At 39.7% G+C, this 545,829-nt stretch overlaps 8 protein-coding genes across 11 annotated transcripts; 5 read left to right on the top strand and 3 right to left on the bottom strand.

Moving 5' to 3' along the window:
- The first annotated feature begins 26,835 nt into the window (after positions 1–26,835).
- Positions 26,836–421,468, top strand: LOC119649277 (DNA N6-methyl adenine demethylase). Its single transcript, XM_038051364.1, has 11 exons — positions 26,836–27,382; positions 68,018–70,827; positions 74,191–74,331; positions 169,087–169,167; positions 390,482–390,838; positions 412,058–412,186; positions 412,248–414,462; positions 414,527–414,731; positions 414,795–414,958; positions 416,344–416,857; positions 416,940–421,468. The coding sequence occupies exons 2-11, from the start codon at positions 69,814–69,816 to the stop codon at positions 418,909–418,911; spliced, it is 6,792 nt and encodes a 2,263-aa protein (XP_037907292.1). The 5' UTR covers positions 26,836–27,382; positions 68,018–69,813; the 3' UTR covers positions 418,912–421,468.
- Positions 306,104–315,826, top strand: LOC119649278. 2 transcript variants are annotated; one of them, XM_038051366.1, is made up of 2 exons: positions 306,104–307,282; positions 312,406–315,826. In XM_038051366.1, the coding sequence occupies exon 2, from the start codon at positions 313,027–313,029 to the stop codon at positions 315,661–315,663; it is 2,637 nt and encodes an 878-aa protein (XP_037907294.1). In that variant the 5' UTR covers positions 306,104–307,282; positions 312,406–313,026; the 3' UTR covers positions 315,664–315,826. The 2 variants fall into 2 exon arrangements, with proteins under 2 accessions (XP_037907294.1, XP_037907295.1); XM_038051367.1 differs by having other exon boundaries at positions 306,104–307,242.
- Positions 421,469–455,445: 33,977 nt separating the features above from the next.
- LOC119650099 lies at positions 455,446–456,495 on the top strand. Its single transcript, XM_038052618.1, has 3 exons — positions 455,446–455,592; positions 455,709–455,853; positions 455,919–456,495. Exons 1-3 carry the CDS (start codon positions 455,547–455,549, stop codon positions 456,448–456,450), a joined length of 723 nt encoding a protein of 240 aa, XP_037908546.1. The 5' UTR covers positions 455,446–455,546; the 3' UTR covers positions 456,451–456,495.
- A 22,775-nt stretch (positions 456,496–479,270) lies between these two features.
- On the bottom strand, positions 479,271–488,332 carry LOC119649127 (adrenodoxin-like protein 1, mitochondrial). The gene is made up of 4 exons (XM_038051132.1): positions 488,176–488,332; positions 480,122–480,173; positions 479,963–480,069; positions 479,271–479,851 (listed from the first exon to the last, which is right to left on the bottom strand). Exons 1-4 carry the CDS (start codon positions 488,273–488,275, stop codon positions 479,607–479,609), a joined length of 504 nt encoding a protein of 167 aa, XP_037907060.1. The 5' UTR covers positions 488,276–488,332; the 3' UTR covers positions 479,271–479,606.
- Positions 488,333–488,554: 222 nt separating this feature from the next.
- Positions 488,555–490,018, top strand: LOC119649126 (28S ribosomal protein S35, mitochondrial). Its single transcript, XM_038051131.1, has 3 exons — positions 488,555–488,792; positions 488,849–488,933; positions 489,160–490,018. The coding sequence occupies exons 1-3, from the start codon at positions 488,669–488,671 to the stop codon at positions 489,956–489,958; spliced, it is 1,008 nt and encodes a 335-aa protein (XP_037907059.1). The 5' UTR covers positions 488,555–488,668; the 3' UTR covers positions 489,959–490,018.
- A 9,257-nt stretch (positions 490,019–499,275) lies between these two features.
- LOC119649116 (protein FAM76A) lies at positions 499,276–502,474 on the bottom strand. Its single transcript, XM_038051117.1, has 6 exons — positions 502,261–502,474; positions 501,879–501,946; positions 501,693–501,812; positions 501,267–501,360; positions 500,393–500,809; positions 499,276–500,321 (listed from the first exon to the last, which is right to left on the bottom strand). Exons 1-6 carry the CDS (start codon positions 502,345–502,347, stop codon positions 500,052–500,054), a joined length of 1,056 nt encoding a protein of 351 aa, XP_037907045.1. The 5' UTR covers positions 502,348–502,474; the 3' UTR covers positions 499,276–500,051.
- A 16,956-nt stretch (positions 502,475–519,430) lies between these two features.
- On the top strand, positions 519,431–543,028 carry LOC119649755 (kinesin-like protein KIF18A). Of its 3 annotated transcripts, XM_038052047.1 has the most exons (7): positions 519,431–519,980; positions 525,948–526,656; positions 535,527–535,695; positions 535,747–535,946; positions 541,341–542,148; positions 542,223–542,363; positions 542,474–543,028. In XM_038052047.1, the coding sequence occupies exons 1-7, from the start codon at positions 519,679–519,681 to the stop codon at positions 542,614–542,616; spliced, it is 2,472 nt and encodes an 823-aa protein (XP_037907975.1). In that variant the 5' UTR covers positions 519,431–519,678; the 3' UTR covers positions 542,617–543,028. The 3 variants fall into 3 exon arrangements, with proteins under 3 accessions (XP_037907975.1, XP_037907974.1, XP_037907976.1); XM_038052046.1 differs by having other exon boundaries at positions 535,527–535,946; XM_038052048.1 differs by lacking the exon at positions 519,431–519,980 and adding an exon at positions 525,645–525,708 and having other exon boundaries at positions 535,527–535,946.
- Positions 535,948–536,865, bottom strand: LOC119649756 (ribosome-recycling factor, mitochondrial). The gene has a single exon (XM_038052049.1). The coding sequence runs from the start codon at positions 536,795–536,797 to the stop codon at positions 536,027–536,029; it is 771 nt and encodes a 256-aa protein (XP_037907977.1). The 5' UTR covers positions 536,798–536,865; the 3' UTR covers positions 535,948–536,026.
- Positions 543,029–545,829: the final 2,801 nt, after the last annotated feature.

A 545,829-nucleotide genomic window follows, 5' to 3' on the forward strand; every position in this document is an offset into this window, starting at 1 on the left:
GGATCCCTGCGTTTACGTGGTTCTTGCACTGTGAGTCTGCTGTGCAAAAAATACCGAAGATTCTATATCGGATGAACGTGTTACTCTGCCTATTTTCCAGCCTCATCATTAAGCTCAACTTAGACAAAGGTTACAGCAGTCTGTTTCAGTTCAATATAACACTAACAGATTTCACCTAACTGGGTAAAATTTTGATCGATCTCCCCATGCCTTCTCTCCAGCTACTTCCCAGTGGTAAGGATCAACCTGTGTATCCAACGATCCTCTTCTGAGATATCCCTCCTTCGGCTGGTCCTAATATTATATATACATGTTTATCATCTCGTCTATCAAGATATCAATCGCCATTGTCGAGAATTGTCGAGATGACAAATGCCGCATCATCTGAAACAGTCTTAAAAACAGAACCTACCCTTAAGGCTGTTCTTTTGTGGATGGCACAAAGTTTATGCACGCTACATAAAATATGTTTCCCAAACTGAGACTGAATACAGCGTGTGGAACTCACCACGCTAGCTATGAGCAGCCTGCAATTATGGTGCGACCCTTCTATATTCGGCATCTTTCTAGCTAGTGCCACACTCGTCATTGATGCTTTTTTGCAAGTATACTCTATGTGTATCTAAAAGTAGGTTTTGATGATGCTATGTCCCTCATCAATTATGTGCCGTGCTATCATGGATTTCAGCATTTCGTTCTTCATGTTCTTTTTCCTGACCGTTTCCGTTTCTCTCTCGTGCTCTCCCCGGCGTACCCGAGAGCAGTCTTTTCGTTTGTCCTATATAACTCTTTTCGAAATCCCGACACGTCACTTTACATATTTCGGTAAATTCACGCTGTAATTTACGGTCCTCGGGGGATCCTAAAATGTTTTTGAGTCGGTGCATCCTTCTTGATGTCACCATGTCGATACTCAACCCTTCCATCGTTTTTTAAGCTTTGACGAAGCCGCAGAATGTGTGACCCCTATTCTTCTTCTTCCTTCCAAATTCTTGACCAGGGATGTAAGTGCTCTTATTTCCTAAAGTTTCACCTTCACCTCATGAGACTTTCGACAATTGATGGTTGAAAGCCGTTCTTCACTCCTGTGTCGATGATACGCCGCATTTTCCCCATAAATTCTACAACTGTGGATTATTGCATGGAATGGGTTGAAGTTGTCGGTCACATCCCAAAAGCGCGTTAGAAGACCTGGCTGACTGCAGGAAAGTGGAAACAGATCGATTTGTTAAAGAACTAAGAGCTCTATTGATGACTGTAAGCTGAAGTAAGCGCGATGCGCTGGAGTTCCGTTACCATAATAAAAAGAAATTCACTATTGTGTTAGTGAGTGAAGCAGAGGTTATGGGTATTTATGTGCTCCCTGCTGTCGCGAAGATATTAGTTAAAAAAATTTTGGAACGTACCACGGACAATATCGAAAGCTTGATAGACATGGACCAACTTGGTTTCCGTTCTGGATCCTCCTGTTCCGCGCGCAACACCCTTCGAATCATTTAGGAACATTTGCTGAATTTATATTACCGCTTCATCTGCTCTTCATCGATTTCGAGACAGCTTTTGACAGCGTAAACAAGGATACTGACATGCTCTACGCTGGAGAAGCTATCACTATTATAGCGACAGAAGTTCGCTATGGTTGCATCGTGTCACCGATACTTTTTCTTCTGGTAATTGTCTGGTAGCTGGAAGACATGGTATTTGTTTACGCTTTCTCTCTAAATTACGAACTGACCAAAAAAATGTGAATTTGAAGGAACAGCAAGGAGAGTTGGACTGAAGATGAACACCAACAACCAGGGTTCTCAGTCTGACTGGTTTACGTACTCTTTTTATTAGGATTCAGGCGAGAGTATCGAAGACATTGCATCAATATGTATATCTAGGAAACGTTGTTTCTGCTGTATCGAACTTAATGTCAGTCGACACGTTAGTAACCTTTTCTGTTTTGCCCAAATTTCGTAGAGGCAATTATCTCAACACTAATATCAATTGAGGTTATTCCGCGCCAGTGTTCTTCCTCTGCTGGAATAATACATGAAAAGTGGCCACTACAGCTACTCAGTTCAGTTAATCATAAGGTTACCGACGATTCTGGCCTGAGACAATAATTAATGAAGACCTATGGGCGTACGGGGTTGGAGAGCCTACATCCAGTGTCTACGGTGTGGTCAGCTAAAATGGAGAGTATAGCAGCTCCTTCGAGGAGAAAAGCAGAAAACCTGGCTAAGACCAGCTTTTTGGTGGCACTTCTGCTTAATTCTTTCAGAAAACGGAAGAGGAAGGCTCAATAGAAGGGAACTTCAGCAGCCAAGGTAAGGGGACTAGATGCAAAATATTGCCTGTCAGAACTTCCGCCTCAACCAGGAAAAGCGTAAAGGGAATCTGGTGATGTGGTCGCATCTGGTTTTATACCGGTATGTGGAAATGGACCTATCCAGCTGGGACACCATGAACAAGGGGGCGCTCAGCTGAAGACAACGGAAGGTACTGCGAAAGAAGGCGAACTTCTTGGGAATGAGGACATGGGTCCAGAGAAAATGGACCCAAGAAAGCGGAACTTTCGGTGCAAACTAGAGACCGATTGGTAAACTCGGTCAAATCCACACTAAATGCAGCAGATTCTCCGGTTAGCGGCTTTGCAAATTAACCATAGGTTCGTATTAACAACATCTACAGTATTGGATCACTATAGAGGGCTAGGATCCTCTTCGATGAGGGATTCTCGAGACCAAAAGCCTGCGTTTTGATGCAAAATTTATTAGAGGCAGCCATGCTGAAGGACCTAATTCCGGTTAACTTCCAATATCAGGGTAATGGCAAGAAGAGAAACTTCAGAATTTTCTCCCGTGTCTTATGCTATTAGTTTTGCCTGCCGCTGAAAATTAGGGGATCTAGTAATGTATGCAGACTCAAGGTTGTGATGCGAACGCTCATATGCTTGTTGGGGGAATAGCAACCCTAGAGGAGAAAAAATCTTTGCTTTTATAGCCTATGTTCGTGAGGCCAAGAAGAAGTGAAGTAATCGACATAACAATCTGCGCTGCAAAGAAAGTTAATTAGAGTGGGTGGTAGAAGAAGTATCACTGTTAGAACATCGGTACTTGCAATTTAGTCTGACTATTGCAGAAGAACAGATTGTAATACAACGACTCAAGGTTCAATGACCTTCTTGCGAACAAAGTACAGCTTCATAGGCAACTAAGGACTTCGTTGACGGTAGAAGATCTATTAGAAACTCTGAATGGCACACTTTTAGAGTGCTTTGAAGAAACTTGTCGTCTTATCCGAAGTCAACGCGATAAAAAGATTCCCTAGTGGAAACGACCAAAAGCTCAGGAAATCAAGCAGACGACTTTCGCATTTTGTTTGTATATATAATAAAAATGAATATAAGAGTTATGGTTCGTTCGAACCGAGAACGGATGAGTCGGCAAAGTGGGATTTTTTTAGAAACCAGGATGGAACTTTCACGAACTATAGAGTTGAGTGTGTAGAAAATCTCTTGGAAGTGCAGCATCCGGGAGGACAAGTGACAGAAGTAGGAGGGGAAGAATTGGCTGTTTCTAAAGCAGGGTATAGAGCACTTGGAGAAACTTCTAAAAAGTATTTATGAGCATCTCTTGCTCTGGGCTACGTGCAGAAGGTTAAGGTGGTCTTCATACCTAAGCCTGGGAAAGATAACTATCCAAATACCAAGAACTTCAGAGAAATCAGCTTAACATAATTTTCGCTGAAATGTTAGGAGAGACCAGCTGAGCGTCACATTCGCGAAAAAGCGATAAGTTCGCAATCACTAAATGAAAACCAACACGCTTTCCAGTGTGAAAAATCTGCTCTTCAATCTTTGGTTTCAAAGATAGAGGTTTGCAACTCTGAAAGGCGAGTACGCAATGTAGGTGTTTGTGACGTCGATATGCTGTGCGCCTTTGCAAAAGCTTTGTGATGCGTCCAGAAAACATGGTGTTAATGAAACTTAAGTGACGACAATGGTATTGTTTACAAAAATAATGAACCTGAATTGTCTTTGCCTTCCAGAGGTGAAAGTTACAGTCCTTCAACTCTCCGAGGAAGTGAAATATTTGGTAATTATTCTAGACCAGAAGCTTGTTTGAAACAAACATGTTAATATGAAACGGGCTCTGAGACCGTATAGGCTGAGTAGACGGACCCTTCCATAGTGTCATGGATCAAAGTGAAATAAAAGAGTTTTCACGGTAACATAGCCGCACGGCAAAGAACTGGTGCCAGGTATTACCGTTGCCATGAGCACGGCATCCGATGAAGCTTCCAGTGGATCTATTTATTCAGGGCACCACTATGAGAGCAGCTTATAGACTTATTTAATTGGTCACTGAAGTTCATCAGTGACAGTATTTTTTTTTAAAAAAAAGTTGACTGACGGTTTCGTCCAGGGCAAAGACAACTTATCAAATACTGACTCACTTCTGCCCTGGGACCAGCGTGAACGAAAGTGGCGACAGGTGGTAATCGCTCCATTTATATATAATTGCAAACACGACATGTGTGCGAATTATATTGAAGTGAAATCCGTCATCCGACAGACCTAAATTAAGCCGAAGTGATTTTTTTGTTGAGGATGCAAGGAGTCCACTTGGTTACGAACCGGACCACTTGAGAAGCAACTAACTTCCTCTCTCGTGGTTTTAAAAAAAAGTAGATTTTTTTTAACAACTTGGATGTTTAAGTCAAAAAGAGGGTCCGTGGACCACCAGGGAGTAAGTTGTTTCCCAAGTGGCCCGCTTCGTCATCAAGTGAATGCGGACTCAGGACTCCCTGCATCCTTAACAAAAAAAAGTATTCTTTTAATTAGGTAAGTATTTTCCAGAACTATTTAAATTCGCACAGAAAAACGCCACTTTAACATAAAACAACTCCTAAAGCAATGTGCCTTCATTATTGGTAGTCCCATTACACGACACACACGGGCTGCAGAAAAAATAACAAAACGAGAGGTCAAAATCGGGGAACAAGCTTCCCGTAATGGCAAGTGATAGACCCTTAACGCTGCAAAACACATCAAACTTTTCTATCAAAACCAAACGAACATATTGCAAAATTCATCCTGTAGAAAAGCAGGATGATTTGTAGGAGTATCGTGAGCATTTTGAAATAGGGTATCAATAGCCATCCTGTAATGAATAAGCGAGGCCCACAGAATGTTTTCTATGTGAATGCCCCGCCCACAGTTAGATACTAGATAGCTACCTCACTCCCCCTTGCCCCTCAAGGGGGGAAATCAGTGCGAGTACACACGATTTCAAATTGATGCACAAAAAAGTCAGTATCATATTAGGTCTCGCTTAACATAAAAGCACTATCATATATATTGTTTTGTTCACAAAAGACTTGTAGAGATGCTGTATTGTGGCTAGTTTCTAAGACTATTTAATTATGCTTACTGTTGTTATGAACTTCATTATCCACGTCCAAAAGGAGCGGCACAACATCTGGCTGAATGTCGAATCGTGGAAGCCGATCGATGAATGAAAGGGATTGAAGGCTCACAATTGACTCGCAACGGTCAATGGTGAACTTAATGCACTCGAATTCCGATAATGAGTAAAATGCCGAAATGTCGACCCTAGTCTGCCACGTGTTAGGGGAAGATGCCCCAGAACACACTGATTTCTGAAGTATCACGAAATAACTCGCATTTGATCGCAATTCTTTCAATGGTCCTCTGGAGGAGGCTAACGGTCAACTCCTCATCCACGATGAAGAGCAGTTGGGGAGGCGGAAAGAACACTTTACCACGGTTCTTAACCGTACCAGATTCGGTGAAATTTCGTCACTTGTGAATGAAATGGCCAGTCACAGTAATATGCAGATGCAAACTGTTTCTCCAAGCACAAGAGATACCATCTCTGAAGAGGCAACTGTCTGCTCCCCCGTCGCAAAACTCATAACTGAAAAAAATCCGTTTACCACATCAGCCCCCTACGGATCATTTTGAAACAGTGCGTGAAGCTTAGATCTTCGCTTCACCTGCCCGTCTTTTATTTCGAGAAAACTTTGGACAGCGTCAATACAACCTGTATATACGGAGTGCTCTATGCAGTGGCGGCATTCTAGAGAAACTGGTAGGTATTGTCAGAGCGATTTATGATGGCGAAAAATGTCTGCATGGAGGTAAAATCTCGGAGCAGTATGACTCCGAAATCGGAGTCCGGCAGGGTTGCATCTTGTCAACGATATTATTTCTTCTTGTTATCGGTGACGTCTTTCATGCTACCTTGTGCAGAGAACGCGGAGGAGTTGAATAGAGCATGACATGTTTCCTCAAATACCTCGAATAAACTGATGACATCGGTTTGCTCTCTTACCACACCATGCACCTTGGCAAAGTGGCTCTGGATCTGGAAAGAGAGGCAAAGGGAGTTGGGCTGAAGATAGACACCAACAAACCAAGATTCTCAGTCTGACGGGTCATCCCTTATGTGCATTAAAAGGGCAGACCATCGAAGGTGTTCATCAATTTGTATATATAGGAAGCGTGGTTTCTGCCGGCGATGACATCAAACTTGATGTTGCCTGACGCTTTGTCCAAAATCTGCAAATGCAGTTTCATCAAAATCAAGTTGAAACTGTTATATGTTAGTGTTCTTTCTGTGTTGTTATCTGAGAGAAGCACATGGAAAGGGACCCTCGCTGTCAGCCAAAGACTCCAAGTTTTCGTCAATTACTGCCTGCCAGGTACCATCGGAGTACGCTGGATTGAACTATTTCAAACGAAGAACTTGGCCGGTGCATAGATCTATCATTCGCACGCGATGTGATCGGAAAACGGAAGTGGTAGTGGTTAGGTTTTAGATTAGGGAGGGCGGTATTGCGGGCTGCGCCTTGCAGTCGAACCCTTTTTTCAAAGGTGGCCGGGAGTGGGTCGGCCCAAGAGCATTTGGCGCAGAACAGTAGAAGACGAATGCAGGCGTCTTCGGAATCCTGAGTGTAGTTGAAACGAATTTCGACAGACCACCAAAGGGTGAATGGATATATACCTATTTAATTTAATAATTTTGATCGCTTTTAAACAACTGAATTTTAAAATTACCATATTTTATTTTTGGACAAATGAATTGTGGATTATTTATTTGCTAAAAGATAACATAGCAAGTTACGGTTCGATGTGGGAATACCTTCATGTAATTTCGAAAATTATTTTTCTTCTTTTTCTTTTTTCTTCTTAATTGATCACCGTTTCGCTCTAAATGCCATCTGTCATTTAAAATAAATACTGTTGGATATTTTATTAAACTATTTAGTTTATTCAAATTACAGGCAAGCAAAAACAAAAAAAAATACTTATATAATCCTACAACGTGATCAATTTTACCGACTTTACAAGCGTACCAAAAATTAGGTTTTCACAAATTTTCTATGGAATCGCATTCCAAGCACCCAGCCCTCTTGGACAAAATTCGGTTGGTGTCCCGACTTGCCTGCAACCAGTCGTTTGAAAGCAGTCCAGAGGGGTTCGATGGGGTTCAGATTGGGACAGGCATTTTAACATTTCTATTCTGCATTTCTGGAGCCATTTGGATTTTGCTGCCTGCTATGGATGATTGCCCTGTTGAAACACAATGTGTAAAGCATTAACTCTTAAATCTTCGATTATGCCAAATAAATGATCTCGTAGAATCGTAATACAAGAGTATTTTGTCATTCTTCCTGCAATCTTTTCCAATCGCCCAGTTCCATTTCTTGTCATACGATCCCATACCATAATTGAGAATCCTTCAAACTTCAGTGTGGGCTTTGCATTGTAGGGTTGCATTTTTCCTTCACGACTCCTCCACAGTCATTTGCGTCCACCCGATTCGAAACGGTTTATTTTGGTCTCATCTGACTATATAACCTTCTCCCAGTCATTTTCAGCCCAGATTTGGTACTGCGTCTCTCTATTAGGCTGCATTTCTTAACTTTTGCGCGTCTTCTAAGACCAGCATTTTGCAGTATTCAGCGAACAATTTCTGAAGATATTTTCAATTTGTCAGTACGTTGAAGGCTCTAACGTATTTCTACTGTGTTTTGGTATATAGCGCTTCTTATACTTACTTAAGCTCCGGTTTCATCACTGAGAACCCACTTGCGGACCTAATTTCTTTTTTACAAGCAAATCCAATCTTTTTTACGGATTTCGTTTAGGATGCAAACAAAGACTTCTCGTGCATTGAAATTTACTGATGTGCCACTACACAGGATCCCGCTAATTCCCTCGTGGATTTTGTCGCTTAAGGTAGTCTTCCTTTTGCCATTTCTCATGGCTATACCAAGCACCTTAATGATGAAATATAAATTTCACTTGAATGTCTTGCATCTATATTTATCCAATATTTTCAATTTGGGACCTTTGGACAAAGCGAACACAACTGTGAGCCAATGTCCTTACTCCACGAAGGAAACTCACAAAATTGATTACGCGACCATTTTCCATGCAACCCAAAATCAATATACCCTTATTTCTGGCAAAACAGGCGACAAAATTATAAAATACGATTTATAGGTTTGTGCACATTTAAGCTACAAGATTGAAGCCAAAGTAAAACGTATGTCAACGACCTCCACCTTATGTGAACAAAAAGCACCGGCGTTCACTGGATCAACTTACTGTCCAGAGGGGCGATTGGTATTCCTTTTTAAGGTGTTGTGCCTGTCTGCCTTTTCGTCAGCCTGTCTGTCGAATCCACTTTTTTCAGAAACGGCTGCACTGATTAACACCAAATTTGGTGGAAAAGTGGGAACACATATGTATCGAGATACATCGATATATGTAGAACTTAAGGGGGTTCTTCATACATGTAAAAGAGGGATGTAACATTTTTTACCGAATATATTCGTGTGTGATATCATATGAAAGGTCTCGATTAGTACTTTTCAATGCCCCAGTTCTAATATTTAACGCAAAAGTAGGGAGGACAGGGGCTGGGAATTGGCCATGTCTTGCACGAGCCCATTCTCAGAATCTACTCAACCGAAAAGTCCGACAAAATCACAAAGCTGCCACTATACAGTACCAACTCTCCATTGGGAAATTTGATCAAGTTAATAATGGGATCATCAATTTTTTCAATCGTTTTTAGTAATTGACTATAAAACCCTCCTCAGGGGCATCCGAGAATCATGCAGTAACATACCCTATAATATAAAGCATGATCCTAACAAGTTCGGTGGAAATCGCACTATTGTGTGTATGTATGTGTGTGTATGGTGGGGGAGAAGCTACAGCTTCTGAGGACTCAGGCCGTGTTGGCCCATTGTACTCGCCACCCCCGTCTAACGGAATATTCCGGATTCGTTAACGTATCGCAGGATTTCCGTTAGTGGATGTGATGCTACCCGTCGCAATTGGAGAACATCGGCACCAAAGATCTGATGCCTGATGCGTCCATAGGCGGGGCATTCACATAGGAAATGTGGATTCCGCTTCCTCATCTTGAGTAATTCCCATTCTGAACATATGCCCAGCTAATGAATTATGGCCTGTGAGAATGCCTACAATACACCTGCAAGTCCTCCTGCTTTTCGACAGGACAAACTTTGTGGTACACATGTTCGGTTCTGACAGGAAAAGTTTGGTGTGTCGAGCAGCATTTAGGCTCTGCCACCTGTGATTATGGGAAGCTTGTTCCCAGTTTTTGAAAACAGACTCAGCCAATGGTACTGATACTCCTATTGCTGGCTCCGGTCCCGGCATAGGGGAGATTGACCCCTCTTTCGCTAAAGCATCCGAGATTTCATTTCCTTTGGCAAGACAGTGTAGGGGAAAGGCAGTGACCAGGTACCCAGAGTAGTTCCACCGCATTGAATCCAGAGATAGAGTTCAAACGGTTTCTGCATTCCTGAACGATTTTCGGAGTGATCAAAGGACTACTCAATGCCCTCAATGTAGCTTGGCTGTCACTGCAGATTGCGATGCGCCTGCCCTTCAACCGCTCGTCAATCACCCAGTTTGCCGCCCTTAGGATTGCATAAACTTGGCTTGGCTTGAAAAACCGTTGCATATTGTCCCAAAGGAAAAGCCCACTTCTCGTTTTTATTCGAGAGGTAGACTCCGGCTCCAGAACCCTCTTTTGTTTTTGAGTCATCGGTGTAGAAGACTTCCGTATATCCCACGCCACGCGTTCCTCTGGGTCTTCCCAGTCTTCTCTACGCTTCAGGGTAACTTCATATCTTCTACCAAACAGATGTATGGGGACACGAGAATCGGAAGGCATTATAAGAACTGGATTCAGTCCTCCCAGTAGCCCTTCCAATGCTCTGCGCCGTTGTTTCCCCATAGATCTAATCGAATTAGTCTATGAGCTGCTCTCATTGCTGTGCTTTCAATAAATATATCCAGGGGCAGCAAATTGAGTAGCGCATCTGCACCGGATGTTGTGCTCATGGCACCAGTGATACCCTGACACACAGTTTTTTCCAGTACAGTTAGTTTACCGTGAAAACTTTTTTGTCTCATCTTAACCCACCACACTACGGATACATATACGAACATCGGTCTAATGATGGCAACGTATATCCACATTACCATATGAGGCCTGAGTCCCCATGTCGAGGCAAAGGTCCGTCTGCACAGCCCATAAGCTGTGAGAGCTCGTTTCATCTTTACCTCTACATGTTTGTTCCAAAGAAGTTTTTTATTTAGAGTGACTCCTAGATATTTCACTTCTTCGGAAAGTTGAAGCCTAGTACCCCTCATCTCAGGGAGGCAAAGTCCATCCAGTTTTCTCCTTTTTGTGAATAGAACCATTGTGGTTTTATTTGGATTAACTGACACCGTTCCAAGATCCCGATCAACAGCAAGCACAGCCGCATCATCAGCATAAGCTTGAGCGTGTATTGGCAAATTTTGCAGTTCGCATAGTAGTAAGTCGATCAGCATACTCCACAGAAGTGGCGAAAGCACACCTCCTTGGGGGCAGCCCTTCGTTGCTTCTCCAGTCAGGTAGCGATCGACACCCACCCCAGAGCTCAGCAATCTCTGCGTTAGCATAGCATGGATCCACTTAATTAAAGCATCATCAACACCATGCGCTCTGGCGGCATCACAAAGTTTTTGAAAAGGCGCGCAGTCAAAAGCCCCTTCAATGTCCACGAACACCCCCATCGCGTACTCGCCATTCAAAGTTGCATCCTCTATCTTTGTGACCAAAGAATGAAGAGCAGACTCACAGGACTTTCCACGTTGGTAAGCATGTTGGTTTTCACTAGGTGGGTGTGACCTAAGTGCGTTTCCACGAATGTGACGCTCCACCAGTCTCTCCAAACCTTCCATCAAGAATGAAGTCAAGCTGATCTGTCTGAAGTTCTTTGGATTAGAATAGTCATCTTTCCCAGGTTTCGGTATGAAGACTACCTTAACCTGTTGCCAAGAGGAAGGCACGTAGCCCAAAGCAAGACATCGTCGAAAAATGTTTCTTAGAGGTCGCTCTAAATGCTCCATACCCTCTTTTGGCATTGCCGGATAGATGCCATATATGCCAGGTGCTTTGAAATGTTCAAAGGACAGTATGGCAGCTCTCACCTTTTCATGGGTAACAGCCGCTTTCGCAGTGTTTCAGTTCCGCTTGCAGCACTTGCATGTTGAAGGGGTTGCAAGAACCGTCAACTCTCCCCCTGCCACTTCTCTCACCCATTCTCCCGGGTGGTGTACTTCCAGGAGGGTCTGTACTGAATCCAGTCTGGAGCTCGTGAAAGTACCGTCGGATTTTCTAAGAGAATCCAACTTGGCCGACTTGGAGGACTCTGCACAACCTTGAAGTCTATCTTTCACCTTCCAATTCTCACAGTACGTTCTAAAGGAGTCTCGTTTCGAACACATAACGAGCCCCTTATATTCACGCTGTGAATTCCTGAAATTTAACCAGTCTTCGTTCTTGTTACTTTTGCAAGCACGGTTTAGAAGTCACCTGGTAAATTTCCTGAGTTTTTGCAGTTCTCGGTTCCACCAAGGAATTATTTTACCGATTTGGCCTCGAGAAATAGGGCAGTCTAAAACAGTGCAGTTCAGAGTTTTCAATTCATCTTCCAGCGCCAAAGGAATCCTTAGTCGCCTAGGGAACTGTACTTTATTGCGAAGAATTTCATTGAATCAGTTTTCCTAGGGTTCCGCCTTTGTACTGCAGACTGTTCGCCCGCTATATTCAGATTGAATTTTAGATATATCGTCTAGCACTCGCCAGTGTGTAATCAACTCTAACAATTTTGAGGTACAGATTGTTAGATCAATTACTTCGCTTCTTCTCGGTCCCACAAACGTAGAGGCGCACCCTACGTTTGCAGTCATAAGACCAGCTGAAGTGATGAAATCAAATAGCTTCTCCTCTCTTGGATTGCATTTGCTACTGCCTCAACAAATATGTTGAGCATTCGTATCACAACCTGTTAAGAGCTCGAGACGACTTGATTCTGCATACGCCACCAGATCCCTAAGCTCTTGCGTCGGTGGAGGATACAAAGAATGATAGGGTAAATAAGCGGAGGCAACTATGATGTTTTTCCTCTCGCCATTTATCTGGTGTTGTATGATGACCATAGCTAAGTCCTGGGAACAGTATTGTCTCAGCATGGTTGCCTCTAACCGTCTTGATATCAGGATGCAAGCACTCGATCTTATGGATCTTTCGTCGTAGAAGATCCTAGCCCCCTTTACTGATTCAATGCCACAGATTCTATTAAATCGAACCCACGGTTCTTGCACCAGAAAGATGTAGGGGAATCCTATAGCTTTGTCATTCTCGCTGCCAATAGGTAGGAGGAAGCTTTGGCATGCTGCAGGTTGATTTGACCAATCTTTATATTTTTCGACATAAACTTAGTCTATTGTGTTATGGAAAACAGTTAGAAGCGTATGCGGCAGTCCGCGTGTGACGGGGTTTCCCCCACACCGTACCGCCAAAGACTCGATCCCCTCGTGTTTAATTTCTCTGAGAAAAGCCGCATTTGGAGGTACCGCAGTTCCCATGTTCTCATCTATGAAAGATCTCATCTCATCCCGCCGAGCATTCGTCTGTTTTCCAATTAGCACCTTAATTGGTTTGCGGTGTCCGGGTTGCATAGATTCGATCACTCAAACAGACATCACGTCAGTTCCGTTCACGTCTCTGGTTTCCCTCCTTTCCGCCTGTTCCTTGGAAGGTGTAGGAGAAGATACTAGCAGGTAGGATTCACTCTGTAGTCCCTTCACCAGTGCGAGCCCCCATACGGGGATTCCGCCCCTGTATGCACTATCCTCCGCGCGCAGCTCCATGGTGGGAGAGCGCAATTTGCAATTTGCTCTATATTGTGTGAGTCGAAAACCATCATTGTTCTTCGCTCTCAAAATGGAGATGATGCCCAACAGTTACCTGATATGACTGAATTTCAGTCTATATAGGAAAAAGTGAATATAGGAAAAGTGAACACATTCAGACTCTTTTGGTCCAGTTCGAATACCAAGTTGAAACCCTACACGTTTGTAGATTTGTCCTGCCTAGCATTCCAGTGTCCAAAGTCCGTGCCCGGGTTTTGTTCATCCAGCATGCGGATGGTGTCTTCTGCCTTCCTTCGAGGGCCCGGTAACCAACATCCGACATAGTCTGTTCTGCCTAGCTCAGTGTTCACAATAGTGAACTTGAGCCGACCGCCCGAACTCAAAGTTGAGATTACCTGCTAGAACCACTTTAAGGCAGCCTCGTTAGTGCACCACAAATGGAGAAGCCCATCACGAAAACCTTGATTGTTAAATCGTGGCTTCGTTCCAGGCTCTAGCATTTTTTCCCACGGGCATTCCCGGAGGATGTCCCTCTGACGTTTTGCCATCCTTGGAGGAAATTCCCACGGCAGCAGTCAGAACAGAGGCTGGACCAGCTTCATTGAGATCTCTCCCGCTGATTTGATCACCCCCCGGCACACCGGTCCTAATCCCCGCGAGACGCGTGGATGTAAACTCTGGTGCGGAGCACAATAAAGCGTTGGTCACAGCAGATGTGTTGGTCTTACGCTTCTTGCGCGCATTGCCGCTGGCAGAAGAGTCTGGTGCGTCCAGTGTGGATCTTACCGGGGTTTCCAGCTTATCTCCACCTTCCACCAGAGATTCCGCTTCCTTGCGTCCGTTTTCTCTGGATGTTACCGCGCCTAGTGGTACAGCCATGTCCATGCCCTCATTCCCAGGGTGCTTCATCTTGTTTCGCATTGCTCTCTTCCGCCGCCGGCTTGGGGCCTTTCCAGGTTCACGGTGTCCGGACCGCTTGGATCCATTTCCACATAATGGCGTCAAACCAGTAGCGTCCACGTCCCGTTCTTCCGCTCTTCCCGGTAAGGATGAAGGAGAAGGTTCTGACAGACAGGATTCAGCCTGTAGTCCCCTCTCCTTAGTGGCTGAAGTTCCCTTTTGCCGGGACTTCCTCCTCCGTTTGCGAAAAAATTTGGACTGTAGTACCGCGAACGGGCCAGCCGTAGTCGGATTTCCAGTCTCTCCCAAGTTGAAAGGTTCCGTACTTTCCTTTCTAACTAACTTCGCCGTGGGCACTAAATTCAAGCTTTCCACTGAGTCGGAAAGTATGCCTTCCACAGATTTATCTATAGGCGAGTATGAATGTGGTGAGGCCTCCAAAATCCGTACCTCGGGCGCGACATGATTGCTCATGTTCGCGGGTGGATGGAAGTCTGTGACTTCTTACCACTTGGAGAGTTTATATCCTTCGTTTCCATATTCATATTTTGGACACCCTTAGTGTAGTAGTAAACTACTGCAGGCTCCCCCACTACGAGAGGGTGGTGTCCAAGGGGGAGAATCGCACTATTACTAACAAAGCTATAGTAAGTCAATCTTGTTGCTTCAGTGAAAATTACATGAATTTGAAGTGAAAAGTGAAGTCTGATATAATAGACATAACGTTACACTCTAGGTGCAAAAATTCACTCCAATATTTTTATACAAAATTAAAGTGCCCTACATACATATATATCCCTTACAGATTAGCCCACATTGGGCGCCGATTTATACGATATAATCCACTAAAAATCAGCATTTCCTCACACCTCACCTACGAAATCGGAAAAATAATCGTATGAGCTTTTTGGGATACACCTAGATTTGTCCGCTAACACTTGTCCTTACAACGCTTCCGATCTTAAACTTTAAATGCAACCAATGCATTCAGCTGATGCCATAATAACTTGCATACTAAATATCGCTGCATCCTGAATCTCCGCAATTAAATATTTGTATCCTGAAGGAGGACTACCGCTATCAGCGTGCTGCTATGTATGCAGTTACCCATATTTATGCTTGTGCTTCAGAATACTGGCATGAGTGCATTTATAACTTACGAACTCGAGTCCTCTTCAAGCCCAGCGTTCCGTCCTCCGTAATCTAGCAAGAAGGAAAGCGCCAGCGTTCAGAATTATTGGGATAGGTCTTGTCAGCGTACCACACTCCGTCGCCACTCCTGTTGCAATTTAATCCGAGTAGTGCTCTTCGCACTAAACCCGGCTGCTTTGCATCTCTGCATTTCCCTTCGTGCGTTGCACATTTCACGACGATTACACGCAGCAACGGTGTTTTTGTTTACTATGGTGTGCACGTGCGCCGCCATTCTCCCGCCATAACTGTCCTTCTCCATATGACGCAATGTTGCACACTATGCTCGCGTATCTGCCCAGCGAAGGTGCCACCAACACCAGTGAGGACCGTGCCCAGAGTGTGTGTACGGTGTATAGTGTGTGTGCAAACGTAAATTGAATCAATTTAGTGTAGTTTTCCAATTCAGAATAATCCATCTTTTCCGCGGGCATATACCCACACTGCGGAACGCACGTGTATGCGCGTCATGCACACGAGCGCGTCAGTGTAGATGGCGTTCTAACAAGTCAATTTGAGCAGAATGCGCCGCATCTGATTGGTGAAATTAAGCGGCAGCTGCTCTGCATCAATTTTTCCGTTTTTTTTGTTCGTCGCGGTGCTTTTAATTTGTTGTTGCTTTGTTGATTGAGTATCTAATGTTCTTATCCTCCAGCACCGTCCTAGCTTTAGGCCTACATTCGTATTTGTTTGGAACGATTGGTGTTTAGTTGCGCTTCTGTACGGCAATGGAAAGTCTGTAATCATTTGTCCTACGTAGCAATGAATCTAAATAGAAGACTCCTCGGAAGTTTATTTGTTTCGCTTCGATGCGAATTGCCGTGAAAAGTTCACAAAAATCCTCATTATAATCAATAAAATTCACCACATGCACTTACACAACTGCAAATTTGCAAAGTGCATCCGCTTTTTAATTCACCTCACATCCGTTCCGGACTTGTATGTATGCAGGCGTCGTACACATTATGGTCTCGAGCATGCACAAGGAATATATGCAAACATGCATATATGTGTGTAGATGTGTAGATAAATGCGTTTCCTTTTTGCAGGCTAACTTTTGCACAATTTTACTATACACACCAATACATATTCACAAATAACGCTAAATAATGTATGAAGTGTAAAGCAAGCGGTTTACAATAATCGGGTACACTAGGTGTCACCAATAAAGTTTCGATATTACTCCAAAGAAAGTTTCGCTGGTATAACATACTAAATACATCGTATATGCCTGACTGATGCACACTTGTACTAAATCTTCCTTATGAATCTTAGCCGAGGCATAATCATTTGTATAAGAAAGTAAATCTGTATTTTGGTGCTAAAAATACCACGAAAAACACGGAACCATTAAGCAAGTGTACCACATATTGGGTGCATTTGGAGGAAAATCGCAATATTCGTTGGCATAAAAAGAATCCAAATACAGGAATATCTCAATATGCGATGCTTATTGGTTCCATGAAAGGGCGGTCGTGCGGAGTGCTGGCCGAAGCTAAGCTAAGTCCTGAGTTCGCTATCTAATTGATGACGGGGCAGACCAATTGGAAAGAAACTTTTTTCCTCGGTTTCTGGTCCACGGACCCCGCTGTTCTGGGCTGTGGTCCAGCATGAGGTGGATGGCAAAAACAGGACTCCCTCAAATCATTAAATAAAATTTACCTTCATTTTAATTTTTGAACTTTTTTTTTTTCTTTGCTGTTATGTGGGTTTTAAACTATTTTTCTGTTAAACAATTTTTATCGCTTAGAATAAATAGAATAAAATATTTCCATTTAAGAGCGAAGTTTCTTAAAAAGATTTAATCAACAATATGAAATTCAAAAATCAATTAGCAAATTGCCGACGCAACCTACATCCATGCCGTTAAGTTCTTACTCCAAAGAAAAGTATAAATACCCCTAAGAATGAGGCTTCTTTTATTCATATTTATGTTGCCATTTGCCCCTTTTGTAGGGTATACCATACCGTCAACCACACCTACGTGCCATCGTTCGCAGTTATCTAAAATGCGCTTCAGCTCCGCCACGACTACCCGAGACTTCTGCATTCTTTCTCTACTGTTCTGTGCCAAGTTCTCATGGAACAATTCAACCATCGACCATCTTGGGAAAGTAGATTCCATTACATGGCATAACTGGCACTGCAATTGATTCCCCCATTTAATGTGTAAACTATCTATTGTCACCTCCGCCTCCCAATCACATTGCTCACTGGTGCAAACCTGTGCGCCAATCAAATTCTTCGTTTGTCTGGTCAGGGTTCTCGGATGATACGTCACAGGATTGGAATTTTTAAGTAACAATGGGATTCACCTTGCATGTGCTATTCCTATATAACAACACAGAAAGAACACTACCACAGAATAGTATCAATTTGATTGTGGTGTTGAAATTACCCCATTTCCAGATTTTGGACAAAACGACGTAAGCGGATCTAGCCCTGTTAATTGATGTGTCGGACAGTCCAACAGTCTTCAGTCCAACTGTCTCTCTCTCTTTCCAAATCCATGGCCATTTTCCTAAGGCCCATGACCCGGTGAGGGGGTGATGTCGTCAGCGTAGTACAACTGTGTGAGGAGGGATCGTCGTCCACGTCGTCCAGACAAAGCGGCATGGGGGACGTGGAGGAGTTTAATGGCCTAACTTTATTTATGCGTCCGATAATTATGTAAATACTTGGATGCATTTCAGTAGATATTTGCAACATGGGATCCTTTTAGGCTTTATTTCAGCAGATTATACATTCGATTTTTAACGTGCACCGGATCCTTATCCACCGTTATCTGAAACTGTAATTACCAAAATCTAAGTGTGTTCCTGCGGTATTTCTTAATTGAGCAGTTTTTCTTTTTCACTATTACAATTCGTTCCCTTTTTCAGTGTTATACGTCTGTATTCCTTTACTGGCCACATTGAAACTCTTCGAATGATTGTGGAGCAGTTTGTAGAGTTTAGATACAGATTCTACTCTTCATAATTTTCAAGAAAGGTTTTGACAATATCAAAATGGGGTGTATTGCTACAATATCATATACAGGAAGCCCTCTTGCATTCAGTAATCCACGCCTGTTCTCAATGTTCTCTCTTAGTGCAGAAAAATTCAAAATGGAGGAGAAATTTTTCATCAGAACTAAGTCTCATAAGAAATAAAAAGAAAAACCAAGACGTGATACAATTCGGTAACAACATTAAAGTGAAAAGAAGTTCAGCGGATTCATCAAAACTCAATAACTGATGAAAGGCTTAAAAATGGATCGAAATATACATCAGACCAAAACTAGACTGAAACCTCCTGGGAGACCTAAGATCATCTGCCTATGGATGATGGATAGAAAAAGTAGTAGACCCTACTAGTCAATGAATGTTGTCTGAAACTACTCAATTTTTTATGGACTGGTCCGATATGGCAGTGCAGAGGGAATTGATTGTGTTTGTTAAGATGTCCGAATTTCATGATTTTAAAACAGTCCAAAAACAACGGTACTTAAATACACAAACTGTTCGATTTCCCCGATATTTTACCAACCAAGTGTAACGAACTACCAGACTAATAAACTTCATTTTATTGATATTTACCCCATCTGTGAGGAAGGATGTGTAGTTCGCTTAAGTCCTCCATGCCCTATGGGCAAGGCAATATGGCCAAGTCACCCGTAGTAAGAAGAAATAATATCGGCAACAGAACGTATATCTGCTGGACTCGAAATTTCTAGGAGCCTTTATGCCAATGCAGGAGGTAACATTGAGCACCGCCATATGTCGACCGGACGGCAGCTGCCAGTTCCTCCAGAATTACCTTGCTACCTAAGCCACTGCCGATATACTCCCTGTTGACTGCTGAAACTGATAAAAAGCTAGTGAAATGCAGCAAAAACTCTTCATACTACTCTACAATGGTGCGGAGTATGTAATTGGGGATGGTACAAGATTCAGGGCGACAAATAGACCTCTCTGTCAATCAAATTTTCCAGGTGTTCCCCCTTGCATACCAAGATTATTTTCGGTACAATGTTTTGGGTATAATAGAACATATAAATACTCCTCCAATAATCCCACTCAAGATAGACACTCTTCTTTGCAACCTTAACGATCATTATTTTCTTCCACTTTCTCCCCCAGACTACCAGGATTTACAAATGAATAGAAGTAGCTTAGCAGAAGTCGGAAACAGTTCCGCAGAGAGGTCGTGGAGGTGGCGACTTTACTCCATTAAGCGCATTTATGGCCACTTTAATTTGACGGAACAGCCTGTGTTTGCATTTTACAGTCACTGACAACTATATCCACTGGAGATCGAACTTTACCGTACGTAGTAGGGTTGAGACCCGTGGTGAATTGCTGCTTCCACCTCTTCAATTGCGCATCACCGCGAATGAGAAGGATTCGCAACCACCTGGACCAGATAACTAAATTGAACTTGAGGTCAAAGCTCTTAGATTATTTAAAAAATTGAAATATTCTGTGTTTCTTGATTTGAATATGAATGGTTGTTTTAAATTTTTTTACTAGGTGCTATAAAAGTTGTTATGTTTTCAATGCATTACTTTGCTTCCTTCATTTTGTTTAGCATTCCTGGTTTAATTGCCAAGCAGCTACCTTAAACAGATTGCTCTCACTCATAATTCAATCCACCAAAAATCGACTGATGAGAAATTGATGGACTAAACACGTCAGTTAGTGAAAATAAAACATCAAATGGACAATATGTGCACGCGATTAAACATCCGAACCATTTGGAAGTCATGTTTCGACTAGCAACAGAATGAAAACTGCACTACACTCCGCCTGTCTTTAGTCGCACTAGACTATCAAATTTTATTTGAAGATTTAAATAATATTCATTGATCAGGTTCATCAGTTCCTCAGAAATTGCCGCAAACGAGCAGTTTGCCATAATCTTGTCGTTCTGACTAATGCCAGAACTGGTAGCTAAAATTGCTCTGAGAGTCCCAGTACATCTAGGGAAGCCTAAGGGATTCACATCCAGAGGATTGAAAGGTCGATCCTTCAAGCCCAGTGGAGTCTTAACCCAATCTGCTTTTAAAGCAGCCATATGCAAGAGACCCCTGTTCCTTGCTGTAGAAATAAGCACATAGTGGGTTGACTGTTGAGCTGCAACGTCAACCACGCACCTCCTCCCGATATCGTGATATTGGTTCATCACCTCCAAGGCAAAATTTGTGTGGTGCATTTGGATTTTGGACATAGTGGCTCTTATCTACCGTTGGACATTTTTAAGATTGGTTTGCGAACTAACGAACATATTCAGGGCGCTTATTTTATTCTTACCTAAGGGATGCGATTTCAGCACCAGCATCGCACTTTGCAGGAATTCAGGCAGTACAGGTTACAGAATTTTTAAGTACTTGTAGAATTCTATCTCGGCCACAACTTGGATGTCAACGTAATTATTGCGATTTCTAGCATTCACATTGAGTGCGTAAGCCTGCACAATCCATATTTAAAGCAAAACAATGCCTTCTAATATTATTTAGTAGCCATGAAAGGGAGTTCCATACGAAACTAAAGAAGACTCAATTAATTCCTTTTGGAAAACGCCCCACTGTATAGGGTGAAGTGTTGATACCCTCAGATGTGACAACTTTACTAGGCGGACTAATGATTTAATTTATACCATGTGCCATGTATACTGGTGCATTTTGTGTACTAAAAATTCTGCAGGGGTGCTCTAGCGTTGAACTGTTTATCGTTCATCGAAAGGAGTGACCGCATGTCATGGAAAGCTTCTATTTAAGTGTTTCCAGAATTTCAAGTACGAGTGTCTCACTAGAAACCCTCATAACGATGTGCCTCGACATTCTTGGACCGTTCACTTAATTTTTTTTTCGTCAGAAGGGACACATTTGGAATTGACAGGTAAAGTCAAAAAACCTCTTTGACCTCTTTGGCATAGAGTGTATTATTGTCAAACATGATCTAAATATTGATTCCATCTAGTTCGTTTGGTCCTTTGTGAGATTTGCGCCTAACCACTCAAAATTCTTGACTTTCTTGCAGCTGTATTTGTTTAATGTAACGTTTTGTCTGATTTGTGTCTTCTTTTTAGTTCCTGTCATGATTTCATCTTTTCTTCGTTTATTTTTAGGCCAACTTCCTTGACTATTCGTGCTCTCTTTTAATCATGCTACAATATTTGCATCACCTACATGAGAATAACTATAGTAGCGCGCCACTTAGATCCATTGGCATTTGTAAATACTGCTCCGACCCGGACTTTGGACTTTGGACCTCAACAGCGATCACTCCATAGCTCTGAAGTGAAAATATTTGTAATGGTCCGTAATATATTTTGAGCGAATTGTATGACAGGGGTGGTAATAGCGCTCTATATGAGTCATGGCAATCTACAGGAAAAGGTTAAACGAGTATACATATCACGCTTGTATACATTATTGCAGTTTCGGAGTTTAATCATATATAGACAAAAATTTACGACCGTTTCTCAAATTGGATGTCTAAGCTACCTGATATATTATAGTTATGTTATTCGGAAAACTATTCTATTCTCTGTTTGCCGCTGCTTGGTTGATATCTGCTTCATTCCAGAAACTTTACTGGTAGCACTGGATATTTATGTAATAAGATCTCACAAAAAAACAATCATACCTAAGGAATTCGCATAACGCGAAAATTGGGCTAAACAGGGTGTTACACCATTCAATACAATAACACAATCCAAGATTTTCGTTGTTTCATTATTTCTTCTTTTTCCTATTATCAACGGCGCAACAGCCTGCCTTAGTAAGTTTTGCGCCGAGGTCCACCAATTCGATATCCCTAAAAGTTTTCTGGCGCTCCATCTCAGACAGGGTCTGCCTCGTCTTCTTTTTCTGCTAGAGATATAGACTTTCCGGGCCGGATCATCCTCGTCCATACGGATGAGGGGAGCCGATGTTGAACCGGATATTATCGACAACCAGACGGTGGTGGTATCGCGCATAGATTTTGTCGTTATGGAAGCTACAGGATTATCCATCGTCATGTAGGTGGTCAAAAAATCTTCGAAGGATTCTTCTCTCAAACACGCAAAAAATTTCGCAATTTTTCTTGCTAAGAATCCAGATGTCTGAGGAAATCATGAGGACTGGCGAGATCATAGTCTTATATAGTAAAAGCTTTCGACCCTAGAAAGGAGAAACGGAATCAAAGTTGCAGTCTCCTATCTTTATTGTTTTCTTTTGACCAGTGCGATTCGAAGTTGTTCTTTCTTTGGCTTTTGGTGCTGACGTTGCCACTATGTACTTTGTTTTATCTTCATTAATGTGCAGCCGCCGTCTGCTCGATCTGGATGGAGGTAGATTATACATCTCGGGTTGTTCTTCTCATAATGTCAATATCGCCAGCATAGGACGTTAGTCGGGTGGGCTTGAAGAGAATGGTGCCTGTCGCATTTACATCTGCATCGCGAATCACTTTCTCCAGGGCCAGGTTAAAAAGGACGCATGATAGGGCATCCCTTTGTCGTAGACCGTTATTGCTGTTGAATGGTCTCGAGAGTGATCCTGTTGCTTTTATTTAGTCAAGGTCAGTCTTATTAATTTCGTCGGGATACCGAATTCCCTTCTGTCATGATGCAACTGATGCCATATTCCAGCAGTTTTTCCATCGCTTGCCGCAGAGAGAAAATCTGATCTGTTGCTGATTTGTCTGGAGTGAAGCCTCTTTGGTATGGGCCAATGATGTTCTGGGTGTATGGGGCTATCGGGCCTAGCAAGATAGCGGAGGATATCTTATAGATGGTACTTAGCACCGTGATACCTCTGCTGCACTGTGTGATATCTCCTTTTTTATGTATGGGGATAATGCCCCCTTGCCAGTCGTCAGGCATTGATTCGCTATCCCATATTTTAAGCATAAGTTGATGAACTGCTTGGTGTAATTAGTCATATTTAAGCAATTCGGCTGTAATTCCATCGGCTTCGGGCGACTTATGATTTTTAAGCCGATGCATTGCATGGACTGTTTCTTCCATGCTTCGTAGTGGCAGCATTTGTCCGTCGTCTTCAGCTGGCGGGACTCTCAACTCACCGATATTTGGTTGTTGAGCAGTTCATCTAAATACTCAACCCTTCGCTCCAATATGCCCATTCTGTCGGAAATCAGATTTCCCTCTTTGCCTCGGCAGGATGAGCATCGAGGTGTATAAGGCTAGGGTTGCTCCTGTATTTTTCGAGTTCATAGTTCTATTTGTTAGTTCTCCCAGGCTTCCTTTTTCCGTCTGTGAAGTCGCTTCTGCCTTCCACGTAGTTCGCGATAAGTCCCTGCGCGTGCCCTCGTTCTTTGAGAATGCAACATTACTCGGTATGCGGCATTCTTCCGTTCTGTAGCAAACTTACATTCATCGTTGAACCAGCCGTTCCGACTTTTCTTGCCGCTGGGGCCAATTATCTTTGTGGACATATCAATGATAACGCTCTTCAGGTGGTTGTGAAGATCATTTGTTGATGCTTCATTTCCAGGACATCTGTTAGCTCCGGTTATTGCGGCATCCATTTCCCCGCTAGAGGTGTTACGGAGGGCTTTGTTGTGAATGGCTTCAGTATTCACTCTCACCTGATTGCCAGAAGGGATTGTAGGCGGTGTTGCAATCGAAGCCCGGAGCACTATACCAACGAGATAGTGGTCCGAGTCTATATTAGCCCCCTTATATGTTCTGACATTCATCAAGGTTGATAGTTGGCGGCGTTCAATCAGCACGTGGTCAGTTTGGTTGAGGGTGGTTCTCTGGAGGGGTGCATGTATGTTTGTGGACCGCTTTTCGCGCAAACCAGGCACTTCCAACAACCATTTCGTGTGATACTGTCAACTGAATAATCCGCAGTTCGTTATCATTGGTATCCTTCTATAAATTATGGTACCCAACGTATCGCCCGAATACGGGCTGTGTTCCCACTTGACTGTTAAAATCTCCGAGTATGATTTTGATATCATACTTGGACAGAGTCCGCTCAACTGTCTCGTAGAATGTATCCTTCTCCGACTCCGCAGCCTCCACTGAAGGGGCGCGAACTTTTATGAGGCTCATATTTCTAAATTTGCCTCCCAAACGCAGAATGCATAGCCTTTCGCCTATATTTTCAAAGCCGATAACAGCAGGTTTCGTTTTCGTTCCATGAGAAAATGCGCTAATCGTTATTCTATTGTCGTTGCCGGGTTCGTCGTTTTAAAGTCCATCCTATCTGAGGCTCGTTCTGTGGCTTCGTAACATCGGTTTTCCTTGTAGGGTTGTCAGCCCTCCCCAACCCCCAACCTGGAGAACCAGTTGATACAATTTGTCACGTTTTTAGGCGCCGGAAACTCGCCTTCACCCTACTCCGGCCACAGCTTTTCGTTAAGAAAGAGCTCCCGGCGGTCACCACGCATAAGTGGAGATAGGGTTTGGAGTTGAGTTGTTAGTGTTGGTTCAGCAGGCATTTCCCAGGTTTCATGCTCCATCGTGGGTAGCAATTTACGTTTCGGCTTGGGAGCTATACTACCCTTTGACCACCTTTCCCTTTTAATGACTGCACAAAATAAACGAATTTCTGAACCAGGATTCACTGCAATGAAAGGAAATATGTACAGAAGATAACCTATTTCAATACCAAGATAAAATGAAAATTTTTGGAAGCAAGTCGAACAACTGGAGGCTGGATGCTTCAGGTGTGAAAGGTTTTGTGTATCCTTACTTGACAAACCGTGTTTGAATTTTCTACTTCTACATAGCTAAGAAGTCAATTACTCACTATTTTTCCAGAAAATGGGATTTATTTTGGGACTTAGATTCCATACAGGTGCATTATCCTGATCCAATTTTTGAGTTTCAGAAAATGAGTCCTTTCTCACTTTAAATTTGTAATTTTTGACCTTATCTTCTCTCATTTTGTAACCACGGTCGAAACTAAACTCTATTGGCGAAGGTACTAATTTTTCATTTCATATCCTAACAAATTGTCATCTTCCTTTTGCATGTATCGGGGGCTTCCCTTTAAACTTCACTCAAATTAATCCCACTTATTCTTTCCGTGGGATTTCTTATTTAATTTTTGGGGCCTCCTGTGCGGCGATAGTAAACTGATTTTAATAAGATTTCATTTTACACGAAACCTTAAAACCCGAATTACAACCAATAGGCGTTTTGCGAGGCCATGCAATGTGAGGTGCACCTATGTAAAAACAAGTGGGGAAACTGGAAACTGAACCGTTCAGGTATGAAAGGTTTTGTGTATTTCCTTTATAAAGACATTTGAGTGTGAATTTGTCCCATTAGTACGTAACACGTAATATACGCATGTATTATGTGAGAATATCCACTTTCGCTTGATATTGATATTCAAAATTTTGAATTTCCAAAGAAGTGACAAATTTTACCTATTATAACTTTGTTAGTGATAGTGCGATTTCCACCAAACTTGGTAGGATCAAGTTCTATATAGCCTACATTGCTGCAAAATTTCGTGGTGCTAGGATGAACTTAAGGGGGTTCTGCAGCCAATTGCTGAAAATTATAGTAGGATACTATTACTAACTTTATTTGAAAAGATATAGGTATGAAAGGTATTTCGGAACCTAGTCACCATATAGTGGCAGCCTCTTGATTTTTTCCAGATTTTTCGGTTGGGCAGTTTCTAAGAATGCTCCCGTTAAATAAATGCCCGCCGCCTTTCCAACCTATGTGGAAACTAGGGCCTCGGAAAGTACTAACCGAGACCTTTCATTTGATACCCCGCATGACTATATTTGAGGAGGAAACAATTTGCACCCCTCTTTTCCATGTATGGGGACCTCCCCTTAAATTCGAGGTAACAGGATGTAACTTACTGTATGCGTGAGCGTTCACAGTTCCCACCTTTCCACTAAATTTGGTATCAATCGTTGCTGTAGTCTCCGAGAAAAATGTGCGTGATGGACAGACAGGCAAACAGACGGACAGACAGAAGTCAAATAAAAAATTCTCCCATGCTAACAACGAAGTAGCGAAAAGATGGTAACTTTCCTAATAAAATCTGTTCATATGTAAGACATGTACACCCATAAAATCTCTTTTCTATTCCAATTAGTTTCACTTGATCATCAAGAAGATGTTGGACTGTTTTTCCACCATACACTGTTCATTACCGTACCCACACACCTTTATCAACATTAGCGCAAAAAACGCACAGAGGGATGCACAACTACTCCATCAAATGCGAAACGCGCCATACCGAACGCAACGGATAAGGACGACGACATCCTGGACGCACGCTAAGTCCCATTCACCAACACAACGTCACCGACTAGGGGTAGTTTTTGTATTTCTCCAATGTTTTGTTGTCGTACGTTCCCTTTACCATTTTGTGCGCTCGCATACAATTCGCGCTCGTTCTATCTTTTGGCTGACGGCGGACGGAAGCGTCTGTACTCGGGCGGGCGGGTTGTTTCGAGAATTTGAGTCGGCCGCCGACCAGTTGTTGTGTATCCTTCGTGGGGTGATAGCTCCCTTTTTCTGGGCTTCGTTCATCAACGAACTGCCTGTCTTCGTTTCTGTCCCGATGGTTAAGTGTGTCGTAGAGAAAGCAGGACGAGAGTGCATCAAGCGATAGAACAACAACACTAACGGTTGTGCGATACGCGCGTTTATTTATTTATTTATTCTATTTATTTAAATTAAATTATTGCCATAATACCCAGCCCAGTCAGTAAATTATTCGCCCAGAAAAATGCAATGCAGCTAACAATTTTGAATTGTGCAGTTTTCGTGATTTAAAAAATTGTTTTGTGGTCAAGTGAAGATCCATCAGTTCAGTGAATTTTGTCGGTCGTTTCCGTTCAAAGTGGAAAGGTTTCGCGGTTTTCTTTCACCCTGATCCCGGAAAATTGCATTTGACGAAACGGAAATGAGTGCAGAGTGCAGTGCAGATGCAGAAGGATAGCAACCGGATATGACACTCGAGCGGTTGATAGTGCATAAGTGTAAACGCGAAACTTGATGCTGCAGATACGTATGAGGAGTGTGTGGATAAAGAAGATAAAGGCAAAGGTAATTCAATGAGAAGAAGTGCTAACAGCAAATGTTAACTTAAGGTCAATATGAACACCGCGGACTCAGCATGGTGGCTACCATTGCCCACATTTAGAAGTAGCGAAGGAAGCATCTGAAATCCAATTGGGCTCAACATTTTTGAAATGTCTGGATTTCTATTAGATCCCATCTAAAACATCTTAGATGAACTGAATAATAGCAAAACTCTATGGCTTGCAATTACTGTTACTGCAGATTTCCATATTTCCGCTAAAATAGGAGTTTCATGTCTGCCTTCCTTAAAAGAAGATTTAAATATGTTTTATATATAAAAGAAAGTACTAACATATACTCACTTGCGAAGCGAAGTTCAAAAACTATCCCTAAAGATGCATATGCATTTTCATTGTAAATGTATCTTACGTAAATTCGTTTTTAAGCAATTTATCTGATAATAATGTAGATTTACGTCGAAAAATCTTTGTCTAGAAAGATACCAAAACAATAGATTTTATTACTGAAAAGTGCTTTCAATCCGTGGGTGCTCCATTAGTTGCCTCTGCTTAGTTATCCTTGATTCGGCCCACTCTGCAAGGGGTTTGTTGAAAGTGAATCTTGCATAGACAATAGTTTTCTTGGAAAAGCGTTTTTAAAGTTCACATTGTAAACTAACTTGATCAGCCATCTTCCTGCTATATTTTCCACCATAAAATGCTGTATCCTTTTTTGCTAAACATGCGAATCAATTGGCATTTTCCAATTTGGAAACAACCAAACAACCAACTCCAATTCTTTTCGAAATTGTGTGAATTTATTGTGCAATTCACAATTGCACTTAACCCACTATTTTTAGGTGCGTCAGATATAAAAAATCCTTTTCTTTTTAACTTTTTTTTTACATTTTCAAGTTGCGTTCATGGAACTAATATGCAACCTTTCATTTAAAAAAAAATAATTGTTTCCAACCATCGGATCCCAGTCCTTAAGACACTAAGCCACTTACATAGTCCTACGTCATTGCTGAGGCTTTTCTGCACTAGCACAGTCACTTTTTTCACGGTATTTCTTTAATTTAAATTTAATAAGAAGGGCAATTTTTTATAAGAAGTTAAGCAGTGATTATTATTGATTTCATTGTATAGAAAGAAAAGGAAACCTCTTCACTTTGCTGTCAGACAGTTTTTAAAGCTAGGAAAGCAAAGGTACCTATTATGGTTTGCCCGCTAGCAAGGAATTCTACCGTATAGTACAGGGCCGAGTACATTCCCCTGAAGAACTCCATCTCTGTCCCTATGTTGTTCAGTGAGAATATCTTCGTATTTAACCTGGAATCCGCGATTCGTTAAATACGTTGTTAACGGCTTGTGTAAACAGGAATGGAGTAGGCGTTTAATTTCATTAACATTAACAAACTCGCGGTTCGAAACCTATCGAATGTTTATAACACATCGGAATACCGCTGTGCAATATCTTCTTCTTTCAAGAGGGTGTTTACTGTGAACTGTTTCAACATAAAAGAAATGAACAAATTATACCCTGGAGCCTTTTTAGGATTGATTTTTTTAAACTTCCCTTACGAGCCTGAGCAGGCGATATCTGGAAGTTCATATGAGTTGGTATGATTTTAATAATTCTCCTAAGGGCGTTGTAAATGCTCCGAATTTGTCCTCATTACTTTTAGTCCAATTGCCTATAAGAGTTCTAAACGGAGTCTCAACAATTAATAGTCATACGACGCGGTCGTAGACAGCCCGACTAAAACTCGTTAGATATCATACTCTTAATCGTTTCAAGGATTTTGTTATTTCGTTGAATATGTCCCTGGCTTGGAAACACGAATGTAATTGTCATTCGCCCCGTGTTCGTCCTTTATCGCGCAAAACCTTCCGAAGAGTATTCTCTTTGAAGATTTTAGTGCTGTTGTAAAGGTGACTTCCAGTATTATTTCGTTGAAACATCCAAGTATGTCAACCATGTCAGATGAGACATCTCAAATCTCTCAATCAAATGTCTAGTCAAATATTGTCGATCTCATTTTCCTATGTTTGCCAATTGGTGTATTTGTTCGCCAATCTATTTTTTGGAAACCTATGCCTGTGGAAACTCTTAAACTCGAGTAGATCTTTTGTCCTGTTGATATTACTCGGCCAGTAGATAGGCTAGCGTGCCGATTTGTGCTTCAGTTTACTGCCTAAGATTGCCTTATACAGGCTTACATTAGCCCGAATGGGTGTGATTTGCATTGAAATTTCCCGCAATAATGAATTTGTTCTGTAAAGTGTTCAAGTTATCTTTTGTATGAAAATAGACTATAGAATTATTCTGGGGAACAATAGAATATAATTGATAGTTAAACTGTTCCGCTGATTTCTGATTTTAATTCGAGATAACTCTCCTTGCTTGTATTTTTAGAAGCTAAAGAACTCACTTATCTTTAGTATTATTTGACGTGCCTTTCTATCCCTTCACAATTTGCAAGCCTGGAATATAATCCGTAGTATACAATATTAATATATATTGGCAACGTTAGCATCAAGAACCAACCAATCAACAACATGAAATGGCACTGGTCAAATGAAAATAATAAAAATAGGAAACTACAACTTTGAGAACGTTGATAACTTTACCTATCTAGCTTTGAAAATCATAACCGATAACAGCTATGACCATTAAATAAGCGCAGAGTTGTTGCCCTATTTCAGTTTACAAAAAAATGTTCCGCTCAAAACGTCCCACCATAGTGTCAAAACTCTTACTGTACAAGGCAATGATTTTGTCAGTCTTGCGTTCTTAGCAAGAAAAATTGCGAAATCTTGGCCGCGTTCAAGAGAAGAATCCTTCGAAGAATTTTTGGCTCCCTACATGAGGATGGACGATTCCGTAGCCTACATAACGACGAAATCTATGAGCGATACCATGGCCGTCTGGTTGTGGATAAAATCCGGCTCAAAAGGTTGCGGTGGTAGAAAAAGAAGGCGAGGCAGACCCTGCCTGGAGTGATGACGTAGGCCAGAACGCCAGAAAACTTTTAGGGATATCGAATTGGTGGACCTCGGCGCAAAACCGGGATGTCTTAAGTTTCTTATTGAGGCAGGCCTAGACCAGATACCGGTTGTTGCGCCGTTGATGATATTGATACAATAATGGTGGACGCATGGTGGCATTCAACTTGCTCAACGGAAACTCGTCAGTGAATTTTGGTATGTGATTGCCAGGATTCGCTATGGGTTGCCATGCGGCAAAATATTTGTTGACTCCATCATCTCCATCTAGTTTCGTAACTGTGATTCTTTGGTTGATGACTCTAGATATCGCCTGCTGACTTGTTCCCTGGACTGGTTCACTTCCCGCCCTAAAAAAATCTAGTTATTAGAATAAGCAGAATGGGTTTTCTCACTTCCAGTTCATTTTAAGCGGATTATTCTCTCAGTAATCTCCCCGAGAGAAAAGGCAATTTTTAAGTAGGATTTTTGAAAAACCAATGGACCGATTTTATTGAAATTTTTCAATCACATTTTTCATATCATATTAAGTATTTATGATGAAAAATTGAAAAAAAAATAGTTTGATGATTTGGTTTGATGATTCTGGAAATTTCGGAAAGGAAAAAGAACAAAGTTGCACATTTTAAAAGAACGGTCATTTAACAAATAGATAAACTGTCCGCCATGTTCAAAGGCATTTAAATGTTCCTTAAATTTGAAAAAGTACAATTTTTCAATAGAGCTAAATATCTTTTGCCAAAATAATACATTTATTTTCGTGATTCTGCTTGTAATTAGTTTTAACGTCAAACTTAGTTCTTTTTTTACTTTTTCGTATTGTTGATTTTGTAATTTGACGTTGACTCACTCAACAAAAATGGTAGTCTTTGTTATTTCTCCAGTGTTTAAATTTTCTTTTATTATTATTTTTATATTACTGTACTATGCTTGGGCAAAACAAAGCTCTCAAAAATAAAACAAGACCATTTGCGGGTAGAACAAAGTAAGCTCTAGTTGGAAAAGAAAGTAACATTTTGATTACTCTTTAAATGTTTGAATTATTTCTGACAAATACTCGCTACTGATGCACGAAATTAGTTTGGATTTGAGGATTTTCAGTTTTGCACGAATTTGCCTCTAAAGAATGACAAATGAAATTTCTTTCCTGTATTTCAAATTATATTTCTATTTTCTCAAAATGATAATGAATGCGGCAAGTTTTGGTGAAAAATGCTCGTAACTCGTGAACGGTTGTGAACTGACTGTCAACTTCAATTATTTTTTTACAATTTTTTCTAATCAGATATCAAGGCCTACTCCGCCACGGAGAACACCGAAACCGAAATATCTTACTTCAGTACGCTCTGAAAGGTCTCCTGCTTCTCCAGCTAAACTAAGACAAGAAATCTGTCGATGTGAAAGCTTTGAATAACGAAATGAAAGCAAGATCCGTTGTTCCATAGTTTGCCAATCACCCTGAGAAATAATCTAGCATCTACTATTTTAATAAATCCATTGGTTGCGCAAATGGTAAAAAACGAAGCGGAGTATGTAAGCTCGTATTAGTTCCTCCAATTTATTGAGATAGTTGAATTTTGATTACAGTTTTAACCTGATGGAGCCAACGGTAGGCTATTTTTATGTCAATTTTAGACTATATCGACTAACTTTTTGTATGCGTAATAAAGGGTAGAATCCACATCTATAATAAAGAAATCGATTCGTATTTTTCTCGAGAAGGCACCCATTTGCACTATTTAAATCTAATTTGTGGATTAGTAACTGCCGTACTTTTCCTTATTATTTCTCTCAGCTTTCGAAAATATTCTGATGGTTTCACCATAAAATTATTCCAGTTTGCTGTTGCCCTGATATTAGGGTCTGCCTGCAAGTATACAGCTTTCGGGCCATGCTCTCTGCATTGTATTAACAGTGATCGTTTAGATTGTCAACAAAAAATACCGCACGTTTTTTTAAACAAAACTTGAAGTGAGTGCTTAAGTAGATTGATTTGATAAATTAAATAAAATCTAAATTTTTCCCTTTGTCTTTGTCAATAATTTCAAATATGCATATTTCTTGTCTCCTCTTGACAAGTAGGGGTCGAAATATACCTATTTGCGAATAAATAAACTTTTATAAAGGTTTAACGGAAAAATTCGAATGTTCATAAATTTATGAAATGAATTTAACCTGTTTAGATGATCCATATACTAAAATACCGCCTATTAAAGTGGAATCTACTATTGTACACTCCCTACGCTTGTAAAAGTAAGGGAAATGCTTATATTTGTTCTTAAATAGTACCAATGCCCCTACTAGGGCCTGTATTAGGTTACCGCATTGTTCTTCGGAGACTAAAGATTAAAATCAGTGGGAATGATAACTGTCGATCGGTTCCGCTGCCGGTACATATGGCATTATTTTGTACTCCCAAATTATGTATTTTGGTTGTTAATTTCAATCCCATATATTTTCACTCGGATTCATTTTCCTTTCCTTTGATTATGAGCTGATGGCAGCGCTTGGAGAAGGTATTTTACATACTATCAAAAGGCAGCTTTACCCATTTAATCTGTATTCCAAACAGAGTTGTTTTGTAGGTCTGACTGATAACGAAGATGTCTATACCCATTCTTCAAATTGATTACATCAACAACTTTCATGAACTTTATATTTTATATGTATATTGGACCATCAGGTTCCCACACAGACCGGGTCTTTTCATATTCTATTGGCAGACGACCTGCTTCACTATACTTCGAGTAGCAGTTCGAACTGTTTTTCTTATTGTTGTTCAGTTTTATTTGGGTGACTTTGACTTCTAGCTTTCCCAGTCAAATTGGTAATATTCCCAGCCGAAATTGGTAATCTTCCCAAGCGATTTCGTTTTTTTTTTCAATGTGTGTTTTAAAAGAACAAATGGGGTATTTGCAAACCGTTTTATTTTTTAACGCCTATCTTGTACCATTTGTTCATTTGTTCATCTTGTTTTTTTCTACATTTGCTCGGATTCCATCTAATCTTCGGAACAGGTGAAGTAATAAAAGGCGTCGAAGTTGATCTTCCTTAATTCTTATTATAAATAGTTACTTTTGACGGGTTAATTGAATTTAATATAAACAGCATTTGTTTTGCGCGAAACTTAGCTCTAATTGAAATGACTAACTATGCTAGAAACAATTCCAACAGCAAATAACTGGTATGATGTTAGGAATGTTCAAACTGTCTGTGAATAGTCTATTTCTTTTCCTGAAGGTTCAATTTTGACGCCGATTCCGCATTGAAGAAATCATAGAATTTCTTTAGAAAAAAAATCATATGGTTGAAAAAGCTACGATTTTTTTTGAAAAAATGGGAATTTGATTGACAAAATTTGCGAATTAAATCGGTAAAAGGGAAATTATTTAAAACCCCATGCTCGACGTTAGATTTTCAAAAAGCCTATAAACTTTCCCAACTTTTTTGCTGACGTAAAGTAGTAGATTTACCGGTATTATGGTGTTATGACTGAATCGATTTTAATAAGGTTTTGTGGGAAATCATTTGAAGAAAGGATTATTGCCATCTGAATTGTTTTTGTTGCGTTACATACATACACTCGCTAGAAAAAATGTGCGTACACTAAGCAGTTCCTGGTTATTCGTTAGTAAAACACACGAATAAATTAGTTTTTTAAAAACATTTTATTGTTTGCATATTGCTTGTGGTCTTGTTGCTTTGATAAGGCCACTTTTACGAAATTAGAATTCAAGGAAACTGAAATAAAAACAGGGAAATAAGAAAAGTCACAAATGTTCAGTAGAAAAAGTCTGCGTACAGCCACATAATTAGGTGATTCCCCGAAATATAAATCCTTGCCATTTGGAGTAAATTCTTCTTCTTTTTCTTCAGCCTTTGTCCCGTTCACAAGCGGGGTCGGCTCGTCGTGATCGGCTTCGCCATTTGGCTCTATCGAATGCCTGATCTGGGTGCAATCTCGAGGCTTTCAAATCCCCATCCAGCGTATCAAGCCACCGTTGCTTAGGTCTGCCTTTTGGTCGTTTACCATCGACTTCGATGTTCAGACCCATCTTTGCAAGTGAATTCGCGTTTGCACGAATTGCATGACCATACCATCGAAAACGCCTCTCTCGCAACTTTTCCACGATCGGTGCGACCCCATAACGATCGCGGATATCCTCATTTCGGATGTGATCTAAACGTGTGACGCCACTAGTCCAACGTAGCATCTTCGTCTCCATTACTGCGAGACGTCGTTCATTGTCTTTTATGGTCGGCCAACACTCAGAACCATAGAGGAGGAGGACGGACGACATTGCGGTAAATTTTAGATTTGAGACGTTCGTTGATACGTCGATCACAAAGGACACCAGTTGTGGAACGCCACTTCATCCAGGTTGCGTTTATGCGTGAAGCAATTTCATAACGCAGCTCTCCATTGGCTGATAGCGTTGACCCGAGGTATTTAAATCGCTCAGTTCTGGGCAGATCACTGCCACTGACAGTGATTGTGCCTGTTTCATGGGGGTCGGTCGTCAAAAATTCAGTTTTGTTTAAATTCAATCTGAGACCGTGTTGCATGAGGCGATCATTCCATTTTTGAACAAGTTGCTCGAGATCATTTTTGCTATCAGATGCTAGCAAAACATCATCTGCATAAAGCAGTGTGTAGGGCGCTGGACGTTGGATATCCCGTGTGACGGTGTCCATAACAAGGACAAAGAGGAGTGGTGAGAGGGCACTTCCTTGATGAACTCCAACAGATACTCGAAGCGGTTTTGATACACCCGCCATACTTCGGACTTTACTTTTCGGATCGTGGTAGAGCAATTGAACCCAGCGCACGAGTTCTTCTGGCACGAAGTGTTGTCGTAAAGCATACCAGATGAGTTCGTGTGGTACACGGTCAAACGCTTTCTCTAGATCCAGAAAGGCAATGTAAAGAGGGCGATGCTTCTCACGGTGTTTCTCCATGAGTAACCGCGCAGCGTGTATTGCGTCAGTAGTTCCGCAGTTCTTGGCTTGATTCACGGTTATTTCAACGATTTCGCGAATACGGTTGTCAAGAATGCGTTCAAAAATCTTCATGGTATGGGAAAGTAACCGGATCGGACGGTAATTTGAACATTCTGCTGCACTACCTTTCTTTTTCCATATTGGAACAGTGGTACTTTCTTGCCAGTCAGATGGTGTTCTTCCTTCCTGAATAACCCGGTTAAAGAATTCACTCAGCCACGGTGTTGGGTCCCAGCTCTTTGCTTTCCAGAGCTCAGATGCGATGTCGTCAGGTCCTGTTGCTTTCCCCGATTTCATTTGTTTTATTGCCTCCTCGACTTCAGTTGCGCTGACTGGTGGAACTGCTCCAAATGTCGGCAATGATTGTGGCAGTGGAGGATGAGCAAATTCTTCAGTTGAAATCTGCTCGAAGTATTCTCGCCATCTATCCGTCGCGGCTCGACGATCAGTAAGCAAATTACCGTTCTTGTCATTAACACAACAGAAGTGCTCGATATCCTGTGTGCGTTCATCACGGCTTTTAGCAAGTCGGTACAGATCTCTCTCGCCATCCCGAGTGTCCAGTTTATCGTAAAGATTTTTGAAATGGTTCGCTCGGGTGACAGCGACCGCTTTCTTTGCTTCCCGGTTGGCATTCTTATAAATTTGCCAATTAGCAGGCGTTTTATCGTCGAGAAATTTGTGGTAGAAGCGTTTCTTTTCACGGACCTTCATTTCAACATCATCATTCCAAAGCCAAGTATCTCGGTTGATGTACCGCTTACCCGGCTTGGTGACCCCGAGGGTTGCAGAGGCCGCTTTGTGGATCGTGTCTTTCATTTGGAGTAAATTGATTGTGAGTTATTGGTTTATGGCTGTGTTTGAAGTGTGAAAAATAAGGACGTTTTTTCGTTATTTTGTGTGTATAATTGTTATTATGGAATTGAAGCGAAAAGAGATTTGTGTAAGTGAAAGAAAAGTTATAATAAAATTATGGGAAGAAGGAAAAATTTTCCGCGAAATAGCCAGGATAGTAGGAAGGCGACATTCATCTGTTCAAAGGGTAGTTAACAACTTTAAATCGACGGGAATAATAACATCGAAGCCACGATCTGGTCGCCCATCGAAGTTGTCGATTAGGGAAAGGCGAAGTATTATAGGTTCGGTGAAAAAGAATCCACGAATAACTGCACCACAAATCGCGAAAGATATTGAACTTAAGTTCAACAAAAAAATTTGTGCTGATACTGCACGGAAAATACTCAAGAGAGCTGGTTACCATGGGCGAGTTGCACGTAAGAAACCATTTATTTCATTAACTAATAGGCGAAAACGAATAAAATTTGCGAATAAGTACGTAAACCAATCAAATGAATTCTGGGAAAATGTGCTTTTCTCAGATGAAAGTAAATACTGCATTTTTGGAATAAAAGGAAGAAAAATAGTATGGAGAGAAGCATGTACAGCATTGAATAAAGAAAATTTGATGCCAACGGTAAAGCATGGTGGTGGCGGAATAATGATTTGGGGGTGTATGGCAAGTGGTGGCATAGGAAATCTGCAATTTATAGAGTCTACCATGGGCAAATATGACTACCTAAATATTTTAAAACGTAATTTAAAACAAAGTGTTGAAAATTTACGCCTGGGTGACGAATTTTATTTTATGCATGACAACGACCCTAAGCATACGGCTGAGGTTAATAAGCTGTGGCTATTATATAATGTTCCCAAACAGTTACATACACCCCCACAATCGCCAGATTTAAATCCCATAGAACATCTGTGGGATTTATTAGAACGCAGAATTCGCCAATACGATATAACTTCAAAGGATATGCTGAAAAATGTATTACAAGAAGAATGGAATAAAATAATTGTTGAAGAAACATCTAAACTTGTATCTTCTATGCCGAAAAGATTAAAAGAGGTCATAAAAAGAAAAGGGTATCCTACAAGCTACTGATTTGCTTTTCATATTTACTCAAATATAATTTTTTTTAAATATTTGTTTACTGTACGCAGACTTTTTCTACTGAATTATTGCGATTCTTTTAATTTTTGGCTTTATAACCTGGTTTTTGTAAGACTTATAACTTAGTGAATTAAATACACTAAAACTACGGAACTATTTGTAGTGTTTGGACAATAAATTCGCCACAAAAATTAGCTTAATTTTTTTGTTTTACTAAGGAAAAGTATCATACTGCTGAGTGTACGCACACTTTTTCTGCCTAGTGTATGTCAGTTTTCATTTACTCGTTAAACTTTGGTTTCACTGACTTCATACGTTTTATATTTTGTATGTACATATCAGTTTTTAATGAAAACTAGTCTACCAAATATGATACATCCCTTAAGGAAGTTAATTATCCTGTCTGCCGAAGGTCAGGAATAATTGCTAAAAAATCAACCTCCATCCAGAAAAAGAAAATGGTAAAAGCGATTGGGAGGTGCTTTACGTTCCGTTGTGTGGATGCTCTATACTCCGCAAAGGAGAGAACAGAAGATCTGTATATGTTACATATATTAGATACTATTACGGTTTCTTGCAATTATTCGTTTGGGTAGTTTCTAATTGTGGCTTCTATCACATATAATGCTATTATGGGTCCTGCACGCTTTGACGTTTAGCTACTGGCTTTATAAGAGCCTCTTTCCGGTTAACGCAACATATCTAACTTGCGCCGAAATTGGGGAGAGCAAAACATTGTTTAATGTCACCCAAATTGCAAGGAAACGTCTTAAAGAAAACGAAGTGGTGTGTTTCTTATTTGTAATTTACAATGACAATAAGAAGTGATCAGCCATTCGGCTGTCCGATGTTTTTTATTGGTAGCAACACGCATTTTAGATATGTTATAGCGAAATTTACATGTTCGACTGCAACAACGTGTCATTCCTTACTGAATAGAAAAGAGTTCTTGGCTGGTAATTTCTCATGACTTATAAGAAAGAGACGAAAATCGGATTTACCGAATTTCCTTTTTTCATTACCTGGAAAAAATTAGCACACAGACAAACTTTCCACAAAAACTTTTTAATTTCGCATACCATCTGCAAAGTGGTCTTTGACAAAAATGTCTTATCACTATTTAATTTAGGATGTAGGCGTCTTGAAAGTTTCTATAAATACGTTGTCGACCGCATATTTGTAGTTACATTTGTCGGTAAACTATTGGAAATGTCGTTTATCATTCGAAAGGTGTACAAACCTTAAAACGTGTTATTATTACAGCTGTCGATCAATCTGTATCCAGTGCTCATAAAATAAACACTTTCCTTGGATAATCAAAGCAGACCAGGTGCTAGCAAAAGCTTTCATTGATTTACACTGAAGGGCTTTAGGTGTGTGTGTTTATTTCAAATATGATGAAATCTTTACTGAAAAATTCTAAATTTTTCATCTAAGGAGTTGTATGGGTCTGCAACTGTTGAAGTAGATTACAAGTATATCAGATTGTCGTATACCTTTTTAGTAAGTGCCAGTAAACTTCCTATCATGAATTTTTTACTAGAATTCAATCTGTAACTTGATTGCAAGGAAGATTTTTTTTAAAATAATTTTTCATTTTACTTGACAAATGATAATACACCAAATTGAATCGACGTTTGTCAATTTTGCATAATGAGGAAATCAGTTCCCCAAAAAATAAGGCTTCGGATGAAGCTAATGTTTTAATTCGTGAAATGCTTAGAAAATGTTTAAAAAAATACTATTTATTTATTTTTATTTATACACGATACGTTATAAACCGAGGTTTACAACAGAAGCGGTCTATATCAGTAGAAACCCTACGAAAAAAATATCGATGAAAATTAAATATCTGTTCCTTCTTTCAGTGAAAATCTTCTTGGAACTAATTATAATCTTTTTTTAAGCAAATTAATACTTTTTCCAAACAACTGCAAACAGCAGCTTAATGGCTTCAGAAGCATGCGACGCGAAGTAATTGAATTGTAAGCTTTAAATTTGCATTCTAAGGCCAATTTGAAGGTATTTTTAGTACAAACCTGAACGATACACCTATGGTATTTACCCTTTTTATATATAGAGGCAACTTACTTAAAAAGGATAAAAAGCATATGTTCTAGATTGTACCTCTTGCCTTGATTATATCTGCCAAAAGCGATAAAAAACATTAATAATTTTCATTTAAAAGGGCATTTTGATTATACTACCGCATTAAACTTTAGTCACGTTTTGCTTGAAACGGTGTTTTTCGAATCGGGGAAGCCACTAAACCCTTCAACTTTGGTTTGAAATTTTACCTGTAATTTCAAAACAAGATTCTCCAATAAACGCGGTAAGATTGTTTGAGGAATTAAAATTTGACGGTTTCATGGTCAATTTTCTAATGAACTTTGAAAAATAAGGACAAAACATGCTTCTTACAAATAAGATTTTCTTTTTATTTTATCTCTATATGCAAAATTGCATAATTTTATTCTACTTTTGGTTAAAAAATGCTTTCGGGTAAAAGTCCCTTCGAAAAACCGCTTTCGAACGGCCGCCTTCAAATGGCGCAACTGAGCAATTGATGTCTTCTGACGATCCTAGCTCCTCAGCTCCAACGATAGCAAATGTACGGGATGTTACCTAAGTTAACTATAATTATTCCAGTCTGGCTGTCATATCTAAATCATATCTTCCTCTTAAGTTCGTTGTTTACATGTCCCATTCAAGTGCCTTGCCTACTAGTAAAGACTTTCAAAACTGCTGCTTCGTCTTCGATGAGGTCGAGTTTCAGTTGAAACACACTGTACCAGCTTCATTCGGATGGTCTTTGTGCAACAGGCTGCTGTTTTATCGCATCTCCACTTCTGCTTCTGTACATACATATTAGTTTGGTGAATTCTAATTTACATACTTTGTTTACGCTTCAGACAGACCCCAGTACGTGGTCAGCAGTATACTCACCTTTGATGCCTCGTATTGATAATATTTCATACTTTTTGGCTAGAGACGACCTTTATACCTCTTTGCTTGAGTAAGACCTCAACTTTGTCGCTGGCTAGCGTAATTTTGATTTTGTAGCATCTTTCAGTGTGAGAGAGTTAAGGTTTCATATCTCAACTCTCCCTCGATTTTAGTTCTATTACTTAACTTTAACTTCTACATCGAAACACCGTCATCTTTAATTATTGCCGGAATCTAATCGAAAGTCTGAAAATGGTCCATCATGCCTTGTCTTCTTAACATTGCTGAACTTTCCAGCTTCATCTAGCTGAATTTTACGCTTCAGATTTTTCCGTTGGCTGGATAAACGTGGCTTTTGTTGTACTACATCGCTTTCTATCTCTTCTTTTAACGGGGATCTTTCTTAGCATTTTCTGTTCTGTTCCTCTTTTTCCTTGCGTTGTTGGCAGTGCCACGGAGCTGTAGGCTGGTCTATTCTCTATTCTAGGATCACCGTATTAAATATTAGAATGGCCGCGGTGCTTTGTATTGCCTCTGTCACCACTTTTCGTCACGTTTTCCGAACGACGCCAAAAAACTCATCAAGCTGATTTTTCTTCAGCCCACAATTTCATTATCCATGTTTTTCTGCGTTGATTAGCGCCTTACTTTTGGCCGTTGTTGTGTTTGTTGTGGACGGCTTGGCCTCATACATCTTTGCTGTTCTCACCATCTGCTACGTTTCTTCCGCTTTCTGACCACATGGCCGTATTATCTTTATGCTCTTTTTAAACGCGTATTTTCTGTCAATGTAGGTTTGTTTTCCTTATAAGTTTTTTTGTCTTGAGGGAAAATATTAATTGATATATTTTCATTTCAGCTTCCTATTGTCTAAACATTAGCTAAGAGATATCTATATTCCCAAACTATCGATGAAATAGTGAAGGCAGACATACAATTGGCGTTGGTATTATTTATGTGACAAAAATATCGAAATTGGTACTACCTACTGCTTAAACTCCTCTGTGACCCAATCAAAAAGACTACATGCAAGATTATCATCTCGCGGCACATTGCTTGAATTTGTGTGGCGGGAGAAAAGTATCGCACATTTGACCAGTTCTTGAATCGGATACATAAGAAAACTATTTTCACGTTATCGACACACCGACGCACTAATACATACAAGAATATGCGCAGAACCCACTCTACATACTCAAATCCGTGTAAAGTAAAGACGAATAAAGAGCTACCAACCAAACCAAATTTTGATGGGAAAGCTCCTCCAGAACCTATGTGTGGTTCTAATAAAATACCTCCAGTGCGAGAGGGATAGCCAAATCGCTAGTATTTTGTTCTGTCTCTGATTTTCTTTAGTACAGAGTGCTGGCCGGCCACTAAGGACAATTAACACTACTTACCATAAACAATAACGTGTGGTATCCTACATTAGTGATGTAATCCGCTATGATCCGTTCGAAATGTTTTTATTCGTGACCGATATGCGGTCGCACTCATCGTGGAGAAGTTGCTGTTAGCGAAAAGCTCCAAGCCTTCGTAAACACCCGTGTGTGTCGTATAATCGGAATACGACGGTCTGATACTACCCCAATCGAAAAACTTGGTCGATCCACAGGTCTGGCACTGGAATCCACTCTTCCAAGATGGCCGACGGGTTGGTCAGTCTAAGGGCACCTGGCGCACAACAGTAGAGACGAAATGTGGGCAGGTGTGGTTGACTCGCTATACCCTATCAGGGAGTAAATGGTAACCATATAAACAATGTTCCCCAATGTTGTTCTGCTTTTGGGCTATTGATCCGGAGTACGGTTGGCAAGCGCTGGCTTCTGAAGAGTCCTCTTCCGCTGATGGCCCGGTCGGTGTATCCATTCAATCTGACTAGATCCAACATCCGTTGGCACTCTTTTACCACACCCCACGAGGATATGAGAAGGGTTAGCATTCGGTCGATCATGTGGTTGTAAAAGGCGGCTTTGTGCTGTGTCCATTTGGTCCAGTTCTAATGTTTTTTTATTTCCTCATCACAAGTATGTCGAGGGTTGATAATTGCCCTTCCTTTTCCACCACCAGGGTGAACTTGATATTTGAATATAGTCTATTGAAAATTTTTAGTAAAGTAGAAGGAAAAGGTGTCGGTTTTCTAGTTGAATCATTAACAAGTAAATTAAATTAAAATGAGAATTTTTAATTATTTTAACTAATTTAATTGGACGAAATTGAATTTGCCATAATAGAATTACTGGAATCATGAAAATAAGAAGTTATAGAAGCAGTTTAGAGGATATCATCATCATCAACGGCACAACAGCCGGTATCCGGTCTAGGTCTTCCTTAATAAAGAACTCCAGACATCCCGTTTTTGCGCCGATGTCCACCAATTCAATATTCCTAAAAGCTGCCTGGCGTCCTGACCTACGCCATCGTTCCATCTTAGGCAGGATCTGCCTCGTCTTCTTTTTCTACTAAAGATTTGTCATTATAGACTTTCCGGGCTAGATCATCCGCATCCACATGGATTAGGTGACCCACCCACCGTAACCTGTTGACCCGGATTTTATCTACAACCAAACGGTCATGTTATCGCTCATAGATTTCGTCGTTATGTAAGCTACGAAACCATCCACCCTCATGTAAGGGGCTAAAAATTCTTCGGAGGATTCCTCTTTCGAACGCGGTCATGTGTTCGCAATTTTTCTTGCTAATAACCCAAGTTTCCGAGGAATACATAGGGACTGACAAGATCATTGTCTTGTACAGTAAGAGCTTTGACACTATATTGGGACGTCTCGTCTTTCTCTAGGCATGCTTAGGCAAAACACCTGAAAGTGATTCGTTCTTTGTATGATTTGGCTCCTTTGTTTGAAAATGTACGTGTTCCCTGGTAGGGCGCGATAGTATAGCCCAGTCTGATCAGCATTATAAACATCAGCATCGGAGCATTAAAACCGGCCAGTTATTTTGTGACCAAGCGTTTGAAGCGATCAACTGCGCCTTGTTTAACGTGTGGTTTTGCAGTACTTTTGATTTTCACGCCTTTGCCACCTATGAAGCCAACCACTCGTTGCACTATAATCATCCTTTGGCTCGCTCCTGCGTACCATTTACTCGAGGGTCTTTCTCTCTTAGTGTTGTAAACCAGTCTTCGAGAGCAGTTTCAACTTTTTCGTGCTTCCCACCTCTTTTCCTTTTTCTGTTGTTGTTTTCATTGTTTGCAGATGCTGCCTTAATTTGAACCTGGTTTCTGATGAAAACTATAGAAGAATAGTAAATGACAATTCCATACTTAGTTTTGAGAATAGTTTTGGGCATTGATGCAAGAGCGATAACATTAAACGGGCGAAATCATATGGAGATGATATAGGCTATTGGGTCCAGACGGTTTTGATCTTATTAACCGGATGATAACCTTAACCACGTTAAGCGGAATCCACTGTATTTGAAGACATATATAATATGTATTTGTAAAGGTAGAGGAGGAGTATCATATAGAAGGATGCAAAAATATTGAATAATTTTATCAATAGTTTATGTGGCTCGTTGAAAGTACTAAAACTGGGGCTTTATGTCAAATATCCAGAAAAAGCTAAATAATCTATAGAATTCTTTTTATCCGAGAAATTAAAAACTTTGATCTCACTTAAAAATAAATAACTAAAAACCTAAACGCTTAGAATTCAGTAATAACTCGATAATAAAAAAATTTAAAAAAGTCGACAAGATATACATCTGGTCTAATTTAAAGCCTTTGAACTCATTCCTTTACTGCAGTTCGTTTCGAAAAGTGCTTTCAGCATGTCAGCGGTAATGTCTTGGGGTTTCTAGGTATGTTTGTTTAGGATATACCACACTGAATTGCATTCCATGGCGTTCAAATCAAGTGTATGTCTTTCCCCTCAAAAAGCATGAAACTGATCGTCGCAGACAGTATTGTTGTTCATGTGCAATCAGTCGAAGACGCATCGTGTTCGAGGATAAAATAATCCTGCTGAAATTGCCAGACGTCCCAACGCCTCAATGTGTCCCTTAGAATGAATTGGTTTGGTTTGACATTTCTCTCGATAAAGTCTCTACTGTGATCTAAATCTGAACTCAATCGATAACCGATACAGGGAAATGGCTGCGTTCTACGATTTCCATTGCGAGAACTTTGTACAGCAACTACAATTTGCAAAGCAACTGATCCGGAATTTGACCGTGTAACAGTGACAGTTTCAGTCGTAGCATTTCCCTGATTACTTCACGTTAATCACGTCACTGAGCAAATGCAAGCTGTGAGGCAATGTTTGTTACTTGACTCGTATATTGTCTTGGTGAAAAGTCACTTTGGTCTATTTATCGACTTGCTATAATGCTCAGTTACTTAGATTACTTATCATTGGTTTTCTCAGCATCGCTTTTCTCAGTGGCATCACCACATACAGACTATCACCTGGCTGGTTACTGACTCAATATTAACGGTCCTTTTCTAATTACCAGTTGTTTATTGACTCTCTTATATGCCAAGAATGTGTTTCACGTTATCTAACCTTGAGTTGCCACCTACATCACACACTCTCCGAATCGCGATAGTTCTTAGTTCAACGATACCATATTGACTTTAGTGATTCTTAACTCTTATATGAACATCAAATTAAGATATCGTGTTTTCAGTCAACAAAAAGGTGTCTGATCCCAATCTCTAGATATAAAAAGTATCTCCAGCGCTCAAATATCCTTAATTGAATTTGCACCAACAACTTCAACACAGTACAGGAACTCCTTCATCCTTGCGAATATTTTATCCAATCTGTTGCCTATTTCTGAATTCCACCCGTCATTATCATCACTCTCATAGTTTAGCACGATCTAAATCCTTATCAGACTTTTTCATCATTATAATTGACCGTTTTTTACAATCGACATTTCTGTCCTCGAATTCATGGCCATAAAATTCACGAAAAAATAAATCGGTAAAGTTAGAACTCTCGTCTAACTGAGCCAGTCATGGCAGATCCTGTGAGAAAATAGCACGATAAAAACCCTATAACAAAGCTAATCCTGGCATTTTACTTGACTTGTCTGCGGCAATTTTATAGCTCATCTACAACAAGTTTCTTGACATTTCTCGGTAACATTTCATGGAGATATAAAAAGATTGTAGGGCACCAGACATCTGTACGCGGGAAATCAGTTTAACCCCGTAAAATAAGCAGTTGTGAAGCAGATATTTGAAAATAGATAATCGCACAGAATTGGATCCACTTTCACAATATGAAAGACAAGACCTGGAGGTAGATGAGCGTAAAGTCTCCCAGCTCTAGATAATTTCTTTTCGGAAGAATGACCATATTTACCAGATGCTGCAATGATGAGGAGTCTAGTTCCGTGTGAAAAAAACACTTTTCCTTTCGAATTGTATTAAAGGATTCATTTCAGCAGCACTGAGGGTTAACAACAGTCCACCGTATGACACTTTTCTTAGCTGTCTGTGTAAATAACGATAACTAGAGAACAGAATAAAATAGAACAAAACAAGAATCCACCGTACCCTTGGATACTCATCGAACCAGAGACCTTCTTAGCATTTTACGAGGCAGCGGCTAGAGCAGTGTCCTGGCGCTCTACCGCTGCTGCTCCCCATTATACTTCGACGGAGACCCAGTTTGCTCGTAATTTCCTCGAAAATATACTTTTAACACCGGTCCGGGCTGCCGTACACCATCGCACCCCATTGTAGAACGCAAAAGAATAAGGTGAAAGCACAAATAACGACAATAAACAACATGAGCTCCGACAAGTGAAGTTATTGCTTCAACAATTTTCACGGCGAATTGCGAAGTTTTTGTGTCTTATCGCCGTCTATTCTTAGGTGCGAATAGTCGTCCTTCTGTTGCTTATACGCGAATTAAAATATTTTGGGAAAGGCATCAATAAGTTATGGAAATTGACTTTTCCCTAATTTTCTTACATTGGCGATAAAATATGGTCGAGTGAAATGAAACTTGAAGTTGCCTTAGATGCAGCAGGTAAATGTCAACCTAAGGAATCTCGAAGGATATAAAAAGGTTCTCAACTTCACTGGCAATAGTAAAAGGAGTTCAGCATTCAACAGCGTCGAACTTGACATGTCCGCAATTCTTCACATCGAAAAGGAGTAATATCTTTGATCAAATTAGAGGATATGCATTTGATTTGAATGTGAAGTATCCTTCTCTTGTCATATCCTTAGAAGTCATAATACGGTATCTGTATATCATCACAGCTTTCTATGTGTGTATAAATTGCATTTGAACCAACTTGAATCATTCCGTCTCAGTAATTATGGAAGTATGGAAGTATTTTGTCAACGAATTGCCCAGTAAAAGTACACTTCCTAAAAGCATTCGCCTTCCTTGGTATTGAATTCCCGATTACATGATTATATCTGGGATGATAAACCGTAAATTTCGGCACATAGTCAGCTGCGTGACAGAGTCATAAAGCCATTTAGCGTAGTGTTCGCCTCGAAATCGCACGGACACATCTTATCATAGTAAAATATCTCCTCATCCAAGTAAGACAGTCATCCTCCTTCCAATGGGATCGAAAACTCCAAGGAAAACAATTTGAAAATTTCCCCATTTCTCCTACGATAAAGCACCAACAACATTCCTTGCAAAATCATCGTCTCTGCAGCCGTTGTAGTCATCGTCGACGTCGTAATCGTAGCCTCGATTCAAAAAGTTCAAGTTCAGAATCATGAACATTTTTGGGCCACACCACTCCATTGGGGGGCTTCTGCTCAGATGTTCGTCGGCGCCCTACTTCCCGGTTTCTATTTTTGTCCTACACACGATACCGTACGCTTGCAGGCTTCTGAAATGCGGAGGCGCACCATGGAACAAGTTTCGGCTTTCGAGTTCCGTTCCGCTTCTGGTCGTCGAACGTTAGACTGTCGGTGGAGGAACCAAAACACAACAGGAGTCCAGGCTGGTGATGGATCCGAGGAGGGACCAATCTGCCAAGTCTGCCTGCCGGCTCGTCGCCAGCCTCCACAGAGCATTCACGTTCGATCTGTCTCCCATTGAAATTGGTATCAGGGACAAGGCTGGAAGTTGCCTTCCGACGCACACATGACGACGTACCATGTCTTTTGGGGGATTGGGGAGCTTTTGAACTTATCGATGATGACGTACCTTCCGATGCCGAACTTGTGGGATCCCAAGCCGGCCGCCTCTTAGAAGACTTCTTTTGTGGAGCCCGACAATCGGCACACGACAACAGGCAGTTTCGCTTTCTGTGGGGCTCAGAAGAAGTGATTCTTCGATACGTCGGGGATTTATCTTCGACGTGTTTTATAGCCGTCTTGGATCATTGCCCGGCGCCCATCTAGAAAAGTTTTATTGTTTATACGACGTGTTGCCATTTTATTCTGTTGATGCAGGGTGGATTCCGGCTGTGGTCTTTTCTGGGTTTTTTAGAATCTTGTACTTAAGCAAGATTTCAGTGAAGCTGCATGGGATGCTGGTTGTGGATGTGCCAGAAATGCGGTACACTTCCTATCGATTGTAAATATTTTGCGATAATTTAACTCAAGATAAATTTACCCTTGCAAATCATAGGTATCCTGCATGCGTTTCGGTTAATTGTCTCATAACATATTATGCAAAATAATGGAATATTTTATCATTCTGCACACGATTGCCTTTATTCTGCTCAGATATTCGTCTGAGTTAGTTATTAGCAAGAGCATCAACCGGCAACCCCCTCAAAAATAATCTTTCTTTCGCGAGATCCCGGCACCTGAACAGGTGAGGAATTCCTGCAGCCTTGGGCTCATTATCACGACATTATCTCAATTTAGCGGGCTATCACCCTGCACCCGTTTGTCAAGACGATCAAACTTATCGCCGGTCGCGCGTTGATATCGCCTTAACAATTTGGAAAGCTTTTTCCGGATTTTCCCTCATGTCGTTGACCGGCAAGCACCTACGGGCAGCCTAAGATATAGACTTCCCTTCGATATCCTATTCTTTCCTCCTTTTGCAAATTCGTCCCCATACCTTTACGTGCTCGCTTGGGGTGCGAGTGCACGAAATAGCGGGTCGTCGTACACGAACTGAATAGTACGTTGGGAGAGGGTACCAGGTCAAACGAATAATCGACGGCTGTTAAATGTCAGGCTCGTCGACGAGGGAATTATTTATGATGTTATGGCTGGAAAGGACAGGTGATAGAGAACGAGCGCCTTGTTCTTCCGCAGCACTCGTTCGTACGTACGTACTAGTTACTTACCAGGAATTATGTACACTTGCTGGAGCACATTGGCGAGAGAGCGTGAAGGAAAAGATACCTTTGTGCGAATGTTGGCAATTTTATTAACGGTCGATCGTTTAGAATGATGTGCGGAAATTATGGTTTGGCTAAGTACTAGTCACCTGGTCATTCTTTGCTGAAGTAATTATGATGTTTGTGGAGTCCGTCTTGCTCCAAACATGACTTTAATTGGTACACCTAATTGCAACTGCTAGTTGTGCGGTGTAATGACGCAATTATTGAAAGTTCATGTAATAAGGTGCATATGTAAGTGAAAGGTGCTGATTCTCGTGGTCAGGAAGATAATGTTAATGGTCCAAGTTGGCCAAGGACACATATGACCATGACGAGTTGGAATATTTCTATTTCTTTGTTATTATCTCTTAAAACTGCCAGAACCTTCCACGAGAATGAAGAACTATAACGGATTTATTTATTCAAATATGATTCTGATGGCATTAAATGTACGTTTCCGTGAAAAAAAAAAAATGTAGTGAACATTTTAGCCACAGTAGGTCAACTGATAGCTGTGTGATCTTGATATAATGTTCTAGGCTTGAATCCCGTCCTTGGTCATCAATGCTTCTAATTATGTAAGGGGTCTATTAGAGATATGAGTAATATACTCTCCCAACATACCTACCATGAATACCAATTTAATAGCTTTTGAAGGGATTGCTATTGCCAATATTTCCAGGACGAGATTTGCGGTCATGCCAATGAACCCTGCAAGGTTCACGATCGAAGATTATTAACTCGGATTTGTGTGATGAATGCAGCTGGTATTGAAATCTCACCTTCTCTAGAATGAGCATCACTGTATCATTGCGGTTAAAGGAACCTTATACTGGAATCTTACAAATTAAATAACCATTACTGATTTTACTGGCATTATCTACTTTTACTGTGACTGGTTTAAGAATGCTCTCAACCACCCCATTCCCTGTTTGTTGTGAAAGACTACCAAGAAGGATACAAATTTGTGGGTTAGCAACCTATAAATTTCGAACCTAGAAGTCCACCATTGGCTAATGAAAACGGTTTTCATCTTCGCTGCTCCGTAAACCTGACCTGGGTATGAATCACATCGAAGAATCCACCAATGGCCTAGATTTCAGCTGACCCAAGCCCCGTTTATGATTCGTTTTTGGAATGTGTGTAGGCTCCTCAACAACAATACATAACGAGAATCCCCAGAATCCTCACACTTTCCAAGTTGAGCGAAAATTCTAGCAATTCTTGGCATTCTGCGTCTAAACGAAATGAGATGGTGAGATACTGAAGAGTACCTCCCTCCCTCTTGAAACACTGTGATTTTGTACTCTGTGAAGCTTAGTGGTAATGGACATGAATTCAGTGTTGGAGTGTCGCTGACGGCTACCATCATTGGCGGCACATTCTTTGCACAAAAGGCCCTCGACAGAGTCAATTAGCTTACTGCAAATCGACTACGGATATCTAATGAGATCATATCGCGTAGACTTAGCATTTCTCTTCTGAATATGCGTCACAAAAAAGATATGATATCGAGCTCGTGAGGGATTATATGGTGGTTGCTTACCTTCGCTTACATGTCAGTACTAGGTCTGCCTGCAGGAAACAGCGAGGAAACTTTCTTGCTGCGCAAACGACACAAATTCCAAACAACATGCAATAAATACACAGGCCTTAAGAGTGCCCTTATCGAAATAGCGCGGTGTAGTTATCGCTTCCGTCCCTAAAGGACGTCATAAGATATGGTTAAGTGAGAAACGTGGAAGTAGGTCGATGAACATAAGGCGCTGAAAGGCTCGGTTAATGGTTGCAAGGGAGGGTGAGAGAGACGGATGGGGACTCTGTTACCATAGCAAAGAAACTCTATTATTGCGTTGTGGAGGGCAGCAGAAGCTGCCGCAGAAAGAGTCATGAATGGGTTTGCAGATGGTCGTAAGCCTTTCAGTGGCCCTGTGAGGATGAGCGAAACATTGGAGGCTGGGACAAGCGTTTTTTCCGGCACCGAACTTGATGCTAGTCGACGCATCATCATCATCATCATCAACGGCGCAACAACCGGTATCCGGTCTAGGCCTGCCCTAATAAGGAACTCCAGACATCCCGGTTTTGCGCCGAGGTCCACCAATTCAATATTCCTAAAAGCTGTCTGGCGTCCTGACCTACGCTATCGCTCAATCTTAGGCAGGGTCTGCCTCGTCTTCTTTTCCTACCATAGATATTGCCCTTATAGACTTTCCGAGTGGGATCATCCTCATCCATGCGGATTAAGTGACCCGCCCACCGTAACCTATTGAGCCGGATTTTATCCACAACCGGACGGTCATGGTATCGCTCATAGATTTCATCATTGTGTAGGCTACGGATCAGCAGCACTAAATCCGGCTTCTGTGTTACCAGATGGGAGTAGTAAGCGCAAGGTGATCACCACCGTTACTTCAAAGTTCCAAGCTAACAGGGAACTCTGGCCTGAGATAATACGAAGTGAAGAATTGCCTACACGTAGAGGCCGTCGCTCCGTGAACAAATTAGTGAGGCGGAAGTGGCAATAAATAAGTTACACATTAAGAATGAGCATTAACTCCATTGCGCTTATGCCATGTAACCGAATCTATATAAAAAGGACTTCTTTAGTTTCCGACTTTTAATAACTAACCAAGCCATAATAAGCTTGGCCGATATTTCATTCATTTAAACTATGTTTTCGATGAGGTTATCAACGACTACAATCGTGGTGTCGTTGACATAGTCAATAAACGTAACATAGTATTGTATACTAGGTACGTTCCAAAGTAATGAGCTCGACAAAGTACTAGGTTACATTGAATACAGCCGCACTTACCTCTGTATCGTGAAGAGTTTCCCCTTAATGATTGCATATATACGCGGGTATATTGGCCTATTTAAGAGTTCTATGACAATTATACGTCTTTGCACCCAATTGCTCATTTTCATAGGATAATCACAACTTTAATGGTGTCTGCTATTGATCGGACGTAAAGGTTCTGGGGGTTCAATATGGGTACCTGCAGGGTAATCATTCGATATAGATTGATTTGGTGACCACAATCAGAGCCATGCGCACAGCGGTAGTGTTTTATACTGATTGCTAACACAACATTCATACAAGCGGATGGGAGGACTATCTAGCATCTCTGCAGAAATTAAGGGGAGCGGCTCTTGCGTTGTAAAACGCAACTTCACGCATTGTGCTCACAAGAAGCTCTCCCGCGATTGAGCGTAATTACATCCACCATGAACCTCCTACCGGATAACTGAGTGATTAGAGCGCAAGGCTGTCGTACGGAAGGTCGCGGTTCAAATCTCACTGGTGGCAGTGGAATTTGTATCGTGATTTGACGTCGGATACCAGTCGACTCAGCTGTGAATAAGTACCTGAGTCAAATCAGGGTAATAATCTCGGGCGAGCGCAATGCTGACCACATTGCCTCCTAGTGTACCGTTACGGTCTTGAATGAAGTGCTCTAACACACTTCAAGGCCCTGATCCAATATGGATTGTTGCGCCAACGATTATTATTATTATTATTATGAACCTCCTACCAAAGTGCCAACCGCAAATAACACCATTCAGAAATTCTCCCAGGACATATGCTCTCAGAGAGCCATCCCGGTTCCCATGGTACAAAATAACCCTCGGTGCAGTTTTGTGACGAAAGTCACTTGAGATGAATCCCTTGCAGTCCGTGTGGACCACACTCTACTGATTGAGCAACACAAAACTTGTAAAATTGCTTTAATAAAGCAGAAAAGTTGACTAAGGGTTTCGTCCAGGGCAGAGGCAACTCATCAGACGCAAACACGTAATGGGTACGAATTATATTCAAGTGAAATCCGTCATCAGATCATCAGATTTTCCCTCTGCGGCAAGTGATAGAAAAACTGTTGGAAAATGGACAACAGTTGCACCATCTATTCATCGACTTTAAAGCCGCCTATGATAGCATAGCCAGGGTAAAACTGTACACGGTCATGAGAGAATACGGTATCCCGATGAAATTGATAAGACTGACTAGGCTGACCGTGACCAATGTGCGAGGCCAGATAAAAGCAGCAAGATCACTCTCAAGACCATTCGACATCAACAATGGTCTACGACAAGGGGATGCTCTATCATGCGTGATCCGTGATGCTGAGGTAAATGCAAGAGGTACAATCCTCTTTAAGTCCACCCAACTAGTGGCCTATGCTGACGATATCGACATCATGGGAAGAACCACCCGAGACGTACAAACTGCCTTCATCCAGATCGAGCAGGCGGCAATCAGCACGAGATCTTGGGCTGCACATAAATGAAGGCAAGACAAAGTACAATATATGGTGACAACGTCAGCATCGAAAACCAACCAACTAACAACATCAAACCGCACTGGTCAAACAGGAAAAATAAGGATAGGAGAATTCAACTTTGAGACCGTTGATAATTTCTACTATCTAGGGTCGAAAATCACAACCGATAACAGCTGCAATGAGGGAATCCGTGCACGGTTGTTGTCAGCCAACAGAGCCTATTTCAGCTTACAAAAACTGTTCCGCTTGAAACGTCTCACCATAGGGTCAAAGCTCTTACTGTACAAGACTATGATCTTGCCAGTCCTCATGTATTCCTCGGAAACTTGGGTTCTTAGCAAGAAAAATTGCGAACTCTTGGCCGCGTTCGAGAGAAGAATCCTCCGAAGAATTTTTGGCCCCCTACATGAGGATGGACGATTCCGTAGCCTACACAATGACGAAATCTATGAGCGATAACATGACCGTCCGGTTGTGGATAAAATCCGGCTCAATAGGTTACCGTGGGCGGGTCACTTAATCCGTATGGATGAGGATGATTCCACCCGGAATGTCTATGGTAGAAAAAGAAGACGAGGCAGACCCTGTCTAAGATGGAGCGATGGCGTAGGCCTGGACGCCAGACAGCTTTTAGGGATATCGAATTGGTGGACCTCGTCGCAAAACGGGGATGTCTGGAGTTCCTTATTAAGGCAGGCCTAGACTGGATACCGGTTGTTGCGCCGTTGATGATAATGATGAATTTTATATATAACTGGCGTTAGTACAGTGTTTCGCACCCATTTTGGTTTTTCCCTGTCATCTGTAAGCTAATTGGTATGCGATTAAAAATTCATTGTTTGTGCTGATCTATGGGCTTGTACCAATACGACCTTACCTGCCAGTTCATTTACTTTAGTTGTTAACGTATGTTCTGTATTGTGTGCTCTAGACACCGTATACACACGTATGCGCTCGAATCGGGATACTCAATGGTGCGGTTCACTTTAGTTTGCTTGTCCCTCTTCCCTTGACAGTCGGCAAAACTTCGTTATGCGATGTCCCAGGACACTTTCCCTGGTACCATTGTTACTACTCTCGTTAATGCTTTTTCTCCAGGACGGAGCACTGGCCGTAGTTTTCAAGTTCCACGTCATCTATTAGGTTGTTGCAAATGAAATGTCGGATATTTGAGTAAAATTTCAAAAAACTATAACTTTTATGAAAATTAATTTTATTAGTCAAAATAAGAACCAGCAGCTTCAATGCACTTCTCCCAAGGAGATACAAGGGCATTTATTCCAGTTTCGTAAAAGTCTGGGTTTCTAGAGCTAAGAAATTCTTCAAAGGCACTTTTGACAGCTACTTCATTGCTGAATTGTTTCCCCGCCAAAAAGTGATCCAAATGCTTAAAAAAGTGGTAGTCTGTTGGCGAGAGGTCGGGTGAATATGGTGGATGAGCAAGAGTCTCATATCGTAATCCATTTAATTTTTGGACCGTCATTCTGGAAACATGAGGTCGGGCGTTATCATGGAGCAGTATCACTCCATCTCTGTTGACCAATCTAGGCCGCTGAACACGTAATTTCTCGTGCATTTCATCAAGTTGGGCACAATATTTCTCTGCATTAATTGTTTCACCACGCTCCAAAAACGAATAATGAATAATTCCAGATGCAGACCACCAAACAGTTACCATTACCTTCTTCGGGTGAAGGCTCGGTTTTGGCATGTGTTGTGGAGGCTGATCGGCATCTAGCCATTGCGCTGATCTGCGACGGTTGTCGTACAATATCCACTTTTCATCGCATGTCACTATTCTGCGCAAAAAGGGATTGTTCCTGTTGCGGTTGAGTAGAGAACTGGATATTTCCATTCGCAGCGCCATGTTTTGCTCGTTGAGTTCATGCGGAACCTACTTATCAAGCTTCTTCACCTTTCCAAGCTGTTGTAAGTGCCGAGATACTGTCGAATAGTGTACGCCTATTTTCTCTGCAATGTCACGAATCGATGATCGGGGATCAGATTCCACTATCAAACGCAACTCGTCGTTGTCGATCGATGGTCCTGGGTGTCCACGAGGTTCACTTTGGAGGGTCATGTGGCCTGATCGGAATTTTTCGAACCACCGCTGTGTCGTTCGTTCGTTTGCTGCGTCAGCTCCAAATGCTCTGCAAATGTTTCTGGTTGCCTCCGCTGCGTTGTGACCAAGTTTAAATTCATATAGAAAAAGTAGACGTTTTTGACTCCCTTCCATGCTTTTTTCTTTGAGTTTTACTTGGAACTTCAATGACGATTGAAACTGAAATGACTCCTTGATCGAACGAACGACTATTTATACTCAATTATCCCATACCACCAGAGTCACCTTGCGGCAGTTTTAAACATTAAAATCATAACTAACTTCACTTCATTGAAAAATCCGACATTTCATTTGCAACAACCTAATATTTTCAACCTTCGACCATTTGACTCGTTGTTGCCGCTTAGTTAAGTCTTCTAAGCTCCAACCTTGTTAAAATTGTTGTTTTAGTTTCTGGACGAATTGTCACTTCCCCGTTATGTCATCTTGTATATTCCTATCGGGTAGTTCGAACAAATTTCTCCCAACTAGAATTAGTCCAGGCATCAAAGGATTTAGGTCGATTGGATCAATACTTAAAGAAGTCAGCGATCTTGAGTTTAGGCAGAGCTAGATCTGGGCTAGTGAAGAGTACGTTTCCTCAACATGAGCAAACGAGAGCCGATCAAATCCACCAAATGTGGTTTCATAGATACAACAGCAGACTCCCAGATTCTGCCAAAGTCTGGACTTCCTGATAAGATGAATTTCCATTTTGTGTTATTGGCAATGAGCCTTGCTTGTGCTTCTTCAATTAACATCGTTGGGCCGTTCAGTTGGATGTTACGTCACGTTCATGTGGCAAAATCGAGTTGCGAGAAATTGGAAAAATTTGAATTTGGTGCAGACGATTCTCTTGGCTCCATCGATATTAAATTTGAGAGAAATGGCGACAAGGTGCCTTTAGCAAGAACTAGTATGCAGTACCGCAACCTCACGAGTATCGTCGGGATGAAAACTAATTTCGGAAGAATAGCAAGGAGCAACAGAGCGTTGCCTATTTTGAGGCAAGATTGCAACAGAGCGTTGCTTACTTTGAGGCAAGATTGCAACGACTGCAGGAATTGTCGATAGCATATCAGGAGCAGCATCATTTAGTCCTTGTTGAGTCTGCACCCAATTCTGAACGATGCAACTCATACCTTGAAGAGTTCGAGCAGCACGAAGATTGTTGCTTGGATCTTGATAGGGTCTTGAGAATGTGACACTATGAGGGACAGCTTAAGGTCAGACCAAGCGGCTCTTGTTTTGCATTTGCAACTATTTTGCTGCGATCAATTTTTTTTTTCCTGAAGCATGTGGACTAATTATCTTTATCCCCTTTGGAATATTATCCATAGCATACGCTGGAATGAGAATTTCATGGTAAAAATGTCGACAAGAATTTACATAACCTCAAAGGAGATGTCCCCTTTAATATACTGCCTTTCTTGCTTAAAAATGAACATATTTAGGATCATGCATTCTCAAAATGCCACACAGGCGAAATTTTCAATTTACGTACGTCTAACACGGCCTTCGATTTCTCTTATTATAAACGGTTCCCGGATGAAGTATATTCACCCCTGTATCCGCCTGCGTTTTCCCATGAAGGTAGAGAATTACATACATGTCCTAGATATAAAATGAAGCACTCTTGAAAAGCCGTGCGGAACAGCCACTATCGTCATTGAGGAGAAGTAACTTTTTCTGTAGGGAAAGCCAGAAATGTTTGCTTTCTTTCGAAAGCAAAAAGGCGCGAAAGTTTTGCTTCTTATCGTTCCAACTTACCTGGAAAGAGAATTTGTACGGCAGAGACAAGCTGAATGTAAAGATTTCCATGAGCGATAATACATACTTGGAGCTATAATATATCAAGGATATCAATTCACCAATAGTGGAATTAGCATATTTACTTATCACTAACACTACTCAGGACCAACCATCAAGGCATTGCTTTACTCTTCAAAGTTGCTGATACCTAAATCTGTTTCAATCTGTAATACAGCCAATATTCGATGAGTTCATTCAGATTATTTCTCAGGAAACTCTCCTTCGATTTTGCTCTTCCTTTTGCCTTTCAGCCTTCTCCTTCTTCTAAGCAAAGTAAACGTCTAGAATTTAGCTATTTACGTTGCCGTCTCTGGCACATCCCTTCCCTACCCAGGAAAAAAAACTTTCACTTATATGTACAATTTTGGAACTTTGGATCCTCTTTTTAGCTCCCGCCTCCTACTATTAAAGCTACATAGTAAAGGTACAAAAAGTATAGGAACGACTTCAACGCAAGGTGCCGTTTTTCGCGTTCGATTTTGCTCCAGGCTTAAGGATCACGTCTCGAGTACGAGAGGATTAGGTGAGGTTCACAAATCATTATGACACAGTAGCACTGCGGGGTTGAAGAACATGAAACTCACGATTTGAAATTGCCGCCGCCATTGCTGGAGGATTATCCAGGATGGGTAAGATGCCGTCATTTTTGTCGTCTTTTTTTTCGTAAGGTGACTTCATTTATTGCGAATGTAATTTAGCAGGTTTTAGCTTGGCTTCTGGTCGATGAGAGACGTTGAAGATGTTTTCGGCGGCGATATCAAAGATGGTAAACTTTCGGTCGGTTTTCGGTTCAGTTTGAGGGAAGCAGATATTGATATTGGATTCAATATATTAAAGGATACTACAGATGATGAGAGAGATTCAATTTGTTGAAATCGAGACGAAAGTCTAGAGGTATTGATTTCGTATTATGAAGGAAATCAATCAGCAGTTGAGAGAATTTTCGTAGTTTATTTTATTGGTTAATTTGGCCAATCAATTGTGCTGTGAGTAATGTACGAAAAATGAACCAATTATGTGAATTGCTGGATTTATCTATTTATGGAACCTTCGAAATTAGGGGCCTTTTCAGCTCCATTTTGAATAGAATCGGAAGGAATCAAGGGGATGGCTCCATGAAGTAATTTAAACAATTTAATATACGTAAGGAACATAAACCACAATGAATAACTACGCCAGGTCTATTCCTAATCTTTGAATTCATCACATCGAATACATATGGTATTCAGCAGATGCTACCCTTTCGAACAGCAGAAAATCAAGCAAATCACTGTCCTCCTCCACAATCCTGCCATCAGGGTAAATCAAATTTTATTTGGATTTAAAGTGAAATTATAATATATATCCTGACCTTATTGCAAACTTGGCATATTCGTACGTTCTTCACTTCATTTATGAAACGTATAAAATTTGATTAAAACATAATTTCACAGTTAAATAGACTTGCGTATGTGAACTTCCTTCCTTTTTTCGTTGTCTGTAAATGTGGATAGGTGCGACGGTAGATTACGGAGGACAACATAAGATGATGACGCCTACAGTCTCACAAACGGGACGAAAAGGGTATGCTGGCAAACGAAGCTTCATGGAAATATTATAGTCACATACATACTGTCGTAAGTTGTGTCGGCAACATTTATGAAAGAGTATCGCTGAAGAAAATTAAACGGTTGTAAGGTCGTGAATGTTGACATAAATGACGTTAGTAAATCCTGTAAGTTTGCCGTTTACTCTGGATTTTCTTCTGTTTTATTTCTTTCGCTATTTTTCTCGGAATGTACGTGCCGTCTCTGAACAGAAGTTGGAACTCAAGAGTGGTAGAATTTAAGAGGAAAAAAACAAAACAAAGGATGTTGCTCCGAGCAAATTATTCGAGTTTTCTTATCCATACAAAACTTCTTTCAGGATATGAAGTTCGAAGCAGAGGTCATTACTCCATTCGTTACATTACACGTGTAAACAATTTGATGTTGCGTACGCTTTTTTCGGTATTTCGCTGCTCAAATGGTATTTTTACTTTTTACTCTCTCCTTCAATTCAAGGAAAATTTGTATGAGACCAATTTAAAACTTTTTCCGTAGCGAACGTAGGAAAACAGAAAAAACAGGACGCCCTGCACTACGGAAACAGTAAATTCATCTGCCTTGTCTAGGAAAATTATTCAGCAAATGAGCTGTAAGGAGGCATTTTAATATGTAGTACACATTGGCCGAACCATCTGGGGTGCTTCAAGAGAATTCAAGGGATTAAAAGGTTTACACATTTTTTGCCCTTACAGTCTGGTGAGAATATTTGAACAAACAAGTAGCAACTGAGTGGAAATGTAAGAGCAAAGAAAAGCTACTCTGACTAAGCAACTTTAAAATAATCTTTCATACAATACGTTTCAGCCGGGAGGCATTGCAATTGAGACTTTTTGGACAGAGAAAATGCAGCGTTTTAGTAAAGAAGCTCGGGATAATAAATCTTCCTTACAGGGTTACTAAAGAAGACGAAAAACTTGTCGCGACTTTATAAATAACCCGCCATCCGAAAACTATCCAAATAGAAACTTTACGAATTATTAACAACAGTAAAAATTAATGGAAGAGACAAACGTGTACACCGAAAATCTGAAAGAAGCGTATAGCACTTACAACCTTACGCTAAAGTATAAAAATGGAAATCAAATTGGTCTTAAATACATAAAAGATGGCTCCATTTGCTAAGGATGCCGGTCCTCTACTTTCTACTTTAATCCATTTCCGAGGTATTAGAGATGTGCATTGCGCAGACAACACAATTCTTACTTCAATTGCTGCATATTTCATTTGAGCCCAGAAGCTTAGAATGGAGTCAAGCAATATGTCCAGACATTTAAGCTTCTTCCTTGTTCCAAATAGGTTGTCCGGTACTTGCATTTCAACTGTATGTCTCGTTTGGTTAAAACTATAAGTTGCTTTTTTTGGCGAGGTTCATCATTTGGTAACATAATTTGGTTTAATTTTCTCGTCTTTCGTATCGCGTGTAGATATTGCGACTGCAATGCCTTCGGGACATCATCAAGAAATCGGATCCTGAAGTGGATCTCTGGACTGCATCAAGCATAAGTGTCTCTACTATAAGATTAGATAACACCATAGTATCTTTACCAAACATTCTGGGACTATAGCGCCCCCATAACTTCAGCCCATTTGACGCTAGAATTACTCGTCTCGAGAAGCGCGCTAGAATTAGGTGTATGAGATCCGACTGACATATGAGTTTCGACTGTACAGGCGGCCGGCAATCGATTCGAAACGATTCGGCCATGTGGCTGGCCTAAAAGGAGATCAGGCAAACCGGTGCGGGTATATTTTATGTACATCAACTTTACGTTTCAACGCCTTCCATGACCAGAGTTGATCTGACGGTGCCATCCGGGTTGCCGGTATGTGTATGGTGGACTGTGGACTATTCAGACGCAACTGCTGGTCATATCGGATTATGTATGCCAGACTTAAAAAGGACGAACTGTTACTCCTTCAACATTTATGGGAAAACTCCTTCAAATAAAGGAGCGTTGTACATATCCAGCGTTATTCGTGGGCGTTCGGTCGCTAGTATCCTTGTAATCTCCGTAGGTACTCCGTCAAAACAAAAACAGCCGCTTTATTTTCCATCAATATTTTCACTGTTGCAATCTATTCTTCTCCTGCGAGTAGAGGGCTACATCAGATGTTGTTTCAGGAACAGAGAGTCAACAATGCACCTTGCGGTTTCACAATTCGAGCGGGTCAGTTACAACTGACGAAAGCAAAATGATAAAAATTTTATGAAACTGGGAGAGAGTGTCGCTAAAGTAGAATTAAGCATCTTATGAGAGTGTTGCATTAAAGTATGATTCTGTGCCCCTAATGATCCTTGTTTAGCTTCTCACGAGCTGCTTCAATTTCGTACATTTTGACAATTCTCAACATATCGGCCACATAACTAATCAAGCTCTACGTTGATGTTCCACATAATAGTTGATAGAAGGGGTTGTCCATCTCTGCTCTGGGAATTATAAATGCCTGCTTTTTGAACAGTTTGGCCTTCTTTCTTCAGTCGACTCAGTATTTATGGATTTTAGCCTATTCTTCGAATACTTACAGAGCTCCTTTCATACGTATGCTTCATCACTTGATGAACCCCGGGCATCGTTGAGCTTGTCGAAAAGATTTTTCTGCTTTTTTACCGCTAGTGTTCCTGTTTTTAGGCACTTCTTTTAGAAGTCACTTCACTATTGTTGGGATTTCTGAATTTGTTACGGTAATTATCTCTCTGCGTTCGTTGTTTTTGCGAATTTTGAGAAGTGATCTTGTGCAGAGAGCGGTTAACCGTTCCGAGGCTTTCAGAATTATGAGCTTGCATTCGGCGAGGCCCGTTTTTAACAAAGTCTACTTTACATGGAAATACCACCTCCTCGTACGTAGGAACTAGCTGGAAATAATGCTAAGAGAGTGATATCGCCTCTATCAGAATATCGAAAACCAGATTTTAGGACCGGAGTACTGCATTTCCTGTAATATCAGGAAACGGATGCTGTGACTAATGCTCAAAATGGTAATCGAAGTTGACTATTGTTAGGTAAGATTTAAAATTCGCCATATGTTCGATTCATTGAATAGCTCTGTCCTAGTGGTTGGCAGTAGTCAACGAGGAATTTGAACATCCCCCACTCGAATGCTCACTATAAATTAATTTAAATTAATGATGGCGTATAGCTCTACTGGTGACTCTTTTGTGACGTTAAACGTTGGCTGTCTATATTTTTTCGGATTGAGACAGTCATTCTGCAGACCTGATGGAATCCGAAAAATATCCCCCAGCCTACCCTTTTGTGACCTACGCCTTGTGAGCCGTTACTAGGTCCTGCTCAAACGTCTAATCTGCTTCGCTAAAGTATTGCTTGGACAGGAAAGTACCACGGCATATTTTTTTTAACTTCGCTAATTAGTCCCTTATTCACCTAAAATTGCATAAATAAAATGATTTACATATTTGCAAGCTGTACTCTCCTTTTTTCCATGCACTTCGTATTCTTTCAGTTACTTGCTTCCAAATATGTTATCAATCTTGGAGAAGTTTTATAAGTTCACTAGTTATGACAGTTTGACTGGCGGACATTAGTTCTCTAGTTTTCTTTGGGGCGGAGAAAAGAGCCCAACAAGATATTGATGCCGCGTATCATACCTTTGGATCGATAAGGATTTTTCTAATTGCGTGTTTAGGGGTAAGTTGATGGGCACTGGAGACAAGCCGCCCGCCTTCGTGAGACCGTTCCTCATGCAAAATGGATCACTCACGCTGTTTTCAATTCGCATTCGTTTAGTCGTTACTCGTTTACCACTGGATTTCTGGTCCCAATTTTTTCGCATCCTTCATGGGATCCTTTTCCCGTCATCTGTGTACGTTATGAAAAAAGACCTTTGATCATGAAGATATTTAAGGTCCGTGCACTTTATTTATCAATTAAGACTTGCAATTCATCCTTCAAAGCCTATTCCCACGGTCTCAATCAAATTTCTATTCTATATAAACTATTACGGTTTGCTTTCCATAGAACAGGTCGAATCATTCGTGTACAAAAGTCCCATGTACTCGTTCAACAAATTACATATGCCATGAATTTCAATATATTTTTGATAAAAGCGAACGAAGCAGACGAACGAGTGCGTACACACAATCAAATATGCAAAATAAATTCATATAACATTTTACTACATTTCCATATCGTTCCTGGGATTTTTCTGTGCTGGTACACCAAACATAAGTATTTTATTTCTATTTACTCGAAATATTGTCATCGTCAGACATTACATTTGTATGAACTCGGTGAAAACGAATGAATGTGATTGGCTTTGAATTTTTAGCGTAACAAAGAAATATTCCTTTCTTTCTGAAATGCTTGATTTGAAGCCTGACGACATTGTACTCGGCAATTTTTTTTTGAGCTCATCAAATTTATTTTTGTGTGTAAACAAAAAGGAAGATACGTGCTCGCGATGATGGAAGGATAATTCTGAAATTTATTCTTCTCCTAGATTTTGAGATAAAACTTCGAAAGAATGATTGCGAGAAATGAATCGGAGAGATTGGCTCCTGCTGTTCTATTATAGTCTATTTCAGTGGAAGCGATTCTTCATCGAAGTTTCTTCGGGGAGTGTAAGGAATCGATGCTTCATCAAAATCGATCCTATATCCTGTCTAATCAAATTATTAGGGCCTGCGAGCGCAAAAGCTCTTTAGAGGCTTGGAATAGCTTTCATTTCTTCCATATATTCCATCAAAAAAGGAAAAATCTTCCATTTACCGTTTACTCAGTAGGAGGAGCTGCTTTCGCAAGGTATGGAACAACTCTAGTATTCCCGGAGCGTAAAAAGTCACATCAATCAAAAAACAGCTAAAATTGCGTGTGTACAGTATTTCAGGAACCAGTTATTGCCTTCTTTCGTACTTTATCTTCTGAATTTCAATTTAGATGGGTCTAAAACACATATGCATGCATATGTTGGTATGCCAAGGTAATGTCTACAATTGAATAATAATAATTTTATTTTATGTTTGTTCTTGTGTTTGAATGTCAATAAAATTTCGGGTGCTCATGCATTGAAAACATTACAGAAGACTTATAGTAATTTGGCACTATAAAAAGCCTACATATATGAGTTGTATAACAATTAAAATTGAAAAAATATGTAAACATAAGTGTGTCGAAAAGCATCATTTCAGCTTGGAAGCGTTCCTCAGATTTTAGTGGATAATATGTTCACCCAAAACTTGTTGCAGAAAACCTGAATTTGCTTCAGAAACTCTATCGTGAGCAGGTTGCAATGAGAAACGGGTCTTTAAGTGCAAGATAATCATATCCGAATTGCCAGTTTGGCGAACCTAATTTGACTGATCGAATCATGTTTGTAGTATCTATTCCTGGCTGTTACTTCGTATCCTGGAGCTTTTGTCAGGGATTCTTTTAACTTACCTTCTTTGGGGTCTTCAATTTTACTCTTGATGTTTGATTCACTCTTCAGAGCTTTGCACCGACTAAATGCTCCTTTTAACTACCGAGTGTTTCATGCTCCGTGCTCAGCTGTTTTGTTAAGTACATCATCCGGTATTTCAGAAAATAGAATTTGCAATACTTTACCATAACACGGGTTCCTTCATCCTCTTCTTCTATCTTTTTCACTTACGCGACAAACCAAATCGACTTTTGATCTCCAAAATAAACCACCACCAGGCACTTTGAATCCCTTCTTCAATTCGAAGATTTCAGCAACTTTTTTCCTAGCCTCGACCATAAAGTTTTTTTATCATTTGTACGGCTTTTCCATTAACAGGGTTCCTTCAAGTTTACCTTTGGTTATCCTTGTAGGTCTGTTTTTTGGCCTTATTTTCTTTATGCAATTTTTTACTTATCATTAACCGTAGGGCTGAGTAGTAAGATTTGCTGGCTATCATTATTCGAGGCTGAATTTGTCGTTTTCGTTACCATCCTTCGCTGTGCTTACCCTTAGGTAAACGAAGTTATCTACATTTTTAAACTCTTCGTCAAATATTATTGTAGTTTGGCTAATCTTGTATTATTTCCTTTCCTTTTCCTTGTGCTGCTTCATCTAGCTTTAGGAATAAATGCTTATCGGCCGGGATTCAGCGTGTCGTGAAGTTCATCTCGTTAGCGAATCGAACATTTGAAGAACTAACGAACTTACCTTACTTTGGTAACGCTGGTTGTAGTTCGGACATTATCAATTTGATTGAATGTTTAAAACCCGTGATGTCCATATCTTCTTGTCGGTGTCGCGATGTGAGAAGCGGGTAGAACTTGCACCATAGTTTTGTTTATGACCCAGTTTTTATTAACGCATCAGCGTCCGCTAAAGCTATGATTCCGTGAATCGCCCATGCTAAACGAAAAGCTTCATTGATTCTTTTAGAAACCTTTTTAATCATATGTCACTTTCCGGGCATTCGTCATACTCTATCCATTCATATGCAAGAAGTTATTTCCACTGAATCTATTCTCAGAGAAAACTATTCCATCTTAATGTTAATAATGCATTCTAAATTGCTACCAGCTCCATTTTTAGCCTCCGAATCTTCAAGCTATCTTCGCCTTAGCTCCTCCTTAAGATCTTCGACTTTTATTACGATAAAATGTCTTCCGTCAGCACTGTAATTCTCTCCTTTAGTTGAGTTTGAGTCTAAAGTAGCATAGAATTATGTCGGTTAGCTTTGGGATCTGTATGCCTTGCTGGCTCCATCTGTTAAAGTAGTCCACTAAAAACTCCTGTCGATAGTATAAACTCCAGAACTACGATCTAAAACTTATACTTTTGTTATGTGTCAGAGTACACTTTTCTAATGTAAGACGCTTGGAACTAGAAAAAAGTAAACTGAACTAGTGTTCCTATCTCAAGTCAACCAGCACTTCCGATAGAAAATGAAGACCTTGTTGTACATATTAGCGGACCGGAGGAAGGGAAATGTACATAAGACATAATAAATCGCTTCAGAACGAGAATGTGATAAGGTGGAACAGTAGAAGGAGGAGGCAGAGGATGAAAAAACGGGTTCTGTTCACAAGGGAAATTTAACTGTGATTAGTATACCTCCACCAGTGAGCCTACCTACTGGAATTTGGCCTTGTTAAATCGAAAAACAAAGTATCCTTGATGGTTCATTACTTTATAATCCGCTAATAAAGATATGTAGAAAACCAGTGTAGATTGAGAATTTGGATCTTAAACTCATTAAATCTGGGGAAAAGCATATTTAGTTAATAAAGGGTTAATTTAAGGAAACCACCTATTGCGTCTATCATGAAATTTACTTTAGTAAGGGTTAGTGAAGACGAACCATCGCAGTCGGCAACTTTCCGAAAATAAATCTTCCTGATTTTTGCCAAATATTCCTTAATGTCGAATTTGTCTAACCAGGATCCTTCAACGATTCCTTTTTCTAGTCATACAAAACTATTTACATCCTTAGTGGGTTAAAAACGAATCATATTTAAGGTCACAATGGTAGAAAATCTTTTTCGGGCAAAGGCATTATTAGAGGAAGATTACTTTTGATAATAATTTCCGATAAAATTGTCTAAGAATTAAGTGAGCAACCACTCCTAACATAAAGTTCACAGTATTTCATACGAGCCTTTCCATATCCACTGATGGTTTGTCTGCCACTTCTTAATTTACCTTACGGCGAGAAGACGACAAAATTGCAGACCTTATAACTTTTTGGAATCTTTTTACATATTTCCTTTTTCCCTTCACCTTGCATTTCTCAAGGATTCAAAATGTCCTTACTTCTTTCGTGTCTTTCTTTTTTCGTTGTACTCCTGCGAACAACTCAAATTATTTCTGCTGGTTCCACCAGCACAATCATCGCCATCGTACTCTTTCCTCGCTATTCCTTTCCACAATGTCGTAGTGCATAGTATCTCAGTTTTACTTTTTTAATCTTCTGCTCTCGTTGAGAATTTTCAATCGTTTCTTTTTTTTTTCTTCGTTCCTTCACTTATTTTCACTTTTATTGTTTTCATTTTCACTACTTTCCACAATCTTCCAAGCTTCAAGCTCCTAGTTATAAGATGGCTTCTACACCATTCCTTTCGCATGTCCTTCTGATGCCGATGGTTGGGTTACTGGTGATGTTGCTTGGTAAGCAATTTCTGTCGTTCTTGGGCGCTTCGTTTTCAGAAACTTTAATTTAAAAAGAATAAGAAAATTTATAGCAGAAGGACGAGATTTTCGTTATTTCATTGCTAACGAGCCTGGCTGGCATTTAAAATACGAGCTAAGCTTATTTTAGCTTATTTATACGAGGTTATATTTTGTGTAAATTGTTGCGAAAATGCTTGCTACGTTTTTGGATTAAGTTCGAAATAAAAGGTTAGGGTCGTGGTGGAAGGAGACGGTGTTTGGGGTGGTTAATTATTGATTTTTTTCGTGTTAGACTATTGATTCATGTTTGAGGGAATATTAGACCGTTGGGATTGCTGAGCGCCGTGCATCGGAAGGGAGAGAAGAGGCGAGGTGAAAGTTTTCAATGTTGTGGGGAAATCACGATTTTTATAAAAACTTCAATTTTAAGTAAATTAAAAACACAGCACTTGTTCAATGATTTGTCAACAAAACATCGAATGCAGACAAGTGAATAAATGCTTCGAAATACAAACGGGCTTCAAGTTTATTACCATATTTGCAATTTAGAAGACAAGGCTGAAAGATCATCAACTATCCCAGCAATTGGCATTGCGTATCCCAGCATCCTCTACGATTTTCAACCAATAATCTTCTTCATTTTGGTTGGCCTTTATCCCGTTCACCAGCGGGGTCGGCTTGTCGTGATCGGTTGCATTATTTTATTTTATCAAAGGCCTAATCTGAATATAGTCGCAAGGCTTTCAAATCACCATCTAGCGTATCCAGCCACCGTTGTTGCGGCTGGCCTTTTGACCGCTTACCATCGACTCTGATGTTCAGTGAATTTTCGTTAGCGCAAATTACATGACCATCGAAGATGTCTATCTTGTGGTTTCTCCACATTTCTCCTCATTTCGGATGTGACCAAGGCGTGTCACGCCACTAGTCAAACGCAGCATCTTCGTCTCCATTCGTCTCCGTTATTGAAATTATTTTATTCATCATCAATATATGGTGTAGCGGCTCTTCTCCAGGAACCCGGTCCCTGTCCATCGCATCTTTTGTAACGCTGTTATATCAGCCTTATATTGGGACAGGGTATCGGCTAGCTGCTCATCAGCTTTATCTCTGTACAGGGAGCGCACGTTCCATGAGAAAATGTGCAAATCGTTAATCCGTTGTTGTTGCCGGGTTCGTCGTTGTAAAGTCCATCCTGTCCGAGGCTCCTTTCGTGGCTTCGTAACATCGGTTTTCCGTGTAGGGTTGTCAACCCCCAACCTGGAGGACCAGTTGGTACAGTTTGTCCCGTTTTTAGGCGCGGGAGACCCGCCTTCATCTTTCTCCGTCTGCAGCTTTTCGTTACGAAAGAGCTCCCAGCGGTCACCACGTGGAGGTGGAGATAGGATTTGGTAGTAGAGGTAGTTGGTGTTGGTTCAGCAGGCATTTCCCAGGTTTTATGCTCCATCGTGGGTACCAATCCACGTTTCGCCCTGGGACCTATACTACCCTTTGACCACTTAAAATTATTTTATTACTGTTATGAATTTCTTTGCTTAGTATATTAACTTTTAAAGGAACTTTTAGATTAACTTTATTTTTCATTTCTTTTCAGATATTTGAGATCGATGCGAATAAATACACAACAACAAAAGAATTTCTATCCAGTAAAATACAAAATAAGATAAAAAAATAAATATACAAAACTATATAATCATAATCCTAACTTATTTATTTATTTAAATTTGTAATGTAATATACTTAATTTATTCCAAGGCAATCGCATCTAATTTAAATTTCATGAATATTTTCTAAGAAAATTTCGTATTAATAATTTATTTCAAAAAAGTCTCAAATACCAAAATCTAATCTTTCTAAATTTATTATAAGATAATTTCAGTCATTATTTCGATGTAAGCTAATAATTTATTAAAAACCCTAATAAGCAAAACAAACAAATTGGAAGACACCCACTTTAAATTTAAAAATAATTTACAGTTAATTTATCACTAATTTATTTAACTACAACTATTTAACGTAAAAAAAAATAATTTAAAACAAAGTAAATCTAAGATCTGCATACACAACAACAAGAAAAAATAGCATTTTCCAAAGGCCCACAAAAATATTTATATTTAAAAATATATAATAGAAAGTGAACAAAGTACAAACAAAAATTATAACGAAATTTTACAAAATTTTATAAATACACGTGGATAACATCAAAGTCTGATTGAAACCAAAACACAAAAGTTATATTTAGAAGTAAATTTTCGATTTGAAAGCCATTTTTGACAATAACCGGATCATCAGTTTTTACTCGAAAAGTAAAATAGTTTGCAGTGTTGATATAGATTCGTGTGTCGTGAATTCCTTGCAATATTTTATTTTTATATTTATTCGACATCTATTTTTCGCGCGGTTAACGGTTATACGAAGTGTTACAGAATATTGTTAATTTGATCAACTCAACTCAAATGATTAGTGCTCAAATATAGGTTTATCGATTGCGAAACAGTGTTTTTCAGTCTTCACAAAACGGTAGATATAATAGAGTATAAACAATAGATACAACAAACAAAATACATCAAAACTCAAACCCAAGTGTCCGATTGCAAAAGTACAAAGTTATTAAATTTTAACAATTAAACAACATAACAAAAGTTGAAAATAAAAATAGTTAAACAGCCGATATACACAGTTCAAATTTGCCATAAATATAAATAACAAAAGAAAGTTCAAATCAATTCGTATTTTCATTTTCTGAAGTCAACTCGAGATCTTTCCGTGCTTAGCAAGTGTTCATCGTACAAAGTTTGTAAAATTTATTATTAATCAAAGCCAAGATTTAGTAAGAGAAGTTACCGAAATATACCAAAAAGAGAAATATAACTTCAATTCGTTAAAGAGAAAAGTGAAATTTTCAAACATTTTAAAATTTCGAATGATATTTTTTCGCCAAATTTTTGGAATTTAAACTAAACGTTAATGAGAAAGAGCTATTCGAATAAAACAGAAACGTTGAACCTAAGCCATTTATAATTAATGTTACTAAAAAGTTAATACAAGCAGCAAAACGTTACAAAATAAATTCTACCTCACGCAAATTTTCGTACAAAAATTACAAAGGAAGACAACCTAAAATGGAAATTGTTACAAAATCTCGATAACGAAATTCAGGATACAATCATATTTGTAGTGTTCTAAATGTTTATGAAATGTTTTTGTGAAACTCGTATTCTTGGGAACCACGCTCTGTTATTGTGTCATAGTGAACTAGAAGTTTATCAACAAATACAGTGAAATAGACATAAAGTAGTGATAGCAAAATAGAACTAGAAGCACCATAATTTTTTCCTCGAGGAATTTATTTTATAAGTGCGGCCATGCTAGTCTTTTCAAGAGCTCAAAATGGCATCTATGATGAATGCTCAAACTGGCGCTTCTTCTAGTAACAGCGCCAATGAACAAAATCTCATGAACACTTCACATCATTTAGGTTTAAACCACCACGCGCAGTACAGTACAGGTACTGGCGGTGGTTTCGTATCCGAACTAGTCGATCCCAATACGTGGGACTACTATGAGCGGCAGGATACACGCTCCAGTACAGACCCAATAACATCCCAATCAAATAGTTACACAAGACCTTGGGAAATGGATCCGCCCAAGGATAGTAAGGGTTTCGAACCTTTCTCCAAACTTCCGTCATTCCAAAGCCAATTCCATGCGTATAGTGAAACAAATTTGATACCTGAACCGAGCTTACCACAACCAGTCCCAGTACCAGTTTCTCCCAGCAGTGCTTCTCCTGGTAATGGTCAGCTAACACAATTAACACCAATCAATTCACTTCAGACAGGGCTGACAGCCCTATCAACGCCATCGTTTCATACGCTAACTGCAGTTAATACTCGCCCCTATCCAATAGTGCCCGCTCCAATTCAGGCTCGTGATATCCCCTCGATTAACCAACAATACCTGGATGAACGCCATATCCAGCTGTATCAACCTATTTCTACATTTACACCGCAAAATGTGGTAACAGTTATTAAAAAGGAGCCAATGTCACATTACCAAGACCTTAATGGTAGTCAGTTACAGTCAACACCTACCTTTGAGAGTGCCATGATGGATAATGGCTACCACAATACACAACAGAATACCCCTGCTCCTACCACAACGTTAAAGGTGGAGAAGGTGATGAACTCGCCGGTTACGAGAGTGGACGCAAGGAAAAAAGAGAGACGGAAAATTCGTGCAAGCTCGTTGGAATCTAGTGCGGAATCGGAAAGTAGTGCAATGGAAATCGGTGATCCTAGTAACCCGGGACAAGTGGATGCCGTTTCGAGTACCGCGAATTTTAAGAGTCCCATGAGTTCGATCGGAATGGGAGAGGGTCATGACGTGACTGGAGAGAAACAGGTAAGTGGTTTAGTGTTTGTTGTTGTAAAAAGATGAAGCATTCTTAGGTTTTAGGTATGAAAATGGTTGTTCCCATGCCTAGTATTCAGTTTTAGAGTCTTCATGGCTATATGAATCTCCTGTAGGATAGGAAAATAGAGAATGGCAACCTTTTGCTTAAGATTTCAAATTATTGTAATTCTGGAATTTAATCCTTTGCTTGATTAACAATCCTCGACATTAACGATGTACTTTGGATTCTGCCGCATCATTGATTTCCTTGTAATTTCTCCACAATATCGTCTAGTTTATCGCAGCTTTTTCTTTCTTCCGTTAATCCCCATACATAAAGGAGAGTATCAGTTCGCTGTTTTTAATTGATGGCCTTTTGGCGGTTCATACCTTTAAAGTTACTTGGCCTGGATTTCATCTTCTGACACCGTTATTTGAAAATTGAACATTTTTTTAAACTAAATAAGCAAATGATGTTCTGCCGAAGGGGAAAATTGTCCCTTTTATGTCCCTTTTTTGAAAAACAAATCCTCAACATTGTTCAAATATCATTTTTTGCTATTATTTTCAAGATTTGAATTGTTTAGTAAAATATGATTTAATAAAAATTTCACAAGGTATTTTTTCCAGAATTGAATTTTTTTAGTACAATATTAACCGGACAATTTAACAAAGACGGTCATCCCTTTACTACATTCCGACCTCTACCAGTTTCAACGGGCAATCTCATCTTGATAGTATCACTTTTGAAATTATTAGCAGGAAGATTACATAAGGCAGACACCATATTATCATGAAGTAAACCACACAAAATTATCATTGCCAAGTTATCGTCTTCATTTTTATAGCCAATGCTTACAGATCTATAACTATTTTATTCACTTGCCCCATGTAATTCTCCATATTGTTATGGTACTTTGTACGAATATGTCTATCTTTAAGTTGAATGGCTTGAAACTCGCTGTCCTTTGATCCATACAATTTTTGAAGTTCTTCCCTGTTTTCCCTGTTTATGTAAGGCCTCTTGGCATTTTCCACTGGTTCGTCTTCCCCGATCCCACAACTGACACAAATTAGACTACCGTCGGAGCTATCTGCATCTGATATGATGTTTCCGCCCTGGACAATCTATGTTTCTCCTTCCAAAAGTGTATACTATATTTCTCCTTCGTAATACATATTTTGTATACTTTTGTACCCATAATCATTGTTGGCGGTGTAGGTCATCGAATTGAACTAAATTAAACGAATATTATAGTAATGGTATATAAAAGAAAGTCCTGTTACAGAGTCTATATCGTACATTCTTTCATTAATCAGGTTAAGCATATGACCGAGGGTAATAGTGAGCGCCCTCTAGTCGGCAAGACAACATAACATTTGAAACTACTTATGTAAATAATAAATGTAGACAAGTACTTCCGGTATAAACCTCCTCCTTCAAGAAGAAACAGACATCTTTTCATTACCATTTTCGACCCTCTTTCGACGGTGAAATTAATCCTTCAGTCCAAAATCCACCAAACCCCTTACGATTTTTGATTCTACTGAAAATTGGTCTGCCACTAACCCTCCGTGAATCCATAATGGTACAAGCAGGTTATAGCAAGTACGAATATACCTATCCTCATTGACCCCTACTTCTCTTTCAATGGGAGTTTGGCTCGAATCGGGCCTTGGCCTCTCGAATAGGTATATTCGCTTCAAGACTATCGATCCAATGACCATATCCTACAGTTTTTCAACCTCAAAATGGCTCTTCTGCAACGCCCAAGAAAAGGGACCCATTTGCTATATTTATTGGTCATTAGTTTTCATCCACATCATCGCCGTTGTGCATCAGTTTTCCCCTAAAGTAGTGAATGTAGCCAAGCTTCTAATGTTACAGTTTCCCATAGCCGGATGTAATGCCACTAGTGTGCTGCATCGTGTCTGGGACGCTAATTTCATTTTATCCTATCTAACCCTCAATGTGAACTCCGTATGTTGGCACCTGAGCTGCTGATGGAACATAAATCCTTCTGGTGACCCATTGAAAAGCTAATTTTAACAGTATGACGGCGACCCTAAATCAGTTTTCCTTCGACCTTAACTTGGAACTCGGTGTTATCAATCATGAATTTTGTCCTGCAGACCAATTTTTGATAGCCAAATATATATAAGGATACAGAAAATTCTGATCTACATATCGTATCACATGTGGTAAAGTTGATGAAAACCTGCTATACGCCGACTTGAAATTCTCGGCATTTTTCCAGCGCATATTTATCCACGTACGAATTCAATTTAGACGAGCAGACCGCGCTACTGAATAAAACAAAAGCTACAGAAAATGAATTTTGTTTTTAAACAAAAAGTTCCGAATGTCCAGTTTCTTCCATCTAATGCTGTTCGCAATCCAAGGACATAGTTTTAGCTTTACTCAGAAGAATCTTCCAAATTTGCATTTGATTGGACATCATCTCTTAAACCAAATTTCAACTGACGACGTCGACTGGGTCTTTAGCTGCGTAAGTATAACGAGAAAACCCTCTGAATCTGGGGAAGTTTTGGTTGCAGATGAACGCTTTTGTGTGACAGATCTCACAACATTTGCATAGTTGAGGATTGGCTGGTTATTTGGCATTGTGCTTGTTAAAGCACTTCTAGTTTTAAGTATTATAGTAGATTGGAGACCTGCCTGAGGGTACATCTGTTGTCGAAGATCCAAGTAGATTGGACAAACTATATAATTTGAAACGTGCTCTCTGGCAGAATTGCTTTAGTTTTAGAGTCCTGATTGTTCTAGATACATAGAGGTACTATTTAGATCCGTACAGATCATGCAGACACTAACCAATTTACAGCAAGCCTTTATGGGTGGCATTCCTGGCAATTTTGAATTTGTGCAGATCCACTCCATTTGTGTGGTTCTGCGTGTGTGCCATCTTTGAGTTTGACCTTTTTGCAGTTTTCCTTAGTCTGGTTTTTATTCGACCCGATATAGAGCCTAGGAGACTTTATCCTTCATTTGCTAAAGCTTCTTTGATTTACAGTGAGGACTGTAACGATCTTCATCCGGAATCCATGAAAATTTGGTTTATTACTTCATACTTCGGAGTATCGGAGTTGACTCCGCGAAGAAAACGTTTATCGCTTTCGCTGATATGTAAAAATATAATGCCTCATAATTGCTACTAACAGTGGGTAGTATGGGGAGGCAACGGTTCGGCTGTACCCGCCGCAGCCATTCTACCTTGTGAAGTGTAGTGTAGTGTAATTTGAAGTTTAATAGAAATATAAGATTAACCTATCGACTGCTTCATCTTTTTATGGCCAAAAATATTTCGATTTGTTTATTAGAAGCTAAATTTATGTTTCTTTATAATTTAGACGAAAAAAAAGCGGAAACGTTGCGGTGAGTGCATAGGTTGCCAAAAGAAAGATAATTGTGGCGACTGTGCACCATGTCGTAACGACAAAAGTCATCAAATCTGTAAGCAGAGACGATGTGAAAAACTAACGGATAAAAAGGTAAGTGCTGAATCATAATTTCGAATTAGTGTGCTTTGTGAATTGGGGATTTTTTGACTACATAGGCCGGTCAAATGTCCTTTTGCGCTCTTGGTTTTCTTCATCCGTTAGCACCCGGAGTAAACTGAAACTTTCTCTTTGTCATCTGGACGATATGGGGTAATTTTTTCCAAAGTTTCATCGGTTTTGTGGTGTGGTCTTATTAGAAATAAAGCAACAATTTCGAACAAGATACAGGAGGCATCATAAACCATCCCAGACTTTGAAAAATCAATCATAATCGTAAAAGTCTATCGTTGACTTTTCCCATGTTCATAAACCGGAAAGTAAACATTAAACCATTTCCATCACTCATCCATGGAAATATGATCAATCCCAAGGAATTAATAAATTCACTAATCACACCATATGGCAATCGGCAGGTATGCAATACGCATGCCTTTGTAACTCACCATATAAACAAACTTCGCTGTACATATACGCATACGTATAAAATAGTATTTTCATTTCTCCCAACAAACAATACACCTAACGAACAATAGTTTGGGAAAATAACATAAATTGGATACGATTCATGATTCATGAAGCAACAGATCATCCCAACAGCAAAGGTAGCAGCCGGCCCGAACTTATCTTCCACAATGAGAAAAAACCTTAATATCCTGCCATTTTTCATTGTCCTGATCCTTCGGGTAATCGACAGAATCTTGAAAATCCTCTTCCCTGTAGAGTTCATTAAACTATCGCTCGCTCACGTCTGTTGGCGGTATATCCTAGTTGGCCGACACCGAGAGGAAAATGAACTCGCCAGGTAGGATCAGTAATATGAACCGAGAATTTTGGAATATTTCGGAGCCGTCTAACGACCTCATCAAAATAAGAATAAAAACGTTCATATCAGTCAGGAATAATGGTATCTTCGGAACGATAGTAGAGAGGACCTTCAGCAGAAGTAGACAATATACACATTATTGTATTTTATAACGTGGACATGGGAAAGCAAGGATCGTATTTTACTTTTTTTTTTCCAATGGATCTGGAGAGTCAGGAATGTGCGGAAGAAGGATAAGTAGATAAGAAAGGAATATGTGTGAACATGTGTGTATTTTAGGTACCCATGCAGCTAAATGAACGGCAATGTGAGTGTTAACGATCGATCGCAGTCGACGTTAGTAGCGTCATCAACAAACCTTACATATGAAACATCTGCTCCCTCCGGTTTTTATGCCAGACGGTTTGTACGAACAGGGTTGTCGATGATAGTATATTTTATGTGCTTAGTCTGTAGTTTCGATGTCAAAGAGGAGGCACCATTAAATAAACAAAGATCTGAAGGATTTTACCATTCGTATCCGAAGATTCGTTTTGAATAACATTTGCGCCAGAATTTTATAGACAAACTAATGTAGTTTTTTCGTGTATTAAGTGTACAGATTTCCAGAATGATATCAAATAGATCAAGTATCGAATCTCTGGTGATAGCATGTCCTGGTTTCCAAGAAAGCGGATGGCTAGACATTTTTGGGTTGACTATGAAATTCTCAAACGATTTCCATTTATCATTCGGCAATCCATCTACTCCCTATACTGAGCTGCTTCAAACTTAACAACTCTGGTCAACAGGATAATTTTCCCTCATTTCTAGCTGCTTGATCCACTGAAAAACCTCAGTTGTTGTTTGTGCCTTGGTCCTGTCTTTTTGAGTTATTTTTTAGTCATGCTTCCTCTCCCTCATTTTCAATTGGAACACATTTTTTCCACTCAAACACTTTTCTCTTATATCGCGTGTGTAACTTTGGGCTTTGGTACCGCCTGCATTCACAATCAGCGGATCTGATCGATGGGCACGATCTGAATGACACATTTTAACCAAGTGCATGACGCCGAACGTTCCATATCTTTTTGCGAATTTGTTTACTCTCGTTTATATCATACATTCAAGATACTGCCAGTGGCAATGCAAAAATAAGCAACAAATGACATGAGTGGATGTTAGGTTTTTCAGTTTGTTTTTTAGAAGTGACATGAAAGGTGCAGTCGAAGTAACTTTTTTGCATAAACTCGAAAATTTTTCCCATTGACTTTTATCGGCGAAATACAGAGCAAGATGCAGTGAAACATGCACGATCGTTAACCATGAATTTTAATACTTCTTGTCATGAATGCATCCAGCGATGCAGAATGTTAAATTAGTACATAATTAGAGTAGTTTGGCCATATCAGGAAAATTTTCCGTAACACACAAATGTAACGGAAGAGTGTTGATATTATCACTACAGGCTTTTCCGAATTTCGTATTAATTATGGGATAATTGCTGGCAAGAATCAATATCTAGCGTCGAAAAAGGAAAAGGCGGGAATTAAGAGGTTGACCGGTTTTTGTGATAAGCTGACTGTAGTACTGTAGTTTCGAAAATATTTGAACCCGTTTCAAACAAGTCGCTTATATGAGCTTATATGAGCAATAATTTTCTTTTGTTCTTTGCTTTTCTGTCTTAATATCTTCTTTGATATGTGAATTTCCCAAATTTCAATAATTACTTGAGTGATTGACATATCAAGGCGTCGATGGTTTTTCTGATATGGATTTTGATGTTTGGTAGACGCACAGAATTCCAGAGCTGGATTCTGTAGGCCCATCGGTGTTATCATATAATGGCTTTGTAAATCATAGGTAGTAAGTAGTTTGTAGTTTGGAATGTCTGTTGAATGGCCAGAATAGGGTTCCGGATTTCTAGTTGATTTGGAACTTTGCCGTTTGAATCTGTTTCCTCTAGGTCAAGCTCTAATTCTAATTCTAGTATACTGCTAGACCATACCATTGATTCAAACATGCCTGTTTCTTAAGCGTAAAAATGTGTAAAGGCATAATTTTGCCTCGTAAGCTTATATTCTCTCCCAGGTATTGTTCAATATTTTTCAGATGATTTTCAAAGTTTGGCGATGTCACTTCAGGGCTTATATGCTCAGTATCTAGGTAAAGAGGTCTCTATTAGTAGGAAGATTTATATATAACAGGTCCGGGTATATTGCCTTGAGGCACTCCAGCCTTGATTCTATCCATGATCCTCTTGCGAAATGAGGCTGTTGTGTGGTGCAATAAATCCTCTGTCTGTATGATAAGATTCCAAGACATTGCGGACACTCGTCTAATTTTGTACGCAGGGCCCATTATACCGTATTTGTCAAATGCTTGCGTGATGTTCGGAAAATTGGCTTCTTTCAAATGTACTACTTATTTTGACCAGTAGAAAATGTACTTGTCCAACAGTTTCATATGTTATTCAGAACCCAAAGCGATGCGATGGAATAATTTCAGAAGAAAAAAAAAAGAAAGTGGGAAAAGTCAGAATTTAAATACTTTTTTGCCGTATTTCCAAAAGTTTTCCAAGCAACCCAGGCGGCGCACAGAATACACCAATTGCAAGACGTGAATATGGTGTATAGTGCAGTAGGACAACATTGGTTTAAAAAATTCAAAAACTGTGCACGTAGTCCTATGCATCGCTTTTGAGACCAATCCCTCGAGCAGTGGCCGTAGATTTTCCGCTAATCTCATAGGTCAATTATCGGGCATCTCCACGCTCTTGCTTTGATCAAGAAATACTGTAGAGAAGCGCCTCACCGTAAGCTCAAAATCATGCCGACATATACTAAAAATTCCTGGTTAATCCACATGAAAACCATTTAATTCACCGAATGAGAGAAAAAGTGGATCGTTAATCTGAAACGAACGAACGAAAAAAACAGTGATGCAAGTAGTGTAGGCAAGCATTGCCGATTTTCAAGGAAGACAATATAATCGCATTTCGAAGGTTCCATCCTTCGAGTTGGCTCCATTGAGCACGATTTTATGCGGTGCTAACAGAAAGATATGACGATTTTATCAATCAGAAACAGGTATTTTGCTCCCGAATAACAAAAAAGAACAACACACTACTAAAACAACCATGCAGAAGTAAAAAATCTTCACGTGACTGAACTCCTATCATACTGCGCATGCAGCCCGGATATTGGCCGTACTTTTTGGTTGACTCCAATATTAGCTTAGTTGGGTTGAAGTACATCTTGGGAACTGTGAACGCTCACGCATACAGTGAATTACATCCTTTTACGTCGAATTTAAGGGGGGTCCCCATACATGCAAAAGGGGGGTGTAAAATTGTTTTTCACCAAATATAGTCATGTGGGGTATCAAATTAAAGGTCTCAATTAGTACTTTTCAAAGCCGATCTTAGTTTTGACATTCGTTGGAAGGGTGGGGAGCGCGGGGGGTTGAAAGTGATCACTTCTTTAAGGGGGCCATTCTCAGAAACTACCCAACCCAAAAATCTGAAAAAAATCAGGGGGCTGCCGCTATATGGTGTCTGGGCTCCGAAATATAATACATTCCATGCCGATATCTGTTTAAATAAAGTTATTAATAGTATATTACTACAATTTTTTGTAATTGGTTAGAAACCCCCCTTAAGTTCATCATAGTACCATGAAATTTTGTAGTGATATAGGCTATAATATAGAGCATGATCTTACCAAGTTTGGTGGAAATCGCACTATTACTAACAAAGTTACAAAGTTTGAAAATTGAAGACGTCATAGTCAATATCACCCGAAAGTGGATACTCTCACATAATATATGGATATATTACGTGCTACGTACTAAGAAATACACAAAACCTTTCGTACCTGAAGCGTCCAGCTTCCCGCTTCCCGACTTGTTTCGGTATTACTACTGATCAATTTTCCGTCTTATTAGTGACTCCCAATGTACTGTTTTCAAGGTTTTGTTTGTAAAACAAAACCTTATTAAAATCGGTTTATTGTCTGTCTGTCTGTCCGTCTGTCTGTCTGCCACAGGCACTTTTCTCAGAAACGGCTATACTGATTGACACGAAATTTGGTGAGAAGGTGGGATCTGTGGATCCCAGACACAAACACAAACAAAACCTTATTAAAATCGGTTTATTGTCTGTCTGTCTGTCCGTCTGTCTGTCTGCCACAGGCACTTTTCTCAGAAACGGCTATACTGATTGACACGAAATTTGGTGAGAAGGTGGGATCTGTGGATCCCAGACATGCAGTGAGTGATATCCTCCTACGTTGAGATTTAGGGGGGGAGGGGGGGGGGGGGGGGGTCCCCATACATGTAAAAGGGGGGTGTGCAATTTTCTTTCACCAAATATAGTCATGTGGGGTATCAAATGAAAGGTCTCGGTTAGTACTTTTGGAAGTCGATTTTAGTTTTGAGATTTGTTAAGAAGGTGGGGAGTGTGAGGGGTGTAAAGTGATGATTTCTCAGAAATTACCCAACCGAAAATTCTGGAAAAAATGAAATGAAGCTGCTTCTATATGGTGCCCAGGCCTCAAAATACTCTCCATATCGATATCTGTTCAAATTAAGTTAGTAATAGTATATTACCATATTTTTGGGAAAATTGAGTAAAACCCCCCTTAAGTTTATCTCAGAGTTATAAAAGTTGGTAGTAGTATAAAATATAATATGACGCATATTAGCTCCAAGTTTGATCAAAATAATACTATTAGTAACAAAGTTACAGCTCTGGCCAAGCTCTGGTCAATAAGGCGGATTTGCGCTCAATATAATTCGTAGGCATGTCGTGTTCTACGAATTATATAAATGAGCATTCAACATCTGCGAGCCGCTACGGTCACGCTGCTCCCAGGGCAGAGGTGAGGCAGCGTCTGACGATTTGCCTCTGCCCTAGTAAGAAACCGTAAAGCCGTCGTCGCTTGACTTTTTTTAAAAGTTACAGTAGCTCAAAATTGTCTTTACCGAGTAAATTTACAACCCGAAGTACTAAATCTGATATGCTAAATGCATATTCTTAACGGACTACGTACAAATGAGATAGTTCTACACTCAAATATACTCACAGGAGAAACAAACAAAACCTTTCATACCTGAAGCGCCCAGCTTCCGGTTTCCCGACGTGTTTACTGTTCATCTTAGCGATTCATTTGAAATATGAGGGTGGGGCATTGGCCAAACTTTCAAGAAGATGTTTGAAGTCATCTTCCTCAGCTTTTAATAACTCCATTGCAAGTATCTCCCTCTAATCTACATTGTTACCACCCACATCTAATTCGTCGCAAAGGAAATCGTTCGTGCTAAGCGTCCCATTTGCGGTATCAATCCCTAATTTTCAAACGGTCTAACGGTATTTAAGCCAAGCATTTCTTTTGACGTCAGCTTCCAAATGCTAGTGTAAACATTCGAGAATAATAGTAAAATTCCTGAATGGACGGAATTCAGATCAATTCAGGCCACCGAGATAATGTTATACATAAGTGCCTTACACATAGTTCATAATGAAATCCTCGATCATTGACGCTTTCTGTTTTCTGTTTTTCGTTAAAATGCCAATGCCCCCATGACCATTCACACCAGTGTACATAGTATCATAAAATTTCACCCCAGTATTGTACAATTGTTTTTATCCATCATGTGCGTTTCCACGGTATGTAGGATATCGACTTCATTACGGCTTTGAATCTTCAATTCTTTGATTTCTGAATAGGCCAATGTCTGCAGTTTAAGATGATCCTATAGTTCAAACTTAAAAGCAGTAAGCAGATCACAGCAAAGTACAGTAATTCTTGATGTGACCGAGTTGCTGGGCACTGAATGGGACCTTTACCCTTGGGAAGCTCCTCAATCAAAACCCTTCTGTAGAAACTATAAATTGTAAACAAGCTATTTTGTGTCTTTCTCGGTTCCTCCTCTTCTCCCTCACTACTTATGGGGTATGGAAGATTTACCTTTCTCAAACCTTAGTTACTTTTTGGTAGTTAGTCTCCATATTTTATGTACCTTCTTGCTAATTTTCGATGGGTTCCCAAACAACTTGGGCTTTCAGTTCCTTTTCCGTTTAAATATTATTTGGATACATCTTCCGACGCCCGTTTCCATTTTTATTACAGGACATTTTCCAATTTTGGTTATACATATATTCCCGTGAGAGAAGTTATCTAGTTGCCCGGTATTTGAAGTTCATTATTATTAGATGAGGGCAGCGACGGTGCTTTTCCTGAACTTGTTAATTGTAGCAGGATTTACACGAAAGTTTACATTTACTTCTATGTGGAACTTAGGGAGTTATTCAATAAATTTCCAGAACGCAATTTAGGTCATAGATTTCATACAAAAGCATTATTATCATATAATTTTTCTAGCTTATATATACCCACAATATGTGCGACAAAGACAACCAATAAATCGTTTTCTTTTACCCATCAACTAAATTAAAGCATAATCTTTTCAAAGGCCGACTAAACTATTGCGGCTCGTTTACCTTAGGTGAGTTTTCATATAAAATTACAAGATTAGATAAACTTGTAGGTAATTTCATTAAGGCCTTGGAAAAGTTTTAGAGTTAAGAGACATAATCTAATTTATATTCAGGGTCCTTCCATGTATCCTATCCAATACACCTTCACCTAACTAAATCACTGCATTAAAATTTTCCGTGGTAGAAATTTCCGCCTCCCCAACTCATCTTCGAAACTAAGATAATTTGCAGTAGAATGGGTGATTGACTTCGTTTCATTCAATTGTCCATTCAACACACAAAAAAAAAACATTTTCGCTTCTTTCCTTCCCTTTTTCATATTTCTTCATTTAACGCCATCCTCCACAAAGTCTTATTTGGAAATTTTAAAAAGCTAGGAGACTGTACCTCCGTCTTGTACCTTGTGCTTCAATGATGGGTCAATTAAGTGCCTAAAAATATATATTAGATTGAGAATCAACCGCGGGAGCCGTCCGTAGAACTAAAGAGATCTGATTTGATGTATCAAAACATCATCTACCAAGACTTTCTGTCCTTCTTCCTTCTACAAAAAAAAAACAAAGAGCTGGAAGAAAAAAGATGGAAATTAACAAGATATTTAATAAAATGAAATTTTTTGGATAATTTGTACAGAGGGTTCTCAGTTCGTCGTCGAAAAGGGGTGGAATTTCTCTGTAAAAGGAGAAAAAAACCCTTTGGTTTTACGGCAATTTTCTCAATTAAAATCATTGGCACCAATTTGCAATTAAGATAAGGACGAACGCGGAAAAAACAGGGAGTTTAAATTATGGAGAGGGTATAAAACGAAATCAATTTTTGCGCGATGTACATTCTAACGGTGGGGGTTTGAAGGAGAGATGGTGCAGCGTGTTTGAAATTAATAGTCTTTAAATTCTGTGGAATTTTAATTCGTTTGTCTTTTAAATGTGGAAATTGCGAAATAGGACCCATCGAAATTTCTATGGCTAAGTTTAGGTTAAAAATATCCGAAGTTGTCACTTTAATAAAAACCATTCAGTACTCCCACAGGACGATACATGACTTTATCCATAGTTCAATTAGTTTGCTTTTAGTTTTATTGGGTTTTCCCGACTAGTGCAGTCCTAAATAGAAATGGAAATCCTAGACATAAATAAGTCTAGGATTTCCATTTCTATTTAGGACCATTGGAAGGCCAAATATGAATAAAGAAAATCCCGCAATTTAAAGTTGGTCTGAGCGTTTATTACGAATTGAAGCCAATGGTTGGAAATAGAATGAAACGTTTAAAATTGCTTTGTTGCCAATGAAGATTGAGCTCGACTGGCGGAGAGATAAGATGGCAACGGGTTCCCAGAACTAATAACTCCCTTTCTCCTCCTCCTCTGCCCCCCCCCTCCTCTGAGCCTTCGGTGAAAGGAATTCCCTGACTCGAAGGCTCCCGCAGCCGGGAGAGCGGGAGGGCTAACTCGAACTAATTGTCAAATAGTTCCAAGTTGTTTTGCTGATGATATGGCGGTATTTAGTTTGTAGTCTGAAAGCGTACTGTTGCGGGATTCCAGCCTTCTGTGCGTAATTGGATCCACTCATCCTACTCCCAAGAAAAACAGGAGTCCCTGAAGTAATCACTTTAATATAATACTGATATTTTATGATGTCTTAATGTGCAGCAAATTTGAACAAAAGAGACAATAATGACCGACTATAACGTGCGAAATGATAGTGGCATTTCCACCATCCTTTCCAATATGGTGCACTATCTGATGATCTGACAGCAAAATTTTGACTGTCTGTCTGTCTGAATTTAAGGGTGTATAGGGGTGAATTTACAAAGTGTTGTTATGTATTATTTTTAACTTCAATTGTTCAGACATTGTCATGCAATTTTTTTTTTAATTTAATTTTATTTTGAGACCTAAATTTTACGTAAGGGCACCATCATGTTTCTTTTTAGTTTTTTTTAATTGGTAGCTTCTATCCTGTCCTAAATCGAGTGTGCAGTTTTTGACGCATTACTTCTCTATTTTTCAACCTTCGTCAAATGTAAGACTTGCTTCGTAAATTAGTGACTAAGACCGTTTCACCCTCACACCCCCGTTTTCATTTTTATAAATGCTAATAATTCATTGTATAGTATAAATGAAATTTCACAGTTCGGACATGCCTATTGAATTTCGTGGCAATAGATGTAGCCACCCTCGAGAGAAGTGTGTGACTAATGGACGAACAGATAAAATGTAAGCAGGAATCGTTAGATCATTTTCAGGTGCTGACTTTCTGTGCACTCTCATCGTTAGTCGTAAATGGAAGTATTGATCTCTTCACAGTACTTTGGTCAGAATGTCAAATACTGAATCACTCTGATATACTGTGTTTCATCTATGCAAAAGTATATACAGCGAACTCCGGATACCATCACGAATTTCATTATCCACAGCACCTGCTTTCGTTGATGTGCAGTCCAAGGTCTCGCGCCGCCTGCTCTATCTGGATGAAGGCATTTTGTATATCTCGGGTCATTCTTCCCATGATGTCGATATCGTCACATAGTTCAGTAGTTGGGCGGACTTAAGGAGATCGTGCCAGCACAAATCACTTTTTTCAGGGTCAGGTTAAAGGGACGCATGATGTCCCTCCTTGTCTTAGACCGTTGATTTCGAATGGCCTCGAGAGTGATCCTGCACATTGGTTAGGGTCAGCCCAATCAGTACTATCAATTTTGTCGGGATATCGAATTCTCTCATGGCCGTGTACAATTTTACCCTGGCTATACTATCATAGGTGGCCTTAAAGTCGATGAAAAAATGTTAAAGCTGTTAAGATATGCCAGGTAATAATGAACAGGAAAATTTTATTTCGACAAAAGGACTCTACCAAATTCAGTGTATTTACCCGAATTTGAAAAATTTGAATTTTGAATCTACTATGAACCAACTAAAGTGTTGTACTGCTCGGTTTCCCTACTGGTTATCGAATTTCCTGTTTGCTACTTTCAATATACGTGTCGAAGCAATCCGTACCTTGTTTTGTCGACTTCAGCTCCATTTCTTGCATCTTTCGCTTGTGTCCGCGGTCAACGTTCGTGGTAACAAGTATTGACCTCGACTAGATTTCTCTCAAAATTCAAGAAGTACAATTCTAAATGTACCCAAAGTACCGCGATTTTGCCAGGTTTCCACATGTCTGCTTTTCCGTCCTTCAGAGCAATTTCGAATTCTTTCATTTTTAACTAGCTGACAGAGGGTTCATTCCTGGTATGCAGAGTTTTTTGGATTTTTCATGACTTCTTTTCATTCATCACACTAAAGACCTTGATTCATTCGAGCTCTTTAGTTCTGCTACTTCAAGAAGTGAAATCATGCTGCTGACAGGGCTGTGTTTGGCTCTAGAAGGCAGAAGGTACTTGAGAGCATCTGCGTGATATTATTGGTTGAATCTACAAAAACCGCTGTCGTTTCTCAATTGATGCTTGGTTCTACGCTGGTCGTTGTGTGTATGCACGATCCATTTGCAAAGATGGCAGATAAACTGATATGGAGTTTTTTTATTTTGGTGTTGACCTCAAGACGCTGTCATTGATAAAAAGCATCTCCGTCTTATTGCTTTTCACCATTCATCAGGTTTACCTTTTAGTTACTTGAACTTTCGCGGTTGTTTATCGATAAGGTTTCGAGAGCACTAATCCTTGGTCATGCTAAATGTCATTAAATGGAGTTTTCGAGTCAGTTTATTAAATTTAAGGTCTTTTACCGTTATATTTCATGGAAAAATTTGTGAGGCTCTGCTTGTAGTCATCAATCCGTGTCCGAAAAGGACCGTGGGATTATGCCTATACGGCAGGTACTCACATTAAATGCCCATCTACGGTCTTTCTTTCTGAGTTTGCCAAATTTTAGTCCATTTTGATTTAGCTAGATGTCTGTTGTCTCCACCTTAATCAGGTCGTAATACGTTACATGTACATGTCCTTTAAAATCTGTCTTCAAAATATATAGTAGTTGCTCCAATCGAATAGAGGAATTCGATATTTTTACACCATATTTGCCATTTACAATCCATTTTTCTAAACTAAATTATTTTCTGCTTAGCGTTATAAAGCCAGCGCAGCCCAATTTCTATCTAATTAAAACTTTCAATCCGAAGACTCCTGTTCAAATTACATAATTTTTAGTGAGGCTATTTCCTGGAACCTCTTAAAGTAGTCAATGTGCACCAATTACAATCATCATCAATCTCTCCTACCACAAACACATTCGTCACTAGATTCAAAACTAAAATTAATTCGCGTCTACAAATCTCAAATGCATTCCCGCGCAGGCAGTTAACAGGCGACTACCATGCAACAATACGAGCACAATTTTGTCGTCAATGAGTCTAAAACAGGAAAAGCCCAAATGACCTTTTGCTTCTGTTCGGTGTACAAATTGACTTAATCCTAAGATGAAAATCGGAAATGGAAAGTAAATAGAGAAGTGGAAGCATAATGACGGGCATGTTGTTAATCACGAATTAGAACTGTTCCCATGAATTAGATGCAGCGCGAGGGAGTGCGGTACTATCGCCAACATCACTTCTTGACCTTCCCTGCAAAAACCGACGACTTTCGCTGGAGCTATCGAGCTCGAGGCCAACGTATTCGAATAAGCGTGTTGTACTAATAAAAGTACAAAGCATGATAATGGCAATAAAATGTGTTTATAACAACAAATGGACGCAATATGGTTGCAGTAAAGTTTTGTATGGAACTGTTGTGGAGTTCCACGATACATTTGTTGAGGAGAATAGTGCGACTTTGCTTCTAGACTGATTCAACAGAGTTTAAAGCATTTTGTTACATTTATTTCTTTTGAATTAAGTTGCATTACAGGCCAGGGGTCGTAACTATGTTTAATAGGTGCTAATTAGATGTAGTCGCAACCGTAGTATTTTTAATTAGATCTTTTCCATTTCTGTTGAGTTTTGCTTTTGCTATTTGTCAACTAAATCTAGGACAGATGTCTATCGGCCCATAAACCATTGTTGTTGTTAAGGATCAACAAGAGGGTTGTTTGAAAATGACAGAAATTTGGGCAAAACTGATGAGTAAGAGTCGTCACTTCCTAGTGGAAACTAATAGTGACCAGTTCGGCCAGAGGTAGTGATTTCCTATTCATGCTGCTTGCGTTGATCCTCTCACTAAACAGAACTAGTACCCACTACCTGGATGTTAGATATTAGATAAAGAAAACAGAAACGTTGGTTTGAAATGACGCAACCAAAAAAAACTGAAACAATCAAATTACCCTAAATCTCAAAAAAAAAAACTCGACCGCTAAAAACTTTAGATTATATTGTTCGTTTCAATTTAGAGAAGCCTGACCTAGCAAACCATACATTTTTCAATTTCATCTTTCCATCGTTTATTCATCTGACTTCTATGGCGCAAACGAAATTTCATTTTTCCAAACTTAAGAACATGGATAAACTCTTCTTGGTGAATATCTTTTATAAGTAATATCCAAAATTGTCCTCAAAGGTGTCAAACAGTCTACTTTATGTCACTCGGTGACGACTCCTCCAACGAAAAATTTTGCCCTCAAGCGTATAAAATGTATCCATTAAAAACAGAAGATAAATTATATTTCAGGGATTAAACGAAGATAAACCCATTACACTTGACAATTCCCTATCATTATTCCATCACTTTTGTTGCCTGCAAGTGCTGAATCTAAATTGAAAAAATTCATAACGCTTTACATTTTCTCTTAAACACTGAATCTGTGCTCGAGCTGGAAGATTTCTGTGCCCGCAATGTACTTGCATGTACTTTGAGCATGTCGTTCCTCTAATGTTCACAATTGCTTTGCAGCAATTTTTAAATCGAGACAATTAGCGGAGATTACGATGGCAATTTGGTGAAAACCGTAGTTAGAACATATATAGATATCTTGATAAATGTGTGTGAATAATTTTGTGCTATTAATGGGCGCATTGATATTAGAGTAGAAACCGTGTCCTATGTTAGAATAGGGAGCTATTATATTGGGTAGGGATACGTTGTGAAAAAGCCAAAAAAAAAACTGAGAATTGGTAAGTCAGTGAATATACTGATATACTCCTCTAGCTCTGCTGAACCTGGTGTCCTTTGTGCGGTTGTAGTGTCGAAAAGCAGGACTACCCTTGCCCTTTTCAATATAAAATCACAATATTTGTAAAAATAATAGTCACGGAAACTATCAAGTGGCGATTATTTGAAAATTGAAGAGCAAACCAAACTTGTACAGACAATTTCACGTTGAAACACCGCAGTGATCTTTCCTAATTTGTCGCCGCCCATTTTTCTACCGTCTCTTCGCCTCTCTTTCCCCCAAACAGTGCCACTTGGAAAGGTTAAATTCGAATCTTTCCACATTCGGCCATCCTGAAGGCTCGTTCGCCTCGGATAAAGAATATCCTTCAATCTAAGATATGATGAGTTCTGCGCAAGTATATCCCTTTCGAAGCACTTGGAATTACCCATTTTTCCATCTGACAACGCAGCTCGGACCCAAGAGCGTTTTCTTCAATTTGAGTTCTGATCGGAATTATTTTTTCTTCATGGCAACGTATTCGCAGCCATTGGACGTTAATGACTATTAAACCGTCCTGAATCATGCGGTCTGCAGTTCTGGCTCATCTAACTATCCTTCAGGGCTATCCTCCAACTTTTGAATCAGATCCTCGCTCAGTAATTCCACGATCGCAACTGCGTCTTATCTTGACGCTAGTGAGAAGGTCAATCGATCCTGATAAGGTTGCAATTGTAAGTTGAGTCCTGAATCTCTGAGAAGTTGCTTTATATTTGTACCAATGCGCTCGCTTGAAATTTTCCCTAAAATGATGCGAAAATTCTATTAATTCTTTTGACTTGACCTCTGACTCATGGGAGACCGATAGTAACAAGTAAATTAATAATACTATTTGTCGCGAGGATATTCTTGGTTCAGAAATTATTTATGCTGGTTTGTTAAAATGGCATCCTTTGAGTGCTTCACGATTTTCTTACTTGATGTGGTGAATTTGGCTGTTCATGAACTAGCGTCGTAGAGAGAATGTGATCCAAGTGATCCAAGTTCAACCAACGCACTCTCCTTGGGTAGCGGGCTGCATTATCCTTGCTTGCTTACTTTTCTATAGACGAACAGAAGTCGCAGTTTTCAATCACTGACTCTATCATTCATCTTCTCTCTGGACTGTAAAACACTGGCTTAAAGTCTTCCTTTGCAAGTAAGGTTGCATAGTAGCCTTCTTTATATTTTTTTCAGCAATCTAAAGATTTCAATAAAACTTCTTCCTTATATGTTTAGTCCTGAAAATGTTACGCATGGTTCCAATTTCCTCATTCTCTGATTTCATTGCGCAAAATCAGTGATGGCAAATATAGTGACTGAAAATATTTATGTAGGTAATCTTTGTTGTAGTTCGATTTTCAATCTGGAAATTCTGCTTTCTCGCAAAATTTGATCCTATTCAGACGAAGAAATACTTCTTTTTTATCGCGTCTCCCCAAAACTAGATAATATAATTGCTTTTTAAGCAAACCTCGGCACGCTAAAAGTCTCCTGGCAGTTAGTTCCCGCGGTATTTATCAAATGTGTCATCACTCAGCGGTAAAGAATATCGCTATCGCTGGCTATAATAATATAAATTTCCGGTCCACCGCCTTTCTTTTGTACAATAACGACTCTGCTTGAGTATTAGACTGCCAAATGAAATATAGGAACAAGCCAGTTACTACCAAACCCTTAGTTAGTGGCCGACCAATTTGCTTAAGGTGTCCTTCCTCTGGATTCCCAGACACTCTAGAGATGAACGAGCAAATCAATGAACAGGGTACAGTACCTGCTACCACATTAGCATAGAAAATATTCCGTGGATTCCGCTCATTCATTGGATTCATTATAGAATGGACAAAGAATATCTTTAATTTATCTTGTGTCTTTCTTAGAATTATCAGCATTTTGAAGAAATATCTAGAAGCAGTGCAGCTAAACATCTAGGGTATTTGTCCTTACGTCTATACTCTGAAGATTATGACGGCCTCCACCTGTGCAATTGTATGTCTGTTTGAGATCAGGAGAAGGGTTACTAAGTTTTACCATTGAAACGCTACTGGACTTTTTGTTGGAGCTGTGTAGTGAAACCACTTGCGATTTCGCACTTCGACTCGCCTTCGTTATCGCTCACCAATTCTTTCATCCCCAGGAAGTATTTCGGTAGGAAATCAATTTTCTTTCTATGTCGTCTAGATATCATTCGGACGGGTTTATTTTTTTAATTCTTCAGCATAGTATCTCCTCGTTGCATTTAGAGATAATAAACTTAGCTAGGACTATAAGCAATTTCTTACCATGACAACGAGGAGGGAGGGGGATCTTCCACCTCTCTGTACGTTGGACGCACTTTTCTCGTCTATGGGTAGACCTACTGAGATGGAATTTCATGGATCCATGCAAATCTAAATTTCCACGTATGCAATAAGATACAATTTTGTGGGAAGTTTAAGGGGTCTCCATTCAAGCGAATAGTGGATTTAATTTTTTTTCTCTGAATAAACCAATGTGGCATATTAAATTAAATGTCTTAGTTAATATTTTAATCGGTTGCAAAGCGTGAGAGAGTAACCGATTAAAAAATAAAACCTTGAAATGATACTATACTCATTCTCAGAAATTATCCACCCTTTCTGAAAAAAAGTTATAAGTGTGTCCTTATGTAAAATCTTGGCCTCAAAAATGTATCTTATTCCTATCTCTGGTCAAATTAAGTTAGTAATATGCATTATATATTTTCGAGCTTTTCTAGATAACCCCCTTAAATGTATATGGAAGCTTTGCAGAAGCATAAACCGACGAACTACTGGTTTGATGGGAACCGTACAACTATTAATAAAATTATAGTAGGTCAAAGTTGTTTATTTCGTGTAACTTTTTTTACCACAAGGCAGTATAAAATGTTGGTAGCAGATAAAAGTGAACAGTCTGACATATTATATTTATGAACTACTAGTTACGTACAACGGGATAATCCTGCACCGAAATATTCTTAGGCAAGAAATACACAAAAGTTTTCATACTTGAAGCCCTGATTTTCCGGTTTCCAAAATGGTTGGAGTTTCTTTCCAAATTTCCTTTTTGTGTATTTAATATTATTTTCCTTGATTTTCTTTACTTCGTTTTTATTTCGAGGAATGTTTAGATTCTTTTTTGATTGGTTTTCAGCGGCTTTGAGTATTGCATTTAACGAGTTGTAATATATTTTTTTAAAAATCTGCCTCCAATTTGAGGGATTTCCCCCTCTTCCTTTTGTTCTGTTTCTTTTTCCTATTATTCCTTTGCTTCTCCCTCCTCTTGCTCCTTCTCTTTCCCCTTTCGCCCCTTCTCTTGCTCCTCCTATGAGGCTACGGTAAAAGAGATATGTCAAATTTTTCATTCGTAAGATGCCAGCGCAAGAAGCCTCTTATTTGGGCCGTTTATCTGTGGTTTTTTTTTGTTTCTCCGAGCTAATCGTCAAAGTATTTTTGCCGGTTCTAATTGCGCCGAGTTCATGTTGATGATAGCCCTAATTCGCCGCCTAGCAACACGTAATGATATAGTATGTAAGCTACCAAATGCCACAGCGAGGAAATGAACACGAGGTCTGAAAAAGGATGTAATTGTAAATATTCTTTCCGTCTCTATATGCTATACACCATCGGTTGTTAACTTATCCAACGAAATAGGTATCCTCCAGGACACCGCTACCCCTAAAGAGATCCATCTAGTGAAGTTCAATAAAAAGCGAATGGGGTACTCCAGCCGAATATTACGTCGTCCTTGTAGAATTGCATATTGACAAATCAATTGCACCTTAGTGCCATTGGTCTTCTTAAGTGCAGTGTCTTTGTTCTTCTTCTTTGTTTTATATTATTTCGCAGGTTTTTCACCTTTGGATTGTTCAATAAAGTGGAATAAAGTCATGCCCGCAATTGTTTCATAAAGTCTTGTGGGAAGCACTTGAAATAACCGACAGCCTCATTTAAATTCATTCTGTTGCTGAACCATGGGAAAACTTCGCATGAAAGAACTATTACAAAATGCATAAATTTTACGTGGAAAATAACTGTCTCGGAAAATAATTGTTACTCTTCGAATTCCTGATCCTTTCCCGTCTCAGAATTCATTATCTACTCAAAATTTGCATTCATACCACTTCACTTCGGAATTGAATGAAATCAAAATTGATCCGCCATTATCCCTGAATCATGATGGCCGCCAAGACAGGAATGATAAACGCATCTGAGTGATATCAGCATCCTAGAAGTACAGTTTCATGCATCCACTGCATATGCTTGCTCAGGATTTTTTCTATTACATCCAGAAAATTCGTTATGGTATCTTGCATTCAGTTCCCAATTGCATTCATCCCAAAATTCTGTTTCTATGTAGAAAGTATATCAAACAGGCTCCAGGCTCATCCGAGGTCGTTGTTATTGTTATTGCCTTCGTCAGAGAGGAAACATGCACAAAAAAGCTGGAGAATTTCGGTTTCATTGAAAAGTGGTGCACATCTGTCGGGTCAGTTGTATATGTTGTCTGAGGCTGCTGACGATGTCGACGATGTGCTTTTATGTGCAACCATGAGGGTTTTCCTTCCCGAATATGTTTGAGTGTTAGTTACGTTTATTCGGTACATGAACGTATTTTAGGATATGCTTATACATAGTAGCCATGTTGGCTTCCTTTTTTCCTACCTCAATGCATTTATGCCGCACTATACTCCAGGGAAACATAAATATTCCTATTTGACATTTTATGCCTATTAAATTTTAAATCTGAACATGCACATGTACATATGTACGTATGCATATAAATGTATATGTCGAATAAATAAAATATTGGACTCGTCACTATATCCCATGCAGACCGCTATACATATATCAGGACTCAAATCCAATGGCGTTGCACTATTACGTTTTTTTGTTGCTATTTGATTGAATCAAGTCCAAATCAATCAAGTGGAACATTCTAGACAAGGAGGGAAAATTATTGATTTTTCTTCGGAAATACGTAATTTTAACTGCTGATAATATTTTTGTTGAGTATTCTCGACGATAAGGGAAAGAGAAGGACTAAATAAATATCTCCGAAAGTATGCAAACAGAGCCTAATATGTTGATGCCAGATGATTCTCATTAATTAATTAGGTAATCCTGATTAATCCATCAAATTTGTGTGCATGTGTGCATAAGCCTGATATCTGGGCGTAGCTGTATACTAGGTCTATTTGTATAGATAACAATTCGTCAGCAGATGCATCGTGATAAACTAATGCAATAGGTGAGAAAATTTGAAAAAAATTAAAAAGAGTTTAAACGGGGTCACCTATGTACATCCCACATCCTTATGAATGAAGAAAATGGTGCTAGGAACTGCGGCTTCATTCGCAAATGCTCTGGTATATGTTAGCTTGGAAACGTATCACACGTGCGAAAATCTTTCAAATGTATTGCGTCGTGGTTCCCTTAGCGTCGATATTTGCTGGATGGTTTCGCAATGATTTGTAAAGGTTCTGTTATTTTTTTTGTCTTCATTTGCTATGTGTCTGTTTTTATATATTTTTTTTTTTTTGTGGCTGGAAGTGGAAATCTTAAGCCATACACGATTCGGGATCTTGTCAGTTACGCCTGTGCAATCCACAATCCATCCGGCCGTCCCTTGTACTGAAAACTCCAAACACGTACCGGAAAGCCGGACGACAACAATTGAACCCTGGCCACCGAAGCTTTGAACATAAAATTTATATGGTGAACAAAACGCTCACTATCTAGATGAACAGTCGGACCACATGTTCCGGCAGGCGGTTAATTGTTGACTATCCAAACGTAACTGATAGGCCTCCGGAGCATGTATAGCTGCTTCGCCACGATGCAATTTGTGTGGGATTCTCACCCACTAAAACCACCCTCATTTTCTTATTCTTCCTTGGCCGCTTGCGCACCAGTTTTTCTCCAACTTACAATATTTCTACCATAATATTTTGCGAAATTATGTTGACTTGTAGAGAATCTTCCAAGCTTCTCTTCTCTAAGAAAAACCAGTTAAACTAGTTAATTTCGCTGCATCCTTACTAAATCCCTTTCTCAATACGGATTATAGGGATCCAGAGAGTCATTCCACAGTTGTTGCGACTTTTGCTTTACCCTTTCGGTATTCTGTATCCTTTTATTCTTTTCGCACTTCAGTTGCCATAAAACCACCGCGAACATTGCTATAGTAGCACACGCTAGCTCGTTCGGTTCGGTTGCCCCGAAGACATCACTAAGTGCTATATCATGTTAACCGTCCCCCAATTGCTCTCATCTCAATGGTGTCTCAAAGACTTGTGGTACATATAAAAGCCTAGAGCAAACCACTCTACCTACAAGTAAACTGCGGCTGTATCTCGGACCTCCAATATTGGGTATCATCCACTATAGCTAGTTTCTGCAATTGGTCTTTATGTCGGTCATCACTTTTAGGTACATGCACAAAAGAGCACTAAGTCAGGGCACAGTACATCTAGTAAGTAGTACCCACACTCAACGAGCCGAACTTGCGAATATATTGGGAAGCTTATCCATACTCATCGTAGACCCTAAATCACATGTAGATAGTGCCAGTTAAGGACCTACGATTTGTCTGGATAAGCTTCCCCAATACATTCGCAAGCCCGGTCCACTGACTGTGGATTCTCCCTATTAGATATACTGTGGGTCCGGGGGATATTCACAGAAGCTACCCAATCGCAACCACAAATTGTTATTATCATTGCTTTTTTCTCTCTCTCAGTTCAATTTCTAACGACATAAGCCAAGCACAAAACCGGCGCTCCACACTCTCAAGCACTGCGTCGTCGTAGACTCAAAGATGGGCAAATATGCTTTTTTAAGAGAAATACTTGTTCTCAACAAAGTACATTGGATTATGGACTATAAACCAAATATACTAGAGAATAGCCATTACTCTGGATCTCCTTGCCATTAAAGTTTGCCTTGGACGCTCCAGCGCGTTAACAATTGATGCAAACATTGAAAAAGTAAAGAAATTAGGGTTGAAGAATTGTCGTTTGGTTTATGCCAACTAACGTCAACAGATATTTTGGACATAAGACGACGTTTGTCAGGAAAGTTTGTTCCGAAATTTCTCAATTTTGACCAAAAAGATATCGCTCAGGAGCTGGTGATGAATCATGGATATATACCGATGACGTGGAAGCTAACAAGGAATATTACTTTGAAATTGCATGTCGTTTGCGTGAAAGAATACGAAAAAATGCTCAGAAGTGAGAAACAGTTCATTGATTTTCCATCACCATAACGCACCTGGTTGCACTTACCATATTCACCGGATTTGGCCCTTTGCGACTTTTTCATGTGTATCAAGCTAAAGAGAACCACCAAAGGCGGAGATGCAACGGAAGAAAGATTGCATCATTGAAAGAGCTCAAGGCTATACCAATAAGTGCTTATCAGTTTCTTATGACTGAGGCGAGAACAAGTAGTGAATATTTTATGATAAAAATAAAAAGTTGTCTCACGCAATTGAAGTTTTGAAAAACGAACACCGGAAAACTTTTTAGAATCAGTACCTTTTATATATACATCTATTTACACTAGATCGTTTGTATAAGAAACCTTTAAATATCATTTTTCTATTAATAGTTTAGCATTATGAAGCAATACAAGTTGATTCTTCTTCTTCTTCTTGAGCTTTTATCTGGTACGGTAAGGCGACTGACTTGTCTAGATGGCGATTTTTCTCAAATCTCCATCTATTGCGCCATGTCATGATTCTTTAGGTCAGCCTTTCAATCGTTTTCCATAAACTTCGATGGTCAGGTCCATATTAACTAGTGAGTTTTCATTATCGCAGTACCATCTCTCTTGCAATTTCTACAGGGATGCAACGTCATATCAGAAACGGATGTCATCATTTCAGAAATAGTATCTTCGTCTCCATTACCGTGAGGCGCCGTTCATTGTTTTTGGTAGCCGACCAGAATTCGGAAGCATAGAAGACGATAAGGCAAGTGGCCCTGTGATGGAATTTGAATTTGATACGTCGACCGTAAGGGACCTGAAACCAAGTTGCGCTGATGCGCGACGCAACTTTATGGCGAGGCTCACAATTGGCACAATTGGAGACTAAGGCTAGCTCAGATCACTGAGTTACTAGGTTGTTGCAAATAAAATGTTGGATTAGATAGTAAAATTTCATACTATTGTAACTCTTTTGAAAATTAATTTAATTAAGCACCAGCAGATTCGACACCTTTCTTCCAACGAGATGCAATTGCACTTATACCAATCATACAGAAGCCTAACAATTTTTGGGCCATTATTCTGGATATGTGAGGTGGTACGTTGCCATGAAACAATATCACTCCTTCTCTGTTGAGCAATCTTAGCCGTCGAATATGTACGTAATTTTCCATATATTTCATCGAGTTTGGCACAGTACATCTGCATGGCTTGGATTTGCCATGTGTGTTTGAGCCTTGTTGGTGTCCAGCCATTGTACTCATCTTCGACGACTATCATATAATACACATCACATACCACTATTTTGTGAGAAATGGACCCTTTCTGGGGGAGTGCAGAGAACTGAAAATGTCCACTCGAAGTGCCATTCTTTACTCAATAAGTTCACGCGAAAACCACTTATCAAGCATCTTTAACTTTCCAATTTGTTGGAATTGTCAGGAAACTGTCAAGCAGGGTAATATCAATTTATCTGCCAAGTTTTTTACAAATGTACGTGTATCAAACTCTACTAGCACAACTCACTTTGATGGATCATGTCACCTGACCGAACTACCGCAGTGTGCTTGGTTCATTTATCGCGTTTGCTCCAAATTCCCTACAAATGTTTTTGACTGACTCCACTGCGTTGTGCCTAAGTTTAAATTCATAAAAAAGTACATATCTTTGAACCACACCGGCAATTTTAGACAAAACTACAGTCTGTTACATAAGAGCGTGGTCACTGTTAAATAATAACAACAATGGATTCGCAAATTTATTGATAATTTGGTCGTCAATACTCAATGCAAATACCTCAGTAGCAAGTCCAATCTCCTGCATTGTCAATTATGGCCTGGCACCGTCGGGGCATACTTTCCACTAGTTTTTCTGCATATTCTACCGGAAAAGACCTCCAAATTTTCCGAATTTGTCGAGAAAGTTGATCTAAATTACATGGTTTGCGTCTGCGAAGCTGTATTTTCATCAAAGCCCACACATTTTCCATGGGATTTGCATCCGGTGACTGAGATGGCCAATCTAAAGTGACAACTCCGTTTTGCGAATTCCACTCGCTACACGCTCGACTCTGATGTTTCGGATCGTTGTCCTCTTGAAGGATGCAGCTTTCATTTTTCTTGATATACCATTGCTTAGCAGATGGTAACAAAGCCTTTTGATATATTTTATTCATTTTTTCGGCATTTAAATTCTCGGTAAATAAGAACAAAGTACCGAAACCTTTGTTTGAGAAGCACCCCCAAACATGGACCTTGACGGGGTGTTTAACTTTCCGTTGAAGCATCCTACTGGTGGAGGTTGTCCAGGCGTGTTTGATGCTCGGAAATGCCCAGGAGGAGGATTCATCAAAAAAAATTACGTTGCTCCAATCGCGGTCCAAGTTTTCCTTCGCCCATTCCACTCGTTTTCAACGTGTTTTGCACTCAACATTGGTTTTTCCAAAGTACTGCGATATTTCAGTTTATTGGCAAGCAAGTGCCTGCGAATCGTTCCGTAAGATATGTCAACACCTTTTGCTTTCAATTTCACAGCAGCTTCACGTAAAGTCAAAGTTGGATCTTTCGAGAACAATGCAAGAATCTTTTTTTCGTCTGTTTTTGAGACTATGCTTGCATTTCCGCGATCAGAAAAATCATCAACGTTACCGACCTTTTTATAGCGATTTATCCACTTGCTAACGAACTGCTTCGACTATCCCATATATTTCGCAGCAGCAGTTTGCGTTAATTTCGGTTCTTTTTCATGCAAACATAGAAAAATTACCTCAAAGCGAGAGGCGTAAACAGCACTCATTTCGAAAAACTACTCAATTGAAGACTAAATTTGACAGAGAGCTGACTTTTTACAAAAAGCATGAAGGACTGAGGTGCCCTCTATGTCATAGAAAAAGAAACAGGACGCTCTGATTTTTTATCTATGTGTAACAGTGACCACGCTCTTATGTAACAGACTGTAACTGCACTTTATCTGCAACAATCTAATACTTTGCTGGGTTTTCGGCGCTTTCACTCACGATAATAACGCTTGTATCACTTGTGTCAGTTGTCAGATTGAGTTGTAGACAGTTGTAGACAGCTTTGTGCATCATCTGCATAGAGCAATGTGTAGGGCGCTGGATGTTGGATGATAGATGTGACAATGCCCATGAAAGCAGGAAGGACGGAAGGAAAGGAACGTTGACTTCTAGAGGGAAGATGAACCTCGTAAATCAAAAACAAAATTTGGAGCCGAAGTAGAATATTCCACAGATACAGTAACTAAGAACAGTTCGATTGTAGTGTCTAAAGAAGCACACACATACACACTTTAGGTGAGCGGGACTTAAGTTCTGGCGTACCTGTAGAAAAAACTTTCGTGGCTTTCAGTTTTGTATTTTGGGTTTCTCGTTTATGGTAGTCAGTTCAGTAATTTTTGTCATTTGAAACATTTGCGTTCTCTACACTTTCTTCTTCGATTTCTCTTCCTGTCTAATCGATTTTAAATTTTTGGTGATATGTGGAAGTTATGGCCCTGTATTTACTTAAGGCAACCTACTTTTTACCGTTTCAACTACATAGAGACGTTATTTGAAAAATTGGCGAACTTTGGCCGCTGGAGTGCATACACAGCTACTTATCAGCATCATCAACGGCGCAACAACCGGTATCCGGTCTAGGCCTGCTTTAATAAGGAACTCCAGACATCTCGGTTTTGCGGCGAGGTCCACCAATTCGATATCCCTAAACGCTGTCTGGGGTCCTGGCCTACGCCATCGCTCCATCTTAGGCAGGGTCTGCCTCGTCTTCTTTTTCTAGCATAGATATTGCCCTTATAGACTTTCCGGGTGGGATCATCCTCATCCATACGGATTAAATGACCCGCCCACCGTAACCTATTGAGCCGAATTTTATCCACAACCGGACGGTTATGGTATCGCTCACAGATTTCTTCTTGACAATGCATGAAGGGGGCCAAAAATTCTTTGGAGTATTCTTCTCTCGAACGCGGCCAAGAGTTTGCAATTCTTCTTGCTAAGAACCCAAGTCTCCGAGGAATACATGAGGACTGGCAAGATCATTGTCTTGTATAGTAAGAGCTTTGACCCTATGGTGAGACGTTTCAAGCGGAACAATTTTTGTAAGCTGAAATAGGCTCTGTTGGCTGACAACAACCGTGCGCGGATTTCCTCATAGATAGATTCCTAGATAGGAGAAATTATCAACGGTCTCAAAGTCGTATTCTCCTATCCTTATTCTTCCTGTTTGACCAGTGCCGTTTGATGTTGTTGGTTGGTTGGTTTTCGGTGCTGACGTTGCCACCATACTTTTTACAACACCAAAAATTGATTTTAGCGCGTAGTTCCTCAAAGGATTCAAGTATTATAACTAAACGCCACCGTAATGACCCCGTATAGGACTTGACATGTTTGCTTAAATAATTGTTTCTACTCGTGTCTGTTTTGCCTTCATTTCAATGTTTAAAAATTTAGCAAGGAAATGTAAGAGGGAACAAAGGCATATTTATCGCCAGTACATATATGTATATGATCATAATACATGAATATCCACTCTCAATAAACAGGAAGATATTCTAACCACACACAATACCCATAAAAATATCCACTCCATTGCCATTCAACACGACTAAAATTAAAATTTATTGTTAATCAAGATAAGTGCAATATAAAGCATATATCATAGGACTGGAATAAAATATGAATTTCGGACAAACCTTCGCGGCACACCCTGATCACCATCATTTCCAGAAGAAACGCACATGAACATTCTGACTTCATAAAAAATCAACACTGAAAAATTTAAATTATGGTCTCCATATTTAAATGTTATTTATATCATACTTAAAAAAATTGCTCACGGAAGTGTGCCCAGAATGTGTTCCGCATCATATGAAATGACATTTTTTTCGTGGCGGTTTGAATGTGCCATTCATTATTTGGGCGAAGGATACTTGGAACGACAACCATTGAATAATTAAAAATTTAAGTGAGATACGCGATACGTGCTGCGGTCATTGAGGATTTAACATTTTTTGGGCAAATCTGCTTTTGTAGTTGAAAAATGAGTCCCATTAGTTGTTCTTCATGTTGATAAGATAGAACTGAATTCGGGGTTCTTTAAAGGATATGTTAGCCATTTTTTCTCTAGTACTTCGTGGAGAAATGAAGCAGAAAGGAAGGAGCGATTCTCAAACTTACAGTACGGCTATAGTCTGCTAGTAGATGGATCATATGAACTGAGGCAATGACCACAGACGAAATTGAATGTTAACCTTTTTATATGACATCAATGTACCTTTTAGAAAAGGAAGGTAAGCCTTCATAAAAATGCGTTTGAAATGTCAATTTTTTATTGCAAAACGCCCCCTGGTGCTCATAAATGCATAAAATCTTTTATCTCCCAATGATGCCTGAAATATTTCCATTGCGTACTAAAACTCTACTCGTTATTATCATTAAACTATTGTATAATCCTTATGGAAGCATCCACCCTCAAAAGCGTAGCAGAAAAGCAGGTGAGCAAAATCATCTAAGGTCATGGGGTTAAAGCAAGTACAACCCTTGTTTACTTACCTGCAAACTACCTTCCTCATATTTGTTTAAAATAACACGGAAAACTTCATACCAGTGCACACATCTCTGCATACTCGAGAGAGTTCCAAAGAAGATAAATCATTAAAAACTCTGCAACGAAATGGTGGTGGACTCCTACCGATAGGGTTCTGAAGCCATGTTCCTCATAGTGACAAAACATGTATGTAAGAACGTGTGTAGCCAGTGCTCTCGATTCAAGTATAAGTGTATCATATCATTCGCGCTTTGTTGCAATGTCACGTACATTCTTTCAACCCTCTATTCTTTTCTCAGTTTTCACGTAAACCCCTAAACCCTTTAAGCATTCATAATAGCAGTATATGCACTCACATGTTATATGCACATAAGTAGGGTTTGGCTCCGTGCAAAGTGATCGTGCTAAGTGCACTCATGCTTGACATACATATAAGGATATGCACTGCGAAAAAATTGCAAAAAGCTGTAGCCGCTAGAGAAATTCTCTTTCTGCAATCTGCGCTAGATGAGAGTATGAAAGTATTTCAATAGGTGAAACATTTCATTGCTTCCCCACATTACGAATACGAGAGCACTTTTAGGATATGATGTGCATGCCGCGATAGCATGCGTGGAGTGGATAGTGCACTTGTATGCATGTTCTTTTTTATGGATGTGAAGACTTGTACAGTTTGTTTTTTCGGGGGCTTCCACAGTGAAATGGATAATTATGAGTTCCAGATGTGCTTCCTTGGGGTTCTTATCCTACAGGTAAAAGTGTACCAGAACATATTTCTACTCACAGGTGCAGTAGACGCATAGGATTTAAATAAGAGTGGAAAATGTCGGAGATTTCTGCAAAATTCACTTTTGAGCTCTTGATGAATTAATGAAAAGTAAGGCTACACAAGGACGAGATACTCGAGAAAAATTCATATATACGCATAACATATGTATATTCACAACATTGCAATTCGCAGAAAGTCGTGTGCTCGAGAGGTTGTTATTCAAGCTACAGTTTTTCAAGAGCTACCTCATTTTACCCTGTTGGTTCTCATTTTCCAGAAATCCAATAAATAGTTGTCTTCAGGACTGTGGAAATCAAACACCAAATAAACATTAACTGCATCCTTAAAAATATCATACCACTCGAGCGAGCTTATATGCGATCCTTCACAAAATGCAATGAAATGCAATAAAACCACCCATCCGCCCCTGTCACTCGAAATTTCAATTGAAGTGGGGAAGGTCGCCTTTCAATGCTACAACTAACTCATGTAACCTGTAAGGACAGAACCCTGCGGGACCATTTTCAAGAGTCAAACTCGTAGTATTGTCATCATACCTTACTGCAGTTGAAAGTTGAAGTGGAAATGTACGAAACGAATGAAACCGGGGGAGAATTATGATTGAAAATGTATTCGTGTTGTGTACAGAGTCTCCATTGAAACAGCACAGCACACAGGCGAAACGAAATGAATGATAACAGCAGCGCGTTATTGCGTTGTTTTTGTCCTGTTTACCGTTTTCCCTCTAAACAGATTTAACATCACGATCCATAAAAGGATTTACAAGGTGAATCGCGAACATTGAACATGTGCATTGGAGCTACGGTGCTCATCCAGCACCAACCAATATACCACACTCCAGATGTGCATATATGCCATCGAGTGAACTCTAGCTGCCCTTAGTGTACTCAACGGTATCCTACTCTATATAATACCCTGCCGTGGTATCCTGTTGGGATGTTGGTTGTTTGCTCTTGACTCGCAGAGTTAGTATGGTTAATTGGGACGTTTTGCAGGAAGTAAATGGAATACGGGGTTATGAACTATTTATGATGTATGTAGATATGCGCTATGAACTGCGTACATGCTCCAAGTTGAACTATAAACGGAATATGTACAGGTGCGGATTGGAAATACGGATAATGAATGCTGAATGGGGCACAATTTTTCAGGGAAATGCTAAAAACAGAACAATTATCGCCGTCCGTGTATGTGTCTGCGTTATGTGACACCCTTAAGGATTTGCATACGTGCTGTTATTGAAAAATATGTAAGAACGACAGTGTAACGTGCATTGGAATTGGTTCTGCGAAGAATAATTGGTAACAATATGCTATTTGTTGTGTTGCGTTATGACGGATCATATATCTTGGCAAATCCATAAACGATTTTAATAATCCTTCAAGTTTGGATACCTAAGTGTTATATCATCAGTGCCGAAGAAATTTATTCCCTGGCAGTAATTGCAATTTCTTCGAAATATTAGTCGAGGTTATGAGGGAAACATATTTCTGTGAATTTGTAAGCCTAAACTCCAAACAAATTCAGAATTTTTCAAACAAATTTCGAAAATGTCCAAACTAACTTCAGACTTTTTCAAGTCAATTTCAGAATTTTAAATTTCAAATTCATACACTTCCATTTCCAATTCAGAATTTTTTCACTATTTTGCTATCAAGTCTTATACTAAGTTAACATTGCCAATATATCTGGTCAAGCTTTTACTATCATTTTTAACTGGAAGAAGGTTTACAGTAAAAGTTGGTAGCAAACAATCCTCAGATCGATCGATTCCAGCGGGGGGTTCCTCAAGGTTCTCCACTAAGCCCCATACTGTTTAATATCTACACCTCGGACATTCCAACTGCCCCAGGGTGTAAACTAGCTGCATTTGCCGATGATGTTGGCATTATTTCTTCTTCTAACGATCCTTCAACAATTATGTCATCTCTTGAGAACCAGCTGGATTCTCTGTATCAGTTTTATTTTAGGTGGAAGATTAAAGTGAACCCTTCTAAAACATAAGCTGTGTTCTTTACGAAAAAGAGATGCAAAGCTGAGCTGCCAAGCAGAGACATAAATTTTCTTGGGGAGAGTATTAAGTGGTGTAATAACTTAACATATTTAGGAGTCGTTTTGGATAAAAAACTTACATTTAAAGATCATACTGATTCAATTTGTTCGAAGATATCTAAATCATTTTGCTCGCTTTACTCGCTGCTACACAGAAATTCTAAATTATCGGTAGACAATAAATTGATTATGTTTAGAATGGTTATCCAACCAATTATTTCATACTGTGCTCCGGTTTGGTCTCAATGTGCAAGAACACATAAACTTAAAGTTCAGCGTGCGCAAAATAAAATCCTTAAAGTAATTTTAAACAAATCGTTTGACTTTTCAACTGAAAAACTGCACAATGAGGCAAAAGTCAAATATGTTGAAGATTTATGCTTATCGAAGTCCGTCAGATTTATGAACAACTGCAGAACTGTTGGCAACCCTCTAATAAATATCCTATGCTCGTCATAAATTCTAGGTTAAGGTAGTTCAAGTTAAGTTAAGTAGGTTAAGTAGATTTAGTAATTTTGAACAAGGTTTTTTTGCATTTTTCCTTGGGTGATTCATACCATACAACGAATTTATTTATTTGCGATGCAAATTTTAATTTTGTAGAGTAAAGATGAGTCTGGTATCTACAGCCATAAGTTCGGCTATTGTATAGAAGGTTAAGATCATGAATAAAGCGGAACCGAAGTTAACATTGCCCTTTTGAAAAGCGGGGAGCTTGCAACTGCAACTGAGATTCCATTTTGAAAATGAACAAACAGCAATAACAGTGGACCGAAGGGCCAAAGATATCATCTTCACTTCTGGTCAAACGATCAAGTGGCACAGCAATATCAGAGCTATATGACTCCAGTTCTCATTTTGCCTACTGTTTGTGTTACAGTACGACTGAAAAGAAGAAGCCGAAATACCACAACAGTAAGACGGATCCAATGGTAATCTATCGACTGAAGTCGTGCGACCAATTGTTACGCGGAAGTTTTCGATAACTTCATTTAGCTACAGAACTCTCTCCAGTTACTTTTGAGTGTCCTCTCGTATGTAGTTTAACAAAAAAATAAATCACTCTGGGCCAGTAATTTCAAATTGATCTTCAAGCTCTGCTTTGCGCTCGTCAGTAATTAATACCTTGATTTAACTCAGGTACTTATTTACGGGTGACTCGCCTGGTGCCTGACAATGAACAATACAAACATTCAGATGACTCTCATTCTGACCAACTATATTTGTTACGATTTCCGCACAGTTTTTCTTCTATTTGTGAAGTTCTAGCTTAAGTTTAAGGTTTGGATTAAAATCGTGTCTAGCTAATAATCGGATCTCATTCTTGCCACTCCTTGATTCCCAAAAAAGAAGTGGATTCTTATTGACTACCATCGCTTCTGTCTTATTTTGTTAAGGCTTAGGATTGGTCATGGACAAGGTAACTATTCCATTGAAGTTCCCATCAATATTTACTTATAATCCAACAAGCTGACTTATTCGGGACGGTGGGTACGAACCTTTTCCCAATGAAACAGAGTCCCAGTAAAGTAACTTCCAAGGAAGCCATGCATTTTCAAATGGAAAGTGAAACCGTTTCCTCTTTTCTTTATATTGGCTCCAAATAGACTGAAACAAAACCCAGGTTTTTTTCCATATATTGATCTAAAAAATTCGCAATGGTTTTAATCCACCTACCTTACGGGACAGTTGAAATAGTTGACACCAAAAGCATAGACCCACCGTTTTGGTGAGTTAATTTGACATCTTCCTCATTGTCAACAGTATACTAGAATTGATAGACCAGTAGCTTCCTCCAAACAACAATTTTTATTTTTCAGTGTAGATATATATTTCGGGAGCAACTTACCCTCTTCATCAGTACAAAGCTACTAAAAACAATTGCGAGTATATGGTTCTTTTAAACTTAAACACTAATTACCTAAATTACTTCTAAGAAAAACAAAAATTAAATTACTAGTACCCTGATATCTACATCCAGGACGTTCTGGCCAAATAACAACCAGAATTAGCACTTATTGTTTTAATATGGTGCTGCTATTAGCGTTTTCTATTCTCTCCTTGGTGGAGTTTAGGGCATCCACATAGTTACATTGTGCTTCAGTTTCACTATCATTACACTTAACGCTGTTCAAGTAATAAGCTCACAGCAGCGATACAAACACAAGGCGAACGCAGACACCCATGACGACTGGCATTCGAACTCAGAGCAGCGACGTTGGGACGTGAACCTCTACCCCCTGAACCATTGTGCTGTCGCTGTTTGCCACGTGTGCGCTATCTAGACTGCGACCCCCAATAAAGTAGAAAACGTGCTCCTGCCCGGCTTACCGTTCCTGGTCGCTTGATTTACTCCGCCTGCGCTTATCGTGAGTTCAGTACAGATGCACTTGTGGACCACTTTCAGGATTACGCTCCCACGATCAAATACTACTTCTGCAAATCTGCCGATAATTACTACTCCAACCTCAACCCTTATTGAGAATATAGTCGTACGGTATCAATCTCTCGGCTCTACCCGAATCAAGTTTGCGACTGAGAGGAAGGGCAAACCTCGATCCAACAAGTCGGTTACTAAAGAGAGCAAAAATTAAATAGAAGAAGAAAAACTATCGTTTTTTGAGTGAGTCTTTTCTACCCGAAATGTTTTCGGGGCCCAGGATAAAATTTGAACGGAATAAAGAGATAATAGTTTGCACTTCGAATTTCATAGAGAAGCTATAGTAAATCTACCAAATAAACCTGGCTAGGCAGGAAAAAATCCGTCGCGTGCTGCTTGGAGTATTTTCAGCAATGATGGATATAATCCAGTTTCAGCAACAGGTTAAAATAGGAAAGTGAGGGGTTTCTTATTCTTCATGAGTCAATGCTCTCCACTGGAGTATTCATTAATGATATCAGTCCGGAGAGGGTACGGTAGGTGGAAAGAAAAAATCTATTCTATCACATCCATTGAAATGAATGATCCGAGTGTATCAAGTGTCTGGCTAAGCGGCTTAGTCCTCTGTCTCTGTGGGACCTTAATCTTAACTGATTATTTGTTTATCTCCTTTTCATTCCTTCGTGGAATATAGAGCATCCACACAGTGAGACTGTTCTTCAGTTCTTCTTCGAACCAGCGCGCCGTCATTGATTACAAGGTAAAATTCATTTTCTAATTTTGGGTTCTGTTAATTCGAAAAATTTACTTTGTTTTGGGAAGTTTTGTTCACTCGCTCACTTTGGCAAATCTTACATAAACCGACAACCAGTGCCGTAGAACGGAAATCGGCTTGAACATTATGTGGCCCCCTGAAGTTGCAAAAGACCTAATTCAAAAGTGTTGATTGGCGGTTCCACCCAGGGCAGAGGTAACTCAGCAGACGCTGCCTCACCTCTGCCCTGGGAGCAGCCTGAACGAAAGTGGCGACAGGTGGTTATCTTACCTGATTGTCACTAGCACTGATTGTCAGAAGAAGCATCTTCCTTGGCTATAGCTTCGTATTAGTGTATTGAATCGCGAATTAAGTTAATGGTAGGGGTAGATTAGCTGGAAAGTATATCACATTGATCAGCTTAAAGAGAACCAAGCTTTTTCTCTCCCAATCCACCAATCTCGACGAATCTGTCTCTAAAGAATCTATTAAATTTTAAGCTTTTGACTCTTGCGGAATTGAACGATCTTCCACAAGCGAGGCTAAACACCGATTTATATTTCCTAAAATTTAACACTTAATTTGGCATTACTCACACCTGGATCATTTTCTTTTATCACACATATTTTTTTGTTCGGAAAATAATCCGGACCTTTTACTTAACAGTACAAGTGGTATAGAGGGCCAATATTACAATTTGCACGTCCAAAGTGCTTCCTCTCGGAAGCAGGCCTGACGGAAGGTAAGAAAGGGGGTAGTCCTCCGGGATCCGAAATTTGTCGAGGTCTAGAAATAGAAATTTATTTGGAAAGAAGAAATAATAAGGGACTCGTATAATTTGCTAGCCGGATCCAGATCTTCTCTCTGCGGTCCATTTACTGGCTGTTGAGGTCAGACTTGAATAATCGATTTCATTATCGGTGTTCCACTGTAATTTGAGCGATATACTTGGAGTGTTCTGTTGTAAGCTACTGAAGACGCTAAGGAATCTTGTTTGTCATTTGACTCTTCTAAAGTATATTAAGTCTCAACTAGAACCTAAGTATCCATACAAAGAGCATTTATTCACTCTATTCAGGACCCCAGGGAACCCTCACAGTTGCGAGATGAAATGTTTTCTACTTCATTTACACGTTGTAATACATTCAATAAGTACATGCATCCCATTCGATTACACGCACTCTTCCCATTCAAATTTCCCTGATAAGCCTTCTTAACAGTTTCCAAGCCAATGTACTGCAAATTCTGTAATACTGTTGGATATTTAAAGGATACAATTTTGCCCCTTTCCTCATCTTACGGCGAGGATGACTGCCAGCGGAAAATAAGGTAACTGGAGCAAGACTCTCCCGCATTCTGTATTTTTGCATTACAGTAATAAATCCACCCCCACCAACAAACAATATAACGTGACAACGACATTATGACAGTAAAGTGGCGCCTTCAGAGAGAATGCGACTTGCCAAGGGGAGGCTGGGATATGTGTGTATGGCTGTAATTCATTCAGGTAAACATCACCTGCTTCCATTCGAATTATCTGCCGTGAATGGTGGATGGAATTGGAGCAGGAGGAGGAAACAGAGCACAACGGCTGCGACCATCGCAATAAGTGTCTTTCTGTTTGTTTTCATATCTATGCTCTTTCCTGCTGCCATTCTTTTTCATCAACATTGGTTCCATTTTTAGAGAAATTAAATTCGTACAGAAAATTGCCGTTCGCATCCGCAAAACAAATATAAACTCACAATTGTAGCCTGGCTACGTTAATATCCCTCTGAAATCGAATAAAAAATAAACATGACGAGCCAACAAATTTCATTTACGCAAAAATCGATAGCATGTATTTTTTCCGGGTCCTTTTGGAGAGGCTGGTTCATTGCTTTTTATGTAGTACGCAGAGTTCCAGAACATTTTTGTAATTTTGGAAATGTTCCGCCTTTGCCTCTTTAAAGTTGGAACTCTTGTGGAAAATTCGATACGAAGCGAATACTACATATATGTGCGGCACAGGCTCAAATGTGTAGTTAAAAAGGTGGCAAATTTTAGTTAGATACAGTTGCCGATGAAAATTGGAAAGTACTTTGGCAAGAAAAATGAAAAGTAAGCAATAGATGGCAAATTTTCGATTCTACACCGAAGTATGCCACATGCAGACTCGGAAAAATTCAAAATTCTATCTGCAACATGCATTTTCGTAAATTTTTTCAACGTTCTATTCATCGTCGGCTGACCTCCTCTAGTCGGTTTTTTGAAAATTCTACATTACATTAAAATCTCACCACGAAAGCGAAGATCTACTTTTAAGATAATCGAACTTCCTTTTGTTCAAAAGTGTAACCAAACCCCCTCACGTTACCAAATCCAAGGAAGCATCAACGCCTCGGAATATTAGAAAACTCATCATTGAAGTGCTTCCAGACAGGATTCCCCCTCCGACCCGCGTTATCATCATCCCCGCATTTCGACTGCACGCACTTTTCTTGATTCGCAGTACAATTTGCCTCCTGAATTTGAGTTCTTTTCCGAGTTTCCATAGAAGAACGCGCCGAATGGAGGGCGAGGACTCATTCCGTTTTTCATCTTCAGGCAGTTATCCCGGTCTTTGTTGCCGACATCGTCATCGGTGTGTCGGGACGTTGCCGGAATGAAGAAAGAATGAAGTCCTTTACGCACTAAACGATTTTATTCGCAATACAGGCGGGTGCGTATTTAGACGCATTCAGGATGCGACGTTGCCTTGATGATGCTAGTAGAGTGACGCGGATTTGCTATGCAGGGCGTAGTTGGCAACCGCGGATGACAGGTTGGCCACTGATGTTGCTGCTTTTGCAGTCACGCTTCTGATGCTTTTGGCGTCCTCCATTCCGACTGCTTTCATGATAAAGTGGATGACTTTAAAGGGTAGCATGTCATGTCAAGCATATCCTTAGTGCGGCTGCTACCTCGACGCTTAGCTACATCGTCCGTTCTTGGCATTTTCTTTGCTTCTTGAACTTTTTTTGTAAATGACTATCGTACGATAGATGGATGCATACAGTACTCTCCGAATGAAGGAAGAAGGCTGGGTGGGTGGCTGCTTCCATCGTTTCTTCTCCAATCTCACTCCACAATTTCTTGGAGAATTCTTTGCTTCCTTGTTGAATTGCTGATTATTTTTTTCTACTTCGTTTTTCTCTGTTCGGAAAATGAGTCACTTTCGCTAATATCGATTTTCTAGTTTTTGGATGGTTTTCTGTTTTACTTGTGACGATGACGACGGCTATACATTTATGCAGGTTATATGGAGTGTTCTGCGAATGTGTGAGTTTACTCGTTAGAGGGTACATTCGCCGCATGGTACATCATAGTCATTGGGAAACGTTTTGAGTCAGGAGACACGAGGAAATGCGGCGATGTTTTAGAAATTCACAAAATTTGATGTACTGACTTTCGGAAGAAGATGAGTAACTATCCTGATTCATACATATATATTACATATCTAGGAAACGTTTTTTAATAAGGATTCTTGAAGTGTCTGCAACGAGTTACCGAATGTTTTGAAAGGCAGTTAGCCTTTAAGGACGCCCTGCTTCAAAACAGTTTAGAAACTTTTTCAATTGAAATCATTCTGCAAATCATGCAACCAACTACAAACAATAAAAAGTTTATTATTAATTATGGTCTGAATTACCCCTTTTCAAAACCGCTGTTAAATGAGCTGAGGTCCATCCAAAACCGTATCTCGAGTTCTGGTTACATTCTTATACTTCATTCTGAATTCATTTGATTAGTCTCTAGGCGCTTCACTCCAGATTCTGTCTTTATGGCTTTGAAAATTGTTCAAATCAAGGATATATCACTACATTGGTGTTTTAATACCCCAGATTTAATTTCTAATTAACGTACCGCGCCCTATACACCGCATTATGCAGATGATGTTTTCCTAGCATCTAGTAAGGTCTCGAGCAATTTGTCCAAAAATAGAATGATTGCCTCATGCGTTATGAAATTGCATCACGCATTAGCGCAACCTGGATGAAGTGGTGTTCCAAAACTGATGTCCTATTGATCGACGTATCAACGAAGGTCTCAAATCTAAAATTTAACGCATTCTCGTCCGCCCTCTATAATTCTGAGTGTTGTCGGACTATGAAAGATATTGGACGACGTCTATCGGTAATAGAAACGAAGATGTGGCGTTGGACTAGTGGCGTAACACGCGTTGATCACATCCGAAATGAGGATATCCGCGATCGATATGAGGTTGCACCGATCGTGGAAAAGTTGCGAGAGAGGCATCTTCACCTTCGTCATGTAATTCACTCTAACGAGAATTCATTTGCCAAGATTGGTCTGAACCTTGAAGTCGATAGTAAACGACCAAAAAGGCCTGGCGAAACAACGGTGATTTGATACGGTCGATGGAGATTTGAAAGCCCCGCGACTGCATCCGGATCAAGTTTTTGATAGAACAAAAGGGCTAAACCGACCACGAGTCGACCGCGCTTGTGAACGGGACAAAGGAGAGAAAAAGAAGAACATATACATTGCTGCAATTATTCTGTGTGATGTCAGCATAAGGATAAGGCTGTCCGCTTAGTGCCGGACGTATTATTGAGATTAGTTGTCTTAAAACTTTGTCTACAGATACAGTTAATCATACAAAACATTAGGATCGATGATATGGTAAGCTTGGAAAAACATCATAAATAGTTGCTGTATTCCCAGTGTTTTTCTATTATCTGTTTACCTATCTGATCATCCAGTTTCGCCTTAATATATCATGATGGTCAACGCACTCCTTCAACTCTCGTTTAATAGTCTTCCTCAGGATTCTGTGTGAGGAACAGAACAAGAATATCCCGTAGTATTTCTGCCAACATAGCCGACCTCTATTTTGTGAAGCAGCCTTTGAGGAGATCTATTTCCTTTCGTGTTTTGCAAGTTATTTTAAATATAGGGTTATATTGGACCGAATCAATTAGCGACAGTAACTTTGCCAGGATTTCGTCTTGTTTTATTTTGAAGCTGAGGGGACGGTTTCTCCTGCATTGATGGCTGATATCGATGTGGTTCTTCTTCCAGATCATTTGGGATGATTATCTCTGTGGACATTATTTCTGAATTAGTATTCAGGAGGTGTAGAAAATATTACAACCTGTACTCATATAACACTTGATGTCAAAAATGTGTCTAATCCGACGAATTGACATAATTAATTGTCCGTAGCTACTTAATTCGGCTAGTCTAGAATTACCTACCTCAGGAACTCCTATGCTACGAACCTAATGTATGATGCAATGGTCAGCCTTCGCATTCAGACGGAAGCAACAGTGTAGTCGGTGAAACATGTCAAAACTGATAAGATCAGAAATAAAATCGAGAATAAACGAAACCATTCATACCCTGAAATCATAGTTATAAATAGTCCTCGTAGCTAAGCACCTATGACAGTTTGTCTTCTGAATGGAGTAGTGGAATTAAAATACCAAGGATGCTTTAGGCTCGTACGGAGCTAGCCGTAGTAAAAGAAGTCCGCCAAGCGACGCTGGTGAATCAATGCTCTTCTTCTTGCTGTATATTCCTAAGCAGCAAGACGCTACCAGCGATTTAAAAGGAGATTGGATTTTGGCGATAAGTGCGTTGACAGGTTTGCATTGCTATAGGACAGTAAGGGCAGGTAGAATGTAGGAAAGCATGCAGCACATGTGATTTGTCTTTATCTTCTTCTTATATTATTCGAAGTCTATATATCTAACTATTAAAGTTGGGGTTGCACCGATCGTGGAAAAGTTGCGAGAGAGGCGTCTTCGATAGTATGGTCACGCAATTCGTGCAAACGAGAATTCACTTGCCAAGATTGGTCTGAGCATCGAAGTCGATGGTAAACGACCAAAAGGCAGACCTAAACAACGTCGGCTTGATACGCTATATGGGGATTTGACAGCCTCGAGATTGCACGCAGATCAGGCATTCGATAGAAGCAAATGGCGAAGCCGATCACGACGAGCCGACCCCGCTTGTGAACGGGACAAAGGCTGAAGAAAAAGAAGAAGATTAAAGTAAATTTAGTAATCTATTCCTTTTATTATTTAACAGCAAATTCATTTCAATTATTATTATTAACGAAGGTTAAAAGCTCAACCTCACTATGATTGTTTGTCTGTGTAGTTCTTAAGAAAGGATATGCTCTTATCTTTCACAAAGTAGTAGGCAAATCTCATTGTATAAGTTTATAATACAAACTGCGCCGCAAAGTATAATGACTCCGTAAGTTATAGATGCCCAAAAAACATCCAAACATACTAGTACCAATCATGACAACGGGGCTGTCAAACAAACTGAAAAAGTAGCGATTTTTGGCCACCCGGGCCCGCCAGCTTCTTTGAACAGCTCCACCTAGCTAGTTCAGGCAGGTGGAATCTCAGCTGAAAGATCAGTTACGGCTCCACGCGAGCAACTGCTAGATCAACTTTGTATATTTTAGGTTATGGGAATCATCCTGATGTAAATTCAAAGGGCATTAGGCCTGAGAAACGTGAATCTTGTAAAAGATCTAACAAGGGCCAAAGCACTAAAGAAACCAATCCACCTTCAAGAACTGGCTAGCAGTGTTTCATTGGAACAACATTCAAGTGCTGATGGGCTTGAACGGTAAAAGTTTGATTTTTTTTTCGGTTGAAACTCTGCCTTCGTGTTTGACGAGAAACAACTTGAAAGTTCGCATGAATTGCCATGGTTCATTATATATTTCAGCGTTAAGTAGAATGAGCCTTATATATGAGGTCTGAGTGCTTGAACTAAGGCTTCCGCATTTCTTTAATCTACCAACCTAAATGGTTTCGAAGTCTAGAAAGTTCGTAATTTTGAGCTGATTTTTATTCGAATAATCCAAGCTCGGTCTTTTAGAATCAACACGTTACTCAAGCAAGAAGATGAAAAAGGCTGTGACTGATTTTTTTTTTCAATAAGGATGCAATACGCATAAGCACTAACTTAACGAGAAGAATACGCAAATAGTAAAACTTCATAGCATAAGTGGAGCGTTGTTGTCAAAACATTTTTTCAGGAAACAATAAATTTGAACTTTCTGCAATTCACCCCAACATTAAATCTCATGGAAAATTATAATTAACTCACTCGTTATATATCTGAAGCCTTATCCCGTGGTTGCTTAGAAACTTTCTTAATTGCTCCTTGAGAAACCATACTGCATATTTCACCTAAACAAATTCACTGCATGCAGAAAGCATAAGCAAAAGGATGCAATAGAACGATTGCGGTAGGCAAAGCAAAGGACGCGGATCGGGGCTCACTTCTTGGGGGCTATATTATGAGGAAACCAAACCAAAAACTCATATATAGAATGCAGTATATAAAAAGGGGAGCAAACTTCACCACCGACAATCTTTTCCTCATCTAAAAATTCTTGGGGGTTGCACACCTCCAAGGATGTGGGCATCAAGAAAAGGCAAATACACTAGAGCAAACCCCAATGAGTGAATCGACGAAGAATCCACAATATATTGCGTACATTGACCTACCTATACCAGGAATGTGTTTTCTTATGCACTAAATATCCCTAAGGGTTGAATGCGGAACCACTACCATCAGTGGCAAACATCTTCTACGTATAGATGTTTTGAACTGGGGTGACATAAGCGGAAGCAAAACCCTTCCGTGAAGTACAGAATTTTCTAACGATAAAGAAGCCGCTCATTGTACACTAATACGGCCTGAATGCATGAACTAACAGGTGTAGAGCACAGGGTTAAGATGTTCCGAGTGCAAATTATGTTTGTATTCCATTGTTAACTGATTTCCTTAGGTAATGGATGGCTCTGCGAGTGGAAACAAGTTTCCTAAAGTTTTTACAAGTGTATCGCTCGAAGAAGTGCACTGCTCATTATCCAACCTGCCGTTGTACTGCTGCTTCTTGCTCCCGTTCGAGGGTCGTTTGTACCTACTGCGAGGTCGCCCCAACATGCTTTCCCATTTCCATATACTAGTGCACTTGACTCAAAGTAAGATTTGCGCTAAGCACTCTCAATGCCTTCGCTATATCCATTCGTTTTTTATCCAACTCCAATTGCACAAACTACAGGACTTTATGCTTTTCTGCATTGAAAGTGGGGAGAACGCGAATGGAAGCCATAACTAAGGAAGCTCATGGATTTTCTTCATCGAAAAGGAAAACTTTCATAATAAAACTTGGAAAAAATATTCAAGAAACGGGTTGTTCTGGTGGTAACAAAGCGTACAGGACGAAGCATAAGAAAACTGAAGTTATATCGAAATCATCCGCAGGGATTTAGCCAAACAAGAAACTATGTGGATCCATCTTCCTTTGCAATAATAGAGAAAATCCTGTTACTATGCGCTATATAAGTGTTTATAAAGATGGCGATGCAGTCATGATGTTAAATCCATGATGGCTTCCATCTCCTTGCAGCAGCAATAACGGTACGATTCGCGCAGCTCTCGGCGATTTGAATGCACACGCATTTCTAATATTTTTCTAAGGGTGACACAGCAACGTGTGATATATAATAGTGTATGGGAAGCATCCATTTAGAGGGTGGTAAATAAGAAGATAATGAAAAAATATAGTGCGACAATGATGTTAGAAAGTATTTGATCGGATTTTTTATGCTTAATCTCTGAGGTTGGTTCGAGCCAGGATTCAGCTAAGAAGTTTATTCAAGGCGTTGGAGTGAACTCACTCGAGTAGTTGTAACTCGCAGTCCTTTAGATAAATGAGGCCAAACATATGTATGCACCAACAAAGCCTGAGTTCCAAAAATTCTCAAATCAACCTTGATATATCCAACTCGACACTACTGGACTTTATATAAAAATCAAGCCGATTTCTCGATCTAAATCACTAACCAACCTCAGATATTTGACCAGACTTTGCTGGATATTAAGGTTGGGTCACTATTTCTGTTTCGTTTCGTTTAACCAATCTTTTGCCTTTTATTAGTAAGAAAACATGCAGTTTTTCCAGAACAGTCTGGATAAAAATAATAAATATGTTCCCGAAAATTTTTAGGAATACTGTCCCATATTATCCTCATCCAAAACTTTTCCAATGTGGTTGTAAAATACACTTAAACTGTCGGATATAAGATACCATACAGATATATACATATATCCATTTCTCATATAGCCTCGAACGTGCATAGATCCTCGTTTCGGATTTGATTTACTCCATGGCGAACGTGTCTTTATATGCGTTATACAAGTATTTATAGGAAGCGTTGCTTGCTGCATTTATTGCGGCTAGGCACGAACTGGATGCGTCCACACGTCCTTGTTCCCGCATCAGTACTCGCATACGCATTTTGCACCCCCTTGCAATGTGCGGGCCGTGTTTCGCATTTCATTTAATTCACCCAATACCAATGTATTTCGAATATATAAAAGATAGTAGTACGTTATTGAGGACTTTTATGTTCGTGCAGTCTTCAAATTAATTTTTATTTCGCATTCATCATCCTGCCATCATGTCTCTGTATGCAGAAAGGGATTTTCAACTTTGTGCATGTGTAGGTAGTATTATTGTGTGTTGATGCAGGTGGTCGATTTGAAAGCGGGTAATGATTATAGTGATTTGAACAGAATATGCGGGTTGCGGACATTTAAAGCAGATTATACATCCGAAACTGGTTCGGATGAACCCATTGGGAGACTTAGATAGCCTGAAATTTCGCCTCGGTTTCTTTCCGATTTTCAATGATAAAATCAAAATTGGTGGCTGGTACATAATGAAAAATTTACATAATTTCTTTGGAAAAGGTCCTGGCAGTTCAACAAGGGCTGAATATAAAGTTTTCAATAGAACCTGAATGGGATCTCCGAGAGAGATGGTCCTTCCAAAGATGCTAGTATTTCTAAGGTAAATTATACTCGTGGGAATTTTCTTTCTTTTCTTTTCATGAAATTAATAACTCTAACACCAAAAAGAATTGGTCGCCCAAAAGATTGGACCAGTTTTTTAAGGCAAATAGAAAGATGCATACCAAAACCCGGTTTTCCAAAAAACATAAAGGGAAAACTGGTTTTATGCCTGGAAAAATTATGTTAGAGCAATGGTTTTCTGAATTCAAAATGAAAAGTAATCAGACAATTGGATCATGGCTTGCTGAGGGGTATAAATATAAAAATTCATTATATGTCTTACATTTCTTCAGCAAAGACATGACACTTCAATACCTTACAGCTGTTCTTTACCACTAAACCCGCGCCATCGTGGGTTAAGACTAAATAAGTATCCAATATTGAACCTTTAAGTTTAAATTTGCAACGAACCAAGCACCGAGCGAAGCAGCCCCCAAAGCTAAGTCAGTGGGACACCGTTTAAAAAGAAGAAGATTAGGCAACTTCTGTTGCATCAAAAGCTATGTTTAAAAGCAATTTCACATTCAACTAATTTAAAACTGTTGTTGATTAGGTAACATGATTGACTATGACCTCGTCCCATATATGTTGCAAAAAAAAGGGGAAAACCTCTAGACCCTATTTCAACCTGAATTAAAAACCCATTAGATTATTACCGAATCGCTTAGTGGCTAAAGTTCTAGGCTGTCGCGACGGAAGATCACGGAACAAATCTTGGATTTGTAGCAGACGTTTACTCGATTTGTAAATTAATTAGCAATTAATCTTATAACAATCTCGGTCTGCCCACCTGTGTGATTCTGAATACTGAGTTACCAAAGACAGTTAAAAAAACTTGGGGTAGGATAGTATAAAAACTAGCAATGATCGTGTTGGAAATCAGGATATTTACTGGTATTGATATTACGTTGCACCCAGAAGTTTCAAGGCAAGAAAGGTTTGTGTGAGCTCTGCTAGAGCTAGAATGGGAAAAACGGAGTACGTTTTACTTTCCGAACTCCCTTTTTCCATTCCTCAATAACTGCAACAGAACTCACACAGCAATAAAAGGAGATCCTCTATTTTTATGGGCTAATGATGCCAAAGAAGGGTGGGAACCAAAAAAGGAGGCGTCTCTCAAACACGTGAGGCAGAAAAAAAACAAATGAGGATGTAATTTGTCTTAGATATTCCCTTTCAATCGGACTCGCTTCTCTGGTTTTCCGTCTCCAAGCTTTAGCTTCACGTGTGTTTTTCACATATGCTTCGATAGCTCAGTCTGACGCTGATCGCTCGTGATTGAGAGATTCGGTTCTGCCATTGGTTGTGTAAGAAAAACTACTTGACCGGGCTGCTTCTTGCGCAAGACGAAAGCCTTTTGTGATCTAGGTTTCGTCTTTCTTCTTGGTGCTTTTAAGAAAGCTATGCAGTGCAGCTCGCATTTCAGTTCTCTCGGACAGGAGCTCTCTAGGAACTTTATGAATTCTGAAACAATTGGCGACCCGTGATGGCTTTGACAAGCCCAGTTAGATGCCGAATTCCTTGCGAATTCGGTTCTTCTATGCGAATCAAGTTGTATTCGAAAAAATTTAATATTGAGTCTAAACCTGCGCAGGTTTTCAAAGGCTCCTCTTAAGTTGCTCTCATAATTTTCTGGAAACTTGATAATATTGACTATGTATGGAAAGCAGAAATCTAAACTTCGTAATTCATCGTCGATGTACCGCTGGAAAGTCTAACCCGAAGATCAATAGAACCAACTGATTCTTTAGATGCCTTGACGTGGGTATCTGGTAATGCACTCTAGTCAAGCAAATGGCTGAGAAAATTGTGCAAACCCGGAGAAAGTTTTTGAAATCATATATATATGTGCGAGTAGGACCCGTACTGAAATGGTAAAAATCATACTGATTAGAGGTTCTAATGCTATGATATTTTTATTATTTATATTAGGTGGGGGAAAAAGTAATGTCGTATTTTGTCAATAGATGGCGACACTTAAACATATCTTGGTACTTATCGCATTGGGTCATACTATACGGGGATTTGAAGACGACAATCTGGGCTACAGGTGTCTCTTTGACAGTTTTATGATCGTACGTTTCAGTCTCAAGTTATAGCGCGTCAAAGATGGAGTCCACCAAGGAAGAAATTCGTTATATTTTATATTTTTACTATCTGAGGGGTAAAAAGGCAACGAAGGCGGCCAAAAAAATTTGTTAAGTTTATGGGTCCGATACTGTAACGATTGGCACAGCACAGCGTCGTAGAAACCGATAAAATCGTCGAAATCATCCAAATAGATCGGCATGTGAGCATAGGCTTGATTAGCCAGGAACTGGATAAGGACCATAAAACCGTTTGGAACTATTTGCAGAAGATTGGATTCCAAAAAAAGCTGGATGCTTGGGTGCCCCACGAGTTGACGCAAAAAATCTCTTGGTCTGAATCAGCGCCTGCGATGCATTGTTGAAGCGAAACGAATTCGACCCATTTTTGAAGCGGATGGTGACTGGTCATGAAAAGTGGATACGTACGAAAATCTCAAGCGAAAAAGATCGTGGTCGAAAAGCGGCGAGCCGGCCCAAACCATCGCCAAGGGCGGATTGACGACCAGGAAGGTTTTACTGTGTGTTTGGTGGGATTGGACGGAGTCATCCACTATGAGCTGCTCAACTATGGCCAGACCCTCAATTCGGTCCTCTACTGTGAGCAACTCGACCGTTTGAAATAGGCGATTGACCAGAACCAGGATTGGTTAATAGGAATGGTGTTCTGTTCCACCAGGACGCTCGGCCTAACACATCTTTGATGACCCGCCAGAAGGTACGGGAGCTCGGATGGGATGTCCTATCGCACCCACCGTATAGTCCGGACCTAGCACCAAGTGCTCTTGGCGCTACTAAGTTGGCCTCAAAAGAGGCTTGCGAAAACTGGCTGTCTGAGTTTTTTGCAAATAAGGAGTGGGTTTTATAAGAGGGGGATAATGGAGTTGCCTTCTAAATGGCAACAAGTTTGCGGACAAAACGGCGCATATTCGACTTATCATAAATCGGATAATTCTAAGTATGTTAAATAAAGCATTAAAATTCCATCACAAAAACGACATTACTCTTTCCCCAGCCCAATATATATGATGTATAATGACTAAATATCTCCTTTACTCTTACCTTGACCATTCTTCGCTCTTCGCTCAGTTCCATATTCAGTTTGAAAAGCTGCTTTTTGAAAAGGCGGGGTCAGTCTTTATCTTTTATTATAGTTCTTAATGAATGACCTCTTTGGGTGTAGTTTCGATTAACGATAACCACAATTTTAGATGCAGACAATGGAAGCAACTTAGTATGACACAGTTTAACAGTTTATATGAAAATATAAAACTTCTGATTAATCCCCAAAACGTCTATGTCACAACAGTATCGAGAATTTCCCTAAGATATCATACAATTATGAATAAGTTTTCAATCGATAAATGTACTTTTCTTATTCTTTTCAGGTAAGTTCACATCTAACAAGGCGTTTGACAGGACAACACCCACATTTAAGGTAGAGCTCAGCAATGACTTAGCCCTGTAATATTCTATCAAGAAAAGAAAAGGTAACGTTCCTTGGAAATTTTCAATAGATTTAGTAGCAGTCAATGGCCAAAGCGAAAATGCTATGTTTGAAGAGTTTTTCAATGTATCCTAGCTAGGGCAATAATAGCTATCCACCTTTATGAACATATGCAAACGGGTAGGTGTTTATATATCCAAGTGACATATTGCTTAAGAATCACTTGAAAAGATAGCGAGACCGAGTCTTTGAGAATCAGCTTTTCAATCAACGAAGAATTACTTGTTTCACTATCCCCTCATGATACACATTTACTTTCTATTCAAAGTTTCATAATGAATAAGGGGAAGCTTTCATTCGTAGTCGATGCATTCAGGATATTTTTATTGAGAAAATAGAAATAGCAACTCCATCAAAGCGATAAATCTTCAGAATGTTGGAAGTAAATATCATTCAAAAGAAGGCTTATATCTAAAGTGGATAGAGCTGAGTATAAAAGTCCCCCCATTTCAAACGCTCTAAAAATACTACAGAGAGCTTCAATATGTTGCAATACCAACCCCCTCATTTCATGTCTCTTGTTCCACAAAAGCGTTTCGCACTTCGACACAAAGTGTATGCAATTTCCATACTAACGACAACTGGTTTACCATAATTTGCTAATCTCAATAGCAAATGTTCATCCATTCATTAAACCATTTCACTGCTGTATCCTTTCCTATCATCCCCAAAACTAAATATCGATCTACGTACGCGAGGCGTCTTGCTCATTCTTTTCTGGAAGCCACCGCCGTCCACCCCATCCCTCATCAACTGTGCAATTGTTATGCTGCTGCTCTGGTTACTTGGCCTCTGGATGAAGCCGCTCGTGGTCCATTTAACACAGAAAAGAGGCAAAAAAAATAATTAAATTTATATTCGCATTGAATGCGTTTGAATGCGCCGTGCGTTCGGCCAAACATTACAGGAACACGCGTCAATATGCGACTTTGTCCATAAATAAAATGGGGTTTATTTCGGGCTACAGTTGGAGTGAAGAGAATTGTTGCATCTCGAAGCAACACAGAGGTAAATTTTAAAAAATGTTCAAGTTGCATATTTGGAATTAGATAAATAAAAAATCCAATCTATTTTCTTGCATACTTAATTTCCGTTAATGGTATTTTCTAGTTCTTTGGGTAAACTCCATTACAAAATCCAATTGGTTAATTATTATTATGGAATAGTTGGGTGCATAATCCAACACTATATTCAAAATGAACTTTACAAAGAGTACTAAAGAGAATAAAATTTGTACTAGAAATGTTCGGGTTTGATCACATCATTGTGGTTCACTACTGTTTTCTGGAAAAAGGGAAATCAAACCCCTACAAATTATATTACGCCGCCATGGTACGGTGGCTGGTGTCCTATGAAACAGAAAAAAAAAACTAATTAAAAATTATCGATTATTTTATTACTTTCGCGCAATTTAGCTCCTGTTTCGTATCCTTGGAGTATCTTGGGACCACGTTTCGTACGAATACGTTTACGATGTACGACTAAAAGACGAAATCGATTCTCTAAGAAGGAATATATAAAAAGTGCAAAGTATTACTGCCCCTACTTAACTATCTTGACTATCTAATATAGTGAGTGTAGCACTAGCTGAGATAAGTTTTTAATGGTGACCATTTAAAAGTGCTGGGAATCAATGGTTTGCCCGTTCCTTGCATTTTTCCTAATTTTCCGCCACTTTTTCAATTTTGTCATAAAGTAAAGTTCATTCGTTTTGCAAAGTTTTTCCACTCGGCATTCTATGTATTATTCTATATTCATATGAATATGGCAAAGGACGATAGCTTTACGCACTCTTGCAATAATGGCCTTCATTTATACAAGAGCCTCTAATACAATTTCAAGAAAATGTAATTATGGCTGCATTAATGTGCCTCAATGCGTTTCTCTTACGCACTGTGCTTTCTTCCTGTTCAGAAACCCATCGTCATTTACAAGATTCCAGTCGGAATAAATAAACAAGATTTACGCATTTCTAACGAGCTGGATTTGAACAACCTTGCGGAAAGAAGAGCCTTCCTTATGAGCTGCATAAAACGCACTAGAAACTGGGAGCACTCTTAACCAGCTATAAATGCTCTATAAAATCCATTCGAATGAATAAAACCGCACTAATATGAAGCCATAGAGAACACAGTACAGAATAAGTAGGGGATGCTACTCCAGTAAGGTCATATCGCGTACAAGGATTGCGGGCGGCAAGTTGCTCAGATATGATGCTGATGTTGAGAATGATGGCCGGGAGACTTGGTAATTTGATTTCAGCTCAATTAGAGGCCACCGGAGTAAAATTAATTTTGCAGTTCGAAGGGTGAGCCCTAAAGCGCACCGACAATACCTATAAGGCCGAAAGGACTTCAGTAATGCTAAACAGTGGTCAGAACAATGCATTTACTCAGTACCGACTAAACACAAGAGAGATGTTAAGGGAAATGGTCTTTGTTCAAAAGTTTGAATGGAAAATTCATCAGGAGATAGCCACTTTGCCAATCCATGCAATAATGGCGATCGAATAATTTCGTAACATTCATTGCATCGTTAAATCACATTAAACCTGGAGTACATGCACACACGAGTATGAGCGCAGTTAGTGAGATGATGGAGTTCCTAAAATTGGGTTTAATATTAAATTTTGCGTTCAGTTTATTCATTGAAAGAGAAGGGGCAATTATATTCATTACACATTGAGTAAATGGATCAGATTACGCAAGGAACAAAGGATAGGAATACTGGATATTGGAGTTGTATGGCTGGTTGTTATCACTGAATAGTGGACTAGAAGAGAATGTAGGAAGTTCAACTTAATATACATATAATTTGAAACAATAGTTTTACCTTGATAAGAACGCAAGACCGTAATCGATTATATAAAAGACAGACAAACTCTACAATTATTCAAACAAATTAAAGCACCTAAGCACTCCAATTAAGCTGCACAATTTCTTTTTTTTTTGCCTCAATTTTTTTTATTAAATTAGTAGTACTTTGGAAACCATTTATTCCCTTGTTGTGTATGTGATTCATCATCATCAACGGCGCAACAACCGGTATCCGGTCTAGGCCTGCCTTAATAAGGAACTCCAGACATCCCGGTTTTGCGCCGAGGTCCACCAATTCGATATCCCTAAAAGCTGTCTGGCGTCCTGACCCACGCCATCGCTCCATCTTAGGCAGGGTCTGCCTCGTCTTCTTTTTCTACCATAGATATTGCCCTTATACACTTTCCGGGTGGGATCATCCTGATCCATACGGATTAAGTGACCCGCCTACCGTAACCTATTGAGCCGGATTTTATCCACAACCGGACGGTCATGATATCGCTCATAGATTTCGTCATTGTGTATGCTACGGAATCGTCCATCCTGATGTAGGGGGCCAAAAATTTTTCGGAAGATTCTTCTCTCGAACGCGGCCAAGAGTTCGCAATTTTTCGTGCTAAGAACCCAAGTTTCCGAGGAATACATGAGGACTGGCAAGATCATAGTCTTGTACAGTAAGAGATTTCACCCTATGGTGAGACGTTTCGAGCGGAACAGTCTTTGTAAGCTGAAATAGGCTTTGTTGGCTGAAAACAACCGTGCGCGGATTTCATCATCGTAGTTGTTATCGGTTGTGATTTTCGACCCTAGATAGGAGAAATTGTCAACGGTCTCCTATGTATATATATATATATGTGTATTTTCCTATCCTTATTCTTCGTGTTTGTGTTTGACCAGTGCGATTTGATATTGTTGGTTGATTCGTCTTCGGAGCTTACGTTGCCACCATATATTTTGTCTTGCCTTCATTGATGTGCAGCCCAAGATCTCGCGCCGCCTGCTCAATCTGGATGAAGGCAGTTTGTACGTTTCGGGTGGTTCTTCCCATAATGTCGATATCGTCAGCATAGGCCAGTAGTTGGGTGGACTTGAAGAGGATCGTACCTCTTGCATTCACCTCAGCATCACGGATCACTTTCTCGAGGGCCAGATTAAAGAGGACGCATGATAGCGCATCCCCTTGTCGTAGACCGTTGTTGATGTCGAATGGTCTTGAGAGTGATGTGTGTATGTGATTATTCAATGAAAAACAAACAAAGAAAATTTCTTCTATTAATTCATATTTGCACATTCACATCAACAGAAACATCTGAGTTAATTATTGTTTATCGCGAAGTAAGAGAGCAGTGAATTATGGCAGCTCAAACCCACCAGCACCTAAAAGCAGTTCCAACGAATTATTGCTAAAAGCTTCAATTGAGTTCTTGGTATTTCGTTCTCTCACAGGTTGTTGCCAAAAATGGACGTCTCCTAGATCAAACTAAACTTCCACTGAAATAGGAAAATATCAGAAGATCGATTAAGCCAACGACGACCTGATATTGTAGACAGTAAATTGAGAGCTAGTCGACTCCACCCGGACCAAGCGTATGACCGATAAAAATGGCAAATTCCATCTATATGAGTCTAGCCCCTCTTCTAAACGAAACGGAAAAATTAAAACAAGTCGGAATACCGGAAGCTGGACGCTTTGGGTATAAAGGTTCTGTGTTCATCTTGTGTGTGACAATATTCACATTTTTCCATTTGCATATACCTCCAATCCAAAATATTCATTGATATACATATCTATTTCCAAACTCCAACTCTGCCGTTCATATGAGTTCACTGTATATAATGATGACGTCATACACGTCTTAGAGTACTATAAATTCACGTGAAATACGCAATTTTGACTTTTTATAACTTTGCTTTTCAAACTTTGCAAAATTATGCACTATGTTATTACTTATAACTGTACTTCTAGCATGAACTTAAGGGGGTTTTTGGGTAAATATCTACAATGTGGATATATAGTATTATTAATTTAATTTAAGCAGATATCGAAATAGGATGTATTTTGAGGTCTAGATTTCATACGAATGAATCATTGTGATTTTTTTCAGAGTTTCCGATAAGATAGGTTCTGAGAACACTGTTACACTTTTTGGATCACACATTTTGAATCCTCACTCCCCTATGTTTCAACCAGTATTAAAAATATCAGTTTCGAAAGTACTAATTGCATCCTTTCATTTGATACCCCACATGGCCATATTCGGGGAAAAAAATGTGGGGCTCCCCATACATGCGAAATGGGAGTGTAATATTTTTTTTCGCGGAATATGGTCATGTGAGGTCCTCAAACTCAACACAAAATGGCGCCACTCGTTTTATGTAAAGGCGCACACAGACCACACCTCCTCACCAAATTTCGTGACAATTGGTTTCGCCGTTTCCGAACAAATCGGTTGTGTCAGACAGACATTGAAACGATTCTAACGAGATTTCTTTTCACAAAACCTAAACAAGTCGGGAAACCGGAAGCTGGACGCTTCAGGTGCGAAAGGTTTTGTGTATTTCTTAGTACGTAGCACGGAATATATCCATATATTATGTGAGAGTATCCACTTTCGGGTGATATTGACATTCATAGTCTTCAATTTTTAAAGAAGCAACAAATTTGAGGTATTATAACTTTGTTAGTAATAATGCAATTTCCACCAAACTTGGTAAGATCATGCTCTATATTATAGCCTACATCACTGCAAAATTTCATGGTACTAGGATGAACTTAAGGGGGGTTTCTATTATAGTAATATACTATTATTAACTTTATTTAAACAGACATCGGCATAGAAGGTATTTCGGATCCCAGGCACCATATAGTGGCAGCCTCCTGATTTTTTTCAGATTTTTCGGTTTGGTAGTTTCTGAGAATGGCCCCCTTAAAGAAGTGATCACTTTCAACCCCCCGCGCTCCCCACCCTTCCAACGAATGTCAAAACTAAGATCGGCTTTGAAAAGTACTAATCGAGACCTTTAATTTGATACCCCACATGACTATATTTAATGAAAAAAAATTTTACACCCCCCTTTTGCATGTATGGGGACCCCCCTTAAATTCGACGCAAAAGGATGTAATTCACTGTATGCGTGAGCGTTCACAGTTCCCACCTTTCTACCAATTTTGGTGTCAATCGCTATAACCATCTCCGAGAAAAATGCGTGTGACGGACAGAGAAACAGACAGTAAACCGATTTTAATAAGGTTTTGTATTTACACAAAACCTTAAAAAGGGAAAAGAAACGTTTCGACTGCCCACGTGGATTCGAACATTCTGCTACCTAAATGCCGCAACCAAAGAAAAAAAAATTTACGACGAATTTCATCATCAAATAATATAATACTTATTTCTGCAACAAATGTAACTGAGGCGTGGTCTGCGGATCCTTTCCTGACACCTCTTACCTTATCTCAGTTAAGATGTTCTTATACCTAGAGAGTCTTTAATGGAAGCTTAGAGAAAGATGAGAGAGTGACTTCGTAAAATCGAAGCAGAAATTTTTATGTTAAGTCGCTTGTAGTATGCCAAATAGCATATAAAGTAACTACATATTTATTCTAGCGGAAATCGATGATATGGAAGAAAGTTACAAGCCACAACTCTGCAACCATGTTCTCCTAAAACAATTCATTCACATAAAAAAGTAAAAATAACGACAGAAAATGACAAAATAGAAAGAAATTTGTCCAATGTGGATCATGACCAAAATCAACCGGAAACTCTCATATATGTTGCTCCGTGAATAGCGTACGCAATAAACGCTGGATAAACTAAAAGTTACCTGATTAAAAGTGGTCTCACCTAAGAGAACGCAAAAGATCCATTTCGTTAACAAAAAACGCCAAGGCGGCTTGCTTTTCTATCTAGTCCAAATAAGACATTAGCATCACCCTTAACATGCAATCAATTCTATTTAGGTCGACGTCGTAAAAACGAAACGAATACCTTGCAGTGTTTACCGGACAAGAGTGTCTGGCCTGGACTTCTCTGTCAACAACAAACCCGAATCACAAAAAGTTAACGCACGGAAAGTTTAATCATGTAAAGGCACAAAACAATTTTTGAAATGAAATCCATTCGTTATCCTATCTTTAAAATTATTTATGAATCCCGGAATATATTTGAAAAATCCTGCTGGACGTCGATCTAATGGTCTATGAGCAGTGATCGTTGCTAATTCCACTACGCATATTTTCACAGAAAAGTTCTCCAGTTTTCCCCTCATGATCTGCATTTGACCATTCTCCGCCAATAAATGTCTCTTTCAATTCATTGAAATTTCTTTATTTCGCCGCTCAGCTACCATTGTTCTCGCAGTATCGCAACATAATCATCGATCACAATTACTCACCATCCATCCAATTTTCAATACAATGATGCATAGCATAATAACAACAGATATTATAATAATACAAATATGTAGGTTGGCAATTATTGGGTGGTAGGAAAGGACTTCTTCAGAAGTAATTAATTAAATGTTGAAAAGGAACGACATTTTAATAATTGTAGAGTAGAGGATCTTGGAAACAGGACCAATGAGCATTACAGGGCGGCTATACTTTCGGGGCTTACTCCATAAGCAACAATGATTATATATTATATGTATAGATAGGATACTGGGTCAATCAAAAACAAAACCTCAAAGAGATCGATATGTTATCTGTCTGTTGGTCACATGCAATTTACTCGAATACAGAGAAATTAATTCATTGACGTAAAATTACGTGAAAAAATACTCTGTACGAAACTGCCAGCACTCGACGAGTGCACGTCGACATGCAACATCACATGGCTGTTGTCTGCCTAACTTGCGACGAGACCATAAGATATGGCGGATCGCGCTCCTCATTCCTGTGCAGACATACAGTGAACTTCGCATGTCCGCGAGAATCAGTGCATATAGCTGCAGTCTACTTGGACTAGTCCTCGACTTGGCACAACAATCCATATTGGATCAGGGCCTTGAAGTGTGTTAGAGAACTTCATTCAAAACCGTAACGGTACATTACAGTAGACTGTAGGAGACAATGTGGTCAGCATTGCGCTCGCCCGAGATTATTACCCTGATTTGACTCAGGTACTCATTCACAGCTGAGTCGACTGGTATCCGACGTCAAATCACGATACAAATCCCTTTGCCACCAGCGAGATTTGAACCGCGACCTTCCGTACGACAGCCTTGTGCTCTAACCACTCAGCTATCCGGACTTGGAATGTTAGTCATAAAATCCGGATCAAAAGGTTTCGGTGGGCAGGTCCCCTAATCCGTATTGGTTAAGATGACCCAGCCCGGAAAGTCTATAACTGCAATATTTATTTTAGAAAAAAAAATATACGACAGACCTTGCCTCACATTGAGCAATGACATAGGCCCGTACTTCAAAATCACTGGAATGACTGGAATTCTTTACTGGAGCTTTCGTGTAACGAGTGACAATCATTATCCATCTACTACTCTCATATAGCAACACAGAAAAAAGATTAGCACGAAACAGTCTGAACTTCATCGTGATATTAGGGTAACTGCATTTCCAGATTTTAGACAAAGCAGCGGAGGCAAATTTAGCACTGCTAATGCATTGAGAGCCATTAAGTTCGGTGCTATCGTCGGCAGAAACAACGCTTTTTAGATATATAAATTTATCAACGCCTTCGATGCTCTGTCCGTGAACGCAAGTTGTGTTCTTGGTGTTTACCTCCTGTCGAACGCTTTACAAACCCAAAGCCAGCTGGTCAAGGAATTGCCTTCTTGAAAGCAGTTCTTTGGCACTTCTTCGTTCCTGAAAGTTTTTCATTAAGGAGCCTTCTTAATAAATTTAATATAAATTCCTGAATATCGAAACGTTTCGAAGGTGAGGACTCTTTTTCTGTTAAGAGCATACAAATTGATTGAGAAATACTTCAACTAGGTTTTTCACCCCTGACCACATCATCACCTGCTACCCATCAGGCACTACTCTGCAAACATACCCGCCAGCTGACGCTTTCATTCAGCATTTTTCCCTCAAATTCTGATTAGTAGTATTCCTTTTTAAAAGAAGTCCGAACACTGTGAGCTGCAAGGTCGACTTTCTCTATTCATCTTGGAATCCATGCTAATGCTTACTTCTGCGGCTAAATTATTAGATTCTCTTTTGTCTAAACTAATTATGGTTTAACCAGTCAATATGAAGCAAACGTTGATTTTGAGAAAGGATGCACATTCTTTAACATTTACAAATCATACCAGCTTGAGTGGTTGTCCTGCTGCCTCACATTCACCTTAACTTTAGAGTTGAATGCAGGAAAAATATGCCAAGGTCAACCTCTATCATGAAAGTATTCCGAGTCCGATTTTTACTTTGAGATCACTTTTCACGACCCCCTGCACATGTGCCACCCACACCCATGAAAATAAATGAGTGTGGCATTAACCTTCAATACATTCAACTAATGACCTATCACAACTCAAAACTCATAATTTCTCCCTTCAAAACAATAAAACGCACCCTGAAACATACTTTTTAGCTTAAGGTTGGCTCTTCATAGCTCTATCCTGTATCACACTCTCGGACCGAGCGTCTCATACATTTCCCCAAAAACCATTTACCCTTATCAAAATTGCCTTCCTGAAACGAAAGAATCCGAAAATCCGAATGTATATGAGAACGGTGATAAAATGAAGTGAAATGGGGTAAAATGCGTATGGTAACGACCCTTCACTAAATTTTATTGTTACTCGTACACTTCCCCACAAAGTCTGATTCCTTTTTGTCCAGACATGCGAGTAGGGATGAACTTGCAAAGAATAACTCGGGTCATAAAATAGACTAAACAAGTGCCTGATAAGACGTTTGTTAGCTTCCCAAATGATTTTCTCTTTGGTTCGACACAGCACGGCAAATTTGGACACGGAAAACCCGAAGGATCTGCATTGAAATCGAATCAAATGAACCGCAAAAAGAGGGGGGAGGCGGACATAGGACGCGTAGGGAATTCTGTTCTGAATATAAAAAAATTGTTGAACTTCTCGCTGGGTAAAAATATTACTGGATTTGTGTACTTTGTAGAAAAACCCCTAAAACAATCGAACCGAATAATACCTAAAGGTCACTGAATTCATCGAAAGTTGAATTTTCAGTCGTTTGCAATTGGATTTATTCTTTGAAATTTCTTCCCATATATGGTGCAGTTGCAATAGCAATTTCTTCCAATGTATAGTAAGTGTCAGGGAAATGCTGGATTTTAGAAGGTATTCCAAGCCAGCAAAAAAAAAACCTCTAAATGTTTGCATCCAATTTCTCAGGTCTCCAAGATAGTAGCTAATCTGAATGCCTTTTTACAATGGTACAATTCAAAATGTCATTCAAGAAGAGCTATTTAGATTCGGAAAGGATATACTTATTAATGTATCGATAAGCTTACAACAGCTTATCAAGAACAAAGGGGAATCAAAGATAACCTCGAATTACAGCAAGAATCATATCCAGATATCCCGGCAATATCGCACGTTCGCTGATGGAGTGGAATCAAAGTAAATCGTACATCAGGCGTCCTATCGGGGTGGGATCATAAACAGTCGTCCTCGTTGTCCTGCAATCTTTTTATGAACTTATGGTCAATGCAGTGTATGACTGAAACAATCTCCGCAATGAAACCGGATTTACGATGTTGTAAGAAAGCTAGTGCCAATATAAAACGTATCAGATGTACTACCATATACGTCATTTGGGAGGCTCTATCCACCAGAGAGGTAAAAGCGTACTGGACTGCGACCCTTTTGAACTGACATTTTATTGCGATTTTCTCGACAGTGACCATAAAAGGAAAGATATGATTAATGACGAAGAATTTATTGTGTGGATTTCGATTATGCTCATAACGATTACTTCAGAAATAAATTTCGTGGAGAATGAGAGGGTCTGAAGCCCACGCCCATAAGTGTTCGCATTTTCGCTACAAGAAGCCAATCTTCATTTCTATATTATTTCAATTCCTCGAAAACAACATTGCCTTAGATAGGGAATTATAGATTCATTTGTAAATATTTTCTAAAACAACAAATTCCTGTTTTTCATCCGGATCGCCCCTTCCAACAATATTCTCCGAAGGGATTGTTCTGTACCCATTTTCTCGGTAAAAGTAAAGTATGCCTTAATATTATTAATTTAATTGTTCGAAAACAACTCCTCCCCGAACTAATAACAAACTTCAAAAACATTGCTAACAAACTTTAGGTTTACATCACATAAACATACTTTTTTTCGATGATTCCCCACTCCACCAACGCTTTCTCGTGGATTCTCTGTCTCCCTCGGTCGTGCGTGAACCCGGAAATGCTTCATTCAATTGAAAATAGTACCTTCGTATATTTATTGTGTTCGTTACATTCAATTTTCCTTCATAATTCATTATAGGCAAATGGAAAAGAGCAAGAGGGGCGGACGGGGCAGATGCAGGAAAGCAACAGAATGAAAAAGCGCGCGCATTTTCCCATCCATCCATCCGTAGTTGTAGTATTTTCTTTTTTTTCTTCCGATACGCTGAAGGAGCTTTTCCAAAAATAACAAAAACAACTTGAATAAGCAAAACGATTACGTTGACGACGGCGACGACGATGATGATGTGTACGTTTTATTTCAGCGAAATCATTACTTATTGATGATGGGATCCTGTATTCGTGTTGTAGTAACGGTAACCTAAAGCCCCAGTTCATTTAACCTGTTTGCCTTGACTTTGCTCGCTTCCCCTGTGCCTGTACACACATATTCGCTTCGTAATACGCCTCCAGAGCTGTCCAAGCTTCCAAGTTTTCCAAGAAACACCAGCCACCCCAAAATCAGGAATTCATCGAGTTGTTTTCCTCTCTGGCTCCAACTTCAATGGAATTTTGTTTTGTTTGAGTCTTGTTTTTACGTGGAGCCTACGCATTGCCCGTATCCCGACGATATTGTTAGCAAACAACTGCCTATCCTCTCTGGCAAGGTATCAGTCGCATGATTTCACGGAATTGTACGCGGCGACGTAGAATATAAGATATATCATAATTAGATGATTTGATAAAAGCCTACAGCCCCTGAGGTCGCCATCCACAACCACCCAGCTGAGAAATGTTAAATTTTTACACTAGTATTCAGTTTGCGTATGCCATGATAGTGATTTGCCCTTGGGCGAATGCTGCGTTGGGTAGTGAACACCTTTTTTAAGTTGAGTTTCGACTGTTGATCCAAACATCGGAATCTGCAACTCAACGGTCGACCCTCCTACAGAACCTTCCTCCAGGCATGGAAATCCCGGTCATAATACTCAAACCCAAACGGTTCCTACTGTTCTGTGCGCTGTAAACAAACCCACCCTTCCATCGTTAAACCTCTCAGCAAAACTTCGTCCTTACAACTGCTTGCCTCTTCATTGTTTCCACCATTTATCGTAGTACTACGAAATCACTCATACAGTCAATGAAAGGAATTTTCCACGTAATATGAGCCCAACATGAAATTATGAAATTGTTTGCAAAGTAATATCCTGGCAGGTATAGGCGAAAACACACTTTTCCCACATCCCACCCATTTCGAAATTATTTTCGTCCGCGCGTCACCATAGACGAAACGTCAAGTGCAACATTATTGCCAAGAACTAGGCCATATCCTTATCAAATGTAGGTTGTCACGTGGGTTGTTGTGAACTTTTCTTGAATACCGAAATTCACGTGACGATTTTCCCGGCGTACTCTTTGATATACGAGCATTACAGGTTCAATGTAACTGAGTTCTGAGAGGGACCGACTTATATAGGTACATATATTGTGATAAATGTTACTAACTTGAAAGCAGAAAACAAGGAAAAAGGCAGAAATTCAGTAAATAAAAATAAGATCCTACTACGTCTACTCGAACACATAAGGACCATTATATCAGCAATGGAATGTCCTTTTGAATTGTGTCCAAAAACAGACTTCTCATGGAATGGTTACTACCGCCATTCATGTACTCCTGGCGAGTAAATAAGGATACGAGAACTGTGGTTTCTCCCAGCGCAGACTCCATCCTTATATCATTACATAATTGTATCCATGGCAGTAATTTAGTTCGTATGTAATAAATATCGATGAAAACACGAGTTCATGTGCAGGACTTTCTTCCTGTTCGAAAGTCTCCATGTCTGCAGGCATCTGATACTTGTTGGAATGATTTGGACAACTTAAGGATGTGCGTTATTTTCTTCCAAATGGACCGAAATGTAAACATAAAATTTGGGGGAGCGATACGGAGCACGATATATTCCCAGGTGTTTTCAAATGATGTGTTAGTATCAAACGTGAGTCAAGGGATTGCTCAGGATATTTGATAATGTTTATTGTTTATTGATTTAATTTTTTGGCTAATCGGATGATAGTAGGGAAAATATATAAATAGAGATGAGATGCTTGGTTTGTTTTCTGAACTGCTTTGAAAATTGATTAGTTCGTTACGGCGAATGATGTAATTTGCAATTATTAGAGATGAAATTACATAGGAAGGTTAATAAAGGTACTTTCGATGGCATGGACTCTAATAAGAGGAAAGTTTTTACTGTAAACGAGAAGAATAAGAGAAAGGAAGGAAATTGATGAATCCAAGTTTCGGCGGGGTACACTCGCGTCAAAATAACTGCTGTACTTTAAGAAAATCCCAATGAATATACGGCATACATTCGAGGGCACTATTCTGCAGTAAATTGACTTGCTTTTGCGAATTAAATTTATTGCTTTAAAGAAATTCAGCAGGGCCCAACAGACCTAAGCAAATGTTGAAGCTTTTATCTTAAAAAACGGTTGTGTTTTGTTGTGCTTCAAGACTTTCTTCCCACAGAATGTGACTTATTTTGACATTCGCTTAGTGTCCGAATACAGGCGTGTCAAGGGAAAGTTACCAACCAATGAAATTTATATTCCTAGCTTTATTGTACTTCTTTTAGAGTGCGGGGCTGATTCTGACAATACTGCCACTAACCCATTTGTTCCCTGTGTATATTTCCCCTGTCTTAGCCCTTCTCACCTAAGATTTCTTCAACAGATTATCGGAAGTCATCACCGTAGCTTTTCCCTTCTTCATTGTTTTTGAGATTCTAATCTCCGTTTTCCGCTCCTTCCCAATAGCTCTTTTATCTGCTATCACAAACACCTCAAAGTGCTGATCGCAAGTCCCGTATTGTGCACAAGCCGCCTAAGGTCAATTTTCGAAAAGCCAATTTCGAAAGTCCGAATTCAGACGCCGTGAATATTATCAACATTCCTTTAGAGTGCAACCAAACCCTCAACACTACTTATACCATTTGATCAAACTTGCTTTCTTGTCATGCCTGTTCTCCCAAGTTCGCATGTTTTCCCCATTCTGATTTATAATTGAGTTTAATAAAATGTTTCATCTGAAATTTGTAGCAAGGAAACAGTATAAGTTTTCTGCAAACGGCGCTCACGATAAAGTCAATGATATCTAAGATCAGAAAGAAACATATTGTCAGTGTCGAAGTCTCTTTGGCATTCACAACACTCATACACCGCCCAGAGCTTTCCCATCAAGTTCGCAAGCTCCTCCGCTTGATTCAATTATCGGTTTTTATTCTGTAATTATTTTTCCTCATTGTCTTCCGTAGTCGATTATTGCATTGACAATTTTAATGCTAGAAAACAACCAAAATATTTTGCTCTTCTCTCCGCATAATTTCTAGCAATTATCTTGGAAGTTGTCAGTTTCCTAACCTATATAGTGAAGAATGAATGAATTTTAATTTTTCATCAAGGGCCTTCCTACTATCGTCCTCTGCTTGTTCGTGGCTTTACGCCAATGGCGGTAAATTCTTTTCCAATGTATCGTTCTCAATTGACTGTTTTTGTTTACAATCGACTTTAAACACTTTGACTGACTGATGGTCGACTCATTTATTGGTACGAAATTTCAACAAATGCCCCGCGATGTGCTACTTCCTTAAATCTTCGCCAACTATTTCCTAACCTCTTTTCAGGCATTCTTTATCATATCTGAGTGCGGTCCAATACCTCCGTTAATAATTGTCATTGTCTTGATGTCATCAGTCATGCCTCTAAAATATTTATTCCTTTTCTTTCTGTGATTCTGTACAACTCTTCTTAACACTCTTTAGCTCCCTTTTCAGAAGCATCCTCAAACATTGCTCCGTAATCTGGTCCTTCACCTAACTACAATTGTCATACTCTTGGAACAGTTTGAAGCAAATTCACATAAGAAGAACATAAGAAGAACTTCCCCGTGCTCCGCCTATTTTTATGTTATCGCCGGAAATATGTCTTACCATCCACGCAGCATGGGCGTTTCCGAGATTCTCTTCATGGGACTCAATATCTGCCTAGACTCACCGATTCCGAAACTATTTCGATCTTTCAAGGTTTTCCTATACGGTTCCTTTGGCTCTTTTCGTCATATTAAACTTTATTTCTCCTTTCCTGTATATTGTTTCCCCTAATATAAATAATTAATACACATTTGTTTGCTTGGACGGCACTAAGCAAAGCATTTAGGAACTATCTGGGGAACGCATTGTACTGGGGAGGAGCTTTTACTACATACTTGAGTTGGGTGCGCCTCACACAATGGCAGTGCTCCCTATTATTACGCTAGGAACTGACTGACTAGCTGAATATGGACACTAGCAAGTGAACTAGCCTGTAACTATACTATTAAGGCTATCATTTTTGATAAGTCTGAATTTATGCGGACTGGTTGGTTCAGGCTTTCGTTTTCTAGACATAAAAAGCATGGTGTTCCAGGTGACACATTAAGAAAGTATTTTTTTGCTCCCTTCGTTTTTGACAATCTGCCGAGGATACTTCCCCAATGCCGTACAGTGATCCTTTGCTACTAAGACAATGTCAAGTGTAACAAAAGTGAAAATTGTTTTGCAAAAGCCCAAAATTCATCTTGAACCACTTTTTTCTGGTCAACAGACCCCAATGTTTATACTTAGCACCTAAGTATTTTAAAAATGCGAAGACAACTTGACACGGTAAAGGTAAGTCATCATACGCTCCCTCATCTCTGGCATGGGAACTGGCTGAAGTGGTTACAGATAGTCATCACTCCTTTATATATAATCGCAAACACGAAGTGGTTGCGAATTATATTGAATGTGAAATCGCCAAAATTGTCTCCACAACGCAATCGGAAGAATGTGCGACAATTCTTCCTTTTGTCTCGATCTGATCCTTTTGAACTTCCTTTCTCTAAAAAGCCCGGTTAAGCCCCTTTCGAAAGGCGCTATCTCCTGGGTTTTGCAGAATATAGCAAACTTCGAAAGTTAGGGCGAAAATCGCGCAAATCTAAGGTTTCCTCTTTAGATTCCGAAAGCCTGCCAGAGATGAAAATTAGGCTACTATTACTCAATCAACCTCTTTCTCTTAACATTGAAGAAAACATCTCTATTATTCCAAAAAAAAGCCGAGTACTACAAATATCAGATCTTCCTTGTTCATATTCCGAAAACAGCCAAACGGCCAACTCCTGAGAAGGAAGAAGTGTAACTGAAATTTCACAATTGTCGACGCAAAAATCTGTTCTTCCATATCTGGCATTCGAGAAATGAAAAAGAACCGAAATATTAAGGAAAGCTCTCTGCTCTTGAGCATATTTGTTCTTCTAGCGTTTTCAATCCGATAAAAGAGAAAAGATGTTTTACTTTCAATACCCTCCCTCTTTTGTTTCGCCTCAGAAGACTAACCGAAAGTAAAGTGTGGAGAAAGCCCGGCCTCTAGAAAATACTCCCATTGTCCAAAAAAATACTCACCGCCAATCATTTGTGTAAAGCAAAACCTTATTAAAATCAGTTTACTGTCTGTCTGTTTGTCTGTCCGTCATACGTCTCGGAGACTGTAGCAGCGATTGACACCATTGGTGGAAAGGTGGGAACTGTGAACGCTCACGCATACAGTGAGTTACATCTTGTTACGTCCAATTCAAGGGGAGCTGGTCTTAGTTTTGACATTTTTGGAAAGGCGGGGGTGTTCGGGGGGTCGAAAGTGATCATTTATTTAACGGAGCCATTCTCAGAAACTGTCCAACCGAAAAATCTGAAAAAATCAAGAGGCTGCCAGCCTCCGAAATACTTTCCATACCGATATCCTTTCAAATAAAGTCAATAATAGTATATAACTATAATTTTCAGTAATTAGCTGCAGAACCTCCCTTAAGTTCATCCTGGCCTTGGAACAATGTAGGGTGTAATATAGCGCTTGATCCTAACAAGTTTGGTGGAAATTGCACTATTACTAACAAAGTTATAATAGGTCAAAGTTGTCACTTCTTTGGAAATTCTAGATTTTGAATGTCAATATCACGCGAAAGTGGATACTTTCACATAATATAAGCGCATATTACGTGTTACGTACTAATGGGAAAAATCACACTCAAATGTCTTTATAAAAAAATACACAGAACCTTTCATACCTGAAGCGTCCAGCTTCCGCTTTCCCGACTTGTTTTTTTATCCACAAGGAGACCAAATGCATTTGCAAGATATCGGAATGAAAATCCTTTTCAACGATAACCGCAAATATTTCCAGATAGAGAAACGATCATTCACATGATCGGAACGTCTCCAAACGAAGGCAAATATAGGAAATTTTACGGTGTGTTACGAGGGAAGTCACTCTTTAAGGTGGGATATAAAGGACGTATATGAACGCAATATTTCTTATGGGGTTTAATAAATAAACTTCGAGGATGAAGTCAAGGGTACGTGGATTCCAGCCGCAAAATACCAAGCGCGTAATTAGTCGTTTTCCACGGTTTCACTTCTGTGAAACTTAATGATGTAAGGGCCTGTCTTGGTCGCTCTTTGTAACGATCGGGAAATTTTGGAAAAGGTAATTTGGTTAAGCATGAAGCATATTGCGCTCTGGGAAGAGATTAGGTTGGGGGCAAGTGAATATAATTGCCAAGTGACATTTACGAAAGCCAATTGAAAGGCACAGATTCTCTTCAGAGTCCGCAGCCTCTGGGAACTACAACGTGTGAAATTAAAGGTCTGATTTGGAGTCATAAACTGTGCTTTCCCGTACTGGTTGGAAAATATTGTCAAGGACGCGTGTGTAAATCTTATAGTCGAACATGCGAGAATATCTAAGAAAAATATACTTTACTTTTACAAAGGCTCAAGATCTCGAAGCGTCAACCACTTCTATGTCTTCTCAAAGAAAAGTCATAATAACGAACTTTTATATTTCAAAGCTTTAAGTAAACGTCTTGGTTAATCACAATCATATAAATGGACAAAATATCAGTAATCATTAAATGCAAATGGAACGAGGCTGCCATACTCTCTATTTGAAGGGTCCCACTCCTATAAATTGATTGCGTATGATCGCAAGGCAGCTTTGATTTAAGGATAGCAGCACTGTAGAAGTTTTCGAGAATCGATTTTTTTCTATTAGCTTATAAGATACTTTGGACACTGAAGAATATGAAACAATAAGTGCAATTTCGAAAAAAGAAATTTCGATGGGCTGCGGGGTCTTTAAAAGTATTTGGCTGGTAATATGATTTTTTTAAAATGACACGCAGCAAACCTGGAACAATTTTCAATATTTTTATTTGAAAATTTAACCACATGTTGACAACAAACGTTTTTAGAGAATAACGCACGAAAATTTCGATTGTTTTTTTTTTATTGAAACTATTTTTAATGAACAGTCAAGGTCATTTTTAAGGTTTTGTGTGAAACAAAACCTTATTAGAATCGAGACGGTGTCTGTCTGTCCGTCTGTCTGTCTGTCTGTCTGTCTGTCTGTCTGTCTGTCTGTCTGTCACACCCGATTTATTCGGAAACGGCTAGACCGATTGGCACGAAAATTGGTGAGAGTATGTAATCTGGTGTTCCCTTTACATGCAGTAAGTGGCGCCATCTTGTGCTGAGTTTAAGGGGGGGCTCCCCATACATGTGAATGGAGGGTGCAAATTTTTTTTTCACAGAATGTAGCCATGTGGGATATCAAATGAAAGGTCTCAATTAGTACTTTTCGAAACTGGTTCAATATTTGATATTGGGTGAAACATAGGGGAGTGAGGGCTCAAAATATGACCCCCAAAAAGTGTAACAGGTCTCGTTTTCAGAACCTAGCCAACCGAAAAATCTGAAAAAAATGACAGTGGTGCATCTCTACGAAATCTAGGCCTCAAAATATATCCGGTTGCGATATTTGCACAAATAAAGTTAATAATAGTATATTTCCACATTTTAGAAATTTACCCGGCACCCCCCTTATGTTCATTCCCGGAGTACAGAATTTGGCATGCGTGTAATGAAGAACTTAATGCACAGTTTGGTCAAGTTTGAAGAAAATCTAACTATTATTAACAAAGTTATAGGGGGTGAAACTTCACAATTTTTCGTGAATTTCGTGCACTCTATAACCTGCATGACGTCATCATCACATATCAATTCGTCAATACCACAACGAAATGAGTTCTTATGAATTGGGTCGCAGAGAATTATTTTGTTTTAGTTTTTTAGTTATTTGTCAACCAGACATGTGTGTATGTAGGTATATAATATATGCGTGCTAATGAACTTTGCGGGTAGTGCCTAATTCAGATAGATATAAGACGTAAATCGGAAATATGGGTACGATAAATTTAGATACGTGCATATATGTGTACAGTATTCGGAAATAGACAGTTTGTTTGTTTAGGGTGAGCATAATATCTATGGCTGTAATATGTACGTATGTCTCGTAGTTTGGAAAAATATGAAGGATTATGTTGGATTTTTAGCTATATACGGATAGAAAAATGTGCGTTGAAATTTCTTACATAAGATGAACACAAAACCTTTATACCCGAAGCGCGAGCTTCCGGTATTCCGACTTGTTTATGGTGAAAATTGAGCAACTTTACACAAACACTGATGTAGAGAAAAATAACTTTTTTTCTAGCTTTAAATCACGACCATGGATACTGCGTGCCGCAGAGGATTTCAAATTCGACAGGCTTCGGCTTTACAAAATTTTACTGGAACCTACTTAGGTGTATTCGCAATAATTGCTCCCATTTGTATTAATCTATGCCCTTTTCTTGCACCAAAAAAATGACAAAAAGCCCCTTGTTTAGTCCTTTACAGTGGACTACTATAGTAGTCATTAATCCTTATGTGGGTATACCACTCTAAATATTCGAATCCATATTGCATTCGGAAGCGCATTGCGCTTATAACACTCGTACTTGAATTACTCCCATTAAAAAGATGAAAACACAAAACTGTTTTAAAGTATGTATTACATCTCAACCGAAATCGATAGCGCTTTAATTATGACAAACCTGAATATTATATTACAATATTTTCTACAACATTTCCATTCACATGTTTCATTTAGCAACTGTATTGAATTCCGCCACAAAAATCGAAGTCGATTCCGTTTGGTTTATCCGCAGAACACTTTTTTCCTGTTACTAGCATGACCCAAATGGTCAATAAACCCATTTCTAACTCCTTGAGGACTCAGAGCAAACATTCTTCCACTGATGGACACCGTCCAGGTACGAGTATACCTGCATAGGTACAACACCGCACATAGTCCATTAATAAAGTGTAATTTTATACATAACGGCAAAGGAATCCCAGAAAGTGTGTTATAGGGTTGAAATGGTCTCCGATTTAACTTGGTTATTTTCATTTCACCGAGAAAACGTATGACTAATTAGAGTATATTTCGTTGTGTAATATCGAGCGTACAATGAACACATCCATACAATGTGCACGGAGCACAAATAAAGCTAAGGTACGCATAAATTGGAGAGCCCTTACAAGTGACGCGCATATTGACGTGTTAGCAGGTGTAAATAAAATACTACGTGCACTTATTCAAGTAAATTGATTACGGATATTCCATTGTCAGTCAGTGCCTCTACGGCGGAGGGCGGAAAGCATGGACAATGTATAGATGTGCGTAAGATATCGGAAAGCAGATAACATTACATTGATTAGTTCACTAAGTGTAGTCCAGGCTTTAAATCTCGCAGGTTGTTTGATTTCATAGCGATTATGCTCCGATTTAAAGGATTACATAGATATTGTGGCAGATAACGTCAGCTAAAATACTGAATGATTTGAAAATCGATATTCTGATATGTAGAGTAGTTCTATGTAAGCAGAGCTAATACGCAGGGTCTATCAAAAAATTTCAAAAATTGAATAATATGGATTCATTCCTACATTGCAATGCATGTTGGAGAGATCTATAAATTGGTGATAGTCATGACGCAGTAATGAAGTAATGACCTTTGTGAAGAAATTGAGCAACTAGCACCTCTTTTTACTTCATTGTCATTCAATCAACCCATGATTCTATCTATCTTTTAATCGATTTTGACGGAAAGCAGGGAATATTTTGAATGAATTCTAATCCTTAACTAAAGGGAATTTCGCTTGATATCAATTATTTTCAATGCAAACTCCTTCATTAATCAGATGACTGCGGCCGAAAGAAAGTGATGCAGAATTTTAAATAGCCGGACATTAACAAGTCGGGAAACCTGGCTGGACGCTTCAGGTACGATAGGTTTTCGGTATTTCTTAGGGGAAAAAGAAATGTCGTATTTTGTCAATAGATGGCGACACTTAACATATCTTGTGTTGTACTTATCGCATCGTGTGATACTATACTCTGTGCTACAAGTATCTCTTTGACAGTGTTGTGATCGTACGTTTCAGTCTCAAGGTACAGCGCGTCAAAAATGGAGTCCACCAAGCAAGAAATTCGTCATATTTTGTGTTTTTACTACCTGAGAGGTAAAAATGCAACGAAGGAAGTTTATGGGCCCGATACTGTAACGATTCGCATTGCACAGCGTTGGTGCGATCGATTTTGTTCTGGTGTAGTGGATGTCGAAGATACTCTCCGTACTGGTAGGCCAATCGCCGTAGAAACCGATAAAATCGTTGAAATCATCCAAGTAGACAGGCGTGTGAGAATTCGCTCGATAGGCCAGGAACTGGGTAAGGATCAAAAAACCGTGTTGTCTTCCACCAGGACAACGCTCGGCCTCACACATCTTTGATGACCCGCCAGAAGCTACGGAAGCTCGGATGGGATGTCCTCTCGCACCCACCGTATAGTCCGGACCTGATACCAAGTGATTACCATCTCTTCCGGTCCATGCAAAATGCTGTTGGTGTGACTAAGTTAGCTTGTGAAAACTGGCTGTCTGAGTTTTTTTGCATATAAGTAGTGGGGGGGGGGGGGGGGGGGTTTATACGTGGGGGATATTGAAGTTGCCTTCTAAATGGCAACAAGCTTGCGAACAAAACGGCGCATATTTGACTTAAATGGGATAATTCTAAGTATGTTAAATAAAGCGTCAAATTTTGATCACAAATACGATATTTCTTTTTCCCCAACCCAATATTATGATGCGGGTGATATTGACATTCGTAGTCTTGAATTTGCAAAGAAGCAACAATTTTGACGTATTATAACTTAGTTAGTAATAGTGCGATTTTCGTCAACTTGGTACGATCATGCTCTATATTATAGCCTACATCGCTGCAAAATTTAGTGGTGCTAGGATGAACTTAAGGGGGGTTTTGCAGCCAATTACTGAAAATTATAGTAATATACTATTATTACCTTTATTTGAATAGATTTTTTCAGATTTTTCGGTTGGGTAGTTTCTGAGAATGGCCCCTTTAAAGAAATGATCATTTTCAACCTCTTGCACTTCCCATCTTTCTAACAAATGTCAAAACTAAGACCGGCTTTGAAAAGTACTAACCGAGACCTTTAATTTGATGTTCCACATGACTATATTAAAAAAAAATTTACAACCCGCTTTTACATGTACGGGACCACCACCCCCCTCCTTAAATTCGACGTAAAAGGATGTAACTCGCTGTATGCGTGAGCGTTCGTAGTTCCCACCTTTCTACCAAATTGTGTATCAATCGCTATAACCGTCTCCGAGAAAAATGCGTGTGTTGACAGACGGACAGACAGTAAAGCGGTTTTAATAAGGTTTTGTTTTGCACAAAAAAAATGTGCAGTTTCTGTATAAAAAGTTAAAAATTTGGAAAAAGTATTCTTAAGACAGCTGCTATACCAGAATTACAGGTTAATTCGTATTAGAAGTTCTGCTTTCTAAGATCCTTCAGTTTAAAAAACGGGTTATGGGTATTCAAACTTCAAATGTTTGCTTGGTGTCTTCAGCGGCAGTCCACTCAAAATGCCTAGCATGCTTAGCTGGCGTTTTATCGGAAAAAGTTTCAATAATTGTTGCCTTTGTCACCAGATCCTTCAAATAGACAAAATCAATGCGTCATAGTCCACAAAACCCATGAGTAAAACACTTGGAAATGCCTGATCTGGAGAGTACATATGCTTTATAGACATCGTTTCGTAAAATGACAAAAAGTCCACTTTACGTCAAGGGGGAGCGCCTTAATGAGTGCCAAAGTTATTTCATACCGATTTGCGGTGATCCATTGAGCATATCACATTAAGTTGTTAAAATCGCGCTGCTGCGGGTAGTGAACTAATGGAGATCTGCGTTTATTTGGAGAAACTTTCGAAGAATCTTCAACGCGACGAGGGATTGAATAATAAACGGAGGGTATAGTAATGTACCTTAGTATATTTCTGATTTAAATTACTCAAATCTGCTAAAACTGAAGCGAGAGCATAGATTCTAAGCACCTAGATACTAAACCCTTCCAGCAGCAGCAGCTTCGACCCCGAATTTGTGGGCCGTAGTCCCGGAATTCATTTATCGAATTCTAAATCTATTTGGCTTCTCTTGGTACCTTTTTCTTCCTCCTCTTGGCCCTACCTAATTGTCAACAAATTTTTCACCACCTCTCGATAATTTTATCTCGTCATAGCGATAGTTTCTTCACTTTATTAATAGAGGTGCGCGAAATATCACCTTAGTAGCTAATGTGATATCATCAATATTTTCACATGCAAAGAACACGGAACTCCAAAGAGAACATATTCCCAACCGATAGCATCGGCACACGGAAGTCGCCGCAACCACTTGTGATAGGAAATATTACATAGACAAATGCCATACACACATCAATCAGCAACCGAAATTCAGTTCCAAGCGATAATATTACAAACTATAAACAACTAGAATAAATTCGCATGCAATACTTGGCGTCGGGATTGGCCCAGCACTCGACAACTGCCGCTGCCATTTGTACTATGAAGAGGCGAAAATGATGTTTAGTGATGTTTTGTAATTTGATATCACATTACAAAACATTACCTAGCACAGGAGTAATATAAAGCCTAAAACTGTGGTAATGTGATACTACACTTAAGGTGGTATCACCTTTGTGATATCGCATACATCACCTACTTATTTATTTATTAATATTATGCTGAGAAAATGCTGGGCTAAGGACTTTGAGTGGTCCGCGCACATGTGAGTGCCATCTCGTACTCCTTATAATTGGACTATCCCACACTGAAGGTAATTTAAGTTGCACGTCTATAGGCATGGACACCGTGTCACAATTGGCTGCAACCCGCAAAAGTGAGCTTTCATATTTCAATCATTGGAAGTATAAACAGTGGCTGCTTAAGTTAAGGAAATTTCTTTCTTAAAGATCTTTCAGTCGCTTCATTAGCAGCTACGTTTAAGTCGTTTAGGACACCGATAGCAGAGTCATTTGATTTTTGCCAAGGATGTCTGAATCAAAACATGTCGAAAGTCTATTTCACTTCCAGAATAATGAGAATTATTATTATTATTGTTGTTATTATTCCTCCATTCCATGCTTGTAGCTTCTTGTCATTAGAGAGTTCAACCTCAGTCACGACATATCTATCAAAATGTGCGCGATGGGAAACTATTAGGTGTTACCTGTCGTGGTCCTACAACATCAAAACAATGTTTCTGGATGTCGTGTTTCAACGTTAATTTGCTGTCGAATGACATATTCAGGAAAAGCCGTTGGTCGGCAAAATAGTATGAAGCTCCCCATAATTAAGATAACATGCCACCGCCCACTAAAGATCTGTTGGAAAAGTCAATAAAAAGAAATAACACATTAAAATCGCGGAATAACCAATATTCAATCTGGTATTAGTTAACCAACATTGAAATAATAATTCTTATGTGCATGCAAAAAAATTAAATCCTTTGAACAACTGCGACTTGATTTTTAAACTATGCAGCACTATAAGTGCTACGTGGCATAACAAATTTGGAGGCTTTATCGTTATTATATTCATAATATGACAGGTGCGATGGCATCTTTTCGACCTACAAATAATAGTGGTCTAGCAAGTAGTTCGCATATAACGAGAATTCATTCTTATAGTTCTACCTCATTGATTAAAAGCTAAAATTAGACAACATCCTCTCTACACTATTTTGTGTACCTATGTACATACGTGCACATGTACATGGGAACAAGTTAATTCATTTCAAGCAACCTAACCCGAACGCGGTCCCCCTACAACCTCCACTGAAAATAGAAAAATATTCTAGACCTAAATTAAATGCGCCCATTGTCGCTTAAACATTGTCTGAGCCCGAGAATATATGTCAGTGGAGTATAACGTTCAACTGAGCGATTCCAATTCAAAATGAATGAGCGACCAACCACCTCGCCGTCGTAGACAACTTGGGGAAACAAATAGACGGGATACTCCTATTTCCACTCAGATGTGAGTAGGTAGTAATTTATCGGCTAGGTGGGTCTAGTGAATCCTTTTCTAGCCCCCCGACGACTACGAAACAATTGAACTTGACCTTGATGGCGTGATGACTGTGAGCCAACAACCAGTTGAATATGCGGGCTTGTCTCCCTACACATAGGGGGAAATCCATTGCCAGATTGCTTTTATGGTTGCCCCAAGCATGGCGTTTCGACCCAAAAATACTTTCACACTCTTCGTAGGCCATCAGATAGAAATTGTTCCTCCCGCAAATGTGTAATCAAGTACACAAAGCCCTACTTCGAGATTTAGGAAGGAAGGGATGAAACGATGTGATAAGGGCGCTATTAAAACTAGGGGACTTCACCTGTCCTCCGTTCTGTGGGTCGTCGATTTCATATAACAGTGTACCTCCGTATCTATCCGCATACAGTTAAGGGTGCTCTGACGGGCGGCCTGTTGTAGGTTTATTTCCTTCATCTCACCTTAACCTTGAACATGTAAATTTATTGCACATCTCGATTGGGGTCGAACCCAAAATATTGTTCAATAGCAAAGCTCTTGCATATAACCAGTTGTCCTAGCGTTTATGATTCTCACTGAAAACTGTATATAGAGCGTTGATATTGGGCTTTCCCCCTTTTTTGTGTCATTCATTTTACGAGGCACGGGGATTCCCAAATCGTTATCCTTAGGGGAGATTTAGACCGTTCTGAGAGAGTAAATGGAGGGTAATAAAACCGACATCAGACAACATCATTGCCGCCGTTTTTGAAGCTTTATTCTCAGTCCTGTCTATAACTCCCTCTTGCCGGTCCCATCTATACGGCGAGGACTAAAGCAATTTCGAGGGATGTAAAAACGAAACCACGCTAAATCTACTTCCAAGGATGTCTGTCTTTGCTACACCGTCACCGTCGTCACCCTTATTCGATGACGGAAGTCGGGATAGTATTCAGTCGTGTGGTGGTGTTAACCTTGCCAAAAGTACGGTTTGACGGTTTTTTGTTGAATGAACGAATTATTGTCTTAGACAAAACGATATGATCATTGCGGATAACCTCTCTTTGTTTCTCTATAGAAGAAATTGTGCTGTCTGTTTTATCGAGGAGTTCAAATGCAACTTGTAGACTAACTCCGAAATGGTGGAACCTGTTGATTACTGCAACTGGTTCCTGTGGATGATTTCCCTCTTAACCCTTTTAGTAGGGGTGGAAATGGAGCATTGAGCAAGGCTATAGATTATCTCATTGTCTTAAATTGGGGATTTCATTGAAGCCTTTTAAAGACGAAGCGAAATAGCCCGATTTGAACGAAATTGTTAACTTTGAATTGGCTTTATTTTGCTCTTATAGGAGAAAGTTTTTTCCATTTCTAAGCAATTATAAATAAATTCGTTCTTTGCTGATTTCTGGTCGCCCGGCGGATAAATCGATTTGATGTTTTTTGTTTTCAGAGCCAATTTGTTTTTTTTTTCCTTTGCTTTCTGTGCTTCAAATCCAAAGCAGTTCAATCAAAAGTCATGAAAAGTAATAAAGAGGGAGGCATCCCGTTTTTTTTTGTATTGAAAGCTAAATATTTGGAAGTACAGTTCTATTGTTCTTTGATTTGTGATACTTTCGTCCATTCTAGAACCCTTCTCAAAGGAAATTGAAAACTTTTTGGACCACAAGGTTCTTGAATTCCTTGTTGATAGAGGCATTCTGTATTTCCGTGGGCGATGTGCTGCTGATATTAAAAACACACAAAGAGCTATCTCACACGATCTTCCAAAGTATCCTCGGTTTCTCCTTATGCATATGCACCGGATTTTATCCACATATGGGTCATCCACCCCGATCATGAGGAATCTTTCTTTCGCCTCAGCTTTGCTGATATCGTTGCGTGTTAGGCTAGGTGGAGTACCACCACGTGTACCCTTGGCATATCATCCCCCGCACATGTCGACACTTATGCTCTCTTCTAGACTAGCAATTTAGGTAGGTGAGTATGATCCCCAGTCAGTCCAATTTGTCCTCCAGCGCGCAGTCTATCAGTATCAGACCTACACCGCCAAACAAAACCTTAACATTCATCCCTTATATTTGTGCGCAACAATAAGGTTTTCAATTATTTCCCGCTCTCACGGGTTTTTGTTGCGAAAATGATCTGGTTAGAATATACAGCCGGATGTTCTTGATTCGTAAAATCTCTTGACACTTGCTTTGCCCCTCACATGTTCGTATTTGGAACTCTTGAGACCGTTTCCTCTTTTCGATTGATCTTTGCTGAACTCCTCTTCTTTGGTTCCGCCATTGAAGACTTACGTCAACCTTGACTCCTCTTGAGGTGCTCCCCCAGATTTTTTTACGTTTGAGATGCCAACCTTCAACGTACTTTTGCTGGGATTGTACATTTTTGTTAATTGTAGTTTTTACACAAGGCCTCTCTCTATTATCATCTCTACTATTATGCGCTATGAGATCCCGATTGTTTTTAAGGTTTTGTGTAAAACAAAACCTTATTAGAATCGAGACGGTGTCTGTCTGTCTGTCTGTCACACCCGATTTTTTCGGAAACGGCTGGACCGATTGTCACGGAAATTGGCGAGAGTATGTAGTCTGGTGTTCCCTTTACATGCAGTAAGTGGCGCCATCTTGTGTTAAGTTAATGGCGGGGCTCCCTATACATGTGAATGGAGGGTGCAAATTTTTTTTTCACAGAATGTAGCCATGTGGGGTATCAAATGAAAGGTCTCAATTAGTACTTTTCGAAACTGGTTCAATATTTGATATTGGGTGAAAAATGGAGGAGTGGGGGCTCAAAATATGACCCCCAAAAAGTGTAACAGGTCTCGTTCTCAGAACCTATCCAACCGAAAAATCTGAAAAAAATCACAGTGGTGCATCTCTACAAAATCTAGGCCTCAAAATATATCCGGTTCCGATATCTGCACAAATAAAATTAATAATAGTATATTGCCACATTTTAGAAATTTACCCGGCACCCCCCCTTATGTTCATTCCAGAAGTACAAATTTTGGCATGCACAATTTGGTCAAGTTTGAAGAAAATCCAATTATTATTAACAAAGGTATAGGGGGTGAAACTTTACAATTTTTTGTGAATTTCGTGCACTCTACAACCTGCATGACGTCATCATCACATATCAATTCGTCAATACTACAACGAAATGAGTTGGGTCGCAGAGAATTATTTTGTTTTACTTTTTTTAGTTTAGTTTTAGTTTGTTTGTTTAGGGTGATATCTATGGCTTTAATATGTAAGTATGTCTCGTAGCTATATACGGATAGAAAAATGTGCGTTGAAATTTCTTACATAAAATGAACACAAAACCTTTATATCCGAAGTGCGAGCTTCCGGTATTCCGACTTGTTTTTATTTTTGTTATTACTTTCAGTATGAGCGATTCGTAGCTTGGAAAGCTCAGGCTCCATTTGTGTATTAGGCTCATTAAACCTTCGTGCGGTTTCGTGCCTGCGATGCGTAGTCTTGTTTAGTTAAGGGGGTCATCTCGTGTGAAGGCCGTTTTTTTTGGTTTTTTTTCAGAAATTTTTTGTGAAGAACTCGATAAAGTTACAAATATAAATTTTTCACCATAGATTTACTAACATCTTGAGCGTGCATAGTAATTTTTCCAGCCCGATCGCATAGTTTGTTATTGAAACACAGAGTAATTTATACATCCACTTCCAAAAAAAGGTGTTTTTCTGCTGCCACGCTAGAGGGCACTGCGATCATCTTAAAGAAAAAAGTAAACGACATTTTCACGTACAAACTTAACTACAGTCCGCAAACTAAATATTAAAAGCTAAATTTTTGATGCTGTGTTAAACTTTTTTTTTTTGTGAATTTTGGTGTTTTTTAAGGCTTCTTTAATAAATAAAAAAAAACTACTGAATGGATCACGATTATTGGAATTTGCGGACCGTAGAAATATGTTCTGAATGAGTCGTGAAAATTTCAAAGAAGTCATTCGAACATCATTCGGAATGATAAATACGAGCTTTATTACGACGATCACTATAAATCTGGCATGTGACTTATCATGTGTTTAACACTATAATTTCCGAACGACCCAGAATATCAAAAATCTTTACTCATATATTCTATACTATATCTAGATACTATTGATGCCAAAAAACGCCACACGGGATGACCCCCTTAAAACGTCTGTCAAAAGTAAGCAGTGGGAAGTTACTGGTGAAGAATATCTTTCCAACGCATCTGAGTTAGTTTTTAGGCTGATACCTGAAGAAGTCTAGAAGCTACTGCAAATATTTGAACTTCGCGATGGCTCTCTCGAGATGATAGTTTCGTGATGAATGTCCCATTAAAAACCTTACTAGCGTATTTCTTCTTATGAATCAATCAAAATCTTACAATGGTGCGAGTTGAAATATCTCCATTCGTTTCGTTGGACAAGGAATGGCCTGTTGGCAAACCAGCACCAACTCCCATCATTTCAGAGCTGTCAGTTTTTTATCACATATGCTTCTGCTGTCAGTCCGAGCATTTCCGCCTGGATATGGTCGTCAATCATACAAAGGGTCTGAATTACATAACTGGGTCTTCCGAATTTTGTAACAAAAGAAATAATAGTATTAATAGTGAACCTTACCTTAGTAAATATGTAATCAAAGAATTTGCAATTACTAACAACCCTCTTCGAGTATAATACCCTGGTGTTAAAAATTAAAAGGCGTTGAAGACGGCTTAAGACTCCGTACCAGGGTAGAAACAACTCATCCAACGCTGCCTCACCTCTACTCTGGGGCCAAACCGTCTTCGCCGCCTTTTGATCATAATGTCACTTTCAGGAAAGATCTTCTGAAATGAAGTTTCCTTTTCGTGCATTAGTGCAATAATACGACCTTCAAGGTTTGGCCCCAACTTTAAAAAATTAATTTTTCTTCTGCTCTGAGAAGTGGATTTTCTCAGTACCTTATTGTATGCACATGTTAATGACAGTCAGTAGTTAAATCCTTGAGCAAAATCCTCCCTGCATGTGGGCGAGGGTTTCCAAGTAAAACTCTCCAACGAAATCACAGAAGGCTTTTTCTTCGCAATTCTCTAATATATATCTACATTCATTTAATATATCATAGACCAATTATATTTCTTTCTGTCTGAACCTGTCTAAGACAGAGTTGGACTCCATTGGATTCTGCTTGAACGCAGAATCTCTGATCCCTCTGCTTACCTGTCCCTTTGAAAGAAACACTTCTTTTCCTGGAGTTCTTGACACAATTGAGATGCTTGACTATTTTTCAAAATCGGTTCGCGTAATTTCACCGACATCAGAACAGGAAAAGAAGAAGATCGTCTTATCTGAGATATTTATAATTTTTTACATAAACGCATTTCGCAGGAAAATTGTATTAGTAAGTACTCTGGGGTTAGCGGTATTTTGAAGGACACAATAGTGGTTGTCATCCATAATAATTCGCGGTTTTTCCAATAACCTTCTTCGTTGAGCAAATTCGCAACAATAAGTTGAGTAGATTAGGGTGCAATCCGCAAATAGGTATATATTCACTAATTGTGGCTATGCTTCACACGCGTAGACTGTGATTAAATTAAGGCAATATAATCCCGATTATAGATCTATCTCCTCCATTTAATATATTCGTATCTAATCCCCCATGTGAGCCATTTGAAACACCATTCATATGACCAGAAACACCCAAAAATTACTCCCAAAACTTACTCTATTTTGTTGGCACTAAATCCACAAAAGGATTACGTGTCATCACAGACGAAAAGGGCGAAGTCCTCATTCCAAAAACACCTCTATTGTCCGAGGTTAGTTCTGTTTTGTCTGTATTTCGTTGAAAGAGGCCCCAGCTCAAGGACAATAACAATTTCAATTTCGGCATCCGAACCTAAACCCGAATACATATCCTCATCGTACTCGGCATTTCGTCCACGACAGTTGTCGTAATCATCATCATTATCGTCTACATTGCCTTCATCGTCATTGTGCCGGCACCATCACAATCATCCGCCATCATCAACAACATCATTCACGCACAATTCATTGCACCCTTTCTATCTATCCTTTCTACCCTTTCGCCGTATCCTTTTTCCGTTGATTTTTCGGTATTGTCGTCAGCTCACTGACTCAGGAAATGTCTTCTTCTTTTGCTCAGCGACAACGATCTAGTATAACACCACTCGTCGGATTTTATGAGCCCCATTTACTGCGGTTCCAAGGGTATGGCCCTAGGGGTTGTGCCGATAATCCGTCACCGCAAAAATCACTTTGTATCCACTCTCAGAAGTGGCTGTGTTCTATTATCGTCGACCCCAGCATATTTCTGTTGGATAGAAATTGAGAGTAGCCTTGAACGAAATTCGTCTGGAGTCTACAAAGCCTACAGGCCAAAGTCAGGGCAAAGAACAACGGACATCATGCTATTAGTGGGAATCCCCGTGGTCGAGCACGCACATATCCTTATATTCGTACATCAACATGAAGAATTCATGAGGAGTATGGCTTGAATAGGAGTCTGGCTGAAGGTGTCGGCTTCTAAGTTTGATGTACTGAAAACCGTCTGGAATGGAGATCCATTAGGGGCTCCCAACTGGGCTTTTTTTGGGAACTAGAAACAGCTTCGCAGAGATGGTTGGATGTGAGCAATTGTAAATATTTGGTTTTGTACATTTTGCTGAAAGACTATTGGTTCTGAAACATAATTCTGCTTCTAGCACCTTGGCTTAAGTTTGACATTGGGAATTTCCGAAAATTTCCTTGCAATTAAACGGATTAGTCATTTTGAGTTGAACAAAATGATAAGTTATACTTAAACTTTCGTTAGGCGGACTTGATTAATATCGATACTATGTTTCACCAAACTGAACCCCGCACACGCAACAATGTCTGAGAGGTTGATATTAGACTGGTCCTATTGAATAGGCCACCCAAAGGATACGTATGTACACACATCCTAGTATGAAGAGAATAGCTCCATGAAGTCATCGCCTCTGAAAACTGATGTGCCTGTGGTCGGGTCGCCATCAAACTCACTCTTGCACGAATAGATGACGAGCAACTAGACTGAATTTGTTTTCGCCTCGAAAACAATTTCGTGCAGGAAATGTCGAATAGGAAGAAATGGAGGACAAGGTCTGGACAAGTGTCAGTAGGTCATCAATCTTCAGCTGAAATGGAAATAATGTTAAGGAGCACGCTATGCCTTTCGGTTGCTAGACAGGAAACGTGAGGTGCCGTGCGTACGATGTGCCTTAATGGTCATTGGCCCTCTCAAGGATGTCTGGGCAATTTTACGACAACAAAACAACAGAGAATAGATTCTATGAGAAGCAAATGGCTATCTCTCGTAAGTTATTTTTGGGTCAAAGCATGCTGGGAGTTTACGCTGCGAAATGGAAGACTTATGGGGCTAATTTTGATGCGAGGTGAGGATTAGATGATGTAGATGTTGTGGATGCTGACATAATGGCTTTGGGGATCAGGAATACGTTGAGCGTAAAGTATTGCTTTTTGAACTGTTGCTGACTTCAGGATCTCTCAGATAAATAAATATTTAATCAAAAATAAAGTAGTAAATTGAATATTTTGTCCAACTATTTGAGAAAGCTTTCCAAAGAAGACAAAGAAAACCATGCCCCAACATCAGCAAAAAAAGCAGAAACGACCTCTGAAATACCATCTCAAATATTTGAGGAGTAGTTTCAAGTTTATAACACGATACCGACCTGAGTTAATATCATCCTCACACTGGTTCTAATGGGGTATGAGAACTTTTTTTTGTTAATTTTAATTAGTGCGACAGTCCTCAGTAACTGATCGCCCAATTAAAAGTGAATAGAAAGCCCCTGACAACTTTCTCACACACACACCTCTTTTCATCGCTATTTTCAAATAACTCCCAAGGCTCAGTGTCACCACTCATAAATTAATCCTGTGACATGGATACATATTTCCGGTTACTACGACGTATTCCTAAGTTGTCTAGCGATAAAAACCTGCAGATGAAAAATCACCAAAAAAAATTCAAAACCAAAACCATAAACGGAATAACATCAAATTGAACAACTGTCTTCACTCAGATCATCATCAACATCATCGTCCTCATTTCTACAAAAATGTGTTCACCACCAGCCAACCACTCCAGCAAGGAGACGACGGCAACCACCCTCCCTAAGAATTTCCCGATCGCGCTCCTCTAATTCCAGAACGTACGCAACTGTTGTCAAATGTCGACGCATACAACAAGTCAACGAACTGAGAAAAATAACACAAAATCCAAATGGGATTTGGGATTTCTGGAAAATACAGTGTCTAGGTCTTATGCACGATTATTAAGACCCCCGATGGCGTGTCTTAAAGTGTTTCCAGAAGATTTTTCCTTCCGACATTTTCGGACAAGTGGTAAACACACACACGTCCTCTTCTAAAACGAAGTATCCAATTTGATGGAAAAACATACGAAATTGAAAATAGCAGCAAACATGGAACGCAAGACACTTCGGTGGCATGGTTGGAGAGAAAGGAAAAGCGTGGCGTAAAAATGGAGGGAAGTAAAATGCAACCACTATGCGCAGCTCCTGTCTGGATGACTTGGTCCTAGCATTTACGCATGTGTTATTTTTAACTCGGAAAATTAGTGCTTTGGGCCGGTGAAGATGCTGTGAAAATTGTAGCGTTTGAAGATTGCAAGTGGTGATTAGACGTAGATGCAAGGGGAAGTATAGTATCGGATATTGGTGGAAAAATCAGAACAACGTAACATATGTAACCGAAGCGAATGCAATGTTTCCTTCCCACCTGCTTAAGAAGCAAAACTGTGCGGGAAATTGGTTTGATGCTGTAAGAAGTAGCTTTTTAATTGTGTCTGAACAAATTATCAAAAGTTGACCTTCCTGATTAATGTCCACCATTTCGGCTTTTGGCACGCTTTTCTTCTTCGTTTCTCTCCTTTGGAGATTGCGGATACTTCCAGCTAATTTTTGGCGCTTATTCTGACGTCTTGCTGCGCAGCCTGCCTTCTACTTTCCGGTCACCAATATAGAGCCTGCCTTCATATGGTGCTTACTGGCCTTCGCATTGTATGTCGAATGCAAGATCAATTGTGCCTTACATTTTATTCAGTTAGCGGCTCCTGGTTTATTTTGCTCTACGGCATTTGGTTTGTATTTCGTCTCGTTCAAAGTTAGTTTTTAGGTTGATCTTAGCAAATATTTGCATCCTGTGCCTGTGACCTGTGATTGATCAATATGGCCAGTTCCAGCAACACAGAGATCCTTATTTGACTCCGCTGCGAACAACAGGAAGCATCGCGTCCGTACACAAAGCTTAAGTTGGACATTCTATTTTCTCGAAATGCTGCTACTTGATCCAAGTTGTGTAATCCTCGTGCAAAGACTGTAAAAGTGATATACAGAAAAAAGTTCCACTCTGTTGGTAGTTCTGGAGGCTTCAAGGAGGCTTGAAAGGTCAACCATGCTTTATTGTGTAGATGAGGATCTTGGTCCACACAATTTCGTATTATAATGCCTGATCAATTGCTTCAATTTGTTGTTTTCTTTACGAGCTTGCCGTTAATTTTTTTCCCGATGGACTTGTGGGCTTGTTCAGGGTACGTTTGAAAGCAGTGGATACCCCATATTTTAATGGTGATGAAGAACATCATACCAGAATATTCTTTCAGGGATTCATGTATAGTCTTGTAAATTTACGGTCCACTTTCCATAAACTCGCGTCATAATTATATGATAAAAGCAACTACTTCAAGATCCAACTCTTACGGTTTCAAAGTATTACATAGCCACACAATACATGATTCATCGGACAAACATCAGCAGAATTATGAGGCTATGTTATTGTTAAGCCATGTGAGTGCAGTTAGACACTTAATTCCTGTAGTCTGGTGTATGGAAAGAAATGGATATGTTACGAAATATCAAAATCCTACAGCTAGGCGGTGTAGGGAGGAAAAACCAGACCCGGGGTGAAAATCATGCAGGCTCCATCAAAATTCATTAATTACTATTTAATTTTCATACAACTTTTCCACTCCAGAACGGTGAAAAACTCCGGGTAGGTGAGATATGTAATATCACAAAAGATCACATTATCACTTCCGAGCGTGATCCAAACAGCACCAAACTTCATATCATATAATATCATAACATCACCCTATCACTAGTGAAGTGATAGTGATATTACTCTTATGATAAGGAATGTTTTATAATATTTGTGGCCGATGTGATATTACATCACAAAGTATCACTAAACATCACCAAATAATATTCGAATGTGTCACCCGTAACGGCACGGGATCTCCACCGTGAAAGTGGCGATGACAGTTGTTGAATGCCATGCCGATTATCGCTTGGCAATCTGTTAGCTTTATTATTTGCTATTCTTCTGAATGATTTTGTCCTGAAAAACTATTTCGGATTTGTGTGATAAATTTTATTATACACATTTAGGGGCCTGCTCCTTCGCAAAAATCATGATTCCTTGTTCTTTACATATGAAAATGTCTTAATCACTTATCTTATATTAAAATATTGCCTTTTTTCTTCTTTTGTGTGAAGATAGTTTGTTCTTCATTCATTACTTACTTGGCACTGCCGTGTATTTTACGCTACGGATGAAATAAATGCAAAGTAAATATAAGCAACAAGCAACATTTGTATTATTAGCTGCTGAATATATATGCGATGCTGGTAATATCACATGTACGATTAAGGTAATGAAAAATGATGCCTGTGATATTGCTTTGTAATATTACTTTTCTCAGAAAGTGGCGTGATATCACATCACCTACTAAGATAATGTTGCGCTCATCTCTGTTGCTCAGTAATTGTTTGAAAAATAGTTTGGATTTCTAATAATGTTTCGAAATCTAAAACTGTCAGCATGCCTAAAGTTTTCTAGTGATCTCAACCAGTAATATCCACGCAAAATATTATATACTTCAAAGCAATAATTACCACATTTCTTTTTATTGATGTTAATGACAATTTTAGTGCCTCAACTTTTTTAAATCCAGACAATGAAGTCAATCAGAATATTCTCGTTTCCTCATTGCACATACTTACTTTGTATCCCTTGAATATTGCTGTTCTTCATTCTGTACATTTCTGTAACTATCGGAAATCTAACTTAGCATTTATGTCGGTATATTCCACGGTTCTCTCTCTTGTGTTCTTTTTACCACTTAAGACACACTTTCGGTTCCGAGCTCCTGGTAAATGCCAAGAGTATCGGACATGAAATAAGTTTCGAGCCCATTCAACTATATTTTTCACATCATAATAAGAGAATATTGTTTGCCCCCTGTCAAATTTGGTGTATGCAGACGTAGCCGTGGGGTCAGCTTGGTTTCATCTGCTATTAATTAGAATCCCTTCCCGGAGGATCTAATATACGTTCGAGCCTTTGGCTTATTTTCTTCTTTCTACTCATTTATCAACATTATAAAAGAAGAATAGGATAACAAGTGTCTGCCTATAATATTTTAAATTTCGTTCTACTCTTGCATTGCTTTAAAATCTGATCTTCCCGGTTTTCTGATGGCGACCTAACTCACTATATTTTTAAATTTGTGTCGTTTAATAATATTTAATAATAGTCTGACCACAATTTCCATTCGAGGTGCACTCAGAAATCTTTGACCTCTGATTGATAATTTGCGTAAAACTAGTCACAAATATTCGAAGTAGCATACTCCTGCACCGCTATCTTTCTGGAGGTTGGGTTTTCAGGCTTGCAAAGGCCTTTCCGAAATGCCCTGTAAAGCCGAATTAATATGGGCCTAGACTTTTTCAACCATATGCCAATATATCCCTTCCATAGCACCTCTTAGCCCAGAAACCAAAAAAAAAAGACTCTAAGAACCGAGGACTTCGAAACAGTCATTCTCCTTTTTTGGGTTTTTTTCTGAGTACTTCTAACCTGAAAGGTGCGGTTAAAATAGTGTTCGTAGGTACGAACTTGTGGTGGATAATTGCTCTGATTTTAAAAATCCTAAAATTACTTTTGCCTTTCTTCCTAGGCAACCCGAACTTTACCTCTTTGGTTTTAAGTCGTAATCAAAAATCCATTACTCATTGCCAACAATAACTTAAAAAGTTAAAATTGTTCTTAGATTCGCATGTCATTTTATTAGCAGCACTACCCTTTAAGACTAGTTTGGCCCGCATCTTTTTTATTTTGAATTTCAATTACGATAGAATAAACAATGGTTTAGAGCTTCTGCTATCAGCGGCAAATTCAAGCGATCAGACACTCGCGTTACATTTGTCACCCTTAGGGAATTGTTGGACGTTTACTACGGTGTTCACCAGCGACCTACATTTGACCTTTCTTGGAATTCCTGGTGCATTCCCATAAAACCTCAATTTGGAGGAGCATGTGAGTAGCACCCTTATGTGATATCTACCAGCCTGCGACATCCAGATAAACCTCGAAATCGTAGAGAATAAGGAAACTAAATATGCCTTCTATAGATACCGACTTGGTGGGTCTCGGTGCAAAACCTAGATATTGCCGGTACCTTATTAAGGTGGACCTAGACTTATGAAAAAAATGGTCTCATGCACTGATTTAATCTCAAGTAGTAACTTAATAAAACTACATGTAAACTCTGTCGATAACGCATCAGTTCATGTTGATCCTACTCTGAGCAAATAACCAGTTCTTCAAGGAAACTGAACAATATTTTCAGAGGCCCAGCTTTCAGGTCATGGTGAGACCCCATTACATATAAACAAAGACGCAGAAAAAGGCAATGGAAAAATTAACCCACTAGCTTAATTTACCATGCCAGTCAACAATTGGAATTAATGTAATCTACTTAGTTTTTCCATTTCTGCCTTCTAATCAACATCTTCAGACCTATTGTCAACGTAGTTCGTCGTTCAAGATCGCAAGCAAATGTTGTTGAATCTTCAAACAAAAAGGATATAGTAACCATGGTAAAAGGTAGCCCTGACAAACTTCAATTTCTCATCTAGATGACATTTTACGTCGTCACATATCGCTTTGAATATCCCTCCAACACAGCGTATTCCAAGTATGCACTCGATCTAGACGCTACCGAAATACTTCTCGAAGGCGATAAAAAGTAGATGTTGTGGGTATCTTCTATATCATCTACAGTGTACATGTGTTAATGCCATCAATACAGTCTTATCCAGAGCAGAAATCAGCATATTACTTGTTGATTAACGTTTCGAGAAGGTCTTCCCAGTCTTGCCTTTTTACAATCCTTTGAAAAGATTTCGGCTTTTCAGAGAATAAGTGGACGAAGCAGTTCTGTTGATACTGGGCCAGCAAGAACCAACCCTTGGAGACACCGTCAGCTTGATGGCTTCACTATATTTACCATTTATCGCCCATGAGAACTCTAGTTTTAACATTGCTAAGTGGATCAAGTTAGTAAGGCCTTATGACGTAAAATATCTGTTGATTGCGTCACACAACAGTTTTCCCATTGCTGAATGGGAGCAAGTTCGTGTTGAATGTTAAGGACTGAAACTCTCTATCCTTAAAGACAGACACAACACGGTTATCAAGTGAATGGTACCTTTGAACCACAATGTCAGCGCCCCTTTTGTTGCCATATCCAAAAGTGGTATTCCTAAATTTATTTGCAATATGGTCAATGGTAAATAAAGAGTTGGTGAAATGTGCCTCCCATTAGATGTTTTAGCAAGGGATCGCCGACCACGCTCATAATATCACCTGCGTAAATCAGCAACTGCACTGCATTCAGCTCCTCATAGAAATTCGACTTCTCTTCTGTACCGAAACTATATTGTAGTCTAATGCAGCATTATCATCATGCTCCTTAGTCTATCTAGAATGTATTCTCACAGTTGGAAGCGTACCGTCCGGCAATTGTAAAATTACTCCGGATCCACTTTTACCACCGCATGCAGATTAAGAGATTAGACTGCAAACCTTGCTCTCGCCCCCTTCGTCAGGAAGGAGAAGATTGTTCACCACCTTAACGTTAAAAAACAAAGCATGGACCCTAGGGCCCTTCAATACCGCTATCAAATATTCTGCACACAAGGGCGTAACCAGTTGGTCTGTCCTTACCTTAGGTGTAGATGAAGTTTGGCTGTTAATGAAAGCCTTTCGAGTTCACGATTTGTATTCATTTTGAAAGCAGGGAATATTTGCAATTCGAATTTTTAATCCTCAACTCAGAGAATGCACTAACTTAGTATGGTTTTTATAAGAGACTACTATTAACAATATCTAGAAAATAATAAACAAAATTACTAGGTCGTACTGATGGCTACGTCGTAAATTGAGAAAGGATGATTTTTCCATTGTCGGACAATCGTGGCGGGGACGGTTAGTTCAAGCAAGTTAGATCGTATGTTGCGAAGATTCTGGAAGAGTTAAACCGTTTAGCTAGGTGCTGGTAGTCAGACAGACGTTGTTCACTCGTGCACGTTTTCTTAATCAATTTCGTTAATCAGAAAATACTTTTCTCCAAACTCTTGCTTGGCATATCCCTGTCACTTATTACATGGTCCACTTCCTACCTCTTTAATCCTTCCCGCTTCCTGATTCTTTCGACAGTTGCATACTCCGTTATGCGGCAGGAATCTATTCTGGGACCACTACTATTTTTGTTCTTCATCAATGACCTTCCTTGTCTCCTCATTTTATCTTGCTTTTTTTACGTCAATGACCATAAACTCTTTTCCTCTGTAGAGTGGGTGTCCCCACAGTCGACACTCTGGTTCGGTGGTCCTCTATAGATGAAAATTAGGCTCCTTACCAAGGCAGAGGGAAACCGCAAATTTTTTTTTTTTAGAATTGTGGTGTCATAAGTCCGCATCAACTTAATGCTGGACCGGGCTAAGATGAGTTAAACATTACCAAATGTCTTTTGATGTGCTTCTCTCCCAAATCCTCTCCCGTTCTATTTTCCTATTCTCTTTGTGCCCTCCCTATTCAAGCCCGTTCTTTCATAAGTATACTTCTGATTTAGGTCTTTTAATTACATTGATTTTATCATTTGTACTCAATAATAACATAACATTCACGCTAGGGGTAGTGTTTGCACTCAGTATTAGGTTTCAAAGTGAGCCACACGTCCTGAAGAAATAACGATTTAAATCGCTTTAGATAATTTCCTTTCTTGGTAAATATAAGAAATGGGGGCACAGTTCAAAAGAGTTGCAATTAATCTTTTAGATTTCTTTTGCTCCTGTAACCCTCCAGAATGTTCACAACACAGCTGCAAACTTAACTGTGGTAGTTTTATCCTTCCTGCAAGTTTTAGTGTAATTGGAATCTCACTCATTATTATTCTCGTTCAAATTTTCTACACAGCCGAACTCAAAGGAAACCGTCCCACAACTTTTCTTCTGAAAACTTTCACTAAAGCATCGACAAGAATGGCCGACAAAAAAAACTCACAAAATCTTATGTCCTTGCTTTCATCAAGATGCAATCTCAAAAAGTCATTGACACAGCGACGACCCCAAAAAGCAAACTCAGTGCGGATATCATTACATTCGTTGTTGCACCAACGCCAAGCACCAGCACATCATGTTCAAGTTGATAAAGGAACAAAAAGTACCAACCAAGTACCCCGAAAAAGTCATTTCCTTGATGTTTCAAACTTTCTTTTTTATTATTTTCTCCTATTTTTCCGCTTCTCGCACAAAACGAACACAAACCCTGGATAGGTACAGTGCTCGCCTCTCCAGCCACTATGCTTCCAGTTCACTCCTTTATGTTCGGAAATGCAATGGAAAATATAAAACTTCCCAAAAATGGTTCTAATGCACTTCGTTCTCTGCAGCTGCGCTCCTCATGCCTTAGCGCGTTTTCTTTTTCAACGAACACTACTCACTTTGTGCAGATGCATACCTTTGCCTCTACGAGCACATTGTTGAGCGTTCGTGTCCTTCAGAACCTCCAGAAATTCTTAATTTGTGTCTCAATGAGAAGCAGAGCACATTTCAGGATCCGGACATCCTTTTCTCTTCAAGCGAACGGAGAATTTGCTGGTCTTTTGTAGGCGAGGATATTCTTTTGTGGACCTTTTACAAGCTGTCGAGATTCTAAAAAAAAGTGATTGAATTTTGTGGTTCCTTTTGGCAGAACTGATGGTCATTGTCTTCGCCTCCACAGTATCATCTTCATTTAATCTACCTTTGAACTTTGTTACCGGGGATTTATCACTTTCATTTACAGATTTGTTACGAAGATAATGAGTCTAAAATGTATCTTTATATTTTGAACAATGCTTGAAAACCTCATTCATATAACAGTATTAGGATGTCCCGAAAGTTAGTTCCTTTTTTTATTGAAAACTTTCAATGTTCATTTCCCAAAAACTATCTAAACTTCATGTAAGCCCGTTGAATCCATATTTCGAAACCATCTATTTGCAAATTAGTTGAATGCACATCGGTACCGTTTCTTCTCTTTAAAAGCGATGGATTCCCGGCAATCTAAGTAATTGATTTAGAAAGAAGGTGCTAATCAAACTCGGGTAATATGGTGGATATATGGTGGATTGATTTGGATATTTTCTTTGGCGCTAGTAGTATGTAGTTAAGCAACTTCTGGTTTCGGGGGGGATACTTTTTAAAAATCTCTGCCCACATCCTATTAAGGTGAGGACAGCAGGACTCTGTTCCGAACATATTTAAAGTGAACTATGACGTCAAAACTCCTACAACCATAAAGCCTTCTTGGAAAACTGGTCCCATTTGCTACCGACCCCGACGCTTGATCTGGATGTAAATACTGATTTTATTTATTGGGGTAGGGTTACTTGAGTAGCATGGATTTTCTGGAAACTTTTGGCTTCAATAATATGATATATTTCCCAATTGGCGCCTCTTTCCTCACCACTGATATACTCCTCAGGTCCTATCTCAAAAGTGTATACCCATTTGGCTGGAAGGTTTTACTAATTGAAACATTTTTTATTCGACTATTGATGAAAAATATCACTTCATTCAAAGCCCATGCGTCGAAAATTCTTAGGTAGACTTTTTCTATTTAATGTAAGGTCGGGCAAGATTGCCAGAAGATACAAATAACAGTCATCTGTTTGGTCTCCACAGTTTAATGTAAAGTGAAATTTGACCAAGAAGCCGTTGATTTCGAAAATCAGTAGCAATGTTCTTAAATTTCGTGAACCACCACTATTCTGTTCGGACAGATATATCATCGCTGTCCACACCGGGTTGCATAAAACTGAATGAAAGGACAGTTCTTCGAAAGCATGCTGTCCCCCTTGTGAAAATTTTGTGCTGACTATTGTTGACACTCATCATCATCATCACAAACGGCGCAACAACCGGTATCCGGTCTAGGCCTGTCTTAATAAGGAACTCCAGACATCCCGGTTTTGCGCCGAGGTCGATATCCCTAAAAGCTGTATGGCGTTCAGGCCTACGCCATCGCTTCATCTTAGGCAGGCTCTGCCTCGTCTTCTTTTTCTACCATAGATATTGCCCTTATAGACTTTCCGGGCTGGATCATCCTCATCCATACAGAGTAACTGATCCACCCACCGTATTGAGCCGGATTTTATCCACAACCGGACGATCATTGTATCCCTCATAGATTTCGTCGTTATCTAGACTACGGAATCGTCCATCCTCATGTAGGGGGCCAACAATTCTTGGGAGGATTCTTCTCTCGAACGCGGCCAAGAGTTCGCAATTCTTCTTGCTAAGAACCCAAGTCTCCGAGGAATACATGAGGACTGGCAAGATCATAGTCTTAGATAGATTTCATCATAATAACTGTTATCGGTTGTGATTTTCGACCCTAGATAGGAGAAATTATCAACGGTCTCAAAGTTGTATTCTCCTATCTTTATTCTTCCCGTTTGACCAGTGCGGTTTGATGTTGTTGACTGGTTCGTTTTCAGTGCTGACGTTGCCACCATATATTTTGTCTTGCTTCCATTGATGTGCAGCCCAAGATCTCGCGCCGCCTGCTCGATCTGGATGAAGGCAGTTTGTACGCCTCGGGTGGTTCTTCCCATGATGTCGATATCGTCAGCATAGGCCAGTAGTTGGGTGGACTTAAAGAGGATCGTACCTCTTGCATTTACCTCAGCATCACGGATCACTTTTTCGAGGGCCAGGTTAAAGAGGACGCACGATAGGGCATCCCCTTGTCGTTGCTGATGTCGAATGGTCTTGAGAGTGATCCTGCTGCTGGTCAGGGTCAGCCTAGTCAGTCTTATTAATTTCGTCGGGATACCGCATTCTCTCATAGCCGTGAACAGTTTTACCTTGGCTATACTATCATAGGCGCCTTGTCGATGAATAGATGGTGCAACTGTTGTCCATATTCCAACAGTTTCTCCATCGCTTGCTGCAGAGAGAAAATCTGATCTGTTGCTGATTTGCCTGGAGTGAAGCCTCTTTGGTATGGGCCAATGATGTTCTCGGCGTATGGGGCTATCCGGCCTAGCAAGATAGAGGAGAATACTTTATAGATGCTACTCAGCAACGTGATACCTCTATAATTGCTGCACTGTATGATATCTCCCTTTTTATGTACGAGACAGTTAATGCCCCGTTGCCAATCGACAGGCATTGATTCGCTGTCCCATACCTTAAGCACAAGTTGATGAACCACTTGGTGTAACTGTTCGCCTACATATTTAACCAATTCGGCTGTAATTCTATCGGCTCCTGACGACTTATGATTTTTTAGCCGATGAATTGCACGGACTGTTTCTCATAAACTTGGTGGTGACAGTATTTGTCCGTCGTCTTCAGTTGGCGGGACCTTCAACTCGCCGATGTTCTGGTTGTTCAGTAGCTCATCAAAGTACTCAACACATCGCTCCAATATGTCCATTCTGTCGGAAATCATATTTCCCTCCTTATCTAGGCAGGATGAGCACCGAGGTGTATAAGGCTTCATCCTGCTGACTTGTTGGTAAAACTTGCACGCCTGGTGCGGTTGCCGCCTATACTTTTCTAGTTCACACACTTGTTGGTTCTCCCAGATTTCCTTTTTCCGTCTGTGAAGTCGCTTCTCCGCTCGACGGAGTTCATGATAGGTCTCTGCGCGTGCCCGCGTTCTTTGAGAATGCAACATTACCCGGTATGCGGCATTCTTCCGTTCCGTTGCTAACTTACATTCATCGTCAAACCAGCCGTTCCGACTCTTTTTGCGGCTGGGGCCAAGTATGTTTGTGGCCGTATCAATGATAACGTTTTTCAGGTGGTTGTGAAGATCATTTGTTGATGCTTCATCTCCAAGTCCTTTGTTGACTGCGGTTATTGCGGCATCCATTTCCCTCTTAAAGGTGTCGCGGAGGGTTGTGTTGTGGATGGCTTCAGTGTTAACTCTCACCTGATTGTCAGAGGGGATTCTGAGTGGTGTTGTTATTCGAGCTCGGAACACCATGCCAACGAGATAGTGATCCGAGTCTATATTAGCCACCCTATATGTTCTGACATTCATCAAGGCTGAGAGGTGGCGGCGTTCGATCAACACATGGTCAATTTGGTTGAAAGTGGTCCCGTCTGGGGAGGTCCATGTATGTTTCTGGACCGCTTTCCGCGCACGTTGACACTCCAAATCGTTAATAGAACGATTTTTATTCAGTACATAAAGATGTGCTTTCTATTAGCCGGTTGTCAATACCTAAACCAGGGGCGTTAAATTATCCGTTGGTGCGAATCTCGGAATGTGAACTTGACTGGGAACTTCAGTATTGGACGCCGCAATTTTTCTATTGATAACATCTTGTCTCCTACTAAAGTACCGACTGAAGAAGTGAGGGAAGTTACTTATGGTGGAACATTGAACAGCCCCAACAACTGATCACCATAACCAATTGTTTATCCGCGTCAGATCGTTTAAGGGGGTCATCCCGTGTGTCGGGCTGGAGAAATCGATTTTTTTTCTGCATGAATTGTAGCTGTATATAGTGGAGAATATGTGGGCAAAGGGATTTTCCCATATTCCAAGTCGTTCAGAAATTACAGTGTTAAACAGATAAGGAGTTTGCAGCCACGGCTCGATTACTCGATGAGAAAGATCGAATTTTTTTACCTGTTAGTTTTTTACCTAAGCCTTATAAATTCGAACACAGGTATAAATATAAAAAGATGGAAAATCAGTCAATTGTCTAAACTTATTTGCTGTTTGGAATAAAAAGGATAATCCAGTCTAGAGGGAGCACTGAAAGACTTTCAAGCTATACTCAGTTATATTTTGTTGTAAATATTGTGCTGTTTGTGTGTTCAGTGATTTTTTTAAATGGATCGTACGAAGGGAGATCGCTTTAACGTTCAACGTCATGCTCGCACTAAACAACGAGTATTTCATGGGAATCGATAGTTATCAAAAAAGAAAAAGGACTTCGCATCAACATCAGCAAAGAAACTTAGCAAGCATGAACATGGATGTTCCAATTGCGACAAGTTTTGTATATTGTATATTGGATTTTGCTGGAGTTTTCTCCGGTATTTCTGCAAATAATAAAATATACGTAGTAGTAAAAAGGAATACGTAGGACATGTCGAGAAAAGAATGGAAACGCGACTTAGAAATGCAAAGGAGAATCAGAAAGGCATTGGTGGAAAAGGGGCTGGAAAACTTACTGATAAGGTTATTAATGACCTCACTACATTTTTTTGACTAGCTATTCGTCGACACGCAAATTCGATAGAAGGAATGAAGCAAGAAATTTGGGCAACTTTCTTCCATAAATGTTCTATAGACGAAAATCCTCCAGCAGGAGAGGACAGTTGGTGCAAATGGCGCAAGGCGGAAGCTAAAGGAGAACTGGATAGTTTGCAACACAAGAAGGCACCTTTGATGCCAAAGAAGGGTTAAACACCATGGTGGAACTCGGATGCTCCTAAATCTTGCTCTGAAGGGTGAATCAGACACTAACTGGAATCGCTATAAAGAGGCACCAAAGGCTCTAAAGAACAACATAAGATCGGCTAAACGATCGTCATGGAGACGCTTTTGCGAAGAGACTAACTCTCTTCAGGCTCTCTTCAAAGCTGAAGCGGATTCTGGTCAAAGAACGTAGCCAGAAACTGGGTTATTTACGTTTACAGAATGGGAAGTACACAAAGCGATGAAGAAACGGTAAACCATTTGCTTGAAGTGCACTTCCCCGAGAGACTAGCGCATTCATGGACATCGAAGATGTCTTCAATTATGCCTCAATCGCGGCAATTTGTGATGCGGCAAGACAGCAATGGAATCGAACCTAATCAGTTGGATCCTTCACATGCTAGAGTGAAGAAAAATCCACACATCGGTCGGCCAGAAGTCTACTGAAGCAGGATGTCTCAGGGGCTGCCCACAGGGAGGGGTTCTCTCTCCAGTGATATGGCTCTTGGTAATGGATACCTTGCTGTGGCTCCTGAAAGACAAAAAAGTTTCCGCGCAAGCTTTTGCGGACGACCTAGCCGCAGTAATTACCGGAAAGTTTGTGGACACAGTATGTGACCGCTTGAATGCAACTCTGCATGAAACCCACAGCTGGTGCCTCTGCAATGGACTCACGGTGAACGCTAGAAAGACTGGACTAGTTATGTTCACTAGGAACGTCAGGTAGGGCAGCTATACGCTACCCACCTTAGCAGGGGCGGAAATCCAGCTGGCACAAACAGTCAAGTACTTAGGAGTACATTTCGACTCCAAGTTAACAGGGAAGCATCGTATCCAGGAACAATACCAGGGATCCTGCAGATTGCTCTGTAGGAATGCGATAGGTAAGACCTGAGGACTTTCGTCCAAACGGATATACTGGATGTATACATCCATAATAAAACCCATTTTGATGTGTGCATGCATCGTCTGGTAGCCGATACTGAACTTTACTAACAGCAGGAAGCTGCTAACGCAGATTCAGAGACTTGGTTGCCTAAGTATTACTGGAGCAATGAGTACTACGCCAACTGCGGCACTTGAAGCTATCCTAAATTGACCCCCCATTCACTTGGAGGTGAAACGGAAAGCAGTCAACGACGCATATAGGCTCCATACCATTGGGGCGTGAAAAGGCGGCCAATCACACGGTCATGCGTCTATCTGGAAATTCCTTGACAAACATCCGGTAGCCCTGATGCCGGCCGATCATATGGTTTCCAGATTCGTCTTTGAAAAGACATACACTTTCGTAATCATCGAATGAGAAGAATGGTCGACAAGTGGTCATGAGGCTTTTCACATTACAGACCTAATCATCTTCACCGAAGGATCAGTCATGGAGGTTGAGGGGTGTTCTCGGAGAATCCGATTATAGAACTGGCCCGACCCCTAAGAAAAGTGACGACCATATTCCAGGCGGAGATATGTGCCATTTCAAGCAGAAGAATGTCTGCGACAAAAGTGGAGTGGCCGCACCATTCGAATCTGTTCCGACAGTCGGGCGGCATTATCAGCACTAAATGGCAACAACATATCAAGCCAGTTGGTGTGGAGTTGTCATCAGGTGCTGCTGAAACTTGGCCGATTGATGAGGAGGCTGACAGGCTGGCTCGCCGAGGGTCTGGATCCACAATGGTGGGGCCAGAACCAGCTTTTGGCATCCGACCATCTACTGTCAAGTCTACTCTGAAGGGTGAAATTGCAAGGATTCACGCAGTCGAGTGGAGAAATTTGGACTCTTGCTGGCAGGCGAAAATCCTAGGGCCACTAGAGCGGCATTTTTGTTGTTCCTTAAGAAGTGGGACGTGAAAACCCTAGTAAGGCTTTTAACGGGACACTGCTCCTTAAACTACCATATGGAAAAGATTGGGGTAGTGGTTTCGTCTATGTCCAGCCAATGTGACGAGGAGGAGGAGACGGCCCTGCACTTTTTATGCAGCTGCCCGGCATCCTCAGATCTCAGACGAAGACACCTTGGCAAGGTTTTCTTCAATGAAGAATCTGCACACTCTCTGCCTCTGGAGAATATTCTCAGATTCGTTAAAGCCTGCGATCACCGTAGGCGGGAAGCCATTGTATAGGCAATTTACCGGGATAATACAATGGCCTGAGTGCTCGGAGCTTCGCCTCCCCCCACTAAAGTAAACTAACTAAGACTGGTCCATGATACATTTAAATTGAAATAATAATAAATAAAAATTATTAAAGTCCAGGCTACTTAGCAATTGGCGATCTGTTGTGTAGTGCATGCCATTTTTAATCCGAGGAGTTTGTCAGAAATACAAAAGCAAATTAATTTCCGGAGCTGTTGATATTTACCTCCTTTTATCAGCAAAGTTGTTGTTCTGTAGTCTCAAAACTTTATATAAATAAACTTTCGTTGTTCACGTGGAAGGACTTGGAAGTGTTTAAAGGAAATCTGTGCCCAGAACCCGGTCGACTATGAGTTCGTTTTTCGAAAGTTTTCAGATAAAGTCGTGTTTTCTGCCTTACAGGTGCCATCTATCCGTAGGTTCGAGTGAACCTTCGCTCCATAAACCAATACTTTCTCCCAAAGCTCTATGGTTCTGTTCTAGGACAAGGCGTTTGATATTTCTATACTACACAAAGCTCCTTTATAGCATCCTAGCCAAGGCGCATTTCTAAACATCAAACTTTCCCAGCAAGTCTTTCAACCGTCTGATATCCAATATCCAATCCAAACTTATACTACCGAATATTATCTCAACTAATTCCCAAACTTTCTATTTCAGCTGATATATGGCGCTGATGGGCAACTGGTTCGGAGCCAAGAATCAAGACGAGGACGTGGAAAAGGTCGAAATGCAAATGGGGTGAGTACACGATTTAGTAGTGCCAGCGTCTGGAATGTTGTTTCGAATAATAACCATGGCGAGATGCATGGTTGCTGCCTTTTTAGGTAGCCAAAACCTGAAAGCGAGCGACTCTCCTTCGACCACTTGGTTACGAGCTCGTATCAATAAAAAATTGCAATTATGATCGTAAAAGTTTATGCAGTCTTTGGTATATTTATGAGTGGCACATACAAAGTGGTAATTTGAATGGTGCTATGATGATAGGACGCGAATTTGATTAGGGTAAGCTGGCATTTGGAATGTTTCGCACATGGAAACTGCCTTTACTTTGCGTGTCGTTTAATTACTTTGTTTATAACTCATTTGATTCGACTTTGAATTCGAGGAGAGCTCCAGAGTATTTTTCCTTCTCAAGTTGCTCAACCCTTTTTCATATGAAAAGATGTTTCGGAAGTGACTGGAGTTCATTTGTTTTTGATAAGTCATGATAAGTAATTGAGTCCCGAAGTTCTGCATCTTCGATTTTCCCGGCCCTAGAGTTTTTCCTGGGCCCAAAATAGAAGGTTAAACAAAATTAAATAAATATTTTAAGGACTCGTTTTCACCCTGGCCCTTAATGCATCTGTTTCCACATACCGGAATTAGATCAGTTGCGTTTTCTGGAATAATTAGGTAACAGTCTCACGGACAGGCCAGCCAGAGTCACGTTTCCAGTTCCTCTCAATAAGGGAGTTGCCGTACTATCCTTTTTGGCTAACCACTCCGTAGACTCTGGGTGTACGTTTTCTACTGAAGTGGGAAGTCCTTTCTTTCACAGATTTCTCCGTGGGGAAGCAAGAATCTGGTGAAGCCTCCAAAATCCAGGCCCCGTCACGACTTAATTTCTCAAAGTCGCGGATGGATTGAAAGTGTTACTCCTTACCGCTTGTAGAGTTACAATCCATTGTTCCATCTTCATGTGTTTTTGGACACCCTTGTGTGTGTGTGTGTTTTAGATAGGAGAGAGGTAAAGCCTCTAAGCACTCAAACCTTAGTGGTCCATTCTACTCGATTCTAACGGAATATCCTGGATTGGTTTATGTATCGCAGGATTTCCGTTAGTGGATGTAATGCTACCCGCTGCAGTTGCAGTCTGATGCGTGGATTCCGCTTCCTCATTACAAGATGAGCATTTATCATCTTGGATAATTCCTGTTCTGAACATATGCCCATCTAGTGAATTATGACCAGTCAGAATGCCCACAATACTTCTGCAAGTCTTCCTGCTTTTCGACAAGATAAACTTTGCAGTATTTTGCTTGGTTCTAACAGGAAAAGTTTGGTCTGTTTAGCAGCATTAAGGCTTTGCCACCTGTCATTATGAGAAGCTTGTTCCGAGTTTTTGATAGCAGCATCAGCCAATGCTACTGACACCCCAATTGCTGGTTCCGGTCCGGGCATGGGGAAAGTTGAAACCTCTTTTACTAAGACATCCAAGATTTCACTTTCCTCTACACCACAATGACCAGGTACCCAGAGTAAATCCATCGCATTGAACCTAGAAACAGAATTCAATCAGCTTCTACATTCCTGAACAATTTTTGAAGTGCTCAAAGTACTACTTAACGCCCTCAATGCAGCTTGTCTATCGCTGCAGATTGCCCTTCAACCTCTCGTCAATCACCTAGGTTGCCGCCCTTAGGATCGCATATACTTCAACCTGAAAGACAATTGGGTATTGTCCCAAAGGAAAAGCCCCCTTTTCGTTTTTTATTCGAGAGGTAGACTCCTGCTCCAAAACTATTTTCTGTCTTTGCGCCATCTGTAGATAAGACGTCAGTATATCCTGGCAGGCATTCTTCCGGTTCGTCCCAGTTTTCTCTCCGTTTCAAGATAACATATCTTCTACCAAACTGCTCTCATTGCAGTACTATGAATAAACAAATTCAAGGGTTGCAAATTGAGCAATGCATTCAGAGCTGCGCGGGATGTGGTGCTCATGACATCGGTGATACCCAGACACAGTTCTTTGCACTATGGCTAGTTTACAGGGAAAACTCTTTTGTTTCACGTTAACCCACCACACTACGGATGATTAAGCGAACATCGCCATATGATAGCAACATATATCCACATTTCTACCTTAGATCTAAGTCCCCATGTCGAGGTAAAGGTCCGCCTACACAGCCCATAAGCTGTGCGAGCTCGTTTCATTTTTATCTCTACATGTTTGTTCCAAAGAAGCTTCTTGTCTAGAATAACTCCCAGATATTTCACTTCTTCGGAGAGTTAAAGGGTTGTACCCCTCATTTCTGGAAGGCAAAGACCATTCATTTTCCTCCTTTTTGTAAATAATACCATTGCGATTTTATTTAGATTTACCGAAAGTCCATACCTGAGACATCAACTGTCAATCAAATCAACGGCGCGTTGTGTATTTCTACACACTATTTCGAGATCTCAACCAAAAGCCAGCACAGCAATAATCATCAACATCCACCTCCCAACACAAAAATCTCTGCGTTAGAATAGCTTAGATCCACTTTATTAGAGTTTCGTCAACACCATGTGATGGCGGCATCACAGAGCTTTTGGAAGGGAAGTCAAAAGCCCCTTCAATCTCCATGAACACCCCCATCGCGTAATTACCCTTCAGAGTTGCATCTTCTATCTTTGAAACCAAAGAATGAAGAGCAGACTCACAGGACTTTCCACGTTGGTTTTTATTTAGCGCCTTTTCGCGAATGTGATGCTCAACCAGTTCCTCCAGACATTTCAGCGAAAATGATGTTGCTTGAAGTTCTTTGAATTTGAATAGTCATATTTCCCAGGCTTAGGTATGAAGACTACCTTCACCTTCAACCAAGAGGAAGGCACGTAGCTTAGAGCAAGACATCCTCGAAAAATATTACTTAGAAGTTGCTCTAATTGCTCTATTCCCTCCTTTAACATCGCTGGGTGGATGCCATCCATGCCAGGTGCTATGAAGTGTTCGAATGATAGTATAGCAACTCTCGCCTTTTCATTGGTAACAACCGCTCTCGCAGTGTCCCAATTCCCCTTGCAACACCTTCGTGTTGAAGGGTTTGCAGAAACCGCCAATTCACTTCTTCCCACTTCAGAGACCTGTTCTCCCGGGAGGTGTACTTCCAAGAGAGTCTGTATAGACTCAACTCCGGAGTTCATGCAAGTCCCATCCGGTTTTCTAAGAGAGTCCAACTCCGAGTTCGACTCATCCTTATTAAGGACTCTACACAGCTTGGAAGTCTCGCTTTCACCTTCCAATTCTTCACAGTATGCTCTAAAAGAGTCCCGATTCGAATGTTTTACGAGCCGGTTATATTCACGCTGTGAGTTCCGGAAGTTTTACCAGTCTTCATCTATTGCTTTTGCAAGCACGATTTAGAAATCGTCTACTTGATTTCCTGAGTCTCTGCAGTTCTTGATTCCACCACGGAACCGTTTTACCACGTTGGCCTCGGGAAATAGGACAAGCCTCTTCAAAGCACTCTAAAAATGTGCGATTCAAAGCTTTCAATTGATCTTCTATCGCCAAAGGAGTCCTTAGGCTCCTAGTGAGCTGAACTTTGTCGCCAAGAAGTGAACTTTCTCCAATCCGTTTTCCTAAGATTCCGTCTTTGTATTACAGGCTGTTCGCCTGCAATAGTTAGACTAAATTCTAAGTGACGGTGTTCTGAGAGTGAGCTTCATCTAGCACTCGCCAGTTCCTAATCAACTGTAACAACTTTGAAGTGCAGATTGTTAGGTCACTTCTTCTGGTCCCCACGAACGTAGAACCGCACCCTACATTTGCGATTATCAGACCAACTGAAGTGATAAATCAAACAGCTTCTCTCCTCTACGAGTGCATTTGCTACTTCCCCAACAAATATGCTGAGCGTTCGCATCACAGCCTATGAAAAGTTCAAGGCCACTTGATTCTGCATGCACTACCAGATCCCTTAGTTCTTATGTCGGCGGAGGGCGCAAAGAATCAGAGGATAATTAAGCAGAGGAAACTATGACGTTTCTTCTCTTACCATTAACCTGGTATTGTAAGTTGAGCGTAACAAGGTCCTGGGAACAGAATTGTCTCAGCATGGTTGCTTCTAACAATGTTGACATCAAAACGCAGGCTCTCGGTCTCGAAGATCTTTCATCGAAGGAGATCCTAGTCCCCTTGACTGATCCAATAGCACAGATTCTGTTAAAACGAATCCATGGCTCTTGAACCAGAAATATATAAGGATAGTCCTACAACTTTGCCAGCTTTGCTGCCAGTAGATAGGAAGAAGCTTTGACATGCTGCAGGTTGATTTGACTAGCTCTTATGTTTGTAGTCATAAGTGCAGTCTAATATGAAAACCGGCGCTAACTGAAAAGTCTGCTGCATTCAGTGTGGATCTCACCGGAGTTACCAGCTTGTCCTCACCATTCGCCAAAAGTTACACTTTCTTGCGTCCGATTTCTCTGGATATCGTCACACTTGGTGTAGCAAAGTCCATGTCCTCTATCACAAGAAATTTCGCCTTCTTTCGCAGTGCCTTCCGTTGTCGTCGGCTAGAAGCCCTCCCAGGTTCACGGAGTCCGGGCTGGATGGATCTGTTTTCACATACCGGCGTTAGACCAGTTGCATCCACATTACCAGCTTCCCATTCTTCCGTTTTTCCGTGTGCAGGCGGAAGAGAAGGTTCTGATAAGCGAGCCTGTAGTTCCTTCTACTTTGCGGCTAAAGCTTCCTTTTGCCAAGCCTTCTTCCACCGTATTTTAGAAGAGTTAGGCAACAGTGTCACTGTCAAATTTCCAGTTCCTCTCATTAAGGGAGTTGCTGTACTATCCTTTTTGGGTGACCGCGCCGTAGACACCGGGTGTAGATTTTCCACTGAAGTGGAAAACCTGCCTTCCACAGATTTCTCCGTGGAAGAACATGGATTCGAAGTCTGTGACTTCTTACCACTTGGAGAGTGCTAGAGCTCCTAGTCTTCTGATGTCAGCGAAAACCCAAATTTTGATGAGTAGATTTCATTTTTATTGAAACTCGGCTGTCACGAGGAGTGATTATCTGCCATAAATACTTACTTACACATCACAAACAGGTCGACCTGATGCCGAGAAATATGCCCTCTGCTTCTGGAAGCAAAGACCCGTAACCTGCCTGCTGATGACTATATCATCATTGCGGGCGACCCTAATGGTTATCTGGGTGAAAATCCAGACTTGTACAGGTGCTATGGAGAAACGAATGGCGAATGGCGAATGGCGTATAGACGATTTTGTGGACTCTCATGATCTTGTACTTGTAAACACAAAGTTTCATCTTCCTACATTTTTAGTGGGAACAGTGGAACGACAATATACTCGTAAGACGCAGACATTTTACCACCGTCACTGACTATAAAGCCGCTCCATATGAGACCATCACACCTCAACATCGGCCGTTGATCACCATCTCGCGAATCAATGCTCCGAAAAAACGGCGTGAGGAACGCACTAGTCCGCCGCGCATTAAATGGTGGCGATTTCATGAAAAGAAAGAAGAAATGATTTCATTTAAGCAATTTCCAACCATTACGGATGTGGAACAATCGTTGAACTAAGTTAAAGACGCGATCCACAAGCCTATGCAACCCTCGGGTTAGCAAGCCAGGTAAGCGGTTTATAAACCGAGATATCTGGCTTTGGGATGATGATGTTGAAATAAAGGTCCGTCAAAAGAAATGCCTCTATCAAAACTTCCTTAACAATAAAACGCTGGCCAATTGGCAAATTGGTCTTGTATGAAGTGCTCTAACACATTTCAAGGCCCTGATCCAATATGGATTGTTGTGCCAACGATTATTATTATTAATTGGCAAATTTATAAGAATGCCAACCGGGAACCAAAGAAAGCGAACTTTGTCACCCTGGCGGTCCATTACAAAGATCTTTATGAAAAACTGGAGACTCGGATGGCGAGAAAGATCCGTATCGACTCGCCACGAGCTGACACCAACGCACACAGAATTTCGAACACTTCTGTTGCGTCAATGATAGGATAGGTGGCGAGAATATTTCGAGCAGATTCCAGTTGAAGAATTTGTTTATCCTGTTTATCCATAGTGGTGGCACCGGGAGACGTTGTATCAATGTCTTGCCGGCTGTGATACAGTAGGCGAATGCTGCAAAGGTCTAATTAGGGCGATCAGATCCAAGTCTGCACGGGGACTCTTTGAAGTGGCAATAGTCACGAAACCTTACCAGGGGTATACTGGTACCATGGGAACCGCGATAGCCCCTACTTCAGGAGAATACCTGTTTTCTGTGCGTTCAGCTCGGTTGACCTCCTAGCTTCATGGGGATTACGTTCAAGCGAACAGGGCCTCAGCGTGGTGTTTCGTTTCAACACGGGTGCCGTACTCCTTAGTTAGGGTAGAGATTTAGCTAGGTCTTGCATCCACCAAAATGAATGCTGAGCCATGCACTCGGTATAGACTGGTACCGTTGTAGCTTGCTGTGGCGAGGCTCTGATTGTGGTCACAAAATCAATCCATGTCTTAAGAAGACCATGGGATTTAGTCCACGAGACAGGTACCCACGTGAAACACCGTGACGTAACTGTCAGCGCGACTGAAGTCGAAAAAGCAATAAAACTAATGAAATCTAGAAAAGTATCGGGACCTGACGACACCGCATCTGAGCTCTCGAAAGCGAAGAACTGGGACCCAGGACTGTTGCGCAGTGAATTCTTCAATCGGGTTGTTCAGGAAGGTAGAACACCACTTGACTAGCAAGACTAGCACTTGACTAGCAAGACTGGCATCGCCCTCTCTACATTGCATTTTTGAATCTGGAGAAAGTGTTTGACCGTGCGCCACATGAACTCATTTGGTATGCTCTAGGACAACACGTAGTACCACAAGAACTCCTGGGCGGGGTTAAATTTATCTACAGCGGTCCGGAAAGTAAAGTTCGAAGTTTAGCAGGTGTAGCAAAACCACTTCATGTTTCTGTCGGTGTTGATCAAGGAGACGCGCTTTTACCACTCCTCTATGCTTTGGTTATGGCGACATATGGGGACATCCAACGACCAGCGCCCTATACACTGCTTTATGCAGAAAATTTTTTCCTAGCGTCTGATAGCAAAAGGGATCTCGAACAACTTGTCCAACAATAGAATGATTATGATGAATAAAAGTGGACTTTTGACCACCGATCCCCATGATACATGCACTATCACTGTAAGTGGCAGTGGTCTATCTAGAACTGAGTAATTTAAATATCTCGGGTCAATGGTATCAATCAATGGAGAACGGCCGACTATTGAAAACAATTAATGGCGTCTCGTGGTAATGGAGACGAAAATGTTGTGTTGAACTATTGGCGTAACATGCCTTGATTACTTCCGAAATGAGGATATCCGCGATCGATGTGGGATTTCACCCATCATGGAAAAATTGCGAAAGAGGCGTCTTCGTTGGTATGGTCACGTCATTCACGCTAACAAGAATTCACTTGTCAAGATTAGTCTGAACATCGAAGTCGATGGTAAGCCCGACCGAAACAACGGTGGTTTGATACCTGGGATGGTGGTTTGAAAGTCCCACGACGGCATCCAGATCAAGCATTTGATAGAACAAAATGGCGTAACCGATCACGACCCCGCTTGTGAACGGGGCAAAGGGTAAAGAAAAATAAGAATAGATTCGCCAGCGATAATCGGTGCACTGCACAGTCGCCACTGCCACTTGTATTAGGAAGAATGGTGTACTGTATACTTACAGTATTATTTGGTGATTTGGTCTTTGTCTCGTTCATAATAAGATATCACATCGAGACATTGCTTATCACAACTGTAATATCACCGCTTCTTTACTGGTTGGCAATGCGGTGATGTTGTGCTGCTAAGCAATGTTATGATGTTTGTTGATGTCTGGATCGCGCTCGATGATAGAAATGCGATATTGTTCTTTATCGTGATATTACGATTACATGCATCATCATGAAGAAAACTCCAGAGCAAAGCAAGGCCCACCATGATGTTATACTAAGGGTTATTCGTCAGAACCTGAAATAGAACCTCTTTTCTATGGGCTGATAAAAAGATTCAAATTAGCGATCTTGTTTTAGCACTAACAATTTTCAGTGATCATGAATTGTAGATATATTGATACACGAGTGGACGGTCATCACGAATAATGTCCAAACTCTTTCTGGCAATCGTACGTAATGATGAGTGTGTTATCATGGGTTAAGCAGGGTCCAATTTTGAAAGCAAGGCGGCAATGCTGCTCCAGTTCACGAGCCAGAAACTTAAAAACAACATTCTCCCGTTCATATTAAGAGAAAATTTGACAATTGTGGGTTCTATTTGAGGCAATGGCTTGCTCTACCCATCATCATTAGTCATTAAACCATCCCCTAATCAACAGTCGCCCCTAACAAACAACCTCTTTAGACGGCCCTGCAAACTTTTGAACCTAAAGTAGATACATACCACTAGCCACTGAATCCGATTTGCTTTACATAGGATCGTCTCAAGCGATTTCAAACTCTCGAAATAGATGCAGCCAAATAAAAAGAATCAACATTGCAAAAGGTTGCACTTTTCCTGTACCACTGATAAGCTCTCCTCATATTTTTCAGAATTCACAATTTTAGAAATTGTCGCCTTGCGCTCCTACGTATATTTTTGACATCCGTTGGAAGCCATTCATCTTGAGCTAATGAAGCAACAATTTTAAATTTCGCGGAACAAATGAGAAAAACCAACAATTAGGAATATTAATCAAAATGATCAAACCCCCTCAATTTTCTCCGGATTTTCCAAGAATCCGTCATGGTAACTTTAAAACGTTCGTTAGTAGATTTCTGCAATGTCTTCTTTGTAGCCATTTGCACTTGTTCCAGCGACTAACAAGCATAGCCTCATACACATCGAGTAACTCAGGTCGTATATGCATAAGTAAGAATGTAGACAAAATATTCCCAATGTAAGTGGAGCCTCCAAACAACATGGGAGAGACCCACCAGACCATATGGATGCTTGCCTGGCGACTTCATCCACTGCGCTCTCTGGGTTCTTCCTCCCGAGTACCACCAGGGCTAATCCGAAACTCATAACAATTTTTTCCTGTATTTCCTCGAAACAAAGAAACAACAATTCCAGCAACAGCAACACAACCAAGCCAAGAAAGAGATTTACGAACACAAGACACGGGAAGAAAAGGTTCGGTGACTTAGTCACGTTTTTTCAGCTCATTGTTCTCGTCTTTGCCAGCAATGACTTCGTCTTGCTTTTCGTCTTGTTGGATTTCTTCTTGGACGTCAATTAAAAATAATGAGATAGAAGAAGATTTTTTGAATTTAATTGTCTGGACGGCTGTGGAGTTTTTTCAGGAGTTTCGTAAGAATTTTTTCCTGTTTTTGTGTTAAATCAAGCATTTCTCACCTTTTTTCGATCTTGACCTGAAGCTGAACTTGAAAAGGAGATTCGGCTAATTCGAAAATGGCGTGTTACAATTTTTGATAACTTTATAAAGTGTCTAGACACGGGGAGCACTCAGTCGACAATGTCCAAAAACATTTTCTGCAGGCCCCTGTTCACAGCAGCATAATCTGCAGACATTCATTGAAATCAACTTAAGATATTTGGTTGGAAGCCAATTAAAAAAATACAAACCAAGTCAAGGTACATTAGAGTAAACAACCGAATGTAGGACGATTGGCTTTAGTTTTCCAAGATGAAGGCTTCCGCCCGGTAACTGTGCGCTATAATCTCCACGAATCAAACGTAACCCCGCAGCGTTGCCCTGAGCAACAATTACATCTGCTAAGTAACGAAAGTAAATCAACTCATTCGAATCTCATCAAATCCCCTTTAATCCACTTCACCTTATTCGAATCACTTGCTACCAGCCAGGTTCACTTCATCATCATAATCACATCATCATGTCAACACATCCGGAAGTCCTCCTGGTTCAAGCTAGACGATGCCAGATTGGTCTTGTGTCTAAGGACATTCTCGTAGTTCCCGCGTAATGTCGCCTACTCATTACCCATATCGTTACTTCCTTGCGGCCATGCAGGAATGAAACGACTTGACAATTTGCCTATTGCCTAGATTCCAACCTCATCTGTGAAGCAGTTGCTAATCCTTTCCCTATCCCCAATGCCAAAACCCCCCTCATGTCTGAAATACATCCTTGAATATGAGTACTTATTCTACGTATTGTAATGCCGGGTTTGAAGACGTTGTTTATGTCACCGTTGCCCCGGCAATAACTTCACGACCAGGGGAATACCCGTCTGAAGTAGACAGTAGAACATTCACCCATAAACTCAAATGTCCTGTAGGATTTTCAATTCATTCATAAAAGGGTGCCGAGGGATGCTAACGGTGATAGTGTAAGGTACGGTGACGATGTTAATGATGCGAACTTTGCTGATGCCAATGGCGGTGTACCAATTTCCTTCTATCAAAAGACACTTGACCTAAAAACGATGAGTTCCTAGACGTTGCGACGACGAAAATAGCAAAAACAACGAGGGAGGTTTCAAGTCCCAGAGTGAAATAAAAAGGATATCAGAGGAAAGTTCCGTAACATAAAACCTTTAAATGCTTTCAGCAACGACCTTGTCCTCGTACCGTTTGTTACTTACCCTCACCGTTGTTGAGTGCAGCCGCGTTAGTGCCAAGAGGAGTATTCAAAAAAGGTCTGTCTCCGTCCTAGAATCGGATTCAAACTCCAGCTTAGGATATAATGTCAACTACGTCGTCAGCATCATTCCCCGTCCTGCTCTGTTTGAAATCAACACCTTAAACGTCTTTTGCCACTTGAAATTCATTCAAGAGGTTTTCACCCTTCTTTATAGTTTCTTCAACGCCAGCCGTTTAGAGTTATGTTGTCGTACGGAACGAGGAGAGTTGTTGTCGGGTCTTTTGAGGCATTAGAACAACAAAAACATCGGAACAGTAGGCAGACAACCACAAACAGCATGATCCTTGAGCTATGGGACTCAGAGAACCTGTTGAATATCCTTGGGACAGACGCTGACGGTAACGGCTGCTACGACGACGAGAGCAACGACATTAATATCGATGGCAACGTTCATTGTAACGTTGTAGAGAGTGTTTCGGGAAAGAGCTCTTTCTTTTAGACTTTTTGTTGCAGGAAACCCTCCCTGGCTGCTATTACAGTTCTGAAATAAAAATTGATGTCAATATCATCATGTGTGGCAATTCTAAAGGTTTAATTTGATGGTGAGTGAAAGAAAAATGAGAAATTAATGCTGATTTAAGTACACAAAATACTACACCCAAATTTTACCTTGGTTATCTGTAGCGAAGAATACTGCATCGTACAGCTAACATCCAAGTAAATGTATGCCCACCGTGTTTCCAGCTATTAAATCAAATGGAAGCACTCAAGAAGTTGTTCCCGAAATATCGATATATGCGAACTATAATAAATATCCCAAGCGAATAGAAAACAAGTCGGGAAACCGGAAGCTGGGCGCTTCAGCTATGAAAGGTTTGGTTTGCTTCTTCTGTGAGTAAGTTAAGTGCAGAACTATTCAATTTGTACATAGCCCGTTATGTATTTGCATTTAGCATGTCTGACTACCCACTTCAATGTGATATTGACATTTAGTTGCAGTAAATTTACAGGGGAGAGTCGGTATCCCGACGAAATTAATAAGACTGACTAGGCTGACCCTGACCAATGTGCGAGGCCAGATAAAAGCAGCAGGATCACTCTCAAGACCATTCGACATCAACAACGGTCTACGACAAGGGGATCCCCTATCACGCGTCCTCTTTAACCTGGCCCTCGAGAAAGTGATCCGTGATGCTGAGGTAAATGCAAGAGGTACGATCCTCTTCAAGTCCACCCAACTACTGGCCTATGCTGACGATATCGACATCATGGGAAGAACCACCCGAGACGTACAAACCAACAGCATCAAACCGCACTGGTCAAACACAAACACGAAGAAGAATAAGGATAGGAGAATACAACTTTGAGACCGTTGACAATTTCTCCTATCTAGGGTCGAAAATCACAACCGATAACAACTACGATGATGAAATCCGCGCACGGTTGTTGTCAGCCAACAGAGCCTATTTCAGCTTACAAAGACTGTTTCGCTCGAAACGTCTCACCATAGGGTCAAAGCTCTTACTATACAAGACTATGATCTTGCCAGTCCTCATGTATTCCTCGGAAACTTGGGTTCTTAGCAAGAAAAATTGCGAACTCTTGGCCGCGTTCGAGAGAAGAATCCTCCGAATAATTTTTGGCACCCTACATGAGGATGGACGATTCCGTAGCCTACACAATGACGAAATCTATGAGCATACCATTACCGTCCGGTTGTGGATAAAATCCGGCTCAATAAGTTACGGTGGGCGGGTCACTTAATCCGTATGGATGAGGATGATCCCACCCAGGAAAGTCTATAAGGGCAATATCTATGGTAGAAAAAGAAGACGAGGCAGACCCTGCCTAAGATGGAGCGATGGCGTAGGTCAGGACGCCAGATAGCTTTTAGGGATATCGAATTGGTGGACCTCGGCGCAAAACCGGGATGTCTGGAGTTCCTTATTAAGGGAGGCCTAGACCGGATACCGGTTGTTGCGCCGTTGATGATGATGATGAGTCAACTTTGAGCTATTGTAACTTTGTCACTAATAGTATGTTTTTGATCAAACTTGGGGATAATATGCTTCATATTATATTTTATACTACAGCTCTGGGATAAACTTAAGGGGGGTTTTACTCAATTCCCCCAAAAATATGGTAATATACTATTATTAACTTAATTTGAATAGATATCGATACTGGGAGCATTTTGAGGCCTGGGCACAATATAGAGGCAGCTTCATGAATTTTTTCAGATTTTTCGGTTGGGTAGTTTCTGAGAATGGGTCCGTTAAAGAAATCATCAATTTCCATCCCTTCCACTCCCCGCTTTTCTAACAAATCTCGGCTTCGAAAAGTACTGATCGAGACCTTTCATTTGATACCCCACATGTCTACATTCGGTGAAAAACATTTTTACATCCCCCTTTTACATGTATGGGGACCCCCGCCTAAATTCAACCTAGAAGGATATCGCTCACTGCATGTCTGGGAGTCCACAGTTCCCACCTTCTCACCAAATTTCATGTGAATTCGTATAGTCGTTTCTGAGAAAACTGCTTGTGACAGACAGACAGACATTGAACCGATTTTAATATGGTTTTGTTTTGCAAAAAAAGTAGATCCCTGCACTGAAACAACGAGTAGCGCTATGATCATTGGCTTCCTTCTACTGAATTATGAAAGCTACCTTCGCTGGCTTTATTTCGCCGATGTTGTGATCATTAAAAGGAGAAAGAAATGACCAAATTTCCTGGCATTATAGAACTTTTTGCTTTTCTGAAATTTCTGTCTCATTTCAAATAGACTCTTGGCCCTTCACTTGGGAGAAAATCTTTTTAAGATCGTACGTTGCTTGATCAAACTTGTAGCTACCTCTAAAGTAAAACAATCTCGCTAAGTAAATAGTAGAGCTGTGGGGCCATTTTCAGTCTAGTTTTCGTGACATGCAACACGTTATCGCATAGCGAATGTTAGCTTTGTTACGACTATTTATTTTCAGTTAAATTAAAAATTGCTACCAATTAGCAATCTTAGTACAGTGGAATCCCGATAATTCGCATACCGATTATTCGTATTTTCGGCTAATTTGTACAAATTGTCCGGTCTCCAGAATCAAATTTCTTTATTTTGGACTCCCGATAATTGGTAACCCCGATATTTCGTACCAAATCGTCAGTCCCTTGATCATACGAATCATTTTGATTCTACTGTACATGCGAGCCCATTTTTAAGTCACTACTTTCTTAGTGTGGCGCCTCTTGCTGCTAAAATATGGAATTCCATTTTGTCTTTTCAAGGAGTGTCAGGAGAATTGTTCTCAAATCCTGAATGAGTGCTGAAAAAAGTTCAAAGCTCTAGATGCAGATATCTTTGTTTCAAAACTCTCAGGCCTTCCTGTCTTTCAGGAAGAGAAGTACAAAATTTCTGTTAGGGATTCTACTGGATATTACTTCTTGAACTGTCGTTTGAATAAAGTCAGAATAATGTTACCAATAGCCAGCGCTGCCTAGCTTTCTCGGGTTTAAGATGATACCTTGGTAAGGTTCCTTTATAACATGTACGTTGTCTCTTTTTTGAAATGTTCTTAAATTTGCAACAGAAAACTTGTATAGCCTGAGAGCTACGCTTTCCCTATTTAACTTACCTAACCTCAACTTATTTTAAAGAGCTTCATTCAATTAAGTAGGTTTTCTTCTTGATTATCTTTGCCTTTAAATTCCAATATATTCATTTAGGCGGCTGTGCCTAGAGCCTATTGAATTTTTCCCCAAAGGGTAGTAAAAGGTGGATACACTGTCATGAAGGTCTGTGAGACTCTGTCTTCTTTTGTAAGTTTTGTCTCTCTTTCTTCTTCGACAATTCTCAGTAACCAACGAAGGACTCTTGCGTTGACAAAATCTAACTCTCTATATTATTTCAAAATGAACAACCGTTGCTTTCATGCTTTCAATTCAGCAAGACAGGGCAACTGCAGTCATGATTTCCGAAAGGGGAGTATAACTTTATGGTTGATGGCGAAATAGGATCGTTTGAGGTACATATCAAAATTGTGTTCAATATTGTTAGCTCTCAAGGTCCAATTTTAATCAACTCTCCAGAAATATAGCGTCAGATTCTGAAATCCAAAAATAATAAATTATTCTATTAACTACCCACAACCGCTAAGTACTTCAATATTTAGGACCATATTATTATTTTCTGCAGCATCTATTCTGGCGATTTCCTATTTGTGACAGTCGTATTCTTTTATTTCTCAAAACCAGGGAATGTCTTTTCGAGATATCCTACTTTAAATTCTGAAGAAGGTGCATATGAATGAAGTGAAGAGTAATGATTTCTATAACAGACCCATTCTCAGAAAGTAGCCAATCGAAAAATCTGAAAAGATTATAAAGCTACTTCTGCATAGTGTCCTGGCCTCAAAATACACTCCATGTCGATATCTACTAAAATTAAATTTAAAAAGGTATGTAACTGTTTTTTAGGGAAATTGACTAGAAACCCCCCTTAAGTTTATCCTAGAGCTACAAGCGGTAATATACACCACATTGAAGCATAATATCCCCAAGTTTAATCAAAATCATACCATTATTAACATTACATTATTAACATTACAGTAGCTCAAAGTTGTCTGTCATATTTCTGCACTCAAATATACTTACAGAAGAAGCAAACAAAACCTTCCATAGCTGAAACGTTTAGCTTCCGGTTTCTCGACTTGTTTAACTTTGACTGTAGTCATTAAACTTACCATCTCGATTTTCTCGAGGCTGAAGTAATTCGATGTTGAAAGCATCATTAGGGGTCACATGCCTCTCTTCTTTCCCTGTCGAACAAACTTAACACTGAAAGGCTTACATAAGACTAAAAGCCCGCTCTGATCCCACTGTTATGGAGCCAGACACATGGCGACCCAATCTGTCAACTTCTTTATTACCAACGATGTTTGATTGCCTTGAAAGTAAACGATTCGTTTAGTCGACTGAGCTTAGACAACACTTGATAACCTTGATTACCTATCGGAAACAATCTCACCTAAAAGTATGCAAGTAAATTTTCAGGAAAATATTGTAGTGTCTACTACAATATATATTAAAACTAGAACGGCTCGGGATCTTACTTGTTTATTAGCTTTAATATGATTACATTTGTAAAACTAAGTTCACTCTTGTCGTAACAACTCTCTTCGTATCAGTGTGCTTTGTATCGCGATCGCCGGTTATTTTATCCTTTGCATTACTTCCAATATCAAGCACTGACTCTCACGGCGCTGTGTTCGTTAGAATGCAATTCAGGGCTGCCACAGTACTTCCCCCCTAAGCATTTGTCTCGAATCGTACTTTTTTTGTTTTGGGTCCAGAATATGTTTTTCGAACCAGTGGTCGTGGTGCTATTAATTTTGCGTTGTCTGGCAAAAAATCCAAATTTTCATTCAAGATAAATGCTGGTTTCAGTCTTTCTGTTGAAACGTTAATTTCCTTTTCGTCTTTTTTTATTGTGTACACGCGATCCGATATTCTCTTGATTACTTCGTGCGGGCCAGTGTACGGTTGTTGCAGTGGTTTTTTACACGAATCCACTCTTAAAAAAACATGACTGCATTTCGGCAAATCTTTATGTACAAAAATGCTGTCTGTTCGATGATGTGACGCTGGTGTAGGCTTCAATCGACGAATGTCTCGTTTGAATTTTTCAAGAAAGATTGATGGATCATTTGGAGCATTGTTTTCCACAAAAAAATCTCCCGGCAGTCGCAACGATGTCCCGTAAATCATTTCGGCAGGAGAACACTTCATTTCTTCCTTGTACACGGTGCGTAGTCCTAACAAAACGGTAGGTAACGTATCAATCCAATTCATCGTTTCGTGGCACATTAAAGCTGTTTTCAATGTTCGATGCCATCGCTCGATCATTCCGTTCGAAGCAGGATGATATGCTGTTGTCTTGATGTTCTTTGAACCGATTAACTTCGTTAACGATCGAAATAGCGAAGATTCGAATTGACTTCCTCTGTCACTAGTTATAATTCGAGGTGTTCCAAACCTGGCAATCCATGATGTATAGAATGCAGTTGCAATTGTGTCAGCAAGCGTGTCAGTTGTAGGAACAGCTTCTGTCCATCTCGAAAACCTGTCGATCATTGTAAATAGATATCGAAAATTCTGAGAAGCTGGCAGTGGTCCGACAATATCAATATGTACATGTTCGAATCGTTTGTCTGTCGACGGAAAATGCATTGGTGATTGTACGGTATGTCGATGTACTTTCGATCGCTGACAATTAATGCAATTTTTAGTCCACATTGCTATGTCCTTATCCATTTGCGGCCACACATATCGTTTGCGAATCAACTTCTTACTCGCTTTTACTCCTGGATGCGATAATCGATGAATTGAGTCGAATGCTCTTCGTCGAAGTTGTTTAGGAATAAACGGTCTTACGGTGCCTGTTGAAACATCACAATATAAAATGTGATTATTATCTACAGGAAATTCTTTCAGTTGAAGTGATGATGTAGTCGAATCCAAAAGATTTTTTAACTCTTCGTCCCGTTGTTGTTCAACTGCAATTTCTTCCGGATCCAGCGCAGTTGTTTCAATTCCTTCTAACCGTGATAAAGCATCTGGGACAATATTCAAGCTTCCTTTAACATACATAATTTCAGCATTGAATTGCGAAATATATGCAAGTTGTCGTGCCTGTCGTGGAGTAGCCTTCGATAATTTCTGTAAAAACGCATGTGTTAATGGAAGATGATCCGTTTTGATAAGAAATTGCCTTCCTTCAAGTCGGCTCTGAAAATATTTAATAGCAGAATAAATCGCTTGAAGTTCTTTGTCATAAGTACTATAATTTCTTTGTGCGTTGCTGAATTTCTTTGAAAAGAAACCTAAAGGCTTCCATGTCGCATTTTGCTGCTGCTCCAGTACAGCTCCCATCGCAAAGTTCGACGCATCGGTACATAACGCTATTGGTGCATTCAAAATCGGATGAGAAAGCAATGCGGTACTTTCGAGCAAGCCTTTGCTTTTCTCAAATGCGTCTTCACTTTGTTGTGTCCATTGTATTCGTGTTCGATCGTTTTTCTTACTATTACCAATCAATTTATTCAATGGTAACAGTACTTCAGCTGCATTCTTCATGAAGCGACGATAAAAATTTAGAAGTCCCAAATACCTTCGAAGCTCCATAATAGTTTCTGGGCGTTTCGCGTTTCGTATCGCATCGACTTTCGTGGATAAAGGTTGAATCCCTTCGCTGTTGACCGTATAACCCAAATATTGTACACTTTCTTTGGCAAAATGGCATTTACTCGGGTTGATTTTGATGCCGTATTCGCTCAGTCTCTTAAAAAGAACTTCTAAATGTTGCTTGTGTTGTTCCAGGCTGTTCGAAGCGACAAGGATATCGTCCAAATATCCAAAGCAAAAGTCGAGGCCTCTCAAAACAATATCTATATACCGTTGAAAAGTTTGAGCGGCATTTCGTAAACCAAATGGCATATAAATAAATTCAAACAATCCAAATGGTGTGATTACTGCTGTTTTGGCGACGTCTTCTTCGGCAACTGGTACCTGATGGTATGCTCGAACTAAATCAATCGTTGTAAACACTTTTTTATTTTCGAGGTTGTAGGTAAAATCTTCAACATTCGCAATAGGATAACGATCGGGAATCGTTATCGCATTTAGTCGACGGTAGTCCCCACAAGGCCGCCATTCCTGTGACTTTTTTGCTACCAGGTGTAATGGACTAGCCCATTGACTACTGGAAGGACGACAGATTCCATCCTCCACCATTCGTTGAAATTCCTGTTTGGCTGCTGCGTATTTGTCCGGTGGTAGACGTCTTGGTCGTTCTGCTACTGGTGTGCCTCGAGTCGTAATGTGATGTTTGACGACATGTTCTCGAATTGCGGTCTTAATACTCGGATTCGTTATTGACAGGAATTTTGCAAGGAGTTCATGAAACTCGTCTCCTCTTCGAATAGTTGACAATGTTGGTGCAGAATCGATTGTAGTTGTTGTAGCTGCTTCTAATGATGTTTTACCGTCAACAAGTCGTTTTCGACGCAAATCGACCAATAAATTATAAAAATTGAGAAAATCGGCCCCAATTATTGGTCTCGACACCTTTGCAACACTAAATGTCCATTGAAATTTTCTGCGAAGTCCAAAATCAAGTTTCAGTGTTTTTTTTCCGAAAGTTTGTATGATTGAACCATTTGCGGCGTAAAGGCAAAAAGAAGAAGCCACATCCTTGTTGTTAGTATGCGGAATAACTGAAATATCGGCACCTGTGTCGACGAGAAATGTAATCCCGTTTGACTTATCCGATACCAAAAGACGGTTCTTCGCTACGCCATCGCTGACCGTACGTATTGACGATGGCAGAATTAGTTTTCCGCCGGCTTCGATTGAACGAAAGAGCACGGTTCTCGACACTTGTTGGCTTTATTCCCGAAAGTACGATGATAATAACCCCAATCGCTGTTACCATATTGTCGGGATCGTGATCGTGAACGTTGTCGGTTGTTCGAACGGCTTCGCTCTCGTCGTGCACCCATTTCCAATTTCTTCAAACGTTCCAGAATTTCGTCCAACACGTTTTTCTTTGCAGATTCCTCTTTTGGAATCTGAGTAAATTCCACGTTTCGGCTTACACTTGACACAGACGATGTCGCACTAAATTCGTCCATTATACGGTCGGCCATTTCTGAGAGAACGCCCATTTTTGTATCGGTTGACACAGTTAAAATCGCACGCACGCGGGAGGGTAACCGTCTCAACCATAACGCTCTCACCGCATCTTCAGGCAATTGATCACCAGCCATTGATTTAATTTCCCGATAAAATTGAGATGGTCGTTTGTCACCTAACTCCAATTCTGTTAGAACTTTTGTTAGAGTCGTTTCCGGTGTATCAGTAAATCGTTGAATGAGCTGACGCTTTAATTCGTCGTATTTATTCACTAATGGAGGTTTTTCTACCACATCAGCGATTTGCTCTAGTATCGCAAAATCTAGACAGGAAATCACTGCGTTGAACTTAGCATTGTCTGTTGTAATGCGATTTGAAGCAAATTGTGCTTCCACTTGCGCGAACCACAACGTAGGCCTCGGTGCCCAAAATGGCGGAAGTTTCACGTCGCGAATAGAGTCTACACGCACGTCTGAATGCGGAGGTAAAAATTCTTCCAGTCTTCTACGCGTATCTATCTTCGGAGTTTGTATATCCTCCTCACTCACTTTATCACTTGTAGCCATTGCACTCACTGAATAATTGTCTTTTATGCGGGGTCACCAATTTGTAGTGTCTACTACAATATATATTAAAACTAGAACGGCTCGGGATCTTACTTGTTTATTAGCTTTAATATGATTACATTTGTAAAACTAAGTTCACTCTTGTCGTAACAACTCTCTTCGTATCAGTGTGCTTTGTATCGCGATCGCCGGTTATTTTATCCTTTGCATTACTTCCAATATCAAGCACTGACTCTCACGGCGCTGTGTTCGTTAGAATGCAATTCAGGGCTGCCACAATATCTGTAACTAACGTGATCTAGTGGGAACATACCGTAAATACTATGATTATATGATCGTAGTCGTAGCCCCCAGTTACAAGATGTTGAACCAAAACTGAGTGCGGCCTCAGTGCTAAGTATATGCTGGGCTCGTGAAATTATTGTCCACTTTGGAAAATGAGTTGGGGGGAATAGAATACAAAACTAGGCTTGTTTTCCAGCCTCATCTTATGTAGGTTCTTGGCACAGTAGTTATCATACGTGCCGAAATATAGGCTGATGCCTAAAACCGTAATGGAGCAACTGCACTGATGAAACAAACAGTTATTTCACATATTTTGACTGGACTTGATTTTAAGACCCATACTCAAATAGTCGCTTTTGCGTGGTTCATCGTTTTAAGGTCAACTCAGAAAAGTTTAAATGTATAAACTTGCTCATAATGTATAGTTTGTTGTGGTTGGTCGAAATACCATCCCGATTTAACTTTTATCAAGTTAAATGGTAGAGATATTTGGTAAGACAACACAGTAAAAAACAACGAAATGTCTCGATCATTTGTCGATACTAGTAAAAATCGAAGTTACCAGTCACCGCTTGGTAGGGCATAACGTGTCAACCACACTTACACGTCATCATACATGGTCTGTTGAAATGCGCTTCAACTTCTTCAGGAGTTCCGAGACGCTCCTCCTTTGATGTTTTGCGCCAAGTGTCCTTGGGGCGACCCAAGGCGGTGGTTTCGCCATCCCAGTCGGTGAACAGAAACCAGGCTTCATTAGTATACAAATTGATCGACGTCTTCGATGCTACACTCAAACCGGGCGCCCTTCTTTGGAATCTTAACGATCATCCCCTTCTTCCACTCTCTTGGAAAGCTCTCGGGTTCCCGGAATTTCCGTACGAGTGGAAGTAGGAGATCTATAGCAACTGCATTTTCGGCAATGAATAACTCTGCGGGGACACCGTCCAGCCTAGCGGCATTACACCGTTTGAGTGGATTGCTGGTCGAAATCATTTGGAGATCCAGTCCATATCCGCAGGTTACGGTGACGGTGACGGTGATTTTATCCACAATGGGCCCGAACCGAACGTTATATATGTAGTTGAGAATCATGGTGACATGTTCCTTCTAGCTCTCCAGCTGCTCTTCATCGTGAATGAGGAGTCGACCGTTAACGTCCTTCACAAAGCCATCGAAAGGTTTACGACCGACCATATGACCACTGCGATGTGCGCCACTTTCTGCTTTCCTGACCAAATTCCTTTTGTAGCAGGGCACATTATCGGGATCTCGTATGCTATCGGAGATCGAACGGGTCACGCTCGCCATCACTCGCTCCAATCCCTTCCGTTCATCGATCAAAATTGAAAGGGTTTGTCTTCGAACAACTCACAATGTCATTATTATTTGCGAATTTTGGACATACGATGAATACAATCAAACGGCCGTCGAATTCGTCTGATGTGACTCACTTCCTTCTGTTCAATGAAATCTTTACCATTACGGGGATCACGTTTCGGTAGCCAATCGAATGTAACGACTGAATCACATTATTGAAAAGGAAACTTCGTCTAATATAAATAAGAAAAAATAACGACTCAACCGCCTGCATGAAGCCGCAATCGAAAAAGAAAAATTCGTGATAGATCACGTCCTCATCCAAAGTGTAGGTGAGGCGGGGCCATTGAAATTCCCTCCCTATATCAGAATCTTAGTGCCTTTTCAGTGGAGTTGCTGATTGCTGTACTGTGAAATCTACGAGGGCTTAAAAAAGATGAATGACACTCTCAAATCCAAGGAAAGCTATTCCGCTTCCATTGACAATACCATCAAGAATAACTAATCATAATAACCAAGAAAAAAGAAAGGAAATTAGAGATAAGCGGATGAGAAGAAAAAAATAAGCCTAAATAAGAAATAAGATATCGGATTACCGAAAACCACGGCAACTACGTACCAGCATGTTCAATTAGTTAGCCGTTGCAGAAATTTCGCGCACGGCTCAGAACTTCCATTTTTTTTTCACGTGATAACTGCAATGGAGAGCATTAAGCGGACTGCACTTTGCGTAACCTATTTCAAATCAGGTCCCAAAGGTAATAAACATCTTTTTCGAGTTTTCTTGCACAAATTTTCAACTCTATAACGCTGAACCCTCTGTAGTTCATCAACTTTTCATCAATGAGGAAAGAATTTCAAAAATTTTTTAAATTAATTGAATTAATTGAAGAGATTGTAGATCAGGTAGAAAAGGAGACTCCTCAGAAACTTAAACGACAATACCTTTCACAAAGGCCCGTAAATCCGAAGACTTTTGAAACGTAATCACCTATAAGACTATAATAATAATAATAATCGTTGCCGCAACAATCCATATTGGATCAGGGCCTTGAAGTGTGTTAGAACACTTCTTTCAAGACCGTAACGGTACACTGCAGGATAGCCTGTAGGAGGCAATGTGATCAGCATTGCGCTCGCCCGAGATTATTACCCTGATTTGACAGGTACTCATTCACACCTGAGCCGACTGGTATCCGAGGTCAAATCACGATACAAATCCCACTGCCACCAGTGAGATTTGAACCACGTACGGTAGCCTTGTGCTCTAACCACTCAGCTAACCGACTATAATCACGACACAAAAATGACAGACTCTTGAGGTATGCTAACGAAGGAACCGGGAGAAGAATTCTGATCTACAAGGTTGGATTGATATGAGGTTTGGGAGCCCTCGATTCATTTTTTCCCAAAGCGTATAACCAGAGATCTAGAAGAAGAATTTAAGGGCACGTGAAGCCTAACCGGAAACAAAGTTGAGAACTGATGGATCTGTATGTGGCACACCAAAAACAAAGTTAGCAGCCAAAAAAAAGAACATTTCTCACGAGTTTATTTGATTGGAATCTAATGGATAATTGATCCCACATTGGGCGCCATTCCACCATATATTTGTTATTGCCAAAGCTATCCCAAAAGGCTAAAGAAAAATGGTAAACCTGGATAGTCAACTTCGGACAAATTTTCGAAACAGGCTGTCAACTGGCCGATAACCTTAATTAATTAATTACTCAATTAAGACCGCTTGTATTTATGGTTGAACGTAGACACAAAGTAATTTTGTTTGTACTGCCAAAACTGTACATTCAGATGATCTCATCAAAGACAATAGCATAACACTAATGCCGATGAATCAAAACTGTTTTTGAATATTAATAAAACCTAATTTGAGTGTTTGAGTAAAGCCATGATAGATGAAATAAGAAATTCAGAAAACCGTTTCCTTTTTGCTTTACTAGCTTGCATATTTCGGTAACTACTTATCGCCTTCCTCATTTCTTTGCTTTTTTTTTCTTAATCGAACTCAATCACTGAGGGAGCCAACATGCATACCTGCACAGAATAAACACTAGTAAAGCAAAATGATTTTTGGACTTTTTATTTCAACTGTTTTTAAAAAGTCTTCTACTCATACCGATTCAAGGGCGATATTAGACCGGAGGCTATAAATATTAATTGAAATATCGGGATAAGGAATCTTGGGTAAGAGGAATATAAAACAAGTCGGGATTTTGTGCATTTCTTCTGTAAATATGTTTGATTGCATAACTGTTCCATTTATACGTTCCTCGTAATGTATATACCCTTAGCATGTCAGGCTACTTACTTCAGTGTGATATTGATATTCGGTGTTTTGGGTTGCGGTAAATTTACACGGAGGAGACAACTTTGAGCTACTATAACTTTGTCAGTAATAGTACGGTTGTCGCCCAACTTTGGAATATCATGCTTCATATTATATTTTACAAATTTTCACAATTCCCAAAAGCATAATAATATACCATTATAAGTTTTATTGAGGCAGATATGAAGATATGACCACCGTATAGGAGAAACTTCATCATTTTTTTTTTCAAAATTTTGGATTGGGTAGTTTCTTATAATGGGTTGTGAAAAAAATGATCACTTACTGGTCTTCACACTTCCCTCCTTTCGAACAAATGTCAAGAATAAGACCTACTTCATTTCATGCCCCACATGTTAATATACGGTGAAAAAAAATACACCCCATTTTGCATATATGGGAACCTCCCTTAAATTCAACGTTAAAAGATGTAACTCACTGTATGCGTGGGCCTTCACAGTTCCCATCTTCCTATAATTTGTGTCAATTGGTTCAGCCGTTTCTAATAAAAGTGCATGTGATAGACAGACAGACAGCCAATTTGAATAAGGTTTGTTTTACACAAAAACCTTAAAAAGTGATACTGGAGAAAATTTCTGAATGCAAGAATAGTTCGGCTAATCGTTTGTAACTGTGGTAATAGTTTTCTGATTTCTTTCGAGGCGTCCCTACTTTAGACCATTGCGTCCAGTTTTTGATACTTTTCCTCATCCCTTTTTGATTCCCCATGTGATGTGTACGCGGTATCTCCGCACCTCATTTGCCTTCGAGTTGTCATTGTTGTTGGGCTTATTATAGACTGTCCAGAATGGTTTACATATTATTGTCTGGCAGAATGGTTTCGATATTATTTTCGAGCAGTTGGTGAGAAATTCGTTTGGCTATCTTAATTTTTGATTTATTTATTGTGGATCAAGAGTCCAGAGAACACATGCAGGGGTTCAGTACTTTCACCATTTGTGGAGTTATTCCTGTCAACATAACACTGATCTACATCAAGGTGCCGTTTACTATTAACGAGCTATTGTTACGGGTAGTGATACTGATGCACGTAGACTTCTCAGAATTCGTCCTTATTGTGACGAGCATGTGTAGCCTTCTTCGAAGTTTCATCATTTTACCATCTAGACTCTAAGTCTACTTGATTCTTTTTAGCTGCGTGGTTATTTTGCGCCCTATTTCGTCCATACTCTTTTTGAAATGAACCGACGAGGAGAGACATCTTCGTTCGGCTCCTCAACTCAATGCTAAGGTTTCGCCAGAGTCCCCATTTTATAACACCTATAAATCTGTTCTCACTTCTAGAATACATCCCTTCTACTTCCTTAGCATAATGACCATGGATTTAGGGGAATGCCTTGCTGTTAGCGTTGATCATGGTGGCTGACTGTTGTAACTTCCTTTATAATATTTCTAAGATTCCTACATCTTCGTTTTGGTATACACAGTTAGACTGTCTTAAAATAGAAAGATATATTTTTCATCAATGATAGTGGTTATGTGTTGTTCGCAAATTCCAGGAGCTCAATGAAGTCTGTCTCAAGTCGGACCAATATTTCCTAGTTCTTTATTTTCTTGGATGAATCAGGGAAGACGAAGACAATACACATTTCGAATTTAGTAGATTCACGAAATCATTGATTCTTCTCCAAAACCATCAATAATTATCAGAACAGAATCTTCTACTTAGATTTTTAAAAACCAAGCAGAAACTACCGGAAGGATTTTTCCTTCTTTTGCTTTTACTAGTTACGTAAGGGAGTTTCCGCATCATTGCAACAGTTTGCTACGCTTTGTCCTTAATCGACTGCAAATAAATCAAATCAATTACTTTAAAGTGCATTCAAGCCTGCAAGGTACAGTGTAAAACCGTAAGCCATTCCGCAGACAAGAAGATTGAATTCCCAAAGTCATAAAGTACTTTTTCCTTAGCATCCTCCAACCCATCCACTTTTATCTTCTGTTCTTATTCTACTTTCCTTCTATTCCATTCAAAAGACTAGAATCGTTTCTTAAAACACCATTTAAGTGTTCAACGTGTCGTTGTCCTTCCCAAGCATCCTGTACGAACCAGAACCAAGGCACCAAGTGTGGGTACTTTGCTTTCTCATCCACTCAGGCAGCAAACATTCCGCCTCAGAAAGGTTAGAAGCACTTTGAAAAGTGGCTCGTGCGTGACAATACTTTCTTATGTCCTTTTTTCCCGCATCGTCATTTCGTGCTGATGCGGCCAGGCCTAGACAGAGTTAGGGTTAAGGATAAGGACAAGGACGAAGTTTCACTGAATGAATGCCGGCGGTGTGCTGATGGCATTTGGGACTACACGAACATGTGAAAACAGCATGGGTTCCGCTACCGTCTGTCATAATGCAATGCTATCCATAACGGCTTTGCGGGTGAACTGTTCGCAGAGGGTAACGTTATTCCTCACAATGATTCTCAGGCACACTTCTAATCTTCATGGGAGAATTCTAGAAGTGTGTACCGGCGTCACTCTTGTCATCGTCCTTGTCGTTTACAAACCGACTCTTTTTTGATAGGGATTAACAACTACAGTGGCGGTTTTTGGATCCGTAAAGTTTCCATGTTATTGTCATTTATATTTCCAGACATTATGAAGGTTGTAAGCTTTTGGTAGACGGAACCAGACAAGGTCCTTGAGGTTTCTTCCACTGGCTTCAGTTCAAGGTTGTGTTTTGTTTCAGTTTCAATATAGCTGTGGGTTTTTCTTATATTGATTCGGTCAAGTGGAGTATCGTCTGGTGTTTTGTACTTAGAATGATGTTCGACCAATACTTATAACGATCCCACAGGATAAAATGTTAGCCATCGTTTTAATGACAGAACATTAAAAATCGTCAAGTTGGAAATAGTTTTCTCTGTAATATTTTTCACACCACCTCGTTATAAACCCTAATAACAAGGCAAATTATTCTTCATAAGGACTTTAGGTAATTTGGGGATTAATTTGCGTTGAGGAGAAAAGTTGGAAGATAGAAGAGAATTCATTTAAAGGCACACAAGGGGTGCATTTGGCGGAATAGAAAGCAAAGCAAAGCGGAAACATGTAGGGTATGGGAAATGAAGTATTCCATATTTGCCTTATATAACTCAGCATTGCGTCTCTAAGAAAAATTTAAAAAATATCTTTGATAAAACATCACATCCCCTTCTACAAATTCTTTTTGATTTCTGAGTTCTTCGACCACTTTGACTTACTATCGCCTTCGAACCACTTTCCAATTGTTTCCTTTTCTTTTCCCTCTCGTAGCATCAAAACGGCACGACATTAACCAATTTGCCGCACGGATTATACCCCGTGTTAGCTACTTACCCTGTTTGCTTTATTTTCTGACACTTTATCCTTTCCAAAAAACCCACAAAGAGGCACAAATGACTAGCACGGCGATACGTGCCAACAACAGCCCGATGCACTGAATGTGCAGCGGGTGATTATCCTTCTCGACCTTTTTGTGCACTACGCCTTTGTCGGAATGAACAAATGAATGAGTTTAACGTACATCATATTTCCCAGGGCAAATATTCCACCCCGTGGCGGTCTACAGTGGTTTGGTATCCATTAAAAACTTGGCAAGTTGAGGTGGCCAACGAAGTGCTATACCGAAAATAAAAGTGGCAGATCAGCCGGGCAGATCGATATGAAACGATATGCTTATGAAGGAGTGCAAACTCAAAGGTACCTTTGACTGGTATCGAGAGTGTATAGTTTGAGTCCTGATTAACCCTATAAGAAAGTATATCCAGGAAGGCAAACATATATACAGCTTTTGTGCCGAAATGAAAGCTTCAAGAGAATCAATCCTGAATCCCCAGAAATGATTGAAAATTGGTAATGGCAAATGATTGTGCATCCCTTCCTGCATCCATATTAAAAACCATTACGTTTAACTTCCACTTAATATAAACCAAATTGCACTTTCAGCGTCAAAAAAACTGCATAATTAATCGTGTACCCATAGTTAAATAAGCTTTTCCCGGGTTAATTTTCCGACATGCAATTCAGTCAGATATAAGAGGTGAATTCACTATCAATGGTACCTGACTCGGAGCGCAACACCTAAGTACCAAAAGGTCCTAGTCCTGGGGCTGTAAATTAGTTTGGTCTCTCGTGAATGCCATGACTAAAAAACACAGCCAAACATCCGACTGTGACTCGTCCAACAAGTGTTCCACTAAGCGTATTCGAACGGGCAGCATGTTTATCTGCATGCCAGCGGGATGCTTAGTGGCACACGGTACCATGTCTCACTGGAAGCAAGCGGAACAAGAGCAATAGTGGCAACATTGGGGTTCAGGCTTTACAGTCGACACTTCACCTCATTTACCTGACGTTTTTGCTACTTTGGCGGCGTGCCGGAAATATCGCTTTGATGTTTTCCGAGAAGGAGAGACTCCTGTCGTTGACATCGAACCATGAATTGTAAACTATGCAACGGAGATGCTGCGTCTGTAGGCAGGCAACTAGTCGCCTGCCGTTGCATGGAGGGATGGATGGAACAACATTGCCGGAGGACTTTTCTACTTGATTCCTTTTCCCACAAACCTGAACATTTTTCAGCTCGGTTACAGGCGAGGTAGCGCAGGATACGTACAAAAGTTGATTTAAAAAGGCTTTCGGCGGACGAGAGTAATGAGTTATATAATTGGGTCAGCTTTTCGTGCTCAGGTTTGTTTCGGTTAGTTTGTCGCCAGTGCACAATCTATCCCAGTTTTTTTCTTCTATTATCCGTGAGAGGAACTGTTCACATATAGATATCCCTTGAAAACACATCGGAGCTTGGTGCGTCCTTGTCGTGGCTCTGAATGATAGTTTGTGCAATTTGTTAGTGGCATATACGTTGCTCGTTCCCGGGGTACATTTTTTTCGCTGCAAAGAGCCAAAGTCCTGCTCTTGGCCATTTGTCCTCGGGTTTGTGGTGGTGGTATTTTGATAATGACAGCGGTTGATAGTGTGGTGGGTATCACCCTCAACTGTGGGTTCGTTGGGTTTCATTGGTTTTTTGTCCAGATAACCTGCAGCAACAGGTTGTAAAAAATACTTGAGGGGGTCATCCGCCTCTACTAGCTTTCTGACACCAACAACACCGTCACTTCGCCACCATGGCATGTGTGGCAAAGTACAAGTGTAAATTGGCTTCCTCTTGTGGGCATATTCAATTGTGGTAACCGGCAGCCAACAGCAGCCATAGTAGGTGATGACGAGGGATCGCTATGACCAAAAGCGACGCGACTTCGTCTGTTGCGTGCTATTGACACCTGCCACTAGAGCATAGTATTATTTGTTTTGACGGTCTCGTTTTTTGTCTGTGTTTTTGTTCGCCCACCAACTAGACATGATGCGACACTCGATGTTTTTGAGCAGCAAATCGATTTGGGTATTGGGTGAAAGTGAATTAAAAAAAGTGGGAAAATAGTTGCCAACAGTCACACTATGTGAAATGAGGTGAATTGATTTTTAATTAAGTGTGAACTGATTCACGCGTCTACGTAGTGTGTGATAGGTACAGGTGCTAGGTTCAAGTTGGGATGATATGACTTTGACCTAATTACATGATGATTGTTTTTTGAGCTTGCGTAAGATGAGTTTCAAAAATTGTTTTTAAATATTTAAATGAAAGTGATATATGTTTATATATAGAACACTTCGGAGAGAGAGAACACTCAATATTTATTTTATTATCTACTCCTACATAATAACGCCTGGAGTCGGTTTACATTCCGAGAATTAAATTTGAATGGGAAATTGCTCTGTCAAGAACAACGCATCATCCTATAATCCCCATTATTATGAGAAAACCAAAGACGGGTTAATAAGGAAGAACACTTGTTCCAAGGCACATTTTAAGCATGAATCAACTTAAAATATAGTTGTCACATCATCATGTGACCATGTGATTCTTCTCTGGTGTATTCATCATTACAACGGCGCAGCAACCGGTATCCGGTCTAGGCCTGCCTTAATAAGGAACTCCACACATCCCGGTTTTGCGCAGAGGTCCACCAATTCGATATCCCTAAAAGCTGTCTGGCGTCCTGAGCTACGCCATCGCTCAATCTTAGGCAGGGTCTGCCTCGTCTTCTTTTGCTACCATAGATATTGCCCTTATAGACTTTCCGGGTGGGATCATCGTCATCCATACGGATTAAGTGACCCGCCCACCGTAACCTATTGAGCCGGATTTTATCCACAACCGGACGGTCATGGTATCGCTCATAGATTTCGTCGTTCTGTAGGCGACGTAATCGTCCATCCTCATGTAGGGGGCCAAAAATTGTTTGGAGGATTCTTCTCTCGAACGCGGCCAACAGTTCGCAATTCTTCTTGCTAAGAACCCAGGTCTCCGAGGAATACATGAGGACTGGCAAGATCATTGTCTTGTACAGTAAGAGCTTTGACCCTGTGGTGAGACGTTTCGAGCGGAACAGTTTTTGTAAGCTGAAATGGGCTCTGTTGGCTGACAACAGCCGTGCGTAACTGTTATCAGTTGTGATTTTCGACCTTAGATAGGAGAAATTATCAACGGTCTCAAAGTTGTATTCTCCTATTCTTATTCTTCCTGTTTGACCAGTGCGGTTTGATGTTGTTGGTTGGTTGGTTTTCGATGCTGACGTTGCCACCTTACCTTCATTGATGTGCAGTCCAAGATCTCGAGCCGCCTGGCCGCTGGTGTATTGTAAAATATAAAAGCTGGGGTTCAAAGACAGAAGCATCAAATTCTGATAATATCCGATAGAAATATCTGGCAAACTCCAGGATCTTTTGAATAGGTTTACCCTCAAAATTCTAACAGTCTGACCTTTCGGTTAACTCAAGCCAATGACAGTATATGTTAGTCATATCCGTCATATTTTTTTCCAAATTTCATATGATCCTTTTGAGTTTTGATGCTCAGTCTTGATACCTACAGCAGAGCTTCTTCGACAAAAGTTTTTCGCATGAAACAACCCTCGATATATGAACTGAATTGACTTACCCCATAAGCGCGTCTATCATGGAAAAGTGTCTGAATGGTCAGCATTTTGTCAAATTTTCCCATAGAAAGTCTTGAAGCACTTTACTGGCGGTTTGTCCAATTCCGCGAATCACTTATTAGATACTATCACTTCAGAAAATTAGGATAAGCATTATGGCAGTTTGTCGGCGAATTATAAACACTCGACTTATATAATCCCAGTGCGTGCCTTCGATTTTAGTTGAACCGAACCTTTTATTTCGCTGTTGATCCAAGTCGTCCAAAATAAGGCGGTTAGAGTGGTACAGCGTCTATCATACAAAAGTTTCAAACGAGGTGTGGTTGATGGAATGGTCCAATGCTGCCTGCTAAATGGTGACCTGAAATTTCACCAGACCTCGATTCGAACCACCCAATCCCGCTACCAGGCAAAGACTAAGAAAGATATTTGTATCCAGAATTCGAATTGTTGTAGGTACTTGATAATGATAACCTTGTTGAGATCCCAATAATCTTGAATCTCTTGAATGTTTTCTTACTTTCGGTGCACTTCTATTTTAAGATAAAGAAATGGTTCATTCTTCGGTCATAAGAAGTCAATCCCAAACTAGGAAGGGTCTAAATTTCAGTACCACCAGTGCTTTAAGCAAGCGAATATTTCATATCAAATTGCTAGCATCGCCATTTCCGATAGAAGCCGTGATTGATCGAAAATACTTTTTCAGAGATGAAGTGGCTTGCTGAGCATAGCTTTGAAATAAATGGGTTTGGTTCATCAATGGTGAACTATCTTCAAAACACTATTAAAGTTCTAATAAAGTCGAATCTTCAGGGATCCAGATCTTCTTATTGAATAGATTTGACTGCTTTTTATTGAAAATTTTAATGTAGAAAAATTATCAAAAATGTATACAGTAAATAAGATATTCGATCCGAATTACAATGACGGGCCCTTACAAGAGGGCAATCTTTCGAAATATCATAGCAAACGTGTGGAATTAGGGAAACGCGCAACATCACACTGGCTTTCGGGAAAATTTGTACTTAAATTAGAGTAGTTCTCACGTATAAATTGTAAAGCTTAGTGCTCTTTTCATGTATGTTATGCAGAAAATAGTGTTGCCACATGCCTTTATGTTACTACACCAGCTTGTTTGGGAATGGTCAAAATTCAACGCTTACCGAAAATCGCGATAACTTCCTCATCCAGATCTGAAAAGGCAACCAAGAAACAAACTGATAAACCAAACTATTTCGAAACTCAATAGACAAAATTTACCACAAACTATACTGTCGCGTGATATCTCCTTAATCCTAAATATCATGAGATGCTACGTCGAAGGCCAATACCTTTCTAACACTTCTGGACGTAACACAACGTCCACAGCGGCTTCAAATTATTCGGTTCCCTGCATCCGAAGCAAAAGCGGCAGCCTTTGATAAAGCAATATATGCGATTGGCGATAGCCTTTAAACAAACCCATTGTACTTCTCATTTAGTTTTTGGCGAGAATAGTTAAACCGGTTCATGATGCTTTGTATGTCCTCATAACACTCTTCAAAATTTTCACAGAAGCTCTAAACCTCGAGAATCATTTCTCACAAATTCGTATATTTGTACCAAAGAATTCTGCCATAAATGCGAATATTAAGACCGACTTATCCATACTGAAGACCTTTTCATGTTGACATGTCCGCTCTAGGTTCTTGTGTAAGGTGAAACATGTAAGTGTACCCACTTGGAACAAGAAGAAAGACAATGTCGTCGTGTTTCGTGAATGTATACCAATTTAGACCAGCATCGGCAGACCGATAACACAGTTAGTTCCAGACAAAGTGTTTCCAAAAGTATCGGCATATAGGCTCTTTTCTACATGTAGCAGCCACTTTGTCGAACCTTTTAGTAGCAAAACACCTCGTTCAACCGATCGTACACCAATGTAGCTGGGCTAAAACCTCGTCTGTTGGCAGGGACGGAAATGATGTAATTCTCCAATTGGGTCTAAGTTTGGTTGAGCGTATTATAGCTACATGGTATAGAGCAGATTTAAATGGTGTAACTTTCCTGGCTATGGTTATGAAATGTTCTCCGCAAAGACCACGTTAAGTTTCACCATGAACAAGTGTATTAACTGTTTGCCACATCTGCATCGACTTCATAAAATATATACCTTTTCGTTTCGATTGTTACAGATTTGTTTGAATATTTTTGTGTTACTGGGTACGTCTTTTTCCATTTTTATGATTACCTTTTTTGCTTCGATGGTGTTATATTGAATCCATTCCCCATCTCTGGTCGTAGGTGATTTCTAGAAAGTTTTTCCTTAATGTACACAACGGTCACCTATCATCGAAGCTGAAGCCAAAGAGTTTTGGAATTGTCAGTCACAATCTTATTTATCGACAGAATACAAAGAATATCTTGAAGATCTTAGAAATTTCATAGGCAAAACACTTTTGGTAAACCTACGGTTTTACTCACCTTTTCTTCAGCTTGGTGACCAAGGGTTTCTGTAGTGGCAGGCTCACGTGTGAAACTTCATCCGCTAGGCCATCTCGTCACTCATAACATTTTTTCACGCAAACATTCTTCGATAAATTCATGAATAATATTTCAGATTTTGTTGTTGGACTGGTCTCTTGGACTCAGCGATGTTAAAATCTGTGGTGTGAGAGATGTGCAATTGCCCTTGTTTAGCTTTACGCTATATGATGGCAAAGAAATGTCGTATTAAAAGGATACGTTTGCAGTATTGGCCCCATGTGGTTTCTGGTAGAACTGAAAGCTACAGACCCCTCTTCAGTAATATAAAAATATACACATCATCGACATAGAACGCAACCTAAAATATAAGCCGGCCTAATCAACCCGTGTTAACCACAGTTGAAGCCGCGTGGTATTCGTACGAACTCAAATCATGTTAACTATGTCGAAACGATCTCAAGGAAATGCCAGTTTTCACACTCAATGTAGGATCGGACCGATCGCTATCTCTTTTAAGTCTCCTAAAAGTTATCATCATCAATGATCGATATCCCAACAGATGCCTAGCATCGTGGCATCTGTTATTGCTCTACCTGTGGTAGGGTCTGCCACATTTTCTCCACTATCTTATACATATGTATATTACTGCTATAAACTTTCCGGGCTGAACTATCTTCACCCATATGAATTAGCTGATCCTCATCAATTTTTTAATCAAAATTTTATGAGCTTCTACATCATCTCAAATGAATCAGAAAAACTCGTCAATTACCATAGTCACATCCACTCCTCCTGCTTTTATGTAGGAAAAAACCCGACGAACCCCATGTCCGGTCCTAAGTGGATACTACCTCATCGTGTTTTCATTTACGTGTGAGCTACGAAATTCCATATTTTTTAAAAAATTTTTGTTGTTCAAAGGTTTTTGTTTTTATTATCCGAGTTATCACAATCTCGGCAGATGCCGCTCGAACGATCCTACCTACTTAAAAACTAAAGGTGCGCTGATGGTGATGGCCGGTGGTAGGTTAATGGGAGAATCCGTCGAGAACTCCCCTCAACGTCGAGTACGTATGCAGAATGGTGTACTTCTGCATGGTTTGAACCAGACTGTGCGAAAGTCCCAGGACATCAAGGGAAGCCGTGAGGGATTTAAGTGCAAAACCTGTAGCTGACAATATTATGGGAACTACATCACCCGCGCGAGACGCCAAATTTCTTTGATTTCCCGAGCCGGTGCCTCATAGTTCACCTTCTTCTCCACATATTTCCGTTCAATGTTGCTATTATGGGAGATAGCAACATCAATAATATACGCGGAGCGACCCGTCTTGTCAACTAACAGTACGTCAGACTTGTTGTGCGGAATATGGCGATCAGTCAGAACTTGCGCGTTTCAATACAACTATCAAGCATTGCTTGCAGCTCATATCGGTAAACCGGACATGTTCCCGTGATCAGCCCATGCTTGTATGCAAGGTTTTGATGGATAATCCTACATACAACATTATTCCTCGTGATGTAGTGCACCGGTGCCATAACAATACAGCCAGAAATGAGATGGTCCAACGTCTCTAACGCCGAACCACACATTCTGCACTGGTCGTTCTCGACCCGTTCTTTCATGATGAGCTTTTTATGAGCTCGGTTGGCGACCACGCCGTGCTGAATGGCACACATGAATTCTTCCGTCTCAGCAAAGAGCTCCCCAGCACACAGCCATCTGTTCGACAAATGCAAATGGACAAATGACTACCAAAGACAATTCACGAATTTACCGTTCATTGACTTCGACTTCCATTAGTCGATCCACTCTTGGTCCGACTTCACCCCACTCAGAGGATTGAAAGATCGATCCTTCAAGTTAAGTGGAGTCAGTCCACAGTCGCAGTCAAGTTAAGTAGAGTCAGCCAGCCGCATGCAAGGGATTTGCCTGCTCTTTACTGTAAAAATAAGCGCGCAGCGAGTCGACTTGGCAATGATGTTGTGCCGCCACGTCAACCACGCCCCTACCTCCGATGTCACGGGGCAGATTCATCCGCTCCACAGCAGACTTTGGATGACGCATTCGGAAGTTGGACATAGTTGTCCGTATCCGCCGCTAGACGTTTTCCAGATCGGTCTTCGTCCACGCCAATATTCCGAATGCATAAGCCAGTGGAGGGATAGCAAATACATTCAACGCGCTTATTTTATTCTTCCCCGAGAGATGCAGAGCATTCTTCAGATCGCCAACTCGAGCATGGGTTCCTTGCAGAATTCCTAGATATTTGTAAATGTTTGCCTCAGTCATAGCTTGGATTTGGATGTCACCAATGCTTGGTCCGGCATGCAGCTCGTGATGACCTTTGCGGATGGCTTCGATTCGACACTTGTCTAATCCAAACTCCATTCGAATATCACGGCTGAAAATGTCTATTATTCGCAACACACTTCTAAGATGGTCGTCAGTCCCAGCATACAGCTTGATGTCATTACATCAAGTGTGTCAGTCCGCACTTAGAACGTAGGCCATACTTTATTGCAAAACCATGCCCTCTAGCTTCATTCAGTAGCCATGAAAGGGGTTTCAGTGCCATACAAAGCCAAAGGGGACTCAATGAGTCCGCCTGGAAGATGCCCCTCCGTATAGGGATACCGTATACCGATGACCCAACTCGGCAGCCCTTCTGCTCCTCAGACAGAATGTTGTTGGTCTCGAGGTGCGCATTGATCATCATCATCAACAGAGCAACAACCGGTATCCGGTCTAGGCCTGATTTATATAGATATAGCCCACATGAGTAGGTTCGTTTTCCACCTCCAGCATTGTTTTGTCCCTCTACAAGGTCATTAAACTGGTTGTGTAATTATTATCCTAAGAAGTTGTTACCAGCTGCCCAGCATTTCCCAATCCAAATCCAGTTGGTAGATGCTATGCTCCTATACATCATATACCACCGGAACATAATCGCCTCCGTATCTTGCAAAATTTTTCCTAATCGGACTTCCTTTATTGTTCGCCCTTTGTTCTAGTTATCCTCTTACGCCCTACTCAATCCACCGACTTCGAAACGACCCCACTTAAGGCAAAAATTCCTATTGAGAAAAACTCCACTTCGTAAACTTCGCAACCCATTGACTGTTTTCCCATTGTCTGATAAGGACAAACCACGAGACTGACCCATTTCATTAGACAAATTATTCAATCTTTCCGAATCTGCCTACGAGAATCAGGAAGTTCCCATGACCGTGACCATTCTCAAGTCTTTATTACTCTTCTGAAATGTTAACCGACCGGATGACCTCCTCTCGATATAATCTTATCGTAAAATCGTCTCTAAATCTATCGTCGACCATTCCGTTCACCTTTCGCTTTCATCCGAAAATATCTTTTGGATGTTGTTGTACAGCTTCCGAAGTAACTTCAGCCGCCAACACAGAACATCAACTTTTTTTAAGACAAGGAAAACATAACACCAGAACAACTTCCCATGGCGTGGCGTCAACAACCAAAGAAAACATTGCCGTCAACAAGAAAGAAACAAGCAGAGAAAAAACGTGGCCACTGTCTACTACCACTTCTTGTTTGTTGTTTGTAGCTTCCGGCATTCCTCTGCATCATTGACTGACCCAAAACATTCGCCAATATTACAACAATTTCATTACAAAATAGAATGGAAGGCGGAGGACGTCTTTTAGCGCCATGCTATCCGCAGTCAACACCCAAGGGAAGCTCTCCTCCGGTGGAGTTTCGGTCGTTGTGCTGTTATAGATGTCTGCCGGCCGCTTTGGATCTTTGCATGCAAGTTTGCGGTGTCGATAGCCCAGGCGATGGTAAGACACCGGCTCAGGCACGAGCCAGCCAGAATGAATGAATGAACGGTATGGCATGCTAAGACGTTCTTGTCGTCAACAATCCGAACCCAAATCACTTTGGAGCAGACCAAAAAGACCGGAGCCGGCGATTATAAAAGCGAGCAAAAAACATCAATTGGGAACCGAGAAAATCCTCAAAGACGGAGGCCAGACAACATCAACAACGGCAACAACATCTTTGCTTCCTTTACGAGCTGACCCTCTACGTCTTTCTTGCGGATGGCAGATATGGATCCGGACACTAGGGGCCCCACTGAGAAAAAATCTTTCACCCGGACGAAGGCGACGGCGACGATAACGATGAGGAAGCATCCGACCAGAAGGCATCCCAACACGTTCCTTTCATGTCATATGGTCGACCCGGGTGACGTTCTCGTTTGCTGGTTTGGTAGTGACTTGATGCCAATGCAAGATTTAAGATGTCCACGATGTCTATGGCTGCGGGAATAGTGTTCAATTACAGTAGCATTCTCCCGAGCCGCCTGAGCCCACAATAGGCTTGAGAGTCGAGCGACGTACCTTCTTAATTCGACCCCGGGTCCGGCCACAATAAATGGTAGCCGTGGGAAATCGTAACCTTGACCTAGACCAGTAATTCGCCTCTTATTTCTCGCTTCCATTTCAAGTGCGAGACGTTGCCTTCCGTCTTTGGAGAGTGTTTGCCACACGAGACCCAAGAAGACGTTCAAGACATTGTCGCTGTCGCACGCTACAACTTCCGAGAAATACCACCCAGAAAATGATGAGACCCGGACCCCCAGACTGGCTGCCGGTGCTTCTGCAGCCTACGGCTATCACCCGAATGGATAGAAGACAGCATGCCAATGTTTATGGAGCGTGTGCTGAAGTCGACGACGTAGATGATGATGATGATGATGAAGCCGATGGGGCTTCTGGGTATCATCGCAGAAGCAAAGGTGCCGACTGTGAATACCGCCGACTGGTCAGATAGCATCGCGGAAAGAGTTAGCGCCGCTGGGCGACAGACGCCGCGAGCACGGTATGGTATCGTCAGCTCTACATCGCGCCTACCGCATGTGGCCATGGTCTTGGCCTTGCCGGACACACCAAACGGCCTTAATATACTTCTTAAGTTAGCCAAGATTGTGTAACCGGCAAATTTGCAGTAAGCAGACTAGCCGTGATCCGATAGCTTTTGATTTCTTTCGATTTTCCCTGGGGTTTTTTATAGCCAGAACAACACGAGACGTTCTGTCCCTGGGTCGTATTGCCTGCGAGTAATGTCCAGTGACTAGTGCTACGTTTTAACCATTGCTGGGTATCGGATTTGTTTGAAAAAAGTTAAGTACTTTCAAGGAAATTTTTCGATTTACGACTAGTAAAGGTTCATGTAAATGAGCTTAGTCTGTGTACTTCGAGCACTCCCACTTTGGGGAGGAATTTTGGGAATCATTTGTAAAGGTCGCATTTAGTCAAGTATTTCTGTTCGAAAGTAAACATCCAATTATGCAACAATTAGGTTGTTTTTCTCGAATCTGATTATAGATAGAAGAGATGAATGCGTGATAATAAAGAAAGCAGATCGGATTGCAGCATTGCATTCTCTTCAATGATTTCAATGCCGCAAGAAAAATGTGATGAAGCTTCCAGTGATCGAAATCTTCACAGCTGATTGGGCCATTAATAATATTTTGATATCTTCTTTCACATGTTTTCTATGGACACTATGGTTTCGTGATCATTGGATATGTAAATTAGCTACGACGCTCAAATTTGATGCGAAAATGTCAGGACGATAATGAGCCAGCATTGTTCATGTTGAATCAGATGCACGAACTTAAATAATATTGATGAAAATGGACAATGAGAGATCGTGTTAACCGGGAGTTTGAAGGCGCTATGATCGCAAAAGAATATCAAGTTGTTTTATACCTTCAGGGTTATAAAATAAAACTAAAATTTCTTGTTTTCCAGCAGACCCTTAGCTTCCTGCAGAGAAAGTTTCTAGTTGGTTCGATCCATTGATCGTCTCCTACAATTTTATATGTTGAAAGAATCAACCCAACCTAAGGGCCGTACACAATTGCTCTGTAGTCGACCGAGCTGTTATCTTATTTTATCAGTGCTACTTTTAACTCGACTAAGATTTTTATCGATATTTTGTATGCCTGCTTCCCTTGTATGTGTCTGATTGTTTTCATTTAAGGCGTTCCAATATTTACCATAAAACCGCCGATGTCGATCTGCACGTGCAACCATTTGTTCTGCTACTGTCTTTATTACAGCTTTTACTTCCACCCAACGCTTGTTGCTTATCCTCAAAAATATATTTTCTAGGACTTTTCATAAAAGGTTTTGAATATTGGACTGTGGTTTGAGTCAGTTCACGAACGCAAATCTTTAGTTTTATTAATGCGGTGTTGATTTCCATGTTATTGTATCATAGCAGGTCATCCTTTGTCGTCAGCGAAGTTCAACCATGAGTTGACGACGACTTTTCTTAAACCAATTCAATCCCCAATGTCATGAAACCATCTGGACACCTTAATAGTTTTCTTAGAATTGATTCGAAGTGAATTGGTCCTTGCTTCTCGCAATTGATCGAACATTATTTCAGGGGGTTGATGGTAGTGGTTAGCTAAGAGCAGCAGCAGGACCACATCACTTGCGAAACAAATTAGTTTAGGTTTTCGCGGTGAATTGGCATTCAATATTCGCTCCAGTTAGACTTACAGCACACATCCCCTAGTCCAGCACTGAATAGTTTGGGCGAATTGGTATATGGCCGAATTCTCTTGGGGCTAAAATTTGAAGCGGATGGTGGAATAGTTAAATTGAGTCAAAGCAACTATTGTAGATTTTCTATAGTATGTTTTGGTGATCCGAAATGTAAAAAGCATTGAAGCTGTAATTCTACTGAATCAAAGGTTTTTTGGTATTCCAAAAAACCAAACCTGGAGGGATTTAGAAATCACATGACCACCGAAAACTTTCGCTTCTTCGTTGGAGGATCAGAATTAGATCTGTTCATTAAATTACCAGGCATTTGTGGAGATCCTTCGTGAAGAATTGGTCAATTGTAGGAAATAACGAGACCGGCTTCCAGTTTCTTAGTTCAGTGAGATTCCCTTTTTCTTTCAAAATAATACAAAGCATATAGTAGAGCTGAAGTGACTTAGTTACCCTTAAGCAGCTTATTGGGCTTTCAAAATTAGAATCGGGAAAAATTGGAGTAAGTTCCCTGCTTCATCTTCTTGAAATGTCATGGAAATCGCTGGAACAATATGTAAAATACTTGTGTTGTTACTTTGTGATGCGGCAGTTTCTTAAGGTTTCCAACTGGCACATATCAGCTTTTGCGTGCTTCGAGTCTGTCAAATGAGTTTTGATATCCATTGCAGCAGATCAACTTGGAATGCTCTAACAATTTGATAACATTGGTTTGGCGGTTCACTTGACCTTCATTTTTCAGTAACTACTGGATTTCTCAGGACCATTTGCTTTGATTTTTTCTTTTGAAAAAGCCGCTTCATTAACCGTCGCTTCAATGAGGATGCTCCCTTAATCAGAACGATCTTAAAATGGTGGAATCTGAAAGCGGTGGATACATTTGTATTATTTAGAAATTTAACCGTAAAGATGGACTTAAAACTACTATATAGACTCAAACTTGGGCCTATTAAGCTAGGTACGTTCGAATTTTAACATTGGCTTGAAAGTAAAAATTGGGTTCACTGTAGATTAGTAAGACTTGGAATCGTCAAACTATATCCAAGTAGCTCTGTGGTGATGATTACGAATTTTCCATTTGGCTTGGTGTTGTTGTTGTTGTATCAAAAGAAACACTCCGTTAGTTTGCAATCTGCAAGTACACAATTATACTGGTCCCACCTACCGAAAGGCTCAAACATATGCGCCTGGCCATACTACCGATATTGGAAAGAAAGTTTTCATGGTATTACGATCCTGAAGAAGCTAGTCTGTGGAAGAGATGGCATCTGAAACTGTTGCTTTACTGTTACTTCACCCACTAAGCCATAATTGACAGGCCCTCCCCTCCTCAGAATTTCGAAATTTAATCCCTGAGAGTTCTTCCTCCAAAAAAGGGAGCTTTCGCGGTTCCGTCACTCAAGCTTATTTTGCTATCCCTTTAGACAGGACCAAAGATTAGAACTTGAACCTGGAACAAGAAATCAAATTCCTAAAGCTGTTTGGTAGAAATCTTAAGGTAGTTGAAAGACCTTCTGCGTAGAGCAAAGTCCGAATTCTATCGAACAATAACGTTAATTTTCGGCAATTAGTTAATGCGTGAAAAGTTGCTTTTTTTGCCAAATTTTACATAATCTGCTGTATTGATGCATTTTTACAAAAAGGGGCCAATATTCATTAAGCAACTTACCTTCTCTCCCCCTACGTTCTACCCTATACATATAAAACGAATTCCCAACTCACCCATTTCCTAGTAGTATCAATAAAAGCGCCAAGTACTCATTTCAATCCGTTAACATGCAAACATTAAATGAATATTAAGATACAAGATAAATTCGGTAGCATGTACTTATGTATATATTCCCGAAATTAGGGAAAGCAAAATAAATGCGCCGATTATTCATTCAAATCTTGAAAATTCATTGACTCAACAAAACTCATACCGAGCATTGCAGGTTCACCGGCTCTTCAAGTCCCCACGAGAAAATTCCCCGACACCAGCGTGGGATTAATAAATCATATCATACGTTCGACGCATTCATTTCACTGAATAGCTCCGGGAGCCGTTTATAGCCTGGGCTTTAAACTTAGTCAAAGACCAATTCCGGACGGTCTTTTACCATTCGAAATGGATGATGGGTGGCAGACAACAGCGGACGGCAAATATAGTCCGAGCTGGGTTGAGTACAAGATGAGAATCGATAACAAGACGACGACCACCACTTGAAAGACGGTGACTGGGTAATGGATCCAGCAGATTCGAATGAATTCAAAGAATGCCGGCTAGCAGCGTCCCAGACACACATTCCCCAAAGATACAAACAACACTTGATGACTGACTTATTCACTTACTGTCTGCTTCGCTTTCTTGGGTTGGGGATCATCTGGCAACTGGATGAGCACTCCCATGGTTTGTCGAAAGTGAGGCCAAGGTTACGCTATACAGTGCGGTCTTCTGAAGCGGATTTTATCGTCTAGTGTTGCATACAAACGACCCAAGGAGCAGCAGAACGTACGCCAGCAGACCGACGTTAGCTCCAAGAGCAGGCACCAAGCAGGGCGTAATTTCTACAGAGACTTCCGGATTCCTTCTCGGTGTGAGCCCCAGAGCGTCTCATCTGGGGAATCCATAGCTTGCTGCCGCTATTCACCGGGAAGCGTTCTTGTGACAGGTGGGTCTGTTGTTCGGTCGTACGACCAAGGTATCACTTCGCAAGAATACCTTGATTACTCCAAAGGCGACTTTCCGAGAATGGGTGGCACTACGGCGACGATGATTGCGGTGCGTTTTTACACACATTCAGAAAAAGGGAAAACGAACGAACGGTACCAGCCTTAGCTGCCTTCAAGGCAACTTACCGTTCGTTCTCTTGTCGAGGAAGATGGGATATGTCTTGCGTTTGCTGGTTGTGCTACTGTTGCTCCGATGATTCTACTATCGCCTTCTGGATGATGCTCGGCATGGTGTAGGCTTAATGGGATATCAAGTGGTTACAACATGCTGTGCATGGGAAGATTTTGAATCATGGAATCGTGTTTTACGTAGATTTTCTGACTTTTCACGAAAGCGGATTATAATGTTGTCAACGACGATTATGGCAACATTAAGGGACAATGTCACGAGGTTAGTCCCGTTTTGGATCGGGGGGTGAACTCGAGACGGTCTAGTAGAGCTATAATCGACGGTAATGTGTGGGAAACATTGGAGGGTGATGATATGAATGAATATCAGTGGGGAGCGCACTCTACTTGAGAGAAAGTTGACACAGAAAGGAAAGTCAGTATTGAACTCAAATAGAATGATATCATCTAATTTAACTGTTTTAAGATTCAATCTGCCTGACAGACACTTTGAAGCATCGAATTCAATTTCACTTTAATAGACTTCGCAGCTACTTGAAACACTGTAGGGGAGGAAACAAGTGAAATTTGAATATTTAGATGGAAAAAGAAACGGGTGAAAGTGCTTCAAATTTTACTGAGAAAGGATGAGTATTGACTGGGAATTTTATATACTTTCCTCATATCTGCTATTGAGGGTTTATATTGGGCTACCCAAATCAACGATTTATTTTAAACACTACCGTCAGGAGATAATGCAAATTGATACATTTACATGAATGCCGGCAAATGAAACTTCGGCATTACTTCCATGGTTTCTTGGCTCATATAAATTTAGTGTTAACAAGTCGGAAAACCGGAAGCTGGACTCATCAAATATGAAAGGTTTTGTGTATTTCTTATATAAAAATGTTTGAGTGAACATTTTTTTTTTCCATTTGTACCTAGCACGTAATGTATATGCATATATTATGTCACAATATTCACTTTAGCATGATACATTCAAAGTCTCAGATTTTGCACTGAACCGACAATATTCACCTATTATAACTTTGTTAGTAATAGTGCATTTTCCACCAAACTTGGTACGATCATACTCTGTATTATAATCTACATTACCGCTGATTCTAGACTGGACTTAAGGGGGGGGGGGGGAGTTATTAAAAAATTATAGTAATGTACTATTATTAATTTTATTTGAACAGATATCATTATGGAGGGTATTTCAGAACCTAGGCATCCATATAGTGGCAGTTTCTGTTTTTTGCTTATTGATCGGTTAGGTAAGTTCTAAGAATGGGTCCCCGAAAAAAGTGACCATTTTCCAGGCCCCGCCCTTCCCTTTTTGCGTTTAATATGAAAACTGGGGTACAAGTCTACTCCTCCCTTTAGTATGTATGGGGACTCCCCTTAAGTTCCATCTAAAACGATGTAACACACTGCATGCGTGGGCGTTCACAGTTCGTACCGTCCCATCAAATTTGGTGTCAATCGATAGAACCATTTCCGAAAAAAGTGTGTGACACGGAGACAAACACAAAACCTTAATAAAAAGGAGATCAATATTTGAATACACTTAATTTGTCACTAGTTCATTGAGTTAGGGTTTAAAAATCGCATAAACAACAATGATGTATGAAGTGTGTAAATGCAAATTCGCATACGCCATTAATTCGTTAACAGTCGATTTTTCTCTTTAGTGATGCGCACTAGAAAACTGAACTCTGTGCTCAGCTGGTGGGCCATAGTACGCATTTATAGGTGTGTACTTAATTTTGAGAGGTAGCACCTGTTAACCATCGTTGGATAAATCGGAATAACTAGTTTGATATTTCATTGTTTGAGCCACCCACTGGCGACATGCCTTCTTTTTAGACTATAGGCAATTTTATTGTGACTGTTGCGAAGTTATGTCAGTAACTATTTGAAAATTCCTCATTTAAAGTAATGGAAGCTGATTTATGCCAACTACCTCCATCCGGATTCCTAGCACGAATCAGTTGCCATATTAGTGCCACATGATTATTATATTTACATATGTATATTCGAATATAGAACTGAAACTCAAACTGATTTTAATTAAACTGGAGAAAAATCAAGCATTTACATTAATTCAACCGTAATACTAGTTTCGGTTGACTATTCATTATTTACTTCTTCTTTATTAATATTTTATTTTACTACCAAATCTTCAAACGGGCAGAGTTTCCTATCTTCATATGGGGGTTTTCGGTACCCTTTAGAATGCATCCACATAGATTTCATCAGGAAATTGACGACGAAGTGTACAACAAAATATAATACTACTTCCAAATCAAAAATAATTGGAATGAAGCGCTGTGAGCCCCCCTCCAATATCACGTGTCTATAAACCAATGCCTAGAATATCATTTATTAGACGATAAAGAAAGCAGCGGCGAAAAATTGTCTGTGCTTAAAATGTGCGATCGTTAGCAAGAATCGCAGCTTTACTGGATCTCCTTCAAGAAGTATCCTAATACAATATATTAGAGCCTGGAGAATATAGTGCATTTAGTCCTAACGAAGCGGATGGCAGTAAGCACATTGGGGTTGTTTTTATCTTCAATACACTATGCAAGTAGAGGATAATGCAATTCAAACCCAACAATTAAAGATCTGCAAGTGATCACAACTCATAAAGGATGAGTTCTACTCAAGTTTGAATATCATGGTTAGAAAAAGAGAGAAACTTCAGGGGGGTGTACTCAACAATTTAAATGTAGCGTTGTTTTAGATTGATTAGAAGGTGAAAGTGACAGTTGATAGGTCATCGCTTAAGAAAAGGCGACAACACCATTGATAATAATAACAATCGTTGGCGCAAAAATGCAATTGAAACAGGGCCTCGAAGTGTTAGATTACAGAATTACAGTACCCTAAATGAGGCAATTTGGTCAGTATTGCCCTCGTCCGAGATTATTATCCTGATTTGATTCAGATACTCATTCACAGCTGAGTCGGCTGGTATCCAACGTTAAATCATGATACAAACCCCAGCAAGATTTGGACCACCGCCGTCCGTATGGTAACCTTGTGCTCTAACCACTCAGCTATTCGGATATCTGACAACTCCATTGCTGGCTATAAAATGCAGTGGAATCCACAATGCTAACGTGGCTGACGACTAGGTGTCACTAAAAATACGTGGCGTAGAACAATTAAGGAGTAATATAAGAGGTGGGAGAAATTGAAACACATTTGGGCGAATCAGCAAAGGTGGCTCTTAGGTGTGGTGGACATTCCGTCTCTATTTAGGCGATAGCGGCATAATATGAAAATGGTGAAGGAAGTCATTGGGATTAATATTTTCAGGTGTGTTAAACCTCAAGCCAAAGGTCCCGTCTATAAATTTCATTAATCTGGATGACGTGTTTAGCCCTCCTAATTTCGAAACTCAACAAAACTCCTGACATCGATAGAATCCCAACAGAACTTTTGAAAGCACAAAAGGGCCCTCAATAGTCAAATTCAAAAAGGATTTCCTTCAGGCTTACAATAACATTGATCATAACACACTGTTCAAAATATTATTTGAATGAGAAGTCCATCTAAAGTGGGTCGACTAGTTAAAGGATTACCTTTAAATCCACACTAGAATACGTGGTTATGAAAATCACTTCTATAGATCTAAATAGAACATTAATAGCTTAGTAGCGTAGATATTATAACAAAAACTTCGGAGTGACTTATGGAGACGACCAAATAAAAGAAATTCATCAGCAAATTCTCCACTTAATGAGCTCGAACAATTACACAAAAAAACGGATTTCGGGTTTAACTATCATAATTTGATAGGTAACTATTTTAACGTATGAACTTAGACAATGATAGAGACTAGGTTAAATTGCTATACCGCGATCCGAAGAGTGATAGGTATATACAAACCGTTCAGTGTCTCCTTCGGTGTTTACCAAACGAGCGCCCTTTCGTCGCTCTTCTTTGTTTTTATCATGTACTGTTGTATATGTATACTGTTGTGTCCAGACGGCTCAAGTGGTTAGAGCGCTGGGCTGCTCACTGGTGGTAGAGGTGGTAGAGGGATTTACTATCGTGACTGGGTGTTGGACACCAATCGATTCAGCTGTGAATGAGTACCTGAGTCAAATCAGGGTAATAATCTCGAGCGAGCGCAATGCTGATCACCTTGCCTCCTACAATGTACTGTGGTGTACCGTTACGGTCTTGAATGAAGTGTTCTAACACACTTCAAGGCCCTGATCCAATTGAATTGTTGCGCCAGCGATTATTATTATTATTATTAGATAAACTGTCCTTGCGGATCACAACAAAGCTAATGTGAAGTACATCGTCCAAAATCGAAATAATCGTCTCGTACAGCACGATCTTCCCCTGAATCCGAATGAAACAGTTTCTGGCAAACAACCCTAATGAAATCTGTATCTATCAAGTCTATAGTTCTGTGCTGGCATATTACCAAAGAATAAAAGTTCCTTACGGTAATGGATTCGAAGATATTAGGTTGGACCGTTAGACTAACACACTCTGATCATTTCCGAAATGAGGAAGGCGTCTTGGATGTTGCAGTCATCTAATTTCCGCTGACGGAAACTCAGTAGCTAAGACGGGTCTGAACATCAAAGTTGATGGAAACAACCAAAAGGCCGAGCAAAGCAGCGATGTCTTGATATACTATCACCGGGGAAGAATCGAGTTGATGCCGCTGCCGAACGGGAAAAACTAGAGAAGGATAAGAGTCACTAGAACGATAAATTTTCCGCAAAATATTTGCTCCCATTAATTAAGTGGGCACTAGAGGTAATACTTGGTAAATCCGGTTCAATGTTGAGCTGTAGCACTAATTTTGTTTTGATTGAACGAAATTGCAGTTGCTTATTCACATCGAATAAATGCCGAAACAGAATACCTAAGAGGATAATCAAAAGACACTTGGAGGGTAATCGTCCACAAGGACGACTGCGATTACGATGGGTATTTTCCCATAATAATGGCACAGCACAAAGACGAACATCTGGGCCAACGAGATCGGGATGCTAATGCTCAACTGACACGGCCATCGTAGCCAGAGAGGAAGTTTCTAGAAAATTGGATAGTTTTTCCTCCTTTAGCTTTCCAGGATATTTTGAAAAATAATTTTTCAAAATTAGTTTTCAAATAATTGTTCATGGCTGGTTCGGGACATAACAGGGAGGTTGCATCTGGTTCGGGAGTGTTACCAGTATCATTGCAAAGTCTTCGCATGATACTCAAAAATGTTATTCCCCTTTGGATATTGACGTTCCTAACAGGTCATTGTGGTCTAACCCATATACCGCCAAAATAGCCTCTAGTTAAATGTTTTGTGTACCATTTTTGGTGGCTTGTAAATAAATGAATTAACTTTAGCTCCGAAAACCCGTTTCACGCTAGATTCTGATTATGAGAAGTTTAGATTGGGCCCCACTTAAATGCCCAGGGCGCCCACTTTGCCTCAAACACAAAGTGTTGCAAGTTGCTACGCTTACTGGACTACCCACATATTGGACTTTTCATTTTTTATTTTGACTTCCATTTCGCTTTAGAAACTCATAACCATTTAAATCCTTTAAGTAAAATCATCGACATACTTTAGAAATATATACTGTCCCTTGCGTTAGATCAACTTATAAATGTTCTCCTTTTCTTCTCATTCCAGGTAAGTTGCAGATTCAACTAACATTTTTAATAGTAAGTACACATTGCTAAAAAAAAAGTTGCAAAATTATTTGAATTATTTAGAATGCCTCTACAACAAGTTCAATCGGGACGGTTTGTTACAGAATTCCTTCACCTACGTAAAGCATATTGGAATATCTCCTTAGCTTTCTCCTGCTTACAAATCCACTAATCCAGTTCAGAAGCTTTTCTGGAATAGATAATGATTAGAATGAAGATACGCCAACAAATTGTTTTAAAATTCACCCTCATACTTGAAATAAATAGGGTTCAGGTTGCAATATTTTCATTTGATATATTCCTGAAATAAGCATTCTCCAACTTAGTTTTTAAATACTTAATGATTAACGATATAAATATCTATGGCGCATTACAACGGAAATTAAAAAAAAAGACTTCTTTGTTTCCAAGGGAAAGAGTAATTTGACACTCTTCTTTCACGCGTTATTAATTTTAATTTCCTCTTTCAAAAGTTCAAACTTCTTTTCTTCGAAATATATGAAATACAAGTCAAGACTAAAGTAAATTACAAATTAAATTGGAGTCAGAACCCGAACGCAAACACGTCAAAATGAAAATTCCTATCGATTTCAAATCACAATCAGCCAAATTGTACCCCTCCTCCGTCTTACATAACACGCATAACCAAACAATCGATGAAGTTCAAATGAAATATTTCTGCGTTAAATCCAGAAAAAGCTGTCGAACTTCATCTTCAACATCTAAAAATTTCATTAGACTCAACAATATGGAAATATGAGCAAATTCAAAATATCTGCTTATAAGAAAATTTTTCATCATCAATAAAAAGGAATATAACAAAGTAAAGAGAAAGAAAGCCTCATAAGGGAAATTGCTTGTACACTCAACTACTGCATGCACAGTCACGTAATTGAAAAAAATACTCCACTGCCACCTCAACCGACACTCCACCCAGTCAGCCGTCATCAAACCCAAATCGCCTCGCTCCAAAAGCAATAACAACTACCACCCTCCTGGCTGAAAGCAGTCACGGCAGCAGCAGCAATCGAGGGAGGAGCAGTAACAACAACAACAACAAAAACTATATAAATTTTCTTCCTTAATTTTCCCTTCTCCTCATGGATATCGATCGACGACGAGCACACTCCCCTTCCTCGAGCCTGGCTGCTTGCGCTTCCCTTATTCGAACGAATGATAAACGAAACGGCAAACGAAGCTACCGAGCAACGAACGAAAATTGCGAAAATACCAAGTCGACTATCGTCTACAATTCTGCCAATGCCACAGCAAATACACTATACACAAACGCCTACATATCAGCGTGAATACTACATACATTCATACATTCAATTTCAAAATTTTCCCCTTTCGGTCCATTTCGCTTTTCTTTTATTTCCCATCATTTTCTTTTCGTCTTCGTATACTTCCCGGACGCGTCTCAGTGTCTCATATCGACAATGCGCGTTTTCCTGCTTTTCACTCATCCAGCCACCATCATGCGGTGCTCATCCTTCCCGTTCCGCACTCGCGTCCCTGCATTCAGGAAAACGAACCTTGAATCCCTCACACTCACTTGCATCTTCAGCGCAATCATGTTTTTCGCGCGCTTTCTTCTCTTAATGGATGGGGCGAAAGGGACATGGGCTCCTGTAGGTACTTTTCCTTTCCGATTTCGATTCAGTGCCAAACCTAGTCGAGCTGTAAGGAGAGCATACTTCCCTATCTTCTTACCAGGGCCACAAATGTCCTCGACTACCCTGAGAAGCAAACCACCGACCGACTGGCCAACTTGGCCCCCCTTTCCACTGGGGGTTATCCAACTATACACAAAAGACCGATCGAATACCAGCATGAGTACATGGCGATAACGAATCCAGGCACCCCCCGTTCCGTTATTCATCCCCTGCAATAAGTTGCCGCCGCCATATCGTTTTTCTTCAACCGGACCAGTAGCAGCGGCGGGCACAAATGCCGCTTCCCTTCACATCGCCTCGGTATTCCACATTCGCCAAAGAAGAGGGGTGTCTGTCCCTGCACTGAGACTAAGTCGCCTTCAACCCTCTGGGGGTGAACGCCAATACTCGTGTATGCCGCGACAGCAGCAGCTTTGCTCGTAGCCGGGTAGGGTATGCTCACACCACAGCTTCACTGATTCTACGTAAACTTCAGTGGGTGATGAACGGGCCGAATCGTAACCCTTACCTCATAGCTGCTTTCACCGGAGTAACGATATGAAAATCACGATGGAAATTAATAGAAAACATTTTAAAGCCTGACTAATTTTGTTTTATTGATACCGGAAATATTTAGAGCTGGTTGGATTGGTTGCTTAAGACCAAGTAAAGGACACGCTGCCTGAAGTTTTCATTTTAGTTTTCCTATACTTTTTGAAAATCATCAGTCCATGCATCCTAAGTCATAGAAAGTTCAAATGTCAGTATTATGGGCTTTTTTCTCAAGAGAGTACTTAGCATCCAAACTTCCCAAAATCCTGAACTAATAAAGTAAGAGATCGGATGCAATGGTGAACACGGTCGGACCAGAAAATTATAAAGACCATTCGCATTCAAAAACTTTGAAAACAACAAAACCTCGTTAGGACGAAAGTTTAAGTTGCAGAGAAAAGTTTGAATTTATTATATTATCCAAGTTATCCCATATCTTTCATCTGCGTCAGCCACAACTATTCAGCTCGCCAGCACCATCGCTTATTCTATTTTTTCCACCATATCCGAACCCCCTTCCCCTGCACTACCATTTCTTTCAGGATTTCTTCCACTTATGGGCACACATATAGGTAAAGTTTATTTTCTGCTGCCATCCTGACTCCCATTCCCATAGCCTCGTTCCTGTTCTGGATCCGCTCATGGAGGGGTGGCAGTGGCTTCCCTTCTCATCGATATTTATCATTTTATTATGTATGTATGTATTTATGGGTTCGCTTTAACATTGCCGCTACAACTGCTGCTGTACCATCATAAAAATTATGGCAATTATTGTAAATAATGGTTATGCCCCATTTTTTCCGTTATTCCCTTTATTGTTAATTTTTTGTTCCTGAACTTGGACTTCCTCCTCGGCCGGCGCAATTAAGCCCTTGATTCCGTCGGCTGTCGCTCCGGACGCCCGCCCGCCACCGCCCCCTCCTAATGTTGTTACATGTTTCATATTATTTTTTTTGGAGAAAATTGAGTTTCAGTTATGCGGAAATAAATTGCAAAATTTTCTGTTGTGTTGTCTTTTTTCATTTTTTTCTGCTGATTTTTTTCCTTTTTTCCAATTTATTTGTCGCTGACAACGGAATAAATTTTCAGTGGGTTGAAACGCCACCCCGTGTGGCCGAAGCACATGAAAAAACACAAAGTCCATACACAGCAGAGGGTGGGATAAAAGAGAAAAGAAAAAATAAGTATGTGATGGAATAAAATTGATGTTTATAAAAATAAATCGTTATGCGAGGAAATTGGTAATTCTTTTGAATTATTTCCAAAACATTTTCTTGACTCAATTTGTTACTTAAATGTTTCATTTTGTTCGAGCTAAATAAATCAGAATAAGTAGGGAGAGCTCCTTGTTAGTAAACACACAATTGATTTGTTACTAAAAATATTTTTTGTCGAATTTGAAATTCTTTGTAATTATCTGCTTTATTGAATCGCTAAATATAGACCTTTCCTCTAAGTGATTTCTCGGCAATGCGATTTCGAATACAAAAAATCAATGCTATGATAACTTGGTAGCTCTTTCAGCTGAGTAAAACTGTGTAAACTTTTGGTTAAACATTTGTAGTTCGGGGAAATTGCATATGTAGTAAACATATGCAATATTCCCCGAACTATTTATTCCTCCAAACAAACTTCCATGCATCTAAATCGCGAAACTGTGGAAGAAACTGGAGACCCTGAAAAAAAAAATGTTCTACGGCTGCAACTGATGTCTTCTTCTGATTCGCTATGCAATAGGGTTGAAAAGATGGAGAATGAGAAAACCTTCTTTTGTAGCCTTTCTCCCATCCGGTATCGTGTCGTCCTATCTGGATCGAATTCACCATTTTTTTCGATCAATGGCTTAATCCGGGTGCTAGTCGAGGGACTTTCCACTCACCATCTTGTCTTTAGTAGGCGGTCAGAGCTCAGAACTATAGTGAAAAGCCAGACAAAGGAAATTGTGGCAGATTTTGATTTTGAAACACTGAATGAAGCATCAGGCACAATGGACGCCGCTTGTAGAACGTCACTTCATCCAAGTAGTGCTGATCCGGGGCACAATTCCATAGCACAATTTGAAATTTGAAGTATTGAAATAGCTCAGTCGCGGCAGGTTGCTGTCACTATCATTGACAGTGTCTGTTTCATTAGTACCGGTCGTCAAAAACTCTGGTTTTATCCATATTCAGTCGGAGTCGTGTTACATAGTGCGATCATTCTACTTGTAGACAACTTGTCCAAGATTAGATTTTATAATATCAACGATGTCATGAGTGCCTTTATCAAGAATGCATTCAGAAAAATCTTCATGGTATGCTAGAACTACCGAATTGGATGTTAATTTGAACATTCTGCTGGACTATCTTTCTTTTTCCATATTTGAACGGTCGTGGTTTCATGCCAATCAGATGGTATTCTACTTTCCTCAATAACGTGATTGAAGAATTCACAGATCTAGTATTGTGTCCCATCTTTACAGTTTCCAGAACTTTGCTGCGATGTCATTAGGTCCTGTTGCTTTCTCCAATTTCATTTATTTAGTTGCCTCTTCAACTTCTTTACCAACTGTTTGGCTTGTGGAAGTGGCGAATGGCGAAAATCACAGAAACATGTGTCGTCTGCGCAGGTTATCGCCTATACCAAAAAACGAAAAGAAAAATGGTTCTGTTAGCAGCCGAGTGACTTCATTCCTCTGCTTTCTACAAAATGCTGTGGCATACTATTGGAAAAACAGTAAAAGTAAAAAGTTCTCGAAGGAAGCGTTTCATACTACTAATTTCTTGGAAAACTACGGCCAATGAGAAGGATCATCATGGAACGCAGCAGGAAAAATTGAAAAGGCGCGCACGCTCACTATATGTCCATCATTTCATACTTGACACAGAGGACACCTGCGAGAACTATACCTTACCTGGCGACCACTGGAGCTAAACTCCAATTGTCATAACCATCACTATTCTGGAAAGTCATGCTAAATATGAAATACGTCTGCACTTCAGCGAAGGGAAACTGATCATTTCAACGAGATATTGCCTAACAGATTTTAATACAAAGTTAAGAAACCAAACACTGGCTACTGATTGATATTATTTCTAAAAATACGAAATTCTACATAAAATTGTCAATAAAAAACACACTGAGCTCAACGAAGCGAAATGTCAATGATTAACGACAACATCATCGCGTACTCGTCTTTCATTATCATCATCAACGGCGCAACAACCTGTATACGGTCTAAGCTTGCCTTAGTAAGGAACTCCAGACATCCTGGTTTTGCGCCGAAGTCCACCAATTCGATATCCCGAAAAGCTGTCTGACCTACCCCATCGCTCCATCTCAGGCAGGGTCTGCCTCGTCTTCTTTTTCTACCATAGATATTGCCCTTATAGACTTTCCGGGCTGGATCATCCTCATCCATACGGATTAAGTGACCCGCCCACCGTAATCTATTGAGTCGGATTTTATCCAACCACAATCGTCTGTCCTCGTTTAGGGGGCCTAAAATTGTTCGGAGAATTCTTCTCTCGAACGCGGCCAAGAGTTCGCAATTCTTCTTGACAGGAACCCAGGTCTCCCAGGAATACATAAAGACTGGCAAAATCATAGTCTTGCACAGTAAGAGCTTTGACCCTATGGTGAGACGTTTCGAGCGAAATAGTTGAAATAGGCTCTGTTGGCTGACAACAACCGTGCGTGGATTTCATCAACGTAGGAGAAATTATCAACGGTTTCAAAGTTGTATTCTTCTATCCTTATCCTTCCCGTTTGACCAGTGCGGTTTGATGTTGTTGGTTGGTTTTTGGTGCTGACGTTGCCACCATATATTTTGTCTTGCCTTCATTGATGTGCAGCCCAACATCTCGCCCCAATTGCCGCCTGCTCGATCTGGATGAAGGCAGTTTGTGCGTCTCGGGTGGTTCTTCCTATGATACCGATATCGTCAGCATAGGCCAGTAGTTGAGTGGACTTAAAGGGGATCATACCTCTTGCATTTATCTCATCATCACGGATCACTTTCTCTAGGGCCAGGTTAAAGAGGACGCATGATAGGGCATCCCCTTGTCGTAGACCGTTGTTGATGTCGAATGGTCTTGAGAGTGATCCTGCTGCTTTTATCTTGCCTCGCACATTGGTCAGCGTCAACCTAGTCAGTCTTATCTCTCATAGTTTCATCTTTTGAAACCAGGAAATGAAGCGCAAACTCACCCGAGATTCCGCTCTGATAACACGAACATGGGTTTTCAGTCAATGGTGAGCAAGAATAATATTAACCTAATTTGGTTACAGTTTTTCTTGGTTTGAATGGTCATCCTTCCAGGATTTTTGTATGAAGCCCTAACCTTCTGTCGAAAGGTAAGTAGTACTTAGTACGTAGTACAGAGGGACACATATTAGAACGATATTTCCTAGAAGTCTGTTTAGGTCCTCTATACCTGCGTTTAGCATCGCTCGCAATTTGCCTTGCAACACTTTCGCGTTTAAAGGTTTGCAATTCTGCAGATTCTCACAGATGAAATGCTTCTAAGAGTCTGCAATGGACTCAATTCCGGAGTTGGTTACCATCTAATTTTATAACTTGGGCGTTACTTCGAACACTACTACCGTTCTTTAGTAACTACCTGTATTGAAAGCTGTTGAAGATACGGCTTTAATTTCTAGAATAGTTGATTACCTGTATAAAGGATAATTCCAAAGCTCAATAAAAAGAAAGAAAATTCAGGAGTTTGTGCAAGAAGGAGTAAAATTTAATTAAAAATGTGTCTGAGGAATTAAGGTTTAATATTTCTGATATCCTTTCTTTCCTTGCGAGACTTTTAAATTTTCTGTGGTTTTAGCGTCGGTTAGAAAACTAAACAAATCAGGAAACCCGAATCCGGACACTCCAAGAATGAAAGGTTGTGTGTATTTTATTTTATATTTGAGTAGACATTTGTTTCATTTGTACCTAGTTCGCAATGTTCATGCATTTAGCACGACAGACTATCCACTTTAGTAAATCGTGATATTCAAAGTCTTAGGCTGCAGTAAATTTGCACAGGAGCAATAACTTTGACCTACTGTAACTTTGTTAGAAATACTGGGATTTCCACCAAACTTGGCAGTACATTGTTTTATATCATAGCTCATATTGCTGCAAAATTTTATGATTCTAAAATGAACTTACAGAGGATATTTTCAGCCCTACGTACCGTATAGTGGCATGAGTTTTTCCATTTGGCTTTTTTACGTAATTAGTGAAAATAAAATTGTAAAAATCGAAACATTTCTTTTGAGAATCTACAAAATTTATTTTGTAATCTACAATTATAATCTATAAAATAGGCACTGAAGAAGGACACATGTTGTGTCCGAAACACGTGTTTGCTACCTCAACATAAATAAAATTCTATAGTTAAATTAGAAACTTTCTCCTTCGAGCTTGCCCTTACAAATATTTCTGATCGATGACGCACATTAATTTCCGAAGGCGACTCTCGGTTTTCTTTAAAGAATTTATGCCAAAAAAGTGATTTTCCATGATGTACATTGTTGTTGTAAGGGCCTATATACCCTTACTTTTCTACTCCATTCACTGTTGTGATCATTCTTCCATTGTTCCAAGTTTAATAGAGCTTCCTTTGTCGGTATATTGATAAAGAAGCCTTTACATCCAAAGAAGCCGATAGTCGCTTCTGTTTAACACCTCCGATTTACTGTAAGTTTTTTTATCACTGTTTTTGCTGATAATAATCGAACCTTCACTAAATCCCCCCAATTTCTCGAATTTCTCCAGTAGCCATAGCGCAACTATTAAGGAAGGTAAAACCTGGATATCTTTACTCGATTAATTCTTTATTATTTTTTCCCCTGTTTTACGGAACTGGGTAGAGGATCTTTCCATAGTTCATTAAATTTTCTACTGCTTAATTTTCCCATAATCACTTGGTTGCAGCGCGCTTTATTTGCAATCACAATCGTATTTTCTTTGTCTACTTTGCATTTCCCTCAGAATCTCTTGTACCTATCTGATAGTTTTCAATTTCAAATTAATAAAACCAAGGAAGTTGGTTCGTAGTGCCTCTGCCAACACCAGTCCTATTAGCTCCTTTTTCACAGAGGTCAGTTGTTCTATTTGCAATGGTTTGGTTATTATGGCATAATTGTGCCCATTACTTAAGGATTTCGAGTTTTAATTTGAGGAGCATTTGTTCAAATTAATATAAAACACAGTTTTGTATTGCTTCTAGTTTTTATTTACCTTCGGTCGGATATTATTAGGTTGTTGCAAATGAAATGGCCGTTTTGGTGCTAAAATTTGAAACGACTTACAAAAATTTATTTATTTAATCAAAATAGGTGCCTGTCGACTCAAAACACTTCTCCCAGCGAGATCAAGAGCATGTATGCCAGTTTCCTAGAAGTCCAACTGTCGGGTGTTGATAAATTTGTCGAAGGTAATTTTGACAGCTTCTTCATTCCTAAATTGTTTTTGCTTAAAAAAGTGGTAGTCGGTTGGCGAAAGGTCCGGTAAATATAGTGGATGAGGCAGAATCTTATACTGCAATTTGAACCGTTGTTTTGGATACATGAGATCGTGCATTGTCGTGAAGGAGTATCACAACATCCCTGTCGACCAATCTCGGCCGTTGAATACTCAATTTTTGGTGCATTTCCTCGAGTTTGGCACAGTATTTCTGTGCATTTATCGTTTCTCCAAGTGCCAAGAAAGAATAGTGGACAACCCCAGCTGTAGACCACCAAACAGTCACCATTACCTTCTTCGGATTGAGGCTCAGTTTCGGCATATGCTTCGGTGGCTCATCAGCATCTAACCATTGCGCTGATCGGCGACGATTGTCGTATAATATCCACTTTTCATCACATGTCACTATTCTGCGCAAAAAGGGATCGCTTTTGTTCCGGGAGAGTAAAGAACTGCAAATTTCCATTTGAAGCCCCAGGTTTTGCTCCGTAAGGGCATGCGGAACCCATTTGACGAGTTTTTTCACCTTTCCAAGTTGTTGCAAGTGTCGGGAAACTATCGAATAGTGTACGCCCAGTTTCTCTGCAATGTCTCTCACAGGCTGACGTGTGTCAGATTCAACTAACGCAACTCATTGCTGCTAATCGATGGTCCTGGATATCCACGTGGCTCACTTTGAAGGTTTATGGCGCCTGACCGGAATTATTCGAACCACCGCCGCCGCTCCAAATGCGCGGTTAATGTTTCTGGTCGCCAAAGTATACGTTCTTGGCTCTTTCCAACCTTTTTTCCTTTTTATTCACTGTTATCATAACGACGATCAAAACTGAAATGACTCCTTGATTAAATATAGGAGTATCTATACTTCATTATCCGACACCAACAGCGCCAACTGGTGGTGGTTTGGTACAGCAAAATCGCAACTAACTTCACTTGATTGCCAAATCGGCCATTCCATATGCAACAACCTAATATTTTAAGGAACTTTAGTTTTTTTGGTCTATTTAAAGCATCTGTGATCTTCTTTCTTTGTAAAAGTTTTGCACCAGCCAGCGTTTCGTCTTCGGAGCACCAAACATGTAAATTTTTTATTTGAGATACAAAGGTAGGATAGGTGGTATCATGTTGAAAGGACCTGAGGAGAATGCATAATTGCCTTGCGGACCGTCCCGAAGATTACAGTGTCCGATCCGCTCAATTAATTTAAGCACAATTCAAAATCATTTTAATTGTAACAAAAAAAGGAGAAACCGTCTTTTTTCATTCCGGGATTGGTTGAATAGAATTTCAACCGATACATATGATTAAATGGAGTGTTCTGCAAAGTTCAGTTAATTATCATCATGATACTTGAAATACTTAAAATTATAAAATCATATAATGAGGGATATTGTTGCCAGGCAGTGCGCATGTATTCAATTCATAAAATCCCTTCTTCCAAATTCTAATGAATCACTCCCTTCCCAATTAAAATTCACAAAAGGAAAATCCTTACTGAAAACTTGTTGGGACTTGTGAAACAAAACTTAATTATAAATGTAATTAACATTCCGGCATCATGGATTACCTTCCCATACATGAGCACAGCTGAATGCAAGCCAAACACTAAAGAAACTAACAGACAAATCTCTTGTATTCCATCTACATCTAATTTGCAATTACATCTAAAATGCAGTGGCTATAGTCATACATCAGCAACAAACACAACAACACCACCGAACAGCAAAATTGCGAATAATTAATCGAACATTCATGCAGATCTTTTATAAATAAAATGTTCATTAACGTATGATTACGATGACTCCATACACGTATGCGAATAACAATGATGATCATAATGGTGACTGTATTCAATGGTGATGTTGATGAATCCACCGTGTTGCATGAAAGCTAACTAACAACAAACATACTTGCTGCAATTGGAAATTAGATAGCTATATGTATGTAGGTCTGTCCTTATTATTACCACGTGTGCACATATGAGTTACAATAGAATGAAATTAATTATATTTTGCTTCGGTATAAACAAGAGGTTCATTAATGCATAAAAGGAAATCGGCGTAATTGACACCAAACTGCCAACCAGTTAGAATGTCGCATGGGGAGGGTTTAAGGTAAAAGTGTACACAATGTATGTAATTGAAATGGAGGTTGTAATAAAAATAGTATTACCAATATCCCTGAAACAATGAGCCAAGGTTTAATTAGTCCCAATTACATATAATCATTGCAATTGGTTTAATGTTATGAAAACTGGGCGAATCAATATCGAGTCATTTAGAAATGCTGAATCGACTGATCTGATCGACTATGATAATATTGAATGATGATTATGACAATTCGAAAAGTATTCAGTATTTTTAAAATTTTAATTCAACCCATTCAAGCCCTTCTTTTGTAATAAAGAAAAAGAAAAAAAAGGTTTTAGAACCATTCAAGCTCAAACAATAACCCTCAACATCTGTACCTACGCGTGTAATATACATAACTAAATATCCAGTGCAAGTACAGGAAAATAGAAATTGTCACCGAACGGTACATTGAAAGATAAATATAATAACAACTGAAATGAACCTCATTTCAGATAGAAAACGGAATTTAAATAAACTATACAATGACAAGAGCATCTACAGAGATCAGTGTGTGTACACTCGAAAGTAAATGGAAAGTCGACAATTGTATATGAATAAATGACGTGGAATTTATTTCTATCTCTTTTATTGTATTTAGAGATTTCCACTAACGTTAATAACAATAAATAGCTAACTAACCTAACTGCTATCATTAAAAACAATTGCGCACATTTCTCCCTGTCAGTTGGTATGCTCGTATATAATTTATTATTTTGCGTAACCGATTTTTCTCCATTAAGCGTACATATACACATGTATCTTTATGCATCCTTGCCTATATAGATATATGTGCGTGAATGTTGATCCATACGTGAGATTTTGTTTGAATGGTAGCTTTATTATTTGTAATGAAAGGAAACTTCTGTTAATGTTACGAATAAAGAAGAGTTATTTCCGTGTTGACGCTTCAGATAGATGATTTGATTTAATGGCAACAAGGAGAGTTTTTGTGTTAAAAGTCACATCACTGATAGTTTCCAGTGAACACACATGAATAGAAAATATAGGATTTAAGTTATAAAATAAGTTGGTTTGTTTTATTGAATATACCAGTATTGTGGGACTGCTTTCTCCTAGTCTCAGTGTTTTGGGCAGCGAAACCTGCCAAGTCTTACTGCTTACTAAATAAATGGCCCTAATTTTTAGATATGCAGTCAAACCTCGATAAGGTTGAGCTTCAACAAGTCGGATTTGTAGATAAAGCAGCAATTTTCTCGGATCCGGATTCATCCCTGCCTAATTTATCTAATATTGCGTCGAGCACACTCAACAATTACAAACAGTTAAAGGTACTTTCCGAGAACTTCCATCTTTATGAATCGAAAACTTAGGGATGTTGCCTCAATGACTCGGAATTTGCCTGATTTAGTCATTCCTCACTGTATAGTTGTGCCTTCAGTTTTTCTTCTGTTAAGTTTCACGAAACCGTAATTTACATTGAAAGTGGCGAGGGACAAAAAAGGAAAAGGACAAAAAGCGAATTTGGTATTCTAGGGAACACATGTTGTTGGCGTCTTTGAAACACAAAAAAAAAAAACATCCTTGTTATCGTTGATTTTAATAAGGCAGGAAGACGTATTGCCAAAGGAGGCCCCCAAACGGAAATGTGGATATGACACATCAACATTTGCGCATATGTACATTATTTTTCGTCACAGTCGCTATCCATTCCGGTGGTGAGATGGAGGAACAATTTTTTTTATACCTCCTCGAAAAAGTTCCCGCCAGCTCCTTCACCCACTTCTCCACTTCCTTTCATTTCTTCTTCTGTGTCTGGGGTGGTTCGAAACGTCTCCTCCGAACGAGTCCAGGAGCTGCTTCGTGCTGTTGGCCTTATAGGGTCTGCAAGTCTCATGCTACAAACTTCCATTGTCAGCATGCGCCCTCTTTTATTCTGAACCGCTCTTTTTATTTTTTTTAGGGCCTGACAGTATATTGCTGCGTTATAGATCTCTCCCTGAACAAGATATTTAATGAAAATTATGTCTTTAAGGTCCAAAACAAAGGATGCCATAATTTTTTAGGCTGAGTAGTAGTTTTGAATTTTCTGACAGAAAGTGAAAAAGTATTTGCGACGATTTTTTTAAGATTTTGTGGGGAAGTTTCGGGGTTCGAAAAGGGACAGTTACTTCTCATCATCCCCATACACAAAAGTGGCGATCGTACGCTTGTCGAGAATTACCGTCCCATTTCCCTCCTCTCCTCCTGTTCCAAAATGCTGGAAAGATATGCCAGCGACTGGTTGTCCGTCCACTTTGGCCATACATAGTGAAAGAGCAAGACAGCGTCGCTCAACGTAAGTCCACTGCCTCCAATCTGCTTGACTTGACCAACTTTGTCTTCAAATGTGTAAATTCACGGGAAGAAGTGCATACCATTTACACTGACTTCGCTAAAGCCTTCGACACTGTAATTCACAAGATACTTCTATCCAAACTCTCGTCTCTAAACGTTTCCATACCACTTGTTTTATGGCTTGGCTCTTACCTTTCCAACCGATCCTGCCGCATCTCTTTTCACGGCTGCACTTCTCGTTCCGGCATCCCACAGGGATCTATTCTGGGTCCTTTGTAATTTATATTTTTTATTAACGACCTTCGCTATCTCCTTACCTGTCCCTGTTTTCTCTATGCAGACGACCTTAAGCTGTTTTCCGCTATATTGTCGCCTATGAACTGTGTTTCCCTCCAATCTAACCTGGACACTCTGGTTCGTTGGTGCTCGACTAATGGTTTAGCGCTAAACGTCAGAAAGTGTCACTCTATTTGCTACTCCCTGAAATCCTCACCCACTTCTTTCTCCTACTCTCTTCACGAGCATTCCTTATCCTGCATAAATTCCATTCAAGACCGCGGAGTCGTCATCATCATCATCAATGGCGCAACAACCGGTATCCGGTCTAGGCCTGCCTTAGTAAAGAACTCCAGAAATCCCGGTTTTGCGCAGAGGTCCACCAATTCGGTTATCCCTAAAAGGTGTCTGGCGTCCTGACTTACACCATCGCTCCATCTTAGGCAGGGTCTGCCTCATCTTCTTTTTCTACCATAGATGTTGCCCTTGTAGACTTTCCAGGCTGGATCATCCTCATCCATACGGATTAAGTGACCCGCCCACCGTAACCTATGGAGCCGGATTTTATCGACAACCGGACGGTCATGGTATCGTTCATAGATTTCGTCGTTATGTAGGCTACGGAATCGATCATCCTCATGTAGGGGGCCAAAAATTCTTCGAAGGATTCTTCTCTCGAAAGCGGCCAAGAGTTCGCAATCCTTCTTGCTAAGAACCCAAGTTTCCAAGGAATACATGAGGACTGGCAAGATCATAGTCTTGTACAGTAAGAGCTCGGAGTCACTTTCAACACTAAGCTTCGGTTTGACACCCATTGCCTCGATGTCATCAATCGAGCAGCAAAATTGTCAGACTTTATACTTCATCCAACCCTCCTTAGCTCTCTTCAATTGCCTCGTGAGGAATACCCTCGAGTATTGCTCCGTGACCGGGTCACCCTCCCGTAACTGTGATTGTCTTGCTCTTGAAAATGTGCAAATTCACCCGTTACCTCTTCTTTAAGAAAAACTTCCCTCGTGTGGACTACCCATCCCGCCTCCGCTTTCTGAACCTTCCCTTCCTACAACAGCGTAGATCCTATCTGGATCTATGCACATTTTTTTAAACTTTCCTCGGGTCTGATGGTCTGCTCCGCCGCTGGCGACGTCACCTGGAGCGTGCGTCTTATAACACACGTAGTGCAGACATTTTCAACGTGCCGTTCGCAGAGCTTGAAGCCTACTTTCATTCCCCGATTCCTAGGCTTTGCCGAAATTACAACGCAGAATAGCTTGGTCCCTTTAACTTCTCTACTTTATGTAGCTTTAAACGTAAGATAAGATTTTTGCTTTCTCCTCCTTAATTAATTGGAGTTTATTCTGTTTGTTGTCCGTTAAATTAAATAAACAGACCATGTACATTGTACCTAGGCTTCAAAATAATCTCCATACCAGTGGCTGTTTAAATAAAGTTAATAACCATATTTATTATAAGTATATTTTTTAGAAATTGCCCGGAAACCCCCCTTAAGTTTATCCTAGAATCATCATCTTTCTGCAGTCATATAGGCTTTACTATAAAGCATGATGTTGCCAAGTTTGATGTAAATCGCACTATTACTAGCAAAGTTATAATAGGTCACAGTTGTCACTTTTGTGTAAATTTCTTGCATTCTAAGACTTTGAATGTCGGTGTCATACCAAAGTGAATGGTGTGATATACTAAATGCATAAACGTTGCGAGCTAAGTACAAATGGGACAAATGACCATTGAAATTTGCTTATATAAGCAATACACAAAACCTTTCATATCTGGAGCGTTCAGCTTCCGGTTTTCTGAGCCATTTAGTTGATAATCAAATTCCACCAACTTAAAAAGTTTTAACCTCATTGAAAGTCTTAACCTCATTAAAAGTTTTAACCTCACTAAAACCCTTGACAATGTGATAGCAGATGATGGCATACTGGGTGGCAAAATTAGATCGACATTTTTCGTAAAACCTGAAAATGGTTTCATTTTGAAGAGTCGGGGTACGCGGTAGTTTCGTTAAAATGTCGAAAAACCACTCGTTACGTTCGACGTATATTGAGGTGGATTCAGAAAGGACATAAAAAAGAGATTCCATTCAGTGGACCTACTTTACAAGAGCAAGGTTTAACAACTAGCGAAACTGTTAATGCACAATAATGACTATGGTAACAAAAGTATCAAAGAATCCCTGATTCCTTTACATACTGTCAACATGATTGGTGTAGGGGCAGAACCGCTATATTTGTGATATAAAAATCTGCAAAGCCTGTGTGTTTCAAACAATTTAGATCACGCCATACCGACTATACCTCAAACAAATGGAAATTAGACGCTCCAGATACGGAACGATTTGTATTTTCTTATCTTTTTCCGACTCTCTTTAAAGTCGTTCATTCTTGTGGGTATGGTGTCAGGGTCTCAGGTATCTAATGCACTTCTTATGAAGAATGCGCTCACAACTATCCTCGTTCGCGACAATGTAGAAATCTCACCAATTCTTTTTCAAGTTCCTACTGGCGTACGCCAAGTAATTTCAAAACAGAATCGTTCCACACTTTTGCACATTGATTTTCATCCGCCAGCTGTTCGTGAAAAACTTTATGTCATTGAACATGTTCAACTTGCTCCTCAGTTACCTTCTTGTGTGTCGTGTAGGCTATCAGATCGTCCGCAAAGGCAACCAATGACCTTCTAAGAGATTTATTAAATTCGTACAAGTTGAGTAATTCGCCGGTAAATGCTGCGAAAAGTGTAAACGCAGTCACCGTTCCCTGCTGTAATCCATTCAGAACATGAAATTCTCTACTAGTAGTGTGACTTTCATCCGTGATAACAAACTACTTGCCATACAGCGTACTACACATCATCGCTACGAGATGGTTGGGAAACTCGTTCTTCAGGAGCCTGAAAATCAATCCATCGAACCAGACGATATCAAAATCCTTCTTCATGTCTGTAAGGCAAGCATCTCCGTACTCACCATTTGGATCCACTAGCAAATATCAGACGTTACCTTCCTATCCTATCCTATCCTATCGAAATCCGAATTGTGCATTCGACAATAATTGCTTCCTCTTGATATGCCCATTCAAGGCTTTCAATACAAAAACCTCAAACACCTGGTTGTTGTTAGGCAGCAAACTGATTGGGTGGTAGCTCTTAAGACTGGAGTCAAAAAAATGTTTTAAATCCCTAAGCAGTAGCCCCTGGTGTGACCAAATTGTACGGAATTGTCCTCTTATGTATAAAACTGGCAGATTATAAGTAACATTTGATTCGATTTTTTGGAATTTTCCAGAGCATCGAGCGACGAAGTAATGTGCCATAGCTTTCTCACATCTCGATCTAATTAGCTACGCTGTCCTTTTTTCGTTTTGTGGTCTAATCGCGTATGTTTTTATCGCGCTTTCGGTTAATATTTGGATTTAAACTCTCATATCCTAGTACGAATCGGAAAGCCGGGTGAAAAATATTTAATAGTTTATAAAATGATGTTCGAGCACCTCAGTGAAGCTGGAATCAGGTACAAGCGGGGCTGAAGATTTTACAACCGACAGTTAGCTACGCTCGATCATCCCTAAGCATCTGTACAGTACTTTTCGTCTCCTTCCAGTATGATCTATCGAAATAAATTCATCAGATTTAACTTTCCTAGAATCAGCTTAAACGACCCGTGTTTTCTTTTGATTGTGCTCGCCCTTTCAGTGCTATAATCTAGGAACTTTTCGCCCTCATGTTGCCTTTTAAAAATCTTATAACTCACTAGCAATATTGATTTGATTTATTGGGACGTTGGTAGCAAAAAAGAAAGTTTTGGACCACAAACTCTCCGATAAAGTGAACTACAAAGTAGTGTCACATCTTCGAACAATTGAGATTGCCTGAAAATTATATTCCATATAAGTAATATGCACGTACCTACACGTATTTGCATACAAATCTCTGAAAACCCTTAAATGCTGCAACTCAGCACATTTAACAAGTTCAACTTACCTCAGCATTCAACAAATAGCCCAGCACATAACAAACAACTCGTTGTATTCAAATCGGTTGCAATAAATAAAACTTCACAACAAAGCAACAAAGGAACATTGAAAAAATACCAAACCGTACAGAGGAAAAAATAACAACAAATTCATCCCGCCATCATCATCACCAACATCGTGCCCACATACATACCTATCTTCCATGCATGCATGTGCCACAAAGAACTGAAGAACTAACTACTATTGAGGTGCAGGAAAAATATTTTTAATACAACAAAAACCGGAAAATAAAATAAGAGTGAAGAAAAAATGTAAAAAATAAAAAATACAAAAACGAAATGGAGAAAAAAAATTTCATTGCTCAACTCACCGACAGAGGGCAAATAGTTGGTTAGCGTTCCCATGCAAAATGCATTCCTTGTTAAGGCAAAACAACAAAAATGGTAAATGTATTAAAAAAGCAAACGGCGAAAACCATTAATTCTGTAAAGAAGAAAATAAATGCACTACGAGATTAAGGTGCAGTGGAAGAGTGCACAGGGAGCCGGGAATGAATATTTTCCGGCTAGAATTTCTTTTTTTCGGATTTCCGCTACACATTTTCAATTTTCTTTGTTTGGTAATTCGAATCGGTTATAGCTTCAGACCTGGTACTTTTATCGAATTAATTTAAGTATATATCCATTTAAGATTTTTACTTAAATGGATTTGCCAATTGTTCAATGTAACCATTTTCTAGATTCTAATTTCGTCGAGCGGAAAAGCGACTTCATAGACGGAAAAAGGAAGCCTGAGAAAACCAACAGGTCTGTGAATTCGAAAAATACAGGGAGTAAACGCACCAGGCGCGCAAGTTTTACGAACAAATCAGAAGGATGAAGCCTTACACAGTTTGATGCTCATCCTGCCGAGACAAAGGGGGAAATCTGGTTTCCAACAGGATGGGTATATTGCAGCGATGGGTTGCGTATTAAGAGAACTGCTCAACGACCAAAATATCGGCGAGTTGGAGGTCCCGTCAACTGAAGACGGCAGACAAATGTTTCCACCACCAAATATAGAAAAAACAGTCCATGCAATCCATCGACTATAACTATAAGTTGCCAGGAGCCAATAGAATTACAGCCGATTTGGTTAAATATGGAGGCACCCAATTACACCAAGTGGTTCATCAATTGATGCTCAAGGTGTGGGACAGCGAATCAATGCCTGGCAACGAAGCAATTCCTATTCCATACATGAAAAGGGAGATATCAGGCAGTGCAGCAATTATAGAGGTATCACGTTGCTGAGTAACATCTGTAAGATATGTTCCGCTATCTTGCTAGGCCGGATAGCCCCATACGCTCAGAACATCATTGGCTTCACTCCAGGCAAATCAACAACTGGTCAGATTTTCTCTGTGCAAGCAAGCTGTGGAAAAACTGCTGGAATATGACCATTAGTTGCACCATCTTTTCATCGACTTTAAAACCGCCTATGATAGCATAGCCACGATAAAACTGTACACGGCCAAAAGAGAATTCGGTATCCCTACGGAAGTGATAAGACTGACTAGTCTGACCCTGACTAATGTGGTAGGTCAGATAAAAGCAGCAGGATCACTCTCGAGACCATTCAATATCAACAACGGTCTAAGACAAGGGGATTCCCTATCGTGTGTCCTCTTAAACCTGGCCCTGGAGAAAGTGATTCGCGATGCAGATGTAAATGCGAAAGGCACCATCCTCTTCAAGTCCACCCAACTACTCATAATGGGAAGAACCACCCGGGATGTACAGTCTACCTTCATCCAGATCGAGCAGACGGCACGAGATCTTGGACTGCACATTAATGAAGGCAAGACGAAATACATGGCGACATCGTCAGCCGTTCAGCCAAACCAAAGAACGAACAACATCGAATCGCACTGGTAAAACGAAAACAATAAAGATAGGAGGCTAGAACTTTGAGACCGTTGAAAATTTCTCCTATATAGGGTCGAAAATCGTAACCGACAACAGCTATAACGATGAAATCCGCGCACGGTTGTTGGCAGCCAACAGAGCCTATTTCAGCTTACAAAAACTGTTTCGCTCGAAACGTCTCACCATAAAGTCAAAGCTCTTACTGTACAAGACTATTATCTTGCCAGTCCTCATGTATTCCTCGGAGACCTGCGAAATCTGGGCCACGTTCGAGAAAAGAATCCTCCGACGAATTTTTGGCCCCCTACATGAGGATGAACGATTCCGCAGCCTATATAACGACGAGATATATGAGCGATACCCCAACCGTCTAGTTGGGGATAAAATCCGACTCAAGAGTTTGCGGTGGGCGGGTTACTTAATTCATATGGATGAGGCTGATCCAGTCCGGAAAATCTATAAGGGCAATATCTATGGTAGTAAAAGAAAACGATGGCGTAGCTCAGGACGCCAGACAGCCTTTAAGGATATCGAGTTGATGGACCTTGGCGCAAAACCGGGGTGTCTGGTGTTGCTTACCAAGGCAAGCCTAGACCGGATACCGGTTGTTGCGCCGTTGACAATGATATCCGTTTAACTATTTGATTGATATCAGAAGTTAAGAAAACTTAAATAGTTCAGGAAACTTGGAGTTTTGGTCATTATCTTATTGTGTTAAATATGAGGATTCTTTGTTTTCGGTACTGGCATTGATAAATGTTGGTTATCCCAAGCGCAACTAAGTCCTTACTATTTCCCATTAGATAGCTCTAACGGTAAATACTAGAGGTGCACGAAACATAATCTCCACAGGTAATGTGGTATCATATTACTTTATGAAAAATGTGGTATTGCCAAGCAATATCACAAACATCACATTTAATCATGTGCCTCAGCCGATATTACGAAATATTACACTCATCTTTAGTGCCTTCGGGATAGAACCTCTTGGTACATTCGTGAATTGCTCGTCTTCTGAATTTTGAACCCTAATTAGCCCACGTCCCCCAAATATCTTTCCCCGATTTGAGTTTCAAATATAAGCAGCCATTTTCCTACTCACAGATTCATATGTTCATACAGATTTACAGACTACAGAGATGCATTTCTCATTGTTTACATCGATTGAAGTGCAACCATCAGATTTTGAGTTATGCAAACATTTTGCCTTATTAATCAAGTTCTGCTTACAATTAAGAAGGGGAAATCTTGTACTCTACTTTCTAAATCATAGCAGAAAGCATGCATGGGAAAATACTTCTACATACCGGGTACATTTTGTTACTTGCTGCTTTTTACAATCAGTTACCGGTAATCATGTAATTAAGAAAACTATCCACTTTTAACACAGTATCCACGCAGTGAATAACGTTTTGCCGGATTAATTGCACAGAAACCGACTGCAATTAACCTACAATTGGAAAATTACATTTTTCAGTGTAAAATAAATATCCAGCAGTTGCATTTATCACAAATCATAACTTCCAGTTTCATTTAAGCAATTTCATATAATTAATAGACACAAACATCGCATCGCCGCTACCATTGGAATATCTAAATATGGGAGAGAACCGTCGGTCGCCCAATCAAAGTTCCATGCAATATTTCATACTAATTTCGCAAATAATACACTGCACATGCATTTACAAGAACTCTATCGACCACGTATGGGAAATGCATCATCATTTCGCTGGGAATGCACAACGGCTCTTCTGCATGTGCATATTTATTCCTACATGAAGGATGAATCGGGGCGATATCCTTTCCGACCAAGGTTCATATTTTAGAAGAAAAATCGCGATAGCGCTGGGAGTTTTGCGGTCTCACCCCTACATATATTTTTCTTGGGTTCAATTTTCTTGTACTTTTCTTCTTGTTCGTCTTCAGTCCATTATCTTGCTTCGGAGCAAGCAACATGCATGCAACTACCCACTATTTTATGCAGGCAAAGCTTTAATTATGTTTGCCTAAAAGTAGAAGGAGGAGGTGCCCAAGAAATGTTGATGCATTTCATTTCAGGCCAAGACATCGTACTTGTTGTTTGCTCGCTATCTTGTATGACTTTAATTGCATAATTATAAATAATTCTCATTCATCATTTTCGGATCTGTTTTTGCATGTTTGCTTTTGCTTGTAGTTCGTGATATCGATTTTTTACCATAGAATCCAAGAAAATGTATTACATTGTATTATATCTTTTACATGAAGATAAAAGTATTAAGTTGGAAAGGGTTTTAAAAATCGTTGTGGCAAATCTCATCTTTGTTTCTGATTGACTTTTTAGTAAATGAACTATAACACCTAAACTATTTTTTCTCCTATTTCCAATTATTGACTTTGCATCTATTAAACTAACAAAGTGAAAACCGACACTTTGGAAGTTCTCTGTGGACTTTGACCACTAATAATAACAGGAGTTGCACCAAATTACTCAGCTTAGTTAGCATAATAACACATGCCTTATATAAATAAGCAAATGTAAAAATTAAGTAACTAAAATGAATTTACGAGTGGTTTCGAGAAGGAATATAGGGAAATGTCAAAAGTGTTTTTATGGTTTCTTAGAAAGCAATTACAATGGTTTCTTAGAAAGCAATTACTTCCACTTGGTGTCGCTGTGTCTGCTTGCAGAGGAACAGAGTGTCGCTGCCGAATCCAATACAGGCAAGGTCTGGCTGTCTACGGAAACGTAGAGGCAAATCGATGATCGTATGGCGCTAAAAGTTGAGATGATCACGGCGAGCAAGGAGTTCTGTTACCGTAACAAAGGGCAAGAAGTGCAACGTACCATACCAAAGGAAATCCATCATTGCATTGGTATATATATCGCATCATGAAAGAATTTGCAGGTGGTCGCGAGCCTTTCGATGGTACTTTAAGGGATGTTAATGGTGGTTTTTTCATCTAGGACGATTCCGAATTCGAATGACATCCGCTGAAGTTCCACCCCTTGTTTATTATATGACAAGTCGCCGAAAGATACGTATATAGGCTGCTCCTCCAAACAGAAGCGAAATTATCTTTGCCACCAATGTGCTCAAGTGGAATAAGCCGCTGGCGTTAATGGTCTCCGTGCAGAACTGTTCCTGGTAGCTCTTCAAAGTTGCTACTACCACTCATTCGTGAATTCTGGGAATCTAAGCGCTCTCCCCTGACAGAAAGAAAAGGATGATTGTTAAGTTTCCGAAGAAGGGCACCGGACTTGAATGCAATAACCACAGGATTATTTATTTGCTCACGACTTTCACAAAGCTGAAATATTGCTGGGATGCACCGAATAACATCTCAAAAACTTGATCGACAGAGAGCGTCCTGACTCTCGTTCTGGATCTTCTAGTATCAATCACATTAACATTTTTGACACAAAGAGGGAGTGTATTTGAAATGCTGTAGGCAGGTAAAACCCCAGAGGAATCTGAAAGCAGAATCCGGGATAGTTCCATTTTATCATCATCATCATGCATCGCTCCATCTAGTGCAGAGTATGCCATGCCCACTTTTCGAGTTAGATCATCCTCACCCATACGGACTCGGTGACCCGCCTACCGCAACCTATTGAGCCGGATTTTATCCACAATCGTCTGACTATATTCACAGATCATATAGGCTACGGAAACGTCCATCCTCCTGTAATGAACCAAACATTTTTCGGAGGATTTTTCTGTTTCATTGCGCCACCGATACACATATAATGGGGTTATGGAAAATTCAAGAAGTGAGAGAGTTGTGTGATTAAAAATTTCAAAAGATAATTGAAATGATCATTTATAAATAAATATTTTCAAATACGTTAATGTTTCTGGTGTAATATGAAAGACTGGAAAGTATAGGAAATAAAATTTTTGAAAAAGGATAAAGGGAGGTGATAAAGGATGCTAAATAGAAGAAAAAGGAAAAATATTGCGTATAAATAAATGGATCTTCTCGTCGTAGAACAAATACAAACGGAATGATGTGTACGCCAGAAAGGTACACACTTCGCCGGCGTTCGGTCCAGATAGCCGTGAGAAAGTTGATCAGAAGGCGAAAGTGACAATGGATACGTTAGGCATTGAAAAAGGACAACAACCCCATTTTAGACCCTTTTCCCTCTTAGGCCTCTGTTTCGTTCGGAGCTAGGATCAACCCAGACTTTGCTTCAAGCTATTCCATGCATCTAATGAATGGATCGCCCTAGAGCTGCATACATTGCGGAAAACTAAAGATAAAGAGTGGATGCTTCTCGGAAAGTCTTGTTGGGGTGGCGTTGTTGATGCACTATCCCAACATAGGAGTCTATAAAGCAACAGAAATCGATGGGAAACGATGCCAAGGCTGACTGGAATCTTATCAAGTGATCCCGATCTAAGGTGGCATATTGACCTTATTTTCATGACACAAGTGACACATCCAAATCTTCCATTTTGGGACACATTTTATAAGAGTTAAAATAACTGTTGAATTCACTTTTATATTCGTTTTTAAGGATTTGTATAAAAATGAAACTCCATATCAATCAGTTTAGTGTCTTACTGCCTTACTCGTACTTGAGCTTATTTATTATATTTATTCTTTGATTAGTTTAAGAATTTTAATAAGATATGATTATCAAATTTGCTATTGTATGGGGGGTTAATCAGTTTTTGCTTCAAAAGAACAAATTCAAAGCACAAGATTTTAAGAAACAGATTTTAGAATGGTTATAGGTCGACTCTTTCGAGATTTATTCAATTATATTGCAATACTTAGTTCAGTGGGCCCTTCGCTCCGATTCAAGAAAACAACTAAGTACTCATCCCTCTTCAAATCTAAGCCTGCAGAGATTATGTTAAAGACAGGTCCACAGATCCCACTTATCACTTGGCAATTAGAACAATTGAACGATCGTAACATTACCACCTGAAACTTGCAACCTGCAACTTTGGTTTCCCGATATCGTGTACTTACATTTTTATGAAAACATTCCTTAACTGCCTTCCTGGATAGGAAGGAATATTTAACAGTATAAGCACCAACGCCATCAAGGAGGCCCCTAACCAGAATAACATTGGAAGGGTAACTTTCGTAGCAGATAGTATATTAGTAGTAGATATTCTAATAATAATAATCGTTGGCGCAACAATCCAATTGGATCAGGGCCTTAAAGTGCACTTCATTTAAGACCATAGCGGTACACTACAGGATTATAGTGCCCTAGAGGAGGCAATGTGGCCAGCATTGCGCTCGCCCGAGATTATTACCCTGATTTGACTCAGGTACTCATTTCCAGCTGAGTCGACTGGTATCCGACGTCAAAACACGATACAAATCCCATTGCCACTAGTGAGATTTGAACCGCGACCTTCCGTACGATAACCTTGTGCTCCAACCACTCTGTTATCCGGACGCTATATTCTAAGAATTAGGATAATCTCATCTAGCGATAATGACTTAACTAGAACTTCGAGTAGAAGGACGTCACAGGATGGCGTCATCTCTCCGGTATCCTGGTTGATAATGATGGATGAAATTGCATGGATATGGGACAGAAGCGGGGTGAAGGTTGTAAGGTATATCGACGAATTGATAGCATTAGTGTTAGGAATGTTTACCTCCGTTATTAGCAAGAATATAGAGGATGCGTTGGGGAAGTTGAACCTGTAGGTTGTATGATGTGTACCACCAAGCCAAAGACGCCTGAATCCCACCTCCCGCAGCTAAACTCACTTTCCACCAATATAAAGTTTCTGATCCTGGATTCTAAGTTAAATTGGAGACTAAACATAGAATTAAGCTTAAGGGGATCATCCCGTGTGCCGGATCCGCGGAATCGAATTTTTTTTGCATCAATTGTATCTAGATATAGTGTAAATATATGGGCAAAGTGATTTTTTGATATTCGAAGTCATTCGGAAGTTATAGTGTTAAACACGTGATAAGTCACAAGCTAGATTTATGTCGATTGCCATAATAAAGCTCGTATTTATTGGTCCGAATAACGTTCGAATGGCTTCGCTAAAAGGACAAGAATTGAAGCCAAGGCCGTACGTGTGTTTCTGGAAGAAACCTCAGTTTTATGTACTAGGTATAGAAGATTAATGGTCAGTTAAGGTTTTATGGCTCAAAGATTTTATGGTTAAAAATCGCATTCTACTTTTTAAATGCGTTTTTTTCGAAACCGCATGTTGAAAATCGGCTGTCGCTATGGCCCAAAATCTATCAAACCAAATTCTTTGAAACTTTCACCACTTATTCAGAACATATTTCTACGGTCCGCAAACTAGGATAATTGCGATTCATTCAGTACTTTTCTTTTATTCATTGAAGAAGCCGTAAAAGACTCCAAAATTTAAAAAAAAAGTTTAACACGGCACCAAAAATTTAGTTTTTAATATTTTTTAATAATCCTAATTTGCGGACTGTAGTTCAGTCTGTACGTTAAAATGCCATTTACTTTTTTTCTTTAAGATGATCACAGTGCCCGCCAGCGTGGCAGCAGAAAAAACCTTTTTTGGAGATGGGTGTATAAATTGCTCTGTATTTCAATCACGAATTATGTGGTCGGGCTGAAAAAATTACTATGCACGCTCAAGATATTAATAAATATCTGGTGAAAAATTCGTATTTGTATCTTTCTCCAGTTTTTCACAAAAAATTTCAAAAAAAAAAGCCGTAAAAACGCCCTTCACACGGGATGACCCCCTTAAAAAGACATGTATCGCCTTCCACGTCTCCAAAAAAGTGAGCTCTTCGACCGTGGATGGTTCTCTGAATGTACAAAGCCATAACTGATCCCATTTTAACATTGAGTTCTGTTGTGTGAAGCAGCAAGTGAGCTGGTCAGGGAAAGATATGAGAACTTTTTTTGTGGAATGTGAAGGGGATCAGGGCCATGACACTAAGGGATGAAAAGAAATGATTGAGGGAACTATACTGGGGGCTGAAACAGTCCCGGGAATGAAACAGTCCAGGTTGCTCACCGCACATTTTTAAATTTCAGCAGGAAGAGCCTTAGGGTTATAGTGGCAATAGTCACTGGCCACTGTAAGCTAAATCACCACCTGGAGAAGCATCGCATATCTGCCAACTGGACAATGTCCTCCGCTTGCTCAGAGCAGGTTATTGCACTTGGAAGAATACATAATACTAGATGCTGGACTGAAACAACTGAAAATTCATATAATCATTGAAGGTACAATAGTTTTTTTAGCACCCAGGGCAGTTTTCCTTTATACCATTACAATTATTATTATTATTATGGTGAAATACCGGATGATGGGCAGCGAAACTTTACGCAATGAAAGGATCACCATATTAAAATCCTAGATAAAATACTACGAGAATTCTTCGCATCCCCAAGGAACGCGCAGACTGCGTAACGCTGGCGAATATAAAGAGTGCTAAATTAAGGAGCATCTGGCCTTCTTACACCAGCTTTTAGACCAAAAGCGCGGAAACTCGTGCAGTATTATTCGGTTTGCAATGAACACAGTACCGAACCCGACATAAATAACAATTGGTATTATCAAAATTGCGCAGAGGAGAGTCAAACTGGAGGTTGCAGGATGAGAGAGCTGTTATTCTACGTGAATGCTGCGCCTGGTTCAGAAAATCTAGATTTTGCTCCCGTTTTCCTTCCAACAGCAGTCACGTTCTTAGAAGTTTGTGGCATCAAGATGGCGCAGCGAAGTGCTAATTAGACTCCTTGAACCGGGCGCCGATGCGTAAACACCTAAGCAATGTGGAAATTATCAATTTCATTTATGCAAAACATAACATAAAGTTGCATTAGCAGTTACTCAAAAGCCCAATGAGCTGAATTCAGCTAGTGGTCCTTGATGTTAAGCCTTCTAGGTAGTTTCTTAAATGAGGGACTTTGAATTTGGATTTAGTTTGTTTCATATTTTTTGGTTGTCATCTATCGTTTCCTGAGTAGTATATTTATGGATCGTAAATGATTTCACCCCGAGTTTGCAATCTAAGTGGTAAATTGTTCCTGATTTATTGCTAATAATTTTGATTTTTTCCTTATCACTGTTCCAGACGTTAATTTCAATGGAATTCTTATAAATATCGTTTATCAGAATATTTGATAGGGACACCCAAACATTTTTTCAAATCAAAACTCTCAGATATCAGAGGAATTTTCAGTCGCTGTTTATAATAATGAAGAATTAATGAATTCTAAGTGAACACATTTAAACCTTCCGCTAAAAAGCTAACCGAGTTTCGTTCGTGCAGGGACACAAGGCACAAATGGAGTACATATATTTGTGGCAAATAAATTAACAACAACTTGTTTTGTATAATTGCTATTCCGCACATTATTCAAATTACATGAAAATAATGGTTTGTATAAATAACAACAGAATTTTACCATAGAATTGTCTGCTCTTTCGTCTTGTAAATATGCATAAAACCCAAACAATTTACATATACGTCGCATGAATCAAATATATTTACACATTCATATAAACGTTTGGTTATATCATAAACAATATACATACATACGTATGCACATACCCAAATAACACAACAAATCAACTCCTGAATGCTCGACAAATTACAAAACGTTGTACAACTGAAGCATATATTAATTTTGTATTATTGAAATAATTGAATAATTCAATAAATTTAGGAAGTCGAAGATAAAGAGGAACAGAATATCCAGCCCAGACGAAGCTGAAGGGTGGTTTTAGAGTCAAAGTCGAGCGCCGACTAGAGGGTGGGTTTGTTTGTGCTGTTAGGTTGCAGGGCGCAGTCGCTCTACTATTTTCCAGAATACCTAATTAGATAATCAAATTCTGGATGGGGTCTTCTATTCATGTGGGTTGTGATAACAAGGTGGCAGAACGGCCAGAATAGTTTACCGAAAGTTCTAATTCTGCATGTTCTGGTTCTTGGTGATGTATGTGGTAGTGCTTTTGGTAAGACTCATTGTAACAAATAATTCTGTTTTCGTTAGAGTTAGGACCAATTATTTGGAGTTTAAGTCAGATAATTTGGATTTGGTTTAGCAGATTGCCAAGACTATGCAGATTTGGAAATCATCTAATTACCATAAAAGATATATATTGTTTGGAAACCAACTACAGGAGAGGGCCTCGCTCAACATTCCTTTCAATTTTTTTCAAAATAAGCTTTTTGTGTCTCTGAGTTTTCCCTTTGTTCAGGATCGCATGCATCAAACCAATATGGTACTTGCAAAAAGGAAAGTCATTGTTCGCTTTCTGGTTCACTAAATCGAAAACGATCTGTAATGTAGTCAAATTCTTTCAATATCTCAAATATTCATAATTTTTTGAATGAGGTTGCATATAAAGTGAAGATTTTATCTTTTCGCTCGTTCGACTTTTCCTCGCACCGAATTCGAAATTGTATCTCATCTCCATTTTTGAATGACCCCACCAGTCAGCCTCTATATATGATTGCTTAAAATAGTTACTACACAGTACATTGTATCGCCTTTTTGCATTGTTTTCGCTCACAGTACCATAAAAAGAAGTTCAACCGAAGCAATACAGCACAACCAAATGGATAACGTCGGGACTTACTGAAGACAGAATTCACAATGCTGTTTAGGAGCAGAAGAAACAACGAAACAATAACAGTAACAATAAATGTATATTTTTTTTCACTTCTCAATTCAAATTCGGTTTATATGGAAAATACAAAAGCGAAATCGAAAATGAAAATGAGATATGCTAAGTAACAATCGACAACAATGAAAAGCCCTTGCAGAAGAGATTCGGGGGCAAACCTTGTGTGTGTAGGAGAATGGGGACCGTTATGGGGTATTATTCAGGCCCTAGCTTCGGCGAAACACTTTTAACTCGAAAAATTAATTAAACTTTTGTTCGGATTATGGGAACCACGAAGCTAAATGAAGCCTGCGCCATACTATACGGCGGTTAGAACTCAATTCATTTGAAAGTGAAAGAAGTTTCTAGGACAACGAACATGGTTTAGTTTATACATAGACCATTTTATTTGAGACGTGATAGTGGTCTTGCAACTATTTGCAATTGCTTGCAAAATCTTCTGGCCACATTTGCAACGGGGGTTCACTCGCCTCTTACCTTCAGGAAACGCAGAATCGGAATCAATAAATCATGTGAAAATTGAATGAAATTTTTATACTTTGAATCATCTACGAGTGTCCATACGGGGTTCGGTACTCCCCTAAATCGGAAACTTGATATAATGAAGAAACAAACAACAAATAACAATACAACTCACAATCCACCAACAACGATAGCTCAACAATACAAAAGAAATAATAAAAAAGCCAAAAAAATCATAAATAAAAATACCTCTCTCAGACAGGATAATATTGTCGGCGAATGGTCGCAATGGGATAATTTATAGCGTATATTCGTGAATTTCGCATGCACCCAAGCCTCAGAAACCTGCAAAAGCAAACCCGAGCCAAGAATATCATTTTCTCAATATTCTCTTTTTAGGTTGTTTATTATTATTTTATATTTTGTTATGCACCTTTTTTGCAACGTTTCCACAGCATGCACCTACGTACCTATGTATGTAATGTTTGTGAACGTTCTTTATGAATGTATGGATACGCCACATCAAGTTGTATATGCGTGCATGGTAGTACCAGAAAATGCATCGAGCCAGTGGGCTCGGTGCAACAACAATGCAAGTGCATACAACAATGATTGTGTGCATTCGATCAACATGCATACCCGTACGTCGACATGGTCCGCTTGTTTTTGCCTCTGTGGATGTCTCGTCTTTTCCTGTTGGTGAAAAGGAAGTTGACGCATATCCATATGCATTTTCAGTTGATGCATTGTTTGTGGTGGTTATTTAAAAATTCTGCAGCAGATATTCGATTTTCACAAGAGAATTTAACTTTGAACTTATTGGCTGCCTTAACGCTTTCTAGATCCAGTCAAAAACCGGCGCAAATGGTAAAAAGACGACTAAAAACAGAAAACATGGAAGCAATACTACAAGTCTGCATGTCTTCTATGAGATACTGGCTTGACGAGCTTCTGAAAGGACATTCATGGACAGTCAGTAGCAAATAAACCATTTTGAAAAAAAAAATAATGCGATTACCAACAGTTAGCCTTGCTCACCTTCAATTAATTTGGCGAAATATAACAAGGTCAAGCCTTGAGCTCTACCATCAACCTATTCTACTCGTCTCAATCCTACGACCAAATCCTCTTATTTAGCGAAACCTAGTACTCGTATGATTTTGCTGTCATCGAGACAGGCTCAACAACGCGCAACCTCTTTCATGAGATGCCTCGAGGTATCCTGCTGGACTATGTTAAGCACAACCTTTGAATGTATTCAGGAGGACTTTCCACGCTTGATGTATATTATAGCGTGTTCTGTTCCACGCCTCCTTTGTTGGTCTCAAAGCTTTTCGGAAGATTTGAAATTTCCGACGTTTAATGCCTTTCAGGAAATTGACACTTCATGTGCCTATTTCTGAATTCGCTCATGGGGCTTTAGTCGTATTAGTTCTTAATTATTCCATCGGCTGCAAATTCCGAAATTATTTTACTACCGAATCACCTTAGATAGGATCCGTCCAACAGATCATGTCCTGGGAAGCGCGCAGTCGCGATATTAGGAGATAATTCACTAGGTACATCTGATCGAATACATCTCAGGGTTGGTTATTCCCCAGGAGGTATGTTTTCACCGCGAAAACACCATGCAGTATAATATTATGTGGGAGGATTTTTATGTTCTTTCTTGGGAGGTCTACATATTCACTTATTGTCTATAGATCCCTATTCCTGAATACCATATCAATGTCCTCACCTCAGTTTCCTTAGTTTCAGAGGGTTTTAGCTGTTTCAATCAACTATCCATCCTGTGGTATTAATTGACTACGCTTATAGCTCGTCTTCCATCGATGGGCTATTTATTTGGAGTCTCAGCCCCGCATAGTTCTCGCAGCAGCCGGTTTACTATTTGTGCATACTCTGATCCCACAAATGGTATTGCGATCCCTTCCTTCCAAGTTCATTCACGTTCTCATTGCTATGAACACTTTGTACAGCTATCCATTTCAACGTTATCTCGTTTTCCGCAGATAGGGTTCTAGCTAGCTTTGTTAACATTCCCACCTTAAAGAAGTTCAATTATAGACTCCGAGTTCAAACACTTTGTATTGAGAAAGGGAACAAGTTTCCCCAAGATACTGAGTAAAAATAAAACAAACGTTAGTCTCGAATTTATTCCACACACCTCCACCTGAAAAACAGTAGCTCGGCCACCTAGAGGTTGGGACATGTCACGCCTCAGGTTTATTTCATGTAGCCCCTATCTCATCTTCTGTTTTAGATCCATCAGTGTACCATATATGTCCTCAGATGATTATGATTCCATTGATTCCAGTCGTTCCTAATTATCGCCATCTTGACTTTGGAATTGATGCCCCATTCGAATAACATATAATCGCTATGCACTTCCAGGTTTGTGTTTATGATTTCATGGATAATCCTGCTATGCGCGCATGACACAGACGACCATATGCCTTTCAACTGAAGTCTGTGCACTGCAAGTCTCGCCTCGCTGTAATGCAGAGGCAGGTAAGCTTTAGAAGCGAGGATAGTTTCTTAACAGTTCACTTAAACTCCAACTTTGGCCACCATACAAGTGCTCCACAAGAAGATCGGGCTTCACCATGAGTTGGTACATCCAATATGCCATATGTAACTTTAATACTCATGTTTTGCCTATAGTCGTTTTTGTGGCAAAAAGTGTCCCCTTGCCTTGTTACTTGGAGCCTTCAGTTGTTTACACGAGTTTAGCTTCGTGTCGAGGATCACTCACAGATATTCTACCTCATTTGATAGTTAAAGCAGCTCACCGAAAAGAGAGCTTCAGTTCATGCAGCTCTTACTTTTTGGTGAACACCAGGATCGTCCCAGCTTTCGTTGGTATTTTTGGTGGGGCTCTCCAGTTCACATCTATTGGACTCAATTCTCGTTAAACCCGCTCTATGATTAAGTGGAAAAAATTTCCCCGTATGAGTATGCTGGCCAGCATACCATTGACCATGATATCCTGTTTCGTTTATCAAGTCGTCCACTCCTTTATGGAGAGCTCCTGCACATGACCGCGTGCAGGGTTTCGCCAGAGATGCCTTCCAACAACGATTGGAGAATTGTACATGCCCTTCTATACAACGTGCTGGTACCATTGATCCAAATGAGGTGCTACCAAAAGCACCTACTATATCGATCCACAGGGACTACGATAGTCGTCTCTTTCAGCTGATGCAGTGCGCCCTCACAAGATTTTCTCGATTAATAAGCATACTCGTTTCGATGTCGATAGAAGGATATCAGCCACTCCCTCATGTATCCCTTCACCAGTTTTTCTAGTGATTAGATTACTCTAAACTTAGTCAAATTTACGCATGCTCAAATAGAATATACAGTTGAATTTAACATATTTCTCTTTTTTTTCCAGGTAAGCTTCTTTAATGTTCCCGCTTTGTGAAGTAGTCAATTTTGAATTTTCTGATTTGTAAGAATTTGAATAAATGGACTGATTCGTAAGTACTGTACAATGTAATACGATAAATTGACGGAAGAAAACAAACTTAATGAATAAGCCACTCGGAGCAACAAGAGCTTCAAGTTTTTATGAAAGGATGGTGACGAGTAATTGAAATTTTGTAGAACCGATTTTATTTTAATAGGAATAAATTCACTTTAATCATCCTCCTTCCATTTCTTCAAATGAAGTACTAGCTTGCGCTTTGTCAATCTTGTATATAAAGGCATCACTAAGAACGCTATTTCATGTGCAAATCTTGATCTCAATATGTGTTAATCTGTTCGCAAGTCCAAAGTGTACATTAAATAATCAGTAGCACTCTTTCTTCGAGACCCCTGCGTTGATGTTACGGTCCGATGTGAAGCGTTCAATATGAAATTAATTCGCTTTTTGATTATACTAGACTATAGATCGGTATACCTACAAACACTATAGAGCAGTAACTCGTCTCCACCAGCACCTATCTATTTTTCGCGATAGTTCCTACCTGATTGGCAGGGGTCTATCTTTTGTAAACAAATGATTTTTACAAAGTTGGGAATGAACTGAATGGCTTATGTGAAATTGCTTTTGGCTTTGCTTTGATTATCATCGTTATATTCGCCGCCTGCCATCTTTTGAGGAAATGTCCTAGCTGAATGATGTTGTTAAACATATAACACATCGTTCAATAAGTCCCGGGACTTACTATGAAAACAACATTTTATCGGCAAAATTCTTTATTATTCATCAACATAATCTCCTTCAAGGGTTATACAATCATTCCAACGCTTCTCTAACTTTTCAATGCCATGTTTGTAGAACGAATTGTCTTTTGACTCAAAATGAGCCTCAGTAGCAGCGATCACCTCCTCATTTGAGCCAAATCTTTTTCCCTGGAGCATCTTTTTGAGATCCGCAAAGAGCCAGCAGTCGCTGGGGGCCAGATCCGGCGAGTACGGAGGATCAGGAAGCAGTTGGAAGCCTAATTCGTTGAATTTGGTCATCGTTTTGATTGACTTGTGGGACGGTGCGTTGTTTTGATGAAAGATGACTTTCTTCTTCTTCATATGTTGGCGTTTTTTCGCTATTTCGGCCTTCAAACGATCCAATAACATCATGTAGTAGTCGCTATTGATGGTTTTTCCTTTTTCGAGGTAGTCAATGAAAATTATACCATTCGCATCCCAGAATACGGACGCCATCACTTTGCGGGCCAACTGTTGTGTTTTTGGAAGCTTCGGAGTGAAATGGTGAATCCATGTTTCGTCCACTGTCACATATCGACGCAAAAAATCCTGTTTATTGCGAGTAAGCAGTGCCAAACAGCTCTCCGAATCATTGATACGTTGTTGCTTTTGTTCCACAGCGCGGAAACGCAGCAGCCATTTGGAAAAAACGTTTTTCATAGCCAATTTTTGGTGCAAAATAGTAAATGCACTACCAGTTGATATGTTCACCATCTTAGCTATCTCGCGCACTTTCATTTTGCGGTCACCCATCACGATTTTTAATACTCGCTTGATGTTTTCGGGCGTTACTCCCTCATTTGGCCGACCCGAACGTTCCGCATCATTTGTATCAGCACGACCGCGTTTCACGTCGAAAACCACCGACAAATGGTTGTTTTCGACGGAGTAGAGTCCGGATAACGTTTTTTGTTTTTTCCCCATTAGAAAACAATGTTTTATCAACACACGAAACTCGTTTTGGTCCATTTTTTCACGATTGCAAAGGTAGCGTCAGTTTAACCACTATAGCTTTCTTGGTTATGTTTCGAATTACATCAAATTTTGACACATCTTATCTGAAGGTTGGTACCTCTGAACCTTGGTATATAAATGGCATTATTAGCGCTATTTCTACGCTAGTCCCGGGACTTATTGAACCATGTGTTACATCAAGTTGTTTACTGCAGTCTTTGCTATATGGACATCAGTGTTTTGTTCAATATGATCTTGTTCACATTCTGGAGAGTTTTCTTCTTATTTAGCCTTCTTGCTGGCCGGACTTGTCTAGATCGAGTTTCTCAGTGCAATTGCTACTAAGTCCCATCCATGGTATCAAGCCATCGCAGGCCTTTTGGTCGTTTCCTATCGACTTCCTTGCTCAAACCTAACGGATTATATGGCCCCTCCATCGAAGGCGCTCTCTCGTGATTTCTTCACGACAGGAGCACAACACAACCTCGTCGTCTCCACTACAGCGAGGTGGTGTTCACTGTCTTTGGTAACCAGCAAGAATTTGGACTATAAAGGGCAGCAGGGCGGGGAACGATCTGATAAACATTGCAGTCAGTCGACAAAAACTTTATTTTTTTTTTAGATTCAGCCACACGCCATACTGGATGAAACTGTCATTCGACTTTTGAGAGTGACTTTTGTGAGATACCAGCCGCATAGATCAAGTTTGTATGCTTCACTAAATTCTGACTTCTTTTGATAAATTATTTACGGGCATGCCTCCATATGACATGTGGCGTCCACTACTCAGAGTAGCTCTGTAAAAGTGTTAATTTTACCTTTTACAAATCATGGCAATACCACGTGAAGCCATCGAAGCTGTCAGAAAATGGCATCTTGTCAATCCACAATTCAAAACAGGTATACCTCAAATATAATAGTAACAAAGGTGTTCCTTTACTTCATTTTAATGCGGGTAATTTATTCAGAACTCTTCCAGCGGTTTGTTTTGATGCTATTGCGATTTCACAGTGTAGAATATGGTGTGTTTCAAAACTCCCGCTCTTTTGAAACTTTTGTTGTTCTTCCTCTGTATAGCTGACCATCTTTTTATTTTCGGGATTATTTCAGTAACTACCACTGTCTCGGTGAACACAACTGACTCAGGTACTCATTCGCAGTCGAGTCGCCTGGTGTCCGATATCTCTCTACCGCCAGTGAGGTTTGAACAGCGACCTACCGTTACGACAGCCCAGCGCACTAACCACTTGAGTCATCCAGACACATGGTTGGCATTATTATGCGTTATGTATACCAGTTTGCTGAAGTGTGTTTCAACTCCATCCAGGACTTCTCGAGACACCTGCCATCATCCTCCATAGCTGACCATTCTGGAATAGTGAGTTCCGTTGTATGGCATAGGCCAGTAAAAAATGACGAATAGATATGCACCATCCTCTGGTTTGTTATTAACTGTGTCTACATCCCGATTATCTTCAAGGAGAAAAAAGGGGACTTTAACCTTCGTTTTTGGTTTACCGAATAGAGATTGGATCAGTCTCTCTACTTTCTTTCCCAGCAAGGGTCCACGTACATTGGATTTCAGCTTCTAGCCTAATGAATACACGTTTTACTCCCAAAAAAAAAAAAAACAAATTTCTGTCTATCTCATCTAATAACGTGGGAATTCTGATCCTTCATTCGTTAGTGCATCGTAAAGGTTTTCCATTTCTGTGTTTGTATTGATGTATTATATCTCGCAAATGACTGTCCTCTAGAAGAGCCGACATGGCAGCCCAGAGGGACTTACCACTAGGTGCGATTAGTCTCGAGGTCCAAGTCTGTTTACAAAGCTTGCAAAGTACTCCGCAGACACGACAAATCTCCGAGAATAGTATATGCAGAAATTCTGATAGGATCTTCCCATTCTAATAAACAGTTGCAGTTGCTTGCATATAGCCTTTACAGGAATCGTCTACTACAGAGCGCGTCATTCAATTTTTAATAAGCAATCCTGAATGTACGAACGCAACGAGCAGCTCCGCGGGGATCAACCGGCTTCATCATAAAATTCACCCTTATATCTAGTAGCGTTGAAATCTAAACTGAATAAGCCCAAAAATTAATTGGGTCGCGTGGAATCATGAATCATGAAGTCCTGGCAGGTACTTCTTTTCTATGACGCTGCTTATCGGAGCTGCATACCAAAGCAGCCCGTGGACCAAATTCTGATCATTATCATAAATCCCCAAAAGTTATCGAACATTGCAAAATGTCTAGTTGTAAAATTGTCATCAGTTGGGTTTCTATCTCAGAAGCACTTGGAAGAATGTAGTGTGCTACTACATATTGAGGTGTGGAAAAAAGCTTCAGGCTGCAGTTCGGGAAGGGCTCCAATTCGGTAAACGTACAGAGTTGAAAGCCCCCTTCAACCGGCGGAAAATCGCCAACAATTGGCCACCTCAACCTAAGAGAGTGGACAGGGGTACATTTTAATTTCAAACCGCACTCCTGCCATTTTATTCTTGCATCCCAGTTGCCAGGTATAGATTTCGTTCCTAGCCGCACCCTCATCCTGCAATCAATAAAACCATAATAAGCCTCGATTGAAAACGATTCATTACATGGCAAATGATAGCCCTTCTGCCGTACAATGTCTAATAAACAATTGAGCCATTTCAATTGAATTCCAGCGCACAACATTCTTCTCCGCTAATAATAATTAAGGAAATACAAAATTATAGGAAAGAGACGCTGCATTAAATGATGGGGATGAGACGATAAATAGTATGTACGTGAAAGTACGTCGAAATTACCATCATAATATTATGGATGCAATGTACATACATAATATCTGTGAAATATAGCTGGTAGAGAGGCGTCATGGGCCGCCATGATAGCATCACATCGACAACTTGGTCGTCGTCGTAGTCGAAGTCGTTACCACGTGAATTGCTATGCAAAAAAGGCACAGAAAGCAAGCAAAAAGGTTTTTTTTCCTCTACTATATATGAATAAAAGCGAATATAATTACCGAGCACCGAGACTGGGTTTGGTATGGAAAATGAAAAACATAGACACGACTTAATTAGAGTTTGGCTATGTTTTTAAATTGCTTCTAAAGTTCATTGCACCCCTCCATTTTGAAGATCTAAGACCGAGTTGGGTGGTTTGTCTCGGTGGAATGTTATTGGTTGGGATATTTTTTTTCTCCTATTCTGGAAATTTTCGAATAGACATCAATCATTTTCTATGTTTTATTCATTATAGCGATTAAAAAGCGAAGAGCAAGACAGGAAAACAAAGTGCAGACAATGTTCTCGTCAATTCAAATTGAAATTTTCAGAATATATTTCCGGTGAAGGAATTCTTTTGAAATGTCAACCATCATGAGTGATTGCGGTTTATACTTAGCATTGGTTCGGTTTATTTATGTTAATGGACTACTTTGAGGAAGGCACATTTTCCCAAGTAGGACAGTAATATCATTCAACGGCTATTTGGATTCAGCATAAAAATTTGGAGCTTTGCTCCTTCAAAAGATGATTTTCCTAATACATGTGAAGCATTCTAGGCTAGCAAGGATTTATTCGCTATATATTTCTAAATATGAGACAGGTCTCCAACAATGCTTTTTACATTCTTTAATTCGGCTTTCACTAGAACCTTTTTTCTTTCCGCTTTTCTTTGTCTTCATACAAGTTTTCGGCGAATTACGACATTATGTTTTCCGACGCAATAAAGATATTACATCAGAACGGTGTGGTGTTAGCGACATTTCAGCAGGCAGTTAACATGGTTTCCTCCATTCTGTAGCCACGACAGCCTCATCTGGAGCCAATGGAGCGGAAGTTGGCATTAATACTGACGCTATACTTAAGTGGCCCCCGATCCAATCCTCCGCCCTTGCCTGCCCCACATGATTTCGTTATGACCACAAATGCTGTTGCTATTGTAGCGGTCTCTTCAAACAAAGTTTCGTCCAGCATCTGCTATCGTGCGGTAGGTCGCGGTTCAAATCCCACTGGTGGAAGTAGGATTTGTATCGTGATTTGATAACGGATACCAGTCGACTCAGCGGGTGAACGCAATGTTGACCAAATTGCCTCCTACAGGCTATCCTGCTGTCTACCGTTACGACCTTGAATGAACTTAAGTGCTCTAACACACTTCAAGGCCTTGCTACAATTGGATTGTTACGCCAACGATTTTTATTATTATTATCTGCACTTAATTAATAGAACACAACATTCACTCGACGGTAGTAGCGCCGCTGAGCACCACAGTTCACCCCGCTGACATTACACCGACTTCTCTTCCAAAGTTTCATCGTTGACGGCCGCCGCAGAACAGCAGCCTTGATCTGTCATCATTTTGGAAACGGCCTTCAACTCCTTTTGTATCATCTAACTTGCTTCCTTATTCCTTCCCATCATCTCCAGGCACCAGCGCTTTTACCCATTCTGATTCACTGCTAGATTCATACAAAGTTCCTCTGAATCGCTCCTCCTTCTTCTTCTCTCCCCCGAAAAGTTTCGAGAATACCATCGAAGAGTATTATCTAATATTTCGCTCCTCTGATTCTCTGTTCTAAAATCCTTCAAAGATACGTCAACGGCTGGTGTGCCTCTTAAAAAGCCGCCCTTATAGCGAAAGATTTAGTTAAATACCAATCCACTACTACTCACCTACTAGATTTCACTAACTACGTAGCTAGATGTCTAAATTCTTGACAAGAGGTGCATGTTCTCTATGCAGAATATTCTAAAGACTACGTAAGTCATACATTATCTTAACGTCAACATTCTACTGTCACTCATTACATGACTCGCATTCTATTCCTGCAATTTTCCTGTTAATAGTTGCATATTCCCTTTTCTTGCTTCTTCCTCTGGTGTACCGCAAGAATCAGTTCTAGATCTGTTACTACTTTTATTCTTCGACGACGATTTTTTATCCCTCGCCCTTGCTTGATTTGCGCTGATAACCACTTTCCCTCTGTGGCTTCTCCATAGACTATGTGTTTCTTCATCTGACTTTAGACGCTCTGATTCACTGGGGTTCTATTAATAAATTGGCGCTGAATGTCAGCAAATGCCACCCAATGTGCTCCTCTCTTTAATCCTCCCATATTCTATTTTCCTACTACTTTTGCGGACTCCCTTTGTCATACTTAAGCTCCAGCGAAGGTCTCATTGCGACCTTCGAGGATAAGTTCCGCTTCAGCTAACAATGCCTTGATCGTGTTTTCTTAATACTCTTCAACGCCCTCGTTCGAAACACCCTTGAGTATTCCTCCATGATCTGGTCCCCTTTCCGAAATTGTCAATATTTCCCTATGATTGTATTCTTTTAAACTCTCTACCATCCTAATGGACTACTCTGCCTGTATTAGTATTACTAGCCGCATAGCTTTGAAACCCACTTTCTTTAAAACGAAGGGTGGAAATTATCTAACTAGAAATGAATCCCTTTGGGTTTTTCGACTCCGAACTAAACATATTAGGATTGCTCTCTTAAAGTTTCATCAGTTTCCGATGCTTGTGGATACTTGAATCTGGTATACATTTCCTTTTCTTGAACAATCGAACATTCCCCACAAATACCGTAGAAAGCCTTTGATCTGAAAAATCCACCCCTATTCAATGACTGAAATCCAAGTAAAGTTGCAGTCTATAAACAAAATTTTACAATACGCAATCAGAACTTCAATTCGAAGTTATCTTCCTTTGAAAGAATTATTAAAATTCACTCGTACATTTCCATTACGTATGCATGTTTTACTTCAGGTCTCCATCTACCGCTTTAATTAAAAAACTTTCGTTTCCTATCAAAGTAAACTTTTTCCATCATCATCTTCGGCGGGGTGCAAAGTACCTCCACTACCTTTTCGCCATGGCAGCCACCCCCAAACCCGAAAGATGAATTCGGGCCACATATTAAATAAACTGAATTTTGCAAGAACAAGCGAGACGCTAAGGGTTGAAAAAACAACGAAAACTCCTTTTGAATTGTGATGAAAAAATATATTATTGAAACTTTGTCTTGGTTTTCATGATCCCCTGTCGGGGGTGATTTAATGGAATTTTAGAATATGAAGGAAACAATCCTTCCATACTTTTTTTTTTAAATAATTTTCAATGAATTATATTCATTGAATTCATTCATTTGAATATCACATGTGTTTGTACTTGGCATGTACAGGCATATGTAAATGCATGCAGGAATTGTGAACGATGAATGGCATAAGTAACGAGAAGTACATATCATTTCGAATGTTTTTTGTTGCTGGTTGGTTTGTTGCTTCTCGCTGTTGGTAAGCCCCCGCGCAGCTGAACAACTTCTCACTTGGCAGCAGGGTGCAATTACAACAATTTATATGGCTCCGAGCTAAAAATACACAGGAACAGGTGTGAATTGAAAATTCCAATAATTTCCTTTTGCGAAATTTTCAAAATGCTAATGCAATCTTGTGCAGTTATTTTGTTTTTTAAGTTTGTTGGTGGCGACTGGAGAGGTGCGAATGTAAGGAAGCGTGGATGGACATATGGCCTAGGAGCATTCCAGTGTAACTTAAAAGGCCTGCATATGTAGACCAGTTGTACGGCTTCTGGTGGCTCTACAGGCATGAGGCATCCAATTAGCACTTCTATGTCGTGTTTTTGCTACAAATCACAAAACACGGGGAGTTCCACCATTTACAAAAGCTCGTTACTCCTGAATCTATTAAGCGTTGACCGCAAATAATCTTTTGCAGGATTTTAACAAAAATTTGCCAAACTGCTAACTTTCATTGAAAAAAAGATCTTTATGGATCGTAATGAATATTACTCAGACAAGATAGATTGCTGTGCATCTGAATACTTTTTTCAATTGATTTACAAAGACTTACAAGCGATTTGTTAGCATTCTTCGTTTTTGAAAGAGCTAAATGATATTGTTACAGCCATCCAGATCTGAGGAAATGATGATGCCATCTCCCCTGGGAAACATTTTTTCCAAAAAATAATTTATATAGAGCTGCAATAATTTTTGCTCCCTATATATTTCAAATTTCTGCAATGCTCCCCCTTAGATCTCATTACATGCTGCTTTCATGATTGCTTGCAAAAATCAAGTTGCTAAGCAATCTTCCAAAACGTACCCAGATAGATGATATATTTTTCATTTTAATCCTACCCATATCCAAACGAAAAAAGAAAAATTTGGTTGTTTGTTATATCACAAAAAAACCTACTCACCCAACGGAAGTAGTCTTGAAGGATTGGGTATAATGTTTCTCGCTTTCTAGGCGGACGAGGTTTTTGCACTGCTACAATTCTTGCCAGTCAGATGGTAGTCTCCATCTTCACCAAACTAAGGAGCCAAGGGGCTGCCTTCCAACTCTTCGTTTTCCAGAACTTAGATGCGACGTCATCAGGTCCTGGAGCAGGTCCGGGCGTTCCCCGATTTCAAACGTCTTATAGCTTCTCCGGCTTCAGTGGTGCTCACAGTTACGTCTCTGTAGTTTAACGTACGAGTTGACTAAACCAACCATCTTCTTAGCACACAGATTGATTTTGTGACCACAATCACATCCCCGCTACTAAAACTAGCATAACGGTATCAGTCTATACTGAGTGCATGGCTGAACAAACTGAGCCTGGTAATGTTTTGTGACCTATTGCCACTTCAGATGAGTCTTCGTTCAGAATCGAGTCTGATCCCCCTGATTAGGCCTTTGAAGCATTCGCCTACTGCATCACGGAAACCAAACCGTAGTGGGTACGGTGTATTCCAGTGCCACCACATGGAGGTTCTCCTCCGCCATTTGGTTTTGGTTCAAACCAGGTGGAATTGCTCAAAATGTCAGTAGTGCTTTTGAAAGTTTCTTCCGTTGAAATTTGCTCGAAATATTCCCACCATCTACCCCTCGTGACTCGTCAATCAGTAGGCAGACCACCGTTCTTGTCATCAGTTGACAAGTCCATGCATATTTCTTTCACATGTCCCGAGTGTCCAATTTATTGTAGAGATCTTTGATAACGGGCTGCTCGGGTAACAGCAATCACTTTCTTTGCTTCCATATTGGCATACTGGTAAATTTGCCAATTGACCGGCGTTTTATCGTCGAAAACTTATGACAGAGGCGTTTCTTTTCACGGACCGGCTCGGTAACCCCAAGGGTTGCATAGACTGCTTTATGGGCCGTTTCTTCAACTTGGTTGTACGATTCTTCGATATTCGTAATGGTTGGTAATTGCGTAAGGTAGATCATTTCTTTTTTTCCAACGAAATCGCTACCATTTAATTCGATTTGTCGGTGGCTTGATTCACAAGTGCCTGGATAGCTCAGTATTTAGAGTACAAGGCTGTCGTACGGAAGGACACGATTCAAATCTTGCTGGTATCGTGACTTGACTTCGGATACCAGTGGACTCAGCTGTGAATGAGTACCTGAGTCAAATCAGGGTAATAATCTCGAGCGAGCGCAATGCTGACCACATTGCCTCCTACAGCGTACCTCCTGTAGTGTACCGTTGCGAACTTGAATGAAGTGCTCTAACACACTTCAAGGCCCTGATCCAATATGGATTGTTGCGCCAACGATTATTATTATTATTGATTCACAAGACAGCAATCAACGTCCATTGTTATTGAGGAGTAATGGTCCCATAAGGTATGGCTTTGCAGTTAGTGCATGCTTCACAGAAGAATACTGGCTCTCTCTTGCAAATTTTGCAAGTGTGAATTATCGCGCTCCTTCGCCGGCACAGCATTGACAGAAACGTTTTGCACTGAGGATCGGCGTGAGGGCTGTCGTCTCGTTCTATTAGTGAGCACATCGCTTCGTGCTGGGAAGTCCATAGACTCAACATTCCACTAAATGTTTTACAGAAAGTTGATGGCATTTATTGTTTGCAGACATAACAAAAAGTACATTCATAGCCAATTTTTTATGCCGTTCAAGAGTCCGTTCTTTGGTCTGTAGTAATATGTCATCTGGCCTAATCGATTGATCTACGTTAGAAATTTTGTACTTTGTGAATAGAAATTTACTCTGGCTTTTCTACATATCTTCTATAATCAAAGGTTTTTTTTCTAAATTTGTGGTTCATTTACAATGGAAATAAGCCACATCTCCCTCCAAACTGGATCACAAATGGTACTTCTCGCTTTGCCTCAAGTGCTTTGTAGTAACTTAAAAAGGGTAGCTCATGTTGTTCGGCCTCTGCATATTCGTCGTAATAGCCATTCTCTTCCGGAGTCAGCCAGATTGACACGTTATCCAGATATATGTGGTAGCCCATTCCTTCAAATCCTACATTGATTCGTTTACGGTTTTTTCATATTGTGTGTGTGTATAAGGTGGAGGAGAGGCGAAGCGTCTGAACACACTGGATTCATTTATATATCGCAGGAATTCCGTTAGTGGATGTGATGCTACCCGCGGCAGTTGGAGCATATCAGCACCAAAAATCTGACGTCTGATGCATGCATAGGCATGACACACTCAAATAGAATATGTTCCGTGGATCCGGGGCTTCCCAATTGATTTAACGTCAGCCTCTCGATCTCATTGCCCCGAATTCAAATGCTTGTTCATAATAGAAGTTTGTGCCCGTCTTTGTCCTCACATAGCTCAAGCTTTTTCCTGGCTTATACAAGGTGGCCCAAATAATAGACTCAAAGTTATTTGGCTATATCTTGGGAGTGAATGTAAATAAAATTGTGTTTTTTTTCCAATGTTCACTTGGACCTTCACACCTATTGTATTATTGTACGACCTTTTTATACCCCGCGGAACATTCCAGAAGGCATGCGAATACTTTGCTAGAAAAGTACTTTGACCGGAACTCCTTATTGATATTAGAGTCATCTGTTATCAATCATCCTAACTAAACATTCGTTCTATTATGCAATTTTGGTATCCTGGCTAACTGAGTGACCGCCGCCATTAAAAATGCCATTTGCATCAGTTTTATGGCATTTTCCGTGGATTTTTACGATAAATTCGGGATTTCCAGATGGATGTTGACATTAAGGCCTTACAAAATTTGGAGCTTATACATAAAAACTAATAACTTCAAAAATCCCCACAGAAAGACGTTTGGAATGGTTAAATCTGCTGACCTTGCGGGCTAGTCAATATCACTAAAATATTGTGCACCGTGCAGTGCATGCAATTGCACAGTCCTACTGGAACCACGTATTTTCCAGTCTTAATTCATTCAATTGCGGCATCAACGATCCGACGACACTTATAGAGAAAACTCCATACCATACAGTGACTCAGAGCTCCAGAAACGAAAATTTTATTTGTGCACGTTTTCTTTAAGGGGGTCATCCCGTGTGTCGGGTTGGAGAAATCGATTTTTTTTTTTTTGCATGAATTGTATCTATATATAGTGGAGAATATGTGGGCAAAGGGATTTTCCGATATTCCGAGTCCTTCAGAAATTACAGGGTTAAACAGGTAAGGAGTTCGCAGCCGCGGCTAGAGTACTCGATGAGAAAGAGCATCGAATCTTTTTTTACCTGTTAGTTTTTTACCTGAGCCTTATAAATTCGAACACAGGTATAAATATAAAAAGATGGAAAACCAATCAATTGTCTAAACTTATTTGCTGTTTAGAATAAAAAGGATAATCCAGTCTACAGTGAGCACTGAAAGGCGTTCAAGTTATACTCAGTTATATTTTGTTGTAAGTATTGTGCTGTTTGTGTGTTCAGTAATTTTTTCAAATCGATCGTACGAAGGGAGATCGCTTTAACGTTCAATGTCATGCTCGCACTAAAAAACGAGTATTTCATGGGAATCAATAGTTATCAGAGAAGAAAAAGGACTTCGCATCAACATCAGCAAAGAAACTTTTAGCAAGCATGAACATGGATGTTCCAATTGCGTTTCGTATATTGTATATTGGATTTTGCTGGAGCTTTCTCCGGTATTTCTGCAAATTTCTGCAAATAATAAAATATACCTAGTACGTAGGACATGTCGAGAAAAGAATGGGAACGCGGCTTAGAAATGCAAAGAAGAATCACAAAGGCATTGGTGGAAAAGGGGCTTGAAAACTTACTGATAAGGACCTAACTACATTTTCTGGGCTAGCTATTCGTCGACATGCAAATTCGATAGAAGGAATGAAGCAAGAAATTTGGGAAACTTTCTTCCATAAATGTTCTACAGACGAAAGTCCTCAGCATCAAAATTGTCCAGCAGGCGAGGACAGTTGGTGAAAACGGCGCAAAGCGGATGCTGAAGGAAAACTGGATAGTTTTCACCACGAGAGGGCACCTTTGACTGAAGGACTTCAAACAGTCATCAAACCAATCTATGAAGATTTGTCACGAGATGATCTCTTGAACAGATGTTTAGGAGCCGAGACCCAGAATAACAATGAGTCGTTAAATGCATTGACCTGGATTTTCGCTCCTAAGCACCTTCATTCTGGGGCCAAGGTCGTAAAAATAGCCACTTTTCTGGCTGTAATTATTTTCAATGAAGGATTCAATGGCATTCTCAAAATCCTAGTGACAATGGGATGTCAAGTTGGTCACATATGTCAGGTTTATGCCGACCGCCGTAATGAAGCGCGAATTTGGCGGTCCGAACGACCATCGACTGACCTCGCTAAAAGAGCCACAGTTGACACCAGAGAGCAACAATCGACCTTACAAGACTTTTTTGAAGAAACGGAGGGTGCTCTCTATCGACTAGGTATAGCAGATTAATGGTGGGCTAAAATTTTACTGTTGATAATCACATTCAAATTTTCAAATGCGTTTTTCTCGAAACTGCATCTTGAAAATCGGCTGCCACCATAGCTCAAAATCTATCCAACCAAATTCTTTGAAATTTTCACGGCTTCTTTAGTACATATTTCTACGGTCCGCAAACTAGGATAATTGCAATCGGACAGGTAGTTTTTTTTTTATTCATAAAAAAAGCCGTAAAAAAACACCAAAATCCAAAAAATTAAGTTTAAAAGCCCACCAAAAATTTACCTTTTAATATTTTCCAATTATCCTAGTTTGCGGACCGTGGAATATTGTCCACATTAAAATGCCGTTTAGTTTTTTTTCCTCACATGAACACAGCGCCCTCCAGCGTGGCAGCAGAAAAACACCTTTTTTTGGAGATGGGTGCATAAATTAACACCTATTCCAAAAATTAGCTACGAAATCAAGCTAAAAAATTTATCACATATACTAGAGATATCAATAAACATATGGTGAAAAAATCACGTTTCTATCTTTATCCAGTCCTTCAAAATAATTTTTCAAAAAAAGGCAAAAAAAACGGCCTTCACACGGGATGACCCCCTTAAATTAAAAGGATTTCATCACCCATGATAAATTTTGACAAAAAATTCGCCTCGTCGCTATTAAGACTTAGGATGGCACCAGCATATGTATGTCAAACATGCTTCATGGTAAAATGGCAAAGCTGACTGTCTGTACTTTATAAGAAACATCGCCAAATCCTTAATCAAAATACACTGCAAAGACAACCGTAAAAGGCTCCTCTGTTGCACGCCCACAGAAAGAATATTCTGGGCAAAACGGGCATTCCGGGGTCTCCCACTTTTGTTGAATCAACCTTTCCAAGTCGAGTGACTTAACGGAAGACCAAAGACGTCTTTATTTGATATTAAATTAAATAAAACAGTAAGCGTCTGGTTTGTAGAAATTGCAATGGGAACGCCACGATCCATGAAAGAGGATGGCGCCTTTCTATATGCCAGCTGTGGATTGGAGAAATTGCTGGAGGTGTCTCCGTAGTATCAGGACTTACTACGGAGTTATACGAAGTCACATGTCTATATCCCTTGGCACTCCACTGCAAAATTTTCGATCTTCGCGAAAGACTAGGTTTATTGCTGAATGGAAACTACTTAAGTGCTTCGACCTGTTCTTCCTCCATAGAGGCAATTTTTTGCTCTGAGACAGTTATGCCAGATTGGAGTCAATTCACGTCATCAAAGCCTTTCTGTCGGAATCCCAATGAAGCTTGAAATATTGTGAGCATATTTAAAAGTTTTATTCGGCACCTATGCTAGAGAGATTTGTTCTTGGTCTGGTGGACTTGCTTTCATATAATATTCACAATAGAATCCTAGGAAAACCCTACAGCGGTAGGTGAGTATATATACCGTTATAATTTTTTTAGTAGGAAAGAGGCAGGGGCTAGATTCTGTATAGCCACTTTCCAACTTCGCTATGTGTCAGATGAGGAATCAGTAAGTAAGTCTTCAATAAACTTTCGAAATCGGATTGGCGATTAAGGGTGGCTTTCATTGATTCGTCCACGGGTATCACCGATAAAAATGGTGAATTCCAGATCCAGACGTGCCGACTCTACTCCAGAAAGAAGGGAGGCTAAAAAGTTTTTTTTTTGTAAAATCAGAAGAAAGTCCAACAGAAAGTGATAACATGTGACAATTCCAAGAAGTTGACTCTGGATGTGTTCCAGTCGTTAGAGCACGTGCAAAATTATTTGTGCGCTTTTTCTTGTGGGAGGAGTCCTTCCCGGTCTATTAATATGCTATCTTTTCAATCACACCCGTTGAATAATATACCGCACACTTCCAAGCAAATTTTTAAAAAATTGGCAATATCTACCTGGGATTCTTGTCGAATTTCAGAAGCAACTACTATACTCTCTTGCTTGCAACCTTGGTCCGGGTGAATCCGTGTAAGCCGTTCTTGTTTCACACGGTCTTTGAGTCATTTCTCCTCCACTTGAAATTTGTGACCAGTTTTAAACAGAGAGCTATCATCAGCTCAGATAGAACGTATCCTATCCAACGTATCGTATCCATCGGAATACTCAGTTAATTGAAGTTAGAGAGCATTTGACAAATCTTATAAATTGTTGTCAATATTTCATTAGTTTAATGCCTTGGTGAAAATTGTGCTTTAGTGATCTCATCAAAGAGTAGAAATCAACTTACTCACCGTCTGAAAAAGGCCTCAAATATGTAATACAATAGATCGTGATATTTTCACGATAGGGATACAATAAAACATGGCTGACAAGTTTAATTGTATTACCTTTCGTCCCCAAAATCCTGAGAGCGGGGGTTAAATTAATAAACGGGCTGAGTAATGCAGCATTGTATTGGCACTTTCTAATATTCAGTCCTTATTAAGGAAATGAAAAAAAAGCATTGAATCCAATATTTCCAAATAACAAACATTTATGAGAACCTATTATTAAAAGGTTGCTGAAAACCCCCGGAATATTCAAGCCATTCATGAACAAATTCAGTATATCTACAAAGAAGTAAACATTGGGTCTCAGGCCTCACGCCAATTAGAGTTTGAGATGCGGAACTTCATAAAAACAAAGTAGTAGGCACAAGCGACAGTATTTGGTAGAAAGTGCCTTTATAATGGATAAAGCGGGCGATTACATCTGTTCTAGTAAGTCAAAGGACATCTTTTGAAAATCTTCAAAAGATACTGGCCTGGACATGCCAGCGTGTGGGATTCTTACCCACTAAAAACACCCCGACTCCCCCCAAACCTCGTGGAACCACCGTACGGTATTACATCACGGGGCGGAGTCAGCTCATTTTAGCTTGGTCCCCTTTCGTCTCTACCCGGCGTACGTAACCGCGCTTTTCCGGTCTCCTCTGCCTTTCGCAGTTTGCTCTGAATAGATACGACCATGGAGTTGATCGCATCCCAGTTTTCCTTACATGCTAGCATTCTTCGCACCAAATTTTCTGGTACAAGCACCTCTCCTAGAGTCTCCTCTAGGTACTTCTTTTCCTCCACAAACCTGGAACAGTGGAAGAATACATGCTCTGGGTCCTCTGGGACTCCATCGTAGTTTGGACAATCGGGTGAAGTATCTAGTTTAAACCTGAACAGGTACTGGCGATATCCTCCATGCTCCGTGAGAAACTGAGTAAGATTATAATTAATCTCATCGTGCCGTCTCTCCAAACACTCCTTGATGGCAGGGATGAGCCTGTGTGTCCACCGACCCTTTCTCGAGCGTTCCTAACGCTCTTGCCATCTATTTGATAAAGGAGAGATAGACTTCGCATTATATATATTCGTCATCTCATCTGCCAAGATGTCAATGGGCATCATTCCAGAAATGACGAATGCTGCATCATCTGAGACAGTCCTGAATGCCGAGCACACCCTTAGGGCTGTTCTTCTGTAGATTGAACTCAGTTCGTTCGCGTTAAATGTAACCTGGAATGCCTTTCCCCAAACTGGAGCTGGATAGAGCAGGATCGAACTCACTACCCTAGCTATAAGCAACCTGGAAGCATGCCGTGGCCCTCCTACGGTCGGCATCATTCTTGCCAGGGCCACACTCGCAGTGAATGCTTTGTCATAGACATACTGCACGTGTGGTTTATAGCTAATCTTCCCATCTATCATCACTCCCAAGTATTTGATCGCAGGCTTAGAAGTGATGATATGATTCCCAATTTGAATACGGGCAAAATTTCTTTTACCACGCTTGGTGATGAGGACCGCTTCCGTTTTTTCCTCCGCAAGTGTCAGACCAGAACTCTCTAGCCAACCCTTAACAGCACTGATCGCTTCGCATGATTATAGCTCAGCATCTTCGAGATGCTTTGCGACAACAACCAGCGCTATATCATCGGCATAACCCACCACCGTGGCTTCCTCCGGAAGGGGAAGATTAAGAACATCGTTGTACATGATGTTCCACAGCAGTGGGCCCATTACGGAGCCCCGTGGGACACCCGCGGAGACAATGTACTCCTGGGGTCCGTCATCGGTATCATACCAGGGTAGGTAGGTATCAGTGGCCGCTCCGAGGAGCCCAATTAGCGCTTTGGTGCGCCGTTTTGATGCCACAAACTCCTAAGACCGTGACTGTTGTTATAGGAACAGGGAAGCAGAGTCCAGCTGGCTCGGAACTTCAGAGCCAGCCCGTAGCATTCACGAAGGAAAGCAGCTCTCCGACCCTGCAGCTAGAAATCTCACTAAGGTCCCCAAAGAATGGTTTACCCAGTGTCCACAGCCTGACTCGAGCCAGAGCCGGGCAATCGCATACCAAAGCCTCCGTTCTTGTAAATAGCTGTTGACATTAACTGCAACATAAGCGGGAATATCAATCTTCGTCAGAGATTCCCGTATTAGATTCTAATTGTCCGAATTGAATGCGTTTCGCACATCCAGGGTCACTACTATGCAATATTTGCTAGTACTGCCCTTTCCGTGGATTGCATCTTCGCTCAAGCCAGTAACCATTTTGATGGCATCCACCCATACTGCCGATCCGAGAAACCGCCCTGGCTCTCAACAACTGGCAGTAATCTATTACAGATTATTAGCTCTAGCATTTTGCCCACAGTGTCCAAAAGACAAATAGGTCTGTAGGAGGTTGGCTCACTTGGAGATTTGCCAGCCTTAGGCAGTAGCACCAACTTCTGCCGTTTCCATGATGCAGGAAATATCCCCTCGGACATGCATACTTTGAACAACTCAGCGAACATGTCCGGTCTGGATTTCATGGCAAGCTTAAGGGCCTTATTCGGCACGCCATCCAGACCCGGAGCTTTGTTATCTCCTATCCTAGCGCAGATCTCCAGCAGCTCGTCACTGGTGACTGGCGGTATTGCCGTGTCGTTCAGAGGTCGCTGGAAGCTGCCTATGCCCTCCTCTTGCTGAGGGAATCACCCCTGGATAATTTGTAACAAGAGTGAAGGGCCCGTGATCTGCGGAGATGCTTGGACTCTGAATCGCCCCATCACGTTTCTATAGGCGCTCCCCCACGGGTTTACGTCCGCTTCTAAACAGAGCTCCTTAAAGCATTCCCTCTTGCTTCGTTGGATGACGAGCTTGAGGGTTCTGCGGGCCTCCTTAGAGGCGCGCTCTTTTTGCCCTTGGTCGAGCCAAAGGACATCTGGAAAGTCAACTGGCGTATGGAGTAGATTGTGTTATTCAATTCGAGGTTTTTCACAAACTTGCACTGAGGAAGGAAACAACCTATCTCCGAAATACCTTATTTGTGAAACCTGCCAAAAAAAACAAGGCATCCTATCAACTCATACACAGAGTTAGATTATTGTGAAAATTTTCACGTCATAAGATATGGAGGAAATCTCATTATTTCAGAAATTCTTAGTTTTGTAATTATAACTGACAGATTTGTTTTAAATATTCTGCATTTTGTAATCTTGATCGCTCGATTTGTTAGATTTCCTCAAAATAGTGTCAAAAATTCTTTGAGGTACTCATCCACCACCTGCACATCTGCGCAATACTCCTTACATGTGTAACCATGTAAGGTTCATTTCAGGTAATTGCATCTAATATCGTAATTGTGAGCCCATAATATTAACTGCAGTAGTCATAAAACGGAACCAGAAATTTACGAGAATTTCACAATTAAAATTGCAGAACAACCAACATCCTCCATTCGCATAGCAACTTGTCTTATGGAAACCACCAACCATATTCAGTAGTTAGCATCACATCATAACAATTCTTGTGGGGATACCAACACTACCCAACGAACCCGCCTCCAACTGTGAGCGAATAACACACACCGTAATATAATTTAAACGAACGAATTGGTTTCCAAGAAAACTTATCATTAACAAAGCCATTAAAAGCATTTTTAGCTTCATTGGCCATCTTGTAGCCTTAAAACGCATAAAATTTTATCTCAAGTAATTATTTTATGTTTCCATGCATTTCAAATGTTCCTTTGCCCGGTTTTTGGTGTATCGGACCACAGGTTCGGGCCACAGAATTGTATTAAGATAGTTTTACTTTGCCATCAACATTTCCTAATGAAACTCATCTATATTCCGAAACTAATTCCATTTAATTGAGATTTTTTATATTTCCTTTAATTATTTGAAAGTAATTTTTCAACACATTTTCCTGAAATAATTATCGGAGTTCGGAAAAGATTTTCAAAATTGGCATTTGACCATAAAGGAAGGAGAATCAATTTGGGCGGTGGCTGTTGTGAATGGTTTCCTGGCTTTGAAAGTGTGGCGAGCTGCCTGGAAGTATAATAGTGAAAACATTAATTATTTTTCAAATCTTATAAACATAAACGTCCTCATAACCGCCTTCGCTTCTGGCGAAGAAAATTCAAAATTGCATCGGGCATTTATCGATTTTAGTTTGCTTGCTGTTAAGGTGGGGCACCAGGTTTTAACGTAAACATCTAGAAGCATCATTGAGGTTTGGCGTAATCCCCTTACCCCACCAATACAGTATCACAGTAATTTAACAAATATCCTCCTTTTTCCAGTAGAATTCGAGTGGATTTGGAAATATGCAAATATATTTTACTAACTCTTGTGCTTTCTTTCAAAATGAGTATCTCTTAAAAAGGAAATTTTAAAACTTTAGTTACGCGAGATCCGGTTCAGTGAAAGTTGTCCAGCTGATACCAGTACTAAGTCTGTGAAAGATAATCTGTTGGCAAAGAATTACTGGAGAAAATGGAAATAGATGCCTCACGCCCCCTTAAATCGCATTAGTGGAGAGCAATTGAACAGAAAAACATAATGCAATGCTGTGCACACATATGGCGATCATTAATTTTAATCGTCTTTATGAAAATAAACATCATTCTCGAAATGAAATTAAAATGAAAATTAAAGTTATTTTTATATGTCTCGGTCCATAATTAATTTTTATTTACTCAGAACGATATAGCTCTGTCCATAGCCCGGCAGTGTTCAGTGTTTACCGTATCCAAAGCGAAACTAAACAAAAGTCCATAACACAAAGAGGGAAAGAAGAATAGGGCTTTGTACCCTATTAACAGCCAGAGTTGGTAAGATGATGCCATTCAAGATTTCACGTTAAATTCCGGAGCACTGTTGGAATAATGCGCCTTAATGCCTTCAAGGCTCTGTAACAACAAACATAATACGAAAAGTATGGAAGAATCTTTGTGGAGTGCGGCAATGATCGTTATGTTTTGAGCAATGAGCAATGACCTATTAGTGTTTGGACTCGGACTTTTAAGGCCAATGCTTTTATTAGATTTTCTTCGAAGACCCGAGAGCGGAGATGCAAAAAAAGGAACACGTCTTAGAATAAATATTTGTTGAAATAATTAACGAGTTTCTTACTGAAAAACGTGTTTTAATGGAGAGTTGGAGGAAATATGGAGGTTTTTAAATCACTCTTGAAACAAGGTACTGTTTATGTGAGGGATGCAGTCATTTCAGGTCATTCATTCGTTCGGAATATTTTTCTGCAATTATGAAGCTACTGAACTCTTGCCAGCGGAATGTCATAAATTAATTTTCAAATGAAATTAATATCATATGTCGCTGACATTGTTCCGAACACATGCTTCACTTGAAAGTGCAATAAACATATATAAACCAAAACACCTATCTAGTCATTAAAACTAGAAACTGGATCTCAAGTTCAAGTTCAATTTCGCGAAGCACAGACGTTTTGTGTTTGGCAAAGAAACTCCTTTCATCTCATCGTTTGTGGGAAATAAGTGGGTATGTTATCGTGCTGAATTTGTTCACTGCCATTTGTTCACAGGTCCAGCCATTCCCGTCGCGCTGCATCCCAAAGGCACAGCAGGACCTCTTGGTAATACTACTTACTGATAGCAGTTCCACGTAGTATATTCATAAGAACTCAGGCCGCTGGGATAAAAGAAGATGGTTTGAACTTGGTTTCTAGGTGATGCCCATAAACTCAATACTCAACATCATGGATAACTGTGTTAAAAAAGAGAAAGATCACTAGGAGTTACCAGAAATTACTTCACTTTCCAGGCGTTAGCAGCCATCTTTTGAAGAGGTTGTACCAAGCATTCACCTGTGTGGCTGCTATTTTTTTTTAATGCAAACATTTCTTTAACTTTGCTGATTTCTTCCGCTGGGGATCAAGCTTTAAAACAAAGGTATTACAAGAAGGTTGTTCACTAAATTTTGTCATACAATGATTTGTGTCCGGGTAACTGAGTGGATGGAGCACAAGGCTGTCATACGAAAGGTCGCCTTTCAAATCTCACTGGTGACAGTGGGATTGGTATCGTCATTTGGCGTCGGATACCAGTACTCAGCTGTGAATGAGTATCTGAGTCAAATCAGGGTAATAATCACGGGCGAACGCAATGCTGAACACATTGCCTCCTACAGTGTACTACGGTCTTGAATGAAGTACTCTAACATACTTCAAGGCCCTGATCCAAGATTGTTGCGCCAACGATTATTATTATTATTACCCTCATGAGTTCTCTTTACAAATGCGTGGCGGTAGCTGAATGGCTTAGTGGTCATTAGAAACCTGAGAATACAGACTCTGTAGGTATACAAAAGAAAGAACTGATCTCCGGCCGCAATAAAAATTATGAACGGATACTTTTTGAAAATGTCTCCTAGGTCTATTGGTGGTGCCTTTTTAAAAGTGGGACTATTCACTTCATTTCTGAATATTTAACCACATTTGCTCAAGCTTAATTAAATGAAGTCAACGACGATCCAGGATTACTGAAACGTGTTATAGCAGGTGACGAAACATGTGTTTACAGATATGACGTAGAAACTAAGCTTCAATCTTTCCACTGGAGACATTATGGATCGCCAAGACAGAAAAAGGCTTGACAAGTGCGGTCGGACGTGAAGATGGTGCTCACTGTTCTTCAATTTTAAGGGCAAAGTGCACCATGAATTCTTCCCACGAGGTCAAACTGTCAATAAGGAGTACTACCTATAAGTTCAACGTCGTTTGCGAAAAATAATTCGAAAAAACGCCCGTATTTGTGGCAAAAGAAATCATTCCAATAGCACCATAATAATGTATTTCATTGTTTTCCCGTGAATTTTTGGCCAAACACAATACTCTAATACTCCAGCCTCCATATTCACCCGACATGGCCCCATGTGGCTTGCTTCTATTTCCAAAAGTAAAGAGAACCTTAAAAGGCTGTCGTTTTGAAAGCAGGGATGGCATTAAATGCGCATCGCTGAAAGAGCTAAAGGCTATTCCAAAGATTGACTTCGAGAAGTGTTTTGGCGGTTAGAAGAAGCGCTGGGGCAAGTGCATAATATCTAATGGGACTATTTTGAAGGCGGCAACATTAATGTAGACGAATAATTAAATATTTTTTTCAACAAACAAAAATTTCCTTTATTTTCTGAACACTCGTCGTATATGTATGTTTGGATAGAGAATATTCCGATGAAATATTTGAACATTGACAAAGAGATGCTAGATTGGTTTCGTATGAAAGCCATTGCTGCCAAACGATTCATAATAGACTGTCCGAGAGACAATGTAATAACTTTAAAAATTCGTTTGCAAGAAAAAAGAGAGGTTTGTTATCATTGGCAGATATTCCAACAAATGTCGCATCCCTTTGTCATCAGTCAGTTATCTCGCCGGTGTACTATTTTCCTTCTAGGGCAAACGAAATATTGGCCTCGCTGTGAAATCACGCACCGTAGCAGAGTCAGTATTGGAATTCTTGCTAGTTTTTTTTATATTTGCATTTTACATTCTGTTCTGAAGGTTTCTCGGGCGACTGGGTGGACAAGAGGGCAGGATCGGTGGAAGTGAATTTTAGAATCTTTTAGAAAATCGGCAGTCAGCTCTCGACCATTGCGGAGAACAGGTTGGCTGTACTGTGGACCCCTATCGAAACGCCTCATCACGGAGATTCGGAGAACGTTTACTGCAGCGATACGTGATCAAATTTTGTATAAACTTGGTAAAGCGGCCAAAGAGACTTATGACGTCATTAGGGAAACTTTTGAACAGGAAAGCCAACGAAAATGTGTCACGAGTGAAAAATTTTCTGAACAGTGATCGTGGGATGAATATCAGAATGATTGCTGATAACTTGAATATCCTTCAAAGTCAAGTCTTTGAGATCGTGACAGAAATTTAGGTGACGAGCAAGTGTTGCCTGAGAAACAAAAGAGGAATCGAAAAACCATCTGCCAGGATTTTCTTCATCGTGCAAATGGAGAGCCCGACATTTTGGACTTGGCTCAGAATTTTTTCTATCCCCGAGAATCAAATCGACGCTGAACGGAAAGCATAACGGCTCGCTAGAAGAGGTTCAGTAGGCCATAACGAGGAAAATAAACAGCATTCTAGTCCAGACGGTCCTGGAGCCGTACGAGCAACACTGCTGTGGAACACTCATTGGCAGCAGTGTGTAGATGCGAAAGGGTGCTACTTTGAAAAAGTTCTAATAATTTGTAATATTCTCATGAATAATATCTTGGTAACCGCTGATCAGGTAAAAAAGTCAGCGCTAGTAATTTCCTTAACTATCAATAGGCAGTCGGATAGCTGCGTGGTTAGAGAGCGAAGGTTATCGCAATGCTGATCACATTGCCTCCTGCAGTGTACTGTAGTGTATCGTTACGGTCTTGAATAAAGTGCTCTAACACACTTCAAGGTCCTGATCCAATATGGATTGTTTCGCCAAACATTTATTATTATTATTATAATTAGCCAGCACATGAAATAGTGCTAATAACCTCGACATCATCTGCGGATCTGAGAAACATTATGTTCACATGAAAGATGGCAGAGGGCTGCCTCCTATATCTTAGGTCTTTAAGCTCTAATATGATTCATAGCACTTGATCATAATGTTCAAGTGATGATACGATGATACCATGAGCCAGAACCCATATGTCTATTCTAGGATCGATTTAATGTATATTTGGGAGGTATGGTACGGTAAATAAGTAAAATTCTACATTTTTATGCTATAAGAACTACGCAATGGAACTTATATGAAGACTATAAGCACCCGAGTTTAACTTTATTATAAAAATGATAACAGGATCGGGATTTTACAGACTGTGAGAATAATAGCGAGATATCAAATTAGGAACTTGGCGCGCTCGACTAATTGATGTGCTCGATCTCGGTGTAGTAGTAAAACTGAACTCATTTTAACATTTCTAAGTCCCTTTATACAGTTCAATTTCATGTGTATTGTAAGTGTCTGTTATTCATGGATGCTGATGCATGTGTTTGGAGAAAAATGTAAAATAAGAACCCGGTGTATAATATTGTTTAAATATGTCTCGAGCAAGTTCCCGTAAAACAATAGATTAGAAAGTGTATGCATATGTTGTATGAGGAAGCTCGATAAAAATAAAATGATTGCTTTTGAGAAACCAGTCTATGAATAAATATCGCGATAATTAGATTTTATTTTTTGGTGTGTACAGTGTTCGTATTTTATGTTTAATGTAGTTTTGATACATTTTATTTGTTGTATACTTTTGTGGCGTGGACGCTACATATATATATAGATCGGTAGACCGCAAAATTGGCAGCCCGGTGAAGGAGAAAGTCTAAAGACATCACTATAGTTTACCTAGGGATTGGCTGCAGTAGCATATTCGTAGAGTATTTCCGCATTCTGTTCTAATTTCTTCAAAGGAGAATCGTATTCTTATTGCTTAAGTTTTTTGTATTGCTGCGGATACGAAATCTGTTTCACAATTGTGAATGAAAATTCTTGTAATGGTCCTCTCCCGGAGAAAGAGGAAAGGGAATCTAATGTATAGGTAGTCTAACTTCATTAAAGATTATTGAAAGTTTCCCATTAAACTTTAATGATACCTCGAATATTTTTATTTGGCACCAGTTGACTTAGCGCAATTTAATAAGAGGACATGTTCTGATATAGCTCTTATAAAATATACTGTCGACCTTATTTTTATATTACTTAGCCCATCAGCAAAATTACCTTCAATTAGGTCATCCACGTATAATACTTTTGGTAAGCGATCAGACCATGGACTTATCTAAAGCAACTCCGACACGAAACTACGCTGCGGGTACCAATAGGGACGGAAATAGTCCGTACGGCACTTAGCATTATGATTTACTTCCAAAGACCACTGACGATAGGCAAGAAAGAAAAGCGAATGAAACTTCATTACTGATTCCTTTCCCCAGATTAGTTTTAAATATTTATCGGCATGTTAACTTGATTTTAAGATATTTATTTTTTCCTACGTACTACTCCATACTATGATGGATTTGTGAAATCTGACACTATCTTTCATCTACTCATGGTACCCATCCAACTATTTTACCTTCCAGACTGGTATCATATACTGCCTATTACAAACATGTCTTAAGTCATTGCAATATTCAAAATATATGGGTTCCCCCATCTTCTAATCCAATTTTATTGAAATCTTTTATACATTTGGCACATACACCCCACATTGAACGCACAATGGCAGTCGGGGGTTCTTAATTAATATTGAATTATTTACATGCACTTAAAGGAACATCGTGCTTTTTAATAAATCACCGTCCTCCATCAATCCAATCAAACTGATATTCCTCTTTGCGAGGAACTTTTATAATTCCTAATCGAAAGATTGATCACGGAGCACACTTTGTCGTTAGTGCACTTTTGCCATAAACTCCTCTTCCGTCATACATCCATTGAATAAACCGTTCAACTTAATCTTCCAATATTAGTCTTTGTCAGAAGTTCTGATAAATAACCATCACCCCTAAAACAAGGCACACAGAAAAGACAAACACAAATTATTCATTTAAATCCCACGCGTGAAAAATATCATTTCCCACATTCCGCCAAATCACTTTCTCCTTTCATTTTCAAACCGGCCTCAGTCATGTCGCGTTGATTTCAATATGCGCTCATATGTTCCTACGCTCCGTAGGCACAGCAACCGAGTCCCTGTGAGTGCAATGCCAGCATGATGCATTTATGCAACTGCAACATCACCACCAACTGGTTCTTCCCAGATGCCCAAGTCAATTCGTTTTGCATGCAAATTCAGGCAAATGCCCGAGTACATTGTATGAGTCCCAGAGACGACATAGTGAATATGAGAAAATGCACATTTAGCCGGTCATAAATCGTTATTTGGTTAATTTCGTACCAAACCATTCATCACTCGCGATATATAAATTTTTTTTTATGCAAAGATGACGAAAAAAATTATTGCATATTGCACGAAGTGAAGTCCAGCGTTTTCCATGTATTCGTGTGCGTGATGCGACCGAAAAGAATACATTAGCATTGCTCGTTGTGGATGCTTGAAAAGTTAGTAATTTTTTACTCCGATTCGACGTGCATGCATGGTTTTCCTATACCAAGATGGGGCTTAATGTACCATTCTTCTTCACGATTCCACGAATGTCTCGTGAAATACATCTCAGAAGGCCCAAGGCACCGACCAGGTGGTGAAGGTAAATTATAGATTCAAGGGGGTGCTCCTATTTCAGATTCTTTACATTCATGGACTTTGACGAGATAGCTGAAGGTTTAGCACCCTTTCAACATAAATATGCTCACAGATACAATCCGAAATAACTCCCCAAGCAAATGTTACGAGTTTTGGACCATACTAACTTCTAATATTAAATGTTCTTCTAGCACGGTACCGTCATAACATTGCATAAAGGGGAAGGTTTGATTGTGCGTATAACTCCAAAGGAGCATTACGTTCGGCAATTAATGCTGAATTGATGGATTCATGAGGACTTTAAAGTTGGAGCTTCAATTCAATAACAAAATTCTTAGCTAAATTTAGGATTCCTATCCTATTTATTGCGTTTGCAATTGTGCTGAACATCAATAAATCTCCAAAATGGAAATTCAGTGTCCTTTGAAATCAAGACGAAGGTACTAGAGTTGAATTACAACCATTCTGCAGAGAAATGAAAATCGTTTCACTGAAATGATTTTCTTTAGATCAGGAGCACCTCCTTAAAATCGATGCCAGACAAAGTGATACCATCATCATCGTTGCTTTTACCGCTTCCCTCATACACCCCCACAACGGCCGAAGAGCGACTATGCACTTTGAGTTCAACTTCTATCCAATTCCACTGCACACTATCCTTCCTCTCGTGTCTTCCAATGCTTCCTGCTATTTATCCTCATCCGTCCGCCCGCACCATCTACGACGACAATATGGACCGTAATTTTCATTTAATTTCGTTGAAAAATTGCAACGAATAAACAAAAAGCTCATAAATTTCAGTTAACTTTACGACAAGGACAAAGGCACAAGACATAAATTACGAAATACATTTTTTTCTCATTATTATTTCCAAAAGGTATACGTGTGTATATATATGAGCCTGGTTAACATAAATCGGGTGAGCATAAGAAAGAAAGCGGAGCAGCAATGTGAGTTAGGGGTGAAGTCGAAATGGAGTTTTAAAAGGTCTGAACGACATGGAATGTGTGATAACCGAGACGAGGTTCTAACCTGGTAGTACAGAAAGTTAGGTGGAGAACGATGCGTTTGGGGCTGCGAAAGGGTTAAGGACAATGGAACGATGAATTTGCGGTTTATCAGACCAACATGGAATTGGAGCGATTCATGTGGGAAGCTGCCTATTGTGGGATCGAAGACAAAACATTTGGAAGAGAAGGCAGGGGGCGAGTTATGCAAGCCAGGAAATGGCTTTTGAACCACAAGTCTAAATTGCCCCATTTAATGATCTCGTGAAAATAGCTTTTCAATAGGCAAACTTTTGATTATATTATACTTAATGAAGTTGTGGAAATTCAAGGTTTTCTTTCATGAATGGAAAGTGAACGAAAAAACTGGAAAATTTTCTACGAAAAAAGAATCTTTTAACTAGAACTCTGCTGCGTATTTCAATGACAATATATATGTATGTACATAAGGCATTCTAACAAATTTGATTTCCAGCGACGCTGATAATGCCTTGGAATGTTATTCTTACTCCTCTTGTTGTTCTATGCACCCACCCTGTTCCATGACATATTGCATCACTGCAGTTTGGCAACATTTGACTTTGCTTTATTGGCATACATAAACTGATGCTATTACACTTTTGAGGTTTTCACTATAAAAACATTCCCAAATTTGATTTCTTTTTACTAATTAAAAACTACCATATTTTTCCATTATAATTGAACGAGGGGAGCTGTTCGTTCAAATTAGGAGAAAAATGAGAGAAATTCAGAGGAATTTCGAAACCAATTTTGAAAATATGAAAAAATACAAATTTGTATTCGTTCTTTATAAAAAGGTGACCGTTTTTCGGTTTCAAAAAAACTAAGCAACATTTTAGGAAAACAACAGTCAATCGGTATCTAAATTCCTTTTCATTAACGCATTGACGAACCTTAGCCTGGCGGATGCACAGCTTCCAGTTTTCTCAATCCAATGATCACCTATCTATTAAGGGGGTCATCCCGTGTGTCGGACCCGAGGCATCGATTTTTTTGGCATCAATTGCATTGCAAGCGATTTTTTGATATTCGTAGTCCTTCAGAAATTGTACTGTTAAACAGGTAAAATGTCACCTGTCAACCTGGTATATGTCGATCGCCGTAATGAAGCGCGCATTTATCGGTCCGAATGATATTCGCTAAAAACATTAGAGATATAGCCAAGGCTTTACTTGTGTTTCTTCAAGAAACCTAAGGTTTATGGACTAGGTATAGCAGATTACTGACCAGTTAAGATTTTATTGCTAAATATTGCATTCTACTTTTTAAATGCGTTTTTCTCGAAACCGCGTGTTGAAAATCTGCTGCCACCATAGCCAAAATCTATCCAACGGAATTGCTTGACATTTTCACAACTTATTCAGAACATATTTCTACGGTCCGCAAACTAGTATAATTTCGATTCATTGAGTAGTTTTTTTTTATTCAATAAAGAAACCTTGAAAAAACACCAAAATTTACAAAACAAAAGTTTAACAGGGCACCAAACATTTAACTTTCAATATTTTTTTAATAGTCCTGGTTTGCGGACTGTGGTTAAGTCCGCAAGTTAAAATGTCGTTTACATTTTTTCTTTAAGATGATAACAGCGGCCTGTAGTGTGGCAGCAGAAAAACACCTTTTTTTGGAGATGGGTGTATAAGTTGGTCTGTATTTCAATAACGAACTATGCTATCGGGCAGTCAAAATTACTACGTATGCTCAAGATATTAATAAATATGTGGTGAAAAATTCGTATTTGTACCTTTATCCAGTTCTTCACAAATTTTTTTTAAAAAAAGTGAAAAACATCAGCCTCCACACGGGATAACCCCCTTCAAGTCGTTTAGGTCGCTAGCCGAACACTAGTTTCGGAATTCTGCTTGCGGTACTTAACACGTTTTAATGTTCGTAACTCATTAAATGACTCATGGTTGTACCTAACTCACCATGTATCTCCTTATATTGATCAATTATTGTGACTTATTTGGCGATTCCAAATAGCCCTGGCCGGAATATTATATTGTATATGGGAGGACTTCTGTGGACAAGCCTTGGTTTCAATATCGGGAGATCTGTATGGAAGGTTTGTTCACTGCCATAATTCGTTGTTAATCTATCTATCTATCCCTAAATAGGCAAATTGATGCTCTTCTTCAAAGTTGCAATGGCTTATTGTGCTGTTTTACCTAATAGGGACTTTCCACCCCTACTTACCCTCGGCGTTCTTTATGTATATCTTGAGTCCTTCTTCAGAAATCTTTGCCAGCTCTCTGTTGGACTTGCATAAAACTTATCCTTCTGTTCTTCTCGTGCCTCAGAAGACCGCCTTTTTTGTTGACTGAAGACAACATGCTCTTCCGCTTGTCCACGGGTAATTTTTCCTCTGTCTGTTCTTATCTTAACCATGTATTTGTCTATGTACTTGGCTGATAAGTTTAGTCTCACTTTCTGCTAAAAATTTATTCAACTTTAAATTACATATGGCTTTCTTTATTTCTTCCAATACTGGTGATTAGCTTTGTTTCCTATTCGGATTGCACGGTATTAAAAAGTAACAGTTTCGTTTTCATAAGCAAAGTTTTATATGACTGTGGGTCATTACCAAAATTAGAGCTGTACCATCTTCCAATTCTACTTAATGGCATGTCGCATTAATTTGAAGAGTAACTCACTCCTTCGGTGCAGTGCACGAACCTCTCTTTTCTTGGACAAATTCCCCACACTTTTTAAAAATGATGAGGTCGCCTCTGCCCTGCGATCGGAACCGATCAACCACAGTTTCTTTAAAAGTAGTGGGCACTCCCCAAGAAAAGAGTAGTCCTTGCACTACACCGAAGGAATGAGTTACTCCTGCAATTAGTGAGGCCCGTCAATTAAGTAGATGGTGGGCTCAGGGCCACTCACTCCAAAACAAAAACACGTATACTAATTAGTGGCTGCTTAAATTAGCCTGGATGTCAAGCGCGCTATTAGATGCAAATGATATTCCCACTTTAAGATAAAGAATAAAGCTTGGAGGCAAAAAGGGCTTGCCAACAAATTGCCGTTTTGGTGAAAAAAGTTTAAACTCTTTTTTTAACCAATCAATAAAATTAACTTCCAAATCATTCAGTACGTTTGCTTTTTGCAGATCCAACTCGTGTTCGCATTTTTAAGAAGGTTTTAATCTGTACGACAATGGATTATATGGACCATCTCTAAGCTGATAGCTTTTTTGCAAATTTTGTCGCTCCGCTTTCGAAGTACTACGTTTATCTGTAAAACATAACAAACGCCTCCTTCGCTTACCTCGCAAGACTGCCATTTCGGCATTACTTCACGAGGCAGGATCAGTTATGAACTGCGGCTTATATCGTTATTTACTACTTTCCTCCAGAACTACTCCTCCTTACTCCTGTGGATCGCCTTAATTAATTTATCCACCGCCCTCCAAGTTGTTTCAAGCTAGCGTGTGGTCCATAAAGGTCGATACCTTCCGTGTCAGCCTTAGAAGTTGAATTAGGACGTAGCTAAACTCACTCCATTTTGGAGCACCTATGATTATACTGTGAGTCCAGCGCTCTTTAGCGGAATCATCCTATCTTCACTTCCAAATAGGTTCACTTCGTCCTAATTGCCGACGATCGGTGCAAGACTCGCCGATTGCATAGATGCGTCGACCCAAGTTCGCCAAGATATTGATGGTGACCATGCCTAGCTTGAAGCTTAAATTTCAATTTGAAATAATAAAACTTGTTTTTCCTATTTACTAGTGTTGGTTTTTATTTTGCAAATACCGATATTTTGAGAAACACAACAAGTCTTGTTAGCACCGATGAAGGCAACAAGTGGTTCCCAAAATATCGGTATTTGCAAAATAAAAACTAACACTAGCGAATAGGAAAAACAAGTTTTATTATTTTAAGTAATTAATAGCTAGAAACACCGCGGAATTTTCAATTTAAATTTTTAGTTTATAATGACTCCTAGCTATTTAAGCCTTGGTTGCAAATGCATGATTTGTTCTTTATCGACGTTGCCACCACTGCCACGAGTGAGATTTGAACCGTGACCTTCCGTACGACAGCCTTGAGATCTAACCATTCAGCTATCCGGACACTGCCTAGTATTTTGAGGCGCTTAATTTGGCTAAAGCCGAAATTATTTGGCTCCATTTTGCCATATTAAGGGCATTCTTTACATCGAGAGTAACTACCGCCCAAGACTTATTGGCCCCCATTGCTTCCTCCGAAATTTTTGTCGCTGTGTTGATCGCATTGACAGTAGATTTTGCCTTTCGGAATCCGTACTGCCTACCTGAGAAACCACCCTCTCCTGAGAGACCACTATTTCTGTAATCGGCACAAGCCTATTGTACATGATCTTTAATAACCATATAGACCTATAAAGCGAAAGATCGCCCAAAGTCTTATTTGGCTTAGGATAAGCACAAGCTTCTGTTGCTTCCACTTTTCCGGGAAAATCCCTTCCTTGAAGCATGTCGTAACTAACGCACCGCCGGTACGCACCGAGGCTGAAATCTTTTCTTTCCGCCGACATTCGTTTCTGCTTGCGGAGAGGATTGCGACGAACACGCTCACACACAGCAGGCACGACATTCGGGCGACGTACGGAGCGCGGTATCGAGCTAATGCCCTGAAAACGAATCGTTCGCTTCACAGCTTTTTTAACAAACTATGAATCTTTTTCGGCGTATTCCCACATTGGTGCAACGCAATAATCGCGATTCTTTTTTCGTAGTTACCGAACTTCATCATGTAGTCATTCACTGACAGCTACTGACCTTCGGTCTGATGTAAGTGGGGTATGGTTAGGTCCTCTCCGTGCGCAGTGTTACCAGTTTTGGCGGCGTAACACGCATCGACTGATAGAACTTATGGCCATACTATGTATATGTGACATAAATGGAACTATCATGTACCCGAATACTATAATATAAGATCAACAAAACCTTTCGTACCTGATGCGCCGAGCTTCCACTGGTTAATATTACTGGTATTCAAGGTCCACATTCCTTTTTCATGAGAAGTTATATCCCTTAAGGTCAGAACTAAAATTTTGATAGTGGTCACTTTTCGGTCAGTTATGTTACGGTTCGTAAATGTTATGCATTATTAGCAATATAAGTTGTAGATTGCTTTACCTTCATAAAGCTCATTTTCTAAGTATATTCTATTCAATTTAATCTTTTGTAGTTAGCGCACAACTGTGGTATAAACAAAAACAAAGTGCTGTATTATTTCCCCTAAGTTGTTCCAATTTTTTAATGTTTTCCATATAGTGCCGTCTTGAAAATGAAATGCTGATTGCGTTGGGATTGGGACTAGTCAGTTAAGTATGTTCGTTCAGTGAGTCGAATTCAGGATCACCCCCATGATATCCCCAAAAGCTGTCTGGCGTCCTGGCCTACCCCATCGCTCTATCTCAGGCAGAGTCTGCCTCATCTTCTTCTTTTACCATAGATATTGCCCTTACAGATTTTTCGGGCTTGATCATCCTCAACCATATGGATTAAGTGACCCGCCCACCGCAACCTATTGTGCCAGATTTCATGCGCAATAAGACGGTCATGGTATTGCTCATAGATTTCCTCGTTATCTAGGCTCCGGAAAGGAAAACTCCCGAGTTTATTTTTAATGGTTTCAACCTGCAAGGGCAGAGGAGACCATTTCAGTAACCCTGTAGTCATGTTTTGAAGTGTTCTTATAAATACACTTCAGCAATGCTTTGTGGTGATGAAGGACGCATAACAGGAGACACACTTTATTTTTCATTTGATTTCACCATTCATATCATTATTCAGTTAATTAGCACTACCGCTCCAGGACATTTGCTGCTTTTACTTTACATTGGAATCGGTTGTATAGAGTATTTGACTGTCGTCAAAACTCCTGTTAAACAGGCTAGGTCAAATTATACCGCAAATCGAATGATAAATGCGGAAGGGTCAGTTAAAATCCGGGAATCAAACGATCGTGAACATAGGAATTACATCCCTGGATTATCCTTGGTATCAAGTTTGAATTAAAGAATGAGGAGGACAAATTCTGAAAACAATAAAATTACTCTTTTTACATATACATGTCAAATAAATAGCATAACAAAATGCTGACCCTCCTTTCATATGTATATTTAAAACTACTTTCACTATTACTGTACCATAATACTATTCACATTTCAACTTCATCCTAAATGCTATATGGGGGAGAATATCTCATTTTATGGATATACCCAAAATAAACACAAACGTTAACAATAAATTTGCATAAAACATCATCCTGTAAGGATACGTCCACCTTCTATATATTACATTTAAAACTTTCATAGACACGATATATGATAAATTTCTATAACGGAATTGTTTCATTTTGCTGATAAAAATCTAATTACCCTCAACGGAATTGTTTATTGGATTACAATTCACCAATAATGTTGTTGGTACCCTCTTCGTCACCTGTGTACGTAAATTTGCAGCCAAAAAGATAAACACGCACAACCAAAACACACGAAATGGATAAACAAACCAAATTTATAAAATGATAAAATAAAATATTGAGTGCAATTTATTGAATGCGAAAAAAGTGAGCAACCATCGTGTTGGCCAGAACCAAGGGGTGTGAGGGATGGTTGACAGAAAATATTGAAACAAAAATAAAATATGTTGAGTTTATCGATAGTAGGATGTTACTGTAAATGTGAATGCACGTTGGGGTTAAAAAAGTCGCCCCCATATTTTTCTTCAACTACTTCCTAGTAAAATTTCAATTTGAAGAGTCAATTTCTGGGTGGTTTTTGTGGAAAATGTAGATAAACTACATATAACTTCTGAAGGTGGTTAGCAGGATATTCGCCTATTTATATAGTTTATGTAGTAGCCAGTTTTCTTCAGTCAATATTTGATTTATGCTCTGGAAATCATTGTCAGCTAAGTGCTCTTATAAAAGGAGGTATCCTAACCCGATGACAAATCGAATCAAGAAGGATCTAGAAAAGCTGCACAAAACCATTGATTCACCTTTCTTCGTGACTACTTTCCATACTGTCTAGCGTCCTTCAACCTCCTATCTGAGTTATTAGAAAGATCAACAGAACTCAGAAACGGCAACATGAAAGACAAACGGGGCGCACCTCACAATTCAATTACATGCACCCGACGTCCATTCTACGGTAGAGATGAATCGGAAAACTCTGTGATTTTTGTCTTTGAAATGTTTACTTTTCGATGGAAAATCAACCGAAATGAGTTTTCATTATTGTTGTTACAGCGTTCATTGTTGGTGCTGTTATTTTTTTGTGTCTGCTGAATGAGTGCTCGCTTGGCTTCCTCAATGCATATGGTAAAGTGGACGATAGTATTGGTTCCTAGCATGCACTCTCTGCCGCAGTAATCACAGACCATATGTTAGACTATATTGGACTGTGACATACACGTGCAGTAACGAATATGCTCTGTATATTTGGAAAAGGCTATTCCTGGAAAAAATAGGATTTAATTGGACAGGAACAGATGTTCTTCGATCCTTACTTCAAAAAGGCTTTCTTTTCATTGAACTCTATAATCTCACGGAAAAATGTTATGTTACCCAAACAGAATATTCGAAATTAAACATTACAATAAACGACAAAATGGACAGGTTCGCGGTGCATGCTTACTATCGATCTATTTAAATGAAAAGGGAAACGATCTAGGATTTCCTTTATTTTGAGAGTTTTGTGGAAAGCAAAACCTGTCTCTTTGTCTGCCTATTTCATGCACTTTTCTCAGACCCGATGATTCCTAGATACACAATTCAGTGAAAAAGTTGTAACTGTGACTGCGACCCCACATGAATCCAGTGTCATTGCCTACAATGAACATAAGGAGATAAATAAGTAAAAGTTTTTTCATCGAATATGGGCATGTGGGACACCAAATGCAGAACCCCGATTAGTTCTTTCCGAAGCAAGTTTTATTTCTGACAGTAATGAAGAAATGGAGGAGTGGGAGAAATCGCCTAAATTAAGAGACCATTCTCAGCCTTAAAGGCTGGCAGGGTCTACCCTATATAGTTCCTTTGAAGGTTAGAGTAAGCACACCTGTCTATGATCTTTATAAGCCATTGAACCAATGTTCAAAGTACTTTTCCTTTGGTAAAAACTTACTTTATAAGTGAGACGTACGCACGCTAATTCGAGTCTCAACCCTTTTGTTAAAGTGGGACAGTTTATGTCATGCTGGAATATTGTCAGAAAAGGATGTCATACTTCTTTCATCCCGTGTGTCGGGTTGGAGAAATCGATTTTTTTTTGCATGAATTGTATCTATATATAGTGGAAACAATGTGGGCAAAGGGATTTTCCGATATTCCGAGTCGTTCAGAAATTACAGTGTTAAACAGGTAAGGAGTTTGCAGCCGCAGCTAGAGTACTCGATGAGAAAGAGCATCGAATCTTTTTTTATCGGTTAGCTTTTTACCTGGGCCTTATAAATTCGAACACAGGTATAAATATAAAAAGATGGAAAACCAATCAATTGTCTAAACTTATTTGCTGTTTGGAATAAAAAGAATAATCCAGTCTAGAGTGAGCACTGAAAGGCTTTCAAGCTGTACTCAGTTATATTTTGTTCTAAGTATTGTGCTGTTTGTGTGTTCAGTGATTTTTTAAATGGATTGTACGAAGGGAGATCACTTTAACGTTCAACGTCATGCTCGCACTAAAAATACTAGTAGTTCATGGGAATCGATACTTATCAGAGAAGAAAAAGGACATCGCATCAACATCAGCAAAGAAACTTTTAGCAAGCATGAACATGGATGTTCCAATTGCGACAAGTTTTGTATATTGTATATTGGATTTTGCTGGAGTTTTCTCCGGTATTTCTGCAAATTTCTGCAAATAATAAAATATACGTAGTAGTAAAAAAGGAATGCGTAGGACATGTCGAGAAAAGAATGGGAACGCGGCTTAGAAATGTAAAGAAGAATCACAAAGGCATTGGTGGAAAAGGGGCTGGAAAACTTACTGATGAGGTTATTAACGACCTCACTACATTTTTTGGGCTAGCTATTCGTCCACACGCAATTTTGATAGAAGGAATGAAGCAAGGAATTTGGACAACTTTCTTCCATAAATGTTCTACAGACGAAAATCCTCAGCATCAAAATTGTCCAGCAGGCGAGGACAGTTGGTGCAAATGACGCAAAGCGGAAGCTAAAGGAGAACTGGATAGTTTCCACCACGAGAAGGCACCTTTGACTGGAGAAGTTCAAACAGTCATCAAACCAATCTACGAAGATTTGTCACGAGATGATCTCTTGAACAGATGTTTAGGAGCAGAGATCCGGAATAACAATGAGTCGTTAAATGCATTGATCTGGACTTTCGTTCCTAAACACCTTCATTCTGGGGCCAAGTTGGTAGAAATAGCCACTTTTCTGGCTGTAATTATTTTCAATGAAGGATTCAATGGCATTCTCAAAATCATAGTGACAATGGGATGTCAAGTTGGTCACATAAGTCAGGTTTATGCCGACCGCCGTAATAAAGCGCAAATTTGGCGGTCCGAACGACGACCGACTGACCTCGCTAAAAGAGCCAGAATTGAAACCAGAGAGCAACAATCGGTCTTTCAAGACTTTTTTGAAGAAATAGAGGGTGCTCTCTATGGACCAGGTATAGCAGATTAATGGTGAGTTTAAATTTTACTGTTGATAATCACTTTTAAATTTTCAAATGCGTTTTTCTCGAAACTGCATCTTGAAAATCGGCTGCCACCATAGCTCAAAATCTATCCAACCAAATTCTTTGAAATTTGCACAACTTCTTTAATACATATTTCTACGGTCCGCAAACTAGGATAATTGCAATCGGACAGGTAGTTTTTTTTTATTCATAAAAAATGCCGCAAAAAAACACCAAAATCCAAAAAATTTACTTTAAAAGCCCACCAAAAATTTATCTTTTAATATTTTCTAATTATCCTAGTTTGCGGACCGTGAAATATTGTCCACATTAAAATGCCGTTTAGTTGTTTTTCTCAGATGAACACAGCGCCCTCCAGCGTGGCAGTAGAAAAATTTTTTGGAGATGGGTGCATAAATTGACACGTATTCCGAAAACTAGCTACGATATCAAACTAAAAAATTTATCACATATACTAGAGATACCAATAAACATATGGTGAAAAAATCACGTTTCTATCTTTATCCAGTCTTTCAAAACAATTTTTCAAAAAAAGGCAAAAAAAAAACGGCCTGCACACTGGATGACCCCTTTAATCAAGGAGTCATTTCAGTTTTAACCATCGTTGTAATAACAGTGAATAAAAAGGATTGAAAAGGGCCAAGAACGTATACCTTTTCTGTATGAGTTCAAACGTGGTCATAAAGCAGCGGAGGCGACCAGGAACATGAACAGCGCATTTGGAGCTGATTGGGTAAGCGAACGAACCACACGGCGGTGGTTCGAAAAATTCCGGTCAGACGCCGTAAACCTTCAAAGTGAGCCACGTGGACATCCAGGACCATTGATTGACAACGACGAGCTGCGTTTGCTTGTTGGATCCGACACACGTCAGTCTGTGAGAGACATTGCAGAGAAACTGGGCATACACTATTCGACAGTTTCCCGGCACATGCAACAACTTGGAAAGGTGAAAAAGCTCGACAAATGGGTTTCGCATGACTTTGCGGAGCAAAGCATGGCGCTTCGAATGGAAATTTGCAGTTCTATATTCTCCCGCAACAGAAGCGATCCCTTTTTGCAGAGAATAGTGACATGTGATGAAAAGTAGATATTATACGACAATCGTCACCGACCAGCGCAATGGCTAGATGAGCCACCGAAGCATATGCCGAAACCGAGCCTCCATCCGAAGAAGGTAATGGGGGACTGTTTGATAGTCTACAGCTGGAGTTGTCCACTATTCCTTTTTGGCACCTGGAGATACGATAAATGCACAGAAATGCTGTGCCAAACTCAAGGAAATGCACCAACAATTGAATATTCGACGGCCGAGATTAACCAACAGAGATGATGTGATACTCCTTCACGACAGTGCACGACCTCATGAATCCAGAACAACGGTTCAAAAGTTGATCGAATTGCAATATGAAACTCTGCCACATCCACCATATTCACCGTACCTTTCGCCAACCGACTACCACTTTTTTAAGCATTTGGGGAATTTTTTGGCAGAAAAACAATTTAGGAACGAAGAGGCTGTCAAAATTACCTTCGACGAATTTATCAACACCCGCATACATGGTCTTGAATCTCGATGGGAGAAGTGTTTCGAAGCGACTGGCACCTATTTTGATTAAATAAATTTTTGTAAGCTTTACAGTCGTTTCAAATGTTAGTACCAAAACGGCCAATTCATATGCAACAACCTAATAAAAAAACTACTAACTTCCCATGTTTTCAGTAATATTAATACAAGCTATAATAATATTTGGAAACTCCTCCAATATTGTGCTGAGATGGATTTACGGCCCGACTTTTCTACGTCAGTTTATAGTAATCCTTAGTTTTAATTCAATTTTATCAAATAGGGCACTTTGAAATTTAACCCTACAAATTATCACCGTGTCATCAGACAACTCTAGATCTTTATTTCAGTACTTATTGAGTATTTCAGAAGCTCATCTACTATGATTTTCCCATTGTGTGGAGATAGATGCTACATAGCACCCCAGCTTGTGTGGACAACCTTTGGTTGCACTCATAGCTACGAACCGTCATCTTGTCCATCCATAAGGCAATGGTGTTCCCGATTCCTTAACGGGGGTGTATAATGTAATTTCGCTTTGTATGCCAAAGCTATACCACTTCGAAGTAGTACTAGAAAAATGCCCACTGCATTTGCGTGTTTTAGCTACCAAAATTATGCCTTTTCCTTACTGTTTACTGTTTTATCTGTGTCGGCCTCTAGCTGATACCAAGGTATCTAAAATTTTGGTATTATCTTCCAGTGTAGGATGGAACCTCAGGAAATTTCACTTCCGGCGAATATTCTAAATTTCGTTTTCCAGAAGGCAGAGAATTCTGTTTTAGTCTAGATGTTTCTGCAGTTTATTCTGAAGTTTTCCCTCTTTGTTTCTCTAATTGCATTGCTATATATTGTCAGCGGGTTTTTATACCTTGAGTTCTGCCCGGTTGGTTTTGCCTGGTTAACAACGTGGTCCATTTTATCAGGTAATCATCTTGATCGGACAGCTACCGTTATATGGGTTAATTTTGGCTTTATTATTGACTTCTACCATTGTTTCTATTATATTTTGCTTCTGATATCTTTCTTTACCTCCAGATGAGTTGTATTGTTCCTTATGTATTTTACATAGGAAAACCAATCTATTCTCATCATCATCATCATCATCATCAACGGCGCAACAACCGGTATCCGGTCTAGGCCTGCCTTAATAAGGAACTCCAGACATCCCGGTTTTGCGCCGAGGTCCACCAATTCGATATCCCTAAAAGCTGTCTGGCGTCCTGGCCCACGCCATCGCTCCATCTTAGGCAGGGTCTGCCTCGTCTTCTTTTCCTACCATAGATATTGCCCTTATAGACTTTCCGGGTGGGATCATCTTCATCCATACGGATTAAGTGACCCGCCCACCGTAACCTATTGAGCCGGATTTTATCCACAACCGGACGGTCATGGTATCGCTCATAGATTTCGTCATTGTGTAGGCTACGGAATCGTCCATCCTCATGTAGGGGGCCAAAAATTCTTCGGAGGATTCTTCTCTCGAAAGCGGCCAAGAGTTCGCAATTTTTCTTGCTAAGAACCCAAGTTTCCGAGGAATACATGAGGACTGGCAAGATCATAGTCTTGTACAGTAAGAGCTTTGACCCTATGGTGAGACGTTTCGAGCGGAACAGTCTTTGTAAGCTGAAGTAGGCTCTGTTGGCTGACAACAACCGTGCGCGGATTTCATCATCGTAGTTGTTATCGGTTGTTATTTTCGACCCTAGATAGGAGAAATTGTCAACGGTCTCAAAGTTGTATTCCCCTATCCTTATTCTTGTTCCTGCTTGTGTTTGACCAGTGCGGTTTGATGTTGTTGGTTGATTCGTCTTCGGTGCTGACGTTGCCACCATGTATTTTGTCTTGCCTTCATTGATGTGCAGCCCAAGATCTCGCGCCGCCTGCTCGATTTGGATGAAGGCAGTTTGAACGTCTCGGGTGGTTCTTCCCATGATGTCGATATCGTCAGCATAGGCCAGTAGTTGGGTGGACTTGAAGAGGATCGTACCTCTTGCATTCACCTCAGCATCACGGATCACCTTCTCGAGGGCCAGGTTAAAGAGGACGCATGATAGCGCATCCCCTTGTCGTAGACCGTTGTTGATGTCGAATGGTCTTGAGAGTGATCCTGCTGCTTTTATCTGGCCTCGCACATTGGTCAGGGTCAGCCTAGTCAGTCTTATTAATTTTGTCGGGATACCGAATTCTCTCATGGCCGTGTACAGTTTTACCCTGGCTATGCTATCATAGGCGGCTTTAAAGTCGATGAACAGATGGTGCAACTGTTGTCCATATTTCAACAGTTTTTCCATCGCTTGCCGCAGAGAGAAAAAAATCTATTCTCTTTGGATTTTTGATTACTTTTCCTGTTACGGAAGAGATGATGCGAGATAGAAAGTCCATTTGGCAATCTTAAGTTTCGAACTAGTCCTCTCTTAAGACCATTCCCTATGGTTCGGTTTATGACCTCTTGTATAGAGCTAATAAGGAATTTAAAAGTGTCCTCTCTCTTACTGTATTATGGTAGTTTATTACTAAAAATAAATTCAGGAAGGTACTCATGTTTTCGGTTGGTATCATAACTGCTCCGAACCTTGTGTTCGCTGAAATTACAGCCGATTAAAAGTGATGGCGTCTTTTTCACACAGTAATGCGCCACAGTTCTTCGTCTTGTTTCCGAGGGTTCCGGGAGTTTTCTGGACCGTAGACTTTCAAAGTTACCCAGGCTGCTACTACTCTCCAGATAGAAACGAACGAAACAGATGCCCACATTATCCAGCTTTTCATCGTCATTAAGCAGCAATTTGCTTACTGCTCTTTACCTACAATACCGTTGGGATCTCTGAAGAGTTTTCGCTCAATGTTTCTCGTGTGTTCGGATGGCTCAATGGTCGCGGTTCAAATCTCACTGATGACAGAGCGATTTGTTATCGTGATTGAATGTCGGACACAACTCGAATTAGCTACGAATTAGTACTTTAGTCAAATCAGGATAACCACATTGCCTCCTACATTGTACTGTAGTGTACTGTTACAAATGAATTAAGTGCTTTAACACACTTCAAGGCCCTCATCCAATATGAATGGTTGCGCCAATGATTATTATACTACTCGAGAAAACTCTCTTATTTGTTGCTATTTTCACTTCCACAATTGCTTTTGTCAGAGTCCATTCCGATCATAAACAGTTTTTTTTTTGTGCTCCTTCTCGTATCTAAATACTCTCCATAACCGCCTGTTGAGACTCTTATATTAAGTAATTATGAGATCTAGACAAATTTTTACCGCTTCTACTGAGGACGTAAAGAGGAAAATTGCCGCGTTGAGTATCGTCGGTATATGAAACCAGCATATGTCGACAGTTCTAGCATTTAGGAACTAAGGCTCTGAGTCATTCTTATGCGACATATTTAACACAGATCACAGTTTGGATAAAAGCATATGTAATGTAACATAAACTTGACCTGTCATCATTTATATATTTACTCGACTCAATTATACTTATGCCTTATAACCGCCTTGGACGGGATCGCCAATGTAACACCCTTAACCTCATTAGCGTAACTAATGGTTCTCCAGGCTCTTATTTTCTCGAGGCTTTTTCCCTCTAATTTTCGGATCTGTTTTTCTGGGAAGCATAAAACTTCTCTCCTGTCCTCTTTTTTCGCTCTGTTTGAAAATGCTCAGATCGTTTTTGAGCCTTTTGAGAGCCTCGTCTAACATTAGTACCATTTGGCTCCTATGCTACTAAGACCTGCCTTTTTTGGCATCTGACATTCCTAACTGAGGCAATTCTCCGCCATGGACTAACAAGAGACTAGAAAGCTGCTGTTCACTCTGCTATGGACTGCGGAGAATCTTCACAATCTCTTTTTCGTCTTGTTATTATTCTTCATTTTAATTTTTAATGAGAATGTGTTCTCACTATCATCGCAACAACGAGGCAATAAAAATCCATGATAAACCGCTATTCGAACACGGGGTAACGTGGTCGAGAAGCTACCCTGTTAATCCCTAATGCTAGATGGAGCCTCTTCGCCTTTTGTGCGGCTATCAATGAGGAGCGAGCAAGCAAACGAAAGATGATCTAATTGTGACCCTCCTCATTTCGAGTATTCTTTCGGTTTTAGACAAACCAAGGACATATTCAAACCGCGGTGCTAATTAATTCCTACAATTCCTCAAATCCTCAAATTGGTCACTGAAAAGCAGGTTGTTTTGGAAAAGTGGTTTGGAAAAGTGTTTGTGTCTACTCACAAGGAAATTGGAAAGGGTACAATTTACTCAAAAAATATTTATCGTGATTAGAGTATGTGAGCTGAAAATATGTCTGCACAAGTAAGGGCGCATAGAGACAACATACCGCAAACCATTGAATGCGGTAAGATGTGTAAGGTCACTCATTATTTGAACAGGATATAAGGATCGTTGGCGATAATGTGTTCTGCGATTTGATATACGTTAGACAAACTCCATCCTCCTGACCATATATCCACTTCTCGTATGATCATTCTTGAGCTGTATCAATATATGCAGATGCTGAAAACAAAATTGTTACGCAAGGTGTGTGTTTCGACTTAATGAACTGCAAGCAAGAAAGAAGATTAGCCACATTTTCTGGCTGTCTCGTGACAATATCCTGTCAATTGTTACAGAATCTGCAGATTTTTATATATAAAAAACAGTATTTCAATAAAACTTACTACTTACTATCCACATTAATCAACTCATCAAGTTTTCTCTTATCTTCGTCTAAGTGCTTTCCTCCTGCTTTGATTCGTTATGCCATTCTAAGATCATTAATTATTCCGTCGAAAGGGTACGAAACTTCCGTAATGAGACCATCAACAAATATTTTAATAATTGAACAAAGGTCATTTATACGTAATTTCCTCCCAGCTATTTCATAAACAGAGATAAACTTCAATTTGATTTGTTCTTATGTCTTTTCATCCTTTCATCTATCTTTATTGCTCGGGATAGTGAAATATTCTGCAGACTACAAATCCAGCCCTCCCGACACCAGTACGTAAGCCTCCCAGAACAACCCTTTTCAGTTAGTCTCATTACAAATGCAAAGAGTTCATTGTATTCGCATTTGCATATTGCTGTCGGAAGAGCACAAAATAGAATAGCGCGCACATATATAATACATAGATTAGTATACATAAAACAGAATATAGAGTAAAACAAAGTACAATAGAATAGAAATTCGTATTCCCGACAATGGCATGGAATATAATGGGCAAACACAGTGTAGTCATTCGGGAGGTGAAAAGGAAGGTAGGAAGGCAGGAAGGAACGAGTGTGAGTCGGACGTGACTTTTACCCCAAAACCGGATCCAAATCAATTTGACCTTCGACCACTAGCTCCTTATCTAAACTGCTATTCAAATGACCACCACACTTCGTGATGTACTCCCCTAGTTTCATCTTCAGGAACGTTAAGGTTACAATTAAAAGGATATAACTATTCTGGGATGGTGCTTTTTTTGGTTTTGACCTTAGTTCACTATGTTGATGAAGTGAACAGTACGTGCCCAGGATGCCAGTACTTTTAGAGTTTCCGCTTCAAATAGTTTCATTATTCGTATTTAGTTCGTAACTCTGCAAAGCGTACATTGCTTTTCTAGAATTTAGATTTTCATTGTTAGACTGACCCAGAAATAAGTCAACTTTGCCTATTGGAGAATAGTAGTTTTTATTAAGTTGGTTGATTTTCTAATAGGAAGCACTTTCTCGGAGACATAAACATCGGGCAAAAGTCCCAGGATGTTTCACAACCCCAAATCCGCGAAAGGGGTGAATCGCTTCAGGATTATCCAGCTAACACCTCCAAATAAATCAACACTGAGTTGTCCAATTCATATTATAATAATAAAGCACCTTATTGACAACCCTAGCCCCCAGCATCATATTAGCCATCTCTCCTGTTGACTAGATCATATCCTAACTGACCGACCGAGAACGGAGCCCAGGAAAAAACATAATACATGGTGTCCCGAAAAAATGACAACGATAAAGTCAGCCTCCATTGGGGCACAGAACTCCTCTGTTCGTGATTCTGATCCTGTTCCTAGGCACCCTCACGGGCCAGAGAAAACGAACAAACATTGAAAACCAAACCAAAAATCACACAATAAAACATACACGTCTGAGTGGTATCGATTTTTAAATCTATATAATATAGTTGGCGGCATGGAGCACACAGCCATGATGCAGATGTGTTTGCAGGATAGTATCTGTTGTTCGTGTTGTTGATTCGGTTCGTCTGGAACGGTCTTGGCTACCTATGCACTCTAGGGCTTTTCAGTCCCGCATGCATGTCTGGCCTGGAGACTGGCAACAGTCCCCCTCCAGGCTGTGTCAACAGCAACAACACCATTTAGCCTCTGCACTAGGTTCAGGATAATGCCCACAACACCCTGCACTCGTGCATCGATGCGCTTTCACTCTGTTGCTTCACATGAACGATTGAATCCTCGACATCGTCCTATCGAATTTACTCGGAAACTATCGTCCTTGCCACCAATTAGTGGAGTAACCATACAAAAAAGAGTGATGTACAGATAACGAGGGAAAAAACAACACGAGAAATTTCATTCAAAACAAACTTTCATTCATTGATATTCCCACCCTTCGGCCAAATATTCTCCGGAAATTATATTGAAATGGCCACGTGACTAAATTTTTACGCATATCAGCCAAAAATAGAATGCCGGCTTTCGAAGTATGGAGCAATGACATCGTCCTATGAAGAAAAAGGGTTTTCACCCGGAAACCTTTGAAATGACTCTCGACAGGAAAAAAAATGGAAACTTCTTGACAGCCTGTCGACGCGACTGTAGTCAAGAAAGATGGCAACAAGGACGTGGCCACCATCTTTTCCATCAGCCTTCTTTCATGAATCCTTGTACTGGAAAAAGTACTTTTAATGTTCTTAAAAGAATACGTCGGAAGACACGGCATTTCCTTAAGGGGACCATAACCAAATCGGAAGAAACTGCAATTTTCTTTCAGTTTATTTGAAGGAGTTTGTATACCCGCTAAGGTCGTAAAAGTGATTATTTCGACCATATCCCTTTTACGACCTTAGAAATTATAGTTTCACAAACTCAGAAATTATAGTAATGATTCCGGATGAAAAAATTGCGCTTTTTAACAAAATTAACAACTATGAAAAAGTAGGAATTATCCTTGTTATTACCACCTTAAATTGAATTGTTGCCTTTCGTTTCTTCAGCATAATTTACCCAGTCCATCCTCCACCTTCAGTGTCTGACTCTTGTGAGAGACAAAGTCAGGATTTGTGCCGCCGGGGACTACGACATGTCCTCAATGTAGAAACGTAATCCGTTCCTTCGAGACGTTTCCTTGACCACACGCACATTGTTCGTGTTCTTGTTGTTATCGCCCTCGGGATGGTCTATATTAAAGTAGGACGTAACAAAAGGTGACTGATGAAATGTGGCTGGTTATGTATGCTAGAAGCTACGAAAGGCACAACTTATTTTCTTCTGAAAAAGATTGGCAATCGTAGGATGTGAAATTTCTATATCTTGGAAAGATGAGCTTATAATTCCAATGGAGCCTATCTTGTGCATATTTTCAGCTGCTGGTGGTGCATAGTGATATGTATTTTTGCTTCGCTTTCGCTACAGAACATAAGCACAATCCTGATGAAATCCTAACCTGCATGCTATACTGAAATGGTCGATTGACTGGAATAAGTCATGCAACCACGAAACCTGAGGCGTAGGTGCAAGCCAATATTGAGCCTAGCCATGTCTGGCTGACACCAATCCATTCCCTTGCTCGGAAATTTGTCCATAAGTGCCTCTCCTCCTTCTCCATAATTTTCAAACTGTCTACGCTTCCTGCACTCGTTGCTGTGCCATCAATTTCATGGCATAAACAACGGAATAGGGTTGGGCACGCTCAGTCCATAATATGAAAACAACATGGGGTGGCTGTCATGCCACACCATTCGTTTCCTTGCGTAACATCGACCGACTCCCACTTCTTTGGGTTTTTCCTTTGAGGTCATCAAGTGAATTTTCTGTCGCGCGGTAATTAGGTTGCAACCTAACACCCCGAACGATGACATCATCTAGTGGCAATTAATTGAACTTGAACAAAACAGTGGGATGACAGCAATATTTCCATTGCTAGAAGAAAAAGTTATTTTCCCCGAAAGCCTACTCAGCGACTTAAGTGGCCGTTAAGTCTTTGAGGGAATTCCTTTTATTTTCCCTTCTTGATACTTTTTCACGCGAACAACGAGCTTTGTTCCTTTCCTGGTAGTTACTTTGTCTAGTGCGCGTGCAAATCCCTGGTACGCGAAGAAAGTTGTAAGAGCACTTGAGAGCGAAAGCCCGAAGGCACGGAGAGAACGAAAAAAATGGTGGAGGAGTGACGCTACCGTATTTTTTGGTCTAGATGGTGAGGTGCCGCAACTTCTTCGGGGAAAATGCGTTATTTTTTGCTAAGGGCGAAATACGAATTATTTGGGAATCGATAATTACAAGGTCAGTTAATGTTGTTTATCACTCTTAAGGGTGTAAATGAACTGGATGGAAACTGGAGCTCAGTGGGGTGCCAGACTTGATTTTGGGCTGTGAATAATTAATTGCAGGTTGAGTATCTAAATTTAATGGGAAAGTTGAAAAAATATATAATTTTTTAACTAATGCGTGAAAGATGAATAATTTTGGACTTTGAAAAACGATACGCGGGTTAAGTTGGTTGAGCGTCAAGCTCTTTATCTCTTTGCCTCGGGTTCGAACTCCGGTTCGTTACGTATGATCACTTCTTTGTGCATGTTCCACTACTGCTGGCTTACCACTTGCACGACATGTGATATGATGCTAATGAGACTGAATGGCTATAGCAGAGTTAAAAAAAAAATTAAAAAACTTGTTTCTATTATCAAAAATATACAATAAGGTAATTATGAGTTATATCATCTTGCTAATCATCTCTTTTCCTCTTTTTCAGGTGAGTTAAACCAGCACGTATTTCTTGACAGCCGAAGGGTTTGTATGTTATTTCATTCTTTAAAATTATGAGCTTATTTGCCATCGGACTCTACAAACAGACAGACAGAAGGACTCTTTGTCTTTCTAGTGCAGTTCATCAAGCATTTCTGACTTTAGAAACTAAGGTAATCTACCTAAGTCAGTATTTTCGATTTTTCCGATTTACATTAAATTTGGTGGAAAGGTGGGAACTGTGAACGCTCACAAATACACTGAGTTACATAATTCTACATTGACTACATGCAAAAGGGGGGTGTCATTTTTTTTCCATCAAATATAGCCATGTGGGGTATCAAATTAAAGATCTCAGTTAGTACTTCCCGAAGCCGGTATTAGTTTTCCCATTTGTTGGAAAGGTGGGTAGTGCGGGGGTCGAAAATGATCATTTCTTTAACGGACCCATTCTCAGAAACTACCCAACCAGAAAATCTGAAAAAAAAAACAAGAGGCTGCCACTATATGGTGCCTGGGCTCCGAAATACCCGCTCTATCGATATCTGTTCAAATAAAGTTAATAATAGTATATTACTATAATTTTTAGTAATTGGCTGCAGAACCCCCTTTAAATTCTTCCTAGCATCGACGATATAGGGTATAACAACTACAAAAAGGATAAAGGTCCATTATTTGCCGAAAATCATATTTCAAGATTGATATCTAAGACGAATTCCACAATTTGGGGGATCTAGCAAAGATACTCGTCATTTATATTTTTCTCTTGGGGATCCCGTTCGACCACCCTCAACTCCACTTACTGCCATACCATCTACGCCTAGACTTTGTCTCTTTATTTTCTTAAATGAATCTGTTTTGTTTATCTCAATATAGCTTGGAGTATCTACATCATTTATTCATTCATTTATGTTCTGTTGGCTTGTTCGAATTACGCATGTATGTATACTCTTTATGTTCGATATTTCTACCTTTATTGCTGTGTAAACTTGGAAGAGAAATATCAAAATTTAGGTGTGGAAAATTGTAAGCCACTTGCAAAAAATCCTATAATATTGAATTCAAAACACTTTTTTGATTATTACTTGACTCGACTTGTCCCCATATCATCGTACAGTCGATGGTCGGTGATATGAACCCAATTCCAAAATAAGTCATTGCAGAATCTCCTCTAACCTTTCTCCGATCATAGAAGTAAAAGGAGTCCAGACTTATAATCTTTTAATTGATGAAAAGATTTTGTTGCCAATTTTTTTTCCAAATGACATGGATTTTCGTGAATGCAAAATACTTCAATTTATAGGTATGAATTGGCACCATCCTCATTAAGTCCATCCAACAACTGGACTACGCTGACGATGTTGACATTATGGGAAGAACAACCCGAGATGTACAATCTACCTTCATCCAAATCGAGCAGGAGGCGCGAAACCTCGGGCTGCACATAAATGAAGGCAAGACGAAGTACATATTGGCAGCGTCAGCGCCAAAAAGCAAAGAACGGACAACATCGAATCCCACTGGTCAAACGAAAACAATAAAAATAGGAGACTAAACTTTGAGACCGTTGAAAATTTCTCCTATCTAGGGTCGAAAATCACAACCGATAACAGTTATGACGATGAAATCCGCGCACGGTTATTGGCAGAGAGAGCCTATTTCAGCTTACAAAAACTGTTTCACTGGAAACGTCTCACCATAGGGTCAAAGCACTTACTGTACAAGACTATGATCTTGACAGTCCTTATGTTTCCTCGGAAAGTTCAAGAGAAGAATCCTCAGAAGAATTTTTGGCCTCTTACATGAAACGGACGATTCCATAGCCTCCATGACGACGAAACTTATGAACGATACTACGACCGTCAGGTTGTGGATAAAATCCAGGTCAACAGGATGCGGTGGGCAGGTGAATTAATCCGTATGGATGAGGATGATCTAGCCCGGAAAGCCTATAAGGGCAATATCTATGGTAGAGAATGAAGACGAGGCACACCCTGCCTGAGATGGAACGATGGCATAGGTGAGGACGTCAGACAGCTTTAGGGATATCGAATTGGTGGAGCTCGGCACAAAACCGGGGTATCATAGAGTTCCTTATTAAGGCAGGCCTTGACTGGCATCTATTCCCTTTTTCTTTTCATTGTCTTTTGGAGCTTTCATTGTCTATCATACTTAGTGGGACGAACTGTATCCCTATTGATGCCCACACCAGTTTAAGTAAAAAGGCTGTAATCTACTGGAACCAGTCTACCCGTAGTTTTCGGGTTATTCTAGCAAATTCTGTACTATCTTTTTCCCCTCCCAATACTTACTTCATTCGAAATATAGTAGTTCATCCTGCGAAGTGCTAGGGTAATTCTACTTTCACTTCTACTGTTCGACTGTTCGAGGCCAGACATTCATTAGCTTTCGTCTAATTTAATTTTTGGAAGATAGTGTTTTCTGGTTCCTAACTTTATTTGCTGTGTTGGATAGAGAGACAACAGTTTTTCAACTGTTTTCCTGTCTAGGCTCCACGTGCACTTGACTTGTTTGTCAAACTTTGGGCTGCGATCGCTTTCCCCTGAAGTACGTGTTTTTAAGCTTCATTTTTATATCCCACATTGCAGAGTAGAGTTTCCTACCCTTTCTTGAGTAGCATACCATTCTTCGAGTGTGTTTAGTTTATTTTCATTTTGAAGTGCTGACATCATTAGTGAAGTCTCTCAGACATGGTTGGAAATGCGTCCATGCACTGAGAAGTGTCTTGCCCTGATCTTCGTTTGTTTAGTGTTTGAGGCTTTAGATTTCGCACCCTTCCTTAGTCTCTGGAATACAGGTCTTTTCGGCCGAAGGCTGAAAGGTTTTGCGGGTATTTGGTTGGAAACGGAGAATTGTTGTGGGGGACTGTACCTGGCCGTTCCCAAAACTGTTAACTTTTCGAATCCAACAATGAAGAAGGGTGAAAAGTAAAACGTTTTTTCTTCCCATCGGCGAAGCGGAGAGTGGTCGTATTAGATCGGAAAACGGAGGATGGTATCGAGATGCTGGACGCTCCTGATGTTATAACGTGGATGTGAAAATTTTAGCGTTTCGATCCTCATGATGATTGAATAGACGTCCTTTCTTCGTTGTCGGGGTGATGGCCGGTATTCGGTTTGAAATTAGGGTATGTAGCGTGATGCTGTCCCCAAACTTTGTCTCCGGGCAATTTTTGCAATTTCAAACGGCCAAGATACGGATCGTTAATCACAATGAAATTAAGTTATCATCTTATCTCTTTTTAGGGAAGAAGGAGCGGATAGATGTGCGGTATTTAGTTTCTCAAAATTTTGTTAATGACGTGAGAGGCACTCAAGCCCCCAGCTAATACCCACAACTGGCTACTACAGAAGCATGCAGATGAGTGTCGAAGGATCAATTCTGTGGAGATACAGTATTTGTGAGCAGACCTTGACAGGCAATTTCGCTATCTCTTTAGGTCTTTGGGGTAGCTTTGTCTTATTAACTGGTCTTGATTAACTTAAATAGTCTTTTAGCCATCGCACAATTCGTATAAGTCAGTTAGAATTTGCTCCTCTTCCTAAACGGCCCAGCGGGATCATCATACGTAAAGTCTAATGATAGCTTATTTTTATTGTTCGAATTTTCATTACTGGCAAAAGGCAACTTTGGAGGAAATTGTTCAAAAAATAGATCTGTCTAAAGCGAGCGATCCCTGAAAAAACAAAAACATGAGAAACAGTTTTTTCTCGTTAGGTCCAGTCTACTATGAGGTGGTTGCGGATTCAGCGCTCCCTCAATCTTAAACGAAATCAACTTTGCTTGGATTGGCTTAGGGTTAGTAATCTGTGCATAATATAATTTGCACTCATTTCGTGTTTACCACTAAACAACCCCTGGCAACCATTTTGAATTCCGATTCAGGACAGAGGTTAGGCGCTATCTGGTGGGTTGCATCTTTAGCAAATGACTTTTTCCGCACTTGTAGGAGACTAACCGATGGAGCCCTGAAATTCTTCAGACTTATTACCAAACAGAATTTTTCACACTTCACGAGGCGGAATCGAACATTGTCCGTTGGCACGATAAGCTCGCTCCTGTGAGATGCCCGGGGAATTTTCGTAGTAACTTTTGGGTGTCGAGGGCAGTAAATAAAAAAGTCGAGATCGGATCGAAAGCAAAGAAAAGGTTGGACTTGCAATGATTTGACTTGATTTACTTGAGTGTGTGAGTTTGATTATAATATTTTAAATTTAAGAGGAAAACGCTAAAACTTTGTTCAGTCACGAGCGATGTGTTCAGCGCCGCGGTTGGATACAGAAGAGTCCGACTTATTTCCATGCGGTCCTTACTGTCCCAACCAACGGCATTTTTTTACCGCTGGTTCTCCACTCCCCTGGTGCGTTCAGAAAACGAGTGAGTGGAGAGTTTCGGAGTTCAGCGCCATCTACCCGTCCGCATCCGCAACATCCGAAATAAATTTCGAATGCTGCAGATCCTGCCGCGCCACACATCTGCCCTGGACACAACTGTCAAGCCTCGGACTTTTTTCTATGAAACTGGTCGAGGCAAGATCTACCTCTCTAGAAAAATCTAGAAATCGACTGAAGTGAGATGCCTGAGAAATGTAATTCTGTATTTTTTGGGGCATATTTCGGGGCAAATTACGACTCCCTCACAACCAGCCACTAGCCCATTGGAAATCATCTGATACCAGTAGAAACAAATTTTATGTGTTTTCAAAATATGCAAATCTAGACTACATATCCACAATCCGAGCTGATCTAACTTCAGAACCACAATCCATCCTACTTTCAATCTCAATTCACTACTGGATACTTTTCTCCAAATATCTGAAAAATGATGCGAAAGTGATTCAGATATGATTCAGACATCGCCCCAGCGTTTATCTTTGTTGAGAAATTTCCCAAAATAAAAGATTAATTTCAAATTTAATTCGTTCTTTTATTTTTGTATCTTTTGCTTATTCTTGTACGTTAAACTTACCAACTCTCAACACACATACACCCACAATCTCCGCTCCTCGGCATGGTTTCCACGAGTTCTTCTTGCATTTCTCTACAAATAGGCAACACGGGGCCTCTCTCCATTGCGGATACCAGAATTTTATTTCGACTTGCACCTCTCCCGCATCGATTCGCTGATGGTAACTACTGAATCTCTGGTTATACAAAAGCTGGTAGAACGAGTTCTCTACAGTCATAGCTACATACGTATATTTTTGAGACGGCAGAGCAAGGTGTATTGTCCGTGGATGCGAAAGTGTGTGTGGTTGGTTGGACGCATACATTGATTGCATAAGAATATGTGTAGGGAGCAGGAAGATTGGATTCGATGTATAGAGTATCTGAGCGTGAATAGATACGTAAGTATGTTTGGATGTAGATTGAAAATGCGCGGCTAGGGCTGAGTGATGAAGGAAGGAGGCACAGTGGTGGCGAACGTGAGGGTAAAGAAGAAAGAGGACGACTAAAAATAAACAAAACAATGTAAAATCCCTTTCTGGAATATATTTTAAGAACGAATATGGAAAAAAATAAACTTACACAGATAAGTAGCTATGAAGCGCATATAGGTAGTAAATGCGATAGTCGAGCGAAGATAAGGCTCTGTGTTGATATTAAACAGAATCGCGCCTCGCCTTCTTCCTTTCGCTGGTTACTCATTGAACCCTCTAAAACGTGATTTTGGAATAATAGACATAAATTCCCTTTTAATCATTTAGTTCCCATTTGCCAAGGGATGCTCGAGGCTCGGGTGCGGGAGGTAGTGAAACTTACATAAGGGGTGGTCGGCCGAATAAGACGAAGGAGAGCAAGGAGCGAGGGACAGAACAAAGGAGAAGAGTAAGAAAATGCAGGTGTTTCCCCCGCACGGAAAATTCCCATTCTTGGCCCATTGAGCCCTTCCACTTGCACCATTCGCTGGACGCGTTGCATTTCCACTCATCCCCTAGGCAACGACATGTGTTTGCTTTGAAAATGCTCACCAGGAGTTGATGGTTTTTCACTTGAAAGATCCCGGGAGGGTAGCCGTTTCGAAGGTGCATGGCAATTGAGGAATTCTAGTTAGTATTGCCGAACTAAGATTGGTAGTGCCAAGGGCCCTTTTGCACTCGTGCAGTAACCAAGCTTATAGTAGACATATTGTGACCGGAGAGCAGCGCGTACCCCACGCTGGACGTTGAAAATTCAACTGAAAGCTCCACCACGCATTGGGGACGCTCCAAACCCCGAGTGCAAATACTCTCATTCCGCCGGAATTCCTAGTGCATTTGCGAAGATTGTGGAATTTCGATTGGTGTACATGTCCCCCCAAAATGGTTGGTTGTACTCTACTCTCCGTATATGAGCTCCACATGACCAACACATGCGTACAAGACAATCTTTTGCTGGGGAACTTCTGTTTATAGATATCTCGATGCCTTCGCGCTGGATCTGTGGTAGTTTCTGCCAAGTTCTACGGGTAGTTTGTCGCGTATGCTCGATTGGGGCTTACTATAGTGTATCTGCTTCCTACAATTTCGATAGTCGATTCTGTAATCGTAATAGAGGAGCTCGACGGAAAATTCTCCCGGAGGCGCCTAAAATCACAACACAACCATCATAGCCTTCTCATTCTGTGTCCGCGACTCTTGAAGAACGTAAGTGGTGTAGAGTGTGTTTCAGATAGATTCATCGCCCGGTATCCGAATAAATTTCACTCTTCTTGAATAGTAAAAGGATCCAATAAGAATAAGGTACCTTTACGGAATTTGAATTAGAATTTCTGTGTTTTCGGGCTCGGCACGAGGGCAGTATTGAGTTTTTGAGTGTTTGCTGTTATTTGTTGATAGAGACCGGGTAGTCTTGTGGCAGAAGAATGTGAACGTAATTTCCGGCTAATGTGCTCTAGTTTATTGTACGTTAAGATGCGGAAGTTATCGTTTGACTTCTAGTGACATCTGTGCGATTTATTTGGCAAATGTGAGATACCCCTCGGCGTCTTTGGTTACGATCCCTTTGAAGAGTGATTGAAGTCTACGAAACGGTTTTAGTGTGCATAAAAAGGTTCAGAGTGGATTATTGTCTCCGGAAGAAGGAAGTTTACATGTTTGCAGTGAAAACATATGGGAGATAAAGTGCCGGCTATAAACGAACAAAAACCCTTAGAACAACCCCCCTGTAAAGTGTCATTAATGGTTGTGCATTTTCGCATTTTCTCAAAACAGATTGCGTTTTGTATCTGAGTCCCGAAGTAGTTTTGTGCGAATTCCGTTGGATTAACTTGAAATTGGCGGAAATTAGACTTGGACAATGTGAGTTTCATCCTCGGCGGGGACCTTTAGCTGACTTTTTGGACTGCACAATAAGGTAGACTGCACATTTATACCATCTGTTCTCTGTAAGGACTATCAAGTAGAACTCGGAACCTCTGTCACTAGCGTAGTTGATTATATTCATACTTAAATTTGTTGTAGTCCACTCTATTCTAGCGTACTCTATGAGTTGTACAGATGATGCCTAGAATTTTTTAGATTTCACGGAATCGTGTGATTTATAATATCTCGTACATGTTTGATACTATCCACAGCTGAGGACTGAGGAAGAACGAATTATTTGCTTCTCAGTGACCATTTTACCACTAGTATTATTTTCCCATACAAATCTTCCGCTCTCGCTTTGTAATTTCCAATTAAATCTTGGTATGAGATCTACCACCATCGGTGCCAGGCCATCATCTTCAACCCCCGTCGGGGGTTCGGGAGGCGATTAAATTAAATATAAAATATAAATTATATTCCCCCTACAAAACACACAATTTACCACTACAGATGTAGCTGTATGAAAGAAATACGGAACGAAGAGAAAATAATAATTATTTGAATAAATAAAGTGTAGCCAGTTCGGATTCTATCAAACAAACACAAGCAAAACACATGATTCTGAAAAGAAACGCGTCTTTGGTAATAGATTGGAGAAGGATAGACAATGTTGCGCTCAGATACAAGCGAAGAGTGTACTTGGAAGAGGCTGGCGGTGGCCAGGGTGACGGAGGATGGAATAGTAGTAGTGACTGTTTAGCGGGTGTACGGGCATTGTGTACATTAAGCGCGGCATACGATTCCAAAAGTATTACTAAATTTCGTTCCACTATGGCTTTGGGTCTCTCGTTTCTGCTTTCAGGCAGGCATGGTTTTGTTGTTACATCTATCTTTATCTGAGATAAGAACTAAACCCTGGGGAAGACTGTATACTGAAGAGAAGACAATGTGGAATATAACCTTAGTCTTACACACATGAAAACTAAAAGTGTTTACCAGTGCCTCCTGTTTTGTTGCGTACCAGGATCCTTTCACATGTGTTTATCCTAACCAAAGCGAAGAGGACTAGAATGAAGAATACGAAATCGATGGAACGTTAAAGAAGCCAGCAAAGAGATTAGGGGCTGATTCACGAGTTGCAGATCTAACGGACTTAACCTAAGAAAACGGCGAAGAGTTATGAATAAAAGTTAGCAAACCGCTTCCATACTATCGATTGCTCATAAGCTACAGATGCATTGCGCGAACAAAGTGAAGTGTCCTTTTATCGTCTATCTCTCTCGCACACCCGTTTGTCAGTTTCAAATTTAAAACGTTATCTCCGGTGCTCGCGCAACAAAATCTATACAACTATCTAAAGATATCGTCTTTTAACAGTGTATACGGATATCCCTCACAAAGCAAAGAGAATAGAATGCACTAAGAAATCGCAATAAGATAGTAATGTGCTCCTGGTTGCGCGTTTGTGTTAGTTGAATCAAGATTTCACGCACACAGCAGTAACGACGGCGGAGAGACCACGATGGGGGTTTTCGACTGATTCCAAACAAGAGGGAGAGCCGAAAGCGTACTACGAACATACATATATAATATATAAACAAAAATGAGTAAGATTCACTGACAGACGAGGGGATGGTGAAGCAGGGAGTGCAAAATTGCATTTTCTTCTAGAGGAAATTGAAAATTGTATTTTAGTGTACTTTTTGTTATTGTTCTTGGACGAGGTAGTCTGTTCTTGCGGATTGCCGGCCGTAGTGCTCCGCAATATTTTCTAATTGCTTTTCTTCACGGATAATATCTTTGAATATTATTCAAAATTTTATTAGCTTTTCTATGCTAATTTTTGTGGAATTTGCGGAAACATTATTTCAAAAATTTCAATCCAATATATGCATACATATGTCTTGAGGGAAGTGTTAATTACAAATTTCCTCAAAAATTATCAATAGAGTACTGGAGGACATTTTTTAAATTATTCTAGAAAATGCTATTTTGTATAAATTTAAATTGTATACAGTAACTTGGCCAAAATATCCATGCTTAATTCGGTTATATTGCTGCCTTAATATACATTCCAAATATAAAAGGGAACGAGGTACTAAAATCTTAGAAAACTCAAGAAATTTTCTTATAAATTTTCTAGAAAATCTACCACTGAAACTAAGATTTACTCTAGACTAAGTAACATTATTCTTTGTTTTTTACGATCCTCGTTATTCGTAAATTAGCTCTCTAAACGGAAACTATAAGCGCCCCTGGATAGGATTTCACAATTACTTTCATTGCAGACAAACCACCCAAAAAATGAAATACGTGAACTGTAGTAGAGTAATGCAATGGAACCCAGCTTAATCCTCTGTAATTTTTGCTTTAGTGCTCGTCAATTGCTGGCTGTGGCTTCTAAACAGTTTTTTGCAGGCCAATTAAAAGCATGGCCCGCCCCTTTTTCCTTTGAATCTGAACGCAGTTACTATTTTTATTGCCATGAATTAAACCTGTAAAGCAGAAAACTTTTTCTTACTTTATAATTCGTACATTATCTAATCAACCAGCCATATTTGGTTTTTAGCTAAATTTTAACTGTTATTTGCAGATAGAAATTGATATTTTCCCTCAAAATTCTTTGGCTTACTACGCTAGCGGTTGAGAAATGCCTTATGAGTCTGAGTCTTTCGAAAGGGCTTTAGTCGTAAATATATTGATGGAGCCTAACAATTATTCATTCTATTCTATATTTGTTAAGAGCAAGGAAAAATTCCGAATACTCAAAAGTTTTTGGGAATTTTATTTTCTTCCCGTTCCGTCGTTGCTTTCATGCGATCTGTCATAAATGGATGTGAACTAAGGACTCCCTCAACTAACAAAAACAAAGGTGCCACCAATCCAAATTAATGACTAGGCAACTCTGCTTGAATTCTGCTTTCTAGTCATTGGTGTATCATTATATAGTACTACAACTTGAAAGGACTTTGGTTTGCGCAAGAACTGTTCTCTATAACATTTGTTTTCAGCTTCCTATCAATCACTGAAATCTGATAAATTGTACTGCATATTTGCCGTTTATAAACGCAGAGCTTCTGATTTCATTTGTTGTTTTCCGGTTCAAAGATTCGCCTTAATTGTTCGCTTTCAAATATTCATGAGCAATGATAATCTCTAGCCAACAATATCAATGTTTAAAGTGCTCAGCCATCATTGTCAATGTTTCAGCGCCCTAGCCTACCACTGTTTGCATCGAGTTATCCTTGCATACCTTTCTGCGAAGATATATAAAGTTCTCTATCCCTTCAAAAGCGAAATCTCTCATTGCAATACTTTGAAGGCGCCATCTTACTTTTCACCTTGAAGCCTGGAAGGGGGTTCTTTTCGCTCTAGTTTATTTTTAGGATTACTTTTTCGATTTAAGAAACAAGACAATTGCACTGTTTGGGCATGGTCATCACCTTCTACAAGTCAACGATTGGATTCAACTCGAAGTATAACACTAAGTTATGAAGCATGACAGAGATCCTTGTCTTACTCCAAATAAAATGTTCAACATTTTCGAATCAGAATCAATAGAACCATTTTATTCGGGGCTCAATTCTAGCGCCATCAATATCGTTGCTCTTCCACAAAATCAAATCGGTAAAATCTATGAATAATATAAAAATTATTTGCTTCCCCAAAAACAAAAATATTGGTGCTTTCCCAGGCCGAAATCCACGCCAATAATCAGGTAGCACTCCTTCTACATAAGATCTAGGATAATATCCATCGGCTTTCAACTGCACCTTTCGTGTGATGGAGAATGAGGTAATACCCCTGTAATTTGAGTATTTCTTTTTATTGCACTTTCATGGATATGCATGGCAAATTCGCTACCCCAGTTACTTGATGTCTCCATTTTATGCCAGATTCCCAAAATCAGTTAGTATCGCTATCTTAAGAATTCATAACTACCATTTTTTAAACCTCATGTGTTATCTAGGTGTCAAGTCTCTCTAGTCCGGACCCCTGAAAAAACTCCCAGTTCAGAGGATCGCCTGTTGAAAATTGTGGTAGTGAGCTTCAGTCCTCTCTTTTGACCAACGTTGTTGTTGTTAGTTTTAGAAAATGTAAATCTTAGTCGCTTCCCGAGAGAAAATCTAGTAACTGCTCGAGAAGCAAGAAGTAAAAATTGAATAGATTTCCTAAAAGCAGCCAGAGCAAGTGTTCAGCGAAATCGGTGAAGTAGGCTTTGGGATGTGGAGGATCGATTTTGAAATACAAAAGTACGTGCCGTGTTCTGATAGACCGCTATATCCTATTTCCTATATTTCTGCAATCTATTTACTAGGAAACAATTTTCAACCTGATCCTCGCTTGGCATTCTTAGCGACAATTATATAGCAAAATAGCGAGTAACCGTCAAAATACTGCCTTTCTAGCATCCTGACGTGTGAAGTGTATCTGAAAAAGTGGAAAGGTGCACATAGTTAGCTTTGTCGAAGCTTTTCCTAAGACTTGTACACAAATAAAAAACCTGTAGTTAAACGCCCATGACTTTCAAACATTTTTGCTCAGTGATGGACACGTAAAGTAGTTTGTCCGTTAATAGAGGGGAAGAGACAGAATGATTTTTCCCAAGAGGTTTCTTAGGGGGAGGCTCAGAATAGAAATTAACAAAATAAGTTTAATTTTGAGATTATAGTTTCTACTCTGGGCCAAAAGTTTCTCCCTGCGATCCTGGTCGCCATAGATTTCGGTGAATCTTGTTAAACACGAAGTCCCAAAGCGAAATAAACAGTAAGTAAAATGGTTGAGTTAGTGGAGCATGAGGATTTGAAGAGAGATCTTTACGTTGTAACCAATCACGAACTCTATACCCAGAGAATCGAAAATAATTGTTTATTAAGACGCTTCATACGTTCAGATCATTCCTTCAGTTTTAAAACCCCCCTTCTGGTGTACTTGATGAGCTTAAAAGAAATTATTCTGGAAAATTGTGAAGCAAGGTTCTATGACATTTCACGAAGGTTGCATTGACTGTGATAAGTTACGTCCTTATTGCTTAGAATTCAATTCAATTCATTCATGTTTCGTCATTTAACTGCCTCAAAGCGTATATACTTTATACTTTAACCTCCCGAATTGTTATCCCATGTCTATTGGCATTATTCTTATCAGGGATAAACTTACTTTTGCTGGTTCTCTTGCGAAATATTCAGCAGTCCCTCAGTCATTCCTGTAAACAATTAGTTTGCAATAATTTTGTCATTCTGACTGACGAAAAGCTAACCGTGTAGGGTACCTGTTAGAAGAACGATGGGCTGCTATCGACTATTTTAAAAAGTAGTCAAAGTTTTGTTTTTTTTTCCAAATAACGTAAATCGTTTTTGAGCTACAGTGATTTGTCTGGTTATTTGTTGAATAACGCTGGTACAAAGTCACAATTTTCGAGGACAGCTCTTCAATTTGATTTACACAAGTAAACGTTTTGTAACCTCGACGGTCTGATACCCTCCTTTTAAAAAAACAATTGTGCGGCATCCCAAATTTAGTTTATTCTTCAGCGTGCGCTTGGTGATGCTTGCATAGGCCATAGGCTCGACATGGCTTACCCAAGTATAAGTCGCAAGACCCGCGCAGTATTTTCAGCTGCTTTTGTTATGGCTCAATTTCAAGCACACACATCTGATGATAATTGTGTATATGCGGAGTTTTATCTTCCTGAACACCTTTTTTGATTTCATGGTCGGGAAGGCCGAGTAAAAATTTACTAGCCATTCTGAATTCCATCCTCTTTCTTGCCATTTTTACCCTGGTGTACTTCAAGATATATATGGAACCAACTTTAGAAGTTGTGTTTCCTTATTCTCATAAACCTTTAATCCAGCTCCAAATGTATAAAAATTGTGAGTATGATGATACATCACAATATCACGTGAGGATTTTTAGTGATATTTTGTGATGTGGTGTCATATCAGCACAAACAAAACCAAACTTTTCCAACTTATCACAAGAGTAATACCACAATCACTACCCTACTGGTCTATGATGGGGTGATGTTTGGATCACGTTCACACTTTAAGGTGATACCACTTTTGTGATATTACACACATCACCTACTCATCTTCACAGTATCATAAAGCTTTCGCAACGTGTGGTCGATCGTTGGTATGGCATGGACTGAACCCATGGCCATTTTTGCTTAAGATTATGAAAATACGCAGTTCTATTCGCGAATTCGATCACGAACCAATTTCCGTTGGTATCATCTTTCAATCAATCCTTCAATTTATATGACATCCATTTTCTTTCCTTCTACATGTTTCACATGTCTGAAAACTGTTGCCTCATTGCCTCCTAATGCTCGCGTATCTGCATAAAAGTAAAAACAGTTACTAGTATCACATTGAAGGTCTACCACATCTTGTTCTCCAAAACAGCATCGTTTCCCTAATTATCATGGACCTCATAACACTAAGTAGTAATATTTAAACAACATGTTACTATATCAACACTCTACTATCCACACCTCGTAAACAGGACCTTGCGTAAATCTCAGCATAACATTCTTATACAACACAAGAAAGCCTCCAATCGCCGAACCCGTCTCTTGAGCATTGGCTCCATTCAGCAGCAACATGAAACCTAAACAGTCGAGCGCCACTGTATATAATTTAATATATCCCCGATATGCAATTGAATATTTCCTTACCCAATTATTAACTAACTTATTTTTTTCTTTTTTAATTTTAATTCACAGTACGCCGCTAATTGCACAGTCAAACAGTTAAAGCAAAATAATTGGCCCCAATTTTGAAAAAAAAATCATGTCAGAATATGAAGTTTTGTACGAGTTGAAATAATGTTGTAAATAGCATGCAAGAAACATTGGACAGAGTGAATAATGTATCTAATCATAAATTTCACATGATTACTATTGGCTGTGTAAAAGTTTGATTAAAAAATATAACCTGGTACGGACTGGGTAGGGGAATTGTCTCTCCTTGAATGGGAAATCGATACCATGTTGGGAAAATAGCGATCACAAAAAAAATTTGAATGAGAGACAATAATTGTTTAATTGGTGTGAATAACTGCAGTTGTAAATTGTAAAATATAAGTTAATAATTGATATATAAGATCACTGCAACTTATAAGAGGTTAAGGTTAACAGGGCGTTATACAATGTAAATAGCGCAGGACTTTCTGCTGTAAACATTACCGACCTTCTGTGCAAATTCATTGTCTTCTATTCCGTTCTTCATTTGAATATTCAACTTCCTTTTCTTTGGTGTAAAATATCTCAGATACTTCCAGCATTTGATTCGTATATCTTCCTTGGCTGTTAAAAATTTGGTGAATTTATTTAATAAGTTCAACCATGAGAAACACTAAATCTAGCTCTGCTTCTAGGAAGCGAAAACGTTCTGCTCTAGGCAGCGATGCTGCATCATCAAAAAGGCCGCGTATGGATGATGAGGAGGTTAAACTAGCTAAGAGCTTAGTTGGGAAAGAAGGAACACCTGCATTTACACGATTTCTAGATTTTTTGATTACAGGTGAAGGTGCGAAATATTTGAAAATCATGCGGGAGAAAGGGATAAATCTTTCGAATGTATCGAGTATTCTAGGTAGATCAGGAGCAGCTGCCCCTAAAGCTTTTGAAGAATTATTCAATCTTTGGTTTGACAAAAACGGTAACAAAACGCGGTATCTGACAAATCTGGAGGAAAAAGGGGTGAATATGTCCAATATGTTCAGCATGTTAAGTGGAGCAGGAGCAAACGCTCCAAAAGCATTCAAAGATTTGTATGACTTATGGTTCGACGCCGAAGGGAATAGTACACAGTACCTAACAAGTCTTGAGGGAAATGGTGTGAGTCTGGCTAACATGTCCAGCATTTTGAACGGAGCCAGAGCTAATGCTCCCTCTGCTTTCAAAGACCTGCATAGCATGTGGTTTGATGAGAACGGCAAAAAAACCAAATACATCAAATCCCTCCAAAAAGCAGGAATTAATTTATCGAATTTATCCAACATTTTAAATGGAGCCGGAGCAAGTGCCCCTGAAACTTTCAAAAATCTCTATCATGAATGGTTTGACGATAGAGGTAACAAAACTTTCTGCTTAAAAACTCTCGAAAGAAACGGAATAAGCCTTTCCAACATTTCAAATATTTTGAATGGATCAGGTAGTAACTCTGTCGAGGCATTCCAGAATCTTTACGGCTGTTGGTTTTGCTCTACAGGCGAACAAACAAGTTATCTGCAAAATTTAAGAGAAAAAGGCATTAGTCTACCTATCATATCCAGCATTTTGAGTAAAACAGGAACTAGAGCCTTTGAAACTTTTCATGATTTGTATGACCTTTTCTTCGATCGCGACCGAGAGAAAACGAAATACTTAGTAAACCTCGAAAAGGAGGAAATTAACCTGGCTAGCATGTCGAGCATCTTGAATGGGGCGGGACTTAAAGCGCCCAAAACTTTCAAACAGTTGTACCATATTTGGTTTAATAGCAAGGGGAACAAATCACAATACTTAGAAACTTTGCAAAAAGAAGGAGTTAACTTAACTAATGTATCCAGTATCTTACACGGAGCAGGATCAGATGCACCGGAAGCTTTTCAAGCCTTATATAATCTTTGGTTCGATGGAGAAGGGAATAAAACGCAGTACCTGAAAACTTTGGAGAAGGAAAATATTAGTTTGGCAAATTTGTCAAGCATCTTAGGCGCATCTGGTGCCAAAGCTGACGTTGCTTTCAAAGAGTTGTATGATTTATGGTTTGATACTGATGGTAACAAAACTCAATATTTGCAAAATCTAGAAAAGGAAGGTATTCAGGTAGTTAATATTTCTAGTATTTTACATGGATCAGGAGTTAATGCCTCCAAAGCATTTAAGGATGTTTGCGATCTCTGGTTTGATGAACAAGGAAACCAAACTTCATACTTGAAAGTCTTAGAAAAAAACCAAATAAATTTGGCTAACATCTCTAGTATTCTTAATGGTACAGGATCTAGTGCTCCTAGGGTCTTCAAAGATTTATATAACACTTTGTTCGACGCAAATGGAAATAAAAAACGAATTTTGAAAAATTTCATGGAAGCAAAAGAAGAAAAAGAAGAAGTTTTCACTATCCATAACCTATCCGGCATTTTAGGCGAAGCAGGGACTAATGCGAAACTCGCTATTGAGAGATTCCACAACCTCTGCTTCACAAGAAATGACGAACCTTCTCCTGTGCTAAAGTCCTTTTATACTGCAGGTTTCAAACCGAACAATTTATCCGCAATTTTGTGTGGAGCAGGTATTCGTGCTGACAAGCGTCTGCGGAAATTGCACGAAATGTGCTTTGATACAGAAGGTAACAAAACGAGTCTTTTAAATGATTTCTTTGATGCAGGTTTTAGACCAAGTGATTTATGTAGCTTGCTTAGTGGAGGGTCAAATAATCTTCGAGAGCTGCATTCCTTCTGCTTCACGGGACGCTCGAAAGAACTTGTAGAGAATATTTGGAAGGCAGGCTTTACTCCTCAAAATATCTCAGGAATTTTTCATGGAGAAAAAGGAAACATTTATTTCGGGTTATACGACTTTAATAGTGTTTGTCTCACTGAGAAAGGTAATAAATATACTACACTCTTAAAGGATTTTTGTATGACAGGTTTTATGCCGAGTGATTTGGCTAATATTCTGGCTATGGCAGGAAATAATGCGGCAACCATATTAAAAAATTTCCATGAGCTCTGCTTTAAAAAGAAGTTTTTGAATCATTTTTTGAATGAAGAGGAAGTTTTTACTCCGAAGAATATATCAAGGATGCTTCACAGAGCAGGAATTAACATTTGCTCAATTTTTGAAAAATTACATGAGCTTTGTTTTGATAGTGCAGGGAATAGGACTAAATATTTGAATAAACTTGTCAAAAATCACAAGAATGAGGTGTTTAGTCTCTTATATGAAAAAGTCAGAGGAGTTCCTTTCACCTGCTCTGAGGAACCAACTGAATAATAGGAAAAATGGAATAGAAGAAATGAATTTGTAGCGTATCTTGTATCTTAACCTTTCTAAATTTTCTAATCCTAACTACAACTTTCAATATTGTCAAAAGTACAAGTTAAGTCTCCAATGATTATAAATAAAATTAGAGCCAATAATAAAGATTAAATTAAATGTACATTACCTATCACGCATTTACAGTAAATCGCCATCTTTTTAGTTAGTTGTATTATCGAAGTTTTATTTTATTGTCACCACTATTAGCGCTTCATTCATGTAAATATTGCCATTATTGATGGGCTGGAGTATTGGTACTCACGGGGAGTATACCTAGCAATATGTGTTCACTAAGTGTGTGTCGTGACAGGAAAAGTAGCGCACCGTTAAGTAAAGAGAAATTTTCCTTTACCTACATATTCTGCGTTCTTGCATTTGCTGATTTTCACCTATGGACATTTTCCATCAGTATCCATCGATATTCGTGCGAAGCGATGTGTCGTCTTGTCGTTTTATATACAACCAACGAGCATTTTTAACCGGCTTATAACGTTGCTTTTCCGTTTATATTATTTTGCAATATAATATCTCCACTCATGGGTACGGGTTAATTATTTACATGACATACATTTCCTTTTTGTATATTTTATTTATATGTGTGCCGAGATGTTTTCTTCTTTTCCATGTGTTTCTTTTATACAGATTGTCATTAAAAATTGTTGAGGAAGCATTTTGTTTTTTTTTATTTAATGGAATTCATCGAAAGTAGGAAGATTTTGTTTCATGAATGTTGTTTTACGAATGTTGTCAGGACTTAACCTAATCCAAATTGATCTTTGACACTGACGTCCTCCTGATTTCGGTGTACAAACGATGCTGTAAATGATTTGTTTCAACTAAGAGCTCGAAGCAAATTTAATGGCGTATGGAAGAGATGCATCATCACGCTTTCACTCCCATAAATTTATTAGTTTTTGTATACATAAATAATCAAGAAGGAAGATATAAATCCACCCTCTAGCGAGTGGACTCAGTATACTGCGAAATACCCTCCATACCGATACCTGTTCGAATAAAGTTAATAATAATACATTACTATAATTTTTAGTAATTGACAGGAAAAGCCCGTTTAAGTTCACCTTAAAATCATGAAATTTTGCAACAATATCGGCTATAGTATAAAACATGATAACAAAGTTATACTAGGTGAAAGCTGTCGCTTCTGTGCGAATTCAAGTCTATGAATGTCAATACCACTTGAAAGTGGATAATTTCACATAATATATGCATATATTACGACAAATGCACACTCAAATCTCTTTATAAAAGAAATACACAAAACCTTTCATACCCGAAGCGTCTAGCTTCCGGTTTCCCGACTTGTTTTTATTTAAGGAGGATTTATTCGCACTACTATTTTAACTTCCTCATAATTTTAGGGAAAATTGGGCCTTATCTGGACACCACTTGGTCAGAGCTAGATTTATGGTTGTGTTTAGAGCAATGGATTTATATAATATTTGCCACACTTCAAAATCTTAACTGCTTGAAATGGGTTTAATAAGGGCCATTTTTCCAAAAATCATAATTAGAATTTGCCACTCAACACAATTGCAATCATTCAGTTAGAATTTCAAGGAACAACTCAGTAATTGAATCTCTAGTTGGGACAGATGTTTTTCAGATAACACCTGGATAGATATGGATCCCGAAATGGAGAATTTAAGACTTTTCAGGACGTCAAAGAGATCGAATGGATGAAATTTGGCAAGGCTTTTAGATCCACATTTTCCAGAACAATAAATTGACACTTTCGGCAAACTAAATCCAATAGTAGAGACACTGAAGAAGATTATTTTTTATATTCTACAAAAAAATCCTACTACTATGATGTACGGAAGACATTTTTAACATCAAGAAACTGAGTAGATAGACCTTCAACATCTGTTACAATTAAAAAAAAAACGCTATAAAAAAGGCCATTAACATCGCCTGGTTGCACTTCTGTCGATCGATTAAAAGTGAGATTATGTCGAAGAAACACACACATCTCCTTTCTATTGAAATTGGACCGGGCGAAATCCTCGTGATAAAACATCCGAGCGCACATTTGCCCTCTAGTTCAAGTTATGTCACAGGACAGGAGTGTAGCACTCCGAGCATGTCATTCAAGCTGGGCTGTCCACAATCTGGAAAGCGTGTCAATTGCTAAAGTAAAACTTGATTTCTCAACGAAATATGACAATTAGTACAAAAGTCAAGCCATTACAAATGGTTAGAGTCCATGGTTTTATTGTCTGGATTTAGGACGGGGTGGTGCATTGATAAAAACTGTTTAGGTAATTCGGACAGTTTTACCATAATCTGTGCCCCTGGTCAAAGACCATACACAGAAATGACAGACTGTGAACTAGTCAGGCTAAGTTCAAAGGGTCTGGTATGAAAACCACACAAATCAGAGCATCGCTAAGGAGTGCATTTCCTCATTTCTTTACTGGAGCTAAGGTTACACTCAAAAAGTAAACAACCAATAAGCTTCCTTATAAGGCAGAAAACGGCTGCCGAAATAAGTAGGGGGCCGTTGTATTTTAGGTAATTATGCCATTAAAATGGGCGGGTTACCCTATAATGTATACCATTGTTGCAATTATGAAGAAGATGGAAAATGGCGGTGGGTGGTCCTATACATGCAAAAGGGGGTGTACATTTTTTTCGCAGCGAATATGGTCATGCGGGGTATCAAATGAAAGATCTCGGTTTGTACTTTCCGAAACCGGTCTTATTATATTTGATGTTTGTTGGAAAAGTAGGGAGTGCGGGGAGTCGAAAGTAATCATTTCTTTTACGGACCCATTCTCAAAAGCTACCTAACCGAAAGATCTGAAAAAATCGAGAGACTGCCACTATATAGTGTTTAGGTTCCGAAATACCCTCCATACCGATATCTGTTCAAATAAAGTTAATAATAGTATATTACTATAATTTTTAGTAATTGGCTGCAAAACCCCCTTAAGTTCATCCTGTAGGCTATGGCATAGGATCATGTTCTTTCCTTCTAAGTTTGGGGAAAATCGTACAATTTCTAACGAGATTATAGTAGGGCAAAGTTGTCGCTTTTGTGCAAATTCAAGACTTTCAGTGTCTCGACTTGTTTCACCTATGATTGGTGCATTCCTGACAAATGTATCAATTACAATAAGCATTTTTAAACACCCACTTCAAGTGAAAACTGAACGTCAATCCCCTTCATATGTTTGAATGTATGGACCACCTCCTTGACTGGACGAAACTGCTTGCCTTCAAATTATTCTTGAAATTCTATTATACAAAATAATTCAGTTTCAAAGCAAAACTCATTGAGAATGCATTCACAAATGGTTTCTTTCTTGTGTTGCAACACAAATACTCTGTCCTGATACAGACTATATGCACTCAGCTACCAGTGAAACTAGCCAGCGTCAGGCACTTTGCCACTAGATATCGAGACAAATATCATAATTTGCTTCAGAAGAAAATTTCCTGTTATTATTGTTGGTGTTGTTGTCCTCCTTCTTGTTTTTGTTGCAGCTAGCTTTCAAGATTTACTTACCTACTTGCAATAGCCAAGTAAAATCCTACTAAGATATTTCAAAAAGTTGGGAAAGACAAAAATAAATCTTTGAATTGTAGATAGACACAAGCTAATATATGTATGTTGTTTTAAGTCATAAGAAAGATAAATTCATCGTTTGTATTTCTCTTATTTGTTTAATGTTATGTAGATATTTGATTTATTATTGTTTGCTTTTACGAGATTCTGGGGCTTCAAGCAAATGGAATAAATTCGTGTTTCGGTGCAACTTACAGTGACGTGAGGAAAGCTGTTTACATTACTCTTATAAGACATTTAAAAAAATCTAATTTCCATTAGTTATTGTATGCCTAACCTTGCAGGGAATACTTGAAGCAGATAAAGGAAATTGATTCGTATTTTCTTTTGTATTTCTTTGAGTTCGCATATGAAGTTGCTACTGCAAACTAATGGGTTATTCATGTTTTTAGGTTTGGGGCATATTTGTTAGCCAATCTCAACATTTAAATTAAAAGCAGAAGTTTCATTCTAAAATTTCTAAGAAAGATCTCGTCCTGAAGAACGGGACGAATAGTTCCCGAAATACTGTGTAATATTGTGATTTAATGAAAATGATTGGGCCAAATTTATATTTATTGGACCCCCTTTAAGAGGGTCATCCATTGTGTCGGATCCGAGGACTCGATTTTTTTTGGAATCAGTTGTATCTAGATATAGTGTAGAATATATATGCAAAGTGATTTTTTTTATATTCTGAGTTGTTCGGAAATTATAGTGTTAAACAAGTAAAATGTCACATACCAAGTTTATGTCGATCGTCTTAATAAAGCATGTATTTATCGGTCCGAATGACATTCGAATGACTTCATTAAAAGGACAAGAATTGAAGCCAGGGATTTACTTGTATTCCTTGAAAAAACCTAAGACTTATGGACTAGGTACAGCAGATTAATGCTCAATTAAGATTTTATGGTTAAAAAACACATTCAACATTTTAAATGCGTTTTTCTTGAAACTGCATGTTGAAAATCTATTGCCACCATACTCCAAAATCTATCCAACTAAATTCTTTGAAATTTTCACGACTTATTCAGAACATATTTCTTCGGTCCGCAAATTAGAATAATTGCGATTCATTCAGTAGTTTTTTTATTCATTAAACAAGGTTTGAAAAAACACCAAAATTGACAAAAAAAAAGTTTAACATGGCACTAAAAGTTTAGCTTTGAATATTTTTTTATAATCTTAGTTTGCGGACTGTGGTTAAATTCGCAAGTTAATGCCGTTTACGTTTTTTCTTTAAAATGATCACAGCGCCCTCTAGCGTGGCAGCAGAAAAACACTTGTTTTTGGAGATGAGTGTATAGGTTGCTCTCTGTATTTCAATTCTCAATTCTCTGTATTTCAATAACTAGCTATGCTGGCATGTTCAAGATACTTGTAAATATATGGTGAAAAAATCGCATTTGTGCCTTTATCCAGTTCTTCACAAAAAAAATTGTAAAAAAGCGGAAAAAATACAGCCTTCACACGGGAGACCCTCTTAAGTGGCACTTAATTGTTAAAGTTACTCGAGGATGTACCCAGTTGGATAAAATTTGCAAGTTGCATGTTCACGTTATTGCCGAAATTCCTTGAATTAGGTCCTTCCTGTCGAAATTTTTGCCGAAACATTGATGTATCTATCAACGAATTTTTTTTCGCCAAAAGAAAAGCATACTAAATTTAGCTCCTTATATTCCCCTGTCCGAGCAAAAACCTTTGAAAGATTTTCTTGCTACATTTATCACTATAATATCAGCTATCAAACGTAACTTTCGGAGACAGAAGCCCAAGCTAAACAACCTTTATGCATTTTTCAGTTGTCAGCTGTTAATCCGTTTAATATTATCTGTATTTCTACAGAATTAACGCCGCCCTATTGTAAAGATAACCATATCGGACTTATCAATTACAAGAACGCCCAAAAGCTACATAGGTAGGAAAAACCGGACCATATAAAAGTACTATAAATAAGGTTCCAAAAATACATACATATAATCTCCTGAAAACTAAAACTAACTCTTTAGATAATACTCGCACATGTATCTTTCCTATATGAAATGATAATTTCCTAACCGAAAACAATAAATATTCATATCTGCAAGTATACAACAACAACCATAATTTACGAAATTGTCTTTCCATGTTTATCTAAGAAATAAAAGATATATTGTTTATGTTGTTTTTCCGCTTAGTCAGCAAAACCTACAAGAGCTAGTTAGGTTATTAGGACTTTCTAAAATAAAACGAGGAAAATTGCCTGGAGGGGGATAAAAACAACAAGATAAACACACTGTAACATAGTTTTATAGCGTTGATAGTTTCATTCGAAACATTCACCATTAGATTCTTTGTGCATTAATGCTAATGCCGGCTCAAGTTGCTGCACCTGGCTGCATTGCGTTGGATAATACAAGAAATAAATAAGTAGAGGATGTACTAGTGAATGCAGAGGAAACTATATAGTATCTATGCAGCAGTATAAGACGTACAATCTCTAAACCATCCGTATTGCAATTTTACAAAATAAATTAAATTGCATTTCCTTTTTTCTTATCGTTTTTGTTGGTTGATTGTATGGCGTGTTGTATTTTCGTTTGCTTAGCTTGGTGGTAGCTTTTATACTGATATAGTGTTATTGTAAGACCGTGTTAATAGGGTTAGTTACCAAGTGGGGAAGTATCGGTGGTTTCATGTTGTGAAAGTGTATTAGCACTTTCCTCGTTATATCGATGAACTTATTTTAGTAATTAAAGTCGAAGGGTTTTCGAAAGTGTGGGTCGGAATCTGTAACTAGCAAATGGTTCATGAGCGCCTGGTCAACCTTCATTTCTGGGGACCAACTCATACAGCATTTCATTCAATCACAAACCCGCTGAAATATATTCGAATTTCGGTTTCGATTTTTCAAACAGTACAGACCCATTCTTTAGAGGATGTCAAACTCATAAATTAGGATAGCTTTCCAAGTCATCCCTAAACAGCATTCTCACCCAGCTCATGTTCAGTGGATTATGCCACAGTCTAACAGTGCAATCTCTAAATCTTCATTGATTTCAATTTCGAAATTGAACCAAGCAATCTTATAGAGATACATTCGGTAGATACTGCACCAATTTAAACTTAGATTCTCGTCGTTTTATAACACGCCATTAGATACTCTTGTTAATTTTCCACAATCATGTTTATAGGTTATAGGGTATTGAAAACTAGAAAAATTAACATTATTATCGCGATCTTAGATAGTTTCTCCCATATTACATTTCTATGGTTTCTGTATTAAACCTACATATTTTTAGCTTTTTTTCTGCAATTACTTATCTTCCTCGCCCCCTTTTTGTCTCCTGCCGTCTAAATAGTTTTCGATGCTTTTTAATTGAACATGAAAATGAGCGGTTGAACGAAATGAATGGATTTTAATTAATCGATAGTACCTAGTCTTAGTAAAGCTGGTTACGATATAAATTAGACTCGTTTCTATGGAGGAGAGGAAGTCTGTTATGGTACTTTATAAAATCGTGATTATGTTACTTTTAAGTCTTATTTTGTCTTAAAGTTTGCTTTTATTTTGTTGGGTAATCATCGATTTACTGGAGAAATATAGATAAACGATAAGTATAAATTATTAAATGCATTGGGTTATATCGCTTATAAATTATTATGCTTCGACGACTTCCTGCTATGTGATTTCTGCTTGAGCGTTGGTTACTGGAGGGCCTCTGATTGGATTCATTGCTTTCATTTCCTGATATATTTTCATATTCCTTCGATTGTAATATCAAATGCATGAAGATCGGCACTCGCTACACCAGCACAATGGAAATAAATGCAATCATATATTAATTTAACTTTGTTTTATTACTTTAAATGAACAAAATTTATCATGTGACTGAACCTTGATTTTTTAGGCAAAAGGCACCCACCTTTAACTTCTATTTCTTCCCTAATTTATTTATATTTCTCCCCCTTTCCCTTCTAATTTTTTTGGCAATGTATTTTCAAAATAATGAAATAAATTAAGGCGGTCATCCCGTGTGAAGGCCGTTTGTGTGAAATTTGTGTGTGAAGAACTGGATAAAGATACAAATACCAATTTTTCACCATATATTTATTAACATCTTGAGCATGCAGCCCGACGGCATAGTTCATTATTGAAATACAGAGCAACTTATACACCTATCTCCAAAAAAGGTGTTTTTCTGCTGCCACGCTAGAGGGCGCTGCGATCATTTTAACGAAAAAAAGTAAAAGGCATTTTAACGTGAAGACTTAACTACAGTCTCCAAAATAGGATTATTAAAAAATATGAAGTTTGCGGAGGAAAGAAATATGTTCTGAATAAGTCGTGAAAATTTCAAAGAACTTCGTTGGATAGATTTTGGGCTATGGTGGCAGCCGACTTTCAATATGCAGTTTCGAGAAAAACGCATTTAAAAAGTAGAATGTGATTTTTAGCAATAAAATCTTATCTGATCATTATTCTTCTATACCTAGTCCATAAGCCTTAGGTTTCTCCAAGAAACATGATGTACATTTCTTATCCTTTCAGTGAAGTCATTCGGACCAATAAATACGCGCCATGTGGCTTATTACATACTTAACACTATAATTTCTGAACTACTCCGAATATCAAAAATTCACTTTGCCCATAAGCTACACTATATCTAGATACAATTGATGTCAAAAAGAAATTCGATTCCCCCTTAATGTGTTCTAATGCAGGGCAATTCCATTTGATTACACCTTGAAATTTCGCTAGTAGCTGACAATAGAATTCTGGATAAATAAATTGGGATTACTGGTGCAGCTAATAGTGGACAACTCCTTTTCAAATCCTCCAGCGACAAAATCTATCTATCTTAGTGTTCTCTTTTGCAGCCGTTTACCGTACTTGATTTACGCTGATTCGTTTTTGAAATTGGCTTCATTTGATCCAGTATATTGAACTTGATGCATTTGGTCAAAAGTGAGCTAAGGACATACTCTTGCTGCCAAATAAAAGAAATGACTAGAGTAAGAAAGTAAGGCGAATACGCTGGCAATAAAAATCATCTCCGAAAAATGGACGCCCATTAGAAATTGTACCAAGCTTTCCAAGCATCAATTCAAAGAGATTCAAAATTTCTTTACTATATACAACAATATTGTGAACTTCAACCAAGCAGATGTTCGGCCTTTCAATGAATATACCTATTAGAAATTTGTCTTAGAGGTTTATGCTTCATTCCAAGGGTATAGGATGCCGATAAGCTATTTCTGGTTCTCTCTAGGTCGGAAGCTAGTAATAGTCTTGATAAGGTATAGTCGAATTCAATAGCAAATTGCCCCATTTAGAAACTCTGGTCATTCGAGTGTAAAAAACCATAAAATTGACTGGTATCCGAAGAATGCTGTCTCGAAACCTTCCTCCTTGATAGATCGTAAGTATCCACCTCAACCAAACTAAAGTGGTGTCCGCTATATACATAGGTACCATGCGGAGGAAAATAAAAGGAGCGATATAAAGCCGTGGAATATGGAACGGCGCTAGTATCTACCAATATTTCTGGATCAGTTTATTCGCTTCATTCATGCTGAATACCCTAATCTAAAAATAAATACGAATCAGATGTAGTAGGTGTGGTTGATGCATATCAAGTGGTGAAGGGCAACCGTATATGTCATCCGCTTTTTTGACATTATCTCAGTGCTTGAAGTCGATTGTATCCCAGAACAAAGTAAACCTGGGGTCGTTTGACTTGAGCCGAATCAGATGTGAATAAGTGTCAGAATTAAGACCGTCTCCGCCGCTAGTAGTACTTGTTAATTGACAATGGCACCTGGACCTGAAAAAGGGAGCACGTTGTTCCCGAAATATTGGCATTTGTCAAATATAAGCCACTATTAGCGACGGAGAGGGTGCTGCGTTTCAGTCACTCAACCTTTTCGCTCGAAACACGGTGAAAACACATTGACTATCAGAATTAAATAAATTTCTTATCATACTGTTACGATCTAGAAATAAAGTGTCTTAAAATACTTCAAGGCTTAAATTCAAATTGGACTGTTGTACCGTTGATTATTATTATTAGAAATTGTGCTGAGGTGGTCGAAAGTCAGCCTCTGTTGCTTCGAGTTTCAATCCTGGTTAGAATCCCGCTCGTGCTATTCATAAATAAATTTCTTTAGTAGCGTAGTCATTCTTATAATACTGCTTAATCCCACAGGTGACATTCCCGAACAGTTACCAAATATGACTTTTTCATAGTTTGCAAATGATCCCAAATTAAGAGGTCATTTGTCTAATTTTCCTATTGCAAATTTATGCAGAGTCGTTAACCGGGTCAGCTATTAAATCAATTTCTTAGCAGCTCGTAATCTTCAGTTTTCATTCGTGATCTCCTGATAACTAAATAATTTAGCCACTACTTCAAAGTTTGATTAATCGGCAGCAAGTCCTAATCAATCTGTATGACCTATAAAATCTACTTTAATCAACAGAGGCAAAATGAAAGCGGACAGTAAAAATCTAAACTACGGTTCATTTCAATTTAAGTCTCATTAAAGATGAAGATATAAAGATAATTAATTTTTTAAGTACATACAGTAGTGAAAATTATTCAATTCATCTTATCTTGGCCCATAAAAGTCTTAAAAATGTTGAGTTCAATCGACCGTAGATACCTGAAAACCTAATTTACATTGAAGAAATCTTAATAAAAAACTAACATAAATTATCTGCTCTATCAAAGTTTAAACTTCTTATCACCACTAGCGCTATTACATTAGTAATTTATGTATCTAACCAATTAATTTTGAAATTGTTAACATTCCTAACCTCGACTAAACTCTGAAGCCGACTTAGGAAAAAACCTAAGGCGGTGGATACGACTGAACTCAGTTCACCTCTTGTCAGCGGGACAACGGAAATCCGACAAATATAAAAATAATGACGATAACAACTACTGTATGCAATTAAAATGGGGAAAAATCTTGGCAATAAAAAACACACAACTAGTAAGAAATTAATGTGGAAATAAACTAGCTACTATAAATCAAACAGGGAACAGATAAAAAATCCAAGAAAAATGTCACCACAAAAAAACCGCTGGTGAATCAGCCTCACCGGCGTCGATTGTGGTAGCCTGGGGCGGCCGGCGCACTATCTGTTTGCAATAAAAATGCTTGTTACAATTTTTTCTGCTCGTTTATTGATGATTCAACAACAGAACGTTATTTTTTATTTATTATTACTCATGACATGCTCCAATAAAACCAATTCAAAGGGGGGAAACAATTCAGAAATGAGGATAAAAACAAAAACAGAAAATGTACACAGAAATATGCATAGAAGTACAGACTCTCCTACTTGTGTTTATCATCCGAATAAATGCATTCAAATTTATTATGAATATTTTCAGAAAAAAATAGTCAATACTCAGCCACGCCACCACTATGGCTAAAACAACAAATGTAATTTATCGATGCCTATTTACCACAGAACCATTAATTAATGATGCAAATATTAGTGGCTGAGATAAAATTTGAATTATTTTAGAACATTATCTAAAGTAAATTTTCAATTGAGAGGGATCGTTTTATGGACGGGTGTATATGTTTGTATAATAACTATTGATTTAACTAATTAAAGTCCGATAGCACATTATGGATATAAATGGTTTTGTGGAATGTAGATAAATATTTGATAGAATATTCAAATGCGGTTAAAAATAGAAAATAGTCGGAACTTGTTTAACCAGCATTTGGATATACGACTACAATTAGTTTGGTTATCTTGGCATTATAGATAGAGATAATAGAAAAGGTGATTTACTGGGGGGTTTATTTTTAAAGAAACTAGTTAGTGGAAGAATAACAGGAAATTCCGACAGGACTTTTGAACAAAAAAGTGGCAAAACGACTGTTAAAGTCTCGATCTTGAATAAACACAACTGTCTAATCAACAATTGCGACGACCTTCCATACAAAGTCAATGGTTTTGGCGTTTCATTTGAACAACTACCCTCCATTATACATGATTGCTACCAACCCAGGTTTGAACTCCTTCATAAAAAATATTCATTCTCCACCTGAATATCCATTTCTGAAGTTGCTCATTGAGTGATCAACGCTCAACATCGTGTTTATCTCTCGGCATGCATTTTAAGATACTGACGAGTCTCGACCAATAAGTTCACATTATCCATTAGTCATAACATCTTCTTGTTCATAGTATTTATCTTTGGTTCGACAATTGCAACACAACCAAATAGTATCATTTGAAAAATAATTTCTATCTAAGAAAAGATAAAACAAGGGAATATCTTAGTTGCAGGTCTTTTTTGAAAATAGTAAATATTTTAGCTCGTTTCGTATCAATGAAAGTGATATATATTTCCCTGTAAATCATTCCGAATGAGTAATGTTATGAGTTTGGGTATAGATTTCGTGGGACCTTTCGTTTATCGCTTTGGAAATATTTAGGAGAACTTCTTGTGTGTGGAGAGATAAACAGCTCAATCTGTTTTCTACTTAAGGAGGAATAGTAGTAATAGAGCCAACTAAATAATTTCTATGAAATATATTTTCACCACTCGTATTGCGTGAAATTGTGTCCTGGATATGTTTGGCTAATTTTACGTACTACAAAAAAATAACTAAGGAAAGTTTGACTCTGAGTCTACTAACTACTTCCAAAGTGAAATCTATATTTCGACCGGGGGTTGATGATCAAATTAATTAATAAAGTGTTTTTAAAGTGGCTAATAATTGGAAAATTTCACACAATATTTTTCGTGGCTCAGGTCCAAATCTTGGTTCCGGTCATGAACGTTGGCGGTCCTAGAATGTGTCTACAAAATGCCTGAGTGCTAAAACTATGTTTCATCTTCCAAAAAAAAGTTATATAGAATAAGTGGGCAAAATTGAATCAGTTTCGTAGCAGATTGAGTAAACATAAAATTTCAGTGTGTGTGCATGCGGGTCAATTTCTCAATAACGTGAATTTAAAAGGAAGTCACCAAGTTAGAGAGCTTTTAATATTAATCATGCATAAGTGTTGTCAACTAACATTGAGCAGCTTGCTCTTTTATCGGATTCATCGATAGCAAGGTGTTTAAGTCGATACCGTTTCGAATTACATTTGTCATGGATGTTTGTGTTCGTCTTTGTGCTGCCCTGCTGCTGTCCGCTTATCACTTGCATAGCTGTTATCAAAACGGAACTGAAACAGAACCTCAATAAAAATCACCTCAAGTACGAAAAAAGACCATGTGGATGTTCTATACACACAAGGTGGAAAAAGTTTTTCATGCCTGCAGTTGTTTTGTACATTATCCCCGATAAGTCACATTAAGACATTAATCACATTTTTTGGATTTTGGGCCTCCGACAACTTTTGATCTTTGTCACTATTTTGGGATGATTCCTAATTGTAAAGTGTTCAAGGTCATATATTTCGTAAAATGGAACCATGACTGCTTATTTCAATGTTTTTTTTATATGATACTCTTTACCATCTGTTGACGTTACTTAGCAGATTGTTTCCTTCAATTTTTTTACAGGATACTCATTCCCATCAAACATATTGATTAGTCCCTTTTCTGCGGCAGGTGATGTCTCACAGGGTAAGATGGAAAAGACGCTACGTAAGCCTGGAGTCCGCATGGGTTTTCTCTTTCTTTATCGTTCAACATTACTTACCACAGAATGAACTTTATAACTTTTCGATACCGCGGAGCGGTTTCTTCCATTTGATACGAATAAATGGCTGTCACTTTCGTCGGCTGAATCAAAAGTGTTCCCTGTATCAAGACTGACTTCTGCAGGGCATTTTATGGACTATTTTAGTTCCAACCAGTCCTTTCTGCTTCGCACCAAACGCTTCTTTAACGATCATTCAAGTAGGGACTTCTGCAACTGCCATGAACTCAGCCAGATCGTCAGAAAATTGCGGAAAAACAGCATTAGCATGCAAAATCGTGGAGGAAAAATTCCAGTCTGTAGTAGAAATTATACGACCTCTCATTATTATTAATTGACCAACTGTATTAAAGTGTTCCCAAAAAACTCTGGGCCCGGAAGCCACTTCCTAATCATTTTCTTATACTTTCTCGTTAAGCTTGCGTGCAACCCACACTGGTAGCAACCCGCTGGCTTAAATTGACCGCAACAGCATTTATAGCCCTCCTTTTCTATATAGAAATCGTTATATTGTTCGCTTCAAAATTGCTTGGTCACCGGCATTAAATATTTGTATGTAGTGTGGACTAGAATGTTTTATTTCAAATGATTTCGGCTTTGTTGTACCAATGGCAAACCAGGTACAACCAGGATATAAACTCAGAAATTATTGGCAGATTTAGTTGTCGAAGACAAGGCATCACTGCCTGGTATTGGGAATTAAAAGATGCGATCAAAGAAATAAGATAGTTGGACTAGTAGCACTCTGAAGATCAAAGTTCAAAACAAGCTTAAGAGTCTCGATGATGGCGGAGATTTGTTGAGTAGCTCCCAGTGATTTTGAGCGATATGTGTTATGGATTGTTTGTGGTGTTTACCGACGAATTATATCTAGTTTGGACTCACGGGCAGTAAGGTCCGCAGCCACGGACTAAACCACACCCATATACAACTTCAACCACTCAGCCCTGTCGTTAGGTATTATCTCACCTGGACGGTAAGCAATTATGGTGGTATTCTTGTGTGGTTATCGCATGTCTCTGCTTTCCCGCGATATGGAGCTCTTTTTAGACGTTTGTTACAAATGTCCCACTACATCTTGTCATCCGTCCTCAAGACTATAGCGTGTAATCCACTAGGAAGCGAACAGTCGTCGTAAATCGTCTGTAAAATGATATTGCATTCTCTGCGTTTTTCTCTTGATCTGGGCAAGTAGAAAATGCTGCAGACTTGTAGTGGCCAAACCTGTATAGGTACTTACGGTAGCTATCATGGCCAGATAAAAACTGCGTTAGCTGATCACTATTGTCTCTATAGCAACGATTGCACACCTATCGATGATTGGAGTTAGCTTATGTGTCCATCATCCTTTCTATGAGCTGTTCGAGTGGATCTGCCATCTGACTATTGACGTCAGCCCTTTTTTTCAGGTCGTCGTTCTCTTGGCCTGTATTTCTAAAATCTCTCCAGTCAGAATGACTGCCTCAGGACAGGCCACAAGCACAGAGCAAGACCGAGCTAGTGATTCGAGAGATCAACACTCTGCTGAATTCGCGAGAGTGCTGCTTGTAATAGTGATGTCTTTTTCTCGATTATCGAACAATACTTTTAGATATTTGAAAACCTCCTTACTTCTTATGGTCTGGTGTCCAACTCGTTATATTTCAGTCTTAATCGGCTTGTTCTTAGAACGATTTTCATTTTGTCCAGTCCACCAGTTTGGCCACAACCACAGCAATAATATCGGCGAAACCAACCACTTTTGCTCCCTCTGATAAGGCAGACGTAAGACTCCATCGTCCTTGATATTTTTCAACACTGGACCTAGCACCGATCCTTGAGATATGTCTGCTGAAAGACGATAGTAATTTCTGCCTTTATCGGCGTCGTATTTTAGTTCCTTGTAGATGAAGTAGCTAGCCACTATGTTTTCTGACCTTCTGATGGATGACCAGTCTTCAGAGGTAAAGTCATTCTCCATACCCAAGGTCACCACCGTACAATATTTTTATTTATTTATTAATTTACATATTTTAGTGAAAGGAAGCAATTTTAAATTGCAATAACTTTGTTAATATTCGCTATTATCTTATGATTCTAGGGTGAACTTAAGGGAGTTTTCGACTAAATTTACAAAATATAGTAATAGTTTTCTAAATTAGAGTAGATATCGGAATGGAAGATAAAAGGGACATCGTGATTTTTTTTTAAAATTTGTTTTGCAAGTTTCTGCCAAAGGAATTTTGTTTTGTATTGAGATGGTATGAAACCTACTTCATACTCGGATCCTTCTGTTCCCAATCTCTAAGCACTTTGTTCTTCGTCGGCTCCATCTTAACCTCTGCAGACTTCTATCGAGGATAGATTGCTGATGAATTTGATGAATTCAGTCTAATTTCTTCTGCGTTAGAACATTCATTCTTCTTCTGAAGCCAACGCTCTGCCATTGCTTATTTCACGGAATCGGTGGAATATGGTCAAATCGTCGTCATTATTCATATCGATAATCAACCTTTTTTTCATCTACAAAATCGTCTTTAGATTTCGCAAAGGAATAAACAAGGAATGTGTAGATGAGGAAGGGGAGCACCTTCTTGAGGAATGAAAAAGAGCTAGCATAATAGACGATATGATTACTTCGATCTTAATCAACTGAGTCGCCCCAGATTTAGCGCGAACCTAGTTAAAATGGACTTGTCCTTTCCTGTCTTTCTCACCCCTCTAGTCGAACTAACCCGAAACAAAGTTGACCCCTCCAGTCTTGGTATTCCTAATAAATTTGGAAAATTCGCATTGAAATCCAAAATGAGAACTACCTTGAACGAAAATATCACCTGCATGGATACTTCGATGCTGAAATCCATCAAGTGATTGCTTTTATTCTGAATCACATAGTGAATATGAGGAATGCTCATGTATATGTATGTGATATTCAATAAAAGTGGGATTTGGAAACTCCCACAAAATAACAGATATGACATCATGCGATTTGAGGTTTAGGAATTAGTGAAGAATGATAGATTATATTTTCCTTCAAATGTTAATAAAATCCTTGTTATTGTTCACACAACTAACGAATTTTCCTTCTATTTCAGGTAAGTGGAGCGGAAAGCTTTTCATGTTTTTCATGGAGAAAATATAAATGTTAATGGAGCGAAGTAGTTAAAACAGTAAGTAGATGCTAAAAGACATTGTTCAAAGTCACGACCGACATTAGCATAAAACGAGACCTAAAGATAATTTAATTCATACATAAATCATGTTGCAAAAGTAAACATACTTGAACTCATCATAACAAAGCGACATAAAGTCAAATGTTATGACTTTGCCGAGAACAATTTACCTCCAAAGTTAATTTTTTCACTTAACTTAAGCCAAACTGAGTGCTTCACAGTACTGCATCCGCCTTCCCTTACAACTGGGGCATGTGTACATATGTTATTCCACTTCACTCATATTCATTCAGGATCCGGTCTGCTGAGTGATTACCACAGCACACAATAGACACAATAGTTGCAATGGGAATCAAAATTGAATTCTTCGTCTTGGAGCTCTCTCGCGCATACATTTCGAATTCTAATGGTGCATTGAATGCGCTGGGTTTGCTTAGCCGACCCGTAGGTTCCCATGCATTGAAAATGAATGCACATGGACCAGTCAGCCGAACCGTACACCCAGCTATGCAGTTTGCAACCCAGCTATATTCATTCTTCGCTACCCAACTCGCCACTATTCAATCTTGTCTTATTTACGAGAGCCTGACTTAAACAAATTACACTCGACAATTGTACGAGCAATAAATTATTTAATAAGCCCAGACCAACCGAGCAATTGCTAATGCAACTTTTGTATCATAATCATAAATAAGTTTATTTGAAACAAGTAATGAAAAAAATGATATTTCAAGGACTGCAACTGAATTACCAGACAAGCCAGCATTGCGAAAAAAGGTGCCGCTGGGACAAAAGACAGAAATGAATTACCTGGAGGAGGAAAGGTGCATAATGCTTGCAAATAACTCACCTGAAATTACCTGATTTCTGGCATCTATTGCGCAAAATTATTTACGGAAAACGAATATAATAAAATCGAGTAAGGTCGAGCTGATTGTAAATTCCTATTGGGCTTTAATGTAAGTCATAGGGTTTGACTAAAACATCCACCTATCAATATTTATGGCTTCTTCATGATAATATCATTGCAGTTTCTTTGTGTGGTGTTACATACACTGAGCTCCCTTTCTCCAATGAATTTCAAGTTAATCGCACCCAGGTATATTGTGAATTCATTATCAAGTGCGTGGAGAAGATAAATTATAAATTGAAAATAAACACAAGTTCGTTGAACTACAATAACTAACAAATAGTTGAGACATAAGCGACACGGCTGGTTGGCGACCAGATCAGGGGACGCTTTATGAGACAGACGAGGGCAATAGTCGCGATCATACATAATAGGGAATTATGCTAAGGGGGTGTTGGGAGCCATGAGTTTGCGATTTATCCATAGGCAGTATTTGGGAAAGACTATCTTGTCATATATTAGGGTATTTTAAATTTCTACTTATTCATTCTAGAATTTTATTTATTTACATATTATTGATAAATAAATTAAGAATCAGTATGAAAGAAATATAAAGAAATGACTCTAATGTGAACAGTCGCAACTTCTAAGTTATTAAGTGGCAGTTCAAGAGATTTTTTTTTATTTCTAAAAACCTGATTTCCCGTCCGCACATTTCAATTAGCTTTCCATCGGCTATAGAAAAGTTTGTATCAGAGAGATAGTTTTATTAATATTTCAAAGCCCATTCCTTTGCGTCGAAGATCGGTCTAAATGTGAAATTTAATGCTTCCTTCAGAAATATTAATCAAAAACCTGATCATTTTCAAACTTGAAAGGTTCACTTGAATGACATGATCATTTTAACAAGCAATATTAGTTATCTCTAGGTCTTGTTTCTTTTATTCCCGCCTCTCAAAATTCTTAAAAGGCTTGATTTTACTAGCATCTTATTTAAAACATCGCACTGTGGGGATTGACAACCGTCCCTTACCGGGACTATAGCGGAGTTGTAATCTCCCCTAATATAAATAACAGTCAGGTCTGTAGCGAGGTGAGGGCAGTTGACCACATATTCGAAGCTTTTTCGGAAACGGGACATTCAATGAAAACTAGAGGGATAATAGGGTACCCGGAAAATTTAAATCGCGGCCTAGATTTTATCTTTACGTCCCTAATCATATAAACAAGTTAAGATATTTTCCAATAAGTAGCCTTCTAATCTACTCGTTCTTCTTTGACGTACTGTCGTGAAAGTAAGGGATCTTCCATTCGTCTAATTAACAGTCACCATTCTTAAAATAAACTGATTTACTTCGTAGGATTTCCAAATTCCTTGTAACCGAAAAATATATACAGCCTTCTTCAAATCCAAATCATTTCAAACCAGTTTTTTGAAAATTTCATTAATCACGCACTTTTCATGTTATACAGACAATGTTGTAAGATTTCCCTTTGCATCCCTATCCTTCTCTTGTAGATTACACTGTAAAAAAATAGAATAGTACCAAAGCCTACTTTCATTCTTATATCGAGGACTGCATAAATTGTCCTTTTGTAGCCTAAGGTGAGAAATTTTATTCTCGACGTGCTCTAATAAACATGAATTGATAGGCAAAATGGCGCTAGTATTAATAGTACCTTTCGAATCCGGTCTGAGTTTTGAGATTTGTAAGAAAGGCGGGGAGTGGGAGCGGTGGAAAGTGATGATTTCTTTAACGGCCACGTTCTCAGAAACTACCCAACTGAAAAATCTGATACGAATACGAATGAAATGAATGAATGAAAAAATATCAAAATACTCTCCATATCAATATCTGCTCAAATTAACTTAATAATAGTATATCACCATATTTTTGGAGAAACTGAGTAAAACCCCCTTAAGTTTATTCCAGAATTATAAAAGTTTGTCGTAGTATAGAAAATAATTGGGAGCATGTTATTCAAAAGTTTGATCAAAATCATACTATTACTAACAAAGTTACAGTAGCTCAAAGTTAATTGTAAATTTACCGCAATTAAATATCAATATCACACTGAAGTGAGTAGTCTCACATGCTAAATCCATATAGATAATGGGGTACGTACAAATGGGACAGTTCTGCACTCAAATATACTCACAGAAGAAGCAAACAAAACCTTTCATACCTGAAGCCCCGAGTTTCCTGTTTCCCGATTTGTTAATTCGCCATGTGTCATAAATGGATCTTTGGAAATTCACACCTCTATGACTTGTTATTGACAAGATTTTCGTTCTCCCCTTCCGAGCTGTCTTCGTCTTCGTCTAAGGAAACAAGAAAACCGAATAATTGCATGTGAAATGCAGGACCATATAGAAAACAGACTCGTTAACCGCCTTCAAGGATTTTCATCACCTTAAGGGACAGAAACAGTACCACTTGATCGGCCTCAGATTTCTTCACATATTTTCCTATAAGTGTAAGTCCCACTTGACTGTATGAATCCTCGTAACTCTTTTCCCTGAAAAGAAACTGGTTCGATACTTTTATCTTTTTTGCTTACTTTCAAGGTTTTGTGTAAAACTCCGACTTGTTTTTTGTAATTTGTAATTTACTTTGCGTTATTTCGAGAGTCTTACTCGAATACCATCTCTTGGTGCTTCGTTATCTTATCTCTGAATCCGAACGATTGGATTTACTGCAAATTTCGTAAATGCTCTCGAGTCATACAACTGATTCTGCATAATCATACTTAACTGAGTGATACCACCTATTTTGGCATTCTTTGGTAATTTCCTTACTTCATTCATTCAAAGTCCTTTATCTTGTGACAGATAGATCGCCGAAAGTACCTCCCAGAAATATTTGCACCATTACATATGTCTAAATGATGTGATCGCCCATTGTGAGGGGATATCTAGAATTGGCTTGAGGCCCCTGTATCGCGGCCTGTTTTGTTTGATATCTCTCTGGCTCCAGTGCCTAGCTCTAAATTCGTGGCTAATCTGCATCACCATGGTATCGAGTGGTTCGGTTTTCTTTTTCTTCAAACTGACGGTTCACTTGGAATGGCGATTGCTGCGCTCATATGCTCATGAAGTCTGCAATGTGATCCCTTTTTTCGACCAATGTGTAATGAACATAACCCCATGTCTTCTACATGCCTAAACTAAACTCATGATAACGGCCTCGACGTTCCTTGATATCATCATTGACGTTCTGCTCTTTTATTCTTCTTTGAGTACCAAAACTAAATCTCCCATGCTTAAAACACGCCATAATTCACTTGGAAATCCTCAATATGACGAGTTAAAATAGCAGAATTGTATATATTTGGAGATTTTACCGATCAGATTCTGTAATAATTAATACAGTAGCATCATCGTTTCCTTCACTGGATGCGTTCCTCGTAAAAATAGATTATTGAGAGAAAATTCATTTGAATGAATACGACTTTGTACTCAGTAGCGACATCCTCCAGGCTGATGGAGCAGTGCAGGTACGCGCTGAATAGAGTAGAGACCACACTCAAAATCCCCTTCCAGTCGGTGTGCGGCTGACGACTAGCAACAATTTTTTGCGGACATCAAAGAGACTTCTAGTTGCAGGGTAGGGAAGCTGCTATCCTTCGTAAATGCTTCGTTCTGGCTCTGAAGATTTGAGGCAGCCGGGTACTGCTTCCCTTGCCTTTTCCCAGCAGTTATGGTGTTAGGAGTTTGTGGCATCAAAATGGCGCACCACAGCATTAATTAGGCTATTCGAAGTTTCCATTGATAACTACTTAAATATTATCTTTTTTTTACTTCTCTCAGGCCAGGCGGTCAGTAATAATCCCGCCTGTTAAACCCTTATAACTCTATCAGCAATTGCTCATGCTGAAGAATCAACTTTTTGCCAATTACTACCTTGACATGGAATAGGCATTGTCTGTTCTTCCTGCTTTTCAAATCTGCACATATGGTATACCCCTTTAAATAAGTCACACAGAATCTTGTACATTACACTCCATCTTTCCGATCGTGCCGATAGTAGTGTACACACCCCAGATCATTTATGTGGTATAGTTTTGAAGAACTTTACTCTTGGTAACCTGACCCAACCGGGGCATCACAACAGATCAGTTTTCACTTACTGCTCAATCATGTTCTGCTCAGAAACTAATTTTTGCATTTGCAAAAACTTCGAAAATCTCAGCTAATTCCACAGAAAAGATGAGCCCATTTTCGTATTGCCTATTTGTTTTAAGTTTTTCTAGAGTCATCATATATTGCTAATCCATTGTCTCATCAATTCGGGGGTACCAGGATCAGATGATGTGCCCTCATGGAAATATATTCAAATTGACCAAAATTTTCTGCTTGCTTATATTGGATCAATAGTGTTCAAAACTGAGGCCGAAGTCGGAGTCTCAGGCTACTCTTGTGATGCAAAGCACCCCGGAAGGACTTCTTAGTGCCTCTCTCTCCTTATTAGTTGATGTTTTTGGACGACGTTATTGTTCATCTTCAATATGTTCTCCGCTTTTTTAAGGTTTTCTGTGAAACAAAATCTTATTAGAATCGGTTCAATGGCTGCTTCTCCGTCTGTCTGTTTGTCTCCATTAGTACTTTTCTGATATTGAGTGAAACGTAGGGGAGTCAGGGCATAAAATATATGCTCCAAAAAGTGTAAAAGGTCTCGTTCTTAGAACCTATCCAACCAGAAAATCGGAAAAAATTAGAATTGTGTATCTGAATGAAATATAAGCCTCAAAATACACCCCTTTTCGATATCTGCTCAAATAAAGTTAATACCATATTACTATATTCTAAATATACCAAAAAACCCCCTATAAATGGTATTTAAATTCATCTAATTAAAGGAATTTTTTTAACATGATTTCATAATTTATGATAAAACAAAATGAATACATAATAATAATATAATTCGCGCATTGTGGGCAAATTATTTATTGTATTTCTGGTTCAAATAAAACTCAAATATTCATGGACAATTTATTCAGAGCAGAGAGCAGCTAACAATCTTATACACTATTTCTGACGAATTTGTTATCTAACCGTTTTCCCCAACTCTCTTCATATGAACTTCAATTATCCTTAACGATTGCAAATTGTGTCATTTGAACCAGGACTTTCCGATGCGTCGTCACTTTCATTTGTGACGCCAGGCTAGGTCCCAATATCAGATTTTTAGAGCGAGAAAAGGGACTTGTTCCTTGTCATACGAGTACTTTACTTTGATTGGATTATGCAATATATTTCACCTTTACTTTGAAATTCGTTTTTGAATGGGTTTCCAGAGAATATTTTCACAAAGTTTTACAAGCCAATAAAATACGAAGCAATATTGCTACTAATAAATTAAGAATATTATCTGTTTTTGATTCTAAACAAGTTGGAAGGATGTTCATTCACGCTATCTACTATCTTTGTGTATTATTTGAATGATTATCAAATTTCTGCCTAGTTAAGTCAGAATCTTACTGAATACTGTTACATTTCCTTGTAGGTGTCGTATTTTTCAATACCACTCTTTATAATTATTAAATTTTATCAACCAAGACAAATTGAGATAGCTCAGTGATTAGAGTTTTTGTATTGAAAGATTGCAATGCAAAATTTCACTGATGGCAATGAGATATTTATCTTAATCGATTCACATGTGAATAAGAATCTGAGTCAAATTCCAGGAATTGAATACAATTGATATAAATAATATAATTATGTATCTAGGACTATTTTGAGCTGCAAATGGAAAAGTGCTTCCTTCCCATGTTTTTTCAATTTTGTTTGAGAAAGAGTTTAGTTTGGGTGGAAACGCTATCTAAAAGTAAAAATAAACTCAGTAATGTATTGGGAAATTTTATCGCAAAGCGAAAATGTACTGTGAAATCTCTTATAAAATTATCACCAAATCAACTTGTTTCCAGCACTCCAGCACGTCATTCTTCACTTTTACGACCACACATAAAAATTTTAACTTTTAAGTACAGATCCCGAAAAAGATTTGCTTCAAACGTAAATACTTCAAATTCCAATTTTCTCAAACTAACAAAAAAATCACCACCCTTAAATCCATTCAGCAGCCAACTATGGCCGCTGAAAATTGGAATTGTTTCAATTGACGAGATGATTTCAGCCATGCCTTGGATATCTGTGCCACTACACGCCAAGCCACGTCGCATCGGTTCACATATTTTAAATTGTCCAACTATTTATTTCAATTATGTCATAAATTTAAATATCATGAGCCATTAAATTTAAAATACCGGACGTTAACTGTTTTTTTCCTTTTCTATCCACTAGTAGATATCTAGAGGCAATTTGCTCCTACTTTCTTATCGCTTAGCTGGAAAATTTATTTCATTTTTAATCTGTTCGTTTTTATATTTTCTTCCTCTTAACTTTAAATAGTTAATTACAGGAAAAATGCTATATGTTCCTTTATTTACCTGAATATAAAATATTGCGTTTTTTACTGAGTTTAGTTTGCCAACATTTTAATGAGTATTTTATGATTAATTAATTATAAATGTAAAACACTCATATGTATGCAAGTTTAGAACTGCTTAAAATAAAAGAACAATTTGAAGAATGCTAAATGAAGTCTATAATTTCTATTTGGATAACGAGATTTCTACGGGGATGATTTATGACCCCGTGGATAAGTTGGTGGATCAAAAAGACAAAAAAGGAAAGTTGGAACTTGAATAACTAACAACCTATATTTACATTTATGATTTCGAAGAAAACAAAAACAGACAACAAATCTATTTTTAAAGAAAAAATGAATTACAAGGAACGAAGCTCCATCTAATTGGTAAGTTGGTTATACACTATACGGAATTGTGGGAAGAAATTGATATAATTATAGCACATTCGTTTAAGCATTCTCATTCGACTTTATTATCATGGCCGAAAGTTAGTTTAGAACACTTTTATTGCCGAAAGAGTTCTTATCTTTTACAATTTGATTGCAGCTTTTAAACCACTTTATAGCTGACATTTTAATTGCATTCACACTTATGTACCGCTGAAAAGGACACAGAAATATTTCATTCTTACATTACCTTTCATTTCGGTTTGATCTGTTCACCTGTCTCGCGTTTTATGTCTTTGGCTCCGTGTTTTATTTCTCTCCAAAAAATCAGAACCTTAAATGAAAATTTTATAGTCCCATTCCTGGTTTAGAAGATGAATTAGATTAATTGAGACCTGAAAAGTTCACCTGTCTATTGTGCAATGTTCGATATTGCAGGTGTCCCCTTTTATGAATCATTTTATACAGGTATCATCTGTAACTGAATGGGCCTATATGTACCGATTTATGGTTATGTCTAGACGTAACCTTTTACAATTCACAGAAAGGATAAGGGAAGTAATTTGGGGATGGGCAGCAGTAGTTTGTTGGATCTTAATGGAATTGTACGTCCTATAGAAAATTTGGGAATAGAGGAATGTGGGAAAAATGAATAGAAGCAAAAAAAAACATTGTTTTTTCCATTAAAATATAAACTTATTTCGTTCCTATCATCAGTGTTATATATCTGACAATAAAAAGCTGCTATTATTTTTTAATCAGGCACAAAATTTTCTCCAATGGAAATCAGCTCCTATCTGTCCATTCTTTTCCTTACTACTCTAGATGGTAAACTTCTTTATTATTTTTAGAAACAAAGTAGATATTTATCTGATGTGAAGGAAATCACCCCTAGGGCGGAGGAAAGGGTTATGAAGCGCAGGGAAATTCCCTGTATCTAATCTAGAAGAAGCGCGTCACGGTCAATCGCTCATATGATATTTTGCAATTCTAAAGAGGATATGTAAAAAAGAGAGAAGAGTTCCCTTCTTTCCCTTTCTACCCATTGCCATCCACTCAGTGCGGGAAGGAAAGAAACATTCCTCCTACTCTTACATCATCGTGGTTCAAGAGGGGGATCTCCCTCTTTTCCACTTTCTTTCTTACTCTATACCAAAATATTTAAAATATCTAGAGGAAGTTTAGCTAAATGCCAATCTCCTTCTAGTGAGAAAAAAGTGACAAAGTTGGAATCTTGAGTCAATTTGTAACTGAAAACTTCATTTCTTGTTTTTTGTTGACAAACCAAGGCGTCGAAATAAGATAAAGATGCTGCGCAAACCTGAGCAACTGATATAGTTGAATACAACAATCCAAACAACAGTTTCTCGGTAGATTCTGCAGAGGTTTCCCTAATTGCTGCCAGGGACTTGTTTTTTACAATTAATCCGACGTACAGACCAAAAAGTATCACAAGGGGGATAACTAAATTTAAAGGTACCACTTGCCTTTTACTGATGTCACAAATATTAATAATAATAATAAGTGCTGTGATCATTTCAACACTTGTTTTCCACTGAAAACTAACGCATATACACGACTATATTTAGACTCCAAACTACTTTAAGGGACAATATTAGAACTGAGGTTCCGCACTGCAGCGAGTTCACTTGACATACAAATCCAGCCATTCATTTTAATGCATGCCGGATTTACACTTTAATAACTGCAGAAAAGAATTAAAACGGTTCCAAAGGCTTATTTCTTTATGTATTATTAATGTGCTAGACATTACATCATTCGAGACTACTTCATTTGAAGAATAATCGGAAAATAATTAATCCTTATAGACTAGGCACCTTCGGATTACCACAAAGAGGCAAAAATGGATGCGAAGCGACCACTTTCGGGGTTCATGATCATTGATAGCGCGGTAGCGCAAACCGAGCCTTGGCCCCCAGTATAATTCGCCTTTAGTTGCCTTGGTCTTGGTTTGGTTGGTTATAGTAGCCCATTGTTAGATTTCGTCTACATCGTGCCTTCCTTAGTTTTTGGGCCATGTATTTCGTTTTGCGACTCCTTTCAATACTGGTTCCAGGTTTAAAAAAGTTGCGTTTAGTATGGAACGTGAAATAGTATTTAAACATCAACATACGGAGAGGCTTAAATAACCTGGCTGCTACGTGTTGCTGGGTATTTTCCTAATGTAATATTCCAGGACCACGTTGAAGTGCGTTGGGGAGAGACCTTTTCTCTGCTTCATGCTTGAGTCAGTTTTGAAGCAAAGGATCACCTCATTTTGGATTCTGACTTGGTATCAATCATGGTCATTTTCGTAAATCGGCCTCGCTTTGACTGTATACCAAATAAATTTCTTTTTAAATATATTCCTGTCAACACTATCATATGCCTTCTGGAAGTCTACGAAGATGCACATCGATTATGAATGTCCAATTCTTCTGCAATCCCTGTTTAACTAAGAAAAATCTTTATATCTTAAATCGGTCGGTATTGGTATTTTCTTACGATTTTTCCAGTAAATGGCTTAAGCCGGTCAATTTCTCTTTGCTCCATATTCTCACTATCATTTGGTGAAGGAGATTGGTTAATAGTGGTCCAACATTTTCCAGAAGCTTTGCTAGTATGACATGAATACGAGCATCTATATTTTTAATTTGCCCTAGGGCAACCGCCATCTCCTTGAGAAAGTGCGTCATTGAAGATATTTGTTTTTGTTTGCTTCCTGGAGGAGGGGGATTTGACCAATGGGGCCTTATTGAGGAACGTATGAAAGTATTCGTTCGCATCCCAGTTTAATGTGCTCTGCGTGGTTGATAATTTTTCCTTTTTCGTTCTAACAAATGCATACAAATGCCTCGTCTAAACTGTTTGATCAATACAGTGCGTGTGCTATTTTTCTTCAGGTCTTCGTTTATTTTTGCAATAATTTTATTTCTGAGTTATTACAATCGCGGCAGATGCCAGATAGAACTAGCACTAAGTGCCAAGCATTTAGGTTCGGACGATTCTACCTACTTAAAAGATGAAGGGGTGCTATTGAATCGGAAAATCCGTCGAGAATTCCTCAGAACGTTAAGTATTTCTGCATGGTTTGAAGCAGATTGTGAGAGTCCCAGGACATCAAGGGAAGTCGTAAGGGATTTGGGTCCAATTCCTGTAGCTGACAATATTTCTTTGAAATTACCGGTGCAGTGGCCCATAGTTCACCTTATTCTCCACGTATTTCCGTCAAATGATACTATTAGGGGGGATAACAACATCAATAACATACACGGAACTACCTGCTTTGTCAAGTAATAGACTTCGCATCAACATCAGCAAAAAAACTTTTAGCAAGCATGAACTTGGATGTTCCAATTGCGACAAGTTTTGTATATTGTATATTGGATTTTGCTGGAGTTTTCTCCGGTATTTCTGCAAATAGTAAAATATACGTAGTAGTTAAAAAGGAATACGTAGGACATGTCGAGAAAAGAATGGGAACGCGGCTTAGAAATGCAAAGAAGAATCACAAAGGCATTGGTGGAAAAGGGGCTTGAAAACTTACTGATAAGGACCTCACTACATTTTCTGGGCTAGCTATTCGTCGACAGGCAAATTCGATAGAAGGAATGAAGCAAGAAATTTGGGAAACTTTCTTCCATAAATGTTCTACAGACGAAAATCCTCAGCATCAAAATTGTCCAGCAGGCGAGGACAGTTGATGCAAATGGCGGAAAGCGGAAGCTAAAGGAGAACTGGGTAGTTTTCACCACGAGAAGGCACCTTTGACTGAAGAAGTTCAAACAGTCATCAAACCAATCTACGAAGATTTGTCACGAGATGATCTCTTGAACAGATGTTTAGGAGCAGAGACCCAGAATAACAATGAGTCGTTAAATGCAATGATCTGAACTTTCGCTCCTAAACACCTTCATTCTGGGGCCAAGTTCGTAGAAATAGCCACTTTTCTGGCAGTAATTATTTTCAATGAAGGATTCAATGGCATTCTCAAAATACTAGTGACAATGGGATGTCAAGTTGGTCACATATGTCAGGTTTATGCCGACCGCCGTAATGAAGCGCGAATTTGGCGGTCCGAACGACGATCGACACAATTAACACCAGAGAGCAACAATGGGTCTTACAAGACTTTTTTGAAGAAACGGAGGGTGCTCTCTATGGACCAGGTATAGCATATTAATGGTGAGCTAAAATTTTACTGTTGATAATCATATTTAAATTTTCAAATGCGTTTTTCTCGAAACTGCATCTTGAAAATCGGCTGCCACCATAGCTCAAAATCTATCCAACCAAATTCTTTGAAATTTTCACGGCTTCTTTAGTACATATTTCTACGGTCCGCAAACTAGGATAATTACAATCGGACGGGTGGTTTTTTTTATTCATAAAAAAAGCCGGAAAGAAACACCAAAATCCAAAAAATTAAGTTTAAAAGCCCACCAAAAATTTACCTTTTAATATTTTCTAATTATCCTAGTTTGCGGACCGTGGAATATTGTCCACGTTATAATGCCGTTTAGTTTTTTTCCCTCAGATGAACACAGCGCCCTCCAGCGTGGTAGCAGAAAAACACCTTTTTTTGGAGATGGGTGCATAAATTAACACCTATTTCGAAAATTAGCTATGAAATCAAGCTGAAAAATTTATCACATATACTAGAGATATCAATAAACATATTGTCAAAAAATCACGTTTCTATCTTTATCCAGTCCTTCAAAATAATTTTTCAAAAAAAGGCAAAAAAAAACGGTCTTTACACGGGATGACCCCCTTAATCCAAACTACAATTTTTATTTGAGAGTGCCGTTTTTTTTTTTTGGCTTTTTTTAGAAATTTTCTTGTGAAGAACTGGATGCAAATACGAATTTGTCACCATAGATTTATTAATATCTTGGATGTGCACAGTAATATTTCCAGCCCGATCGCATGGTTCGTTATTGAAATACAGAGCAATTTATACACCCGTCTCCAAAAAAAAGTGTTTTTCTGCTGTCACGCTAGAGGGCGCTGCGATCATGTTAGAGGGGAAAAAAGTAAACGGCATTTTAACGTACAGACTTATCTACAGTCTGCAAACTAGGATTATTAAAAAATATTAAAAGCAAAATTTTTGGTGCCGTATTAAACTTTTGTTTTTAATTTTGGTGTTTTTTTACGGTTTCTTCAATGAATAAAGAAAAACTACTGTATGAATCGCAATTATCCTAGTTTGCGGGCCGCAGAAATAGAATAGAAAAGAATTTCGTTGGATAGATTTTGGGCTATGGTGGCAGTCGATTTTCAATATGCAGTTTCGAGAAAAACTCATTTAAAAAGTAGAATGCGATCTTTAGTCATAAAACCTTAACTGACCATTAATCTGCTATACCTTAGGTTTCTTGAAGAAACACATGTACGGCTTTGACTTGAATTCTCGTCCTTTTAGCGAAGTCATTCGGACCGATAAATACGAGCTTTATTACGACGATCGACATAAATCTAACATGTGACTTATCACGTGTTTAACACTATAATTTCCGAACGACTCCGAATATCAAAAACTCACTTTGCCCATATATTCTACATATTATCTAGATACAATTGACGCAAAAAAAATTCGATTCCGCAGATCCGAATTTTCAATGCTGATAAAAAATTTGGCAGAAGTTATTCTTTGATACTTGCAATAATTGCGTCAACGACCACAACCAGTCATATATCGTTATTTAATAGAACATAAAAAATCCTCAACAAAAGTTCTGCCGAAAAAAAAACTAAACCGCCAGCAGTTACGCTAAATACAGAGCAAGTCTCAACTTGAGAATGAAAACCGACAAAAGAAAAAAAAATATGAAAAGAAAACAATCTAAGGAGAAAAATAATAAAATTTAAAAAGCGTTGGTAGTACTTCTGCAAGGGAACAATGAAAATGATTTTTCTTTTACATTCACTTCGTGATGTTGATAATTCTTCCCGACACTATACGTCTTCAGTGTAATCTTGTCTGGGTTATTATGTATTCGGGTAGATGTATATTTTCTCTTCCTCTGCTAGTCTCAAATTAATATTTACAATGGCTGCATCTATCTATAGGAACGAGGAAAATGCAAATTCCACCCACACATACACCATTCTTGTTTCAGCAAAGGTACCAGTACATGAGAAATGCATTCAAACTGCAACAATCATCAATTGTCTGCAGTTCAGGGGCTGATTAGAGGAGAATGCATCGAAGGTTGATAAGTTCATGTGGAAAGTATCAATGAGTCCACGGTGAATACGCAATTGAAAGAATAGAATGAATAAGATATTTAATTGTGTTCTGATTCAGATATCGATGAAATATCAGATTCTGCATTTCAGTACCTTTCATAGAAACTATTTAATCTTCTAGTAATCCGAATGCGATGGAGTAATGCAGGCTTCCCTTCTGGGATGTGCAGTGACCAATTGTTGAATTATTTAGCAGCATAATATTATGATAAAGATACCCAATATACGACCCTAATTGCACAATTATCTGCAACGATGCCGGAAATCATGTAATAGATTTCGCAAAGTGCATTTTCGCAGCTATACTGTGACTAAGTAGATTGATAAATAGATAGACAAGCACAGCGCACAGACCGGAAACCCTAAACGTTGTTCTTTTATTTCCATAAATCAAATAATAGATTAAGATAGAAGTACACTGAAATACTTAAATCGAAGCAATGTGCCGTAGCACATTGTATTTAAATACTTATCACTTACAACTTACAAAAGCTTAATTAGAGAATCGAAAAATAGAGCACAAAAACACATAAAATAGTAAATTTAATAGCCCAACAACCACACAAACATTATAAAAATATTTAAATTGCAAAAATCTCACTCATGTGGAAAGTTTGCAGGTGCCACGGCAAATTGGAAAGTACCTCTTGCATTTGTTCAAAGAAAAGCCGGAAAAGCGTGAAACTGTTAATTTTAGAATGAGTTCAGTTCGGCTCACTAAACAGATACTACCTTGATATTTTTGCCACCGGCGAGCGGCATCTATTATCTAACTACCATAATTTTCTACTGACTTTTCACTGAAGCTCTGTTCTCTAAAATACCAGCTCCCAATCAGAAACAATAATAACAGGAAACAGAAAATTCATATTTCACAACTTTTCCTAGCCAAGATAGGCGGCTGACAACGAAAGATATAACTCTGAAATCAAATCGCAAAGTATTGCGCATAAAAAAGATAAAATGCCAGGATTATTTCGCAAAAACAATTTTAATATATTTTATATATTTGTGAGTGGCTGTAATGAGTATATTGAAGCGTTAAATTACGGAGGCAATATTTTCCATTGGGTATAGATCGGCAGCGGTTGGAGACCCCGGTGAAGGTAGAGACATTTTATATTTACAATGGCATGGCTTGAATGCTTTACATAAATTATGGAAATTAGATTTGAATAAATATTGTAAGGAAGGGAGATTAAGGAGTGTACTACAATAATTGTCTAATATAATAATTATTATTGCTTAAGGCCAATAGTTTTTTTTATTGATTTTTGGATTAAAATCTATGATGGCATTTGAATTTGACAAAGCAAATTTACTCTTGCCGTGCTTGCACTTAAATGTTAAGCATTATAAGGTTGATTGGGAACTCATGTATGGCAAATAGCTCTTTCGTTTCTAAATTTGCAGCGACAGATTATGGTATTATAGCAAATAATGAAAGTGAGGGGTATGAAGATGTAATTTTTTAACTCAAGCTGAATCTGAAAAAACTGTCATTTCAAAGCCTTTATTATTGAAGTTTTTTGGCAATCCTATGATTAAATTTTCGCTGTGATAATCTGATAATGAATGAATTGTATATAAATTAGAGATATTTCCTGCATTCACGCCAGTATCCGCTAGCTAATACTTTTTTTGTGTTTTACCTAATAAAGTAGGATGGGGACCTCTTACTTCCTTACTCCTTGTAAAGTAACAAGTTGCCCTTTGAAATCTGTTGCAGCTGCTTTTTGAGAAGTGAAGCGAGGAAAAGATGATCTCAAAGATGTCTTTTCCGGATGGATGTATATGTTAATTGATGTTAATTTTAAGGCGTAAGATACTGGTTGAAGTTTTTGTTTAATAGTAGAGATATAGACTACATAATAAGCTAGTTTGTTATTATTGTCAAAGTAATTAGAAAATGGGCTTCCAATAAATCTGAACATGACCACGGCTATACTCTTCCCTAGAATATGGTTCTTGTTACTTTTGATTTTTTTGAAAGATAGAGGCGATGTTACCTTTCAATGGTAATATCCTTATCTCTATGCTAGCTAGTTCGAGAATGTGAGCGAGATCGACCACGTAGCTTCATTTTCACAAAAGGTCACGTATTTCCCCATTTCTATGAGATCCACGACGACGTGAGTACTGAAACTAAGGTTCCTAGTAGGAATGCAAAAACAGAAAAAAGAAGTAAAAGAGAAATTCAGAACGAATCGTACTCTTATTCTAAATAAGTGCACTAAGTGCCCTAGATTTTCAAATCTTTTTGACATTTGTGGACAATTTTGAGAAAACTCCTGCTTAGAGTTGAGAAGATCTCACTGCAAAAAGGTAAAACTAAGTAAAAACATAACTAAACGACAAATATGATATAACAATTCAAAAAGTGGAAGCAGCGTACTTTTAGTATGAAAGGTCTTATGTTTCTCTTATGTGCGAATTTTTATTAATTATAATAGATTTCACTATTCTTTCAATTTAATATAATGCTGGCAATCTTATGATAAAGAAATTCTAAATAGCGCACGGTTTTGCCCAGGGCAGAAGCAAGCTCCTCAGATCCTACCACGAGCAACCTGACCGACTCACATCATCAAACTGGCTCAAGCCAGCTAGGACCAGAATCTGATCGCTATCGTTTGGTCGTTGTAACTGCAACATGGTGTGAAGCAAATATTATATAATTTGTATGCTTCTAAGAGAAACTTGAAGGGGGATGCTCTGTGAATTTGGTAATATACTATTATCAGCTTTATTGGATGAAATATCTGGATGGAGAGTATTTTAATACTTACATTTTACATAGGGCAACATGATTTTTTTTTAGATTATTCAAATGCCCCTGAGTTGGAAGTCCATGAAGTGAACATGACCAAAAGACCATAAAACCCATGCAGATCACCAATTGTAATTCGTCAAACGGCTTTCGTCGATCTGATCGCATTCGAAGCTGAAGGGTATCCATTCTAAGACATTGTAAATGGTTAGAGTTAGAATGTTACGTTGAGGATTCTTTTCAATTAGCTTCAGCAGCTGAAAGCTGTCCACTCCAACGGAGCATAGATAAAATTTGTTGCTTAAGTCTACTTTATCGTTTGGAGTCAAGCACAATTTTTTTTTTCAGACATAATCTGAACTTAAGACGTCAATTGGCGATCAATTTTTTGTGGTATTTTCTGGACAGGTAGGTTTTCAATTAATCTACAGCTAATAACTAACAACAAGCTGGTAACGTCGGGAAACTTTGCATAACAGCCAATGTTTTTTTTACACTCCAAAGTCGCTTGGGACTGATTCTCATCCTGATAATAGTCAGTTGAATTGAATTGGGGTTAATTGAAAATCTTGAGTCCTTTCTAGGGGGTTAATTGAAAATCTCCAGAAATGTGGAACCAAATCCAGTTCAAGCTTCAAGTTAATTTCCCCGGGAAAACTTCATCAACGTTCTTCTTATATTCATAACTAAATTTCTACATCTTGCATCTTCACAGCAAAAGATCGTATTTTCTTTTCAAACGCGGAAATCTTTCGACAACGAATAGAATTGGCAAAGTTTCCATTGCGTTATTTTTGGCCCGAAGTTTTATACAATTTTTTTTTTATCCATTTTTTCGACAGGACAAAAAATCGCTGAGGACATCAAAATATGAAAAAAAATATCCTACTTCTTTTCCATTAATCTCGTACATCAATGGCATTATATCCGAAACTATTTGCGAGGAAAGAATGAAATTAGAAATAATTTCTTTACCGATGCTAATTTTGTATTTTTTTTGGGGAGAGTAATTTCTTTCAAATCAATTAAAGACATCTTCATCCAGGGAAAAAACTATTCTAATCTCATAAAAAGATCCCCTAACCATGATTAAGCTGGTCATTTATTTCAAGCTACAGAGTCGTATTACTTCAATACCTGTAGGAATGAAGACAAATTAGACAATCAAAAGTAGGCATAAAACTAATAGAATTGAATAGCGATGAACTGAAAGAATCACATTCATCACAATTTCTTGACCAATTCAATCCGGCCAGCGACATTGTATTCCACAGTCTGTAGATGACTAAGAAACACTCTAAATCTATTCTTTTTTTATGAAACTCATAGAATTAATTAAAGAAATTCTAGTTCATTCATCTAAGATACAATTAAAATTAATTATAACTTCCGCTCCAAGTTTTTCACTCAAAGCAGCTTTTATCATGAACTCATCATTCTGCTGGTGGGGCGTGCACGATAATTATCATTTAAACTTTGCCTTTAATTCAACTTCTGCTGTTGTCATTTCGAATAAATGGGTATTGAATTTTAAATCCATAAATCGGCTTAAATGTTAATTAACTTGAAAACGAGACTGACAATGATATATTATTTATTTAAATGCAGCCAGGAATAAAGAAAATTAATTGCAATGCTGGTACAAAAATAATTACACTAAGAATATACTTTTGGGTTCAATAACAATACCCTCTGAGGCTCGATTGTGTTCGATACAGGGGACCGAGTTGGCCGTAAATATGGCAACACCCTATAAAGTTTCAGACAATGCGCTATAAAAGGAATAAAACCGTCATCAAAAGTATTTTTTGAAGCAAAAGAACTTGTACCATTCTTTTCTTTCAAGGAACAGGTTTTCATCTCTGTTTAATCATACACGGGCCGCGACTAGAGCTGGAAAAAAAACACAATCCCAACTTGAAGCAGAACGAGACCAGAAAAAACCTCGTTGGAAGCAGCAACGATCATACCAAGAGTTCGAAGGAGAAAAAATTACGCTGGCTTCGAGACGCGAAGGAAATAAAAGAAAAGATTTCGTGAATACACTACATCCACCGAGAATGGATAATGGAGGTCGTGAAACACGAGAAACGGACTTTTCTCAAGCAAGGAGATCGAAAAAGTAGTCATCTCAGTCAGAAATTTTTAAATAAATAAAAGCGCGCCAAGCGATCAATGTGCCACCACACGGTCAAGAGCCAAAGCTAGGGTTGAAGGATGATCTTGATCTCGAGACCTCCGGAACTCTGGACCAGATCATCGTCGTCGTGTGGCTCGAGCACTGAAAGACGACCCCGAGAAAAAGACAACCCACGAGGGGGGAAGGAAGTGCAGTTCCACAGAATTAAAAATAATGAGATGTAAAGAAAAACACTAGACACTAAGCAATAATATGAGTTTCTGTACGAGTTTAATCTGTACATGTGCATCGGGAGCACAGTCCAACCAACCCTTGACAATGAACGCGAGCGCGATGATCCGGCCCCAACTGATCTATCTTTGAACTTAAATCTAAATCCAATTGGCTTCGTCGATAATAATGGAATTTTTCATAATAAGCATGTCGAGATTTATTAAGCTATTGTACGGAGGAGGTATGGAGATGCTGGATATGGTTGGGGTTGACTGTACCGTGCAGGTTTAATTAAAAAAATTGGTTGTTATTTTCATAGGTAGTAATTAGATCTGTGCCAAAAGAAATAAAAAGTGAAAGATTTTACTTATCGAGAACTTGGGAATTGGCTTTTCAAAGATGCGGGGTTAGATACTTTTTAGTTGTGAAATTCCAGAGTTTTTGTTGAAGAGTAAATGGTTATTAGGGAAGAGGTACTACAGATTTGAATTAATATAATTATCTTAATTGCAATTAATTATAATGTTGATTAAAGTCGACCACCTAGGTGGCGTCTAATGTTGGTGCTATGCGGATCTGTTGAGTTATGACTGAAAAGTGAAGGAATCTTTATAGTATAGTGGCTCCTTGATGATATACATGGATAATTCTATTTGTGTATTATGATTTCAATCAGAGCATCTGAAAATGGGGTGAATGTACTCGAGCGCAAAATGTTAAGGCGCATCATGGGTTCAAGAAAAGAAGGGATTCAATAGCTAACTTGATACACGAAGGAGTTGCGCTATAGTTACGGTGAGCCACTAACGTCTATAATCCTAAACTTTACGAAAATACTTTCAATGAGCCAGCCACCTCAAACGGGGTTCAACGGTGCGGAGGTCGAATTATTTGAGATACAAACCCTCTCGGGGATGTGCAGTTCATTTTAAAGGCTTTCATCCCTCTCTCGTCTCTTATAAAATTTTGCACATATCCTTAATCCGTTGGAACCGAACCAGAAAATTGGAAACTAAAAGAAGTATCGGTTAGCCTATGCGCGCGGAGCCGGAAAGCTCATAATCCTTCTGCCGCGATCAAGAAGGGGAGGCCCAAGGACGATAAACAAATAAAACTGTCAATAGAATGCTGATTCAACGTAAATTGAGACTAGAATAACGAACGAACGATGCCTTGAATCACGTTAGGTACTGAGTCCATAAGAAAAGAAAATGGTGATCGTTTAAGATTTACGGGTGTGTCAATTGTGTTCTTAATCAAAACTGCACTGATTTCCCTAAACACAAAAAACTGATCAAAATCGAAAAAGTTTAAGCACGGGGTCCACAGAATGAAAATCTGCTCTTATTTTTGAAAATGAAAACCACAATTTCCCTGCAGCACAAGTTCCCTGACTAATTGCGGAAAAATCAGATTAGAAAGAATAGAATTCGTTTCCTCTCGCCCGCATTCCATCAGATCATCTGCTTGCATTGCCTACATTGGTAGATTCGCAAACGCATACGCAACGGAATTTCTTCATTGCACGCGCTAGTCCACTGTGCAAAATGTATTTAATTGTGTGCTGGCGTCGGCATATACGTAGCAAAGTAATGCTAATCATTAAAGAAAACTTGGTCAATGGTTTGATTTAGTAATTTAGCTGTAATAGTAAAGTAAATAAGAAATATTCGGATAGCTGAGTGGTTAGAGTACAAGGTGGCCGTTCGGAAGGTCGCAGTTCAAGTCTCTGGCAGAGGGATTTGTATTGTGATCTGACGTCGGATACCAGTCGACTCAGCTGTGAATGAGTATCGTGAGTTACTCGTAAATCAGGGTAGGAATCCCGGGCGAGCGCAGTGCTGACCACATTGCCTCCTACAGTGTACTGTTCTATATCGTTACGGTTTTGAATGAAGTGCTCTAACACACTTCAATGCCCTGATCCAATATGGATTGTTGCGCCAACGATTATTATTAATAGTAAAGTAAAAGTAAGTTTAAAGGGGTTTGAGTAAAAATTCGAAAGAAATTGATTTGATTACTTTAAATCGATATTTTTGAGACATTTATTTTTAATATTATGGAGTCGGGATTGGATATAGGAAATTAAAGACAGGATGGTGAACGTAATGAAAAATAATTCATACAAGTAGAACGAAAATGTCATGGACAATTAAATGAATTTTCCACCAGCTTGTTGGAAAATCAAGAAACAATTAACGAGTCGGAAAAACAGGAAATCCTATATCAACAGAAAATTAAAGATTGTATGGGCGCCCTACGTTTCACTGAGGAGGATATAGGAAAAGAGGAAACACACGAGTGCCTTATTTTTCTTTTCAATAGAACTTTCAGCATATTGAAGCCTGCTCCAATGCATTTTATCAGCCTTTCTGGGTTGTAATATTCTGCCAAGGAATATGTTCATCCTCAGGAACTTGTTAGCTAAATGCCAGAATTTCTTCCTGATAGTTGGTTTCTATGTTTTAATACCAGAAGCTTGGTATTTTTTTAATTTTATCAGCAATATCTTGAAAGATCTTAATCTTTATTTTCTTCTTTTCTTCCAGGTAAGCTTGTAAACTCATTATAAATTAACAGACGCTTGAAGTATAGAGAAGCTTCGTTCTAAGGAGTTTGCAGAAACTTTGCTCTATTCATTTATACAACCTTTGCTATGTTTATCAGATTAACAGGACCTTCAAGTAAGCATTTCCACTTAAATAATCTTATCTTCTATTCACAAGTACTTTCCAACTGCTAATCAACATTTTCACAGGCAATTCTATCGAATTTTACGAAATTTAAATAAATTCTATATTAGAGTATCTTCGTCGTTTGTATCTTGACAAGGAAACGAAGACAAAATATCAAAAGCTGAACAAAGAGATTCTCTCGTCGTCACCAAATTTCATTAATTTCCATTTTAATAAAATATCAGTAAAGAACGAGAAGGCAAACTCGAATGGCTAACAAAATTATTTTAATGTCGGCCCGCCAGCACACGATATCTAAAATGAAATTGAATTTCAAAACTTTTTTGCTGATTATATGAAAACTTCAAAATTAGGTTTTTTGTCGTCTTTTTACTTTCGCTTCGTTGAAATTATGACACGCGTGTTGAAATGTCCGCCCCCTTTAATAACTACTAAGAAGGGCCAAGGATTGCTAACAGAATCTGATAAGTGTCTTACATGTTTTGGGACTAGAAAGCATGAATCACAGATAATAAAAGCAGATTTTCAACGGAGATGTGGGATGTAAAGTAGATAAAGATTATTCGCGGATGGTCCTGGAAAAGACGCTATTCTTTTTGTAAATTCGGAAGGATATCTACAATCTCAGGTATGTTTGCCCGAAAGTTGTTTGTTGAGTTTGAAGACATTTGGAGAATGGGGATTTCTTGTGATTTCTGACTTTAACTTCACAAGATTTTGTTTTCCAACAAAGTAGCGAATTATGTTATGAATGTTGAAATGTTATGAAAATCGGAAAATATATGATATATATATATATTCTGTTTTCCGCAAAAGAATTAGAATTTTCAATGTCAGCAACTTTAGCTCTGATGGCTTTATTTCCGACTAAAGTCAAGAACAAAGTTAAGGGTGTGTTTCCCGCAATAACACTCGACTTAATTTTATACTGGCCTTATTTTCAGCTATGATAGAAATCTTGTCGATGGATTATCCCTCAGATGTTAATATTCGTCAAATTTCCGGCTACCTTCCTCCATTCAGGACTTTCAAGGCTATGTGGCCAAAATTTACCTATTTTAATTCGCCTGAAAAACAGCTGTATCCTTATTTGTTGATTTCAGCTTTGCTTTTTATAATAGTTCCATGAAAAGTTCAAGAAATAGCATTTGTACCTAACCAGAATGAAACACAAATGAGAAAACTATACCTCTGGGAGGAACTTGAGAGTAGAATCGAAAATGATTAATGTCTTCGGAGTACACCGTATTAAATGAAGATAATCAAACGTATGTCCACAAGGACGTTCGGAGTGGATTTATCTACCCCTTGTTCGATGGTTTTGCGAGTAAAATCGGTCTTTGATGGTCTACGAAATTTTACCTTTTTGCTACCGTCTTTACTAAGGTGTGATGGAGATTTTCTACATATGTTCTAGCTACGCAGTAATTAAGGTTAGCTTTTTTGAATGCGCCAATTAACTCTCTAGACCAAGGAAGCACCCTCTCGTTAACGGTAACATTAACACTTTTCGAGACCGGTTTGCAGTTGCCAAGGCCCTGCCTGTATTCATATTCATGGAAGAAATTTTACCTAAGTTTGAATAATATTTGCAACATATTTGCTTCGTCCAGGGCACATGTGACTCCTCAGATGCTGTTTCACTTCCGCTTTTATTTATTTTGTAGATTTTTTTCCGAATTTAATATACCATACTATTCACTTACGCATGTTGTTCTCTGTTCCTTATATAGTTAGGTCCTCTTCCTTCAATAGGCAGATTCCTAGTGAATAATTACTCTTCGAATAATCTAAATAAGCTTAGCGATGGGTAGTGGTAGTGGTCTTCATCTCGCATTCCCTCAGCATTGCTCAGTCTGTTGATGGTCTTTGCTATTCTTTACTGATCTGATGATTCTTTTATTTTATTAAAATCGATTCGATGTCTGTCTATTTGTCTGTCACATCTAGTTTACTCGGAAACGACTGAACCAATTGTCACGATATTTGGTGAGAAGATGCGGATGTAAATCAAGCAAGTGGCGCCATTTTGTGTTCAATTTGATGCGAGAGGGGCTCCCCCTACATGCGAAAGGGGGGTGCAAATTTTGTTTCTCCAAATATAATCATGTGAGGTATCAAATAAAAGGGCTCAATTAGTACTTTTCGCAACTGATCTGTGATGTGTGCCCCTATTCAACCGGAAATCTGAAAAAAATACAATGATGCGTCTATACGAAATTTAGGCCACGATGTCTGCTCAATTAAAGTTAATAATAACATATTATTATATTGGGTTGGGGTCAAAGAAATGTCGTATTTGTGATCGAAATTTGACGCTTTATGTAATATATTTAGAACACCCGATTTAAGTCAAATATGCGCCGTTTTGTTCGCAAACGTGTGGCCATATAGAAGGCAACTCCATTACCCCTCTCTTATAAAACCCCCTGTCCTTATTTGCAAAATGTCAGACAGCCAGTTTTCGCAAGCCTCTTTTGAGGCCAACTTAGTAGCACCAAGAGCGTTTTGCATGGACCAGAAGAGATGGTAATTACTTGGTGCCAGGTCCGGACTATACGGTAGGTGCGATACGACATCCCTTCCGAGCTCCCGTAGCTTCTGGGGGTCATAAAAAATATGTGAGGCCAAGCGTTGTTGGAACAAAACACCATTCTTATTGACCAATTCTGGCCGCTTCTGGTCAATCGCCTGCTTCAAACGGTCGAGTTGCTCCCACTAGAGGACCGAATTGAGAGTCTGGCCATAGTTGGGTAGTGGATGATTCCCTTCCAATCCCACCAAACACACACCAAAACCCTTCCTGGACATTATTCCGGGTTTGGCAATGGTTTGGGCCGGCTCACCGTATTTCGACCATGATCTTTTCCGCTAGAGGTTATCGTACGTGATCCACTTTTCATCACCAGTCACCGTCCGCTTCAAAAATGGGTCGAATTCCTTCCGTTTGAGCAGTGCATCGCAGACGTTGATTCGATCAAGGACATTTGTTTACGTCAACTCGTGTGGCACTCAAACATCCAGCTTTTTTTGGAATCCAATCTTCTGCAAACGGTTCCAAACGGTTTTATGGTCTACACCCAGTTCCTGGCCAATCGAGCGAATGCTCACATGCCGGTCTACTTGGATGATTTCGACTATTTTATTGGTTTCGACGACGATTAGCCTACCAGCACGGTAGTGTATCTTCGACATCCACTGCACCAGAACGAAATCGATCAAACCAACGCTGTGCTGTGCGAATCGTTACAGTATCGTGCCCATAAACCTGACAAATTTTTTCGGCCGCCTTCGTTGCATTTTTACCTCTCAGGTAGTAAAAACGTAAAATATGACGAATTTCTTGCTTGGTAGACTACATCTTTGACGCGCCATAACTTGAGACTGGAAAGTACGATTACAACACTGTCAAAGAAACACTTGTATCACAGATTGTCTTCTTCAAATCGCCGTATAGTATGACCCGATGCGATAAGTACAACACCAGATATGTTTAAGTGTCGCCATCTACTGACAAAATACGATATTTCTTTTTCTTAAACCAAAATATTGGGTTACCCGAAACCCGAAACCCCCCCCATTGGTATGAAGAATAATATAAGGCATTAGCTATTATTCACAAAGTTATAGAGGGTCAAAATTTCGCATTTCACGTGAATTTATTGTACTCTAAGACGTGTATAATGATGTCATTATCATATAAATCATCTTATATGAACAGCTTTTTTTGTGAATGAAGTTTACGGGTAGTATTCAATAAAATAGAAATGTGTGTAAATTAATAAACATATATATATATATATAGATTTTATCAATTAATGAAGGAATATTTTGCATTTTTTGGTAATATACGAATGGAAAACCGTGCTTAGGGAGTTCCTCACATAAGATGAACACAAAACCTTTTACCCGGAGCTCCCAGCTTCCGGTATCTCGATTTGTTCCTTGATTTTCTGTTGTTGGATTCTGGTAGTTAGTCGATATCTTCCCGATTTTGTGTAAAAACAAAGCTTTATTGAAATCGGTTTACTTATTTATTTATATGAACATCAGTGGCATTACATTGGTCAGAGCTTGGAAAACAATCCATCCAACTTTTATTTTACCGATGTGAAACAATTTTACTGACGAAAATCTGTATTCTCTCTCATGCTTTTCATCTACTCCGTACTCGTATGTTTATTAGCCGATGTTCAAAAGTAGGTCAGTAGAAGTTTTTTCGTTTTTGGCAAAAAAGTTGTTGAGTGCAAGATCTGATCTGATCTGTTGAAGAACTGAAGAGTATCGATCAGGTCGACCTGGTTGACTAGCTATAAGTAAACTTCGATTTTAATCATCTACATTTATGCACTTCATTATTCTCCTCTACGTACTCTAGTCACTTTTGGCTAAAGAAGTAGTCACCTATCTGAATCCTGTAACTAGTCACAAAAGCCTCTACATCTTCTAAGGGTAAGATATTCTTGACTTTTCACAGGATACCTGTGTAGCGAAACCCACCATTTCAAGAAATAGGATAGGCTATAGTTGAGAATCCTCCTTCTGTCTTTTCGTTTGTGTTCTCTTAAAAATCCCTCTATTTTCCTTCAAATTCATCGACAAATTTCCCATTGAATGATGTTTCTTAGGTTGATATTCGTTAAAGAAAGGAAAGCAAGAAAATTCGTCAAAAAGCACAGCTGAGCGTAATAACCTATAACAGGTAATTCGTAAATTAGTGTAATCAACAGAGCCGAACTGAAGAATATATGGCGATATGATAAGCAAAATGAGTCAATCCTTACCATCAAATTATGGAGAATAAATTTCGAAAGAGGATTCAAGGAGATTTACGCGTAAATAATTCCCGCATTTTCCGCCAAGTAAATTGCAAAGTCCTTATCTATTTGAAGTTAGAGGGCATGCTTTAGAGTGAAATATTACACCCAAGTATAATATTGCAACCCATATTTCGCCTGTCTGGGATCTTACTCTTGCTATAATGAGTTTGCTTTTCTCGTGTGGATATGTATTCCGTTTAAATTCAAATTTAAATAATGTAGACAACTTGAATTTTTGCATAATACTTTTCTGTTGACTGGCGCAAAAAGCCGCATTAAAAAGAAAAATTTGAATGAGAACGTCACACGTACCGAGACAGAGGACACTTGAAGGACAGCGGACTTTTTTTCGTTCAAGTACAATTCTCTCATTATCTGATGAATTTCAAATATCGTTTTCAAGTTCAAGGCTCTGTTGCGAATGCTACTTTGTAGAGTAAGGCTGTCTAACTTGAGATGATATTATCGAGGGAATTTACATGCTTTGAATAGTAATATACCTTTTGTGAAGAACAAATATTTCTCTAAGTTTAAAGGTTGAAATTCCGATTTGAATAGTTTGTGTTTACACTACACTTCTTGGTTAGAATTCTTCGAAACTTTCTCAAGCATTCCGAAAATTCTCGTGATAAATATCTTGTCCATATGATGATCTTGGCAAAATAATACAAAAATATGAATAATCCCAAAGAAAATCATTTTGCATGGTTGACTGAACGATATTCCCACGAATATCCTTGAAATTCGACTTGATGGCTTTAGCAATTTATTTCCGACTGACATTCCATAAATGGAAAAGAGATAATAACCCGAAAATCGATTGAAACCTTGACCTTAATTTTTCTCTTCACGCCAGCAAAATCAAATCCTAAATAAAACACTATATATGCCAAGAACGCCACCCTTCCTCTATTCCGATAAGTACAAAACGAAATTTATGATTCCAAGCAAGACTGAAACGGAAAACCAAGAAAAAAACTCCCTGTAAGACGTTGAAATAAAACCCAGACCTATAATTTAAGGTGTAACACCTGGGCAAGCTAGAATCTATCTCTCATGTGTGTTCCTTTTTTTTCTCTCCCTTGTGTATAAATGGCTCGCCGGTTCTCCTGGAAAAAAAAACATCAAATACAAAGAAAACAAAGTGTGTACGTTCACTCACCTGATAGGATTTTTCCAATCCACCAACAAGAAATCAGATTATTTTTATATCAGGGGCTGAGAAAAAGATACGCGACGGTGATGGTGTAATAATAAAAGACACTTAAAGTCTTGATTGAGGAAAAAAAGTTTTATCTAGATATAGGCACACAAATAGTTGCCATTTACCTAAAGTGAGTGTTTAATGGAGTTTTCGTATTTCTTTTATTTGTTCTAATTTCGCTCTTTGCAATTGAATAGTAATAGAAGATATTTCCTGTTTTTTATTGTTTTGTGAAATGCCATCACGATTTCTGGGGTATTTATCTGTTCAAACTGATTGTTTTCAGTTACGTTCACTATTTTATAGCAGAAGATATACATATATATAATGAATTAAGTGCCAATAGATACGCTTGAAATTCCTTTGGGTATCCGGTGTTTTTCTCAATTGTAACCTGCAAGGAGTGGTGTACTACATATAGACCAATCTAGCCAAATATATGACACAGGACACATTTTTTACACCAATAATACTATACATAAATAAAGGCTGCACGCTGCTTCAGATTACAGTGGGATGTTTGTAACCTAATTTGATTGTTCAACATCCTGTTTGCGGATTAAATAATATTTTTAATAATACTTAGCAACGGATCGGGCTAGTACTCCTTGATTACCAAAAGCCACAACTTGTCTTCCCGAATTTGTCATCATGTGGAAGAGGCGAAAATTCAAATGCTAATAGTTGTGGGAAATTCCCTGGTTATGATCTCTATAATGCGAAACGAATTCTTTTGTCAAGTAGAAAAGGGGCGAAGAATATGTGTTTCAAAAAGGAACATTCTTATCCGAATCCTGCTTGGTTCAATTCATATTTAATGTTGCTCAATAAGTTGTCCTGATAAGAGATCACGATTTATTTTAACAAGTCGGGAAACCGGAAGCTGGACGCTTCAGGTACGAAAGGTTTTTTGTATTTCTTAGTACGTAGCACGTAATATATCCATATATTATGTGAGAGTATCCACTTTTGGGTGATATTGACATTCATAGTCTTCAATTTTCAAAGAAGCAACAAATTTGAGGTATTATAACTTTGTTAGTAATAGTGCGATTTCCACCAAACTTGATCATGCTCTCTATTATAACTTAAGGAGGGTTTCCAACCAATTACAAAAAATTGTAGTAATATACTATTATTAACTTTATTTAAACAGATATCGGCATGGAAGGTATTTCGGAGCCCAGGCACCATATAGTGGCAGCCTCCTGATTTTTTTCAGATTTTTCGGTTTGGTAGTTTCTGAGAATGGCCCCCTTAAAGAAGTGATCAATTTCCACCCCCCGCGCTCCCCACCCTTACAACGAATGTCAAAACTAACATCGGCTTTGAAAAGTACTAATCGAGACCTTTAATATGATACCCCACATGACTATATTTGATTAAAAAAAATTTACACCCTCCTTTTGCATGTATGAGGAAGCCCCCCCCCCCCCTTAAATTCGACGTAAAAAGATGTAATTCACTGTATGCGTGAGCGTTCACAGTTCCCACCTTTCTACCAAATTTGGTGTCAATCGCTATAATCGTTTCCGAGAAAAATGCGTGTGACGGACAGACAGACAGACAGACAGTAAACCGATTTTAATAAGGTTTTGTGTTTACACAAAATGAAACGTGTATTTTTTGGACGAGTGCTGATATTTTTGTTGCATTGTAAAGGAGAAGCGACGCTATCCATCAAAGCGCCTCCGCGGATATGGGTCTATCTCATCGATGGCGCACTGAATCTTGACTTGAGCTTAGTAATTATTTTTGGTGTATTCGCATAGACCAGAGAAGAATCGCACGACGTTAAACCGCACAATGTTGATCATATGCCATTAACATTTTGCGAGATAATCCAATTTGGAAATCTTTGCTCCAATGAATCGATTGTTCCCATGCAATGTAGCAGGTGCTGCTGTCCTGATCAACTCCCATGTCGTCCAGTTTCATATCTTCCACTTGAGGCATGTAGTATCATTTTACAAGAATGAAAGTCAGATTACGCCGACTGACCAAAACCTGCATGCATTTTCTTTCTCTTGGATCAAGTGCGATGTTTTTGAGCTCCAAATTTGACAATTATGTCTGTTGATGAGCCCATTGACATGAAAATGTGAGAAGAATGAAGAATGAATGTGTGAAAAAAATTGACATTCGCTTCATTTGGTTCCAACATTCATCGCACGAATTGCCGGCGTTATACATGGTCTGTCAGTTTGAGCTTCTGACTGGGCTAAATTTGGTAAAGGTGAAGGTGTTTCGTCAAAATTCACGGCCTAGTGCTTCGCTAAATTTGAAATGGTTGATGCCGATGTTCATGGGTTTTCAACGTCGCCCTCGTTAACAGATTGTCCATAATCGACCCAATTTCTTCAAATTTTCAGGTCAGTCTTCCAATTATTGATTTATTAAGTGCATTTCGGAAACTCCTGGAAATTCGCGAGCAGCCTCAGCATAACTTTTCGCTTTTTTTGTAAGGAGAAAGGAGAAATCAAAATATTTCTTGAAGTACTCTTCATCGATCATTTGCTGAAATTCCTTACTTAAGTGGAGTATTACGGCAAAGTCCACTCCCAAAGTGTGCTTTATCTATTCCTTGTCTCCTCCACAGTGAATTTTATTCAAAGGCATTATCAGAACAAATTTTTTTTGTTGTTTACTTGATGAGGGAGACAGAAAATTTACTTACTCACCCTGGCACAAACGTTAGCCTGTCCATCATCTTAGAAATCCTAAAGATCATAGTGTTTGTTATTTCTGTTATACCACATTTTTTCAGCCTTATTTAAATCAGACTCAGAGAAAATAATGCCTTCTTTGCGTCGAAAGGATATCATTACTAAATATCGCCTGACAGCCAAAATTCAATGCAATATTACCGGACAAGGTCCAGGACTATTGGGGACATCACCGCAAATAATGTCGAAGATAGGTCGCTAAAGTTGCCCATTAAACTTACAAGCAGTAACATCCCCCTATTTTAATTGTGAAATATCCCCCACTTTGTTTTGGAATTCTCCGATTTGAACTTGCCTCAAGTCTTATAGAAATCACTAGTTCTTTCAACATTGGCTTAGTACTGATGGGTTATGTAATGCATGGAATAAAAAGTCCCGGGGCTAATTGATTTTTTACCATAAAACCTTTCCATTTTTCGCATAAAGTCCCCATCTAAAGCAATAAATTTAACACAATGATCTTTGAACATTTTTATCATTTACTCCAATTTAATCATCAGATTCGGGAATTTAAAGAGCATACCAAAAAGGGCCTGAATACTTAGGCCATCGGAATCGTCTCACTCTATTTAAAACCCTTATTAGATATACTATCCACATCCAAAGCTTGGTTCCAGAAGCTCTTTTCTGTTTACTAAAGATATTACTATTATGTACTTCTGAAAATCAGTCACCAAAACTCCTTGTCCATGGGAATACCCTTCGGCAACTTTCAACGAAGGATTAGAGCACCTACCTATCGTCTTCTGGTCACTCAAGGTTTGATAGTTCACGTTCCACCAGCAGTTGGGTTTTCTGCTGAGAAATGCATCTTTTGCCGCATCACTTTAGCCTAATAAGCTGCCAAGATTTAGCTACATCATCTTGCATTTAATGCATTGATATCACAGACCAATTTGTCTGTCATCAATTCTATCAGTACTCAAGTGTTTAACCATTGTTTGAGTTCTGTTGTGAATCTCATACCTTTACGATGTAAGCTAAGGTGCAATTAGGTCGTATCAGCTGCAAAGGACGCTGTGTTTTCAGTTGTGATACCCACTTCCAGAAATTCATTGGAGCAATATCTTTTTTTCCAACATTTTTGCTTTCGGTACCGAAGATTATATCAGTAGCTGGTTAGAGATGACAGTGTTGATAATAGGTTTATAGTTAAATAGGAAGTGGTCAGTTTTGACAATCGTGTTGAAAATCTAAGTGATATATTTAAATCCTTTTGTTGACATCTTCTTATGAATTTTGTCAGTTATACCATCTGTAGAGAGGCCTTTTGTAAGACTGACTTCTTACCTTATTGTCATCTTGACTCTGTATTTGGTGAGGCTTTTAACTTTTGCAAGTAGGAGGCAGAAACTCTGAATGGGTAAATGTTTTGTTGGATGAAACAGTTGAATAGTAACGTGTGGTGCTCAAGTTTGGAGTCGTTAGTTGGGGAGAGATTAGAAAGTGGTTCCACATAGAATCAAGCCTTACTCCGTAAAGTAGCATTCTAAGCTTTCTTGCTGCTCAATTCACTTTGAGACTTAAACTAAGGCATGACCGAGTTACTTGAGCGTCAGCGTCTCGGCCACGTTGCTCGCGTTCGTTTGTGTTCGTCTTTGTGCTGCCCCGCTTATCTAGGCTTATCACTAGCACGTCATTAATGTGATGATAATGAAATTTTATAAGTGGGAAATATTTTTTCCTTGTTTTACTGGCATGACTTTTTTGTATCAGCTTGAAAGTACTTTTAAGTTATTTGCATAATGGTAGAGGAATCTATAAAATCTAGCGCTTTACGCTAATCAGTTTCTTAGCACATGCAGCTATGAATAGTTCATGGCTTTAAAGCTAACCAATTTTGAGGCACATTACGTATGATTGACATTATAATCACGACCTGCAATGAGCTTTGGTCCTAATTTATTGAAGAAGATTGGGCATTGCCCTTTATAAACATTATACCTAGGAGAAGAGTAAAGAAGAGATACAATTAGGAACCTGGTTACGACTACAGACAACTTAGTTGTTTGTAGTCAGTTCCTTTTATACCTCTGAAATTAATGATCTTTGATGGTGTTCTTGAAAATCATAACCAACTTTCCGCCAGGAAGTTTTTGACAGTAAAAGTCAAAGTAGGGATTTACGACAATCGTAACCAAGTAATCCCATCAGCACCTTCAACTCATATAATTCTTCCTAATATCTTTGCCGAACTTTAAGGGGGTCATCCCGTGTGTCGGGTTGGAGAAATCGATTTTTTTTTTGAATTGAATTTTTTTTTGAATTTTGAATTGTATCTATATATAGTGGAGAATATGTGGGCAAAGGGATTTTCCGATATTCCGAGTCCTTCAGAAATTACAGGGTTAAACAGGTAGGGAGTTTGCAGCCACGGCTAGAGTACTCGATGAGAAAGAGCATTGAATCTTTTTTTATCTGTTAGTTTTTTACCTGAGCCTTATAAATTTGAACACAGACATAAATATAAAAAGATGAAAAACCAATCAATTGTCTAAACTTATTTGCTGTTTGGAATAAAAAGGATAATCCAGTCTAGATTGAGCACTGAAAGGCTTTCAAGCTATACTCAGTTATATTTTGTTGTAAGTATTGTGCTGTTTGTGTGTTGAGTGATTTTTTTAAATGGCTCGTACGAAGGGAGATCGCTCAACGTCATGCTCGCACTAAAAAACGAGTATTTCATGGGAATCGATAGTTATCAGCGAAGAAAAAGGACTTCGCATCAACATCAGCAAAAAAACTTTTAGCAAGCATGAACATGGATGTTCCAATTGCGACAAGTTTTGTATATTGTATATTGGATTTTGCTGGAGTTTTCTCCGGTATTTCTGCAAATAATAAAATATACGTAGTAGTAAAAAAGGAATACGTAGGACATGTCGAGAAAAGAATGGGAACGCGCCTTAGAAATGCAAAGAAGAATCACAAAGGCATTGGTGGAAAAGGGGCTGCAAAACTTACTGATAAGGACCTCACTACATTTTATGGGCTAGTTATTCGTCGACACGCAAATTCGATAGAAGGAATGAAGCAAGAAATTTGGGAAACTTTCTTCCATAAATGTTCTACAGACGAAAATCCTCAGTATCAAAATTGTCCAGCAGGCGAGGACAGTTGGTGCAAATGGCGGAAAGCGCAAGCTAAAGGAGAACTGGGTAGTTTTCACCATGAGAAGGCACCTTTGACTGAAGAAGTTCAAACAGAAGATTTGTCACGAGATGATCTCTTGAACAGACGTTTAGGAGCAGAGACCCAGAATAACAATGAGTCGTTAAATGCATTGATCTGAACTTTCGCTCCTAAACACCTTCATTCTGGGGCCAAGGTCGTAGAAATAGCCACTTTTCTGGCTGTAATTATTTTCAATGAAGGATTCAATGGCATTCTCAAAATCCTAGTGACAATGGGATGTCAAGTTGGTCACATATGTCAGGTTTATGCCGACCGCCGTAATGAAGCGCGAATTTGGCGGTCCGAACGACGATCGACTGACCTCGCTAAAAGAGCCACAATTGACACCAGAGAGCAACAATGGGCCTTACAAGACTTTTCTGAAGAAACGGACGGTGCTCTCTATGGACCAGGTATAGCATATTAATGGTGAGCTAAAATTGTACTGTTGATAATCACATTTAAATTTTCAAATGCGTTTTTCTCGAAACTGCATCTTGAAAATCGGCAGCCACCATAGCTCAAAATCTAGTCAACCAAATTCTTTGAAATTTTCACGGCTTCTTTAGTACATATTTCTACGGTCCGCAAACTAGGATAATTGCAATCGGACGAGTAGTTTTTTTTTTATTCATAAAAAAAGCCGTAAAAAACACCAAAATCCAAAAAATAAAGTTTAAAAGCCCACCAAAAATTTACCTTTTAATATTTTCTAATTATCCTAGTTTGCGGACCGTGGAATATTGTCCACTTTATAATGCCATTTAGTTTTTTTCCCTCAGATGAACACAGCGCCTTCAAGCGTGGCAGCAGAAAAACACCTTTTTTTGGAGATGGGTGCATAAATTAACACCTATTCCGAAAATTAGCTATGAAATCAAGCTGAAAAATTTATCACATATACTAGAGATATCGATAAACATGTGGTCAAAAAATCACGTTTCTATCTTTATCCAGTCCTTCAAGATAATTTTTCCAAAAAAGGCAAAAAAAACGGCCTTCACACGGGATGACCCCCTTAATCGAATTGTCGTAAATTCTGTGATTTCTCCAATTTGAGTACGTTTGTCGATTTATAGTACATCGACCAGAGCCTACCATTCTAGCTTTATCGAATTCTTTCTACGCAATTCCTGGATGATGAACTTATCATTCGGAGCTATAGTAACTTTTGCTGGCTCCCAAAATCGAAACCAACTACACATGTACATATATGTGAATATTCGAAAACGGTGGTCTTTGTTTATCCTAACCCGAGCAGAAAATGATAACGTCATCACCAAACAAAACAACGTTCCCATTGCGGCTTGAAGCTATTCTATCTATTGCGAAATCAGGTAGTTGTAGCAACGTTCTGACGTTGTGCAAGTTTTTTATTTAGTTTTTCCAAATACTCGAATTCCATGCAAAGTGAAACTACATACCTTCCTCATTATGTGTTCTATCATATTTCAAATCGTATCATCATCTTAATCTCACGTTATTCATCTAAAATGCACTTTACATGTTTTCTTGGAAATTCAAGATCAACCCCGACAACGTACACTCAACCCTTTTAACCTTTAACAAAAGACGTTGAACTTATCTCATTTTTCATTTATATTGACGTTACTTCTTTTTTGCATGGAAACAAATTCTTATCTGTGAATTTTTTATTATCAATCTTTTTGCTTTTTTGTGTATTGTAAGTGCATTTCGATTTCATTTAGTCTTCATCATTGTTATTTAGATTCTTTAGGGTTTCGTACAGACCGTTGTGAGTGTATAGGAAGAACCAAATAAAATACATGGAATATGAAGGTTTGCTTGTGAACTGCTTCTGATATTTAAAAGAGATAAATTAGGTGTCGACATGCGAAAACTCCGATATGGTCTACCGGTCTAAGGAAAACGTCCAAAGGACCAAATGATGATGAGACAATACTTGGAAAATATTTTAAGCCTCAAAATATAAAAATTCCAATACATTTTGGTAAATGGCGAAAAAACCTAAAATGTACCTAAGGAATGCATTTATTCATTATCCAAATGAATACTAGAGCTTTTAGCCTGGAAAATCAAGTACCCGCCTTGACTTGATTGGAAACGTGGAGGGCAAGTTTTATTTCCGCTGCTGGATTATTTTAATTTGATGGACCACGGCAGGCAACAAAACCCAATTGCCTCAAATCTCACGTATTCGATCTCGAGCTAGTTTAGTTTTGTGTTCTGTTTTTCATTATGGGGTGTTCCACTTAATTTTCTTCCAAACTCAATTTCGGTCTAACTTTAAAATCCTTTTTGTTGCACAAGAAGTGCTTCAACCTTCCCATATAGATATAGCATGCATGTCTGCGATCTGCATGTACAGACGTTCAGCTTGTAAAACTTTGAAATAAACACAAAACACGGGAAAAAAGGTAAAGATTGAAGACGGTATTACGATAAAATTAAATTAATTGAAGGCGTAAATGGATAAAAGACGAGTTTTCATCTTGTGTATGCATGTGCGGCCCATGCATGTGAATTCTTATTGGAGAATAAGTATATAAATTTATGGTTCAAGTTTTATTTAGTCTCTTCTGTAATTTGACAAAAAGAGGGACAGTCGCCTTTGAGGCTTTTGTGTGGACTAGAGAATAGGGTGAGGTCCTGAAAAAACGATATATGCGTTAGTTTATGGGAAACTAGCAATGGTGGACAATCCGAAAACTTCGTGATGGGAGGAAGTTTCGAAAAGCCCATTTTGTAACATCCGCTCCCATTTGAAATGCTTTCGACGTAATAACATCACGGAAACGTGATTGATACCGACTCTTCGTTGTTCCGTTCAATCCTCTTTGAATACGATTGATACGTCCAACTAAACAAAAATTAAATTACCGATCCCAGCTACCACGTGTCATCCATGAACTACCAGCTGTGAACTGTTCCCCAACAGCAAACTTAACTCCAACAACTGCACAAATGCAATTAACGTTTCAACTGCATGCTAACGTTGTTCCTGTCTTGCATGCAACATACAGCAGGAATGGACGCCAACAACAACCAGGCAACTTGCTGCTCTAGTCCTTGTGCCTAATGCACGCCCAGCACACCGAACACAACCCTACATTGTTGAGCAAGCTGCTCAACAAGAATTTGTGTTACAATGTCCCATTGACTTGGCTCTCTACTTTCATCTACCATTTTTCCCGTTGTGCGTTTGTTGTTCTGTTTCGTTACATTGTGTAACTTTAATGACCAACAATGAGCACTCGTACAGGAACAGAGACGACGGCAACAAGGACGATTAGGAAGAAATGTTGGGTGGATGGTAGCCATGACTCAATTCTTTGTTCTGCACTTATATGAATTTTCAGGGTGTTGTAATAGGAGATGAGGAATCTTTCTGAGAGACGCTTGTTTATTCAAATTGGACAAATGTGTGGGCAATCCCTACGGAGGAAACAAGTGTTATAAGTTGCTCTGAAAAGACCAAGAACAAGTGTTTATACGTGGGGTACCAGAAAGTTTAATTGAAGAATGTGAACAATTATATCTTAATTTGAGTTGTATTGTTCGAGGAATGAGTGTTAAAGGGTTTTGACATGGAACAAAAGCAAAATTGCAAATACGTTGGGGACTTTTCGCATCATTTCTTTTAAATATCCTTCATCCTGAAGAGATATTTCACTTTTGAATGACTTCATGCCATTCCCTTGCGGAGAAATGTTATGTTACGAATTTCTCACAGCTTGGCAATTTCAGCCTTCCGATCTTGAAATCTCTTTAGTGGCCGTTTATCAACTTCTTTTGCTGAGATGAAATGTCTTTCCTATCTCGGTTTATATTGCACACAATTAGAGTCCCTCCCTTTCATATTTTTAAATCGGCTTTCTAATACGAGTGTCCATCGAGTGCTGGAACTAATTTCGCTGCGAAGCAGCTATGTTAGATGTTTGCATAAAGTATTCATTATTTCATTATGCTCCTGAAGTCAGGTTGCTTTGATCGTTGGTTGGCAGAGACAAATCATCGATGAAACGAATGTCGAACTTCATCGTCCCCCAAATACAAATAGGATAATGATGAAAAAGTAATAAAAATAGTTCTTCAATGCTAAAGACGTAGTCTACAAGCTGACCTCTGGGACAGATAATCTTGCTATCTACTGCGTATGCGTTCAAAGATTGTCGCCTCGATTCCAAGAGTTTGCACTGACACAGTTTCGATAACATTTAAAAAATGTGTAGATGTATAAAAAGAGCACCCTAGACTAGACTTTTCGAAGTAAATTTTCGAAATAAAATTGGCATAATTAATTACTTTTTGAAATTTCTCGAAAGCTGTTGGAAGAAGCAACATTTTGTGGCAAATATTGGTCTTGACAAAAGTGGCGGTATTCTTTGTCGACAGTAACATTTTCTACGAATTTTAGTGGGGCAATCTACAAGCTAATAGGGTCAACGGCACACATATGGACAATGTGGGCGTTGAACTAACTGACTCCTGTCAATAATATCAATAATACTATATAAACACTTTATCAAACTAAAGGAGTTAATCCTACAATCATCATCATCAACGGCGCAACAACCGGTATCCGGTCTAGGCCTGCCTTAATAAGGAACTCCAAACATCCCGGTTTTGCGCCGAGGTCCACCAATTCGATATACCTAAAAGCTGTCTGGCGTCCTGGCCCACGCCATCGCTCCATCTTCGGCAGGGTCTGCCTCGTCTTCTTTTTCTACCATAGATATTGCCCTTATAGACTTTCCCGGTGGGATCATCCTCATCCATACGGATTAAGTGACCCGCCTACCGTAACCTATTGAGCCGGATTTTCTCCACAACCGGACGGTCATTGTATCGCTCATAGATTTCGTCATTGTGTAGGCTACGGAATCGTCCATTCTCATGTAGGGGGCCAAAAATTCTTCGGAGGATTCTTCTCTCGAACGCGGCCAAGAGTTCGCAATTTTTCTTGCTAAGAACCCAAGTTTCCGAGGAATACATGAGGACTGGCAAGATCATAGTCTTGTACAGTAAGAGCTTTGACCCTATGGTGAGACGTTTCGAGCGGAACAGTCTTTGTAAGCTGAAATAGGCTCTGTTGGCTGACAACAACCGTGCGCGGATTTCATCATCGTAGTTGTTATCGGTTGTGATTTTCGACCCTAGATAGGAAAAATTGTCAACGGTCTCAAAGTTGTATTCTCCTATCCTTATTCTTCTTCGTGTTTGACCAGTGCGGTTTGATGTTGTTAGTTGATTCGTCTTCAGTGCTGACGTTGCCATCATATATTTTGTCTTGCCTTCATTGATGTGCAGCCCAAGATCTCGCGCCGCCTGCTCGATCTAGATGAAGGCAGTTAATCCTACAATCCTCTGTTTTATTTTTAATTTTTAATTGAATTTCCTGCTAATGAAGGAACGAGTGGAATTGTCCAACGAAATTATCAACTAACCAGAATTGACTGTCAATCAACAGCAAGATTTACCTCCGGTAATTCTGATCTGGTCGAATACACAAAACACAAAACCTTAAAAATTGCAGAGTAACGTACGAGAATTTCTGTTTTGAATGGAGGATTTCCTCTAATCGATGATCTGTCAAAACAAGGTACGTTACAGTAAAATAACAAACCGGAATCACGGTGCTTTCGGTATGAAACGTTTTACTGATCTTTTCTTTTAATGAGTAGCAATTTGGCGCGAAAGAGGCAACTTTGATCTACTATAAGTTTGTTGATAATAGTAGGATCTCCATCAAGTTTTCCAATGTCATGCTTCTATTATTTATCTATAGTGTTGCCTGAAATGAACTTAAGGGGTGTTCCCAGAACATTTTCAAATATTTAATAAAATATTAATATTATCTTTATTTCACCGGCGTTTTTTTTCTCGATTTTCCGGGTGGGTAGTTTCCGAGAATGGGAAGTAAGTGACCCATTTCGGAACCCCTTACTTCTTCCCTTTGAAATCAATTTAAAAATTAGTACGTACCTACTTCGGAATAAATTAACTGAGACTGAACTATATTTCGTGGAAAAAATGGGCAATCCAATTTTAGGTGTACGGGGAAGCCCCTTAAGATCAATGTTTAGTAATGTAATTCACCACATGAGGAAAGTTCGTATGAAGGAAAGACAGACTGACGTTAAACTGATTCTAATAAACTTTTGTTTCCAACAAAGCATACACATTTTGTTTTCAACCAAACCTTTAAAAAGGGGATATTATTTGCCTTCTCCGTGTGGTTTTCGTAATGGTTTACCCTCGGAAGTGTTTGAGTAAAGAACAATCCCTGCAGAATTTTGCTATATCCACAGCTTTTCCCTAAAAGGTTAATGCAAGATCGGATTCAATTGAAAAACAGGATTCTACTCTGCGTTGTATTTGGGTGTTCTTATGAAAATGACCCTTGAACAAATTTTCAAATTTCCTAATGATCTACCCCGATAGAGTTTCGTTGCCGGATTGAATACACTGGACAGCCGTATGTTCCTGATTTTTCTTAAGTTCTATTACTTCTTGAGCTAATATTATTCAGATTTCTGCCTTTGGCTTCTTAAATTTTCCAACATAGCGTGTAGGTCGATAAATAAACATTGCACACACTTTCGATTGAGTTACGTCCAGGAACTCGGAATTTTTCCTCAGAGATTTTTTGAAAAAATAGTGGAAATCCTTTTCTCGCAGCATATATCAACCTTATATTCTAGCAGTTGAAGCCAATTCTACCCATACCTTCGAAGAGCGAATAGAGACTTGGTCTCTATTAGAATCCAAGTTTCCTTTAGATACGGAAAATATGAAAATACATTGTCTAGACTTTTAGAATTCGGCGAGATTGATCTGTCATTTTCCTTCTCGGGGTGGATGAGTACTTATCTCCGGAGAGACATAGGTGAAATGTAATCCCGTCACATTTTATAAATAGGGCTCACAAACTTTGTTATCTTGCTTATCACGGGCACCATCATACGGAGGTGTGAAATAAGCAAAGTCTGGTTGAGGATAACATCCTGAATTCAACGTAAACATTCGTAGAAAAGAACACTGTTTCGAATTCTATCTTCACTGAAAGTTGTCACACATCACGACCTTTGAGTCTTTTGGTAGATTAGGCTTCACTAGAAACCTTTCGTCTATGCCGCACGGTTTTCATGTTTTTTGCAACCCAAAATTTAGATTTCAACAAAGTTCTCATAAGAACTATCCACCTCTGCGGCTATGGATCGTGCATGATTTCCAGTGATGCGAATGGCAGAAAATACTATGACATCTAACAGAAAAAGATACATGAATTTCGGTACGATGTCACAAAATGTAGATGGGCAGAGGCTATGCAATGCACCAAAGAGGAAACTTCGAAAAAGAAGAACAAACTTATATTTTTAGCGCCTTTGTCGATAAAGTAAAATAATAGTAAGTTAATTAACTGCAGCTGAAATCTGCTCTATCTGAACTTTTTGTATAGATCAAATAAAACAGCTTGTGAGAGGAGATGATGAATACCCGGTAATTTTAAGCAAGCTCCCAAAACGTAGCCACACTACCACCACATATCATTTTATTGACAGTGTTTATTGGTTGCATATTATCTGCAAATGGTATTCAAAGTACAAACTTACATAAGCAGAAAATTCTCTTCTGGATTATGTTTTATTTTTTTTTACCATTTCTTTGTAAAATGAGTAATGTTACTCGAATTTCTTCAGTAAACTGATATCCATTTCTTTCATTTTTGCTCCGATTCGAAGGTTTCCCATTAAGATATTGATAATGATAGTTGCTTTGGATATTATATATATACGCATGATGTTTATGTGTATGAGAAGGGGTTCACTTCTCCATTCCACTGACCTGAATTCGGTTTGCAATCTTGGTGGCGATTTTCATCTTAAATTGGAAGAAATTCCTTTGAGATGACTTGGTGACAGTTACTGACCACATGAAAGAAACTTGTTATGAAATTGGATACTTTTGCTTGAAATGTTTACTTTTCGGTCATTTCCATAAGTTGAAGGTTTTTTTTAATTGAACAGTAATAATTTTGAAAAATAGAACAACACATATCACAACAAGATAAAGCAAGAAATATTTTTATTCCTTGGCTATGAAATGCTTCAGATGTCTATAAGTGTGGTATGCAACCAAAAATAGTAAATGAGAAGTGGACAAATATAACTATGAAGACAATATTGCCTATAAATCATTAAATTAGATTTTGTTCCTTCGCTCAACTCTAGCAATGACAATAATAATGAAAATTTCTTTCGAATGATTGGAAACTAACTAGACCCTAAAATCAACGCTTTCTGTAAAAATATCTTGGATCTTCAGAAAGCAATTTTGTTGAAAAAAGATACCAATTTCAAATTCCACATGAGTTGATTTTCGTCAATATTTAATTATTCCGGTTTACTTGTAAAATATTGACTTTAAAATCACACGTAAATGTACATTCATATCCATAAAGAAATTTTTTATCCGTAAACACGGACCAACTCTATGTACTCTCTACAAACACTGTATCTACCATTAATAGAGGCTTATTCCATCGTCGTTTCACCGCTAATATTTAAATGATGATTCAATAATAAGTAAATAATTTCATTAACGAATTTTAATTCCGCTTTGTTTAATTTTCAATGAGGTCAAATATAGTGGAGAGAGTAAAGATACAAGCGTATCTGTTTTGTAGATGAATCAACAAGTTGGAGTAGTTATAATTGTTTTTCATTATAAACACAAGCGGGGAAGTTGGTAATGGAGAATGCAAATTGTAGTTCAAGGAACTATTCTAAAAGGTCAAGACTGGCGAAGCTTTTGGATACCTTTTTAAATAGCCTTGCCAACAAAGCTTACTGATCAGTATCATAAAGTAACCACGGTTAAATGAAGTATCCCAAGAACTATTGTAGAATTGAAAAAACATTGCCAAGGAATTGATCACCAGGGCATGCCAAACTCATAATTCCAGCAAATAGAATGAATCGTCATGTGATTTGTTTGAAATTTCATGTTCAAATGCTACAAATGCTGTTAAAGTTTGTTTACTCATCAAATTAGCAAATAGTTCGCGACAAATTCAGGTCATATGAATAAATTTTGTGCACAGTTGTTGACTTATTAACTATCCAATTCTGAAAATATGACGAGAATACTGTAAAAAGGTCTAAAATAATCCGAAGAAATCATCTTCACACCATCATGTTCCTCAATTTACCTTCAAAAAGTTTTCTGACTCAACGAAAAATTCTTATCAAATATTTACATAGTCGATGTACCTTCCATAAAGGTTGTCGCTGACCGTATTCGAAGAAGGCATAATAATAATGTAAAAGTTAAGTAAACATTCAAATAGAGTTTCATTTTTCCTTCTTTCTTGTCTTCGTAGGTTTCCCCTCGTCATACCATTAATATTTATAACCTGCTTACAGCGTCCCTTTTCCGCCCATCGATTGTAAGTTTGTACAATGGTTGTGCAATATGTACGTAAATTCAGTCCAGGGTCCTGGATTAAATATAGGGGGTTGCAGGTAGAAAAGGACATTTTTTCGCCTTGAAAAAAATTAACAAGAAATAAATATTTGCACATGGTGGGGGAATGCAAATACTGAGTAGATCTGGTATAAATAAAAGTCTATTTTATATCTATCCATGAAAGCGGATAATATAGCTGCCATTTAAATCCTGAATGCCGACAAATAAATGAAGAGATACCTGTATCATACCTTTCCATTATTCGCAGGTAAATGCGATGGTTTTTTGAATGCGCCCGCCAGGCAGGGCATCTTTTGTAATAACGTACATATCTAGATATCGCACCGATTCTGGCGTAAAATATCGATCACTATATATGCATATTAGTTTTCCAAAATAAATGATGGTCGAACGGGGATATCAATAAGTACGAATCGCTAAAATCAGTAGCTTTTTGAATGAATGGGTGGAAAGGGACCTCCAAAGCTACTCGGGAAATTTATGTTGGTTTTTCAAATTAGAAATTAGGCCCCTATTGTGCAATCAGGAAATTATAAACATTTATTTATGCTAATTCTATGGAGGGAACATATCAATACGTAGACTAAACAATAATATGAATACGTGCCCTCTGGAAGCATTAATATTGGCAAATTGGGTTTAACATTATTTTGGGGAAAGAGATATTCTTTATGAAATATCCCTGGATTTCGTGTGAATGTTCACAAAGCGCTGATATTGTGTTTCCACTATGTAAAAGTTGAATCAAGAGTTGATTTAGACCAAAATTCAGATATACGGAAACTAAACGCAGTGACAGTGACTGAGAAATGAGTGTGATGATATCAAAAGGTTTTGTTTTATTTAGAACACAATAAACTGTGGATTGTGAAAATGAATAAAAAACAACCTCAAATTAACTTATCAACTAAGCTATATAATTTACTGGCCAGCCATTCCAAATGGCTAATTACAGTCTGTTACATAAGAGCATGGTCACTGTTACACGTAGATAAAAAATCAGAGCGTCCTGTTTCTTTTTCTATGACATAGAGGGCATCTCAGTCCTTCATGCTTTTTGTAAGAAGTCAGCTCTCTGTCAAATTTAGTCTTCAATTGAGTGGTTTTTCGAAATGAGCCTCTCGCTTTGAGGCAATTTTTCTATGTTTGCATGAAAAAGGACCCAAATTAACGCAAACTGCTGCTGCGAAATATATGGGAAAGTCGAAGCAGTTCGTCAGCAAGTGGATATCGCTATAAAAAGGTCGGTAACGTTGATGATTTTCCTGATCGCGGAAGTGCAAGCAAAGTCTCAAAAAAAGACGAAAAAAAGATTCTGGTATTGTTCTCGAAAGATCCAACTTTGACTTTACGTGGAGCTGGTGTGAAATTGAAAGCAAAAGGTGTTGACATATCTTACGGAACGATTCGCAGGCACTTGCTTGCCAATAAACTGAAATATCGCAGTACTTTGGAAAAACCAATGTTGAGTGTAAAACACGTTGAAAAACGAGTGGAATGAGCGAAGGAAAACTTGGACCGCGATTGGAGCAAAGTAATTTTTTCTGATGAATCCTCCTTCTGGGCATTTCCGAGCATCAAACACGCCTGGACAACCTCCACCAGTAGGATGCTCCAACGGACTGTTAAACACCCCGTCAAGGTCCATGTTTGGGGGTGCTTCTCAAACAAAGGTTCCGGTAATTTGTTCTTATTTACCGAGAATTTAAATGCTGAAAAAATGAATAAAATATATCAAAAGGCTTTGTTACCATCTGCTAAGCAATGGTATATCAAGAAAAATGAAAGCTGGATTCTTCAAGAGGACAACGATCCGAAACATCGGAGTCGAGCGTGTAGCGAGTGGAAGGCGCAAAACGGAGTTGTTACTTTAGATTAGCCATCTCAGTCACCGCATGCAAATCCCATGGAAAATGTGTGGGCTCTGATGAAAATGCAGCTTCGCAGACGCAAGCCATGTAATTTAGATCAACTTTCTCGACAAATTCGAAAAATTTGGAGGTCTTTTCGGTAGAATATGCAGAAAAACTAGTGGAAAGTATGCCCCGACGGTGCCAGGCCATAATTGACAATGCAGGAGATTGGACTTGCTACTGAGGTATTTGCATTGAGTATTGTCGACCAAATTATCAATAAATTTGCGAATTTTCGAAAAATCAATTGTTGTTATTATTTAACAGTGACCACGCTCTTATGTAACAGACTGTACCAATAGAATGACCATCGGGATTAAATACGGTGAATCCCAAGGCTAGAAATATATATCTCAAAAAAAGAAAAGTAAGAAAAAAAGCTGGCCATGCAAGTTCGCCAGCACCGACATAAATGCAGCTCCATTGAAATATCTCGCAATGCATCTGTGCTACCCAGGCTCGAAAATTTCGAAGCGTCCTTTCGGAAACTTTAGCCCTTCACATCATATTCAAAACTTCATGTGTCTTATACATTATGCATTCAGAATCTGAAACGGAGACGTACAAACTGCCTTCATCCAGATCGAGCAGGCGGCGCGAGATCTTGGGCTGCACATCAATGAAGGCAAGACAAAATATATGGTGGCAACGTCAGCACCGAAGACGAGTCAACCAACAACATCAAACCGCACTGGTCAAACACAAAGAAGAATAAGGATAGGAGAATACAACTTTGAGACCGTTGACAATTTCTCCTATCTAGGGTCGAAAATTACAACCGATAACAACTACGATGATGAAATCCGCGCACGGTTGTTGTCAGCCAACAGAGCCTATTTCAGCTTACAAAGACTGTTCCGCTCGAAACGTCTCACCATAGGGTCAAAGCTCTTACTGTACAAGACTATGATCTTGCCAGTCCTCATGTATTCCTCGGAAACTTAGGTTCTTAGCAAGAAAAATTGCGAACTCTTGGCCGCGTTCGAGAAAAGAATCCTCCGAAGAATTTTTGGCCCCCTACATGAGGATGGACCATTCCGTAGCCTACACAACGACGAAATTTATGAGCGATACCATGACCGTCTGGTTGTGGATAAAATCCGACTCAATAGGTTACGGTGGGCGGGTCACTTAATCCGTATGGATGAAGATGATCCCACCCGGAGAGTCTATAAGGGCAATATCTATGGTAGAAAAAGAAGACGAGGCAGACCCTGCCTAAGATGGAGCGATGGCGTGGGCCAGGACGCCAGACAGCTTTTAGGGATATCGAATTGGTGGACTTCGGCGCAAAACCGGGATGTCTGGAGTTCCTTATTAAGGCAGGCCTAGACCGGATACCGGTTGTTGCGCCGTTGATGATGATGAATCTGAAACGCATAAAAATTTAAAAGAACCCTGAAAAGTTATTGAAATAAGCACAAGTTAAATTGGAAACAAAAAACTTCAACGGCCCGCGTGGAGACGGAAGGCGATTGTATGACAAACTGCATCTTCGTTTGATGTTTCTTTTGCCTCAGATTTTGAGAACGGGTGCAGTCTATCGAGTTCTGCCTTACCATTTGATCCGGCCGTAAGATGAGCAGGCCCTCTTCTGAAGTATGAGTTTTACAGGGAGTTAGGGTGAATACCAAGGGAAGGAATCCTCAAACGAAAGGCGATTTCAGTTAAAGAAATACTTTTTTATAGTGATTGATAATTGAAACTACTTAAAATCATAGAAATAAAGCAAGGTATTTCAAGGAATTCAGGAGAAACCTCCGCAAAACTCGGAATTCGAGATAATTAAAACGGTAGTAGAAAGCTTTTAATAATAATATAATAATAATCGTTGGCGCAAAAATCCATATTGGATCAGGGCCTTGAAGTGTGTTAGAGCACTTCATTCAAGATCGTAACGGTGCACTACAGGATCATAGTATCCTGTAGGAGGCAATTTGGTCAGCATTATGCTCGCTCGAGATTATTACCCTGATTTGACTCAGGTACTCATTCACAGCTGAGTAGACTGGTATCCGACGTCATATCACGATACAAATCCCACTGCCACCAGCGAGATTTGAATCGCGACCTTCCGTGCGACAGCCTTTTGCTCTAACGACTCGGCTATCCAGACACTTCCTTTTTCCCCACGGTAAATTTCAAGATACAAGTCGCTTTTTCCGTTGCATCAAAGATAAACTTTGAGAATCTAGTAGACAGTCTATCCATCGATTCTGGATATAAAAAAACGCCAGGTATAAAATTCACTACTCCGAGTTGGGCAGCCAAATAATTAGCAACAATGGGCTAAACTCCTGCATGAAAAGCCTTTCCAGCATTGTGAGATGAAATCAGTTTCTACACTCTTGGCATTTCTATTGAGAAAAGAAATCGTCTTTTATCAGCTTTGCCCTCATTTCCTTGTTTTGTAATTCAATTCAATCTTTTGCTGGCTCTAGAACACCACGCACTTATGCACTCCCCTTTCGTCTGCAAGATAATTCGTCTATCCACCTTGTATCACTTGAGTCAACCAATTCCTCCTGGATTGCGTCTTTATTTTCCACTTTTCCAACCTAAAATCCCATTGGATAGACCGAATCTCTTTTGGGTCTAATTTAAACAGCTCTTTTTCAAAAAACCCTGCACCTATCGATCTGCAAAGTCATCGATCAGAACAACCGAGGAAAAATACAACTGATCACTGGATCTAGAGCAGTCGTACATACATACTTGCACATTGACTCGAGTCGTCTTGACTTAGGTCATATAATTTATGTAAACAATAAGATGGTAACAGACTAAACATTTACTAATCAAACTACAATAGTAATACGAGCAGTACGAAAAGTAAACCATCCAAGAAATAATGAAAGATGGACTAAGAATTGATAGACCTATTTCCAAGCGCTAATCAACTCAGGGAATGATACCCGTCGGGCCTTGAGTCTTTTAAGTGATAAAGGGCGATTTTCTCCTTATGCCCCTGCCGAAATACAATGTGCATAGTTACAACTTTACAGCTTTGCTGTCATATGAATAAAGATTAGGCAAGAAAGATGATAACAGGGTTCGATGTCGAGATGAGTACTTAATGTCGACCAAATGGACCATATTGTAAGGGCATATTTCCCTAAATATCCCGTACGAGCTGATAACAACAGTACAGAAGGCATTGAGGACTGCCCACTTTTTACCGTGAATGAGCTAGAAGAGGTAGTTCCCACTATGAAAAATAAGTAGGTGCCAGATCCTTATAATATTCCAAATTCAACGCTTGCCTCAAGGAAGGCATTTTTTCTTGCCACTGGCGTTGATCAGCACAGGGAAAGGAGGCTCTGAGCTGTTGATTTTCATAGGAACCACTTTTCAATAAAATGTTTTATCTCTCACTTTCACTTTCATAAACAGCAATTTCGACCATACACATAAATATTTCCAAAAACTTACCATGCATTTCGCCCTTCATCATAATAGAGTTGGAAAATCGAGTACACTGATAAATTTTGATACAACACCGCTGTCGCAATAAAACTGACCATCATTGATTAACTGATTATCATATATGTCCAGCAAAGAAAAGTTTAGCAGATGCAACTGATGTTTGAAAATTACGACAGTCACGGGTACATATTCAGGCAGGGTACTTTTCCTCAACCTGATATTAGGGAAATTACCATCAGCGATAACTTTGCAAACAAAGTTGACAATTATATCCAGCATATCTCATAGATTCTTTTGAAGGTTTACTGTCTGTCTATCTGTTCGTCCGTTTACCTGTCTGTCACACCTATTATCTCAGAAATGGTTACTCTTATTGGTACATGCAAAAGGGGTGTGTAATTTTTTTTGTGAAAAGTCTCGTTTGGTACGAAGCCGATATTAGTTTTGACATTAATTGGAAAGGGGAGGGGCGCCGGGGTCTAAAAGGATCAATTACTTCAAGGACCCGTTCTACGAAACTACCCAACCCAAATATTTGAAAAAATATGGTGATCCATAAACATGGTATCGAGGCCTCAAAATAGTCTTCATACTGACACCTGTTCAATCAGTTAATAATAGTGTATTCATTGTAAATATATTTTCTAAGTAATTGACTGGAACCCCCTTTAATTTATCCTCCTCAATCATTAAGTTGACTATAATACAGAGCAGAATACTACCAAGTTTGGTGGAAACCGCACTATTACTACCAGGGTTATATTAGGCCAGATTGTCAGTTGTATGCAAATATATTGCATTGTAAGACTTTGAATGTCAGTATCATACTAAAGGGAATAGTCTGACGAACTAAATGCATAAAGAGGATGTAGTATTTTGTTTAAAAATGATGATAAAATCCAAATCCAAGGTCATTTTCATGAAAGCCTCTCGAAGACTAATTTTTTTCCAATTGAAGCGATCCGCTTCCGGTCTCGCTTGGTTTGTGATGTAATGCTTTAACAATTTACAATTAGAAATTCAATTAACAATTATGCATCCAGTCTAATAAGAAACAATAATGATAACTGGACTTTGCCTTACTCTCATTACCGTTCTATCTCGTTTTGCATGCAATTTCTATCATTCTGTAAAATTTAAATATCTCTCATTTCCCATAGTTAATGTATCTTTAATGATATTCCATTTATAAATGTACAAGTATTTATGTTTTGCACTAAATAATATTCTGGTTGGAAGTACGTGACCATTGGGAATGCAGGCGATATAAGATTCCAACCGAGCCAATAGTAGGAGAAAAATAGATGATATTTAGGTTAATCTGCCTATAATCGATAGTATCTCATTTGAGTTTCCTCTCAGACGATTTTTCATAGCACATACTTATATCTATGTGTATCCGTGCTTAGGGGGATAAATATGGAAAAGTTTTCTGGCTCAGCATGGAGCGCGGAAATAGTCCAGGAGATATAGGTAAGTCATTGGTCGTGCAATCTTGAAAGGAAATGTTCGAAATATTTCTGGATTGTGTAAGTTATTGGCGATAGGATTAAAGCTCTGAAAAATATGTATGATGAGATAATTCGGATAAACGTAGCCCCAATCGAAATAAACTAGTGTGTGTTGTAAGCATAGTAATCACTTCAAAAGACGTTGTTGTTGTCGCTGTTTTTCACCCCCAAACAAATCATAGGCTTCTATTCAAATAAAGAAGAACTTCAATACGTCCACCCACCGCAATTTACTTTACTGATTGCATTGATTATCCTTCTTGAAAATCGATCATATTCATTCTCAATGAGCTCTAAATAGAGTGAATACTCACTATTCAATGTTGCCCTATTCCACCCACGTTTCAACGGACAGGAAAATTTATTGACTCCACGGCGATCACATTTATCTTAACGCACTCCACGTGTAAAGAAAATATGGCAAGGAAAAGGCTGTTTTCGTACACAAACACCGGTAAAAACAATGATCTACTTACGAGAAGGGAAAACTTGATAAACTTATCTTCCAACATCCAACATTTTCCCAACACTTTATTGCTACTATGTACATATATGAAAATATGTATTTCAGGTTTATCGGTGTAAAAACGCCAAACGAAATTTTCACAATTCTCCTACCCCCTCGACCTAGTGAAAGACACCACCTTTCTCCATCGAAATATCCTGTGTTTACCATCTTTCATGATTTTCGCCCGGTTTCATTAGTTCATCGGTTCCCATCCTCCCTCCAGACTACAAGAGTTAGACGAAATGTTTTACATTCTTCGTTCTCGTCCTGCTGCAAATAAATTGTTATTTACACATTTTCCTTCCCTCTACCGGGAGCCCACATGAAAACTCATTTTATTTTGTGTGCTTTTATTTTGCTTTGCTAAACTCATTTTCTTCGTTTTTCCTTTTTACTATTTCCCGCATTTCTCGGAAAATTTTGGGAAGAGTAGCAACATTCCATAACTCCCCATATCTTTTGCTAGTCTACCGGTACCTCTGGAGCCCGAGGGGATGGGTCTTATGCGCCCCTCTTGGACGATTTCGCCCTTTATTTTGCTCAGTTGAAACACACTTTTTTCATTGAATTTAAGCGAACGGCAGCAGTAGGAGAGTGGGTGAAACTGCCTTTCCCAAAAAATAGAGCCACGGCGACTGACGGAAAGGTACAAGAAAAGGACTATTCATGTTTCAATTGCACCGCGAATGTTGTTAATTCCTGTGCAATTGATGTATCATTAAATTTTCAAAAACCGTTTATTTTCTCCTTGTCGCTGTGATACGTACATATGCAGCCCATGCATACACCGGTCGGGGGATCCTGTGTACTCCCATTTATTGGCCCGCAGAATCCTAGACTTCCTACTGAGAGGAGGCGGCATGTACCGGGAATTCCTGTACATTGAGCTGAAAAAAAAACAGAATAGCAAGATGAGGTGGTCTAGCAGGGCGGGTGCAACTAAGTGGTTAGAGGTGGGAGGGGGATTCATTTCGTGTGTACATATTTGAATTCTTGCAATTTTCCCGATTGAATTGAATTTTTTTTTCTTCGTGTCGACAAAAAAATTTTTTGAGCCAACACAATTTAAGAAAATAGCTTTCGCGCGTATTATTTTTTCCTACCAAGAGTCCTAGAATTTGTATGTGTAAAGTTTAATTTTGTTTTCTTGTGGAAATTCTATGAATGTACGGATGTACTTACATGTACGGCGAGTATGTATTATATGAGAAAATTGTGCTGATGCTGATTCAGTTTTCATCATGTTATTTGCACGGATCAGGCATCTAGTTTTTGCTGGAGCCTGGGCACGTGAATTTCGCAGTTTAAGCGAAATATTGCTTTTCGTTTCAGTTGAGGTAGTTGCGATAGGAGAATGGAAAAACTTTCAAATTTGCTGAATCTTGAATGAGAAATTAGTTCATGGTTCGAAGAGAAAGTTTTGTTGGGGGAAAGTACTGAAAAAATATAAATAACAATATCTAGGGAATTTTATGGAGCACAAGTAAAGGTGTCCTTCATTATTCTGTTGAATTAGCCACTCCTGTACGCTTGAAATGATGTAAATTAATTTCCTTGAAGGAACTAATAAGCCCATGAATTGAAAGACAGAATCTACGAGTATATCTACTCGGAGACTCCTTGAAATTTTATTGGGATAATGTACCGTTGTAGTTTTATTGCATGCAGTCTTGTTTAGATTGAGATTCATAATCGTGAGCGCTAGTTTCATATCCAGTTCAAATCCACCTCGAAATATCTTCTCTGTTTTCGCTACAGAGGTTCAAAAATTTGCGGTAACTTTGCGTCACCGATGTTTCTGTTTCAGCAGTTTTTTTTGCTTCATAAGGAACTGCATCATGTCCCACATTTCAAACCTAGGCCATACCAAAGTCCATTCTTGCAAATAAAAGAAACATATAGGGCAACGTTGCTTGGGTGCATCGATCAAGCCATGTTTGGTGAAACATTTGCCCATAGAAAAGGCTGCTTGATGCGCATACGCATCAATTAAGGGGGTCATCCCGTGTGAAAGCCATTTTTTTTCGCTTTCTTTAGAAATTTTTTGTGGAGAACTGAATAAAGATACAAATACGGATTGTTCACCATAGATTTATTGAAATATAGAGCAATTTGTATACCCATCTCCAAAAAAAAGTGTTTTTCTCCTGCCACGCTAGAGGACGCTACGATCATCTTAAAGAAAAAAGAAAACGGCATTTTAACGTCAAGATTTAACTACAGTCCGCAAACTAGAATTATTAAAAAAAATTTAATGAATAAAAATAAACTACTGAATGAATCGCAATTACTTTTCGTTTGCGGACCGTAGAAATATGTTCTGAATAAGTCGTGAAAATTTCAAAGAATTTCGTTAGATAAATTTTGGGCTATGGTGGCAGCCGATTTTCAATATGCAGTTCCTAACTGATCATTAATCTGCTATACATAGTCCATAAACCTTAAGTTTCTTGAAGAAACACATGTACAGCCTTGGCTTCAATTCTTCTCCTTTTAGTGAAATCATTCGAACGTCATTCGGACCGATAAATACGAGCTTTATTACGGCGATCAATATAAATATGGCATGTGACCTATTACGGGTTTAACACTATACTTTCCGAATGACTTCGAATATAAAAAAATCACTTTGCGCATATATTCTACACTATATCTAAATATAATTGATGCCAAAAAAAAAGTGAGTGTCATGTGATGAGTCGCCATTCCCGTCAAATGGATACTTCACCTAAAAATGAATCTGTGCATTAAAGGGTAATCGGGTGTGTCGGGTTCGTGGGATCGATTTTTTTGGCAATGGTAATTCCCCGACATTCAAAGTCATTCAGGAAATACAACGTTAAATAGACAACGTTCTGTAGTGTTCCTTGAACACTCGATGACTTTTAAACGCGTTTTTCTCAAAACTATATGTTGAAAATTAAGGGCCACAATGTCGGAAAATTTATTCAGCGAATTTGTTTGAAATTGTAATGACTTATTTTATTTATTTCTACGGCCCGTAAGCTAGAATAATTGCGATGCTGTTTTTGCAAAAAAAGGTTAACAGTTAGTTAGTTCAAGGACTGGTTTACACTCCATAGATTAAAATGCTTTGATTGTTTTGTTGATGATGGGTGGGTAAGTTATCGCATACTTCAGCAATGAGCACCGATTTGCAGGTGAAAAATTCTAAAGTATGTTCAAGATATTAATGAATATGTGGTGAAAATTTGGGGGGGGGGGGGTTTCTTCCGGTTTCCGACCGGTTTTTGTTATATTTTTAGTAGCTTCTTTGGTTAAACCCTGTGAGAAAAGATTTATACCTAGAAAAGATTATTTTTCATGTCGGTTAAGCTGGTTATCCAACTTTAGCCTTTTTTATGTTCAGAACATACGAATGATGTTGGCTCTTTCATCACTCTTTTTTTCCAAGGGTATATTGGAAAAATAAAACCGTAAAATGATTTGCTTTGAGCAAGTTATTTAATTTTCGCACTAATTAGGGAAATAAACTGTTTTCACAGTACAAAAAATAAATATCTTACTATCTAATTATTAAGAATATAAAGTTTCCGTTTCTACAAACCAGTTAGGTTTGTTTTAATCAAAACAGATGGAAAATTAAATATTTTAATATAGCAAATTACAGGCATGTTTGTTAAGTAACTTGAGTATCTAGACTGCCAGTTTAATTTCCTCTTCTGGATATGGCGAAGTAATTAGAAGCCTCTATAAGGGGGATATTTTTTCGATATCTTGTATCTGTTTTCTCCAAATACTTTATAGAACATGATGAACACGTAAGACTATGCTTGGCCAATTTATATTAGCTAGGATTTTGTCACCACCTTGCTGTTCAATATATCAACAATTAAAATAGAAACGCCAACCCACAATTCTGTCATTCTTTCAAACTTCCACCCCAGATCGTAATTCAACGATGATGGAAGACTCTTGCATTAACTGCTTATTGAAAACAGGACTACACCTCCTGTAAGCACATACCCACCACATAAGCATGTTACTCCGTCTCAAATTCAACTTGCTAATGTCGTCGGCCATCTATCTATCTTATAATTTCTAATTGATGGCTACTAGACATCCACTACCATCAAACCACCCTACATCATCCTTCATTGTGCTCCTATTCTATCAAGTTCTGTAAACCATATTCTATATCTTTGCAAATTACATGTATATACGTAGCTCACCCCCTCCGGTCCAAACCTACAATTTTCCATTATAAAATTTATTATGGATGATGACGTTAATTGCGATACGTCTTGTGCAGCAACTGAAAATTATCTTGAAATATTAAGCGCAATAAATTAGCACTATAAATTTTCATTTTCTCTGTATACATGCTCTGCAATATTGATGGTAGTATGTATATGATGGTGACGCTGTAGTTCTTGTATGTACAAATATATAATGTTATCTAGATATTTTCCATATAATTTCTGACGTTATATGAAAATTGTGCACGTAAACGGTTAATGCCACACAGAAGAGCATCAAGCAAAGTCATCAGAAACTTTACTTACTACAGATACTATTAATTTCTTCTTGTTTGCTGTTAGGAGATGAAAAGATATTACAAGCTGTATACTTTGTTATGCAAATAATGCCGTTGCTAAATATTGAAAATAATGTGTAGTCAGCAGTTATTCTTAAGAAGGGTGGTAACCTACTACCTGCGAGGTGTGACGAAGAGGAAACTAAAGATGTTGGAGATAAGTAGGCAGCGCAGCAATCCAGGCAGAAACGAAGGTGGCTGCCTCTAATTGCTACTTTAATTCGATTTAAAAGCATTATTTTACGATTAACGCACTTTGCGAATGAACACAAAAGTTCAACCTAGTATTCCGATTCCAAACAATTTTCTTCATTATTTTACTTTTACAATGGAGGAAAAAAGTGAATTGACTGATGCTTAAAAAGGAAGGAGCTTAAAAAAAAACTAGGAATATTATCTGTGGCGGGTTAGGCTTAAAAGAAGAAGTAATGAAAATTTGGTAAACTGTCCCATTACTCAAATCATGCTGCAACCGAAATATTCAGGATCTGGGGTTTTTCGACTTACATCTATTACTCAAATTGCTTTCTTTGAGTCTGCTTCTTTGTGATGTTACAGCCCGTGCTGTGCCTTTACTTCTCTAATCCAATTCCTCTTAATACTCGTCCTTATTCTTTTTGTTCTTCAATGACTCAACAAACTAAACTGGTTGCTGGACTGTAGGATGATTAGCCTCCGATATTCTTGGCTTAGTGAACATGTTCTCCAGTTTGATAGTGTAAAAATCAACCTTGTCTGCCCTGTCATGAGGACGCATTGTCGGATGTTATCCTATCAGCATAGCTTGGAAATCAAGGAGTCAAAATTGAATTGGATCTTCATAAAGGCCACCAAAAAATGTTTGCTTTACGTGTGTTATACGAAATGGTGTGGTATATGAATATCATTTGGGTCCCTGAAACGATTCTTGTGGCATACTAGAGGAAATCATATTTCGATGAGTTTCTCAAAACTACTGTCCATTCGACAGACAAAGAGTGTCAGGTTCACGATTCACCTTCGGAGAATCAAGGACGTCATAAAATGCTTCCAAATAGCAAAGCGAAATGGACCTTATATCTGCGTAGTTTCATCTAATTTAGATCTATGCCAGAAGATTGACGCAAAAGTCTGCTACATTGAAAGATTGGTACTTAGATGCCATCATTGCACAGAGACAATAAAATAGACGAGGTCAAAAACGAAACATACTTGCTAACAAAACGTATTACCAGTGCTGCCAATATTAAAAAATAAAAGTGTACACGGGAGAACAAAACCTAACAGCCTATAAGAAACTAATTGGTCAAACTTTTACTGCCTGCAGCAAGACTTGGACGACGAATCAGAACAAAAAATAAACAATCAAAGCTATCGAACAGAATTGTCCTCAAGTGAATTTTAGACCCAGTGAAGAGAACACGGAGTTTTGCCCTTTATATACTATTCTCACCAAATTTGAAGAATCAATGCCTCAAAATCAAGGTACGAGTTGAAGGCAAGTGACTGCTAGAGAAACCTTGAAGCAAATAAGGGAATTTCATCGACAACGCGAGCTGTATGTTGCTCGGTTTTCGGAATTGGAAGTGGCAGTCGTTCGGCCGAGAATAGTGAAGACCGAGACTTCAGGAGGTCAAGAACCGGCATTGAAATATAACGCCGTAAAAGAAAAAGAAGATTGCAATTTGCCAATTTGAAAGGTCACCCTTGCTTCAAAAATGGCCGAAATATAAAATTTCACGAAAGAAAAGATGCCTTTTCGAGGTATACCTTTCAAAGAAATACTGGGAGATCTCTTAATGCTTTTCTCTCCATTTCATTTTACGCGAAACTTGCCTACAATTTCATTATTACCATACTTAATGCTGTGGAAGTGATAACGGTGAAACATTCACGACGTAACTGGGATTCAAACATAGGCCCAATGCCACGTTTACCACAGCGCCGACAAGTACTTCCACTCCTTTGACCCTAGGTCATGTACAGAATATGTAAGACACCAGGCATTCTGTGTTATTTTACGTCATGATAGAGCCATGATGAACCTTCCGAAAACCCACCCTAACGTTTATCCTTCGGCCACTTGAGATTTCGACTAGACAATTCAACGAAATTTTCACATTTGCCCAAAGGACAATGGTTGAGGTTATGCTGGCATCTAAGTCGTCTACTATTTCTTGATGCATCGGCTTTTGTTGTTTATTCATGCCATGGTGGATCATACCCATAAAATCACCTGTTTCACTTTAGCCTGCAGTTTTATGACTTATTGTTTGTCTGTTGTATGATTACATCGGAAAATAACCATAATTGCATTCGGTCAAATAACCAAACGCAATCAAATTCCCTGCCATTCTGCCAAGCTTCATTTCCATTCAACATATATGTTGATCCAGCCCATACAATCGTACCTTGCCATTAAATTCACATGAGATGAGACAATGATTTTACATACCAATATACCATTCTTGTCGACATTCACGGGAATTCTTCAGCTCTTGAAATATGGGAGGCCGACCTGGGGTTAAGATAAGCTTTGGCTTCATACATTTATATCTTCTACATGTAGCTGTAGTATCAGAATGCCGTGCTGCGACAACGGCAACATAACGTCAACGTTGTCGACAACGGTAGTAACAATAAAACGCGTATAATTGCTCTGAATAATGTCAACTTATCAGACGCAGATATAGAGGGAGAGAGACGGAGATCTAGATAAATGTTGAAGGAGGTATTTTCAATCGTATAACATGTCCCATCTATCTTTCAACTAAGTCGTTTCTAATCTGCTATTGCTCGAATTGCTGAGTTAAATTTATGTGCATAATATGCTTTTAGTATCAGACATACGACACAGACATGGAGAATAATGGACCAACAGCCGAAATGATACAATGGCTTACATATATATTGTTTGAATTGATCTCTTTCACATTGAATGTATGTAGGAATGTAAATTACCTTTAACAAAATTTTAAGATGCTTGGACAGTGTCAAGGAGATTTATATCCAGAAGATTCGAGCGTATCCAGTTGGTAGCATCTTAAATAATTTGTTGCTGCGTTTCCTATTTTATGGTTCACAAAGTAGATAGGCAAAATCTCTGTCAGCGCAATATGAGCCGTTTTGCATCTCCTAATAAAAGCTATTACTTAAGAATTAATTTGGCTTTCACTGGTGGATTCGAGTTCCCTTCTGGGGAGCGAAAACTAAGCAACAATTTTTCTAATATTGAATAAGAAGAATAAGACACATTAAAATCCTTTTCAAGATTTTCATAGGCCCAGCCCTCTTTTCTATTACGCACTAATGAACCAACTAACTAATTCTTTCTTTTTATCAATTGCAGGGTACTCGTGGTCGTAAATCGGCTGCCGCAGCCGCTGCACTAGCCAACAACAGCTTACGTACCGCTGTTTCACCGCGTCAACCGCAAGCCAAATCAGCTATTAGTCCAGCTCCGGCAACAGCTGTCCCACATCCCTCGCCAAATACAACCAGCGCAGCCAACACAAACATTGGTGGTATCGGGTCAGGTAATACTGGTACATCGGTTGGTAACCAGCAACAACAACAGCAGCAGCAGCAACAACAACAGCAACAAAACCAAGTTGGTCAACAGACCTTACAGTCACAGCAAGCTGCTCAACAACCACAACAAGTTGCACAAGTTCAAACGATGAAGGACCAACCACAACAGCCAATGGTAAGTTGGAATTGAGACTACCCCAAAGTACTTTACAATCAGAATATTGATGTCCCTGTAAGTTGTTTTTTACATAACTCTTTACGATTACTTGAAGAAAGGCTAAAGTTATTGAGAATGACAACCGGTTCTATGTCAATCGTATTGAAGTCGTATTTACGAAACCACATTTGCCAAAATGCGGTACTTCCCTGTGATTTGTATCAAAGAAGACCATGTAATCGCATACTATTTCGCAGGCATAATTTGAAATAAGTATTCGAAAACAGGAAGACGATTAGTCCTTTATTTCTTCTCATTTTTTTTTCTTTAATAATCTAGTGTGTAACCTCTTTGAGAGATACATTCGCCACCACTCTAAATTTCAAACTTCAAAAGTTGAATAATTGGTTCTGTTTGGCATGAAACGAAATCGCCGAACTTGCAATACTACACCATCCTGTGTGGTGTTTTGTTTTCAAAATTGATTCCAGACAGATGACACCGACATACTATCGACACTTCCCATCCTCCCCATCACCCCAATGCCCTGTTATAACATCTAGCCATAATCACTACTCCCACTACCACCGCCTGAGCTTTCTATTTGCGTCATCGAACCGAAAAAAAACTTTTCCGAAAAATCTCTATAATTTCCTTGGATTTCTCTTTAGCTATTTGCTATTAAGGACGAAACGATCATATTTTTTTAGACCGCGCGCAACAGAGAGAAGTGTTTTTCCTGCTCTCTATTCAAACCAATAATGAAGGGAAGAAAGTGTTTAAGCCGTTTTTGTACTTTTAGTAGTGTGGGGTGGCGCACTAAGTCTACAGAATCCTTGAATGTACCGCGCAATCTGGACTAAATTCTGAAATAAGCCGTACACGGAGGAATGGGAGCGAGTTGGGATATGCATCACGTTTTAGGAGAAAACTAATGGAAAAACTTTTCACTGGTCTTTTGTAATAAATTTTACTAGTAGATTCATTTAATTTAATTTTCGTCCTTGCTCACAGCTAGTTTGAGATGCTCGCATTGTATAGAGATGGAAATAGTTTTTGAAGAATTGCGCGGCATTATAATATGCACCTATACTTGTGTTCTTTTTTCTTGCTTTAGCTACAAGCTATTTCCCACAGACTTTAATAATGTTCCCCAAATCTGGCAACAACTTAACTCTATTTGAAGGATACGTCGAACATTTACTAGGTATAAGGATTTACCCTAAATCTTAATAAATTAGGTTGTCAGATTATCCTTTAAGGTTGAAGCTTACGAATCGAATTCAGAATACAACCGCGAATTCTCTCCTTATTTTTATAAAGGTTAAAATGTGAATCCCATTCTTATACATCAATACTAATTTTGAAATATTGTTCTTTTGTTTTTCTGGCTAGCATCTACCATGTATGTTAAAACCTCCCTGGAAATAAATATCCTTCAATCCAAGGACATCTTTATTTCAGAGCTTTATATATTTGGATTACATTCTCCAATATACATACATATCCAAGCTGAGAGTTCGGTTCCAGATTTATTCTGATTGGCCCAGGTGAATTTATCTACACCTTAGGTTATTTTGTCTCCTCTCAACTATAGTCTCAACACATGTTGTGAAATGAAAAAGAAGACGTCATATCAATTTATGAACCGTTTCTAATAATGTATTTTTTTTAATCCTTTCCATGAGGACATATTGTGTTCTACTGGAGGTGGGAAGATCCATTCTCTTGCTATTCAGATAGTTGAGAATCAATGTTGCTCAGGATGGAAGTCACTATAATGACCGAGAAAATTTCCTATTTTCCTTTGTTTCAAATAATCATGAAATGAAATGAGAGTATCTTGATTTGTTTTGGCGTCCCGATGAGCCTACAATTCTCAACTATCCTGTGCCACCTTGATCCTAATAATTTCTCATTCCAAAATGTGGTGTTTTAATCAGATTGATAAAATTTCTTCAATATTCTCTTGGATTGGCGACTGATATTGCCTAGTTTGTCTTTCAAAGATTGCCTTTCTAATACCTAAAAATATTATTCTCCTAAATGTGCCTGTGAATTTCCTCATGATTATTTTCGCTATTTTTTATTTTTATCATTTTAGCCCACTCAGTTTGCGACTCTGGTTATACAATTCCACTAATCTTGTCATTGTCGACATTAGTGGTGCTAAGAGCAGTTGCTATCCCGATAACTTCCCAAGTAACTTTCAGAAAAATATCAATACAACATATTCCCCTTTCCCATTCTTTTTTGGGGTATTGTACTATACCCTTTAGATAATCGCAAATATCCATAGCCGTGACTACGATTGAAATCGGAGGCTTCCAGTCGAGAATCAAAAACTGAAGCCTCGACAATCACATCTTCCTTCGCTTTCCTTTGGCGGGAAACCATATTTTAATATCACCTTAGTATTTATTATCCTGAAGATGCTCATATACTCTATACTAACTTTTCCAAAGTTTTCGATTTCGTTAAGCAAACTCCGGTAGTATGTCTTTGTATGAACTGCCTTGTCTCCTGTTTGAGGTCCTACCTCGGTAAGGCAATTCTATTTCAATAATTGCCTCTCGACTCTTTTTCCCACAGAATTGTGGAGTAGAAGTGTTAACTTTGGAGAAGTCCTGGGAGAAATTTAAAAGCATTTCGGCCAACCAGCATAGTGTATGTTGTAATTGATGCGCTATACACTATTAGCCAGTTTTGTTAAATAAAATCAGCAGAAGATTGCTTAGCTTTTCGATAGATTTTATTCTTTTGCCCTGTATGCCGTATTATTGCACTTAAGAATGGAGCAAATGGTTCCAAAAGTACAGATCAGTAAAGAGCAAGTCGCTACTGGTTTACACTTTTTTCTTTTGTAAAATTGCTCTACTGTACAAAGCCACCTGGAGTCAGAATATCAACTCAGTATTCCGTCAATGGGGTCAGAATAAGTTGGCAATTAATATAAGCAAATATTATTTCTCTAACACTCAATACCTGTTTGCTACTCCGATTGTCAACCTTAAAAAGACCATTATGAATATCTCGGCCTAACAAAAAGCTCTTTGAGACGCCATGGCCAAGTCGATAGGCGTTGAATCTTTCGATTGTATGCTTTGTCTTAGAATATTAGGTCCACAGATCGTCACTGTCCAGTTGCATGAGACCCTTAACAGAAGTTTGTTTGGTTGCATAGGATCTGGGTGGGTTTTACCTTTGCTCGACATTACACTTTCTAGGAACAAAATGAACACTGGTAAATATTTTGAAATACTGAAGAAACTATACCCTCTGGAAATCCATTCAAGTTTTTAATAATTAAATAGCTCTGGAAGGCTTCTTTTTCGACAAATCTTGTTAAATATTTACCTTAGATTCCAGTTTAAATGGCACTCCGCAATCGGTATCAACAAACACCTTAAATTAAAAAAAACTACTGTAGCGTTATTTGCCCTGTTGTCTGCCATAAACGTTATTGTTAGGTAGTCACCAAACACAAAGATACGGTCTCAGAGTTCTGGAAGCAAAGGTATTACTAGGTATTGTTGTATGCTGTAATTTTTTTTTTTTTTATTTTCCTTCCGCATACAATTGTTTCGGAGAACAGTGCCTCATCACAACAACACAACACATGGACATAAATTTCAACTTAAAGGTATTGCTCTGAATTAGTGGTAAAACCCGCTATAATCCGGTTCAAAATCCTGTCGCCTTCAATGGTTCAGTGACAGGCAGCCACGAAAGGCAAAAATCTCGCCTGGAAACTATGGGAGCAAAGATCTTAATCTAAATTAGTGGCAAAACTGCTAGGAAAAAAGTCCAACCCAAAGCAATTCGAAACCAGTGAAAATTATAACTTACAAGGGACAATGATTTGAAATCCCCTCGATCCAAACCAGCTGATCCCGCTACCAAAGGCTCCTGGTCCTTCAATAATTTATCAGTAAAGAAAATGTACTGCGTAAGATCCTTGTCAGTTCTTCATTTGGTTCATACTTGAGTCTTTCTTACTTTTTAGTTAGCTTCCTAGAATTCCTCCTATTCAATTTTGCCTGATGCTCCCCAAGAATTTTATCATTCACATCTAAACAACTATTCCGTTTATTGTAGAATAAATAAATAAATAATAGAACCACAATTCTAATTGCTAATAAGCTCTAATTACGTAGAAACTAACGATTCGTACACATCGGAACATTAATCGGTGCAGGTTGATATTTTCCCAAATTCAAGGACAACTGGTTCCCAATACAAGTTGTATCTGGAAGGTGAATCAAACTGAACTAACTAAAAAAGAAAACATCTTTTTTACTCAGTGAGTTTGTATCTACAAACTATGAAACTTATATCATATTCTAATAGTTTGAGATTAATGAGCGTATTTTTGGATTAACAACGCTTGAAGGGAGAGATAAATATTGAAAAGTAAACGGGAATATGAGAGTTCCATTGAATATTCACTCCCAGAGATGGAGTTGTATCGCTGTTAAAGCAAGGAAAGGACGCTTCTAACAAACTAGATGTAAATATATATGTTTTGGGCAGGAACTAAAAACACTTCAAAGACAGATATTCCCTTTCATCTTATGTCAAACACAAAATATTGTGTATTTTTATTCGACGGAGAAGCAATTTCTTTATTTAAATTTCAAATTTATCATCATCAACATAATCGCGATCAGAAAGTGGAAGAGAATAGTAAAAAAAAAGGTTCCCAAGCAAATATCCTTCCCAACGAAATTATTAAAATTCATCGTTATACTACATTTTTACTTATTCCTGTCGTCATCATCTTTATCTATTTACATTTTCTCTGCTTTGGATTCGATGTGCGACGCCAGCGAATAAACGAAGTGTATTTTTAAATAAGAAACAAAATGAAAGAAAATTAAATTCTAAATTTCCTTCTTTCCTTCTTTTCCCTCATTCCATATTATTGTCATGAATAAATTCTATACACACATCTATCTAAGATATGAAAAGAAAAAAAATTGTGAATAAAATATTATATTTTCTTTTTGCGTCCGTCCTCCTCGACTTCATCATCATCGTATTCCTCTTCTTCCAATTACCAATCATCCACTTTCCCATGAAATAATGTCCTGAATAAAGGCACGCATCCATCCCATCGTAGCTTCAAAGATAACCTTACCCATCCCGTTTTTCACCATGAACTCCCTTAATCTTAAATCTTATCAACTCTCCCGTCAGTTGGGCCTCAGTCTCCACAATCTAACTCCTGTGTGAAATATGCATTGAAGTTGTTTTATGAAAAAAGGAGCTTATTTTGTCTTTTCCTATGGAGGTCGTCACCACCTTGGCGAGAGTGCGCGTCACAGGGTGTGTTTAAGCACTCCACTAGCCTTTTACTCGTTGTATCTCGTCGAAAACGTATCAAGTTGGAAACGTGAACACATATACCCCATGGGTAGTGGCGTCACTTCCCTAACTCTATGGGGGCTCGTACATACCTTCTTCAGTATGTACCGCGAATTCTACACGGAAAGTACGATTGTGGAGATGTAGCCAGGCTGGTCTCCACCACGACAGGGTGCACTTTAAGCGGCAGCGTCCATCGCGACGAAAGCACACCCCAACGATGATGGTGGTGTACGTACCCGGGTAGTCGTATATAGTTGTCGTCTTCCACAAGCTGGCGCATAAGCAATTGCGCACTTTCGATCTCTCTAGACATATAGAGCACGCTGTATCGGACATGTACTGCTCCCCCAAAATATGAGCTGTGGCGGTACCTCCCGTGTACCCATCCATCCACCCGTTCCTGAACTCTTCTTCGTTCATTTGCACAAGAATCTTTATATGTACTGCTGTGGTATGCAAAGAGCACTCTTGTCCGATATGAAATCCTAGACTAAGTGCCGTTCCCTTGAATAGCTCCTTTTTCTTATGGGGGTTGTAATTTTAGAGGATATTGCTAATTATCAATAGTTTCCTTGATTTGAACTACGACTTTTATTTTTGAGAGTTAAAGCTAATATGCTCTTCATTAACTGGACGGAATTAACACAATTCCTTTATTGATAAAAGTTCTGAATTTCGCTATAGATATTTAACAGCTGAAAAGAAAATAAACTTAAGCCAAATTCTGAGTATTTCACGACACAATGGTTTTCTGGTGGAATAATCAATTCTTCCAGTGAAAACAGTGCAGAAACCTTCTTTCGCCATAGTTTCTCCAATAAAGTGGGTACATATGATCCAACCCATATATTCCATTTTGCGATGCTGGGTGGCACCCATGTACTCATGCCAAACGTAGTCATCCATTCCATTTCTTACCCTACTCCCACAATCTTTTCCTATCCACAGAAAACTCATACATATTTACACACATTCCCCCATCTCATTTTTCTTCTTCACCTCACCCTTCTCCGCGAATAAAGGTACATGAGACTTTTCCTCAAAATTCCCTGTAAGATGAGCCTGAAACGCTCACACAGAAAGGGTCTAAAAATGCTGAAACTTTCAGTTTTTCCTGGAATGTGGTTAGACATTTCAAAAGGCCGCTCCTTCTTCGAAATTTGCTATGAATAATATTTTGAAATACCACCACTACAAAATTATTGCTAAACTTGTCAATTTCAACATTTTTGGGTAAGGGATGAACTCACACCCCAGTGGGCTATAGGTACATTCTCAAACCACACTTTGAGCTCCCCGAAAATGTTCCTTTCCGTCGAGGAAATTCAAAGAGCCAACACTATCGTCGTCGTCGTTGCTCCAGCGTACTATGACTCACTTTCACAAGTAACGAAAACACCCCACTTTGTGGAGAGCGTATACCTTCGGGCTCATTCCTATTGTTGGTGGTGGCCACCACCTTCTAATGGGCTCCACATTCCGAACTCACAGCCTCTTTGTCCCTATTCCCTCTCCCTGTGCAGGCATTTTGCTTTCGGTTTAACGTCACGAGGAAAATTAATGAGAAAATTCTATCATATTACGTATATGTGTGCAGTGTTTAATATATGGTTGGGGTAAGGCACAATGTCGAGAGGAGCTGGCAAGGACTGTGTTGAGTAAACTTCTATATTTTCACCATACACCCTTTCTCGTCTATACATTTTGTACTGCGTGCATTTTATACAGATAATAACGGCAAGGTGAATGAAGATTAAAGACTAAGGGGTGGGGGAGAGGCGATGGATGTCTGTGATGTGTGTACCTGATTTGATTAAGGAGAGCGCATAGTAGTGCCCTTCAGTAACCTTTGCGTCTTTTAGCAGGATAAATTGCATTCTAGTCATAAGTCATAGCCCTCTCGGGTTTCCGTAAATAACATCCCCCCGTCTCTGGTCGTTATTTAGACAGAAATTTGTCAAAGTTGTGAAGGATGTTGGTTACGTCTGGGGTCCTTGAATTACTCATCCTTTGAATGAAGCGAGGACGCCACTATCGAAACCATAACCAATCGGTTTCTATTTATCAGGAAAGGTTGGGTTAAAAGTTGCAGAAGAGTGAAATGGTTAAATTGAGCTTGATTGGTAATGAATTGAATTTCGAAATGGGAATTAGACGCTTCCTTAGCAACTTTTTAGTGGAAGTGTGGGAAGTTTTTTCCGTAGAATTTAAACAGAAGAAGGATTCGTTAATATTTTCTATTTTCTGTTAAATGAGCTCTTTTACCTGAGAAGGGATAAATGTCTTCATACAGCATTATATTTTTTTATTACAATTTTCCAAATTCACTAAATCCTTCGACATCTGAAATCCTTTTCTAATTAACTGATTCTCTAATCATACTTAATTGCAAATGTTCCCATATGCAAATACAAGGAAATATGTGGCAAACAAATACACATACCCATTTTATACATGTTGTTCTTGTGGATCTTATTAAAAATTCCATTAAAACGTTTTAATTGCCCCAAGGCTGAAACGGAAATGTTATGCATACTTAAATGCACACAGAGAGAGAATTAAACTCGACTCCACCTCTTCGATTTTAAAAGATGCATAAATGCATACAGTGCACTATGCTAAGTAATAACTAAAAACTCCGCCATAGTTCCGATTTTACTTCTCTTCATAAATTTTTCCATGAAGTATGAATGGTTGCAGTTTGCAAGTAAAACAGTTTGTGCTGAAATTGAATCAGTGAATACTGAAGTATATGAAGTCTACGTAGTCCTTTGTTTTCCGTCTGTTATGAAACTTTGTTTTATTTCGATTACTTTTGCGGTTAACTCCAGGCAACTAGTTGGCTACTGTACACCGAGACCAATATTCATTTGAATCTTTTAGTTCAAACCCTAATATCGGTCAGGATGAACCTCAAATCTTACAAGTCCCAAATAGAACTCATCGTACATTCAATAGAAATACAACTTTGATTTGCGCCAAACCATACAAACAATCCTCTATCCAATGGCTGATCTATGAGAACCAGTGGAGTATACACAAAAATTCGCTTGAATAGTTTCTCTGAAAAATATAAAATTTTAAAATATTTTTTTTTAATTGTTGGGCTAAGTTTTTAATGAAATACAAATCCGTTTCGAAAACTTCTTGATGATAAGAAGTGGAAGGTTAAATTTCTTGAAGTGTGGACGAAGAATCAAACCTCTTACAGCTATTGAACCTTGGAACCCCTAGAGTTGCTTCCAACGGTAATAATCAGACTCTACTATTCGTCGATCGTACAGAAAGTCAATTATAATTTTCGAATCCCTAGCCCTCCGAACTCTTTTGCAAACAATCGCATTTTGGCCTTTATTGGCCGAACCTATTGTTTCATTCGTCACTTCTTGGTAGCCTATTTTATTCAGGCTTCTAGTTATGAATCCGTGTCTGGTGCCCTTCTATGCGACTGAGAAAACTTTTACTTCGGCACCGCTTCTGGAATATCTCCAAACGGTTGTTTTTTGATTAGCTGGAGAAAACTAAGGAATCCATTAAGTTGAAATCTTTGGAAAGCCAAATCTACCATCCTGAACCACGCCCATCCTGCGCTATTGCAGAAATTTCTACCTAATTTTTCAACTCCCTCTCTCTCCATTTTTTCCATGTTGAATGTAGTATATCCACATTTTTTTACGTTCTATTTGGTAGATAAGGATTTACTTTGCTAAGTCTGCCCAATCAAGCACCCCTTGCATCTTCCAACTTAACCTACTATTGGTTCTTCTTTAAATCCTCCTAATTTATTTATTACTCGCTTTGGCCAGAATATCACGACTATAATTCTTAAACAAAAAACGTTTATGTTGAAGATTGATTGCGAATACGTAGTCTGCCTCAAATTGACAGTCGCACAAAATTACCATTTTCTCGACAGATTATGCCTGGAGCTTTCTCTCAGACTGATTAAGAATATATTCAATACCAAATCTCAAATAAATATTCAAATTTGTTTGTTGAATGGAATGAAATTGAAATCTAACGCTAAATCGAAAATGGATACGCATAATAAACGCAGACATGAAATGTTTGTATTCGAAACTTTGCCCTGCTTAATTACCTAGTTGGATGAATGGCGTCCTTTTAAGTATGAGAATTGTGTGAATGGTGTGGTTCTTCACTGAAAAGAAAAGTCAACTCTCATGCAGATATCTGCGAAATTGCAAGAATATGCCTTCAGAACTAGCTAGGCTGCTTTATTATGATAGAAGCAGCTAAGATAATAGCGTGCATAGAATAGGTAACATTTCAGTTTGCATTGGTCCTCCTTCCTCTCGTTGGCTCTGTTATCATAGACGGGCTTGAAGTTGATAAAAAAATTCAACTGATACCCATATTTCGATAGCTCTTCTATCGCTTGCTACAGATTTGATATACCTAGATTGAAACTTGTTTGATATGGGGCGATTCTGGGTGTGTAGGACTATCCTACTTGCTCCTCCTCGAATTTTTAGCATACATTCATTGGTTGGCTTTGGCAATCTACAGATTCGTTTTAATCGCATCATTATTAAACAGTGAAAGATTGTGAGATGTGAATAAAGAGACAGTATTTTTTCTAAACTGCCAGGTTCCTAGAGATCCCTTTCTTGATCATTAACACAATCATCATTATTATGTTGTCTACCCCACTCTGTCCCAAATTCTGACACTTTCTGCATCATCACTCACCCTGAAGCTTCTTTGCGAATTTAATTGACATATGTCACCTTAAGTATTTCCTGATGTCGTCATCATCGTCAAGGTCTTGTCCTTGAAAACATTACTCTAATCGTCCCGATCCTTGAGTTCTGTCAATTCTTCAATTCAGGTAGTAATACATTGTCCTCTTCCACTGAATCTGCCCAGCTCTAGGTTTTCTACTGGTCCTTCGTATCTGAAAATCGTCCATACGTTGCCGCAGCCAGTCAATTGTAAATTTTGCAGTGTGTTAATCCTCCTCTCTATTATTCTGCTAAAACAGTCATCTCGAAAATATTCAGCGATTTTTCAAGAAATCTATGTTTCACAGTCATTGCACAAGCCGGGTCTTACTATCGATTTGTATAGTCGGAATTTTGTGCAACAATATGAATTTTGTGTTGACTGGCAGTTTTATTAGGACGGGCCTTAGTGTTACTTTAAATAGGAAACGATACAATCCGCCCCTTGATTTATGCCGACATTTGTCTCAAATGCTTCTGTCAGGTTGCTTTTAATTCTGATCTGAGTTGTTGAATACACCAGTTTTGCTTAGATTCCCAAATCAAGCATTATTCTGCACAGTACTTTTCGAATACGCAATGCCATTCCGTGTCCTTTAGACTCTTTATTTGCTCTTCCTGTATTTAGTCTTCTTACTCGGGACCTTTGAAAGGTCACCAATGTGAAGCGTTTTATATCTGAAACAGACCAGCATTGAAGGAAATCCAAAAGGCCTTACTTCAGACAACAGCGCAAGACAAGACAAGGAGGCAAACGCAGGACAAAGAAGAAGAAAGATACATGCCCCCATTACCCTCGATGGAAGGAATTAGCCTGTATGCCCATCGATCCTCCCTTGGACGATCCTATTATTTTTGCCAGCTAGGTATTTCTAGATGTCTCCCAGTCAGACTTCTTTGTCTGCGATAAAGGGGAGATGGGTTTCACGTTATACATGTTCGTCATCTCGTCAGCCGATGTCAATTCGCATCATTCCCGAGGTGACGATTTTGACATAGCAAAATGTTGGTACAGTAAAATCTCCATAATTCGTATGGTCAAGGGCCTGACTGTTTGGTACGAATTATCGGGAGCACAAAATAATAAAGGTTCACTTTTACCATAAGGCCGGCAGATTTGTATGATTCAGCCAGTATACGAAATATCGGGATGCCACTCTACTACCTTTTCCATGAATTACATTTCCGGTCGAGCCAGTAACCGCTTTGATTGATACCATTAAAATGATCTGAGTTTACGGAATATATAATACCGGTCCACACCGCCTTGGCTCTCACTGGGAATCTGTTATACATTACCCCCTTCAGCCTTTCCCAGTTGTGTCTAAGAGACACATGACGTAGGTGGATGGCTTGCCTGGAGGTTTACCAGTCTTAGGCACCAGTACCAGCCTCTACCGCTTCCTTGATGCGAGAAATGTCACTCTGTCACATGAACTTTTCTTATAAACGGTTAACACGAAATTCTGTGAAAAGGTGCATTTGAACCGAGGTTTCCGTCTTCGCAATTCGACTTGACCCAGCATTAGTTTGCCAAAAAAATGACTTAGTACAAACATTATCCTTTCACTTACAAATACAACTCTCCCTGAACTCCACTTTTCACATACACTGTCCCAACCCAGCCGCCACGCTCCCATACACATGTTACACATTCGCTAATAATAAGGTGCGGCTAAACGGGACAACGATGGTGCTGAATAGAATTTATGGAAAGTCATTTATTTTAATTATATCGACATACGACGAGAACAGCGTTTATGCGATGATGACGACGACAACGATGGCGAAAACAATATATGTTTATTTTAGCATGTTAACTTGCTTAGCTGAGTTTGGTTCACGGTGCCTTCGGGGTTCCACTTTGCAATTTCACCACAAAGAGAAACGCAAATCTAAAATTAAAACATGAAAATCCTTTTTATGTTTTGTTGATGTATCCATCGTTTCTGTCTTATGGTTGGTGATGGTCACCATATTCTCAAAATTTGTACTCTTTTCTGCGTTTTGTGAGGCATGAAATGAATTTTTGATGTTAGATTTAGAGGCTTTTATTTATATCTGCGATTTCCCGAACTAGAGAAATGAAGTTAACCTACAAGAATTAGTATAGTAATTTAGGACGGTGCAGTGAATGAGTTAGTTGAGCGTCAGTCTCTTGGTTTCATTTAACTGCGTTTGAATCCCGGCTTTATCGTAGAAGCTTTTGCATAACTCTGCGCTTGCCCCGCTGCTATAGACTTATCACCGCCATGCTTTCTAATGTAGCTTATGTTAGCTCCGGTGTAGACTTTTTTTAACTTTTTATTGACAATCTTTTTTTAGCTTACCGTGTTCAACAACCTAAACTTCCCAAATTAAGTGCAGTTAGGGGTGAGTACTTCGCCACAAGCACTTTCAATTAATAAAGCCCCTAACCTTTTCACGTCCCATTAACAATCTTCTAATCTTTCAATCTGATCGGAGGTTGGAAAACAACAAAATCTCATGAAAATCTCTTCAAAACTTCATTACGGCCCTCCCTACATTTATCGTCATATATTGAACTTTTTCTTTCAACTTTTTGCGTCCCTTACATCCATCCGGGAGCGGCGGTTGTTATTATTATGACTATAGTCAGTATCTTTTCTGTTGTTGTCCGTTCCCTTAACTTTTTTTTATATATTTTTTTCCGTCTTGAATAAATTTACATATTTTGATAATATATTTCAAGGATTCAAGAAAATTTATACGTGTGTATTATGGAGAAATGTTAGCAGACAGACTCTGAAATAGATGCAATTTACTATAATGGACCTCGTTCCCCAATGTTATCTGATGTGTTGGTTGAAGATAAAGAACAGGCCAAATTAAATCGTTAATGGACTCTGCTCCCTGGCCCCTTTTTCGACAATGGTAGTCTTGTGAAATATTAATAACGTCCTAATGTCATGTTACATAGCCTGGAACTAATAGCATTATTTGAGGGAGGGTCATTCTATTAATGTTAATATTTATGTAGTTCGCTTTTCGCAATTTTGGCTTGATATTTTCAGGGTGTAGATCGAATTTGATGGTAATATTAGTCGACATTTTGCCTAATGAGTTTTTGTCCAAACTGTGAGCGATTTATCGTTTCAGTGTCGATTTCTAACCGAAAACAAACACCATCATATTTCCCACGACGACGAGAAAATTTTGAAGTTATCCACATTCGCTGCTGCTCCAAACTTTACCTAATTCCCTCAATTAATTTCATCTCATAACCTAGCTCAATAATTTTTTTATTCCTCTTTCCATGTTATTATAGTATTTTTAGAGCTCTCTTCTCGTCTTCCCCAAAGGAAACACAACAAACCAACGCAAGGACAAAACATTTTTTACCGACGTCGTCTGGAATTATATCTGCTCCGGGGGGTGATTTGAGACGACCACCGGCCGGCGGATAAAATCCAACTAATTATCCAGCTGAGTACTAATTGCAAACGATAAAACAACTTTTTATCACGCGAAAACTCCTGCTGGCTTCTTCAAAGATTATCTCATAAGAAAATCTCGTGATAGACCTTTTTTCCCTTGTCTGGGTTGTGAGGTTGGGTCGCTTCGGGAGTTTTCTTGTGCTTTCTTTTATTGAGAGCTTCCAAGGGAAAAAATCCCTGTCTTTAGACAGTTTTGTGTATAGGAAGAGAATAGCGAAAGTCAAAGGGTCAGCTGAAGGAATAGAAATTGAACGAGGAATAAATTTAAGGATTCACTTTTGTGTTTTGAAGGCGTGAAAAATAAGCTAGAGATTCGAGAGTTTTCTATTTTTGCTTCTGCTTCAAAGACAAGGCTTATTATTATATATCTAGACCTTTTTGCTTAGAATGAAAATAGAACGAAAGATATGACCCAGATTTAAAGTAGACTATATTGTATATATAGTGTGTCCGGATAGCTGAGTGGTTAGAGCGCAAGGCTGTCGAACGGAAGGTCGCGGTTCAAATCTTACTGGTGGCAGTGGAATTTGTATCGTGATTTGACGTCGGATACCAGTCGACTCAGCTGTGAATGAGTACCTGAATCAAATCAGGGTAATAATCTCGGGCGAGCGCAATGCTGACCACATTGGCTCCTAGTGTACCGTTACGGTCTTGAATGAAGTGCTCTAACACACTTCAAGGCCCTGATCCAATATGGATTGTTGCGCCAACGATTATTATTATTATATATTAGATATATGAAAAGTATCAAGAAGAAAAAGCTTTATACCTAGACCATTACACTCTTTGAGGATCGATTAATATCATAAATTAAAGAGAAAGGCAATAACACCATCAATCGAAACCAAGTCTATCACTGCATTCTCAAAATGTAAATCCTTGACATTACAGAAAAAACATACATAAAGTCAGCTCCCAAGAAAGATCATACTCTCAACATACCAGTCTCCAGCAAAGCTACCAAGTCCATTGAATCTTCACAAATCCTTCAAGGATTTTCCAGGAATCACACTAAGAACCACATTTTTCCTTCGTTTCTTTAAACATGTAAGAAAAGATTTGAACGTCACGTTTCTCTTCTTCTATTCCAACCAAATCTTAGCAAAACTCTTTCTCCATCTTGTTTTTGGCACGTTCAAAATTAATAATGAAGGCAATGCTTCAGAAAATTGCAGGATTTTCTACAGAAAAAAGTGTAGCACGAGAGAAACGGTAGATAAAGTTTATTGAGATTCATTGATGAATAATGTGGAAAAGGACGTTGAAAAAGTAGTTGGGAAATTAGATGAATGAAATTCCGACCAACTTGGGTTGGCTGTCTTGCTTGGGTTTGTTTTACCATCGATGAAACTTTTGGACGTGGAAGCTTGAGTTAATTGAAACTCCGTTTCAGAATGGGATAATTTTGTGATGTTCGAGAGGAAGGAAAAACTATATAATTTAATTAAGAAGGTAGTAGACCTTATAAGAAAAGTAATAAAAATATGAAATGAAAATGCATTTCACATATGGTCCAAAAATGTTCGAACAGCGTCCTGATTGCTTAGTTGGTACAGTACCAAATTTTCACAACTGAAGGTCACATCCTAAATCTCCTTGGTCGCGGAAGAATAATCCGGGATGTGCGCAATGCTGACAGCAGCGTACCGTTACAGTCTCAAAGTGCAGCCTTCCAACCCATTTGCTTTCTTAGGCTCGAAATATAATAGATTATCACGCCATTGTTTAATAATATTAAGTTTAGACGTATTGTCTTAAGGCTTCATATAGATCCTATAATAGGTTCTTTACATGCAGTAATATTCGGCTCCTTATTCCTTTATGGAAAAAACTACCTTCGAGTGCAGTTCCAAATTTCCCGATATTTATCCGAATATTCAAAACCAATTAACAACATTCTCGACTTTGCGGAACCAAGCAGTAACTGGCTTTACGTGGTTTACCTAAGATTTTGAAGTGTGCCATTATGCTTAGAATTTAAGGGGGTTCTCCATACATACAAAAGAGGGTTTGCATTTTTTTCACCATTTATAGTCAGGCCCCGATTAGTACCTCTCAAAATTGGTCTCAATTTTGGCTTTTAATTCACAAGGGGAGGGCGGTTGCTGAAAATTGGCCATTTCTGCCACGGACCCATTAATAACATCTAACCACCCAAAAAATCTGCCACTTCATGGTACCTACGTTCCGAAATACCCTCCATACCGGTATCCGTCCAAATAAACTTAATAATAGTATATTTCTTTAATTTTTAGCAATTAACTACAGAGTCCTCTCAAGTTCAGCTTAGAATCATAAAATTGTAACAATATTGGCTATGATATAGTTCATGATGCTAGTAAATTTGGTGAAAATCGCACTATTACTAACAAAGTATAGCAGTTGTTGCTTCAGTGCAAACTCTAAAATTTTGAATGCCAGTAGCACGCGACATAATGTATGCATATACATTAGGTGCTAGGTACTAATGGGACAAATGTCTATTCAAATGTTTTTATAAGAGAAACACACAAAAGCGTTGAACTTCTGGTTTCCCGACTTCTGTTCTGTTTGATTACGTTCTCAAGCCGGATCGAGCAGCATGGAGACAAATTCATCTCTATTCAGAGCCGTTTCGGTTCCGAAGCTCTGGATTAACTCATCATCATCATCAAGGGGCCAACAACCGGTATCCGGTCTAGGCCTTAATAAGGAACTCCAGACATTCCGGTTTTGTGCCGAAGTCCACCAATTCGATATCCCTAAAAGCTGTCTGACGTCCTGACCTACGCCATCGCTCCATTTCAGGCAGGGTCTGCTTTGTCTTCTGTTTCTACTATAGATATTGTCCTTATAGACTTCCTGGGCTGGATTATCCTCATCCATACGGATTAAGTGACCCGCCCACCGTAACCTATTGAGCCGAATTTTATCCACAACTTTATGGTCATGGTATCGCTTATAGATTTCGTCGTTATGTAGGCTACGGAATCGTCCATCCTCATGTAGGGGTGCAAAAATTCTTCGGAGGATTCTTCTTTCGAACGCGGCCAAGAGTTCGCAATTGTTCTTGCTAAAAACCCGGATTAACTCTCACTTTGGATTATTCGGTTCATGTTTCACTATGCGATCTTCATATCATATGTTATGCTTGTTTGAACTGTCTAAAAACTACTTTGCTTTATTCCATTACCATTGAAGTCATTTCATGATCATTTTCATCAAAGGTTTATAGTATATGCCATGCATAAAATTAGTAAACCTTCGTAGTAACAGCAACAAAATTTCTGTCTTCCGTCTTGTCAATCGTCGTATACTTTCGCCTATCTATACCTTCGTGATTTTTATATGAAAGAGCTTGATGGGCGTAGGTCCACGCTTTTTAAGAGCCCCTTCCTCGTTACTTTCTCAGCCATCATTACTTTTTCTGCTATTATGGTTACATCATTCTTAACCGAGACCGCATTTGCTCTAATTCCTAGCCCTGGCCATTCAGTTTCTTTTTGTACTCCCCTTGCCTATTTCAAATTTTGGGAGTCCTGTTCTTGTTTCTGAAGTTACACCGTGCTGCCTTGTTCTTATGAAACCAAAGATATATATCCTTAGCCGCACTCCTTTTAATAAATTAATTATGACCTTCGATTAAGATGTAACATTCACACCCCAAAATGGCAGAAATAAAGCGGAATAATGAGAGGTGCTGTATTATTCTGTCTGAATCAAAAATCAAGCTGTACTCCAAAAATAAAAAGTACGACGGACACTATTAACTCATCAGCCGTTGCCTCATCTTTACCTGAAGAGCAGGTCACAAATCACTTTGGTTTGGCCTGTATTTGGCCCATGCAAATTTTCCTTAAAGGATTGAGAGAATTCTAAACTATCTTCTAACCACATTTAGTCACGGTGCTCCCCGACAGAGATGAGACAGCGCCTGATGAGTTGGCTCTGCCCTAGATAAGATCATCGGATGTTCTTTTTTTTTCTTTTTAATTAAAGTCGAGTGCCAAGCCCAAAAGGAAAGGTGTTCCAAAAAAATTGGGAACATTTTCCCACAAATTGGTCCGGCCCATCATGAAATGGATGTGAAGTTAAGAACTCCTCAATCATTAGTTTCTCTGGTACCTTGTTGTATAATCTATCCAGTTGTCTGTAAGACAATAAGCTTGAATGACGTACATACGCTCACAAAAATTTCATAGCGTCAAATAATAATATTCGTTGGCGCGTCCCTCCAATTGGATCAGTGCCTTGGAGTATGTTAGGGCACTTCATTCAAGACCGTTACGCTACACTACAGGATCACAGTATCCTGTAGGATACAATGTGGTCGGCAGTGAAGGTTGTTGTTAGGCTTATAAACGAGACAGTATTGTACTAAGTCGAAAACCTTCCTTATAAAAAGATAACAGGTCATTGTAACTGTCCTGTAATTTATCCCGAACAAAATTTCGGTTTCCAGAACTGGGAAGAGCACATGTTCAACCGAGTGACCGGTTCGGTTACCAAACTAGAAGCCTGGAATACAGTTGTTCTTATGCAACGCATAACTATCCTTGACTTAATGAACCGCTTGAAATTATGGCGGACGTTAAAGAGAATAAAGGTAGGATTGTACCTATCTGTGCAAAACATGACTCTTCGACCAAGTTTTTATCTTTTGAGCGCTTGCAAGTATTCCCGGTAAGTACGAATTCGTGGTGGACAATCCCTTTAGCTTGATCTCGGATTTGCTTCTACGTTCGTTTCCGAACCCGATTCCTATTCAAAAATCCTTGACGCAGCACAAAATTAGTATTTTTTTCACGCATTTTCAAGAGTTTCTAACATCGTAGCGTTCGCATGTCTCTTTGTTTGTTTCTTCTATTCTTCCATTACAACGTCATAAACCATTGTTTCCGTCGTGTTTACAATTCCCTTCTTTTCTTTCCTGATCCTTAAATGACTTGCTTTTTGTATAGATTACCGATTTACGCGCCTCGATGTTCTGTTCTCTGATGAAAGCTGAAGCTGACTGACGCTTCAAGAGCATATTTTCACAAGTTCACCAAATAAGGCACTGCCCGACAAGTCTTAGTTTTACAACGAATCCTTTTTTGAGTATAAATCGTCTTCTATGGACATGCAACTGTTATCCCACTAATAACGGGGGGAAATAAATTACGAATTTCACTGCAGGTCGTTAAAATACACTTAAAAAATCTTGCATTTCATATTCGAGAAAAAGTCTTCTTTATTAAATAATTAAGTCACCTTTTTAGACCGCACCCACAAATCCGCCATTTGATCCCCATCCCAGTCGCAATAGTACATCTACACATTCTGATAATGTTGATATTTAATTTATTCCGTTTTTAATATATATCATTTCCCTTGCAAATTTATATTCCATTTAGCATTGCAATCTACCTCTAACCCTCAACATCCTTTATTAAGTTTCTCTTTTATAATATACGAATTCATTTAGCCATCAAAATGAGCCAAGGCATTATCGGCGGGCCGACGTCGCATTCATAAATTTAATGTGCCTCTTCCATATATTTTTTTTATATTTCATATAACATGCCGGAGCCATTATTCCCTTTTGGTTCGCATAACGCGGCTCCTGGTTCTTGTTTCTTTCTTTTTACCATTTTTCATTTTTATACTTTTTTATGAGTTTGTTTTTCATTTTGGCCATGTTTTAATTCTTTCCGCCCCCCATTTATTGTCTGGGCTTGGTTTAATGTTGTCTTTTTTCTTTCCCTTCTGGTTTTTTCATATTTTTTCATTTTCCCCATGTGGAGCATATTGTTTCACTTTTTCGCTTGGGTGTTGTTGTATATAGACATAGGTTCATGTATGCATCGATTCATTTTATTACTTATATCCTGGGGAGACTGGCAAGTAGAAGTTTGTCTTAATGGCGGCAGACAGGTGTATATGTTGTTACTCATTCTAACCATTTTCACAAGTTTTAAATGTAAGTGGAGCCTTGCAGACAACTACCCAGGGTCATCCCGATTTATTCCAAGGAACGTCCTTCCATGGACATATATTTCCATCGCACAACATTCCATTAAACTTATGCTTCCCAATTATCACGACAGTGAAGCCTTTAAATTGGATTAAGTACTTAATGCAGGAAGTAATAAAACTGTTCATCATGATGATTCCTCATTGTACAAACATTAATAAGCTCTACACAAAGTATGGGCAAACATATAAAGAGAATTCTATACTTAGTATACTTCGCGATAAATTGATTGTGTCGGCCACATGTCATAAAATTGCCTCCATCGACCGAGGCTAATATTGTGTCTCCATTTTTAAATTGGAAAAAGTGGAGTTGCGGAGATCATGCGGGTCTCTGGTATCGTACGAAGATATCGAAAATCGGTGTTTTATCAAAGGAATTAATACAAACGAATAAGTGTATCGTTTCCTGAAAGTTTTTAGAACTAGTTGAGTACCTCAGTAGCAACATCACATATGCTACACAGAGTCAATTAAGCGAGCAGCGCCATTTTTTGGAGATCCGTAGATATTGGGGCTGTCCTTCTTAAACACAAAAATTGCCACTTGCATCAACCACCCCTGAAATTCACCATTCAATTGATGCGACCTCATCATGTTAAAGCCCAGTATATGCCACTCACATGATGTCTGTGTTTATTTTTCCACAATTCACACAACAATGCACTCCAAGTATAGAAATAAATGTGAATTAGACTAAACATAGAAGCAATTGTCGTCTAAACCATTAATGGCGGTCACATCGTGAAAAAATAGGTTCTTTGAAAAGAACGACTGTGCATTGCCAGCAAACTAGCACGAATGGTTACCGTCTGTCCATCCAATACCCACTTAAAACAAGAATAACAAAGCCATGCCCGAAAAAGTAAACAAACATTTCTCTCAATGTAATTGGAGAAACTTGAGAAAATAGGCGTCATCATAAAAGTAGAACGGTTTCATTTTTCTCCTCTCCCATCGAATTTATTATATTAAACAGACGACATAAATATTGCATGATATTGTCGAGAATAAGTGGCAATAAAACTATATAGTTTTGCTCACAAATATAAACCTTCCATTAGTTCACACAAACGATATTATCTGACCCTGTCGAAGGTATAAATCAATTTTATTAGCAATTCAATTCTTAAAAAAAGTACGACCAAGATAAAATCTAGGTCAGGCAACTTAGTAAACGAGCGAGTGAGCAACATAACTAATTCCTAAATTTGGGGTGAGGAGAGTATCCTATGATAATAGCAACTACGTGGGTGAGTGAATTTCCGTTTGTAAAGTTTTTCTATTTTTGCACGAAAAAGAATAATAGCTGGGATGGAGGGAACGACAAAATTCTAATTTACGTCCTAATGGAATTGACTTGATTACGGGATCAATTAATTTGTGAGCTATGCAAATCTGCGAGGTCAGGATCGGGGGCGAAAATTTAATGAAGCTAGTTTGCGTATTCTCGGGCTGCAACGAATCGGGGAATATGTCGACAAGGATATAATTAATTGTCTTAACAGGCTATTCTTCGGAAAACAAGGGGAATTTACAACACTTTCTTCTTTGATCCTTTCTTTCGTAAGCTTTATTTATCACTTTAAATATAGAATAAATTTAGTAGTGAATAGTCTGTCCTTTTTTATGTTTTCAATTAAATTTTATATTTTTCTTTCTCATTTCAGGCCCCCATGGCCTTCTACCCAACCTGGCAAACTGATCCATCACAGAGCTGGCAAAATCAGTTTATTCAACAAATTCCACAAAATACCCCTGCAATCACATCTTTAAACTCAATTGATTTCCAACCACAAGTAAGCTGATACCATACAATCAAAACTTCTTCAGCTAAGACGATTTTTCTTCCACTTTCAGAGTTACACATACCAACCCAACAGCTACGTTCAAACTGGAATTGGTTTCGATCCAAACTATGGTCGAACGTATGGCGCTCCGGTCCAACGTTATGATTTCCAAACACAGCAGATCACACCGATCAACCAAGTCTCTCTACAAAGTGTCAGCTTCGCTCCGACCGTTACTTACGCCGGCCAAGTATCAACGGCTCCAGTTCCACCAGTTGTTTTACCAAATTCCCAACAACAACAGCAGCAAAATGAACTCTCGAAGACGGTGTCGGGAAACGACATGCCTGGATATCCGCGAGTGAACAGCGTACCGCCGCGCTCACTCAATTGTAACGGGTATTCAGGCGACTTTGGCGGTAATCAACCACAAACCCAATCCACACGTGGCAGCAGTAATCCTAGTGCACACGCTCAGCAACAGTCGCAATCACAATCGCAGTCAGCGATGCAACCACCCGCGGCCCAAACGCAGCCGAGCCATGCCCAACAGCAACCGGTACCGCAGTCACCTAATAGGAACATGATGAATCAGCAACAAAGACATGTCTCCCAGTCCCCGAATCATGTTCCCCAATCACCAAGCAGCCATAACAGCCATATGAATCAGTATCCCATTCAGCAATCCCCTAACCATAATCAGCAAATGCTCCACCCTCATCAAGGAATGCATACTCCGAATGCCGCCCAAACTCAACAAAATCACACTGCGTCACCGAGTCATGCCCAAATGAACCAAGACTGGAACTGGAACGCTCAGCAACCCCAGAACGCTTCATCTGATATGTTCAATCAGTCAGATCGTGTTAATTTGAATACTCGTCTAAAAACTATGATTCTAAGTAAAAATGATCCGAAAGAAATGTCTGGTCCAGCTGGACAAATGCCAGGTCCGAACAATACACCCGGAGCATCTGGCGGTCCTGGGGGTGTGCCTCAACAACCTCAAAATCAGACCGGTCATTTTTTATCGTATAGCCACCATCTCCGAGGCGATCCTATGAACGCCAATGGTTCGGCAGCAGGAACTGATAGTAGCCAGCCGGCTGGTCATCAACAAGTAATTCCAGCAGGCTCAGCTCCCTCTGCCCTGAATGAACCTCTCGGAGGTGGTGGCGACGCAATTTGGAAACCTACAGGGCATACTTTTAAGAAACCCGGTAGTTTCCAAACACCTGAACCACAGCCAAACAAAATTTCCAATAAAACAAGTACAGATATTGATAAAAGTATAAATGATCCCGGAGGCGGTGGAGGACCAAATCCAGGGGTGCCCACTAAACATGAGAAAATTACACCCTACCAAACCGCTGGGCCGACCTACCATCAGGATGGAATGGAAACAAATCCAGCTCATGTTGTTATCAAGCAAGAACCCGGCCTTATGCCCCAGACGAAAATGGAGGGATACGAAAGGAACTATCAAAATTTCATTCAGTACGCTGACTATTGCCAAACACAAGAACAAAACCAATCTTACGGAAGCCAAGACTATCAATCCCAGCCAGCGAATTATCAAAACCCATCAGCTACGTCTGGTTCCTCCTCAAACTACTACGCTTCTGGATATCAACAAAACTTTCAAAACTACAATCAAAACTATTCCTCCACGAACTCATCATCATCATCTTCGTCGTCGTCTTCCTATAATTGTCCGCCACCACACGGGCAAACGACAAAATCTTCCAATCAACATCATCAATCACATCACCATCTAGCGGAATTGGAAACTAAGCCACAAGCGATAGCGATAAATTATGAGAAGGAGATTCCTGCACACACATATCCTAATCCAAATGCACCACCCCTTGATCCGTCAAAAGAGGGCATAGACAAAGTGACGGGATACCCGTTCCTAGGCGAGGGCGGACCAGCTGCAATCAAAGATCCAGTTGGATATTCTTGCTGTCGTCGTGGTGGAACTCGAAATCCAACCACCGAACATTTAAAAGACGGAAGCTGTGCTGGGTTGCAGACAAAAGATGAAATATTATTAGAAGACGAGGAAGAGGAAGGTGCGGAAGGCGGCGATTCGAAATCATCCAAATCGAAGGATAGCGAAAAGACAGAAGGGGAAGAAGTGAAGGTGAAACATGAACTGGTTACTCCATTGATTGATACATCTGACCGTCTAGAGAAGGGTAACAAACCTGAAGTGCCAGACTGTGATTGTTTTCCATCGGATAAAAATCCACCGGAGCCAGGCAGCTATTATACGCATCTTGGTAGGAAGCTTTACCATCACTTCACCGGAAAAATAGCTAACGTTACTAACGTTTTTTAATACAGGCTCAGCAGCAACTTTAACAGAGCTCAGAAAAGAGATCGAAGATCGTGTTGGAATTTCGGGAAGGCAGCTACGTATTGAGAAGGTAGTATATACTGGCAAGGAGGGCAAAACAACGCAAGGTTGCCCGTTAGCTAAGTGGATTATTCGACGAGCAGACCCCGAAGAAAAAATCTTAGTCGTAGTGAAGAAAAGACAAGGGCACAAGTAAGGAAACTTCAAATCTTATAAGGGACTCCCGTTTCAATAAGACTTTACCTTTTTATCCAGGTGCAAAGCAGCTTTTATTGTAGTGTGTGTGGTGGCATGGGACGGTATGCCCCGCCTGGAGGCAGACAATGCCTATAAAATGTTAATAGGAAAACTCAACAAATTCGGGTTGCCGACAACTAGAAGATGTGCAACCAACGAGAACCGAACGTGTGCTTGTCAAGGTCAGTATTCGAAAACTCCACATTTGGTTTTGTAGATCGACTCTTGCCGGCAGCAAAAAAAAAAACAGTTTGAGAAAGTGTGCATTGTTTTACCAAATTTTATTCACGATAAAAGCAGTCAACGTTTTATTTTTTATCTTGAATTAGAAAACACTTGAGGAAGGCAATCCTAGTCTAGGGACTCATCCAAAAAGGCGTTCGTATGAAACCTCACTGGAAATTTTCAGGTAGTATGGAAACCGGAATAGCCCTATGAGAGCCCATTCTGCAAGAAAAATCTTAAGAGATACGCTTTCAATTATTTCCGGATGGTCCCCTTTTGAGGGTTTTATGGTTGCTGTGATTACGTCCATATCGCAAGCAGAGCTTTTTGTAAACTTATTGTATGGAGTTGTTATGAATTTAAATGTTTGCAATCGCGGACCTACGTCCATTTGGATTGACAATTGTAGTGTGGTGTTGTAGTGGTTATACAGGACCACCCAAATCTATATTCACCTCAACTGAAATCTCTCTTCGATGTGAGCTTGCATGCCTCGGTGCTATCCAGACTCAGTCATATGACGTTGTGCGCTGGAAATTTTAGCCCTTCTTGCGCAAATATAAAAAAATTGGGCATTTAAGTTACAGACTTGATTTCCAGTGAAAGCGATATTTCGTCGGTCACTCTCTATGGAGTTTCAAATGTGACTCCCTTCAATGATAATCGTGGCGACGACGAGGCACATTCGTTTTCCTGTAGGAACACATCGCGCCTGAGCGAAAACCCCAAACTTCCCTTCTATTAACATTGCACTCACACAACTCGTGCGAAATTGGGCAATGGCAGATTTCTTTTATTATAGGGAGGGAGGAAATGTTGGCAAAGTTTCGAAAATGTTGTAATATCACCGAATTTTGACAGAAAAGTACTCGAAAATAGTCAACGGAATTATTTGACGAATTGAGTAAACTAAAAAAAGTTCAAACAATGGAAATCTTTCACGCCAAATCTCCGACGACTTTGCAAGCACTCCGTTCAAGCCGCGAATCATTGTGGAGTTGTGCTTTGCAACTTTTGAATCTTACGCCTTCATTACGGTAGCTAGGCCTTGTAGTCCTGATATAAACGCTGAGTCTGCATTGTCACAAATTCGATCCGCGCCCGAAAAACAAAGGAAGAAAAAGTAAAATGACCCCCCGTTGAACCCCATGGACCTTAATTACCGATTAGGTGATGGTAGCGAGTTAAACTGCTACCAATTGTGGGCAGCATATAAAACGTTAGTTTGAAAAGAATTTTGTTTAGCCGGTTTTACTAGAAGTCGAAAGTTTATGTTAATTTATTTATTATTTTTCTGGTTGAAATTCAGACATCATTAATAAATTCTTCTTTTTCTCCATAGGCCTTGATCCAGAAACCTCTGGTGCCTCATACAGTTTTGGTTGTTCCTGGTCCATGTACTACAACGGTTGTAAATATGCTCGTTCAAAAACTGTACGTAAATTTCGGCTATCCGTTAAAAATGAAGAGACTGAAATTGAAGACCATATGAACGTCCTTGCGACAATACTCTCTCCCCTATTCCAATCAATATGCCCTAAATCATATGACAATCAAGTTAAGTACGAGAAAGAAGCGCAAGAATGTCGCTTGGGCTTAAAGCCAGGAAAGCCATTTTCGGGTGTTACATCATGTTTGGATTTTTGTGCGCATGCTCATCGTGATTTGCATAATATGCAAGACGGATGTACAGTGCAGGTGGCGCTATTGAAACCTTCAAATCGGGATGGACGACCGCCTGATGATGAACAGTACCATGTACTGCCGCTCTATGTGATGGATACGACAGATGAGTTCGGAAGCGCTGAAGGACAAAAGGAGAAGAATCGAACAGGGGCTGTACAAGTTCTCGAGAAGTGAGTGTAGTGTTGAGTTTTGATTGGTAGAGAATATTTCCTTATTGTTTTGATATTAATTCTTGATTTTTCATTTGTTTAGATATCCTTGTGAGGTTCGAGTACGCTCAACACCTCTTCAGCCCTGTCGACGACATGGAAAGAAGCGGAATGGAAAAGAAACAGAAGATGCTGCTGCAGCAGCAAACAATGACCAGCAGCAACAACAACAACAACAAGCTGCCCAGCAACCGGCTCCACCAGCTCCAACTAAGAAGGAATCAAGCAAGTCAAAGTCGAAAAATAAGAATCAGCAGCAGCATGCCAACGTGAATGCAAATGCGACGACCCCTTCAACCCCGTCGCCTCGATGCCAGACTCCTGTTACAAACAATCCGAGTCCGGCTGGAAGTGCATTCTCCACACCACCCGTTAACCATCCAGGAGCGAATGGCAACAACAACCTCATGTCCTCGAATTCCAGTCTGATGAATATGGCCACCATGATCGATACTTTCACCGATGCGCAGCTTCAATCCAACCAAATCTCCAGCACTGTTCTAGATTCACCATATTCCTACGACTATCAGACTGGATCCTATATTGATTCTCGTAATTACTATGGACAGTGGCCACCACCTCCTCATCCGCCCCCCGCGGTTACACCGAATACCCATACCAGTCCCGCCACACCTATGCAGCACCATGAAACCTACAATAACTTTGCAAATCCAATGACCAATGATCCCACGACACCAATGAATGACATTCGCACAGAAGTGAAGAGCCGCGGAAGCGAAGACAATCCCGATTCAACGACTATTGTAAATACTAGTAATTTAGCTGATGGAAAACTTGTTCCTACACCTACAGCCACAAGCTTGCCAGAGGAGGGATTCGTGAAACCTAAGCCTCCGCCCGAATATCAGTACAGTCAGTATCCAAATAACTATCAAATGTACCCACCCCCGCCGACATACTCGCCATACGACGCGTACAACAACATGAATTACAATTATAGTTATCATCAGCCCTATACTCCATATGGAATGTATCCACAGCAGACCCCGGCTCCTACACCTCCGCCTCCATCGCCTAATTGGAATATGTATCCACCATCAACTTCATCACAGCATCCGCATCCTCCACATCCACCAGCGCCTCCTCACACCATGCATCATCAGCAGACGTATTCTCCTACACCGTTACCACCAGTCACTCATCCGCATCACATGCAGCAGCAACAACCACAACCGCATCAACAACAGCCTCCAATGCCTCCAATGCAACCAATGCAGCAATCGCAACCTCAACAGCAGCCGCATCCGTTGCCTCAACAAAAACTGCCTCCAGCCCAACCTCAGCCACCCCCACCACAGACACAAACGCCTATTGAGACAACTCCTCCGCCGGTTACACCCAAAACAGAACCGATCGGCGAGGTGACAGAAATCAATGAAAATCTCGAAGCTTTCCAAGATCCGCAAATGGGAGGAGTTGCGATAGCACTAGGTCACGGCAGTGTCCTAATTGAGTGTGCCAAACATGAAATGCACGCGACAACCGCCCTTAAACGACCAAATCGCCTCCACCCAACACGCATGACGCTGATCTTCTACCAGCATCGAAATTTAAATCGACCCCGTCACGGAATCGACGAGTGGGAGGAGAAAATGCGTTGCAAAAAAATCAACACGGAAATCTCAGAGGCTAAAGCGAAGGAGGAGGCGAATGAGGCGAAAGTGAAACAGGAACCGATGGATGAAGATGACGATGCCACCGGTCCAAAAAACTTGTCTGAGTCCACGAGCGGCCCAGGTCCAGAGAAAAAAAAATCCAATAGTAAGTCGAAAAAAAACTCCACGGGCGAGCACCAGACTACAGTAGCAAAAAACGAGAAGCTGGTGCTCAGGGCCCCAACACTCACAACGACCTCGTGGACAACACTTTTCCCAATGCACCCATGTGTAGTAACTGGACCATATCAGGAGGGCAATAGCAGCCCCACATCAACAACACCTGCACCACAACAGGTTGCAGCAGCTGGTGGAGCAGCGGCTGCAACACAAGCGTAAATCGGTAAAATTTACAATAATTCAAATAATTTCAGAATCAGAAAATTAGGAAAATTCGCCCATATGAAAATGATAGATAAATGCATATTCCGATTGTGATTCAATATGGAAATGATGAAAGTGGCGCTTTCTAGTCTGGGAAAGCAGTGAGACCAGGTATCGGTGGTTAAATTGTACAGAGAACGCACATATGTAGAGATATTGTTCTGTTTTAACCCGAATACTTACTTGAGATTTTATGTAGAGTTGAAGCATACTTCCTTGCACTGAGAGTGGATGGTCGGCTTTAGTTTTGAGATTTTCTATTATGATCCGGATAATGAATCCCTCGCTCTGATGAGTTTGGAAACCATCAGACTTTTTAGTTTTATATTGTGAACTTGGATTGAGTGGATTCGCTGTCAGTGAGAGTCCGTCCAGAGGACCTGATCTATAAGCCGGTTATCTAGCCCTGAAGACTTCCCTTTTTTTACCCGTAACTTCCAAAAAGGATGTTTCATTATCTCGCAATTTGTTCGACATTTTACGACAACCAAAAACTCCCAAGAAAAATTGTAATCAAATCAGTAAAAATATATCAGAATTGTCAAAATCCGATCCTTTGCTCTTCTGAAATGCTAAGTCCTACGTTTCTTTGTCACAGATATTTCTTTTACATCCATCGTTAATAATGTCTGAACTAAGCTTACCCAGTATATATCACGCGAGAAAAAGAATAAATTCCGTGATAATGAAACTGAACCAATGCCAGGTTTGAAGTAGAACACACAAGTTGACTTCAAAACGAGTAAAAAAAGTGAAGTCTTGCATGTGGATACGTTTTAGGAGCTATGTAGGGAACTTCTTTTAATTTGGAATCGAAAAAGAAAAGTATTTTCGAACTATAGTTTGCAAGTTTCACCGAACTTCTTTGCATCTTTGCTAATTGCCAGCGGCGACTTTTGCACACCATCGATAACTCATTCATGGACATTGTTTCAAAGTTTAGCTGCTTAGGATATGAAGCTAAAATGAAAAGCGATCACACGAAATGAGAAAAGGGATATGAAACAATAGAAGCTCAAAGTGGTTGCCGCATACCTCTCAAATCCATTGTTTTTCGTATGTAATAATAGCAGACTTTAAGCATGGCCAATTCACAAGCATGGAACTGACAGCAAGCATACTACTTTCATTTATCATTAAATCATTTGTTATCATCGCCTCCACCTCCTATTTATTGAATAGTTATTGAGACGTAAACCAACTACCTAAGCTACTAAACTTGCTGGAAATGCAAACTAAATAGCAGCGACATTATATCTCACACTATTGTTTTTACCTTGTTTCATAAGTAGCACTACAACCATCGAGATGACCATTATTGTATCACATTTCTTTGTTACTAAATCTTTCTTTCCATAATTTTTTTTCGTTCATTTGTCATAAATAAAGAGAAACATAACAAAATCATTCAAAGCATTTTTAATTCATTCAAAAGAGTAATTTATTCATTGAAAACAACTCAAAAGCATTATTCGTTGCCAAAAGTACAAACAGAAGAAAGAAAGAATAAAGAACAAAGTAGAACAAATCAAGCAACAACCAAGTTTCTTTACTATTAACTATACGCAGATACGCAACACACAATATATTTGTATTAATTTAATAAATAAAGCGAGAAAGTAACATAGAACCGAGATGAAATCATATTTTAAACTACAATAATTGAATAGAATATGTATTTAAGCAATAGTAACAAAGCATATTATTATCATCACGAAAGAACAAGTAAACCATTATCATTGAAGAGGAAGACACATTGCATATACGAACAAAACTAAACTATAATTGCTAATTAGTAGTTTTATTTTCAATGCACTCACTCCTTACGTTTGTATTGAAGCAATTATTTTTTCCATTGATATAAATATGAAAAAGACGAACGCATATAACAATATATTATTAATACGTATTAAGATATTAAGTTGGCATTGTAAAAATACAAGTACGAAACAACCATTAAACATGCAAGCAAAACAAACACAAGTAAACATTATCATGAGAGTTAGCCATTGGTTAATAATTATTTTTTTTAGAAAATAATAATGACCATATAGTTATTATATTATAAATGATACATAAATGATATCTCATTTTTTTAATTAGTAATTTTACATCGTTTATTCTCTCTACTATCTCATTTTTCTCCTTATGAAATTTTTTTAGACTTAGAAGTTAATTGGAAATAACAATTTTTAAAGAAAGAATGGAAGTGAAAGAAGGAAACTACTCTCTTAATTTTAATTGATTAAAGTAGTTTTATTGAGTATGAGTATTTTTGTAAGTAATAAACTAAAAAAAGAGAAGAAAGTAATTGAATCGTAATGAGGAAAACAAGTAATAAAATGGATAGTACGGACACATTCGAAAAAAGACTCAAGCCAAGAAGTATTACAGTAAATTATGTAGTTATGTATTAAGTATACCAATACATTTTTTGCTATAATAATATTTCGTCGATTTTTGTTCAATATTTTCTATCGTTTTTTCAATATAATTTTTTTTAAAGATTGAATATTTTTTGTTCTTGCTCCCCTTTTGAAACTACACTTTTTATTATCCCCTTCCCTATAACACTACTTGAACACAATGTCCGTGCTTGTTGGAAGCGAGGTCTATTTGTCTCTGCCTTATGTATGATAAAAAGTTCTCCTATGGCATATCTCGTCATGAAAATAAGGAGTCTGCTGCCGTGCTTTGGCCGTGAGAGGCTTGTTTCTGCATCGATTATTTACTGGTCATTAATATAATTTGCCTACCACCTCGGCTCAATGACTCTATCCTTCAGTTGGACAGGCTCAACAAGGAGCTGCTGTCCGCGCCTCCCATTTATGTGATGTTCTTGTTTACCTAAAGTTTACGTGTACCCAAACCAAAGCAATTTGCATAATTTTACTAAGGCTGATGAAAATCAAATCGGAAAAAAATAATAACATTACGAAAAACACACTATGTACTCCCCAATACAAAAAAATTTCAATATGAACATACAAGATTCTCTTCTTCTCTTTAGCCTTTGACTCATTCGGCAGCAGCTCATCTAGATCAGATTCTTTTCTTTCTCGGTCATAGGCTTGGATTGAGGGGAGTCAATACGCTCTCAATTCTTATTCAAGAAATCCTTAACGCGAAGTACGTAACCATTCCATTGAACACGCCTATCGCAATTTTGCCACGATCGGTGTAAGATTTCGATCGTGGATGTCCTAATTTCGGATGGGATCATAGCATGTTACACGAGTGATCGAACGCAACATCTTCAGCTTCATCATTGGTAGGCAACGTTCATGGTTTTAGGTAGCCGGTCAGCACTTGGAACCATAGAGAGTTATATTTTGGGTTTGAAACGTTCGTTGATGTTTGGCTAGCAAAGAACGTCGGTTGTGGAATGCCGCTTCATCTAGGTTGCGTTGATGTGTGAAGTAAGTGCATGCCGAAGATATTATACTCATCGTTCCAGGCTGGCCATTATCACTGACAGTGAGAGTAACTGTTTCATTGAGAACAGTCATCAAAACTGCGCTTGACTGTGTGTGACTTAGTCGGAGGTCATGCTGCATGATCGTTCCACTTTTTATAAATTGCTTGAGATTGGCTTTATTGTGTATAGGGAAACCTGTAGACTGCTGGACGTTAGATGTCCTACATGGCAGCGTCCACTGTAAAAGCAAAAAGACACGATGCGGTTTTGATATTCCTGCCATACGTCAATCTTTACTCTTTGGATTGCGGTGGTGCAATTTAACCCAATGCACGAATTCCTCTACCCCATTACATACCAAATGAGTTTCTCTAGATCCAAGAATGCATTGTAGAGAGTACAATGTTTCTCACCGAGTTTCTATATAAGTTCCCGCGCAGTGTATATGGCATCAGTGGTTGCGCAATTCTTGGTAAAGCTGGTTTGATTCTTAGTTATTTGAACGATGTCGAGAATACGAATGTCCAGAATGCGTTTAAAAACAAACAACAACCGTGTCGAGCTATTATTTGAACATTCTGCTGAACTACTTTCCTTTTTCCATATTAGATCGGTCATGCTTGCCGCCAGATTGGGTTCTACTCTCCTCAAAAACGCAATTGTAGAACTCACTGGGCCACAATATTTTTCCCCAGCTCTTTGGTTTCCAGTGTTCAAGTTCGATGTTGACATAAGTTTGATTGCCTCTTCAACTTCTACGGTAGTGGCAGGTGGAATTGTCCCAAACGTAGGCAGTGCTTTTGGAAACAGATTTCATTGCAATCTGTTCAGCATATTTTCACCACCTGATCACCCTGACTCGCCGATCGGTAAGTAAGGTACGGTTTTTGCCACAAACATATCCTTTGTGATTTGGTATCGGCTTTTTACAACTCGATGCAGACTTCTCTTGTTGTCCCGAGTGTCAGTTTATGGTAAAGATCTTTGCAATGGGCTGCTCGGTGGACAGCGATCGCTTTCTATTGTCGGTACGCAATTTTTATGAATTTTGTCAATAAGAAACTTATGAGAGGGGCGCTTCTTCTCATAGACTTTTATTTGAAGATCGCCTTCCCGGGGGTAGTATAGACCGCTTAATGAATCGTATTTTTGGTCTGATCTCATGTTTCTTCGGCACTCATGATGGTCAATAGTTGTGTGGGTCGAATCATTTGTTTTTGTTTTTTTTTCTCGTGATATTATCGGCGGGTCAGGGTTCTCCTCACAATATTTCAACGTGCCATGCCATTCAACAAAGATTCATGATTCGGTGAGAGAGCAAACAGATATCTTCATCGTAGTCGAGTCGTTTGAAGAACCATTTCATGGTTCACTAAACTTCTCTACTCTATCCGATTATGACCAATGCTTCAGCGCAGATTGAAGCCGCGTATGACAAGATGATTCCCACCACTCTGACCACAAGCAATCTGCGTAGCTCTGGTGGTATCTGGTGTAACTTTTACTACTTTCTCTAGGAAATATTGATCCAAATGCGCTTTAAAACTCTGTCCGACATCGATTATCGACCCTGGATATCTAATCGTCGATTTCGAAGCAACCGTTTTTGTAACATTGTTTTTCCAGCGGCTGATGCGAGGTCAGCCACTCTATCGGACATACCCGTGACAGTACATATGAGTTCTCAATACGGAGCCTTCAGAACTACTCCCGAAACATGGTACTCCATCGGCTCTTCATTCATCTCGGGCTATAGGAGTCTAAATTAAAATAACTACCTAGTTAGGTAAACACAACTTTATCATTAAACTGGCCTTGATTAAGCTGGATGTATGTTTTACGTCCGGCATTACCACCGCACAGCAACTTCGAACTTCGGTCCAACCCTTGCTATCGTATCAACCGTAGATCGTGCATACCAAAGTCCAGAGTAGCACACACACTGATAAATCACCGCCTTGTTTGATGAACGGAAGCAGTCTTATTATATATGACCCTCTCCAACAATGTGAAGAACAAAACGGGCTATACGATACGATACAACTGAGCCTATCAATTTGAGAGCTGTTCAAAATTCTATTCAATTCCAGATCCGTGTTCTCCTCAATATTCTTGTAGAGGGCCGTATGGCGGACAACAATGCTATAGTTGAATATAGAGATAAAACGTTTATTTGAACTAGAGACTGGGATCCAGCTTCCCGTTGCTGCTGGCAAAATGATTTTATTCTTTTAGACGAGAACTGTGGACAGACTCTTGAGGGGATTGTTGCCCACGTACTTTTGTTCAGATAATACATTACACACTTGTATCCAAAATACAGTTTCATGTAATATTCCCGCTTGTTTCTTAATACAGCCTGCTAAAGACTACTTCAGAAGTGCTATTTCTTGTTCTTTGGACAGTTTTCTGGGGTGCAGGCAAGACGAATCAACATCTCCATTTTCTGTTTTCACCAATAGTTCGGACTCATGCTGAGAGCAAATATCGTCTCAACATGATAGCACGCATCAGTTATGCGTTAAGGGAAATGTCTCGCCTTTTCCATGGCCGTTTCTTTTGGGCTATCTCCTCCCAAAATAACCAGAAATGTATCGTCCTTAAAGCCCTGATAAACTAGCGAAGCGATATAGCGGTCTACTGCTGTTGATGTTATTATCCCTTTTACTCAAAATCACTGGCATATCTAAGGTGGATAATCGAGTGCAACCTGCTTGTGCTGTGATAATCTTTCCTTCATAGAAGAATATCATGTCTAGTCCTGTAAAACCGTCAAGTAAAATTTGCCCCCTTATATTTGTTAACTACTCTATTCCACAGCCAAGTTTTGAAAACAATAACAATTATTTTCCGACTGTGGTCTCTAGCGTCCAAGGCCAAACTGTTCAGAACCTCTTCATATTGTTGCACTAAGAGGAGCCTAGCGGCTACATATGGTAGTGGCTTACTTTTTGTTCCGACAAAATAGGTCTCCGAGAGAATGAAAAGAAAAATGGCTAGAGTTATTTATCTGTATAGTCCAGAGCCCTTCTATGTTCCGGATATTTGCCATTACCTACAAGACACCAGTGATTCGATCCTTCCCGACAGGACCATAGTAAGAAAATACCGGCCCAGGAGGTAAAGTTCCCTGAAGAACTAGGTCCGATAGGAATGCGCGCCAAAGAAGAGACGGAAGTCCTGGACTCCTTCTCAAATCTCAATATCAGGAGACCATCTGTACTCTGAATAAAATTGCAATAAGGAGGCTAATACTGTCGACGAGCTGGAGGAAAAAGACTTAAACAATTGAAAGCTCCCGACAAATATAACCAATCTCATGAAAAGGAGCAGAGCTTGTAGGGTTCCAATGCTTTATAACTTCTGGGCACAACGAAGCAGCAGCGTTCACCCGAGAAGCCCGCATAGTGAAGCACTAGTTTCATACATCTCTATCGAGTAGTGACATTAGCACACCACGAGAACATGATTGTTTTTCTCGGAGCTTCGGATTAGCCTTTCCTCACTCCTATTAGAGAAGGTATTTTCCATAATCACAAGATGCGCTTATTTCTGTCCCCTGAGGAGAGGGGCGACTAAATACCGAATCAATACATTTTATTTCAATCCTTTCTTTTCTTTCTAAGAAGTCAACATATTAAATTGGTGGATATATACCTACACTAATTTGTTAGCTCAAATTTTTTCAGCAACGAAAGATCCTGTTACATTCAGGCAGAACAAATTTTTATATTTTATTCAAGCACGAGTCACGGATATAATTCATTATAATTAAAAGCAGAAAGTATTGACCAGAATTATTTTTAAAGTTTTGGTTATTCCAGTATCTTTTTTACTTTACCATTGAGTGATACCGACTCTCTATATGTTTACATAAAGGATGCGATCAAAACTACAATCGGAAAATCTGGACAGCTTCCCTTTCAACTCCAAAAATATTAACTTCTCATTCATTTCGATTTAGTAAAATAGATCTTGAATCTGAAAAGTAAAATTGATATCATAAGACCTCCAAGCGGATCCCAACTTTCGGAAACTAAGCCACTCAGCATATTCTAAAAAAAAGCCGTCAATGACGCAACTGATTTTGTGCGAAAAAATTATGAACTGATATAAAATTAAAACCTACGATACTGAAACTCCAAAATAAAAATAATCAAAAAATAATGAAAAATTGTAGAGAAGCATCCAAAAAAATTCAAAAATTAGGAATAAAATCTAAGAAACTAAAAAGGAGAAAAGAAACAAAAACCTATTCTATTAGAATTCTAAGATATTATACTTTGACAAAATAAAAGTGGGAAGTATTAAGGCAAAAAGATTATTATATAAAGTATGTATAAGCGTTATTTAAGCCAACAGAACAAATAAGAATAAAATGAAATAAAACCTATTACGATATATTATATACACATGAATATATTAGATAAGGTTCGAGGTAAAGACGATGAAGGAAAAAATAAGGTTTGGAGAGAAACTCCAAGCAACAAATACCAAGTAATATGAAATTTAATGAGAAGAAAATGAATTCACTACTTACGCGTATTATGTATATTAGGAATATGAAATGAATATTCGAAGAAAATAAATTGAAAACATGGAATCCCAATGTATCCGACAGAAAAATATTGAAATTATGTATTAATCCAGAACAGGTTATGTAAGTATATTCACAAAATATTTTAATAAAGAGAAAGGGTTGTTCATCTGAGCCGAAAACAATTTCTTTACATTCCCAGAATTTGCCATATTTCCCTCCCATTCGGGGCAAGATAAATTTTGGGCGGACAGTTTTTTGCCAATAAAAAAATGATTATGGAAAAGCTCTGTTGCATAAACTATTATTTATATTTCCATACGTACGCTGCATACTGAAAAAGGTTTCTATATCTCCAATAGTCTTTAGTTCACGAACTCTATTCCAGCCAAACTTCAATTGCTATTAAACATTAATGAAACATTTACGCGCAAAACTAAACTAACCAAAATATGTATATGGACGGCAACTTTTAAAATAATCCTTTCTATCTTTAATTTTTTAATTAGTTGAGCGAATAGTGTTGGATATTGAATGTGAGGAGAAGAAAAAAATATATATATATGTAAACATAAGAAAACATATTTTGAAAATAAAACACTGAAAAAATTAAACCGCAGAAAAAAATGAATTAACTAATTTCTGGGAAAGAAATTTAAACTTAATTCGATCGTGAATGAAATGAATCAAGGCAAACAAGCAAAATGAAATTAAATAAAAAAACGTGTTAAGAAGCAACAAATTATGATAATTACTTAAGTATGTGTGCGATTAATTTCGTTTCTAGTCGGATAAACGACTTTTAAAGAGGATAAAAATGAAAAAGGTGAAAATACATATTGATGATTAAGTAAACATTTTTGTTGTTGTATCGAACGCATCTCATTTTCTAAAAAAAATATATTAATAAAAAAGTAAATTGCGGCAGTTTCATTTAAGACGATGTCATCGATCCTTGAAGAACTTTCAAAATTCTCGTTTTAGTGACATATTTAAGCATGAATAGATACTGCAATGTGTCCAGAAAGATTGAATTGTATGGGATCAATACATGGTTTTTTCCAATGTTATTAACAATAAATTTGAAATTGGACTCGTACCTCGAACTTTGCATAAAAATGCGTGTGATAGAGAGACAAATGAAAGTCAGTATATCGGCAACCAAAAGGGACGTCAGGCTGGTTTATGACACCTTTAGATGAGAGATTTATAGAGGTGTAGCTTCCCCCATAGAAGTAGCACTTCAGATGATGCAGCGCACCGCAAAATCATGTGCTCAGGAGATGCAGATTCCCCCGCAGAAGATCCTACTACTGATCGAATAGTAAAGTGGCCAGTCTTTGATCACCGTTCAAGAACAAAGAAAGCATGCCTACACCTCCAGCAGGATTTGACAGTGCAACCCTCTTTGTAAAAAGCATTCAAGGTTTATTCTCCCAGGAATAGAGAGGCACTGATAAATCATATCCGAGGGCATATTTCCTGCACCATCGAAACAGCTGAAGGTGGTATTGCTGCCTAAGGATGGTAGACTTCTAAGTGAGCTAATAGACTTGAATGTCTTCTAGACGCTATGGAAGAAATGTTACTCACAGTTATTGAGGCGACCTTTCAGATCGGTAGTATGGGTCGACGAGATTGAGTGTGTGACCATCAGATGCTAGTTGCTTTCGAGGCCGATTTCAACACCCCTTTTGTTACGTACATTTAGAAAATAACTCCTATATCTGAAGAAGGATTTTCGACTACAATAAATGTTTCTATTGTCGTTAGTTAACGCATGATTTCTTAAGGTAACACTACCAACTGATTGGGGTGATGTCATGAAATTATGATTCTCTAATTGGTATTCAGTTTCTACTCGATTTAGGATTTCGTTTTTGTAGTCCACTGGCAAACCCATTTACAGCAGGGACATACCCGTCGTGACGACAATGAGAATGATAATCATCCGCTCGTTTCGATAAAACGATTTGAATTTTCAACAATATCATGCTTGACTGACGAAGGGCACAAGATACGATGTGGTGTTGTTGGAGAGAAATCCGTCGCCTGAGGGAGTTATTCCAAACTGTGTGCCCATTGTTAATGTCGACCAATTTCGACTCGCTTACAAGCTAGGTGTATCGTCTTACAAAAAGCGGTTGAGGCAGTCCTGGAAGAAGAAAACTGGAGGCGTTTCATCGGTGAACATCAAAGGCTGCCAGAATTGTTTCCCTCCTCGCCAGATAAGAATAGCAATGATTCTCGGTTGTGCAAACTATATCTCTCTTCCCCGCCCTTGGTAAGGTCCTGGAGATGATTGTGAATGAAAACACTCCATCTGTTGCCGAAAAGGTAGTACGGCCTCCGAACTGGCAAGTCCATCGACCAAGCCTCAATGGGTGTGTGAAATTTTGTTGTTCGTTATGCTAACAAATACGTCCTTGGAATCTTCGTAGATTTTAAAGTCGCATTTGGTTACCTGAGTTCATCATCTGTGTTGCCAAAACTTTGTTCGTGTGGTTGCCAGAAATTACCTCTGTGGAAGAGCTATGCATAGGATGTCAGTGAGCGTCTATGGATTAATATGGAGCGCGACTGCCACAGAGATCTATCACAGGTCCATTTATATAGAACCTGATGATGGATGAACTGTTGGATGAGCTTAATTTAGTGCGTTGACTTGAGCTCGGAAAGGTAACCTACGTCGTCCAGTTTTAGTTCATCTGAACGGGGCAAAGTTAAAATGTCGGAAGAAAGTGATATACATGGGGGCCATAGTCGCAGAAAGCATGCGCTTGTGCACGCACGTGATCGAACTCAGGAAACCTTTAACCAAATTGGTATGCACATTGAAACGTGTGATGAGGTGTGAATGGGGTCTAAATAAGAGATCTGCTAAATTCATATACATGTGGAACTCTTCCTTGTATGTTCTACGTACGGGTCCACTCTGTTGTGCGATTCTGCACTGACGGCACTGGACTGGAAACTGCTTTATGTTTGTCAATCAGGGGCGTTGTTAGCGTGTCTTCCGGTATGCCGCACGTCGCCATACAAGTATTGTTGGGTGTTCCTCCTCTTGACCTAGAGGTTGTCTGGCGTGCCACAGCCTACAAACCGACTTAGTTATTAGCACCTTGCGGTCAAAAGACTGTGAGATGAGAGTGTAACATTTAAATGGCAGCTTAGATGGAACGACACTGAGAAAGGTCGGACAACGCATGAGTACTCGAAATGTGTGGCTACCAGAGGAAGTTCTTTCGTGGATTTTGAGCCCGAGATGCACTTACTTGAGGCGGGCGATCTGAATCGAGTCTCCAGTGGAACTCATCTGAAATGGCTCTTGTTACAAAACGGGGGTTATCTGGAACCGGTATGGGCGTCTGAGAGCGTATGTTGCCGGTGAATTCCTGGGGGATGTGTTCTCGGCCCGGTTTACCCCATGTGGCAGTTTCATGGTAGTTGTGGATGTGCCTATATTGCGGGCAAAGATCCTTGTGGGGTTAAGCATCGAGTTCCGCTGCAAAACTCAGACAACGTACCCCATGGTTATGGTAAAGATGTTGGACAGGCCTCGCATCCACTGAAATGAATGCTAAGCTTACATTCAATATAATCCAATGCCGCTATGAGAGTCGCAGCGAGCCCTGTTTGTGGTCTCCGAATCGATCCGTGTCCGAAGAGGGTCATAGAATTTCGCATATACGATAGGTACTCCCATTAAACTCCCAGAACCTGCAGTACAAAAGAGCAAAATATGGAGCGGTATGTGACTGAAGGAAAGGCTTCTTCACACCGAGCAGATTCAACTCAAGCCGTCTGGCTGTGAAGATTCCACGTAACCGAGGAGTGCGACTAGGCCCGAGACTGCAATGGGCTCATGTGAAGTGGCTCTTACCACGGCAAAAATATCCGCGACAGTATGTATGTATAAATAATCAAAGCATTATTTATAACAGTTTGATTAGACCCTTTTCTGGCAATTCTTTCATACTAGGTTGTTCAAAAAGTTTTGCGATTCGGTATGAAAAACACAATTTTATAATTTGAAATACACTTTATTATTCAGTATAGTCTCCGTGAACAGTAATATACTTGTTCCAACGGGATTCCAATTTATGAATTCCATCCCTAAAGTGAGAATCTGGAAGGACCGCAAAATTCGCTTCCACAGCTGTTCTGTTCTCACCATTTGATGAAAACGCTTTCCACGCATGGTTTCTTTTAGGTCTGGAAACAGATGGTATCTGCTGCTTATGGTGGATGCTCCAAGAAATCGAACTTGAATTCATGGATTTTAGCGATTGTCCAAATGCTTTTGTGACACGGTGCATTGTCCTGATTATAAAGAATTCCGCTTCTGCAAAGCGGGTCTTTTTTCACGAATTTTTTCCTTCGGTTATAAAAGGTTAGAATAATATTCAGAATTTATTGTTTTACCAGTTTGCAAGTAAAATTCCTTTCGCATTCCAGAACTTCATTCCAAACTATACTGTAGGAGAATGTGGTCAGCATTGCGCTCGCCCGAGATTATTACCCTGATTTAACTCAGGTACTCATTCACAGCTGAGTCGACTGATATCCGATATTAGATCACGATACAAATCCTACTGCCACCAGCGAGACTTGAACCTAAAACTGAATACTTCAGTCAAAATCATGCTTACACTAACCAATGAGATGTCTAGGACTTCTACTAAATCTCTTTCAGTTACTCGACGATTTTCCAATACGATATCCTGTATTTTTTCTACGATTTCTGGTGTTGTTGCTGTTTTTCGTCGTCCTCGACGTGGATCGCCTTCAAGGCTTATATGACCACCTTTAAATTCAGCAACCCATCTTTTTACTGTACTAAATGAAGGCGAAGAGTCCTTATACACTTTCAACATTCGTTTATAAATTTCCTTTGCTTTTAAACTTTCCTGGCTTGTGAACAAAGAATGAATTGACAGATTGAAATAAAACTTCACATACGTTCAAATGAAGAGTGTACTAGCATAAAACAAGTCGGGAAACCGGAAGCTAGACGCTTCAGGTATGAAAGGTTTTGTATATTTTTTTTATAAAGAGATGTGGGTGTGCATTTGTTCCATTAGCATGTAGCACGTAAAATATGCATATATTATGTGAAAATATCCACTTTCATAGTCTTGAATTTGCAGAGGAGCGACAGCTTTGAACTAGTATATATAACTTTGTTAGTAATAGTGAGATTTTCACATAACTTGGCAAGATCATGCTCTATGCTGTAGCCTACATTGATGCAAAATTTTGTGATTCTAGGGTGAACTTAAGGGGGTTCCCTGTCAATTACTAAACATAATAGTAAAGTACTATTATTAACTTTATTTGAATAGGTATCGGTACCGAGGGTATTTCGGACTCTAGGCACTATATAGTGGCAGCCTCCTGATTTTTTTCAAATTTTTCGGTTGGGTGGTTTTCGAGAATGGGTTCGTTAAAGAAATGATCACTTTGAACCCCCCGCACTCCCCACCTTTTCATCAAATGTCCAAACTAAGTCCGGTTTCGAAAAGTACTAACCGAGACCTTTCATTTAATATCCCACATGACTATATTTGATGAAAAAAATTGTAAACCCCCTTTTTGCATGTATGACGACCCCCCTTAAATTCGACATAAAAGGATGAAACTCACTGTATGTGTGAGCGTTCACAGTTCCCACCTTTCTACCAAATTTGGTGCCAATCGCTACAACCGTCTCCGAGAAAAATGCGTGTGACGGACAGACAGACAGACGACTATTGGTGGAATGATGAACTGACCGGTCTTCAATCAGCCTGCCACCGAGCCATAAGACCGGCTCAGAGGGCGGTAGGTAGAGTCGATCAAGGGCAGAAAGAGTGCGCCTACAAGGCAGCCCGCAAAACCCTCAAGTTCGCCATCCAGCGAAGCAAGAGGAAATGCTTTAAGGAGCTGTGCTGAGAAGCGGACGTAAACCCGTGGGGGAGAGATTATGGAATCGTGATGGGAAGATTTAGAGGCCGTTCATCTCCGCAGATCACGTGTCCCACCCTCTTGCTGAAAATCATCCAGGGGTTATTCCCCCAGCAAGAGAAGAGCACCGACACATTCCAACCACCTCTGAATGTGACGGCAACCCCGCCAGTCACCAGAGACGAGCTGCTGGAGATCTGCGGTAGAATAGGAGACAATAAAGCGCCGGGCCTGGACGGAGTACCGAATAAGGCCCTTAAGCTTGCCGTGAAATCCAGGCCGGACATGTTCGCTGAGTTGTTCGAAGGGTGCATGTCCGAGAGAATATTTCCAGCGGCATGGAAGCGACAGAAGTTGGTACTTCTGCCTAACCCTGGTAAACCTCCAGGTGAACCATCGTCATACCGACCCATATGTGTTTTGGACACGGTGGGGAAAATGTTAGAGCGGGTAATCTATAATAGATTACTCCCGGTTGTTGAGAGCCAAGACGGCCTTTCAAATCGGCAGTATGGGTTCCGAAAAGCCAGATCAACCATTGATGCCATCAAATTGGTTACTGGCTTGGCCGAAGATGCAATTCACGGAAAGGGTAGTACCAGCAAATATTGCGTGGTAGTAACCCTAGATGTGAAAAATGCATTCAATTTGGCTAATTGGAATCTAATACAGAAATCTTTAGCGAAGGTTGGTATTCCCGCCTATCGCGCTGGTATCGTCGATAGTTATTGAACTGAAAGGAGGCTCTGGTATGACACCGATGACGGACCCTAGTAGTACGTTATTTCCGCGGGTGTCCCGCAGGGCTCCGTATTGGGTCCACTACTGTGGAATATCATGTACAACGATGTACTTAATCTTCCCCTTCCGGAGGAAGCCACAATGGTGGGTTACGCTGACGACATAGCACTAGTTGTTGTCGCAAAGCATCTCGAAGATGCTGAGTTATACTCAAGCGAGGCAAGCAGTGCTGTCAAATGCTGGTTAGAGAGCTCTGGTCTGATGCTTGCAGAGGAAAAAACAGAAGCGGCCCTCATCACGAAGCGCCGCAAGAGAAATTACGCCTGTGTTAGAATCGGGAATCATATCATCATTTCCAAGCCGACCATCCAATACCTAGAGGTGGTGATAGACAGGAAGCTCAGCTATAAGCAGCACGTACAGTATGTTTGTGATAAATCATCCAGTGCTAGTATGGCCCTGGCGAGGATGATGCTGAACGTGGGAAGGCCACGGCATACCTCTAGGTTGCTATAGCCAGGGTGGTGACTTCAATCATGCTCTATGCGCCCCAGTTTGGAGCGAGGCGTTGCGGATGTCAGTTAATACTTGCAAACTGAATGCAATCTACAGGAGGACAGCTCTGAGGGTATGCTCTGCCTTCAGGACTGCCCCAGATGATGCAGCATTCGTCATCTCTGGAATGATGCCGATTGACATCTTGGCAGAGGAGATGGCGAATATATACCATGCGAAACCAATCTCTCCCTTATTGCAGAAGAAGAACGCTGAGAGGGAGAGATCCATAAATAGATGGCAAGAGCGGTGGGAACGCTCGGAAAAGCGTCGGTGGACTCACAGACTCATTCCTGCCATCAAGGAGTGGTTGGAGAGACGACACGGTGAGATTAATTATAATCTCACCCAGTTTCTCACGGAACATGGAGGATATCTTCAGTACCTTCACAGGTTTAAATTGGAGACCTCACCCGACTGTCCAAATTGTGAGGGAGTCCCAGAGGACCCAGAGCATGTATTCTTCCACTGTCCGAGATTTGTGGAAGAAAGGAGAAATCTAGAGGAGACTCTAGGAAAGGTGCTGGTACCAGAAAATCTGGTGCCGAAAATGCTAGCACATCAAGAGAATTGGGATGCGGTCAACTCCATGATCGCATCTACTCAAGATTAATTGCGAATGGCAGAGGAAAGGAGAAAAGCGCAGTCACGTGCGCCGCATATAGAAAAAATGGGATTAAGCTAGAGTGAGCTGACTCCGCCCCGTGATGTAATACCTTATGGTGGTTCCGCGGGGCAGGGAGGGAGTCGGGGGTGGTTTTAGTGGGTAAATATGCCACACGCTGGTGTGTCCAGACCTGTGTCTTTTTGAAGATTTCCCCCTCCTCAACAAAAAAAAAAGACAGACAGACAGTTGCGTTTAAGGGAGCAATCCCCATACATGCAAATGGAAGATGTACATTTTATTACCGAGTATAACCATATGGAGTATCAAATGAAAGGTTTCGCTTAGCACTTTTTGAAGCAGAAATTAGTTTTGGCATTTGTTGCAAAGGGAGAAGTGCGGTGGTCCGAAAGGGGTCAAATTTCAAAGGTCCATTCACAGAAACTACCCAATAAAAAAATCTGAAAAAAAATGTATTAATCCGTGCACATGGTATCTAAGCCTCAAAATTCTTCCCGCGATATTCGCTTAAAGATAATTAATAATAGTATATTATTATATTTTGTAAATTTACTGCGAAGCTGCTTAAGTTAATCCTTCAATCGTAAAATGAAGTAAGATAGACTATTACTGGAAACATCAGACTGGAAAGTGTGGTGGAAATACTATTATTAATAACAAAGTTAAAGCAAGCCATAATTACCACTTTCACATCTTGGCTGCTGGAATGCTTTTCCCAGCTGCCTTTTGTATTTTCATTGTTAGCAGATCGATTTCCTCCTCGAATTGATAAGCAGTGCTGGTTTGGTCATTTACGCCATCGTTTTCTTGTATGTACTTTTTGATACTACCCATTATTTTGTCGGTCCATTGGGCAACCTGGAGGCATAGTAATCTCTCCTTATTTTTTTACTGATTAGCATCATAACAGGCCAATGATCGGTCGTTTTCATTATTGACAACATGCATGTATTCTTCTGAGATTCCCTTAGTTAAAAAGAAATCAATGAGGTCGGATGTTTCCGTTACGGCAGTTGGCCAATATGTGGACTTGCCGTGGCGGTGAAAATTGTAGATTTCTGTTCGTCCTCTTCAAATAATGCTGTGCTTCAGGATGTTTTAGTCTGGAGCCCCAAAATTCATTTTTTGGGTGAAAATAACCTGCTAAAATGAAGGAGCTTTCGATCAACTTAAAGAGTCGAACAAAGTGTTCTTTTTAAAGTTTTGTGTGAAACCAAACCTAATTAAAATCGCTTCAATGTCTGTCCGTCTGTGTGTCTGTCTATCTGTCTAAGATAGATTTACTCCGTTACGAAATTTGGTGAAAATATGTGGTCTTTGACCCGCTACACGTGCAACGAATTGCAACATTTTGCGTTGGGTATATATGCGAAAGAGGGAAATAAAGTTGCTTTCACCAAATATGGCCATGTGCCGTATCAAAGAAAAGAGGAGTGAAGACTCAAAAGATGTCCCCAAAAGTAAAACAGTTCTCGCTCTCAGAACCTATTCAAGCAAAAATTCTGAAAAATCACATTCATCTATACGAAATCTAGGTCTCAAAATACATCTCATTATTATATTCGCTGTTAATAATCGTATATTACTATATTTTAGAAATTTACCCAAGGACCATTTTTGAACTACAAAATTTAGTTTGAAGGCAATCCCATTATTATTAACCAAGTTATAGACTGTCGTAGTTTTGAATTTCACGTTAATTTATTGCACTTCGAAACGTGTATGACGTCATCATCATATAAACTAAACTCATATGAACGGCGGAATTGGAAAAATATCAAAGAATATTTTGAATTTTTAACTGTGTACATGTGGAAAAACGTGTCTAGAGAGTCTCTCAAACAAGATGTACACAAAACCTTTATACCCAAAACATCCTGTTTCCGGTATTCCGACTTGTTTAAACTAGATCGAGGCGGGCAGCATATTGAGAAGATCTTCACATCTTCACATCTTTATACACCAATCGATACAGGCTGGATTTTGTCGTCTTCAATTTTCTGATCCTTGACGTTGAGATTTTCTCAGTGCTTCTATTTTCGCGTTCATATTAAGGATAGCTCCTAAGTTATGAATTTTATTTGAGTCTTCACTATTGTTGAACGTAAACATGAACAGGGTCTTCACTTAATGTTTAATGTTTCCCCCTTTTCATTGGAACTTTTTTCTTCTTCTTCGTTTTGTGTGAAACAAAACCTTATTAGAATCGAGTGATGTCTGTCTGTCTTTCACACCCTCAAAATACATCCCATTCCGAAATGTGCAGAAATAAACTTAATAATAGTATATTAACATATTTGAGCAATTTTACCGGAAACCCACCTTTCGTCCAGGCTAGAAGCACAAAATTTGGCGCAAGCACAAGGGCATATAAGGCATAACTTTTTTTTTGTTATACAAGGGCAAACTTTTACATTTTATGTGAATTTTGGGCATTCCAAAACGTGCATGACGTCATTATAACATCAATTCGTCAGCAGCACAACGAAGTGAGCTTTTATGAATGGGGGATCGCAGTAAAAGATTTTGGAAAATTTTTCACATAAAATGAATACAAAACCTTTACACCCGAAGCACGAGCTTCCGGTATTCCGACTTGTTTCTATATATTCGTGGCGTCTAGAATCTTAAAGCCTTCTTCAATGTCTCCTTATTGATACGTTTGGTGGAGTCCCCTATCTATACCTTGAGAAGCCTCTTATTTTTGTTTTCATTGGTGTACTATCGAAATTTTGTTTGAATTTGTTCAGCTTATTCGGAAAGGCCGTATAGTCGTCTGCGTCCACTGTGTGTATTTTTCATACGTTATTGTTCAGAGCAATTATTGAGTACTCTTTTACCATGGCTGCGGATAGTAGATTTAGGTGCTTATCGACTCCGCGGATATTAATCGGCGTACGAAGTTGAACTTGTAATTTCGTTGTGTATTTCGCTTTATCGAGTTTCGTGGAACTTTGCCTTGTAATTTCCGGTAATAACTCTGCTTTTCCTTTATAAGACACTCTTCTTGCTTGCAGATACAAGCAGTTTCTCTTCTTTAATTTGCGTTCTAAGTTATAACAACAGTTTATCTAGCTTATTGGGCTTGCCAATTGTGTTCTCGCTACATTACTAATTGCTTTTATAGCTTTAAGTTTTCCTTTCTTTGGTGTTATTGTGTTTTTGTTTTGTATTTTGGGTAACGTTTCTGATCGATGGTGGTAATAATGTAACCCTCGAACTTCTACTAAAAGTGCCATTCAAATACAATAAAAGGTCCTCCCGACAATTCATAGGACCGACATCCTGAGACCGTAAATTTTCCAGTATAATTAGTTTGGCACCTGGGGTATATAATCCATAGTTTTTTCCATTGCATATGGGTGGGTGGAATGTATACCTCTTGTCAGGTTGGTATGATTCCGAAAAAGGTCGCTAGGTCCATACAATGATTGGCACAATTCCTCGTGGAGCATGGTGACAATAAGAACTTTTTGCGTGGCTTCGGATTGGACGACACAACCTCCAAATAAATTCCAGGAACTACAATGAGCGTAGGAAGTGTGTGTGTGTGTGGTGGGGGAGAAGCTACAGCTTCTGAGCACTCAGACCGTGTTGGCTCATTGTACTCGCCACCTCCGTCTAACGGAATATTCCGGACTCGTTAACGTATTACAGAATTTCCGTTAGTGGATATGATGCTACCCGTCGCAATTGGAGAACATCGGCACCAAAGATTTGATGCCTGATGCGTGCATAGGCGGGGCATGGATTCCACCTCCTCATTACAGGAGGGACACGTATCATCTTGAGTAATCCCTATTCTGAACAGCTAGTGAATTATGGCTTGTCAGAATGCCCACAATACACCTGCAAGTCCTCCTGCTTTTCGACAGGATAAACTTTGCGGTACGTATGTTGGGTTCTGGCAGGAAAAGTTTGGTATGTCGAGCAACATTTAGGCTCTGCCACCTGTCATTGCGTAGGAAGTACTTCTGATGCTTGATCTAAATTTTATAGTAACAGGTAGCGGATCGTTTGCAAAATTATTCTTTACGATAGTCCCAAGAATATATAAGGGATATCTGTCTTTTTAAGATTTCCACCTTGATACATTAAAGAAAAAAAACAGATATTGAGTAAGTCTTGTTGGACTAGAGTGCTGAAAGCCTGAGACCCTTTTGTCACATCACTTTTAGGATTTATTTGTCTTCTGTACATTTTTTTTAAGTAAAGATCATTCACACAAACTTGTTTTCTCTTGTATATGCACATTTGGTTTTCAATTAACTTTGATTCAGGTTAATTATTATTAGACCCTATGCTACGCAAGAGATAAGCCCAAACCAATGGGACCACACGAAGGCCAACGCAAACATGTACCTTCTGTATTTCAAAATTTTGAAAAGAACCCACAATATTCATCATAAACAAACACAGTCCTTCCATGCTAAGATTTGATCACACCATGAAGCAATGACAGTCTAGACATTAAACCAAACTTAAATTAAAAAATAAAATACATACAACAGGCAAAATGGTAAGTTTTCTTAGAAAATGATGAATATTTTAAAAGTAAAAGTAGAACATCATTGAAAAAATATAATGGAACCTAGAAAGCAAACAAAACGCAAGATAAAAACTGACGCCATCCTTGTAGTTACGGGTTTACCTGATATTATGAAAATTGCTTACAAACGAAAGATTTGATATTATCCATTTCATATTTCTATAGACTCACCCAAAAAGAGTTAGGGGCTAGCGAGAGAAATATTGTAAGCAAGTCCGAAGAGAAAATGCATCACGAGGTGAAAATTATTACTATCAAAAAACCTAAAGCCTATATTCTGAGCCTTCGAGAATACCCCTTACGCGATAAGATTCATGAATACTTGAAAAAATTAAATTTTGATATTTTAAATGTTTTTAAATTCGATCAAGAAAGAAAAGAAATTGAATTCAGCCTCGACCGTGAAAATTTTAACCTTGAAGTATGTATTGAGTTTTACGAATTGTGTCTAACTCAGCTACAACATGGTTATCATGACTTTAATGAGAATCACCTTTATCTCTCTAATGGAATTAATTTTTGAAATTTCCGATAAGATACTCTAGTCTAGAAGTATCTGGATTGTTCTTTAACACTATTTTTCAATGAGTTTCTTTTCGTGATAACGCTAACCGAACTTCCAAAACGGTTTGAATAACCGAATTATTTCTTTACCGAAGCATTCATACTAAGGGACAAATAAGTTCAATATGTATATACATGAAAAGATGATTTCCACCTCTGCAGCAAAACTAGAACAAGTCGGAATACCGGAAGCTCGCGCTTCGGGTATAAAGGTTTTGTGTTCATCTTATCTAAGAAATTTCAATGCACATTTTTCTATCCGTACACAGCTACAAAACTACGAGACATACGTACATATTACAGCCGTAGATGTTACGCTCACCGTAAACAAACAAACTGCCTATTTCCGAATACTGTGCACATATAGGCACGTATATAAATTGATCTTACCCATATTTCCGATTTACTTCTTATTCTCTTTCTCTGAATTAGGCACTACCCGCGAAGTCCATTAGCACGCATATACTATATACCTACATACACACATGTCTCGTTAGAATAATTGATATTCATATACAAATGACTAAAAACTAAAACAAAATTCTTTCCGCCCCCATCCATAAGAACTCGTTTCGTTGTGGTATTGACGAATTGACATGTGATGATGACGTCATGCAGGTTGTAGAGTGCATGAAATTCACACAAAAAATTGTAAAGTTTTACCCCCTATAACTTTGTTAATAATAGTTTGATTTTCTTCAAACTTGACCAAATTGTGCATTATATTCTTCGTTATATGCATACTAAATTTTGTACTTCTGGGATGAACATAAGGGGGGTGCCGGGTAAATTTCTAAAATGTGGAAATATACTATTATTAACTTTATTTGTGCAGATATCGGAACCGGATATATTTTGAGGCCTAGATTTCGTAGAGATAGGTTGGATAGGTTCTGAGAACGAGTCCTGTTACACTTTTTAGGGGTCATATTTTGAGCCCTCACTCCCCTATGTTTCACCCAATATCAAATATTGAACCAGTTTCGAAAAGTACTAATTGAGGCCTTTCATTCGATACCCCACATGGCTACATTTTGTGAAAAAAAATGTTGCACCCTCCTTTCACATGTATGGGGAGCCCCCCTTAAACTTAACAGAAAATGGCGTCAGTTGTTGCATGTAAAGGGAACGGCAAATTACATACTTCTACCAATTTTCGTGACAATCGGTCCAGCCGTTTCCGAATAAATCGGCTGTGACAGAGAGACAGACAGACAGACAGATAGACGGACCTGTGAGGAGTGGCCAGATCTCCCATCAGGCGCGACCCCAGGGGGCGGATAGGGGCATACCTATTGATATGTAAATATGTGTTCATGCACTTTTCTTTTCTGACTGTGCATGGGCTAGTGTTTGCTCATCTCTGGTGCGTGGACCAAAATGGCTATGGGAAGGACACCCAGAAAATAAAACCAACATGCACGAATTGAGAAGGAGTAAAGTTACGGTGCAGGGGCTCGGAACCCCAGTGCCGGCGGCTTTTGGGAGTGAGCAAGCGGGCTCCCGGCCGTCGATATCCCTCGACCGCAGTGCTTCGGTGGTGGACAACTTGGCCACCGTTGCATCTAATACTACAAGTGTTTTAGATTTGGAGAAGGAGGTGCTCAAACGAAGCACAACTCTGCCAAGAACACCAATTGCGAAGGCAAAGAATGATGGGCTAAAAGAAGATAGCTGGCCGAAAAAGGCGATTTCGACACCCATCGGATCTGATCAAGAGGTACTCCAGCAGCAGCAAATAGATCCATTCAGGAGAAGCTCATCAATTTTACGATATCCTCCAATATCAAAGCCGGCAAAAGAGAAAGCTCATGGGAGCTCAGCAACTGAAAAAGGTGAAGGAGTCAGTAAAAGGAGTAGTCTGGCCAGGACTCACCGAGAACAGAGCCCTGACCCAGAAGAACTACTTTTTATGCAGCTTGGGACTAAAATAGTTGAGCTGTCCGAATTCATCAAGGACAAGCACAACGTGCACCAAGCCATTAAGAACATGGTGAGAGCCATCAGGGTGCTTTATAATAGGTCACAGGAAGAAATAAGAAAGCCTAAAGAAAAGCCGGACATCCCAGCCTCAACAGTGTCACAGGCGACCCAAGTGACACCCAAGCACAAAGTCGCCGACCTTCGCTCAACTAAAAGAGTGAGAGACAAGGAGGGGGAAGCTTTGGCGAATCAACAGGCCCCAAAAAGGAAAAAAGGGGTCTTGACCAGTCCAACAAAGGGAACTAAACCCAAAGTACCAAAAGTAGGAAAGTCGACTAGCGAACCGAAACCGAAAGAAAATAAGAACGATGGTTGGACTAAGGTCGTGAATAAAAAAAGAAATAAGAAACCAAAGGTGCGAATTCGCCCGGAGGCAATTGTAATCTCCAGCAGAGGACATCTAACATATGCGGAGATACTGAAGAAGGTGAAATCTGACCCCGACCTAAAAGACCTAGGCGGAAATGTTAGCAAAATCCGGAGGACCCAGAAAGGTGATCTCATGTTTGAGCTGAAAAAATCCAGCGTGGGTAAAACTGACGACTTTCGTAACCAAGTTTTAAACTCACTTGGGGAGAATGTCGCGGTTCGTTCCCAAAAACATGAGATCTATATTCAGTGCAAGGATCTCGATGAGGTAACATCCAGAGAAGAGATCTGCACTGCCTTGAAGGAACAATTCAAGTTGGGGAATTTCAGAGAAGAATCCATCGTGAGCCTAAGAATGGCTTATGGCGGTACTCAAACGGCCACAATGCGACTGCCAGTGGAGTCAGCGCAGAAGTTGTTGGCCGTGGGGAAGGTTCGGATTGGATGGGTTGTTTGCCGACTAAGGGAACAGATCTCCTTAAAAAGGTGCTTCAAATGCCTAATGTTTGGACACTTCGCGAAGGGATGCACTAGCGGCATCGATCGGTCCGATGTCGAAGATGTGGGGAAAAAGCACATATTGCCAAGGAGCGCAATAGAGACCCCAAATGCATTTTGTGCGAAGAAAAGGAGGCAAGGGATAACCGGCATATTGCCGGAAGTGGGAAATGCCCAGAATTTAGGAAGGCGTTAACTGCAGTGAAAAAATGAGGTTAATATAAATAAACCTTAATCATTGCAGGGTCGCACAAGATTTGCTTGCGCAGACCACTTACGAATCCGCAATGGAGATTGCTATCATTAGTGAACCGTACAGAAATCTTGACGGTGCTGTATGGGTCACAGATTCGACTGGTGGAGCGGCGATATGGGCGTGCGGCCGTCAAGCCATACAATATAGCATGGGTCAGGCGGCTAGAGGCTTTGTGTGGGCAAAAATAAGCGGTATATTCATATATAGCTGTTACGCCCCACCGAGCCTCACACTGCCCGAGTTTGAAGAACTGTTAGACGATCTTGTTCACGATGCAAAGGGACGGAGTCCAAAGGTGATAGCCGGTGACTTTAATGCGTGGGCTATCGAGTGGGGCAGCAAAGAGACTAACGCAAGGGGGCGGTGCTTATTAGAAGCATTCGCCCAGTTGGATGTGGTTCTGGCCAACGAAGGCGATATAAACACTTATCGGAAAGGGGGAACTGGGTCAATTGTAGATCTGACTTTTATCAGCCCTGCGTTAGCACGTGACATGTCCTGGCAAGTTAGTGAGGACTTCACGTACAGCGACCACCAGGCAATCACCTTTGAACTAAGGATGGAGCCACAAGGCAGGAGACCCGCACCCCGGAAGCCGAAACCCAGAGGAACACCAGGATGGTCTGTCAAAGCGATGGATGAGCAGACATTCATGGAGGTGTGGCTAGACTTGCCTAGCAAAGCAGGCACCTCCACGGATAGAGCTCTCCATGTCACACAGAACATCTCTAAAGCATGTCACGCGTCGATGCCTAGGAGATGTTCATTCCCCACTAGAAGACCCAATTATTGGTGGAATAGTGAACTTGCCAATCTTCGATCGATTTGCCACAGAGCCAGATGAACGGCTCAGAGGGCAATAGGTAGGATCGATCAGGGGCAAAAGGAGCATGCCTATAGGGAAGCTCGCAAGAACCTCAAGCTCGCCATCCAGCGGAGTAAGAGGGAATGTTTTAAGGGGCTCTGTTCGGAAGCGGACATAAATCCGTGGGGTAGCGCCTATAAAATCGTGACAGGACGATTCAGAGGCCGATCGTCTCCGCAGATCACGTGCCCTATGCTCTTGTTGAAAATAATCCAGGGGTTATTTCCCCAGCAAGAGGGGGGTGCTGACACCTTCCAGCGCCCCCTGAATGTGACGCCGATTCCCCCAGTCACCAGGGACGAGCTGCTAGAGATCTGCAGTCGAATAGGCGACAGTAAAGCCCCGGGTCTTGACGGCATACCGAATAAGGCTCTCAAACTTGCCGTCAAAAGTAGACCGGATATGTTCGCGGAGCTGTTTGAAACGTGCATGTCGGAGGGTATTTTTCCTGCACCATGGAAGCGGCAGAAGCTAGTACTGCTGCCTAAGGCTGGCAAACCTCCAGGTCAACCGTCCTCCTATAGACCCATATGTCTTCTAGACACTATGGGGAAAATGTTGGAGCGGGCCATTTATAATAGATTACTTCCAGTCGTCGAGAGCCAAGGGGGCCTTTCAGATAGGCAGTATGGGTTCCGGAAAGCCAGATCAACCATCGATGCCATCAAAATGGTTACTGGCTTGGCCGAAAATGCAATTCACGGAAGGGGTTGTACCAGCAAATATTGTGTGGTGGTGACCCTAGATGTGAGGAATGCATTTAACTCGGCCAATTGGAACCTTATACGAAAGTCTCTGGCGACGATTGGTGTTCCCTACCCCTACCTCGCCGCTATTATCGATAGCTACTTGAAAGAGCGGACACTCTGGTATGATACCGATGACGGATCCAAAGAGTACGTTATCTCCGCGGGTGTCCCCAGGGCTCTGTACTGGGCCCACTACTGTGGAACATCATGTATAATGATGTGCTCAACCTTCCGGTTCCGGAGGAGGCTACGGTGGTGGGTTACGCCGATGATATAGCACTGGTTGTGGTTGCAAAGCATCTCGAGGATGCTGAGTTGTACTCAAGCGAAGCAATCAGTGTTATTAAGGCTTGGTTAGAGAGTGCTGGACTGGCACTCGCGGAGGAAAAGACGGAAGCGGTCCTCATCACTAAGCGCCGCAAAAGAGATTACGCCTGCATTAGAATCGGGAATCGTATCATCACTTTCAAGCCGGCCATCAAATACTTGCGGGTGATGATAGACGGAGGACTAAATTTTAAGCAGCATATAGAGCATACTTGTAAACGAGCATCCACCACGAGTATTTCTCTGGCAAGGATGATGCCGAACGTAGGAGGCCCGCGGCATACTTGCAGGCTGCTCATAGCCAAGGTGGTGAGCTCTATCATGCTGTATGCAGTCCCAGTTTGGGGAAAAGCACTGCAGGTTTTAGGCAATACACATAAACTGAGTGCGGTCTACAGAAGAACATCCCTAAGGGTGTGTTCTGCCTTCAGGACCGTCTCAGACGATGCAGCGTTCGTCATCTCGGGAATGATGCCGATTGACATCCTGGCAACTGAAATAGTGAACATTTATAACACCAGGTCCATCTCTCCCTTATCTCAGATGAAAAAAGCCGAAAGGGAGAGAACCACAAGCAGATGACAACAGGGATGGGACCGGCCAGAAAAGGGTCGTTGGACTTACAGGTTGATCCCTGCCATCGGTGAGTAGCTGGAGAGATCAATTATAATCTCACCCAGTTTCTCACCGGCCATGGAGGATACCGTCAATACCTGTACAGGTTTAAATTGGACACCTCGCCTAATTGTCCAAACTGCGGGGTCCCAGAGGACCTGGCGCACGTTTTCTTCCAGTGTCCTAGGTTCGTGGAAGAAAGGAGGAACCTGGAGGAAACTCTAGGTGAAGTGCTATCACCGGAAAATTTTGTCCGAAGAATGGTAGCCTGTCAGGAAGACTGGGATGCGATCAATTCCATGATCGCTGTAATCCAGGAAAAACTGCGAAAAACAGAAGAAGAGAGGAAGACGCGGTTACGAACCCCGCGGGTAGACGGAAGGAGACCTAGCTAAAGTAAGCTAACTCCGCCCCGTGATGTAATACCTAAAGGTGGTCCCACGGGGTAGGGGGGAGTCGGGGGTGGTTTTAGTGGGTAAAAATCCCACACTCTGGCGTGCCCAGGCCAGAGTCTTTTGAAGATTTCCACCTCCTCAAAAAAAAAAAAAGACGGACAGACAGACAGACAGACGGACAGACAAACATCGAATCGATTCTAATAAGGTTTTGTTTCACACAAAACCTTAAAAACGAGAGTCATGAAAGGTAAATGAAACCTAATAGGTGTACAAGTTCGACGCAAACCTCGTAGTGTGAACATTGTTCAAGTACCCTTCGCGGAGCTCGACATTTACTTTCACTTCTCGATCTCGAGGCTATGCCGGTCGTATAACGCCCTAAAACTTGGATCCTTTGACTCTGTCTCCTTCCTTAGCTTTAAGCGTAAGGTAACCGAATTACTTGCTCCTCTCTCTGAAGACAATATGTAATGAGAAATTTGTTTTTCTGTAAATTGTCTTAATTAAATAAATAAATAATAAATCTTATTAAAATAACTCAAGGCTCTTCCGAATACAACGCAATAGCCCTATGTGTTTGCAATCCTTAAAGTTGACGGCATTTTTAGTGAAAACTTCTTCGGTTTCGGCGAATGAGCACAGTAATCAACGAATAAGTGACAGCTGTAACCGCAGCAAGAAAAGAGGGAATCAGAAAAAACCATACAGCCTAAAAGAAAAATAAGGGTTCCCAGAAACGAAACTACAAGTGAAGATGAAAGGCGACGCCCCAAGCAAGAATGCCGTTAACAAAATGAAGTCCAAGGGAAACTCTCAAAAAGTTGGATCCATGGCAACAACAAAAACCGAAGGTTAAGAACACAAATATGCGAATTCGCTTAGAAACGATTGCATTGAACAAGGGTGTTTGTCGTCTCATACATACCAAAAAAGCCCAAATACGATCTTGGCCTAGCTGCAAATAGCAACCTAAGAAACTCAAACGGTGGTCTCAACTCGGAGTGCAGGGTTAGCAAGCTGTTGACTTTCGCTGGATATTAGACATCTCACCAGAGTGACAACTGCCCGGAACTTAGGAAGCCCTTATAGCTTTTTGAATATTTTATGTATAATTTCATCAATTCAATGTTATAACAACTCGAAAACCGGAAATTGGGCGCCTTAAGCATGAAAAGCTTTGTTGTTTTCTTTTTGATATATATACCCTTTGGCTACCCTTACATATAGCTCGTAGTGCATATACGTAGAATATACCCAATATTCAATTCGACGTGCTTCTGACATTTTATCTCTTATTTGACGGGAACGGACCTAACTATACTATAACTTTGTTAAAAATGATAGGATTTCCACTATACTTTCAAATGCGATGCTTACTATTAAAGTCTATCTTATTGCAAAATTTCACTTATCTAGTATTAACTTAAGGGAGCTCGCAATACAATTTCTAAAAATATAAATAATACTATTATTAACTTTTTTGAGCTGATATTGGAAGGGAGAGCATTTTGGGGCCTAGATACCATGTGCATGGACCACCATATTTTTTCTCAGATTTTTCGCTTGGGTAGTTTCTGAAATAATTGGCCATTTTCAGAACCCTACACTCCTCCCCTTCACAACTATACTAACTAGCTAATACCTGCCACGAAAAGTACTTATCAGGAGCTTTCATTTGACTATATTCGGTAAAAAAAATGTCCTACCTCTTTTAAGTTCAACGTATAGCAATTAAATTCACCACATGCGTGGGAGTTCGTTTTTTGCAATTAACGCCAAAACTAAATCAGTCTTATTTAATTTCACACATGACTATATTCGGTGAAAAAACTTTTACATTGCACTGGCATATATGGGGATCTTTAAACTCCACGTAAATATGTGTCATTCGCTGGATGCATTTCATAGCTCCCATATGTCGACGAAATTTCGATTGAATCGGTGTAGCCGTTTTAGAGAAAAGTGCGTGTTGCAGACAGACAGATAGAATTTAGGAGCCGCGCACAGGTTTTGTAAGAATTATAATTGGCTAACTGGCCAGAGCGTTCACAAGGGGTTTTCAGAGAGGAACCAAACGAGTGGCCCCTTCAGTTCGGATGCAGCGAGTCAAAATGGACGCTAACGTGTTCTTTTTCCGGGGTGCACTTTCTACTGGGAAGAAAGGCTTAAGCCAGGCTAGGAAGACCGTCTTGAGCGAGCTTCCGACACCGAGGATAAAATATTGTGGGCCTCGCTCAAGAACCTCGTGGATTTATTGTACAGATGGCTGGATGTACCACATCGTGAACGGCGTGAAATACTATATAGTAGCGTTGAGCCGGAGATCGGAAACTCCTCAAAATGAATATTTAGAGTTGGTTCTGTGACTCTGAAGAAGTGTGTCCCCTTCTTCGCCACTGCAATTGCCGAAACGTCCATGGTGGCGGAAATTTTAGCCTCTGCAACATGTGACAAAGTGTCCGCATTTCCGTTATCTTTTCCAGACCCATGTTGAATATCGGAAGTGTACTGCCTGATAAAGGCTGATAAAGATTTAAGCTTATAGTCCGTGAATGTTGAGAAAGGCCTATCTTCAAGGGAATAATGGAAGTATTTTATTCCTAGATACACGACTAATAACTTACGATTGGGCGGGGTGCAAGATTTGAAGTATCGACAAATAAAAGCATATTGTCCACCAGCTGTTACTGTTGGTCTCAAACCCCTGGATAACCCCTGGGGAACATGCAATCAAGCAGGAGTCTTTAGTTTTTGGCCTAGACATATAAGTTAAGGATCAATTGAAGGTAGGCGACCGTGGGTAAAAAAACGACGATAGAAGTTTAACTTGCCCAAAAATCTTCTCAGATCCTTGACCAATTTTAGAAGCAGGCGCTGAAATCGCTTGCACTGCCGGTGGATCGTGTTGGATGTCTTCAAGGGTTATTAGGTGGCCATGGAATCTCACCTGCCATTGTAAGAAGGTTGAATACTAGACCGGCTTCAAAGATACATCTAAAAAGGCATTCGAAGTGTTCTAAATGCTTAAACTAACAGGAGAACGCGACTAAAACATCATTCAAACATCCGGAACAAAAGTGGAGGAGTGCCGTTTTCGAAATGTCTTCGGCAGTGGATTTCGGTCTACAATCGCCAAGCCATTTAAACGTGCTGTAACTGGTTGCCGCCACTGGACTTATGGACCATGTGAAGTTGCAAGAACCAACAGCTGTCTGAAGGTCAGCTTAAGAAGTTCTTCGAACTCTTCCCGCGCAACTGCAAGATTTTGCGGTGGTAATGGACACACCTTAGAAAAGACAGGTTCAGTGAAACTACGCTCGGTAGTAATTTTGCGATATGTTTGAAAAAGTATACGAATATGTAGGTTGGCCCCGTTCTCAAAAAAGATGGAAAGAGTGTTGAGCGTGCGCGCGAGATTCTTCCTGATGACCCAAGGAAGGTTGTGGGATCAATCAGGGATCTGTTGTGTAGATCAAATAGCAACATATTGTGGCACAGGAAATTTGCGCCTAAGATGGGAGTACTGATACCCACTATAATGAAACGCCACGAAAATGCTTGTTGAATTCTACTTGCCCTTAGGCCTACTTGCGGATCGGCAAGGAATTTACTGCCGACTTCTGAATTCTATCTTGAAAGAATAAATATATTACTTCTCCTTGTAGCTACAATTGTTAAGTTGTCTGAATGTGCTCTAATCATTAGAGAGCTCTATAATATCTTACAGGAGGAAGAGGAATAACCGATCGAAATGTTTCTAACTTCTCCTTCACCAGCGGCGCAGTCAATGTGACTATTGATCCCGCACCCGCCGATGTAGAAACAAACAACAGAAAAATAGGAAGAACATTTAAGTAGCCAACAGGTGACGAAGAGACTAAAAGGCGTTTCGCACACTTTGAGAAATGGAAAGTATTGCCCAAAATTCAAATTACAACAAGCGATCTATGTTTAATGGGGAAACGTACAGCGACTGGAATAAAATTGAAAAAAGTCGGAAAACCGGAAGCTGAACGCTTCAGGTACGAAAGGTTTTGTGTATTTCTTAGTGCGTAGCACGCAATATATCCATATATTATGTGAGAGTATCCACTTTCGGGTGATATTGACATTCATAGTCTTCAATTTTCAAAAAAGCAACAAATTTGAGGTATTATAACTTTGTTAGTAATAGTGCGATTTCCACCAAACTTGGTAAGATCATGCTCTATATTATAGCCTATATCACTATACTATTGTTAACTTTATTTAAACAGATATCGGCATGGAAGGTATTTCGGAGCCCAGGCACCATATAGTGGCAGCCTCCTGATTTTTTTCAGATTTTTCGGTTTAGTAGTTTCTGAGAATGGCTCCCTTAAAGAAATGATCACTTTCAACCCCCCGCGCTCCCCACCCTTCTAACGAATGAATGTCAAAAGAGAGATCGGCTTTGAAAAGTACTAATCGAGACCTTTAATTTGATACCCCACATGACTATATTTGATTAAAAAAATTTTACAACCCCCTTTTGCATGTATGGGGACCCCCCTTTAAATTCGACGTAAAAGGATGTAATTCACTGTATCCGTGAGCGTTCACAGTTTCCACCTTTCTACCAAATTTGGTGTGAATCGCTATAACCGTCTCTGAGAAAAATGCGTGTGACGGACAGACAGACAGTAAACCGATTTTAATAAGGTTTTGTGTTTACATTATTAATTTTCTTTTAGCAACTGGTTGGGTAGTTTCTGAGAACGGGTCCATGAAGTAATTGAACTTTTTCGGACTCCCGAACTCATTCCCTCTTCAACCAATGGCAAAACTAATGTGTGCTTTAAAAAATATTAATGGTAATGGTATTAATTCATTTCATACCCCTTAGGATTTTTGACGACCGATCCCAATGAAACAGGCACAATCACTGTCACCGGCAGTGATCTGCCCAGAACTGAGCGATTTAAATACCTCGGGTCAACGCTATCAGCCAATGGAGAACTGCGTTATGAAATTGCTTCACGCATTAACGCAACCTGGATGAAGTGGCGTTTCACAACTGGTGTCCTTTGTGATCGACGTATCAACGAACGTCTCAAATCTAAAATTTACCGCAATGTCTTCCGTCCAGTCGCTCTCTATGGTTCTGAGTGTTGGCTGACCATAAAAGACAATGAAGGGCGTCTTGCGGTAATGGAGACGAAGATGCTACGTTGGACTAATGGCGTCACACGTTTAGATCACATCCGAAATGAGGATATCCGCGATCGTTATGGAGTTGCACCGATAGTGGAAAAGTTGCGAGAGAGGCGTCTTCGATGGTATGGTCACGCAATTCGTGCAAACAAGAATTCACTTGCCAAGATTGGTCTGAACATCGAAGTCGATGGTAAACGACCAAAAGCCAGACCTAAACAACGGTGGCTTGATACGCTGGATGGGGATTTGAAAGCCTCGAGATTGCACCCAGATCAGGCATTCGATAGAGCCAAATGGCGAAGCCGATCACGACGAGCCGACCCCGCTTGTGAACGGGACAAAGGCTGAAGAAAAAGAAGAAGGATTATACTCGATGAAAAGAAAAATGTTGTAACTATTTTTACGTGCACGGGGACGCTGACATTAATTCAACGTGCAGCAATGTAATTCATCGGATGTGTGGGGTTGACAGTTCCAATAAGCCGGTGGGTAAGTTATTGAGAAGATACCTTGGCTCAAATTTCTTTGATTTCCCGAGTAAGCGGTGCATAGTTCACCTTGTCTCCACGTATTTCGGTTCAATGTTTCTTCACTTCAATTCATTAGCCATGGAAAGCGGTCCACTGGCATACACAACCAAAAAGGTCTCAATGGATGCCTCTGACCGAAGTGTTTATAAGGTGTTGTTTACCTCCTTAGACACAATTCATAACACGACATGGGTCCGAATTATATTCAAGACAAAAACCGCCTAGTAAAATCAGGCCCAAGCCGGCCGAGGCAAATCCAAATTTGTGTTTAGGAAAGTTCCTGTTTGAGTGTGTTTAGAATTTCAACTACCCTGGTGAATCTCTTATGGCCGTAACTGCACCATAATACACAAGCGACTGTAGTTGCAGTAGCGACAGGTCAACCCACAGTTGAGATGCAACCTCATTATAGATTTAAGAATTCAGGGAGTTGTTTGAGATGCATAAAGCTTTTAAATGTCTAGCTTAGGCAGAGGATGCATATCGTATAATACATATATCCAATTCTATATACGCTTTTTAGAATTCTTCTCGAACCTTAGCCCCAATGAAGTTGTCGCTCTTTCCCACTTGGTGATCTATGCATTATCACTTCCGCTTTATAATCAACAAGTACACGGGCATCTGAAAAGTATACCAGTGAAATTTTTCATTTGAAATTTTTTTGGGATAAAATACGACAAATGCGGACACGAATTCATGAAAGCTTGGAACTTTCGACAAACATTTGCTATTCTTATTAGCAACACAGTGAGAGCATTGACGCGGAACAGGTGCAATTTGGAAACAAAGAATGCGGATTTAGGGCTATGAAGAAGACTATACACAGAAGACTACTCAGATATAAAAGTTGCTCCGCAATGTCGAAGTTCTGCTCCTTAACGCAAATAGGAAGAATGCGATGACCAGTGATGCGATGAGTAAGAAGCCTAGTTTCGTTGGTATTTAAGCATTCTTCCTGCTTCCTTCTACAATTCCAGGGACATTCGGTGAAGGTCCATGACTCAATAGAGAGCAGGGAAATGTCATCAGTATGGCGGGGGTGTATTTCGGAAAAGATAACATTGTTTATTGAATCCCACCACGTCCTTCAAGCAAAATAGCGTGAAGACCGCCGCCGATAAAAAGAAGATAGAATATTGGTATCAAAATGCAAACCTTGCGCTCGGCTTCTAAATTCGATGTAGCACATGGCCTTTCACGTTTTCGTATGTGCCTTTGATAATACGATAGCTAGCTTAGATTCTCCGGATTGCGTCTGCTGGCTAGAATATTCTAAATACACCCTTTCTTCATGCTTCCAAAATTTTTTTCCATGAATCAATGAAGGACAGATGACGCGCTAATTTAAATTCCGCACAGTGTTCTACAATGATCCAAAGGGTATTAATGTTATCTGTACAGGAGAATCGAGAACGGATACTAGCCTACTCTTTGCCGACTAACCCTTCGAGGTATTCTTTGACGTATGCCAAGATGAGTTTAACTGATATCTCCCAAGCAGCAGGAAAAGTGCAAATACCCGTTTGGTTTCCGCACTCAAAGTGGGTACCCTTCTTTAAAATCTTAACGATACCCCTTTGTTCCATTCACCGAGAAAGGATCCCAGATTGCTAGGATCAACAAATTAATGGAAGTAAAAATTCGGTGCGGAAAAGTTCCGCAAGGAAACCGTCAAGGCTGGCAGCTTTAGCCCTTTTGAGTGCGTTGGTGACGAAAATAATTGCCTTCTGGTTTGGAAGAACAGAAAATCATAAACAAGAGGTGGAACTTCATTGGGTGGATTGGATGTTATACGATTTACAATTCTTATGAAGTACTCTTTTCACTTCTTTTATCGCAATGTCGTCCGTCCAGTCGCTCTCTATGGTTCTGAGTGTTGGCCGACTATAAAAGACAATGAACGGCGTCTTGCGGTAATGGAGACGAAGATGCTACGTTGGACTAGTGGCGTCACACGTTTAGATCACATCCGAAATAAGGATATCCGCGATCGTTATGGGGTTGCACCGATAGTAGAAAAGTTGCGAGAGAGGCGTCTTCGTTGGTCACGCAATTCGTGCAAACAAGAATTCACTTGCCAAGATTGGTCTGAACATCGAAGTCGATGGTAAACGACCAAAAGCCAGACCTAAACAACGGTGGCTTGATACGCTAGATGGGGATTTGAAAGCCTCGAGATTGCACCCAGATCAGGCATAGGATAGAGCCAAATGGCGAAGCCGATCACGACGAGCCGACCCCGCTTGTAAACGGGACAAAGGCTGAAGAAAAAGAAGAATACTCTTTTCATTTCTTCACCTGCTAGTCATCGTGAATGGGAAGCTTATCGTTTACGCCATTTACGATCACTTACAAGCTCTTTCGTAATGTAGCCTATTATAGCGAGATCGTTATTATTTGTAGTAGTAATGGTGTAAATAACTTTGTCATAATCTACGCTATGCTATACTTTTCGTAGTTTGCTACGTTAGAGGAGCTTCGACGCGACCTGCTTGTAATCATGATCAAATCTCTACAACCCTTTAGTCCATCGATCCGTCCCCACGTTTCCGTAGCCACCCAGATCCAAAGGTATCCTTTTCGGACGAGATCGACAACTTCATCCACACCAATGTTCATCAATCCAGGGATTGTTTATGGTTTGTATTACATACCCAGTAAGAAAGATTTACCACCGCCGGACCTACAGGCAGATTCAGTAGGCACACACAAGCGATATTGCCGATGTGATTAGATGTTCTTGATGACCCAACTGACCTTTTCGCAAAAGCTGTTTTTGAAGAGCGGGTCGCTGCTGACGAGTTGCAGAAATCGACCGTGTAATTGCTCATAGAAAGCATCTTTCTAAGCTATACGGAAAACCTCCGTTGGTGTGTACCACCGGCATTTAGGTCATGAGAGCACGCCTCGCGGTGATCTTCACCTACAGTTCAACACCGGATTCGGATAGTAGATCCATCATACATTCGAGAGTCCCACTATCTCACTTTGCTTGTATTACTGGAATGTTCGCTCCAGTTGGAGCAACCATGAATGCTGAGGGCCCTCAACACCATTGCAGTGCAACATGCGCAATTTCCGAAACCGCGGGTTTTTGATAGTCAAAAATAGTAATATTGTTGGCATTTGGGTAGCAATAGAGTTTCGAAATTTGCAAATTTCCATCCCTTTCAATCGCCGCGTAAGTGTGATTGACATGATTAAGACCCTAATAACATCCCTCTCCCCCTTGTACATAAACAAATTATAATAAAAATTGAAATTTTGTGAAAAGAACAAAGTGTCAGTGTGGCTTTAATATACTTCGTTAACAGTCGAAAAAAGTAAATACATCAGTTGCGCGGATGTCACTTTGAGCCAGACATCTTATCAAGGTTTGCACCCATGTTGAATTTCTTTTCAATAATTCGGTCTTTATTCATCTTATTAAGACTTTAAGCACTTGATAAGATGAACAAAAGATTATAAGGAAGATAATGCCAGCTGGAAGTGCTTAAATCCTGCTTTTGGTTGGTAGAAATCAGTTTTGAATCCACCCCAAATCTATTGTCATGAAAAACAGCCCAAAGAGCGAGTTGATATTGTGGAAATACTACACACCTGAACTCGTTATCAGCTAATTAAGAAAACTTTGCTTCACAGATTATCCCAACATTGCTGATATCGCACCTGGTACTATATGCTGTGTACATCGATGTTTGCCTTGGTTCCAGTTAACAACCGATTTTTTTTTTGGCAGCTGTTTCCAAAACGATTCGGGTTTCAAAGATAAAACAATCAATTGGATTTCTTAGATATGTCACTTGCCTTAGGATATATAAATGCCCGTAGCGCAGTCGGGAAATCAGTTGGTTGTATTCTCCACAAGGAACAAGTAAGGAATAACCATGCAACTCTTCATTGTCCTGGCGGCTTGCTTTGCAGCAGCTTTTGGTAAGTGTACTTTCTACTACTCTTGGATACTCTTGTTTCGGTGGAATTTACGAAAACTGCAAAAGCGGAATATACACATCAAATCAGCTTCCTGTAATGCAATACCTCTATTGCAGCTCAATCGCCAGCCAAAAAATTGGAAGAAACCCTCATCAGTATAAGGGATCAAATGCCATGCGGATTCCCCGATTGGGGTCTTCCCCCATTGGCCCCCCTCCAAGGAGATTACTTCAACCTTTACCACAAACTCTGGATTTTGCAGTATGCATCCATTGAAATTTCAAATCCTAAATGAACTAACTTTCAATAATCTGTTGAAATTTCAGAATCAACGGTGGTGCGTCGGACTTCCTCATTGAAGGCTTGAATGACTTCGACATTAGCAACGTTAACCTGAACGTTCTAACTCTCAAACTGAACATGGACCTGAACTTCAACAAGATCCATGCGAAGGGCAAATATTTCATCGAATCATTCATCATTAGCCCATTAAAGCTTAAAGGAAAGGGAACATTCGACATTAATCTTACCGACCTCAGCATAAAGATTTACGGCCGCATTGGCATGGTTGATGGAATCCTTCGCTTGATGGACTTGGATGTTGTCATCGGCCTGGACGGCATGAAATCCAAAATTACCGGACTTGTTGGACCATTGGGCACACTAGTATTGAGCAGCATTGTTGACAAGGTCATAGTTGGTTTCATTGCAGATAATCAGGAAGCTCTCACGGATAACATTCGCGAAATCCTCCTTCCACAAATCAATAACCTTTTGAAGGATTTCACTATTAGTGATGTTTTGCAATTACTTCAAAACTCACCAGAATTCCCACCATGTGTCGCAAAGGCCGCTTAAATGTTTGGATCAGTGAATAAAAGATTGAGATAATTTCGAGCAAAAGTGCTGTATTATTTTTCTATAAAATACGGTTCTGTGAGAGTGGGTGAAATCAGGATGTAAGATCTAGACCAACATATACATGCCCCCTTTTCTCTCCTTTTTAGGCACCCGCACAGTCTTTTTTTTGAATCGTTATTTGTTTCCTAATTAATCTTTAGTTCATTATGATCATACCAGCGCTGTGCAAGTGCCTATAGCAGCGGGGCACAAAGATGAACACTAGCATCAGTGATGAAGCGGATTTAAAACCCAGGACTCCCCAAATGATTTCATTTTGTAAGAAATAGCAGTCCATATCCACATATTACGCTGAAATAGCACATCTTTGAGAAAGGAACTTGTGCGTATTGAGTTAAACCTAGAAAAAAAATCTGACCTTGGTCAAAGCTAGTCATCTAACAAACCGAAAACTAACAGGTCAGCGCTTGTTTGAAAGGTTTTACGCTTTTCTTATATAAGAAAATTAGGTTGCTACGACTATTCCATATATGTATCTCGTAGCTCCTAGTGTCCATCCGTTTGGTATGTCCACATCATACTCACATTCTGAGGTGCAATTAATTTACGCAGAAAAGACATCAGTCATTTTATTAATAATAGTAGGAATTCAAACGAACTCCCCAGTTTCATGTCATATTCGACCTATAGTTCTTTTGGAGATTAAAGGAGGCACATTTTGTTTGTTTTCCGCCTGGAATATGCTAGTGTACCTGCCCATTGGCTCCCTCTACTGTAAGGGATCCGTCAGTGTACCAAGTAATCAGTTGCTGGTTTAAGCCGTATGTCGCAGCCACGCTGTCCCAGTTTGCCCTGTTACTCCAACGTTTTTCAAACTTCTTATCGAAGTGAAACCTCGTTGTCATGTTATCCTTTGGTGTCAATAATTCGGGATACCGCCTAAAAAGAATATCAATCTTCCTTCGGTTTAGGCAGTTCCCCGCCTCACTGATACTCCCGGCCATCGTGAATACTGCCCTCCTTGCCTGCATCTGTACGTGCAGATGGAGAGGGGTTAATCCCAGAAGGACCTCCAGGGATGTCGTTGAGCATCTCCTCATTGCCCCACTGATACACACGCAAGCCAGTCTTTGAAGCTTGTGTAATTCCCTGGTTTGTGTGCTGAGTTCGATTCTTTCTACCCACATTATATATCCAAAGTAGTATCTTCGGACTGCAACCCCATTTTTTTCCTGCTATGGATCTACAAGTCATCAGAGCCCTCGGGGCTTTCCGACAAGTGTTTCCGACATGCATTTTCCAGAGTAATTTTTGGTCTAGCGTAATTCCCAAATATTTGATCTCTGTTTCTCGTTTCACCTCCATATCATGTAATCTTATGGCTCTCAGGTGATCAAGCTTACGCCTCCTAATGAATGGTACTATGGTCGTTTTGGCTGGGTTGATCCGCAGTCCCAGCTTCTTGCACCAGGCATTAGTAACCCTTAGTCCAGTTTGGATTCTATCACATAGGGTGTCTTCATATTTGCCCCTACAGATTAAATCAATGTCGTCCGCGTAACCCTGGACTTGTCTTCCAGTATTTTTTAGCACATCCAGGAGTTCGTCCACTACCATATTCCATATCAGCGGCGATAGCACCCCGACCTGTGGACAGCCTTGAGTAGTGTTCATGACAATAGAATTTGTATCTGTCGGTAATTCTATTTGCCTGCTTTCTAGTATTTTGCCTATCCAGAATTCCAGGATGTTTCCCACTCCCTTGCGGCTCAGGGCATCTTTTATCTCTGTGTGCGATGTGTTGCCCTTCGATATCCAACAACGCGTTGTTTCTATGGCATCCTATAGTACCTCTGTCAACTGATACAGAGCAGTTTCAGTTGACCGTCCTGCCCTGTAAACGTGTTGACAGTGATGTAGGGGATTGCGCTTTCGAACGTTAGTTCTATTATAGTTATCTATGACCTTCTCCACCGTTTTCAGTACGAACGCCGTTACGCAAATTGGTCTGAAAGATTTAGGGCGAAAAATATCCTTTTTACCCGCTTTCGAAATAAATACCAGTTTTGCCCGTCTGCATGCCCTTGGTATGTATCCCAGTGCTATGCTCCCCCTTACCACTCTCAGAAGAGACTCTAAGATAATTCCTAGGCCTCTCTGGATTAGTGCTGGGGAAATGCCATCTACCCCTGGAGATTTCAGTGGTTTAAAAGTTCCCACTGTCCACCTTAGCCTAGCTTCTGAGCATACCTCTTTTGCTAGTTTCCAGTTCTCCTTTCTTCTCTTTTTATTCGTTGTTGGGATGTCAGGCGGGATGTTGTCGCCTGCCACCGTGGGGTAGGACCCCGGGAAATGAGTTTTGAAAAGCAGGTGTACCCGGTCCTCCTTATTCTTGGTAAATGTCCTATCTTCCTTCTTCAAACGGACAGAAGATATTCCCCCGTCTTTGGCTACAGCTTTGTAAGGCCTGCTTGCTTGTGAGATCGGTTCGATCAATTCACAGAATTCCCTGAAGCTGTTCCGTTTTGCTTCCCTGATCGCGTTGCTATACGCAGTCAGTACATTTTTGTACCTCCGCCAGTCCCCGGTTTCTTTTGCCCGGTTGAAGAGTTTTCGTGCCTCTGTACTCATTCTGGTTAGGTTCCTGTTCCACCATGGTACATCCCTTGATGACTTAACTGTCTTAGCCGGACAGCTGGCCTCACATGCGTCAATGACGACTGTGCTGATGTTTTCCACCACTATTTCTAGTTCCAGTTCGCTCCTGATGTCCCCGCCCTCTTGAAGGTTGGCAATGTTGTTGCTCAAGTGCATTGCGTAGGATTCCCAATCCGTTCTCCTGGGATTCCTTATTATTCTTTTTATTTCGGAGTTACCCTCAATGTCGAATCTGATTATCCTGTGATCAGACATAGAGGGTCCATCCGACACCCTCCAATTCCCGATCATTATGTTCATGAGAGTGTTTACTAGAGTTATATCTAGTACCTCCTGTCTAGTGCTACTCACAAATGTTGGAGTGTTCCCTAAGTTATATATTTCTAACTTATTGCTAACAATAAATTCAAGAAGCTACTCGCCTCTTCGATTGGTGTCACTTCTTCCCCAGACTTCGTGGAGGGCATTGGCATCGCAGCCGAGGAGAAGTGGTAACGCCCTCCTCTCACAATACTTCACCAATTTTCCGACTTGTTCCGGTGAAGCCCGGATTTCGTCCCTTGGGAAGTATCCCGACGCCACGACTGCCTCTCGAGTGCTCCTCCCGGCTTCCAATGAGACTTGAATAGCCACAAGGTCCCCGGTTAAGAACTCTGAAAGACATATGTATTTTAAATTGCGTTCAAGAATTATGCAAGCTCTTGGTTTTTCACAAGAGGAGTCCCAAATTACCTACATGCTTCCTCCTTACAGACCGCGAATCTGCCCCCGGTACACCCAAGGCTCCTAGGCAAACACTATTCTCCTTAGAACTTGCCCTTGCAATTACCGCAGGTGCAGCTTTCGCATGGTGGAGGTTTATCTGGTCTATCTTAGTCCTGACCATTGGCTCCGTTTTCGTTTGGAGCTCTTCTCCACTCTCGGAGTATCGCAACCTGCCCGGGTTTTTACCCCTTTGAGTTCAGGTTTGGATTTTTTGGGAACATTCCCTTCATGCGGGCTGATCTCTGCTGCTCCCCAGTAGAGATAGCTTAGGTCTATACTGAGCCTTCTTAAGGGTCTCTTCTGGTTTCAGGCCTTCCTTCAGATAGCACAGATACCATTTAACACCTGCGCCACCGAGACCTATCTCCTTCCTGACGTCTGATATATTTATCTCAGACGTGCTTTTGCTGGTCCCTGCTTTTTAAGCAGTGGCGTTCGTTGGTTGTTGTCCACGCAGTATACCAATTTTAACCCTGGATCCACTGCTTGACGTCCCAACTTCTCCCTTCTTAGGTGTAATCACCTGGCTCTCAATATTTCAGAGATGTGCCTCCGCCTGATTAACCAGTTTTTCCTAACCCCCATAGCCCCCCGTAGCACAGTAAGGTCTAACTTACTCACTGAGGCGACCAGGTATCAGTGAGGCTCCGTTCGAATATAGTCAATTGCCTCCGACTCCATCCTATCCAATGAGCATGGTTCGCATGACACCCTGGATTGGGGGAGGTGTTTTTCGAATGACCCACAAACAGACATTCAGCTGAGGCAGGCCCAGACATTTGTTTGATATGCAAGCGGACTTTGTCTGAAATAGACATTTATCTTAAATAGACATTTGTCTGACACAGGCATGTGTCTGTCTGATGTGTGATATAAGCACAGGTAATTACCTGACACAAGCACAGAAGAAGAAGTATTTGTTTTTGCTTTCAAGTGCTTTCTCTTCACAAAACGATTCTTCAAAATATCTTTCGAATTTATATAAAATAAACATACTTTTTTATCTACACCTGTAACGCCTTTTAATTTGCTTATTGGATATTAATTTCGACTCCACCATATGCCAATATTCGCTATCCAGGCGAATACTAACATTTCAATTGGTATTCGTACTTGGAAATATTAATCCAACATCTTAATCCAAATTAAGAAAATCGTTTCATTTCGAATGCATTGTAAATGCATTTAAGTAAAACGCTCGGAAAATACTTGCACATTTTATATGCTTTTATTATATTGATTTTCTTTTATTAATACTTATTATATATAGTAAAAATTAAGAAGAAATTATAAGTCCTAAATGACAAAAAAAAAGAAAATTCTGTACGTAACGCACCTGAAAACATGGCTAAATTCATACGATTGCGAACTTTTTTTCATCTTAGTTTACTGTTAAAATACGTTTTGTCTAGTTCTTTTAAAAACAAGCTACATTCCAATGCCTTACATAGATATATACCACCCCTCTCGCACATACCTCCTAATAGCTACCAGAAAATTTTATTCATCATCATCAACGGCGCACCAACCGGCATCCGGTCTAGGCCTGCCTTAATCAGGAACTCCAGACATCCTGGTTTTGCCCCGAAGTCCACCAATTCGATAAAAGCTAAAAGCTGTCTGGCGTCCTATGCCATCGTTCATTCAGGGTCTGCCTCGTCTTCTTGTTTTACCATAGATATTGCCCTTATAGACATTTCGGGCTAGATCATCCTCATTCATACGAATTAAGTGGCACGCGGGCAACAACCTATTAAACCGGATTTTATCCACAAACGGACGATGATGGTATCGCTCATAGATGTAGGTGGCCGAAAATTCTTCAAAGAATTCTTATCTCGAACGCGGCCAAGAGTGCGCAATTTTCCAGGCTAAGAACCCAAGTCTCCGAGGAATACATGGTGACTGGTAAGATGATTGTCCTTTACAGTAAGAGTGTTTTTCATCGTCGTAGCTGTTATCGGTTGTAATTTTCGACCCTAGATAAGGAGAAATTATCAACGGTCTCAAAGTTGTAACCTCCTATCTTTATTCTTCCCGTTTGACCAGTGCGATTTGATGTTGGTGCTATAGATTTTGACATTGCCACCATATATTTCGTCTTGTCTTCATTGATGTGCAGCCCAAGATCTCGCACCGCCTGCTCGATCTGGATGAAGGCAGTTTGTACGTCCCCGGTTGTCCTTCCCATAATGTCAACGCCGTCAGCATAGACCAGTAGTTGGATGGACTTAAAGAGGATCGTGCCCCTCGCATTTACATCAGTATCACGAATCACTTTTTTCAGGGCTAGGTTAAAAAGGACACATAATAGGGCATCCCCTTGTCGAAGACCGTTGATGTTGTTGATGTCGAATGGTCTCGAGAGTAATCCTGTTGCTTTTATCTGGCCTCGCACATTGGTCAGGGGGGATACCGTCGGGATACCGAATTCTCTCATGGGAATGTATAGCTTTATTCTGGCTATGCTATTATAGGCGGCGGTTGTCCCACATCTTGAGCATAAGTTGAAGAACCGCTAGTCGCCTCCATATTTAACCAGTTCGACTATAATTCCATCGGCTGCTGGCGACTTGTGGTTTTAAGCCGAAGAATTGCACGAACTATATCTTCTATGCTTGGTGGTGGCAGTATTTATCCGTCGTCTTCAGCTTCGGTTCTCATACGATGGTATTTTAAGTTTTTAAAATAATACATGGATTGAATTGAATTGTCTCCCCTCTCTCCAAGAAAACGTCAGTTTTTTTTACTGTTCCACCATTATTTTTGAAGCGGCAGGGGGTGAACATTAAGGTTGGAGTGGGCCGCCACAGGACGTAGGCACCTGAATCAGCTCAGGACTAGTGCGCCCCCGTCCATCCTGCGCGTTAGTTTTTTTTTTGTGATTTTTGTCCTGGCCCTTATTGGGCCGTTTGGCAGTTTAGCTCCTTTGGTAAAGAAAATTTCGGTGGTATCAACCCGCCTCGATACTTCACGTCTCTACTAGAGTATTTTACCACGGGTGGGTTTAGTTTTTGTGACTATTGAGTCTAGGCACGGGAGTAAAATCTCTGTGACCTGACAAGGAGATAATATTTGAGAACAAAGAAACCCAGCCCTCATCTCGTCAAACTGCTAGCATTCGGGTTAGCTCCAGCACGTACCGTCCGGGAAAGTAAGTATGCAAAAAAGTTCAAAATGTAAAAAGTAAAAAAAGCACTTAGCATTTCATAGAATGTCCTTTTGACGTTATGACTGGTATTGTCCTGGTGGGCATTGACAGTACCAGATTTTTGGTCGCCTTACTATCTATTTGAGATCAATCTTTTTTCAAGGTTAGTATTATTTCGGCTTTTGTGGAAAACGTATCCTTCCTAATTTGTGGTTATAGATGGGTTGGGTTTCATTTCGGGGCTCTGTAGTGGTGCTTTCAATTGGTTGAGTCTATTTTTGAACAAGCTTTGGAGTATGGTCGGTGTATCTTTTTGGAAACTAAAAGGTACTTCGATCCCCAGTTATCTGGCACATTGATGCAAATGTCCTATTAGAATATTTGGTTATGAATGCCGGTCTAAACTCTTTCTGGTGGCAAGCAGCCCCAAACTCCCAAAGCATTTTCCAAAGTAATAGCAAACATTTTCCTCCCCATTTTGCCAAGTTTATGCCATTTGCACGGCTCTTTGAATTTGTAAAGGGCTTCTCGCACAAATTATGACCATGGTATCCAGCATTGCACTCCAAACGTCGAATTGTTTGACCATCACGTTCCTCCCAAATTCCTGACACACTTCCATTTTAGGGGCACTAACGTAAGGAGTACTTTGTTTGTTTTGTTCGCCAATTTGCTCAAACTTTTGTACTCCTCTTTAACTCTCTGTAAAGTAGAGTGACTTTTTTTTGCAATTTCTCCCTGAGATTTGTCTCTTAGGTGATACTTTTTTATTAATTCTTCGAATTCACTAGACGCTTCCTTGATACGGGGTGACATATTTTGACATTATTTAGTTTATTAAGTAAATGTTAGCGAGATTGTTTGCTTTTTGTCTGGAAAATATAAAGTGTCACACACTCACAAGTGTGTTTATTTTGTGTTTCTAAAATATCTCTAGAACATGTAATTTGATTTAAAAAAATGAGACGCTTCAATCAAGTAAACTGTACCTTAAATAGTCGCTTCAATAATAAAGCACTGACTGTCTGCATACAAACTTTCGTGATGTATATTTGCGCCACTTTGCAAAAATCACGTTGTAGTTTCAAACGGGGTCAGCAAATATCGTTGATATTTTCCTTTTTAGTAGCACATACAATATTTACCAAAACACATATACTATTTAATACAATTTTTATGTATTTGAGTGACTGGAATTTTAAACAAGTCGGGAAACCGGAAGCTAGACGCTTCAGGTGTGAAAGGTTTTTGTGTATTTCTTTTATAAAGAGATTTGAGTGTGCATTTGTCCCATTAGCATATAGCACGTAATATATGCATATATTATGTGAAAATTTCCACTTTCAAGTGATATTGACATTCATAGTCTTGAATTTGCAGAGAAGCAGCAGTTTTGACCTAGTATAACTTTGTTAGTAATAATGTGATTTTCACCAAATTTGGCAGAATATGCTCCATGCTGTAGCCTATATTGCTGGAAAATTTCGTGACTCCAGGGTGAACATAAGGGGGGTTCTCCTGTCAATAACTAAAAATTATAGTAATGTACTATTATTAACTTTATTTGAACAGGTATCGGTATGGAGGGTATTTCGGAGCCTAGGCACCATATAGTGGCAGGCAACTGATTTTTTTCAGATTTTTGAGTAGGGCAGTTTCTGAAAATGGGTTCGTTAAAAAAATGATCACTTTAAACCCCCCACACTCCCCACCTTTCCAACAAATGTCAAAAGTAAGAACGGCTTCGAAAAGTACTAACCGAGACCTTTGATTCGATATCCCACATGGCTATGTTTGATGAAAAAAAATGTAAACCCCCTTTTTGCGTGTATGGGGACCCCCTTAAATTCGACGTAAAAGGATGTAACTCACTATATGCGAGAGCGTTCACAGGTCCCACTTTTCTACCAAATTTGGTGTCAATCGCTACAACCGTTTCCGAGGAAAATGCTTGTGATGGACAGACAGACAGACAGACGGACAGACAAACAGACAATAAACCGATTTTAATAAGGTTTTGTGTTACACAAAACCTTAAAAAGATTTAAAGGCGTTGTGCATACTTACTTTTGTGAGTAACTGTATATGTGTACGAATTGCAAATCAACCCCTTAAGGTACACACATAGATGATCTGGAGTGGAATATTTATTCGATTGATTGTAATCTGTAACCAAGCGTGTCAGTTGCAAATGGCGAATTGAAATGCGCACAAAAATATGTCTGTACTCTGAGATGGACTATTCTCCATTTAGAAACTTAAATATTTAAATATGCGTACTTCGTAATGGGAATTATTTATATGCACAAACTGTGTGAATTATTTGCCCAACCACGTTTTTATGTTACTTTTCAGTTTAGGTCATATATCACCTTCAAATGTATTTGTAGTAGAAACACAATTAATAAATAAATGCAGAATGCAGGATCAAATATCCTTCTTCAATAAAATAAACCCCAATAAGAAAAACAAAGGTGCTCAAAGGGTAGTATAGGTCCCAGAGCGAAACGTGGATTGGTACCCACGATGGAGCATAAAACCTGGGAAACGCCTGCTGAGCCAACACCGACAGCTCTACTACCAAACTATATCTCCATCTCCACGTTGTGACCGCTGGGAGCTCTTTCTTAACGAAAAGCTGCAGACGGAGAAGGTTGAAGGCAAGTCTGGCGCGCCTAAAAACGGGACAAATTGTATTAACTGGTCCTCCAGGTTGGGGGGTTGGGTAGGACTGACAACCCTACATGGAAAGCCGAAGTTACGAAGCCACAACAGGAGCCTCGGACTGGAGCGATAACACAAAGACGAACCCGGCAACGACAAAGGAATAACAATTTGCGGATTTTCTCATAGAAAGTGCGCTCCCTGTACAGAGATGGAGCTGTTGAGCAGCTAGCCGAAACCCTGTCCCAATATAGGGCTAATGTAACAGCGTTAGAGGAGATGCGTTGAACAGGGACCGGTTTCCTAGAAAAGAGTCGCTACTGGCCATCCAGTAAACCCTGTGCTCGGAATAGGTTTTTTAGTCAGTCAAAAAATCAAACCTGCTGTTATCTTCTTTGAAAACATAAGTGAACGGCTGTGCACTCTGCACTTGCGAGGCAAATTTAAAATTAACGTTCACGCCCCTACAGAGGAAACTGCAGAGTCGGAGAAGGATATCTTCTACGAGGTAGTAGAATGAACCCTCGAAGCCTGTCCCAGCTATGATATCAAAATCATATTTGGGGATTTTAACAGTCAAGTAGGAAAGAAACCCGTATTCAGGCGATACATTGGCTCTCATAACTTACACCAAAATACAAATGATAACGGACTGCGCATTATCCAGTTAGCAGTATCGCACGAAATGGTTGTTGGAAGTACCTGGTTTGCGCGGAAAGCGGTCCACAAACATACGTGTGTTTCTCCAGACAGGACCACTTTCAACCGAATTGACCATGTGTTGATCGAACACTGCCACCTCTCAGCCTTGATGAATGTCAGAACATATAGGGGGACCAATATAGATTCGGATCACTATCTCGTTGGCATAGTGCTCCGAGTTCAAATAACAACACCACCAAGAATCCCCTCTAACAATCAGGTCAGAGTTAACACTGAAGCCATCCACAACACAGCCCTCCGCAACACCTATAAGAGGGAAATGGATGCCGCAATAATCACAGTCAACAGAGATCCTGGAGATGTAGAAGCAACAAATCATTTTCACAATCACCTGAAGAACGTTATCATAAATACTAGGAGAACCAACAGGTCTGTGAACTCGAAAAGTACAAGGAGCAACCGAACCAGGCCCGAAGGCGGAAGTTTTATCAACAAGTCAGCAGAATGAAGCCTTATACACCTCGTTGTTCATCCTATCGAGACAAAGAGGGAAATCTGATTTCCGACAGAATGGACATATTGGAGCGATGGGTTGAGAATTTGGAGGAGCTACTGAACAACCAGAACATCGGAAAGTTGGAGATCCCGCCAACTGAAGGCGACGGACAAATACTGCCACCACCAAGTATAGAAGAAACAGTCCGTGCAATTCATCGGCTCATCATAAGTCGCCAAGAGCCGATGGAATTACAACTTGTGCTCAACGTGTGGGACAGCGAATCAATGCCTGACGACTGGCAAGGAGGCATTATCTGTCTCATACATAAAAAGGGAGATATCACACAATGCAGCAATTATAGAGGTATCACGTTGCTGAGTACCATCTATAAGATATTCTCCGCTATCTTGCTAGGCCGGATAGCCCCATGCGCCCAGAACATCATTGGCCCATACCAAAGAGGCTTCACTCCAGGCAAATCAGCAACGGATCAGATTTTCTCTCTGCGGCAAGCGATGAAAAAACTTTTGGAATATGGACATCAGTTGCACCATCTAGCCTGAGTTTCTTCGTCTTCTGAGTTCTTTCGTCTTTTGAGTTTCTTTCTTAGAAAATTGTATAATGCTGGCTCTTTCTGGGAAAATCTTGAGTTCTTTCGTTGAATGTAATTTATTTTTACTTAAATATCACTCGACAAAAGTTTGAGAAAATACGGAGATCTTTGGGTTTCATATATTTTATTTTCGTTTAAATGCAACTCATTTCGATGAACAAGACTTTTCTACACTCTATTAATTAAAAACTGACATTCCACCAAAAAAACAATTAATTTTTTTTTTTAAATTTTCCATTTTTATCATGGCCTGCTCCGCCACGGAGAACACTGATGGTGGCCACTGTCAATCGAAATAAATTTCGAATGTTGTTAACCCCGCTGCGCCACACGTCCTCTTTAACCTGGTCCTGGAGAAAGTGATCCGCGATGCTGAGGTAAATGCAAGAGGTAGGATCCTCTTTAAGTTCACCCAACTACTGGCCTATGCTGACGATGACGACATCTTGGGAAGAACGACCCAAGTCGTACAAACTGCCTTCATCTAGATCGAGCAGATGGCGCAAGATCTTAGGCTGCATATCAATGACGGCAAGACAAAATATATGGTGGCAACATCAGTACCAAAAACTACCCAATCAGCAACATCAAACTGCACTGGTCAAACGGGAAGAATAAAGATAGGAGACTACGTCTTTGAGACCGTTGATAATTTCTCTTATCTAGGGTCGAAAATCACAACCGCTAACAGCTGTGACGATGAAATCCGCGAACGGTTGTTGACAGCCAACAGAGCCTATTTCAACTTACAAAAACTGTTCCGCTCGAAACGTCTCACCATAGGGTCGAAGCTCTTACTGTACAAAACAATGATCTTGACAGTCCTCATGTATTCCTCGGAGATGATAAGATGTGTCAAAATTTGATATAATCCGAAACATAACCAAGAAAGCTATAGTGGTTAAAGTGACGCTACCTTTGCAATCGTGAAAAAATGGAGCAAAACGAGTTTCGTGTGTTGATAAAACATTGTTTTCTAATGGGGAAAAAACACTGTTCAAGCTCAACAATGGCTTGAAAAACGTTATCCGGACTCTACTCCGTCGAAAACAACCATTTGTCGGTGGTATGCTGACTTGAAACGCGGTCGTGCTGATACAAATGATGCGGAACGTTCGGTTCGGCGAAATGAGGGAGTAATTCCCGAAAACACCCAGCAAGTATTGAAAATCGTGATGGGTGACCGCAAAATGAAAGTGCGCGAGATAGCTAAGATGGTGAACATATCAACTGGTAGTGCATTTACTATTTTGCACCAAAAATTGCCTATGAAAAAGGTTTTTTCCAAATGGCTGCCGCGTTTGCTCACAATGAAACAAAAGCAACAACGTATCGATGATTCGGAGAGCTGTTTGGCACTGTTTACTCGCAATAAACAGGATTTTTTCCGTCGATATGTGACAGTGGACGAAGCATGGATTCACCATTTCACTCCGGAGTCAAGTCGGCAGTCAGCTGAATGGCGTACGACCGGTGAAAGCCGCCCGAAGCGTCCAAAAACACAACAGTCGGCCGGCAAAATGATGGTGTCCGTATTCTGGGATGCGAATGGTATAATTTTCATTGACTACCTCGAAAAAGGAAAAACCATCAATAGCGACTACTACATGGTGTTATTGGATCGTTTGAAGGCCGAAATAGCGAAAAAACGCCCACACATGAAGAAGAAAAAAGTCATCTTTCATCAAGACAACGCACCGGGCCACAAGTCAATCAAAACGATGACCAAATTCAACGAATTAGGCTTCCAACTGCTTCCTCATCCTCCGTGCTCGCCGGATCTGGCCCCCAGCGACTGCTGGCTCTTTGCGGAACTCAAAAAGATGCTCCAGGGAAAAAGATTTGGCTCAAATGAGGAGGTGATCGCTGCTACTGAGGCTCATTTTGAGTCAAAAGACAAATCGTTCTACAAACATGGCATTGAAAAGTTAGAGAAGCGTTGGAATGATTGTATAACCCTTGAAGGAGATTATGTTGATGAATAATAAAGAATTTTGCTGATAAAATGTTGTTTTCATAGTTAGTCCCGGGACTTATTGAACGATGTGTTATATGGTAGAAAAAGAAGACGAGGCAGACCCTGTCTAAAATGGAGCGATGGCATAGGTCAGGACGTCAGACAGCTTTTAGGAATATCGAATTGGTGGACCTTGGCGCAAAACCGGGATGTTTGGAGTTCCTTATTAAGGCAATATTGTGTCCGGATAGCTGAGTGGTTAGAGCGCAAGGCTGTCGTACGGAAGGTCGCGGTTCAAATCTCACTGGTGGCAGTGGAATTTGTATCGTGATTTGACGTCGGACACCAGTCGACTCAGCTGTCAATGAGTACCTAACTCAAATCGGGGTAATAATCTCGGTCGAGCGCAATGCTGACCACATTGCCTCCTACAGGCTATTCTGTAGTGTACCGTTGCGGTCTTGAATGAAGTGCTCTACCACACTTCAAGGCCCTGATCCAACATGGATTATTGCGCCAACGATTATTATTATTATAAAAATTTATTTCTCATACTTCTATGGGCCAAAACCATATGATTCAAAATTGTATGTAAATATAGTTATACGTTTAGTAAAAAAAAATATTATTCATAAATCACATTTGTGAATCCGAAATGAACAAGCACCATTAAGTATCACCTCGCGGGGAGTCTCACACAAAGAGCCGGTCTTATCACAAGCACAAATCCCATCATGAACTCATTTATCCGGTAGGAATTTGAAATTATAAATATACCTATGTGAATAATAATCTTTTCAAAGGTTACTGTGATTACCAAACATAAAAAATGCAAGCTCAGTTGACTTGCATCATTATCAGCTCAAATTTAGCAAGCCCCCCAAGTACAAACAAGTACAAAGTTTGTCACACTGATATTGATGAGTGCTTAAATCACTTTTGACAGATTTGTGGTGGAGGCATTTTTTATGTTGAAAGATAATTCTATATTGAAAACAAAGTCGTAGATTTATTGGTTATCAAGATGAATTCCTCCTGCAAAGTTGAACGTCATGCCTCAACTTGTTCATTATTTGCTTTGGACTTTTACCGAGGAATTAAAGTCTTAAGTATAATACACGTGAATTTTCGTTCATTTTTTATTAGGGCCAACTAAAAATACGCATTTATAGATTATATATACCAGCATCCACTATAAAAGCGATAACTTAGCAAAGGCGAATAAGTAAATTACAATTTTAGGTGATGTATGAAAAGTTTAAATTTCTACTGAAAACAGCATCCAAGTCTTCCTCGCGGTCGCATCGATGTTTCACAAATCCTCCAAATACCAGTCCCAGGATATGAAAATTATTGATAACTCTTTGGACAGCATTGACCATTAATGAAACAGAAACGCTCAATACTAATGCCTGCAACGAATTAAAAAAACCGTCCGAATTTGATGAATGACAACATATTGGTTGGGGAAGGGAGGACTGCTTATATCCGGTGTTATAAGTTTCCAGTATATTCCCGTAAAACGTCTTAGTATCGGCGGCAATTTTCGCACGCGAGGGAAGCACTTCTTGAATGTTACCCACAGTAGAGTTTTTCGGAAGTGGGAAAGTATTTTCCGGACGAATAAGGGGTAGCGGCTGGAGAGTCAAAATTAGACGATCTTTCGTTTCATTCCTGTCACCAAACACAAACTGAATGCAAGTTGTAACTAATATAATTAGAAGCAGGTAACGTTGCGCAAAGTGAACAAACATATCTTATAATTCCTTTCCGTTTTAAAATCAAAACTAGTATTGGAAAAGACATTCTCTACTTTTATATATTTATGCAAATACAAATAAAGTGCCAAGACGCAAACCAATTACTAAAGTCGGTGAAAACATCACTATTTCTATTTGCAAATATTTACTAAAGAAAAATCTAATTGCAATCTTCCTCATGCTCTGATGAACCTTTTACAAAAGTATCTTCGCATTCATATTCAAAGAAATCGAGAACAATTGGTTTCATATAATACGTCTAACCGGTTGGATTTTTTAATATCTGGAAAGCCGTTCATGCATATGTATGTACTGAGATTTGGTATGCACCTGAACTAAAAGATGGCGAAACTAATTAGAAAGCATTAAGTTTATTTGCTCCATTTTATTGGAATTTAAAGTTTATAAGAGACAACATAAATTTAGAAAATATTTTTCTTGCACTTTGGGAGTAAGTAGCGAGGTTACTCCCGTATAATGGAATCTTCCTTCGTGGCGAATCTTATTCTAGAATATACTAATGAGTTATGAGCCCACTTACAAGTATACAATTAGTTAGGCTACTACAATCTTCTTCTTAAGGAATTAATTTAAGTTTGGTTAAGAGGTCCCCTGTAAAATTGAAACAATAAGACGAATTTTTCTTTTCGCTAGTGTTTTTATTTTAAGTTCGAATATTTCGGAAATAGCTTGTGCCCTTCTTCGGTGCCATACATCTGTTCGCAATCGTTTTCTCTTATATCTTATGTACTAATCTACTGCAACTAATCCTGCTTACAAAACTATTCTACTCAGGACCGTAGAAAAAAATACGGGCCCGAGATGAAAATTATACCGGTCCCTTTATTATCCTCCAAATTTCTTTGATTTCTCGAGCCAATGGCTCAGAGTTCACCTTCTTCTCCACGTATTTCCGTTCAATGTTGCTATTATGGGGAATAGCAACATCAATAATATACGCGGAGCGACCTGTCTTGTCAACTAACAGTACGTCAGACTTGTTGTGTAGAGTATGGCGAACAGTCAGAACTTGCCGGTCCCAATACATGCTGTAAACAGAACTATCAAGTACTGCTTGCGGCTCATATCGATAAACCAGACATGTTCCCGTGATGAGCCCATGCTTGTATGCAAGATTTTGATGGATCACCTTACATACAGCATTATTTCCAGTGACATAACAATGCAACCAAAAGTGAGATGGTCCAACATCTTTAACGTCGAACTACGCATCTGCACCACCCGTTCTTTCATGATGAATTTTTTATAAGGTCGAATGGCGACCACGCCGTCCTGAATGGCACACAACCCCTCCGTCTCAGCAAAGAGCTCCCCAGCAAACAGCCATCTATTCGACAAATGCAAACCGACAAATAGCTACCAAAAACAATTCACGTGTTGGCCGTACATTGCTTTCAACTTCTATTCATCGATCCGCTCTTGGTCCGTCTTCACCGCACTCAGAGGATTGAAAGATCGAGAGAGAGGATTGAAAGATCGAAGAGTTAGGCGGAATCAACCCATAGTCTGCCTTACAGACGCCCGCATACAAGGACTTACAGGATTTTATAATGGATTATTTTCGCTCTCAGCCCCGCGAATTTATTATTATTATTTTCACATAAGTGCAATTCAACATCATAAATATGTTTTTCCATTCTTTTCCGCTATCGTTGCTTAGCGAGGGTTGGATATATCATTATGTGTGATGATTTACAATATTAGGTGCAGTATGGAACCTCCGTGAATGCAATGTACTCCTTGAGTTCATCATCCGTATCATAAAAAATCCGTCTTTCCTCCGAGAAGCTGCCAATTTTTCTTTCGAGCCCAAAGCTTTGTTTTCCCACATTCAGTAGATTTTCTCTGACTACAGCAAGTACTACTCTTATCTCCCAAGTGTCTTACAACAATCACGATCCCACTCTATTGACGCGATAATTCCTGAATGATGATGAAATGAGCACACAACCCCTTAGAGACCCAATAAAACATATTTTCGCCTCTGAGCGAAGTTCTTTCAAGAGTCTCTTTTGATTCGGTAACAAACTAACTTAGACTTCAAGCCTATAAGTCTTGTTCTTTCGTTATTAACAATTTTTACCTCTGAAAAATTGTTCGGCTTAATGCCGGCCTGAACGTAAATTAGAACAATTCACTATTCCGTCACGAGTTAATTTTTCTGCTAGGGAGTGTGCGTTATCTCAAGATTGAGTTACGTCTTGTTCTATAGAAAGCCCTCTATGCAGGTACCTGATTTAGTCAGACCTCTGCAAAAGTTTCCTGGACCATCCCTTTGCCGGTATCGCGCAAGGTTCCTTCCCTTGCTGACATGTGAAGATAATCCTCATTAAAATTCTCTGAAATGTTATACAACAGCGCAGCACTAGCGAATATCTGTCCCACAACAGAGTCAGGCTCTCCTTTTCGGTACGCATTTATACCACTTTCTTTCGACAGCTCCATGTCCAACGATGTAAAACGTAATAATAAACTATCTTTCCTTGAGCCTATGCTGGAGATAAACAATTATGGTCGCCAGAAAGTAGGCTTCCGAAGCCTTCAGGACGAAAGTGACATCTATACACATATATACCGCCTAATATAGCACACACAACACAAAGACGTTCGTTACGATCTCATATGGTTTGCCCATCGGACGAGCACGTTACGGCTCCATCAGTATAATCCATATATCGTTATAAAAATTCCTGTAGGACAGATTTTGTAAGTGGGCTAGGAATGCAAATCCTGAACGTCCTTTCAGCAGCCAAATTAATTGTATTTCTCGGTTACAGTTAACACCTATTTTAGTTCTGGATATTTGGCACTAGCAGCAATGCTGCTATTATGCAAACCGTTCTTTCCGCCACTCAACATGGATCTGACATTGAGTTGTTTTTTGGGTCTGTTGGTTATGATCCACCAACCTAAGATTGGTCTAAACATCGAAGTTGATGGGGAGCGACCAAAAGGTGGTTAAAACCATGGTGGCTTCATACGATAGATGGTGATTTGAAGGCCTCACAGTTACATCCAGAGAAAACCTTTGATAAAATGAAATGGCACAACCGATCACAATGAGCCGATTCCTCTTGTAAACAGCATAAAGGCTAAAGAAAAGAGAAAGACTCCAACAGAGTTCCCTCGTTTTCTCGACAAGATAAACATCAAAGTATATAGCTAAGGTTTCATTCTACTGGCTTGTTGGAAAAACTTCCGCGGCCGGTGCGGTTGCTCCTTGTACTTCTCGAGTACACCGACTGGTTTGTTCTCCCACGCTTCCTTTTTCTGTCTATGTCTTTGCTTCTCCACTCGATGGCATCCGTAATAGGTCTCCATCATGCGTACGTTTTTTGAGATTACAGCATTGCCCAGTATGAAGCATTCTTCCGTTCTGTTGATAGCTTATATTCATAGTCCAGCTGCCCAGATAACGCTTTCTACTCCAGAGCTTTCCGGTAGTAATGTCGGTCACTTTCCATGTGCTACTCCTTAGATAATTGCATCAGCGAACGCTGTTAGGACGTCGAGCGATATCAAGTTCTGTGCCTCCCAAGGTTTTCTAAATATATAAATTGAGCGACCCCTTTAAGGTTTTGTCCATTAATGCAAGAGATTGATAACCTACCAGATCGAAAACCTTGATTTTGTTAGGGTTTATATTTTCGCCCCTTCCCTCAAATCCAAAATCATTTAACCAAGATCTATGATTCCGTCAGAGAACAAATAGATGTCATCAGCATAATCGAGATGTTTGAGGAAAGATACCATAATCCATTGAAGGTCTCCACGGCTCCACCGATGACTGGATACAACTAGGACAAGAAGTTCATATCCACATGTTGCATACAACTAGGACAAGAAGTTCATATCCACATATTGCAATGACTTATCATATCAAGGTAGAACTTCATCGGATGCTTTACGATTCCCAATCGTAGTGAAGTGCTTCTCCTAGGCATAGTTTGGTTAGTTTGGTACGAGGAGCAGCAGCTCCAAACATTCATGCCTTTTGTCAAACCCATTGAACCATACTGTAAACACGCTTATTCAGCGGTCTCCTATCTGCTGCACACGCAGGTTTTTACTAATCTGAAAACATTTTCGGGAAATATAGAGTATGCAGTCTCTCCGTTGCAGGTATCTCCGTCAGAAATCTAAAGAGACCAGTTAGCTGCATATAAAGTGGAGGGCCATTTCCTACTCCTAAATATAGCCGTTTTTAGTTGTTTATCTTCAATCCAGCTCTACCTGCTCCTCTTTCCAAATCCAGAGCCATTTGGCCAAGATCCATGACCCGGTGAGAGAGCAAGCAGATGTCATCAACGTAGTCGAGGTGTTTAAAGAAAGGAACTATGAACTCCTCCACGTCCTCGAAACAAGGCAGTATGAAGAACGTCACCAATAACAAGAAGAAATAATATTGATGGCAAGACGCTACCCTAGCCCTGTTCATGCTGTTGAAAACTTTCGAAGAAGAGCAGATAAACCCAGCGCATTGTTTCAAAATAATCCGTAAGGTGTTAATGCGATGAATGCAGGAGGATCCGGAGTGAAAACCAGCCTACTCTTTGTCGATCAAACGCAGAAACCCCTCCAATTGTCAAACTCAAAAAAATTCATACTATATGCATTACCTAAAAGATGCACTTTATAGAAATGTTACGTACGATATTCTGGCTGATGAGATGATGATGAACCCAGTTTCTATAATCAGTATATAAGGAACGCCTGAATAGACAATTGCTGAGCATGCGAGAACAACGGTAGGTACGATTGGAAAAGGTGACTGAACTCACAGACTGATTCCTAACATCAAGGTTTGGACGCAGAGAAAGTACGGAGGGACTAACTATAATCTTACACAACTTTTCAGCAACAACACCAGCACAGAGCAGTCTCAACTTGATCTTGGTGTTGAAGATAACCGCTTCTCTGGATTTTACACAAGGCAGCGAAAACGGATCTAGCGCTGTTAATGCGTCGGATAACATCCAGTGCGGTTCCACTATCAACTCTACTCATTCACCATGAAATAAAAGTAGGACTATCGTTTAACTAATGGAAAACTCATGGAAACTTCCCTTTTTGGCTAAAGTTGGTTTTGTATAATATTAGTAAAAAGATTTAGTTCAACATTAGTAATCGATTTACCGTCTCTCTGTCTGTTACATGCACTTTTCTCCAAAACGGTTACACCAATTTAAACGGAGTTTGGTGAACGTATGGAAACTTTGAAATCCCACGCATACAGAGAGTGACATAAATTTACGTGGAGTTTAAAGAGGGGTGATGGTGGGAGATGGTGAAATTTGTTTCAGCTAATGTACCCGTGTCGGGTACCAAATGAAATTAGTACTTTCACAGGCGTATTTTAGTTTTGACGTACATTGCAAAATGGGTAAATGAGGGTTCAAAACGCGCGAGCGAGTGAGATATGACTCTTTTTCGAGACTACCCAAACCAAAAATTAAAAAAAAAAAATCAGGGATTATTTGAAATTTATGCCTCAAAATATGTCCCACTCCAACTTAACTTAAAGTGAAACTAATAGTGTATTACCAACTTTTTGAAATTGACCAGAAAACCGCCCTTAAGTTCTTCCTAGGAGTACCAAATTGCAATAGTGTATAGGATAGCAATGCGCATAATACTGGAGAGTTTGATGAAAATCCAGCTATTAACATTAAAATTATAGCAGTTCTAACTTCCTATTTTTGCAAGAGATTTAAGCCATGCAAATAAGATGCTGATGTCATAATCAACGTCATATGATTGAAAGGCTCATATAGGAAGAAGCTACTTTCCCCAGTCCTTCTTGTATCTATTTTAGTTGAACTTCTTCGCACTTGCTAATAATGTTGAACACCTAGTATGAAGCGTATGAAGTTGACTATTGTCAATACCGTACTTTCCAGATCAAATTAGTTGCCTAAAAGGCTCGTGAAAAATAGTGCGCAATTGAATTTTTAACTTTGTACACTTGAAACTGTCAAGCATTCATAGTTCCTCACATAAGGAAGCACAAAACCTTTCATACCTGAAGTGCCCAGCTTCCAGTTCCCGGACTTTTTTCCATTAAATACAGCACTTGCGGATAAATCTCCGAATCTTCTTGATTCTACAATTCTAAAGCGCATTGCATCCGATGAAATTCCATTTCTCATGAACCAAGCGGATACGGACTGTAGGTAGCGAAAACGGGGGTCTCCATACATGTGAAAGGATGGTAGCAAATTTTTTTCACCGAATATAGCCATGTGGGGTATCAAATGAAACGACTCGATTAGTACTTTTCAAGACCCTTGCCGGTTCGGACATCTAATGCACAAGGGGGGAAGGCAGGAGCTGAAAAATTTCACGGACCCATTCTCAAAATCTGAAAAGGAAACCAAAAATCTGCCACTATACGGTTTCTAGGCTCTGAAATACCCTCCATACCGATATCTGTTCAAATAAAGTTAACACTGACATATTACTATAATTTTTAGTAATTAATTGCAAAATCTCCCCTAAGTTTATCCTGGAACGATAAAATTGCAGTAATATAGGTTATAATAAAAAGCATGGTCCTACCAAATTTGTTGGAAATCACACTATTACTAACAAAGTTATAATAGGTCAAAGTTGTCGTTTCAGGGCAAATGCTACAACTTTTAATGTCAGCAGCGCGCATCTGGGATGACGAGTGCAGAAGGAGCAGTTTGAAAAAACTAAAAGCTAAGATCACAGCCACATATGCTTAAGCGGACGTAACTGGCCCAATTATTGAATTTTAAAAATGGGTAGACAGTGTATATAGCGCGGCGCGTCTAAGCCGAATTTTGAGTATTTTTCTCCTACTTCTTGTATTGAACATTTCTCGCCAAAGTACTGCTTCTTTCTCTTGTAGTTTATATGCATATATCATATAGAGAGTATCAGTATGAAGTGGAAAGCAATACTAAATGGTGCAATCAACACAGATTAAGTGTAGGTAACGTTTTTTTTTTTAAATATTTGATAAAAGTTCAAAAGCGTCTTTATCAAAATGTTTTTTGAGTCGGTGTACAGAATTTAAAAAACACTGGAAACATTACCTTCATGACCTGCAAGGTTTGGTGCTAAATATATTATTCGCATCAAGTTCCTGGCGTCATTGAGGAAATATATTTGATTCTAGGTCACCCTATTGAGAATTTTATACTGTCTAAAACTAGACCTTTACTTTGTTCCATACGTTTCAGTAACCCAAAATCATACACGCCGTCAATTTTTTATGTTTTATTAAAAAATTTGTAGCAAAGAAAAAACAAATCGAAATAATTCCAAAAATTAGCTTGTAAAATATTTTTGAACTTATAGTTACATGCAAAGTTTCAACAATATATCCCGTTTTTCTTAAGGGGTTAGGCCACTATTGAATATATGACAATCTGTAAATATTTTTTTTTAAAGCAATGTAAAAAAAATGGCGGCTACACAGCTTTCTTTGACAACGCGCACAGGGCCATCAACCCGCGGCCGGCCCAATTTCATATACAATTTTTAATTTACGGTGACAAAAAACGTTTTTTTTTTCGATTATACACATATATAGCTACAGAAGTACATATGATTTTTCTGATACGCCGATTTTTGTAACAATTGTACATTTTAACAAATTTAAAATTTTCGACAAAAATCTTTCAAAAATTATATACTAAAAAACATGCATTATATTCCGTGCAGAATATAATTATAAATATACAGTTCAAGTCCTAATTTGTTCGAGTTATGAGTCCGGTCAACTTGAAAAATGTAGTTTTGAGAAAAACGCGCCTGAAGCTTTCAGTATGTTCGCATCGGATAAGGAGGGGTTACGCCAAACTTCAAAATAAAACTATAATACTTAGATATTTTCCCTATTTTAATCCTTTCGGTATGTCATTCATCAGTTGTCAGGGCAGCCATTAAGCTAGAAAAAAAGCAACATATGGAGGTTTTTAAATTGCTACTGTAGCCTAACGACTTAAGAATAAAACGTTTGAATGACGTGCATTAAAGAAATCTAATTTCTTGGCGTTTGTCTCCTATAGAATCAATTGTTTAAAATACGATGTTCGTTCTCTCTCAAAGTATACTTTATTCATATTTACAACTTTACACTTCCACTTGATTGTTTACGTATTATTTCTAATTTGTTTATGAGATTTAATGAGATGTTTCTTCAATTGAAGGGAAAAGAATTTTACTGCTTGCACTGGTATTTCGATAACTAGTGAATGGGAAAAGCAAACAAAATCCTTCTTGCCTTCAATTTAAGAAAGAAATTCGATTTAAACTGCAAATACAAATTTTATATCCAATAAAAACAGGAGTTTTTCCTACTTAATTACTCTATAGAATAACAAGGAACTAGTAACTAAATGAAAAAACAAGAACTAGCATCTATTTTAATGCTAATGTGGTTTTGGCTTATGACCATCCACATAAAAGTTTCTCGTGGCCTTGGGCAACTCCAACTCTAAGCCTTCTAGTTCCTTTGTTAAGATAATTTGGCATCCCAAACGGGAATTCTCCCTTAAAAAAGGCGCCATATCTAATAAATCCTCTTCTTTTTCATCAGCTTCCGGGATTTTATCTTGATACCCATCTTTCACATATACATGACAAGTAGTACAAGCAAGGGATGCTTCACAGGCACCTGAAAGTTGAATTATTTCATTATTATTAAAATTTAAAATTATTCACAACTAGCAAAAAGGAGAAATAAGGCGGAAAGTCATAAAAAGCTGACTTGACACTCTGATCATACCTTCCATATCAACCCCAAATCGGTGGGCTAAGTATAAAACATTATCACCAATTTTCCCTCGGACTGGGATTCGTTTACCGTCTTTGTCTACAAATGTGATGTTCACTCTGAAAGAAAACAATGTTAACATTTTACAACTATCGCACTCAATCTACCTACACTTCATCTTCACTCTTTGGATCTTGCCATTCATATTCACCGTGATGTCGAACTGAAATGAAAGTATGTTAAAATGCAAATTATCTTTTCTAAAACATTTAATTTAATAATTTAAGCGAAATGAAGCTCAAATCTCACTAGTGCCAGGTCGATTTGCATCATAAACTGGAAGTCGGCTGACTTGATGACTTATCGACCTTCGTATACGGAGAAGAGCACTTTTTGGAATGTTCCTAAACAATGGTGTTAACGGCTTCTAAGAAGTAAAATGGAGAGAAGGCCCTTTCTGGTTTAAAAGGCTGTCTAATACCCAGCTGTCTCTGAGAAGAAATAGGAAAATTGCTTGCCATACCAACACCAACATTAACATAAATAGTTAATTCCCTTTGAGTTGCGGATAAAGCATTCACTCAACGCAGTAGTTTCTGTCCGTCCCGGCTACGAAAAATTCAAGAAGTATGCGCATATTCATATATATTTAGCTCTCCTTTTTCATTATTAAACAAATACATAATAACTTAGGAAATGACAAAAAAGTAAGATGATTCATGTTAGATATAGTTGAGAAGCGATTGCGTAAGCTTAGCTGCTTATAAACTTCATTTGAGCCACTGTACTTTGCAAGAAACGAAGGCATGCTCCAGATAAGTGTAGCAGTTTACTCATAGTAAAGTCAAGGTTCAAATATTGTTTTCGACCTTTGTTCAACGACGATATTAAAAGACTAAGTTAGAACGAAATCGCTTTGTGGTAATATCGGAGATTGCGGAAAGGTTTCATTCAGTTAAACAAACCATTTCAAAGCTTATTTGGAAACGAAGATTGGTGTGGAAATATTCATGGTGGATGCCACATGAGATAAGTTAAAAGAATTTACCCCTCTAACCCACTGTAGACGGAGAAGGATGAAATTGTACCAACTGGTCCTCCATTTTGGCTGTTGGGCAAGGCTAACAACCCTACACAGGAAACTAAAGCTACGGAGCCACGAAAGGAGCTGGACTGAACGGATTTTACAACGACGAAGTCGCCAATGGAACGTGCGCTCCCTGTACAGAAAAAGAGCTAGCCGATATCCTGTCCCATTATAAGAGCGTTATAACAGTGTTAGGAGAAAGAACACAGGCACGCGAACGAATCGTTCAGCGGAAAAGCGACTTGTCAGACAGAATATTGGTGTGAACATCGAAGTCAATGGTAAGCAACCAAAAAGCCGGCCGAACCAATGGTAGCTTGATACGCTGGATGGGGATTAAAAGGCCTCGCGATTACAAATGGCGAAACCGATCACGACGAACCGACCCCACTTATAAACGGGACAAAGGCTGAAGAAAAAGAAAAAGATATTAGAAGCGTCGAGTGCACGACACCTCCTTGTTACATAGCTAAAAATTCCATTGCCCTCTATTTTTTAGAAAGCGATTTAAATAAATCATTTGATGGAAAACCCTGTATTGATAATAGTCAACCTCATACGCTTCAGACTCTGAGTTTAATATTATTAGCCAAGAATCTAACCTAGATCAGATATAAACAAGTCAGAATACCGGAAACACGCGCTTCGGGTAAAAAGGTTTTGTGTTCATCTTATGCAAGAAACTTCAACGCACATTTTTCTATCCGTATATAGCTACAAATCCAACATATTCCTTCATTGTATTGATGAATTGATATGTGATGATGACGTCATACAGGTTGTAGAATGCTCGAAATTCACAAAAAATTGGCAATGTTTCACCCTCTATAACTTTGTTAATAATAGTTGCATTTTTTCAAACTTGGCCAAATTGTGCATTATTTTGTTCCTTACACCCATGCCAAATTTTACACTTCTGGGATGAACAAAAGGGGAGTTGCCGGGTAAATTTCTAAAATGTGGAAATATACTACTACTATTATTAACTTTATTTGTGAACATATTGGAACGGGATGTATTGTGAGGCCAAGATTTCGTTTAGATACACCACTGGTATTATTTTCCAGATTTTTCGGTTAGATAGGTTCTGTGAACGAGACCTGCTACAGTTTTTGGGGGTCATGTTTTGAGCCCTCACTCCCCTACCATCCATACCACATCAAAATGAGCTAATGTACATGGGGCGTCGCAAAGAAATATTTTGTTAGTTTTGTAGTCATTCGTATATCAATATGAATTACCCCAGACAAACATATGTGTGTATGTAGGCACATATACGTGCTAATGAAGTTTGCGGGTAGTGTCTAATTCAGAAAAATATATTTATAAATTGAACTAGCAGTATTCAATATACGTACTATATACGTGTATATGTATGATTTTGTGCAATATGGGTACGATCAATTTATATACGTGCATGTATATCTACAGTCTTCGGTAGTAGGCAGTTTGTTTGTTTAGGGTGAGAATAATATCTATGTCTGTTTGGAAAAATATGAAGGAATATGTTGGATTTGTAGCTATATACGGATGGAGAAATGTGCGTAGAAGTTTCTCACATAAAATATTTTTACTCAATCCAATACTTAACCTAATTATGTAAATGCTTTGGACCAGGATCACCTTGAAAGATCTCATGGACAGTTAATTTTTCATGAGCATACGGGAACACATTTTCTCCAAAAGTATGAAAGTAAGTTCGGACTGTTATGATGGCCTCATTTTGCGTTGAAGAGCTAATTCCATCGTGCAAAAAGCAACCTACACAATTAATATTGAACAAATGAAAAAATTAATCAATTATTTAGTGATACTTCAGATGGTAACACTTCCTTCTTCGTCGTTCATCTATAATACTTAGCATTTGCATAAATCAAATACTGTCAATGGGAAACAAATTGAATTTACCTCTCGTCACTCCAAAGAAAGCGAGTCCGATCTGCGAGCGACCAGCGCTGCTGCTCGAAGTGTAAACACAAAACCTTATTAAAATCGGTTTACTGTCTGTCTGTCCGTCACACGCATTTTTCTCGGAGACGGTTATAGCGATTGACACCGAATTTGGTAGAAAGGTGGGAACTGTGAACGCTCACGCATACAGTGGATTACATCCTTTTACGTCGAATTTAAGGGGGGGTCCCCATACATGCAAAAGGGGGGTGTACAATTTTTTTTCTTCAAATATAGTCATGTGGGGTATCAAATTAAAGGTCTCGATTAGTACTTTTCAAAGCCGATCTTAGTTTTGACATTCGTTGGAAGGGTGGGGAGCGCGGGGGGTTGAAAGTGATCACTTCTTTAAGGGGGCCATTCTCAGAAACTGCCAAACCGAAAAATCTGAAAAGGATCAGGAGGCTGCCACTATATGGTGCCTGGGCTCCGAAATACCTTCCATGCCGATATCTGTTTAAATAAAGTTAATAATAGTATATTACTACAATTTTTTGTAATTGGTTAGAAACCCCCCTTAAGTTCATCCTAGTACCATGAAATTTTGCAGTGATATAGGCTATAATATAGAGCATGATCTTACCAAGTTTGATGGAAATCGCACTATTACTAACAAAGTTATAATACCTCAAATTTGCTGCTTCTTTGAAAATTGAAGACTTCATAGTCAATATCACCCGAAAGTGGATACTCTCACATAATATATGGATATATTACGTGCTATGTACTAAGAAATACACAAAGCCTTTCGTACCTGAAGCGTCCAGCTTCCGGTTTCCCGACTTGTTCTTGCCTATGTCTGATACCAATACTTGCCCATTTTCCATACGACTGAAGGAGAAACCCCAAAGCAATCTCCAACGTCTTTCAAACTTACTCCCCTTTCATTTTCTTTTACAATAACCCCCTGGAATTCTGATTAAGTTTTTAAAACAAGCTGGAATTTTTTTTATGAAAAAAAAATCTTCCAATCTTCAATTAGCAGTTGCTATCAGCAATAAAACATAAGTAACCGGATAAAACAAGTCGGGAAACCGGAAGCTGGGCGCTTTAGGTATGAAAGGTTTTGTTTGCTTCTTGTGTAAGTATATTTGAGTGTAGAACTGTCCCATTTGTAAGTAACCCGTTATGTATATGCATTTAGCATGTCAAATTTAGTACTACGGGTTGTAAATTTACACGGTAAAGACAACTTTGAGCTACTGCAACTTTGTTACTAATAGTATGATTTTGATCAAACTTGGAGATAATATGCTTCATATTATATTTTATACTTTTATAACTCTGAGGTAAACTTAAGGGGGGTTTTACTCAATTTTCCCAAAAATATAGTAATATACTATTATTAACTTAATTTGAACAGATATCGATATGGAGAGTATTTTGAGGCCTGGGCACCATATAGAGGCAGCTTCATGATTTTTTTCAGATTCTTCTTCTGTTTCTAAGAGTGGGTCCGTTAAAGAAATCATCACTTTCCACCCCTCCCACTCCCCGCCTTTCTAACAAAGCTCAAAACTAAGACCGGCTTCAAAAAGTACTAACTGAGACTTTTCATTTGATACCCCACATGACTATATCTGGTGAAAAAAAATTCTACACCCCCTTTTACATGTATGGGGACCCCCCTAAATCTCAAGGTAGAAGGATATCATTCACTGCATGTCTGGGGGTCTACAGTTCCCACCTTCTTACCAAATTTCGTGTCAATCGGTATAGCCGTTTCTGAGAAAAGTGCCTGTGACAGACAGACAGACAGCCTATAGGTCTATAGGGAAGCTCGCAAGAACCTCAAGCTCACCATCCAGCGGAGTAAGAGGGAATGTTTTAAGGAGCGGAAGCGGACATAAATCCGTGGGGTAGCGCCTATAAAATCGTGACAGGACGATACAGAGGCCGCTCGTCTCCGCAGATCACGTGCCCTATACTCTTGTTGAAAATAATCCAGGGGTTAAAATAAAAATAAAACTAGGTAGCTTTCTCCTACCTTAGCTTAAGTACTGAGGAAGAGAGTAAGTAGCTCTCGAAATACGTATTTACTAACTATTAAAATATATTGTAGTAGGAGAAAGCTACCTAGTTTTATTTTTATTTAGAAGAACTACAAGCATCGGAACGATAACTATTCTAATCCAGGGGTTATTTCCTCAGCAAGGGGGGTACTAATACCTTCCAGCGCCCCCTGAATGTGGCGCTGATTCCACCAGTCACCAGGGACGAGCTGATGAAGATCTGCAGTCCAATAGGCGACAGTAAAGCCCCGGGTCTTGACGGCATACCCAATAAGGCCCTCAAACTTGCCGTCAAATGTAGACCGGATATGTTCGCGGAGCTGTTCGAAACGTGCATGTCGGAGGGTATCTTTCCTGCACCATGGAAACGGTGGTGCTGTTGCCTAAGGCTGGCAAACCTCCAGAGGAACCGTCCTCCCATAGACCCATATGTCTTCTAGACACTATGGGGAAAATGTTGGAACAGGTTATTTATAATAGACTACTCCCAGTCGTCGAGAGTCAAGGGGGCCTTTCAGATAGGCAGTATGGATTCCGTAAAACCAGATCAACCATTGATGACATCAAAATGGTTGCTGGCTTGGCCGAAAATGCAATTCACGGAAAGGGTTGTACCAGCAAATATTGTGTGGTGGTGACCCTGGATGTGAGGAATGCATTTAACTCGGCCAATTGGAACCTTATACGAAAGTCTCTGGCGACGATTGGTGTTCCCACCTACCTCACCGCTATTATCGATAACTACTTGACACTCTGGTATGATACCGATGATAGACCCAAACAGTACGTTGTCTCCGCGGGCGTCCCGCAGGACTCTGTACTGGGCCCACTACTGTGGAACATCATGTGTAATGATGTACTCAACCTTCCGGTTCCGGAGGATGGCCACGGTGGTGGATTACGCCGATGATATAGCACTGGTTGTAGTCGCATAGCATCTCGAGGATGCTGAGTTGTACTCAAGCGAAGCAATCAGTGCTGTTAAGGCTTGGTTAGGGAGTGCTGGACTGGCACTCGCAGAGGAAAAGACGGAAACGGTCCTCATCATTAAGCGCCGCAAAAGAGATTACGCCTGCATTAGAATCGGGAATCGTATCATCACTTCCAAGCCGGCCATCAAATACTTGCGAGTGATGATGGACGGAGGACTTAATTTCAAGCAGCACATAGAGCTACTTGTCAAAGAGCATCCACCACGAGTATGGCTCTGGCAAGGATGATGCCGAACGTAGGAGGCCCGCGACATACTTGCAGGCTGCTCATAGCCAGGGTGGTGAGCTCTATCATGCTGTATGCAGTCCCAGTTTGAGGAAAAGCACTGCAGGTTTTAGGCAATACTCATAAACTGAGTACGGTTTACATAAGAACATCCTTAAGGGTGTGTTCTGCCTTCAGGACCGTCTCAGACGATGCAGCGTTCGCCATCTCGGGAATGATGCCGATTGACATCCTGGCAACTGAAATAGTGAACATTTATAACACCAGGTCCATCTCTCCCTTATCTCAGATGAAAAAAGTCGAAAGGGAGAGAACCACAAGCAGATGACAACAGCGATGGGACCGGCCAGAAAAGGGTCGTTGGACTTACAGGTTGATCCCTGCCATCGGTGAGTAGCTGGAGAGATCAATTATAATCTCACCCAGTTTCTCACCGGCCATGGAGGATACCGTCAATACCTGTACAGATTTAAATTGGACACCCCGCCCAATTGTCCAAACTGCGGGGTCCCAGAGGACCCAGCGCACGTTTTCTTTCAGTGTCCTAGGTTCGTGGAAGAAAGGAGGAACCTAGAGGAAACCCTAGGTGAAGTGCTGTTACCGGAAAATTTTATCCGGAGGATGGTAGCTTACCAGGAAGACTGGGATGCGATCACTTCCATAATCGCTGTGATCCAAGATAAACTGCGAAGAGCAGAAGAAGTGAGGAAGACGCGGTTACGGACCATGCGGGTAGACGAAAAGAGACCTAACTAAAGTAAGCTAACTCCGCCCCGTGATGTAATACCTAGGGATAGAGGGGAAGTCGGGGGTGGTTTTAGTGGGTAAAAATCCCAAAGTCTGGCGTGCCCAGGCCAGAGTTTTTTGAAGATTTCCATGCACACCTCTTTACCATCTTTTACCATCTCCACCTCCAGGGATAGATTTGACAAATTTTACCAATTTTTAAAGGAGGATGGACCGCTACGATGTTTCAACGAAGTTTGACAAAGAGGATCTCTCGCTTCTTTTTCCATGCCTTCCTTTACCATAACACGCCCCCCCCCCCCCCCCCCCCCCCCGCCCGGCGATGTTGTCCATCAAAGTCAAATACCATCATTTTGGCATGAAAGTAGCCTTGACGCACCATGAGAGTTTTAGCAGGATTACTGAGGGTAACTTCCTTTTCTCCCCACATATCCGCGCCACCCTCCTCCTTCACTGAGTAAAATTGAAAGTTCAGATTTTATGATGGTAATAACAAAAAATATAGCACTTCGAGGGTTCGAAGGGGAGATACCTCCCCCTTACTGCTCCATAAACTTTCCACGAGGACAGGGTTGAAAATTCGACCTTTAATGCTTGATTGGGTTTGTACTGAGTTACGGCAGCGAGACGTGGACGACAAACCAGGTCGGAAGGCAAGCAACCAATGTTTTCAAAAGCAAATTGTTTGCGGCTCGGTTTTTGAAACCGGAGAACAAACAGACCGTGACGACTGGAAACGAAGACTTCGAGAGGCCAAGGAACAACATCGCTCTGCAGCGTCATAGGAGCAAAGGTACTTTAGCGGGGCACACAATAAACAATCGGGCAACAAACCCCAAAACATAAACTAAGCTCAAGAACGAATCCAAGTGAAATTTCACACAAACTATTCCCGTTGAACATCACACATCAACACAGAATTTCTGCTAGTATACGGGAAATGCCTTTTCCAACAATCGAAGGATATTTAGTAACGTATGTTCACGAAGTTTATATCTTTATATCTTCTTCAATTTCCCCAGCTGCAACCCATTCCTCGCTTTCCCTATATTTTTGCGCAACAAAGTAGGAAGCTCAGCAGAGCTCAACCGAATTTCGTAACTTCATTGGTGTTACAGGCAGGAGTCAACACCTCCGAGATTTCAAATATTATACAACGGATGTGCACCATGCCACTAGTATTTTAAGAGAAAATATTTTTGCTAACATACCAGGAAATATTTGTAGCGGATCCGTACATCTTGAGGGCGTAAACCCCTTCGAAATACCTATCCGCGATCTAACCAAACGCCGGGCAAGTAAACACAACATTTCGCTAATCAGCTGACTGGGTGACCGTGCACATGTCCAGTCTGTTTACATCCCAGAGCATTAATGCGGTAAGGCAGTTCGATTGAAAATATGAAGTTGATATTGAATATTAATAATTGTGAGATAAACTTTACCACAGTTATGGATACAGTTTACTATTCCAAAGGCATAGTTATAGATCCCCGGTTGTCCCTTTCCCAAGGCAAACTGTGGCAGTTGAAAAGCAATCAGCGAGTATCTTCGGTACAATGACCGTACAGTACAAATTAGTACCACGAACGGGTCTGTTCTTGTCACTTGACAAGTCTGTCACCTACAGCGGCTGATTTCTTATTGGAATAATGTCAGCTTAGTGCGCTTTTTGTATTTTTGGGTTTTTTGAATAAAACTGCAATGTTCTTAGCAACTAAATTAATAGAGCAAAATGCAAGAAACTTTGCTCCTCGGCTGGCATCATGTCACTGTCGGAAATTGTCCACAGATCCACACGCCTCGCCGGAAATCGACAACGACGAAGGTAGTCGCTCTATTCTAGGTTATATCCAGAGAAATTTATACTTCTTTCTATTGCAGAATTTCGAGTTCTAAATCTTCGCCAAGTTCAAGCGCAAGCACGACCTAAACGAGTCATTAAAAAGGATGTTGCAGCACCGCCGCGGTAAGTAAGATTGAAAGCACCAGCCCAGAATACTGAAACTCTGATTTGAGTAGCGTTACAAATATTGGTGAATATAATTAGATCGAACCATTGAAGATATTATCACAGCTAAATAATCGTACCCCATTCTTCCCCCTATAATATCTATGAAAATTGCTCGTTGCCAATCATCTCAAAATAATTTCGCCTATTTCAGCAGATTAACAAAATGTTCTCCTTTTTCCAGCGCAAATAAAATGCCTGTCGACCAAGACTGGGGAGCTGTTTGGCCCGGTCCGAAAACGTTCCACCCTGCATCAGTTCCGCTGCCCCTCCGGCAAGGTTACACGGAAAAAGCAGCGGCACCACCTTCAAAATACGGCAACGCAGAACTTATGAAAATTCCCAATTTCCTGCACTTAACGCCGCCAGTGATCAAAAAGCAATGCGAGGCACTCAAGCAATTCTGCACTCCGTGGCCGAAGGAAATTCCTTCTGAAGAACAGTGGAACAAACATTTCCCAATGGAAGTTATCACGACTGATTACTGCCACGGTTTACCGACAATCCGGAACCCTCTGTCGCGGATCGTTACCATCAAGTTCAAATTGTCTACCCTTAAGCTGGATAAACACGCCCACGACAAATTTTTACGACTTGTTGGGGAGCGGTACGATCCGGAAACGGACGTGCTTACGATTGTTACGGATCGCTGCCCACTGCGGAAACAGAATTACGAATATGCACAATACTTACTGACTGCTCTTTACCACGAGTCCTGGGTCACTGAGCCGTGGGAATCGCTTAAATCAGAAGCTGACATGGAAACGTATCATTTCATTAGGAATAAGTCTAAAGTGTCAGCCGAGGAAATACTGAATTGGGGTAAGACAGAAGGCGGAAAAAAACTTGTGGCGCATGAGGCATTCGGGAAAAGTGTAGAAAATCTAATGAATGAAGGCGAGAATGAATACAATATACAAGCGTACAAGACGGAGGCGCTGAAATTGTTAGGTTTGCCTAGTTTGAAGTCAACGTCGCCGTAAGTTTGAATGTTGTTGTAGGTATTGTTGTAAACCCAATAAATTGCGTAAGTACTTCTTCAATTGTATTGTTTTAACTAAGGTGAAATAAAATTTATTTAATATGGAAAAGGAACCTAAAATCTGATTGAATAATGGGATGGTTTTGGCACATGTGATGTTCTAAGCCACTTCAAGATATTTTTCATTGGATCCGGATCGTTGACGCTTGACGCTGATGCTCGTGGCTCTCCAATAGGTCGTTTTATAGTATTCGCATTCCGTCTTCTATTTGTCAAAGATCCCGTTATCTGCTGACCTATCGTTTCGACGTTTTCGTTATCCATATTTAAAACCCATAGAAAAAAATGTGTCTTACAAGAGGGTTTTTCGATCGCTTTAGCGAGAGAATTAAAAGGTATGCTTGGTTCGTTGAGCAGTCTATCGCTGTATTTCCTCCCTTTCATTCTTGTCCTTAGCAAGTTTCAACCCCAAGTCAACAAATTTAATCACCCGTTCGATGCTGAGGTAACCGAATGTAATATTCTGTGGGGTTTGGAGATTCCTTCTAGCTTAGGTCATGCGTTCTTTTTCTTTTTGTTGTTCTTTACCTCGATTTCTGTCGCGGACTTTTCTAGTTTCTGGAAAGCCTCTATCAATCATCGGAGGGATGTAGCGATTATAGAGGGTGTCCCAGTAACAATGCACTGGTCGAAATTGAGAAAATTTTGGCATAAATTAGACGGCTGTAATTACAAATATGCGGTGCTTGATAAAATAAAAATTGAGAAGTTGACATTTTTTATTCAAAACTGAATAAAAAGAATTAATTTTAATTTTTTTATTTATCAAACGATTCAGAAGCAGAATCGGGTCGAAAGTTCTCGGCAGTAGATTGATGTGGGCAGGCTGTGCTCTTCTAAAAGCGCCAACAGGTCTATCATCAATTTCTTTTTACTTTGCTGTGACAATTTCTTTAACGCCATTGCTCGGTGAAACATATTCATCACATCGTTATTGAGGTTAACTTTTCAATACATTTTCGCCTAGGCATTCAATGGGAGCTACTGACCCCGAAATAATCTGACATTGGATAACACGGTAAATATCATATGCGAAGAGGTAGTTCTTTGTCAAAAATCTTGAAATTCAAGTGGATATATGAACATGACATGAAATCGCGATTCAAACTATAGGATCATCATCAACGGCGTAACAACTGGTGCCTGATCTAGGCCTGCCGGAGTAAGGAACTCCAGACACCCCGGTTTTGCGACGAGGTCCACCAATTCGATATCCCTAAAAGCTGGTTAAGAGTTCGCAATTTTTTTTTATATGAACCCAGGTCTCCGAGGAATACATAAACACTGGCAAAATCATAGTTTTGCACAGTAAGAGCTTTGATCCTATGGTGAAACGCTTCGAGCGGAGCAGTTTTTGTAAGTTGAAATAGGTTCTATTGGCTGCCAGAACTGTGTACGGATTTCATCGTCGTAGCTCCCATTTTCGACACTAGCTAAGGGAAATTATCAACGGCTTCAAAGTTGCAGTCTTCTATCTTTAATGTTCTCGTTTAACCAGTGCGATTTAGTGTTGTTGATTCTATGGATTTTGGTGCTGACGTTGGCACTATATATTTCGTCTTGCGCTCATTGAGATGCAGCACAAGATCTCGCGCCGTCTGCTCGATCTAGATGAAGGCAGTTTGTGCGTCTCTCTTCTTCTCATGATGTGGATATCATCAGCATAGGCCAGTAGTTGGGTGGACTTAAAGAGGATGGTGCCTCTCGCATTTACCTCAGCATCACGGATTACTTTTTCCAGGGCCAGGTTAAAAAGGGATACACGATAGGGCATCTCCTTGGCTTAGACCGTTGTTGATGTCGAATGCTCTGGAGAGTGCTGCTGCTGTTTTTAGCTGGCCTCGCACATTGGTCAGGGTCAGCCTAGTTAGTCTTATCAATTTCGTCGGGATACTGAATTCGTGTACAGTTTTACCCTGTCTATGCTATCATAGACGGCCTTGAAGTTAATGAAAAGATGGTGTAACTGATGTCCATATTTAACAGTTTTTCCATCACTTGCCGTAGAGAGAAAATCTAATCTGTTGCTGATTTGTCTGCACTGAAGTCTCGTTACTATATCCCAATGATGTTCTGAGCGTACAGGGCTTTCTGATCTAACAAGATAGCGGAAAATATCTTATAGATGGTGTTCAGCAACGTGGTATTTCTCCGTTTTTATGCATGGGACAGATAATGCCTCAGTGCCAGACATCAGACATTGACTCGCTGTCCCACACCTTGATCATAAGTTGATGAACCGCTTGGCGTAACTAGTTGCCTCCATATTTAACCAATTCGGCTGTAATTCCGTCAGCTCCGGGCAACTTATGATTTGTAAGTCGACGAATTTGACAGGCTGTTTCTTCTATACTTGTTGGTGGCAGTATTTTTCTGTCGTCTTCAGTTGACGGGAGCTCTAACCTGTTGATGTTCTGGTTGTGGAGCAGTTCATCAAAATACACAACCCATCGCTTCAATACGCCCATTCTGTCGGAAATCAGATTTCCCTCTTTGTTTCGGCAGGATGGGCATCGCTGCTTATAAAGCTGGTAAAACTTGTTGGATTGCTTCCTGTACTTTCAAGTTCGCACACTTCCCAAGCTACTTTCTTCCTTCTGTGTAGTCGCTTTCCCGCTTGCCGGAGTTCGTGATAAGCCTCCACGCATTCTCGCGTTCTTTGAGAATGCAACATTACTCGGTATTCAGCATTCTTCCGTTCCGTTGCAGGCTTACTTTCATCGTCAAATCAGCCGTTCCAACTTTTTTTGCGACTGGACCAAGTATTTTTGTGGCCGTATCAATGATAACGTTGTTCAGATGTTTGTAAAGATCATTTGTCGATGCTTCATCTCCAGGACCTCTGTTGACTGCGGTTATTGCGACATCAATTTCCCCTTAGTGTTACGGAGGGCTGTGTTGTGGATGGCATCAGTGTTACTCGAGTCTAGAGTATCATGCTAACAAGATAATGATACGAGTCTTTATTGGTCCCCTATATGTTCTGACATTCATCAAAATTAAGAAGTGGCGGTGTTCAATCAGCACGTGGTCAATTTGGTTAAAAGTGGTCTCGTCTGGAGAATCCCACGTTTGTTTGTGGACCGCTTTGAGCGCAAACCAGGTGCTTCCAACAACCATTTCATGCGACACTGCTAATTAAATAATCCGTAGTCCGTTATCATTAGTATCCTTATGTAAGCTATGGGAGCCAACGAGTCGCCTCAATAAAGGCTTTTTCCCTATTTAGGCTGTTAAAATCTCGAAGTATAATTTTGATGTCACCCCTGGGGCAGGCTTCGAGGGTTCGTTCTACTGCCGTAGAAGGTATCTTTCTCCGACTCTACAGTATCTCTGCAGGGATGTGAACGCTAATGGGGCTTATATTCCTAAGTTTGCCCGGGAAGTGCAGAGTGCATAGCCTTTCCAGCCAGTTGGTACAATTTGTCTGTATAGCTTTGTACTGATGAAGGGAGTAAGTTGCTCCCGAAATATATATACATAATAAAATAAAATTGTAGTTTGGAGTAAGCTACTGGTCTATCAATTTTACAATTTGTCTCGTTTTTAGGCGTGGGAGATTCGCCTTTATCCATCCCCGTTTACAGCTTTTCGTTAAGAAAGAATTCCCACGGGCCACCACGTGGAGGTGAAGATAGGGTTGGTAGTAGAGCTGTTGGTATTAGTTCATTAGGCCTTCCCAGGTTTTATGCTCCATTTCGGGGACCAATCCACGTTTCGTCCTGGCATCTATACTACCCTCTGACCACCCTTATTAACAAAAATTGTTTACGAGTTTTGGAACCGGTAGCTGGACATAAAAGCAAAGAAGTATTACACCCTTGCTCAGTCGAATTTCCCTTACCCATTTTTAAGGTTTTGTGTAAAACAAAACCTTAGTAAAAATTATTAACGGCTTCAAAGTTGTATTGTTTATTGTTTTCCGTTTTCCAAAGGTAGTTGGTGTTGCTGTTGCTGTTGCTGTCGTTTTTGCTACTGACATTGGCACCATGTATACCGTCTTTCGTTCCTTAAGGTTCAGCCGAAAATCTCACGCCAATTGCCGACTGCTCGATTTGGACGAAGACAGTTTGTTTACCTCGGGTTGTTCTTCTGATTAAGTTGAGGTGTTTGGGGGCCTGAAGCGGAAAATACCTCCTGCATTTACATTAGTAGGTTTTTTCAAAGTCTGGCTATGCCATCATAGGCGACCTTGAAGTCGATGGAAAAATAGTTCCACTGTTGGTCAATTTTTCCATTGATTACCGCAGAGAGGAAATCCAATCTAGCCTGGAGTGAAGCTTGTTTGGTATGGACCGATGATAGGCATATGGGCTATTCGCCTTAGCAAACGTTGTATCTCTATAATTGTTGCAATGAATTATATCCCCTTTATTATATATGGGACAGATAATGCCTCTTTACCAGTCATCAGATATTGATTAGCTATCCGAAACCATGAGCACAAGTTGATGAACGGCATGGTGTACGTCCCTATATTTAGCCAGTTCAGCTGTAACCGCATCGGTTCCTGGCAACTTACAATTCTTAAGCCGATAAATTGCGCAGACCGTTTTCCCCATGCTGTGTTTGTGGCCGTCTCATCTCCAGGAGATATAGTAGCTGCGGTTATTGCGGCTTTGGTTTCGCTCTTATAATTGTTACGAGGGAATTTGCTATAAATGGCTTCAGTGTTTACTCTTACCTAATTGTCAGGGAAATTCAAGGTGGTATTGCCAACTAGATAGTGATCCAAGTTCATATTGGCCCCTATATGTCCTGATATTAATCAAGGCTGATGTGGCGACATAAGGTTAGCACATGGCCAATTTTTTTCCCGCGCAAACCAGGTATTTCCAACATACATTTTGTTTTGCACTACTAGTTGAAACGTCCGCAGTCATTTATCAACAATTTAGCTTTCGTATAACCTGAATGTATACTTCGTCCCTACTTGGCAGACTTCAAGGGTTCATTCCACTGCTTCGTAGGAGTTATCCTTCTCTGACTCTGCAGTTTCCTCTGAAGGGATGTGAACCTTAATGAGGTTTATTTAATGAAAATTGTTCAACAAAGGCAGAGTGCATAGCGTTTCGTTTATATTTTCAAAGCCGATAGCACCAGTTTTCATTTTTTGAGTAACGGGAAAACCTACTCCGAGCACATAGTTTACTGGATGGCCCCTATAATATATGGTATAATCGCTCTTCTCCAGAAAACCGATTCATATCGAGTGACATCAGCCTCATATCGGGGCAGGATAGCAGCTAGCTGCTGAATCATCAACAAGGAGGAAATAAGATGATTGATTTTCCTTTTCTTTAGTCGTTCATCATTTTAGTGTCAGTCCAATCTGCGCCTCCTTGTGCGGCTTCGTAAAGAGTCCTGATTAGTTAGGCCGTGGGCTATTGATCGAACCAAGTGGCATTTATGTTGGTAGGGAACGCAGCAAGTGGCTCTAATTTAATCTTATAACTTAGATAATTTTCTTTTTGATGATTTCCTATTTTCCAAAGTGTCTTTCAATTACTTTTTCGAAATATAGTAAAACAAAATCTGCTCTCTTGAAGAAGGTTATTGAAAATTGGTGAGTCATTTCCACTTCATCGTTATTTATTTCTGACTTCAAAATTGGAGTTGAGAAGGCCAAAACTTTATCTTCGGTCATATTCTCTACCAAATGATGAGCTTCTTCATCAAAACTTTCAAAACGTTTCCAACATTTTTATGTTGCTAGGTCACCCTGATCGCAAGTGGTATTTAATGGAATAAATACTATATTAGTGTTTTTAAATTTTGAATATTCGAGTGAGCAATAGAATAGCAATAATTTTTCGGGAATAAACTTATTGTCATCCAGGCTCTTGGGCTATTTCCATATTCAACAGGCACTGGTTTTTTTTCAAATATTTTCGAGAATAGTCAATCTTCCTTTGAAAAGCTTACCTCTAACATCCTTTTCCCCATTAAACATACTGTATTGAATTTCGAACCATTCAAGTAAAGCATCATGCGTTATAGATTGGTTGCAAGACCTAACTTGTTTAATTTTACTGATGTACATTATTATTTTTATTCTGTTAAGGGAAAGTCGCACCGCGTCCTTGAAGAACTATTGTGCCCCTTTTACTGGTTATAGTGTACCTATCGATCATAGTATATCAAGCAGGCCTATAACCTCAGGAACTTTAGTATGTTCCCTACTTCCAGATATTTCAGCTTTGCATCTGGTATTAAGTGTTCCCCCAGATGCCTCGACCTACTTTGCACAAGTGCCGGACACTGTCCCAGGACGTGTATAGAGGTTTTGTCATACTCCTCACAAAACCTGCAGGCAGTGTCTGTAGATATCCCTAGCTACCCTAGGTGATAGCTCAGCCGACAATGACCAGTGAGAATTCCCACTATGATTCGGAGGTTCTTTTTAGTGAGGTTTAAGCAATCCTTTGTGCGTATAAGTTCGTATCCCCCAATAAGCACCCTGGACTGCTCCATCCCTGGTAGGCCCGCCCAGTGTAGTTCCCTCAATCGTTCCTCTTTATTTCTTAGAGTCATAGCCGTGAAACCGTTTCCGTTCCTGCTCCCTTCTTGCCTAGTTCGTCCGCTGCTTCGTTTCCTTCTAACCCAGCATGGATATCCAGACCTTGTTGGACGAACCGAGTGTATTCAGTCTCTCAAAGCATTCCCATACCAGTTTAGAGTTCACCTGGTTGGACCTAATTGCCTTGATCGCTGCTTGGCTATCCTTGAAAATAGCTATGTTCTGTCCCCTGTAGTTCCTTTGCAGATTAAAGGAGGCGCATTTGTCTATGGCGTATATTTCCGCCTGGAATATGCTAGTGTACCTGCCCATTGGCTCAAAGTACATTTTCTTTGGACCAATGACACCGGCACCCGCTCCCTCTGTTGTTAGGGATCCGTCAGTGTACCAAGTAATCAGTTGCTGGTTTAAGCCGTATGTCGCAGCCACGCCCTCCCAGCTTGCCATGTTACTCCAACGTGTTTCAAACTTCTTATCGAAGTGAAACCTCGTTGTCATGTTATCCCTTGGTATCAGTAATTCGGGATACCGCCTAGAAAGAATATCAATCTTCCTTCGATTTAGACAGCTCCCTACCTCACTGATACTACCGGCCATCCTGAATATTGCTCTCCTTGCCTGCATCTGTATGTGCAAATGGAGAGGGGTTAATCCCAGAAGGACCTCCAGGGATGCCGTTGGGCATGTCCTCATTGCCCCACTGATACACACGCAAGCCAGCCTTTGGAACTTATGTAATTCCCTGGCTTGTGTGCGGAGTTCGGTTCTTTCTGCCCAGATTACCGCTCCATAGGTAATCATTGGCCTTACTAGTCCTTACTAATGCACATATAAAACCTCTATTTTATTAAGCCCTTTTCAAAGCCCGCACCTTTCTAAGATCTGAGCAGAAAAGTAATTGATTGAGGACACGATCCGACGTGGATCTTTCCTCTCGATCGCGGCACTTGGGTCTCGAGTTTTCCGGCGGCGGGGTATTTTCCCAACTCCAGTTTCAACTTCACGTGATATTTCCCTCCTCACTAAGTACTAGCGCGGAGTCTGGCGGGGGTGAAATCTATTGACTGCGTATAGCAATGCGAACAGGGAAGCAAAACGGAACAGCTTTAGGGAATTCTGTGAAGGAATTAAACAAACCATAGAAGCAACCAGAACCCGAGCTATACAAAGCTACAGCCAAAGACGGCAATATCTTCCGACTGACTTACCTGGTATGGGAAAGGCTTCCTGGAATTCATATCCTGGGGTTCTACCCCAGGGCAGAAGGTGATAACATTCTGTTTGACACCCCGATAACGAACAAAAGAGAAAGAAACTAGCAAAGGAGAAATGCTCGATCCGTAAGGGAGTGGGAAACACCCTGGCTTTTTTGATGGGCAGATTTCTAGAAAGTAGGCAAATAGAAATGCCGACAGGCACAAATTGTGCTGTCATGAATACTACTGAAGATTGCCTCCAGGGTGGGGTACTATCACCGTTTATTTGGAGTATGGTAGTGGATAAACCCTTAGAAGAGCTAATAAAGCTATGAGGGTCTGATGACTTGCAAGTCTATAACAGGAAAAAAATGGGGTTAGACCCCAAAGATACTACTTCTGATATACACTGCAATAGTAAGGCCAATGATTACCTATTGAGCCATAATCTGAGTAGAAAGAACGGAACGCAGCGCACAAGCCAGGGAGCTGCACAAACTCCAAAGGCTGGCTTGCGTGTCTTTCAGTGGGGGAATGAAGGCAAGGTGGGCGATTTTCAGAATGGCCGGGGGTATCAGTGAGGCGGGGAGCTTCCTAAATCGAAGGAAGATTGATACTTTTTCTAGGGGGTACTCCGCATTTTTTATACCAAAGGATAACAAGGAGTAACAGGGCAAATTGAGAAAGCGTAGCTATTACGTAGGGCATAAACCAGCAACTCATTAATTAGTACAATGGCAGATCCCTTAATGGGTAAGCACACTAGGATATTTCCGGCGGAAATACAGACCATAGGCAAATGTAGCTTATTTGACTGCCAAAGGAACTACAGAGAGCAGAACATGCTATTCTGACCGGCAGCCAAGCGGCGATCAAGGCAATTAGGTGCAATCAGGTGAACTCTTAACTGTATTGGAATGCCTTGAAAGACTGGATACGCTTGGTTGGCACAGTGGGTTTCAGGCCATGTTGGGTTGGAAGGCAATCAGGCAGGGGGGGGGCCACCAAGAAAAACCTCCGGATTATAGTCAGCCTGGTTACTGCCGACTAAACTACGGATATCCATGTTCTGTTCGGAGTGTATCGACGCAGTGGAACTTCTCTTAATAGAATAATACACTTGTATACGGAACAAAATTAATCCGACAGAAACTTTGTCAGATTCTTTCTACATATGCCCGGAAATGTGATCTGAAATGGGCGCGAAACAAGTCTTTTCCGTGAGCTTTCCAAAAAAATTCTGAAAATCACACTCCGAAGAATCCGCGGACTTTAAATGTGTGGATACTAAACATAGAGCCAGAAGTTGTATTTAGTATTCAACGACGTAAGAGTATTCTACAAATCGAAAACTAGATTGATCCACTGAATAGACGATTCTTTCTTCACAAATTAGTCAACGAATGACGCGATCCATTATGACTACTGGGGACGAACTGTCCTATAGATTTTCTGAAATAACGGAGTATGTTCATTCGGTGCACGGGAGTCTCGGCCGAGGTCATTAATCCGGCGTAGTGTGAATAAATTAACAAAGCAGTGTTCATTAAAAATATCCTTATATTTGACAGTAAATCAATAGTTCAAATCACAATAATATAATTACAATATTTCATCATTCTGCATTAAAAAGTAACCAAAGATACAAACATGATCATCAACTTAGTATTTTTACTTTTATCAACACTTTCCTCTCCGTTTTGTACAATTTAAATTTGAAACTATTTCCGAAGCAACCAACGCCTTCAATCATTTCAGAAGTTTCAGAGGTAATTGTTTACACTAATTATAATCAATAATTTCCTTGCCATAAAAATATTAATTTGTTCTTAAACCAAACTTAACCAAAGTGCGCGCTCAATGGAAATTGAAAGCTACGATTCGTTCTCTGTGAGGCAACTTATCTCATAATAAATAAAACAAAAGAACTAGAATTAGCGAAAAATAAGCTTTACATCATTGAATGGATCGTTACAGTTTTACAATTTCAGCTAAGTAAACTAAATATCCTATTCTACCTGGTATCAAGACTCCAGGTATTTGCGTTCAGCATTCACAACAAATAAAACTAAATTGCGTAATCAAGAAAGAATGTATTTTACTTTTTTTGGAATTTTCTGCAAGCGAATATGGCGATGCCTTGAGCGTGAAGGTCAAAGAACAATCACGAAAGGCAGTCGCCAGTCGCCCCAACTTTTCTCCGCAGAGACAATCGTCTCTTCCCGTGTCTTGTGTCCTTAACGTTAAAGAGAATATTTAAATAAAACAGAACTTATAAAAATAGAGTTACATCAATAGAAATGTAGAAGTTATTGTATCTAATTCGTGACCGGACTATTCGTTGCTGATCCGCCACTATCCTTGGATGATTCCTTTTGGTCGATTGAGCTGATCGCACTTACTACTGCATTGGAGCCCGTCGTTCCGTTCTTCTTCTGTCCCTTTTTCAGCGATGCGACTTCTTTCAACAGTGACGCCACCTTCTTGTTCAACAGGTCAACTTTCATGTCGTAGATTCTCTCGGTCTCCCTAAGTTTGTTGCGCATGTCGTTGGCGTTGTCGAAATTCCGTCCTTTCAACTCCGTGATCTGTTGCAAGCAGTCATGGTGGATATGTTAGGAATTTTTTGAGATTTATTTGCGTTAATTTGACGACTCACCAGTTTGTCTTTCTCCAACAGCTCTTTGTCCTTCATTGCCAGCTTTTTCTGTAAACTGGCGATCTGCTCCCTCAGGTCTGTCATCGCCACTACGTGATCAGAGCTGTTTGGATCTATTGTAACAACTGCCGCTGCCGTAATTCCACCAAGGCCGGCCAGTCCACCATTATTGCTCGCCGTCTGTCGTGAAATTTTCTCGGGCACGTCTGATGAGGACGACTGTTGTTTGCTGCTTAATTCAGAACGTTGCGATGATGACTTCTTCGGGGCTGACCCACCCGATTCTTTAGAAGATACCTTCTCGCTAGGATGTGCTCTCTTCTTGGACATACGCGCTTCCTCTTTCACCTGACGGGCCTTGAGTAAGGCGCGCTTATAAGACGATGTGCAAAGATAGCAAAGCAGCTTCCCATCGATCTGTAAAACAGATTAAACCGTGATAAAAACGCAAACAAATTACCTTATTCTAAAATAAGACTAAATTATGCAAAGTTTCGCTTATGAACTCAACATTCCTTCAGCACTACGCAACGTACGAAAGAAATGATAGGCAAATCGATCAAGACGGCGAGCCGTGTACGCATCGAGTGTGCGGATACAGTTTTTATCTTAGTCTTTTAACAAATACAATGCGACTTGAATGTACAAAGTACCCACAAGGCGGTAGTTTACAAACATCTGAGTTTTTAACAAATTAGCACCAACATGGGCATTCTGTTAAAAATTTTCTTGTACATAATATTCAATTCCTATATTCTAACGTTAAAAGCTGCATCCGTGTCTGAGCCAAGGGATTTCCTATTCAATTGTTGCCACGGCCTTCTCGGCCTCATCCTCCCAATCTAACCGTTAAGTCGATACCAACTCAACACACCTTTTTACTCTCGTCATGCCTGTCGAAGGCGCTTCGCTGTTTACACTGATCGCATTGTACTGGCGGGCCGTACTTTAACTCGGAATTCGCACACCTATTTCAGCGAGGAGGAGAAAAAATGTTGCGTTCATAAGCGTGGTCTTTGCATAGAAAAACTTGTGTGCAAGTTTGGCAATTGGAAGCCAAATGCCTGCGGAGCTTGTCCACTTCTTCCGCTTTCGGGGGCGAAAAAAAGAAAAAAGAAATCGCTACAAAATTGGAGTGAGCGTTTTTGCATTGTTGGTAATTGCATCTCGTCCCATAGCCGTGGCCTGTTTCCCCGAGATTTGTTGGAATTTCTTCAAAAACATTCTTTTTCCTTTTCTTTCCCGACCAAAAGAGGCAGAACTACATCTACGGAAATGAGGAGTTTGAGGAGCAACTCACCTTTGGCATTTCGACCCGATAAAGGCCGCAATGATGCTGCAGCACTCGCAGGCGCTGGGTTTCCCGTATTGCTTGACATTCTGCTCGCACTTGCTGCATACACTCGACGTGCCGGATTTACTTTGGAAGAAACAGAAATCGTAAGCGTTCAAAATAACGAGGCGAAAGGCGGGAAGAGACACTTACCTGGACTGTTGGAACTCCGACCTGCAGTAATTACACTTGGCCAACGATTGAGGTGCTCCGCGACAGTCCTACAAAAACGAAACAAAGGCCGGATTAAAACCAACTCACTGACCACAAAGGATCCATTTTTTAAAAAAATTCCGTCTCGGACGAGGCAAATTGAGTCACGGCCGGAAATATCTGTCAATTCACACTGAAGGCCATTTTCCAGTAATCAACCTTCCGCGGAAAATCTAGCGAATTTCCAATCACTCATTCAACTAAATCGAGCACAATGCTAAGTAAACAGTTTTCCAACAACGTGCACTGGTCGCAGACAATTTGCGTCGTCGTTGGCAGATTCGCAAAATTCAATCCACTACGCGTTTGATTTCATTGTCACCTTGCAGAGTTGTTGACCTGCCGATAACTCTTCAAATGGGTGCCTTGAAAAGCACTTTGAACACGCAAACAATACTTTGGTACTCATATTTTATTAATGTTTGTTATTAAACTAAAAATTTACACGAAAACTAAATTGAAAATTTCGGTCGGGAAAGAAAGTTTTCTGAGACGCGAAATCTCTTGACAATATGGCGTACGTGTTCTAAAATTAGATGATTCTTCCTCGTACCGACGATGGTGACGTTTCGATCGATGTGCTAAATGCTTTTGAACGTTCAATGCTAGTAAATGGTATTATTTTTTTGAGTATTTATTTTGAATATTGAATAATCTAATCAACGACTTTGCTGCTGATTTTTATTTGCGTTTTGGATTTTAAATGATTAATTTTCCAGGGTCAATATACAGGAAAATTCTTGTGTATTTCATAAGTTGACCGCTAATTGGTGCTTTGGGGGTGATTTGCATAGGATCTTATGTGAAAAATTCTATCCTATTCATGAGTCAAATTACCCATCCAAATTGAAAGCATTTCAACTTCCACTAAAGATAAAATAAGTTCTGGTAGAATATTGGCGGAATCGTAATTTGAAAAATAAAATAAAATGATAAGATAAATAAATTATTATAATTTAGGACACCATAAAGAATATACTGGGTGAGGAAAATACAATAAAACCGAAAGTTAAATTCTTAAAAAGTTCTGCCAAAAAACGGGATAAATTGTACCCTCCAGGTCAGGGGTTGGATAGGGCTGACAGCCTTACATGGAAAACAACTTGGAACGAAGCCACAAAAGGAGCCTCGGGCTGGATGGATTTTATAACGACAAACCCGGCAACGACAAAGGAACAACGTTTTGGGCATTTTCTCATGGAAATTACGCTTCTTGTACGAATCGATTGCTGCCCATCAGCTAGCCGATACCTTGTTCCAATATAATGCCGATGTAACAGCGTTACAAGAGGCGATGGACAGGGACCGGTTTCGTCGAGAAGAGTCACTACACTTTATATTATAGTGGCTATCTAGCAAAACCATGTGCTTGAAGTAGGTTTCTTAGTCAGCCGAAAAATTATTGGCTTTGAAAACATAAACGAACCGCTATGCATTCTGCGCTACGGGAAAACATAAGCCTCATTAACGTTTACGCTCCTACAGAGTTGGAGAAGGATACTTTCTACGAGGGAGGAAAACGAACTCTCGAAGCCTGTCCTAAGTATGATATCAAAATCATACTTGGAGATTTCAACAGCCAAATAGAGGCGGAACCCGTATTTAGACGATACTCACATGAGGATACCAATGATAACGGACTGCGGACTATTCAATTTGCAGTGTTGCATGAAATGGTTGTTAGAAATACCTAGTCGCGCGGAAAGTGGTCTACACGTACGCCTCTCCAGATGGGATCGCATTCAACAGAGCTGACCACATGTTGATTGAACGCCGCCACCTTTCAGCCTTGATCAATGTCAAAACATATAGCGGGGGCCAATATAGACTCGGATCACTATTTCGTTGGCATGGTGTTTCAGACTCGAATAAAAACATCACCTAGAAGTTCCTCTAACAATCAGGTGAGAGTTAACACTGATGCCATCCACAATACAGCCCTCCGTAACAACTATAAAGGGGAAGGGGAAGCTTCAATAATCGCAGTCAACAGAGTTCCTGGATATGAAGCATCAACAAATAATCTTCACAACCACCTGAAGAACGTTATCATTGATGCGGCCACAAACATGCTTGGCCTTAGCCGCAAGAAAAGTTGGAACGGTTCACCCTGGGAATAGGCACATTGAAGCGATGGGTTTAGTATTTTAGTGAACTGCTCAATAACCAGAATATCGGCGAGTTGGAGATCCCGCCAACTGAAATACTGCCACCACCAAGTGTAGAAGAAACAGTCCGTGAAATTCATCGACTTAAAAATCATAGGTCCCCAGTAGCCGATGGACTTACAACCGAAATTTTAAATAAGGAAGCGACGAACTACACCAAGCGGTTCATCAATTTATGCTGAAGATGTGGAACAGCGAACCAAGCCTGACTGCATTATCTGTCCCATACATAGAGAGGGAGATATCACGCAGTGTAGTAATTATCACTTTGCTGGGTACCATTTATAAGATATTCTCCGCTAACTTGCTAGGGCGAATAACCCCATATTTCCAGAACATCATTGGCCCATACCAAAAGAGGCTTTACTCCAGGTAAATCGTTCCCAAACAAACAAACTGCCTTCATCCAGATCGAGTGGCGGCGATTGGCACACGATCAAGATGAAATATATGCTGGCAACGTTAGCACCAGAAACCAATAACATCAAATCGCACTGGTCAAACAATGAAGATAGGAGACTACACCTTTTGCACATTTGATGATTTTTCCTATCCAGGGTCGAAAATCGCAACCGACAACAGCTACAACGATGAAATCTGCGCACATTTCTAGCAGCCAAAAGAGCCTATTTTAGCTTACAAAAACTGTTCCGCTTGAAACGTCTCACGTCTCACTCTCATGGGGTCAAAGCTCTAACTGTACAAGGCAATGATCTTGCCAGTCCTCGTGTATTCCTTGGAGACTTGGGTTCTTATCAAGAACATGATATGAATGATGCAGTAGTCTATATATAGACGAAATCTCTGACCGTGTGTCCATGCATAAAATCCGGCCCAATAGGTTGCGGTGCGCCGGTCACTGAATCCGTAACGATAAGGATGATCCACACCGGAAAGTCTATAAGGACAATCTCTATGGTAGAAAAAGAGGACGAGGCAGAACCTGCCTGAGATGGGGCGATGGCGTATATTAGGACGCAAGACAGCTTCTAGGCATATCGAATTGGTGGACCTCTGGGGTTCCTTATTAAGGTAGGCCTATGCTGGATATCGGTTGTTGTGCGGTTGATGATGATGATATGATTTGGACGCTAATGAGGCTTACGTTCAGTCACGATAGAGATTATATTGAAAACAATGAGCAGAGAAGAGAAGGTCCCAAATTGGCTTCGCATTGTATCGTTACGTTCACCAAATTTAGGTTCACGGCTTGCCTTTGAAGAGGGGTTTACCTGCATACCAGACCGGTGATAGGTATCGGGGGAGATAATGTAAATTTGACACCACAGTGGAAGAATCTTTGGACAACTTGCTTATTAACATGTTTAGGTGTGCATGCATAGCATGATAGACCGGGTTATTTACACTTCTCGGCGTGATTTATGTTGTCACATACCATGCGCGTAATTTTTAACTGATTCGAATTTGAATTAAATTTGAAAAGCTTACAGCTTAAAAATTACAGTTAAATTTAAATTAAATTTAATTTAAAAAACCGTTACTTCGAGTTTTGAAAGATTTCTATGGAGCTGTGCTGTTTGCCTGTTCGGCAAACTAAAAACTTAATTAATTGGAATATTTTTCTAGTGCACTATTTTCATGGGTTCGATGTTTAGATTTGCAAATCGATGTATTTACAAATGTGCAAATATATATGTATAAATGTACACATATGATGAAGATTTAACAAGATAAATAAGGTGGGTGAAAATTGAATTCCTATTTTCAAACGCTTCGCATTCCAAGACTCTTTGAGGGAGAAAAAATGATTCAAAAACGAAAGGAAGGAAAAACTATACTATTTTATGAGAAATTTATTTTTTTGAACAATAAACCTAAAATATAATTGCCACGCCGTTTCTTGAATTTGATTTGAATTATATTCGGAGGAGTTTACTTCCTAATTTTTAGCTTGTTTAAAGACACCCAACTCTTCAAATGGCCCCACATAAAGGGAAGGAAGATATAGTCCCACAAAGATCTAGAGCACGAAAGAAACTCCCTACTTCGATTTTCAGCAGAAACTCCGAAACTTCTCTTCCAGCAGGCTTAACACTTCGCTAGTAATATGCGTTCTGTTTGTTCTATTCCCGTCTAGATCGAAATGAGATTGGTCATTGAAAAACAATTTCCAAATCGTTCAAGTTTTTGTCAATCATGTGTAAAATTTTCTCACTTTTGGCGGATCAGCTGGCTTCAACTCTTAGGGAAATTGATGTTCATGATGTCCGTGTTCAGATCCTCTTCAATAATTCGCCATTCAGGGGTGCGAGGAATTTTAATGGCTAGAGAAAGTCGACGCACTGATGCGCACGAGCTTCCCGTCAATGTTGCGCGCACGTTTTCGATAGTGTTCTTAGGCCTGGTAGATCTTGGTCGGCCGTGATTCACAACATTCGATGATCTACCTTTTTTTAGTTTTTTATATCAAATCTCATGACGTTTTAAATTAAATTCTCTTTTGATTGCGCCCTGCACCGCAACTACGGTTTCGCTACAATTGAGAGCTCCATGACGAATGTATATTGTCTGCTGCGCACATTATGATTAACAACCAACCATTTCCGCATGGCATCTTTGTGACTATCTAGGGGCGCTAGTTTCGTTACCCTAACCCTAAACGTTTTCGTAGCAATTTTAAAATAGGAAACTGTTTCTAAACACTTTTCCAGTGAGAGAAGCGCTTCGATCAAATTCTGTGTCTCTTTCCGTCTTGCCAGAATTCCGTCGATCAGATCGCAGGCGTGAAAAACCTAACGAACGCGCTAAATAAGAAACAGCAACTGAAATCCCTGGGATTCTTTCAAATACTCATTTCAACCTCATCTGCATGCTCCATTCATTGCTTCATTTGTAAAGGAATATTTGATCTGGTCCATCAACGTAAGTGGGGCAAAATGTAACTATCAGAAAACACGCATTTATGAAAGTAAGTGTTTCCAAATGATGCCACTCCACCAGTTATCTTCAAATTAAAGCAAGGTAATTGTTCCTGAGCGGGGCTTTTGCAGGAAATCACGTAGTAAATTAAAAAATTGGTTGAAACTGACGTATTTCGGCTTAAGATAGTATTTTAACTAGGGGGAGACCGATTTCAATAACATTTTATGTTATAATTACTGGAAAAACTGGATGACATATCCGTTGACATTTCTTTCAAATTGTTGACGTTAACATTGTCATTCACAATGATGACTACCAAATTTAAAAAACCATCAGAACAGTGGCTTTTGTGGGAAATCACGAGCCACTTTGCAAATTGGCTGAAATCGATGTATTTCGACTTAAGAAATTATGGTATGGTAGGGGGAAATCGAACCGATTTCAATTGGACTTTTTGTAATAATCATTGATTAAACTGATTGAAATGTCAACGGACATTTGTTGGCATTTAGACTATTTTCAATGTTCCCCGTCAGATTTGAAAGAGACATTTTCCATCCATGGGGCAATGTAGAATTGTATGAGAATAGGCGTATTTTCATTTCAAATGGTATAATCACACCTACCAGCTTCATTTCATTTACATGTTCTGTTATAATGAAAGGAAAAATCACTGATCACTGACGGGAATACCCGTTGGATTTTGTTTTCATATAAAAGAAATGATATAATCATAACTTGCAAAAAAATAATAATAAAATAATGCTCGATGTTGCGGGGGGTACTCGACGGATTCTCCCACTGACCTACCACCGTCCGAGCCTAAATGCTTGGCACTTAGTGCTAGTATTAGGTAAAATCCGGCATCTGCCGAGATTGTGATAACTCGGAAATAATAGCTATCTACACACCTGGCAGCTAGGGATAAAATGCACCACCAAAAAATGAGAAGAAGGAGAAATTTAAGGTCCGGTACGGATAACCGGCGGGAGTCGTCTAACTTGGTGACTGGGTCGGGCTCTCGTAATGGACAGCACGGCGTCGAAACCGCTAGTCGTGGGGCGGTTCGACGTCTAGGCGCCACGACGACCAAGAGCACAGCTCCGCCTGCTGCAGCTGTTTCGCCACAATCTGTGGCGACCACTTCAGCAGGTTCGCGTAGGAAGCGGATGAAATGGACTGAAGAAATGAACCTCTTCATCATCCGCTCCTACTACGAAATAACGGTGGGGGCGGGTACAACATCTTACCGCCCCTTGTTGCACCAGAGATTCGTCGAGCGTTTCCCGCAATTCGCGCACGTGACTGTGCAGCGAGTCGCAGACCAGTACCGCTTCATCACTCGCAGTGACACAATCCCGGCCACCATCAGGGAACGTGTTCGACTTGAAGTCATCGGGGAAACTGGTGACCGAGAGTCGATGGGGGCAGAGGCGGCGGCATCAACAACACCACGCCGCACTGCAGGCAACAGGTTCAGTACTCGCCGAAGCACTCTTCTCCACCGTCCAGCTGAGGTTTTCGCTGAAGTTCGGGACGAATTCCAAAGAGCGTGTATAGAATTCTCGGATATGGATCCTTTGCATAGACTAGGTATTCCCAGGCTCTATGCATCTCCAGCAACTCCGGGAATTCTATCTCAAATCAATGATGAGATTGCGTCTCGACTGTGTGCTGATATGTCGCTGCTGCAACTACAATCACTTGTGTATTGTGGTGCAGTTGCGGCTATCAGATTGCACAGTCAGAAGATTCGCTTTCGCGTTATTGGTTTGGGTGACAAAAGAAATCCACCATGGAAAATTCGTCTGGAACGTCGGCGGGACTCACTAAGGCAGGACATTGCTAGACTGATTCAGATCAGCACTGGCAGTGCCAGCCGACGGGTGAGAAATAAAGTGCAGAGGGTTTACCGGAACTATGCCATCCCCTGTGAGACACCCGTAGTTGAAATTCTGGACACACTAAAACAGAAACTTTCTGTCATATGCAGTCGGTTACGACGGTATGGTGAAAGTTATTCCAGACGTGTCCAGAATGCAACATACGCGAGGAACCAGCGGAGCTTTTTCAGATCTCTCAACGAATCCCAACAGAGCGCCCAGACAATACAGTTCTCGGTGATGGAAGTGAAAGACTATTAGGGTGGACTTTGGGGGTTACCTGCCCAGCATGCTGAGCATGCTGAGTAGATCACCGCCGAAGGCACCCGCCATGCACATACACCTGGCATGAATTTCGCGGATGTTACCGAAGAGGAAGTTCGACGAGCCATAAACATCTCGAAGAACTGGAGGGGCCCAGGTCTGGATCGGGTGCAGAATTTCTGGTATAAGAAATTTACCAGCGTACACAGTCGGTTGGCACGCAGTATAAATGAGGTCATGAGTCGGCCGGAGGAATTTCCACCTTTCCTCACTGCGGGAATTACCTACCTTATCCCTAAGAAGGACACGGTGCAGGACCTCGCAGACACAAGACCGATCACTTGCTTACCAACCCTCTACAAATTCATCACGTCCATTATTAGTGGAAGGATCAATGCGCACCTCGAGACCAACAACATTCTTTCCGAGGAGCAGAAGGATTACCGAGTTGGGTCAAGGGGTAGTTGTAGTTGTAGGACAAGCAACTAGAGGCCAAAGAAACCTCTTCAGTTGCTATATCGATTATGCCAAGGCTTTTGATAGCGTTCCGCATACCTGGCTAATCGACATCCTACATCTGTATCGCATTGATCCGAAACTAATAAAGTTTTTGGCGACAGTCATGGAAGGGTGACATACCACCTTGTCAGTCCGTACATTTGAGGGTGCTAATACCTCAGAGCCCATCCGTATTCGGAGGGGCATCTTCCAGGGGGATTCATTGAGTCCTCTTTGGTTTTGTATGGCACTGAACCCCCTTTCATGGCTACTGAATGATGCTAGAGGGCATGGTTTTGCAATTAAATATGGCCTACGTGCTAAGTGCGAACTGACACACTTGATGTACCTAGATGACATCAAGCTGTATGCTGGTACTGACAACCATCTTAGAAGTCTGTTGCGAATAATAGACATGTTCAGCCGTGATATTCGGATGGAGTTTGGATTAGACAAATGTCGAATCCAAGCCATTCGCAAAGGTCATCACGAGCCGCATGCCGGACATAGCATTGGTGACCTCCACATCGAAGCTATGACCGAGACAGGCTTCTACAAGTACCTAGGAATTCTGCAAGGAACCCATGCTCGAGTTGGTGATCTGAAGGAAGCTCTGCTGTCCGAATTCCTGCGACGTGTAAAGCTGGTGCTGAAATCGCATCTCTCGGGGAAGAATAGAATAAGCGCGTTGAATGTATTCGCTATCCCTTCACTGGCTTATGCATTCGGAATATTGCCGTGGACGAAGACCGACTTGAAAAACGTCCACCGGCGGATACGGACAACTATGTCCAAATTCCGAATGCATCACCCAAAGTCTGCCGTGGAGCGGATGAACCTGCCTCGTGACATCGGAGGTAGGGGCGTGGTTGACGTGGCGGCACAACATCATCGCCAAGTCGACTCGCTGCGCGCTTATTTTTACAGTAAAGAGCAGGCGAGCCCCTTGCATGCGACTGTCTGTAAGGCAGACTGTGGACTGACTCCACTTAACTTGAAGGATCGATCTTTCAATCCTCTGAGTGGGGTGAAGTCGGACCAGGAGCGGATCGAGGAATGGAAGTCGAAGGCAATGCACGGTAAACACGTGAATTGTCTTTGGCAGCCATTTGTCGATTTGCATCTGTCGAACAGGTGGCTGTGTGCTGGGGAGCTCTTTGCTGAAACGGAGGGGTTCATGTGTGCCATTCAGGATCTTTTTCCCACCGAATATAGTCATGGTTATCAAATGAAAGGTCTTCATTAGTACTTGTCGATGCCAGTCTAAGTTTTGACATTTCTCGGAAAGTTGGGGAGTGCGAAAGTGATGATTTCTTTAACGGACCCATTCTCAAAAACTACCCAACCGGAAAGTCTGGAAAAAATCAGGAAGCTGCCTCTATACAGTGTCCAAGCCTCAAAATACTCTCTGTGCCGATATCTGCCCAAATTAAGTTAATAATAGTATATTACTATACTTTTGGGGAACTTGAGTAAAAAACCCCTAGAGCAATAAAAATTTGAAGTAATACAGATTATAGTATGAAGCATATTATTCCCAAGTTTGATCAAAATCGTATTGTACTATTACTAAAAAAGTTACAGTAGCTGAAAGTTTACTTTACCGTGTGAATTTACTTCAACTAAATATCAATTTCACACCAAAGGGAGTAGCGTGACATGTTAAATACATATACATAAAGGGCTGCGTTAAAATGAGATAGATACTCACAGAAGAAACAAACAAAATCTTTCATACCTGAAGCGCGAAGCTTCCGGTACCCCAACTTCTTATGAATGGAAGCAACGGAACTAATGCAGTAACATTAATAATTAGCACTTGCAACTCAAATAGTGTCTTCGGCAGCTTGATTAACAGAGAGCAGTCTATTATCCGCTCCGGATCATCCAGCTTTGAGCACATCAACAACCTACCGATCATTTCGGAACAGTGCGTAGAGTTCGGAAGAGCTTTCGGGGGTGTGAGCAGGGAGACTATCTTGAGTACGCTTCGTAGCTGGGGCATTCCGGAGCTTCTTCCTCGCTTTCTCCTCTCCCGTCTTTTGAATGTCGTCATTTATGTTGCCTGGGCCGCCTTTATGCCTGCCGCCGTCAATCCTCTTTCATGCAGGGCCTTCCTCCCGATTGGTCGCTGCATCGCCAAGTCCGGTTAGCTAGGCGTATAGTTTCTTCCTTTTCTTCCTGCATTCTTCCCCTTGGGAGTAGGACTTTCAATTATGAGACCCAGCTTTCCACTATTACGAAAAGCCCTGCACCATAACTTTATCTTTCCTCCTCTGCTTCATCTTCGGTTTTATTTCTGGGTGTCCTTCCCATAGCCAATTTTTGTCCACGGGTGGGCTTTCTGTTCCCACCTACCCGGTCTGCGCATAAGTATGCCCATGCACGCAGGCATCCGTATGCGTGCATGTGCACACTTATAGCATATCCGCCGAGCGTTCCCTTATCCGCACGAAGGGGCGCGCCTGATGGAAGATTTGGCAACTTCGCACAGGTGACTACCTACATGCCACTATGACTATATATAACTATAACTACATAAAACGATATCTATATATATATAACTATATAATATATATAACTATAACTATAACTATAACTATAACTATAACTATAACTATAACTATAACTATAACTATAACTATAACTATAACTATAACTATAACTATAACTATAACTATAACTATAACTATAACTATAACTATAACTATAACTATAACTATAACTATAACTATAACTATAACTATAACTATAACTATAACTATAACTATAACTATAACTATAACTATAACTATAACTATAACTATAACTATAACTATAACTATAACTATAACTATAACTATAACTATAACTATAACTATAACTATAACTATAACTATAACTATAACTATAACTATAACTATAACTATAACTATAACTATAACTATAACTATAACTATAACTATAACTATAACTATAACTATAACTATAACTATAACTATAACTATAACTATAACTATAACTATAACTATAACTATAACTATAACTATAACTATAACTATAACTATAACTATAACTATAACTATAACTATAACTATAACTATAACTATAACTATAACTATATAACTATATAACTATACAATATATATATATGTATATATATATAGCTATATAACTATAACTATATATATAACTATAACTACATAAAACGATATCTATATATATAACTATTACTACATATAACTATGGCTATATATACATAACTATAAGTACATTCATATAAAGTTGTCAAATACCTGGGGGTGATGATGGATGTCAAGTTGAGTTTCAAGGGACAGTTGGATTATGCGCGAGAGAAGGCAGCAAATTCCAGCTCATCCCTTGCAAGGATGATGCCTAACGTGGGAGGGCCGAAGTATAGTCGGAGGCTACTCATCGCGGGAGTGGTGAGGTCGATCCTGCTATACGCGGCCCCTGTCTGGGCGGGAGGGTTGAACCACGCTGTCAACCGGAGAAAGATAAGTTCGGCATACCGATCAATTGCGCTAAGGGTGTGCAGCGCATTTAGGACGGCGTCGACGGAGGCAGTGTGTATCATCGCAGGAATGATCCCTATAGATCTTCTGGCGAGCGAAGCATACTGGCTCTACGAAAAACGCAAGGCAAATCCAGCCGGAATGCGGATTTCCGAAAAGCCATCAGGAGTGAGTTGTGTGGTGTAACAGTGTGAACTAACCATTAAATGTAATACAGTGTGTATATATATAGTGTGAATTAGTGTGAATTAACAATTAAGTTCACTACAACTGTATTAAATATACATTCAACTGTCAAATATTTTTTCATATAAATATGATTCCACAACATGTGGCAAGTGACAAGGGCCGGTAGACCCATATATTGATCCCGTGTATCCCGAAATGGGTCGACCGAAAGCACGGAGAATTGAATTACCACCTGACACAGTTCCTTACGGGACACGGTGGCTATAGGGAGTACTTGCATCGCTTCGAGTTGGACGAGTCTCCCAACTGTCCTGAATGCGGTGCTACACCCGAGGACCCGGAGCACGTTATGTTCCATTGTCCCAGATTTCTGCAGCAGAAATGGAGGTTGAATAGCATCTTAGGGGCGGACATCGAGCCCTCCAACCTGGTGGAAGAGATGTTGAAGTCGGAGGAAAACTGGATGGCGGTAAATGAGGCAGTAGCCGTGGTGCAGACAAAACTCCTGAAGTTGGATCTAGCTCGGAAGGCGGTGCGACGGAGACGCGACATGGACGAGGTGGTATAGCGAACCAGAGTCTCCCCCCGCGAAGTAATACTTCACGGTGGTCCCGCGGGGAGGGGCGGAAGAATGGGTGGTTTTAGTGGGTGCGAATTCCACACACTGCTGCAACCTGGCGCAGCAGCGTCTTTCTAAGATTTTCACCTCCATCCATTAAAAAACAAAAAAAAAATATAAATATGCCTACATATAACTATGATTATACAGTCAGTCCCGTTCATGTTAGTAGAAATTGTAATGGTGGATGATGGTTGAGGAAAATTGGTCCATCGAATAGTTTGAATATTATCAAAAAACTTGGCCTTCCCAACAAAATATTTAAACTATTCCATGAACCAATTTTCCCCAAACAAGTGGTACTAACCACCATTCAAATTTCTACCATCATGAACGGGACACCCTGTATATAATTATAATTACATACATATAACTATGAACATCGAAGTCGATGGTAACAGACCAAAAGGCTGCCCGAAACAAAGGTGGCTTGGTACACTGCATGGGGATTTAAAAGCCTCGCGATTGCATGCAGATGAAGCTTTTGATAGAACCAAATGGCGAAACCGATCACGACGAGCCGACCCCGCTTGTGAACGAGACAAAGGCTGAAGAAAAAGAAGAAGACATAACTATGGCTAAATACAACTATACCTACGTATGACTATGACTATATGTAACTATGAATAAATATAACTATAACTAAACATATTTTGAAATTAAACCAAACAAAATTGTCCATAACACAAAAACAAAAAAACAATTACATCATTCATAACATTCACACCACTCGTCTAAATATATTTCTACCTCCTCATACTCTTCCTCTTCTTCATTCCGTCGACCAATATCTTCCCCCACTATTTCTGTCTCCCCACCCACACTTCCAGTTTGACCGGAAGGATTGTACAGCTGCCCGATTGCTTGGAACATTTCATGTACTCTGTCCCGTATAGCCGGGTAAGTTCTCAAAAACATATATTCGGCTAAATAGCCGGCATAGTGATCCTTTTTTCGGCCATATTTAGGAATTTTGGACCGTAACTCCCTCCAATTCCTTTCGATATTTTGGGTGTGCGCACCAGATTGAGGATCAATGAAATTTTTGGAGTGATTCACCGTCTCGTGGATGAAACCATATTCCTCAAGCCGGGAATAGGACGGCCAACAATCCGATATAATCTTTGTTCCTTTTTCTATCCTTTCAACTATTATCGAAAGGAGGGTTTCATGCGTCCTGTCCGGGACGGCAACAACAAAAATCTTTTTCGTTTCCCTCTCTATCGCCCCAAAAATCCACTGACCCTCAATAATACGGCCCCGATTATATTTCCTTTTCCCCAGTTTTGCCTCATCGACTTCAACCGTTTTTCCGACCCCACCTAATTTTTCTTTGCATGTCCTTTGGAATGCCCATTCCACAAGGACTTCTCGAAGGAAGTTATTCCAATCAACGATTGTATGCGAGCTTGCCTGGAATTCTTCTAATAAAAATGAAAATTTGGGAGGATTAACTGTTATAAAATACATTGCATATGTGCAAATGCGTTCGATGCTCCATTTTGAATTCTCAAAGAACGTATATTTCCTTACGCTCTGTTTAAAATTACATTTCTTTTGAAACTTCTTCTTACCTTTATAGAAAGTTATCGTTTTCTGGCAACGCCAGAAAGAGTCTTTGCCGACCTTCAGGTCAGCATCGCATTTGGGGCACTTCAACCCCTTTAGAACCACTCCATGAGCCTTTAGAAATTTCATTAGCTCGTCCTCAGAATTCAAGAATTTTGAAATGAATTCCGTCTGGGACCACCTGCAGCCTTTGCATGGTACGTCTGCCATTTCTCTGTCAATCTGTGTGATAGAAGTATAACAATAAACGTTGAAGTATGTATGGAAATTAAGAATCCTGTTATGAAGGTTTAAAGCAGCAAAGTCGTATAGCTACTTACCACTTGCGAATTTCGAAACACACTTTCACGAATTTTGTAGTCACAATCCTCGTGATTTACAAATTTGGTGTAAATGATTCCTAGGAATTACGAGTTCTGTTATGAACGTTTAAAGAAGAAAAATTTTATAGTTACTTACTAGAGACCTGCATGAATATACTCAAAAATGGCTCTATTCACTGTATCATATCATATTAGAATATGATTCATGATTCATATCATATTCTAATTTTCCAATAAGATATACAATGAATATTGACTATTCATTTGTCTGACTTGCTGCTGAATCAAAGATTCACTCATTCGAAACAGAACCAAAATAAAACAACCAAACTAGAGAATCGAAGAATCACAAAAAGTACCCAAGTAGTGTTTTGCACATTTGCGAAGTTCTTGGTTTCGTTTTGAGGTATTCGTATGGGGTATCGTGAGGAGCAAATACTTTAAAATTAAATATTAGTTAACATCAATAAATTATGGTGCTTAAATTTGGAAAAAAATGTTCTAAACAATTTGCTCTGAAAATTCGGAAGAGTAGAAAATGCTAAAAACTTGCTAAGGTGTCTGCATAAAAAGTGCAGGGCCGTCTCCTCCTTCTCCTCACATTGGCTGTACATAGCCGAAACCACTACCCCAAGCTTTTCCATATGGTAGTTTAAGGAGCAGTGTCGCGTTAAAAGCCCTACTAGGGTTTTCATGTCCCACTTCTTAGGAGACAACAAAAATGTCGCTCTAGTGACCCTAGGCTCTTTCACAAGAAGGACAAAACAAAAGCGGTCCTCATCACTAAGCGCCGGAAGAGAAATTACACCTTTATTAGAATCGGGAATCATTTCATTTCCAAGCCGGCCATCAAATACTTGGGGGTGGTGATAGAAAGGAAGCTTAACTATAAATAACACGTACAGTAAGTTCGCGATAAATTATCCACTACTAGTATGGCCCTGGTGAGGATGATGCCGAACGTGGGAGGGCCACGGCATACCTCTAGGTTGCTTATAGCCAGAGTCTTTTGAAGATTTCCACCTCCTTAAAAAAAAAAGACAGACAGACTGCGTGGCAGGAGCCAGCAATAGGTTTTGAACCTTTCCACCTTCCAACGCCGAAAAAAAAGACAGACAGACAGAGGAGAAAGTGCACTTCCATGAAGATCAAAGTTGGAACGCAAACAATTTATTCCAAGCCTGCACTTAAGTACTTAGGTGTAATGATTGACCAGAGGTTGAATTTCAGATTGCATGTGGAGGGTGCAGCAACCAAGGCATATAACATCGGAGCGCTGGTTGGAATGCTACCAAATATAGGTTGCCCAAGGCCGAGCCGTCGACTCCTTAATTCAAGGGTGGTCAGTTTGATCCTGCTGTATGCAGCACCAGTATGGGCAGATACACTGGAAAATATAATAAATAAGAAAAAGATTGGAACTGCGTATCGCATAAGTGTACTCCGAACATGTTGCGCTTACAGAACAATTTCTAATGAAGCAGCTTGCGTGATAGCAGGAATGATCCCGATTGAGATTCTGGCGAAAGAAATACAACGACTTTATGATCGAAAGTACCTCACCGGAGAATCTCCTGTCCGTCGGCGACAGTTTGCACAAGCTGAAACTGTCGCGGAATGGCAAGAGAAGTGGGACGAGTCAGAAAAAGGCCGTTGGACTCACAAAATCATATGGGATATCCGGAAATGGATCGAGCGACCGCACGGCGAAGGAGGTTTCGACCTAACTCAATTCTTGAGCGGACACGGAGGCTATCGAGCATATCTGTATCGATTTGGGCGGGATGATTCGCCATATTACCCAAAGTGTCCAAACATTCCAGAGGACGCAGAACACCTCTTTTTTCACTGCTCCAGATTCGAAACTCAAAGGGCTACATTAGAAGCTACAACCGGGGAGCACTTTACACCCGAAAATATCATGGAGCTTATGGTGAAAGCCAAGGGGATATGGACCGAAGTTGAAAAAGTGGTTACAGCCATCGGAAAGAAGCTTAGGCAGGAGGAAGTCATCCGAAAAGAATGAACGCGAGATGAACACGAATGTTGACATGAGCGCAGAATAAATTCTGATCCAGCCCCGCGACGTAATATCAAATGGGAGTCCCGCGGGGAGAGTGGAAGGAAAAGGAGGTGGTTTTAGTGGGTAAGAGTCCCACATAACCGTGTGGCAGGAGCCTGCGGTAGCTTTTGAAGCTTTCCACCTTCCATCGGGAAAAAAAAGACAGACAGACAGACAGGCAAACAGACAGACAGACAGACAGATATGTATAATCAGCTAACTAATAAATTAAAAAACTACTGCACAACAGTGGCGCGAAATGTTCACTAACTAACGATTCCTACCCAGAATCAAACCGGACGGCGCATTTCTATGATAAACAATTCAAGCGCGGTTTTTAATATATTCATGCAGGCCTCTACTACTTACCACCTAAGACTATTCAATCCCACTTTCAAATAAACGTCCGTTTAAATTTAACAGAAATTCTGAGATGAAACACTTGGAAACACGATTCACTATTCACATTGAACACTACAGTGTAAATGTAAAGAAACAGAAGCAAATCATAACGGACATTTCCATCAGTGTTCCTTAAGCTTTCCTTTTCTTCTAATAAAATTTATGAATAAAATTGATTTCCACCAAGTAACTATATTCTTATAAAAGAAAACCATCTTGATATTTTTTAAATTCAAGATTGTCTTAATTTTCGCATTTTATAAATAAATCATCTCATTCACATTGGTATTCCCGTCAGTGATCAGTGATTTTTCCTTTCATTATAACAGAACATGTAAATGAAATGAAGCTGGTAGGTGTGATTATACCATTTGAAATGAAAATACGCCTATTCTCATACAATTCTACATTGCCCCATGGATGGAAAATGTCTCTTTCAAATCTGACGGGGAACATTGAAAATAGTCTAAATGCAAACAAATGTCCGTTGACATTTCAATCAGTTTAATCAATGATTATTACAAAAAGTCCAATTGAAATCGGTTCGATTTCCCCCTACCATACCATAATTTCTTAAGTCGAAATACATCGATTTCAGCCAATTTGCAAAGTGGCTCGTGATTTCCCACAAAAGCCACTGTTCTGATGGTTTTTTAAATTTGGCGGTCATCATTGTGAATGGCAATGTTAACGTCAACAATTTGAAAGAAATGTCAACGGATATGTCATCCAGTTTTTCCAGTAATTATAACATAAAATGTTATTGAAATCGGTCTCCCCCTAGTTAAAATACTATCTTAAGCCGAAATACGTCAGTTTCAACCAATTTTTTAATTTACTACGTGATTTCCTGCAAAAGCCCCGCTCAGGAACAATTACCTAAAGCAATTCTCGTTATCTTACCCTAAAAATTATTTACTCTAATCCGGAATAGGAGCAAAATTTTTCTAAGTTGTCTACGATTATCATAGACTCATACATAGGTTTGGACACATGATTTTCTTCTAGATTGGGTACCATATGCCCTTAAATAATAACCGCTTCATGTCCAGCAACTTAACAGCCAGAAAACGAAGCTCACTACCGACTCTCAATTCAAATTGAGCTGTCAAATATCGCAACGAACTGTCCTATGTTTTTGAATTCCGTTATTTAAAAATCAGAAAATTCATGAATTTTAGGTGTTTGAAATTAGTGAAAAGAATAAGTGCTTGTGTCGAAAGTTTTCCGGATAGTGTTCGATTTTCATGCTTCGCGTCGTGTATTCTACTCTGGTGATTTTACTAATTCCGAGAATTCGTTTTACATGAGCTTGGCCGGCGGTGTTTACGCGCTTCCGTGATTTTATTCAAAACGACCCGTAAAATGGTTGGTGAAGAATCAAAAATACGCGTCGTGATTCGGGTGCGGCCGAATAACCGGCGTGAGTTGGAACAAAGTCAGCGTACGGTTGTGAAAGTGATTGATCAAGAGACCATCCTATTTGATCCTGATGAGGACGAGGATGAATTCTTCTTCCAAGGCGTCAAACAAAACCACAGGGACATCACGAAGCGTACGAATAAGAAATTAAACATGGAATTCGACAGGATTTACAGCGAGGAGGATAATAATGAAACTATATTCGAAGAATGCACGAAACCGTTGGTGACGTCTGTTATGAATGGGTGAGTACGAGTATGGTATCAGATGCCAACCAAATTGTGCAATGTCTTAACCTATTAGGAAAAAAAGTGCTACGAAGGCGCAAACAGAACAGAATTTCCCCACTCCGGCTCCTCCTATTATTTTTAAACACGTACCTTGTTATTGCTGTGTTTTCTGTTGACTTCCGAGTCCCCAGTGTGCTAATATGACGTTGCTCTCAATGACGTTTAGGAAAAGTAATCCCAGCGCAGAGGCCCACCACCTAGCTGTAACTATAGGGTGGGTAGCTGGCCTTACCATTGTCCTCCCGTGTATTTCTCTTCGAATTGATTGAACTGAAAAGACACTTATAGTGTGGGACTGGTGTGTGAAGTTTTAAGAAGACAAGAACTGAAAAAAAAGGGCCAGTTAAGTTAAGCCTATTAAAATAGTTGGTAATGGAATACTTGAAGAGAATCCTGGTTCCTTTTGAACTTTTTGGAGGCGACAGTGTTTCCTCAGCCATTGTGCCCCCTCTGCTTTGTTCCCCATTCGGTGTCTAAGCAAAAGCTGGCTTTGTGAATTTCTTTAAAATTGCAAGTCCAGGAAGGAGTACCTGAGCAGGGTCGAGGCTGGATGATTTACTGTGTATTTACTTTTTTTGGTGCCTAACTACTCTTCTGCGACTGAGTGCAGTCTGGCCGGCTTGGTATTCATTTTCGGGGCCTGTGAAAAGAGGCTCTCATTGTTTCTATACACAAAAGTGGTGGTTATACTCTCCCTGAGAATTGTCGCCAATTAGGGCTTCTCTCCTCCTCTTCCAAAATCCTTGAGCGATATGCCAACGACGCTCACTTTTGCCACCATTCAGAAACATCGACCCACTGCTACCTGTCTACTAGCCTCTAGTTGAAAAATCAACAAGCCCCTAGTTTGAAAGTCTACACAAATTTCTCTAAGGCCTGCCTCGGTCAACATTCCCTTGTCCCTCATGGCAAGGCTCACCTACTAGCTCTTTAACCGTTCATCCATCCGCTCATTCACTAGCGTCCAGGGTTTCATTCTGGTTTATTTATTCTTCATAAATGAAGGAGAAGGAAAGGGCTTAAGTTCCCTTTTTCTGTAATCTTGCCAATAGACAGTATTCATACAGTCGAACTTACGCTCTGGTTAAATGTTTCTGCTAGATGAGCAGGCACAATGTCAGGGAATGCCACTCCCTCACTCTGTTTTACTACTTTCTTGACGGCCACCATTTATCATATGAGAGCTCTAGTAATGGGAAATATGACTCTTTTGATGAGTCTACTCATTTCGATTCACCCACTTAGCTGAGTCGACTCAAAATAGTGCCTCAGAAGAGTGGGTATTATTTTCATTTCGCCTATAGCACTAGATAAAGTTCAAGCGAATTTGTATAATATTAAATAGATTCTGTCCGTTTATTTTCGTTAAAAAAAAAAAATTAAGCGCTTTGCGGGTAGTTCGATAAAAGTGTCAGCAAAGAGCTGACCCTTGTTCTAAGAGGTTTCTTTATACTATTTGATTCATTCTCTTTGGAATTTGTTATTGATGATGTTACAGATGTATAGGAACCCCTAGAGTTAAAAGCCAATTAGTTCCGTGAAAATGAGTGTGGTTCCGCGCTCTAAATCTAAAATGACATAAGAGACTAAAAAGATATTTTTGGCGTTCATAATGATCAACATAGTAACAACAGGTGTTTAGCCTAGTCCTGCCTTAATAAGGAACTCCAAACATCTTGGTTTTGTGCCGAGGTCCACCATTTCGAAGTTCCTAGCAGCTGCCTGAACTCCTGGCCCATATAGTCGCAACATCTAAGGCAGTGTTTACATCGTATTTTTTACTAGAGTCTCTATAGACTATATATCATAGAATACGGTTACGAATTCGCATTTCTTTTTGTTAAAAACCCATTTCTTCGAGGGATACATGAGGACTGGCGGATCATTTTCCTGTACAGTAGGAGCTTTGACCCTACGAGGAGACCTTCAGAGCGGAACATTTTTTGTAAGCTGAAATATTCTCTGTTAGCTGCCAACATTATCTTAGATTGTATATATGTGTCATTACGGGAAATTACCATACAACCTGCTACGTTTTTTAGACTTTTTTCCTCAGACAAAGATTAAATTCACCTTTGAGTGCACACTCTCTCAAAAGCGGTGCAAATTTTTAAATTAAGCAAGGTGTGAAATTGCTTGAAAAAAAGGGGGGGGGGGGGCATTTCTTGATTTCTGTCTGTCTAAAACTGGGTTTACAGGCTGCTCAGATGGGTTTCCTGAAATGCAGATGGAGTTCGTTCGCAAGTGCGAATATAACATACAGTACCTTCGACCTTATCAAGACTAAGCATTTCGAGAGATGTGCAAGAATGAGTGGGTTGATTTTTCTGGTCAGCTATGTTGAGCATCAAAGGTAGAAGCGGTTGCATATCCCTGATGAACTTTCAAAAATTCTTATGCTCTCATTGGGGTAGTGATTGTAGGTGTGCCCCGGGGCAAAGTTGATAATCTCAAACGAACTTCAACTTTGTGATCTAATCAATGTTGCCTTTTTGAGTTAGCGATGTCAAGATTACTGTCCCAAGAAACATGATAAATTTGCTGTGATCAGGCGTTGTCCAATTTGCACTGAGCAGGCATGTGTGTTTTTAACAAAAGTGATTTAGCTAATTTCTTTAGATTATACAACACAGTCACAACAAATTTATTTTTAATGGCATTTTTTCACACAGATATTTCTCGTCTAGTCGAAACTCGCAATTTTTTTTTGAGAATTTGAGAGAAATCAAAATAAAACGTATCGGGAAAAACGTGGTGTCACAAAAAAGTCTTAATATCATTCATATGAAAAATGTGCATTTTTGTGTTTACTTGTTAGTCTGTAACTAACTCCTGTTGCTAACTTCTACTACTTGTACGAAATTTCGGTTTTTGTCTGACTTGTTGGATGCTATGTAGAGAAAGAAACGGACTTAGGGCGCTGCCTTGCGGAAGTCTACTACTTACTAAAATTGAATCTTTGTTCCGAACAAATTTCCTTCGAAGCAAAAAGCTGAGGTAGCATAGGTATCTTTTGACTTTTAGAAGCAATTTTAACATCGTTTCGTAAGCAATTTTGACGTAAATAAAAACTGTTTCTTGTAACTTTTCTTTATCGAGATGTGCAACAGAACCTCGTTTAGCCACGAAGCAGTGGATTGTGCATATAGGTCTAATCACGCTTTACTCAAGACCGCCAACACCTTGGGCTTCGTACCATAGTTAATTCATTAAATATGGCTAAATGCAATTTTCCAGTACCTGGCCCCGAATGGGATTTTTATTTTAGTAAAGTGAGTGCGAGGTTTTTGGCTTTGAACGTGTGTTCAGTCAGACAATATTTATTTGTGATAGGGTTGCCCGAGACTGATTCATGACTTCCTCTTCCTGTTCTAACCTTGACGAAAGTGAGCCTATAATTGTTATTGTTTAGAAATTTGAGATCAGACTTATACACCAAGAGTTGGTTATGTCGCCGTTGCAGACAGTGCTAGTTTAAGTCGCTAGTTATCAGAACGTTTAGTATTCTTTCAAGAAAAGAGAAGATCATCGTGTGAAAATCCTGTTGGTAATTGAAGGAGGAAGGTAAATAGACTCAAGAATTTTCGCTTCATGACCCCTTTAATGGTTATAGGATGTCCATAGTATATTGATTAAGCCGGCAGGAATTTTAAGATTGCAGGATTTTCAGCCTGGTATTTGATGTTAAGTATTTTCCCAGGTACCTTTATCTACTTTAACGAGGTGCCGGACACTGTCTCAGAATATATATGACGGTTTCGGCACTCTTTTCACAGAAATATACCTAACTTTCCCAAGCAATAATTGCAGCCTGCAATGACCAGTGAGTATTACTATTATGATCCTAGAGCTCTACTTGGTGAGGTTTGAAAAGTTCTGCGAACGCTTGGGTTCGTTTTCCTCCGTAGGCAAATCCTGGACTGTTCCATTCTTGATAAGTTCGCCAACTGTTCATTCTTTAGTGTCATAACCATGAACTCTTTTCCGATTCCAGAAAAGGGTTTTGGTCCGTATAACGGCGTTCGTGCTCGTTTCCTGGGTAGCGCATCCGCTGCCTCATTGCTTTTTTAACCCAATATGACTGGAGCCTAGGGTGTTCAGGAATTATTGTGTGAGCCAGACTGAGTCTACTAAGCTATTCCCGTAGCAATTCAGACTTCCCCTGGTTGGACCTAAGTCCTTTAAAAGCCTCTTAAGTTTGACCTATTTATGTTGTATATTTCCGCCTGTTTGAAAAAAAATTGAATGCTGATGCTCTTAAAAAGATTCTGAAAATCTAGTTGCAATATATGCCCCTTTCAATGCTCTAAACATTTAAATATTACTTGCGTGTCATTTAATCCATTCAGTGCCGTTGATACGTCAAATCAAAGCGAGGGTTTAGTAAGGGACGGCTGACCCGACAGTTGAATCAAATTTCACAGGAAAAAACCTTTCTTGGGTGATAATCTCAGTTTCCAATTCCGCGTTTGACGGGTTATATTGTTGAAAAACTTCCGTATATTGAAATTCATTGACTGGAGCATTTCTTGGCAGTTATATGAAGAATAACCAGAATCTTGTGCTGATTTTCGAACGCTGAGGGATTGGAGTTTCGTGATTCTTTAATCGATTCTTCAAATGAAATATTCTTAATAGTTGTGTTTGCCAACATAGATCTAAGAACATGACTAAATCCCATCCAGTCGTCTTTTGGTGTTCCTGAAATACTTCGCAATTTTTGACTTCAGACTCACTTCGAAGAGTATTCAGATGTGATTTCACAAAGGTTTCCCATGGATAACTTTTAATTTGTCCACTTTGTTTGTTATGAGAGTAACATTAGTTACAACTTGAAAAGGTGAAATTTGGAGTTCCCCTTCTAATACAGATCAGGAGATTATTATTAATATTAAATGTGAGAAGAGACTCACACCATTCGTGGTTTTTGAGAATTCTCCCCAAAGCATATGTTTAGCATACAAAATCCACTAGAAGTTTGGGCCTTCTCATAGAAGTAAATGGTAGAATTCTTCGGATGATGCTATTTTGTCATTCTCCATGTAGACCGATGGGAATAACTTGTCCCAAATCGAAGTCTAGTTTAACAACGATTTTGTCGGCCGGTGTACAGATCGAGACACCACAGAAAGTGGAAAAGTTTTTTCACGTTAGTATGCACGCCCTAATTTTCTTATGCTACGTTTGTAAAAGAATATTTTATCCTGAATTCCTTTAATGATTGACTTTCTAACCCAGGGTTCTTGAATGGGAGCTATATCGATATTCTCTTCAGCAAGAAAAACCACCAAGTTCGCTGAAGTACACCTCGAACATTGTAACTTAACCCGAACCGTCTTCATCAGCCCTAATTTTGACAGACGTATTTTGCGTACTTCCGATTGATTTCTGTTTTATTAAGTCATTTGTATCGATCGAGTTAAGGTTTTCTCTGGTATTGCGAATCGGAAGCTTGCGAGCTACCACCACTATATATCGGTTAATTGGTTTTAGTTGTTCAGTAGGCGACCGTCTTCCGCTTTGTACAGATTCTTATTTGACAGTGCTTTAACGTGTTATATTTTTTCTTTGCTGTTTCTTCGTAACGTTATATGCAGCATACTCTTACTTTATTTCTTTATTTCCCCTATTATATCACTAAAATGCTGCTCTATGTAGATCTGTTCTATTCTGAGGCAATTATGTTAGTAAGTTTATGTGTTTAATGTTGAGCAGCACAAACTTTTCGCATTCAGTTCATCGATATAAGTTTCGTATAAACGTGCAATTCGATGTTTCGAGTGGAAGTGAAGTTTATTGTCACAAATAAGTAAACATATTAGTAACCAACCCTACTAGTAACCACTAAAAAAATATTTTACAATTGCAAAATATATATAATTAATATCTAACCATTTTGTATTATTTCTATTTTATTTGTAGATATAATTGCTCGGTATTTGTTTATGGCGCAACAGGTGCAGGAAAAACATTCACCATGCTAGGAAGCGATTACAGCCCCGGTCTTACGTTCCTTACAATGCGGGAACTTTTCAATCAAATCAATGCTCTTCGCGATGAACGAAAATTTGACATTGGAATTAGTTATTTGGAGGTGTATAATGAACAAGTTATGAACCTTTTGACAAAGACTGGACCCCTAAAACTATGCGAAGATTCCCATGGCGTTGTTGTCAGTGGTTTGGTTTTAAAACCAATATTCAATGCGGAAGAGCTCATAAACCTGCTTACACTGGGAAATAAGAATCGAACACAACATCCAACAGACGCAAATGCAGAAAGTAGTCGTAGTCATGCTGTATTTCAAGTGCATATTCGAATGACTGAAAAAAAGACTGGACAGAAGCGTACTGTTAAATTATCGATGATTGATTTGGCTGGAAGCGAAAGGGCTGCGAGTACTAAAGGGATCGGTGTCAGATTCAAAGAAGGAGCTAGTATCAATAAGTCGCTTTTAGCCCTGGGAAATTGTATAAACAAGCTGGCAGATGGTTCAAAACATATTCCTTACAGAGATTCGAATTTGACTCGATTGTTGAAGGACAGTTTAGGGGGAAATTGCCAAACAGTCATGATAGCAAATGTGTCTCCATCATCGTTGACCTATGAAGATACATATAACACATTGAAGGTAAGTAGTAAATTAAATATCACCATATGATCACACTACCCCCACAAGCAAGTCACCAGATGCAAGCAGCTTGCTTTTGAATAATTTACAAATACGTTACTCCTACGAATTATGGTCTACTCAAAGTCGTTGCGGATCAGATCTCAACTAATCAGGCAATGTGTTTTGGAATTGAGATAGACCCGAGCATTTGATGTCGGGCTGCACCAATTGAGAAGAAAGGGCACTCTACTTTCTAATGCAGACACACACAGTTCTGCAAATATCACTACCAATTTTTTGTGAACAGATGGGTGCTTTGTATAGAATTGTGTTATTTTGCTCCATACTGTAGCCTATTGGCTATTGAATATCATACCAACTTCATTTATGTGGAAAGTCCCATCCTAATCGCTGGGGTAAGGTGATAATCCACTTGGTGTACCCCTACTTCAACGGTTGTAATTCCGCAGGTGGTATTATGTTTCTACCGCGAGATCGTATATTGGGTTTCATTAAATATCCATGCGGATGCTTCTATTTTATTAGTTATTACATGAACATGCTAAGTTGATCATCAAAAAGTGTAACAAAAGCTGCGAATGTCTATATCCTGAACATTCATGTATCATTTTTAAATTGGTAGAAAAAATTTGTCAGGAAAAAAATCTTTGAAAGGAAAGTAAGGTATTGACTGGGCCTATACCAGAGACATTTCCAATGATATAGTTGACCTTATTCCCAAGTAAGCGGAACTGTTAAGAGTATAAATAAAGTAGCCCATAAGATATGATATTTCCTAATGGTGAATGGTGATGCAGGCAGCTAGAAAGTAGTGGATCCATATGGTTTGTAGTTAGAACATTAAGCTAATGGAAGAGCCGTGAATAAAAACGGTGGTCACCTTGATTTGAGAGCACCTAGTTTATTACATCCTTGGAGGGAGTCGTTGATTTTGCTAGGTTCCCTTTCTTAGTGTTTCTTGTTCACTCCTTGGTGGAGTATAGGGCATCCACACAGTCAGATTGTGCTTCAGTTTCACTATCATCACACTTAACGCTGTGCAAGTAATAAGCTCACAGCAGCGAGATAAACACAAGACGAACACAGATACACATGACGACGCGCTATTGGAGTATGTTAATTTGTGGGAGTTGGAACATTCAGTTTCCTTTCATTTCTTTAACCTTTAGTACGGGACTAAACTAGAACGTATTCTTAAAGACTATTACATCGCCTATCATGTCATCAGATAACGGTGTATGGAGCGTTTATTACAGATATTCTAGGCAGTCCACGCAAGCTTCCGAATAGCTCAAGTTTCAAAGTTATGAGTTTTTATTTTTAGTCAGTTCCTTTGCGTTAGCAAACATCTTAAGACCACCGGGGAATTGATTGCGAAGAGTAAAGATTATATATGTTGATGGATAGGTAACTTCTGTGGGAGGTCCTAAACTGCAGCCTGTTGGCTTATTATTGGTGAGATATTTTCGGAGTGCCAAACGTAGATAAAGTCACACATTTAAAAGATTTAAAAATAGCGGAGAATATATAAGCAGTTCTGCCGGCTAATTTGCTCCATGATCTTTAACCAGATAGGACTTGATAGTTCTTTCAAGGAAGGTAATGATAGCAGTAATATCACTGCTCATTAAGTTAATTTGAAAGTGCCTTTAAATCTTCTGGGCAAATTCATAAGGTTTGGCTTCAAAAAATGAGAATTTGTGCCCTGAGATTGTTGTTGATTCTCTCCTGACTTTTCTGGAGACACTGAATAGAGGCTATACAGAAATTGAAGGGAACTGAGTCGAAACAAATTACTTGTGACAACCCGTTTTATATTGCTATACTATTTTCAGTAAAAATTTGAGTTCTTAATAATGTAAAGCATTTCGTTTAGCCATAATATGCTTCTGAAGTTCTTCTAAACATATGACTTTGCTAGAGGATAGTGAAATCCTCGAATGTAGTTGGCCATTAAATTCATGATTTTGATCATTCCATTCGTGATTTTGCTTGACGTATTGATTGAAATTCTTTTATGGACCACTATGTGAGAGTTTGTGCATTGAGACATGTTTTGTTTAGAGCCCCCACCAGAGAAGATGTGGCTTAAACTGGTAGGCTAGGCCAGTTTATATACGAAATGCAGTCCGAATCCCGAGCTGAGTTTGAAGTGTGACAAATCAAAATATTGGGTTCGTCAAAAGATAAATTTCGAATAAAAAAGTACTAATGTGTTAATATTCGCTGGAGTATTGCAATGATATTTAATTAAATTATTGCCGAATGAATCGAGGGATGGAAGTTCTACGACAGATAGAATCTTCATTTGATGTTGCCTCTGTCGTAGATGTTGGTGATATGTGGTGTGTGGTGTCCTCACCTACCTTGGCATATTCATCTTGACGCATCTCGCCGGCAGTGAGGCAGATGGATCTTTCCCGTCATTATTTTATTTCTAAATTTCTGCTGATTCAACTTTTCGAGGTTTTGCAAAACGGTGCGATTTCAATGCGCCATGTTCCAAAGACATGAAGGTTTGTACTTGACATGAAAGGGGACTGAAGTGTTGAATGAACCCAGTCACCGAGCTTGGTTAGCAAAGAGGCATACAAGCGCATATCGTCAGGCTATTTCGTTGAAACTATATTTAGGTTCTGGTGGCCCTGCACCCTCGTGATTGACTGTTGAAATTAGTTGGCTAGTGAGCAGTAAATTTCAAAATTTTCTTGTTATCGAAACATTAGTTGTGATGGGGACTGATTTCACGGCTATGATTTTTGATTATCAAAAGCGTTTTTGATTGGTTTCTGGAATATGCGTACAACCTTCGATAACGATATCGAGGGTCCCGACAATACTCGATTTCTTCTACTTAGCGAGAATTTCAGCGAAAATATCTGGGCATTCTGGGCTTAAGCGGGCCCCTTGTGTGGAACTGTTGTCGACAACTACCACCTCACAGCGAGGTCCAGATTAAGTAGCATTGCACCAACAGAGATTTCCAATATAGAGGAAGAGAATGTTTCTATGAGCAACTAAACATGTGTGTGTGTGTGTATGGTGGGGGAGGAGCTACAGCTTCTGAGCACTCAGGCCGTGTTGGCCCATTGTACTCACCTCCCCCGTCTAACGGAATATTCCAGATTCGTTAACGTATCGCAGGATTTCCGTTAGTGGATGTGATGCTACCCGTCGCAATTGGAGGACATCGGCACCAAAGATCTGATGCCTGATGCGTCCATAGGCGGGGCACTCACATAGGAAATGCTCCGTGGATTCCGTTTCCTCATTACAGGAGGGACACGTATCATCTTCGGTAATTCCTATTCTGAACATATGCCCAGCTAGTGAATTATGGCCTGTCAGAATGCCCACAATACACCTGCAAGTCCTCCTGCTTTTCGACAGGATAAACTTTGCGGCACGTATGTTGGGTTCTGGCAGGAAAAGTTTGGTGTGTCGAGCAGCATTTAAGCTCTGCCACCTGTCATTATGGGAAACTTGTTCCCAGTTGTTGAAAACAGATTTAGCCAATGCTACTGATACCCCAATTGCTGGCTCCGGTCCCGGCATAGGGGAGATTGATCCCTCTTTCGCTAAAGCGTCCGAGATTTCATTTCCCTCTATGCCACAGTGACCAGGTACCCAGAGTAGTTCCACCGTATTGAATCTAGACATAGAGTTCAAACGGTTTCTGCATTCCTGAACGATTTTCGAGGTGATCAAAGGACTGCTCAATGCCCTCACTGCAGCTTGACTGTCACTGCAGATTGTGATGCGCCTGCCCTTCAACCGCTCGTCAATCACCCAGTTTGCCACCCTTAGGATCGCATAAACTTCGTCTTGAAAAACCGTTGCATATTGTCCCAAAGGAAAAGTCCACTTCTCGTTTTTATTCGAGAGGTAGACTCCGGCTCCAGAACCCTCTTCTGTTTTTGAGCCTACGGTGTAGAAGACTTCCGTATATCCCAGTCCTCTCTACGCTTCAGGGTAACTACATATCTTCTACCAAACAGATGTATGGGGACACGAGAATCGGAAGGCATTGTAAGAACTAGATTCAGTCCTCCCAGTAACTCTTCCAATGCTCTGTGCCCCCCACATCCGTTGTTTTCCCATAGATCTAATCGAATTAACCTATGAGCTGCTCTCATTGCAGTGCTTTGAATCAATATATCCAGGGGCTGCAAATTGAGTAGTGCATTCAGAGCTGCGCCGGATGTCGTGCTCATGGCACCAGTGATACCCAGACAAACAGTTCTTTGCAGTGCGGCTAGTTTACGGTGAAAACCTTTTTGTCTCACCTTAACCCACCACACTACGGATGCATATACGAACATCGGCCTAATGATGGCAACGTATATCCACATTACCACATGAGGCCTGAGTCCCCATGTTGAGGCAAAGGTCCGTCTGCACAGCCCATAAGCTGTGAGAGCTCGTTTCATCTTTACCTCTACATGTTTGTTCCAAAGAAGTTTTTTATCTAGAGTGACCCCCAGATATTTCACTTCTTCGGAGAGTTGAAGGGTAGTACCCCTCATCTCAGGGAGGCAAAGTCCATCCAGTTTTCTCCTTTTTGTGAATAAAAAAAGCGGGTTTTATTTGGATTAACTGACAAACCATGTCTAAGGCACCAGCTGTCTATCAAATCAACGGCACGCTGTATATTCCTACACACCGTTCCAAGATCCCCATGAACAGCAAGTACAGCCACGTCGTCAGCATAAGCTTGAGCGTGTATTGGCAAATTTTGCAGTTCGCATAGTAGTGAGTCGATCAGCATACTCCACGGAAGCGGCGAAAGCACACCTCCTTGGGGGCAGCCCTTCGCCGCTTCTGTAGTCAGGTAGCGATCGATCCCTACCTCAGCGCACAGTAATCTTTGCGTTAGCATAGCATGGTCCCACTTAATTAAAGCATCATCAACACCATGCGCTCTGGCGGCATCACAAAGCTTTTGAAAAGGCACACAGTCAAAAGCCCCTTCAATGTCCACGAACACCCCCATTGCTTACTCACCATTCAAAGTTGCATCCTCTATCTTTGTGACCAAAGAATGAAGAGCAGACTCACAGGACTTTCCACGTTGGTAAGCATGTTGGTTTTCACTAAGTGGGTGTGACCTAAGTGCGTTTCCACGAATGTGACGCTCCACCAATCTCTCCAAACCTTTCAGCAAGAATGAAGTCAAGCAGATCTGTCTGAAGTTCTTTGGATTAGAATAGTCATCTTTCCCAGGTTTTGGTATGAAAACTACCTTAACCTGTTGCCAAGAAGAAGGCACGTAGCCCAGAGCAAGACATCTTCGAAAAATATTTCTTAGAGGTCGCTCTAAATGCTCCATACCCTCCTTTAGCATTGCCGGATAGATGCCATCCATGCCAGGTGCTTTGAAATGTTGAAAGGACAGTATGGCAGCTCTCACCCTTTCATGGGTGGCAACCGTTTTCGCAGTGTTCCAGTTCCCCTTGCAACGCTTGCGTGTTGAAGGGGTTGCAAGAACCGTCAACTCTCCCCCTACCACTTCTCTCACCCGTTCTCCCGGGTGGTGTACTACCAGGAGGGTCTGTACTGAGTCCAGTCTGGAGCTCGTGGAAGTACCGTCGGGTTTTCTAAGAGAATCCAACTTGGCCGACTCATCCCTTTTGAGGACTCTGCACAGCCTTGAAGTCTCCCTTTCGCCTTTCAGTTCCTCACAATACGCTCTAAAGGAGTCTCGTTTCGAGCACCTCACGAGCCTCTTATATTCACGTTTTGAGTTCCTGAAATTTAACCAGTCTTCGTCCTTGCAAGCACTTTTGCAAGCACGATTTAGAAGTCGCCTGGTTGATTTCCTGGGTTTTTGCAGTTCTCGGTTCCACCAAGGAACCGCTTTACCGCTTTGGCCTCGGGAAATAGGACAAGCCTCTTCATAGCACTCTAAAAGTGTGCAATTCAGAGTTTTCAATTCATCTTCCAGCACCAAAGGAGTCCTTAGTCGCCCAGGGAACTGTACTTTATTGCCAAGAAGTTCATTGAACTTTGCCCAATCCGTTTTCCTAGGGTTCCGTCTTTGTACTGCAGACTGTTCGCCCGCAATAGTCAGATTGAAGTCTAGATATCGGTGATCTGACAGTGAGACCTCGTCTAGCACTCGCCAGTGTGTAATCAACTCTAATAATTTTGGGGTACAGATTGTTAGGTCAATTACTTCGCTTCTTCTCGGTCCCACGAACGTAGGGGCGCACCCTACTTTTGCAGTCATAAGACCAGTTGAAGTGGTGAAATCAAATAGCTTCTCTCCTCTTGGATTGCATTTGCTACTGCCCCAACAAATATGTTGAGCATTCGCATCGCAACCTATTAAGAGTTCGAGACCACTTGATTCTGCATACGCCACCAGATCCCTAAGTTCTTGCGTCGGTGGAGGATAAAAAGAATCATAGGGTAAATAAGCGGAGGCAACTATGATGTTTTTCCTCTCGCCATTCATCTGGTATTGTATGATGACCGTAGCTAAGTCCTGGGAACAATATTGTCTCAGCATAGTTGCCTCTAACCGTCTTGACATCAGGACGCAAGCTCTCGGTCTTATGGATCTTTCGTCGTAGAAGATCCTAGCCCCCTTTACTGATCCAATGCCACAGATTCTGTTAAATCGAACCCACGGTTCTTGCACCAGAAAGATATAGGGGAAATCCTGTAGCTTTGTCATTCTCGCTGCCAACAGGTAGGAGGGAGCTTTGGCATGCTGCAGGTTGATTTGATCAATCTTTATGTTTTTCGACATAAACCTAGTCTATTGTCTTATGGAAAACAGTTAGAAGCGTATGCGGCAGTCCGCGTATGGCGGGGTTTCCCCCACACCGTACCGCCAGAGACTCGATCCCCTCGTGATTGATTTCTCTGAGAAAAGCCGTACTTGGAAGTACCGCAATTCCCAAGTTCTCATCCACGAAAGATCTCATCTCATCCCGCAGAGCATTCGTCTGTTTTCCACTTAGCACCTTAATTGGTTTGCGGTGTCCGGGTTGCATAGATTCGATCACTCGAACTGGCATCAAGTCAGTTCCGTTCACGTCTCTGGCTTCCCTTCCTTCCGCCTGTTCCTTGGAAGGTGTAGGAGAAGTTACTAGCAGGTAGGATTCACTCTGTAGTCCCTTCCTCAGTGCGAGCCCCCATACGGGGGGCACACCGGTCCTAATCCCCGCGAGACGCGTGGATATAAGCCCTGGTGCGGAGCACAATAAAGCGTTGGTCACAGCAGATGTGTTGGTCTTACGCTTCTTGCGCGCATTACCGCTGACTGAAGAGTCTGGTGCGTCCAGTGTGGATCTTACCGGGGTTTCCAGTTTATCCCCGCCTTCCGCCGGAGATTCCGCTTCCTTGCGTTCGATTTCTCTGGGCGATACCGCGCCTAGTGGTACAGCCACGTCCATGTCCTCATTCCCAAGGTGCTTCATCTTCCTTCGCAGTGCTCTCTTCTGCCGTCGGCTTAGGGCCTTTCCAGGTTCACGGTGTCCGGACCGTTTGGATCCATTTCCACACACCGGCGTTAAACCAGTAGCGTCCACGTCACCAGCTTCCCGTTCTTCCGCTCTTCCCGGTAAGGATGAAGGAGAAGGTTCTGACATGCAGGATTCAGCCTGTAGTCCCCCCTCCTTAGTGGCCGAAGTTCCCTTCCGCTGGGCCTTCCTCTTCCGCTTGCGGGTAGATTCGGGCTGTAGTACCGCGGACGAGCCGGCCGTAGTCGGATTTCCAGTTTCTCCCAATTTGAGAGTTTCCGTACTTTCCTTTCGGGCTAACTTCGCCGTAGGCACCAAGTGCAAACTTTCCACTGAGTCGGAAAGCATGCCTTCTACAGATTGATCTGTAGGCGAAAATGAATGTGGTGAGGCCTCCAAAATCAGCGCCTCGGCCGCGACATGATTGCTCATGGTCGCAGGTGGATTCGAAGTCTGTGACTTCCTCCCACTTGGAGAGTTTAAATCCATCGTTTCCATATTCATATTTTTGGACACCCTTAGTGTAGTAGTAAACTACTACAGGCTCCCCCACCACGACAAGGTGGTGTCCGAGGGGGAGCAACTAAACATAGTTTAGGCTTGTTAAAGGCGACATTGGGATTGTGATGGCTGATCTAAATGCCAAGGTGAGCTCTGACAACATCCTGCTTTTCGTCAAGGTTAGTTGGGTTTTGACTGGCCGACACGGGTTAGATCAGTTGAGGCAAATTGCCAGGAATCGACAGCGATGGCAAGTAAATTGGGTTGAGGCGTTAAGCTCCATATACGAATTTATGCTTAAATATATATTTTATCATAGACGATTTTTTGGTTTCATATTCCACACACTTCGGTACAAAACCCATGATTGAAGTAGGGTTTTACAACTGACCCCGATTGTTCAAGGCGATCAGACGATTCTGTCAGCACGGTACATCAACAATATTACAGTACCCGGATTTTCACTGATATTAGATGTAACGGATAGTATCTAAAATGATTTAATCACGTAAACCTAATGTCATTGAATGATTCAGCGTTGGTTGGACTTGTTCAATTGTCACATATCTCTAGAATGGGGTCTTCTGTAGTGAGTCCCAGTAGTAATCAAGGGACATTTATGAATGGACTAAATGGTTTAAATGAACTACCTATTGCTTACAACGATTAATTATAGCCTATTAATTTATACGTGGACAGATTTTAGTTTACGGAATATTGAATTTTTTTTATCTTCGCAGTGAGCATTAAGACTGAAATTTTCAAGCATCGTGCGTTTTTGTTTGATATTCTACATAATTCAAATTCTGATTCTGGGGAGTTTGGAAACATAAATCTATTCCTTGAAAGAAAAAAGAATGTTTTAATAGTTGACTTTATTTATCTTCAATTGTACAGTACGCCAGCCGAGCGAAGAAAATTCGCATTGTCCTCAAACAGAATATACTGCGCACCAACATGCCCAAAGATTACTTCATTAAAAAGGCTACTGATCTACAGCATGAAATTGAAAAACTGAAGAATCTCAACAAACAGTTAGAAGAGAAACTGCAACAACAACAAACCGGTAGGCTATTTTCAAACCTGAGGGAGGAAGACACTAAAGTTTTTTTTTCAGATTCTAAACCATTCGATGAGATGCTACTCAACTCGTGGTTCGATAAGATTGATGCATCGTATTCAGCCCTTTTCAAGGTGCAGGAACCAATTATGAATGCGCAAAGTAAAGAGAGAATTCTGTACTACAGGGGAAAACTGAAGGAGTGCGCCGAAAGGGGGATGGCTGAGCTCAGTTTGGATGGAGTAACAGTAGACGAGGTAAGTTTGATCAACAGTCATTGTATATTTTAGGCAGTAGCTACTTTAACATATGTAATAATCTTTATTAAAAAACAATTCTAAGCCCCGAGCAATTCAGTTTGCTTGGATGCTAACATTTTTTCCGCTTCGGCTATGTATTTATCGGCGATTGAAATGACTTGATTTTGTACGCTGTGATTTACGTCCTCTGAAATATCTGTTTGTTTCTTCAATTTTTTTATGGTAGCATTTTGAACATCACGGATACTATCACGACATTTTATGAAGAGGGACTTAGCACCTTTCGACAAGTTTTCACGGTGCTCCTTCGTAACCTTTGGAATAGGTATGAAGAGTGTTGTTCCGTCCTGCTGTGGATTCAAATTCATTCCACTCTTTTCAATAGCTTTCAAGACATCTGGGATTGTTTGTGGAAATGCTATCATGTTTACGATGATTGTTTTGGGATTTTTACGAGCGATTTGTCCAAGCTCTTGCAGTTCATGCTCCTTTCCGTCGACTGTTACTTTTAGAGTTTCGATGGCGCCGGTTGTCGATCGAAGTGAAAGGTTTTTGATGAATTCGTCTCGCATCAAGTCCACGGCTCGTTGCATTTGATTATTTAAAGAGTCTAGATTTATTATTTCGCGTAATTGTGATTCATTTACTTCAACTTTGGCGGCCTTCTTGCCTTTATCCTTCTTTTTATCTTTGCTTTTAGCATAGTACCGTACTGGAAGCAGGTTAATTTCAGGGAAATTGCTTACTGCTGCTGGGGGTTTCTTATATGTAGATTCGAGTATTATGTTTGGTTGTTTGTTTATCAAACGGCCAAACGAACGAAACCGATACAAATTGCGCGCGAACATTGTAATTAAAAATATATCGAACTTTATGTGATCCACTGAAACTATTATAACCTCAACTCGGAGAAATGTCAAATGGTCGGTAAGGCAGTTTTAAGCGGGTTCAAAATGAATTGAATTTCGAATGATTTTTAGAGAACGACCGTTTCGTCAAATATTCAATGTATATGGTTCTGTGTTGACAATTCGGATTAGCATCGATTGATATGTTGCGCTTGCTATTTCTCTAAAAAATCCCTTCGCCATCACTACCTCCACGCGTAGCAAAGTCTTTGACTGTCACGATCCTATAGCAGATTTGCTTTCTGCAGTTTTTTTCTAATTTTATTTATCTAGAAATCCTGGGGATCTTGAATCTTGGAATCGATCTGTCTATGCAAGTACTAACATTGTCAGCCCCATAAACTCCTTCGGAATTTTTTCATCGTCTACTTTTGAAGGAGGAGGAGGAGATAGTGGGGGGTTTGCTTTTGCTTTTCCAGTACTTTTTTAAGAACAAACGCCTGAAGTTGCCGCAACATAATGCCGTCTTTTTTTGCGAAGATATAGGGAATATAATGGTCACTCCAACTAATTATTTACCCAATAGCAGTCTGCTCAACAATTCACATGGTTTCGAATACTAAATTCCTTTATGCTTTGGTAATATTTTCGAGTCAGGATCATAAATCTGACTTTTGGTCCCCTTCGTTGGTTATCTTTCGAATTTTCTTTTTTCAAACTTCGTTGAGCTTGCTGTCCAATGGTCTGATTCACATTTACAGCAGTTTGTTTAAATTATTATTATTTCTAGAAAGGACTCATATAAATTTAACAAATAATCTGCTCGATACCACGAGGCAGTGCACAGTTTGTGATCGGCTGTCAATCCATTAAAATCCTGATAAACTTCGTTTCCTTAATAATTTATCAGTAACCAGATAATGAAGTAGTTCGTATGCGCCTCTGTATAAGGGCCAGGGATTTTTGTATGAAACTTTCCCCAATATAGAAAATTCAATCATTTACGATCTGCCACTTTCCCCACTTCACCAAGCGTTTTCAAACGACGGACAATTATTGATTGGTCGACATTACTCTCCTGAAGTTGGAGTTACTCTCAAGACCATTCGACATCAACAAGGGGATGCCCTATCATGCGTCCTGTTTAACCTTGCCCTCGAGAAAGTCATCCGTGATGCTGAGGTAAATGGAAGAGGTACGAACCTCTTTAAGTCCACCCAACTACTGGCCTATGCTGACGACATCGACATCATGGGAAGAACGACCCGAGACGTACAAACTGCCTTCATTCAGATCGAGCAGGCGGCGCGAGATTTTGGGCTGCACATCAATGAAGGCAAGACAGTGTATGGTGGCAACGTCAGCACCGAAGACGAACCAACCAACAACATCAAACTACACCGGTCAAACAGGAAGAATAAGGATAGGAGAATACAACTTTGAGACCGTTGATAATTTATCCTATCTAGGGTCGTAAATCACAACCGATAAGGAGCTACGATGAGGAAATCCGCGCACGGTTGTTGTCAACCAGCAGAGCCTATTTCAGCTTACAAAGACTGTTCCGCTCCAAACGTCTCACCATAGGGTCAAAGCTCTTACTGTGCAAGACTATGATCTTGCCAGTCCTCATGTATTCCTCGGAAACTTGGGTTCCTAGCAAGAAAAATTGCGAACTCTTGGCTGCGTTCGAGAGAAGAATCCTCCGAAGAATTTTTGGCCCCCTACATGAGGATGGACGATTCCGTAGCCTACACAATGACTAAATCTATGAGCGATACCATGACCGTCCGGTTGTGGATAAAATCCGGCTCAATAGGTTACGGTTGGCGGGTCACTTAATCCGTATGGATGAGGATGATCCCATCCGGAAAGTCTATAAGGGCAATATCTATGGTAGAAAAAGAAGACGAAGCAGACCTTGCCTAAGATGGAGCGATGGCGTAGGCCAGGACGCCAGACAGCTTTTGGGGATATCGAATTGGTGGACCTCGGCGCAAAATCGGGATGTCTGGAGTTCCTTATTAAGGGAGGCCTAGACCGGATACCGGTTGTTGCGCCGTTGATGATGATAATGATGAAGTTGGAGTTGTTGTTACCTAATTTGAAATGGATAAACCATTGCCTTTTGCTAATTGTTCTATAAAAAAATGTTGATATCGCGAAATGAATACGCTTCTAGTTTCCATACTTTCTACCACTGATAAAGCATGACGTGAAGCATATGAATACGAATTTCGATGTGCACAACTAAATAAAGAAGATACTTTTAAAAAAAGAGAATGAAGCACTTATTCTAATAAAAATCCGGCCAATAAAAACGATCGATGGTTATAAATCAACTCAATATTTTTAACAGGTTGTTTCAGTAAGACTTTGATGTATTTTTGCTCAAAGTTACCTTCATTGAATCTTATTCTTGAAATTTCGGCTATATTTCTCCTCTCACGGTTTCATGTTAAATTGCAAATTTTGCCTAGACCTTTTTCCCTATGATCTACATGGTAGATACACCTTGCGTCAAGATATTAAGAAGAATCAGTCGTCACTTCGAGGTTCGGATGGCTTGGTGGTTAGATAACTAGACAACCGCAGTGGAAGGTTGCGGTTGAAATCTCATTGGTGGCAGTGCTGACCACATTGCTTCCTACAGTGTTCCTTTACAGTCTTGATTGAAGTGCTCTAGCATCCTCCAAGGCCCAGGTTTTTATTATTATTGGTAACTCCAAGTAATCTTCACCGCTAGTGCTAATCATCCACATCGGGAATAGTGTCGTCGTAACCAGGGCCTCCGTCCTAGCGGCAATGTTAAAATTCCAAAAGAGTTTGAATGGGCTTTTTCCAGTCAAGTGCTTTGACGTTGAAGTCTCTAAAGGCAATCCTTTGTGTATTTGGGATCTCATCCAACGCCGAGCTTTTCCCGACTGCAGGGAGTCATTCCTGAGGAAATGGGGTTTCCGACGGAGGATAGTTCTAAGGATGTACACAGCCCGTTCGAACGTACAGTTCTATCGTCTGTTGACGCTGTGCAAAAAATACAATAGAACCAAACTTAATAGAATCCGAAGAATTGCATGTGCAGGCGCCACTGGGGCAATATGGCCGAATTTTGTGGGCAAAATTACTTTATTAGCTTATGCTGTAGGAAAGGAAGATGTCATCGTCCATTGAACTTATTCACGTCCTCCGAACAAGTCAGTATGAAGAACATCACCGATTACAAGAAGAAATACTATTGTTGGCAGGATGTAACAATGGCGTACTTTGAACATCAAATTGCTCTGAGATTTTACCTTGATGCAGCACATGACATTTTGCGCCATCATATGTTACGCTGATGTATATAGCACGGTAAGAACACTTCCTTTCCACGTCCACGACAGCCTTCTCAAAATCGATGAAGCCTGCGCACTGTTCCAAAATAATCCGTAGTGTGTTGATGTGGTCAATCCTGGAGGATGAGGGAACCAGTCTGTTGTCGATCTAACTTTCGAGGTGTTCCTTGATGTGTTCCAGGATTATTTTAGTTATTATCTTTTCAAGGCAAGGGAGCATGTAGATACCTCTCCACTTGTCTCAGTTAACACGGGTGCGCTTCTTTGACATCTTAACCATCAACTCCTCCTTTCACTTTCTAGAAAACGTATCGGATTACTAAAATTTCCGTGTGAATGATAGTGGAAAATCTGTAGAAATTGCATGTGCAACGATGAATAACTCTGCGGGGAGACCGTCAATTACAGCGGTTTCTCTTTAGTTTGGAGGAACAGTCCGTATGTTACGCTTCCGTCACCACCGCAATAAAAAATATCTTATTGTTAAGGGGCATACTATGTTGGATTTCCTGGAATTTCGCACAATATCAGAGTTCGAGCGGGTCAAGCTTGCCATCGGTCAATAGTCTTCCATCCCTTCCGTTCACCGATTCCGCAGTCAGCAATAACTTATTACGTGGCTGACGACGGGCTATTCAGGATGTTTACCGTCCGATCAGCAAGATAGCTCTCCCACCGTCAAGCGACAGCTGGATCATATACACGGTCGATTGTGAACCTGTGGGATCGCAGCTTTCCAATCCGATGAAAAGTGGCGGACTAAACACACAAGTGAACATAAGCGTCCACCAGACAGTGATCCTTTTCGAGGCTGTGTCAGCGTCTCTCTTGTTATCCATATTCAGACAACGCACATCCAAGGCAACCTAGATTTACTGTTGATGATTACTCGTACGGTATCGGTTAGTTGAAATCCAACTTAAGCTCTAATTCACAGGACAGCCTTATCAATTGTAATACAAAAACAATTGCTCAAGCAAAACTATGTGGGTGTCCTACACCCTGTGTAGAAGAGAACAGGGAGCATATTAGAGTTGCGGTTCTATTTGTAAGGAATTTTATATCATAGTAGCCAAATTATTGCTCTCATTTGCTTTTTCTTTGCCTATCCTATAATTTCACTTCCGATTTACCCATAGTAATCGGTTGCGGTTATTACTCGTCGCAATCTAAGACGAATTTCATAACACTAATCCTTATATTTGCAGGAAATGAAACGCATGGATGCCTCCATAGATCGATTCAGTAAACAGGCAGAAAAAATGAGAGAGGAATTGGTACGTTGGTCCATAAGGCACACCGATGCACAGAATGCAATTGAACGACTTCGTAAGGAATGCCAGGAATCAAAATATGCTGCCATACTGAAACGCTATTTGCGGGGCAAAGATAGCGAACTTGAAGCATTACGAGAAAAAATTATATACGGACATATGAAAAAAATCGTAAGAATCTTCCGTGATGAAACCAAGTATTTACGGGAGACTCTCCAGCTTGCATTACAAATAATTAAAGAAAGTTATCCTCTGGTTCGAGAGCGGAAACTTGTTTCTTCACAATTCCAAGAGAAAATGGAAAAATTGGTTCGTTTGAATTATGGTCAACGAGACATTAAATTCTCCAGTGATGAAAGTGGGAGCGATTTTGAAGAGAAGGAAGATTGCTTCAATAAATGTCTAAACAGCCCGGACGTCCCTATCAGAAACGGAATAAAAAGGGGAAATAGTGACGACGAGAAACATGGGGAACACCAAATGAACCGAAAATTATTTAAAGCGGACAATAACATTGGCGGCAGTGAAAATGATTTGCCTTCTTTTAAAATCGAACCCCTATATGAAGCAGAAAACCTCAACGAGACGCATGTCGTTGCCCCTGGGTCCAGGGAAATGGGTGTGGATGTGAATAGTACATTCCAGGTGCCGTCATCATCATTGGCTCGAAATAAAGAAATATATAAAGGGATCTTGATGGATCAAAATGTCAATGTGACTAACAAAGGTGTATTGAGCAAGGGTAAGCATTAACTTTATATACTTTCTAGTGTTGAATATTACAGAGTATTCATATTTACTTTAATGTTGCTGCAGCTTTGATGAAAAGCCACGTAGGGCCACAAAAAATTATGAACAGAGTCGCAATTGCCGTTAATAAGGAGAATAGTAAGAAATTCAGCCCTAGCAAAGTAAAGAAAAGTCCAAGACCTGTTTCGCGAACAGTAACGAGCCGAGGTAAATTGATTTTTTTAAAAAATAATGAAAATTGTTGGTATTGTATTGTAATTGAATTTTAATAGACATGTACTGAATTTGAAATACTAAATGGGTTCTATCATTTTTAGCTCTAGCGTCAGCGGCGAATTTTATCAACAGGCAACGTACAAAAAGCCAAACAAACAATTTCAATGAAATTGACAACAAAGCGCCACACATTCATAGGACAGTATCAATGCGCATGAAAAAACCCCCACCGCCGTTAGATTAAAAACGGAAAACTATTTTATTATTTTAATTTAGTTACTAACTCTCTTACCAGTAAGCTTAAAAATATATGAAATCATCAATATCATTTTTTATGTGCTTGTATTCAGTTAATATGTTGGAATATTTATTTAAAGCGTTTTTTATATTCTACTTTGCATGTGCTTACTCTAATTACTTATATGCATATATTTTATGAGTTTTTATACTAAAAACAAAGTGGAACTTTCTCAAGCCAGTTTCTATTGCAATGCTGTGAACATTCTCTCTTGAGTGGTTTATGTAAATATACAGAGTTTTATTAATACTACGAACCTATATTTGGTATACTTCGGATTAACAAGCAAGCTTATGATAATAAATGCTTTGATAGACGATTGAACTTATGTTTTGAAGATCATTAAAAGATGAATGAATGAATGATTTAAGTTGTAAATTGAAGATAGGAAAAAATAGTGTTTATTATAGATCTTTATGCTGAAAAAAGGGGGGCAGCTTATTTGCGAAGAATGTCATGGAATTTTCAATATAAGTTTAACAATGGAAGTAGGGAGAAGTAGGGGATTACTGTCTTTTATTTTCAACCCCATTTAATTTTATTAATTGATTCCGAAAGGTCCCGGGAAAAGCATAAAAGTAAGAGTATACAAAGATGTATTTCCGGGTGGCTCAGTGATTAGAGCGCTAGGCTGTCGTGGCAGAAGGTCGCGTTTCAAATCTCGCTGAAAGGAAAGGGATTTGTATCGTGATAGGATATCAGATATCAGTCGACTCAACTACCTGGCTTAAATTAGGGCAATAATCACGGGCGAGCGCAATGTTGACCGTCAAGTTAGTTAACTGGTATGCGGAGGCTGAAAATGACCTCGTGAAGCTCAAAATAGCCCCATACGACGAGATTCCTCGGAAATCGGCAGCTCGCATCTGTTTACCGAAGTTCCGGGTAAGGAGAAGATCGTCCAATCACCCCCGTCTTCAAAACACCAGGATCCCAAGGAAAGGGGGGGGGGGGATTCAGGAACCTCAGCCAAGAGTCTATCTTCCCTGGAGGAAAAGTATGCTATAAAGTGTGTTTCAGAGTCTTGGACGAAAAAGTGAAAGTGTTACACGAACAGCGCGTTCACGAGCTTTTGAAGGTAGCGCAGATACAACTGTAGCTCTTAAAGTGCTCTTCAACCCATCAGAGAAGTCTTAAGCAAATATTACAATCTATTCCATAGCACAAGAGATGGAGGTAGACTTAGAGCATGTATCCTTCCTAGAAACAGCCTTTCTATGCCCGGACCGGAGCTATCTAACCATGATCAAATGGGAGCAGGCGGCAGGACGCGTGTATCTCTTTAGCTTACATGGCCTACGACCTGTTGATAGATTGGAAAGTCAATGCGAGGCACACGCTTTGGGCAACTCAGAAATCACCAAACGAAGTGAGTCTCTCTCTAATGGCTTTGTTATTAACATAAACCTAGCAGTGTAAAGCCGGGGCAGTACAGTAATATAGCTTAGGAAATTGTGACGTATGGGAAGAGGTCCTCGATATCATTAGCAGGGGAACGCCCCAGGGTGGCGGCATCTTTCCGGTACACTAATTACTAGTAATGGCTGAAATTCTACGGATATTGGACAGGAGCAAGGTGGAGGTGGTAGCGTATACCGACGACTTGGTCATATTGGTGTAACGGATGTTTCCTCCGGTTATGACTGAAATCGTGGAGGGCGCAATTGCCTGTGGGTAGCAAGATGCGGTCTCACCATGAATCCGATCAAAACCGAGCTGATGCTATTTATTATCAAGACAAGGGTACCCGAATTCCACCTCCCAAGATTATTGGCAATTTTTCCCAATGTAAAGTATCTGGCCGGTGTCCGGATAGCTCAGTGGTTAGAGCACTAGGCTGTTATACGGAAGGTCGCGGTTCAAATCTCACTGGTGGCAGTGGAATTTGCATTGTGATTTGACGTCGGATACCAGTCGACTCAGCTGTGAATGAGTACCTGAGTCAAATCAGGGTAATAATCTCGGGCGAGCGCAATGCTGACCACATTGTCTCCTAGTGTACCGTTACGGTCTTGAATGAAGTGCTCTAACACACTTCAAGGCCCTGATCCAATATGGATTGTTGCGCCAACGATTATTATTATTATAAAGTATCTAGCAGTGATTCTGAATCCTTAGTTAAATTTTAGTTTAGTTTAGATTATTCCAGGGATGCACACAGCTGTGGTTTGTCCTATCCTAACATACTGTTCTATTGTGTGGTGGTTAGCAATGAACAAGAAATATAATAAGATTTAAGAACCGCTTTTTGGGATACGGCATATTTTCCTTCATCACCTTCAGATACTTACATCAATTCCCAAATAGCAATATCTCGAGGTTAATCTGTCGAGCAAATATGAACAAGTCAACCTAAAGTTTGTTAATTTTACTGTGTTTCCCGCAACAATCTCTTATGGTGTGCGTGTGTGTGTGAGTTGGGGGAGATTTCCCCTTCTAACGGAATATTCCGTATTGATTTATCTATCGCAGGGTTTCCGTTGGTGGATGTGGTGCTACCCACTGCAGTTGGAGCATATCAGTACCAAAAATTTGATGCCTGATGCGTCTATAGACGGGACATTCGCATAGAAAATTTTCCATGAATCCTCCTGCTCCAGAATCCTGTTCCGTTTTCAGGCGATTGGTGTAGAAGACGTCAGTATATCCTGACACGCATTATTTTGGTTCGTCCCAGTTTTCTCTTCGTTTCAAGATAACTTCATATCTTCTATCAAACAGATGTATGAATAAGAAGGCATTGCGAAACTGGATGCAGTTCTCCCAATAACTCTTCCAATGCTTTGTGCTTGCAAACTCTTAGGCGGCATCATAGAGGTTTTGGGAAGGCACATAATGAAACATCCATTCAATGTCCACGAACACCTCCACCAAGTACTCGCCTTTCAGAGTTGGGTCCTCAATCTTTGAAACTAACGAGTTAAGAGCAGACTCACAGAATACAGGCTTGTTGATTTTTATTTAGTGGTTGGGATCTTAGCGCCTTCTCATGAATGTCACGCTTAACTAGTCTCTCTAGACATTTCAGCCAAAATGATGTTAAGCTGATTTGTCTGAAGTCCTTTGGATTTGAATAGTCATCTTTCCCAGGATTACGTGTAAAGACTACCTTAATATTCTGCCAAGAGGTAGGCACGTAGCCTAGAGTAAGCAACGACA

This window comes from Hermetia illucens, chromosome 2, assembly GCF_905115235.1.
Source record: "Hermetia illucens chromosome 2, iHerIll2.2.curated.20191125, whole genome shotgun sequence".
In the NCBI taxonomy this organism is placed as follows: Eukaryota; Metazoa; Arthropoda; class Insecta; order Diptera; family Stratiomyidae; genus Hermetia; species Hermetia illucens.

Excerpts from the sequence above, each read along its gene's own strand:
- LOC119649277 (XM_038051364.1), top strand. The coding sequence starts at position 69,814 with ATGGCATCTATGATGAATGCTCAAACTGGCGCTTCTTCTAGTAACAGC. Across the intron at positions 70,828-74,190 it reads ACGTGACTGGAGAGAAACAG|ACGAAAAAAAAGCGGAAACG; the intron begins GTAAGTGGTTTA and ends TTTATAATTTAG. Across the intron at positions 414,959-416,343 it reads CCGAACGTGTGCTTGTCAAG|GCCTTGATCCAGAAACCTCT; the intron begins GTCAGTATTCGA and ends TTTTCTCCATAG.
- LOC119649278 (XM_038051366.1), top strand. The coding sequence starts at position 313,027 with ATGAGAAACACTAAATCTAGCTCTGCTTCTAGGAAGCGAAAACGTTCT.
- LOC119650099 (XM_038052618.1), top strand. The coding sequence starts at position 455,547 with ATGCAACTCTTCATTGTCCTGGCGGCTTGCTTTGCAGCAGCTTTTG. Across the intron at positions 455,593-455,708 it reads TTGCTTTGCAGCAGCTTTTG|CTCAATCGCCAGCCAAAAAA; the intron begins GTAAGTGTACTT and ends CCTCTATTGCAG. Across the intron at positions 455,854-455,918 it reads CACAAACTCTGGATTTTGCA|AATCAACGGTGGTGCGTCGG; the intron begins GTATGCATCCAT and ends TTGAAATTTCAG.
- LOC119649127 (XM_038051132.1), bottom strand. The coding sequence starts at position 488,275 with ATGTTGTGTTTACTTGCCCGGCGTTTGGTTAGATCGCGGATAGGTATT. Across the intron at positions 480,174-488,175 it reads TCCGCTACAAATATTTCCTG|TTCGACATCACGGTGAATAT; the intron begins GTATGTTAGCAA and ends CTTTCATTTCAG. Across the intron at positions 479,852-479,962 it reads ATTTGGGGTTGATATGGAAG|GTGCCTGTGAAGCATCCCTT; the intron begins GTATGATCAGAG and ends TTCAACTTTCAG.
- LOC119649126 (XM_038051131.1), top strand. The coding sequence starts at position 488,669 with ATGTTCTTAGCAACTAAATTAATAGAGCAAAATGCAAGAAACTTTGCT. Across the intron at positions 488,793-488,848 it reads GGAAATCGACAACGACGAAG|AATTTCGAGTTCTAAATCTT; the intron begins GTAGTCGCTCTA and ends TTTCTATTGCAG. Across the intron at positions 488,934-489,159 it reads GATGTTGCAGCACCGCCGCG|CGCAAATAAAATGCCTGTCG; the intron begins GTAAGTAAGATT and ends TCCTTTTTCCAG.
- LOC119649116 (XM_038051117.1), bottom strand. The coding sequence starts at position 502,347 with ATGAGTACCAAAGTATTGTTTGCGTGTTCAAAGTGCTTTTCAAGGCAC. Across the intron at positions 501,947-502,260 it reads CAGGTCAACAACTCTGCAAG|GACTGTCGCGGAGCACCTCA; the intron begins GTGACAATGAAA and ends TCGTTTTTGTAG. Across the intron at positions 500,810-501,266 it reads GGCATGACGAGAGTAAAAAG|ATCGATGGGAAGCTGCTTTG; the intron begins GTGTGTTGAGTT and ends TCTGTTTTACAG.
- LOC119649755 (XM_038052046.1), top strand. The coding sequence starts at position 519,679 with ATGGTTGGTGAAGAATCAAAAATACGCGTCGTGATTCGGGTGCGGCCG. Across the intron at positions 535,947-541,340 it reads ATGGAGTAACAGTAGACGAG|GAAATGAAACGCATGGATGC; the intron begins GTAAGTTTGATC and ends TTATATTTGCAG. Across the intron at positions 542,364-542,473 it reads GCGAACAGTAACGAGCCGAG|CTCTAGCGTCAGCGGCGAAT; the intron begins GTAAATTGATTT and ends TATCATTTTTAG.
- LOC119649756 (XM_038052049.1), bottom strand. The coding sequence starts at position 536,797 with ATGTTCGCGCGCAATTTGTATCGGTTTCGTTCGTTTGGCCGTTTGATA.